Genomic DNA, 576,716 nt, shown 5'->3' on the forward strand with positions numbered 1-576,716 from the left:
ACATTGCTGCACACATATCACTGTATTGATTTGCCATGGACTACTGTCTGCATGGTGACACACAATTAACTCTCCTAATCAAGGTGCCACGTGACATTGAGTTGCCATCTGGTGTGCGTGCTAGGCAGTGGCTGGCTTGTTTAGAAGATTAAAAGACCTTTGACGCTGAGTGGATACATTTGGGTCATGCCTCAAAGCAGCCACTAGAATACGTAAGCAAGAAAATGACAGGGATGGGCCATATGTAACTAAAAAGTAATATTTAAAAAAACATGTTGGTGTGTCAAATAAAGAGACATGAAAATAAAGAAAATAGTTTAAAACTTTTTCTGTGTGGCATTTGAATTCTCTTTGAAGAATGCACAGGCTTGATCAGCTAACTGATATGTGTGTGCTGGCCTGGTGAATAAAAATGCCCCATGTTCAGTTCTTAACACTGAAATGTTAAGCACATACTGTGTAAAAACAATGTCAGCACAACGAATGAGGGACGCAGGGTATGTGACTCCAGAACATCTCACACGGTGTGTTTGGAATATGCACTCCTTGTTTGCAGATTCCGAACACATCTCAGTCACCCACAAGTCGGCAGAGAGCAGCCAGCCGAACATCTCAGAGGAGCACTCACCGGCACAGCCCGCTGCTTAATCTTTTGTCCAGCAAGATCAGAGTCAGCTTTCTGGGTGGTCCCCTTAATGCGCACCCTCCTGAGCTATTTAGCTCTGCGCCCTGGGCCAAGAAACGGGGCTGAATCAATCCCCAATCACTCCAACTCTTCACATGTGCCTTGGTGAGTAGCAATGGAGCAGATAAAAGCTGAAATATGCTTAATCTTTGAAAACATAGCACACCGATCCACAAATCGAATCAACTCCCCTGCACAACTTGATGAGGAGAGCGTGCCCAGTCAACCCGTCTGCGCTATGCTGCAGCGCGCCAAGGCACACCTGTCCCCCGTAAACTGGACTGCAATCTGTAACATCACCGTGCAGCAAAACTGGACTGCCCTTTGTGAGGAATTCGACCATCCGCAAGGTGGATGTGCGCTCGCCTGGGCTTTTTTGATATTTTAAATGAAATCAAATGATGCTAGATCAACCTCTGGAAAATGTGTGGGGTTAATCTGCACACATTTTCCTATGCTCACCGCACGATATACACATAGTCCTGTGTACTCTGGGTGGACACAGCCTACAGATGCGGTCTGCCCTGTCATATTCAGTTGGAATATGACAGCCAAGAGTACATCAAGGTATTCAGTAGGTGTAAGGCAAAACCTTCCTCCTGCCTTGGCCAGCCTAATAAACTAACAAAGGCTCCATAGATCCGCCCTTTCCTTTGTTAGCTGGTGGAGGTAGCCTCGCATATCAGGAGGCCTGGTCGCAGGATTAACAAAGGACAGGAAAACCCCAAAAACCTTTGATATGCACTGTATCAACCTGAAGCCAGCTCCTGCCTCTAAGTATCAAGGTCTGTGGCCTGTCATGCCTGGGACAATGTATTTACAGTAGTCATCCCCACAGAGGGACCCCATTCAGAAGATATGAGTATATGGTTTGGCGGAGACCAAATGTCTGGTCCTGCCGGAGCTTCAAGGGTGACCGCCGCTTTAATCAGGAACCAGAGAGAGCTCAATTAACCAGAGAGACCCTTTGATCCACAATAGACAGGAAGATGGGTGGGACTTAGAATTACATGTTTTCACCCCTTTATCTTTTCTGTTGCAAAGCACTCTGGTTTTGACCTCACGCATAAAGGAGATTGTTGGTGGGGACCCAGAATTGGTTCAGTCAGGTAGGCTTAGCCTACACCAATCACTGGGGCCCAAGATCATCTGAAGACTTTACAAGGAGTAGCCAGAAGAACTCATTTGGACCCTGGCTGAAGGTAAAGTCTCCCTTACAGCTTCCGCCAGTGAAGGCAGGCCAGGATCTCCAAAGATGGAAGCAAGATCCCGCCCCTAAACATCTCCCAGGGAACAGTGGGAGATACTGAATCCAGAAAACCCTCCAGTAGCTTCCGAACCGGTACCCAGCCAGCACACCGTGTGCCCTGCTAGACTCTGCAGCAAGCTTCCTAGGTGGGAAGTGCCAGATTGTCTCTGAACAAAACTAACGACAAGGCAACTGCCTGCAACAATCTCCTCCGCTTTGGGCCATCCACCTTAAAAGATGACACAAGCCCAATAAAGAAACTAGGAGGAGTGCATCGATAAGCATCTCCCGACGTCCGCCTTAAAGGACATTTTTGAGCCAGTCGAGCCCCTCGAGCTGCAACCGACTGCACCGCTGACTGTTGTTACACTGCAGTCGCTCACACCATCCGAGACGCCTCAACCAGTGCTTCAGACCCGCCGACCAGCACTGAGTTGATTAATGACCCTGAGCCGCCATGTAGGCCAGCCTGCAGCCGCCCGGCCAGCCTTGCTCGCTGAACAGCCTACTGCCTGATACCGACAGCTATCTCCCATCTTGAACTCTGTCGAATGAGCTGCAAAGCGCCCTGAAACTGACTCGACCCTATCAAGCATCAAGACCTTCTACAAGCACAAGGTACATTGAGGTCTGTCCCCCTTGTCCTTATCCGAATGCCCCTAGTGATATTTTACAACACATTGCTCGCTTTGTGCTGAAACCAAGTATCCTTGAACTAGTGGGATTAATTACTTCACTGACTACCCTCCTGTCAGTATCCAGAGTGCATCCCTTTTCCTTCTTGAAACTGTCTGTTCTCTGCATTCCTTTACAGGGTGGATTGTATTTTGTAGTGTGCTAGAACTGTCTGTTGTGATAATAATAAAGTAGATATTGTTATCCAACCTTGACTGGACAGTCACTTTTATCTTTGGTTAATAATTGTATTTTCACTGTGTTGCAACTAACCAACGATCCATGACCTTGCAGAGATAAGCCTGCCGTTCCTTCCACATTACCGCAATTGGGCAAGGATGTTCATAATTTGCTTGCGTTTCAAATCTGTTGGGATCACTTCTAGTGCACTAGAGGTGTGGGACTGATTGATGGTTTAGAAACCGATATGCAGCCCTAGACCACTGGTGCCCTGGAAGTTGATTTGTCACACCCTTTGCGAACTCATAGCACAGCATTGCCCCCTTCTCAGCCGCCCGACCCACATGCGGCACAACTCCTTGTTCTAATCCACCACCTTCACCACCTAAAGTGCGCAGGGCAGTGTCCTCCCACAACCGCCCAGGCACACAGGAACCAGCAAGGCTGCTAGCAGCTGCAGCCCAGCAATTCACCTTTAGGGCAGAGCGGTGATGCCACCCGAGCAATCCTCAATCGGATCCTGTGCGCGATCCGCCATCCTCTAAAGCACAACAAAACAATGTATGGAAGTACAGTGGCTCCAGCTGCCCATTTAGCCACCCGAAGCCCCCCACACCGTGGAGGAAGTGCCGGTCGCCATTAAGCCCTGCTGGTGAGGGCAGGCGTCTCACGCTCCCAATCCCATCAACTCCATTCATACCTGTGAAGGCTGGAATGCCTGAAGAGGCTCCTTGCCTCGGATCAGGACGATGGTGAAGGCTGGAACAATGGTCCTGCTACTGCTGCTGCTGCTGCTGCTGCTGCTGCTGCTGCTACTGCTGCTACTGCTGCTGCTGCTGCTGCTGCTGCTGCTGCTGCTGCTGCTACTGCTACTGCTGCTGCTGCTACTGCTGCTGCTGCTGCTGCTGCTACTGCTGCTACTGCTGCTGCTGCTGCTGCTACTGCTGCTACTGCTGCTGCTACTGCTGCTGCTGCTGCTGCTGCCCGGGCTGCAAAGAGGGTGAACTCCTGTAGCCTGGGCAGGGACGTCATTAGGGGTCACCAGGGGTCTCCCATGCTACCCCTGTTGTCTCCCTTACTGCCCCTAAAAAAAGCAATGTTTATTATTAGTATTTATTTTAATGGAAGTTCCTGGGCTGTGGACAGCGCCATGTGGCTCTTTGTTTCTGGAGTTGCTGGCTTTCTTGTTCTGGACTCTCAAACAAAATCAGGCGCTTCCACAAGTGTAACACTTTGAGCAGTGACCCTAAATAGGAAAGAATAGGAATAACAAATAATTTGTCTTTCTGGAATTCTACACAATACTTGCTAGACTCATTTTTTCAGGAACACTTCAGGGTGTGAGTCACTGATTTAGTCTGTTCTTAAACACCTCAAATTCACAATGCAGACAAAAGCTTCCAAAAAGGCATTTAGAGTTGAATAAGCACCCATTTCGGACTATGTATTTTGCTTTTCGCAAGTTGCAGTTATAACATGTTTTTTTCTGCCGTTGTCTCTGTTACGATCATCACAAGACCTTCCATCTCTGTGTCCTCGGTCACTCGACAAAATCCTTGTGCCTAAAAGCTTGTGTACAGTGTACAAATGTTTGACCATAGCACATCAAGCGGCCCTTGATTTCATTGTGCCACAAGTAATGCCTTGTTGTAGTGTGTCGATCTTTCCTATCTCCATGGCATGCAGTTCAGGTATGTTTGTTTGCATGTATGAGGTAACGAGTGCCCAGAGAACGGGATGCCGTGTGAGTGCGCTGCTTTCCCTGCGTTTCTCAAAATCCTTTAATACACAGTAAAGAGCCCTCCCAATGGTACGTATTTTGCCAACCTCTGAAGCCTGAAAAGTAGATCCACACAGGCTTGACTTGTGGTCAACTTTGCACCAGACCTGCAGATGAACTTGCCTGCTGTTAAATCTCAGTTGCCAGTTTAATGGTATGCACTAAAGAGTGTAATTTGCTTTCTGACATTGAGAACATTCAGACATGTAATTGCTCATTTTACTATAGCTGGTAAGAAAGCTCTAGCCGGAAAGATGGCTCAGTGGGTTGAGCACGCGCTAATGCGATGTCTGTGTGTGATCTGCAGGTTTGAAACACGACAAGGCCAACTCAGTCTTTTGTCATTTTAAGGTTGATAAATGAGTACCAACACAGATTGGGTGATATTATATATATATTTGTTCTAAATAAAGCACTTAAGCGTAAGTGCTATATAATAACACATCATTATCATTTGGCCTTGGACGTTTGCTTGCTTTCACAGTAATGTGTTAATATGGGCCTACTGATTTTAACGATACATATGGTGATCCATTCTTATATGAAATTTATATCACATTACAGTGATATCGTAACCATATGTTTCGTAGTGTACTTAGGAACAATGCTATGTGATGCCACTTCCTGTTTTGTCAAGGGGTGAAAGGTCCTGTTCCATCGCTTCCCGTGATATAACTTCGGAGTGGGGTCAAATGACATAATTTCCTGTGATGCCATCGGAGGTCAAGGGTCGTGTGGTGTCACTTCCACTACCCATGGCATTTTGGTGAAATGACGTCCCCGAGCCTGGGCCATTGTATTTGACTCCCAGGGCCAGCTGGTTCCAGCCAGATCCTGGGGTCACTCCCCTTCTGCCTCCCTTGGTAGAGGGGTGGCGAGCCGGATGCAGGGGGCCAGACGGGCAGCTTGCTATGCCGGCTGTCCCTCTAGTACCTCGTGCGTGGGCTGGGGGCATCCGCTGAGTTTGTGTCTTTCACCAGGCAATGTGAATAGTAGCCAAAGGCGGCTTCAGAGGCAACCAGCATGTTTTACCACTGCGTGGTCTTTATCCCATTCACATCATTCTCCAACCCCCTATTCCAGCACTAATTATACAGGCAATAACCTGGAGACAAGAAAAGAAGCACACACGCTTAAACCAATGGCACTGAACCAGGCGTGGGTTACATAAGGTGTTAAACTTAATGATAATAAAGCGGGTTAAAAGAGCTGGTATACGCCTCTTCCTCAGGTCACCTAATATTACCTGACCCGGGATTGGTGAGGGACAACTTCCCTAGTCAGCCGAGGGGCGGTTTCCCCAACCAGACGTGGCTGACTTAAACGCCACACCCCAATGTAATGCCCGCTTGTGCGGATACGGGTACTTTTTGACTATTGGCCAAATTGCTGTGGCAATGTGTTGTTATTACCATATGCAATGATACTCAGTTTGTCGACTTCCATAGTATGAAGTGAGGCATTCTGAACACAGACATCGGATGCAATCACTTCACTCACTGAGCTGCCTTTCTGAACTGTTCCTGCCTAATAGGGCGGAGATCATAGACTGCCTCTGTGCCACTTCCTTGTGAATGGCAAGCACACCACTGGATACTTAGCATGCCCTGCAAGTTTTCCCATCAATCCATTTCCATAGTCCATAGGGACACCCTGGGCTTTAAGTGGGCTGGGGCTGACACGGACAAGTCCCACCAGTGTTTCATATTCAGCCATGGAGTGGGTTTCTCCTGAACAGAGGTAGAATCTATGTCCTGTCTTAATATGCTGCTGACTCTGCTGCAGCAGGGCTTACCCTACAATGCTGCTGCTGGTCCTAATTCAGGGTGATTACTTATAAATAGAAAGACAATCTGAAATAAGTATAGCCAATTCACAGACTATGTCTGTCTATTAGGGCCTCATTGCTGGTGAGTAGGACTAAGATGATAAGTGCTCAATGCACAGATGAAGAAAGCAGCGTGATGGCCGCCTTGTGCTGCTGAGGTAGGCCTATCATGCCAGAAATTAGGCCCATACTGATGAACACACATATGCTGTGAATTGCCCCTCACCCACCCAAGTTTCTCACATACGGAGACCCCCTGTAATGCTTAGCTCCTTTACGTCTTCTTGCCTGCACACTTGCATTGTCAGAAACCAGCCTATAGTCACATCTGCAGAACCCAGAGATGCTACTTCTGTCGCATCTTTGAGGTGTAATCAGTGCTTTAAGTGGGGTAAGAAATTGGGATGGGGGCTTATTAAGGGGCGTGGCTTGCGCGATGGGCGTGGTCTAAGACTTGATGGGCCTGGCCTAAAGACTAACATGTACAAATGGTCTAGCCTATATAACTAAGTGCATATTGCAACACAGTCTGCTGGGCACCAGCTAAATAGATAAATCAGCATGCGCACCTGGCACACAATGCATAAATAAATAAATAAACCGGGTGTGTATGCAGATGAGGCCTTGTGATCCAAGAACTGATTCAACTCAGCGCACGACCGGGTTTATTTATTTATGCATTGTTTGTCCAATACACGCGATACACCTGCAAACACCTTCAAAAATGACTTGAAGTAGTTGTTCAGGTAGAGCAGCAAGAGCAACCATTTAGAACCATGGAAGTGGGCCTCAGTTAACGTATGAAAAGACTACAGTGGAGGTAAACTGTAGCCGGAGCCCATGGAGGTGGCATCATGGGCTTGATGACTGAGGATGGCTATGCTGTGTAACACACCTCCCAATTATAGGCTGTGGAGGAAATGTGGGGGACCAAACAGTTCAGCCAAACAAAATACTAACAAAGTTGCATGGAAAATCAAGATTCAAGGAAAACCAAAAAGAAACCGGCATGTAGTTGTTGAGTGCCTGTGCGATGAGTTTGTCTATGCGTGTATGAGGTCAGACTGCTGTTAGGTTATTTTACATTATTTCAAGAAGTGTCTTAAAATGAGCGTTTTGTCAGTTAACGCTTCTTCAGGCTCACTGTCATCCATTTCTTCTTGCCTTTCCTCTCTCTTCTTGTTCTCATTGCTTCACTCTTCTGCTCCATTCTCATCCTGTCTTTCCTTTCATCTCCTCTTTCCAATCCTTCTCCGCTCTTCACCAGTTGCACCCCTTTTATTTCCTCTTCTTCCATCTCTTCTCCTTCTCTTTTCTTCCTTCAGCATTCTCACCCTTGTCTTTCCTCTCCTTCCCTGGCTCCTCTCATCCTTCTCTCATTCTTACCCCTGTCTTTCCTTTCCTCTCCTCTTTCAATCCTTCACGCCTCTTCACCAGTCTCACCCCTATATTTCCTCTCCTTCCATCTCTCCTCTCCTCCTTCTCTTCCCCTTCTTCTCTATTCGCACCCATCTTTTCTTTCCTCTCCTCCTCTGCTCCCATTCCTTCACCCCCTTCTCCATTCTAACCTTTGACTTTCCTCTCCTACTTTTCTCTTACCTAATTTATCTCATTCTTTCTTCCGTAACATCGTTTTCTGTCACTTTCTTGAGTTTCTTTCCTCCCTTTCATTATCTTTCCATAGTTTTCTCACTAATGTATGCACCCCTCGACTCCATTGTGTCCCTATATTTTCTCCCCTTATTTTCTCTTTCTCACGTTTCCTTTTCTCTATTTCATTTGAATAGTGCACTCCCTTTTCCCTCTCCTTACCACATTCCATCGCCTCGCGCTTTTCCCCTTACTTTGTTTCTACCTTTTTCACTCTCATCTTTCATCATTAATATGCTCTTCTACTTCGTTAGTAACTCCTGTGCCGTTTTCTCTCAAGTATTTTCCATGCTCCAACTTTCTATCACCCCATAGTTCCTTTTTTTCTTTTCCCGTCCTTTGCTTCATAAACGTATCCGACAAACAATGCATAAATAAATAAATAAACTGGGTCTGTTCAATTGTGGGCTCAGTGAACCAATCGGCAGCGCACAGCCCCCAGGTTTGCCAAGGGTCAAAGATGCCTCAGTGACCTGGGCAGGGGGTGCGGGCATTATTCTACCCACAGGCAACAAAGAAACTGTAACTTCGACTCCTGACCCCTTGTAAGGGGTCAGGAGAGGAAGTTACAGTTTGGAGATGCTGCAGTGTGTTTCCTGCAGGCAGCTGTGACTGACAGAAGTGTCAGACAGCAACAGCGTCGCTCAGTTTGTGCGACGCTGTGGCTGTGTGACACTTCTGTCAGTCACAGCTGCCTGACTCAATCATAGTGACAGGCTCATCTCCCGTCGCCGTTGCAGCTGTGGCGTGATAATGACCTGCCGTGGGGTGGTGAACCAGGGGACCCCGGCAGGGCCCCGGCCCAGCCTCACTTTTTGGAGACTGCTGGACTCGGCCCCGGCTGGCCCCAGCCCACTTAAAGCACTGGGTGTAATTGAAATCGAGTAGGGTTTTATTGCGGTGTCAATCAATGCATCGAACAGCGAGTTTGGCGTTAACCTGAGCCTCGGGAGGCCAAAGTCAAACTCGGCCTCAGAGCAAGCCTTTGCTCGTCAATGGTTAAGCCCGCCCACCGACGTGGGAGATTGATGTCATTTGCACCCAAGCATGCTGCGTGGGGTGCTGCTAACAGTATCTTTCTAAAAAAAAGGCTAACACGTTCTCTCTGATGATGCCGCATTAGTGGCCTTGCTCCCCTTCATCAAAGTGCAGGTTTGCCAATACCAAGATTGCCGCCATGGATGCACAACTTCCTGAGCCCCTCTTGCTGTCTATGGCGGCCGGTGTAGAGGTGGAAGATAACCCAGGTTATGCTGGCTGGTGTCGCGGAAATCGACGGGATCAGGGCAGCTGAGGTAGTTGCGTCCAAGGGGTGCTGGGGGTACCGGTGACAGGACAGCTGAGAGTGGTGAAAGAAAGAAGAGAGCCAGGTACAGCACAGGGAAGGGGCTGGAACAAGACGGAGCAGCACTCCAGCAAATATTGCCTTGCCTGAGCGCTGCTCGCAGATCCACGCGGGTTGCTCTCGCTGCACAACCCGTTCTTCAAGGAGCGTTCACATGATTCAGTACTGGGCACTGCACACAGAAACTGCCAAAGCACCCCATAAAGTGCTACAGCTGTTCAAACGGGTATGTATAGGTCCTGCAATATACAGACATCTCTTTATTATGGTGAATATTGTGACCAATCAAAACAGAAGAGTCCATTATACTTACTGAAAGGTTTTCTTACTAAATCACTGAAAGACATGTTTAATTGTGGACATTGTTGCCATAATGCTCTTTGCTTTCATGCAAATTGCCACGATTGGGTTGCATGTAGAGATACTGTGTTGCACAACCTGGGGAAGCACGCCCCCTGGCCCCGCCCCCTCTTTCCCAAAGCCCGCCCCCTCCTTCCCAAAGGCCCCCCCTCCTAAGAAGTGACAGTTCCCCCAATAAATGTTTTCCATTTCCAGCACTGGCTACCATGGTGGACTATGGCACCTGTAGCACGGGGGCACAGCAACTTGATACGAACTCGGTCTTTCACTGCTTATCCACGCAAAGTGTTGGCGGGAGCTAATTGGCTGGTTTTTGGGCACTGGGCGCTAATGAGGCTGTGTTTCTTCCTGCACCCAACCGAGTCATCTCCAACAGGGGCGGCCTTGGCAGCAGCAGCACACTGGGCTGGTTAAAAAAGAATTGCCCCCCTCCTTGCGCGCCCCTGCTGTTCAGGAGCACCACATTTTTTCTAACTCCTCATTCCGGCGCCTGGCAGGGAGTTAATCACTGGAATAGGACGCTCATGTTAATGCACGAGCGCCCTATTCCAATGAAAACAGCCTTGCTCCTGTGTCGGAGCGCGGAGGTAATCCTCTGAATAGGGTGCTGATGCAAAGCCCTTGAAAGACTCCCCCGAGCTGGCATGGCCGCGTGGCAGGGGGCTAATGGTGCACCGGGGAAGCATGGCGCCGCGCGGCCGTCCAGCCCGCCCTTCCCTAAGGCCGGCCATTATCTCCTGAGTGTGAAGCATTCCTCATGCTCCTGTTGGAAGTAAAGTTCCAAGGTGTCTTGCATGCGTAATTTGTCGCTTCTCATAATAACGCTGATTAGCTAACATTTTGCCGCTAAAGCTGAGCCGTGAGTGGAGTGCGGCTGCTCGTAAATATTTGCATGTAGGTTTTGTGTAAATGGAGGACACTAATGGAAAACTAGCACCACTAGTCTTCATTACACGGACGGCGGTGGACCAAGGTGCTATTAGGACCTTGGTCCATGCCGGTAAAATACCGGCACCGCCTTGGTGGAAAGGGGAATTACCGCCCTATTCCAAGGTTGGTGGGGCGGTAATTCCCCTTTCCCCCATTGCCCTTCCCCATTCCCATTTTTGCTCCATAGGGCATAATGGGAATGGGGAAGGTGCTAATTACGGCACCGCAAATTGCGGTACCGTAATTAGCTCCCTGGTCCCTTTGCGGGTTTAACGGTCACCGGTACCATTAACGGACACCGTTAACCCTTACCGCCGTCCGTGTAATGAGGCCCTTAGTATTTGACATTTCCAATTGGTGCCATCTCTCTCCTATTTCGAGCCAAAAGGAATCAAATACCACTCAGCATCGATTAAGAGTATCTAGGCTAGGAGGACAATCATGTTTGGGTGACTCGATGCAGAATCTCCACGCCCTGGTGCGGCCCCACAGGAATTGAGGCACAGGAAAGAAATGGGCACAACCTTGGGCAGAAAGAATGGTGGAGCCGAGGGTACCCCACTGCCTTCAAAGATCAACCGCAGGAAGAATAACAGATGTCAAAGAAAGGGCTCGCTAACACTCCTTACTGTAACAAAAACGATGTGCAAAGTTTCACACACACAATAAAAACAATCCTCCAAATCATTTCTTTTGAAAATCCATAAAAGCATGACGAGAGGATCAGAAAGAGCCGACTGGCGATGCAGAACAACCAAGTCAAGATGAGCAAACGGGATTTATGAAGGGAAATGCAGGAAAAGATAAATGGCTGTGCCGAACACCCAGCAGAAATGCATAACACACCAGACACACAACTTGCCATCACCTGCATGCAGGTGCAGGCTGCCATCTATTGAGCACAGCACCCAGCAAAAAACTCACACTAACCTGCACATGAGAAATGGTAACTCCCAGGATGATTTGCGCATCCAATGGCAACCGCTGCTCTGCTCAGACTAATAGCAAAGATACCCTTTTATCTTGCAGGATCCAAAGCGCCAAGAAGCCATATTAATGCCAGAAGCCGCACTATTATATGATGACTCAGTAACATTCTTCTTGCTCTAAATGTATGTACAAAAGGGGAATTTCTGATCATCCGGTTCCTCTTCAGTACAAACTCTCCTCCTGCACACCTTATTCGTCTGTCATATCTCCCTTATTGAACGCCACCAAGAAGCAAATCAAAGACCTTGTGAGGTGTGCAGGAAGTCCTCTGGCCGTCTGGCCATTTCTTGCTTTTTCATTCAGTTGGAGGGCGTGTGCATGGTCTCAAATGGGGGCTCAAACGGCAATGGGGATGTACCGGGTCCGGGTCCCGCGAAAGGGATTTACCGGGCCCTCCAAGGTCGGAATGGCCCAGTAAGTCCCCTTTTGCGGGGCCCGGACCTGGTACCCGGTATGGGGGTAGCCATGCCGCTAAAAGCGGCATGTCTACCTCCATACTTGTAATGAGGCCCAAAGTACCTATATTAAAGTTACCTTCCTAGAACCAATAGAATTGCATGCAACATTTTAAGTGTTACACATCAGTGATGACGAGTTTCTAGTATAAATGATGTGTTTTTTATGAAATTCGTTGGAGTTGTGAAGCAAGAAGGAAGATCAAGCAAAAGCTGATATTCATGAAACTCCCCGTTCTTTGTACTTGTCATTAAACGGACTCCCTTTGCCAAACCATTTAATTGTCATTATTGATTTGATGCTAGAGTATTAATCTGCATCCCTATCCATCTCACGGTTACTGCTACTTCATCTTAAAGTGCTATTGAGCAACCCCCAGCTTTATGGGCCGGTTGGGGTCCTAGTGCACAGCCCCTTTACATCACACCCAACCCCATTTTCCTGCACTTAGTACTGAAGGAAACGGCAGCTCCTAATGGTCTAACAACAATACATAAAAGTAGCCACAATACTTTTCTGTGTCCATATTTGAGACTTGAGTCAAGTTAATACCATTTGCGGCTGGGTAGAGTGCCACCTCCGGGGACTCCTGTCTGTTGCACAATGCTTTCTATACCGGGGGAAGCCCCACAGGAACTGTCTGTGTGTCCTTGTGAGCAGACGGTACACATAATCTCTTGTGCCATTGTACCCCCTGGTTTATTGACGCTTGTCCAGAAAAGTACCCATTAAATGTAACCCCGTCAGGTATTTGGCCACAATGGAAACCACCCCACCATCCCAGACCAGCGGTTCTGGTGAGGCACTGAGCAACCTGTGATTTAAAGGTGTTAGTATGGGACATGGGCCACAATCCTGGTTTGCTGATATTAAATAAAGCACAGTACACCAGAGGGGGAGGTTTTTGTTACCCTTGCAGGCAATTATATTATAAAAACATACTTTAACACACGCTTCCCATCTATGTTTGCCCCCTTGCTATTCCCTATACACTGTTTTTCTGTGTAGAAGGTAAAAGATACCCCTTTAAACAAACCCCTCTTCCTGTGATCCTCAAGCAGGTTCCTCAGACTCAACACCCTGCTCTTTCCCTTCCTCCACAACCTCTAACTTCCCCAACACACATTTCTTGTGCATTGCTTTAGATGACATTGGCAGCTGCAGTCTGCCCTTAATTTCCCATTCCAGTCCCCACATAACAGTCCAGAGTACAGTACATATCCGATGGTCACTTATCTTTGTCGTTTACCAATATGCACTGTCACACCCCTCCCCCGCCGATCTGCACCGGTTGGCTTCCACGCGTTCACAAGGGACTTGTCAGGGGCCTTGATGATGGTTGTAATATGTTAATATTTCATATTTCTTTTGTGGCAGAGGTTATTCTTATGGGCTATGACAGCCCTATGAATTCCTCTGTGGCGGTGCGCTTAATGTTTAAAATTTGTATCAGCGCTCATGAGGCCTTTTGTCTATTTCCTCTGAGGTGGTGTGCCAATCATTTTCCTATGTGGTGGCGAGCAGGAAGCTTTACGTTGGTCCCTGCCCAGGCTCTGCCCACCTGGGCGGAGGCTTCAAGGAACTGCCTCACTTTGCAATGAGCCCGGGTCACAAATGACGCAGTGGCCGGGCTCCAGGTAAGTCCTGCTCCAAGCCACCCTCCGTCTGTGACCCTGGGGAAGGCACAGACCTCACAGGGCCCTGGTGGTGCTGGCGACTGGACCCATGCCGCTGGGGCTTTCAAGGTTATCTTCACCACCCACCCATCTGGCCCCAGGCGGGTGGACTTGCTCCCATGCGATTCTGACATCTTCACCCTGGCCTTTGTGCGCCACATGGCCCGGGGCTCCCGCTCTCCTCCAGTCTGCCCTGTCTGGCCCTTGGGTGGACCGTAGCCTCACAGGCCATGCACTGATTCAGGGTTGTCGGCCCTGGGCTAGGAGCACTTTTTCACCTGGGCTGCACCCTACACATGGGCCAGGGATTTTGATGTTTTGTGGGCCGCAGCTGGCATACACAGCCTGGCCACCCACCTCCCTCATGCCTTGGTGGGCCACTCGAGGCCACTGCCCCCCCAGGGAATGCTAATCGTCTTTCTTTTTTCTCTTTTCTCTTTTCTCCTTCCTTATTTCACTGTGTAGCTTTGTCTGCCTTACTCTGTTTTGCCCTTCCTCCAAACGACACCTCTAACTACCTTTCCTTCAGTGAATCCCCTTGTGGAATGCCTCTCAGGTAAGTCCATTCTTGCTGGGAGGGGAGACCTGCCGATTGTTCCAGAGTTCTCTGTGTTCCCCATGTTGGGGATACATCAGTCAGGCCAGTCCACATTAAATAAAAGACTTTGTTAACACTTCTGTGTCCTTTGTTTATTTCTCTTCTATTGTTTTGCCTACAGTTGTTTATAACTTCCTACCTGAAAGGGCTCCCTTTGGGCCGGGTTTACACCATCAACTGCTAAGGTTAAGAGAGCGTTGTCAAGAGCTAGCAATTAAAGAATGGCCTTTGGCATGTGAGCATATTTTCTGTACGTATAAAATAACGTGCAGAAGGACCCATTCCCCTTTAACTTCGTACTAATCAGGGAAATTATAAGAAAAAAAACAGCATCACTTCCACAAATTGCCAACCCGTCCTGGGAATTGGCACTCAATTGAGAATATTTGATACATTTAAGGAAATGTCAGAGAGGTGGTTGTTCAAAATAGCCTTCGTCTTTGGTTGCAGTGTTTCTACAGTTAACAAAATGGCCGCCAAATGTCTTTTCATCATAACAACTGGTATTTAATTAATTTTCTGCTAATTCGTTTTTATACTGCACCTATTTCTACTCTGGTGTCTTATGGTGCTGAGGCTTGTTTTGATATTGGCGTATTGTGCACCTACCCGGGGTAAACCAGACTGTAGTCAGTGGGTGTAAGGAAAAAGGGAAAAGGTGAGAGGATCAGAGAAGCGGAAGTAGGGTATAAAGGGAAAGACATCTGGAAAGTACACAGGGGTTGTCTGTGTTTCAGTTAAATAACATGTAGGCATCATACTATCCACAATAGTAATCCGGGGAACACGCGTGCACTGTGCACTGCCCATATTCAAAATACAGTGTAACTGTTGTGTTGTAATTTCTCAGCAATTACACTTTTCATTTCGTCTCAGATTGTACACCTTACTCAATTAGATTGATCCCAGTTAGGCATGTTCACTACAGGCCTGGGCGTTTTTTACAGGTGTTCTTTGTGGAGCACAGCTCTAGTGCATTCGCAAGAAAATCCGTCTTATTGTTCAACAATTCCCAGGCATGGTTTCTTGAATATTCTGGTCACTGCAGAGGGCAATCAATCATGTTACGTCTAAAATTGACACCACAGCTCAATTTATACAAATTTACTTTTCATAATAGTTACAAAATATAAAAATATATAGAAAATACAAATGAAAAACATGGTGAAATGCACAAGAAAATATGCAAATCATAGGGGCAATGCCACCAAATATTTTGCTAAATAATGTTCCCCTCATTGTGTTATGGATGTGTACTTGAGCCTAGCTAGAATAGCGTTTGCAAGTGTACGCTATCCCTACTAAGCACACCATTGCCAGTTTCTAGCAAGCCCACCTAGCACCTCATTACCAGTTTACATTATGTCCAGTTATCAAATTACTTCATGTCCACATAGCAGATAATTGTCATTTTTCAATATACCGGTTGGTACACCATGAAAGATTGAAACTTAGCGCAATATCCTTGTTGATGTCGTACTCAATGTTCACATAATTTCCAGTTTCTGTTAAGCAGTACGTGATGATTGGCTTCCATTATGTCATAAAGTTGCTTCATCAGGCTGGTCCACCTCGCTTCAGTGTTCCGCCCCCTAGATTTTTATGGCCAGCACTGCATCTTCCCTTCTCTTTCTTTTAACGTATTATCCTTTCTTTAAAAATGTTTATAGAGGGCCGAATAGAAACAATAATATTTCCTCCTACTCAACAACATTATATAGTAGTACACTGTCTTCAACCCCAAAATATAGTATATCAATAATCACATTTAATCCACATACATATCCAATCCGCTCATCTTAAAAAACACATAAACATCACGTAGAGCGAGTAATTGCAAAAGTCAGACCCAAAAGCAATTTAAAACAACTACAGATCTGGACATCCAAACAATTTCTCGATAGGAATATACATTCATATAGAGTTTCTTTCATCTACTAATTTCATAGCTCTGTTTTTTTTCTGGTGTCATTTAATGCAGCGCAACAGGTCAACCTCACACACATTTTCTTTCATTGATTACAGTAGGTTACTTTCAGATGTCCTTGCATTACTTGATATTACTTTTAGTTCACAATGGATTGCTTGCATGTTACTGTAGAGTACCTTGGATTACTTTTTAAATTACCCCAGTCGCCTTCGACTGCCAGAGATTACCTTGGATTACTTTAGGATCTCTTTAGCTAACCTTAAATGATCTTGCATTACTTTCAATGACCTTAGATTGTTTTAGATTATTTCAGATTATATTTAGTGTAGCCTACATTACAACATTTACCTCATATTAATTTATTTATTCTGCTAATTGTACCCTTACTCGGTTCCTTCATACACTGCTGCATAGTCACATAACTGCCTTCATAGTCACATGCCTGCCTTCCTTCCTTTGTCCTTCTCTTTTCCTGCTGCCCCTTCCTTCCTTCCTTCCTCCCCTCCTCCCCGTCACCCGTCTCTCCCTATCCCCTCCACTCTTCCACTGAATGGGCGGCATTTAATTCATATTGCAGGTGGGCATTCCTAAAGAGATTCCACTTTAAGATTCTCCGTAAAATTTACATTCTCAACAAGTTCCTTGTTTAAAATTCCAAATTAGGTGCCAGTTTTCCATTACAACGAGACCATATATATTCTCGCCAATCTACCAGTTTGACCTTCCCACTGAATCTGATATTCCTAGTAAACCTATAGCTTCAAATTCCAACTGCATTCCTAGTTTGACGTTCCAAATAGGCGCCCAATTTTATGCCAGGCCCACTTTGACCTTTCCAGTAAACGTGATGTTCCCACTAAGGTCAAAAGCCATTTATAGCCCTAGACAACCTATTCCCTCAAAGCGGTTGCATCCATATTGTAGCCTAAGTCTTCCCCGCCGCCCCCTGTTAGCTGGCCATTGCCACCAGATCAGAGAGGGGACGCCAGGCAGCCAGCTCTCATTATCAGAGTTATGTCACGCTTTCCGGACACCTTTTACCTGGGAATTCCAACTCCCCACCAACTGGGCGAGAGGACTTCATTAATACAGGTCCAGGGAATGACATTCCCGTCCTTCATGCTCATCTGCTTTCGTTTTTTTCCTTTGCTGCATCCTAGTGCTGTGATGCCCTAACTGAGTTGTGCACCTTATACAACCCCCCAGAATACTAACATACAAGTGCAAATATTCAGATAAAGCCGATCCAACTGAGTAAGTATCTGACTATTTTAGTCCTCTGCTTCCCCCTTCCACCATGCATTGCCCTCGAATTGGCTTTATTGAAGCGATTAGTTAAAATGGCAAAACAGAAAAAAGCACAGTGATCTCATTTGATGGGCACTTGAAGAGTGCAGGGAGGCAATGCGGTTGATGGGCGACAGAAGAGTGCAGCGAGGCAGGGGGGTGATGGGTGCCTGAAGAGTGCAGGGAAGCAGAAGGGCTAGATGGGCACCTGAAGATTGCAGGGAGCTTGTGTCACAGTTGTATTACACAGCAAACTCCAGCCAGGGACTCCTTCCCAGACAATGAATGTGGTGCACAATTATAATGCTTTTTATCTTTAATATACTAAGGATTCTTTCTGAGTAGGCCCCCAACTCGTCTCGCACCCAACCTCCACAAAAACCCTGTGTCACAATGGACTAGGAACCAGGCCGGTTTGTCTCAATAAGATATTTATTAATTTATTTATTATTTAATGAAAAAGGAAAAAATACTCAAAATAGAGCAGCCACAAAGATGTGGCACACAAATGCAACCATTCCTACAGCACAATTGGTTCAGATATCCTATCACCCAAACATCAGTTAACTTAATTCCTTTGAATGGAAGGCAGTGGAAAGGAGTAAGCATAGATAGAGAAAATTGGATTTGGAATAAAGCCCACCACCCCAAGATGGGAAGCCAGAATAAAAAGTGAAAACCTGTTTTGGAGCAAAATAGCCAACTAGGATTTGGATTGTTACTCGCAACTGGAAGGGGACAGAATGCAAGGAAAATCAGATGGCTTACACTTTAGGAGATAAGGAAAACCGAGGGAATACTAATCAGCACACCAGGGCAACATAGGAAAGAAATGGAAAAAACAGTTTTGGGAGAAAGCAAAGCAAAAGGGAAAAAATACTCTGGCAAATGGGAATTCATTTTACACTGGGGTTCACAATAACAGGCAGCTAGGGAAGGGGTTTAGCTTTAAAAATCGGAAATCGGGTTTCATGGACAAGGACAGGCACATAACAGGTAAGATTCTACACAAAAGGGGTTGCTCTCAATGGGACTATGGTTTGGGTTTTTTAATAGGACAGAGGTAAGTTAGGAGTTTGTGGGGTAATGCACACAATACACGGGCAAATTTGGTTTTTAGTTACACAGAGACTAATTCTTTTGAGGCAATACTTTAATGACTATAATAAATAAAAAACACCCGACAAAATTGTTGATTTCGAATGGCAACAATTTTGAACGTGAATTTCATTGGGGAATTAATTGATTTACTTCAAAATAACACTAAGGATTTATACAGACAACCGAGAGATCTAAAAAAGGAATATGCTAATACACACAGGCTAATACAGATTCTTCTCTCGGAAAGTGAATGAATTACACAGGCAATTTGGGTTCTCAATGGGATTTTCAATGGGGTTTCGATGAAGTTTCAATGGGGGAAATATGGCATGCAATGTTACAAAAAGGAAAGGTTTATGCAATTTAGGGCTGGGGTTGTTTGCTACTTACAAAGTAAGCCTTGGTTTGGGATTTTGGAAAGTCTGCTGGATCTCAGGACACTCTGGACAGCTACAACAAGGGATCTGGTCACTGCACTCTCCTGGATGGGATTCTGGATGGCCAGCTGGATCTCAGGACACTCTGGACAGCTAAGACAAGGGGTCAGGTCTGTGCACTCTGAAAGGTGGTATGGTTCAGAGCTGCCTCCTTTCCGTCCTCCTTCTCCTGTCCCCCTGGATGTTTGTGTGTTTGTCTCTCAACCTAGAACAGTCCCCCCTTATATAGCCCAAATGACATCCTTCCCTTTGCAATCTAGGGGGAGTACTCTATAATTAACCCCCAGATAGGACAGTTTCCCATTCCTCTTTCCGCCCCCTTGCATTATTCGTTCCAGGGGAGAGAGCATCAACTGTCTGTTTGGCATTTATGACAGTTCTTTGTTCTCAGGTCAACCTTTTAGCAAAACTGAGCTATGCTTCATAACTTTATACTTATACTAGCCCCTGCCATGTGAACCAGATATGCAGTTGTGGCCGGTCATGGGGAATTAGATAAAACGATTGCCAAATCCGAACGATGTAGCATGGCCATTTGGCACAAGTGTATCCTTTTCACAGAATGGATAACAGTTATAACTCTGCAAATGATCACGCATGTTCTTAATTTCCATCTCCATCTTTCCACCAAGTCCCATTTTTAAATCAGCCCGAAACAAGTCTTTACTGGGCATTTCAGTCCACAAAGTCCCAGGAGCATGCACTTTGTCTCTAAACAACAGCCTGGAAATCAGATGGAAAAATATCAGAAAAAAATGTACTTCTTATTCTGAGTTCTGTGAAAAATGCCTAAACCCAATCAATCCTTTAATGTCAATTTGGAGGATCTGTCACATATGGGAGGGTGGTGCTTCATTCCACACAGCCAACTGTCTTCCCCTGGCTCGGCCAGTGACCAGAGATTTTTATTACACCCTTTGAAGTTTGTCAGTTTGTCCTTGGTAGCAGGTGCAATAGGAACTCACACTTCCTAGTCAAACTCTAGCCACACTTGCTTTCTTTGTCCTCCCTGAGCCCCACGCCTTAAAGTCTGGCAGGGCAGGGAATTATGATGCCCTCAGTCACATCACATGTCATTGCGGAATAGTTCACTTATAGGTGTGCCTTCCAGTGGGAGGCAAGGCTTTCAATTGAGATGTTTCCTGCCTGAGCTCAAAAACTGTTTTTTCAGGTATTGTGAGCCTCTTCCAAGGTGATTGAAGTCTTGTGGGGGAATCCATAATGTACATGACTTTAGTCAACACCTCACCCACAACATTTTTCACTGACATTTCTGTGCGAGTAGTGCTATCTTTTCACTGTGGCTTTCAAAAATCATTTGTCTTTCTTCACACGTGTGCAATCCATTTTTTTATCTAACGTTTGAAATTATGTTCTGTAAGTAATGTATTCTTTACTTTGTCCTTTTTGAGTGAGTTTGCATTTGCTGTTGGTCCATTGAAACAGAGAGGTAGGCCCCCTGCACAGGTTTCTTTGATTTTACTCTAAATAAAAGAAAAAACCAAGCCGTTTTTTTTTCATTTGCAGTGTTTTATAGCGCTGCTGTTCACATGAAAGGGGAAACAAAGGCTGTGTCGGATTGCAATGTTGAAATCCTTGCCCCTCATGCGAATAAAAAGACAAAGCCATTTTTAGCATTCAGATGAAAGACCAGCAACGCAGGGCTGTTTTTGAATGCAGTGCATAACTTCTTGCTGTTCAGATGAAAGACAAGCAAATGCAGGGCTGTTTTTGGTGCAATGTTTACCCTGTTGTCACACAGATGGAATAAAAGCAAACACAGAGCCGTTCTTGGGTTGCCGTGTTCAAATGCTTGCCACACACATGCCAGGGAAAGCAAAGCACAGCTGTTTTTGGTGTCAATGTTTAATGCAGCTTTTCAGGTGACAGGGATTTCTGTTAAGGGCCCTGTAAATGCACTCCACACCTCTTGATGGGTGCCTGAAGAGTGCAGGGAGCTTGATTGGCACCCGAAGAGTGCAGGGAGGCAGAAAAGCTTGATCAGCGCCTAAAGAGTAAAGGAGGGAAGGGGGCTTGATGGTTGCCTGAAGAAGACAGAGTGCATGGAGGCAATTGGCTTTATGGGCAACTGAAGAGTACAGCAAGGCAGAGGGCTTGATGGGTGCCTGAAGAGTGCAGAGTGCAGGGAGGCAATGGGCATCATAGGTGACTGATGAGTGCAGCAAGGCAGGGGGCTTGATGGGTGCCTGCAGAGTACAGACTGCAGGGAGGCAGGAGGCTTGCTGGCCAACTGAAGTGCTGGATCATTCGGTGTGTTATTAGAGGAGTACTCCACATATTTGGTGAATAAACACTTTAAAGATAAATTCCTACGAGGATCTAACTCCCATAGCTATAACCAACAAGAGACATGATCTAATGTTAACAGTCTCAACCTTACCTGTACAGGTTTTTTAGCATCTGTGATTCACTTCCATGTGGTTTATAGATTAGGGAAAGATCTCTTAATATCCCTTTTAGATAGGAGGTACATCACTGTTCTTTCTAGGGAGAGCTTGCCTTGGCAGGGTCAGGGTGTGCTTTCAAATAGGGACAGTTTGTATCTGTGTGTCTCAATGACAATAGTTGGGTGAGGACCAGTCACCAGTGATACATGATACCAGGTCATTCCATTGGGTACCGTCCACTCAACCCCTAACCCTGTAGCAACACAGAATTGTCATCCCTCAGATAGATCCTGAGCTAAGCAGAAGTTGGAGAAGAAGAAAGACTCTGGCCATGGTCAGATCACATGACATGAGAGAGCATGTATGGACCACTTTAGAGGGAATGGAAAATCCTGAGGGTGCATGACATCACTGGGAGGCCGCTGCGAGCGCCTAATTCACCCCGTAGATGTGTCCCCTAGAACGGATGGGGCCAGCCTGTCTCTGCTGCCTACTTCTCCTCCAGCACATAGTTGCCCAGAAGCTTGACAGCTGTCCCCAGGGAGCATTGCGACTGGCCGGTGAAGCACATGCCCATTGTGTCTCTGGGTGTCATAAGGCACATATTTTGCCCAGGCACAGGTGCTTAAAGACACAGACACAGTAAAGATGCTAGGCCTAATATTGAATTTAAAGTAGTCCTCGGTAGACTATATACCAACAAATAAGGGGGAGATCTTAAAGGGCGGGAAACGCTCCAGAATTCAGGTTCACATGTACGCACTCCTTGCTAAGAACAGGGTCATTGCTTTAAATGTGGGGATCAACAGGGACCTTTCCACCCCTTTACCATGTTGCAGTATTACTGCTTCGCCCCCTTTCACCTCCTGACTGACCCATCTTTGTTGGCTACCTTGAACCTGCAGGCCACCATTCCCCCAGATTAGATGCTGGGCCTTCCTTTGCTAGAGACCGCCCACTGGACCCCACCTGAATCCTGGCTATGTTCATCTAACAATCTGTTAGATGAACATAGCACAGGTGACCTCTGCTGACACCACTATGGCTATGCTGCCCCACACCAATAGGCAGGACCTTCTGACCTCCTACTAGCTAAAACACTGAAACACAGCATGCACTCACGTGTACACCCACACTCTCTCTCTCTTTCTCTCTCGCCCTCTCTGCCTCCTGCTGCCTCTCTCCCTCTCTCTGACGCATAAAACATGCTTCTCACAATGTCACAATGGTGTGTAACCTGATCCTAGCCTATCTGGAAAGCTTCCAACAAGCCCTCTAGCAGTTCTGTTTTTATTTTAAAAATGGCGTTTCGTGTTCCTCCACTATCCTGTGCTGTAAACAAAACTCCTAGGGGAATAGCAGAAACAGGGCGTGTGCCCTTTTATAGTGCCCTCATGACACACTCAGTCATGTGTGCCCCCAACCAAAATCCACATCCACAGTCTTACTGATGGCAAAAATCCCTCAATCAAAAAAGTGTGCGGAGAAAAGACAAAGGTGGACTCCCCTGCGGTTCCCGTAAAGGTGATGCGGCACGTACCAAAGGCAAGTGCCCTCCCAAATCATTGGACGATGTTGCCTCATTGCCCATAGCAAGGGGTGTACATGCCACCTCCGAAAGTACATGCCAACTGGACAGCCGATGGCCCACTCTGATGTGGTTCTCACTGTTAGAGCTGACTCCCTTGATGCCTGCCGCAATCCCGATATAGCGGGCACGGAAGAGTCGGTACCCAACCACACTTAAGTAGGGCATGCCTCAACTCAGCACTTAATTCATAGTCCAACATTGGTGTGATATTCTGTGAAGAAACAACCCCCAGCCCACTCCCCAACAGTCATGTATTCCTTAGTTACCCTAGGTAGGCTGAAATAGACATTGGGCGCCACAAAGTGAATGTCTTCACAGTGGGGAAACTTCTACATCAATAATAAATCCACTGCATGGTCCCAGTAGCGTCGCTGGGACCATGCTCTGAAATCCTGGACCCCCTTTGGGCCCCCCCCCACGTCAGCTGGGCTACTCACTCTGCACTGTCTGCAGGGCTGTGTTCGCCCGCACACACACACAGGGACACAATCAACAATGAAGAGTTGTTAAATTCCCTCTGCAGTCAAGACCAGCCCCTCCAGTCAGAATGTAGCGCACAAAACTGTGAATGATGGGTCATTAGTGACTTAATGGTTTTGTGCCTACATTCTGATGGGAGATGCAGTGGGGTTTGGTAGTTTGTGTGCACAAAAGATTTTCTGCAGGAGTGCTTGTGACGTCCACACATTCCCTTTCATAGTCGCCCCCCTTACTTTTGTCTTTGGCCCCCTCTGTGCCCCTCCTAAATATGATTTATGTTTTAGACTCTTAAACCACATTCTAGCCTTGCCCACAAAACACGGTTGCCCCTGAGGCACCCTGCCTTACCACCATTACTTCTTGGCCACCGCCAATTCCCCAATCCTTGTGTCCCCAATGAAAGGGGCCATGTAATGAGCCTCTCCCTCACATTTGTTATGACACATGTCTGTAAGGAGGCCCAGTTTACCAGGTGCGTTTTTTCCCATCCTGCCGCGTACTACCATTATCCTTCTGGCCGAGAATGCATAAGCCACGTCGTCGTTACACAGGATCTCCGTCGTCCGTAGACCTGTTCTGATGTTGTGACAGCGTGCCGCCGCCGCCGCCGCCCACTCGCAGCGGTCCCTTTGCTCCTCTGCATTGGCCGCACGACAGCCTATCGTCGCAGGTGTACTAGACACGCACAGCCTATCGTCGCAGGTGTACTAGACACGCACAGCCTATCGTCGCAGGTGTACTAGACACGCACAGCCTATCGTCGCAGGTGTAGTAGACACGCAGAGCCTATCGTCGCAGGTGTAGTAGGCACGTGCAGTGCCAGTCGAGTCAGAAGAGGAGACCACAATTCTAAAGGCCTTTCAGGGAACAAGGGCATTTCTTTGTGTCGGGTGCTGCTAGCTTCTGGAAGTTTCTCATCTTAAAAGGAGACAGAGTAGAAAAAAAAGAACTCTTCAGTGTCATTCATCTCCACGCGAGCGCCGTGGGCGCGTGTGTGCGCTCCGCCAACTAACTATTGAATTGCTGTACAATGGACCGAGTGTTCAGCCCCCGGCTCAACCAAAGCGCAATATTTCTGTCTGTCAACATTCCTCTCCTAATATGCAACCGCCCCACGAATTGGAACCAGCCCCAAGAAATGTATGTTCCTTCTAATTCAAAACAGTATTGCTGGAAGGAACCCTTTTTCAGCGCTCCACTTCCTGCCATAACCGCTCCAATGCCGATATGACTGGCAGCATCAGGCTCGCTGCTACTATTCCTTTGGGCCTCTCCAGAGACACGCCTATGACTCTGGAGAAACTCGGCCCACATGCGCACGTCCTCTTTCGCTGCTTCGGAGAGCAGCGTGAATTTGCTGTCATGTTTCACCTGCACTCATAGCATCCCTGCAGGGCCGCTCTGCTTTTATTAGGGCAGTATCTACCTCCCATAATGGCCGTGATGCTTTCCGCGTGAATTTGCCAGCACTTTGCATCCTTTCACTAGGAGAGTATCTGAGCTTGAGAATGGAGGCCTCCCCTTGATAACAGGTCATTCTGACTCTGAAGCTGAGTTCTGCTAATCAGATTCGCCCCCATAAATGCTCCATGCCAAAACCCATGGAGTACACATGTTACCCTGCTATGGAAAATCTCCTGACAACCCCCAAAAACGAACTTGCAGTGACAACAGAATAGGTGAAAGGTCACAGGTGCATTCCTGTATGCAGCCTGCTGGAACCCAAAGTCCAGCAGGCTGGGGAGGCGGTTTCCTTTGTAATCACAGACAACCCTTTTCACAAAGTTATAACTGTGCAGCATGGGGGTCTGCTGGCAGAGAAATGTCTAAACATAATATTGGGCTTCATCACGAATTGGGCGATATCCTAACAACAAATCAATGCAATTGCTGTTACCGCCACTTGGTCTGGCCGCATTACCGATGGATTACAAGTGGCAGTGGCAGTCCCCATTTTTTTGGAGTCCATTGTACTCAATGGGGCCTTTTTTGGGGCAATTACTACAGCGGTTTTTCCACTGTGAAAATTGTACCGAAAATGGACAGAAAGTCAGCGGATTTACCTCCAGCTCAAAGCTGGAGGTGAATCCTCCCACTTTCCGCCCAACTCATAGTTGTAATGCTATTACCGCCGCATTTTTACTGCATCGCCCAACACGTGTTAAGACCCAATGTCTGTTTTGACCCTTGTATGAGCGGGCTGGGTGTGTATTCAGTTTTTCTGGGCTGCATGTCACCCGGGCACCATCTGGATGTAGTTCAAGGAGCCCTCTTTCTTTGATGCTCCTTAGAACAGTTAGCACCGGTTTATAGGGGAACTGGTGTTTCAAAGGTACACTATCAGGAACAAATGTCCACCCTTGCTAGGTTGCTGATTACCAGAACGTTTTTGAAGTAGGCAAACAGAAGAAGGGGGCAGAGGAAATAGAGTATACCAGGAGAGAGTTACAGTCCAGAGAATGTTTCTACCATCTTGGAACTTGTTGCATGCTCCCCAAAGTTCCTGCTTTCTCCCAACTTCCTGCCAACAGAGATCTCTGGATGTGGCATTGTAGGGCAAAAGACATTTACCACAGCAGACCTGATTGGAAGCCTGCCAGAAGGCTAGAAGAAAACCAATCTGCTGTGATAGTTTGCTTATATTAGGAGGTGAGAACCTCCTCTTAGTGGATTCTTTGTGGACTACTGAAGCAGAGAAGCAGGATTCACTGGAAGCTTATTTGGAATGCAGTCTAATCGAAGGTCCTCTCCCAGAAAGGTTAAGATCAGAGGCTTTCAAGCAGGAGGCAAGCTCTAGCCCTCAACCCTCCCAGAGGAACAGTTGGAGTGGGATTGCTGTGGGCCAAGACCTATCTTCTGCTTGTGCACTGAAATCAGGATCCTGCACGTGGAGGTACAGATCCCCTGCAGGTGCCAGAAAACCACCCTTGAATGGCAATGCAGAATTGAGGACTCCCCTTGGTCCTGCAGATCCTGGACTGGACCGGCCAGCACGTCTGAAGCGATAAACTGACAAGAAGCCTTGTTTTTGCCTCAAGGCACATTTCAAGCTTCCTCGACCATCCTTGGCATACTTCTGGGTACGGAGCCTTTGGTACTGCTTTTGGTACTCTAAGTATTTCTAGCTGATTACCTGCATCTTCAAGTCATCTCGACACTGACATGACAAGCAAAAGCCAATGGCGTGACTTGCCAGCTTGCTTGACTACCTAGAAGCAGTGGACTCTCCATGTCTCAAGAGACGACTCGGTTTTTATTTAATAAAAAGATGCAGATAATTCTGTCTCTGAAGGTGAGTTCTTTTTAATCAGACTCACCTTCATAAATGTTCCATGTTAAAAAAAAAACATAGTGTACACCCATGATCCCACAAGGCACAGTCTCCGGACAACCCCTAGAAACTGCCTTGGAGTGGCAACAGGGCAGGCAAAAGGTCACACGTGCCTTTCTAAATACTGTCTGCTGAAGCCTAAAGGTCCAGCAGACAGGGGATTTCCTTTGTAATCACAGGCACCACTTTTCCAAAGTCATAACTGTGTGGCCCTGTGGCCTGGTGCCAGAGAAATATCTAAAGATAAGCCATGCCTAGTTTGACATGGTGGCTCCTGGGATTACACAGTTATAGATTCACAATCCTTTTATGTCATTTAATTGCCAGCATAATGGACAGTGACACTTATATGACAGGGCTGGGTGTGTATTCAGTTTGTCTGTGCTGGGTTTCACCAAGCGCTATCTGGGTGCAGTCCAGAAAGCCCTCCCAGGATACAATGGCCACCCCTCACCAGCTTGCTAACTACCAGAGAGTCTTTGACAGACCGAGTTAGCCAGGAGAGAATTACAGTCTACAACAGGGTTCTACATTCTTGGATAATATTGGTGCTCCACGAACTTCTGGCCCCTTTACCACTTCCTACAGACAGAGCACCCTGGGTCTGACATCATAGCACAATGTACATTTCTCATACCCTTACAGAAGGCTATAAAGGAACCAACCAGCTGTGGCATTGTGCCTAGATAGGGGTGGGAAGACCTCCACCATAGTGGATTTATCTGTGTATTCTTGAAAATAGCAGAAGGATTCTGTGAACCCTTGCTGGAAATACAGTTGGTTCCAAATACCTCTACAAGAGACGTGAAGACCAGAAACGTACAAGCAGGAGGCAGGCTCCTACCCTCAACCACCCCAGAGGAACATTTGGGGTGAAGTAACTGTGAACAAATACCTATCTGCTGCCTATGCACTGGAACCAGGATCCTGCTCCATGGAGGTGAATGTCCCCTCAGGTGTCAGATAACATTCCTTGAGGGGAAGCGCAAAACTGAGAACTCGCCTTGGCCGTGGAGGCCCTGCACTGGGCCATCCAGCACCCCTGCAGGCAGATGAGGACCAGAAGCCTTTTTTTCTGTTCCAGCTCAAGCGTGCCCTGCATGCTTTGAGTTGCCACAGGACCTGCTGTGTATTCAGGATACTTACCTTCATCGTTGCGTCCCCTCCACACTGACTAAACTGAGTAAACACTCTGGCCGGCTCAACTCTATAGAAGCTGTGTATTTGCCGCATCTTGACTGCCGACTCTAGATAATGGTAGCCAACGTCTTGACTCGACTTTGCACTGACTCACACAGCTGAATCCCATCGTTTTAACCTGTCTCGACGCCCCTTAAATCCATTTATGGAGCCACACCCTGAATCGGCTTGACAGCAACTCGTCATTGACCAGACTGTCTCGGCAATCTATCGCCGCGCAGCGCCGCGCAGCTCCTAAAAGCCTGGTTCAATGCTGTTGAGCCCCAAAGACAAGTAAGCAAGGTATTTCCAGTGGTCCTTTTCCGATGGTCCACCTTTGATGGCCCTTCTGACTTCGGAGGCCCCACTCTATGCCTTTGTCAAAATCATATCCTTGAGCTCTGACATCACTGTTGATCTTCGTCTGTCTGTCCCTGTCTTCAAGACGGAGAGTGTCCCCCTTTTGCTATAACGTCTGCATTCTCTGTGTTCTCTCCTACAGGAGTGCAGTGCTTTTTGCTTTTCTTAGTTGCTTGCATTGTGATTGGACATTCTTTTTTTTTTTAGGTCATTATGCTATTGATGTTTGGGATACTACTGCGCCAGCTCACATCCCCTTCTAAGAGTACAGCCCTCCCTCGGCCCCCATAACCATAAGAGGCGAAGAAGGTTTACTAGTGCGCTGTGCCTGTTTCACCTTCATGATTGGCATCACTGCTGTGTTAGTAGTAGTGTGAGGAGGCGCGGGCACTCTGGTCACTACTTATCCTTGTGCTCCTTCCACGCAGAAGTCTTCTTGTCACGGGCAGCACAAGGGATGCACACTATGCTATGTTGGGGTCACCCATGGGATGTACAGTGGGCTGGGTTATGTTGGCATAGGAGATGAACAAAGACTGGCCTAGGGCTGCATAGGATATGTGTGGGAGGATAGTGCAGCAGTGTTTATTCATGACCGGGAGGATAGCTCAGGGGCAACACGCTCGGCTTGGAAGCAAGATGACGCGGAGCAATACAGGTTCGATCCCTGTGTCCGCACTTAGAAACCTCTGGGTATTAAGCACTTTATAAATAACCAATTACAATATGGAGCTGGGGTAGGGGCTCTCATGGCAAATGCTGGGGATTAGAGTACACTGAGCTAGTGCACAGGGATAGAGCCTGGGACGGCAGTAGTTTTATATGGGGCTGGACTAGGGCAGCCTGTGGGATGTACCATGGGCAGGAGGAATGCCACAGCTCGGAATACGCCCTCTTGTGTCAAACAAATATGTTCCCTGTGCAAGTAAAGCTCCCACTGGCCGAAACATGTCGGTCCCTGTTTAACAAGTGCTGAGGACCAGGATGCTCGTCCTATTTGCATAGACATGCATAATAGCCCAGCAGTAAAGGGATTAAGGAAACATGCGTGAGTCTTGTGTTAAACAGAGGTGGTGGTATGCCCAAGGCTGAGTTCCCCGTGTATGGGGACGCTCATCTTGGCACAACAGACACTCTCAAGTGGAAGGAAAGTACCGCTTAGGAAAGCCCCCTCCCTATTGACCCCCCCCCCCCCGAGAAAACAAGTGCGTCAGGGGGTGAACGCATGTGATCCAAGAGCAAGGAAACCTGTTTCGTGTAACACAGATATGTTCTATGTGTGAGTAAAGCAACTCGCGTGTACACATAGACAGCCCAACTGTGAGGAAGGGCCCTTCTTGTGTTGCAAGAAAGCAGCTTGCATGAAAGGGACTTAGGTCTAGAAACGAGGCAGCTCTGCGTTAGACCGATACTGGCAACATAATGCCCGCAGCAAGGCCTCTGGGTTTACATCTGGGAACGCCTTTTCTCCGTCTTTCCCATCAGGACAAAGTGCAAGCCTGAATTCGCGGTAAAATGAAAGATTGAGGGAGTTGTAGAACAGTGAAAATAATGATTTGGCATGTAACAGCAGCACGCCCACCGCCTCCCTTGAAAAATGTCAGCACTCCAAGAACAGCCTTCATGTAATTATTTCTGAAGCATTCAAAAGACGCGAAAGTAGCAGGCAAATCCAAATAAAATAAAATATGTAATGGCCGGCGGAACCTCCTCAGGGAGATTATACGTTTAGGCAGGAACGCAACCCGAACATGGCGGAATTACCACGGGTGATTCCGCCATACTCCTAAAAGGCGCAGAGTCTGTTGCTTGCTAGCAGTCGTTCTAGTGCCTTCTTTGTCAAGAAGCGTCTTTAATTATACAGTTCTCATTGGGGAGTGCTGAGGCCCACTGGTCGTTTCAGAAAAGGTCATATCCCCTTCAAACTCTGAGCTGAGGGCAAGATGTCAGATTAAGGTGTCCGCCAAGTGTGCCTTCCATCTGGGATGTGAGGTCCTGGCCTTGTACCCTCCATGAAAGTAGGCTGTCCCAGGACCCATGTCTCAATCCAGGCCAGCTGTTTCTTCCTTATGCAAGGGCTTCTCAATCTCTGTGCCCCTTAGGAACGGGGACAGAGAACTGCACCTCCATGGCTGCTTCCTCTGTTAATGGTTTACCCCAAGGTGTAGGCAGGAGAGCCTTCTGAGCAGGGGTGTGAGGGCGGCCCTCTTCCCCACCCCCACCCCCTTGCTTCGAATCAGAAAGCAGCCTGAGGCAGCTGTGCATAACGCAGATAAAGATAAGGTTACTAGCTGCCAATTATCGAGAGATGGTGAGCCAGCGCAGCAGGGAGCTGAAACACTGAATACCTGCTGAATAGCAATGAATCCTTCTTTTTAAGCAAGTGGCTGGCGTGGAGGAACCACGGTTGAAAGGCAATGGGGTGATAAAACTTCTTGTTTCCCCATTGGAAGTAACGGCCGGGCAGGCGTCAGCAAATGCAACTTTTAAGGCGAGCGCACACTTTAAGTCCCAAAACATAAGTAATATATAAAGGAATATATTGACGTGTTATTAGACTGCTTAGTGGCAATATGGGGGTGGTTGCTGGAGTCCCCCTGCGGCTCAAGGCCCCTTTCATTTGAAAAGGTTGAAAGGCCCTGAGGTCGTCCCTGCGGACAACATTACGGCTTGTGCAATCTGCAGGTCTGGGCCCTGCACATCACCCGGGCCTCGTCCCAATCAATAGGGCCAGAGGGGCCCTTTCTGCTGTGCCATTCTCAGTGCCCTGGTCCTAGTACCTATCCTACCAATTAATCTCACCCCTACATTTATTTGCTGAGCCTTGTATTACAGTACCAATGGAGGACTGCAATATGAGGAAATCCTGGAAGGGGAAGAGCGTGCTATGTGGGGAAGACACTCTGGCATTTGGCCTCGGTTCGCTCACCCAATGTAGGTAATCCATGCACATAAGGCATGGAGCCTGCATATACTCCGGACCCCTGCCCCATCTGATGTTTCCTTAATGCTGAAGACAAGGGTCCACCTCACTGTTTGCGCTACTAACTGCCATAGCTGCAAAGGGATATCATGTCATGCCTGACACTTTGAAACAGTGCCGGTTCGTCCTATTGCATTCTGGAACTTGTATGCTCAAAGTTACAATGGGAAAGCTAAACTACAAGTTCCAGCATGTAATGGGTAACACCGGGACTGGCATAGGGTATCAAGGTGTCGCACATCACATGGGGTCACTTCGCAGTTATGAGATGGTGAAGACTGGCGATATCCCTTTGGCACCAGTGTGATAGTACTCACAGTCCCTGCTTTAAGCGGGAGGAGAAATCAAAGTGGGCTCTAACAAGGGGACATGGTCTAAGTGGCCTAAAGAGTGCTGACATGTCTTAGGGGTGGGCAGAAAGTCTAGACAAAGACTGCCTGCACCAAAAAAATACAAGAGGCACTGTAACAATGTATTTTGGCTCACTCAGCAGGAACTGCATATTGAAATAGGCTCGGTTTGTAAATACATCACTCTACCTCAATATAAAAACGATTAAATCTATGAGTAAGGCACCATCATTCTGTAAAAGAAATCCCCTCTGAAAAGGGAGTAGTTGACAAATAGCACCAATGCGGGCCCCTAGCTGTTTTGCATTAACTCAAAGAGCAGTTTGGAAACATAAGATTGACAAATATGTCTGTGGAGGTAATTCAAGCATGCAATTGATTTAATCATGTCATTTACAATGGCTTCGTGTTCAATTAATTGTTGCCAACAACACTCACACTAACAGTAATCACATCCCTATATACTTAGCTGGACAGCTTAAACATGTCCGTTTTGGGGTTGGTGAGTAGGGTCGACTTTTTGGTTCCCTTGAAAATGTATCGTTAATTAGTAGTGTCCTTGGGTGTGCTCTTTGACTCATGATATGGGCGTAATTATATGGGCGTAATTATAGGGGGGGACAGAGGGTTTTGTCCCCCCCAACTTCTGTAGCATGCATTTTTGTCCCCCCATCTTTTGGAGGGAAAGCAAGGGGGCCGCAATCATCAATTATGTAATTGGACAGCGCAAGCCCGGCTGGGGTGCCCAGCAAGGCTGGCGCTGTCTCATCACATAATGCTGAGATGCCTGGCAGCCGCGTTGCAACACATTCAGGGCTGGGATGCCCTGCGTGGCTCAGTCCCTCACCCTGGCTGGCCTGACTCAAAGTCAGCAGCCACAGTGCTGAACTGGTGTTGCAGAGCCTGGCGTCTGTACTGTCACGCTAGCAGCAGCACTTGCAGGGGCCGCGGCGCAGAAAATTGCTTTCCGGCTTTGTGTTTGCGCGACACACAGACAGGAACTAGGAAGCTCATTCAGCTTGCTGGTTTCTGTCTGGAGGTGCGTGAGTGTGAAGAGGTTAGGTCGGTGTAACATGAGACGTGGCCCGGTCGGCATTTGAAAGCAGAGCAGAGGTACTTAAAAAAATATATATATATTTTTATTGTGTTTGTGTATGTTTGTTGGGGGCTGGGCTGCTGGCTGACCCTAGTGAGGGCGTGTGTCACATTTGGACAATGTGAGCAGAGCTCACAGTACACATTAAGGCCCCAGGTATGAAGACACACTAACAATAACAAATGGTGCCTTGTGTGTGGCAAGCCACAGCTCTGCAACGCCTCTAAAATTAGCCTTGCCACTTTTCAGATGCTACTAAAGCACCACCATCCTAATTTCAAAATGAAGTTGGCGGAAGGTGCGCCCTCCCCAAGTAGAGTGGAAAGAGTCAAGCTGCGAAAATCTGTGACTTAAAACTGTCGTACTCTGCAAATTCTGTGAAATGAAGCGGAGTGCTATACGCATTCCAAAGCTTGGTGAACTTTTGTTAAGAAGTTTTTGATCTAGGTGCGCAGAAGGAACCGCATGGGACTTTGTGTTAAACGCACACTTTTAGGAGCCCTGTATAACTTTCCCCCGCCGGCAAAAATAATCTTCAGCAAACTGGCGAAAAGTATTTCGAGTATTGCAGACACTTTTTCAGGACGGTTTGGTGCAAATTAGTAAATGGGTGTCATGGTTCAGTTTACAGGCCACCAAAAACTGCTTCACTTACCAAACTAAGCAGGGGAGTATCCCACATTGTAAGAGTGGGGGAGGGGGCTATGGGTGAGCAACAAAATGCAGTGTGTGGAATTCCACCTGGTCTCATTGGAGCCCTAAACCGCCCACCCCTGCCCCAATCTCTTTTTTTTTTGCTAACACTAGTGGAAGATGGCATTTTAACACACAACAAAAAAAATAAAACGACAGGATCATTCCCGATGCAGGAAACTCATCTATTAGAGCTCTGTCCAAGCCCTCTGAGGCAAAATACATGCAAACTTCCTAATTATTATATGGATTGCAAACAACAGAAGTGACTTCACAGAAAAAGACATTGCAAGGTGCATCATCAGTCTCTGATACTTGGAGGCACCATGGAAGTGACTTTAGAATGAGTTGTTATAAATAAGCCAAGTGACAAATAACTGTGTGGTGCAAAATACCCAAATTGCACTATTTTTATAAGTGGAGCAACTCTACAGTCATTAGGCTTTTCCATTATAATACCATGATACATTAACATAAGCTTTGAAGTGAGTCAGAGTCACTTGCAGAGCTGCAGATACGGCACAATGTGATTAAAGGATTTGCCCAGGATCACATACTTGGTTAAATGATGAAACTGGGATGTGGATAATTTAAGCGACCGCGCACATCTTTCCAGGTTTAGTTGATATAGATATTTATCAAGGTTTTGCTTTACATTTCATGTACTTAAATAATTATTTATAGCAATGCCTTGGAAGCAAACCACATTAAATAATAAACTAGCCTTTCATAGTAAACTAACCATACACTATATACATTGTCATAGAAATATATTGAGCAATGGGAGTATGGCTTTAGTTTTATTCTCCCCATTCTGCATGCAAAGTCAGAACAGCATCATGTAGATTAATGTGAGCCTAACAAATCCCCCTTGGGTTTTAAAGCCATAGTCATTATTTCATAAAGCATGCAACATTATGCACCCTTCTCACTTCTGATCACGCTCTCCCATTCACATTTCTAAAGGGACAACAGTCCCTGCTAAGAACTTCCCCCTCCCTCCCATCAGTGCCTAATGGCTCACATTGTAATGCTCTGTTGATACAGAGAAACGCGAGGACCCTCTGCTGCCCGGAGCTCCTTGGGACATTGTCCTGGCAGTGGGACACCTCTACCATTCAGAGCGGGTAAGGTATCCTGCTGCCAGGACAATGAGCGTGCTGAGCAGGAATTGCTCAGCACACATTGTCCTGCCTGCGGGACACCTTTGTTGTTGGGCGCCCTCTTTGAGGTGCCGAACAGGAGAGGTGTCCTAATGAAAAATTTCCCGGTCTGGCTCTTAAAAGAGCCACAGGGGCAGTTTGCCCGCCCTACCTCTCCCGCTCGGTACTCCACTGCTTGGAGCCATTTGAACACAGGAAAACATACCTTAATTTTAATCAGTCAGTATACTTGGTCACCCACTGCACTGCATTAACCGATGCCTTCTGCCTTTGAATGAAAGGAAAAATCAAGGGAATTGCTGACATTCCACTGATTGCGTTCCTTTCAGCCATGGCATTATAGATCAGCTAGCTCAAGTCAACTTAGCTCAACATTTCAGGGATCAGGGGGTGATAAAGTCTGGTCTGCTAAATGGACTTTGTACCATTGTTTCCATGTGTTATTGTATATGTACATAAAACTTTGTGTGCACAAAGTCTAAGTCAATGGAGGGGCTCAGTGCATTTGTGTGAGAGTGAGAATGTATGCAAGCATATGTGTGTTGACTTTTGTGTCTGAATGAATGATAAATAATGCATTGTTTGTATGTTCTATTGGAATTAAGTTTTTGAATGTTATGTTGTGTCACTGGGTGCATGGCAGGCCGGCTGCAGATGTGTGGGGGCCCAATTGAATTTAAAAAATATGCCACCAGTATTATGAACGTTATAAAAAAGCGTCAGCAATGGACTCTTGTGGTGTAGTAGTCTAGTGTTATCCCTCAGGGATTTAGGTTGTTTGACCAAGGTACAAAATCACGGCGGAATCGGCCATAGTAATTTTCGCTGTGAATACGTTTTTACTTCGGTACGAAAAACTAAACCCATGTCCCCCCAAACCACCAGTACGCCCATAACCCCCCCTACTTACCTTTTCTCCATCTGCCGCCTTTCCTGTACCCTGCAGCTTCAGATCCATCCATCTAATGCGGGTAAGATCTGACGCGGCAAGGTCCCTTTTTCCTCTTTTTTTTGTTGGGTTCCCTGCCACCAATGCTGAAGAAGAGGGGGACACCCCCGCAACCGCCAAAGCCAAAAATACCGAACATGGGGCGCAGGGGACACCCCAGCAACCCCAGCACTTCATGTTCGGTATCTTTTGCTTCAAACTAATGGTGGTGACCGAATTCAGTCAAATCTACCATTCGACCAAATTGTTGCTAACAATTTGGCCGAAATGATCTCTAAAAGCCACCATCCACCCCACCCCTGTGCCCCCCAACATTTTCAGCAAAGTTACTCCACTGGACGAGGCCCCCTCCCATTCTTCCGCACTGGCATCATATCGGGTTTCCCCACTTTGGATAAAACCCCTCACTAGTCACGCAAAATACAGGATACATCTGAGTACTTGCATGTAGAAGGTCCACGCGCATCTTAGAAAGTTAACCTTTCCCACTTCTGTCCTCTGCATGGGCACTCCCTGTGGGCACACTGTCAGAAGCATTCAGGTTGTTGGAAACATGTTCCCTGGAATGATGAATTCATCTTCACCTACGAAGTGCCCCACCCTACTTGGGTCAGTGGACCACGTCTTCCTGAGGCACTACCCCCTTACTGTGGCCTTACTGTCCTGGTTGGTATGTTGCCTTGGTTACCTGCTGAGAACAGGGACTGTGGCACGGGCAATCACAGTGAGCTTTATTTCTCCTCTTGCACCCCACTGCGTCCTCAAGGAAACACACTCTTTCTGATAGAAAGCTGCTCCGGCGGAGCCTCTTGAATGGTGTGCAGAGTCCACTTGTTTGGGTCATCACCCATTCTGCTAATTGTTCATTTGACATCAGATTGTGCATGCCCCAACAACTGGTGACCTTCCCTTGCCAACCAAAGGAATGAAATAGCACTGATGCGAGCCCCTCATACGAGCCTGACTATGCTTCTCCCTGGTGCCATGTCTCTGGGTTACAGAGTCCCAGTCAGCCTGGGGCAGCGTGCTATCCCATGTTGGTGGGAGCCCGGTGTTATTTCAGGCTGCTGCCTCTCGAGCTTTTCCAGCCGTCAGCCCAAACGACACAAAAGGCAAACCGACAGCAGATCAAACTAAGCAACAGTCAAGCCAAAAGCAACAGGCAACAAAAAAACAACAGCAGACCAAACGAGACAATGGACAAAACCAAAGACACACCGACAGCAGACCAAGCACAACGATATAGACAACTCATCAACAGACCATATGCTACGAAGGATAGGCCTGCAGCTGACCAAACAAGACAAAAGGAAAACCTACAGCAGATGAAACCAGGCAATAGAAAAAACTAACAACAGACCAAACAAGCCAAAAGACAAACTGCAGATCAATCAAGACACAAGACAAATCAACAGCAGAACAATCGAGAGAAAAGATAAATCAACAGCAGATGTCGTCCTATCCCGCGAGCCAAGACTGCATCTGAATCCTTTATTTCCCCTAGGGGTCTGCAACCTTTGGCTCTCCAGATGTTTCGGACTACAATTCCCATGATACTTGACTAATGACTATGCTGGCTAGGGATGATGGGAGTTGTAGTCTAAAACATATGGAGAGATAAAGGTTGCAGACCTCTACCTCAGACACTCCATATCCTGACAGTTGGTGGGAAACCTGCGTCTCCCAAACCCCCTTGCATGTTGGCGCTGCATCCAGGACATTGTGGCTCAGATATCCTTTGCTGTCATGCATTGTTCCTCCCCTGGAGCCAGCTGGGTGGCCTGCAGCTTATGGGAGAAGGATGGCCAAGAGGACAGTCCTTACATCTCAAGCAGTCTCTTTGAGATGCAACAAAGCCTCCCGGAAGAGCCACGGTGCATTCTTTTCTGGTGTTTGGGGCAGGGCCTTTCCCCAGTAGACCCCCCCAGTTGTGCTCGGTTTACTGTATTCTGGGGGAGGGTCCCTGTCTTCGTTGGTGCACCTATGCCAGGCTGCATTCCCTGCTTGCTCTCTTGTGACTGAGAGTGATTTGTAGGGTCCAAATACAAGATGATGGACAGGCAGGGAATTGTGGCACTTGTTCCTCCACAACTTGGTAACCTCAGTTTCCTGAATTGATGGCACTCCACTGGTGTTGGGAGTGTAGAGGGTAGCCTTGTTAGAGGGAGCAAGGGATACAGTAGCTCTTAACAAGGATTTTCCCATTTAAGAGTAGACAAGTGAAACGTGGCACAGCTGAGCCGGCTTATATGCTGGGCTGGGGCCCCATGGCAAGCATCTCTTGAGAACCGAACCATTCTGGTGTACACCGTATTTTACTGAGAGGCGAGCATGGGGTCAAGTCCTAAAAATAAAAAATGGGGGGACTCATTAACATACCAATTGAATGTCGCGTCACCAGAAATTAGCGTATCATGGTGCCCTCTGAAAAAAGGGGTGGGAGTCTGTCCACCCGCGTGTACCCTCGACTTGCGCCCTGACGGCGATCATCCGCCACTACCTTGTGAGTTGGTTTTAGAATACCTGAAGGCCAAAGATGACTTCCCATGTAGCTAAAATGGTTACACTGTGCTTGCCTTCAGAGGTGCTCTCCTGGACTTGCTTCCTGCTGGCCTTCATCAAAGGGTATCAATCCCCTTGTCCGAGGAATACTCCGCTCATGGAGCCTCACAAACCCTTTAGTGTGACTGGGCAGGATCTGGTCACTTAGTGGGTGAGGGGACTGACCGGGGGCTCTCCTTCTCATGGTGTTCTCCCAGACACCTCCAACACTCGCCGGAGACCTCCTAGGTACTGGGTCCACCCTTATAGATACAAAATTCTATGATCATCTTTTAAACAAATTATTGACAATGAAACAAGACATTCCAAGACATAGGTTATCAGGGGTGGACTGGTTTATAGGGAACTCTGGAGATTTCCCGGTAGGCTTCTGCACCCAAGGACTCTTTCGTCTGGTCTATTTAATTTCCAAATGTTCTCGTAGGAAGCGGGGTGTGCTTGCTGAAAATGTGTAATACGGGGCCACTTTGAACATTATTTCCCGGGCCTCCTTTGGTTCCCAGTCCACCCCTCTAGGTTATTTCCACAAGTTTCCTATAAAGCTGAGCTTTAATCTTTGTGCAGAGAGAAGGCAGATGGAATATAGCCAGTGCTTTTCGGACCTGGTGGTGGACCTGATCGCTCCTTCTCTGAGCATTTGCCAGACAATATGAGGCTGGTAGTGTTTTCATAAAAAAGGCTTACTTTGGTATCTGTCCAAATGTAACCCAAATCCTCATTTATAATAGAAAGTGTGAAAGCCTGTGTACACAGTCCAAAGTGTGTGAGGAGAGACATTTCCAAAGTGTTAATATTACATCTGTCTGAATATATTTCTAATGCAACAGCTCCCTCTAGGTGTGACAACAGGTGAAGGAGGCAGTCTCTACTGCGCATGACTGCATCGGACAAACATACATCTGGCCTTTTATTATATGGTAGAATGATGATTCAGGAAGCATAGTTTGTCCTTCTTGCACACTTTTCAGGATTGCCAGCTTTCAACATTAAGGTATCACATTTAAACTACAAACGCGCCATGACATTGGGTCAAATCACCGGGCAAATATTCTCAGGCTACACACATTATGGGCCTCTGTATCCCTCCTCAAGCCTAGGGCGGCACAAGGTGGCAAGGGGAGATCTGGATTAAGGGCCTGCACATACAGCCTTAATCCGAGCACCTCAGAATGTTCGCGTGTAGGTAGGGCATGTCCCATTCTTTCTCCACAATGATTTCTTTGTTATACAGAGTACCCATATATCACTTTATGGAGACTTCACAGGGCTAAGGTACATGTGAGCTGCAGAACAGGCAGAAACATCAACCTAAATAGGAAGTAGCATGTACTACACTAGTTTGCCTCTTGGTTGACAAGAGCCACCAGTTAGAGGGCTCGTTCTGACCTTAGGAAGGGCGGTCCCAGTGCTGGCAGGATGCGAACGCTAGGCAAGTCCCTATCGGTCCTGCAGATCCAAAATGACTGGATGCCGCTGGCTTTTAAGTATGAAACCAAGTGGCAGAGCAGGAATGACTGCAAAACCAGCAAGCATATGAGGGGCACGGGTCGCCATCTCAATGGCCTAAATTGTGGTCTAGAAAATGCAACAACAATACACTGAGTAACCAGGAGCAGATGGAATCCACACAAATGGCAAAATACAGGTGAGTGATGACTGGCGGGTGTTGCATGAAATGATCTAACAAACGAATGATGGCCTTGGGAGAGCGCCTTCAAGACAATGGGCCATGCTGGCGTGCATGTAATTAGGGGGTTACAGTACTGTGCGCTCTAGGCGGGAGGTCTGCGCTTTTCTAAGAATGAAACACAGGCGTGCTTACGTACTGGTTGTATATTTGGTACCCGACACATCTACGGCAATCCTACAACTCTGCACGCAAAAGAATGCACAACTAACAAGATTGCCAGGTGACGGCGGTATTTCATTCACTCAGCAAGTTACCTGGCTGAGGTTGGACACAATGAAACACGACACGTGACACGTAGTGAGGTAAACTGTGCAGAGTAAAAAAAGATGCATTTCCTTCCCTTACATTACTAAAGAATAACTTGGCATTCCCACACTCCTAACTACGCGTGCTGATGTTCGTTCAGGCCAGCAGTCCCAGACAACGTATACCACATACACATGCATGAGGTGAGACTGCAACTCACTCCCAAAGGAAATACGAACAACAGAATATCACCTACAATTCAGAAAACGGTTAAAACATGACTTTTTGGGCCTCATTACGAGTTTGGCGGTGCTGTAAAAACAGATTTACCACTGCATTACTACCATATTACCACACTGCCAGGTTTGGAGGTAAGGCAGAGGAAACACCTCCAGCTGAATGCTGAAGGTAATTCCTCCTCCTTACTGCCCAGAAATGGGTAAATCGTCGCTAGTACCGCCAGTGGTATTACCGCTGATGGAACCTCTGCCGAAATCCCCATGGAGTCCTGTGGACTCCAATTAATGGGGACTCACACCACCTACCCCAAGAACAAGAATGGGTTGCATAATTTGTTTTAAGTAACTTTGTGAGTAATTTTGTGACTTAAACTGAGGATTTTTGGGATCAAATAACGAACGGACTGCACATTTCACTAATATTATTGGATCCATATTTTTTAGAAGTTAAAGTGGGGTCATTAATTTTTGTTTTTACTAAGAGAGTTTAGATTTTGATGGAAAATGTTACCACAATGAATTTATTATATTGTGTTATTTTGCAAACGGTTTAATAAAAAGCAGAATGGAAATTAAAAATAAAAGAAAAAATGTTTGGTACACCAAAGAAATGTGTTACATTACACTTCGACCTCAGATCAACAGTGAGCCTCTGCTCATACGAGTGAAACACGAGTGAAGGAAGGCCAGGACCTCCAAGAGGGAAGCAAGATGCCTCCACTAAACATCTCCCCAGGTAACATAGGGTGATACTGAATCCAGAGGACCCTCCGACAGCTCCAGAACCGGTACCCAGCCAGCACACAGCATGCCCTGCTAGGCTCTGCAGAAAGCCTCATAGGTGGGAAGTCCAGAGAGTCTCTGAACCAAACCAAGGACAAGGAAGCTGCCTGCATCCCTCTCCTCAGCTTCGGGCTGTTCACCTTTAACGATGGCACAAGCCAGTGAAGAAGCTAAGAGGGGTGCATCGACAAGCACGTCCAGCTTAAAGGACATTTTGAAGCCAGTTGATCCCATTGAGCTGTAACAGACTGAAACGCTGACTGTTACGCGGCATTCACTAACGCCGTCCGAGGCACTTGACCAGTAATTCAGACCTGCCGACCAGCACTGAGACACCAATTCCTGACCCTGAGCCATGGGTAGTCCAGTCTGCAGCTGTCCGTACAGCATCGCATGCCAACTGCCCGCCGAACTGCCTGCCGCCTAATACCCGCAGCTGTCTCTCATCTTGAACTCTGTCACAGGAGCTGCAAAGTGCCCTGAAACCGATTCTTCCCTTTCGAGCATCAAGAACTTCTACAAGCACAGGGTACATTGTGGTTCTGTCCCCTCAGTCCTTCTGACATTTTGCGACCCATTGGTCCCCTTGTGTTGAAACCAAGTATCCTTGAACTATTGAGATTAATCACTTTACCGCCTACCCTCCTGTGAGTATCCAGAGTGCATCCCTTTTACGTCTTGAAACTGTCGTCCTCTGCATTCCTTTACAGGGTGGGTTGTATTTTGCAGTGTACTATAACTGTCTGTTGTGATAGTAATAAAGTAGATATTTTTATACAACCTTGACTGGACAGTCCCTTTAATCATTGGGTAGTAATTGGATTTTTGTTGTGTCGCAACTAACCAACGATCCATGACCTTGCAGAGATTAGCCTGCTGTTCCGTCCACGTTACCAAAATTGAACAAGGAGGTTTATAATTTGCTTGTGTTTTTGCTCTGTTGGGATCCCATCTGTTGTACTAGAGGTGTGGGGCTGATTGATGGTTCAGAAGCCGATATTCATCCCTGGACCAGTGGCGACTCAGAAGTTAATTATTTTGTATTTGTATTTGTTTATTTGTATTGCGCAACCTGCCCGAAGGAATCAGGGCGCATGTTTAGAAAGGTAGTTGCAGAAGAGTGTTACAAAGATAGGAACAAATAATACATTACATTATACATACAAGATTTAAAGCAAGAATAGTACCAGCGATCATAGATAATGCACGGACTGGCAGAAAGGTCAAATATACAGTATGTACAGTGGGAGGCCTGATTGCAGGTGACCGCTGTGAGAATTACAAGGCGGAGGTCAGTGCATCTTGTTCATGAAGCCAACGTTTAGTTCTGTTATTGAAGGATTGGGTGGCTGGTACATTCCTGAGGCCATTGGGCAGGGAATTCCACAACGTAGCAGCCAGGACTGGGAAACTCAAGCCCCTAGCTGTCTGAAGCTTGAAGCTAGGGATGGTTAATGTGTGCACCTGTGCTGATCTCAGTGGTGTAGCTGCTGTATGTTGTGAAAAGCGCGAGGACAAGTAAGCAGGTGCAGCATTGTTTTGTGCTTTGTGTGTTAGAACAAGTGTTTTGAGTGATAGGGATGAGTATCTGGATGTCGTCAGCATAATTTGTGTAAGAGACACCCAGATAGTCAAGAATATCAAAGAGCGGTTTAGTAAACACATTGTACATCGTGGGCGATACACAAGAGCCTTGCGGGACTCCGCAAGGGACATGTGCTGGATCGGCTGCGGCAGAGGTGGAAAAGACCCTCATAGATCTTTTTGCCAGAAAGGAGCTGATCCAGGAAGTAGCTGTGTCAGAGAAGTGGGCGGCTATCTTGAGGTGATGGCAGAGGATTTGGTGATCGACCAAATCAAATGCGGCAGAGAGGTCAAGAAGGAGCAAGAGAGCTAGTTTGCCCTTGTCTTTCAAGTCCTCGATTTGGGTTTTTAAGTCGATCAGGGCTGTCTCTGTACCATGTCTTGGACGGAACCAACACCAAGGAACTCTTCAAGATCCTGAAGGCACTAGAGTCCCCAGTAGCTCCATTGGTTACATGCACCCCGGACGCTGAATGGTGTTCCAATATACAAAAAGAACTACTAAACAAAATTGCCTTGCTCCAAGATAAAATCAATAGCAAAAATTGGTGGCAAGCAGTCAGATCTAGTTGGAGCCTTGCATACAGCGTAGTCACCAAACAATAAAAGTACTGTTGCAGAGAATGTTTAAACATTGCTAGTTATGTGTAAGCATCATGGATCTTGACATAGAGACTGTGAAAGGCATGAGCAAGGATGTCCTATGTGTCCTATGTCAAGAGAGGGGACTTCCCCACAGCACTAAGGTTGATAAACCTGAATTGCTTACCAGCCTCAAAGCTTGGGTAGACGAGAGGGTGGTTGGGGAGAAGACCACAGGGGACGGCCTAGGCCCTGTGTACCCAAACGGAAAAGACCTTCCGGAGGGAGAAGTGTAAGATGACTAGGAAGACAGCATGTGCAGTGTTTGTCACAACCATTCCGCCGGGGGGCAAGCGTGATTTCTCAATACTCTAGAGTGTTAGTAAGGTCAGGGACTAGTGTGGCATCTGTTGGATATATTTTCTATAGGGGATACACCTAATCATTTGACATTTTGTTATTGTGGTAAAGTGTGGTATATTTTATTGGGATTAATGCATTGGCGGTTTCCTTATTTATGGTGGTAACATTCCCCTCCTAATATAACCTAACACCTGTCCTTTTCCTGGGTCCTCTTCATAACAATAGCCTCTGACTTATTACACTTATATTTCACAGTGTCACTTTTTCCTCAGCAACTTATCTATGATGCTGAGCTATGCTCTAACAGCCAAACCACAAAACATCTTACAATATGCAAGTCATTGGATAAACATACATCACACACCTCTAAACTCACTTACTATGAAAACCAAAAGTTCACTCCAGATGTTACCACCTGCGGTAAAATGAATTAACACTTGCATTAAAATGGGCTATTCCCTGTAAACTCACAACCTCAGTGCCAGTGAGTGCATTCACGCAGAGAAAACTCAATTTGATCTGTTTAAGGAATATTTTTGTTTATATACAATGGTATTTAGAGTTATTCAGATAAAACCTTTCATGCAGTATAAACCTAGTGTACAAAATAAACACAGAAAATTACGTTTTTCACTACAAAGTTACACCCACCAAAAGCTCCCTGCATGTTATCTTACCAACGTCCTTGCATGTAGAAAAATTGGCAGGAGCAGAGTTTGAGAGAGATAAAGAGGAAAAAAAAATATCACAGCAGCCAAACACTTTCTTTTTTATGAACAATTGAAGAGAGCTTGTTTTAGACATTAAACACTACATGCAAAGTTCGCTAACCCTAACTCACTATCTGCCATGTATTCATTCAGAACTCCTCACTTAAAAACCCATATTCACCTAGAAATCGGTGAGATTACTGCGCCGCTGGTTGTGGAAAGCCCCTCTCTCTCTTGGCTCATCACTGTTAAAGAAGGTCACGAACTCCCGCACCAGCACAGCCCAGCACATCTCCTTGCAAGTCAGCCTGCCGGTCTGCCTGCCAGTTTCTGAACCGCTGCACTGCACGTCTCTGAACATCTGACCCCACACCCTCTCTCTCTGCTACTTTTAATAAATCCTCTGACTGCCACTCAAACAGAATCCTTCCCCTTTGACTAGATCATGTCATCCCATCCGTTCTGTCCAGTACTTTTCTAAACTACAAATGTATAATCTCTCTCTTTTCTTCCTACAAAAACACAATGGCCTTTTTAACAGTGGATATTTCATATTCCGAAGATCGCCACACAAACTGCTGTTATTCAGAAAGAAGCCACAAAGCCAGTAACTGCTTGCACGTTTTAACTCCATTGCAGAAAAACACAAATTTTCAGTTCATCTAATCTGAGCCCCTTTTGCACTAATTTGTTAATGACAGGTTACAAATTATTGGGAAGGGGTTGTTAGTTGATTAGCAGATATTAGTATTTATATATCCTCCTAAAAAATCATCGGCAGGTGAGTGCTTGCGGCCCCCGTCCTCCATTTTGCCCCGCTGACCCCCCTTCCCACCACATCCCGCATCCCGCATCCCTTCCCCGAGCGTGTCCCTGCTCCCTCCCGCCTCCCAACCCGCCCACCGCCCGTGATTGGTTACTGGGCTTCCGGGCCCAGGGTCTAGCGACCCGCGCTGCAGGCGCCCACTGCCTCCTAAAAAATCATCGGCAGGTGAGTGCTTGCGGCCCCCGACCTCCATTTTGCCCCGCTGACCCCCCTTCCCACTGCATCCCGCATCCCTTCCCCGAGCGTGTCCCTGATCCCTCCCGCCTCCCAACCCGCCCACCGCCTGTGATTGGTTACTGGGCTTCCGGGCCCAGGGTCTAGCGACCCGCGCTGCAGGCGCCCACTGCCTCCTAAAAATTCATCGGCAGGTGAGTGCTTGCGGCCCCCGACCTCCATTTTGCCCCGCTGACCCCCCTTCCCACCGCATCCCGCATCCCTTCCCCGAGCGTGTCCCTGCTCCCTCCCGCCTCCCAACCCGCCCACCGCCCGTGATTGGTTACTGGGCTTCCGGGCCCAGGGTCTAGCGACCCGCGCTGCAGGCGCCCACTGCCTCCTAAAAAATCATCGGCAGGTGGGTGCTTGCGGCCCCCGACCTCCATTTTGCCCATTTTGCCCATTTTGCCTGGCAGCCCCCAGCGGCTAAGGGCCCCGAGGCCAAGGGCGACTCCAACAGAGGCAACTCCAGGAAGTGTCAGCAGGTGTCTGCAGAGGAAGCCACCCCAGTGACCAGCCGTCAACCAGCGACTACAAGGACCAGTAAGGTAGGAGGGCCGGGGTTGGGAGAGGTACAGCTTTACACCAGATACCTAACCCCGTTGCCCCAAACTGCATTTGATAGAAGGGCCGCCGCGCCCAAATTGCATTGTCTATTCTCCAAACTGCATTGATGGGCTTTTCTCCCACTATACAGGTGTCTCAAACTTAGCAGGGCCGCCATGCCCAAAGTGTATTGTCTGTTCTTCAAAATGCATTGATGGGCTTTTCTCCCACTACACAGGTGTCTCAAACTTAGCAGGGCCGCCGTGCCCAAAGTGTATTGTCTGTTCTCCAAACTGCATTGATGGGCTTTTCTCCCACTGTGCAGGTGTCTCAAACTTGGCAGGGCCGCCGTGCCCAAAGTGTATTGTCTGTTCTCCAAACTGCATTGATAGGCTTTTCTCCCACTATACAGGTGTCTCAGACTTGGCAGGGCCGCCGTACCCAAAGTGTATTGTCTGTTCTCCAAACTGCATTGATGGGCTTTTCTCCCACTATACAGGTGTCTCAAACTTAGCAGGGCCGCCGTGCCCAAAGTGTATTGTCTGTTCTTCGGACTGCACTGATAGGCTTTTCTCCCACTATACAGGTGTCTCAAACTTAGCAGGGCCGCCGTGCCCAAAGTGCATTGTCTGTTCTCCAAACTGCATTGATAGCCCACTCCCACACCGTACGGGTGTCTCAAACCTAGCAGGGCCGCCGTGCCCAAATTGCATTGCCTGCTCTCCAAACTGCACTGATAGGCTTTTCTCCCACTATACAGGTGTCTCAAACTTAGCAGGGCCGCCGTGCCCAAAGTGTATTGTCTGTTTCTCCACACTGCATTGATAGGCCTCTCTCCCACTATACAGGTGTCACTCAAACGTAACAGATAAAAGGGCCGCCGTGCCCAATTTGCATTGCCTGCTCTCCAAACTGCACTGATAGGCTTTTCTCCCACTATACAGGTGTCTCAAAGTTAGCAGGGCCGCCGTGCCCAAAGTGTATTGTCTGTTCTCCAAACTGCACTGATAGGCCACTCCCACACTATACAGGTGTCTCTCAAACGTAACAGATAGAAGGCCGCCTTGCCTAAATTGCACTGTCTGTTCGCCAAGCTTCATTGACGGGCCTCTCTCCCACTATACAGGTGTCTCTCAAACTTAGCAGATAAAAGGGCCGCCGTGCCCAAATTGCATTGCCTGTTCTCCAAACTGCACTGATAGGCCTTTCTCCCACTATACAGGTGTCGCAAACTTAGCAGGGCCACCGTGCCCAAATTGCATTGTTTGTTCTCCAAACTGCATTGATAGGCCTCTCTCCCTCTATACAGTTGTCTCAAATTTAGCTGGGCCGCCGTGCCCAAAGCTGCGCTAGTCATGTGGAGGGGGGGAGGAGCATGCAAGGTTATTAAGGGAGCGGGCGGAGCGGGCGGAGGGGACAGCTAGATCCTCAAGCGGCCTCGAATGGAAAATCGGGCACGTACCTCCTGAGGCTCAGGGTGTACAAGCATCCCGTCGGGTAAGATTACACGAGCCCAACCGGTTCAGTCCAGGATAGAGATGACTAACGAATACCATTAACAATTTCCTTCTCTGCATACACCTCTCAAACTCCAAACCAAACACAACCACAAACCTCTAGCGCAGCAAACCGCACGAACTTCACTACACTGCAACAACAAAACAAAAAAAACACATAGACTCGCACATCAGCACACGACGACTACCGGCCGCATACACCCCAGGCCCAGCCGACGGAACCACCGGGCTGAGGCTGCCAACAGCACATCACTGCAATCTTGCACTTTTCCAGCCTCCACCCACTAACCCACCATCCCCCCCTCTTTCAGAGCCGCCAGAGCGCCAGGGGACCACTCCGGTGGTGATAGTGCGCGGTACAAATGACCTTTAACATTAACATTAACATTAACATATATATATATAGTGCAAGCCGGAAAGATAATATATGTTACCCTGAACTATAGCATTTTAAAACATGTACCCACTGCCAGAATGTGCATTTCATTTATGATGTGCACTGGCCATTCATGATGTTTGTATTTTCTACCTGAGACCCCTACCACTACTTATTTGTGCCCCCTGTACTTCATTTCTCCCAGTGTCCCTACAGTGACCCCTGTACTTCATTGCTCCTAGTGTCCCTACACATCCCACAGGTCCCAGGCCTCAGCACAGTCTCTAAGTGGCCCAGTAATTGTTCTGGCTGTTAATGAGGTAGCGACTAGAAAGCTCCTGCTGGAGGAGATGAGATTAGGACTAGAGGAAAAGAAACAGTGGGACATGGTCACCGTAGAGTGGTACAGGGCCGCCATAGAGCTGTGCAAGCTGGTGCTTGAAGAGAAGAAGGAGGCCAACAGATCCACCTCTAGGGAAAGCAGCAGTAGTGGCTCAAACCAGAGTGCCCGGGATAAGCCCTGGCAGCACATCCCCAAAGACTTAGTGCAGGTTTACCAAGTGGAGAAGGATATTTTTCACTGGTTCGAAGTGCCTGAGCTGGCATTTCAGCTACAGGAGGTGGGCGAGATACTGTGGGTTGCAGCCCTGATGAGTCACTTACCGACACCAGAGACTGATGCATTTCTTCGGATAACTCCTGACGAAAGGCCCGTTTATGAAAGCATGAAGGCGGCCCCCCTCAGGAAGTTATGTAAAACCCCAGAACAATATCCTACGAGCTTCAGAGTGCTTGGAAAGAAAAGTGGGCAGACATTTGAAGCGTTAACACACTTGTCATTGAAATATCTGAGTGGGTGGGTGGCTGGTAACCAAGATGACACATTTAAAGGATGTACAATGATTGCGTGTGATTATGTATTGAAGTATTGTGAAGTTGACCTGCACCAGCATCTTGTGGACAAGACTATCACAGACCCTAGGGAGCTTGAACAGGCTGCCGGCATGTTTGTGAGTACTCAAGTCCAGAAAAAGGCTCAGGCGAGCACACCCAAACCGGAAGAGAAATCTTCTGACAAAAAAGTAAACAAGGATGGGAGGGACAAAGGTCATACCCAATCCTCTTCGAAATCAGGTCCCCAAAAGAATTAAGGGAAATCCCCAAACTTTAGTTCAGCTGCACACACTGAAAAGTAGAGCGCAGATACCTCTAACACTGTGACACCTGCGTTATCACCACCCAAAGGTTGTTTCGCGTTTAAGGAGCTGTGCCATAGGAGAATAGGTCCTGCTTGGAAGGGCTTACCCAAGCAAGCCTTAGTGAATGTTATTAGTGTCGGCCTCGTAGAGGAGGAATTCCCACTAGGCCAAAGAATGGCCAGGTGTGGGTTGCTTACACTGAGTGGGAACGGTACCAGGTCTCCAGAATCCCAGTTCCCAATAATACTCAACTCTAGTTAGAACATGTGGGTATCAGGTAATATTATCCCCATATATATGGTCGCCGTAATAATATCGCCGGGAAAAGGTTGTGGCGATATTATTTGGGTGACCAAATATATGGGGACAGGAGCAAAAAAAAACATTTTAAAAAAAAATAAAAAAATAAATAAAACAAAAAAATGTGGGGGTTGCGGGGGTGTTCCCCGCATGTTCCATGCAATAATGTCGCCACAAAAAACGGCAATTTTTCGGCGATATTTTTGTATGGCGAGATTTTTGTGGTGACATTATTACATGGAACCAACATGTGTATATCAATGGACACAAAACTCCTGCGGTCCAAGACATTGTGGCTAGTGTCAGTGCTGTCACCCGGCAGTGGGCACAGCCAGGCCAGTATATTGATGGGCCTGTTTGTAGAGCCAGTGAGTTTGATGGAAAGAGTAAATGCCCCTTGGCGATAGTAAAGTTCAGCTGGTGAGGTGAAATGACCAGCGCCGTGTAGCGTTGAAAGACTCCATCCCTGTCCCTGTTGGGTAATGATCTTCCTGATAGTCTCAGCGGATACCCGATCAAAGGCCAAAGAGATCATCAGATTGAACACTCTGAGCCTTAGGGACTGGAGTGCTTCCAAAGGGCTTATTGGAAGGGCCAGCATGGCAGGTAGCCCCTAGGCAAGTTCCACAGATGGCTGAATCACCTACTCCTGCGGGAGAGGGGCCAGTAGGTGCAAAGGAGCCTATTTTGGTAGCAGGAGACTCAGTGACTTCAGAGTTGCCTGGTGCAGCGCAGGAACCTGAGGTGGAGGACCAGGTGGGCGCAGATCTGAAAGGCCTCCCCAAGCTGGATCAGTTTGCATCAGCTGAGGGCCCAGATCAGACTGACTTCTTTGCAGCCCAGAAAGAGTTGACTTGCTCGTTCGATGTCATTTCCATGTTGTCCAAATCATTGATTGGGTATGGTGTGAACGGCTCTACGAGCGAATAACGCTTCCCACACCTGCGATACATCGAGTTAACGCAGTGATGAGCCTAAGAGTGAGGAGCATCAGTCATTTCTCTGCCTTTGCATTGAAAGTTGTGTGGGGGGCAAGAGGATCATGTTTGACCCCTGTCTACATCCACACCACACAGATGCAGGTGGGAGCCTTTCTAGGTCTCACCGGGGACTACCGGTCGCTCATCAAGGGCTATGGGACCACTGCCATGCCATTGAATGATGTAACTTCCAAGAAAATAATGAAGAAGGTAACTTGAACCCCCGCCTGTCAAACTTCCTTTCAGGATTTAAAGCATAGACTGTACAGGGTCCCAGTTCTGAAAGTGCCAGACTATAGTCAGGAGTTCATTATTCGGACAGAAGCCTGTGATTTTGGGATTGGTGCAGTGTTAGTGCAGCTGAAATCCCAAGGGGTAGAGCAAACCGGTTGCTTCATTAGCAAGCGGTTGACAAAAAAGGAAAGGACTGGGCCATCAGCGAAAAAGAGGCTTATGCGGTCGTGTGGACAGTAAAGAAGCTGAAACTCTACATCTTTGGGTCAAACTTTATTATCCAGGCAGACCACTGGCATCTTTGATCGTTAATGGCCATGCAAGGGGAGAACTCTACATTTTTGCGTTGGTCTGTATCCCTACAGGGATTAGATATGAGCATCCAGCACAAGCCAGGATCCCAGCATGGCAATATAGATGGCCTCAGCCGGTACTTTCGCCTTGATGATGAACCAGACCCTCAGTAGGGTGGTGGTTCACATATTGTGGCTGGGGGGCATGTGGCCTTTTTCGAAATTTTATATGACATTGATTGGTGGTAGATGGTAGATCAATCTCCGGAAAATGTGTGGGGCTACTACGCACACATTTTCCTATGCTCACCGCACAACATACACATAGACCTGTGTATTCTGGGCAGAAACAGCCTACAGGCGCCATCCCCCCTATCATATTTAGTTGAAATTTAGCAGCCAAGAGTACAATAAGGCATCTCAGAAGGGGGAATATTTGGGAGGCTCAGGAGGATATTTCTCTGTCCTTTGACCGTCCTCGCGCTAACTAGCTTCACAAGCGGGAGGCCCCTTTGGGCCTATGACTGCCTAAAGAGTTAACAAACCAACAACCAGGAACATCATTTGAGGGTCATCAGGGGTCACAGCTGCAAACCTTTGTTTCTGGAGTGGCTGTTTTTTTTGTTCAAGCCTCTTAAAAAATATAGGGGGTTCCACAAGTATAACACTTTGAGCAGTGACCCTAAATAAGAAAGAACAGGAACAGGAATAACAAATCATTTGTCTTTCTGGAATTCTATACAAAAATTGCTCATTAAAGGTTTATTTCAGGCACACTTCAGGGGATGAGCCACTGATTTAGTCTGTTCTTAAACACCTCAACTCAGCCTTTCATCCTTCTGAGTTTGATAAATGAGTAACAACACAGGTTGGTTGATATTGTATGTATATTTGTTCTATATAAAACGCTTAAGCGTAAGTGTTATATAATAACACATCATTATCATTTGGCCTTGGACGTCTGCTTGCATTCACAGTAATTTGGTAATATGGGCCTCTACTTTTTAGATGTTATCTTTTCCTCCCTGTATACATTATCTTGTAGTCATGTAAGTATTATTCTCTGTCCCATGGGTTCACTTGAGCCTTCAACCTTTCCAGTGGTAAAGTCACGCTCTAACCATTCAGCAAGGGGCCTCCCTTGAAACCCTTTAACTACATATACTCCGTCAAAGTAACTGGAAGCCTAAACCGCTGCATCGGATACACGTTTCCTGAAGTTTCTCCCTTCCGTTTCCCAATTGGCACACCCAGCAAAGGTATATTCTCGCGCCTGCATTACTTTCCATATCTACGTAGCAGATACCCTTTATTGCCATGTTCATCCTTGGCGCTGGGCACACCAAACCCAAACTTTCCTCCTAGTCCTGTCATGCCCAGCGCTGCAAAAACGAGAATGGCTCTCCTCAGGGCTGGGCTTTTTAAGTGCCCCGCATCCATGGCCGCTTGCCGGTTTTGGGCGGACCTGGGTGCGGGGCACGCCCCTTCTGCCTTCCTCAGGAGAGTGGAGGAGGTGCAGACCCAGGGGGACCAGAAGGGCAGTCCGCTATGTCAACTATCCCTCTAGCGCCCCCTGTGTGGACAGTGCCATCTGCTCACACACTTGCCCATAGGAAGTACATTCAGTAGACGTAGGGTGACTAGACATCACGGTTTTCCCGGGACAGTCCGGGGAAATAACCCTCCATCCCGGGGTCCAGGGAGTTTTTTCATTTTTCAAACCCTGTCCAGGGTTTGGAAGGCTGGCTGGCTAGTTTCTCGGTTTTTGTCGGGACCCGATTTGAAATCCCAAAATCGAGTCCCGGCACAACTTTTCCTGCATGTAAATGAGCACGTGAATGCTTTTCACATCTCCATTTCCTCCGCCTTCCCCTCCCCGACGCTCTCCTCCAATGAGAGGAGTGCACCTGTGAACACACACCCTCCCCACCTCCCACAACAGGCCAGCGAAATAGAGGTAGGACTACAGTGTTATTGTAGTGCTACATCTATGTCTATGGCCTGTCCTGTTTTTTTTTTTTTATCTGGTCACCCTAAGTAGACGAAAGGTGTAAGTGAGGTCAGAAATGAGAGGGACACAGGTGAATCATTATGCGGGGTCATGTTGTAAGAAGTACAATTAAGGTTGTATGCCTGTGTCACAGGAGGGCGTGACCTCATAAATGTGTGCAAGGAATCTGCAGGAGGTGACCCCATGCTGCTGCAAAGATATGCATAGCAGGGTCTCATTGCGAGTATGGGGCTAATGCTAAAATTGTGTGGTATTTTAAATACCTCTTATTTTTAAACTACCACAAAGTTATGAGATGTGATTGCATTGGATATTATAATGATATGTTATTTATATAGCGCCTTTATCCAAAGCGCTTTACAGAGCACATATTTACATACAATATCACCCAACCGAAATTGGTACTCATTTATTGACCTCGGAAAGATGAAAGTCTGAGTTGGCCTTGCCGCGATTTGCCTGCGACCTGCACGTCACACTCAGATCGCAACAGCGAGCGCTCAGCCCGCTGAGCTATTTTACCACCGTGGAAGTACACAAAAAGAACGGCAAGTGATAAATAAGACTCATAAAGCCGACACAGTACTTTCCATGTACCCTTTGCTGTTAACACCACGTGCAATCCCAACTCATAATTAGGTGTTATTTTAAAAATAGGAGGTATTTAGTGTACGTTGTGCACCATTGTCACACACTGAAATTAGGCACTCAGTTGCAGCGCACTGCGTGTAATCCCAAAACTATAGCTTCAGTCCGTAATTTCACCTGCTGCAGAGAACGGTGAGTGACCAACGCTTTCCAGGCTCTGTTGCCAGTGAGAAAGATGGCAAAAGCTATGTGCTGGCTGCAGAGAGGGTGGTGAAGGGGAGGGGTGTGTGTGTGTAAAAACTGTAGGAGACAATCCCAGAAGGAAGATTCTGGGGGTTGTGTGCTGCTGTGCCGTGTGGATTACCTGTTGGAATTCTAGCCCACAGGCGGTAGGCCGCAAATCTCTGAGGCTAGCATCTAGAATTAAACTTGGAAGTGCAATGGTGGGGACACATTATACGCAACTCTAGTTCTGTTTTATGATCCGCACCTCCGGGCTAACCACAGTGCTGGTTTCAAAAAGGAATTCGGTGCAAGGAACAGACTGAAGGACATACACATGGCTTAGAAATCAAGTGGTGGACGGTACACTTGGTTAGGACATTTTTATGACACAAAGAGCTGCTTTACATGTACAATCAAGCCATTACCTTTTACAAGACTGCCTAGAAATAACATTGGTATCCCCTTAAAAACACAGGTCTAGCACAAAGAGATCCCAGGGGTGTGTGCTTTGGGCAGGAAGAGGCAGGTAGTGGGTAGGTATGACTATAGGGAAAGGCATGGCATTGGGTGGTCAATGGGTGGGTAAAGAAATCCAAACAATGCCCAGAAGCTGTGCGTCCCTCCTCCCATCCCATTACGCCCCCATAGTCAGAGGCCATGATGCCAATCGTTTCAGCTTATAGGCAGTGCGTGCAGCGCCACCTAACGGCCAAAATTAAAAAAGAGCTGCAGGGATGTTTCTGTTAAGACAAAGGAGTTTTCCTTGGTGCCCATCACAGGAGAGTCTCTTCCTCCCAAGTTATTAGTCACCACAGTTTTTAGATATGGGATGAAAAAGGGGAACACTGTTTGCTAAGCCGGACCCTCCATCAGAACAAAAGAATGCACGAGTGCTGCATTGGTCCCTGAATCAGACACTACCTCGTGAACACTGGGCAGTGGGCACGCCTGACTAAAGGATGCGTTTCCACTGCCCCACGACGACGTGGAGGCCAGGCTCGGACTGGCTTACAGGGCAATAGGCCCACGGCTGAACCAAAAACACAAAATGCTGCTTTGCGCCAGTTTTTTGGTCAAAGTGAGCCACTTTTTTAGTCCATGTGGGCCAGTTTGATAAGTTACTTCGCCATGAGGCTAGTAGTTTTGACTGGTGTTGCTGAATACATATTCTTTAAAAGTCACAATTTGCATCACACTTAATTAAAAAAAAAACTCCCTCTTGATCACTATTCGAACAGTGTCACAAAAGGAATAAATAGCCATTTGCAAATGTGGGCCCCTTTTGCATTGGCGCCCGAGAGAATGGGCGGAGCTGCATGGCTGCTCAGCATCCCAGCCCTTTGCTGGCGTCTGCAGCAGGGGAGTTGCTAGGTCTGGAAAAGACCGGGGGCTAAGCTGATGTCGGAACTGTTGGGACTCGGGGCTAGCTAGTCTTTTGGCTGTAGCTCCTGAGATTCTATCCGGGGCTACAACCAAAAGATCAGGGGCTATGTTCCCTTAGCCCCCCCCCCCTAGCAACGCCCCAGGTCTGCAGTCTTTACATCTTTACGTCGCTTTGGCCCACTTTGCTGCCGTGCTCTTCTTCGCCGTTCTGTTTTAGGTGCTTAATTTCGAAGAAAGATGATTGCCTGGTGCTGTTTTATAGCATTCTCTGAGCCAGTTCTCAAATGTCTTGCTCTCACTCATCATCATAATAAGTAAACAAAAGCCTCTTCCTCTCCCTCCTAGCACTATCACGCATCCCTATTGGAGGAGGAGACGGGAGGCGGGGCGGAGAGCCGGGAAAGACCAGGCCAACCAGTCCCTCTTCATCTTTTCAACACCACAAATACGTCAATATATCTGGGCCCCTGATCTCCACTTGTTGTTGCAAATTGCAATGCACTGTGGGAGGCCAACCCACAAGATCTGGGAGGGGTGCGGGAGTGGCTTGGGAGGGCGTGGGAGAGGAGCACGCCAAAGGTCGGCTCCACCGAAAGCATGAAAAGCACAAGCCCACCTGGCAGTCACTCTGCGAGTCCTTTTTAGATTTGATTGGTGCCCGTGCTATCGATGTGCAGAATGTGGCCGTGACCACACCGAGAGTGGTGAGGGACTCTAGTGGCCCAACTACTGATGAATACCAAATGCAGGGGTATATGTTCTCCACTGCCCCCCACCCTCCGCCGACCCCGTGCCCCCTCACTCTGGTCCTGCAACACTGTGTTTTACAACTGCACCAGCAAGACTGAAAGAAAATGCATCTGAAACAACCACCATGACTCCACTCTGTAATCACCCACTATTCGAGTCTATCGACCCCTCCCACGCCCACACATTACCTACACACACAGCTGTGCCTGCAGCAATTTCAGCTTAAGTCTGCTTAAACATACACCCGTTGATACCTGAGGTGCCGACCTCTGCCGCTGCTCTGGAGTGGGCGCTATGCAAAGCAGTGCCTGTAAAGTAGCTCAGAAAGATGTGACAGGAGCGCAATCCCCGCTGGGTCCAGGTTGAAATCCCCTGTAAAGCGAGGAAGAGAGGCAGGGGTGAAGGGGGGGCATGGGCGTCATTTTAGGGGAGGACAGTGGTGTTTGTCCCCCCCAAATTTCATGGCACACCATTTTGTCCCCATTCATTTGGCAGGGGCACCTTTTCTTCAGATGTCATGTCCCCTCCAACGTTTCCAGCAAAGTTACTCCACTGGGGGTGGGGGCAATAACTGCATATGAGTCCTTCACCCGCTGTCCAGCAATGGTGCTGAGGGTGACCAAAAGTAAGGGAATGACTTCCCAAAAAGTAGAGGAACGTTATGCCCTTTGCCGCCCACTTCAACCTCTGACAAAACGTTGCACGCTGAGCATAAGCTCCTGCTTGAAAACTAGTAGAATAATCAGTAGCGAATGCTGTGAACTCAAGGAGCCTGGATACTGTGCCAGTCTCCTTCTAAAAGTAGCAAGAGCACTGCTTCCCAGATCCTCCACAGCTGACATGACATCCCGCCGTCCACAAAAAAGTCAGATACAAACATTCCAACAGAGTGCTCTTCCCCCAGTATGCAGCAGGGGGCGCCTGGGAACTGTGGCTGGATTTCCCCGTGGAAAGGGGGCCCAACACTATATCAATGCGTTTTGAGCTTCCTGTGGTCTGGGTGCATTGGAATCTCTTGGCAGATCTTGCTTAGCTAATCACAGTTAAAATTCACTCCGTCCCTCAACAAAACCGCCCAATGAGGTCGAAAGCAAAATGAACCCTCTGATCAGAAGACTCACTGCCACCACTGCAAACCCGCGAAGCCAACCCTACTGTGACAAGTCCACAGACCAAGAAGAATCCTAACCCAAGACTACATACTCAAACCTAGAAGACGGAGTATTGACGCTGAAGTCACGGTATCAAAAAATCACGATGGATAAAATCTATCAGCTAGAAGAAGACAGACATGCGAAAGCCAAGGTTCTGACTGATAAAATCAGCACACTGCCAGAAGCTGCCAAAACCTGAAACCGGGGAGGGACAACGGCAAATTCAGAAATTGACTAAAATATTTGTATTAAAAAAGCAAAGGTCAGCTATCATTAACTATGTATTCTACAGGCCACGGGATATAATACAATGACAGTGCAGAATGCATTTGCTTTTCATACAGAACGTAGTGCTATGAAAAAGCCAACAACAACATATAGCAAACCAGACTTAAGGCACCTCACGAGAGCTCTTAAAAAATAACTGAAAGATTTCGAGGAAAGCTTAGAAGCTTAACACCCACCAGTGGTCTTCAAACTGTGGGGCTGGCTTTAAAAAAAAGAATGTGTGAGATATATCTTTTACTAGCAGAAGAACAAGTTACTTACCAACTGTAACGTTCTTTTGATTGGATGTTCTCCCACGTATTCCTCATCTTAGACAAATCCGTACCTTCAGCTTGCTGCTTTGGAACATTTTTTCTCCTTTCCACCAGAAGGCGCTCCCCTCGAGGCCGCGGCATTGATGTCCCTCGGCGGCACTCATCGAACACCGACGTCATCGCCTATATAAGAGCCTCGAGCGCACCCGCTGGCTTCAGTTCTGTTTTTTCATATATTGTAGTCAATTGATTTGGATTAATAGCGTGCCTCTTTTGACCCAAGCCTTAAAAGAACTTAGAGTGTAATACACATAAACTGTACTGTGGGGTTGGTTGGGAGGGTTGATGAGGAATACGTGAGAGGAACATCCAATCGAAAGAACGTTACAGTTGGTAAGTAACTTGTTCTTCAAATGGATTGTGTCCTCCCACGTATTCCTCATCTTAGATAGACTCCCAAAGCAGTTTTGTCTCGGAGGTGGGAGTACAGAATTTTTCTAATTGTGTACAGAATGGAGAACAGATTTAGCAAACAGACTTCCTTGAGAAGAAGTCGAGTCCAGGGCATAATGTTTTATAAAGGTATGCATGGATGACCATGTGGCTGCTACACAAATGTCTTGTACAGAGACACCCCTTTTTAGTGCTGTCGAAGTTGCCATGCCCCTGGTTGAATGAGCTCTCAATCCATCAGGTGGTTCTTTCCCAGCCAATCTATAACATTCTGTTATAGCCAAAATTATCCATCTAGATAATGTTTGTTTGGTTACCACCAGTCTGAATTTGCATCCAGTGTACCCCACAAAAAGTTGATCACACTGACGTATTTTTGACAATCTTGAAATGTAGAAACTAAGAGCTCTTCTGGGATCTAGTCTATGTAGCCACTCCTCTTCTTTGCTTGCATGAGGAGCAGGGTAAAAAGTAGGTAAAGTTATTTTTTGTGACAGATGAAAGTCCGAAACAATTTTTGGCAAAAAAGATGGTTTAACTCTAAGAACTACCTTATAAAAGATAGCGCGAGGAGGACCGCTAGAGAGCACCTGCAACTCACTTACCCTGCGGGCTGATGTCAATGCTACAAGGAATATTCTTTTCAAAGTAAGGAGCCTTAGTGGACAAGAGTGTAAAGGCTCAAATGGAATACATGTGAGAAATTTTAGCACTAAGTTCAAATCCCACACTGGAACCTGGAAAGGTATTGGTGGAAATACATTGTTTAACCCTTTCAAGAATTGAATTATTAAAAGTATCTTGAAGTAGGATTCTTCTTCTGAAGAGCGCTTAAAAATGGATAGCACTGCTAAGTATCCTTTTATCCTACCAACCAGGAGCCTCAGATTAGCTAAATGTAACAGAAAAGATAAAATTGTGGGGATATTACATTGAAATGGGTCCACATTCTTTTCTCTGCACCAGTTACTGAACTTATTCCAACGACACCGATACAGAGATTTGGTTGCTGGCCTTCTGGTCGAAAGCAAAATCTCCATCATGTCAACCGGAAGATCCCAATCCTTGTATCTCAAATTCTCAGAAGCCATGAGTGAAGGTTGAGTGTGTTGACCTCTGGATGGAGAACATGACTTTCCTCTCGTGAGAGAAGATCCTCTCTTCTTGGAAGACATATTGGAGGGCGGATGGACAGGTCCAGAAGGTCCGGGTACCACGTTCTCCTGGCCTAATACGGGGCAATTAGGATCATGGTTTTCCTGAACTTTCTCAGCCTCCTTATTACCCGAGGGATCACAGGGACTGGAGGAAACGCATACAGAAGAGGAATCTCCCATTCCACTATGAATGCATCTCCTAGAGCTCCTCTCGGGGGAAATTCCCTTGAACAGTACAGTTCACACTTCCTGTTGACACTGGTTGCGAACAGATCCACCTGCGGGGTTCCCCAAAGGCTGAAGATCTCTTGAAGGACTTCCTGAGCTAGTTCCCACTCGTGGGAGACTGTACTCTGCCTGCTAAGAGCATCCACTGCTGTGTTTTGCTCTCCGGCTAGATGAATTGCCGAAAGAGAGATCCCTTCTTATATTGCCCAGAACCAGATTTACATCGCCTCTCTGCACAGCGGCAGTGACCCCACTCCTCCTCTCTTGTTGAGGTAGTATATGGCCACTGTGTTGTCCATCATTATCAGGACATTCTTTCCCCGTACAGAGGGCAGGAGGCCTTCAGCGCTAGTCTGATTGCCCTCAACTCCAAAAGGTTGATGTGTAGTTTGGACTCCGATGGAGACCAACGACCGCTGATTGTTAGATCGTTGGTATGGGCTCCCCACCCCGTGAGTGAGGCGTCCGTCACTACTGTTATCTCCGGCCATGGTTGCCAAAAAGATTCTTCTCTGGAACCTGCAACAGATCTGACATTTCCCCTGAGAATTGAGAGGATTGAGTTCTGAGAGCCCATTGAAGGGATCTCATTCTAAATCTGGCTTCTGGCAGCAGAAAAATGCAGGATGCCATCAGACCGAGCAACCTGAGAAAATTGAAGGCCGGGAGATACTGGGCATTCTGGAATCGTGTTACCATCTGCAGAATGTGGTGAACTCTCCCTTCGGGAGGCAAGGCTTTGCCCGAGCAAGTATCCAGGACTGCTCCAATAAACTGGAGTTTCTGTGATGGTATCATGTTTGAATTTTTTAAATTCAGAGAAAACCCTTTTTTGTGAAGGAAATGACAAGTCTTGGACAGATGATCCTGGGCCTGCTCCGGGGAATGTGTTCTGATCATCCAATCGTCCAGATTGTGGTAGACATGAATCCCCCCTCTCCTGAGACTCGCTGCCACCACTGCCATCAACTTGGTGAAAACTCTTGCGGCGGAGGTTAACCCGAATGGCAGAACTCAAAACTGATAGTGAGACTTGCCAATCGCGAACCTCAGGTACTTTCTCTGCTTTGGATGGATTGGCACATGAAAGTAAGCATCCTGAAGGTCCAATGATACCAACCAATCCTGGAGTTGGAGAGCCTGAAGGATCTGAGAAAGTGTGACCATCTTGAACTTGTCCTTCCTTAGGAACTTGTTCAAGTTTCTCAAGTCCAAAATGAGTCTCAGTCCTCGGTCCTTCTTTGGGATGAGGACATATGGGGAATACCAACCCTTGTTCCTCTCCGCTACAGGTACATGTTCTATTGCACCTTTCTGTAGCAGGGTTAAAACTTCCTGCAACAGGAGCAGATCCGGATGTTTGACAGAGTTGTATCCCAGGGGGTGATTCTGAGGTTTCTTTAGAAAAGGAAGGCAGTAACCTTTGGATACTGTTTCCAGTGCCCAAGCATCTGAAGTAATTCCCCGCCATTCTTCTAGATGCTGTGAGATTCTGCCTCCCACCGGGGTCTTGTGAGTCAAAACCTCAAAGTGGTTTTGCGGCAGCTGCAGCAGCGGCTGAAGGGACAGATGCCGCTGCTGGGGCAGATCTAGCACCTTTTCCTCGCCCCCGAGGAAATTTTCTTTGACCTCTTTGACTGGCCTGTCCTCTTCCTTTTCCAATTGAGGAATAATAACGAAAAGGACGACCCCTCCAGGAAGATGAACCTGTGTAGGGGCGTTGCTGAGGTTGTCTTATGGCGGCACTGAGAGATTTAGTCGCCGCTTTGGAGGTCTGCAGCTTCTCCAAACTTTCATCCGCCTTGCTGACAAACAACCTCGAGCCGTCAAAAGGCATATTGAGAAGTCCGGATTGCACATCCGGTGCGAAGCCAGACTTTCTTAGCCACGCAAATCTACGTAGCACCGTGCTAGTTGCCATGGACCTACTGATACTGTCAGCTGTGTCCAAACCTGATTGAAGGCATTCTCCCGAAGCCTCCTTTCCATCCCTTATTATGGCTAGAAAGCCATCACGCTCTTCAACTTCTGGGATGTGTTCAGCTGCCGCTGGCATGCAGTCCCACAGGGTATATGTGAACCATGCCAAGGTACAGGTTACATTAGTAGATTTCAAAGCCATACTCCCAGATAAATCTTCCTAGACCATGCATCCATCTTTTTATCGTCCCTATCTGGAGGGATTGTAGGGTATGCAGAATTTCTTGTGGAAGTGGCTGCTTGTACTACCAGACTTTCTGGAGTTGGATGTTTACTCAGGTATTCTGGATCAGAATTGCAGGGTCTATATTTTGACACACATTTTTTTATTAACTGCCGGGGTGGCTTCAGGGTATTCCCATGCAGAACTAACCCTTCTCTGCAAGGCAATGTGAAAAGGGAGACTGGGGTCTTGCTGAGGAGTTCCTGATAGTATATCAGTCATGTCATCATCTTGACAGGCTGGTGAACTCCTACCCCACCCCATAAATTCTGTAACTCTATTCATGAGTTTTCTGTAACCCGCATCAGCCTGCTCTGATGGGTCTGGCTTGTCAAATTCGTACTCTGGAGAAGTGTCCAGACCACTTGCAGACTGTAAACATTCTTGTAGATCTTCAATTTTTGATTAAGGATTAATTCATTCCTCTGGAACAGATCTTATGCCAAATTTAACACCAGCAGAGGTGACTTCTTCCTCTTCTGATGATTCTCCCTCATAGATAGATGACATGGTCCTGAAAAAGTCATGTCTATTCTCAGGTTGAAAAACCTTTTTCTGGTAATGTGGGTTTTTGCCTTATAAAAGGCTTGGGCGTCGACGTAAACGTCGATGGCGCCGATGTCATAACCACATCCTTTGACGTTGTCGAGGGAACCTTCGATGACCTTGATGTAATCGTCGAGGGGGTTGTGGAAACTGTTGAAGGAGCTTTCGGAGTTATCGAACGTGAACTCGACGTAGCTTCCTTTGAAGGAATTTTTGACTCGAGGGCCTTCGAAGTCTTCGATGGCGTTGATCTCGACTTCGATGGCATATGATGTTTCAACGCCATTTTGTTTCCCTCTACCTTTGATTTATGCACCGAAAGGTCTTTTTCATGAGGTGATCGAGATGATTCCCTCAATGACACCCTCAACGACTTTTTATCTGCTTTTCTTGTTTTGGACCTCCCTCTGTCACGTTTTTCGTGAGTAGGGGCATGGTCTTGTTTAGCCTTTTTTGAGGGGTCTGGGCCGCGTTCTCAAAAATTTTAAGCATGGAAATTCTAAAAGCTTCCCATTTACTCGGGGAGTCATGCTTTGATGGGCATGCTATCGCCTCCTCCGAAGACGTCGAGGAGGATGAGGGAGATTGATGCCGTCTTTTCTTTGCCTTTTTGGATGACGCAGAAGAAGACTTTCTCGATCTACACCTTGACCTATGCTTTTTATGAAACATTTTTTTCGAAGACTCGGCCGAGTCTTTCCCTTTCGAAGTAGACTTCGGTGAACCCTCCCCCATCGCCAGTTTACCTCTGCATTCTTTCAAGGCTTTATGGGTCATCGACTGGCACGAACCGCAGTCTTCAATTTGGTGGTCGGAACCGAGGCACCAAAGACAATTTTTGTGTGGATCTGTCAGAGACATTTTCTTTCCACACTTCAGACATTTTTTAAATCCCGTCTTCGGCGTGGAAGGGTTTAAAGAAGACGACATAGCTTTTTCTTCACAAAAGATTGAAGCGCCGTTTGAAACGATCCGAATCGAAGCTAACGGAAAAACAGAACTGAAGCCAGGGGGCGCGCTCGAGGCTCTTATACAGGCGATGACGTCGGTGTTGGACGGGTGCCGCCGAGGGACATCGCTGCCACGGCCTCGAGGAGAGCGCCCTCTGCTGGAAAGGAGAAAAATGTTTCTGAAGCAGCAAGCTGAAGGTAAGGATATATATTTAAGATGAGGAATACGTGGGAGGACACAATCCATTCGAAGTACCCGTTCTGCGAACAGGTTCTGTAGACAGGCATGATAACACAGATCCTGTAGGTCGCTGTTCCGATTCGCTTATTGCTTGATGTGCTTTGCTCACTGAAATAAACTGCACTGAGAATGGGCGCATGTGGCTGGCAGACATACCCCGGAGCAGACATTGTGAGGAGGGAGGCGAGAGTTGGTGTGCTGCTGCATACTGAGACCTTCTGTGCTCTCTCCCCACCTGTCCCCTCACCCTGGCGTGGTGCAGTTCGTTGTGGTGCATAGCGGTGCAAATATTTTGGAAGCTGTGCATCCTTGGGCCTGGACCTTGTAAGAGGATTCAATTCAACACTACAGCTAAGTCAACGCCTAGTCTAGAATACTGAATGAAAACCCTTATTGATATATCTTTATGTCCAGTTCATGCGTTCTGGATGACTACCCCTATATAACACTCCTCTCTTGGAATCCTCCTGACCCCACTGAGCCAAGAAGTAGTTCTGTTTTGCAAGTTAAAAGGTTTAATTGATAATTTAAACAATATATATATATATATATATCACACTTTATAATAAATTAATAATTGAATATCAAACTTAATCTGATATGATAAAGATTAACAACGGAGAATCTGGCACTAGCACACTTCTTTATAATCACTAAGGAGTTGACATGAAATGGATAAGATAGCAACAATACTTTTATGGTTTCCAATGGATGCAACGTGGAATGAAATGCAGTACAGAAAATAACTTGATAGGATTTCAGCAAAAGACAATGTAATCACTTTCTTGGACAATTCACCCCCCCTTTTATGCAATGCAAGGAAAGGGAAGGAAGGCACACAATTCTCAGAAATGCAATTAAATGTGATTCAGTTCACCCCAGCAAGCTTAGACTACAGATCGGAGTTTTAAACACAGGCCCAAATTGCTTTTATATGTGCTGGCAATGAAGTGAAAAATATGCTAAAATGCTTTTGATTCCCTCTAGGAGGTTCAGGGTGAGTGAAATCAAGTTAATATTAGCTCAGGCTCACTTTAGCAATGATGCAGGGATAGTTTTTATGAGGCAAACGATTTTTTTTCAAAGGAAAGCAAACAGCAGCAGATTTTTACACGTGAAGAAATTTGCAAATCGCGGCAAAATGTCAAATCGCGGCTAAATTTGCGAATGCGCCGAGCGTGATTACAGAGGAACTACAAGGACTATCACTATTGTTCCGGGGTCCGAGGAAAGCCTAGGATCTCAGCTTCCAGATGGAAGTTACTGCAAGTCTCTAGCACAAACGGTCACGGAGATATGAGCGATTAAATAAAGGTCGTTTTTCAGATTTGAAATTTTAAAGTTCAAAAAGACAAGTGCAGCTTGCAACTAGCAAATCACAGGTGACAGCTTTACAAATGACAGGTGACAGTTAGGAGGCAGTTCTACTTAGATTAAAATAGAATTGAATTAGATTATTTTAACTAAGAGATTGGGTCTGCACAGTTTTCTAGGTACTCACACTATATTCTTGAGTTAAATGGGCCTCGCCATGGATCTGGTCAGGTTTTAGACGGGACTCTGGTCTCTGCACTTCACAGTGATCTGGGTCAGCTCTCTCTGGTTCTGCTAACAGGTCTGGGTCTGCACTCTCTCTGGATTCTGGAGATTTGATAGATTTGAAGTCTCTCTGTCTGCTCTCTGAAGGTTGATGGAGGTAAAGTATGGATTTTCCCGGCAGAGCTTCCAGCTGCAAATGGATTTGAAGGTCCCTATCTGTCCTGTCTCTCTGCTTTTATGTGTTTTTAAAATGGGTGTGTGTGAGCAGCATCACTAGCCAGCCCCTCTCCACTTATCATTGGCCAAGCTTTCATTTCTCCCCTGATTGGGGGAGCTAAGTTGTGTCAGAGTGATGTCATTTTACAGCCTGCAGAGAGTCCACTCCTCCTGTCAACTTGCACACGAATCTAGATTTGAACCAAATACATATTTGCAGAGGTACATATTGTTTTAAAATCATATGCACCCCTCACATATCACAGGAGGTATGCCCTGTTCAAACTCTGCTCTTCCTGGGAGCTTGCATTCAGAAACGGCAATATTTGCACTTTTTAACTGATTTTGCAATTTCTGACATTAACCCAAATGTATATACATGTGCGCAAGGAGTATGGACATTAGTTGATGAAGTGTCAGATTTTTCACATGCACACATTTTGAGTAATATCCTCTTTTCCGCTAAAACTCCCCTGAACATGCCACCGGTTCTAAAAACCTCTTAAAATGTGGGCAGAAAAATCACAAGAATTATGGTGTCATTTAAATAATTTTCACAAGTCCGTACTATGAGTTATTCATCTTTTTCTAAAACCATATTCTGGCTATAGAGGTGTGTCTTTTCATGTCACATGGTACAGAAACCAGTCTTTCCAGTTTCTGCCAAGCTCAGAGACCCTGCCCCTCCCAGCTTCTGCCAAGAGGAAGCTCCATTTACGACTCCCGCCAATAAAACATTTGCCTGAGTCAGGACAGGGCTTTGTTCAGAACTCCTGTATTCTGTGGGGGTTCCCCTTAATTCAATTATCAGAGAGATGGCATATCCTTAGTGTGGCCAGCAAAAGGCAGATAGGCCTGGGAACACAGCTGTGACTCAAGTTTCACTCCTGATGGGGGTAGTTGCCAGGCAAAATTGGAATCTCTTTAAGCCAGTTTTTAGCTACATGTCATTTCTGTTCCCCAGTTTAAGTCAAGACATTTTTTTACATATGCAGCTAGGATGCTGATTCTAAGTTTAAAACTATGACATTTAAACAATTGCAACCTATGTGACACTCAAAAGTAGGTCACTCATTTCTTTTAAACATTTAGATTTGTAGTGTCTTTCAGTCCAGATTTACTTAAACTGCTGAAATCCACAGCTCAGCCAGTCTTGTTATACACCTTCAAGTCACTTCAGAATATAACTTTACATTGGATCCACCTCTTAAAATGTCTTTCTTTGGCATGTTTTGGGTTCATTTATTCAGTTTTCTACAAAATCTGGTGGTTTTAAAACGCCGGCTTTTGGATAGTGGTGAGTACTGGTACTGCACCCCTTTTTGGGATTTAAGAAAATGAATTCCCAACAGTTATGGGTTTGCTTTTGGCAATCAGCATTGCCATTCCCAATGGTTTCAGGCTACTGTGTGGGTAGTCCAATGGTGGTTTTAGGCAGTGCCCTTCTGTGCCCATAACATCGGCAAAAATGGGTGGCAGCCTATTCTTCATGCACTTCCCTGGGCATTTTCTGGGAAGCTCTGGCCATCATGATGTGTTCCATGTCAGTACTGCACAGTTTTGAGGTAGGGCTCGGATGCATGGGTAAATACATCCCACAAGCCCCCCTCTTGCGATGGCCATTCGGTTTCACTGATGGGACCCGCAAGATCTGGGATGTAGTTCTCATCTTCTTCTGGTAGATGGCACAGTTCAGCATCTTTTCCTCCATCCGGTACTGATCGATCGGTTCTCCTCGCCGGTCCTGATGGGAATATTGGGCGGTACCCCGGGCCCATTGCGTCTCTGCTCCCGGTCTCCGGATCGTCCTCCTCGGCCAGTCTCAAGGTCTTCTTTCTCCTAGGACGACAAAGGAAGAGCGGCAATACCTACTCATAGACGTTTTTCCACCACTGTTGAGATAGTGGGGCAGCATATGCATTTCATCATAACGAAACATTACATTCTTATTTTGATAAAAAAAACAGTATAACTAAGAGACAGTTTCATGCAAATCACAATATTTTAGAGACTAGATGTGGTATGTTTTATGATTGGAACTGAATTAGTCTGAGACAGTACTCGCTAGGATTCCAGAGGATTCCTCCAGTTGTTGCAGAGCGTGCCTGGGATGGCAACATTTCAACTGGTTTATGTGGACCCACTTGTCTTCCCCCTCTGCCGAAGGACCTTTGGGGATGTGGATTTTGTAGGCCACAGGGGAGATTTTGTCGATGATCTCAAAGGGTCCTTTCCATGTAGGCAAACATTTTCGCTGTTTTGCCTGGTTTCTTTGGAAGTTGTATAAATAGACCCGGTCCCCCACCTGATATTCCTTCCTGGAAGTTTTCAGGTCATAGTGGGTCTTCATGCTATCAGCCGATCTTTCTAGATTCCGCTGAGCGTAAGCAAAAGCATGTTGGAGGTGTTTCCTTAAATTCTCCACATACTCATGAGTAGTGGAGGCATTTATCAGTGTCTGCTCTTGGGTCCTGTAGAGCAAATGCTGAGGAAGCACCATCTTGCGCCCAGTCATCAACTCAAATGGTGACATTTTGGTTGCAGATGAAGGGGTAGATCTGATGGCCATTAGGACCAGAGGTAATCGGATATCCCAACTTGGCCCAGAATCTGCCACAAACTTTTTTAAGATGCTCACAATTGTCCGGTTATATCTCTCTACTGCCCCAGAAGAAGCTGGTCTGTAAGCAATATGCAACTTCCTTTTGACCCCCAGTATCTCCCACATCTTTGTCATTACTTCACTGGTGAAGTGGCTACCCCTGTCTGACTCAATCCTTTGAGGTAGACCAAAACGGGAAAAGATATGGTTAATCATCAGGGCAGCTGCAGTTTCTGCCTTGCAATTTGGGGCTGGGAGACATTCCACCCACTTGGTAAACAAGCATGTCACAGTCAACATGTACTTATTCCCCCTAGCAGAGCGAATCACAGGGCCTACAAAGTCGATTTGTAAATCTGACCATGGCAGTGTCATCCCCTGCTTTTGGAGAGGCGCACGGTGTGTGAGGGATGATGGCTGAAATTGTGCACACACAAGACACCCCTTCAAGTATTGGTCGAGGTCCTGCCCCATGTGTGGCCAGTATGCAACCTCTCTTAAGATTTCCAGTGTTGTGTGAAACCCCCTATGACCGGCGGTGGCCGCATCATGGGCGTGACTTAACATCAGGCTTCGGAATGAGGTAGGAACCACCCACTGATCGTGGCCAGCTTTGGATTTCCTTACCAGCAAACCGTCTTGGATCCGGAACATTTTTAGACATTTCATCAACACTCTTAGGTCCTCTTTCCCAATGTAATCGGTATCCATCAGGGGAAAGTTCTCAGGGTCCTCAAGGTGCTGGTAAAACTTACCAATAATTGGATCCGCCTTCTGAGCGGTAATCAAATTAGCATCAGGGGTCTCCTTACTCCATTGTGCAATTGAAAGGTCGTTGTGAGCATTTGTCTGGGACCTAGTGATAGCAGTGACCTGGACTTCCCCCAACAGGGACTCAATCTCAATTAGATCCCCTTGGATGGCCCCGGTTTTGGCCAGCTGATCAGCTAAGTCGTTTCCAGTTTTGTCTGGTCCCTCTACTTTGGAATGACCCTTGATCTTTTTCCAATAGATGGTCATCTCATTCGAGGTGACCAGATCATCAATGTTTTGGATCAACTTCCCATGTTTCAAAGGTTTGTTATTAGCACATTACATGCCTCTGGTTTTCCAATTAACCATGTGCTCCACGAACCCGTTCCGTACATAATCCGAATCTGTGATTATGACCAGTTCGCGGAGTTGATGCTGGACAGCAGTGAGGATGGCCTGATGCACAGCCATCAATTCTGCCACCTGACTACTTCGGGGACCAATTTTGTATCCAGCGGAGGGTTCTGGGGACTCATTCACCCATGCATTCCCTACGCCAGCCACCAGTTCTTTCTCCCCGTTGTTGTCAACATGGTAAGAGCATCCATCCACATACACAGTGGGCATTCCCTCACACTTGTCTTCTTCAAAGACTTTGTGTGGGGAATTAAGGTATGCCTCCGTGTTGTCCTTGACTTTTAGACTTTCGTCCTCGAGACAGTTTTCTCTGGCACAATCATGCAAGTCAGCCAGACCTTGCGCGAGGTGACTCTTCTTGTTTTGGCCATATCTGACCTCCACAGGAAAGCCTTGCATTGACAGAATCCAGGAAGTAATTCGGGAATTACTCACATTTCCGGCCCGGATTCTGTCACTTTGGAGATATTGCAGAGGCTGGTGTGGAGTCTCCACTATGATGTGTTCCCCCTGGATAAACGGGCGGTAATTCTTCAATGCCCACACCGTTGCCAGGAGTGCCTTCTCACAATCGTTGAATTTTTCCTCCACAGAGGATAAAGTTTTGCTCGCATAGGAGATTACTTTATTGACCTTGTCATGCTTTTGGTATAATACTGCCGTCAAGCACGTATTAGAGAACCCCGTCTCCAGGAAGAACTCCTTGTTTCTGACAGGGTAAGCTAGGCAAGGCGCTTGTGAGAGGCTTCTTTTGAGTTGTCTTACTGCCTCGGATTGTTCTGGACCCCATTCCCACTTAACCCCCCCCCTTCAGGAGATGAATCAGGGGTCTGGTAATCTCTGCGTAGCCCTCAATGAACTTTCTGCTGTAATTAGTCAGTCCAAGGAGGCTCCTTAGTTCTCGCAGAGTTGTGGGGTCTTTCAGTTTCTGAAGTGCTTCCACTTTCTTTTCCTGGGGACAGAGACCCTGAGGAGTAATCTCATGCCCCAAGAAATTAACACGGATTCTACACCACTGTGCTTTCTGAAAGGAAAGTTTTGCTCCGGCGGCCCTCAACTGCGTCAGAACATAACGGATCTCCGCTATGTGTTCCTCCACAGATGAACTTTTGATGAGGACATCATCTACATAAGCCAGGTTACCCCTCGCACCCAGGTCGGGCATGGCCTTATGTAGGAAAATGTTGAATTCATTGCCGGAGTTGAGGTATCCGAAGGGAGTCCGGGTCCATGTGTACTGCTGGCCCCCAAAGGTGAAAGCCAGTTTGTATTGGTCCTCCCTACTGACAGGCACGGTCCAGTACCCATTGGTCAGGTCTATTGCAGTGAATACCTGTGACCCCTGGATCTGGGCCAGCCCTTGGTCAATGTAGGGCAGTGGCCATCGGGAAGTATGGACCCGTTTGTTGAGCTCCCTAAGGTCAGCGCAGAGTCTCCACTGGCCGTTTGGCTTCAATATTCCCAGCACCGGGTTATTGAAGGTGCTGTGGACTGGACAAATTATTCCCCGGGACTCAAGGTTCTTAATTATTTCAGTAAGGGACTCCATTGATGCGAGAGGCAAGCGATATTGCTTCACAAACAGAGGAGTCATGCCAGGGTCCGTGGGGATTGTTGTTGTGTGGATGTCGGTGCGACCACAGTCATATGAGTCTACCGCAAAGAGATCTTGGAAATCCAAGAAAACTTGTTTCAACTTTTGCTTTTGTTCCAGAGTCACACAAGCATCAGCTAGGTTGACTCTCTCTTCCACCATCTGCCTGAAGCCTGGAAAGACTTCTGGTTTGGCTATCTCCGCGGCCTCCTCCAGCTGGGTGGAGAAGTCCCTGGTCAGAGTGCTGATTTGGACTGGAGGCTTCAGGTGGGACAGGCAGCCCTCATGGACCTGGAAAATCACCTCATCCCTCCTGAAGTCACAAGTCACATCTTCCTTACCATAAGGGCAAGAAGTGTACACCAGGAAGTTCCCCCCATGCCGGGTAAAAATCCTGTCTGGTGTTGTGTTGTCATCACTGTCACTGTCAAAGCAGTCCTTGGGGATTGGCCCTAACAGTTCATTTACTAAGTCGATGGAAAAATGTCGGTCATCAACCGCCATTCCAATAATGGTGCCTGCGGCTAGAGTAATACTCTTTAAGTCGCTGTTATCCACCTCTATTGGAATGGTGTCATGTTCTATGTTGACTAATGGTGTTGGGTTTACCCCTAACCCTTGCTGTTGGAGAGAAGCATTTAGATGTATGTAAGCATCAGGGTTTTGCAAATATTGTCCTCTTTTAACTTTCACTTCCAGGGAGAATTGTCGGGTCCTTTCTGGGATGGTGACTTCCTCTTTGATCTGAATTTCAACTGCATAAGGTAGCAATTGAGCTGGCCTAAATGCTTTTTCTGGATCATCAAAGCCCATGGGATTATCCGCTAATCGGGACCAAGCTTTGAAGTTTATTAGGTCCAAACTAATGGCAAAGCGATTGAGAATGTCACTGCCTAAGTAAAAGGCGGCAGTGACGTCTCGCACGACCCAACAATTATGGACTATGCTCTTGTTGCCAATGGAGATTTTGAGCATACACCTGCTTGGCAGGAGATGTTTGGAATTAGGTGCTTCCAGGTCCATTTCCCATTTGTCTATCAGTTTGAATGTGGGAATGGCTGGATCTTTTGGGAGTTGGCGGAACATGGCTTCGCTGATAAAGCTCTTACCGGTGTTCACACACACTCGAGCGAGAACAGAGTCCTTCCCATCATTTAACTGAACAGGGATGAACAACTGCTCTCCAATTTGCTGAATATCAGCCAGGCTCTGAGCTGATTTCAGATCTTTCTGGACTATTGGAGTGGGAGTTTCTGATTGTGGATTAGTATAGAATTTCAGAGTGTTTCCTTCCAGCGTGGAATACCACTTTAGACTGGAAGGAAGGTTGATTTTCAGAAATAGAGAGGACCCCCCCATCACCAGTCTGTTGTCCTACTGCTATTACTGTCACGTCTGGAATTTGGCTATTCTGGAAGTGAAATTCTACTTGGTCAGAATTTTGTTCAACCATGTGGCAGGTGCCGTTTAAACTAACATGGTTGACACTCTGTTTTAATTTTATTGGTCGTTAGTCTGGGTCCAGAGGACCTTGTTTACGCAATCTATTAGGGGTGACAACCTTCTCAGGAGGTCATTCCCTAGTAAACAAGGGGTGCCCTCTGGGGTCACAACTATGACCGGGTGTTTCAACTTGTGTCGCCCAATTTTAATGTCCAAGTCTCCCGTCCCCTCGACGGGAATTTCCTTCCCGTCAAAGTTCTGGAGTTGTCCAGGAAGTGAGGTGAGAGGAATTTGGTAATTCCCTCCCCTTCCTGCATTCAGTTCGTCAAAGGCCCTTCTGGACAGAAGGGTAGCTTGAGATCCAGTGTCCACCAGTGCCAAAATTGTACCCTGCCCCTGTACTTGTACCGGGGCATAATATCTTCCCTCCTTCTCCTCAAGGGGGCACAGATAATGTACATTTTTGGACAACTGGTGTGCTAATTTTCTGGTTTTGGACATCGCTAGCGAAGAGATTTAGGCAGAATTCTGTGGAGAGCCTTGGGAATCTGAAAGACAAATTTGGCAACTGGAGATCAGAGCCATTGTGGGTTCCCCTGGCTCCGGTTCCGGGCCGCCCCCCCCTTTTTGGAGGCAGTCACCAGGATGGGTTTGAACCAGGGGATTTTCTTGCTGTTGGTTCTGGGATGAGATGGTGGGCGGCGGTAGCTCAGTCTCCACATCTCCCCAGTCTGGATTTGCATCCCTAGGGACCCATTTTTCTTTGGGAGGAGTTCCCCACTCTCTGAAGGAGAAGATCCTTTTCCCAGGATCCTCTGAGGATCCCTCTCCCTCAAATTGGAAGATCTGTACCTCCTCCTCAAACTGAGTCTGTTTGGGTCTTTTGTTTCTCCTACCCCCCCTCTGCTCCTTAGGAGGCAGACTTTCAGGGGCAAGAGATTTTGTTTCCGGTTCCTGGGTTTCCAGGGGCTGTTTACAAGTGAGGAAGGAAGCTTCCTCCAAGGCTTTACACCCCCCTTCCCTTTGTGCCTCCTCCCTGGGAACCGGTGAGTTATCGGGGTGCTGCCCCCGTCATTGTTCTGGGGCACCAGGTCCAGAGTTGGGTGCGTTCTGCGCCGGCATGCCGATCTGAGGGTTCTGCTGAGCCCTCAGTATGTGACCCAGATCCCGCGCCATGTTTTGAACCTGGCGCTCTAACTGGGAAACCCGCTCAGGCTGATACGGGGCCCTGTTTTCTCCCCTGGGCTGATCCCGGGAAGGGTAGCTGTCCCTCCTCTGGTAATACCCCGGGTTGGGAAGATTTGGGTACCCCTCCACCCTTGGCCTCCCCTCTCCCGGATTAGGTTGTCTGGGCTCAGGGAATTGGGGAAAGAAGGATGGATGATTTTGGGGTTGGAAATTGGGTGGATACCTGGGGAAAAAGTTCTGCCCAGGATTTGGAGAATTTCTGCCCTCCTGTGGGAAGTTGGGAGGGAAGTGCCCTGGGTTAGGTGCTTGGCTGGATCCCCCCCCCTTGGGCTGGAGGAGTCCACACATAACCCAGGATGGGTCGATTTCCCTTGTAACGGGGACTTACATAATCAGGAGAGCGAGGGACCCCATTTGTGGGGCTGCCTCCCTGGCTCCCTGTCTGTGACTGGCCCGAGGACCTTCTGGGCCTAGCATTATTAGGTGCAGGTAGGTTTTTAGGCCCCCCCATCTCCAACTCTAAAACGGGGGTGACCTTTACCTCTGCCACCTTGGCAGCAGCAGGGGTGCTGTTGGCTTTGGGGTTTTTCTGAGCATTATTTTTGCTATCTACCGGTTTCTGCACCTCATAGATCCGGGTAGCCTGTTCAAGGACCCAGTCTAAAGATCTTTTCTCGTGAAAATCCCTCACAAGCTGGGTCATTATGTATTTGGGCAAGGCATGAAAAAATGTATTTATGAATTCTCTACTGTCTGTGCGCACCCTTCTGGTGGTCTGCGCAAAAGCACGTTTCAGTTCTTGCACAAATTCTTGTGGGGCCTGATCCTCCCCACATTGCAAATTGTAGGCTGCCTTGCGAGCCTCTTGAGGATTTCTATGAATGGAAAAATGTTTCAAGATGGCCGCCTTATAGGTGGACCATCTTAAATGATTTTGGTTCTCCAGCCCCACAAAGAAACTGGAGTATTCCGGGGAGAAGGTCCACTTTACATATTGAATACAGCTTTGGCTGTCCTTCAAATGGAAAGTCTCCATCATTTGCTCAAACAACTCTAAGTGCTCCCAAACAGAATACTTAGCGTTTTTATGGTAAGGCGTGATGACGCTCCTGATCGCCTTAATCTGCTTTAAGGGGTCCTTAAGCAAGGCCCTTTTTGCCTTATTGGCCTTTTTGGTTCGGGTAACCCTTGTCCATTCATCCTCTGACTCAGAGGCACTGCTCCTAGAGGTTCCTGTCTGCTCTTCCGGGTTTTCCCGGATTCTGCGAGCCTGGGAATGGCTGGCAGAATGTGGGGACCTGGTCTCCTGTGTCCTGCGCAGTTCAGAGGAGTCTTCAGATTCCTCCTTGCTGCCAGGATTTGATGGGTACCCCCTCCACTGACCTAAATGGGCAGAGGTTTTCAGGATGCCCTTAATGGGCCTACTCTCCTGGGGTTCCCCACTGAACTGTACTGTACTTGGGTGCCCATACCCGGATGCCACCCCTCCATTCCTGAGTGGTACTGGCCTATGAGCCCCATACTTTTAGCTGGATAGTAATCTGCCATCCCTGTGGCCCTGTGCTCATGTGCGCCAGGGGACATGGGGGTGGTAGAGTCCAGGGACTGGGAGAGATGAAGGCCCCTGGTGTTAGGGCTCCTGAGGTTATGGTCAGGAGTCTCTCTTTCCCAGCGGACCTCATCTCTATCCGCCCCTTCTCCCTGTTGCAATGCAAGAGCCTGCATTTGTGCTTTCAGTTCCTCAGTCAAGGCCTTACTAGACTCTATCAGTCTCTCCTGCATCGCTACCTGTTGTTGGAGCCTATCATTGTGTTGACAGAGGGCCTCATTTTCCCTCTGTGCTTCCTGGTTGGTCCTGGAGAACTGGGCCAGTCTTTGCTGCAGGAGGTTTACCTCCTGAGTCCCATCCCTACCGGCCTGCTCCTTTCTTGCCAGAGCATCTTCCACCCTTCTGGTGTGCTCTACCAAGTTCTGGTTTTCTTTTTGGAGGTCACCCAGCCCCTGGAGGGCCAGGTGATTTTCTTCAATTTCCTTTTTTAAGTGGCAGACTTCCTGGCCTAAAGTGTCTCTTTCCTGACTGAGAGCCTGCATCTGTGCTGCCAGGTCGTCCCTCTGCCTTTGAAGGGCACCAGCTTTCCGGCGCTCTTCATCAAACTCTGCCTGGGTATCCAGGTCTTTCAGAATCAGTTTATTGCTTTCTGCCTTTTCCCTATCTAGGTGGCCTTGCAGGGTGACTACCTGCTCAGCACATACCCTGTTGAAGTCCAGTTGTTGCTCCAGCTTTTTCTGGCTTTGCAGTAGGGAGTCCAAACCTTCTTGGTGTTCCTTCTGCAAGGCCCGAAATCTGGTATCCTGTTCTGACTTTTCCTTTTGCAGCACATCCATATCCTCCTTTATTTTAGTGATGTACTGTCTGGTCTCATTTTCTGACTCCTGGCTTCTGTGCAGCCTTTGCTCAGAAGAGTCCAGATCAGATTGGGCCTTCTCTAACGCCATCTGTTGCCTTTTTGCCAGATCATGGCCTTCAGCACATTTATTCTGTATGGCTCCCATATATAAATATAAATATGCCGCTATCCTAACAATCTTGTCGTGTTCATCTTTGGCCTTAGGAGCCACATATAGTTCACTCAGGGCCACATGTAATGGACCCTGATCTCTCCATAAGTCTGACCCTGTTTCAGTGGCCTGTCGCGTGATGGCCTGCAACCAGGCATCCTGGCCCTGCTCAGCCCATTCACCTCTCACAAATAGTTTATGTAAGAAGTGCTCTCTGGCTATTTTCATATCTACCAAGGTCATCATTCTAGAGATTGGTCTCTGTCCTGACTTACAGAAGTTAGTATTTTATTTTTGCAGAACAGAACTTTTCTTGGAGTGTCCCTTTTGAGGAATGCTTCACAGCGTAATGCAGCGTGGTGATCCGACTGGATGTATGTATCCCGTCAGTTGGCACGCTGTATTAATCTGCACAAATGGTAGATCTAACCCAAACGTCCGGCACGAGCCCCCAATTTGTAAGAGGATTCAATTCAACACTACAGCTAAGTCAACGCCTAGTCTAGAATACTGAATGAAAACCCTTATTGATATATCTTTATGTCCAGTTCATGCGTTCTGGATGACTACCCCTATATAACAGAATCCTCCTGACCCCACTGAGCCAAGAAGTAGTTCTGTTTTGCAAGTTAAAAGGTTTAATTGATAATTTAAACAATATATATATATATATATCACGCTTTATAATAAATTAATAATTGAATATCACACTTAATCTGATATGATAAAGATTAACAACGGAGAATCTGGCACTAGCACACTTCTTTATAATCACTAAGGAGTTGACATGAAATGGATAAGATAGCAACAATACTTTTATGGTTTCCAATGGATGCAATGTGGAATGAAATGCAGTACAGAAAATAACTTGATAGGATTTCAGCAAAAGACAATGTAATCACTTTCTTGGACAATTCACCCCCCCTTTTATGCAATGCAAGGAAAGGGAAGGAAGGCACACAATTCTCAGAAATGCAATTAAATGTGATTCAGTTCACCCCAGCAAGCTTAGACTACAGATCGGAGTTTTAAACACAGGCCCAAATTGCTTTTATATGTGCTGGCAATGAAGTGAAAAATATGCTAAAATGCTTTTAATTCCCTCTAGGAGGTTCAGGGTGAGTGAAATCAAGTTAATGTTAGCTCAGGCTCACTTTAGCAATGATGCAGGGATAGTTTTTATGAGGCAAACGATTTTTTTTCAAAGGAAAGCAAACAGCAGCAGATTTTTACACGTGAAGAAATTTGCAAATCGCGGCAAAATGTCAAATCGCGGCTAAATTTGCGAATGCGCCGAGCGCGATTACAGAGGAACTACAAGGACTGTCACTATCATTTTTGGGGTCCTAGGAAAGCCTAGGATCTCAGCTTCCAGATGAAAGTTACTGCAAGTCTCTAGCACAAACGGTCACGGAGATATGAGCGATTAAATAAAGGTCGTTTTTCAGATTTTAAATTTTAAAGTTCAAAAAGACAAGTGCAGCTTGCAACTAGCAAATCACAGGTGACAGCTTTACAAATGACAGGTGACAGTTAGGAGGCAGTTCTACTTAGATTAAAATAGAATTGAATTAGATTATTTTAACTAAGAGATTGGGTCTGCACAGTTTTCTAGGTACTCACACTATATTCTTGAGTTAAATGGGCCTCGCCATGGATCTGGTCAGGTTTTAGACGGGACTCTGGTCTCTGCACTTCACAGTGATCTGGGTCAGCTCTCTCTGGTTCTGCTAACAGGTCTGGGTCTGCTCTCTCTCTGGATTCTGGAGATTTGATAGATTTGAAGTCTCTATGTCTGCTCTCTGAAGGTTGATGGAGGTAAAGTATGGATTTTCCCGGCAGAGCTTCCAGCTGCAAATGGATTTGAAGGTCCCTATCTGTCCTGTCTCTCTGCTTTTATGTGTTTTTAAAATGGGTGTGTGTGAGCAGCATCACTAGCCAGCCCCTCTCCACTTATCATTGGCCAAGCTTTCATTTCTCCCCTGATTGGGGGAGCTAAATTGTGTCAGAGTGATGTCATTTTACAGCCTGCAGAGAGTCCACTCCTCCTGTCAACTTGCACACGAATCTAGATTTGAACCAAATACATATTTGCAGAGGTACATATTGTTTTAAAATCATATGCACCCCTCACATATCACAGGAGGTATGCCCTGTTCAAACTCTGCTCTTCCTGGGAGCTTGCATTCAGAAATGGCAATATTTGCACTTTTTAACTGATTTTGCAATTTCTGACATTAACCCAAATTTATACACATGTGCGCAAGGAGTATGGACATTAGTTGATGAAGTGTCAGATTTTTCACATGCACACATTTTGAGTAATATCCTCTTTTCTGCTAAAACTCCCCTGAACATGCCACCGGTTCTAAAAACCTCTTAAAATGTGGGCAGAAAAATCACAAGAATTATGGTGTCATTTAAATAATTTTCACAAGTCCGTACTATGAGTTATTCATCTTTTTCTAAAACCATATTCTGGCTATAGAGGTGTGTCTTTTCATGTCACATGGTACAGAAACCAGTCTTTCCAGTTTCTGCCAAGCTCAGAGACCCTGCCCCTCCCAGCTTCTGCCAAGAGGAAGCTCCATTTACGACTCCCGCCAATAAAACATTTGCCTGAGTCAGGACAGGGCTTTGTTCAGAACTCCTGTATTCTGTGGGGGTTCCCCTTAATTCAATTATCAGAGAGATGGCATATCCTTAGTGTGGCCAGCAAAAGGCAGATAGGCCTGGGAACACAGCTGTGACTCAAGTTTCACTCCTGATGGGGGTAGTTGCCAGGCAAAATTGGAATCTCTTTAAGCCAGTTTTTAGCTACATGTCATTTCTGTTCCCCAGTTTAAGTCAAGACATTTTTTTACATATGCAGCTAGGATGCTGATTCTAAGTTTAAAACTATGACATTTAAACAATTGCAACCTATGTGACACTCAAAAGTAGGTCACTCATTTCTTTTAAACATTTAGATGTGCAGTGTCTTTCAGTCCAGATTTACTTAAACTGCTGAAATCCACAGCTCAGCCAGTCTTGTTATACACCTTCAAGTCACTTCAGAATATAACTTTACATTGGATCCACCTCTTAAAATGTCTTTCTTTGGCATGTTTTGGGTTCATTTATTCAGTTTTCTACAAAATCTGGTGGTTTTAAAACGCCGGCTTTTGGATGGTGGTGAGTACTGGTACTGCACCCCTTTTTGGGATTTAAGAAAATGAATTCCCAACAGTTATGGCTTTGCTTTTGGCAATCAGCATTGCCATTCCCAATGGTTTCAGGCTACTGTGTGGGTAGTCCAATGGTGGTTTTAGGCAGTGCCCTTCTGTGCCCATAACATCGGCAAAAATGGGTGGCAGCCTATTCTTCATGCACTTCCCTGGGCATTTTCTGGGAAGCTCTGGCCATCATGATGTTTTCCATGTCAGTACTGCACAGTTTTGAGGTAGGGCTCGGATGCATGGGTAAATACATCCCACAACCTTGTGCAGTAGCACCCTGAGCGTATCTCACGCGCAGAATGGAATTACCATAATAAATGACCTTGGACCCAAATAACCAGACAGACTCAAAGAATATGGCAAAATATTACTGTATTGTCGGCTCAAATAACTTAGGGAAATCTGGTGACCATACAAAATGCAGCTCACACACTCACAGTTACTTTTCTGTTACACAAAGACATTATACTTCGATGTACATAAGCTATGATGTCATCCTTTGTGGCAAACAGTAAAACCTATTGAGCCGAGGGATTGATTAGAGGAACATATATACCTACAATTTGTATAAGTGTTAATAACATGAGTGGCTGCCCCTTACCTAGGAGGCACGCCACAAAATATGTATAATACTGATTATAAAAATAATAACATCAGATTGGCTTCTACAACACGTCGCTACATAGCCACTCATAATTCGTATACTCTCCCAACCTACAACATTCGGCCCGGTAGCAGCATGTGAGCAGAATGAAACCCAGAGAATATCAGACAACTGACCACATTGGTCAATTAGCCTACCATCTCTCATCGGCTAGACCACGAGCCAAGGCTTCTTCTTTGTAGTTGACCTTGCTGGCTGTTTTCTTCTCTGGGATTTTTAAGGGAGTCAGGGTAGACCACTATCTTCGTCTGAGGCCTAATGAATAGACCTTGTTTTCAAGTCTTGCACCATGTGTTAATAGTCCATGAATTCGTCCATTTTAAACTGTTATTTACTGCTATTTGGTTTGTGCTGGGTGGTATTACTCCTCTTGGCCTCTGGCGACTAGGTTGTTCCGTCTTACTTGTGCTTTCTGCCCTCTTGATTATCCAATACTTGGCGCTTGCAGATGGTTTTGCTTCTGGTTAATCTAAAAGAAATGTGCCCTTCGCTCATAGCTTATCCTGTTTAACTTTCTTTGTACTTTCCAATTATGTCTTGCTGTGTCATCCTCACTCCTCCTGCTCCTCACAGAAACTTCTCAAGACCTTCCTCTTCTCCTCTTCCTTCTCTCTCCCGCTACCCTGCTAACCTAGCTCTCTATTTCCCTCTCTCCCTCCTTTTACTTACAGCTGGCTAACTGGCCGCCTGGTGTACCTCAGAGTCTCACAGGTCCCTGGCACCCCTCCAGTCCTCTCTTGTACATGCCTCAGGGCCCTGTAGTGACCCCACCCTCACTACACTTGTGAAATTACCCAAGAGAGTTGCTCTCTCTGCACTTACCCCAGTCTCCACCGACTCGGTGCACTTGGACTCCACTCCCTATAACAGTCTGTGCACTTGCACAATCAGAATGCCCCATACCTGAAGATCGTCTGTCTGTTCTCCCCTGTCTTTCACCCCTTAATTACACTTGGTAAAACAGCAAAATCGTCGTCAGGCCTATTTGCTGTGTGTCTCAACTGTTAATTGTATTATATGCACTTCTCTGCCTGTGCAGACTATTATCGTCTCAGAATTTCAAGGGCTCTGAACGACAGTTGTTTTTTCCCCATGTTCCCACCCTCCTTGAGAGCTTTAAATCACTTGCCTTGTGTATAGGCGCTTTATAAATAAACATTAACATTACCATCCTTAGTCTTAGTGAAACAGATATTCTTTGCTCTTCACAAGAAGCTGTTTTCAGCAGTGTTTCTGATTTGCAGCCCTGGTTTGTCTCTGAGGTACTTTTGACACAATCCAAAGTACATCTTTTCATCATGCCACTTTACTCATGTTGTAGTCTCTGCTGCACTAAGCTTTTATGTAACTCATCTACCTTGAGTTTCTACATATATACATTTGTTGAGCTTTATCTCACCTATCTTCTCGGCATAGATCCTTTTTTCATCTCTTTATACTTGATTACTTTCTTACTTGGATTACACCTTCATTCTTTGAGTATTTTTATATTGTTTCTGTGTGTCATCTTGTTTTCCCTTTATGACGTCACTTTACTCTCATCTGTTCACATTTACAGCTCTTCTATGTCTAATGGTGTATGCTGACATCCGTCCACCACTTCAGTGCGAGGGGACATTCAATACGGTTGTCTGAGTGCATAATGTCTCTCATATCTTCAGTGTGGTGTTGGGACGATACCTGGTGCCATGCACAGAGTCTTCGTGCTTTCCTTCAGTATGATGGAGGTGAGGGGGCGTGCATTAGAGATGATGTCATCTCCTCCTCTACAACTTCGAGTTTTGTTTCTCGTGTCAGGATCGGTCTTTCTATGACCACATTGAGGTTTCGCCGATTTCAAGCAACCGTCTCATGTGTGAAGGTGCTGAAATCCACTAATGGGGCTGGAGTGTCGAAATGTCATGTAGCTAGTAATGTCCGGAGGGTTCTAACAGGTAACTATGCAACATTTGGTGCAGATTGGTGAAACTGTATGGAATTGTATGAGAAGCAACGCTTCTCCTTGCCACAAACCCACAAAACCACAAAGCACACAAACACATTTTTACTTTTGCTGAAATCCGGGCAAAGGGATGGGATGTCCAAATGTCATGTAGCTAGTAATGTCCGGAGGGCCCTAACAGGTAGCTGTCCAAAATTTGGTGCAGATTGGTGAAACTTTGTGGAATTGTATAAGGAACAACCCTTTGCAACAAACCCACAAACAAATGTTGACTGTTTCTGAAATCAAGGGAAAGGGGTGTGGTGTCCAAATGGCATGTAGCCAATATTGTCCTGAGGGTCCTAACCGGTATCTATGCAAAATGTAGTGCAGATGGGTGAAGCGGTGTGGAATTGAATAAGGAACACCGCTTTGCCACAAATACTGCCACAAACAAATTTAGATTTTTATATATCTATATATAGATATTAATTTCATCGACTGTTTGAATTTGTGAATATTAGGAAGGGTTGTATTGACCGGATTGGGTGTGCTTCGGATCCTCCTCTGATAGGAGGAAGGTTTGTATATTTTGTTTGTAGACATACCATTCCAGAGCCTGGTTGGTCTTCCCATGCGCACCGGAAGAGCAGTAATTGATGTGAAGGATTGCAATTTGAGCTGTGGAAATATTGATTTCACCCCCACACACATTTTTCCCTAGGTGGGGCCAAAGGATGTCCAGTGGTGGAAGGGGGGGGGGGTTACGAGGCTCTTAAAAAAGATTGTGGTAAAGACTTTCAATGGAAAACATAAGCAGTTAGAGCTTGGGGGGATGGAGGGCGGAAGCAATAGTAAAGCAATATAACCCGAGCAGGGGGACATTACTGGTCAGGTAATGCTCCGGGCATCAGTTACAAGCTAGAGCAAAACAATGGCTTTAACGTAAGCCCCTGGGCGAAGGGTTATATTACTATTAGTATGGAAACGCGGTTGGGGTGGGGAGAAGGGGCAGGGTTTGCGGGGGGTAGTAACTCACTTGCCTGATTCCTGGCGATGGAAGATGGCGGCCTTGTGCTCTAAGGAGGCTGGGAACAGGGTCATCTGGTAAAGACCCCGTTCTGAGCCTCCTCATTGGCCAGGAGGCTACCACACCCCCTTTTCCAGGTACTAATTTTACTTAATGGGGGCTCAGCATAAAAAAGTTTGAACACCACTGCTGTATACAGGGAGGGCTCAATTCACACAGTGGGGGCACCTCAAATACTTCTGTGACTCACTCACCTTGCATCAGAAGCGGATTTAGAACTCGAATGACAGACAAAGGTAGAGCTGGCCCTCAGGTGTCCTAAGCCCCAAACTCCCAATCTATTTTAATCAGCCACAACACACATGGCCTCATCCCCCCGTGCTGGCAGTCAGGCATAGTGGAATAACAATGAGCCGTCTTGGCACTGGCTCACAAGGCCAGGCTGAGCATTTCTCAGGGCTTGTGGGTCCCCATTTCAATATGATTGCCCCCCTTGCGTATAGTTAAGGGGTGGGCACAGTTAGTGGCAGTATGGGGTTGCTTAACTAAGAATGGATACACAGGAATGCTCTTTAGGGGCAAGCAGCCAGAGAGGAGCTGAAACCCTAAACAGCCACTGAAGAGTTACCAATTCCTCTGTCAGCAAGGTGTTAGTGCAGATGAAACCAGAGTAAAAGGCAAATAGGTGATAACACTACTGGATGCTATCAAAGGCAGTCTATAACCTGCTAAAAAAGCACACATTTAAAGTCTCCAGTTAAGCTGACAGCAGCCAGCAAAGGGCAGCCTGTAACATGCACATAAGGCAAAATGCACATTTAATGCCACGAAAGAAAGAAATGTGTTGCTGTTTAGTAAAATTGCCAAGATAGGGGCAGCTACTTTGATCCCCCTCCCAGGGGCTCTTGAACACATACACAGTACAAGGAAATCACAACACTGTGGGACATTTAGGTATATAAGGCGCTGACATGTTCGATTTGCCTTCTGGACCTGTCCAGCAAAAGATATACAGAGCCCTAATTTGCATGACATAGGTTGACATGATCAGAAGCAACATCACAGAAAATTGCAAGCAGTGACATCAGTCTTCAATACTTTAGGGAACCATTGGTAAAGACATTCAAAAAAGTGTTCACATGTAACCAAAGAGAATAATGTGGTGTGTAATATATGAATACTCACTATTATTAATATGCAGCAACTTCACAGTTGAGTAAACCACAGGGGTTTTTCTTTACAGAAGATTTGGCAAACTCAATCACTTTTAAGAACACCAAATGTCAGCAGATAAGGCGCAGTGAGAATACATTATTTGCCCAGGATCACACATTTCGTTAAAGAGGTGAAATTAGTATTTGGAGCCAGGCTGTGATTTAAGCACTTGACTACATATCTTCCCAGTGATAGGTGACATACGTTTTGGGGGGCTCTGGAGGGCTTCCAAAAATTAAATAATTCATTTTCTAGCAATGTCATAAAAAGTATACAAATCAAATAAGAAACCAACCTGACATTATATACATTGTTATTGAAATAGGTCAAGCAAAAAGATATGTATAGCTTTATTTTCACCACCCCGAATGGAAGATTGCAGCAGCACACTGCAAAGGTAAGATAATCTGCTTGAGCCAATATTTCACATAGCATGCAGCATTAAACCCCCCCTCCTATTTATTATCACCTACCATTTGCACCTTTTAAGGGACAACAGTCCTTGTGCAGGGGCCCCTGTGTCTGAGTCATCAACCTCTAATCTGTTTATTGAAATGATGTTGACACAAAGCTGAACCTGGCAGTGCTAGGGGGAGCAGTGGGAAAGGCGCTGTGCTTCCCTGTGCTTTTAACTGTTAGATGAAAAGTGTGAGCTGGGCAGACTTTGGACAGCTGATCCTGCTTCAGAGGAGAAATGTCAGGGCCTATTCCTGTCCCGAACTAACTGTGTGCGAGACTCGGCCCATGAAACTGGGACAGTGCCACAAAATCCAGGGCGGTTGGCCACCAGACACACCCAGCCATGTTCCCTGACCGTGGGTTTCACCTAGGCTTGTGCAGCTGCCAACCTAGTATAAGATGAAGAAGGAGAATTTACACAGAGGAGATTTTCGTCAACCATGTGGATCTTTTTGGCACCATTTCAATACAACCTCCTCTAAGTGGCTGCAGTTTAATTGTTCCCTGTTCACATATCTATTGCAGCTGTGAGTGTGCACAATTGGAGAGCGAGGGCAAGCGCCTGCCTACCTCTCATCACAAATATGCTCACCTTCCCCTCCTGCAACCTTTTTCCCCCGTACAGCATTCTTTTCGTCCCTGCTTTTTTCCATACTAGCAATTTCCTCTCTACTATCCCGCGCTTTCCTTTTCTCTAACTCCCCTCGCCTTCTCTTTTTGCCCACCATTTTGTCACCTGTGTTTGCCTCATTCCCTTAAACCTCTTGAATTTTTCTTTCTCCATTTCTGCCACAGGTTTTTTATAAATATCCCACTCTTTCTCGTTTTGCTGCTATTTGCGCACTCCCCTGCTTTCCCTTCGCTCAATTTGTTCCTCCATCTTTTACCCATGTTACACACCATTTGCCTTTACATTGCTTCCCCTCCATTCCCCGTTCCTCAGTCACTTGCCTCCTCTTCCCCCTTTCTCCTGCTCTCCCTCACTCTTACATGCCTAAACCCCTGCTCCACATTTCCCGTCCCTTTTCTCCTCTTTGCCCTGCACTTCCACTCACTCTTGAGCCTCAATAACTATTGCCCCAATCTCCTGCCCTCATGCATTCTCTGCACTCATTCACCCCTTTACCCTCACCTGACTGCCTTAAATCACATTATCTCCTGCCTTCCCTCACTCTCAATCTCTGCCTCACGCTTCTGCCCTCCTTCACCATCCAATCTCCTGTACCATCATCGTCCAGGTCACCTGCTCCTTCTCTTCTCCCCCCCCCCACTATGCTGCCCTTATTCACTCTCCATTTCCACTCACTGCCCTGCAGCTGCAGGTGATATGGAAGAGGTGGGTTGGAGTTAATGGGTCTTTCAAGTGCCACAAGCAGCACCCACAAACAAATAGGTAACCCCTGGTATGTTTTAACATTAAAAGGTGCACTCCTTTAAGTCTGTGATGTTCAATGGCATTTCAAGTGTGTGGGGTAAGAACACCGGGGCGATGCCCAAAATCTATCTGCATGCTGTAGGAATTATCCCATAATACCCCCTGTAATGTCCCTTCCCATTGCCCATGGTATTGCCCATTTCCTTGAACCCTACAATTTCCAACAGCCAAATAAGCAAAAACAGAACATGTTGAGAAGAAAGGAGGGGGGGGAGAGGGGAGAAAAGGAAAAAGGGAATACAACCTATAGAGACAATAATGCATATGGTCACATTTTTTCATTGTTGGTATGGTGATTCTGTTACTAGTTAAAGTACTGTAAAGGTGTCAAATCTTCAAGTGAATTATTAGAACAGTATCACACGACTTGCGAAGTGGGTGTGGTGTTACACTTCATGCACTACAACTTAATACCTGTTATTAGGATATATTACTTGGCTGATTGTTAGTTTCTAGTATCATCTGTATTTTTTTGATTGCATTGACAAACTATGTCTGAATTTGTAGGGTGGTTATCGTATTGTGATTTTCTTAACTGCTTCATTAGCCTTGATAAAGACCACAATAAGGTCGAAACACGTGTTGGCTTTCAGGCAATGATGAATAATAATTCTTTATAACTAAGTTAAAAAAATCAATGGTGCAGAGTACAATTGATGCTTTTGAATAAAGTTAGCTCCAGATAATATATTGATGGTTTGATCTGCGCACTATAAAATGCTTGAGATTATGAGAAAAACAAGGAGTTAAACATTGACGTGCATTGGACATGCACACAAATATTGCCTTTTTATATTACTTTAAAAAAATGTAGGATGTGTCCCTAAAGTTCATCATTGTCAAGCTCTGGCCACTCGAGGCTCCACCCTCCATGACCCGCCCACCTGGGGCCGTCTGTCATTTTTGCCCACGGGGCAATTTGCCTTAAATCTGTCACTGCCTTGTATACCCTATAGTTTTTCGCCCAGTATACAAGGATACAACTCTCGTTCGTTCACCCGATGTATTACATTGTATTGATTGTTTTCTCTGTCTTTGTTTGCGCCCGGAGCAGGAATGCCTCTTGCAATAAATCACAATATTTGTATTTGTATTTTATTTATATAGCGCACGGCATCTGGGCGCATTTCTTCAAGTTGCATAACAAGGTATATACAGTACATATAGTGAGGAAATTACAATACAAATAATGAATATTTACAATGAAGTAATTTCAATACAAGTGAGGAATATTTACTAACTTTTGACCTTTGTTTTTAGTATTCCATCTGATACAGGCCCCAGCCAAGCTAATTGATGCATAACAAACGTACACCTTTTCCTAAACTTGGATAGGAAGAGATTAGCATCTAATGAGGCTATTCTAGTGCAGCCTCAATGTCACAAGCAGTTAACTCTCTCCTTCACATCTGAAACCTTGAGAACTGCTGTGAGAATGAGCTGTCTCCTATCATGCGGGGTGGCCCTCCAACCTATCCTTCCTCCAACTGGTTCAGATTCCCTTTCTTTTTTATTATTTCAACACAGCGTGCACAATCCCGAATCTAGTCCTTTTGGGTGTTCCTATTACATCCACGAATAATCATGTTTTTTCCCATTTTTCTTTCTTTTATTCTTTTCTGGGACTTGCAGTCCTGAATGTAAAATGAAAAAGAAAAACGACAAGTCCCAGAGTGCAGAGACTAAAAGCAGTTTTGGATAGCTCAATCTTGCATGTGGAAACTCAAAAACGAGCTTCTGATTTTGTGGGAACATAGATTATCGGAGTAAAAATTTCTATTCAGGAATTAATGTCCGGATTCTAGCCTGTCTGTTTGCTTTCAAATGCTCACTACAGAGCTCTACCGCAAGCCTCTGCACATGGAGAGGACCAATGAGTGATTTGCTCTTGTGCATGTGTTTTTTGTATTATTTAAAAACAAAACCGATAGCACACAACTAAATCTAGCATCTGCATAATGCCATTTGAAATCTGAAGTAATGCAGGAAAAGACGCAGCTTAAACTGCTGACCTCCAGGATTATGTTATGCAAATAGTGCGCATGCTTCTGGAAGGCCACTTTAAAGCGCTATGTCGGAAGAGACAAGAGGAAATGCGAATAGAAGAGTTCCAGTGAGGCAGAAGAGTCGCAGTGTATTGTAGGTTTCTTGGGTAGTGTTTAGGCAGCTTCAAACCACTCTGAGAGATGATGCGGCATGACCAAGAGGGCAGAAGAGAGCAGAAGGCGCAGCGTCATGTTACGTCGATTGCACGTACACTAAAAACGGAATTGTCAATAAGCAGGGCCCACAGGATGAAAGGCTGAGGCACAAATCAGAGCAGGAAATTGAGTATGGGGCAATAGAGGACGGCCCCTTTTGGGGTGGAACCAAGCTTGATTTGCATATGGTCTTTCCCCTCATGTAATGGCTTGGCAGGCTGAAAAGCGATGCTCTGCAGGGTTGTCCAGAGCGGTGCCCGTGGTTATTATTTATTCAAAGCCTTCCAGTCATCATCCTTTGGTTTTGCTTCAGCCACCATGAGTGTGACGGGCATGCCCAGAAGTGGGTCCCGAGCCTGCTGGGCCTAGAGAACCAAGCTGCTCCTCACTGCTGAGGCCTGAAAAAGGCGAAACATGTCTGGGGATGCTTGTGGTCTTGTGCAAAAGGGATGTGACCTAGCAGTTCTGGCTGGACTACCCCTGATTTGCATGTGGTCTTTCCTCTTCTGCAATGGCTTGGCAGCTGAAAATCAATGGTCTGGAGGGTTGCCCAGAGCTGTGCCCGTGGTTATGATTTATTTAAAACCTTACAGTCATCAACTTTTGGTTTTGCAATAGCGGGAGACAGCAAGGAGGCAAACACCCTCATAATCAACCCAGTCTTCCTGAACACATATTAATTGTGGGTCGCCTTTCCAGAACATTAGCCTGCCCGGAATAGTGCATGCAGGAATTTGCGCATGGGTCCAGAGACCAAGAGGCAGGAGCGCTGTGGCAGCACGACATGGTAAGGAGTGAGCAGGGTTGGGGGTAAGAATTACCAGAGGGCAAAGGTGAGGCAGTGGGAGAGAGGGGACGGAGTGAGTGCCAGAGGGGGGCAGGGGTCGCTGGATGTCCCTCACATGAGTGGAGGGAGTTGGGCGGAGGAGGTGACCAGAGGCGTTACTAGGGGGGGCTTAAGGGGCTATAGCCCCAGGTCTTTTGGTTGTAGCCCCGGATAGAATATCAGGGGCAAGAACCAAAAGGCTAGCTAGCCTAGAGTCCCGACAGCCCCAACATTAGCATAGCCCCAGATCTTTTCCAGACCTACCACCACCCCTGTAGGTGACGGTGAGCCTCAGGGGTGTGCAGGGTTGTCCTCTGCATGAGAGAAGGGGTAGGGTAGAGCGGCCACAGTGCACTGTTCTCCCCACAGCACCAGACGCGAAAATGTTTTCGATTAAAACAACCTGTGGGGAAGCAAATAGATCTGTAGATTCACTCCTACCTGTTGTGTTATTCTTGAGCCGTTTTAGTGTTTTTACTTGCCGTGCGAGTTGATTCAGAGTCTAAATACTCTGCACGCACTGCGCCGCCCCTGTTAGAACTACAATTCCTATAGAAGTTGTAGTTCTAAGGCGAATTTAACCGCAACCCAGGCGCGAACACGCCAGCATGAACTAGCTCAGCCGATCTGTGCCGGTATTTAAGGGCCCTGTACCCCCCTTTGCTTCATAGATTGACTCCTACCTGTTGTGTTATTCTTGAGCCGGTTTAGTGGTTTTACTTGCCATTTCATTTTAAGCAGTTTTTTAACCCTCTTATCAGCTTTTACTGTGTATTGTGTATTTGCCTTTATTGATATTCCCTCTGCGCTTCCTCAAAACTATTCTTTATCAATAGATGGCCGTGCGAGTTGAATCAGAGTCTAAATACTCTGCACGCACTACGCCGCCGGTGTTAGAACTACAATTCCCATATAAAGTGTAGTTCTAAGGCGAATTTAACCGCAAGCCTGGCGTGAACACACCGGCACGAACTAGCCCAGCCGGTCTGTGTCGGTCCATGCAGGACCGGAAGGTTGGAAGGGGCGTTCTTCTTTTCGCCTCTGCTGTTATGGGAATTGCTGAGGTGTTGGACGCTATTACAGCCGCCAGAAAGATCGTTAATCACAGTGTTTCTATTTCCATCTGCCAGCCCACGGAGCTTCAGGATACAGGTATAATGGGAAATACATATGTTAATCGAAACAGAACGTCACTGAGTGTTTCTGAAGTTGAATCACCCGGTAGTGCCGGTTTACTCCTTAACATGACTTTGTCCAACTCTGGGGTTATTACAAAGCATGACTCTTTTGCTATTCCTGACTTCTGCAACAACTCGGCTTTTACTCCAAAATTGGTCTTAAGCCTGGAAGCCGAAGCAGGCGTAGAGCATGAGGTACCTCCTCCTGAGGATTTGTCAATTGCTCCAGGGATCCGCAGTCCTCAGATGGAGGGACGGGTAGGTCCTCATTGTAGCAGAAGTAGGATTATGCCAGTATCCAACCTTAGGTTCTTGATGCTAAACACAAGATCGCTTGTGAAACACGCAGTGGAGGTTGCAACCCATGTAGACGAAAATAGTATTGACATATGTGCCATCACAAAAACTTGGGCCCACAGTGCAGCAGCCCCCTCTTTGAATTTACCTATCCCCGATGGTTATGGTATGCTAAGACATGACAGGAGTAATGGAAGGTTTGGGGGTCACGCTTATTTTTTAGATCTCTCACCATCTGAGAAATTAGTGACCATATCTTGGATGGGATTGAATCTTTACATGTTAAAATAGCATTAAATGCGGAATCAACAATCAACGCCCTCTTGTTTTATAGGCCGCCATCCTTGTCAGAGGACTTTGTTTTGGCGCTATCTAGTTTCCTTTTCCCCTTAGTGAAACCAAATGCTAGCTTCTTATTAATGGGAGATTTCAATTTCTGGTTGGGGCATGAGGACGATAACATAGCCTGAGATCTGCAGCTGGCCCTATCCGACATGGGCTGTGTTCAAAAAGTTAATTCACCTACCCATTGTCTGGGGCACACCTTAGATTGGGTTTCTACTCACAGGGCCGATTCTAAGGACTTCCTGGTGTCACCTTGTCCATGGTCGGACCACTTCTTTGTTGAAATTTACTGTGGAGGCTATATTTCCCAGGAAAGCGAAAGACGGAAACACACTGGGGGTGTTGGCTAGAAATGTTAAGAATATTACACTGGAATGCATACTACCCCTTCTGAGCCCATTGGCTAACCTCTCGGATTTTAAAACGTCCAATGAACTGTCAAGGACTCTCTCCTCTAACCTTGATGTCATCACTAATTCTCTAGCCCCACTAAAAGAGAGAATGCTTAAGGAAGGGAGAAAAAACAATCTATGGTTTTCCCCGAACTAAAAAACCTTAAATCATTAACTCTTAAACGTTTGTTACAAATGGAAACTTAATTCCACCCTTTCAGCAAAGGCAGCCTACAAAGGAGCAGCCAAAGATTATAGGCTTGTGATAATAGCTACCAAAAAAAACGTTTTCAACTCTAGAATTCAGAATGCACATTCAGACGCAAGTGAGTTCTTTAAGATTCTTAAAGAACAAGAAATCACGCACTCCCCTGACTTGGGCTGTTGATTAAGGACGCTGTCTGGTGTGCAGAGATCCAGGATGCCATGCAGGGCAATCTAAATGGGATCAGCGCTGATAGTGCCTTAAAAAAGAGAGCCTTTCCAGTGTAGCAGGAAAACATCTTAGTGGGACTCATGTTAGATGCCCCTCTATTCCGCATTTTAACTTCTCTGCCATAACGACAGCTGAATTGGCTGTTATACCGGATCAGCTGAAGGCTACAAAATGCAAAAGTGACCCTTGTTCTGCCATCATTATAAAAATGTGTTCACCAACCCTGTTAGAAGCTATTTGCAAGTTTGTTAACCTATCTTTCGCTGAGGGCTCAGTGCCCCAGGATTAAAAAAAAGCATGGGTAACTCCTATTCTCAAAAAACCTGGACTACCCAGAAACTCCCTGAATAATTACAGGCCGATTACTAATGCCCCCATTCCTGTTTAAAATTCTAGACTGGGTGGCTTACGTGCAAATTGCTGAGCATCTGAAAAAATTCCCTGTTCTCAATGACCATCAATCTGGATTCAGGCAGGGGTATGGAAGAGAGACATCACTGCTCGAATTGAAGGCCAGGCTCTTGGACCGTATGGACAAGAATAAAGCATCCATGCTGCTGCTGTTGGATTTGTCGGCGGCGTTCGATCTGGTGTATCACTCCCTCATGGTCGCCAGGTTGAGGGACGTCGCAAATTTTACACCACCGGCAGCAGCTGAGTGGATACCATCCTTCCTCTGCAACCGGGAGAGCAGAGTATATTACAAGGAAACAGCAGCGATGCCCATAGTTTTAAAATGGGGTGTACCGCAGGGTTCTTGTATATCGGTATGTCTGTACAATATTTTCACAGATCCGTTTTTTGCACTTCTAGCACAAGAGGGTGGTATTTACAAACTATGCAGACGACACGCAGTGTGTCATCCTTATCCCTGGGATTCATGACATTGACGAAGCTCAGTTGAATAGGATATATGCTTTAATAGAGAAGAACAAGTTACTTACCAACTGTAACATTCTTTCGACTGGATGTTCCTCCCACGTATTCCTTATCTTTGATAAATCCACTTCCGGCTTGCTGACCTCTGACATTTTTTCGCAGTAGAGGGCACTGCGTGTCGACATCACTCGAGTCGGTGACCCTCGAAGGCTTCTGTATTGGCACCGATGTCACTATAGGTATAAATTGTCTTGCGCAGCGTCCGTTGCTCAGTTCCGTTTTGAGGTGCTGTTTTTGCCTTGTATGAGATGGTTAGTACCCTTGAAGGAGCGTAGGCTGCAACTACAAGGGAAGTTTTACTGCGGGGAAGGATGGGAAGGGCGATAAGGAATACGTGGGAGGAACATCCAGTCGAAAGAATGTTACAGTTGGTAAGTATCTTGTTCTTCGAATGGATTGTGTCCTCCCATGTATTCCTTATCTTTGATAGACTCCCAAAGCAGTAATGTGTATAGGAGGCGGGAGTAAAACATAAAGATTTCTTTAAAGATGCATAGAGTGCAACACAGCTTTTGCAAATTTAGTCTCCTGGCTAGTGGAGGAATCTAGACTGTAGAATTTGGTGAAAGTATGTGCGGACGACCATGTGGCATCCGCACATATGTCTTTAATTAGAACTCCTCTTCGGAGAGCTGACGAAGCTGCGATGCCTCTGGTTGAATGAGCCCTGAGGTGTTGAGGAGGCTCTTTTCCTGCCAATTTATAGCACTCTATAATAGTTAGTATTATCCATCTTGAGATGGTCTGTTTCGTGATAGGTAAACCTAGTTTATGTCCCGCATACCCCACAAACAACTGGTCTACTTGTCTAATCCTTGCAAGGCTGTTAATATAAAAACTCAAGGCACGCCTTGGATCCAGCCTGTGCAATCTCTCTTCCTCTTTCCCTGGATGGGGAGGAGGGTCCTGATATCCAGATGGAGAACCTGACCTTCCTTCTGCGAGAGAAGATTCTCTCTTTGTGGAAGACAAATCGGAGGACTTATGGACATGTCTAGAAGACCCGGGTACCATGTTCTCCTGGCCCAATCCTGGGCAATTAGGATCATGGGTTTCCGGAATCTCCTCAAACTCCTGATCACTTGAGGAATGACGGGGACTGGAGGAAACGCGTACAAAAGTGGAAATTCCCAGTCCACCATGAACACGTCCCCTATTTCTCCTCTCGGGGGAAATACCCTTGAGCAATATTGATCGCACTTCCGGGAGATACTGGTGGCGAACAGATCCACTTGAGAGGTTCCCCAAATGGCAAAGATCTCTTGAAGGACTTCCTGAGCTAGTTCCCACTTGTGGGAGACTGTGTTCTGCCTGCTCAGAGCGTCCGCCGTCCAGTTCTTCTCTCCGGCTAGGTGAACTGCTGATAGAGAGATTCCTTCTTGAATTGCCCAGAACCATAGCAGCATTGCCTCTCTGCACAGTGGCAGTGACCCTACGCCTCCTCTTTTGTTGAGGTAGTGCATGGCCACCATGTTGTCCATCATTATCAGGACATTTTTTCCCTGTACTGTTGGCAGGAAAGCCTTCAGCGCTAGTCTGATCGCTCTCAGCACTAATAGGTTGATGTGTAGTCTGGACTCCGATGGAGACCAATGACCGTTGATGGTCAAGTTGTTGGCATGGACTTCCCACCCCGTGAGTGAAGTGTCCGTGACTACTGTTATCTCCGGCCATGGTTGCCAAAACTGTGCTCATTTCACGATGTTCTCCCGACAGGCCCACCACTGAAGGTCTCGTGCTACTCTGTTCGAGATTTGAAGGAGATCTGACATTCTTCCTGAGAATTGAGACCATTGGGTCCTGAGCACCCACTGGAGAGATTTCATTCTCAGGCGAGCCTCTGGCACTAGAAAAATGCAGGATGCCATGACGTCGAGCAACCTCAAAAAGTCAAAGGTTGGTAGACATTGGGCATTTTGAAACCTGGTGACCATCTGTAGAATATCTTGAGCTCTCACCTCTGGTGGCGAGGCTTTTCCCAGGGATGTGTCCAGGACTGCTCCAATGAACTGGAGTCTCTGTGATGGTATCATCTGTGACTTCTTTAAGTTGAGGGAGAAGGCCAGTTTGTGGAGGAAGTGTCAAATATAATCTAAATGGAACTGATCTGTTCCGGGGACACTGCTCTGATCAACCAGTCATCCAGGTAGGGGTAGACATGAATCCATTCCCTCCTTAGACCTGCTGCCACAACCGCCATTTGCTTGGCGAAGACCCTCGTGCGGAGGTCAGCCCAAATGGCAGAACCCGAAATTGATAGTGAGAGTTGCCAATGGCGAACCTCAGGTACTTCCTGTGCTTGTGATGGATTGGCACATGAAAGTAAGCATCCTGAAGGTCCAGAGATACCAACCAATCCTGAAGCTGGAGGTCCTGAAGGATCTGAGAAAGGGTTACCATCTTGAACCTGTCATTTCTGAGGAATTTGTTCAATTCTCGCTGGTCCAAGATGGGGCTCAGTCCTCCATTCTTCTTTGGTATTAGAAAGTAGGGGGAATACCAACCCTTGTTCCTCTCTGCTAGAGGTACCCGTTATATGGCGCCTTTCTCTAGCAGGTCTGAAATCTCCTGCATAAGGAGCGGGTCTGGAAGCTTCAAAGAGTTGTTACCTGTTGGATAACTCTGAGGAGTGTGTAGGAAAGGCAGGCAGTAACCATGAGCAACTGTTTCCAAAGCCCGATCATCTGACTTAATAGCCTGTCATTCTGTCAGATGTTGAGTTAACCTGCCTCCTACTGGTGTTTTGTGTGGGGAGACCTCAGAGGGGTTTAGAAGCAGCTGACGCAGATGCTGAGGGTAAAGCAGCACCTGCTGATGCAGGCTTGGTACCTTTGACCCGTCCACCATGGGTGAATTGTTTCTGGCCCCTTTGAGCTGGCTGCCCTGTTTTTTTCCGAATGCGGAGTACAAACGAAATGGCTTCCCCTTCCAGGACGTACTTGTGGGGCGATTTGGAGTTTGACGGATTGCAGCCCCAAGTGATTTTGCTGCCGCCTTTGAGGCTTGCAATTTCTCCAGACTTTCATCAGCTTTCTTGCCAAATAGAGAGGTACCGTCAATGGCATGTTCAGAAGCCTGGCTTGTACATCAGGAGCAAAACCAGACTTCTGCAACCACGGAAATCTGCGGATTGTGGTACTCACCGTAATGGCTCTGCTGATGCTGTCAGCAGAGTCGAGACCTGTTTGGAGGGACTCACACATCGCATCCTTCCCATCCTTGACGATGTTCAAGAATGCGTTTTGTTCTTCCCCTTCTGGGAGATGGTCAGCCGCCGATGAAGTGCACTCCCAAAGGGTGTGGCTGAATCTCGCTAGCATGCAAGTGGCGTTAATAGACTTAAGTGCCATACTGTATGCTAAAAAGATCTTTTTAGACATGGCATCAAATCTTTTGCTGTCCCTATCTTGTGGTATAGTGGGGTATGCCGACTTACTACTTGATGATGTCGCTGCCTGCATTACTAAACTCTCTGGAGTTGGGTGCTTACTTAAATATTCAGGATCTGAGGATGACACCCTGTACTTTGCAGAAAGCTTTTTATTTATTGCTGGGATAACCTCTGGTGTTTCCCAATTTGCAGCTATTTTTCTCTCCAATGCTGCATGAAAAGTAACTATAGGGTCTTCTTGAGGCCCTTTATCTAAGATATCTGTAAAATCATCTTGTTGGAAAGAGGGTGTAGGTGTGTCCACCCCATAAATTCCATAATTCTTGCCATAAGGGCTCTGTAAGGCATTTCTGCATGCTCTCCAGGTTCTGGCCTGGCATATTCTGCCTCTGGAGAGGTATCTATGCCACTGGCATCTTGTAAAGATTCTTGAAGATCTCTCAATTTATTCTCCTCAGAGATTAATTCCTCTGGAATAGGCGCTCTTGTTGTTTGTAAACCAAAAGGCCTCTCATTGTCAGATTCCTCTCCTTCCTCATAAATAGAGGATAAAGCTCTGAAATAGTCAGATCGTGGAAGAGGGGTAAAATCCATTTCCAGAGCGGAGGGTGCCAAATTGGTGGATACTGCATGAGAAAAAGTTGTAGTTGTTGATGCAGACATCATAGGCCTCCACAATCCTGTAAATGGTGAATCGGAATCCTACTCGGTGTCGTCGATATTGTCGATGCTACTCTCGACGACTTGGACAGAACATTCCACACCAGTAGTGCCGATGGCGCAGTCGGGGCCTGCGGCTTCGAGGGCTTCTCCATTCATCTGAGTCGAAGACGGCATCGATGAAGGTGTTGATGACCTGTCCATCGAAGGTACCTTCGACGATGGCGTCCATGACGCAGTCTTAGTCGATGAAGTCTTGTCTTTACTCAAGGGTTTGTGACGCTTTCGAGGGTTTTTGTTTGCCGAGTTCGATGACTCTTTGCGTTATTGTTTTTCGGGTCTTCACCCGGGGTATCACCTCTAGGCATCTTCGAGGGTGTCAAGGCCGCGTTCTCAAGACTCTAAGCATTTCCTTACGAAATTCCTCCCTCTTAGCAGGAGAGCTGTGTTTAGTGGGGCAGGTGACCCCTTCTGGGGAATTAGATGATGAAGAAGAGGGCAACCTATGACGCCCCTTTTTGGAATGTCTCAATCTCGAAGAGTGATAGGAACCGCTTTGAGACCTGGATCGGGAATGTTTCTTTTGATGGCGAGGAGACGGATGAGACATACAGTCCTCACATTCCGAACACTGGTGCTCTGATCCCAGGCACCACAAACAGATCCTGTGAGGATCCGTTAATGACATCTTTTTACCACAATCTAGACATTTTTTTAAGCCGGATTGCGGCGTCGATGTTTCGGACAAAGATGCCATTGTAGGATATTAACATTTTCGAAGATTTTCGATGACTGGAAGAACCGAGCATTGCGTCTTCGAGGCTTACGAAGCGCGGGAAAACGGAACTGAGCAACGGACATTGCGTGAGTCTATCTATACCTATGCTGACATCGGTGCCGATACGGAGGCCTCTACTGTGAAAACATTTCTGAGGCCAGCAAGCTGGAAGGGGATTTATCAAAGATAAGGAATACGTGGGAGGACACAATCCATTCAAAGTGGATGGTTCAAAACAGCCTATCCCTGAACAAGAACAAAACTGAGCTTCTGATTGTTGGATCCCCCCCACATGATCCAGAAACTTGGGCCGGCATACAACACTTTTCATATTGGGTCCTCAAAAATAATCCCCCTTAAGAAGGTCAAAACAATAGGTGTCATCTTCGATCAGCACGTCAACATTAAAGATCATGTTGCAAACTTGGTGACGCCATCTGCCTATTATATAAACTTTTGGCTCACCTGTGGCCTCTCATGACTCAAGCCAATGCAGAAACTATCGCAAGAGCAATTGTAGCGGCCAAGATTGACTTTTGCTCTAGCCTGCTGGTGGGGATTAATAAAACAGTCTGTAAGAAGTTGTAGGTCACCCAGAACGGGGCAGTGAGAGTAGGCATGGGACTTGCACGGAGAGATCATGTATCATTGGCTAGACGGGCCCTGCACTGGCTGCCAGTTGAGTCAAGGTTCCTGTTTTGGCTCTTGTAATTACACATAAATGCAGGCAAGGCAAAATGCCTGCATAACTGCAGGATCTTTTAGCGAAAAAACTCATGGAAGATCGCTTAGATCTAGTAATCAGGAGTTTTTGACACTTCCCAGGTCTAGGACGATGAAAGCCTCAAAGAGTGCCTTTCACTATGCAGCCCCTAAGGCATGGAATGATCTGCCGCTGGAACTAGGGGGCACTGAGGCCACATACGTTTTTAAAAAGAAACTCATATCACTCCTGTTTGCTTATTTGCTCCTTTACTTGCTGTAATATGGCTACTATTCTCCTGCTTATATTTGGTATATATCTGTCTGTCTCCTTACGCCCTTAAGCCCACGGGTCCAGGGCTGCGCGATATACATTTATAAATTAAAGTATTAAAAAAGTATCATCATACTGCCGCTGATACTGTGGAAATAATAGCAATTTCAGGTTACACCTACATGGCTCCGAAAAACGGGAGGAAATCTGGAGATGCCCAGAGCATCTCTGAGATGTTCATGTGAAAACACAGTTCACAATTGCTCAGTGTTAGGTAAAATTTTACTTACTACTATGTTACCTCTATATTTGTGGACTCCCCAACCTTTTGCTTTTGTTTCAGCCTCCTGTGCTGACTTTTTGCCAGAGGAGCGCAGCCTTAAGCTGAACTCCACTGGGCTTTTGCTCATCTTTCTGTGAAAACTGACTTGTCCTTCTGACAGTGAGTACTGGGAAACATTGTTTCCCTTAGTCTTATGACTTTGTTGCCACTTTTGGCAACTGTATTTCAGTGTGCAAAGTACATTACAGTACCGTGCACTGGCGTCCTTGTGTTTTCGGGCCCTAGACATCCCTAAAGGATTTTTTGGTAACTGGAAAATGGGCCTCATTACGACCCTGGCGGCCGCAGTATGAATGGTGCCGGTAAGGTACGGGCACCGTTCATACCGGGCCGCCCTATTATGAGTTTGCTTGCGGGTGGCGGTATGCACGTCTGGCCAGACGTGCATACCGGCACTCGTGAGCAGACCAGGATGCTAATAACGGACCCGTCGTTAACGGGTCCGTTGTTAGCATCTTCCCCATTCCCATTGAGCCCTATGGGGGCTCAAATGGGAATGGGAATGTACCGGGTCCGGGTCCCGAAAATGGGATTTACCGGGCCGGCAATTGTCAGAATGGCCCGGTAAATCCCATTTTTTAGGACACGAGTTTGGGGGTAGCCATGCCACTAAAAACAGCCTTGCTACCTCCAAACTCGTAATGAGGCCCAATGTGTCTAGGAGTACACTGGTGGCAGCAGAAGCTTTTTTATGTTTTTGTATTAACTTTTACTGAGCCATACCATGCTTACCACGTGTGGCCCATGGCTGATATTAGTGTCCGTCCACACTGTGCCACAGGTCTTTTGCCTTCTCCTTTAGCCATTTTGTCTGTTGGCCTTCCCCTTGCTCTTTGTGACCTGAGGAGTCCTTATTTGGGCATGCATTCTCCTGCGAAAGCAGGCACATTTCGCTGGCTAATGCATGTCACGTGTGTGGGTACCCAGGAAGTGGGTTGGGACTGCCTGGTCACAATTTACACTCCTGGTGCCAGCTGCAGTGAGAGCTGCAGTGGTCCCTGATTGGATCACTACTGGTGTGCATGAGTGGGGCAGATCACCTCATTGGCCACCTGGGCGCAAGAACTAACTTGACTTTGGAATATGTGTGCAGACCCGCAGATCACCCTTAGGTCCAAATCAACCTATACACAGAGCCAAGTATCCTGAGAAGTGAAGCAGATCCAAGGACTGTCCGGAACCACACAGAAAAGGTTTGGCACCTTGAGCCCGTTGTTGTCCCGGTGGAGCCTGCTTTGCGCTAGTTCTCTGAAGACCTGCAATGGTGCTTCAACCTTTTTGAGTGGTGGACCAATCACTCTTAACGTCCCCTTGGTGCCTTGCTGGGCTGACCAGCTTGTACCTTGGCACCCGTGCTGGAACATTGCTATCAAGTTTCAGCTAGAGCTTTGGGAGAATCCTAGTTCACAAAGTACCTTCTTGCCAAATCTCATCATCCCTACTGCTTTCAGCTGGAGAGAGAAGTGTCAGTCCGCGAAACTTGGTTGCTCCTCTGTCACTGTGCAATAGTGCCAGTCGCTGCTGGTGACTTTCCTGCCTTTCTTCAAGTGTCCTGAGACCAGCTGCATCAGTGCTTTTTCTGTCCTGCATTTGTGACGAAAGAGTCAGTAATCATACCACTTACCAGTGGCCCATAGTTCATCCATACTGTTTTTACACACAAAGGATCCCTTGTGGTCCTTGCCTTGACTTGGGTGGCTTTTGCTTCCTATAGTCGTCTGAAAGTTGTGGACAGCTTTGTTCTCTGTAACAGACCCGCCTCTGACTCTTGGAACCAGCTTCATCATACTTCAGTGTCCTCTTCTAACTTTTCCTTCCCATTGACGTTTGTCCCTTGTGAGCTTTACGCATCAAAGAGCGCTTTTACGCACAAAAACGTAACATTGAGCACAAAGCTCCAATCTTCGTGAGGCTGGACTTCTTCAGTTAGGGATATCCATTTCTGGAGTTGGCCATTGTGATAAAGTTTGTGTGCTTTCCCACCTTACAGGTTTTGGTGGGATTCCGCACTTTACCGCATTGACCGAAAAGTGACTGCATATATATTTTACATAGTGTGTGTTTAAGTAGTACTATTACTGTGATCTTCATTACTGTGTTCTTCATTATTCACCTGTGTTTGTTCTATATTTGTGATATACTACTGTCTAAGATTGATTCTTGTGTCCTACTGTGTGTGCTCATCCAGGACCTCAGATCACCCCACTACTCCTGAGACGTAGCCTTGACTGCTCTCCAAGCTACCTTGAATTGCCCTGGCTAAGTTCGCAGGGCTGTAAAGTCCTGGTAGATGGTGTAGAAACTGCTGCCATTAGAGACACTGGGGCCAGCAGAACTGTAGTGGATTCCACGTTGGTCTATTCAGAGGAGCTGGCCAGAGCCCCTCTGATGCCCACTAAGTTAGTTGATGGCCCCCATCTCATGTTTCCAGTAACTCTAGCTTTGATTGGTTCAGTAGTCATGATACCTATAAGTGTTCAGAGGCAAGTCCCTGGGAGAGTGCTGCTGGGAATGATCTCAGAGACTTAGGTCTTGTGGGAGATACAGCAGAGAGACCCTGCACCAGGTCCCAAACAAAGGCTGTCCTAGCCAAGTCCAAGGCTGAGCCAAAGCAAAACAGAAAATCCTAGGCTAAAGGAGTCAAAAAACACGAGAGAGGGAAAGAGAATATTCCCTCAACTCACCTACCACTGGAGGCAGTTGGCAAGCTCCTGAACCTGATGAGGAAGAGGAGCTGCCTGAAGTATTGGACCGCAACATGACCATCCTGAGTTGCATAGTTTACTTGCAGAAGGTGGTCATGGAAGGGAAGAATTCAGTAAGGGCCAACATGAGTGCTCATCTTTGGAAGGCCTTAGGAGACAGGCCTGTTCCCAGCTTGAGGGTGAGCCTCCTAGGAAACATAGAATGTATTGAGAAGGTGGGCTACTATAAAGTGAGCCCACAGAGTACACTGGAGGAGACCATATGAGGTTGGTGGCCCCCCTTCCAGTAAGACCCTGACTCCTGCATGCTCTACTACTGGCCCAAGATGTGGGTCCAGGTTGAAGGTCACTGCAGGAGTTGTGCTACTTGCCAAATATCTGATAAAAGTGGCAAACAATTCAGGCTCCAATAATACCACTCCCAGTAGTGGGTATACCATTTGAGAGGGTATGGGTTGACAGTGCTGGTCCCCTTGACCCTCCAACATCCTCTGGCAGCAGGTTTATTCTGGTGTTAGTTGACCATGCTACCAGATATCATGAAGCCATCCCACTGAAGACAGTAAATGCAAGGATAGTTTCTAAGGCTTTACTTGCCATATCCACTAGGGTTGCCTTCCCTAAAGAAGTTGTTTCTGACAGAGGCAGCAGCTTCATGTCCAAGTATATGCAGACCATGTGGAAGGAGTGTGGGGTTTCCTATAAGTTTTCATCAGCTTCTCATCTACAAACAAATGGCTTAGCTGAGAGGTTTAATAGAACTCTCAAAAGCATGATTGGAGCTCTTGAGAAGCCCCAGAGGAGAAAGTGGCATCTCCTTTTACCATACTTACTCTTTGCCTACAGAGAGGTCCCTCAAAAAGGGGTTGGTTTTAGTTAGGGGTGTACCAAACAGTTAATTTAATATTCGGCCGAATACCAAATAGTTGGTCCAGCTATTCGGCTGGAGCCAAATAGTGAGTCGAATAGTTGTTTTTTTAGGCAAACATGTTCTACGGCATACTAAACAACATTTCAATGAATAAACTAAGGAGGCATTCTATTGCATGGTTATTAATGTTTATTAATTGGACACATATCTCTATAAGTGTGTTAAAAAGACAAAAATAAATACAAAACAGTTCTGGAAAAAGCCCAAGTCTACTTTACTGTTATGTCACTCACTAATAAGAGTAACCTGAAGGTGAAGGCTATATTGCAGAAAAACAAGGCATTCAAAATGTTCTACTAAGAGGCTACTTCTGTGTTCAGAATAAATATCTCCAGCTGTACTGTACACTCTCTCGCTGTCCACACTTGTAGGAGGAGGTGCCAAGTATACACGAGCAACGTTTGCCAACCCTGGAAATCAAACACTGTTCATTTCCCACCATTCCAGTGGGTCTGCCGTTTTAGGGAGCAGCGGCTCACTCAAAAAGATAGTGAGCTCAGGGTCCATGGAACTAATTGATTGAGTCACACCTGCCATGGACTGCTAAACAACACTGTCGCAGAAGGCCTATATGCCACATGGCGGAACACTCATCTTGGGTTGTGGCTCGTCCTCTTGGAGGTCAGGGTCTGCAGGCTGCCCCACAGGATGGTGGGAGGTCTGTTCACAGAGGGCTAAGGCAGTAGCGTGGATTGCACATTTCACATTGTTGGCCACAACATCATTACTGAAAATTGTTCATTTAAACCGAGGATCGATACCTGTAGCCACACAGTAGATAGGTATAGCCTCAATGGGCCTCATTACAAGTTTGGAGGTAGCCTGCCTGTAATACAGGCAGGCTACCTCCAAACTTGCAAAAGAACCTTATTGCCAATGCCGGTAATAAGGGACTCCCCATTCGGCCCCATAGGGCTCAATGGGAATGGGGAGGGTGGAACCATTGGTACCGTTAATGTTCGGCTCGCGGGTGCCTGTATGGCCACCACGTCAGACCTGGTGGCTGCAAGGGCACCCACAAGCAGAACTCGTAATGTGGCGGTATGGTAACAACAGCGCCAATAGCACTACCGGCGCCGTTGTTGCCTTACCACCACATTTGTAATGAGGCCCAATGTCTTTAAACCTTGCCTCTACAGCCTTCACTTGCTTCACACCATTGTCCCCAACCTCACCAGAGCTTGGGGAGGACCTTAAAGCTTTGACAGCAGGAACCAAGGAGATGCTTGATGCCTGGGAGCAAATCTCCTTTGAGAGCTCTGCAAAGGGTGCCAACAAAGATAAAACATTCTCTGCTAAAAGCCACTGGCAGGCTGAAAGATTAGATACTTTATCGTCCTCCGCACAGTACAAACTTACTGATGGCCTCTGCCCCAACAGTCGCCCCAGCATCAAAAAGGACACATTCCACCATATTGACACATCTTGGATTAATTGCAATTCAGGGAACCCAAGATCTTTTTACAGTGTGGGCAAGCGAGACGTGGCAGAACTGGAATGTTTGAAGTGGCCAACACGTTTTCCTGCATGTGACATCATTTCTGACACAGATCTTTGCACAAAAAGGCCATCATGGATGCAAAGCTGTAGGGTGTGAGCAAAACACTCCACACTAACAAAATCTGCTTCTCTTAAGGTCTTGCACATGTTAACTGCATTATCACAAAGAATCATGTGCACTTTGGAATGGCTATTTTGCCACCTTTAAAGCATTTCTGGGAATGCTAAGCACCTATTTTGGCACCAGTATGGCCTCAACCAAAAGCTTCACACTGCAACAAAGCTCCATGCCTTTTCATGTTGCTGACCAGCCAATATCCTGTTAAGCTCATAAAGATTTCACAGTACTATCAGAGGTCCAAAGGTCTACAGTAAATGCTATTTACTCAGCGCTCTGAACCTCTGAAGCAATACACTGGGTCACTTTTTCATACAGGTCAGGGATGATGCGAGTCGGAAAATATTTACGTGATGGTACTTTCTCCCAGGCTCCATCCAACTTATGAAGTAAACGCACAAAACCTTCATCCTCAACAACAGAAAATGGTTGCAGGCCTAATGCAATAATTTCGCCAATACTGCGATGCAGAGCATGTGCGGAAGGGCTGTCCAGAGGCCACACTGCTTTTTGTCCAGACAATCTTGAATGGACAGCTGTGACCATGCCCTCTTGCACTTTGTGGGGGTCACTTAGCGCTTGATTCTTCCTACAGCAGCCTCTTTTTTCCTTTCATATTGAACATAGTCCTTGTGAGGCTTGGACTGCAGATGGTTGGTCAGTGCTGATGTGCTGCACTGTCTCGAGTTTGCACAACGACGAGACAAAACAGCAAAACACACAGAACACACCGCCTTGTAGTTATCATCCAGTTTCATGGTAAAGTAATCCCGTAGAGGGCTGGTTTGCTCCTTGGTGCTACTCATTCTGACAAAGAGGTGTTCTGCTGCTTCGGCCCAGAGATAGGGTTTCTGCTGGGCACGTCTCCTAGTTGCTGCTTGAGGGCCTTTACGTAAATCGGAATCTCGTACTGGTGACAGAAACAAATGTAAAGCAAAAGTCAAACCTAAGCGTATGTTTTGGCAGGGCTGTACCGAATGATGGCTCTAGAGTGGTATTCAGGTTTACTTCAAAAATATTTTTTTTTAAAACCTTTTAAAAAGACAAGTAAAATTATGTAAAAAAGGAAATATGAGCATTCAATGACAAAAACTGCATTTGAAATTGTGAGGAGTGTGAAGCTATTTATTTACATCCACTGACTGTGGCAAGCCTAATGTAGCAGTCTTTCATTTATCAGGCATGTGCACTGAGTTGTGACCTCCCACCTCAAGCTACCCCTGGATAGTAAAACCCCCATAGTACTCACCAGGATTGCTGGCACAAGGCAGTGATTTGCATCAAGGTGGAATGGCAGGCCGGTCTCGGAGAGGAGCTTCCTTGGCTGGTGCTCTGTCTTTTCTGGGCAGTTGTATGACTAAAAGTAAAGGATTGTGTTAAGCAGGGTGCACCAATGCTTACTTACCAACTAATACTTCCCAGAGGGTTCCACTGCACCCACCCTTATACTCCTATGCCAGACCCCATGCCCCCAGCACAGCAAGCCCCCAGCACTGACCAGAGGCCAATGCTGTCCCCTGTCACACCCCACCCCACCTTGCAAATCACTCCTTCACAAATCACAATTTCTATCGCATCACATTTTATCCAAAAACACCCCTTTGGGTACTAGTCAAACAGTGTCAGAAAAGGAATAAATAGCCATTTGCAACTGTGAGCCACTTGTTTGGAGCGGACAAATCCCTGACCCAAAAACACAAAACGCTAGCGTGGGCCCATTTTCTGGCGTTATAGCGGGGCACTTTTTGGGGCAATGTGGTGGGCCAGTTTGATGAGTTACTTCGCTATGCGGCTAATCGTTTTGACCAGTGTTGCTGAATGAATATTCTTTAAAATGCACAATTTCTACCGCATCACATTTTATCCAAAAACACCCCTTTGGTACCAGTTCACAAACAGTGTCAGAGAAGGAATGAATAGCCATTCATTAGCCTGGGGGGGCTTTATCTAATTGAAAGGCTGCCGGGGTGGACAAAGTGCCCCGGCGGCCTCATGAGTCTAGGGGGCCACTCCCGGAGAGTGGAGCAGCCCCTGGATACTGCAATGAAGGACGGGCCACCAGCTTTGCACCGGTGGACCGGTGCAAATAATGGGCATTTCGGTGAGGCTGCGGGGGTGCAAGACACCCCAGTGGTCTTACTGTGTTGAAGCGGCGGGGAGCTTTAGAAAATTTCGAGGCCACCGGGGTGGATACTCAATGTGGTACCTACCAGCACATCTCATCAAGGCCGTCCTCTGTCCTCCCAGTGAGCGAGCCTGCACCTGCATCACGCAGAGGTACACTTCCGGCCTCCTTGCCTCATGCCGACCTCAGCACACAAACCTCGCATCCAGCTGGGGTCCCCACTAGTTGGAAAAAGTGAAGCAATCTCTGTGGGTCACGGGGAGTGTGGGGACAAATGGAAAAGGCGGGTCGCAGGCGTTTATGGAGGGTCCTGGTTGCTTCATATTGCGGTGAAGCTCAGGTGTGCCAGTCAACATTAGAGAATGATGGGAGGTCATTCCCACAAGCCCAATGGCTGAATTCCTTCCAGCACTTGCTGAGCGTCCTCGTGACGCTCAGCAGCAACAGAAATACGTGCAACAGAAGTTCCTGTCCTTCCCCTTGCCTGCATTTAGCAAGCAAAGTCCACAGGACGCCTACCTCTGGCACCGGTGCCGATACTGCCAGCACCGTAGACCCAACTGTCACTCAAGCCAGCGCCGAACAGCGAAGGTTGGGGAAATAATTGATTCTCAAAGTAGCATTGGTCGCCGAATTCATTTTATACAAATCAACCACCGGGCTAAAATGTGCACAAAAATACTAATGACATCATTACAAAATTGACGTTCACCAAAAATGTACATCCATTCCTGTGATCTTTCACAGTGAAAGATGACACCAGACAATTCTTTGCATGCTAATCGCTTTTATAGCTAGTCAGCCAATCATAGAACAGAAAGGAAATAGAGGCGGGGCTATAGCTAGTCACAAAGGAACCTCTGAAGGACATGTGGCCAATGTAACTAAAGGAGTGGCCTGGCAGGCGCGGTCGAGTTCTCGTACCTGGCACGAAAGGGAGGCAAATCTATTTGTGCACGGACCTTGTTTGCCTGGGCTGTCCCTGAAGCAGGATGTCTGACATCTAAAAGAGCGCTGCAGAATGTTCAGTGTGCTTATCCACATTGACTCTCCTTGTTACAACATTTTAACGCATTAAACCCAGTGAAACAAGTTTCGACAGAAAGATATTCATCAAGGTAGCAATTTATATGTGCATTATTTAATTTAACAGCCATATCTAGTTTAAAAAACGTAAGGATGATCATAGGTAACCCAATGAAATCTGCAACACATAAATACAATTATTGCTAAAATCAATGTGAATAATACAAATTGGCGATGCATAAAAATGACCAGAAAATTAAAGTCCAAATAGATCAAACTGATCATGTGATTCTGAGCAGGGAGTAATAGTGATACGCTGGGCATTAACAGTATTGCTTCTTATCATTTTCGCTCAGAGATCTTTGGTGCACTCATCGCAGAGGAAATCTGTCAGGGACATCAAGTCGGAGAGACCTGGTAGGCTCGCAGGCAATAATTAGGCCATGCTAGGGCTGAGCCTGAAAGAGCCCAGGCCCACTTAAAGGCACGCTTCTTTCTTTCAGCGGCTTTTTCATCCTCTTGAGTCCGAGCTCTCCGCGCTACTATCTTCAGGTCGAGAAAAGCCTTCTGCGGGTAGTCGTTGTTTCTGTAAAAAGAGCGCAGAAAGCTGGGCGTGCTCCCCACGCCCCCAGGCTGCAGTGGATGATTCCACAGTGTCTGGCCTTTAGCCCTTTCCGTGGCATACGAACCTCAGAGGGGCTCTCAACGTGTCGCTAAATGTTATTTGAAGGTGAGTCAGAAGAAGCGTCCGCATAGCGTCAGATTCCTGGATAGGCAAGCAACCTTTAAAAACCACGGGGCCCATGTAATTTAAGGAGTGCCTAACAGAGCCGGTCGAGTTTTCATGCCTGGAACGAAAGGCAGTCAAATCTATTTTAAAATGTTTGTTTAAATACAGATTTTCACATATAAAAAAGGTCAATGCACTTTCCAGCCCAAACGTTAACTTGAAGGGAAGCCATAATTCGTATGTATTCATTGTGAATAAATCCTTCCAACGACAAGACTTTAAAATATGTTGCAAACATTCAAAAATGTATTCTCTGTATTGTACTTTCCCTTCTGTGTTACAAAACACATATTCGAATTCCAAATGTCTGTAACTGATGTCATGTTCTAAACAGTAGATGTCTACTGGGGAAGAGCAGCACTGGCAGCCATTTTGTCATTTGGCCACTAGGAGATCAGATAGGTGGGAAGTCGTTCAGGAAGCCCTGGCCAAGCCCCAGCTCAAGGAACATTTTTGGAGACTGCCTCGGCTAGCCAGGGCCCACTTAAAGCCAAGCTGTCTGGCGTCACTATCCTGCACGGAAATGAGTGTATTAATATGGGAGTAATTTCCCCCACCCAATGGTTTCTCTCATGGGTGGAAGCAAAGCGCCCCCTTTATAAGGCTCACGCTCCCCTTCTAGAGGCTCGTGTTTACTCGCACTGAAATGCTGCCCGCTAGGCGGCCTTTCTGCCCTCCCCTGAGTTTCAGGGGTAGGTTGAATATATGTGGATTGTTCCCGCTGCGAGGGTCATGATCTATGTGGAAGCTGTTACCGGGGAGAGGGCACGGGCCCTTTAAGATAAAGTGAAAGTAAAAGGAAGGGAGGGGGGCGGGACGGGGGAAGGGAAGGGGAGGGACGGGGGAAAGGGGAAGTTGTGAGAGGAATAAAGAGAGTAAGACGTGTTCTGTGGCTCCGCGTACTTTACAGTCATTTGGGCCCCTTGATAAGGGCCATAACAACTGGCGACGAGCGGAGAGTGCTCACGCAAGCCACAGAAGCCGCGGAGCTGCCGCGGAGGAGGATTGCGACGCCGCTTTCGGCAGCAACACGAAAGGTGGAGGAGGCCTCGCGACCTAAGAAAGGGCTGCGGAGAGGTAGACACGCAGCGTTGCCTTCGGCGGGCAACGAAGGAAGGAAGCGGACGGCTGCTCGCGTCGGTGAGGAGGGCCGGCGTCCAGGAGCAGCATAACCGACAGGTACGGAGTGATCCAGCGCGGCGAGCAGCAGCGTCCCACCGGGAGCAGAGAGAGCGTCGCCCGCCATCCGGAAAGGGGAAGGAGGCCCTGAGGACACCGCCGCGCACGGAAGGCAGAATATCCAGTGAAGATCCAGCATCGGACCAGCTCACGTGAGGAGGGCCCCAGGAAGCACCACGTCCGACAGACGGTACGCGGGAAGGAGGCCCAACCTCCCCAATAAGCAGGACTGCACAGAGGGGGCATGCGCGCACCCACCCCTAAAGACACACAAGCACAAGTCCATCGGCGACTGTCTCGCATAGGTTCCACGTGGAGGACAATATTTAATAATACCCACAAACATAAACACTGTCCCGCCCACTTGAAAGCGAGGACCAAAAAAAAAAAAACAGGGGGGGCAACAAGCACGCCTCCCACAGTAGACTCACATCCCGGCCACCGTGCACGGCTGCACGTGGGAAATAAAGGAGAAGATATCACACTACCTCAACACACGACCACCGCACCATGTCCCAACAAGGAGCCGCTGCGGCAGACAACGCAGCACCTGCTGTTCCAGGTATCACCCCCACAAACCCTGTGTCATTTCTACGCCGTCCAAACCCTTTCCCGCTGGAGCCCCAGGAGAACCAGGGCCAAAGGTGGCAAGAATGGATGGAAGAGTTTGAAGAATTCATGAGAGCGGTCGGAAACCAGGATGCACCAAACAAACTGGACATCTTTATAAACCCGGTGGGGAAGGATATAAAGAGTATTATCAAAACCATCCCGATGGCCGAAAGGGCAACGTACCCGAAGATCATCGAGGCCATCAATGGCTGCCTGGTAATAGTCCCCAACAGGGACTATGAGCGATATATCTTTAATCAGTGCACCCAAATGCCGCAGGAAACAATTGGTCAATTCATACTGCGCCTCCAGCGGAAAATTGCCTACTGTGATTTTGCAAACTTTAACGATGAAGAAGCTATTCGCCTGAGGGTCATTGAGGGCTGCCTGTCCTCGATATTTCGCAAACACCTGCTAAAGAAGCCGCTGCCCCTGAAGGAGATAGCAGACCTAGCCAGGGTATATGAGAGGGTCGACGCCCAGGCTGCACACATGGAGAACCCATAGAAGAATGAGACGGTAGCAACCATTACATCCAGCCTACAAGGTCGCCAACCTAGTGCAGCGTATAAGCAAGACCAGTGGAACATGGTGAGACGTACAACCCCAGAAAGACAATGCTACCGCTGCGGATTTGAATTCCCGCACAAAGGTCAGTGCCCCGCAATAGGGCAAATGTGCATGAGGTGTGGTCAGGAGAACCATTTCCAGAGCATGTGCCGGGAGAAAACACCACTCTTACCCGCATACCGGCCCCCGAGTCAACAGGCACAGACGAGACGGTTTGAGCCCCCAAGACCTTTCAACTCTCAGCCTCATCCAGAACGAGAAAGCACCAGGAACAACAACCCCAGGCCCACGACCAACTCAGGGTTTATCAGAGCAGTGGAGAACCTACAAGTAGCGGCCATCGACGACAACTACCCCAGCCAGGAACAAGTATATCAAATGCAGGCCTACCCCGAGGAAGTACTGTACAGAGAGAACAGCACGAGAGACCCATATGAAAGAGAGACCAGCACGAGAGACCAGTATGAAAACCCACACCTTGTGAACCAATCACCAGAACAGGAACAATACGCAGAATACGACCGGTAAAGCAGAGAGTACGTCCGGCTCATCTCCGAAGCCTCGGATGACAGCACAGCACCCAGAGTGACAGTCCATCTGGGAGGAGCCAATACCTCATTCCTAATAGACACTGGCGCCACCGTCAACGTTATGAGCCACCTGACATACACCCACCTGATGGACATGTTCCCGTTGCAACCCTCATATGCCAACATATTTCAGTGGGGCGCTACCCAACCACTACTCTTGAAAGGTCAGTTCGCATGTGACCTGATCCATCGAGGAAATAGAGCACGAACGGTGATTCACGTCATCCACAGCCCGGCAAAAGGGAGATGTCTACTAAGTCACAAAACGGCCGTCGCCCTACACCTCATCGACATCAACTATAACGAGTCGGAAACGATCCAGGGGATCCCACCCGATTCCCAGATCATACAAACCATTAACCAAGAACCACTAACCATCGCCACACTGAAGACCAAATATCCAACCCTATTTGAAGGAGTGGGCATGCTGAAAAACCAGGTCATCAAGTTGCACATTGACCCGTCGGTACGACCAGTGCCACAACACCCTAGGCGCATAGGATTTCACCTGCAAGCGAAAGTCACTCACGAACTACAAACACTCCTGGACAATGACATTATTGAGAGAGCCACAGGGCCCACACCGTGGGTATCCCCACTGGTCGTAGTCCCCAAAGCAGATGGACGCCTCCGCCTCTGCGTAGACATGAGGATCCCCAACACGGCAATCCAACGGGAGAGGCACCCAGGCCCGAACATCGAAGACATGCTAATTAGGCTCAACCAGGCCACGAAATTCTCAAAGTTGGACCTCAACCAGGGGTACCACCAGCTGGTCATCGACCCTGAATCCAGACCCATCACGACCTTCACGACCCACGAAGGTCTGTTTCGCTACAAACGGCTGAATTTCGGCATCTCGTCTGCTGCGGAGATATTTCAAGAAACGATCCACAGACTAATCAGCCCAGTCACCAACGCGTTCAATTACAGCGACGACATCCTCATATTCGGAGTCACCCAGGAACAACACGACGCAACGCTACATCAAGTCTGCAACATCCTCCATGAGTCGGGGCTCACGCTGAACAGTCATAAGTGTGAGATTAACACCCACACCCTATGTTTCTTTGGCCACATCTTCTCGAGCCAAGGCCTCACAGCCGACCCTGACAAAATCCGCGCCATTACAAACCTACCTGACCCGAAGGACACATCGGAACTCCGCTCCTTCCTGGGCATGGCAGGGTACTGCGCACGCTACCTCCCGCAATACGCCTCACTCACGAGCCCACTCAGACAGCTACTGAAGAAAGATCAACCCTTCACATGGACAGACCAGTGCCGGCAGGTGTTCTCCTCTATCAAACGGGAACTAGCCACGAATAGACGACTAGCGTACTTCAATCCGAACTGGCACACTGAAATCACCGTGGACGCCAGCCCGGTGGGGCTTGGGGCCATACTGGCTCAAACTGACCCACGGGACAGCACCAAGTCCCACATCGTTGCGTACGCCAGTCGGGCGTTGAATGCAACCGAACAAGCATACTCGCAAGCGGAACGGGAAAGCCTGGCAGCAGTGTGGGCTTGCGAGAAATTCCACCATTTCGTCATTGGACACACATTCACTCTTGTAACGGATCACCAAGCCCTACTGGCCCTCTTTGGAAACCCTAAAATCAAAATGCCCCCACGCATTGAGCGATGGGGCATCCGCCTCCAAGAATATGACTATAAAATTATCCACAAGCCAGGCGGAGACGCAAACCCAGCGGACTACCTGTCTCGCCACCCAGACGGTGCAGCAGATACCACCATGCAGAGAGAAGCTGATGAATACATTGCTTATCTGTCGCTAAACGCCCTTCCCCCAGCCATAACGGCACACCTGTTTGCGGAGAAGAGCAGGGCGGACCCCACCATCAGAGCAGCAGTACACCTCACCGACACGAACAAATGGCGACTGGCTGCCAACGGACACTTTGAGCTGGGGGGAGGAGGGGAAGTGGACAGAAGAGACCTAGCCAGGCTAGAACGAATACACAACGAACTGGCCACAACAAGACAAGGCACGCTACTCAGAGGGAACCGCCTGGTAGCTCCCAAGAGCCTAAGGAAGTCACTGGCCATGATCGCACACGAAGGCCATAGAGGCGTGGCCAACACGAAAAAGATACTGCGAAACCAAGTGTGGTTCCCCCACATGGACACCATTGTGGAGGACACCCTAAAGCATTGCGTCTCATGCCAGATAAACGCAGCCGGATCACCACCCTGCCCACTGCAAATAGTCCCGCTCCCAGACGGACCGTGGCAAAGAGTAGCACTCGACTTCTATGGTCCACTGGAAGAAGGAGGATACCTCCTAGTGGCCATAGACGAGTACTCACACTTCCCACTCGTGAAACATGTGCAATCCACAGCTTTTCATCATGTAGTGGGCATAATAGATGAGCTATTCAGCGAGTGGGGCATTCCCAACACAGTAAAAACAGACAATGGGTCTCCGTTCCAAGGTTTAGAGTTTAAGAAGTTCGCAGCACACCTTGGGTTCCACCACCAGAAGATCACCTCGCTCTGGCCCCAGGCTAACTGAATGGTGGAACGCTTTATGGCAAATATCAAACGCACACGCCAGAAAGCGGCGACAGATCAAGCCTCGATGCCGCAAGCCATCTCACAGATGTTACGGAGTTACCGGCACACACCGCATGAGGCCACCGGCCGCACCCCGGCGGAACTCATGATCAAGTACAAGCCGCGATCCCGACTTCCCCAACTCGAAGACTACACACCAGCCGAGGATGACGAGATAAGACGGCGAGAGGCAGAGAAAAGATAAAAGGCCAAAGAATGGGCTGACAGGAAACGGAAAGCGAAAGAACCGATATTCCCGATCGGAGAAACAGTGCTGGTCCGGCAAGCCATACGCCGGAAAACGGACTCGAGACACCACCCGGAACCGATGATAGTGACCGACGTGAAGGGACCCATGGTCACTGCAATAGGGGATCAGGGCGAGATAACCCGAAACGCATCATTCTTCAGGCAAATGCTCCAGGAAGATCTGACCGAGGGTCCGCCCTTAGAAGAAGAGGACCCCGAAGATCCCGAGATGCCCCCAGACCCACCCGAAGCACCGGAACCAGCTAACATGAGCCTTGAAAGGAATGGGCCACCCGGGCGGCCCCAAAGATCAGCCAGAAGGCCCACCCGGCTCATCGAAGAAATGTAGACCGTGGACTCAATCGATAAGTAAGGGGGGGGTGTTACGGGGAGAGGGCACGGACCCTTTAAGATAAAGTGAAAGTAAAAGGAAGGGAGGGGGGCGGGAGGGGGGAAGGGAAGGGGAGGGACGGGGGAAAGGGGAAGTTGTGAGAGGAATAAAGAGAGTAAGACGTGTTCTGTGGCTCCGCGTACTTTACAGTCATTTGGGCCCCTTGATAAGGGCCATAACAGAAGCTTTCTCCGGTTCTGTGTCGACTCGTCTGCTATCAGGACTGTGACGCCGCATAGTGTCCTTGAGGGCCACCATCCTTCGCAGCCGGCTGCTGCTTTCCTCTCATGGCTGCCGAGGGTTGACTCCCCGCTGATGAACTCGAACAGTGTATCTTTCAGCGGTGCTGGCGAAGCAAGTCTCGCTTTGTGCAGGTGCACGGCTGGGCCGAGGTGACCAGATTTAAAAAGTAAAAAACCGGAACAGGGCAACTAACATAAAAGTAGGACCAACTCTTGACAGTGGCTGTCAAGGCAATACACTTCAGTAGCGGTTGGTGTAGATGGGGGTTTAAATTCAAATAAACACAGATTATAATCAATTTATCACAAACTAACACTGTCTTAAATTGTAAAATGCTGAATTTCTTCTGTGTCAGATTGTGCATTCATGCCTGTCAGCTATAAAGACTGACTACCAAAAACCGGGACCCCTACAGTTTCCAATGGAAACATAATCATGAGAAAGGGGGACAGTGCACCAAAAACCAGGACAGTCCCGGCAAAACCGGGACACCGGGTCACCCTACCTTGGCATGACCACTCTTGGTATGGTGCTACACTGCATAATAAAAACAGGCAACGGACATGGTCACCCCTCCATAGAGCTGGGCGTCGACGGCACTGCCCCAAACAAATGCAGTTCCTGATTTGATATCTTTCAATGGGCAAAATTACAATGAGTGCTGCACCACTTTTTAACATGTTTTTTATTAAAGTGTCCCTTAGTTAATATTAACTGTTCACACTATACGTACGTGAATAACAAAAGAAAAACATAAAATACACAGAATTAATAAAGTGGCAGAATTAGGCCAATGCCAGCTGGTGGCAATACTCCTTCTTCAGTAGTTAAATACCTTAAAAATGTAGACCTTAATTACCAATATGCTCAAAGACATTTGTGATGTAGCTCTTAATGTACAGCCATAAATTAGATCCAGCTAACGTTAGTGCGATCTTGAGCAGTCCAAACACGTCGGGCAAAAGGCGTCCTCAGCCAAACAATCATAGCCCTCCACAAATCGTACAAGAAACGTTACGTATGCATAGGCAAGCTTAGAGCACAGTGTTGGAATATGCCTATTGGTCTCCGTACAGTCATTGCTATTGCACAATCTACACAGGGGTGTAGACCCGGGCATACCCTGCCAACTGCCAGTAATTGACAGAGTCGGAAGCTGACCCAACCAAATCAATACAATTACACTGCGGTGGCTGGGCGAGGGATGGATTGCCAAATATCTTGGCAGTGTGAGGAATTTCCTATGAAGCCAAATAAACTCATTGTATCTCTTTAGGTTCTGGAGGCGAGCCTGTGTTTTTATCCAGTCCCATACTAGATTTAAGTACTTTCAACAAAACATATTATCCCAGCTTGCAGCTGGGTGGCCAATCAGTTATCTTACAGAAATGTTCACATTCCAATCCGTGCCTCTTCCAGACCAGATTAAGGTCACCTAGCGTAGCCGTCCCCATAATTTGCAATAATGGACAGGTGGGGGCAGAGCATAGTTTTATATATAGTGAGGCCTTTTTCATTAATATCCGTGTCTATAAGGGAAAGCTCTAGACAAATAGCCTCCACGGGTATCGCAGGGGCCAGCCCCAGATTCCTTCTCCATATCTGCCACTCTGATAATTTCAACCAGTCGTGTTGATGAAAACTCGCCTCAAGGCCATGTGTTAACATGGGGAGCAGACATTGCTTGTAGGCTATTCGGATCCGCAAATACTATAGCGATATGTGTTTGTATCAAACATTTTAATAACCCCCATCATCGTTAATGCTTTCAGTCTCTTGTTGGTAATCAACTGCTTACAAAGACCCTTGTCCGAGATCACATACCCTAAATTGCCATATATGGAGACTCTCATAATGCTAAAACTTAATGCTCGTCTTCCTGACCTTACTTCTACCGATTCTCCATCTTTAGTACGCTATTTCACCTTATAAATATATAATTTAAATAAGGTAGTTGGTGAACTCTGGTAAGACCCCAAAAGCACGTTGTGGGGTAAATATAATTCCAACAATTGCCCAGGAAGCCTTCCTAGGTACTGGGATCACCCGTATAGCTATGAAACAAACAGATTATTGACAACTATGCAAACATTTGCAAAACATAACTTATTTGCACGCATTTTTTACTAAGTATGAGCTTTGATCTTGATGCACAGCGGAGGCAGATGAGATACAGCCGATGCAGTTCGGACCTGATGCTCCACCACCAGGACAACAGTTGTCTTGAATATAGCAAAATCATAAGCTCTGAAACTTGCCACAAAAGGATTCACTTTTGCAAATTGTAGAAGATGTAGAGATGTAAAAACTAGTTGCGCAGATGCAACATGTGGGGCCTGGTGTGTGCATCAAGGTTAACGTCAGATTGCCAACCAAAACAAAATGTTTGTATCATTGTTAATAATCTGTTTAAAAAAAAAAGATATAGGTGCTCATTTTCGAGTGCCGTCATAATTCTGTGGCAGAGATCGGGACTATTCTGGAGAATTTTCCTCATTTGCACGGCGCAGTGCAAAAGGGGAAGGCAAAAAGGCATCATACACGCCTTTAACGCCAGTCCTTTTGCTCAGCTGTGCAAATTCGAATGAAACGCGGCCTGCAAACCCAGCACCTAGGAAGGTTGCCTGGGTAATTCTTGGATTTGTAGCTTTCTATATCTATGTTAATTTGCATATCAGCCTGGTCAAGTCTTAAGGAGAGTGCAACACTGAAATCTGAGTCAATTCTCCTCTGAACAAGAGAACCAACTGTTAACCCAGAAGCATGTTTTTGCCGTGTTGTACAAGATCATTCAGTCATGGCTGAGGTGCAACGTCCCTTTAGGCAAAGAGAGCAATGGGTCCACGACTGGATTACCCTTACTATACTAATTTCGGATGAAACCCCAAGCGGACGTTTAGCAACACTGAGAAAGCCCCTCTGCCGAGAATGGCAACCATGATACTCCCGGCTTTCTTGAAAGTGGTGGATAGAGATGTTCCGCCATCGAGTGCCACTAGGCAGTTAGCTCCAATTCAAAAGGGTGAGAAACCAATTACCAACAGTCAATTTCGATGGAGGGCACTCATCGAAATTGACCATAACAAATCATAACACAAAGGAGCAAGGACGGTAAGGGAGGTTTAGAGACCTTATAAGTCAATAGTAATTGGCAGCATAGCTATAAAATGGTCCAGTGCTGCAAAGGTGGTGGCGCAGACAGGGCCATTTACCAGGAGGTAGGAGGAAGTGAGAAGGCGACAGAGCGTGAGAGAAAGAGACCTAGAGAGACAGCTGAAAGCCTGTTGAGGGTTGTCTCATAGACATTGGCATAGACCAGATCCCAAGGAAGAGAGAAAGTTGAAAAGCCTTTTGAGGGTTGTATCGTAGACATTGGCAGAGACCAGATGCCAAGGAATAGAGAAGGTTGATAGTCTGCTAAGGGCTGTATCTTACACGCTGGCATAGCCCAGATACAAAGAAAGAGAGAACGTTAAAAGCCTACTGAGATCTGTCTTTTAGACACTGGCAGAGACCAGACCACAAGGAAGAGAGAAAGCTGAGAGCATGCAGAGGGCTTAATCTTAGACAATTGCAAAGACCAGAACCCAAGGAAGAGCGAGAGTCAAGAGCCTGCTGTGGGCTGTATCTTACACACTGCCAAACACCAGATCCCAAACCAGAGTGAAAATCAAAAGCCTGATGGGGCTGTGTCTTAGACACTGTCAGAGGCCAGATCCCAAGGAAGAGAGAGTTGAAAGTCTGCTGAAATGTATCTTATGTACTCGCAGAGACCAGATCCTAAAAGAAGAGAGACAGTCTAAAGCCTAATGAGGGTTGTATCTTACACACTGGAAAAGACCAGATACTAAGTAAGATAAAAATTTGAAAGGTTGCTGATGGCTGTATGTTAGAGACTGGTGAGTTAATGGCCCTTTGAAACATGCAAATGGTAATGGGTGGGATTACACCAGAATCATTCTGAGTCCAAATAATCGGCCAAAATCAATAAGATGGCAAGTTATTGTTTTACTAACAAGTATCTAAAACAGGGAAGTTACAATGAACATCAGCGGAGGGACGCTCAGTCTCTCAAAGATCTCCACAAAACATATTATTCTTATCCTCAATAATGCATCAGAATGACGTCAATATACGTGGCAATAGTGAAAAACCAATCAAGGGTCGGGATTGGTTATGGGAAACATCTAGATATACATTTATATATGAGATAGGATTGTTACTGGCTGTCCTATGTCAGGTGGACAACTTATGACTGAAAATACAATTAGAGGGAAATCGGGTATATCTGGAGGTTACGGGGGAGCAAACCTGACATATCTAAATCAAAAAAAAGAAAAATCTCCCACGCCTATGATAGGTTTAGACCAGGGGTGCACAACTGATTTTGACAGAGGGCCGAAAGTACCTTACATGAGGGCTATAGTGGGCCGAAAAGTAAAAGTGGGCGGGGCGGTAGGCGGGACATGTCAGGAGGCTTTTTCAACCCCCAATTTGTATTAAACACATGGAAAAAGATGTTTTTGAGGGGTAACGATTTTTATTGCATTTCAAACTTACATTTTGTACTACACATTTTCCATTGCTATCATTTATTTCAATTTAGTTATTGTATATCGTCTGTTTAATTAAATTATATATATTTTATTGACCCTTGATTGGACATTCCGTTATTTTGGACTGCTATAGTTTGCTGTTTGGGTTACCCAAGAGGAGTATGGCCTTCGTTGAGTCAGGTTTCATCAAAAAAAACAAAGGATGTACATCTCCTAACTGTGCCTGTTTTAGCTTTATTATTGAGTTCACTCTTGGAGTGCAACACTATGCCCCATGGCTCCCATCCCCAACCAAACACTATGCCCCATGGTCCCCTCACCCCCAACCAAACACTATGCCCCATGGCTCCCATCCCCAACCAAACACTATGCCCCATGGCCCCCTCACCCCCAACCAAACACTATGCCCCATGGGCCCCCTCACCCCCAACCTAACACTATGCCCCATGGGCCCCCTCACCCCCAACCAAACACTATGCCCCATGGGCCCCTCACCCCCAAACACTATGCCCCATGGCCCCCACCCCAACCAAACACTATGCCCCATGGCCCCCACCCCCAACCAAACACTATGCCCCCTGTCCCTCACCCCCCAAGCAAACACTATGCCCCCTGTCCCTCACCCCCAACCAAACACTATGCCCCATGGCTCCCTCACCCCCCTAGCCCCCAACCAAACACTATGCCCCATGGGCCCCCACCCCCAACCAAACACTATGCCCCCTGTCCCTCACCCCCCAACCAAACACTATGCCCCATGGCCCCCACCCCCAACCAAACACTATGCCCCCTGTCCCTCACCCCCCAACCAAACACTATGCCCCCTGTCCCTCACCCCCCAAGCAAACACTATGCCCCCTGTCCCTCACCCCCAACCAAACACTATGCCCCATGGCCCCCTCACCCCCCTAACCCCCAACCAAACACTATGCCCCATGGGCCCCTCACCCCCAACCAAACACTATGCCCCATGGCCCCCACCCCAACCAAACACTATGCCCCATGGCCCCCACCCCCAACCAAACACTATGCCCCCTGTCCCTCACCCCCCAAGCAAACACTATGCCCCCTGTCCCTCACCCCCAACCAAACACTATGCCCCATGGCCCCCTCACCCCCCTAACCCCCAACCAAACACTATGCCCCATGGGCCCCTCACCCCCAACCAAACACTATGCCCCATGGCCCCCACCCCCAACCAAACACTATGCCCCCTGTCCCTCACCCCCCAAGCAAACACTATGCCCCCTGTCCCTCACCCCCAACCAAACACTATGCCCCATGGCCCCCTCACCCCCCTAACCCCCAACCAAACACTATGCCCCATGGCTCCCACCTCCAACCAAACACTATGCCCCCTGTCCCTCACCCCCCAAGCAAACACTATGCCCTCTGTCTCTCACCGCCAACCAAACACTATGCCCCATGGCCCCCTCACCCCCAACCAAACACTATGCCCCATGGGCCCCCTCACCCCCAACCAAACACTATGCCCCATGGCCCCCACCCCCAACCAAACACTATGCCCCATGGCCCCCTCACCCCCCTAACCCCCAACCAAACACTATGCCCCATGGGCCCCTCACCCCCAATCAAACACAATGCCCCATCACCCCCACCCCAACCAAACACTATGCCCCATGGCCCCCACCCCCAACCAAACACTATGCCCCCTGTCCCTCACCCCCCAACCAAACACTATGCCCCATGGCCCCCTCACCCCCAACCAAACACTATACCCCAAACACACTCTCAAGCATGCACCCATACAGACCCGAACCCCCGCCCCCAACGCAGCACACACATTCTCAAGCATGAACCCATACAGACCCGAACCCCCCGCCCCCAACGCAGCACACACATTCTCAAGCATGCACCCATACAGACCCGAACCCCCCACCCCCCAACTCAGCACACACACATGCACCCTTACAGACCCGAACCCCCCACCCCCCAACTCAGCACACACACATGCACCCATACAGACCCGAACCCCCCAACTCAGCACACACACATGCACCCATACAGACCCGAACCCCCCACCCCCCAACTCAGCACACACACATGCACCCATACAGACCCGAACCCCCCACCCCCCAACTCAGCACACACACATGCACCCTTACAGACCCGAACCCCCCACCCCCCAACTCAGCACACACACATGCACCCATACAGACCCGAACCCCCCACCCCCCAACTCAGCACACACACATGCACCCATACAGACCTGAACCCCCACCCCCCCAACTCAGCACACAAAAAACATTCAAATCAAAACATTCATACACATCCGACACCCACCCCCACCCCCGCATCTCAACATACACACAAAATACATTCAAATCAAAACATTCATACACATCCGACACCCCTCCCACCCCCGCATCTCAACATACGCACAAAATACATTAAAATTCCAACATTCATACACATCCGACACCCCCCCACCCCCGCATCTCAACATACACATAAAATGCATTCAAATTCCAACATTCATACACATCCGACACCCACCCCCGCATCTCAACACACACACAAAATACATTCAAATCAAAACATTCATACACATCCGACACCCCCCCACCCCCGCATCTCAACACACACACAAAATGCATTCAAATTCCAACATTCATACACATCCGACACCCATCCCCGCATCTCAACACACACACAAAATACATTCAAATTCCAACATTCATACACATCCGACACCCCCCCATCCCCCCCATCGCAACATACACACACAAACATAAAGTAAAACAGACCCGACACACAAACACAAACAGACCACTTACCGGAGACTTGCTGGAAGGCAGGTAAGCAGGAACGCTGGAATCGTACTACAGCTGGCGTGGTCCAAGGCTGAAATGCCTTCCGGCATCAAGCCTTATGGACCACGCCAGCCGTAGTGCTGGCCCTCCATTGGGTCAGCACACACACACTACGTGGCTCGTAGGAGCAACGTGGTGCATGTGTGCTGAGCCAATGACGGCCAGTGTTTTGTCCGGCCCGGAAGACAACAAAGACTTTCCTAATGGAGGGCGGCCGCGGGCCGCCCTCCATTAGGAAAGTGTTTGTGCCTCGCGGGCCGGACAAAAGAGCATGGCGGGCCGCAACTGGCCCGCGGGCCGTATGTTGTGCACCCATGGTTTAGACACACAATTTGCTGGGGTTATCACACTTTCAAAAACAGTTCAAGCAGAGGCAAGTGGAAGTTCAAGGAAAATACAACTTGACTTCAATAATAATTCTGTTAAAATGAATAGTTTTTCAATAAAAGTTGTAATTGTATAAAAACAAATACATAAAAGCGAACATAAAAAACTAACAAAAGTGGCTAGTGCTTCAAAAAGTGCTAAGTGCTAATCACCAGAAACTGACCAAGTGCAAAATACGCAATCAATCTGTATCTCTTCTCTTAGATACTACGGTAACATCAGGTGTGCATGTGAACATATAAACAATTTCAGGTAATTGTAACCTTAACTCTTTGATAAACAAAAAAAAACACACAGTATGTAGAATCAGGGACCATCATTGTGTAGTGACTCTGATTTAGATGCCTGAGTCAATGTATACCTAACGTGCACCTTTTATGAATGTTTTAGTACTTCTTTAGATACTTCTCAGTAGTATCTGTGTTTACCTATGTTTTGTTCCTTAAGTCCTTTAGGGGCCAGAGAGCACCCACAGCCCAACTTGTGATGGTATCAAGGTAACACTTGAAGAGTCAAAGCTATCATGAGAGTGTGAGGCCTTGAGTGGTGTTTCCCAGTGGACAATTAAATGAAGTAAGAGTCCAAGCTCACTTGTCTCAGGTGCAAGGGAGTAAATCCAGTATAAACCGTCTCTCAGTGTCGGTAAAGCATCCTAGGAAACTGCATTTATTTTCAGTATCGCAATCCCAAGTTATCCTTCAAACATGCCTCGGGCTTAAATGAGCACGTAGTTGTCTGGACATATGAGTTGTCTCATTGAAGACGTCAAGTGTGCAGGTTTGTAGGTCAACCTTAAAGGCTCAGTAGGATCGGACGCCATGGAGATAAGACTGCTCCCTTGACTCACCCCGCGTAGACTGGGAAACGTATGCCTACCTCTTAAAACATGTCATTTCAGAAACATTAGCTACACAGTTTCTCATTGTTCTTACAAGCTATAAGGTCCTTCGTTATATGGACTAATACAATTGGTTGGCACGCTTGTTCCATGTCTGGAATATTCGGTTCATTTAGCAGCACGTAAGCTCAGACCCAGGTGCAGTGAGATAGGACATGAAGCTACCTCACCACCCAATTAGCCTAGCAAGCCTCTCTCATCACACATGCCTTCTGCCATGAAATTGTCTTTGTACTTGGCCTTGCAAAGAGTTCTTGTCTTTGGGAATGCATGGGAGTGAGAGCACTCGCTATCATGTCTGGAACTCCAACTTCATACTCTATTTCCATCCTTGGCTCACATGACAGGAGACCACGCTCCGGTCCATTTTGCAGCCGTTAAATGCTATAAATGAATTAAAACTTGGCTTCCTTTGTGTTCTTGCTTGCACGTTAACGCGAGAAGATTCATCCTCTGCACGCTTGCTCTGCTTCAGAGTAGATAGCTGACCTCAATTTCCAGGATCTTGGCTTCAGGCCAGGCAGCCTTGCAACAAAGCTCCATGAGCCTATTATTCTGCTGTGACACAGCTTTCCCATTCCCGCTTCATGGTTTCTGGCTTATTTATTTCATGATATCAATGTCCAGTTTCAGTACAATGGTGGCTTTACCTACATTCTATTCACTACTCATAGCTAGCCTCTATGTATGATGACTTGATATACCTTGCGTTTCACTGTCTGTACATTTATTGAGCTTCTGTTGTCTGCAGCCCTTTCTTAACATGTAATCTTCTTTTCCACGTTGCTGGTTCACTCAATTCTTTACTTTGTCATTTGTCCTTTAGGATCCATACACTGTCGTCAGTCAGTATCTCAGGACCTTGTGCACACTTTCTTATGACTTCATCAGTTCATTTATTTAGCTCTTTCTCATATCCCTTCAGGGAGTTCTTTTGGCAGGTTGTCGTCACTTCGAGGGTACATTCAATAAGGTTGTCTCAATGGGTATCTCCTTCCAAATACTCGCTGAGGTATTGGTACGATAGCTAGCGTCAGGCAAGGCATGGTCTCATGTGTCCAATACAGGGGAGGCAGGGGGCAGAATCTCCTGCAGATGTATACAGCTGCTCCTCTACATTTGCCCCTCTGGTTGAGTCCTCGACCACCTCCTCAAGTTTTCTGCTCCTTTGTATTTTCCCTTGAAAAAGTGTTTCTTGGGTGTTGATATCTTTGTCACCCTCCTCAGGGTGCCCGCTATATTAACGTGTTCTTCCACACTCAAGGGCATGTGGCTGCATTGTCAATTTGCAGCACAGTAGACACATCATCCCCCGTAATTCTTATGATCCTTCAGATACCAGAATTTTGTTCCTTCAGGTGCCACAATACTAGCTTTTATGTAGTCTCTGATGGCACCGTCGGTCAGCACCTTGTCTTCCAGTCCGTCCTTTGCATCAATCATGATCTTCATTCCCACTGGTTTCTTTGGCATTTTCTTAAATTGTCCAATTATTATTCTGATCATACAGAATCCAAATATGATATCACCAATATTGCTCCAAGGAACTTGAATATGTTTTCCATTCAATAAGGGATTCATGAGAACACGAGCGTGTGATGCTGGAAATGCATCAGAGGGACAGGGCCTCCGTATCCTTGTCCTTTACTGCTTTTTATCGTGTGTTCTGTCGTATTTACCGCACAGGAGTTCATGTGAGACTCCTGGCGGTGCAGCTCTCTCTTTTGGTTTTGGTGAACAGACCCATGGGATACCCTTATGGCACCCATGGGTAGGGGTACAACCCTGTGCCCCTAGTGTATGTTTTTGGGCACTTGTGTGTGGCCCACAGAGCAGGGTATGGGCTGGTGGCAGCTCTGTGCTGAATTGACTGGTGCCCTGAGCATCCTCCATTTTGGGATGCCCAGGCCCTGTCATTGGAATCAGTAGATTCCTGATGGAAACAAGATGGCCCCAGTGGCCTCTTGCCTTCCATCGCCTGTTACCTTGATCTTCCCTAAGTCCCAGGAAGCCCTATCTCTGTCCCTTCCCCCTGACTGGCTGTTGGGTGGAAGTTCCATGTATGGTAGTGTGGGGAAGTGCTGACCAAACTGGCTGAAGCCTTCCCAACGACCGTATGTTGTGGGTACGCCTGTGGGCGGGACCTGGGTGAATGAAGTGTGCGACGAATACGCATTCTGTGTTGTGGGTGTCTAGTATCTGGTGTTTGACACAATTACTGAGATAGCCCTACTCGAAACCGGTATGAATGCAGTGTGGAGTGTTGAATGGCTGGGTACTTGTCCCAATACACATAACTTGTTGTGATTGTCTGGAGAGAAGTGAATGGCCTGAATGCACTGTGTGCCTGATTGGCTGCCTGCCTGCATGAATACCCTTCACCGTGATTGGATGCTTGAGTATGAACCAGCGGAATGAATGAGAGATCAACAGTACATCTGGGGACCTCTCACTGCTAGGAATCGTGTTCAGAAGCGGAAGTCCACTACGACGAGTAACTGGAGTAACCTGAAGTTTGACCTTGAATCCCTGCTGGACGAGAAGAATTGCTGTTGCTCTCCTTGACAATCTGAAAGGTGCTGTGTCTCCAAGGACTGACCCAGAGAGGACCTGGTAAGGCGCCCTCCACCCGAGCTACGAGGGACCATCGTGCACCAGCTGATCTTTGCCAAAGCGCCCTGGTAGACAGACCTTCGACAGGCTGCCAACCCGAGATGGGGACTGCTTCGGAATCACAAAAAGAAGCGCCCAGACTGTTGTCCGCCACTGTCGCCGACCGCTGTCGCCGACCGCAGCCACCGTGCTCCCGTTTGCCTAACAACTTTCTAATCCAAGGACAATCTCATCCTCACCGTCGCCGCTGTATCCTGCTGGAGAACGCCTGACCGTCGATGTGCCGAGGAGCATCCGCCGGTGGGTTTCCCGCCACCCAAAGACCACAGAGACACCGACGACTCGACGGCCTTGCTGGGCCACAGTTCTCCAAACTCTTTGCGGTCCAGAAATGTCGACGCCGAGGAGCCCCGCACGCCTCTTCCTTGCAGGACGTTTACGCTTCCCCGTCAATGAGCACTGCTGGGAACGAAGCTGCCATTTCACCGTCGTAGTTCACCCTGTTCTCCGTCGGACGTTCGACGACCCGTGACTCCTGCCTTAAAGGCAGGACACTCAAGAAGGGCCGTTGATTCCCCGATGAGGAACGCTATCTGGGCACCACTACCTATATATCCAAACTCAGCCCTGATTACGACAACTTCATTATTGATGGGAACAACATAAAAGTAGCTCATGAAGTAAAAACCTTAGGATTTTACCTAGACGCCACCATGAACTTTACCAAACAAGTTAACTCTCTAGCTTCTGCCACAGCATATACATGCAAACTTATCAGAGCGAGCAAACAATTCCTCTCCACAGATAGTTGCATTACACTTGCCAGAGCCTTGATACTATCCAAATTAGACTATTGTAATGGACTTTACATTGGAGCTAATAAACAGACCATCCACAAAATTCAAGTGCTCCAGAACAATGCTTTGAGAGCAGCACTCAAGATTAATAGAAACAAGCATATATCCTCTACAAGAAGAGAATACAAATGGCTCACCACCGTAGACAAAATTCATCTCAAAATCGCTTCCCTCACCCACAAATGTATCAACAACAAAGCTCCACCTTGCCTCCAAGTCCCGCGTTTCAAACTTGCCACTATAGGAGGAAATAGCTTCCCGGTCAAGGCTGCGTAGTTATGGAACTCCCTCCCCCATGACGTCAGAGAACCTCAGCCTTTCGCAAAATTTAGACAAACCTCACTAGGTGGCTGAGAGCCAACGACAGCTAACTAGTCCACTTGTCACATTGTACATTACTGTATATAACTATATATTACGTGAACAGGAGCATGCTCCTTGCTCCCCTGTCCTTGATCTCTCCCTGTTCATATCTGCTTGCTGTAATATTGCTGATGTCTATGTCTACACTTCCTGCCTTTTCCTGTACTTGCAATTAGCCGAGCATATCTGTAACCAAGCTCAGCGCATCTCTGTACCTTCATCTGATTTCTATGTACCTGTAACTAAGTTGAGCATATCCTTGTCTGTTTGCGCCCTGATACTCCAGGGCATGGCGCGCTATACAAATAATAAACTAAACTAAACTAAACTAAGCTACAACGCCAGGTACTTTGGGGTTGCTTGTATCTTTATTCTACAGGTTGCACAGGTGGCGGGATCTCCACTCAGAGCTGTGTTTAATGGTAGTGACCATTATTTCTGCCAAATGTTCTTATCAACTTCTTTTCTCTTTTCTCTACTGTTGGTTTCCTTTACGACTTGATTTGTGAGCCATTTAACCGTACTGTTGATGCACTTTAAAGATCTAATAGTAATTGTGGTACCACGTAGAACTGTACAAATTTGCCATTATAGATAACCAAGTACATAGTGCATTATCGTGATATTGTATATAACCTTGAATATTAATTATATAAATACTGTGTTTTAACCGATACAGTGTGCGGACATTCCTTTGTGGGGGCTTGGGGACTACACTGTACTTAAGAACCAGCCCACATCACCTTCCTGAGATGCTAGGCCTTGATCACTCGACCACGTACCAATATTGAGAATTTTGGCAGGGGTCCTCTGTGCCTCTCCTCTACCGAATAGAGAGCGGAAGTACAGACCCCCCCCTCTGGTCCCTCACAGAGCACGAACCAACCGTCATCGGCGATGGCCTCTGTCTCATCCACCATTTTCATGTGTAGATCTGTCAACATAGATATGGCCTCCGTCAAGGTCCCGTTCTCTCCATAATGAGATGGTGTAAATGTGCAACACGATGGCCTGATCTTGGTGCAATCACCTGCTTCCATTGCTGTAATCATTCAAGGACACATCTATTCTGGAGGGTCATCAGCCTTATGACCCTCAACTCTTCTTTTATGGTGTTAAACCCTTTTATAGTGGCATTGATTTTTTTGTAGCAGCTCCCACCTGTTGATCTGTAGCCATTTGGCTTTCACCGCTATTTTGATTCCAGGCATGAGCATAGATGTGAACATCAATGCAGTTCTGCTGAACAATTTGTGCTCGCCGGGAATGTTTTCATGAGCACTTTTTGAAATTCTTTGATCTTCAGGTCACTTTGTGGAATCACCAATGCTGGAACATGGATATACACCAAAGAACACACTCCACCCCAATTCCTGGGCAATTTCATATATGCTCTAGATCCGCAGGCCCAATAACGGTCCATTAAGACAGCTGTCCCTCTCCTCATTCCTGCAACGTCAATTGTGTTCTTGCACCCTTTATTATGTCCGATGTAATTCTTTACTTTGCTTTGGAAGCAGATTGTCTCATTAATCAGTGGGACTATACACACTTGTCATCACTTCGAGGGTACATTCGATAAGGTTGTCTCAATGGGTATCTCCTTCCAAATACTCGCTGCAGTATTGGTACGATAGCTGGTGTCAGGCAAGGCACGGTCTCATGTCTCAAATACAGCGGAGGCGAGGGGCAGGATCTCCTGCAGATGCATACATCTGCTCCTCTACACTGGCATTAAAAAGATTCCCATGAATCGAGAAAGTCAAAAGCCTGCTGGGGGATGTATCTTATACATTGGCAAAGACCAAATCCCAAGGAAGAGAGAAAGTTGAGAGCCTTACGTGAGCTTTATCTTACACACTGGCAGAGACCAGATCCCAAGGAATAAAGAAAGTTGGGATTCTGCTATGGGCTGTATTGTACACACGGGCATAGGTCAGATTCCACGAAAGAGAGAACGTTGAAAGCCTACTGGGATCTGTCTCTTAGACACTTGCACAGACCAGATTGCAAGGAAGAGAGAGAGTCGAGAGCCTGCTTTGGGCTGTATATTACACACTGGCAGAGACCAGATCCCAAGGAAGAGAATATGTTGAAAGCCTACTGAGGGCTGTATCTTACACATTGGAGAAGAGCAGGTCCCAAGGAAGAGTGAGACCAGATCCCAAGGAACAATCAAAGTTCAAAGTCTGCTGAGAGATGTATTTTACACACTGGAAAAGACGGGATCTTAAAGCAGAGACAAAATCAAAAGCTTGCTCGGGTTGGGCCTTAGACACTAGCAAAGACCAGATCCCAAAAGAAGATAGAAAATCTAAAGCCTAATGAGGGATGTATCTTACACACCGGTAAAGACCAGCTCCCAAGTAAGAGAGAAAGTTGAAAGGTCGCTGATGGCTGTATGTTAGAGACTGTCAGTAAAAATATTGCCAGGAAGAGAGAAAGTCAAAAGCCTGCTGGGGGTATATGCTGGGGGATGTATCTTAGACATTGGCAAATACCAAATCCCAAATAAGAGGGAAGGTCAAAAGCCTGCCGAGAGCTGTATTTTAGACACTGGCAGAGACCAGATTGCACGGAAGAGAGAGAGTTGAGAGGCTGCTCTGGGTTGTATCTTACACCCTTGTAGAGACCAGATCCCAAGGAATAAAAAAAAGTTGAGAGTCTGCTAAGGGCTGTATATTAAACACTGGCAAAGACCAGGTCCCTAAACAGAGAGAAACTCAAAATCCTGCTGCGGCTGTGTCTTAGACGCTGTCAGAAACCAGATCCCAAGGAAGAGAGTATGTTGAAAATCTGCTGGGGCTGTATCTTAGACACTGTCAGAGACCAGATCGCAAAGAATAAAGAAAGTTGAGAGTCCGCTGAGGGCTGTATCTGACAGACTCACAAAGACCAGATCCCAAAGCAGTGAGAAAATCAAAATCCTGTTGGGGCTGTGTCTTAGACACTCTCAGAGACCACATTCCATAAAAGAGGAACTATTTAATTCTTGCTGAGAGCTGTATCTTGGACCCTAGCAGAGACTGAATCCCACAGAAGATAGAAAGTATGCAGCCTGATAGGGGCTATATCTTACACAATGGCAACGACCAGATCCCAAGTAAGAGAGAAAGTTGAAATGTTGCTGATGGCTGTATCTTAGAGACTGGCAGTAAAAAGGTACCAAGGAAGAGAGAAAGTTGAAAGCCTGCTGTGCGCTGTGTGATGAATCCAGTGGAGTCATAACTAATTCCCCGGCGATGACCTCCTCTCATGTGGCCTGGGGACAGCAGCCGCTACCCGATCCCGACCCTGGGGGTGGTTATATGAAGCACGATAACATGGGACAAAACGACTGCTGGTGGGAGGTGGTGACTTCATCTGAAGTGATGCAGTATTCTCCCCTTTCACCTGAAGGAAAGCCTATAATACCCACATTTCTAACGGCATACTGTCAATTTAGTCAAAATCCCATTGCTGCCTCAAACACTCACTACACACATATAACATCTCCTGTGTCTAATATTTCTCTATATAAAACGGTTGAACATCATTTTAGTTATCCAATGACATCTATGGACTTCTGCTCCCATAAAGCCTCAAGTACTGAGTCTAAGAAGAGGAGGGAGTAGTTGTTGCAGACTAAGCAAAGCCTGAAACCTAATGTACAGACTAGTTGTTTGGCTGAACCTCAAGTGCGCGGTGCATTTAAAAATAGCATCCGCACTCAACAGAAGAGTAGTACGGGAGAGACCCGTGCAGGAGAAAGTGACAGAGAGAAGATGGGCGGCTTGTGAATGTAACTCACACATACCAGCCTGGTGTGAAGGTTGGAGAGGCACGGAAGGCACACCTGAAGGATCATGGAAGCACTGGGAGCCGCAGCAGAGCTCCTGGAGGTACAGTATTGCCAGGAAGCAGCATTCTCCGGTCCAAGCCACAGAGGTAAGCCAGCGAGTGAATGCGGAGATGCAGGAAACGCTGTAGAGACGTCCGCATTGTGTAAGGAGCTGACCCAGAGAGGAAGCTTCACAGCAGAGGCACGCCATAAGTGGGAGATGCAGCAACCTACTAGTGAGCCTGCCCAGCATCATTGGGGACCCCGGGGCGTACTGGCACGCTTGCAATCAACTGAATGAATTATGTGAGATTGCTATTGTGGACAATGCTCCAGGGCGGTTTAAATACAGACAAAAAACAATGTTAAAGCCATGCCCAATAAGAAGATTGTTTGAATCCTGACAAGATAAAGTGCAGCAACAAAACCTGAACAAATATCTATGCATGAGATGTCAGTTTGGGGAAAAGCTGGAGCAAGTGTACCCTAAGCAACCATATTGAACATAACGAAGTTGATGTGGGTCTGGCATAGTGAAAATGACAGTGAAACCAAAAAGAAGTCCTTGTAAGAGGAATACACCAGGCAGATGACATTTGGGGAAAGATACCTGGCAGAGGAATATACCAGGGGATCTGTAAAAACCTGAAGAAGGATTCCTGGCAGAGGAGTATACCAGGCAATCCAACAAAGCTGTAAAGAAAAGTCTAAAATTGTGGGAGGACAATTTGACCATGTTACAAGTTACCTGGCAGGGAAGTGCACCAGGGAATCTGAGAAGCACATGAAAGAAGTCCTGGCAGGCTTATACACCAGGCATTTGGAGTTGCATAAAGACGTTTAACATTGTGACAAGATACCTGGCAGGGGAGTATACCAGGAAATCTGAAGAGCTCACAAGAAAATCCCTGGTGAAGGAGTACACCAGGCAATCTGTTAAAGTCCAAGAGAAGTTAAAGAAAGCTTATTGTGGAATGTATCATATGCACCAGAACTGTGTGAATTATTGGATAAAGAGACACTTCTGTGATACCAAGAAACTATTGTTCAAAAGAAACGCATTTGCCATCCTACTTAAACATCCAGGGGAAGGAAACCACCCTCTGGATCCAAGGGGTTCTCCTTGGAAAATGCATTTTGTTGGATTTATCTTTATATTTTATAAACATGTTTTACTAAACATAAGTCAGAGACATGTCTTTACACCCTTAGATGTTTGTTTCTAGTGTGAGGCTCAGATTAGAATGTTTTGGACACAAGGGCGGTTTTTAGGTTTCTAACGACTCGACACAGACTGGTCTTTAGTTTTAGGCAGGGAAACTCTTTTTTTAGGATAGGGTTAGGAAGGTGTGTGTCCAACCAATTTCTGTTTAATAAAAATGCCTGAAAATTAGAACACTTCCATTTTGTGTCCGCCTCTCATTTCTGACCCCTCACAGCAGTATCTTAGACACTGGTATAGACCACATCCCAAAGAAGAGAGACATTTGAAAGCCTGCTGGGAGCAGTATCTTAGACACTGGTATAGACCAGATCCCAAAGAAGAGAGAGGGTTAAGAGCCTGTTGTGGGCTGTATCGTTCACACTGGCAGAGACCAGATGCCAAGGAATAAAGAAAGTTCATTGTCTGCTGAAGGCTGTATCTTACACACTGGCAAAGACCAGACCCCAAAGCAGAGAGTACATTAGAAGTCAGATGGGGCTGTGTATTAGACACTGTCAGAGACCAGATCCCAAAGAAGAGAGAATGTTGAAAGTCTGCTGGGGGGGATTGAGGGGGGGTTGTATCGTAGGCACTAGCAGGAACCAGCTGCCAAAAAAGAGAGAAGGTGAAAAACCTGCTGGGGGCTGTATCTTAGACACTAGCATAGACCAGATGCCAAAGAAGAAAGTTAGTTGAAAGCCTCCTGGGGACTGTATTTTAAACTATGGCATAACCGATTCCCAGGAAGGGAGACATTTGAACGCCTGCCGGGGGCTAAGTCTCAGATTTCGGAGACTAGCAATATAGAAAGAGCAACTTGAAGAGACATTGGACCAAGCGAGTGAACCATGGCTGCTGGGTGAAAATATCACACAGTGAAAAAAAAACTAAGTAATGGGAAAGAAGTACTTGGCGGTGGGTGGCCCAAAAGTTCTCATCATCAGCCAATGAGGGGAACGCACGACTAGAAGGTGATCATATCTATGCCTAGATCTGTACGTAATAGGGGAGGTAAATACTTGCTGGTTGGAATGTATCATTATTGGCCCGGGGCGGGTGACCTGCAGCTATAGGGGGAGAATATCTAAGTCCAACATACCCTGAAGAAATCAAGAAGCAAGCTGGGTACTATACCCTGGACTGGATATTAGATCAGAGAATCTTAAAAAGACCAATGATTTCTTAGCTAGAGTCTAGTACCATTTTGAATAGATCCAGCATGACCCCTCTAGAATAATTATCCATCTTATGTCTTACTTGCCAACCTGGGCCTTATGGGTGTTAGTCTAACCCCATCCTGTTACTTGGAACTTAAGGGGCTGAACGATACATGTCTGGCTTCTGTGTTCTGTTGATTCTTCTCCATAGGCCACGCGCCCTGATATTGAGTCCTGCTGCTAGTGCCCCCACCCCCTTGTTTCCTTTAACAGTTGTCTATATTCTTTATCAATCTGGGCTCATTTTAATGAATTTTAGTTACATTTGGATGCATGTGCTTAAATACAGACCTTTCCCGTTGTTTAAGAAATTTCCATACTGTCTTTATATTTTTCATTGGATTCTGGGACTTGTCGTTTTGCTTTTCCCGTTATAAGTGTCAAACTAGAAATTATATCGTGCCTCCTATTGCTATGAATATATGTATATTGGCCTACGCCAAGCTGCTCACAAGCTGCTTATAAACTACATGTGAATAAACTCGCGTTGCAAGGTCCTGACCTTAGAAACCATGTAAACTGTCATTTTGGGTCAAGCCGCCATTGTAGGTTTTCTTGCTCTATAAAGTCACCATGTGAGCTAAAATGGTAGCCTATGTTATTCAGAACAGAACTCGATTGTCATGACCTCTGTACAGCTAATGTATAACTTGCCTGCAGGCCACTTGTTAGGGTCATGAGCTGAGACCTTGTCCTTCTGCTGACCTGTGTGCAATGGATTACCTGTATCACCGAAACTGATCTATAATTGAATGAGAACACCTGCTTAACTATATTGTATAAATTAAGTCCTGCATTGTAATGTTAGGCCTAGAGCATACATTATTACCATTTCTTCTTGTTAATGTATAAACCTAAGATGAACTAGATTTGACCTGGCAAGGGACCTTAGAGCAGTAACTTATTTATGGAATGGTTAACCTGCAGAAAGGCTGGACAACAGGCTGGAGAAATGTATAAAAGCCTGACTGTTTCAATGAATATTTGCACTCACTGAGCACACCGAACCACGCCTGTAACGCTTACCTGACTCTGCGGGGACACCACTCTTAGAATGTAACTTTCTTCTCTGAGTGCGTTGTTCTAACCTTTAGTTTTATTCCTCAAAACCTTAAGCTCCAATAGACTAGAAATCTATGAGGAAACACAAGAACATAAATAAATGTAACCTTCCCAAAGGTAACTTGCACTAACTAATCTCCCAATCTATCTTCCTTTTCAATCTCTTCCTACTCTTACCTTTGATTAGTATATTGTGGGCTATCCATCCTGCTTCTGCGCAAGGGCGCTTGTCCTGAAGATGGAAGGGGTGGCTATTAGGATGGTACTGCAGAAGGGTGATTGGAGGGAAGGCAAAAGGGCACGGGAAGGAACCAAAATAGCCACAGTATAATACCACCTATCACACTGGAGTGACTCCCAAACCCTTGGACTGGATAGAAACAGGACCCTGAGGTAAATGAGCGCTAATGACAATAAAACCTGAGGAGCACTGTAACAGGGTTTTCAAATATGGAATGCCACAGAATATCCTAAAAGACGTTGTCCAAAATATAAACAACGACTAAATGAACGGAGAGAATTATTTTACTATTGCGAGTTCAATGAAGAGGCACAAGTTAAGGTACTTCACAGAGAAAACATAGCAACAGGAAAAACCTGAGGCAAGCGTTTGCGTGTCACTAGTGACAGCCTCCTCACACAAGCTTCGAGTGCCGGAGCCCCGACACTCGACACCTGACTGGAACTGTTCAAGCGCAATGCGCACTATCCACCACAATAAACATACCAGAAAAGATACTGGTGGAAGGCGCGAGCACAGCTGAGCGTTGCCGCTAACTTACTTCAATCAGAAAAATTAGCCCCCAAACGTGTAACGAACACCAAAGCCAAGGAGCGTAAGGGGCAAAGGAAGAATGCTAGGAATATCGGAAGCAGGGAACAGGAACTATGAAAGAACGGGGTTCTGAGGAGAATCTTGACAGGATCCGCGGTAAGCGTCCTCTGAAACAAACAGACGCGAAGCGCGGAACGCTAAGGGGGAGGGGCTTAAATACTGAAGGCGTGACAACAACTAGACTGCACAGCCCCCATACCAGGAATTTCACCGGGGGCCATGTTTGCAGGATAAGGAAGTGTCAAAACTACATAGCCAAGGTTCTACCTTCCCAGAGCCCAGCATCTATATGCAGTTCGCCAAGACATTTTAGTAGGTTTTGTGAGGGGAAACCCGGTGGTCATGACAACGCCGGAGTTCGCTGTGTTGTACTGAGGGTCGATAGCTATCTGAATTTTGTTCTGTTCTTTTGTAACTGGATTCAGTATAAAATAAAGTACTTTGTATGTTCCTTTGTAACCTGTGTTTGGTGTGTTTCCTTTTTGGTTACCCTGCCTCATATTATTTCCTTGTTTTCACAGTTGGCACCCGGAATAGGGACCCTCATGATTGATGCTGGATTATTGAAGGTTGACGCACGCTATCAGACCGGGATCGGACGGTGTGACATAACGGGCCGACTGAACGAGAGGCGACACCTCAACAGCGCTGCACGATCCGTTCCCTGGACGATAGCCGTGTGGTCTGAGACGGCATCTTGACAAGGGTCAATTTTTTGAGGCGGGCAGATTTGCCGAAATCACCATACACAAGGTAAAATTCGTTAGGTAAGTCCTTTGTAAACCGATCGGTCCTCCTTAGGTTTGGTCAGGTGAGTCGTTACCCGACTCTTAATTCAACCCTGACAATTTGAATTTGGCGCATTGTATCTGCAGACACAATTATTGACCAGGTAACACAGAGTATTTGAGAAATGCCTGGGAAATTGTCTAGCTGCTTTAGGGCATTATTCCTCAGCGATAGACAATCTTTGGAATTTAGCCGTCCGGCACCACAGGAGGGGTCGCCGGCATGTACTATGTACTGTAAGCATGGCATTGGAAGTGTAGTATTTAATAAAATTTGGCACAGACAAACCAGACATGCCTGCGAACTTCAGTGGCCAGTCAATGGTAGTTTTGAGATCCCTCGTAATGAATATTTAGAGTCAGTCTTGTTAAAAAAGAAGGCCAGACCTGCAGCATTTGATGTTTTGCAAAATTGGAAAAGAGAAGCGTTGCAGCAGCTTAAAAGTAGGGAAAAACATGTGCGCCGTCATAAAACAAATTCTGAAAAGGCGTTGTTATATGATCAGGACAAACAGTCTGAGTCGGTTAGGAATATGGACAGGGCTTTCTCACTCGGTATTCAGAAAATCTATCCTTCTAAAGATCTTCATGTTTCTGATGAGTTTATCGACAAATTGTAAAATGAACGAAGGCCTGGTGCCTCTGCACCACCTCCGTATGTTCCTCTTCCTCCTGCTGTACCTCTTCCTGCTGTTATTCCTGCTCTTCCTGCTCAAGACTTAGGCACAGAGTCTGGGAAAAGATTGTTTGTGGACAAATTTGTACGTGGATTGCTGCCTGACATCCAGTCACAAATTATGTCTTCTGAGAGCGCTTGACAGGCGAAATCCCAATCAGAAGTATTGCACATGGCTCAGTACTACGAGAACCGTGTCAATAATGAAAAAGATAGAGTCGAGAAGAGAAAAGGTGATTTGAAGACTAAAGTATTGTTACAGCAAATTGTTAGAGGCCCCAGAGGGGGTAGTTCGCAGATTAGAGGTCAGTATGTTCCACAAGGGAATGTGCCCTTGGGTCCTGTGAATATTAACCAGTGTGCCTATTGTCGCCAGGAGGGTCATTGGCGTGCACAATGCCCCGTCCTTCGACAGAGGTCGAATAACACATTTGGAAATATGGGTAGACGATCCAGAGGTCGCCCGGGTGTAGGGGTCCCTGGTAGAGGCCAGTTTTCGCAGGATCCCCAACAACCTTTTTCACAGGATAATCAGACTTCGAGTGTGGATACTAGAAACATATTTGATCATCCTTCTGCTGCATATCTATCTGAAGAGCTTCCTTTTGATGATATTTTGTTTCGTTAGGATTGCCCGAAGCAGGGTTTGGAACCTACACCTATTCCCGTTAATCAGAAAGGTCCCTACGTTGAAATGGTAGTGGGAAATAGGAAACATCAATTTTTGGTAGACACTGGAGCACAGAAGTGCTCCATTGATCATTCTCGGGTTCCAAACATTCCACTGTCAGGGCAAACCAATGTTTCTGTAGAGTTTTCTGGCACACCCGTTGTTTGTCCGGTTTCTTCACCGGTACCTATTTCTTTGGGTCCCTTTACGGACCACTGTCCATTTCTCTTGACTTTGAATTGTGGAGAGAATTTGCTGGGGTTGAATCTGTTGAAGGAATTAAATGCGGTAATTCATTGTTCTTCTGATGGAGTGCGTTTGACGATTTCACCACAGCAATGTTCTGTTTCGCAATTCTTGACTAGACCTTTGCCGCCAGAATTCAGTAATGTACCAGAGTGTTTGTGGGCAGTTTATGACAATGATGTCGGTGTTTTGCAGATTTAGCCTGTTAAAATAGTTTTGAAACATGGAATTAAGCTGCCCCGTATTCCACAGTATAAGATCTCAGTTGAAGGCGAGCGAGCTTTGAAGAGCATTGTTTCCGATTTTGTGCATCGTGGGGTGATTGAGGAGATTGCAGGAAGTTTGTGCAATAGTCCGATTTTACCCGTGTACAAAAAAGGTGATAATGCAATTCCATTTCGTTTTATAATTGATTTGCGTGCCATTAATAAAGTCGTCGCTCCGCAATTTCCAATTGTGCCTGATGTGACAACAATATTAACCATGATTCGAAGCTACGGCTACTCACTTCAGTGTTGTGGACCTAAAGAATGCTTTCTTCAGTATTCCTATACATGAGGATAGTAGATACTTGTTCGCGTTCACCTTAGGGGGACGCTCGTTCACATTTACTTGTGCACCTCAAGGTTATACTGAGAGTCCTAGTATTTATAGTAGGGCTTTGAAAGAGCAGCTTGATACCCTTGGATTGCCCCCTACTTGTACGTTGCTTCAATATGTTGATGATTTGCTTTTAGCCGCTGACTCTGAGAGCTCTTGTAAAGAGGGCACTGTGTTGTTGCTCATCCATCTAGCTAAGCATGGTCACAAAGCTTCGCTCAAAAAGTTTCAATATTGTTGCCAGGAGGTCGCCTATTTAGGCTATCTCCTATCAAAGGAGGGAAGAAGATTGACACCTGAAAGAATAAAACACATTTCTGGCATGTCTGTCCCAAATACACAAAAGGAAGTTAGAGCCTTGATAGGTATGGCTTCTTACTGTAGGTTATGGATCCCAAACTTCTCACTAGTGATAAAACCGATGTTAGCCTTGACGAAGAAGGGTATTTCTTCGCCATTGCCATGGAATACGGAGCATCAACATTCATTTGAGTTGCTCAAGACTGCATTATGTTCGGCGCCAGTTTTGGGCACCCCGAACTATGAGAAGGCCTTTGTGTTGTTTGTGCATGAATGTGATGGATGTGCTTTGCTGTATTAACGCAGGAACATGGAGGGAAGAATAGGCCATGCGGTTACTACTCTTCCGCCCTTGATCCTGTTGCATGCGCTTTGCCAAGATGTTTGCGCGCTGTCGCTGCTGCGTCTGTAAAACAGAGTGAGGGAATGGTCCTAGGCCATGATTTAACCCTGATGGTGCCTCACTCTGTAGATATCCTATTGAACAAAACCCAAATGCAACACCTCACTTCCGCACGACTGACAAGATATGAATGAATCTTGTTTGCTCCCCACATTCAAATTAGGAGGTGCTGCATTCTTAATCCGGCTGAACTCCTACCTTTCCCGCAAAATACTGTTTGCGGTGACGAAGAGTCACATGACTGCCTGTATACTACTGAACAAGATACAAAAGGCAGAGTTGATTTGAGGGACACTCCTTTGGATAACCCACAAGGGGAGCTGTTTTGTGATGGCTCCTGCTTCAAACTACTGGATGGTACATCCACAGCTGCTTATGCAGTCACTACATTGAGTACGGTTGTGGAGATCAAGAGAATTACGCATAACTCTGCGCAGGCCGCAGAGATTATAGCATTGACTCGAGCTTGTGAGCTTTCCGAAGGGCTAACAGTAAACATATATACTGATAGCCAGTATGCCTTTGGGGTGGCTCACAACTTTGGGAGACTTTGGTCAGAGAGAGGGTTTTTAACTTCGCATGGCAACAAGATCCAACATGGCTCCCTGATAGTACAATTGCTTTCAGCGCTTGCGCTCCCTAGTCAGTTAGCAATCATTAAGTGCGCAGCACATCGCAAGATTATAGATGATCTAGGGAAAGGGAATTCTTTCGCTGATCAAATAGCTAGACAAACTGCCTCTGATCTCTTCACGGAGATGTATGTTTCAAGGGAGACTGTAGATGACTATGCAATGGATGAGGGTGTTGGGTCTGTACGGGATATCCAAGCCGATGCCACATTGAAAGAATCCAAGAGGTGGGCTGAGGGCTTGGGGAAACTCGATGATGATGGGTGTTGGGTGGACATGGTTGAAGGGAAATGGTTGCTTCCTAATGCCTATATAGTAATGATGGTTACCATGGCACACGGTCCCACACATGTGTGCGCTCAACAGATCACGAGAATGTTAGAGAAAGTCTGGGTAAATGATAAGATTTCAAAAATTGCCCAGCATTATGTCCAAAATTGCATGATTTGCCTACAACACAATGTGGGAAAGGGGACAGCAACTCCAAGAGGTAGCTTTGGGCCTCCTTCTGTCCCGTTTGAAGTGATTCACTTTGACTTTATTGAAATGGAGCGATGTAACAATCTAAAATATGTCCTTGTGGTCATTTGCGCCTTTAGTAAGTGGGTCGAGGCTTTCCCTGTTAAAGACGCTACAGCCATGACCACTGCAAAGACCATGTTAAAGGAATTCTTCCCACGGTTCGGTTTGCCGAGAGTTATCTGGTCGGATAATGGTCCGCATTTTATCGCTGCTGTAATTCTACAGATATGTACGGCATTGCAAATTGACAAAAGATTCCATTCGGCCAGACATGCTCAGAGTGCCGGATTAGTGGAAAGACACAATGGTATCATAAAAAACAAGCTCGCTAAGACGTGTGCCGGCACCAAACTAAAATGGCCGGACGCCTTACCGATCGTGTTACTTTCAATGCGGACAACCCCTCAAACTAAGACTTGGCTCTCTCCCTTTGAGGTGGTAATGGGGAGACCTGCTAATATTTGGGGTTTGCCTAAAAGCTGCGCATTGCGCGATGTAGAAAATGTACTTCTCTCCGACTATTGTAACCGATTGACTAAAAACCTGTTTTCAATTTATCACCAGGTGCGAGAGGCATTGCAGGTGAGGTACGAGGGCCCAGGTCACAGTCTACGACCAGGGGATTGGATCCTCGTTAAATCCTTCGATAGAGCGTCTTGCCTCGCACCACGTTGGAGGGGCCCCTACCAGGTGCTCCTGGTCACTCAGACTGCGGTGCGGGTAGGAGGACATCGCCACTGGATCCACGGCAGCCACACCAAACGGATCCCACACCCAGTGCCATACGATACAGGAGACGCAGAACCCCTTTCCGACATTGAAACCTACGTACCCGAAACGGCAGACGGTGGAGAGAGAGTATCGGAGGCCGTTCCGGAAGTTGTAAGGCCTGACAAAACGGCCATCTTGCCTCCTTGCTCTCCCACTGCATCGTTTGTGGATCATCCATTTTCTGATCCAACTTCTGTTCACTCGCCACCTCCTGTGGGAAGTGACGACATCCTGTCTGCTGATTCTTTTGCACCGGAAACTGTGAAGTATAATCTCCGCCGAAGGAGATAGGTTTGCAATACGGCTCTTGCTGTACAATTGAAAGAATTTGAGGGCTTGCCTTTTTTTGGCCCAATTGCATAAAGGGTTCTGCTGGCTAAGGGTTGTGGGAAAAGACATTAAGAAGACGCGAGACCGGAGTCGCCAGCAAACGAACAATTGGTGTTTCTCGATTGAAGACGACAATGCCCGCATCCGCTACCGTTCGTACTGAACTTTTGGACAAAAATGTGACTAGGAGAGACAATGAGCAGATATGTATGGGGGCCCCGAAAACGTTTTGTTGTCTACTGGTGATAATCACAGGACTTTTAGTAACTGTTGGTTGTGGGTTTTGGTATTTGGAGAGAATGTACCCTTTGAATGATTTCCTACCTGTTGAAAATATAACTGTTGTTCCCACTCCTTCTGTGCAACTACATACCTTGTCACCTAGAGATCTTTTGCATAGACGGAATTATCAAAATAACACTCTACTTCTAATTATGAATGCTACCCATGCAATCTTTAACAGAACCAATTGTTGGATCTGCTCGCATTTACTGCAACATGGGGATAAGGGGCTAGGTTGGTATATTCACCCTTTACCTTTGACAACTGCTTGTTATGCTTCACTTAGAGCACTGTTCTTTGGCCGATGGAACGATAGCATCTCGGGGAACTTTGATGGCACTAATTTGAATAGTTTTGAGAAACGTGTTCTGACTCCCATGAGATGCTCGTTTTTCGCAAATAGGTGTAAGCTCAATATTGCTTCTATTAGGCCTTCTGATAGACTGTCTCGTCCTTTCCAATCTTTGATTTCCTTTAAAATGGCTCCGATAGGCAATAAGGATGCCGTGCCTCCTTCTTATACTGTTAACCATAGCCCCGATTCAGTTTCTTTCTGCATACAGAGGAATGGCACCCGGTCAATGGGAGATTTTAAAGGTTGTGCCAACGTTGCAAATTTGACTGGGGAAGACAGACCTTTGTATGTAGGCGAACCTATCTATTTTGTTTGCGGTAATGTAGCATTTCCATGGTTGCCCAGGGATTGGCAGGGAACTTGTTATCTAGGAATCCTGTTACCTGGGGTGTTTATAGCAAGTACTGTAGAGGTTACGAAGGCTCGTCCACGGCGGGACGAGAATGGCGACACTCCAGCACAGGTTTTAGGAGATGTAGCGAAATCATTCCTTCCATTCTTTGGGCAGATAGCGAATTCGAGGATATCAGGAAACTAGCGAGAGTACTGGAGAGAACCATCAACCGGACCAAAGATATACTCTATAATATGACTTTAGAGCAGAAAGCGATCAGATTGGTAGCGCTTCAGAATGGCATTAGATGTCATTCTGGCTGAACGTGGTGGAGTATGTAAACTAGTGGGGTCCGCTTGCTGTGTTTTCGTACCGGATTCCTCCCCAACTATTTTTAAGGCAATACAGAATCTGCACATTCTTAGTTCAGAAGTGCATGTTCCCGAGGGAAATTGGAATCTTAGCGCTTGGTTCTGGGACTTCTTGGGGTTGGAAAGTGCTTTCAGTCTTGCTGATTATTTTGGGAATTCTGCTATTTTTTTGTTGTTGTATCCAATGTCTACCAAGTATATGTTCAATGCTAGGGGGATGTTGCGCTCAGGCGATAGGACATAAAGTGTATGCCCCGGATAAAACCTCTAAGGAGTATGTACTGAAAGAGATCTTAGTAAAAGATCTAATGGCGATAGATATTTCTGACAGCTATTCAGGGTGTATGGACGATGACACATGGAGTTATTTGCAGGGAGATCAGAAGTAGTTTAGCACTTGGCATAGGCCAAAAGGAGGGTTTGTCAAACTAGAAATTATATTGTGCCTCCTATTACTATGAATATATGTATATTGGCCTACGCCAAGCTGCTAACAAGCTGCTTATAAACTGCATGTGAATAAACTCGCATTGCAAGGTCCTGACCTTAGAAACCATGTAAACTGTCATTTTGGGTCAAGCCGCCATTTTAGGTTTTCTTGCTCTATAAAGTCACCATGTGAGCTAAAATGGTAGCCTATGTTATTCAGAACAGAACTCGATTGTCATGACCTCTGTACAGCTAATGTATAACTTGCCTGCAGGCCACTTGTTAGGGTCATGAGATGAGACCTTGTCCTTCTGCTGACCTGTGTGCAATGGATTACCTGTATCACCGAAACTGATCTATAATTGAATGAGAACACCTGCTTAACTATATTGTATAAATTAAGTCCTGCATTGTAATGTTAGGCCTAGAGCATACATTAATACCATTTCTTCTTGTTAATGTATAAACCTAAGATGAACTAGATTTGACCTGGCAAGGGACCCTAGAGCAGTAACTTATTTATGAAATGGTTAACCTGCAGAAAGGCTGGACAACAGGCTGGAGAAATGTATAAAAGCCTGACTGTTTCAATGAATATTTGCACTCACTGAGCACACCGAACCACGCCGGAGTTCGCTGTGTTGTACTGAGGGTCGATAGCTATCTGAATTTTGTTCTGTTCTTTTGTAACTGGATTCAGTATAAAATAAAGTACTTTGTATGTTCCTTTGTAACTTGTGTTTGGTGTGTTTCCTTTTTGGTTACCCTGCCTCATATTATTTCCTTGTTTTCACATAAGTACTAGACTACAAGAGCCAGAAAGCAAAGAAGAAAACATGGCTGGATGTTAATTTCCTGAATTCAAGGGCCATAATGTCATTGTATGTGGTAACCGGCAGACGGCTTTGATTCTGGGTGTAGGCTGGTGGCCCCCATGCATCATTTTGAAATGGGCTCATGCTCCCATTCAGGTGTCCTTAAGTTGAGAAGCCAGCAAAGAGGCCATCCACCTATGTTTCGTCCTCCTATGTTTTTCTTTTTTTTGGCAGCTTTGTGTATTGAGCAACATTAGTCTGTATGGTACAAGTCACGAATTATGTGTGGCTAGCTCATGGATTAAGAGCTCACCCCTGACATGTGACCAGTTTGTACTTTGCAAGTTTGACTCATGCATGAGCCAGCCCAGCCCTTACTCCTTCTGAGGGGGATAAACTGAGTACCAATAAATTGGGTAGTAATAATAATATCTATTATTACAGCACTGAGGGGTGGCAGGAATCCAGCAGCATGAGTTGTATATCGATATTTTATTTTCAAATGACGTCAGGTTCTGAGGGCCTCATTACGACCTTCGCGGAACGGGTTAACGGGCTCTGCTAATGGAGGCGGACCCGTTAAACCTGTTCCCTGAAATTACGAGGTCCCCCGCGGGACCCGGTAAGGACGCCTGGTAAAACCAGGTGTCATTACCGGGTCCCGTGAGGGGAAGAGAGAGTTGTTAGCTCCCTCTCCCATTCCCATTGAGCCCTATGGGGGCTCAGATGGGAATGGGGAAGGTCTGGGCCCGGGTTCCCAGAGGGAGGAATTACCGGGCCCTCCGAACTCGGAATGGCCCGATAATTCCCCATTCTGGGAACCCGGTAAAGGAGCCCGATTTGGCATGGCTGCCACCAAACTCGTAATGAGACCCTGAGTGTCTATTTGGGTAGCTTGGCCTGGTTATGCACCTACTGCCGAGATCTGTGGGTAGCCCGGAGATCCCAGGTTTGAATGCCAGCAGTTGCACTCATCATCCCGTTTCTCTGAGATTAACACGGAACTTGTCATTGAGTTGGGAAATAATAACCAGTTTCCATGACCAAGGAGACTAACTTGAAACCTAACTCTACAATTCTACATGCTGTTCTCCGCAGGGTACGTAGATACTTTTGAACGAATGTCCATTAAATACTTCTGCACTTTCTTAAACTCTGTTACAATTTGACAATCAATAAACATAAGGCTGTAGACGCCCTTAGATCAGACACATCAATTGTCAACCCTCCCCCTCCTCACTGTTCTCTTACTATAGCACTCGCACATTCCAAATGCTTCAAGACCTTTAAAGAAAATGTTTTGTTGTTTGATCTCCCCTTCCCATCCCCACCCCTTGTCTTGATGCGCCTTGAAACACAATTCTGCTGTATAGTGCGCATAAAAAATAACCAATACATAAAAATAAATTTTTTGTATTGTTTATTATTTGTATTGCGCACCAGACCCAAAGGTAACAGGGCGCAGAGCATTTTCATTGTCGCAGGGCTCGTGCCATGTGACAATGAAAATAGCCCCAAGGTGGCGAAATTTCACTAAAACTCCACCCTCCACACAATCGAACACATTCCCCAAATATTCTAGGAATGAAGGTAATAATATATCATTTTAACCCTCCTAAAATATTTGGAGAAATAGTTCTGGCGACTTTTTCAGAGCGACATTATCACATGGAACCAAAAAAAGTGCATAGGCACCGTAAACAGAAGCCTGGCCTCTGAGTGATGCCACTCGTGCATTTCCATGGCATGGGTGTCAAGGTGCAGGCGAGGTGCAAGGTACCTGAGACTGAAGGCATTCAAGGCGGGGCCTGCAGAGAGCGGCGTTGGGAATATATAGGGCCTCATTACACGGATGGCGGTAAGGATTTACCGGTACTGGTAAAATACTGGTACCGGTAAATCCTTACCGCCTTACTACGAGGTCCCTTTGCGGGCTGTGGGATTTAACGCCTGCTTTTTGCAGGCGTTAAAAACCAACCCGCAAAGGGACCCAGGGAGCTAATTACGGCACCGCAATTTGCAGTACCGTAATTAGCCCCTTCCCCATTCCCATTATGCCCTATGGGGCAAAAATGGGAATGGGGAAGGGCAATGGTGGAAGGGGAAATTACCGCCCGCCAACCTTGGAATGGGGCGGTAATTCCCCTTTCCGCCAAGGCGGTGCCGGTATTTTACCGGCATGAACCATGGCGCTAATAGCGCCATGGTTCACCGCCTACCGTGTAATGAGGCCCATGGTCTTGTATATTAGCACACCTTTTAACAGGCACCTCTAGCCCACGTACACATATACTTATAAAAGGACGTGCTTGCTCGCGTTCTAACGAGTATTCTCGTGTACATATACACGCACTCACCCATGCACTATATGCAATCACCCATCCCCCCACATACGCGCCCTACTGTTACCATTGTTTTAGTTCTGTATATAGTAAAACCACTCCGCACACAAACGACGGCAGCGGCGTACTTCAGAATATAAAAAAGATATGCGTTTCAGAAAAGGATGGCTGACGCCGACAGGGAAAGGCAGCAGGACTGGAACGGCGGGATGCTGCGTGCGCACCTCAAGCCCAACACATAAATACACTGCTGCACTCTGAAATAAACGTGCACTCAGACACATGCCCCCGTGAAACCGTGACGCGTACGCAGTGCCAGGGGTAAAGGTCGGAATCCCCTCAGCCGAAAATAGCGGCCATGTGAGCGCGTGCGTGCGCCCCCCCCCCCCCCCCCCTCCCCGCAGCAAGTGGCTCCGCTGCAGCGGCATCGGCAGCAGCAGTGGAGGCGGCGCTCTGACCTCATCGCTGACTTTAAACGCGGAGCCTCGCACAGAAGGGGCTTTATTCAGCTCAGGCAGCGGGCGGCGGGAGAGCTCCGGGCACTGCGCATCTGTCCCCTCGGGAGGCGAGCACCCCTGCCTGGCAGCACTAGCAGACCGCGCCGCCCCAGCTCCATCCAGCAGCAGCTGCACCGCCGCCGGGAGCCGGTCCCCAGCACCCCAGCTCGGACTGGAGCGCCGAGCTGCGCCCCTCTCCCCCCCTGCCCACCGTTAATCGATGAGATTCTTCAGGCTTACATTCAAGTGCTTCGTGGACGGCTTCTGAGCTCTTTCCTTAGTAATAATCTCATTATTACGGACTAATCTCTGTGGATACCCGCCGGGGCCCACCTCGCTGCCCTCCCCCAACCCCCCTCCCCCAATCCCCCACCACCCTCTCACACCTCGAAATACTTTTTTGATTTTTTATTCCGTTCTACTGAAAAGTGTTAATTTTTGTATTCCGCTCCGTTACCTTTGTCCATTTTACTGCCCTGCTGAAACCGCCCCAAAACCAGACGGACTGGAACGGAGCCCCGCTCCGCAGAACCAAAGAGACAGCACATCCTCCCGCAGAACAGAGGGCTCGGATAAGCCGCGCACAGGAGCCACTCTCGGCTATGGATACGGGCCGCGGGTCACTCAGCAACGGGACCTGCCGAGTCTCTCTGGAAGAGAAGAGGGGGCAGCTCATCCCCAACGGCGGCGGCCATGAGGCCGACGGGCTCGCCAACGGCTCTGCCAAGGTCCCCTACCCCCCCGCCGTGCCCGAGAGGGCCACCTGGACCCGCCAGATGGACTTCACCATGTCCTGCGTGGGCTTCGCCGTGGGCCTGGGCAACGTCTGGCGCTTCCCCTACCTGTGCTACAAGAACGGCGGAGGTAGGTCGCCGCGCCCCGGGCGCCAGTGGCGTGTCCAGGGTCTTCTTGGGACTGGGGTGGCCCGAGGAGAGGGGAGGGGGGCACTGACTTATGCAGGGGTGGCACCAAGTACGCGCGCACGCGACACATAATGGTCGTAGCTTGGGATAATGGGGTGCCCACCAGATACCAGGGGTAGCATGTGCCGCCCCGGCCCACTCTCTGGACCCGCCACCGCGCCACTGTTTGCATTAAGATGTACCCATATAAGGGCTGTGTTGTCAGCGCCTCTTCACTGCGTTCCTCTTTTTTGAGCCAGTTTCCTCCGCACGCGCCGACCTTGCTCACGGAGCGGGGAGCTCTCGCTCTCTCTCTCTCTCTCTCTCTCTCTGCAGCCAATGAGCGGAGACCCAGCTTTCTGCATGAAATATGGCGATGACCTCATTCCTGTCAATTACGGTCTTCAGCCAATCAAAGTCCGATGTGTGTGTGTGTGTAGATATAAATATTTAGATTACGCCTAGTCTAATAATGCCACCTGGTGGCGCTTACAGAGCTCATGCCACGAGAGACCAACGATGCCCGGCCGGGGTAGCCCTTGGCGTTACTCCAGACCCATCCTTCCCCTACCCAGATAGATATTGGTACGACTGTCCCAGCCCAGCTCCCTTGCACACGCATGCATGTTCGGTCCCAGTTATTTAAATGCACGCTAACTCATAGCAAGCACGGCTGCAAGGCGCCCCCCCCTTCACTTTAGTGATATTTGCACCATTCTCACCTATGCAGGACATGTCCATCATCGGTGGCGCGAGATTCTCTTCTTGTTGCCCAGTCGGAGCATAGTATAGCCCAGTGATGGTGAAGGCTGGGCATGTCAATGGGCACACCTTTTGTAGGTTCAAAGACGCCACCCTGCTGTGCCTGTCTCACAGGTCACGCGCGCGGGTCTGTGAGACGGGTGGATATAGGCAGTGGGGGGCAGCAGAAGACCTCTGAGCTGATTTCACCCCCAATGCTTTATCTATGACTCTGGGGCAGGAAGCAAGTGATCCATGCACAAACCCCGAGTCGCTGCTCAGGAAACTGGGGGTAAATCGCCGTCTCTAGCACACCCACCCCGGGACGGGTTCGGTTTCAACCCGAAAGCCTCACCAATGTGTTTGCCAGTGCCACAGGAGAATGACGGGCGGAGGGGCGGGAGCCAAACGCGTCGCCTACCCCTTCCACGCAGCTCTTTCCAGCAGCATTAATACCCCCGCAGAGCGGTGTCGCGGGGACTTGGAGCTGCGACCTGCTGCCAGTTGTGTCCACATGTCTACGGCAGGTGCATGAACCTGCTGATATATCTGCCTGACCGGTTAGCTATCCTACTGGTGCGAGATTGCTCTCGTGCGCAGAAGCAGGAAGTATTGATTTTTTAAGAGCTATACTGGGGGGAGGGGTGTTTTATGAAAGGAAAAGGGCGGGCCTGAACAATATCCTTTCCTGCTTCTATTCACTCCTCGCCTCATACACCCGGGACTGTCGTTCCCATTGTTAAGAGCCCTGTACCTCACTTAAAATCCCACGAGCAAGGTGAAATTCGGGAGGATAGCTCCAGGGCAATGTGCTCGCCTTGGAAGCAAGACGACACGAGCACCACAGGTTCGATCCCAGGGTCCGCGTTTAGAAACGCGTTATAAATAACCTATCCTATCATATCATAAACGAGCGTGCGTATTCTTTCTCGGATTAAATGAGGGCTATCTGGGAACGTTTCCCTGATTTCTCAGCTGCTGTAAAGTTTTGAACAGGAAATGTTCGTGTTTTAGGGGAGTATTTGTGTCTCTTGAAAGACCGCAGATGGTGATGTACTTTACCCAGTTCATAAAATCGAGGCCCGCTTCATATTTAGTGTTGTCTATTAGGGGGCACTTTATACGCCTAAACTATTGCATTGGAGTGCAGCCAGGGGAAATGGCATATGAGGATGGACACAAAGCTTGTAGGTGTTTGGCTATGCACCCACCCATTCACTGACTACCCATGGCCATGCTAATCCCTGTGGCTATTCCCACAAACTTCTTGTCCTTCCCCACCCCTGTCACATCCTCATGGGATCTCTTTGAGCTAGCTTTATCAAGCATTACCATCAAACGTTGTGCTTGACGTACCTGTCAGTAGTGTCCTGAGAGTTAATGTTAAGTTATCGTGTCGCCTGCTGCCATAGTCCATGGCGTCTAAGTGCTTTTGCCTGTCAGCGAGGAAAAGGAAGAAGTATGATAGAACAGTGGGACTCAACTGTGTTCTATGGGTCACAGCGCCATGATTTAATTGGAGCTGTAAACGCGCTACCATTCCATCATACATTCAATTCTACACCCCATTATCAATGTTAAAAAGACGATACAGACATCCATCACCTGCATTATCAAACTATAATCAGTAAACTGTTCTTCCATAACACGAAAAAACTGTCCAGGTGCCATTTATATACTTCATACTGAGTAGGCTGCATTAGTTATAATCCTGGGGTGCGCCCCCACAAGGGCTGACCAAAATTGGTCTTCTGCTACATACTCTATATCGGTTCCTAGTGTAGCACGAACATTAGTGTGAGCTCCAAGCACCGAGTGAAAAGGTGCCTGGTGTATTCCAATGATTTATTACATCTCCTGCATAACCTTCACTCCACTGGAGTCGCCTTCCAGGCCGTGGTCATCACCAGCGATGGCATCGATTTAACTGTAGGAGCATTACAAAGCGCCTCACACCCAGTTCAATAGGGAATTTTATATATTCTGCAGGTTTTAAATAAGAGAATGTGCTACTGGTGTAATGAACATTTCTCAGCAAGATCTTCAACCACTTGATTTCTAAGCAATATGCATGTCCTTCATTGAAGTCCTGTTAAAAGCAAGCATTGGCAATGCCAACAGTTTTGGTGTTTGTGTATAAATATTAGGCATTTGGAATTTGCCAGGCACTGCTATTAAATGCCTAGGTACTCGTGCCATTGTACAGCTGCTACCATCAGTGGCCACTTAATACCACTACGACACTTTCTGGCAAATGTCTTTCCCATGCCTACTCAAAACCCCCAAACTGTTGGCATTGCCAATGCTTGTTTTTCTTTTGCTCTGTTTGGGCTCTGAGATAGTTACTGTGCTGCCCTCGGATCCTGGACGATGTGTACAGTGCGTTACATGACTGGGTAGACGTTTGCCTGGTGGTGCAGCTCAGTTTCTCCTCTCCACTTGACATGATGATAGACACTGGGGTGCTCGTTTGGATCTGCATGGGAGGTGCCCTCGAATGTGTCCCTCTTACGTGGATCCTCCCTGTTATTTCAACATGACTCACATTCTGTGGGGCGGGGGTGGATAGGCGGGTATAGGGATGTGGGCAAATCAGGATAGGTGAAAGGGGGAATATTCCAGCACAGAACATGTTCTTCTGGTCGATGACCTGCAGTCTTCAATGATTTTGGAGTTTACATCAAGCATTTTTTTCTGATTCGACAAGTTACTGCCAGGGTTCAATCTCAGTGGGATGTGTTGTGATGTACTGTTTGCGGTTGTTTCATGGGCTACATTATTCCAGCAAGAAATAGGCAGACGTCTCTGATATTCATCCCCATCAGAACCTAGAGCAAAGTTTAAAATGGGTTTGGTTAGTGCCATGGCAAATACTGCCACCTGATCCTCTTCCTGCATCTCTTCAAAGTGCTTCAAAGTGCTTGCATCAGAGGAACAAAACACTTCAAGTTCTTATTTCTATATATTACTAGTATCTCTCTCTCAGTTTTCAGTTGTATGTACACATCCTACCGTGCAAGTTCCGTAGACCTTTAGTGTGTTGCAAAACCTCCTTACCAACATTGAAAACCTGTACTTCCACTTATGAATGCCATTCTAGACGGAATTGCAGTTAATTCCACTATGGCTGCGCCTGGCAAGTGCCTTTGCAAAGCCTACACAAAAGCCCAAACTGTCGGCGCTGCCAATGCTTGTTACATATCTAGTATGACGCATCCAAAACGCCATTTGGTCTGCATCGCGGTATAACTTGACTTGTCAGGCTTACACTGTCGCTCTCAGACGACACAAAATATTTTGACTGTATCAATCAATATGCCTCATCGTGCCTCACGCAGCCACCACTCTTCTAACTGACCAGCAGCCGCACCGGTCCCTGCAGACTGCCCTCTTTGCCCTACCACATGCCCAAACCTCTCCCCAACCAATCTTGCATGTTCATCTGTGTTAATAAATCGCAATGTTTCCAGGCACCATTTCTAGCGTGTTCGTGCCAAACGCTGGCTTTCTTCCCTTCCCCTTCAGGTAACTATTATAACTATGCGAAAATGGAGGGTGTATTCATGCTGCTCATAACATTTACCCCATCGCTACATATATTTATTACTGATGTTTAAATACTATTAAAAAAACTCTCTACTAGTGAATACATTCCCAGATCTGTTTTGGCCAAGATCACAAGGCATTCCATTGCAATCAATCCCAACACTTTTGAATACCTATCAAAGCAGGGAAGGAATTGGGGTAGAAAAAGGCTCTCCTGCGCTCCAGCAAAAATTATCTTGCCAGATAGCTGTTCAATGCAGACCCGTGGGCCAAGACCCCAAACCTGAGGAAGCTCTCTACCCATTACTGCCGCAAGTCTCCTGAACGCTGCGCTTTTGACGTGTCAATGTGTGCAGCGAGCGACGATAAACAATGCCTTAACAAGCTGCATCTGAAAGTCATCCATTGCTTACCAAAACAGCCCACACTCAATGACATGGTCCAAAGCTGGTTACCTGACTTGTGGTTCGCACACACTTTACAGTCTTGGTGCGTATTCCGATAAATGAAATAACCATTATACAAAGTGTGCATTGCATGCTCAGAAGACGCACGTTTGGATTAATATCATAGACATGTTTGATACGTTGGCGGTCATTCTTATGATCCCAAAATGCACTTTGTTTTTATGCAAATCAGCCAGCATCTGATATTAATGGTACCCACATTCAACACCTACCTTCGCCCCTCATTCCCACCCACAGTGGAGTAACTTTGCTGAAAATGTTGGTGGGGGGGCATGACATGTGAAGAAAAGGTGCCCCAGCCAAATGAATGAGGCCAAAATTGTGTGCCATGAAAGTTGGGGGGGACAAACACCCTTGTCCCCCCTAATATTACGCCCATGCCCACCCACACCAGCCAACCCCCCTCCTGTCCTCCCTCTGCGCACAAATGCAGAGGAGTGGAGGCTTCCCCAGTACATTTTTCCATTTCCAGCGCTGCTGATGGGAGTGCCTCGTGTTTTTCCAATGAACGATTTTCCAATGTTGCAAAGCCCTTACTTTTGAACTGGAACTACCGGCTCACCACCCACCCCAACGCCTAAAAAGAGAACTAACTGCCACGCAACCAATCTCGCCAAAGCGGTGCATTGGACTATGTGCCCACCACTGGAGGGCCATGCAGTTGCTTGTTTTCCTTTGGAGTCTTGCTGTTGAATTGTGTTCTCTTCCTCATGACCAAGCACATGGGTCGATTGCCCCAAAATATGTCATCAGGAAGGAAAGGTGAAGGACAACGTAAATACACGATTAGCTTCACCAAAATTAAACCGTAGGTCAGTGTATTTGGACTCCTTTCGCAGTGTCGATTCCTTATTTGATTTTTTTACTAGATGAGACGCTAACCAAAATGCCAGCCACCTCCAGAAAACACAGTATGCTTTTTTTTATTTTTACATAGTGGGATGGGACCGGTGCAGGAAGGGGTGGGGGGTGGGGGGCGCGGGTGTTATACTATAAAGTGTAAAACGTGTTTATTTACCCCAAATCAGAGCAGGAATGCCAAACCACGGTTCACATTCAGCTCAATGAGTACATATGAATTGTGCTTTGTAAAGTCAGCGAATACATAAGGGTTGCTTGGAGCGAGTGCATGTGCCATTTAAAGTGAGCATTCACTGCCCCACATTTTAATTTGTGAGTGCAAAACAAAACTCCCCGCCTTAAATGAGCACCAGTTTTGTACACGCTCATATTCGTCGCACAGGCCACTGATTCTTTTCATTGTGTGAATTTTTTTTTGCAGAATATGCTTTAATTCTCGAAAACCACACACTTTTCCCTTCCTGCCCCTCAAAGATTTTTACGTTTAAAATGCACGTGTCAGTGATAGACTGTGCCTGGACGACACCACATTAAGCTGCACATTGCACACATTCACTCAGACATGCTTGCACACACATTACCCTAACTCTGCTAACAACACACCACAACTACAGTCCCCCAGTCACTTAATACTTACATACACATATCAGACACTCCAAACATAACATACTAACACGTATGCACCAGCATAGCTGCTAACAACATCCACCACAACTACAGTAACCCAGTCACTCAACGTTTACATACACATTTCAGATCGGACACTCCACACATTACATACAAGCGCGCATACCCCATGACATGCAGCATATACACACATACAGTACTACTAACGCTTGCCTCGCTGCGCTGCTTACCTAAGGAAGTCTTCTTCGGTTGGTACAGCACAGAAGCCTGGATCACAGAGCCCGGTCAGGGAGCATCAGGAAGGCAAGTCACGCCGCGCTCGGAAAGAAATCCAAGGCGCTGGTGGACCCCAGAAGGAGTGGGACGGCGTACACAGGGACGTCATTTCACCAAAATGCCTGGGGTAGTGGAAGTGACATCACATGACCCTTGACCTCTGATGACATCACAGGAAGTGATGTAATTTGACCCACCTCAAAGTGACATCACGGGAAGCGATGGAACACGACTGTTTACCCCTTGACAAAACAGGAAGTGGTCACACATAGCATTGTTTCTAAGTACACTATGAAAAATACGGTACAATATCAATGTAACGTGATATACATTTTATACAAGAATGGATCACCATATGTATTGGCAGAAAAAAACATGCTATAACTGCCACTTACGAAAAGAAAAATACATAGTCCGAAATGGATGCTTATTCTACTCTAAATGCTTTTTGGACGATTTTGTCTACATTGTGAATTTGAGGTGTTTAAGAACAGACTAAATCAGGGACTCACACCCTGAAGTGTGTCTGAAATAAACCTTTAATGTGTCTAGCAATTATTGTTTAGAATTCCAGAAAGACAAATTATTTGTTATTCCTATTCTTTCTTATTTAGGGTCACTACTCAAAGTGTTACACTTGTGGAACCCCCAGCCACTCTAGAAACAAAGAGGCACATGGCATTAGCCCCTGGCGACCCCTAAATGACGTCCGTGGGCGTACAGCCGCGCCAGGCCCAGGAGTGCACTCTAAACTTAAAAATAAAAAAGAAATACCAAAGTGAGCCAAATTCCCATGAGCAATGCATACTAGCAGAGAGAGGAGGAGCAAAACAAAAATCACTGCACTGCCAGTGCCGAGAGCTACGTGGGCATTGTTATGTTCTAACCCCAAGCGTCGGCCCAATGGAACATGAGCGCAGCACAGAAAAAAACAGCCACACAAGTAGGGGTAAAGGCAGGAGCACCCGCTTTTATCTCTCTCACGCGCTCTCACCGACTACTGTCACATGACCATTCTGGATTCCTCGTGCCTCCCCCCTCACGTGTCAGTGCTGGGGAAGGTCACAGCATCACATCTCCCCTGAAATAGCAATGTCCCACCCCATTTATTCGATCCATCGTCGGGATCTCTTTATGGTCTGGCAGGGTCGCCCATCAGCGTGTGGGCGCTCGTCACTGCACTCAACATTTCCTTCTGCTGCCGACGCTTGTTCACCCCCGGTGTCCACGGTGTATCCAGACTCCTCCTTTCCTTCGGTCTCGTAGTCACCCCTGGCTTCTTATGCTTCTTGAAGTTCATCTTTCACCCGACGAAAGAAAGAGGCCTTCCGGGTTACTCGCTTGTCCGCTTGTGTCATTCTTCTCTGTAGTTATTAGCGGCCGCGGGTGAAAAGGTGGCATATCCTTGTGACTTGAAGCTTGCTTCATGAGGACGCTTTCCCCCAGTGGGTAGTCAGACTTGCTTTCCTACGGGCGTCCGCATATTCTTTTATCCTCGACTTCGCTGAATCGTCCCTCATCCTTACTTCATGGTCTTGCATACTCTCAGCATGCCGGTTGGCGTTGTGAGGGAGTCTTGTGCGGATGTGCTGGGTATGCTCCTGTGGAACTATGCAGTGTTTTGCGATAGTCCCTAAAGAGCTGGCACTGGTACAGTATGTGTTCTAATGGCTTGGTTGTGATGTTCGCCACCCTCACTGCTCTCTTCACATTTGCCATGAAGCGTTCGACTGTGCTGTTGGCTTGGGGCCAAAGAGGGGTCACGTTTCTATGGCCGAAACCCATGTACTGGGCAAAGTCTCTGAAGTGTGAGCTGGTGAAGGGGCGCCCATTGTAATTCACCACCTTCGGAATTCCATAGGACGAAAACATTCTGTCCAGGGCCGGTATGATGGCCGTGGCTGTGATGGATTGTAGGATCTCCACTTTGGGAAATTGGGAGTGTTCGTCAATCGAACCAGGATCTACTCTCCTGTCCGGAGGGGCCGAAGAAGTCAATGGTGTCCTCTTCCCACACCTGGTCCGACAGTGGCGGGGTCTGCAGTCGCTCTGGCATCGTGTGGGCTCGGAGGCGGAGGCATACATGGCAGGACTTCAATGTGTTCTCAATCATGTCACTCATACCGGGGAACCATACTTTCTTCCTCAACTGTCTTTTCATGGACACGATCCAGCTGCTGGGGTCACTATCCTGTCCCCTTTTAGTATCAGATACGACAGTGTGATGGACAGCTTGTCTTTCACTGTCATGAGTGTCTTCGACAGCTTGTGGTCAATTGCAGGATTGGACTCTGCTATGCGCTGTTTCGACCTCCACCTTCCATCGCGGATGCCCTATGCTGTCAGCTCGAGTTGGATCCTCGGCTGTCACTTGTTGAAATTCTGCCAGGGAGATTGTTGGTGGTATTGCATGATGCACTACGCAGTTGATGTATGTAACAAAAGGGGTCTGCCCTAACGGACTCATTTATTGTGCACCAGGTGTGCATTTATTTTCAGCATTGACAATGCATGTCCATTACATTTTTAACTCAACAACTAAAAAGCAGACTCACTACAGCTTTTATCAAAACAAATGTTGAGGGATTTTATTATTTGCCCACCACTACCATTCTCTTTATTCAAAATGTGTTCATTGTTATTTCTTAGTCTTTTTTTTTATATATTACTGCGAGACATACAGTTGTCCTCAGTTTTTCTTAACATATAGTGACACAAACAACAATAATACTCATATTGAAGGAAAACATAAAAGGAGCAGGGAAAGACTCCTAAACTATACAGTGCACATAGGACAAAGAGTTCAGCAAAGGGGCATTCACGTGTAGGTGTTCGATATGTACACAGAACATGAATAGAGCAATCAAACAACACCATTAGATATTAGTGTCCACTAGTGTGTAATCTGGTCCGTGTATGTGTACTTAGAATTTGTGTGGACCTGTATTCCTAGTGTGTTCAATCTAGGAGGGGAAATGTTATGGGCCAGAATGACCAGGCTTTTACATTTCAGTTAGTGTGTGGGTCACCTGACTAAATCTTGGTTGGCGTCACTTGTTATTGGTAAGTATTGGGGAGAGAATGAAGTGACTGTCCTTGTCTTGGACGCTTTGGCGATTCGTGGTTGTGTGCGCCTTCTTCTGGACCTTTGACCTGTTAGACCCCTAAAGTGGGAACAACAAACAGTGTGATTACATTTTCTAAAAAGCTGTGAGGGGCGGAGGAGGGGGGGGGTGAGGCAGCTGAAATGACAACAAAACAAGGTGCATGAAACGTTGTTCAGAAAAGTGAGAACCTAAATGAGGACTGCCCTGGAGGGGCTACGTGCCCTTGTTCACTGGTTGATAGGAGCAGTACTATACTTGCAGTGTCGCACAAGAAAAGAGACACTGGTCTAGGTTGGAGATGGCTGCAACATAAAGTACAAGGCATGTATAAGGTCATGTACAGATAAGTGGGGAGCCCACATCAATATTTTGCTGATAAAGGGTGTACCTTTGGTCTTCAGGGGGCAGCAGGGTGAAGGTTCCTGGATGGGTGCCTCTGCTGTCAGAAGGACTAGTACAGCATGTATATCCGAAAACAAAGAACACGCTAAACCCTGTTTGAGAAAGGTCCACATAATGACAGCGTAAAGACGTAATGAGAGTAGAAATGATTAGGGGAGGAGCACCTGCAAAGGTATGTCGTAGATGTAGGAACAGAGAGTTGTCACTGAGTTATATCTGTAAGAGGCAAGGGGTGGAGGCCTCTGGTGTTGAGGGGATACGTAGTTGATGTAGCCTTCAGCTCGGTAAACGGATGGCCGTGTGTACATGAGTGGGTGTCTTGATAGGCAGTCTGCTGGGTCAGCTTGCTTTCCTGGCTTGTGTATAATGTTGAACCAGTACTTTTGTACTCATGTGGGGTAGCGTTTGGGTTTGCCGTATTTGGTGACAAGAGCCTGGTAATCTGTAATAATGGTGAAAGGTTTCCTATAGACGAATAGGTGGAAGTGCTTCCATGCCCATACAACGTCAAAGCACTCCTTCTCTGCTTGCAAATAACGTTTTTCGGTCTCTGTGAGGCTCCTGCTAGCATACGATACAGTTTTCCTCGAGGTGTGGTCGCTTCCTAAGTACTGGGCCAAAATGGCACCGAGGCCCAAAATGCTGGTGTCAACCATCACCTCCGTATGTAAGTTCGGATCAAAGTATGACATGCATACTGCAGCTGCTATTTCTCGCCTAATCCAGTCAGACGCTCCTGGTGGACTTGCGTCCACGTGAACTTGATGTCGTTTTTCCTTAGCATCCATAACAGGACGCTGGTGGATGCGAAGTCTGGGAGGTAGCATGTGCAGTATCTTGCTAGACCTAGAAATGAGCAAACCCGCGCAACGTTTGATGGGCGCAGGGCTTCGGTCAGGGCGTTGATCTGGGTCTCGTTCTATGCCCTTGTCTGAGAAGATGTGACTGAAAAATATGAGTGTGGACATGTTGAACGCACACTTCTCTTTATTAAGGGTGAGGTTTGCCACAGAGTGGTTTACAGAGTTTCAAAAGTGTGGTGTCGTGGGACTCTTGGGACCATCCACATATGAGGATATCATCACTGTAGTTCCGGATCTCCTCCTGGAAAACTTTGGCAGCTGATGATATGCTGAAGTTTAGTCGTCTGTAGCGAAATTACCCAAGGTGGGTAGTGAACGTGGTGATATACTCTTCACTGATCTCTACCTGGTGGTATCCCTTATTCAGATCGAGTCTGGAGAACACTTTTTGCTCTGTTCAATAGGTGCATCATGTCTGTGGTGATTGATGCCGTTCTCGTCGTATAGCTTGGTTGGAGATGCGCATGTCAACGCAGAGTCTTATTTGTCCCTCTACGCCTAGGCACCACTGGTGATACCCATGAGGTGGGGCCGATGACCAGCTCAATAATATCAGCGTCAAGGAGTGACTGTAGCTCCTTTTCCACTTGGCGCTGAATGTTGAATGGTATGCCCCGGTAGAGTTGGGCAACCGATTTCACTGATGTGTCAATATGGAGTTGGATTTTCTTACCCCTTTGTTTTCCAATCCATTTGAATAGTGCTGGGAATGCTGCTTCGACTTTTGCTGCGGGAGAGATGTGTTTGCTGGCCATGAGATTGTACAGGATTTGGATATGCCCCATCTGGATAGCGGACCGAAGACTGAGGATGCAGCCACATGCTGCTTCGGCATTGATTACACGTTGATGGTGATATGGTCTTGCTTTTCTTTCTATGCAAAGGTTGCTGTGAATGCTCCAATGCTTGGCAGCGACTGTTTGGCATTGTATGCATATATGTCTACTTGGGCATTTTTGAGGCGGGTGGCTGTGTTAAATACCAAAATTCTTCTTCTGGCATCACGTTTACTGTCACTCCCGAATCAATTAGGAAGCCGAAAGCTTTCCCATTTACAACCAGAAGTAATGTCGGGCTATGTTCAGCCGCATTGGGATTCCCCAGGGCGTAGAGATATCCTCTCCATCTTCGTTCGGAGCTATATGGTGACCTTGACTCGCTCGTGGAGGGCATGACAGTGCACAGGTGGTGTACACGCCTTTTACCCTTCCGTCCGGTGATGGGTAGCGTCTGGATCCGGTCCTATGCCTGTCCTTGGCATGGTATCCCCGGTTGCTTTGTTTATGTCCATCATCCTTTGGTGGATGGGGAGGATTGCAGTGTTGTGGTGGTCTGAGTTGTCTGGGTCCCGATCGGAACGTCCTTGGTGTGCGGGGCATAGACCTAAAGTGGTCTTCCGCTCTGCATGAAGAGCATTCTTGTCCGATCTCCAGGCATGTCCCTTCATGTGGGAAGTCCTACCCGCACCTTAAACAGTGGTGTCTGTCTTCCCTTGGCAAAGTGGGTTGTGCTACTACCTTCTGCACAGCTTTTTTTTTATTGCGACTGCCGGACCAATGTGCAGGTTTGTAATGGTCGATACCTGGAATTCCAAGACAGTGGTCGTTCTGGCCAAGAGTATTATTTCAGCTAAGGTGTGTGGCTTTTGTAAGAATTTCTTTTTGAGGGCCACATATTCACATCCAGCTATGGCTTCCTCAATCATTGTTGTATGGGTGGAACTCGCAATGTTTCACTTTCGCTCGTTGCCTTCCTACAAATGTATCCATGGTCTCACCTGTCATTTGTAGGGTAGTATGGAAGACGTGACGCCCGAAGTCAACGTACTTGTGAATGGCGGAAGTGCTTGCCGAGGATGCATTTCAGGTCTGCGTAAGTATATTCAACATCCTCCGGCAATTCAAATATGATGTCTCTTACTTCTGGGCCAGTCGTCCGGATGAGCAGTCCCGTAATACGCTTGTCATCTTGTGGGCCCAGCGCAGCGAGATACACCTCAAACTCTTTGATCCACCTGGACCATCTCGGGCCTATGTTTGTCGTATCTGAGGTGTCGAAAGTAAAGAGTGTGGGCAATGGGAAGGAGTCTCTCACCTGCTGGGCTAAAGGCACTGGTGCAGGGGCAGGTCCGGGTCCTCGTCCCCCATTGTGTAGGCGTCGTGTTTTAGTGCTAGTTAGTTGGCTGCGCCTTGCTAGTGCTCTCAACTGTGGGCCAACACTGATCCTGCGGGGACCCCTGTAGAAGCAGTGCACACAAGAGTGGTGGTTCTATGGTGTAGCCTGGGTAGCTCAGGATAGTGGTGCAGTCAAAACAGACCTGGTTACTAGTGGCCCCACTGAAGCTGTGCACACATTTACTGTGTATCAGCATACGCTTTTGCAGGAATGTGTATTCAAAAGGCCTCTTGTAGGCAACTCAGGTTCACTTCTCCACTTACTGTGCCCTGGGAATTTACAAGAGCTGCATGGCCTGCTGGCAGGGTTTTTTGTGAGTGGGGGCAAGTCCTTCGAGAGCCTTTACAATAGGCCGCATCGGGAGCTCATCTACGCTCCTCCACGAGAGTTCATGTGGAGAGTGGGACTTTCCTGAAGAGGCTTTGCGCTCCGCGCGCCTAAACGAAACCGGCGATGTCATTGAACTGGCGGGCCCGTCGGTGCTGGAGGGAAGCAGGGCTCGTTGCCCGGGATACCGTGACCAGGAGCGCAGCGAGCCGCAGGCCCAGTGCTCGCCGCCATTGTTATGTTCTACCCCTAAGCGGCGGCCCAATAGGACATGGACACTGCACAAATAACACGGCCAAGTAGGGGTAAAGGAAGGAACAGCCGCTTTATTCTCTCTCACCAACTATGGTCACATGATCGTTCCGGATTCCTCTTGCCTCCACCATCACGTGTCAGTGCTGGGGAAGGTCACGACTTCACAGGTATTTTGACTTTTTGTCAGGGGTTGCAACTGATTGGCCACGGGTTGCAGCCACCAAAGGCACTTTAAGCCAGATAAGAACCTTCTGTAGAGCATTCGAACGTGCAGCAGGGGGCATCTCTTCTCTTGCTGCCCTACACTGATGCCCCTTTCAACAAGACGTTAACTTGCTCCCTCCATGACCCAGGAAGGGCAGCAAGGCCACCTCAGTGCTGACCGGCCAACTTTGGCAAAGGGCTGCGTAGCTCGCAACCTTTGAGTTGCAATGTGGGTAGCCTCTGCAATTGAAACGCTTGACCAACTTCACCCTTCCTGTGAACTGGAAGAATCCTAGCTGCTACTGCAGGCAGCGTATCCCCTTCACGTCTCTGTGCACAATGCGTGTTTACAAACACATCAACACGTTATAAACCAAAAAAACTCTATAACATTTTGGTAATTTTTACGTTAAGGCTTAAGCAAGATCCCTGCCATCCCGGGGTTTAGTTCCAGCTCCAAACTTTCAATTAAAAGCTGTATGCTTTAACTGGTTGTGGCACTGTCTGTTTGGCCAACAGCGTCACAGTAAGGCCTTCAATAGCAATCCGAGCTAACGCGCGTGTCCTTTTAGCACGTGTACACTCAACGCCAATTTCAAAGGGAAAATTCTGGAACTCACCTCACCAACTTCCAATTACTGACGCCTAGCGCTGGTCGCCACTGTCAAATTGTAGCCTACGAGAACACCCACGCGAAATGAGGTTCTGACGCTCTCCCCACAGTGTCTGCAGACATGCCTATCCTGATCCCTGCCTATCTCCCGAGTGGCTGCATTTACCTGGAGAGCCGGAGCTAATGGTGGACGGAGGGAGGGCAGAGGTCGCTGCATGCCTTTACCCTTCCCTAGACATATAGGCCTTCTGGAAGGACAGGAACATCAGGATTTCAACAAGGTGACCTTCTCCAGGGTGCTACGCACTATGCTGCACCATTCTCCTTCCCAGAGCAGCCAGGCTTAGTCTGCAGAGACCGCGCGTGGCTGGAATCCGTCCTGTGCTCAACGAAAGCTGAGACTGCGGGCTGAGGTGCATTTGGGAGCACTGGGTATCTGTGGAGGGGCGCAGGTGTAACATGCAGGATTCAGCTCCCTCAATCAAAGCAGACGAGTTCTAGTTAATCTCTCTAGTCCAGCCGAGCCTCAACATTGAAAAATACTAATTTGCTGCCTATTACTGCAAACCTATGTATCAAAACCAAAAACATATTCAAAAGCAAGGTCTAATGTTTAGAAAGAAAGGTGGAGCCTGCATTCTAACACGTGTCTTGATTGAGGTGCTCTGCAGTAATCAGAGATCTGTTGATGTATCAGTTGATCACTTCTGTGTTACAATGCCTCCAGGGATTGAAGGTTTAGTCCCACCACAGCAGAGTGAGTATGTCTGGAGAGGAGTGGCAATCTGCCTGTGGTCAGGGGCCAAGTTGCGTCTTGCCCCTCTGCTGAATTTAAAATCATTATGGGGCCTGGTCCACAAAGTCCAGGTTGGGAGACATGGAGCGACCCAGTCTGCTTTGTCCTGGCACATAGAGGCCCTTGGGCGACTTTAGCGCCCTTGGAAAAGCATACAGGGGCCCTTGGGTGACTCTGGTGAATTTCGAAATGCATGTAATGGCTCATGGGTGACTCTAGGGCACTTGGAAATGCACATAGTGGCCCGTGGGTGATTCTAAATCAGCAATTAGTTAAATTCAAAACAGCTATATTAGATAAAAAGAGCACAAAATTGGCCAAGAAATTAGGAGTTCAAGACAGAAATAATCCTCCCGTATTTGCCAGTTAACTATTTGGAAACTAGAAACAATGACGGTACTCCACAACCATTTGACAGATACACACCTAGACGCTGATGGGTGACCACCTCAAATACGTCCAGCTCAGATTCACCCAATCAAGAACTGCCCCACTATGCTGATTACCCACACAGGTATTATCGTGGCATCCGTCTGTCTTTTTTAGGGCAAGGTGACCCCAGAGGGCCACGTCCATGCAGATCCCTACAATTACCAGGGTCGCAGATCATACTGGCCCCAGAGGAGACAACAGAGTAGATGACCTGTATTACTTACCGTAAAAGCATTTCTGATGATTGTGTCTGATTAGATTCACATGCTGTGCATATAGTCTGACATCCAGTGGTAACCGCGGAGTATTGCATCTGGTCTTTCGAGAATCGAAAGGGGAAATCGACATGGGCGTGCCTGTAACACTATCCCTAACGTGACGTGTAGTGTACCCAAAATCCCTCACGCGTCGAGGTCTCTCCGATTGTAATTATTTCTGTCGTGAGGGAGCCTTATGACTATCGTGAGTGAGTACAGAAAAGAGAGAAAAGCAGTAGACATCTATGTTCCTTCCATCCGAGGGGGGAGGTAGACAGGGCGCATGTGAATCTAAGCAGATACAATCATCAGAAATGCTTTTACGGTAAGTAATGCATGTCTTCTGATGCTTGTGGATCTACTTAGAATCACATGCTGTGCATAAACTAGCGAGCAGTACCCAGAGTTGGAGGTGGGGTGTGAGAAGGAACAGTAGTGGAAAGATGTCTTAGTACTGCTTGTCCCACCTGAGAATCAGACCTAGAGTGAGTGTCTAGGCAATAGTGTTTTGTAAAGGTGTGAACAGAACTCCAGGTTGCCGCTTTGCAAATGGACTCTAGGGAAACATTTGCAATGAATACCATGGAAGCCCCTGTGCCTTGAGTACAGTGTGCTCTAGGCTTGAAGGGCAGTTCTCTCTTAGCAAGAGTGTAGTAGAGTGTGATGCATTTGACAATCCACCTTGAGAGAGTAGATTTGGAAACAGGGTCTCCCTCTCTACCCGCTGCCCCTGAAACAAAGAATTGGTTTGTCTTTCTTAGTGGTCGAGTTCTTTCCAGGTAAAATATGACTGCCATGCATACATCTAGTGTGTGCAGGCTTCTTTCTGCCATGTTGGAGGGGTTCTGGAAGAAGGTTGGCAGTTCTATGGACTGGTTCACATGGAACTTTGAAATAAATGTTGGTGCAAACCTAGGGTGAGTGCGTAGAACCACCTTATCTTTGAGAACTGTAACGAAGGGGTCTACAACTGAGAGGGCCTGTAGTTCACTGGCTCTTCTTATGGAAGTGATAGCTATTGAGAAGGCGGTCTTGTAGGTAAGATCCTTAAGACTTGCTTTATGCATGGGCTCAAAACGAGATCCCATAAGTCTAGTCAATACTACATAGAGGTCCCATCCGGGAGCCGTGTTAGAAATAGGGGGGTGAATCCTTTTTACTCCTTCCATGAAAGCCTTAATAACTGGTATCTTCCACCACGACACCTTCTGTTGTGATGTAGTGTAGGCTGAGGGAGCAGCTAAGTGAACCTTTAGTGAGTTAAAAACCAGGCCTGAGTCTAGTAAGTGGGTCAGGTACAATACAATGTGGGTAGGAGAGCAGTCAGTGGGATTGATGCTCTTGGCATTGCACCAGATGACAAAGCGCTTCCACTTACTGGAGTAGCAATATCGGGTGTTAGGTTTCCTTGCCTCTCTAAGTATGTCCATGCATCTCTGAGGGAGTTGGAGGTGCCTGAACTCTCTGACCTTAGGAGCCTGGCTGCTAAATTCAGAGTTTGCGGGCACGGGTGAAGTGTTTCTCCCCTGTCCTGAGATAACATGTTGTATGGACAAGGTAGTTTCACTGGGGGAGAGAGAGACATCTCCATCAGGTGAGCGAACCAGGGTTGGCAAGCCCACATTGGGGCCACCAATATCATAGTGACTGGTTCCTGGTGCATCTTGTGCATGATCTTGTTGAGTAGGAGGGTCGGGGGGAAAAGTGTAAACAAATTTCCCTGACCATGTGATCCAGAGACCGTTCCCCTTGGAACGGTTCTGAGGGTACCTCGAGACGTAATCTTGGCATTGAGTGTTCTCCAGAGTTGCGAACAGGTCGATCTCTGGGAAGCCCCGTTCTGCAAAAACGTTGGAGACGGTGTCTTCGTGTAATCGCCATTCGTACTCCATGGGTAGTGGGAAATCACTGCTGAGTATATCTGCCAGAAGATTGAGTTCCCCTGGAACATGTTGTGACAGCAGGAACATGTTGTGTTTGAGAGCCCATTTCCAAATGTTCTGGGACAGTTTGGACAGCCCTGGAGAGTAAGTGCCCCCTTGTTTGTTCAGATAGTACGTGGCCGTGGTGCTGTCTGTGAGGATCAGGACCGTCTTTCCATGTAGCTGTGTCTGAAAGGCTTTCAGAGCTTTGAACACTGCTAACAGCTACAACAGATTTATGTGGTTGGATGCTACTCCAAACGCCATGCACAGTCTGCTGAAAAGAGAGAGGCGTCTGTCGTGAGAGTGACATCTACTGCGGGGGTGGTGAAGGACTTTCACTTCAAGAGGTTCTCCCTCGACCACCACTGCAGAGAGAGAACAAGGGCTGGCGAGACAACCACTAGATCGTCCCATTGTCCGCCTGCCTGACACCACTGGCTGTTGAGCCACTCTTGCATTGGAAGCATGTGCAACCGTGTGTGAGGAACAAAGTAAATGCAGGATGCCATCATACCTAACAGTCACATAGCCTTGCGTACCGTCACCTCCCGACTTGCTACATATTGAGGGATTTGAAACAACATGTTTTGGACCCTCTCGTTGGAGGGGAAGACAAGGCCGTCCTTTGTTCGAATTAGAGCCTCTAGGAACTGCTTGACTTGACTGAGGTCTAGGCTGGATTTCTTCTTGTTGATGGAGAATCCCAGGCTGAATAAGAGGTCTATCGTATTTTGAGTGTTTGACAGGCATGTTCCGTAGGAATCCCCTGTTATGAGCCAGTCGGTGAGGTAAGGATAAACTGGGATTGATAGCCTGCGCAGGTGTGCTGCGCCACTGTCAGTACCTTTGTAAATACCCTTGGTGCTGAGGCAATGCCGAAGGCTAGTATTTTGAACTGATAGTATTTGTTCTCTATCATGAATCTGAGGTATTTTCTGTGCGCTGGCAGCATTGAAATATGAAAGCACGCATCTTTTATGTCCAATGTTGCCATGTAGTCCCCCTGTGTGAGCAGGGGAATCACTTTTGACAAATTTGTTCGCTGGGCGCAATTCTAGCACAGGGCGCATGGTGAGATCATTTTTGGGTACAAGGAAGTACACTGAATAAATACCCTTGTTTATCTGTAGAAGAGGTACGACTTCTATGGTGCCCTTTTCCTGCAGGATCTTGACCTATTGCAGCAGGATGCGCAGGTGTTCAGGCGTCTTGATCGTGGAGATCTGAATTGGGGGTCCGGCAGAATTCTAGGCAGTACCCATGGGCAACGGTCTTGAGTATGCACTGGTCTGTAGTTATCCCCTCCCAAGCTTGAAGAAAAGATGTTAGACGTCCCCCGAACTGGGGAGGCATGGGAGGAGACCTGGATCTGCTGGTCATTTCTGAGCCTCTAGGGGTGGAATTCCGGCCCCTTCCTCTTCCACGTCGTTGACCTCTTTGGGATACAGGGTGGTGTAGCTGGTTCCGTGAGGTGAGGACCAGTTATTTCCAGAGCCATATTGGTTGTGAGGTGAGCAAGATTGGCCACGAAAGGAACGTCGAGAACCACTCCCTCTTCTTAGGGAAGGCTTCTGGAAGATTTGATCCAGGGTCTTGAGGGTGTCGTGTTCCTTCTTAGCTGTTTCAAGAGCCTCGTCAGCGGCTTTCCCGAATAAGTTGGTCGCCTTCACCTGCTTATTTATCAATGAAGCTTGGGTTTCTGGTTTGAAACCAGAGTTTCGTATCCAGGCCTGCCTTTTCATGAGGGTACCTTGTGCCAAGGTCCTGCCAGCTGTTTCTGCAGCATCCAAGGTATTTATGAGAATACTGTGATTAACCGGTTTGCCCTCAGCTACAATGGAAAGCAGGTGAGCCCGCAACGGTTCAGGGACTCTTGAAGGCCCTCTTGTAGCGTGTTCCATTGTACATCTGAATAGCTAGCCAACAATGTGGTATTGTTAGCTATGCGAGTGGAGAATGCCTTGGCAGTTGTGACTCTTTTCTCCAGTGCGTATAACCTTTTGCACTCCTTGTCAGGGGGTGCTTCCCCTGTGGACAGGGGGACCCTGCCCTCTTCCTGGTTGTAGTTACCACCAGGGAATCCAGAATAGCATGTCCCTGATGTAGAGGGGATCAGAAGGGGAAGGGCGAACAGTTTTTCGACTCTGGTATTGACAGCCCTGGTTTGGGCGGGTGTCGATGAAGGAGCCAAGCGATTTTTGATAGAATTCAGCAATGCAATAGCCTGGCTGGCAGGTGGCTTTTCTTTTAGGATGTCCTCGACAAAATCAGCCTCTGGTACAGCTGGGTTGCAATCTGGAAATGTTCCGCTGCCCTCCTTAAGATAGCGTTAAATGCCATCTGGTCATCAACTGGAGAGGCTTGTCGAGCAGGCGGGGTAGAGGGGGGAATCCATGCACAGGGTGTCAGGGTCCGGTGCTGGGGTAGGTGAGGCCCAAGGCTGAAGGTCGACTGGCCGGTCATGGTCGTCTTTCCAACCGTCTTTGGGGTCAATGGGATCATCCACAGGATCCCCAAAGGGGTATTCATCTTGAATGAATTGGTCTAGAGGGATCTCATCTTCAGTGGGGCTGGGGACGGACGACACGGAGCGAGGACGCTCTGCCGTGAGGTCAATGGCCTCCGAATTGGAGCCCTGGTCGTCACTAAGCCCTTTGTCACACTCGGCGGCTGCGGCGGAACTACCCTCGGCCTTCGACATTCCGTAGGCCGCCCACCGCTTAACACAGGGCTCCTTTAGGGTGTTGGGACGCAGGAGCTTACAAGACGCACAGGCGGCCTCGTTATGTTTGAGAGGAAGACACCTATTACACTTAAGGTGTGACACCTATTACACCTAAGGTGTTTGTCTTTCCACAGGAATTTTGCCTTGCATGAAGGACAAAATCTAAATGGAGTCCTGTCCATAGCACAGTAATAACACAGTGACGACAAGACCAAGGGAACAAAGAGAGAGGAAAGGGAAAGGCATTCTTTAAAAGGAAATGTCCACCCCGACCCCACTCTCCCTACTGTGTATGCCGTCCAGAAGGCCCGCCACGTGGTCGTCAACGCTGACCAGATCAACTGCTGTCAAAGGTCCGTAGTAGCAGGCTTTGGCAGAGGTCAGGAAACAGCCGTCGAGGGAAGGGGCGGTAATGAGAAAATAAAACGACCAAAGGTCGGTAAATATAACAATATCGCAATGTCTCTCGAAGAGCTCTGCTTAAGGCGACAAGTAAACTGGGTAGAAAAAAACAATCTGAGGGACCTCGACGCAAGAGGGATTTTGGGTACATCACACGTCACGTTAGGGATAGTGTTACAGGCACGCCCATGTCGACGTCCCCTTTCGATTCTCAAAAGACAAGATGCAATACTCTGCAGTTACTACTGGATGTCGGACTATATGCAGAAGATGACCAAAACAGATTTCTAACTTTCTCCAAAACACACAGCAAGGAGTCAATACACTTCTTAGATCTACAACTAGTGATAAGAAATGGAAATATCACGAGCAAAGTGTTTAATAAACCCACGGACCGGAATGCACGGTTATTATTCAACAGCTACCATCCCTCTAGTCTTAGACACAATCTACCCTTTGGACAGTTCCCCCGCTATCTTCGGAACTGTACAAGCACAACAGACTGCATTAACCAATCAAGCTATTTAGCTGAGAAATTCAAAACCCGTGGATACCCGAAACATACCATCAGACAAAAGGGCCAATAACATCCCTTGTGATACGACCTTGGAACAACAGGAGAGAAGATCTGAACCAGACAAAATCACAGCAGTACTGAGTTTCTCACCTATGGCGAACAAACTGAAAAAGGAAATTCTGAAACTTTGGCCCATTCTAAATATCGGCGACACAACACTGGATAAACCAAGATTTGCTATGAAAAGGAGAAGAAACCTACTAGATACACTAATCAAAACCTACAAAGAACCAAATGAACGTCCCCAAACTACCCTGTGGAACCAACTCCCTCCAATGGGACATACACCGTGTGGCCAATCAGTGCCTGTCCCAATACAAGTAGGACGACAACCATTGAAATTGGTTGGCATTACCCATGTACACAAAAAACATTGACCAACTGCAACACTAGCAATGTTATATACTTAATTACATGTCCATGTGGTTTACGGTACGTGGTCATGACTACACGCCCCATCAAAACACGACTGGCGGAACATAGATCGTGCATCCGCACGAAGAAATTGACTGCCCCTATGGTAGAGCATTTTGTGTCCAAGAAACGCGGTCCCACTGAATTTACTTGGACCTTTATCGAAAAATTGAACATTCCTATGAGAGGCTGCAATATACACAACCTATTGTATAGACGCGAACAAATCTGGATCTTTCGCCTACGAACAGATCGCCTTGGTCTGAATGAACAGACAAACTGGGAGACATTGGCTACACTTTAAGATCCAAAAACCCATACCCCATTACATTGCATATGTTTGGGGGTCGCATGTATGAAAGGGACAGTGTAGGTCCATTTGGTTCCATTCGGTTCAATCAGAGATCAGCAGCAGATCATCTGTGGTACCCCAGGGTGTGAGCAATATATTTTTCAAGATATTTTTCAAGATATATTTCAAAATATTTTTCTCCATTACACTATGTTTCAACATGTGCTGAGACTCTACATAACTGTGGTGAGCCATAGCTTGCATACAATACACTATGGACAGTTAATTCACTGCTATGTATAACTATTGCTCCACCGTAATCACACAACACTATACAATGACCCATGAGGCAATTTCAACACCAAAACAAATTTTCCCATTAGAATGCGACAGGCACAAGGAACTTAGACACCAACTCAATATGGCGTCTATTCAACAGCAACAGCACTGTTGAAGTCCTTCTTCTAACTCAGACGTGGTATCCGCATTACACACGTGTGCATGCGCACGGGTGACGTATACGGAACTAAACACAGCAAATAAACAGAGATCAGGAGAGTGACCTCTCTGCTAGTACGCGACTGGACCGAGCAGGTACAATGCCTTTGTTCTCTCTATGTAAAATTGTGGCATAGCCTTCTGACCCATACTTTGTATCATGCACCACTGCCCAGCAGGGGTAGGTGCACAAAATAATTTAACACTAGAACAACTATATACATAAATCACGTAGACACAGCTCATACGTGTAATACTGAGCCCTCCACTACTACAACCTCACATATATTTAATCACCCGCAGGTTGCAGCGGAATGCAGCTAAATAAATTTGCATTCGAATGAACTAAGAGTTACCGAATCTACCCTGTACATAGGAAACCATTGGAAAACAAGGCTAAGCCATATTATAATAATCTTTGGCAGGGAACAACACAGTAGACATTGGAAATGTACTAAAATCATTTCCCCTTTTTGTCCATTCCCGCCCCATCTTCTGTCTCATCTGCAGGTGGGGTGATTGTCTGTGCAGGGATAAAATCTCCTTTGTCTGACAGCATGGTAATATATGCTGTGGTCCTGAAGAAAGTGGGAAATGCATTTTGAAACCACTGAAACCGGTAGGCCAGAAGTGACCCTATCCAAGAAGAATGGGTGATTAAATGGAAGGAATTTTTCTTCTTTTTTAGCACAATTCCTTTCTACCCATCTGGGTGGAAAGTCATTTCCATTGACAACATACACTGCACCTCAAACAAACGGGGTGCAAGGTGTGCTGTTGCAAACACTGGCAAACGGTGTTTAACTTTTATGAATCAAAACAGAGCAACCTACTATCTGCTTTGAATACATTTTAGAAGTGTGCAAACGCAGAGCAAAGAAAATGAATAAAATTGAACAATTTCATTTGCAAAGCAAATTACACATGGTTTTAGTTATAAAATCTTGTTAATAAAGACTTGTTTGGTGATTAGAAATAGATTAGGGCAAGATTCTCTTTCCTTTACCCTAACCCTAGATAAGCGGACCACCAGCGCTGGCTAGGGATAGAATACTCACTCGGGCTTAGCTAGAATGTTGGAGAGCAAGGTAAACTTAAGCTACACATCTGGTAGAAATGTTTAAAATAACTACTGAATCATATACCTTGGATATTTAGCTTGTGTGATACAGATATAAAGGGAATATACAGGTAGTCCCCCTGCTAGTCCAGAACGGGTGTTTTTGGGACTGTATGCACAGCATGAGATTCTAAGCAGATTAACAAGCATCAGAAATACCCCAATCTAGTATTACCAGTTTTCAATCTTTCAGGGGTGGAACTATCGGTTGATGAATGCTCAGGATTGGCAAAAGGTCTAACCTTTTGTTTCATTCAATCTTACCAACTGGTTTTTGGTTGAGACAGAAATTAGGGCGTTCTTTCGCACCAAAAGAATTTTTTCATGAGAATGAGTGTCTAGAGGAACAGGAAGATTCGGGCCTACGGCTTAATTCCCCCTTCACCCCAACTGAGAGTCAGACACCAAAATAGATTCTTTCATAATGCATTTTTCAAAAGATATACATTGAAGTGCTCCAGTACAAAAACCAAGGATGAGACATAATCTCACCGTGAATGAAAGATTAGCTCTTAAGAACCTCAGCAGAAACACTGAGTTAGTAATAAAACCAGCCGACAAAGGCAGGAGCATTGTGGTGTTCAAAATAGAACAATACTAGTGGATGGTTTTAGACCTTTAGGAAGAACGAAAAAACTATATTATATTGAATAGAGACCCCATACCTGAAATCAAGCAATTTATTTCATAGACCACCCTATATGGTTATAGGCATAATTAGGATGGGGAACAGTTGCTTCACTTGAGCTAATTACTTTGTAATGCCATTAATGCAACCTAAACCCTTATCCTGTCGGGGTCAAAATATTCTAGCCCTGCATGGTGTTCCTAGCCCTAGCAAGCGCTAATGCACCGGCTACGCATTAGAACCACCAGGGGGCAAATCTCGTAGCCGGTGCATTAGCGCTTGCTAGGGCTAGGAACACCATGCAGGGCTAGAATATTTTGACCCCGACAGGATAAGGGTTTAGGTTGCATTAATGGCATTACAAAGTAATTAGCTCAAGTGAAGCAACTGTTCCCCATTCTGTTTTGTGTGATACAAGTTTACTAGGTAACAGAAAGGACACATACCCGTCGCTAGAGGTAATGTGAAATTTAGCAATATCCCTGTGTGGTAGATGATATAGGCATAATTAGAAATTAATTTGATTCTCTGAATAAGTCACAAGTACGCCATTCCAAAAATACACAAAGACCAGAACAACCCTCCAGGCAGACCCATCGTGTCTGGATGTGGTTCTATCTTAGAACCACTGTGTATATTCATTGTTTTCTAAGATCGCTCAGTCAACTTACAGCCTCATATTTGAGGGACATGATGGCAGCCATAGAGTACTTTGAAGAGGCACCCGGTAACCCTGCTGAGGAATTGCTTGTCACTATGGATATAAAAGCCCTATATACAAGCATTCCTCAAGAAGAAGCTATGGAATGTGTTAGAAACCATCTAGTGCACTATCAGATACAAGACAGAGTCCCCCTGCCAATTTCATAGTAGACCTCATGACGATTGCCTTCACTAAAAACGTCTTCATATTTAACAATGTATTTTACCTGCAAGTTTGTGGGACAGCAATGGGGGCAGCTTTTGTCCTATGCATGGCCAATTTCATAGATTAATTTGTGGTTGTCCAGATAACCCCTTCCACCACAATATCACCAAGTGGAAGAGGTATATCGACAATATCATTTTCATATGAAACGGCCCTACACAGACACTATCAGAATTTTATGAATGGCTCAATTGAAGAAATTCCCAAATTCAATTCACCATGGCCAGTGACAAGTGACAGAAGTCAGACTAATTTCCTTACCAACTTGGGCATTTCATCTCATAGGAGAGACTGCTTTATTTGACTTTATGGATGAAAACATTGATATTGTATAGCTATACGGAGCACACTCTGCAATCCACCATGCTGCCCGATAATGGTCTAGTTCATTTACGCATGAGTCTTTGCGTAAACGCCATGGAAACATATGCCACGAGGCCCAGCTAGCTTTAGGCTACCGGAACATGCTACTTTCAAGCATTTGCTTAACAGTGCTGGGACTGAATTCCGCAAGTTGTACATCACTCCTGCACTGCAATCTGCATTGGATAAACTTAGCCAGCGCCCTGGCAATATGCCCTTAACTCCAATTTTAGGAGCAGGCTTCCACTAGGACTCACCCGAGTGGAGCACACTTGCCTGACGCCAATTGGAGGTATGTGTGTCCTTATAGTAGGGAGTTGAATCCAGGCCCCTTTTTAAGTAAAATCAATCGCACATTCTTTCTAGGTTGCTTTTTCTTCGTATGCGCATATGAATTAGTAACTAGACTCAATCTTTTTTTTTTAATAGTTCCGATGGAGTTAGAGGCCAGTGCACCTACATAGCAGCAATATTAATTTGATTCCCTTTGTGTTCCCAGAGACCTCTGTACTGGGTTCTATGATAAGGTCAGTTTCCTTGACAAGTAATCCTTTCATTTAAACAGGCAGCCATATGAATGAGATATGTAATTTACCGACACCTGATAACTTACTTCTGACCACTCTTACGTGTGTTCTTCGACACAGGGTCCCTTCGCAACTCGGATCCTGATGAAGGTGGTAAAACCGCTCCATCGCCGAAGCGTCCCGTGAGAGTAGACATCTTCCCTAATCCTCTCATCAAGTCTGGGTTTCATTTGCCTGCACTCTTTCCATTCTTTGGAGACACAGACCCTGGATACACAGATAATAACACATTACAAAATGAGATGAAGTTGATTATAAGAGGAGATGTTATACTTTGCACTGTTGTTGTATTGTGACTTTGCACATTGCAGGTTTTTGCACATTGATATGTCCCTTTATCAACTGTTATTTCATTAGTTGTACATGAGTGAGGTGTTCCCGCACCGTATGTTGTGAACGCAGTATAGCATCAGATGTACACTAACAACTGTGTGAATTGTGTAGATGAAAGCCTTAAGTGAATTTCTGTAGGGCATATTTTGCATAATTTATAAAGCATTTTTTGCATGCACACTGCATTTTTGCACAGTGGATTGTTCCTTAATTATTGTGAAGCAGGTTCTATGAATCCTCTGCATTATGTTGTGCACAATGTTTCTTAAGTTTATGGCACAACTAGCATTTTATGGCACGTTTAGTAGAGTATTTGGATTGTATTACATTACAATCATGTTTTCAACATCATACTATGTAATAAATAGATGAAAATGAACATTCATTCAGGTTATGTGATAAGACATCCTGACTTTGAAGTGCGAGTTCATGTTGAGTTGTTATAATATAAGATGTAACAAGACTGTCTGAAAAAGCAATGCACTTTGGGATTTGAGCTTAAAACAATTGGAATATTTTGGAATAGTGTGTTGTCTGTTAGGAACCCCCTTCTGTGTTAATTTCGGTTATTACCCCCGTTCCTAACAGTAGGGGTGTCCCTCTCGTTAATTCTTTCAGTGAGTGATTTTAGTACACTTTGTAAATAGTGTGATTGTAGAGAAGTGATCCTCCAACTGCGGCGCTGGCCACCTAAGGGGCCCACAGAATGTACAGGGGCGGGGTGGGGGTGGCGCAAGGCTCCTTAAAAAGTGCCCCAAAACATAAATCCTCGCAAACAGCACAAGGAAACAAGGACTGACCAAGTATATATACATACTGTTGTGAGAGCCCATTTACACAGGCTGAAGTGCTGGCCTAATATGTTTCCTAAGGCAACAGCTTCCTCTAGCGGCAACAACAGGCGAAGCGGGCAGTCTCTACTGCGCATGACTGCATCGAACAAACATACATCTGGCCTTTTATTATATTCTATGATGATGACGCACAGCTAAACGTCAACCAGGAGACCCACAAAATGGCAAGACTCATAGGGTCCAATTAATGGAATTTATTGCACAGAAAATAGGGTACTTGTGCCCAATCTGTGCACAACCATGTTTGTCAATTCATGGAATCGAATGTGTAACACTATTACAGGACTTTCATGGATTTCGCGCTGCCCTGGCATGACTGTGCAAGCCTTCAAAGGCCTTTGCGCGAAACTCCAAGCAGAGGGTGGGCGTGGCCTGAGCAGAGGGATGGTAAGGGGGCGGAACACCAGAAATGGGGACTAATTTGCAAAGAAGTGGGCGTTCCGAGGGACGGCCTGCAGGCAGTCCCTCGCACGCCCATTGCTGCACGACAAGAGACATAATCATGGAATCAATTACGCAACGTCTCGGCTGGGAAATGGCCACACAAGTCCTTCATAGGATCTGCCACCCGAAGGCTGGCGTAAGGAGCCTTGTGCATAGGATTTTCAGCATGCAAGTGGGATTGCATGTTGTATTTCGGGATGCATGTACTCAATCAGGGTTTCGATGTAACGTAGGGGTGTGCCTACGCTGTGTAGTGGGGTACAGGAACGTTTTACATGGGTCCACATGCACATTTCCCGAGTTATTGCTGAGTTACGATTTTTCATATGCATGTTGTCGGGGTGCCGGATACAGTTACGGGGGACCCCGGCATGCTCCCCTAGTCGCAGGCCTGCTTACGGTGGACCCACGCACTGTTTGAAGGGTGCGTGTATTCATGCCTGGGGGACTGTGCAAAGGTAGCTGATCTGGTAGTTTCCTGCTTTGCGTGTGGGTGTGTTGGGGGAGTTCCAGCCACGACTTGCGAATACAGTTACTTTGCGCAAACAATTCCATCAATATGCGTTGTGCACATTTTTCTTTCTGTGAGCAGGCTTGCGCAGTGTCCTTCTCGACACGCGCCCCTTGTGTGATTTCTGAGTGAAATTTCATGATTCGGGCCCATAGTCTAACAGATTGGCCAGGCAAAAGTACACACAAAAGTACATGTGTAAAGAGGAAGGCGCACAACAGTCAACCATGCAACTAAATTGACCAGACAAGTGCACACCGCTTTCAAGCCACAGGCAGGCAAACTGACTTGTCAGTCACGTACACTCACAAATCAACCAGATTCATGTGCCCAGAAACCGTCAAGCTGCCCATCGATCAGATGCACCCCAACTGTACATGCAAACACTCGCACAAGCGGCTGGGGCGCACACCTGTGCCGGCAGTCCTAGGTGCCGGGCTATACAATGTACTGGTAGAGCAAAGCGGGATAGGCATCCGAGTGGGAAAGGGTTTAGGCCCGAGATGCGCTTTCATATCTGAACGTGTTTCCCCGTTGAGTGGCCAGCTTGCTGAGCGAAGGCCCTCCTGTGGCATACTCCCTGAGCCAGCACATGGCATGGCGCAGGTTACTCCTGGGGTAGTTATTAACATGCATGCCAACATGCCCCATGACATTCAGGAGATGCTGATGTCACACTAGTCAGTTGTCTGTAAGCCAGAGGGAGGTTTGGGGAGGTTCAGAGGTGGCCCTCCTTAATCTCACTGATGCCCCAGAATGCAAAAATCTTAATCTAAAGTCAATTAGAGCGGTTTACGAGAATACCATTTGGTAGCCAGGCTGAACGCTTGGGCTGAATTTGCAGGAGGCGGATAGGCAGGTTCAGATTACAGTATAGCACATTGATGCCAAACTGCGCTCAAGGGGCGGTGGTAGATCATTTCCCGGTTAGAGTGGCAAGATCCTGGAACCCTTTGTCTCCTGCCCTGCGATTTGAAGAAAATCTGGGTCTGTTCAGGAAATTCCTGAAAACCTTCCTGTTCAAGTAGCTCCTACCCGCGCTATTATCTTTGAATCAGATACCTTGCTTGTCCTGTCTTTAATGGTCGTTCTCTGTGTGTAATTGTGCGTCCCGATGCCCACGGGCTACCGGCACGGTATCAATAAATAACATAAATTAAAAAGATGCAATCTCAACAAATGAATGGCTTGTTCGTGAGTTCTACATATAAAACCATTTACTCTCTGAAATATATCACACAGCGTACTTTGGCAAGACCATAGATAAACAACCAAGGCATTTTAACAGTAAAGATTTAATGGTCCTAAAACCATTTAGCATGTTAAATATAAACGAGAAGATCTTCCTCCAGCAATCCACTCAAACAATAGCGTTTCTGCGGAACACTAAACGTTTACCAGTCTCCAGTAAAGTTGGGGAATAAGGATGGTTATGGCAACCCAGGTTGAGCTGTGGTTGCCTCCCCGGTGAGTCGGATTGGCCACGTTCCAAAGCCGAATTCTCAGAGTCCAGAGTTTGAGGGTTACACAACAGCAAGTGGAAAAGCCACGTGCTCACTTACACGTCCTCACGACCTTTGCAGGGCATTGTGATAGTTCTGAAACGCCTCATTCGTTCGTCCAAAGCAATGCTCGCAAAACAGACTGTAAAAGATCTTTGCTTTAGGCTCTAATGGTCCCCTATGGACGCAAACCATTCTCAATCCAAATGGCCTTTGGGGCAGCTCCTCAGTCACGGGACGCTGGGTAAGGTGCAGGTTTAGCTTCTTGGCACTATGCTGAACCAGGCGTTATGCCTGCTGGATAGTGTCCAGATGGCAGTGCACATTTTAAGTGGATCTCTTTTCGGGCAACAGCTGAGGAGGGGGGGATGGGTCTCCTCAGGCACTACATAAGGATATCAGGACCTCAAGCAATGTGTAAGGAATGTGCTTAATGGTTAGGCATCTACAAAGCGAAAACCTGATAGGCTTGACCATCTTGATGGGGCTGGTAATGATGGTAATTCAAGATGGATGCCAGGACACAGCACTTGTCCAATGTATGTATCCATGTATGCTCCAAAATGGCCGGCCAAGGTGCATGATCGACTGGGTGATGTCGTGACACAGACACTCACATATATAAAGGGCGGCCACAGCATAAGGCCTGCCCACACTGCATTTGAGACATGGGAGGTCCCGTCCATCACTGTCGAACCGTTGTCCCCACAATTTTGCTTTTCATCCTTTCTCTCCAAAGATGTCTACTGCTTCTACTCTGCCAAAATAACCCTCTTTGTCACCCCTCCCGAAACTTCGCCCTTCCGCAGTAGTTAAAGAACATCCTGCTCTTTTTGCACATGTTCTACTGAGTATGCAAAAACATGTTCTCATAGTAGGCCATCTTAGACAAATTCCACTATGGATGGAGACCGAACCAGTATCGGCCCAAAATTTCGATTTGCGTGTTTACTGCAAATTCAGTGGCAAAAGAAAATCCGAATCCCATTACACTGAAAAAGGGGAGCAGGGTTTGCAGGGGTGTCCCCTGCTCCCTTCTTTGGTGTAATGACCTCGGGAGTTGCGGGGGTGTCCATTACATGGATAGCAGGGGGCAATAAAGTAAAAAAAAAAAGAAAATAGGGGCCCTGCAGTGCCATTTGAGACCCACGTTGGTGGATGGGAACTGACACCCAGGGATAAAGGGTAGTTGGTGGCACACACAGCAGTGTGCTGGCAAAAGGTAAGTAGGGAGAAAAAGGGGAACGGGGTATGGGGATAGGGGCAAAATGATCTGTGATCACTGCGCCTCACGCATTTCCGGTGGCGCAGTGATCACATAGATCTGACCCAACCATGGCACCGATGTTCCTCTCCTTGCTGTATGGTTGCTCTCTGAGCTGTACATCATGGGGCAGCTGTGCCTTCAAGTTGTTTCTGCAGCCTTCGATGCCATAGATCATAGCATCCTTTGTGAACGGTTGCAGAGAGCCATATATCTAGGCCTGGAAAGGTATTGGTCCCTTCTGGCTGACAGATCACAGTACATCCAATTTGGACGGTTTCTCTCCACGGGGTCTAAAACCACGTGTGGAGTCCATCGAAGCTTGCCCCTATTCCCTGTTACCTTTTAAACTTTGAACTTCTTCCTCTCTTAATTCTTGAAGCCGTTGACCACCATTATCGATCTTACTTGGAAGATACTCAAGTATTCATTCACAACTCTAATTTGTATGCGCCACTCTAATTTATATGCTCAATCTACCACACTTGATAACTGCCTTCACGCCATAAAAAAACTTGATGTTGAACAAATGGCTGCAACACAATCACGGTATAACTGAATTCTGAATTTGGTCCTTTTGATGTCCTTCTTATTCGTTGCATGCCCAGACCTCTGAAGTTGCTTACACCCTAGTTCACAATATGGGTTTTGGGTGGACCTGACAATTAACTGAATCCTCCTCCTTTAATAATACAAAGGGTGGGGAGCTGCTACTTTCATTTTAAAAAGATGACCCCATCTTGTCCGCTATACCAGAGTATCTCGGGTCCATGTTTGTCAGGGCGGTCATAAACTCTCTTCTTGACTAGTTGCCTCAACCTACAACATTCAGTTGGTGCAAATTATGGATGTCAGTGCCATGTTTGGCGTGCTTAAAAGAGGCTATATTTCATCAGCCATATTTCTTCTACATTGCTTGTCTGTATACATTTGGTTTAAGTGTATATACCTTATTTCCAAGTGCATCCAAAAAACCGATCAGGTGTACCTGGCCGATAAATCTACATCAGCCAGCTAGATCCTTCTAATCATGTAATTCTACTGTGGACAGAATGCCATCTATAAAGGTGGAATAGCCTCAGTCTTCTTTTTCTTTTATAATAAGAGTATGTAGGTAGCTTTCTCTCCGGATGTGAGGTACACTAACTACACCTACCCGCACCCCCATTTATAATACTCCATGCTAGAAAAACATAGTGTACACATCTGACTTTGCTGAGCTTGTCGCCTGGCACCTCGCAGAAGCTGCATTCTGGTTTGGCAACATGGTAGTCACAAAGTGACAAGCATACAAGTTAGCAGCTGTTGGAATTTAAAGTCCAACAGTCAGGATCTGCCTTTAACTGTGAGCAATCTGGAGCCTGAATTAAATTATATAATTGTTTGATCACTGATCTTGGTGTCATTGCAAATCTACATGTAAGACATATTTGTTTGGACATCTGGGACTCCGCAATTAAATTGGTCAATAATCTATTCAAAACATTTTTATTTTCAGCTTGGTTATGTGTGACATTCCTGGTCAGTGGGTCCTGTGTATTCATTGTCTTGGACTTTGTTTCACCCAAAACAAACCAGATGCACTCATCTCTGTCAAATACCAGAAAGGGAGAAGTCAAGTGCTTCGAAGGACAGGCTTTGCCAGGCCAAAGGAAATCACAGCAGGGTGGTTATTAACAAAGACCAGAGGAAGGGAGTGGAGTAGACTAGCCTCGTGGATGGATTTCCTGTTAGACAAGGGTTCCACCATCTTTGATTTTTGCTAAGCCTCTCAAAATGTCTACCTCCCCCATTCACCTCCCCAATTCCTGCAGATAGAGTTATCTGGGTATGGCATCATGAGCACAGTAGCCTGGAGAAGACCCCCTTATAGAAGGGAACCAGTCTCTTGTGGCCTTCTGCCTATATAATGGAGTGGGGAAGAGGCCCCTCCCTTTGTTTATTAATCTTTGGAGACTTCAGAAGGATTAATCTGAAACCGTGTGTGAGTACACTCTGCTCCAAGCCCTCTAGCATAGAGATGAAGACCAAGATTTCCAAGGAAGATGCAAACTTTTGCCTCCCCTTCAACTACTCATGCCCCACATCCATCCCAATGGAACTTTGGGGTGACTAGCTGTTAGATAAGGCCTGTTTGCAACCAGAACACTGGTGCCAAGGTACTTGCTCGCTGGCGGTAGTGAACCCTGCAAGTGCTCCTTGGAATTTCCGTGGTTGGGAAGAGCTGCACAAGGACTATTCTTATCTTTGGGCACCCACTCCAATGCCTCTCCCGTACCAACCCTCAAACAACCAAACAACTGAGGTAATGATCCCTGGCTCTCTGAACCACTTTGCTGCTAATTAGGGCACCTTTAATGCCATCCATGCTACTGCAAGGGAAACCCCGGAGTCCACTTTGACACATGATCGCCTTATGCATCTCTGAATCTCGCTCGACGCAGAAGCTCTGCTGTCTCTACATCCGCATCCCACAGAGTCTTCTAGAATGAATCCCCACAGTCCTCATCTTGCATGTGGTTGTTTGTACCCCGATTTTCACAGACCCCACAGACCCATTCGAAATTACATTTATTTGAATCTAGCAGAAGTACCCGTACTCCAAACGGGTCCTATAGACAGACATGATAACGCTCTCATCAATTGTTGAAAATGAAGGATCCTGTAGGTCGCTGATCCACCTGACCATGGTGAGGTGCAGTGCAAATATCTCAGAAACTGTGCATCCTAGGGCCTTGAAATGTGACCTTGAGTTTTGTTCCTCGTCTTGGGACCGGTTGAGAAACAAAATTTTTTGTTTCCCTTCCCGGTGAACATGGTTTACAATACAATACATGTCGTTGAGTCTATTTCAAGAACAGAAGGGAGGGGAAATAGGGCTCAGTCCGTGGGACAATTAAACGTATCTAAACTCTCGAACTTCAGTGAAAGTTTCACTAAATCATTTTCATGAATTCGCATATGATAAAGTAGGATGACTTGCCTTGCAACTGGTTCAACTAAAGCAACAGCAGTCCATTTGAATCACACATATATGCCAATTTATTCAAACTCATTTAGTTGTACACCACTTCATTACAGGGAACACGTTCATAATATGCATGTAATTGTGTATCTGGAATGACATGTAGCGTGTGAGCAAGCAGAGACATTAATGCTAGAAACAAGCATTGATAAATGCATGGGTTACTGGTGCTCTCTTCCAGAGTCCTACTCTTCCTCGTCCCAGTCATCAAAGCTGTGAGGTGCATCATCAAGATGGGCCCTTTTGATCCCCTAGACGGAATAAAGAGCAAGTAACACTCCTCTCCATTCATCCGTGCACTAGAAACAATGCACCCTGTGCCAACTCTCGCGCTGTCAGAGTCGGGGAAATGGGGCTGGCAGGAGGAGGAATCGGACACAATATAGTATAGATTGGCAATAAGTAATCTGGGCATTAACCCTTTCCCCTTCTGCCTCATTGCAGTCTTTAAAGAAAATGTAATGCCGTGCAAAGTTGGGAATATCAGTTTAGGACAGAATCCCCACCAGAATGCACACCAGGGACATTCATTTATTCAAACCCTAACACTACCATAATGTACAGCATTCAGGATGGCTAAACCAAATATGGAAGTGTCACCCTCTGAAACCCTTCCGAAAGAAGATTCCTGCCCCTCTTGTGGATCTTCATTAAATTCCCCAGTGGAACGGCAACCGGAGCAATCTCATACTATCGTTAGCTACATCTTGATGTGCCTCTTTAGAGTCGGAATGGAAGGTTTCAATCCCACATTCCCAGGGCCAAAAGACCTTCCCCGGACTGGATTCTAGCCATCTGACTGACATAGGTCGTAACAGTCCTTCCAACATCTAGGGTACTTGCAGAGTCAACTGTAACCATCCCTCCCAAGCGATCCATAGTTTTTAGAACAGGAATTACAATACCAGTTAGTATCCAATATCCAGAGAGGGGCAAAGCACCAAGCCATCATGCAGCAAGAGGAGGAACAAGGAAGGGACCTCAAAGGGAGAGATGCTAAAACACTTGGGGAGAAGCAGAAGACCCCCCTTTGAATAAGGGAGATCTGATATTCAACAACACATGCCAAAATACTTATCTGGAAAAAAGACCTAAACAATCATGATCACATGTATTTGGACACAACTCCCTATTTCATGAATAAGAACAACCAACACATGTTTCGTGCCTCTAGGTACTTTATCAAGGTTTGGAAAATCATGCTGTAATCGTTGCTGCCCATGGATATCTCCTTGTTCCAGTCTCAAGAATCAGATTGTAGGTTGTGGATCTCCTCAAACATTATTTGTGCTTCTTTAAAATGATCCCAATCTTCAAGGAGATGAATTCTGCAGCGAACTCCCAGAACATCTCTGTACTAAATCCATACATTTCGAGGCTTGTCGGCTCTATGTATATGGTGTTGAGTTTTTATTAATGTATGGATATGATTGTGTGATCTTTGCAATGGTGATTGTTTCAGTCTGCATTCAATCACCAGTGTAAACTATATCTTGAAATTGTACTAGCAGTGGCAAGAGTTTCCTCTAGCCACTAATCTTGAGGTTGACCGGCAGGAATCTGGGACATTTGTAGATTGTGCAGCTTTTAACAATAGATGTTATATTATTGCAAAAGCGCAGCCAGTCCACAAAGCTCTTTTGTTTTGAAAGAATGCTTGCACCATCTAAGGTTTCTTGGCTCTGGTGGGGTAGAGGTCTGGCTCATCTTCATGACATAGTAAGCCACTGTGAACTTCAAATATTGAGATGGTTGGAGTTTGCCCTGGACTATCTTTAAATCCCACAGGCACCCGAGGAGGGTCTCTCACCTTCTGCCTGTCGTGTATGGACCACTGGGGAGCAGGAATGTGCATGAACCCGTTTTCCAGCTAGAGATGTAGAGAGTTATTTTGGTAATGGAGAGAAGTAGGCACCCTTGAAGACTTTTTTTTTAGAAAACCTTTTATTGGCCTTTCAAAGGAAGATTAACAGTTGAATTTCAGAGTAAAACGAGAAACCAATATCAGAAGCACAGCAAACATGATTAGCATCTGAACATTCCAGAATCGATGTGAGTTGTCAAACAAAACTAGACAACTAGTGACCATGCTAGTACCCATTCATATTGCCCTGCGCGGAGTCCGCCAAGCAACCGTAAACATCTCTGCCCACCCCCGCTAATTTACCCTTCGGTCTCCCACCTATCTCAGATCTTCTCAAACATTTGGCATAGCCCCTGGACTCTCGTTCCTTCAGCATCATGCATGCATCCATATCTCGCTCCCTTTTCGGCATTGTGGGTGGAACGCATGTACCCGACAGCATCGCAATATTGCGTATTGCTAAGAATAAGGCGTTTGACAGGAGAAGTTTCTGATACTGGGAAAAATTGGTGTCTCCCCAAATACCCAGTAGGAACAGCCCAGGGTCTATAGGCAACGACCGATCAAGCACTGAAGACAAGCGATGCGAAATCTCCCCCCAGGACCTCTGTATCTTAGGGCATAAACACATTGCATGGTAATATGTGAATAAGAGATAATAAGAGAAGCATTGTGGGGCCCTCTTTTTTGTTTAAGGGGGGCCTAACTCGAGAGGGTATGTCATATACGAGAGAAAGAAGAGGAGTCAGAAGCTACCCCAGTTTAAAGACAAAGGTGAGGTTTGCAGCAAAAGACTAGGTTTAACAAATGCTAGTCACAAAACATGGTCAGGGAAAGAGCATAAGACAATAGTAGTAGTATGCCATTATTGTCACAATAACGTAGACAATAATTACGTACTATTATCTTTGAGTAGTACAGAATCTTTGCACAAACAGTATTGTTACTAACCCTCACTACAATGCATAGTTTATTGTATCATTGTATAGTTTTTACCTCATGGGCTCATGCATGTCTTTTGTAAGGCCTAGTGTGAATAAGTGGCCTACCAACTTTTAGATGTGTGTTCAAAAATGAATAGTATATACACTTTGCTCTTTTCCTGACCATGTTTTGTGACTAGCATTTGTTAAACCTATTCTTTTGCTGCAAACCTCACCTTTGTCTTTAAACTGGGGTAGCTTCTGACTCCTCTTCTTTCTCTCGTATATGGTATTATGTGACCAGTGCCGTTCGACATCTTGGACAATCAGGAGTTGTGGCGCAGCCACATTTAGATAAAAAGTCTTGGGCATATTAAGTTCTATGGAGGATTTACAACTGGATAAGCCAGAGTCTTGCCAGAATGGTGATCTCCCGCAGAGTCATTAGAGCTTCCTGCCAGTCCTCAGCCGCCAGATGGCTTATATCACACTCCCATTTAGACTTGAAGTTTGACAGGGAATGGGGAGTGAAGGTAAGGTTAACCTGGTACAGTGTTAAGATGTGCTTTGACATAACCAATGCTTCATTAATGTTGGTCTTTAGTGGGGATTGTGAAGGGAGGTCATGGGAAACTGTGCAGACATAGCGTGTTTACGGTAGATATGAGAAGCGATCACCAGCTATCAACGAAAACTGATGTCGCAAGGCATCAAAGGTCTGAAGTCGATCCGCCTCAAGCAAATCCTCCAGCAGTTGGATATTCCTAAATTCAGACTCCCGAGCTCTGGGAGATCGATTCCTTATAACCCTAGAGCAGAGGTATTAATGAAGCAATACCTTGCCAAACCATTGCTTTAGTGACCACCCAATGTGCACGAATAACCTGTTGCGATGTCACTCTGAGCTGGTTAACAGCCCCTCCCCTCCACTCAATCCCACCAGCAATAAAAGCAACTGGAGCGGCCTGCTGCAGTCAAGCCAGGAAAATTCAAGTGCGATATGGGGGAGAGTGTGATCCCTGTGAAGCTACTTGTTGGGACACCCAATAGTACAGTCGGCGTTCGTGAAAGCAACACCTCCTTCCCAGACTGACATACATAGGGTGCCCAATGCTTATTCTAGGTTGGGAGTCATGCCACAGTAATTTCCTCAAGCTACTCTCTATCCTGTCGAATTCTGCACCAGGAATCCAAATAGGTTCATTTTTAAGGTACTTGTGCAGAATCAGCATTTTGAACAGGGCGAAACGCCCAAGCAGAGAAAAGGGAAGGGCCTCCCAGAACTTGACATCCGTGATAAAATGTGACATCCCGGGTGCCAAATTAAGTTTGAAGAAGCATTGTGGATCGCACCCAATGTGTATACCCAGATAGCAGTCTCGGGCCTCCACAAATCTACAGCCTGGCGGTATGGCACCAGGTCCGCCCTTCACCAGGAAGAGTAGCAGTTTCTTCCAGTTCACATGCAACACACTGAATCATTTGAAAATTCCCATGATCTCTATAACCCTGAAGACTTGAGGAGCTAATGTTAGACCAAAGGGGGAGCATCCTGCACTGGTAATGTGCTCCCTTTACAGCACACCTGAAAGCAATCTGGTGGGTTTCCAGTGTTGGAATGTGAAGGTAGGTGTCCACACGCAATGGAAAATCACCTGGTGAGATGATTGGTATGGTTTTTTAAATGAGCAACACCTGACATTGTCTTGAGAGTTGTCAAAGGGTGGGATTCTCTTCATAACTTTGGCACCAGAAAAATTATGGACTACACGCTCCAACCCATCTGGTCCTTGGGTTCCCTGATTATGGTCCTTTTCTTCATGAATGAGGCAATCCCCTTCTCCCAAGCCAACCTTCTATTGGAGTCGTTTGGCCACGCAGCCCCTGTATCTGGGGGCGTTCATCCTAACTATTGCATACCCCTCTTGGACCGCATACAGACCCCAGCTGCCTGAATCCTCCTCCAACCAACCATCCAGAAATAGGCTATGCCTGCATGCTACAGGAATCTCAGAGTGTAGCATGGAATGGGGACCAGCTTCCATTGCCCGCATGGAGGAGTAGTGGTGGCTGGAGCATGGAGTTTAGAAGAGCCGATATCACTGCCACAGAACAAAGCCCTTTTTTCTGCCCTCTGACAAACTGAGGCTGTGCACGGGGGCTGGTGACAGTATGTACCTTTCTTTTCGAGGAAGACACTATTAGCTAAATGGGAAGAGTGAGGCGAAGTTCTTCAGCTACCGGCTGAACAACCTTAGGTTCTGGAGATGAAATGCTTCTGTCCGTAAAATGGCTGGTGGAGGAGAATGACATTCTTTGAAGACCATCCTTTCCATGCCCTCAGACAGACAATGGGTAGTTCATGTTTACTTTTGACATTATGCCTTTTGAGCTTTAGCAATTGAGAGGTGTTCTTGATCAACTGCCCTCAAGGGGTAGTTCATGTTTACTTTTGACATTATGCCTTTTCGAGCTTTAGCAATTGAGCTCCCGCTCAAGACAATGTCAGGTGTTGCTCATTCAAAAAACCATACCAATCATCTCACCAGGTGATTTTTCATTGCGTGTGGACACCTACCTTCACCTAGCCCCTCCTTAATTGCTAATGCTCGAAAGGCATAATGTCAAAAGTAAACATGAACTACCGCTTGAGGGCAGTTGATCAAGAACGCCGCTCAATTGCTAAAGCTCGAAAGGCATAATGTCAAAAGTAAACATGAACTACCCCTTGAGGGCAGTTGATCAAGAACGGAAAGTCTTTCGGGAGGGACTCAGAATTATAAGTATGGTAAATGCCTGCTCTCATGCCAAACGTCAAAGACTCATGGGCATTGTTCATGGTGAAGGCTAATTGCTCATGTAGTTGGTCTGTGGGAGAAGCGTCACCAGAGATCACAGTAGTCTTGTTTGCGAAATTACTGGAGCAATTCCAACTTGAGGCAATCTAGAACACATGCCGCAGTACGTTTTAGGCCAGTGACTTGAGAGAGAGACCTTTTGGAGATTCCTTTGTTGAAAAGTTCAGATCAATGGACAGGAGCATGTCACTGGCCGGGGCATACCTAGTATATTAATACTCTGTCTCGGGAGGGCATTAGTTGAGAGGGTAGAGGTGTCAATCGGGAATAGGTTAGAGAGCAGACGTGCTGTGACCTAACCAATAGCTTCCCTCCTAAGGTACTTTCCTTCGCCAGGGGACCACTACGGTGGTGACAGTGTGTGGTACAAATATCCTTTAACATTAACATTGGTGCCCTAGTGCCCCACCTTCTCCTCTGATGGCTGCTCTGCCGCTGGTGTGGTATGGACCTACACTGGAGTGGACAGTGAAGCATGTAACCGTATCCCACAAGGGGAGAGGAGGGAGGAAGCCTGTAATCTTAGGACGTCCTTCAGTGGCCTCAATCAGCATTTTCAGATCGTCCACAGCTATGGATACAGTGAGTGACTGTGAAACCCTTATGGGTCTATGGGGAGAGGAGTCCCCACTACGCGATTTCTTGGGCTTCTTACTCTTTTTGCGACTGTGATCAACCCAAACAAGGGCAAAGCACTCATTTCACTATTGCAGTCAGGAAGTTTGAATTGCCAAAACATGTACAGCACTTTTTCTGAGAGTACCTTAGAGTCCTCTGCCAGATATAAAAGTAACAGTGCTCTGGAGCTCCGTGGCGGCCTGCCTGATTTCCTGTCGCCGTTGAACACTTCCTGGCAAGCAATACAACGCAGCGTGACCTGAAGCAGTTTTAGGGAGACATCCACGTAGACCAGCACGGACAAGGCGGCCTTGCAGAACTAATGCTGCAGTGGTGGGGGTGTTGGGTTGCACCCCTATGCTACATCCAATCTGCCACCCGCAGTGCTGTTACACTTACACAAATACATTTTGATATCACTGAAGTGCGTGCTGCCACCCAGGTCAGTGTGTGCGTCAATGCAATGCATGGAGAGTGTGTATGTCCTTATATGGCGAGGGGGATAACAGTGCTTTAAGTGGGGTGAGAAATCGGGGACGGGGTTGTAGGGGGTGTAACTAGGGGGTGTGGCCTGCAGTGTCCCCAACACAGGAACATAAAAAAAGCCTTTGTTTTATTGTCACAGGATGGGATTTGAACCCAAGCTCTGCTGTGGACAAGCCAGTGACCCTTGCACTGTGCTATTTCGTTAGTGTCTGCTTTCTTGTGTTTCATTCAAAATACTGCTTGACACGTCCGTCAAGTATGTTGAATGAAACAAAAGAAATCCACCATCTCCGAAACGCAGATTTGGCACATTAACTTATAGTCATTTATATTAACCCCTCTCCCCCAATGTCCTTGAGTCCTCAACAATACTTTAAACGACAAACTGGTGTACAAGTGTCACTCGCAGTTATGACTGATCAGAAGACAAGCAATAAGACGCATTCCGTTCCCTATTGCCTGTTTTCCCTTTGCCTGGAAAATGTTCAACAGTGTAGAGTAAGCAAAGGAGCTCGTTAAACAACAGTCTCGAAGAGGCCATTTTGGAAGCCACCAGAAAAAGTTATTGATCGGTTTACAGATCACACCTGAGAGGAAAGAAAAAGAGCAGACATAAACGTTTTTTTAAAAAAAATCGTCGTCCATCCTACTAAGCCTCCCCCCAACAACGGCAGGCCGCTGCCTCTGAGTGTCTGCAGGTTACATGGCAGCGACTCCCTGCAAGAGTTGTGCACCGAAAGTTTTCTGAAAGTTGCCTTTATACTGCGGGCGCTGCACTTGCATGTGTGTGAGAGGAGGGAGGGGGAGGTGGCAGACACGAAGGCGGTGGTAAGAAGCGGCAGGGGGGAGATAAGGGGCGATGCAATTCCGCAGGGTTGTAAACGTACAGCTTCCGCCCAATGAAATGATGCACTGCAGACAACACCAGTCCTATTGCTGCTCTTTGGAATGAATAGCCGGTAAAAAAAAAGTGGCCTCCATTGCCCTTTTTAAAAAAAAATGTCTTGTGCTGGCAATTCGAACCAGAGCACTGCAGTGTCCCATCCCGCTCTGCTACTTCATAGGTGCTCAATGTCTTGTGTTTCATTCAACAGACTGCTTAACACAAAGGCTGTTCCAAGCAGCTTATTGAATAAAAACACAAGAGAGCTGCAGCTCCAAAATAGTACAGTGTGATATCACACTGGCTTGTGACCAGCAGGGCTCCAGTTCGAAATCCAAGCATTTTCCTCTCTGGTGCGGTTGTGGGAAATGAGAGAGCCCAGTGAGGGCCCCAGCTAAATCAAAGTTCGGGGAGATTGCCGGGGCTCAGCGCTGGCTGGCCCCAGCCCACTTAAAGCCCTGGCATGCTGATGACCACAGCTACGTGCACATGATTTACATTGACTATTACTAGCATAGATGTATTGTGGCTGTGTATTCACAATATATTTATGCCAATAATGGTCACAGTAAATCACTTGCATGAAGCTGCGGCCACTGTCTAATCCAATAATGGTCACAGTAAATCACTTGCATGAAGCTGCGGCCACTGTCTAATCCAATAATGGTCACAGTAAATCACTTGCATGAAGCTGCGGCCACTGTCTAATCCAATAATGGTCACTGTAAACTTTCATGACTGCATAGAATCGTGCTGGCAACTTCATCAAAACTTTGCACAAAGTTCCTAAATGCTGTTGGTGACATGGCATATACCACATGTGTTCATGTTATCCTAGAGAACCAATTGAAAAGTGTATGGCTTTTAACTACATTTTTCTTATTGTGCTGTAAAATGTGCCTTTTCAACATGTCATTATAAACAACGTTCTGGAGGGGTTGCGAGTGGAGGAGTCCTCCTGAATGCTCTACCTTATTTTGGGCTACCTAGCTAAGCTTGGTTACTCGTTTTAATTTGAGGAAGCATACGGCCCTCCAAAGACAATATTCACCAGCTGTGACTAACAAACCGTTTAGAATTCTGCTTCCCCTTCGGGAGCAGTCCAACCCCCACCACACTAAAAGCTGCCTGAGTCGCTGCGGTGTGAGTGACTAATTTGGCGCAAGACCACGGAAGCTATGATGGATCTCATATGCAGCCGTTCGCAGAAGCAAAAGAATGTGACTCTTCACTAGAGTCTTTTATTTTATTTTTATTATTTTTTAATAACGTGCTTAATGCCCGAGTTCGGTTTCTAAGCGCGGATCAGGGATTTGAACCTCAGTTGCTTTGCGTGGTCTTGCTTTCCAAGACCAACAGGTTGCCCCTGCTCTCCAGAGAAGGGAATCAGTGGATTTTTAGATGAGTGTTGAAGAGCCACACTTCTTATTTATTTTAAAGCAACTTGTTGCCTACGTAAAGGGGTCGAGTTTACCTCTTCTTTGAGGACTGAAATGGGCAAGAGTGAGGAGAGTGTGTGCTTGCATTCCGCCCACAGAGTTAAAAATGCTTTTGGCCATGGTGAGCTTCTCAGTTTTATAGCCTGGGCCTGTGCTTTACTGTGCCTGCGAGTTGGGGCTCAGGATCAGATGCACACTGCCGAACCCCCCACGGAAGACTGATTAAATTGGCCGTGGCAGGCTGAAAACTGTTGTGTGCATGATTCGGGATGTTGCTGAGCCACAGGAACAGTGTAGGAAATGGGCCGAAACAGGACAGAGCGACACTTCTGCAAGACTCACTGCCCTGTTCCCAGACCCAGGGGCTTGTCCACAACACTCACAGATCAAGAAGCCATGTTATCACACAGCCCACGCTCAACAAGCAGGACACTTCCAGCAGGTCTGCTCTGAAACCAAATTACTACATGCACAAGCAACCCATGTTTCAACAAGCAGACGCTTTCAGTAGACTCTGCACAGGAAACTGAAAACAGACATGGCCAAAGCTTCGCATTTGTGTTGCAACTGTCCGAACTGGTATATATGTCCTGCAATGTACAGACATCTTTTTCTTAGGTTGAGTAGTGTGACCAATCAAAACTGCAGCGCCCAACTTCTATTATGCGCTACTGAATCACTGTCAGACCTGTTTCAAATGTAAAATTGTGGACATTCTTATGTTCCCATAATGCTCTTTGCTTTTATGCAAATCGACAGGATTGGGTTCTATGAAGAGATGCAGTATTGTGTGACTTGGCCTCGGGCCATGCCATGCCCCGCCCCATCAAGGATGAGAGGGTTCCACCAGTAAATGTTTTCTGTTTCGAGCACTGCTCAGGAAGGGAGAGGAGTCTATATTACAGAAGTAGAGAGAGGTCGATTTCGATATGCGTGGAATTGCAGGCACTCTTTAACCAGAGTGGCCTGTGATTTGGGCCTCCTGAGCAATGCCCGAGGCCAAGGCTGCCTGAAAGCCCTCGAGCCCTACTAATGCTTCACGGATATGCCTAAAGCAGAAGTGGTGGCTGGATTGCTCTCGGCTTGAGGCAGTTCTCTCTACAAAGTTATCTGCTTAATCCAGTTCTCTTCCTGAACGACATTTATCAGCTCTTGTTAAAATGGCGGCAATGGGATACGAGTCCCACGGAAGCGCAAAGTCTTTTCACCAGAAAGCAGCGGGAGGGGGTTTGGAGGTGAGAGGGTGCTCTTTTCTGATGATTTGCTAGGGAAGGGAGGCTTTGGCACTTTAATCTACTAATGCACTTTTGGAAATGAGCCGGACATACTGTTGGGTTAAGAAGCAAGTGTGACTGTGGAATGCAAGACCTAGGACAACTTCTGGGGCAGATGTGCTTGGAGGGGTAGGAGGTGGTAGTGCAAAGTGACTTTTGTCCAAATATAGAGAGAACCCAGACACTATTCATAAACGCACTGCTCGATTACCCAGAGTTCCTTTGGCAAATGTAGAGAAGGCACACATATCACACCTTTACAAAATATGAAAGGCAGGCCTGTTGCTGTTCTCCGTGCTTGTTTGCACTCTTTCCTGACAGGCTGTTGTCGTGTTGGCTGAGCTCCCGTTCACCATGTCACTGGCTGTAAAATCTTAATGAGGTCTTGTGACTTATGATTACAACGGAGCTGTTTGTGGGTTATCTGGCGATCAAAGGTCACTGACTGCACTGGGATTTTCCATGCAGTGCATCGCCGTTTACCTCTAACTTGCTGCACCGAGAATTTTACCTGGCCTATCCCCCCATATTTTTTTTGTATCCATATAATACATGTTTTCGAAACGGATGGAGAAGTGAGAAAAATGACTAGTTCAGAAGGAGGGTTCTGTGTTCTTAGATCGCCAGGTTTTTTTATGTGGAGCGTTTTGCTCAATATTTTCGGCCGAAAAAAGTTTTTTTCAATATTTAAAAAAAAAACATTTTATTGGGGAGTTCCCCCTACTCCTTATATCCCCTTACCCACGGCCTCCTCCCACCCCCAATATTAGTTTTTTCAGCAGTACTCTTGACACTCCTTAAGGTAGCGCGGGCCGTTCTCAGCGCTTACCACCAAGGAGATGCAAGGTCATCCCTACAGCTGCAATGGAAAAGACTGAGGAGTGTGAGATACTCGCCCTGGCAAGACGATCCTTAAGTTGCAGTAAAAGCTGGTTTGGGTTGAAATCGGGAGACGCTATAAAGTTTTAAAGTCCTTTGCATAAAGGAAGTGAGCGCCACAGTATATTAAATTACGGCTGCACGGAGTGCCCTCAATGTTGTGTGTAACTTTCAACGGATCCACAAAGTTAGGGAGTGAATCTAGGCATAGCCTGGGTGCACCTTGTTCCCCATTCCCTAACAGGAGTAACTTGTGCCTGTTTTAGTTACGGTCTAGCAGGGTACGCTGGAGCAGTCAGATTCAATAAGAAATGGCGCTACCTAATTTAAATGATTTGATTAGATTGATTTAGAATTTGTAGTGCGCATATCCTTCTGGAACCAAGCAGGAGCCTGCATCTAGGCAATGATATTAAAAATGTCCTTCCCGGCTAGCATAATAAAGGCTCACTGGAACAAATAGGTTTTACATTTCTTCCCAAAAAGTGTGATGAAACCAATATTCCGCAGATTATCTGGAAGTGAGTTCCAGAGATGGGGACCCTTGATAGAAAAGCAGCATTCACCCCAGGAGACATGATGAGAAAACTGAACAGACAGCAAGTTTTTTCCAGATGAACGCAAAGCTTGCGAAGGTGAATAAGGTTCTATTTTTTAAATCAAATACTTAGGTGCTGTACTGGGGAGACGCCCGGCCGGCCCATAGAGTTGGGGTTAGCTCCGCAGTACTTTAAGACGAGATAGCTACACCTTTGAGATGGATGGGGGTGCAGGTTTACTACTCCAACACCAATCAATAAGGACAACTCAATGGTTTGGCAAAGGGGAGTCAGTTTAATGACAAGTACAAAAACGGGGAAACATGGAAATCAACAGTGATGCGACAGTCCGTCTCGCTTCAACTCCCAAGAACTTCATACAAACAGTAACATTTATACTCAAAACGCATCCTAATCTGACGTGTAACACTCAAAAGTTAAAAAACATTTGTATTGGTTAGGAAAAGGTAACTTTACTATAGGTACTATATCTGTATATGGTAATGGAGTGAGGGGATTGGGCAAAACACTGTCAGGTGGGCATCTAAGCCCTTCCTTCGAAATGACTACTGTGAACGTCACTAAAAGTACAACGTCCTATTGGTTCTACTATCTATCGGACCCTAGATTATTTGGTCCATTGTGACTGGGTTGGCATCAACCCCATGCATACATTTCCACTTTACTTAGCAGCAAACAGAATGGTCAGCCAGGTGCAGGGTGCCCCACGATTCACCCGGCCTTCCTTCAATCCATCATTACTTTGGTGGCTATGTGTCAATTAGTTGACTGTGGTCGGCCTCGAAACTATGTCTTCTTGTCAGGAAACGTTATGATATCTCTTTCTGGGCGGCTGCCAGGCATAGGTGTGAACCTGTGCTTCTTCTTGCTCCGATGGTCACGTGCTGTTCACACCGTGAATCTGCCTATTTTCCCTCAATTTGTGCATTTTAGTTCTTATTCGGCTTGCCACCTGCTTACGCCTCCTTATCTTGACCTTCCAAAGATAGGATCTTCTGTTCTTAAGTTTCAATTACGCGAGGCTACTGTTCGTTCCTTCTATTGGTCTGACCTTGACTCTTTCCTGGTGCACGTTGCCTCTGCTGAGTTTCGATTCAGCCGTCTCCTCGTTTTAGCGGAATACAAATCTTGTCCTGTTTGGCCTCTAGCAACCTGGGTTGATTCTGCTTTAGTGTAAAGTGGACTTGCACTTATATAACTGTGCTTTGTTTTGAGGTAGATTATGTATAATGGCGCATGCCGCTCTATTCTTCTACTTAGCACAGCAAGCCATACTGTTTTCTTAGCTTTCTTGCGGTTTCAAGCATATGTACTGGTTGAATATCTTCATCCTGCTTACAGCTTAAGTTTCTTTATATTTCAACATCATTCTTTTCTTCTAGGTTCACGATATCCTTATTCATGGCATTTCATCTCTGTATGTCATTTTTTTGTTGTCGTTTCTTCCATCTGTGAGTCTGTCTGGGCCCTCGTGACGTCACCATTCGTCTTCTATTGAGGCCTTTTAGGTTTCTTCCGGGACGGTACTTAAGCTATCTTCATTTCGTCTCATTTGCTGGTAGGGTTGTCTCAATGGATACCTTACTGTCCATGGTTTTCTAGGTATCAGTATTTCAACAGGTGTTGTTCTCCTGATAGGCACTGGGCAGAGCCCTACTGCGGCTCTCTGCTGGTTTATTTGCTCATCATACGTCACATATTTTGGTGTGAATGTTCCTGTTATTTCAAAATGGGCGATGGGAGTGCAGGCTTTATTTGGGACCTTCTCTACAGTGCTGTTCCATGGATTCACCTGTGTATAAGACACCTGGGAGGACCCGGTATTTCCCCATTCAGGGAACCCATCCCCATTCCCATTCGAGCCCCCACAGGGCTCAATGGGAATGGGGAGGGAGCTAACAACGGGCCCATTGTTAGCTCCCTGGTCCTTTAGCAGCTCCCGCTAAGGGCGGCTGGTATTACCAGCTGCCCTTTGCGGGACCTGCTAAAGGACCTCGTAATGCGGCGGTAAGGGGTTAACATCACCGGCATCCTTACCGACGCCATTAACCCCTTACCGCCAACCTCGGAATGAGGCCCACAATGTTCTAAATACGATTCTGGCAATTAGTGTAGTCTCCTCCGATAGACGGAGATGTAAGCCATTTTTGGCAAATTATAAATCAATCTAACAGCAGCATTCTGGGCCACCTGCAAGCGTTAGAGTTGGTTCTGAGGTGCTCCCAGAAGAAGAGGGGCGTAGTAGTCTAATCTGGAGTTAATATCATTGTCCCCACGACCACAGCCCTAGCCAATTCAGGAATTAATGGCAAAATGGGGTTTAGGAGCCTAATTTGATAGAACATAGACTTAACCACCTCTACATGGGCATTACAGCCCAGAGAAGCTTGCCAAATACAGACGAGATTTTTTTACCTTACCCGAGAAAGATGTTATGTCGAAAATGGCAGGGCAAGAAGTAGTTTCATGATAGTTACTGAGATGATGTGTTGAGCCAAACACAATCACCTCTGTTTTAGAGGGGTTGAGCTGAAGCTTTCTTTTGATCATCCAATCTTTGATCGCATTAGCACAATCTAAGACACGTTCAATCACATGTGGTACTGTTTTTATTTGAAAATAGATTCGCGTGTCGTCTGCATAGGATTGATAATTCAATTTGTACTTCAAAAAGATATCAATCAGAGGTCAAAGATAAATACTAAACAAAAATTGAGAAAAAGATGACCTCTGAGGCACTCCGGACACGACCAGGTATTCGTATGTTTGTCAAGGAAAGAAGAAAACCATTTCAAGGCTCCTTCAAACACCTGAGCCACCCCCATAAACCTGGACAAGAAAAGACCAAAATCAACTTTGTCGAAAGCCACTGTTAAATCGAGCATGATTATGCTCAGATAAGCCTTCATCAGCAGCTCTTAAGATATTGTCCCACACAGCCACAAAGGCTGTCTCAGTCCCATGTCTGGTCCTAAAGCCGGACTGAAAAGTATCCAAGATGATGTTGTCCTCCAGATGGTGCTGCAGCTGTAAGGTAACAATCTTTTCCAGAATCTTAGATGGCCAAGGAAGGCCAGCAATTGGGCGATAATTTGCCATTGGTGGTCCAATGCAGGTTTATTTAATAACGGTTTCCAAAACCAATTTCTTACGTTCTGCTGGCACAATTCCCTGAGCCAAGGCTACATTCACAAAGTCTGTTATAAATGGTGTAAGGGCAGAGGCATGCTTCACTGCCAAATATGATGGAATAGGGTCATAATCATAATTCGTGGATTTAAGTTTTTGGATCATGACTTCGATTTCATTTAGCTATATGGATGAGAATGAAAAACAAGACCTTGGAGAAGTCAAAATGTTGGAAAATCCGGAGCCTGGGTAGGAAAATCTGCAGGGTTAATTTGAGAGTCGATATTTAATCAAATAGTATGAACCTTTTCAGTAAAAAAGACAATGAACTTATAGGCCAAATGTGTTCTCTTGCACTACAAATCACTTTCCCTGGTCTATTACCACTTTCTCGTGTGAAGGGCAACATTTGCACTTTCACACACATCGCACCAGATTCACACCAAGACCGCCTAGGTGTGTATTAAGTAAACCCGTTGCGTGAATACTTCCTAAATTACACATTTGTGGCTGTGCTCTTGTTTACAAGTGGCACACCCCTTTGCACTGTATCTTTCACTTGCTTCTCTTCTTATATGCAGTGCTCCACACCATTCCCTGAGACTCCCCCCGCCTCTAGCCATCCCTGCCTCCTAATTACTTGACTCGCAAAATGCTGCAATGCTACTGAAATCTCTCCCCGGTCTGAGTCTGGACCACCAGACCCTTTCTAGAATTGGGAGGCAGTCCTGCACTATGCGCCCTGTCATGGCTGGGGCTTTTGATTTCTTGGAGGAAGGCGGTAGCCTCCTTTGGCTTGTGAATGGAGAAAGAAGCATTGTATAGTTTGATTGCAGGAAGACATCCTCTGCAGTTTGGCTAAAGAAGGAGCCCTCTGTGGTGTGTGGATGGAGGTGGAAGCCGCCTTTGGTTTGAAAATGGAGAACGACGTCTTCTATTGTTGGCTGCTCGGGAAAGATCTCTTTTAGAGTTTGACCGAAGGGGGAGTCCTTCTCTAGTTTGTGAATACAGAAAGACCTCACCGTTCGTTGAGAATGGGGAAAAATGTGTTCTGTTGTTTGCAAAGGTAGAATGACTTCTTCTCTAGTTTGAGAAGTGAGGAACACCTCTTTGGTAGCTTGCAACCCTATGAAGAGGCGCTCTGTCGTTTGTGAAAGAGTACCGTACCTTCTGTAGTTTATGCATTGAAGAACATGTTGTCTGTACTTTGGGAATCAAAGGTTTTGCCTGTAGTTTGTGATTACACAAAGAGGCGTCCAGTAGTTTGCTAATGCACATATTTTGACTCGTGGAAGGCACTTTCTCTAGTTTATGATGTGGTTTTTATAATGTGCTAATCCTGAGTGCAGTCTCTTCATAAAGCCTCCAAAGGAAAAGGGATCTGATCACATCCGGCTTTGGAAACATTCAGACCAGCGAAGGTCAGGCAAAGAGCATATTGACGTGGAGTGTAACTACATTACCATGTGCAAGATTAAGTGCATTTTATGAGGTAAGTGCGGAAGCAGATGAAGAACCAGGCGTCATGGCAGGTGGATGGTCAGGTAGGCCACGCCCTCAGTCTAGAAGACCAGATTGAACGATAGCCTAAGAGGCGCATTTTCAATGTCTTGCAGAAATGCAGATGCTTTGTCGGAGCACTTATGGGACCAGACAGTACCTTCCTGACAGACACTTCATCTGTTCTGCCACCCTGTGCTTCTTGTAAGAAGCGTCCAATAGAGATCTCAAGGCCACTGACCTGGGATTCTGGAGATCTGGTATTTTATGAAATTCTGTCAAAGGTAGACCCGGCCTTTGTTCCATTGGCTAAGTCAGAGGGCTTTGAAAGTGATGCAAGTGCAGAGAAGAGCAGGCGTAATGAAGGCACAAGCTTTAAGGCTCAGTTCGAAGCTGGCTGCCTTGCTATGGATAGTTTGCAGTTTCTTAATTAGTTGTGTTTTTAAGGGGAAACGTAGTAGAAGGATCTCTGTTGTGGCCTCCCAAAGATCACTCGGACACTTATTGCCGACATGACAAAGCTGCTTACACACAGTTGCGTCACTGTGAAGCTTTTGGTTCAAGGGTTATTGTATGAGTCTCATGAGGGGCAGTAATAGGGGCGGCCTGGGGATGGGGCCAGACTTGCAGGTTGGAGCGCTGGGGCTGCGGTCCTGTCCCTCAGCAGCCTGTGCCGTGAATGGAATGCTTGTCCGCGCTTTCCTCTTCCTCGTTGCGTCCTCTCTTGAGAGGTTGGGTCATCTCTCACGAGATCAGGCTCTACATACCTCCTTTTGTTGGAACACAAGAGCAGGTGGTGTTACTCCATGACAAAGTCTGTGAATTGTGTCAGTCTCTTTTTCTCCCTCTGCAGTTGACCTTCTCGGCTCTCTTTTCTCTCTTGCCTGACTTCTGCTCCCTCCTCCTGGTCTGTTCCTTCCTCCTCGGGTGTCTGGCTATACCCTTCCTGCTCCTCTTGCCTCTCTGCCATCTCCTTGCTCGGGATTTGCAGTCTTTTGTCTAACCTTCTTTCCTCTCCTTTCTCTTTGCTCTTGTGCACTTGGTCCCGAGCACTGGGGCCTGGTGTTTCCTTGGAACTTCTCTCAAACAACGCCACTCGTTCCAGGTTTCAACTTCTCCCATCCTGGGTGCGCACGTGATTAATCCCCCTTTTGCACACCCGGATGGGTCTGTTGAATTTGAACCCTGGAACTGGGTCTCCTTGTGTCATCTTTATCTTTACCCAGTCTCGTTCTCGAATTCCACTGCCCTTCTCTTGTCATTCCACTCCTCCATGAGTGCCTTGCTCTTCTTCATTCTCCATACCAATTCTTCCATGTTGACTTCATCGTCTTCCCGTACTTGTGACATCCATAGAGGGACCATTGTGGACGCTGCTCTGCGCCCTCTTAGCATCCAAAGTGGGGACATGTAGGTGATCCCATTGGGGGTCAGTCGGTTGGCTGCCACTGTTTCCTTGACTGTGAAAAAGGGATCCATCCCTGACGCTGTGGCTAGTTGCATCGCTCCCTTGATGAACCTATTGGCCCGTTCCACCAAGCGATTTGCTCTGATCACCACAGCCTTCTAGGAGAAGATACACGCTGTATTCACTTTCTTTATTCTTTTTGAGAAACCTGAAACACTGACCCACCTTAATCCAGGAGGCATACTGTTACTCACCTATTGAACCAACAGGAGTACCTTGCTCTCCGCTACCCAGAGGCCTCCCCAGGAGATAGCATGAATGAATTGTGTTAGTGTATACAGGAATACACTCTATCTCATCCCACACGGGGTACGAGCAGCACCGCGCTTAGCTGTAGTACTGGAACGCTTATTGACAGGATGAAACATTCAATCTAAAACTCACGGATTGTTCTATAATCTAAATTTCTAATCATTGAATGACATTCTTTTTACTGTATGTTATAATGAAACTGTAAGCAAACAAAATATAGCAGAACTGAATGTCAGGAATTAACCTGGCTAGAGCCAGATATTGTGTAACTAGCCTAGAGGAAGCCATTGTTTGGCGAAACAAGAGGCACATGCACCAAGAGGTTATTGTTGGCTGTTTCTTACTGCATTGTATGCAATGGCTGATTATGATTGCACAAGTACACATCTGATAATTATGATGTAACCATCTCATAGCAAGTTACTTGATTAAATAAACAGTTAGAGTAAAACTAACAAGGAACAGAATACTTTTTTTTACTGACTGATCACAGGCATTAAGCACACAAGTGTGAGGGGTCACGGTTGCATTTCTAAATGTGCAAGGCACAGTCCGAGATAGATCTGATTGGGGTGATAGAGAAGCAAACGGAGCTGGTGCAAGGGGGGAAGCGTGATGCAGTAGCAGGGACAGGGTAATGGGCTGAGAAAAGAGCTGCAGGTCAGAGATGGGAGTGAAAGCAGAAGAGGGGGAGTAGGAGTGACGCAATGAGCAGGGAGGGTTGGCTGTGGCTGAATGACATGCAATGCAAAGAGTTAAGAGGATAGTGGGAGCTAGTGGAGGCGTAGGGTGATGGTGTAGAGGATGTGGAGTTAGGTTGAAGGTAGAGAGTTTGTGGTTGAAATTAGAGACCTTCTGACATTTCTAAAATATACACCCCTCTCATAGTTTAGAAATGGTGGAAGAGGCCTCCATCCTGTAACTGGTGGTAGCCAACTGCCCCCCCTCCACCATGTTCAGAATAGGATCCCATTTTAATTCAGAAAAAATAAATCTCGTTCCAGCGGGTCGGGCCTGGTGCGCACTTACACCAGGTGTTAAATATGGATCTGGTACTTTTCCCCGGACCCAAACTCACTGCAGCTGTTTACCACATATTTGCAGCTTTTTTTGAGGTGCAATCCCCCCGTACCATCCTTCCCCAAAGCCTGGTAAACGGGCACGCCCTAGTGTACATGTTGGAATTGGTACCTGTTGCATAGGGTTGGATAAGCAGGAGCAAAAAGCAGCCCCTGGATATTCAGCATTGACAAGTGACCAGGAGCTACCACTGGGAAACAAGGATATAGTACATAGAATTCCGTAAATCTAACTTCCACATAAGATTCAAACATATCATTCTGTCCATTATTTAAGACCCCTAATGCTTTAAATGAGTTCTAATGATTATTTATCATTACCAAATGCACAGAGTTAAATTCACATAGGTGTGTTCGTTTGGCATCAGTTGGCCTGGGGAGCCAAAAGTAGCCCCTGGTAGCTGTTGCTGTCAAGCTAACCAGGCTCTAATAAGCTACAAGAAGGAGCTGAATAGCTTCCAGCTCCCCTCAGTTTCGAGCCCTGTTATTGACTGGTGGATAAGCAGCCTGGTGTACTACAGTAAGTGGTGCCACATCGAACCAGTGGGGCTGTAGCCCATTTCTGTGAGTAATCCAGATCACTGATGGACTTGAGTGAGCTGCACTACACTTCTTGGAGGAGTAGTGCAGTTACAGCGGCTTGTAACCCTTGGGGTGGTCTTCAATGTATGCAGCAGTCTGCTTCCCAGCTAAGGTTGCCCTTTATAAATCCCTCACATGCCTGGGCCGGTTCTTATTGTACATCCCATGTGGGAGGCTCTATTCCATAGGCAGGAAGGCTCTTGGTCATTCTTTATAATGCTGTCTGTTGCACCCGCTTCCTGTACCCCATGTCTGGTTGCATTAATCCCTGTTCTCGCTCTTTCACAGGTGTCTTCCTCATTCCCTACATTCTGATTGCTATCCTTGGAGGGATCCCCATTTTCTTTCTGGAGATCGCCTTGGGCCAGTTCATGAAGGCAGGAAGCATTGCAGTGTGGAACATCGCCCCACTCTTCCAAGGTAAGCACTTAGTGGCTCTCGGCCACTCTCGCCGTCTCCCTGGTGCTCACTGTCGTACTCTCCCTTGTGCTTTCTCTCACTCTTGCTTTCTCTGCCGTACTTTCCCTCTCGTGCTTTCACTCTATTCCGCTCTCTCCCTCTTGTGCTGTCTGGGTCAATTTAGCTCTGGCTCACTTTCTCCCTCTCTCTCTCTGTTTCTCTTTTTCTCCACGGGCGGACTGGAAATAATGTTCAAAGTAGGCCCATATTACACATTTTGAGCAAACCTAATCCTTTTCTCATAAGCAAATGTGGAAATAAAATGGGTAACCACACAAAAGAGGGCCATGATGCAGAGGGCTACTGGAAAATCTCCAGAGTTCCCTGTAAATCAGTCCACCCCTGTTACTCTCTGGGTCTCTTTCCCTCTGACTTTTTCTTCTGGCTCACTGTCACTCGGTCTGTCCCCTGGCTCTCTTACCCTCTTGCCCTCTTTCGCTCTAACTCGCTTTCTCTCTGGCTCTTTCCCTCTGGCTCCCTCTCTCACTGGCTTTCTCTCCCCATCCCTCACGTGTGTATGCTCTCTTTATATAAGAATACTACACAAGTCCAAGATTATTGTGCAGCGACAGCTGATGGGAAACTCGCTGAGCTCCACCCCCCGCCCCCTCTCTGACTCAATGACAGCTTGTGAGACACCCCCACCCAACCTCTCCGTCCCAAAGCTTCGCCGCCTCTGTCTGGCTCGGTGGCAGCTGCTGGCATCACCCCCGAGGGCCTGTCCCCGCCTCAGGGCTTCCATCTTTCTCTTTCAAACAAGTTGCCGATGTCTCTTTGTGACGCAGCTGTCTGCCCCATGCAGGCCCCTGAGTGCAGATAGTTCGGAAGCGCAAACGGATTATGTTGAGTGGGGCCTTGGTTCTGGTGTAAAGACGTTTCACCTGAGTTGGGGCAACAGGGGACCCCGCATCACAAGCCCCCTGCATTGCTTTATCTAGAATGTTGGCAGTGTCAATGCACACGCCCATCGGCCTAGCTGTGGTGGAAGTGGAAAAAAGGAACTAGCTGTACTCTGGCTGCATCCAATAAGGAGACAGTGGGATGGGTAGACAGATGGTGGGGAAGGGGGAGCAGACCAGGATCACAATCACAAACCTTGGCTGAACAGTGAAGCAGGGATTTTAATCCATTTACAAAAAACGCAAATTCCTTAATAAAGGCACATGACAACATATAAATCCTTATAGAAACATGTTAAGCCAAAAGAATATTATTGTGGCTTTAATTTTCACATCCCGAATAGTAAACTATAAGTCCCAGAATGCAAGATAATGTGAACATGAAAAATCAGTTTAAGCCCACTGTACTGTCAGTGATTTAAGACACGCAAATAATTTGTTTTAGATAAGAGCATTGCTTGTCAAAAACCTCCAGCTTGTATGATGTTTAAAATGTTTGATTTGTGACATAAAGCAACTTTATATTTTTGCATGTCAAGATACTAGTCATCATCGATAGAAACACATCTTGGGCGCCTTGTGCTCACTTTAACTAGCACAGCTTTGCAAGGTAACTGCTGCTTTGCAAGCTCTTTGAGTTGGAAATGTTCCATTATGCATATGAAAGGCTATGCCACTGATACAAGAAATGTGTGTGCAACCTGAGCACCTTAAAGACCTGCAGAGCTTGGGAAACTGGCAGTGCTTGAATGTCCGGCCTGCGACGATTCATGTTTGGCTCAGGAGGACGGGGAAGCCTAGGACTGGTTTCTTGAATCTTTAACCTAGTGGTACAGCATATCAATGATTTCTAGTGCACTTGCATCTCTGGGCCTAGGAAGGTGTAGGAAACTCCCCAGACGTGGATTGGCAGGCAGTCACTCCTGCTCTTATGCAAGCCAACAGCATGCATGTGTAGCACTATGCTCACCTAACGTTGAGGAAATTGCTCAAAAGGGAAGCAAAGCTGCTAATTTGCAGGGATTCAAAACTGCACCCATGGAACCGGCTTGCAAACCAAAAACGCGTCCCATTTTTTTTCTTTTCCTTTGTTTTTTTTCCTCCAATCGATGCCACTATGCATTTGAGGGCCTTCCACTACAGTAAACCAATGCATGTTTGTTTACTGTTAACATGAGCAGATGGGTGTTTCTAGCAATAAGCAATGGGTGCCCCAGATATCGCTCCTGCGCATTTTCAGCCTATAGGGGCGGGGGTTTATTTGGGGTGTAATGTGCTTGACGGAAGCATCATGGGTAGAGGTGTTATCCCTTTCTTGCCCCAGTGCTCTCCAATCTACTTCCTCCTCAATTCCCTGGGGGTGGGCAATACTGCGAGGAACTATCTTCCCGCCGGCTCCTTGGGGTTCAAGTTGACAGCTCGGAGTTAGGTGGTGCTTGGATGATTGATGGCTACTTGGACTTCTCGTGCCTGCCTGTGCCATGTGCTTAATGAACCGATGTGGGCAGGGAAAATGCTTAGACTTCTGATGCTGCTCTCAATGACCCAACACTGTCCATCCTCTGTCGGTGGCTCATTACCCTGTCCTTCTCTCCGGCGGTCACTAGGCCCTCTTCTACCTCAGCTCTGTCACGGAGCTCTCTGCCGACTCTATTTCTCCAAGTGACTATGTGACCTCTTGCGACATTATTTCCCTCCCGATGTCACGAGGCTGTCTGACTAGCGGCCTGTGAGGCTTGTGACAGGCAATGCTGACAATGCTGCATAAGACTCATGACACGGCTATCACCGTGCTCTCGCCCGCTCCCTCGTCCCCTGCTGACCTCGGAAACCTTCCTGGTCAACATGAATGTTATCTACCAAATCGGGCTGAGCAAGTCCCCTGCAAGGACGGAACATCCCAGGAAAAAGTCGCTCGCCATGCTTTCTGTTGGCCACAGGGATCAGTCACAAAACCCCCCTTTCCCCATAATAAAAGGTGTCCCCGTTATAACAACTGAACTGGGACATTCATTGATGCTGAATGGGGCAAAGAATTCAGGAATCGGTGGACCAGTTTGGAAAGGCCAAGGGAATGTATCTAGATGAAGACGGGTGACCAGGACAAATCGAGGCACTCAAGCCAACTAAGTGACTGAATTCGATTGATGGAATAGTGTTTTCTGTAAACATTCTTTTTTTTAATACTTTGGGCTTAATTATGAGTTTGGTGGAAACTGTGAAAATGAGTCCTGGAGTCACAAAAAGCTGGTCAGGCCAGCCGGTGGTTTAGTTTTGGGATCACGGAAAGATGGTCTGGCCTGCTGCTGGTTCAGTCTTGGGATCACAGAAAGCTGGTCAGGCCTGCAGGTGGTTCAGACTTGGGATCACAGAAAGCTGGTCTGGCCTGCTGCTGGGTCAGTCTTGGGATCACAGAAAGCTGGTCAGGCCTGCTGCTGGTTCAGTGTTGGGATCACAGAAAGCTGGTCAGGCCTGCTGGTGGTTCAGCCTTGGGATCACAGAAAGCTGGTTAGGCCTGCTGCTGGTTCAGGCTTGGGATCATAGAAAGCTGGTCAGGCCTGCTGGTGGGTCAGATTGGGGATCGCAGAAAGCTGGTCAGGCCTGCTAGTGGGTCTGTCTTGGGATCACAGAAAGCTGTTCAGGCCGGGTGGGTCAGTCTACGAATGGATATTTTTGCACTTTGGCTCAGATCATCTCCAAGTGGTGTGATGTCAGATCTTGATTCTTTTTTCCATACAATGTTTTACAACAAAATGGCTTCCTTCTTTGTCCGGTTGATTCTCTGCCAGTAGCTCTTTTCCGTTAGGGATTTCCCCAGCATCCCAAGTTGTCCCGTAGCAATGGTGGTCGGTTCAGCAGTCCTTGCTCCCCGCACACAGACTACCCCTCCCATAGTCCAGGGGTTTCCAACTAGCAATGTATCTAACTCCCCAACAGGGGGCAAGGTTCGCAGGCCACCATTCCACCCAGCGCACCATAATCTGAGGGAAGGCAGGAGTTTCCGCTTGGACCCCGCCTAGTCCTCCTTCTGGCCAGTCTGGAAGGCAGGTAGCTTTTCATCAGAGGTGGAAGTCCATTTTTAGTCCTCTGCTAGTGGTCCAACCGTGTGGGACACTTTGAGATCAGCATCATAAAGCCAATGGAGGAGAGAAAAGCGGCATTTGAAGACCTATCAAGCGTTACTTTTAAATCTCGCCTTCCCTGTGGGGCAGACCAATGGGGAGATATCACGTTGTATAATCCTAGCTAAAAGGTTCTGCTTAATTTGAAACATCCCACTTCATGGTAAGAGCCGAGCCAAGCATAGCCATGCCATCAATGAGACGCCTGGTGGTTGGGGCCTGGCCAAGACTAGTTCATCCAGGTGTGTTTCTTCTCAGTTCGTATCCCCTCAGAGAAGAAAGGTACCCTTGGTCATAGAATGGACCGAAGGAATCCACCGCCTGCAATCTGCCGGCAGGGGCATTTCTCAGGGGGATGTTGGTGCCATGTCTGCCTAGGAGTCAGATGGGAGGGGTTCTGACAAATAACCTCAGCCGGGCCCTATGGACAAGATCACTTTTCCAAAACCCACCCTTAACAAAGGTTTGGTGAGGAGACTTGAATGATGCTGGAATGCTTCTAAGCGCACACACTAACTGAGATATGCCATGTCCAAGAACAGGGAACGTGGATCCAGCCTACGGTGCAGTCGGACGATCTATCACTGACCGCGTATTTATTTATCTAATTATTACACTGTTGTGTGAACCAGTACACGTTGCCTATGCTTTTGGCCACTTCAGAATGCCTAATTCATAATCACTAATGGTTTGGCAGCCTCTATCTTCAGCCGTTGTATGCCCCCCCCACCGCACCCTCTTTAGTTTACATTAACGACACCGCCTTTGAGCAGGTGGAGCCCTTCCACCCTCTATGCTAAGAGTTCTCCCTCTACCTTGTGGAGCATGCGCGTCAATGTGTGCCGTACTGTGTGATTTTGCAGCGTGGAACTTTGCAGGCACAGGCTGGCCCCCATCTCTCCTGCTGGTACAGGCTTGGTCGGGCCTATAGTGCAACGCACGAAGGGCTGGCCCAATAAGCCAGGACAGGCCCACCTCACACTCACACTCTCTGTCCCCCTCCTGCACGTGCAGCACCCACCCGCTGCCCCACCATCTACTGCTAGTGCAGCTCATGCTCTCTGCCCCATATCTTCTGCTGTCGCATCTCATGCTCTCTGTCCCCCACCTTTTGTGGTTGCAATTCACGGTCTCTGCCCCATCCACCTCCTATGGGTGCAGCTCAAGATCCCTGCCCTCACACTCTTCACCCCACCTCCTGTTTGTTGCAGCTCATGCTCTCTGCCCCACTCCACCTCCTGTGGGTGCAACTCATGCTCTCTTTCCCCACCCCACCTAACTAGGGTGCAGATCACACTCTCTACCTCCACCAGGCTTCCTGTTGGTGCAGCTGACACTCTCTGCCCCCCTCCCTCTCCTGCTGTGGCATCTCATACTCTCGCCCCACCTCCTCCTGGTACAGCTTTCACTCTTTACCCCCTCTGCTGTTAGTGCAGCTCCTGGTAGAATGAATTTCTAAACTGTGGTCTTGTGGGCAGATGTTTAGGAGGCCACCCTTGTTAGATGAACAGGGGAGACTTCTGGGAAGGTGGCCAGACCAATTCACGGTAGCTTAGAGAGCAGTGAAGACTAAATCTCATTAGGAGTTAAGGTGATCAGGGGTCTCCAATGAGCACACACAGTGAAACACCAAGAATTCCAATTATACAGTGGTATACGAAAATATTCTATTTATTATAGGCCCAATAACAACACAAATGAATACTGAAATGCAATAGTAAAACATCACACTATGTAATATATATATATATACACTCACCAAAGTCAGTGCGAGAAAGTTAGTAACTCCACAAATACCTGCAATGGGACTGGGTGAATACATTTTATAGCACCAACAGTCTTCAGAGATGGCAACCCTAACTTTATAAATCCAGCCCTAAGATAAATGGAGCCTTGTGTTCAAAGTTCGGAAGGGGTGAAAAGGGGTCCTAGAGTTAGGGGGGGAAGCACGCAGTGAATCAAGGGCGCGGGGTGTTGGCGTCCCATTGGCCCTCCACTTTGCTGCTGCTGCCCCAGGCATAAGCCCGCCCACCGGCTGCCTGCTTCACTGAAGAGCTCCCGGTCTCCCCCGCGAGGGGTCAGGGCACGGGGTGTTGGCGTCCCGCTGGGGGTGTTAGCGGACCTTTGGGGGGTGTGCACCCCCTACTTCTTGGACATTCTGGATTCATTACCCAGGACTATTCTGAAGACTGCTCTCTGGCGCTTCCAGCGTAGGACAACCATGGAAAGGTAATAACCGTTGGCCTTATATCGGTGGGACATATTGTACTAAGATAACGCAGATTTTTGTATTCCACGAGGCTCCGATATACACCCATCATGGCAGCACCACCCATCGGGGAGTCCGTCCAGGTTAATACTGAGGAATATGTGGAGACCCCTTTACCACTCCCTATGTGTGGACTAATGCTCGACCTGGGTCCGGATTTGGCCAGGGACCCCAAAGGAAAATTGTGACTATAAAGAGGAACTTGCGAGCCGCTAAAACACCTACCTTGTTATCCCAGATATTGCCGCCATGATTAATTTGGGTGTAGCGTATGTCACCTGTTAATCACGGAAATACAGAAGTTCCTGAGCAACTCCAGTGTTTTGGACAGCCCGCTCCACTGGGTGGGGGCCGACACCAACACTCCCACTGAGTCTGATAACAGGAGCAATCGCTTAGCCCTAGCTGTCGAACCAACTCCCAAAACAATTGTCAAACCACTTATCTCTTTGGCACTCCAAACTGCCCGCCTACTGCTGACCGTGCCACGGTATACATGGAGCATGGCCAAGCACAGTGTCTAGGGGACTCCCCAAGTGTCACTGATTTCCCTGCACCTGTTCTAACTCCTGTTTACAGTAACCCCGACAATAGGATGTATGAAACTGCCGATGTGACCATCCCCTTCCCCTCTCCTGATGTGCTGCCCTCTCCGTCCTCCGGCCTGCGGGTTGTAAGTGAATGCAGTGTGCTAGGGGGAGTCTGGTGCAAGCACTTGGGGCCATAAATGTAGCTTCTCCGGGCATTTCGCAGACCCATTTAACTAAAACAAATGGAGAAGCCATTATCCCTCCAGGGGAAGAAGGGCAGGTGGGTCCAGGGTCAAAGGCATGTTGTTGATCCTGGTACAGACGTGTGCTCCCAGAACTGTTGTCAGTTAAAAGCCTTCTCCTGTCCCTGCTGGAAACTGTTGGAATGAAAGCTGAAGCCGGGAACGCCGCGCCAGCGGAGGGGAGAGATAACAGGGTGGTGTACAAGCCAAATGAGCCAAGGTCAGCCGATCCACCGTTTCAAGATCCCTGTACCGAATTATCAGAGTCATGCAAGAGAGTGATCGAACCATGCACAGGGAATAGAGCCAGTTTAAACAGGGCACATAGCCAAAAGGGCAAAGGGCACGCCCATAATACAAATTCACCTGGCTCCATCCCCATTGCAGCAAATTTGTGGCTTGCAAGGTGACAGAACCCCCAGAGCCACTAGGGTACTGGCAAACCCAATTAATGCAAAGAACCAACATCTCCTAATCTCAGCTGGCAAATCGATTCGGCCCACAGGAGCCATTGCATCTCAGACCATAATTCTACATGGTGTACCCAAATTAGCCACAAAGCGGTACGAAGTAAGGGAAGCAATGCGGAACAAATGTTTCCTTTGGCTCCGCACAGTGAGATGGTGTCACTTCTTACATAAGGAGCAGATTGTAGACTGTTTCAGGACCTCAAACCTGGGGAACGCTAAATTCTACTCCATCAAGATAAGGCTTTGAGACACTAATGTGACAAGGGACATCCTGAACACTATTAACTCAGTTAAACCCCCTGTAACCAGTGCAATCAGAGTGGGCCCATATCCCTGGGTAACAAAATCACATGGGAGAGTTCTGACTGGAGCAAATGTAGCCCCACTGGGGGCAAGGGTTGTTTTTTTTTCCACCTACGGCCAACAGTGGATTTCAGAGCCTGTTCTAGCCCAATAACCCATTATACAGTACAAAGGTGTCACTCCATAGTCAGGAGCACCTGTTTAATGTGTACTTATTCTCGCCAGGTTCGCAAGGGGTATGTCGTGCATTGTTGAAAATGTATGTTTTGAAGTGAAAACTTTGATGGTTCTAAGCCGAAATAAAGTTATGATGATGATGGTTAGGAGAGGATCTGCTACGATGAACAAAGCTGTTCCTGACTTTTAGAGGGCATTATGAATCGAATACTTCCCAAGCGAAAGAGAAGGCCAAAATAACCTTCAATGCGTAAATGCGTCTGGATGAACAAAGGGCTCATTATACAATCACCACAAATTCCCTAGAGGTTGTCTAGGGCCAAAAAACACAAGAACCCCTTGCGCTGTACTGTAAGGTACTTTGCGCAATGATAACATGTTCAGGGGTCAAGTCCTAAAAATTAAAGTGGGGGGACTCATCAACAAATGCAATGGGATGTGACGTCGCCAGAAATTAGCATATCAAAGTGAAACATGTACATTTCATTAAATTGGCTTTGCATAACCAGCCGAATTGGATAGGACGAATGGCATTTGCCTTTCATAAAATCAACACACACAAAACCAAGAGAGGATATTTTCTTCTAATAGTGTTTTTGAACACGTTAAAAGGTGTGCATGTTTTAAACTCCAAGAACCAATACAAATGTTTTCCCTGGTACTTGCACTACTGAAATGGGATGTGTTACCTTTAGTTGTTTGTAATTTTTCATCAGTGGTGCAATGGTGAAGTGTCCGGCCTACAAATCTGACTGTGGTTCGATACCCGTGATTGGCATTAATGCATAAATTCAAAGAGGACATTAATTGCTTCTCATTTTAGCTGGAGGGACTGATTCCACCCTCTGAAAAAAGTGGGTGGACTCCGTCCCCCTGCCTGTACCCTCGACTTGAGCCCTGAACATGTTACCAACAAGTGGCAACCAAGTCAAAAGTCTGAGAAACAAGGTTTCTCAGTAGTGAAGCCTGAAGGACTTGTCAGTTTCCCCATAAAAATTAGCGAAAGTCCAGTGGATGGCAGCTGAGGGCTGTGCTCCACTGTACAAAATCAGGTTAGGATTCAGAAACAAATGCAAAAATGTTGGGGGTCCATGGTCTACAGAGGAAAAGTTGCTTCTAGAGAAATATTTTCTAAAACTCTGCACTCTCTGACCCCTCCTGCAGCTCACATTCTATCCTCCTCCTCCTGCTAGTGTAACTCGCACTCTTCTCCCCCCCTACTGCTGCAGCAGCTCATGCTCTGTGCCCCCCTCCAGCAGGCCCGATGTACATTTCTGCTCCCTCCTGAGGGTACAGCTCCCACTGTCTGGCCGCCACCCCACCTCCTGTGGGTGCAGCTCACTGTCTCTGCCCACCTCCTGCTGGTGCAGCTCAGTCTTTGCCCCCATCCTGCTGGCGCAGCTGACACTCTCTGGCCCCTCATGTGGGTGCCTTCCTGGGCGGCTCACGCTCTTTGCCCCCTCCTGTGGGTACCTGCTGGTGCAGCCCACGCTCTCACCGGCTCCTTCAGGTGCAGATCACTCTCTCTGCCCCTCTACTACTCGTGCAACTCACAGTCTCTGGCCCCCTCCTTCTGGAGCAACCTTCGCTGTCTGCCTCCTCCTGTGGGTGCAGCTACACTCTGTCCCCCTCCTGTTAGTGCAGCTCCCACTCTGTGCCCCTCTGCTTCTGGTGAAGCTCACGCTCTCTGCCTGCTTCCTGCTGGTTAAGATGACGCTCTGCCACCTGCTGCTGGTGCAGCACCCACTCTCTTCCCCCTCCTGCTAGTGCGGCTCACACTTTCTAGTCCGGGCCGCCAGTGATGGCTATGCGGCTGCTGGTGAACCCACCCTCCTCTTTGCAGCTGACACTGGCTCCTCATCACTGACACTATAAATAGAAGGCTCCCATTCTTCGGCAGTGACAGGACTTACTCTGATCCCCTAAGAGGAGAGTTGCTACATGTGACGCCTACAAAACAAATGCGAGTGCACAGCAAAACACCACCTGGCATGTACAGGACTCGGAGATGTAAGTTCAATAGAAATCATTGGTACGCTGTACCACTAGTTTGTTTGCTTTCGTTTACTTTTTACAGTGCGTACCTTTAGGTCAAAGTCGCAAGAAACGCGTTTGGACGCTTTTACTTTCTACCGAGCCAGTTATAGAATCGGCTCAGGCCGAACATTCAAGCTGCCAGTTTGCCAAGTCTCAGCTATGCAGACACACAGACAGCGTCTCTGTCTCTGCAGATCGTTAGGGTGCTCAGGTTCCAAACACATTTCCTTTATCTGTGGAGAGTCTATCAAATGCATGATGGACCATTTCCAACCCACAGAGCTCGCAAAACATCAGTTACCTTGCAACTCTGTAATAGTTAAAGTGAGCAACACCAGGCGCCCACTTAAAGATGTGTTTATATCTATGATGAGTACTAGCTTGACATGCACAAAAAGAAAGCTGCTTTGTCACTAATCACATGTTTTCTTTTTAGCATCATGAATATCAATGAGCTGGAGGTTTGTGCAAATAATCTCCATATCTATCTGAGTTTATTTATTTTATTGTTATTAGTCAATTGACTTTTAACAAATAAATACTTAAATCACAACAAAAGCATATAATCATACAGACAATAAGTGAACATGTACAAATTCATACCATACAACTGAATTCATTACATTTTCCATATAGTACAATTCTGAAATTGCTAACATTTATTTTACAGACCTAAAAATCATCCCTTGTCAACGGCAGTGCTATCCTAAATGGTGTGTCTTGATCATAGGTGACATTGTTTTTAATTTGGCACTAATTCCTTACATTAAGGACCTTATCTGAGTTTATTACACAACATATTGTATTGCATGTCTTAAGCACTGAAGTACAGTGGGGTGAACTGGATTGTTCAGGTTGGAATTATCTTACATTCTGGTACTTAGATTACCACTCGGGATGTGAAAATGAAAGCCACAATTATATTCTTTAGGATTAACATGTTGGTATAAGGATTTACATGTTGTCATGTGGCTTTATTATGCAATATGTGTTTTTGTAAGTAAACTCTATGAAACATTATTACTGTAGGCCTTGGAATCCAAACTATTTGTACCGGGTAAAGCTTGGAAGGTATTTGGTCAAATCTGCAGAGTGGATTAAAATCCCTGCTTCACTATTCAGCCAAGGTTTGTGATCCTGGTCCCCCCCGTACCCACACCCGACCGTGCCCCTCTGCTATCTGTCCAGCCATACACTGTGCAGTAGCACCTGGAGCGTATCAAGTGCTGGACGGGATTACCATAATAACTAATTTCAGGCCCAAATAACCGCACAGCCTCAAAGAATATGGCAAAGTACTACTTTATTATCAGTTCAATAAAGTAGGGAAATCTTGCAAAGCATAACAAATTGCAGCTTACTCACTCTCAAATACAATTTGGTTACACAAAGGCTTTATACCTCAATATACGTCAGCTATGATATCATCCTACGTGGCAAAATAGTAAAAACCTATCAGGCGGATGGATTGGTTAAGGGAACGTATATACCTATATCTTATTTAGGTGTTAGTAACATCATTGGCTGCCCTTTATCTGGTAGGCACACCTGGAACAACCCAAACTACTTATAATACAGATAATGGTAGAATAACAGCAGAGGACTGGCTTCTGCAACAATCTATAGTCCATCATCACATAGGCCATCCTAATTGCTTGGCACCCTATTCCTAACTTGTACATATGGCTTGTTAGCAGCACGCAAGCAGAATTAAACCCAGGTGCGGCGAACAATGTCAGACAACTGCCCACTTGGCCAATTAGCCTACCATCTCCCATCAGTTAGGCCCTAAGCCAAGGCCTCTTTTTTTATTGACCTTGCTGACTGTTCTCTTCTCCAGAACTTTTAAGTGAGTAAAGGTACATTGCTATCTTCGTCTGGAGCCTTATGAATAGGCCTTGTTTTCAGCTCTTGCACCATGTGCGAGGAGACCATGATTTATCCATTCTGTCCCCTTATTTGTTGCTTTTTGATTCAATTATACTAGGTGCTATTACTCTTCTTGGCCTCTGGAGACTTGGTTGCTATGTCTTGCATATGTTTTTTGCATCTTTAATTGTCCAACACTTGGCACTCGCAGATGTTTACTTCTTTGCTTAATCTGAGAGAAATATGTCTTATGTACATGGCTTATCCTCTTTGACTACTTTTGTAACTTGCAGTTGCTTCTCACGGTGGCATCCTTGTCTATAGCCAAACAAATATTCTTTGTTCTTGCATGAATCTGTATTTCAGTGCCTGTCAGCTCTTCTGCCTTGGTCACTCTTCTTGGGATTTTCAGCTTACTATTATACGAAACCGACGTCCATCTTCTCAATGTGGCTGCTTTAGCTGTGTTCTATTTTCTACTGTAGCAAGTTCCTATATTTCTTGTCTACCTTGCATTTCTGCATATTTACATCTAATGATCTCTTCTTACATATCTTTTCAGTATATATGATTTCTTCATATTCGCATATTCGTTTACTTTCTTACTTCATTTACATCTTCATTCTTTAAGTATTCGTATATCGTTTCAGTGCATCATTGTATCGTCTTTTCATGATGTCACTTTATACCTGTCAGACTTTACTTATAGTTCTTCTACATCCAGTGGTGTCTGCAGACTTCCTTCTACCACTTCATTTCGAGGGCACATTCGGTACGGTTGTCTGAGCGCATTGTCTTTCATATCTTCGATGTGGTATTGGGACGATACCAGGTGTCATGCGCAGTGCTTTCTTGTTGCTCTTTCAACATGACGGAAGTGAGGGGGCGTGCTCCATGAGTGACGTGTACAGCTGCTTCTCTACACCACTCCCTCCTTTTTGGATGCAGTCAGTGTACCACTAGTTCCTTATTTCCACTTCTACCACTGACAGGACTTAATATAAGGCTCTGCAGGGCAGTTTTGTATGCACTGACAACTATAGCTGGGGTAGCATGGCTAGTGTGACTGACCCACTGATGTACAGCGCTTTATAAAGGAGCGATACAGAGGGGAATGAAGGGGTCAGCAGTGGCACATACAGAAGCACCAACAGGTTCTCTGTGATTCATTATACCCAATGGAAAGGGCGTAAATGGCAGGGGCTGTGTGCCTACATTATAGCAATGACACACATAACAGATCCTCACAGAGGATGTGTAACTTCATATCCTACTCAATGACGCATACAAAACTACATTAAAAGAGACGTGTGACTGATTTATACCCAATGACACACACACAAGTACATGACATGTGCTGCATGAATGCGCTATTGCTACGGACCCATAAGTACTTGACAAGTCCTGTGTGCCTGCATTCTACCCAAGCATTTACATGTTGGGGGTTGTCTGAATGTTATACCCAAGCAGTGCTGTAAATGGACAAAATATACTGGGGGAACTCACCCCACGCTTCGCTCGCAGGGGAGGTGGTACAAAGTAGGGGAGACGGATTGCCAGTGGTGTGGGCAGGACTGAGGGGCGGAGCTAGTTGTTGAATAATGTGGGTGCTCTGAATATAGTATGCTGGCTGCTTTGCATAAAAACAAAGTGCATTTTGGGAACAAAAGACTGGCCACCAATTTATAAAACATGCCTGTCATAGTAATCCAAAGTGTATTCCTTCTGACCATGCAATGCGCACTTTCTATGATGCTCATTTCATGTCAGAATAGTCACCCTGACAGTAAAATATGTGCAAAGCATGAGAAACATATAAGGCTTTGGACCATTTCATTGTTTGCGTTTGGGCTGTCCTGGTGGGCAAAGGATGCCTTTCTGAGGCAGTTTGTAAATGTTGCATAACGCACTGGCATTGAGAGTCGAGATTCATGGCAGATTTCAAACGCACAATGTTAAGGACATTTTGCAGAGAACTTCCTTAAACTGGGGTGGTGGGTGTAGGCTTCTGGTCTACACAGAACAGCGCTCAGGCAAGATGATTTTTGCCGGAGTACAGCTCCGTCTTGTTCTGGCCCAATTCATCCCCTGCTGGACCTTGGCCTACTTTGCTCTGTGTGTCACACGGTGGGAAGGTGTGGAAGCAGTTATGTTCCTGGGAGGCTGATTTCCAATGAACTGCCCCTCTGTTGATGCCCAGATATTTCTCTTGATTGCATGCCTGGCGCTTTCGGATAGTGTCTAGTAAAGGCGCAAGGGCTCTTTTTTTGACTGCTCGCTGGATCTGGTTGCATCCGTGTACATTTGGACTTTAAGCTTGTATGTTTTGATTAAATCGGCCATTAGAAGCATGCACATGTTGCAAAAAACTGGAGAGGAACTGACACTGACCCCTGGGGTACACCACATGAGGTTTTTTTATCTTCTCGCTTTTGAGGTCCTCAATGCAACAAGGACTCCATTGCTTACAGTAGGGACCAGTTGGGCTCATCCGCCTTCGTTGGGGGCCTTTCCAGTGGGCTGGGTGATGGTTCTTGACAAGGACAACGCACAGAGGCTCTAATCCAGTGGTATTCAAACTGTGGGTCGCGACCCCCTAGGGGTCCGCGGGTGCATCCCAGGGGGGCCCTGAGAGCTCAGCATGAAAAAAGATTTTTTTTTTTTTTTTTTTTTTTTTAGATTGGAAGAAATGGGCAGGGGTGGCCCACATGGGCGGGCTGAAGCATGAAACTGTCTCAGGCAACAATGAAAAAGTGGCCCACAGTTGTAAATGGATATTCATTCCTTTAGTCACAGACTGGGCCTCATTACTACTATGGCGGACCAGTAACAACGGCGCTGGTAAGCTACCGGCACCGTTGCTACCGTTCCGTCATAGTAAGAGTTGTGCTGGTGGGTGCTTGACAGCCCCCGCCAGGTCTGACCTCAGCTCGTCGGATGCACCAGCACCGTTATTAACGGTGCCGGTGCATCCGAGCTCCCCCTTCCCATTTGAGCCATATGGGGCTCAAATGGGAATGGGGATCTACCGGCACCTTCGAAAGGGCAATTATCATGTCCGCCTAACTCGGCATGACCTAGTAATTGCCCATTCGCGGGTGCCAGACCCGGATGCAACTCCAGTGGCAGCCGTGCCGGTTTTACCGGTACAGCTACCGCCAGAGTAGTTATGAAGCCCACTGTTTCAATAGTACCCAAAGGGCTGCTTTGTGTTAAAATGTAAGTAAATTGTGATATATTCAGCAACAATGGTCAACATTACTAACTGCATAGTGGCCCCTCACCCATTATGGAGGAGCTAAGGAGCCAGCCCAGTGAAACAGTGAGCACTCCCTCAGCTGCTTTATCCAGCTAATGGAGTGCTCCTGGGCTGGCTGAACTGTCAAAGGGAAACACTGTTTCCCTTTGACAGTTCAGTTTAGTTCCTCAGCCGCACATGCTCACTGAGCCATGCAAGTGCTGGGGCGTTTTGCTTCGCCAGCATTGCATAGCTCATTGGAAATGCTGGCTGGGGCACTGCATGTCTGTATGTCCGAGGGGGAGCTCCTGCGCCTCCTCGCACATACGGACAGAGCAGCTGAAGCAGCACCCACACACAGGCCAATGCAGAAGGTACGTTTATGTTCATTGTTTTTATTTAAACATGTGTATGGATGCGTTATGAGTGAGTGTATGGTGATGGATGCTCATGTGAATGATAGAGTGATTGCTGTATGAATGTGCAGCGCCTTGCATATACACATAATCATGTTCATTGTGTTAGGACCAGTGGGGCCCAGGGGACAGGGATGGTATCTTTTTACCGGACATCTATCATTCAAAACCCTCTGCCTTGTCCACAAGGCTTTCTGGGGCCTCGGTCCAAAATACCTTCAGCTATTCCTCCGCAAATACCTCCCCTCTCGAGCTCTTCACTCCTCTACCTCCAACTCCCTCAGGGTCAGTCGTTTATCAAAGAAACGAGCTGGGGGTAGATCTCCGTCTTCGGCTGGGGCCTCCCTCTGGAACAGCGCCCTGCCACTCTAAAACTTGAGGAGAACCATCTTTCTTCCTGCACTTATCAGACCTACCCTGTCTGCTGCCTTAAACGTAGCACTTGCAAATTGCTGGCTGCACTACCACTGTTTGTTGCCTTTATTATTTATTTATTGTTATTTATCTGTTTCTCCTCTGCTTCGCACTTTCCACTTGTCCCCCCTTCCATGCATTTTCCCCTCACACTTGCGCGTTCTCAATGTCACTGGGCCTAGTAAGATCGCTGTTTTATTCTCCTCTGTTCCCCTCCCTTGCCTTGTCACGCTCTGAAACACTTGTGTACGAGCGCGATAGAAATAAAATATCAATGCCTGCCCCCTGGACTCCCAGCAACAATTGCAAACTGTTTGGCTATTTACCCATTTTTTGTTAAAAGTATGCTCTACAATGCAACATTTTAACCTATTATTTAAAAAAAAATTCACAGGGGGAAACCCCCCCGAACCTCCCCTTAATGCCCCTCCACTTAAAAAAGATTCACCAGCCGCCACTGGCCCTCAGACTGTGTTGGGAACGGGATGGGGGAACCGAGGGACTATGGTGGGAGCACAATGGGCGGGAACCATGGGATAGTGATGGGAGCAGAGTGGGGAGAGCCCTGGGTGTGTGATGGGGTGGGGAGAGACCAGCGACTGGGTAGGAGTGGGATGAGGGAGCCCAGCGACTTTGATGGGAGCAGGTGACGGCGCGCAATATACACTGTCCATTTGGCATTTCTGGGGGGTCCCGACCTGCCCAAATTTTGCTCAGGGGGGCCCTGGCCAAAAAAGTTTGAAGACCACTGCTCTAATCCTTCAAGAAGGTCGTCTCCTCTGTACAGAAGCGTCGCTGTTTCCCCCATCTCGCACCTGAAGCCAGATTAGGTTGCAAAACCTTGCTCCGTAATCCCGCCACACCACTCTTCTGCCAGATCTCTTGGCTTAGCTGCCTGCACTGGCTGCAGCTGCATTTTGAGTCGAGAGAGGATCACACTTTCATTTTAGACTGCTGTATGCTAGGACTGGTGTCAAAGCGACGCTGACGTGCAATCTCACCCCTACAGGCTGGGGCCGCATTACAGGGTGCTTCCTGTTAGGAAGTCAGAGTGAGCAGTGATGATAACGCAGCATATCCGGCATGTGTGTCTGTGTTGTGTATATGCATTGTGTGAGATTGTTTCTCTAAATAAAACTCTTGACTTAATTATTTTGATGAAAAGGCGCTTTATTCAAAGCCAGTCCACTTGCTACATTAAAACATCAGCATAACTTTACAATCCCGTCATTGTTAGTCATCCTTTTCACTTCCACTGCACATTCTTTTCCATCTCGCCCCTTCTTTACACCTTTCTTTCTTTCTTGCTTTCTTCTGGTTAGATTTCTTATCCCACCCCGTTCTTTCTGTTTATTACCCTCTTTTCTTTTGCTTATGGCTGCCCGCTCTAGGACCAGGATTTTTTTTTCCCGCACCCTTTTATTCTCTTATTGTCACCTTTCAAAACTCCCACTTTGTTGACATTTTCTTCTCTTTTGCCTTCTTGCTATACACTGTTCCAGCACTCAGCGGGACCCTCCCCAGACGGTGTCACGCTACCACCCGACCCGCCCCAACCTGCCTGCTCCTTTCATGAATGCATCCACTACATCCATCAAGTTCACTAGGTACATTTCTATCCCTAGGAACAACAAATACACCCTATCTTGTATAAAGTATACAGGTCCCTAATATCTGATCACCTCATGCCCCATAATTCCAATCCCTGTGGCCTGACAAAAATCTGACAGTTCCCTGTTAACTTCCTTCCTCGCTCTATCAAGAGCCACAGGCTTCCTTGCACCTCTCCACTGTTCTCTGCAAAAATTGTGTCCACACTATTTCCATGCCAGTCCAAAGACTTTGATCCCAAATTCCCTTTTCATCATTTTTATTAACTCCAGTCCCTTCCATTGTACTCAATTGTTCTCCCCCAAACGGATGACCAACAAATTCAACACTTTTTTTAGAGACGTAATTTCACGAAAATGCCAGGGGTAGTGGAAGTGACATCACATGACCCTTCAACTCTGGCATCACAGGAAGTGGTGGCATTTGACCCCACCCAAAAGTGACATCATGGGAAGTGATGGCACACAACCTTTCAACCCTTGATAAAACAGGAAGTGGCATCACATAGCATTGTTCCTCGTGTAAGGAAGGCATGGTATCAAAAGTACGACAGACACAATAAAGTATAGTTCAAGGGTGTTTATTGAACTTAGCATGGGTTGGAAAAACGCCTATCTAAACCTAATTCTAACGATGGGAGCAAGCTACGACCATCAAATAAAAGAAAACGATGTCCTAGTCAAGTCCATTCAAATTGAAAAAATTGCCTATACTCAGAAATCTATTGCCAATCCCAACTCTAAAGAACAAAAGGGGTGTGGGATGTTGCAATGTGTAAAAATAGTGTGTAATAAACAAAAAGGTCCAGGTAACGTGGTAGTTCAGGACTGCTGAACTGTAATTTACCCTTCATCACGTTTCAGCACGGGACAAGGCGGAACAATATAGCACCTGGCGCACACTCTGACTTCCTTGGCATGAGGAGGCAGTCTCTAAGGCACACCAGTACCTTTCAGCATACCGCCCTTTTTGTATTGTATCAAGTCTCTCTGTGTTGAAATGCCTTAGTCCCTATATATAACAATTTAAACCATTTTACGTTCTCTTCTCTTGGTCTTCCTCAGCCGGGCTCAGACCTCTTTCTCTTTCTCTTTCTTCTTCTCGATGGAATCTCCCTCAGCCAGACTCGGATTCCCCTTTTCTCAGAATACACAATAGATCCCCCTCTGCAGGGCTCAGAACCTGTGTTTCAAAGAATGCTTCACATAATGTATTTCTTTAATCAGGACAGACTCCCCTCGATCGGCGCAAGCCTGTGTTCTTTTTTGTCAAGTTTATATGTTTGAAGACTTTTGATTGGGCACGGTTTTCCATCTAACCAGTGCAGGACCACTTTGACACTTTCACATCTCACTGCTGTAACATCTTTCTGAGATACTCCTTCCAGAGACCTTCGAATAAGCACCCACGGGTGCCAGACCACTCCGTCACAGTGTATCGCTTCTATTTTAGTTTCAATGGATCACTTCCTTTCACCTCAGGTTTTCATCTGCATTCTCTATTCATTCACTACAGTGTGCAGTTCACAGCCTTCGTTTGAATGCCAACCGGTATCGCAATGTTGCCTCCAACTCACCGGCTGCACTGAGCTGCTTGGTCGGCATTTGTTTCTCTCAAGCCAAGGACGATACTTCAGCAGCCGCAGCTCCTGCCCGCTCCGTCTCACCATGCAGGAGGGCCTTTGCAAGTCTGCACCTGTAGGACACCGATGACAGGGGATAGGGTCAAGGGATTCTTCCTGCTTGTAGCCCCATCTTGACATGCTCGTCTTCTGCCTTCGTCCAGTCGCCAGCGTGACAATCCTGCTCCGTTATGCTTTTTGCCTCTCTCCTCGCTCACTCATAGTGTGCTCTCATGCTCCACCTTTTATCCGTGTGGAGAAAGGTAACATGATTCAGGTGTGAGTTGTTATGGGTAATTGCATGACTCTGCCTGACCCTGAGATTGGGACATGTTGCATGGAATGGTTGGGTGTGATTCTGTCTTCCCCCAAAGCTCTCAGTCAGTGTAGTAGTGTTCGTGTCGGAAAGAGTGGGGGAGGTAAGGTTACCAGATATCATATGGGATGGCAAGGGGTAATAGGAAATAGGGAAGGGGATACCACATCTCTTAATTGGATACCCCACTCCCAGTCCCCCGGGACCCATCATCCAGGTGATCCTCCCGGACTGGTCCACCCCCGGGGTCTGGATCCAATAGCGATGGCCGTGCGACCGCCACCTGGACGACAGCTCCCAAGGGACAAGTCTGTGAGACACCATCCCGTTTCTCAAAATCAGTACACTAAGAAAATATGTTTAGGATATCACTGTAATATGATATATATTTCATACAAGAATTGATCATATGTACCGTTAATATCAGTGTGTATAGGGCCATATTACCAAATTACTGTGAATGTAAGCAGACGTCCAAGGCCAAAGGATGCCATGCAATGTTAGGAAAATACATGTGGCTGTTGCTTAAAATGAAAGAAGAAAATCTACAGTCATCCCCTGTCGGGATATGCAGAAAATACCAAACAAATAGATTGCAGCAGGTTACATATATTTACAGGTGTTGGACGTTTTCTGAAGCATTTTCATTTGTCGAACAGTTCTCACATATTGAGTGTGGCAAGAAACGAAGAGTTAGAGACCCTCATTAGTTTCCTCCCCTTTGACTCCAGGCAACAAGGACACTGAGCCAACATAATGAGCCAAGTCCTGCCACAAGCCCACATTCCTCTCTAGCAGTTGTGTGTGGTCCATGGTGGGTGCACACATATGTGCTGTCTTACCCTATAAGAACATAATCATGTTGACTTTAATGCCAGTAATGATACTATAAGAAAACATATCCAAGCTAGCTATGCCAGTAGCCCCACATAACATACTCCTGTGGGCTTTGCCATTAAAAATGCAATGCCATAATTAAAAAAAACATGTCTAAACTGGCTCCCGTGTAGGCCAGTCTAGACACGCAAGAACATTTATCATTTAAAAATGCCTGCTTTCAGAAAAGTGAAAGACACGTTTTAACAGAACAAAGGTTTTCCCCGCTGTCAGCACTTTGTGCAGTAGCCAGCGGGCTGTCAATGTTAGTAATTAGGTCAAGTCCCGCATCATTTAGTGCATTGTCAACTGGACTAATTCTCCCCAGGGTTAAAAGGCAAGCTGATTTACTATAAAGATTGTAACCTCCAAGCCCATAATCAGTTCCAGGCATGCTCACCTGCAACGCCAACATCCTCTAATAGAAGACAATGCACCAATCAGTGCGCTACCAAAATAGATACAATGAGAAATGTGTGTACTTGCAAAGACTGGACCGCTTCAGACTCCTTTCATTTGCAGTCACTGACGCAGACTCCGTTCGCCTTGTGCGTCCACTTTAGCCCTAAGGGCGTTAAGCTCCCTTTTCTAATTCGTTGATCCAGCATCAATGATGTCAACAGCACCGCTATTCCAAAGTAAGCATCCAATATTCCATACACCACATATCACAACACGCGCAGACTGATTCACTTCACACCAGCAGTTACCTGCCGAGAAGCCGCTTAATGCACTGCTCTACTGACAGCAAAGTAGAAGTGAAGTTTATGGTCAACGCTGAAACAATTTGCAGCAGTCAGAAAGAGGAATCCTGACTTTGCAGCGGCCCGGGGGACCTCACTGGCCCATTCCAGGACAGCAGCAACCCCCCCTCTAGTATGTTTTAAACAAACCTCCTGCCCCTTCAGGTCCTTTTTTACCGATCTTCACTCTCTCCATTGGGCATGTCCTTGTTTCCTTCCCAAATTAAGGCTGGATACCTTCCATGAAGAACACATCGCCTATCCTCACAAGCATACAATGTCCCCTCAAGGATATCCTCACATTCCTTCCAACTGGGAAATACCATTAGTGCTTATCTATAGCCTTACACCCAAGTGTACCATGACAAGTCTTCCCCAATTATGTCGTTAACGGCACCTCAAGTATGCATGCCGCTGTCACTTCCCCTCACGTATACTAACCTACCAACCTCCACAGGGCTGCGAGAGCCTGGGCCGCACTCACCTCTGGGGGCTCCAAGGGCCAACAACATCTAGGGCACTCCAAGAGCCACGGCTGCCCCCCTCTTGCGACACTGGGTTCACATATTTTCCGTGGCGGCCCCCAGGTCTATCTCGCAGAGCCTGCCTGGCCTAATGGCTCCGGAGCTGCAAGCTGTGCTCTGAGGCCATTTCCCATCAAGGAGACCCGCACCGCAGCCGGCTCCCAGCACTTGGAGGTTCACCGCACCTCGCACCCCTCGGCTGCCCGGCTCTCAGTGAGCCTGAGGCCTGTACCCAGTTCTGGACAGGCGCTAAAAATACACTACCCCTTCCCAAGGGTGTTAACGTTATGCACATCAAGTCATAGAGCTTATTTTCTGGGTAAATTCTGTGTTGGCCTCAGATGCATAATCTAGAGACCCGAGCCGTGCATTGATTAAAATGAGCCAGACACTTGCAGATATACCAGAAAGGTTGCACAATACCTCCTCCCCACTGTGTCTTGCTGCGCCTTCTTCTACCTTATCTTTTCCCGTGCTATCCACGCACACTGCACAGCCCACCTTTCTTTTAGAAGGCGTTGGCGCCTACTAACAAAGGACTGTGCTGAATGCAGCCTGATGGCAAAACAGCGCCCTGGACTGCTAAGCCTGCCGTCGCCCTGCTGCTTTGGCCCAGTGTTGATGGTGTTTCAAGCAATTTCATGGGAAGGAGCATTATGGGTGCGCCCACATGCTTCCAAGAGCTCTGTAACATCTCGTCGTTGTTAAGCCACCACTGAAAAGTTACAGAAATCTTGAAAGCAGAACGAGACCCAGTGGTGCCCGCCGCAGTGGCACAGCACATGAAGCCGCCTATATTGAAAAAAAGGAAGCTCAGAGCTTCTGTTTTTTTCAATATAGGTAGGGGTTGCAACAGGCAAGCCAGAGGTCACAAATACCAAGGCAGGGGTCGCAAGGGAGACCGTGGGGGTCGCAGCGGCCCCCAAAAGACATTCCTGACCTTCTCTTCTAATTCAAACAACATGGACAGCAGTTGTCCCCACCTCATGCATCCCCACCTTTCTGGCCCATACCAATTCCACTTTGTCTTGTGCTTTTCCCAGCTGCCTTCCGCAAGGTAGTGCTTCTGCTTGTTTTCCAGCTCATTTCACGATTAAATGTTTCCACATATCCAGATTTCTTTCAGTACCACGCGGGTGAAAGACACTGTCAACACACTTCATTTCACACCACCTCCTGCATTTCCCGGACACACCCCTCAAATCTAAGAGACTTCCATCTGCCCAATGCCATCAAATCCCTGCTCCCCCATGCTCAAACCATCCCCCTACACAGCAGCACCAGTATGAAAGAGCGGGTTCAAACTTTGAAGGGTCCATACCCGCCCACTTCATCCCTTTCCTCAATAACACGAGTACATGCCCCCCAAACTCGCAACCTCACCTTTCTCGTGTACATAAAACCTTGCCCCTCCTAACCATGCTCCCGTTTCCCAAAAGCGTCACATGCCACCTCTGACCAAATCTCAGGACTACCTGACCTGCCCAATTCCACTGCCACCCCCCTGTTCCTCTGATCCATTTTACTCCTCTGTACCCACAAGCGAACATCCATTTCTCTCCATCGCGCATCCTAAACCTTCCTTCCAGCCCCTCCTTCTGACATTCCTTTCTCTCAAGATCAGTGCAATGTGAGGGCCCGTTCTGCTCCCCATCGCATAGTCCCATTCCTAGCCCTCACTCTCTGGGCTGTCCTCGATTCGTCGTTCTATATTTTCACCAACTTAACTTGTTGTCCTTTATGTAACTTACTGCCACTACTCCCAACACTTTCTTTTCTCTGCACAATATTACTCCCCCTTTCCTCAGGCATCTCTCCTCTTGCCCCTTCTGACTTTGCTATTATTTCCCTAGTTAAAGGTGTTGTTTTCCCTCTCTTTTTCAACTCTCCACTTCCCTGTCCTATGTGTTCACTGTGCCCCCGCAGTTTGACCCTCCCTCTCTGCATTCTCCCCCTGATCCCTTCTCTATTTCATTGGTGGGCTTCCACAAGCCCAAATTTCAACAGCCACCCCTGCTGAGACAGCCTTTCTTTTAGGTGTCGCCACAGACCTTTGATCTTATTACCTTTTTTTTTTCAACTAGCAACCTCGGCATGTGTGGCAGCCAATCAGGTAGCTCTAAACCCAGGCTGAAACTACGAATGCAAGCCCGGGTTTGCACTGCACCCAGTGCTGCTGTTTTCCCTCCTCTCCTGCCTCCCCCCAAATCCAGCCACTCCACACCCCCCTCTCAATCCATCCCCCCATCCAAATCGCATTACCTAAGGGCTTCTCTGCCCAGGCCGCATGACTTCCTGTTGCAGCCATGGAAATGGAAGAGGGGCTCTGAGCGGAACCCTGCCTTCCATTTCTTTGGAAACCTTGAGTCTCCCCGGCTGCTGTGAACGAAAGCAGTGCAGGTTTTTTTTCTATTGCTATTAGCACCTCAAGGGTTTGCCTCGGGATGCTAACAGCAATTATCCTGTGTTCTTCAGGCTTCACCGGCCCGGTAATGGCACCATGGCCCGGTGCTAAGGCCCTCGCGATAGTTGCTTAATTAAATTCCTCCTAATACCCCATCCGACGTGCTGCTTCAAGGATAGCAATGGCGGCCACAATCTCCTTTCTGGATGAAGCTGCTCCCCAATGCCGCTATTGCTTCCTCCTCCTTTCTTTCGTTCCCCCAATGCAAAGAGGGAACTGCTCCCTTCTCTTTGCAAGTTGCCCGCCCGCTATCCAATCACGGCAGGCCAGCCTCACAAGTCATCACATTTGCTGCGTCCCCTTACTCATACAATGTCCCCGTGGACAGGATAATATCTTACGGCCATAGGGCCCTCTTAGTGGTTTCAGATTACAACATGAATACGGGGGCCATTTATAAAACACTTGAAACTGATCACTAGTGACAAGTGTCATGGTTAGCTAATGGAAAGGATAAAAGGCTAGTACTGGTATTTTAACTTTTCCCTGGTGTGTGTGTACATATAACTAGCTATAATGCAAAGGGAAAAGTGGGCCTGAAAGAAACACCCTCACATGTGGGATCTCTTAGGTCAGTTTCAGTGAAACTGACTTGAGAGCATACCATCAGCTGTAAGCAAGAGGGGGATAGCCTGTGAAGGAAGCGTTCTGACCCTTTTAGGAGTCCCTTGGAATATCAGAGGATATGTGTGCAGAGAGCCTAGTATGAGGGGGCTGTTCACAAATGTAAATACTGCATAGTGAAATGCATACATTATATACAGAGCTATGTATGAAATATTCAGATGCATACATTCAATACTGACATCTAGGATCTGTGTTAAAATACCGAAAAAAGCTAAGGCCCAAAATAACAAATTGTTATGTAGGAGAATTTTGGACTTTTTTTCTTTTTTGAATGTGGGCCGCCCCCACACACTTCTCCCCCACCTTAATTTATACCCGAAAACCCAACCCCCATCTATTTTTTGTTGTTGTAAAAAAGTGCAAAATTCCCTCAAAAATTAGATTTAAAAAATGTGCTGTTTTCCACCTTGTTTTTGCAGTCTTTTTTGGAGACGATACCGAAATAATAGGAAGTTAGGACACAAGGTCGGCATACCAGTATGGGGTGTACTGGCGATAGTGACATTTGACCAACCCCACCCATTCGCCCTGCACAGGGGTGGAGCAGGCTCTGGCCCTGTGTTATCAGTATAGACGATTTCGGGACATTCCAGATTTAGCGATTGTTTTTCAAAAATAGGAAGTTATGACACAATACAACATACACAAGGCTATATCAGACGTCCATGTGCATGTCATCTACAGACTCGTGCAACGCCGGGTGGTACAGCTAGTATTCTATATTCAAATACATTCAGTGTACGTTGAAATGCATACAGTGCGTACCAAGCTATGTATATTATCACGTCCTGCTGTTTCATATACAGAAATAACTGAGTGGTAAATTACTTTCCGGTAGTTACTTTGTAGCAGTAACATGGGTATCAAGAGGTTGGGGGCATAAAGGCATGGGCGTAATTTTAGGGGGGGACAGAGGTGTTTGTCCCCCCAACTTTCATGGCATACCATTTTGTCCCCATTCATTTGGCTGGGGCACCTTTTCTTCAGATGTCATGTCCCCCCAACTTTTTCAGCAAAGTTACTCCACCGCATAAAGGGGTGGGTAGGAGAGGGGCTCGGCAGGGGGATAGTAGAGGGGTTATTGGGTAGACCCTATTAATAAAAATGCTGCAAAATAACTACTACAAAGTAATTTACTACTCTATTATTTCTGTCAATTAAATCAAGTAGAACGGTATAGTTTATAGTGAGATGGGAATGGTGCATTCTGATGACTCATATACACAGCATGTTGAAATGCACACATGACATGAGACATGTATGATGCTTTACACTGAGGGGCGCACATTGGTGTATTGAAATGCATTAATTGCATGGAAAAGGGGCAATGCTTTGTGGCTCACAGGGTGTCATTCTGGTGACTCTTGGGGGCAAAATAAATGTGTGTTTGTCAGCACAGCAGTCTGTGACTGTGCAAATATTGAGAGGTGGGCACGCGGTGGTTTTAGGTCTGCTTTTCTGAGGACAAAAGCAGCTTGTTTTGAAGCCATAATTACTATTGCCTTTTAATAGACAATGATTCTTGTAATGCATCCAAGCCATAATTAGACATTTTAAACTATTTTTCGAAAGGCACTGACGTTGCTTTAGGCCTGCTCCTGAAACATTTCTTCATCCATAATGTTGACTGCTTAAATATAAGTTGGGTTTATGCTACAGCAGATATATAATTTTAACTCTGCGTGTATTCATTTGGTTGGGAACTGACCGAGCTCTCTGCCATGAAGCTGTCTAGGGCAGTTTGATGGGCCCTGCGCTGCACCTGAGACCAGGTTGTACTCGCGGGAGAGGCTGCCCATCAGGAGCACACAAGGGTGGTCCCGGCCTCATGGTGATGCCACAGAGGTTTGGGTTGTCAGGAATGCAGAGCAAATAAATAAAAAGCAGATGAACTTGCCCCAACGGGTGGACTGGCCTATAGGCCACAGGCCTCTGACAGGGCGTAAGGGCAGGACGATGTAGGTCCGTGGAGGGGGGGGGGGTGGGTGGGAGGGTTGGGGAGGGTAAGCGTAAAAGGCAGGCTGGATTGCACCCCCCCCCCCCCCCCGGGGTTCAGGAGGGCGGCAGGTTGGTGCCTCGTCCCAAGCCTTCATGGCAAATAACAGGTTGCAGGGGCGGAAAACAGAAGGTAAGACCTGGACCAGGGGCGAAGTGCACGCACAGGGAGAGGGGGAGAAAATGAAGAAGGTGCGAAAAATAACAGCAGTGGGGTGGGGCGGAGACGCAGCCCCCCAGTCACAAACAAAGACGAGCAAAGAGTAGGAGTCCCCATCAAAAGGGCAGCTACAGCAGAAAGAGCACTTGGAATAGCAAGCACATCCTTGAGGAATAAGCTTGCCGAAGGAGGCACACGCTCTTTTGGCGCCGCCGTTTCGGCGCAGGCCGGTTCTTCGCGGCTACTTCGCCGCACCGGCCGTTTTGGCACACCCATTTCGGCGCAGAAGCCTTTCTGACGTCGTCGATTTGCCACGAGGGACGTTTGGACGTGGCTGACATTGCAGCCACGTCGACACGCCCTCATGCCAAATTCCAAAGCATCATTAGTTGCAGATGCTGTGCGTGTTGCATTTGCGAGGAATGATCCGCCATTATAAGTACATGTAGTGCATGAATAACGAGTTAGTATGCAGTTCTTTTTCAAATGGACCGTCTGCAAACATTGTATTTGCACACACTGTATGTACCCTGCACATTTAGACTGGACTGAGAAATGGCGGATTCGTACGACGATGCACTTCAAAAGAAAGGCTTTTGTGGGTCTTCGCCACAAAAAGGTAAAAAGGCATTCAGTGCGACTTTTATTTTTTTCAATTTTGCAGAGTAAAACAATAGAAAAAAGCCAGGTAGCAAAGTGGTACCCAGCAAGTCATGGTCGCCACGTGTCAGAGGAGTGAATGCCATTTGGATTGATAAGGGGGCACCAGCCAAGAATGGAAGGAAAGAAATCTGGAGTGGCAAACGCCCGGCTTGCAAAACGCAAAAAGGGACTTGCCAACCGAGCTCAAGGGGCAGCGGGAAGACCACTGGCAAGGGTGGAGGAAGAGCTCTGGAAGACCACGTGGCTGGTGGCAGGCATCGCTCTCCTTGAACACGAGGTGTCCAAAAGCACACCTTTTCCGGGTTTTTTTTTATTTGAGTTTTCTTTGAATTAATAAAACCTACTGCCAAATCTTTATTCCACAGCAACTATACTACAGCGTGGCGATTGCAAGTGCATAAAGCAACTCTGGCTATTTCCCATGCACCATGGACCTCTTTTGTGTGCTAACCTATTTTATTTACAAATTGTTCTCAATGGTTGGGACTGCTCTGAACATTATTTCCAGGGCCTCCTTTGGTTGCTAGTCCACCCCTGCTTGCCCACTCCCTAACAGGCCCAGCACTTCCACCCGTGAAGCCTTTTGGCCCCCACTTGAGCGTGGGGAGAAAAGACCCTGAGAGGGGGAAAACCAGAGCAGACACTAGGGGTGAGACGAGAGAGGAAGGAGGACAAGAGGGTGAAAGCGAAAGAGAAAAGTTGGAGAAAGAAGCAAGACCATAGAATGCAGCAACAGGTGCGAAATCCCATATGGGAGAAAAGGGGCGCGCCAGGTGAGTGAGAAGTGAGACAAGGGGTAGAAAAGGAGGGAAACAGGGAAAAGAGTAAGAAATTAGAGAGTGGGGTTAGGGGATGACACAGGTTAAGGGACCACAGAAGAGTATAGGGCAAATGTGGAAGAAATTAGAGTAGGGGGGAAAGACTCGTTGCTGGGGGAGCGTCTGAGGGGGCTATTACCCCGGGTCCTTTGGTTGTAGCCCCGGATAGAAGCTCAGGGGTTACAACCAAAATGCTAGCTAGCCCCGAGTCCCGCCAGCCCCGACATTAGCTTAGCCCCTGATCTTTTCCAGACCTAGCAACACCCCTGGGGGAGAGAAGTGGTGAGGAGAAAAAAGCAATTCTAAGTGACATGCTACAGAAATTCTAGAGTCAGTCACTTGCCTGTCGTGGGGCTTGGGAAGGAGGTGCGCATCCAGTCTTGGACTGCATCACATATTTGGTCTTTAGAGAACATTTTGGGTGCAGGGGTTTCTTCCTGCATTGGGGTGTGGTGGGGGCACAGCCTGCCTGCGACCCATGCGATAGGACGTTATTGGGAATTGATGGGGGTGGGGGAGCTGCCCTGCTAATCGCCCAAAGGGGTCACCCACTGAAGGCGCGTGTGCCTGCGGTTGTCCAGAGGTTGGAAGAGGACGGGACACTGTGTAGGCACTGACATGTTCTGTTCACTGCGAGTTGCTCTTGGCAGTGCAATGCCACCACTTTCGCTGTCAGTTCAATTCCTCTCGAATAAAGGAAGCCTTTCAAAAGGCCGCTAGAAAGGTGTCTATTTTTAACCTGCTCGTCCTCATCTGAGAAGGTGAATTGACAATAAGCATAACTGTATAGGGAAGAAAACGGGGGCAAGGAGAGCTGGGGCCGCAGAGGGAGGGAACGGGAACACTCCCGCAGAGTTTACACCGGGAGTGGGGCAACAGGGCACAGAGAGGCACGTTCTGGGGAAAAGGGGCAAGGCCTTGGGCTAAAGGTGTGGGGGGGAAGTGTTTGGGGCTAAGGGGGCATGGAATGCAACGAGAGGGGGCAAGCTCTATGGCTGCTGGGGCTGGATGAGGCAGGCTCATAGGCATAAGGGGCAGGGTCTGGTGCTAAAGGCGGCAGAGTCTTGGTCTACCGGGGCAAGTAAGAGACTGGGTCTGCGGCAGAGGAGGGCAGGGTCTGGGGCTAAAGAGGGCAGGGATGAGCAGTGTCTCGGGCTTATAGGGGCAGAGATGGGTAGGGTCTGGAGCAAAAGGGGACAGTGTGTGGCAGGGTCTGGGGCTATATAGGGGGCAGGTTCTGGGTCGACAGTGGGCAGGGTCTGAGGTATCTGCAGACAAAGAGAGAGAGACCAGATTTAGGACTACAGGGGCACAAGAAGGGCAGGGTCTGGGGCTACAGGGGTCAGAGGGGCACGAGAAGGGCAGGGTCTGGGGCTACAGGGGTCAGAGGTGGGGTCTAGCGCTACAGTGGGCTGGAAACCGAGGGAGCAAGGAGTTAATTGGACCAGCAGGGTAGATGGATAGTTGCAAACTGTGACAATCGCACCCAGTAGGCCGAGTGTGAAGATGCTATTGGCTCACAAGCACATGAGAAAAAAACAGTTTCCTTGACTCCTCTTTTGTACAGAGATCCATTGAATACTGGTGCTCCACTGGAGGTGGCAGACTGTAGCCCAAAGCAGAGTAGTGGAGAGGTCACATTGACCGATAAATTGCACATTAAATATTGCTTTCTTACTAAAGTGTTTCATAACTGATAATAAAATATATTCGTTCATGAGGAAATGTCTCTTGGTCCATTAGTCTAAAGCAGCTGTGCCAGCATATAGACCTACCTCTTACCCATTCAAGATTTGCAAGGATGCTGTAAGTGCGAGAACTAACTATGTCAATATATTTTTCTAGGGTGGTCCAAAGTTACCATTAAGTTGAATACATTTGAATTTACAGGACTTGATGGGCCAATGATATGGGTTTGGGGAAGGTGAGGGGCCTACCCGTTTATTAGCAATCAGTTCTCAGGTTTTGCTGCCTTCCACTTCAGTTTTGAGCTGGAGATTATTCTCTGGCTGTCAGCCAGATCCTGCGGAAGGTTTCCCATCTTGTGTCAAGGTCTCATCCCAGTCGGCCACATTCTGTGAGAGGGGTGGTCCTTCCTTCTTTTTATTGCATAAAAAGGAAAGAAGAAAGGGGAGGGGAGGTGTCGGGATTCTCTTCAGAACTAAACATAAGTGCAAATGGAGGAACCACCTCTCATTCTGCAGTACCTTCTTATTTGCACAAAGATAGTCTATGGGAATATGCCATTTCTTTCTGAGGACCCTAGTAGTTCAAGCTTCCTATTATGCAACTCAGTCTTGTTGAATCATTCTACATGACCACTGGTCTGAGGATGATAAGCGAAAAACCTGGGAGATCTGGAGCCTTTATTCAGGAATTTATGAAGTTGTCAATATACGTCTCACTTGAAGAGCAGGTGAGTTATACCTGCATTGGTAGCTGTGACTAGGCTTCTCCGTGCAGGTGGTTGCCAGTTCTTGGACCTTTATGTAGCATGATCCCTTTTGGAGCTGGGATAGCTCCAAGATTGAAATACAGAAGAGAGTCCCTGCAAGGATGGCGAGCATTAACTATGTGCAAACTGTGACAAAATATAAGGTTGAAGCCCAGAAGCCAGGGTTTGTATGCTAAGCAGGTTGGGGCAGTTAGCCATGCCAACCGGGGAGCGTAGTAGAGTGGAGGACAAAACAACCTTGTTGGTACCAATAACCATTACAACTTTCTTTAGTGGGGGAAGAAGGCATTGGCCCTTTCCAGTGTTAGGGGTGTGGGGTTCCTTTTTCTGTGTCGGGATCCTGGCATGATCATTGGGCCAGGCTCCCAGTTTGCTTGATGGCCTCATTTTTATCCTCTGTTCCCTACTTACACTACTTCCTGTCAGCTACCTCTTGGTTTCTTTCCCTGTGTGTCTCCCTGTATTAACTAGGGGTATCATGCCCCCTGTTGGCAAGATATTGGTGGCATGTGCCTTAATTTTGATCATATTTTATTATGATAATAGGCTTTAATACTGCGCTTTTGCCACTTTCGTGGTCTTACAGCTCCGGGGCATGACCATGCTCTTACTGTAGCCTCCTGAACTTCCCTTTTCTATATCTGCGGCCTCCCTGTATAGCAAGGGAGAGCCAGCGGGATTGCCAAGGCACCAGATGGGCTTTAAACCAGGGACTGTGGGGTCTTTCCCCCAGCACTACCTTACTCTGAGGAAGAGACGGGGACTGCTTCACCAGGGTGAAGACAACCTCTTCAGCACCATGTGCCTGAGTGGTGAGTCTCCATCAAGGAATGACAAGCATTGGTTTCATCGCAATTCTAAAGCAAGATGGCATTGATCTGTCCTACAACTGATCGCACAAAGAGCACGCTTCAACTTTCACCTGCCCCTTGATTCTCGTTCAGAAGGTGGAGGGTGCTGGTGTGAAGGAGGTTACAGTTTGTCTACCTCAGCCATATGGAGGGTTTCTGTGGAATCCATTATAAGAGTGCATCTGAGACAAAGAACCAAACCCGAGGGAGGAGGCTGCAGGCGGCACCAGCACAGAAGTCCCTCTCTTTTCATTTTCATATAATCCATCAACGCCGCCTGGAACAAACCTGCTTTCTTTAGTACTGAAAGAAGCTCAGTTATCTAATTTGCGAGGTTTTCATAGAAGCTTTTTAAACCTATGCACCACTACTCTGCACACCAGTCTAGTTTTATAATCCCTAATGAGACAGGTTTGTTAATCACGGACACAATTTGATTAATCTTGTAGGTATCTCTCACTCACCATTCCTGGAAAGGGGCACAAGGGCTTGGCATTAATCTCACAAGAAGGGCACAGGCTCAGCTGAACCCTCATTGGGTTCCTGTCACTTGTTAAAAAACAAATAAGATCTTGGAAAATGGGGTGGAGGGCCAATGGGAGGCGAGCTAAAAGCTCTTTGTACACTACAATGTCCGGTAAGCAAAGGTGTCAGGCCAACCTTTTGTTGCCCCTAGGGCAGTTGTGTTTTGAATGGCACTTCCCCTAGATGCCTTGTGGCATGATCTGCACGGAAACTACGTATCCGTAAGCACTGGCGATTGGTGGCTCCAGCGACCCGCAATGGCCAATCCTAAACTCATAAACGGAATCCCCACAACTGAAAGTGCTAGCAGAGAAGTCTTTGGCAGAATCCTTTATATGCTACTGTCAAGGTACCTTAGTGAGGGTCTGCTGTTTAGCTTCACATGGGGTTTTTAATAATATATAAATGGCCCAAACCTATTTCACATTGTATATGAATGAGCTGGCAGTCACTTTAGGCAAGTCATCCATAGCCAGATAAACAGTAAAAGGACATGAAGATCGGTTGCCTACTGTACACTGATGACCTATTTCTTTTGGTGCCACCGGAGAGAGGGTTACGGCAAATAATGTCATCAATGAAAATGACTGTACATTATGGGGCCTGAACATGAAGCCTAGACCAAAGTGGTGATCTTCTAGAGAAAACAAAGAACAAGAACAAACCAAAACCAATTCATAGTAAAAATACACCAATGTACAAATAATCATCACAGCCTCCGGAAATTGGACCGAAGCCAGGAAATACCTTCAAGCAAAGCCCATGCATCCAAGCTCTGTAGCTTGAACTCTCCCGCCCCACGACATTCTGCATTTCTGTTTGACACTGTACTCGCAAGTAGTAGAGATTCAGAAAATGAGCAATGGCTGCAAGGATTAAGTTCAAGGCCCTCTGCATTGTCCACAAGGCTGCCTGGGGCCTCAATACCTCCAACTCTCTTTTTGTAAATATCTTCCTACTCGAGCTCTTCGCTCCTCCACCTCCAACTCCCTCAGGGTCAGTCGCTGCTCCAAGCAACGGGTTGGTGGTGGATCTCTTTCTTCTGCTGGGGCCTCCCTCGGGAACAGCCTCCCTGCCTCTCTGAAACTTGAGGAGAACCATCTCCGGTTCGGAAGCACCTCAAGACCTTCCTCTTTGCTTCTGCCTTCTCTCTTCCTCTCCCCTGCTGAATTCCTGGCTGAAACTGAAACTGCACTGGTCACCTGGCTACCCTCAGATCTCGGGCCCAGGTCCCCTCCCCACCCGTTGCACGCCTACACTGCCCCCTGGCAACCCTTGCCCTTGGGTCTGTATCTGTAACCCTACAGTCCCCCTAGCTGCACTTTGGACACCTGCTGTCTGCACTTACCCTTGCCACCACCAGCTGGCTGCACTTCTTTTATTGTTTGATTCCATGTACTGCACTTCCCCTCCCCTCACACTTTTCCCCATCCCTCTGCCTTGCACTTGCGTGAACTCAATGTCACCTGGACTAGTAAGACCGTTGTCTCTGTCTTCCCTTTGTTCCCACTCCTATGCCTCGTTGCGCCTTGAAATACTTGTGTATAGGCGCGTTATAAATGCCATACCATATCATATCATATCATATCATATCATGGAGGTTGGCGCAAAGAAACGGCAGAGGCACAAACACTGAAATGCAAACATGTCTACATTTTACTAGCCTAGCATAATTTACCATCTTATAATAACAGGGGCTAGTCAAATGCTGCCGAAAGAATTCCTGCACTGACACTAATTCAGTTACAATTTCCATAGGGAAAATTAAATTGTTGGGGAGAGCTTAGTTGGACCTCTCGCAGCCCCATGGCCAATGCTGGCCTGAAGACCCAGACCCCCGAACCACGTTCCCCCTACAGAACCTATGGGTAACGCTAGTTGGTGAAGGTCAACTTAACCTGCGAGCTCCATGCTTCAGACTGCGACCAAGGAGTCATTATTTGGGAACTTACTGAAGGTAATGAGTTTAGGTTACAATTGTGCACAGCATAAGAATCCCCACACTTTGATGTGGTAGTGCAAGGAGCACCTAAAATGGCAAAGGGGTTTATGCTTCCTCTAGCTGTGCCATGACTCCTCGCGGGATGGGCTATTGGACGTTGTGAACATTTGAAACTTCTGGTATAGCACCAGCAAAGAGAAGCAGCAATTAAGAGCCAACCCAGTGCTTCCATAACACTGGTGATTCAAGGCGCTCTTCAGAGTCTGACCTCTTAGATGACCACAACCCCAATGATACGCTTCCATCTGCCCCAGCTGGATGCAAGAGGCAGGCCCGGTCGGGGCAGTTAATCTCAGGGTTCCACTCCAGTTGGTGGACTTTACTTCTCCACGACGGGAAGACTTCCTGATGGAGGCGTTCGGGGATCAACATTCAGTCTAGACGGTTCCTCTGGTTCCCCTATGGCTGTGGATTTGGGCAGAAAGGTGGGCAATCGAGGTAGGAGCACAGATTGAAGAGCAGACCAGGAGGTTCAGCCCAAGCTGTTGGGTCTGGGAACAGACACCAGAGGCGCAGTGTTGTTGAAAGAGTTTACTTTCTAGTGGGTACGGGCACTGTGAGCAACTTAAGGTGTCTATTGTTGAGGTATGAAGCCATTTTTAAATTCCTTAAACCATTAATGAATGGTCTGAGGAAGTTCAACTTCTGGTGAGAGAGGACGACAGGAATCTTGACTTTAGACAGAAACTGGCATGCTGTAAATGTTCATTTTACAGCATGTTCCCCCTCACACCCTGTAATGGACATGTGGCTAAAATTCCTCTTTCTGTTAACGCTGACCAGGACAAAGACCAATATGGCTGAGAGAGTGGACAGGAGAACCTTGTGTGGGTCCCCCCGGCCCCTCCCACAGAGTCCTGTTAGAATCATGCAGCCTGTCTGCTGGTTTGCCTGCCCTGTTGAGCACGGACTGTCTCCATTGTTCCTGCCTTCATTAATACTGGGGGCTTCATTCTAATACTGTATTGTAGAGTAATAATAGATTACACAATCTGCCATGGGAGTTCGGTTTGAGCTGCTAGGGGAACTCTGAAATACTGTTTCTGGGCTGACCAAGTGGCAGGTCGGTGGCAGTCTTTGGGTGGCACGAATGAACACACTACCTCGAAGGTTGATATTACATTTCTGCAATGGAGGATAAAGGCTGGGTGAAGGTTGGGACACTTCAAAAGCAGACAGGGATAATGGGGGGTTACATTGAGTAATAGTTATTGACTATTCTTTCTAAAGTTAGGATGGGTTTCTTCTGGTATAAGGGAAGATGTGACGGGGAGAGGTTGGATAGGATAGTAGCGAAGATGATGGAATGGGAGTGGTGTAGATAGGATAGGAGGGATAGAACATAGGAGAGGGGAAGTCCTAAAAGATTGTAGGGAAGAGGCGAGATAAAATGGTAGGAATTAAATGAGATAGAAGGGAAAGGGTTAAAGGGGTTAGAGTAAGGTGGTTCTGATGGGAGGGTCCATGTTGGGTGTCGGTAGATGGCTAACAAAAGCTAGTAGAAGTAAGGAAAAGGGGATTTTAGGGATCAGGTTTGATGGCTGGGAAGATGTTAGAGGGCAGGAGTGAAGGACACTGGTGACGGGATTAAGCATAGGCGGGATTATGTGATTTTGACATTTTAAACTTGATGTCTGAATGTATTGTTTTCATAAACATCTTCCTCTGCACATGACTCTGCTGTAACTATGTACAATTTGCACAACTGCGAGGCTGCTCCAGGTAAGCGACAGGGGGAGATGGGGGCTGGGGGCGAGGGGGTTTATAGAAGAGGGGAGAAAAGTTAGAGGAAACAGGAGTTGAGAGGTTGGATAGATACGGCGCCAGGGTGAGTTCCCCCAGGCTTTGATGAGGGATTCGGTGGGAAGGGAGACATCAGCTGAGACAGGTGGGCAGAGACTAGACATTACATGAGGGGAGATGTGACTTCTGGTAGGGAAGCAGGGTAGAGCCTGCCAGTGTAGGGGGTCCATGTGATAAACGATCACAATGTTCGGCTCCATTCCAGTCTCCGTTTTTAATTTGTGTTTCCTCCGCTGATTTCCTTCTGTTTGATTTCGCCACTCTAGCACACCGCACTCTATTGTCACGACCCAACCCTCCCCTCCCCCGCCTTCAAACCCACCCTCACCCCTCCAGAAATAGGAAAGCGTTCAGGAATACGGCATGAGGGCAGTAATTGGAGCACCTCAGAAGCCTGGAGCAAGCAGTGCGTGTAAAAGGCGAGGGGGCACCAGGGGAACGAACAGGCGGCCATTATAGGCCACTTAAACATGGACGCACTCCATGAAGCATGTCCAATGGAGGTGGAAATTATTCTGGCTCATGTCGGACAAGACTGCACTAGTCCAGCCCGAGGCATTATGCGATAATTGAATCTGTGTGATGACTTTGAGAGGTACCACGTGACTGGTTCACCTGCAGCGCTGCCAGTCCAGGAGCCTGTGCTGTATCACCTTGGGGTTGCTCGGGCAGTGTTATGTTAAGTTAAATTGATTTATACCGCGCACGCACTGCTGCCATTTTCATGATCTCCAGTGCAAGGAGAGCAGTACAGGGTGACAACAATGTAACTTCTGAAGTTCTTCCAAGCACTTCAAACAACTTCCAAGTGCTAAGCCATCCATGGAGGTTGGATTGTGCCTCAGTGCCTGGGATTAAGCACTCCTGCACCCCCAATTGCTTCCCTTGTCTCTACCCTCATCCTCCCGTCCTGCAGGGCCAGATCCTCCATTCTAGTTAGACTCTCCTTTATTTTACTTTTGACTTCAGTTCGTTTCTCCCGCTCGCTCCTTCCTGTGTTCCTTCTTTTACCTCATTTTCTCCATCTTTCCTTCTTTGCAGTTTCTTGTTTTGCAGCTGTCATGGCTGGAACATCAAGAGACACCTCGAACGCAAGATCCATGGTTAAAGGCTTGTTTATTAAACTCAACGGAACATGAGAGATTAGGTTTTCGTGAGGCCAACTGGTGGGGTTTGACCAAAACCTACTAGTCCAGCTTCTCTGTGGGTTTGTCGTCTTCAGTCCTTCCCTATCTGCCTTTGGGGTTTTAAATGCCATGTTCATCTTTCTTGACTTGATGTGGCAGCTTGCATGGCTTTCATAGACTTTGAGGATCTTGTACTTCTTCTGGCTAACTCCAGCAAAGCCGACGGCAGCACCACTGGAACCTTGAACGTGAACTTGGGTCAGGTGTACGAGTTTTGAAGGTCTTTCACGGGCATTTTGGGCCTTGGGGATGTCTGGCTTAACCCCTTTCTAGACTGCCAGGGACCTCCCCGAGCGCTCCACCTCCACCAACCAAGGAGACTCCCCAGAAGATTGGGTTGAGCCCAGACCATCTCCTCTCTTGCTGCCTCTCTTTAAGCACTGACTCTCCTCTAATCTCTTTCCTCCTGTTCGTCAGTTCTACTCTCTTTCTCCTACCTTTTCATCTCCTTCCCTCCCTCTCCTTAACGCCCCTCGTCATCTCATCTCTCTCTGCCCCTTTCCTTTTCAGCTCTTGCCCGTAACTCCTATTTCCTACACTAAACTGTCTGTACAGTTGTGAGATGTCCTGTCTAGCACCTAACTACTTGATAGGTCCGGTGTGTGCATGTGTGGTGATTGTCTCACATGCAGTGAAACTGCATGCCTGTCACCTGATGCCTGTGGGGTTTTGGGGGGTTATAAACAAATGCATTTGCTACCAGTTGAACACGGCTCCTCTAGGCTCGTCATGGTTATATGGATGTGGGCCGGTATCTTGGTTTTGTACTCTGTACTGATGCAGTCGCTTCCCGCTGGAAGCATCATGTCCTGCCCTACTCTTGCAGTGGGTTAGTGATGAATTCTCCTATTCACGCAGGAGCTGGCCCACAAAGGGTTATCTCCTTTTTGCAGGACTGAGCAAGTGCTGAGAGCATGGGTCCGCTTGTGTGTGTGCATCAAAGTCCTGGTCCTGTGGCTTTGCTACAAGCACTCCTCCCTATCTGTGCTTTGGGCTCCACAAACATCCGAGCATCAGCCACCATTCCGTACCGGAGTATTCAATTTCCTCTTCCAGAAGTGCCCTTTCCTCTATTAATGGCAAGTCCTTAATGATATCCTAAAGTGTGTTGCTTGCCAGGGGAATCACCGAGTCTTCTCTGATCTTTCTATAGCCCTTTCACACCAGCAGGCAATGGGCTATAGGAGCCTACAGAGTGAGTGCGAAAGGTTGAGCTCCCTCACTGCCAAAAGGGGGTCCCCTGCCCGAATGTGACATTTCCCAGGGAACTGTGGCCTGACTATGGCCTGTGCTCACCTACTTCCCGTGTCCTAGTGCCCTGACCCATTATCGATTCGCCTCCCTTAAAGTGAGTCTACTGGCTGGTCCCCTTCCTAGTCGGAAGAGATCTTGGCAACCATGGTTCATTACGGTTGTTGGACGGGAGCATGCACAAGACCCGTAACGGACTGGGGAGCTTGTGGGATCCCCTCTATACCAGCCTGTGGTGCTTGCATCACGGAGTGGGTGGCAGCTCCCAACCCCGTCCCCCGCGTCACTCAAGTCTCATCACCCAGCCTTCCATGTGGTACCATTTTCTATTATTGTATGTTATTGGTGTATAGCATTTGTAGACCACCTAAATGCCATTAGCATGGCCTTGAGTGCTTTGTCTTGGTATGCCCTTGTACGACCTTGGATCGGCCTTGCAATACAGAATCAATGATGACATTGAATAGTATAGGCTGTTAATATAGCATACATTGCTACATAGATTAAACAGTAATAAGAGTGCATTCATTTTGTGCCTAAATGGGGTAGACTGCGCCTTGCCTCTGTGTGGGTCAAGGTGATTCAATGTGTGAGGTGTTTACTGAATATGACCCATTCAGTCAAATAGTTTCGAGGGAGAGTGTTAAATAGTTTTGAGGGAGAGTGATGAACGCGTGACCAGTTAGGTGGGATGAGCAGGGGGCGCAGCGTAAAGGCGAATAACACATGAAACTAACTTGGAGAAAACCTTGGCCACATTTATTCACATTAAGCACAACCATCAAATGTGACCTGAAAAACAGAATGTAACGGAAACAGTATGATCATATCAACCTTGCATCATTTCCATTCAATGACATGTGGTCTATTCCGCCCGATGGGCGTTGCCTGATGGTGGGCCACAGCCATGGCCTCCCCGCCATGCCCTTTTGGGGTTAGTATCAGGAGGCACCATGCCCAGTACTTATACCGACTGCCTCCTGATCCGGCCCTCATGACCCCTACTGGCCCGACATCCCCAGTGAGAGGCAGCGAACCTATACCACCGGCCTATCCCGGCAAGCAGCACCGCCCCCCACTCCGAAGGGGCAAATCAGTGTCCTCATGGACCTCCACCACCTGCCACCAGCCCTTCTCCTCCCCCATACACCAATCATGCATGGAGGGTGGGATGGTAAAAGGCGCTCAGGTGGGCTCTTCCCAGGACACTGGAATCTGCGTGACCCAAAAACACCCTGTGCCAGACTGTCTTTAGGGACAAGGAGAAAGGTAACACAAGGGCACAAAGCCTGGCGGGTAACCGGATTCCTCTACCCAGGTCTCACATGTGTAGCCTTCCGGCAGAGGCTGTACAGCCCCCCACCCCTGCTGGGAGCAGGAGTGCCTTGAATCCAGCCTCCCAAGGCCTGCTCTGAGTGAGGTCCTCAGAGGGAACTGGGAAGAGGAGTGCGTAATGAAGTCCCATGAAGGGAGAGTAGATGCGCCTAGAGAGTGGGGATTACACTGTCACGTGGAGCGGGGAGTAGCTGTGAGTGGGCCTTCATCGTGGAAGCAGACACGTGGAGCAGCTGACTTCTGTGAGTGTGCTTACCATGTTGCTTTTGGTCCCACAGGCATCGGCTTCGCTTCCGTGGTGATCGTCTTTTTCTGCAACACTTACTACATCATGATCCTGGCTTGGGCTGTCTACTACCTGGTCAAGTCCTTCAGTGCCACGCTGCCCTGGTCCACGTGCAGCAACCCCTGGAACACGGACGAGTGCGTGGAGATCTTCCGGCATGAGGACTGCGCCAACAGCACGGCCAACTCTACTTTCGGCAACCTAACCTGCGATGAGCTCTCTGACAAGGTGTCGCCCATCACCGAGTTTTGGGAGTAAGTACGCCATGACGTTATCTTTTCTGCTCAAGTTGGGGGATGGGGTGGGTTCTGTGTTGGGGTATAGTCAGTACTCACACCATCAAACTGCTCAAGAGTCACTGGTAGACCTTGTAAATGGGAGGGGGCTAGGCGGGGTGGATGTTTTAATGGAGGCCCAAGCCAGTCTTAGGCTAGAGTAGGGACGCTTGGGCTCCAGCTTTCCCGTGGCCCCTGTGCCTCTGGACTTGCTTTCCAGTGCACAGAATGAGGCCTATGCAGGGGTTCCCGCATTCCTCCCGTCCCCGGCTCCCTCTGCCTGTTGCAAGCTGTGTGTGGAGCGCGAGACCGCGTGAATGGTGCCTTCAATGGGCGAGGCAGCTCCAAGCCTTAATGGACATGTTCAGAGACCCTCTAGCCCCACATAGCGGGTTGGGGGTGGCATACAATAATTCTCTTATCACTGCTGTGCACCACTGAGGTGGCAGTGCGGCTTTAAACAAGCAGCTCCAGAGCAGGCAGGTGGGTACCTTAAACGGTGCCCACAGAGTGGCGAGTTAGACATGATCTGGGGTTCGCGTGCAGCCCCCGAGTTTTATCCCTGACCTCACATTTCCCTTAAGCTACCTGCCTGAGCACTAAAGCTAGGGTTGGGCTGTCTGGCAGAAAGACACGTCTCTAAAGCCATACTAAAGCACTGGGCAGAGTAACACCTCCGTAGACTTAATCTCGGAGAGTAGCACAACTCTAGAGCCATCCTTGTGGGACTGGCTAGAAGGTCTAGACCATAATGCCAATCTTTGCACAGACGCCCTCGCTATTAAGCCGCCCTGGAGCGTCAAGAAGAGGTGCAGGGCCATGGAGTTAGAAGAGCAGAGCTTAAAAGTCAGTGTTGGGGTGTGGGGCAGAGGCACACGTCTATAAAAACAGTCCTGGGGTGCCTGTCGGTGAGTGGAAGTCTTGGAATGCTTTGCACAGGGCACGGCTAACTATGCCTCTCTGCCCTGCCTGTAGAGGGCGCATTTGAGTGCTGCATTCTAGGTGTCAACCACGAAGAGTGCAGGGTCATTGTGTCACTCTACTAACTCGAACATCCTCGACCCGTGAAAACAAGTCTGTGAACACAACCGATCATACCACAAAGTGACAGCCATCAAAGGACAGCATCTGACTCCCTGATCACTGTGTTCCTATGTAGCATGGCGCCGGATAAAGGCGCCAACTCAAGGCACGGTCGCCCATTGCCAGTCTCTGTGATGGCTAAAGAGCCCGCTGGCTGCTTTCCATCTAGCAATCGTATTCCAGATGTCTCATGACCATGTCAGTGGATCCGTCTATATTCCTCTGACCTATTAGCCACTTGCTGTCACCGACAGGGAATGCTACTTGCTGTTCCACTCACTTTATCATGTGATGTCATAGAAAGGAAATGCTGCTAGCTGTACCACTTGCTGTCAGTGGTGTCCTCGCCAGGGGATGCTGCTTGCTGTTGCACTCATTGCTGTGATGGCATCGGCGGGGACTGCTTCTTGCTGTTCCACTCACTGTCGGTGGTGTCATCGACAGGGAATGCTGCTTGCTGTTCCACTCACTTCTGTGGTGTCACCAACAAGGAATGCTGCTTGCTCTTCCACTCACTGTCGGTTGTGTCATCGACAGGGAATGCTGCTTGCTCTTCCACTCACTGTCGGTGGTGTCATCGACAGCGAATGCTGCTGTTTGTTCCACTCACTCCCTGTGATGTCATTGACAGGGAATGCTACCTTTTGTACCACTCACTGTCTGTGATGGTATTGACAGGGAGTGCTGCTTGCTGTTCCACTGCTGCCTTTGATGGCATTGACAGGCTGCTTGCTGTTCCACTTGCTGTCAGTGGTGTCCGACAGGAAATGCTGCCTGCTGTGCTACTCGCTGTCTGTGATGTCATCAACAGTAAATGCTGCCTGTTGTACTACTCGCTGTCTGTGATGGCATTGCCAGGAAATGCTGCTTGCTGTACTGCTAACTGTTTGTGAAGGAGTGTAGCTGTTCCACTAATTCGGAGTCTGGGAATGCTGCCATTCTGCTGACTGTGATGCCATAGATGGCGTATGATATTTCACAATGGTCTATGATGTTAGAAAAAGGGGGTTGGCTGCAATTTGAGGCAGTAGCTTGTGATGTCATGGAATGAGAGGGTGTCCATTCTGTTGACCAGGGCCGGTGAAAGGACTCTTGTCAGCTCTTGAGCGAGGTGGATCTCAGACCTCCAGCTCATTCCCTGGGTATGTGGCCTATATAGATTGTCCTCATGTAGCTGCGAGTGGACGGATTTCAAGCTCTAAAAGAAGCCAAGAGTCGACCCCAAGTTGGGCCACGCTCCCCTTTTCCTTCAGCGCAAATTTCTAGAAATTTGATGTAATGCTCTCCAGATCTGATGTGATAACCTTCTGCCAAGTTGGGAGCTTGGAAGGGATTCACAGCAGGCAGCGGGAGTGGTGTTGGTACCGGTTCCTGCATGGATGCTCACCGGAAGATCACACACGCCCTCCACGCAATCGAAGACCCTGGCTGTTCTCTGGGAGCGCTAGCAAGCAAGCCCAGAAGAATTGTGCACAACATAGTCGCTCTTCCTCCGATTTGCTCTAGATGGAATACGTGATATCCAGCCTTATAAGCGTTTACAGTCCGGGCTAGCCAATATTAAAAGTTGACAAAAATCCTAAACCAACGCACTTGGATCTTTTTGAGGGGTCTTCTGTGTTGCTTAATTTATAGTAGACTGCACACCCCTCCACCTGCTCCCTTCTGATTGGATGAACTGAGGAGGCATTGTAAAAGCATTCTTACTTTAAAACTAGGTTCGTGATAATGTATCCCAAAAGTGCGCCAAAAAAAATTATAAGAGTCAGTGAATGAATGCATTATGGTTTGAATCTCAGGAACATGTAGCCATTTATTTAACAATCCTAAATGTCCATTAACACAATGTCCATATGTGACGCGTGTTTCGGCCTTACTTCGGCCTTTTTCAAAACTGGGCTTTAGCTCGTTTAATTTATAATCATTGTTAATCTGGTAGAGCAATCACTCTACTGGGCGACTGCTTTACCAGATTAACAATGATTAGGAATGGTATTATCGTAATGACTTTTGATTTCGTGGACTAGGAATTCTGCCACTGTGCTGTGCTGTGCTAGGCGAGCAGCGCTGCAACCCCATTCCTTTTTGGTCATGTCCTGGTGATCATGCTGCCATTCCACTAAGTGACCTGTAGGCAGGGAATGCTGCTCTTCCACTATTTACAGCAAATGCGCTCTTCCATTGGCTGCTTGTGATGTCATGAGCAGGGAATGCTGCTATTCCACTGTTTAAGGCCCATGCTCTCATTCCATTCGTTATTTGTGATGTCATAGGCTGGGAATGCTGCTATTCCACTGTTTAAGGCCCATGCTCTCATTCCATTCGTTATTTGTGATGTCATAGGCAGGGAATGCTGCTATTCCACTGTTTAAGGCCCATGCTCTCATTCCATTCGTTATTTGTGATGTCATGAGCAGGGAATGCTGCTATTCCACTGTTTACAGCGAATGCACTCTTCCATTGGCTGTTTGTGATGTCATGAGCAGGGAATGCTGCTATTCCACTGTTTAAGGCCCATGCTCTCATTCCATTCGTTATTTGTGATGTCATAGGCTGGGAATGCTGCTATTCCACTGTTTACAGCGAATGCGCTCTTCCATTGGCTGTTTGTGATGTCAGAGCAGGGAATGCTGCTATTCCACTGTTTAAGGCCCATGCTCTCATTCCATTCGTTATTTGTGATGTCATAGGCTGGGAATGCTGCTATTCCACTGTTTAAGGCCCATGCTCTCATTCCATTCGTTATTTGTGATGTCATAGGCTGGGAATGCTGCTATTCCACTGTTTACAGCGAATGCGCTCATTCCATTGGCTGTTTGTGATGTCATGGTCAGGCAAGACTGCTATTAATAGTTCTGGTGTAAAACGAGGAATGCTCTTATTCCCAAAGCCGGGATGCTCTTATCCCAGGCACGGGGTGCTTTTATTTCAAACACTGGTCTGATGTCGCACACAGGCACGGAATTGTGTTATTCCCAGACAAGGAATGCTGTTATTCCAACCACTGTTCTGATGCCACAGACACGGAATGCTCTGATTCCCAAACGGACCCTCCAATCTCTTGGTTGATGACCGTGTCATAGACGACGAATGCGATTAGTCCATCGGCGGTGTGTGATGCCAGGAGGGGAAATGCTGCTGGTTGTGATGTCACAGAGGGCGTGCAGTCCTCGTAACGAAAACGTCGCGACTCTCTGGCATGCCATCGTCGGACCGTGTCATATACTGCAGTGCAAGAATCGCAATGGGCGCTCTGCCAGTGCCCGCTCTCTGCAGACTTGGCTGGCTCGGATACTGCAATGCAGCGGCTGAGGAGGGCACGGCGTTGGTGACGGCAGCCTCGTTACCCACCGCGTCAGCCGATCCGCTAAATTAAAATGCGCCAAATTCTGACGTCTTACGTTTCTATGGAAACTGTGAGCGCTGATGTTCGCCCACTTCTCCGACGCTGACAGCTGCTAGTGGGGGCGGGGGTTGGGATGAGGGATGGAGAGGGACTAGAAAACCATCACACGAAGGTGGGTTTTTTAGAAGGGGTAAGTAAGGATCAAAGGGGACTCTCTCATCATGCTATGCACGTTCCCGCTTGCTCGGTCTTCGTCTCCCTCCGGCAACCCCCCGTGGCTGCAAGCCTTCTCTGCATGCTCCCTCATGCTGACAGGCATAACACGTGATGTTATGCGCGGCACTCACCCCCTCACATTACAGTACCTCCTCATATGGGGTCGTCGAGCCGCTCACTCGCAATGGTGCGTCATCGCGATCTTGCGGTTACGCTCTCCGGCCCACTGCCAGATCACCTGACCCGCCAAGTCTCACTTCCCTATGCGTTGGGTGGGTTGCCAGCTCACCTTGGAATGCTCGCTTCTGATAGAGCAACAGCCAGCTCCCACAAACTCGGAGGACCCCTGCTCGCACGCCTGCTACATCACAAAGGACTCCGCAGCTCGCTCCTGGCCCTAGCATGCTATCAATGGATTGTTGGCTCACCCTAGTATAGCCTGATCCTGCATTGGGATGGCCAACACACGCTGCTTTGATCCCTCGCAATGGGGGTCTGGATATGGCAAACACCATCATAAACGAACCCCTACTCACTTTGGGTGTCACCTGTCCTGGAGTCAGTTCACTCTCAAGGCAAGCCCCATGCCCTCGCTAGACTTCAAGGGTCTCTCACCCCACAAAAACAAGAATGTGCTTTATCGCAGAATGTCCACCTTCCAGCAACCTAGTACCCCAGAAGGAGCTTAAATCTTTTTTTCTGCAATTTACGACCACTTTGGACCAGATTGACTGCTCTAGATTTCATTCGAGCTGCCACAGGACCCACAGTGCTGCTTTTGACACTATATGCAAATATCAACCCGCTTGGTGCACTTCGAGCCATTCTGAATCCAAACGCTGGCTCGTCCAATAGCCACAGATCGCCTCGATCATCTGGAACACAGGCTTGACCTCATGAGAGCAACTGACTCAAGTGCGACTTGACTGCTGGATGCCATTGAAGTTACCGGTCTCGATGCCAACTCAACCTAACAGAGCCATCGTCTCGCCACAGTCTCGACTGCTGCCCCGATCAAAAGCCATCTTCTCAATGTCTAAAATACTGATTCGAACCATCGGGAGAACACACCTAACTGACTCAACTCTGATCTCCAGTGAGATAGCATAGACTCCAAAGTTTCAACGCCAGCTTGACTGCACCAAAAGTGCCTAGAAGGCCGACTCGCCGCTGTCAAGCACCAGATGCTAGACATAACCCCTAACAACCCGGACCAGTCAGTAGGCTCTGCCCACTGCGGCCCTTAAGGGGTGAACGGTACTGTGAGAAGTCCCATGCCTACTTTTTGGGCCCATAGTGACTTTTATGTTCCTTTCTCTACCTTGTTCTACAACCGCATATCCTTGGACATTAGTAGTTACAGAAATCCTTGCAACACCCCTGCATGTCAACCCAGAGTGCCCTTCCACACAAAGTTCTGCCTTCTCTTTGATGGGTTTTTAGTGTTTTTATCTAGTTTATTTGCATTTTTTTGTTTTATTAAAGTACCTATATTTTTATAGAACCTTTATTGGAGATTCTATTATTTTGGAAGCAGTGTAGTAACATTGTTTGGGTTGCTACCGTTATCAGCTCACACCCATCCTGAAGATAGAGTCTGTCCTCGGCCTGCGACACCAAAAGAGGCGACAGAGTTATACCTTTTGGGAAGTGCCTGTTTCACCTTTATGATTGGGATCACTGTTGGTTCAGTAGTAGTGTGGGGCTGAGTCAATGGTTTAGTCACTAAACAGCACTGTATTCCTGAAGAGTACTAGTCATTTTGTCACATGCTTTTACCCCCCCCCCCCTTCCCTGCCTCCTTGCAGACCCAACAGGTTGTGAGGTATGCCATGATAAATGCTACCAGATTGGCCCGCTCATTCCACAAGATGAATTTTAAATTGAGCTAGATTGCACCATTGCGATTGAGTGCAAGCTCGCTTCCGTTAATTTACCCGATGGTCTCCCCCCAGCATTCACTGAGGCACTGCTTCACGGAGGAATACCTTCATGCTCTCATTGGCGCCATCGTGGTCAAAGGACACTTTGCTAAAGAACCATTTACTGTTCTGGCAAGCACTGTAGCCACGGGCCTTACTGTTTCCTGCTCTAACGTCCGACTGCCAGCTTATCCTGGATCTCCCCCTTACTGTGAAATGCATAGTCTCTACAGCACCCTCCATCTACATGGGTCTGATACCTTTGGCTCTCCAGATGTTTTGTATTAAAACTCCCATCAGGGCTATCCTGCATTGTGAGTGGTGGGGTATCATGGGAGTTGTAGTGCAAACTGAATAGCCACAGGTTGTAGACCCCCGCTCCATCAAAATGCATGGTTAGTTCAATGTGGCATGCTTGTTAAGTTGCTTAGCATACTTCTTTAGCTCGCTCTGGCACGCACTCTCAGAATGGCCTCTACTTACTGAATGTGGAACCTCGCAGTGGTTTTGCCAGCCACAATCACTTGTGAGGGGCCATCCTCTTGCTCTACCGCGTGCCAATTCCGGAATATAGCACACCAGGTCACTTCTGCACGCCCCCTCCTGATGAACCACCATTTTACACCCTAACACGTATTCTGGCATGCGCCTTCAGAATGCGCACCACCTCAGTCCAGCTAAGTGGGGCAAAATCTGTTGGGTTGTGAAAGAACCAATTAATGTAGTGCCTCAACCAATTAATGCAGCGCCTCTAAGTGCCCCGTCTTGGTCATAGGAGCTTTGGCTCTTGAAGTTTCTGATGCTGGAGGGAAGCCTGCTCTGTGGACAGATAGTCACTGGGGGGACCCAGTGTTTTAGTTTTCATCATTATCTTGACGCAATCTGGGAGCTGTAGTTTGTGTTCACGTCCATTGAACCAATTGTATTGAAATTCCAGACTACAGTGCTTTGTGAATGCCTGGACTGTAGACCTGGTCTTCAGGTAACAGGGACATAGCTAGTCTTTCTAGCAGACTGGGGTCTGCTCCCTTCATGGGTATTCTTGTGGTTCTGGAACGTTCCCAGGGTTGAGGTAGTGTCTGCCATTACAACCGACTGTGCGCCAGCCCGGTCAGCCTTTGAAAGGTACCACCCATGGTCCATGATATCGAATCTGACAGGACCTTCACGCAGATTGGTGCAAAGGGGGGGTTGCTTGGTGACCTGCATGGTGTTTTCTTTGTGTATTTCCACAGCGGATTGGCTTTTAAGAGTAATGTGTTCCTGGTTCGGACGCTTTCACCAATATTGGCGTATGCCCTGCCTCGGGAAGCTCCCCATAGCATTGGGGCAGGTCAAGACAAATGTATACCGGGCGGTGTCTCAGCCTGCGTAGAAAATCCACCCTCGTTAGTGACTAAGAAAATGAGGTGACTGCATAAGCCTGGCAGCACTCCCTGCACTCAGAATCTATGCCCGGGCTGAGGAAGCAAGGTTAAAGCTGGAGACTAGGTAGTCTGTGTTCTAGAGTAAGCAGATTCCATGGGAATCGTTGGTAAATGCCACCTGCCGAGACATTTGCAGGCCGTCTTTACTTTTTTGCAAAGCAGTTTGTAAAACTGAAGCGTAAAGGCCATTTCACCTAGTGTTGGCGATTCTGCCTTGCAAAAGTTCATAATAGCACTCGGACACCCAGCAGCACCTGAGTGCTGACGTTGGTGGGCCTGTGTATGCGATTTGCATTCCTTGTAAAATCACCCCCAGCGCGCATATTGTCTTGCAAAAACAAAATGAGGACAAAAATCCTTCACATGTTATGCTATGTTGATTTATACTGTGCACCGCTACCACCCAGGGGTGGTCTCCAGGCGCTGAATATGGAGCTTCTTCAAGCAGGCCCCCAAGTTCCAGCGTGTGGGGGCTATCGGCGCTCCTATTTTCTAAGACAGGCGGTGGAGCAACGGCCGCCGGCACCAGCAGGGCCAGGATTGAATGAGAGATCCTCCCCGGGAGGGAGCAAGGAAGGAAGGAGTGGAGGCTAACCTCCCCGGGAGGGAGCAAGGAAGGAAGGAGTGGAGGCTAACCTCCCCGGGAGGGAGCAAGGAAGGAAGGAAGGAGTGGAGGCTAACCTCCCCACCCTTATTCCCAAAAGTCATAATCCCTACAGAGGGAAGCCAAGGAAGAAATGGGGGAGAGGGCACAGCCCCTCTTTCTTGCCCACAGAGGAGCTTCCTACATCTATTGACACAGCCCTCAACCTTTTGTGTCGCAAAGGCGGGTGGAAACACCCGATTTTGGTTTGGGCGGGTGAGAGCATTGTCTGGGAGCATTATAAGCCGGAGCCCGTATGTGTGGATTGAAGAGTGCCTGGCTAGCATGTGCCGTATGCTGTGTGAATGGACATGGACTATGAAGTACCACGCAGAGGAATGAATGGGCACGGAGCCTATACTCCCATTACCCCTCCCGTACAGAGACTGGGCCATGGGTATAACGGATACAGAGGCCCAGATCCCCTCTTCCTCATAGAGGTTTTATTTTAAGGGGAGGTGGGGCACATATGGAATAAACAGAAACCCTTGAACCCTAGCTCCCCTCTACACCCTGTTGAGGTAGCATGGATGGGGAGGCTGAAGTGCCTGTTCCCCTTCCAGGTCATCCCCCCGCAGAGGTCCCGAGTGATTGGGGCATGGTCACTGAGCAGGCCCTCAGAGGTGCCCTAGTCTCCTGCCAATCCACAGGACCTGGCAGGGAGCAGTGTGGGGAAGCCCGCACTGCTGCCCTCCCAGCCCCTGTCCCACTGTCTGCCACTTCCCTAGGATAGGCAAGCGTGTCTCACTAACACAATGTCACTGAAATATGTGTAACCATGACACAATAACAATGTATTGCGCTCAATGTCTCCTGGTTGCTGTTTGTTCTCTGTTGCTGTGATGTTTTTTTGCAGTGGTATGAGTTAATGGCGGTAGTAGGGAGCCCAGCCAATCGCAGGAGAGGAGTGGATCACATGACCTCTCGCCGCCAGCCGCAGGGTGGGATGGTCTTGTTAGCATGATTCTCGAACATGTGAGCTTGACCCCAGCCTCTCTGGACTTTTTTATTTTGTTTTCCTATTTCTATTGTTGTCTTGGTGTTGTACGGCAATGTTATTTCTCTTGTGATTTCGGGGTGCGCACTTTCAGTGGAACACGAGGGAACGGGTAAACCACTGACCTCCACGTAGACTGCTTCATAGACATAACAGCACGCTTCCATTCCACCTCCCCAAGCCAAACGTCACACCCATCTCAACCTGCCATCCTCCATAAAACCTCTGCCCTATCATGTCTTCCTCCACACAGCCACTTGCTGTTCCGCTATTGAAGCCCAGCCAATGGGAAGGCAGCTTTTTCAATGGCATCAACCAGCACACTGCAAAAACCGCCAATCAATTGAAGCCAAATTTGTTAATAGAAAATTGAGCCACAGTAGAATAGATTCATCGACTTACATCAAGTAGGAAGGAAGTTTTATCATTGACTAATGTCCAGCCAATAAAGAGGTAAACAAACAATAGCGAGTAATAGAGCATAGAGCAAGAGCCACACAGATTAAGCCACAGAGAATGCAGTTTTCATAATGGCCTATGTTGAGACTGAAAAGTTCCCAACGGGATAATTCTTATCAACTTGAAAAATCCCCAAAAGTAACAGATGAAACAATAAACATTTGGGAAGTGAATTTAACAAGTATCCATACAGTTATATACTAGATAGAAAAGATGTTCGAAAGGCATAATGTGTCCTGCCATCAAGTACAAAAACATATTGGTATGATCTCTTTTGTGTCATGATCAATACTTAATATTGTGGACTTGGGAGGCAGGCCAAAATGTGGAAGGCTTTGTGGGAGACGCCAGGCAGAGCCACAGTTTTGCCCAGGGAGTAACAGACCCAGTGAAGATGCGTTGTGTATGCAGGTGGACTGAATCCCACCTCTGGCAATAACAAGCAGCCTACACTGAAGAATGCGAACACCAAATTACTACATCAAAGTCTTTTTTGAGGTCGGAAATCACAAACCAATTATTACTGGCAGAGAAGCAAACTCATTGCCGGCAGAGTACGTTAGGCACACTGCTACGGGCACAAGGCAGAGCATCAGCGGCAGGCATACAGGCTAGACGCATACATGTACATGGGACCCGGGGCCTGTGGAGTTCCCTTGGATGCCAAGGGAAAAAGGGAAGTGCTGGAGAGGGAAAATCCATGTGGGGAGGCTTCTGGGGAGGAGGAGAGAGGGTGTGAGAGTTGGGAGCAAGGAGGAGAAAATAGCCGGTGGGGAGATAGTGGGAAAGGGTAGAGAAGGGGCTGGTAGATAGGGTGAGGGCTGAGAGAAAGGAGAAGAACGGGAGAGAAAAAGAGAAGGAGAGAGAAAGAGGGGGAAAGAGGGGAAGAGAAGGAGGGAAAAAGGGGGAGAAATAGAGCAAGAAAGGGAGAAAGAAAGAGAGGGAGAGAAGAGCAGGTGCAGAGATAGTTGGGAGTCTGGAAGGTGGAAAACTTTGCAGGTTGGAGCAGAAAGAGGAACAAGAGGAGGGAAAGGGGAGAGGGTGAATGGCAAACAGGGAAAAAGGGTACCTGCTAAAGGGCCTCCTTAGCTTCTCTGCCTCATCCAGACGTTCAGCACACCACTGCAGATAGCCCTGAAAAGAGCACCAGGCCCTCTCTCCACATGCTTGTAAGGCTGTGGCTCGCCCCTTCCAGTGCAGTCCACACCCACCTGCATGATCAAGAAAGCTGTTCACAGGGTCCAATGAGGCTCTGTGACAGGAAGGAGGCAGAAAATCACAGGGCATAGGGCAAGTGAGCAAACCTAGGAAGGGACAACAGATGCTGTTACTGGGGAGGGGAGGAAGTTATGAAAGGGCCAGCCCCAGGCTGCAGATTACACTAGCTGTAAAAGGTAGCAGCTGTTGCCTCGGCAGGGGACAGGTTTAGTTTTATGGAGGGTTAGCTGGGCTACAGAGTGAATGGAGTCCCTTTGTCTGGGCAGGAGCATGGCTGGAGTTCCACAACCCCCACAATGTACAGGCAAATACAGACCAGTCGCATACAGTGTAAGATGAAAATATATTGGGGAAAATGAAAAGTCACGCAATACATTGATAAAATGAAAAATACAGAAGGCCCACAGTAAACAAGTGACATATATGTGAAACACAAGTCAGGGCTGTCAGGGGTCCACACATGGAGACTGCCATTTCCAAAGCCCTGCTCTTGTCTTGAAAAGGGGCCGCATCAACTGGGCTGCGGACCAGCATGACACCTCAGTCTGGCCAGTCTGTAAAGTTATTGGCTTAGGGAGTCCAGATTCCAGGATGTGAGGGGGGCATGAGCCTTGGTCAAGTAGGGCTTAGGGGTCTAGCGACACTTTGATATGAAGCACCAGAGTTTTTTTGCGGATGACAGTTAGTGCCAGCAAGCCCCCAACAGTTTACGGGACATATCAAATAAGTTTTTCCCAGAAGGAGCAGAACCAGTCTTTTATTCCATCCAGAAAGTCCTTGGATGTATCTTTGGGGGTGGCCCCAAAGGAGCCGATGTAAGCGGCGTGGTCAAAGATTTCATCAGAGGCGTCTGGAACAAATACACAACACTCTGATCTAAGAAGTAGACATATTCTGCCATGGGAAGCCAATATCATGTCAAGGGCCATACAGTTTTGGAGAGCCAGCTTTCTCAATTCCCTCTGCTAGGTGGCCAATGTTCCAGTGAGATGGCAGTCTCATTCACCACCACCCCCAGAATTGCCTGCAACCAATACACAGCCCAACCTACTCTCAAGACACTAATAAGAGTATTAATGCGGTGTCATACAGTTGTGCATCCATCAGAAGAGTGTAGGTGTTCACTAGGTCACAGGCATTTCAGATCTTGCCGGGATGTGTTTCTTTGGTGACCCCGATGGTCGACACCATGTGGCCCAGGGCGCAGCTGCCACTCTTGAATTCAGGCAGCTGCTTTTAGGCCTTGCTGCCGCAGATCCAGAAGAGGTGTTCAGGTGCCAACCAGGTGTCTGTCGGCATTTACTCAGGCTAGGATAGCTTCCATACCCAGCAGGAAATGCAAGGTAGGAGGCAGGGCTGTATTGGTGAAAGGTTAGTGGGGACATTCTCACAGGGAGAGGATGTCCAGTTTGCTGGGTCTTCAGGGCAGTCCACGTTAGATCATGCCAGTTGCTTCATAACCAGGGGGGACTTGTGCGACCAGAGCACCATGAACTGGCATCAGGTGGTGGTGCCCACATCTTATGCCCCTTCGTGACGTTCCCACTTGAAGCACACAGGGAAGGTAGCCTTGCACCGCACATTTAGAGCTGCTTTTTCCAGGATTGCACTGGGCTTCCCGGGATGGCAGAGGAATAGATCAGAAACACTGGCAGGTACGACAAGGAGCAGGAACTCTGCACCTTGATGGGGAGGCATATGGGCACAGACCCAGCAGTTGGTCTGATTCAGTTTGCGGGCTGCCAAATGGCAGATCTGGAGAAGAGTTCTCTTGGTAGTCCGTTAATGCAGGAGGAAGGAGCAGCGGGAGCAAAGCAAGTGTTATCATTAGTTGGCTGATGTCAGACCTTACGGATTGGCTTTGGGGACCCACTGGGACCAAGAACACCCAGTTGGAGCATAGCAGGTGCAGATGAGTGAAGAGTCCCTCTGACCTCCAAGCCCTTTGGGTATCAGATGAGAAGTTCAATAGGTCCAGGGGAAAGCAGAAATCTTACATAAAAGCAAGCTGGAAAAAATCAAAACTAGTATATAAAGACGGGGCGATGGCATATTGCAATAACAAGAGATGAAAGGCAAAGCTGGAAAGCTGGAACAGAACATGTAAAAATGAAATACACTTAAAGCAAAGTGAGCTTGGTACACTGTACCTGTATGATGGTTGCACTAAGAGACTGGGAGACGTTCAAAGCAGAAATGTCACACCCCAAGCACAGATCGAACTCCAAACATATCATATTGCACATATCACAATTCACACATTTAAAAAAAAAATATTGAAATTCAAAAATATCCACTTTCAAAGTTCAGAGCTAAAATTCAATAACTAAACTTCAAACCCAAAAATTCAAAAATGAAAAAGTATAAAAATTTCAAAAATGCCAAATTATAATTCAAAATTATTAAAAATATTAAATACGAAATATTCAAAGTCAAAATATTAAAGTCCAACAAAAATCACTGTTCAAAAGACCAGAGTCCGAAAATATCACAGCTTCAAAAATATCAAAGTTAAAAAATATGAAGGTTTAAAACCTCACAGTGCAGAATGCTGTCTTCCGAACACGTCACTTTCCCATGGCGAGAGAAGACAGACTGTTCCCACGTTGGCAGGGTTTCAGAGCAGGGTTGAGGCAGATTTTTGGGAGTCCATGCATTGGGGTGCAGTGTCCTTGGTAGCACAGGGTCCGGGCAAATTCCTGGGCCTCAGTTTATAACAGGGCTCCACTGGGTCGAGCCCTGACCCTTCCAGGCTGGGTGAGGTGGAGGACAAGGCCCCATCTTTAGAAGGCTGCACTGGGGGTTCTACTTCAGGAGCAGGAAGAGGTCTCACCTTTTTGGTATGGGTGGGTTGTACCTAGGGCTTTACACCTTGCACCTTTGGAGCGGTGCCTGCGGTCATAAGGATGGTAAATGGTCCCTTCCACCTGAGCTGTAGACTATTTTCATGGGCAAAGTCGTTGAGCATCACTAGGACTCCCTCCTGCACTGAATGTATTTTTTGCAGTCCTGGCATAGGTTGTGCCTCACCGACCTGGTGGTAGATCTGTCTCATGACAGAAGTAAGGTGCTTGAAATATGGCGGAACTGAATCATCAGTCAGTGCCTGTGTTCAGAGGGAGGAGCTGCAGCCGACAGAAGCATTGGTCTTGTCATCAAGATCTTAAATGGAGAGTTCAGCAAATAGGCTGGGCATACCTCTCATGTACATGAGGGCAAGGGGCAATGCGTCTGGCCAACCTAGTCCTGTATGTGTGCACACTTTTGCCAGCTTGTTCTTGAGCTCCCCATTCTTCATTGATACCCACGTGTGTGGTGTTGTGTGCCAGGAGAATCAGGCACTCCTGGGCAAAAGATGGAGCAACTGATTTCACTTCCGGGCAGCACAAGACACCTGATTCATCCTGGGTGCACCCTAGCCTCCTAAGTTCCTCTAGTTCTTGTGTCCTTCAGGTAGCTTTCATTGTGTGTAGCATTGTTGTCAGTTCTACTACCAGATCTTGTACTTTTAAATTGGGGAGACTGGGGCATCTGGGAACTCCCCGAGCCTCAGTGGGCTGAAGGTGGCTCTTGTGTCCACCAGCATCCTGGCACGCTTGTTACCTGGTTTGCCACATAGGGGCAACTGGATGGGAAGGGGATGGGAGGGTGAGTAGTTGGGATCCCAGGGGCACGTTTAATGGGTCCAGTTCCCTTCAAGCTTGAAGGAACTGGAAGGGATTCTGAATTGGCTGCTGGGGCCAGGTTTACAAGGCTGTACCAGAAGAGGCACCCAGCTGGATTACTGGCTGGGGGATGAGAGGCATTGGTCTGGGTTCCACCTGGAGGTTGTCCCAGCTGGGGTACTGGGCCAGAACCAGCATTCTGATCTGGGGGTCTAGGCTGATCGGGGAGCTGAAAGCCAAGTATGGTGCATGAAGCTGTGATTGCCCTGAGCAGACAGGTCTGCAGCCAGGTTCTGCTCATGCTTAACCCGCTGAGGACGGTTGTACTTCCAATGGCCCCACTCCTTACAATAAGTGCACTCGTCCTAATACACAAAGGGACCTAACGGGGATGGGTACTGGGCTGGGGGTGGATACTGGCCGGAGACAGGCTGAGTCAGGTACTGAGGGTTCTGATAGCCAGAGTACTGGGCGTTCATTCAGAGGGGCCATCTGGGAGTGGGGAATGATTCCTCCTCTCCCTCCCCTGCTAAATTCATGCTGCCCTCGAGAAACCCCATACTGGCCCCCATAGGGTGCATGCACCATCTGGAGGGCAGTCTCACCCGGGTCTCGGGATGCGGGCATAGCAGCGGCAGCATCAGCGGCATCAGCCTGCACTTGCAGAGTGGCAAACTTCAGCTGCACGATTTTCTCTTTAGTGTCCTCCTGCTCCTTCCTATGCTGGCTGCAGTAGTGCCTGGCTTGGGCCAAGATGCTGGAATACGACATGTTGTTCCACGCTACACACATCGTCTTGATGTCTGTGCTGGCCTTTGGCGGTAGAACCTCTACAAACTGGGTGACGATAAGGGGCCTAGCTATCTTAACAGTGTCATCCATTCAGGGGTATTGCTGGAAGACCTGTTTTACCCTCTCAAGATACTCAGCCACATCCTCATTTTTATGCTTCTTACATGATTCATTCCTTTCAAAATCGGTGACTGCAGGGTAGAGTTCTGTTATGGCTTTTGCAATTTCTTCTTCCGGGACAGGGCAGGATTAGCTGGAGTCACTATCACCTTCTGTCTTCTCAGGCAGATTTTGAAGGTCAATTTTATGTTAGCCTTGGTCATAATGGTGGCCAACTGGTTTGAGGACAGGCGTGTCCTCGGCAACTGGTGCATGTCTGCAAGAGAAGGGGCATAGGTGGCTATCACATCCCTCAGGAGCACCACAAATTCCTAGGGTTCTTCCTAACGTTAGTGCACTGTCCCTTTTGGCTGAGTATCTCCCCTGGGGACCAGGGCTGGTGCTACCATCCCCTCTCCTCCTGCTCTTCTGAAAAGGAGGATGAGTTGGTGTCAGAATCCCTGGCATTGTCAAACAGGTAATTAATGACATTTGCCTCCCTTACTTTGGGGCAAGACAGGGGTTGAGCCAGGAAATCTTTGGTTAACTTTAGATCCCCTGCCCTCTTGGAGTACTCCTCAACGGCAAGTCCACCCCATACTTTTTGATGGTGGCTCTGGTCCTCCTAGTCTCTACGCAAGAGGGAAGGGGGTCTGACATATGTGCCTCTAACAGCTGAAGGACTCGCGCCTGTTCAGATGTTGCCACTTGGGGTAACACAGGGGCCGGGGAAGCGGGCACCTGGTCAGTAGGCCTGGTAGCCATGGCCTGGCTGGCAAGCACAGTGTCCTCGGGGGGCGGAGGATACTACAGGGGGCGCCGGTGCAGCAGGGTCAGACAGTACAGCGGCTGACACAGTAGAGACACCTGCACAAGGGACAGGGGATGGGAAGGGAGTAGAATAGGTGCATGGGGGATGAAGTGCATAAAAGTCTAGGACATCCTCTGGGGCAGAAGGGGTGACTGGGGTTAACACTGGGAACAGCCGAGGTCACACCGATAACTGGGGTAATTTCTCATCTTCTCTATATTATGCTGTTCTAACCTTCTCTCTAGGATCACTTGTTTCAACCACTTCTTCCTTGCCACAGGCACACTTTGCTGGGACCACAATGTGTAATACTCCCACTGCCTAACTGCTGAGTTCCCTTTGTCCCTTTTAAGAAACTAACGCACTGCAGCTAGGTGAGACAGATCAAAGGAGCCTTCTAGGGACCAGACCAGTAGGTTCTGGCCCTTGGTCTGTTTATACCATACTGGCATCCATCTGACAATATCCGGGCCATGCACTGTGGCCATGAGGGCAACAGGGGAATCGAGGTAAAGGCTCACTCCCTGGATCGCAGAATTTCCCATTCTGATAAGCAAAAAGGTGTCATACACAAACTAACATTTTCTCAGGACAAATGCTAAATCACTTCGGGGCAGAGGTCGGCACCACTGAGTCCCTACTATTCTACAGAGAATATATGCTATTGCTGACAACTTGCACTTCCACCCTCCACATTAATTGCACTCATGTGTGCATCAATGGTAAGAACAAGATTCTAAGACTTCTGAAAGCAATTTAATAGTGGTATCTATCACAGCCGACACATGGTTCGATTCTTGGTCGTCCTCAAGGCTGTTTCTGTGGGTTACAACATGAAAGAAAATGATTTCATAACACACATGGTATAACATTGTTGCAAAGAAAAATCATTTACATTAGTGATTAAGATAACAAAAATGTACAGGAAATATAACATGTTACATAGCCCAAATTATTTGTGGTAGAAGGATGGGGCAAAAATGGAACAAACAAAAAACAGAATTCAATTAAATAATGTCTATCACACACAATTGAGTTTATTTCATATTTTTGAAGCTTGTGCCTCCGTCTATGTGGTATCCTTAAAACCAAATGGTTTTCATAGTCTTTAAATATCCGCAAGGCACCCCATAACCGATCAGCCAGACCATATACCTGGGTGTCCTAGATGTGACTATGTGATAGTATCCCAGCGCCAGTCCGTGCGTAGAGTAATTGTCTTAAATTAGAAGATGTTCAAATAAGATATGATTGTGGTTGTATACTAATTGACCTTTTCATAATTGACCTCGGGAGAATTCACCTCGGGATAATTGACCTAATTTAGAAGGTCAATTAGGACATATATGCGGGGGGGAAACCCCCTGCAACCCTCCACCCAATCCGAAACCCCCCCGCAACTCCCCACCCAATTCCCTATATTATTTATATTTTAAAACTAACCCCAATACATGTATACAATAAATAAAATAATATAAAGGTCAATTGTGCAGAAGGTCAATTAGGACCATTATAATTAGGTCAATTGTGCAAAAGGTCAATTGTAAAAGGTGAATTTGGTTAATACCATGATCGTGTCAAAGTGGTTGCACCACTCACTATCGTACCTGGTTACCATGTGTCCAATGGTAAGAGTGGAGGACTTAGCAACTTCTTCTGTATGTTGGTATCTATTAACATAATATGGAGTCAAAATTAAAACCGTCCTTGGTTTGTGCTATGATCCTCTTAAAGTGCATATACGGGATCACTTACCCCTAATGAAGCTGGTGCTTTGGCATTTACATATGTACATTCATATTAACGATTGTTCGCTTGCATTTTCCCAATATCTTCAAATCTAAATTGATTAAGAATTTTACCCTAAAAGTTTCATCATTTCATTATTGGCGTGATAAATTGTACATGAGGGTATTGTTAGTGACCCTGGCTTACCAATATATCCTGTCCCGCACGTGCTAATCGCAGAAAAAGCTTTGTGCTCCAATTTGTCTCAAATGTTGCTGGTTCCAATACCTATGAAAAAACTATTTTTGAAACTAATCCCTACTATTCTAGTCTGTCAACCAGGGTGAATATAGCACTCTACCAATCGCTCATAGGCTCTCACAGATGCGCACTCACAGGTGCTCAACTAGGAAAGGGATTGGATGATACAGTGTCGCAGGACAGGGGTGCAGTGATGCCAGGCTATTGGTCCACTTCCAAAAAGAGTCAGGTACAATTCCCAGGTGTCCTTGGAAAACTACTCAGATTCAGGCAGCTCAGGCATTCGCGCACAATAGAGTCCCAAGCAAACACAATCTTTAGAGGTCCACTCTCGTGGTCCTAAATAAATACACGGCTCTCAAGACTAGCACATGGACATAATTAAACTGGATATGTGGGTGAGCTTGGGCCCTCTACTAGCCTTGTTAACTCCTAGTGAGTGTCTAGGAGATGGGGTTTGTACAGACAAGGTGGCCCTGCTACTAGTAAACTGAATTAAGCAACAGTATTAACGAGGATCCAGGCGGACCAGTCCCTAGGTTGAGCTATGAGCCACAGCTACCCTGTTTACCCTCCAGTAGGGGCCTAGAAGTTAATTTGCTACAAAGTAGGTGGCCCCCTAACCCTCCTCTCCTGAGGAACACTCTGGGTCAAAACCGAAGCCACAGTTTTGGCTAGGGATTAACAGACCCAGCGAGGGTGTGTTGTCAATGCAGGCAGACTCAGTCCGCCCTCTGGAAATAACAGGCAGGCTACACTGAAGAGTGCAAACACCAAAGGTATGCACCAAAGTCTTTGTTCAGGTCAGAAATTAGGAACCGATTTAGTACTCTCTATCTCGCCTATCCTCTCTAACTGCTTCTCCATTGACTATCCTGCTCTCCTCACTAAATCTGGTAGGAAAAAGTTTAAAAAGGACATCCTGGTCTCTAACCCAGGCCTCCCTATCGCTGAGACCTACACCAGTGCCTCCTCCAAGGAAACTCTCACTGACATCCTCTTCTTCGTGCCTTCTCCTGACCTATGGACCCTTCATATGGTCTCTGTGCTCTCTCCTTTCTCCTCTTCTCCCATTAATGGTGGCACCTGTTGGGATGTCCTCTTGGCCTCCTTCCACTCCTCTAAGGCCATTATTAATGTCTACGCAAATGGGCCCGTCTTGGTCCAAGGCCCTCAGGCCAACCTTCACCTCTTTGATAGACGCTTCCCGCGCCTCATCAACTTCCTTTCCTCTCCTGCTGTCCCCCCTCCTCTGTCCTCGGCTACCTTGCCTCCATCCTCCCTCCCTGCCCCCTCTTGTGCTCCTTCACCCCCGCAGGGCGTATCTCTGATCTGTACCCCTCTCCGGAAGTCCTTCAAGGTTGGCAACCTTCTCCACATTGCCACTCTTAACTCTCGCTCTGCCGTCAAACATTCCTCTGACATCTGTCGCCTTCTGGAGGAACTGCACCTTGACGTCCTCGGTCTCACTGAGACTTGGTTCACTGACAGCTCTGTCACAAGCTTTGACACACTCCTACCTGACGGATACAAGATCCTCTCCGTGCCCAGGCCCAACCGTGCTGGGGGGGTGTGGCCCTTATCTTCCCTGAGTGGATTCCTGCCACAGTCACTCCTACGCAGACTTACTCCTCTTTTGAATGCCTTGTCTGCTGACTCTCTCTCTCTCCTAGCCATTCCCTTACCGTGCCTACTATCTATCGGCCACCTGGTCAAATTTCCCCCTTCCTCTCTGAGTGGGCGGACCTCTCCTCCTCACTCCTGTCCTCAACCACTCAACTCTTCTTTCTTGGAGATTTCAACATCCACCTGGATGCCTCCTGTCCCCCCTCTGGACTCTTTCGCGACCTCTGCGACTCTCTCTCACTCTCTATTCTCCCGTCTGGGCCGACTCATTCTGCAGGGCACACTCTTGATGCTCTGATCTCTTCTGACCTTCCCCTCTCTGTCCCTCTCTCCACTCCTCTCTCCTGGAGTGATCACTTTCTCTTATACTCCCACCTCACCTTCCCTACCCCACAGGCAATGCCACCCTCATCACTGCCACCCTTCTTCTCGGTCATCCGACCCATGAAGCGCGTGTCAGTTGAGGCTTTCGCTGCCACCTTCTCGCCCCCCCCATTCCCCTTCGGCTGACTCCCACCTTGACACAGCCCTCTCCACTCTTCACTCTGCTATATCTGATACTCCTGATATCCTTGCCCCTGTCATGAGAATCCGCCTGAAGCACAAAGCCAAATGTAACTCCTGGTATGACTCGGATCTCGTCACCCTTAAACGCAAGTGCAGGGTGGCAGAGAGGAAATGGCGTGCCTCGTGTGCATACTCTGACAAACTGGCCTGCTCCAAAGGCAATACCGGCTCTCCGTTCTTCCCAAGAAGAGAGCCCTTATCCAAGCCCGCATCTCTGCGGCATCTAACAATTCGGCCAAACTCTTTAAAATTGGCAAGGAGCTGGCCAACCCTGCTGCAGTCTATACCGCTCCTGTCCCCTCCCAGGCCCTCTGTACGGCACTGGCCTCTCACTTCATCTCAAAAACTCAGGACATCCTGTCCTCACTCTCCTCCTATCACCTCCCCCCTCTATTCCCTGCTCTTCCTCGGGCCCTTCTGCAACCACCCCTCCGCCCCCCTTCTCTGCCTTTCCTCTTTTTTCTGCTGACGAGGTTTCGAGACAAGTCCGATATATGAAAGTCTCATCAAAACAGGTCCACCCATGCTCCTCCAAAACTATCAAGGACCACATTGACTCCTTGGCTCCTGCCCTGGCTGACTTCTGCAATCACTCCTTCGCCTCTGGAGTCTTCCCATCCCCCCTCAAGCACTCCCTTGTGCACCCCCTTCTTAAGAAACCCTCTTCCGACCCCTCTTGCCCGGCTAACTATCGCCCAATCTCTAGCACTGCCTTCCTAGGCAAGCTCCTGGAGAAGCTGGCAATCTCCCAGCTTAATCTCCATGCAAAATCTGTTGGTAGTCTTCACGACCATCAGTCTGGCTTCAGAACCGCCAGAAGCACGGAAACTGCTCTCCTGAACATCCGTGAGGACCTGCTCTCGAACCTTGACTCTAATACTCCATGTGTTCTCATTTTACTTGATCTCTCGTCTGCCTTTGATACTGTCAATCATACCATCCTGCTCAACCGTCTCCGTGATAACCTGGGTATCACTGGTCAGGCTCTGGCGTGGCTGACCTCTTTCCTCTCCAATCGACCCTCCCAGGTCCAACTGGGGTCCTTCCTCTCCGACATCTTTTTCTCTACCTGTGGCGTCCCCCGGGGATCTAACCTCTCTCCCTGGCTGTTTAACCAGTACCTGGCACTTCTTTCCCACCGCATCGCCGCTCTCTGCCCCAATTTTCAGTGCTATGCGGATGACACCCAGCTCATTTTCAGGCTACCCTCGGCCTCCTCTTCTCCTTCACTCATCTCTGACTGTCTTTCTGCTATCCAGGAATGGTGTGCCGCCAATGACCTCTGCCTCAATGCCAGTAAGACTGAGATTCTACTCATCGGCACACCCACTCCCTCCTTCCCTTCAGCTCTCTGGCAGGCCTCTCTTGGCCCTCTTCCTGCTCCTACCTGCAAGGCAAAAAACCTCGGGGTCATCTTCGACTCCACACTCTCTTTCTCTCCTCACATATCTGACGTCTCTAAGAAGTCACCAGAGGTATCCTTCCTTTCCTCTCCTTCCCCCAGAAGCTCACTGTCTCTAGAGCCCTGGTTCTCTCGAAGCTGGACTACTGTAACAGCCTCTATCTAAATCTGCCTGCCTCTACTCTCCGCCCTTTACAGCTCATCCAGAACAGGACTGCGAGACTTGTCCTTGGCCTCAAGCCCAGGGACCGTATCTCTCCAGGACTGAAATCGCTACACTGCCTCCCAGTGGCTGCGTGGATTAAGTTCAAAACCCTCTGCATTGTCCATAAGGCCTTCTGGGGCCTTGGGCCAAAATACCTTCAACTCTCTCTTCCAAAGTATCTTCCTTCTCGAGCTCTCCGCTCATCCGCCTCCAACTCCCTCAGGGGCAGCCGCTTCTCCAAGCAACGAGTTGGGGGTAGATCCCTCTCCGCAGCAGGGGCCTCCCTCTGGAACAGCCTTCCTGCCTCCCTGAAACTTGAGGAGAACCATCTCCGGTTCCGGAAGCACCTCAAAACCTTCCTCTTTGCCTCCACTTTCTCTCCCCCTCTACACTGCGAAATTTACTGAAACTGCACTGAATCTGCTACTGGGCCACCCACCGAACTCGGTCCTTGGCCCAGCCACTCTCCCCCGCACTGCCTCCCTGGCAACCCCTGCACTGTGGGACTGTTTCTGTATCCCTACAGCCCCCCTTCCCAGCACTTGTCTGCACTTACCTTGCACTTGCCACCAGCTGGCCTTTATTATTTATTTTTTGCTATTCTACTAACCATATACTGCACTTCCCCTCTCCCTTTCCCCTTTGCACTTTTCCCCTCCCCTCTACCGTTGCACTTGCGTGATCTGAATGACACCTGGTCTAGTAGGATCGTTGTCTGTCTCCCCTTGTCCCTCCCACCCCCTGCCTCGTCACGCCTTGAAACACTTGTGTATAGGCGCGTTATGAATGCCATATCATAGCATATCAGTACTGGCAGAGAAGCAAAAGTATTGCCGGCAGAGTACATTAGGCGCACTGCTGCGGGCACGAGGCAGAGCATCATAGCCAGGCATACAGGCTAGGCACACCTATGTTCATGAGACGTGGGGCCTGTGGAGAAGGAAAGGATTGAGGAGGGAAAAGCAGAGTGGGAAGGCCGCTAGGAAGGAGGAGAGTGGGCGAGAGAGAGAAGAAAGAATGGGCATCTGGGGAGCAATGATAGAGAGAGTGAGAAAGAGGTGAGAGAGGAGGAAAAATAGCTGGTGGGGAGGTAGAGGGAGAGGGGAGAGAAGGGGCTGGTAGAGAGGGTGAGAGCTGAGAGAATGGGGAAAGAAAGAGGGAAAGATAGGGTCTGGTAGAGAGGTTGAGAGCTGAGAGAATGGGGAAAGATAGAGAGACAGGGAAAGGGAGAGAGAGAGAGAGAAAGAAAGGAAGACGGGGAGAGGAAGAGAGAAATAGAAAAAGAGAGAGAGATAGGAAGAAAGAGAGAGAGGAGATGGGAGAGGGGAGAGAAAGAAAGGGAGAGATAAAGAGAAGGGGAGAAGGGAAAGAGAAGGAGACAAAGAAAGGGAAAGAGAGGGAAGGGGAATGAAAATGAGAGTAAGAGAGAGAGAGAGAGGGATAGAGAGGAAGGGAGAAGAGAGAGACAGCAGAGACAGTCGGGAGGCTGATCAGTGGATAATAGAGCAGGTTGGGGGAGAGAGTAGAACACGAGGAGGAAAAGTGGGAGAGGGTGAAGGGCAGACAGGAAAAAAGGGTACCTGCTAAATGGCTTACTTGGCTTCGCTGCCCCCTCCCAAACGTTCAGCACACCACTGCAGGCAACCCAGAAAAGAGCGGCAGGCAGGGTTGGATTGGCCCCTCGGCCTTTCGGCCCGTGGCCGGGCCGAAATCGTCCTTGGGGAATGGGGGCCGGTTTCTGCTTACTCCTGGGCCGGTTTTGAAAAAAAAAATGTGAAACAAAATTAAGTTGCATTTTTTTTTTAGAACCTTATTTTTCATAGTGTACTTAGGAACAATGCTATTTGATTTCACTTCCTGTTTTGTCAAGGGGTGAAAGGTTGTGTTTCATCACTTCCCGCGATGTCACTTTGGGGTGGGGTCAAATTACATCCTTCCAGTGATGTCATCAGAGGGCAAGGGTCGCGAGGCAAGGGGTGAGCCACTTTTTTGAGGTGGGGGGTGGGCCACTTTCTTTTGGGTGTCCGGGCCTATTTCTTGTCCCAGTCCGACCCTGGCGGCAGGTCCTCTCTCCAGACGCTCATAAGGCTGGCGCACCCCCTCCAGAGCCCACCAACCCCCACAATGAACACAACAGTTGTAACTGGTTTCTGACTGTTCCCAGGGCTCAGGGAGGCTTGGTGACAGGAAGGGAACAGGCAACAACAGGATGTAGGCCAGGTGGGCAAACATAAGCAGGGGCAGGCCCTCTCTCCACAGCTTTTGCTCCCTCGCCCCCTCTAGAGCCTGCCCACACCCACCCCCGTGATGAACCCAACTGTTCCCATTGTCCAAGGAGGCTTGGTGACAGGCAGGGAGAGGGAAAACCCAGAGTGTATGCCAGGTGGGCAAACATGGGAAGGGACAACAGATGCTGTTACTGGCGAAGGGAGGAGAGGAGGTTATGAAAGGACCAGCCTCAGGCTGCAGATTACACTTGCTGTAAAAGCTGGCAGCTGTTGCCTGGCTGGGACCAGGTTTAGTTTACAGGGGGCTAGCTTAGCTAGGGAGTGAATGAAGTCCCTTTGGGCAGGAGCATGGCTGGAATTCCATAACCCCCATAATATACAGTCACATGCAATCCAGTCACATACAGTGCAAGATGAAAAATGTGTTTGGGAAAATGAAAAGTCATGCAATACATTGGTAAAATGAAAAATACAGAAAGCCCACAGTAAACAACAAATGATATATATGTGAAACACAAGTGAAGGCTGTTAGGGGTCCACACATGGAGACTGCCATTTCCACAATATGCAATGCAAACATCATCCTTCTTAATCAGGACCAGAACCCAGGATGTTGAACAAACTCGGACAAACCCCTACCTGAGATGAATTAGAACTAATTTAACACAAATAAAAATATAACCTGTCTTGCTATATGCATGCAAGAGGGGAAACAAATATTAGTTCAACAAGTTCATTTAAGTCATACATTTACATGGTCTCATAACATCCGAAAATGTAGACTTTAACAATAGCTACAATGTGTACAAACATCTTCATGTAGACATCAAGAATCAATATTTACAACTAACTTGTCCCATAAGGGTCTAGGCCTCACAGAAATTATGGTGTTTCTAAAGCATATTCAAAATTAAAATGCCCAGCAGACAACGGAGAATAACAGATGTTAGAATAGCAGGTCAAATTAATACTATATCACATGTGAAATTCACAGAAAAACAAACCCTGCATGTGGGTTAAACCATTTGGAACTAAAGAACGCAATCTATTTATCCATCTGTGTTCTTGCTTTCATACATTCAGTCCTCAATTCCCACCCCTAGGATGGAGATGTTTTTTTCTCAAATCCCAGAAATACCATGGGATCGGAGATGCGAATGTCTCTATGCAAGTTGATAAGCATTAGCTCTTTTACGTATGGCAGGAGGAGGCTCCACTATACATGGTTTAAGGTATCCTATTGTGGATCCAATAGAGGAAAAGCCACAAGAACATGTTAGACGTTTATTTACTCAAAATACCATACAATCATATGCATCAGAAATATGGGTAAAAGCGACAGCAGAATTAAATTGCTATAACTGATCTTAAAAGTACTGGGCATCCAACTACTGCAGCCAGCCCTAAGATTCCTCTCCCAAACACTGAAAACTAAGTGCAATATTAAGGATCCTAATTGTATCTAGCCAAGCTGTACTCCCACAACAAGGCAGGCTGGTACCAAGACGTGTGGGCTTGCAGTTGATTACAATTGGACAAAAATAATCGCCCAGCCAAGCATTGGTCTACATTGTGGGATATTCAAAGAAAAAGCATTGGGTTTGCCTACACAAACTCTGGGTTTTCACTTGCCTTTATGCTGATTGTTTAAATGTACTGAAGATAATGTATGGAAGGGGAGCATGTTCCCATTGTCTGGAATTCTCGAAAGACCACATACAATCACAAAACGTTCTTAGTGCTTTTGAACTTCACAGTTAAAGAGAATTGGGGAACTTCTAGGTTCTTTAGGACAGCAGCAGGTACTATAACTATCCCCACAGTGTCCAGGCAGTAGGGCATTCTTACCATGCCAACCACATAGCAGTGGCTGAGTCTCTCGAGTCCTTGCTTTAGGGAACAGCGAAGGCTGTAGAGTCTTCCACAATATAGTATTGACATCCCGTCCCACGCATACATATGCGGGTGTTCTGCGGGTTAAGCCCTTCATCTGAGCCAAGGATAGCTAGTTAGATTTGTGAGTTTAGCCCTTTTAGTGGCTCCCACAAGAGCGCACTTCCAGGTGATATGAAATGATCTGGCATTTATAACACACCTTCACACAAGTGTTTCTAGGCATGACTAGACAAGGAGAGGGAAACAAAGGGAGGACAAAATAACGATCTTACTAGGCCTTGTGTCATTCAGATCACCTAAGTGCAGGGAAAAGGGAAGGGGAGAAGTGCCCGGGGGGAGTTGAAGAGGAAAGTACAGTTAACTCACAAGTGCAGCCAGCGGGTGGCTCATAAGTGCAGAGAGAAGGGACTGTAGAGTTATGATATAATATGATGATATGATATGATATGATAGGTTATTTATAACCCACTTAATACCCAGAGGTTTCTAAGCGCGGACCCGGGATTCAAACCTCTGTTGCTCCGTGTCGTCTTGCTTTCAAGGCGAGCATGTTGCCCCTGTGCTATCCTCCCGAGACTTGCAGATACAGACCCTTGAGTCCTGGGGAGCCCGGAGGCAGTGCAAGGGCAACTGGACATGCAGGAGCCTGGGCCCGAGAGTTCAGGGGGTGACCAGTGCACAGAGCAGTCAGGTGCATCAGCAGGGGAGAGGAAGAGAGAAAGCAGAAGCGAAAAGGAAGGTCTTGAGTTGCTTCCGGAACCAGAGGTGGTTCTGCTCAAGTTTGAGAGAGACAGAGAGGCTGTTCCAGAAGGAGGCCCCAGCCGAGGAGATAGATCTGCCCCCAACTCTCTGCTTGGAGAAGCGTCTGACCCTCAGAGAGTTGGAGGTGGATGAGCGGAGAGCTACAGAAGGAAGATGTTTTGGAAAAGAAAGTTGGAGGTAAAGTGGTCCCAGGCCCCAGAAAGCCTTGTGGATGATGCAGAGGGTCTTGAACTTGATTCATGCAGCCAGGGGGAGCCAGTGAAAAGATTTCAGAGCTGGAGAGATACGATCCCTGGGCTTGAGGCCAAGGACAAGTGTTGCAGTCCTGTTCTGGATAAGTTGTAAAGGTCGAAGAGTAGAGGCAGGAAGATTTAGAAAGAGGCTGTTGCAATAGTCCAGCCTAGAGAGGACCAATGCTCTGGAGACAGTGAGCTTCTGGGGGAAAGTGAGAAAAGGAAGAATACCTCTGAGGAGGTGCAGCTGATAGTTTGACTTCTTAGAGACGTCAGAGATATGAGGAGAGAAGGACAGGGTGGAGTCAAAGATGAGAAATATGTTCTTAGCCTCACAGGAAGGAGCAAGAAGAGGGCCCAGAGTGGGCGGCCAGAGAGAGAGAGAGGAAAGTAGGGAGCAGGTGTCCCAATGAGGAGGATCTCAGTCTTACTGGCTAATGCCAGAGATCATTGGCGAAGCACTTTTCCTGAATTGCGGCCAGGCAGTGTGGTATGAGCGAACTAGCAGAGGTGGCTGAGGAGAGCCTAAAAGAGAGCTTAGTGTCCATAACATTGAAAATTGCAGCAGAAAGTAGCGGTGCAGTGGACAAGAGATGCTCGGTAGTGGTGAATAGCCAGGGAGAGTGGTTAGACCCTGGGGAACACCACAAGTAGAGAGAGAGAGAGATAGGAGAGAAAAGACCCCATTTGGTCTTGAGAGTGTCGTTCAGTGAGAAAGGAGGTCAACCAAGCCAGGGCCTGATCAGTAATACTTAGGTTGTCATGGGGGAAATAGAGCAGGATGGCATGGTTGACTGAGTCAAAAGCAAAGGATAGATCGAGGAGAATGAGGATAGAAGGGAGATGAGAGTCAGGATTGGAGAGCAAGTCTTCATGGGGGTTCAGGATAGCCATTTCCATGCTTCTGGCAGCTCTGAAACCAAACTGGTGGTGATGGAGGCAACCAACAGATTCAGTATGTAGATTAAACTGGGAGATGGTCAGCTTTTCCAAGAGTTTGCCCAGGAAAGGAGTGATGGAGATCGGGCGATAGTTAGCTGGAGACGGATCGGCCGAGGGCCTCTTTAGAAGGGGGTGCACAAGAGAGTGCTTAAGGGGGAGGGGAAAGTTCCAGTGGCAAAGGAGTGATTGCAGAAATCGTCCAAGGCTGAAGCAAGGGAGGTGGTGCCATGGGACAGTGCTTCTTACAGAGAAAAGATAGAGATTATTTTTCAGTATTGTATGACTAGTCTGCTTTTGTCGATAATATGTTAATTGGTGTGTGGGAAGGCATCAGAGTTTCATTAGGGTCCGAGATCTACTGTATGAGTAGAGAACTACCACAGCCTATGTACCATGGCCTTCGCATTCCAACACTAGAAGACGACTTTACGCACTCCTGGTCATCCAGGTTGTAGCTCCAGCTACTTCATGGTCAAGTCAACCAGTTTGTGGCAAGAGATAGCCCAAGATATAAGGCAAATGAGCTTGACACATCATCTTTATCTGAGTGAAAGCATCACATTCATAAGTTGAATTTCCAAGGGCATGTAACAACATTCCCCCACTATATTGAACTCTGTTACTTGGTGGTCACTGTGGTTTCAGAATTAAGGGGGTGATGGGAGTTGAGACTCCACTCATCAGGCTCACAGGATTTCCCATTCATCGGTTCCCAGGGCTACAATGGGCTTTCCCTGGGATTTTCCCATTAAGGTTTGTGTATTCATTTGGCATCTGGTAAAGCACCATATCTGATCCATAAATGGTCAATAAAACCAGCCCACCAAAAGGGATTTGACATGAGCAGTTACACTCTCGAGGCAACATATATGTGCGACTATCCAAACTGCAGCACCAAACTAGGCATGCGCAGCTCCCATGGTCAAATGAACCCCAGGAAACTGTGCGTCAGTGCCAGCATGTCAGCAAATCCTATAGATGAAAATACACTTGACAACACAGGTGACTTTTATTTGGGCCGCAGTACATGCATGCGCCTCTAAAACCACGTTGGCTTCGATTGAACAATAACAAACAAATTCCATCGCCCTCTCAGAAGACCACAAACATTAGCAGAAATTACCAGGCTGCGAATGGTCAGAGAGAAATGGGTCCATGCATTAGAATGTCCTAAAACCAGAAGTGCAAAAGCTTCCCAACCTCTAATTCTGAGGCTCGTTCTAATGCGCCAATATTGGGCCTGGACATCTCTTGTCTAGGGGAAGACAAAGCATCTAGGCATTGTCAGTGACAACCAATGTACGTTGGACACACAAGTTAACATGGGGATGTCCTCGAGGTAAATTATCCAGAATCTCCTTTGAAATCAAGAACTATGGCCGAGTTCCTACAAACCAACCTGAAAAGAGCAGTAGAAAGAAAGAGCCTGGGACTCGAAGGAGATGTTTCACCCCGGCCTCCAGTCCACATTGGTGTCAGGAAAAGACTGGACTAGAACCACTAGCACCAAAATACATATGCAAAGCCGTTTCATGGCACAACCCAGCCTAGAACGTCTGCTTCAAGGTTGAAGGAAAACTGCCACAAACTAACATATAAAATAAATAGCTGAAGCCCATTTCCCAGAATAACCAGGTTACTCACCGTAGTGACCACCATACTCCTAGTCCATAGTCCCTTTTCCTCCATACTTATGGGACATTCCTCCGTCCTGTAGGATGGGACCGGAGTGCTTTGAAAAAGCATCCAAAATGTTCAAAAAATGTTTTAGTCCTTCCTCTCTTTCTACGCGGGGCCCGGCACGCGGCCGTAAACCCGCCCATCTCGGATGCGCCCCACACATCGCCCATCAGTTCTTTTCTATCGCCAGGTCAAAGACCTTTTAGCAATAAGAGAGGAACCTTATTAGAGGGGACGGCGGGCGGGCGTATGGAGGAAAGGGGACTATGGACTAGGAATAAGATGGTCACTACGGTGAGTAACCTGGTTATACTCCTACATCCCGTCCCCTTTCCTCTATACTTATGGGAGATTCCCAAGCACTCCCTACAGGAACTATGGGTGGATGGGAAAAAACCCTTCTGAAACAGGTTCTTCAGCACAGCCTGACCAAACTGAGCATCAGCTCTTGAACTCAGGTCTAGACAATAATGTTTACAAAAAGCCAATGGGGAGCCCCAAGTAGCTGCCTTTGCGATGGTCTCCCAGGGGACATATTTCTGAAAGACAACTGCGGCTGTCTTGCCCCGCACCAGGTGTGGATGAATACCTTTAGGAGGCTTCAGCCCTTGAACGGTGTAAGACTCCGCAACGTACCTTGTGGATTACCAAAGTTGACAAACAGTTGAGAAGAGCTCCTAAGTTCGGAAGTTCTGTCAAGATAGAACTTAATAGCCCTTCTAACATCCAGACAGTGTAGAACCCTTTCTGCCTCTGAAGCGGGGTTCGGGAAAAGACCGGCAGGGAAATAGACTGGTTTAGATGGAACTCAGAAACCACCATTCGGCAAGAAAGCAGGGTTTGTCCGTAGGACCACCTTATCCTTGTGAAAAGCCAAGAAGAGATGTTCCACCGACAAAGCGTGGAGCTCACTCACGCGCCTTGCCGAAGTGACGGCCACCAAAAAGGACACCTTCCATGACAGGTGCATGAGGTCCACCGTGGCCATTGGTTCGAAAGGCTTATGGCACAACGCCGTCAGGACCACATTTAGATCCCACGCCGGGTGCAAACTGCGAATCGAAGGATAAAGGCGTGTCAAGCCTGCAAAATGTCTCTTAACCACTGGATTAGACAGAGAGTAAGAACATTGGGAAGTAGAGAGGTAGGCGGAAACTGTCGAAAGATAAGTTCTACATGACAGAACGTGAACTCCCGACTCTGCTAAGTAGGATACAAAGGACAACACCATGTCAACGGTAGCCTGCCTTGGGTCCAACTGCTTGTTTAAACACCAATGACAGAACCTAAGCCATTTGCTTCTGTACTGCGACCTAGTCAAAGGTTTTCTGGCTGCCTGGATAATATGCATGTTATCCGCAGACAGGCAAAGATGTTCTAAAGACCTGAACTCAGGCACCATGCCGCCAAGCTGAGTGATTGTGGGGAGGGGTGTCACAGTTGTTGTTCCCCCTGGTGAAGAAGATTGGGGGTCACCGGTAGCCTGATCAGTGGATACACTGACAGGTGTTGAAGTTCTGAGAACCAAAACCTTGGCTAGCCACCACGGGGCTATGAGCAGAAGAGAACAGTTCACAGAGTTCTTCAATTTGCAAATCGTCCGATGAGCTAAAGGCAGAGGCAAGAAGGCATAAGCCCTCATATTGTGCCATGGAATTCCGAGAGCATCCCCCAGAGAGGAGGCTCCCAGTTAATTTCTGGAGGCATACAGAGGAAGCTTCTTGTTTGCCGCTGTAGCGAAGAGGTCCACTTTCGGAGTGCCCCAGCGCAGGAAAATACATGAGAGGACCTCCGCCTTCAGTTCCCACTCGTAGCTGACTATAGTCCGCCGACTGAGGGCACCTGCCGTGACATTCAGCTGGCCCGGAATGTGTACTGCAAGTAGCCAGACACCATGCTGAACCACCCACTCCCAAATCTGGATGGACAGCTCCACGACCGGGGGAGACTTGGTGCCCCCTTGCTTGTTGATGTAAAACATCGACACCACATTGTCCGTGCGAATTCGGACCGCCTTGTTGGCTATGATCGGTCTGAACGCCTTGAGCGCTAGGAAAATAGCCAGGAGCTCCAGATGATTTATGTGTGAAACCCCACCCCCACCAACAGGTTGCTGAGAGGCGACCACCAGTCCAGGTCGCTCTCATGGAAGCCAGAATCGTTATCAACTTGGAGTCCGGATCGACAGCCTGAAGCCAAGAGCTCCGAAGAGCAATCTGAGTCCGCCTCATCTTGAGGCGAGCAAGAGGAAGCGCCAAAACGCATGAGGCCATGAGGTCCAGAAGCCTCTGAAAACACCAGGCCGACATGCTCTCTGACTGCGCAAACATCTGACACGTGGCTAACAGATCCGCCATTCTGGCCCCGGTCAGGTACACTCTGAAGTCTATCGTGTTCCAGCGAAAACCCAGGAAAATCAAGTCCTGAGAGACCGTCATGGAAGATTTCCACCAGTTCACTGACAGCCCCAGGTGGAACAGGAGCTGGAGGAGAGACTGAAGATTGCAGGCAGCTTTCAGCGGGGAAGGGCTGCGCAAGAGCCAGTCATCCAAATACGGATATACATGGGTACCCTGCAGACGAAGATAGACCGCAATCACCGACATCATCTTCGTAAAGACAGACGGTGCCGAACTTAGGCCAAAAGGAAGCACTCAAAACTGGAAATACTCCTCTCCCACAGAGAAACAGAGATATCTCCTGTGTGGACCCCAGATCAGGATATGCATGTAGGCATCCTGAAGGTCCACCACGCTGAGCCAATCGCCCATCTGCACGGAAGACCTTATCTGGCCGGGCGTGATCATCTTGAATTTCTCTTGCGGTAGGAAAAGATTGAACTGGGAAAGGTCTAGGATGGTGCGCAGGCCAGCCTGGTTGGGTTTGGGCACCGTAAACAGCCGAGAGTAGTAGCCCTCCCCTCGCTCCCCAAGAGGAATGGGTTCCACAGCTCTGAGGTCCTGCAGTTTCTGCCCCTCGGCTTTAGGGAGGGTGATCCAACTGCTGGAAAGGAGAGTTGAAGGGTGGGGTAGGGAGTAGGGGTATGCGGAAGCCCGCCCGAGCGACTGACAAGACCCACCTGTCCTTGGTGATGGTCTGCCACGCCTCCCAATAAGACGAAATGCGTCCTCCCATCGGGGTCTCGTGCGAGCGAGTACAACCCTCATTTGGCAGGCTTTTCAGTGGTGTTACCACCTGAATCTGAGGAGGAGGCTGAGGAGCGGGAGAAAAACCGAGTCCGTTGCTGCTTCCGGCGCTTATTACCCGAAGGAGTATCCACTCTGCGGGATTTCTGGTCTAGGAAGCCCCTGAAACTAGAGGAGGGCCAGCTTGGCGACAGCGGTCTCTGGGTCCTAAAAGAGGTTTTAACCAGGACTGACAAGGACTTATCTGTCTGGGTGCTGTCCTTCGTTTTGGTGAGCTGCACATCCGTTGTGGAATGAAAAAGCTCCTTACCGTCAAACGGCAGGTCCAACACCTTGTCCTGTAGCTCCTTCGAGAACTTGGTGGCATGCAAACATGCCTGTCGAGAGGTGTCAACACCCAGCATAAAGCCCCGAGCCGACGTGTCGACATGATGAGTCGTGGCCTCAAGCAGATTCTGGGCCAAGACTCTGGCGTCAGATAAACCTGCCTTAAAGTCTTCCAGCTTCTCGACCGGAATGAACTCCTCGAACTCTGACAGACCTTTCCACATCTTCATATTCGCCCCCGCTAACACCAGTTCTGCGTTAGCCTGCCGAAGCTGCAAGGCCGAGTTAGCGAAAATCTTCCTCCCAAGGGAGTCCAGAAGTTTGTCCTCTTTCCCCAGAACCTGAGTCGCCGTCGTAGAAGAGGACGCTGCAGGCCTGGACTGCAAAGTTGCCGCAGCCACCACTGTGGAGGAGGGGGGCAGACAAGATGACAGAGCCACCTCTTCCGAAGAATAGCCTGTATTGCGTGTCAATTTTCTTATTGACGAAAAGTCCAGAGTGTGGCTTTTCCCAGACCCTGCGGACCACGGCCAAAACATCCTTCTGCAACAGACCGGTACACTACAAAGGAGACAAGGTGAACGCCCCCAAAAGCACACCCTCCTGCGGAGTGGGTGCCTCAGGCACTGGAACATCCAATAAGCACATCACGTCCAGTTACCGGTCGTGAAAAGCTCTAATAGAGCGGGGCTGGTCTTCCTGCTGAACCGTGTCAGGCACCGCCTTGTCCATGGGGGACAATGGGCAAGGGCGGAAGGGTCGGTGGAGGCACCGTAGGCAAGGGCAGCGCCGGCAGAACCACTGGTGGAACGGGTGGAGCCAGAGGCGCAGGCAGGCATATCTCCCTAAAAAGACCCTTGAAATACGCTCTCATGGGGTCATTACGCATGAGCGTCTGAAATTTTCCGAAAAAGGCATCCTCCGGAGACGGTTTTGGAACTGTCGGAGAAGGCCTCTCATGAGGAGGATAATTCCAGGGACGCAGAGGGGAGGGTTGCCACACAGGCCCATCCCCCGAAGTGTCCACAAAAATCAAAGGTGCCGAACCCACAGGCAACGAGACATTGTGCGGAAGGGGCATCCGGGCGTTCCAATCGTAAACTGGACGAAATGGATGCGCACAAGGAATTTTATGTTCACCCGCGGAACCAACTCCTACACCTGAGGCCGATGGCGTAGTTGTAGGGGAAGCGGCCAAAATGGCCGCAGTGGTTGTGGCGGGAACAGCCGCCATTTTTCCATCACCTGAGGGGAACTGCGGCATGTGTGAAAGTAAGGCAAGGGTCCCCGTCGGTGGGTCAGGGGTCTTAATTTTAGCCTTTACATAAGGAACCTCGGCCGAGCCGGTACTATGAGGCCTGGAATGTTTCTGCGACATACCAATAGCCAAACTAGCCTTCACAGGAAGGACCTCGGCACTGCTGGTAAAGGAAGAACTTTCACTCCTTGCCCCCTCAACTGTTCTGGCGTTGCCACAAGAGCGGGAACGGTGAGGAACAACTTTCACCGATAAGGCCTTGGCTGGCCTCTCAGAAATGTTGGTCACTTTAGCCTCTGCACGAGGGACCTCGGACCCAGGTCCGGTAACAGCCTTACTAGCGTGGGCCTCAAACATCCGTTTGGTAACACCAAGCCCAGCCGAGGCCTCGGGGCGCACCCCGGTACTTTTGAGGGAAGCCGATAACGAGGCCTCAGAGCGAGCTTCGGTACCCCACGACTCAGTAGAACAGGGTCTACAGGCAGCCCCCACAGGAGGGGCCTCGGAGCGTGCTCCGGTATCCACAGACCCCTTACAGAGACCCTCGGAGAAAACTCTGGTACAATTATTAGGCCCAGAAGGCACCTCGAGGCAATCCCCGGTGACAGAGCGATCAATGCTCCTCCCGGCTCGGGAAGAGCCCGGAAAGGTATCTCCCGGCCGGGGTGCTCTGAAAAGTAAAGAACTTAGTTTAGTTTAGTTTAGTTTATTTTTTGTATAGCGCCGCCTGGCCCTGGGGCATCCAGGCGCTTGACAGGGTTACATAGTTAATGCAGTGAGGTAAGCATAGTTGAGAGCAGTAATCAATACAATACAATACGGAAAGGGTTAATACAAAGCATCACATGTTCAGGTCGTAGAGATCTATGTACATCAGGTGAAAGCATAGAAAATTATCCGGGAGGGTTAATATGTACAGGGAGTGGGAAATGAGTACTCCTAGTTACCTATTGAGTATGGCTGTTGTCTTTCATTGGCAAGAAGCCATGATTTGACTCCGCTTCTGAAGCTGTAAAAGGAGGGTTCAGCTCTGAGCGTGGTGGGGAGGGAGTTCCAAAGCTTAGATGCGAGTACGGTGAAGCTGGTGCCACCTGCTTTTTGTAGCTTGAACCTAGGGATGATGAAGGTTTGTGTTGAGACTGATCTGGTTAGGCGGGATGGAGTGTGGATCGAGAAGTTGTCTGATAGGTATCTGGGTGCTTGGTTGTGTAGACACTTGTGTGTAAGGGAGAGTGTTTTGTAATCGATTCTTTGAGGTATGGATAACCATTGATTAGAGTGTCTGATATTTGATATGTGGTCATACTTAGGGAGGTTCAATGCTGATCTAAGTGTATTGTTTTGTATTATTTGAAGTTTGTTGATGTTCTTAATGCTTGTGCCCAAATATAGGGCGTTGCAGTAGTCGACTTTCGAAAGTACAAGTGCTCTGGCAAGCGTAATGCAGTTAGGGGTCGAGAGGTAGGGTCTGCACGCATTGATAAGCTTACAAGTGTAAGCAGTGGTGGATGAGGTGGCGTTGATTTGTCTGGTCAGAGTGAGGGAGGAGTCGAGATAAATTCCTAAGGTTTTGACGTTGTTGGAGGTTGAGATGTTGTTGCCGTCAATAGTGAAAGATTGGTATGATTTGTTGAGGTTGTTGAGTCTGGTTTGAGATCCTAGCGTTTACCGGGCGTTTCTTCTTTTCGTCGATAAACGCCTGAAAATGCGAAGGAAAAGTACATCGAAACACCTCCTCCCACCGCTCCAACTGACGTTGAAGTGCCCGGACCGAAAGGGAGTCGCAATAAAAAGAGGAGTCCCAACGGTGATCCGGACCCAAACACTCTAGACAAAGAGGATGGGGATCCACCCTCGGTTCATATCGGTGACACGATGAACAATCTGGAAAGTCTAGTTTGAACGATATAGACAGACTAGTACACGATCGCTAGCGAGAGCCAGAGAGGAGGAAAAAGGGAAGAAGATCTTCCGAGGATGCAAGCGCCTCCAGTCCCGAACGAGCAGAGATAAGGACTGATGGGCGATGCGCGGGCGGGGCAGAGCCGAGATGGGCGGGTTTACGAGAGGAAGGACTAAACATTTTTTTGAAATTTTTGGATGCTTTTACAAAGCGCTCCGGTCCCGTCCCACAGGACGGAGGAATGTCCCATAAGTATGGAGGAAAGGGGACGCGACGTAGGAGTCGGCCCCTGCATTGTGGCCCACCCGACTGTGACACCCAGGATGAGTAGCTTGAGTTGTGTTCAGAAAAGTCCTGACGACTTCTCTCTTGTAGAAGGCCAAACTAACTAACTAAGACAAAGGTTCCCAAGTCAACCAACGACAGACCCTGGCAGCATAGGGAGACCCCGGTGAGGCAGAGAAGCCTGACATCTAACATTACTCCCATGCCTCCCCTCACCTACCTGAAAAGCCCCCATCCCATTGCCGGATCTGTGCCCTGGCCAAGCTGTGTGTGGAGACCTATCTCCTACAAATCCCATGCGCCTACCTGTTACATTTGATAACTCGATATTTAAGTCTGGGTGGCCATTTTGCGTTTATGGAAATTCCCTTTTCAATGCTGCTGAATATTTCATACCCCTTTGGCACAACCCAGCTTTAAGTAGCTGTTGGCTCAGCCCAAGGTTCTGTGTAACATGACCTGGAAACAATGTTTTCCCCAACTACCACAAAACAACAAAGCAGGGCACGAGGCTCTTTTAGTATGGCACCAAGTTCTACTGATTATGCATTCCCTATAACTAGAGGGACTCCCCTGTACTGACTCTGACTACCCACCTGCCCAATACACACTTTATGCTAAAACCGATTGCCTATGCCAAAATCTTTCTGAAAATGGACACCATTCCGCCCTGCCCCACAAGCCATTCAGATGGGAATGTTTTCAGCCAATGATTGTGCAAAAGAAGTTTTGTCACTAATTGATGGTTGACTCCCCCGGGGTGGTTTCCCAAAGGTGGGTGGTCTTTGCTTGAAGGTGCAGGGTTTGTGGTGTGAGCGGGGCATCAGAGTTCTTGGCTCTGTGGACGATCTTTGTGTTACCCTTGTGAGGGGTTGGTGGCACTGTCTCCTGGGCTCTGGGACTCCACCATCCTTCTGACCCATCCTACGTACCCCTGGGTAGTTGCCTCTGCCATTGCCCCCCCACCCAATGGGACATTATATGTGTTTTGCTTGCTTTGCTCTTCTCCCATGCCAACCCTGGGTAATCCCCCCCCTCCCCTCTGCTCATGCATCTGTTGCTTGGTATGAGATCCATCTTCTGTGCGCTAATCTTGCCTTTTCCTTGGGGGGATTCACCTTTCCCACCTTCCCTTCCTCCTTCCCACCTAACCCCTTTGTGCTTCTCTCTGCCATCCTTACCCAAGTGTATATTCTGCTCTTTCTTGCAGGAATAAAGTTTTGCGGATCTCCAGTGGCCTGGACGATGTGGGCACCATCAACTGGGAGATGGTACTGTGCCTACTGGCCTGTTGGGTGCTGGTGTACTTCTGTGTCTGGAAGGGAGTCAAGTCAACTGGAAAGGTATGGAGGGGGCGTATCACTGAAGAGGTCTAGAGGAGCAGTAGCTCTGACTTGGGGCCTAAAGGAGTCATGAGGACTCTAGACTCCCCCCCATGAAGTCATCACAGTGCCACAGAAGTCAGTGAATGAGCAGCGGCAAGCCATTCTGGGGGCAACCTGGATGGCCCCTGGAATGATGTCGTCTTTGAAAGACGAGGAGGGTTGGCGGCCAAGTTAGTCATGCCAGTTAAGTTCTGATATGTGACTGGTTCTGGCACCCAGCCCCTTCCACATTTCAGAGGCAGTGACCTGTCCTGGGGTGACACGATTCCACCTCTATCTGGAGGGAAATCGATTTTCAGAGACTGGGGGTGCCGCAGTGCCATTCACTGGAGGGCTCTGGCTGAGTCTTCCTGCTTCTTAGCAAGCATCCCAGCCGCCACCCCACCCTGTTAAATTCTACTGCCTTTATCTCGAGGTAACAGTGGTGGGGTTGCAAGGCACAACCCCAGGGAAGCATGTGGGATGGACAACCAAGTAATACATAAGAAATGGCTAACAACAAGAAGCAGTGTTCAGACATTCCAAGTCAAAAAGAAGATCGTAAACATTAAAACCAAAAATGAACTAACCACAAGGTTTATGGTTTCCTAGGACGTATAATACACAAGTCTATGTTTATCTACCCGGATGTTCCGAAGTCAAAGATTCCCCAAAACTCCACCCTGCAACCTTACATTCCCCCGGAATATGACCCCCTACTTTTAGCAAGCGATAACAAACATAGATGTAAAGCAATAGTTAGAAGCTTAAAGATGTTGGTTTGGAGATGGGAGCAGGACAAATTGCTAGGATCCAGTGGCATTGTTGGGCTTTTGGGGGACCGGAGGAAGAGGGGTGTACGGCTGTATGTTGTTTCCTCTTCATTCAGAATTCATGAGCCATTCAGGGAAGGAAGAATGCGCTGTAAGCAGCGATTGCGAATCTGATGAGAGGGTACTCGGGTGGTGTCCGTAAGGGATAGCAATGTCAGGGTGCCCTTTTCCCTAATCAGGCACATTGATGAATGTGAGTGAGAGGGTTATACTTCATGCTCTTTACACGCTTTACAAACATCCCATACAATACAAGGGTAGAGCACGCCATTTCTATTCCTGGTTCACCTTATTTGCCTTGGCCACACCCGTCTTGTGAATGGCCATCGACATTGTTTTGAGCCCAGACACTTTGTTCAGACCTTGCAAGCCACAGGGAAGTTCCACTGACGTTCAAACTTTATTTGTATTTGTATTTTATTTATTTGTATAGCGCACCAAGCCCTCGGGCATCTGGGTGCATTTCTTACGTAGACATGTTACAAAAGTTACAATGACAAGAATAAGCTTACACAATTTACAGAAATATATGTTTAAAGAGGATATCATTTACAATGTTTACAAAGAGAGATTACTAATTACAGTGCGGTTTCTTGCATATCTTACAAGTATGGGGCTACTGAGGTAGGTGTCATAAAGCAGAGATTTTCTAGGATTCTTGTGCGAGGAGCCACATTTTAACATTTTAACATTTCTCCTGAACGGGTGGTAGGCAATTTCAGATCTTAATTGGAGAGGCAGAGTGTTCCATAATTTGGCTGCTAGGACAGGGAAGCTATTTCCTTTTGTTGCTTGAAGCTTGAAGCTGGGGATTTTAAAGCAATGTGCCTGATCTGATCTCATCGGGCGATCTGTAGCATTACGTGAGAATTTCTTAGTCAAGTACATTGGTGCTAAGTTAGCGAGGTATTTGTGTGTAAGTGATATGGTTTTAAAGGCAATCCTTTGCTTGACCTAAAGCCAATTCAGGTTACATCTTACGCTGTGATTGAGGGATATTGAGGGCTGCCTTATTAGCGTTGTTTTGAAGAACTTGCATCTTTTTCAAGTTCTATTGACTAATTCCAAGGTAAAGGGCCTCATTACACGGTAGGCGGTAAACCATGGTGCTATTAGCACCATGGTTGCCGCCGGTACCATACCGGTACCACAATGGAGGAAAGGGGAATTACCACCCCATTCCAAGGTTGGCGGGGCGGTAATTCCCCCTTTCTCCATGCCCATAGGGCATAATGGGAATGGGGAAGGAGCTAATTACGGTACCGCAAATTGCGGTACCGTAATTAGCACCAAGGTCCCTTTGCGGGTCCCAACTTTAACGGCTGGTCTACACCAGCCGTTAAGGTCGGGTCCCGCAAAGGGACCTCGTAGTAAGGTGGTAAGGGTTAACGGTCACCGGTACCCTTACCGGTGACCGTTAACCCTTACTGCCTTCCGTGTAATGAGGCCCAAAGTGTGTTACTACTGTCTAGTTTGGAGAGTACTAGAGCTCTAGCTATGGGTATGCAGTTGAATGAGGATAGGAGCGGTCTGCAGGCCGTAATTAACTTGCAGGTATATGCTTTTGAGGAGGCTGCCGCATTGACCTGTCTTGATAGGTTTAGAGAAGAGTCGATGTAGTTGCCAAGAGTGTTCACATCCTTAGAAACCTTGATGGAATTTCCGTCAATATTAAAGGATTCTAATTGTTTTTGGAGCCGAAAAGGAGAAGCTCTGTCTTCTCGTCATTTAGACAAAGGCCATGTTTAGCCATCCAAACCTGGACGAAGCTGTAGTTGTCACTTAGTACTTTGGCATCAGTGTCATAGTTACCAGTGATGGGGATCAGTATTTGGGTTTCATCTGCATAATTAATGTAAGTGACACCCAGATAGCGAAGGTCATCAAACAGTGGCTTCGTGAAATCATTGTACTAGGTAGGAGACACGCAGAAACTTTCATTCTAAAAAAGCGTTGAAAAAAATGTTGTGGGAAAGGCACATTAATCTGGATCAACGGGGAAGATTGCCATCACAGGGCGTGCAATAATGACACAGAGATGCGCTCCACCTCTTTAATACAAACTTCTAGAAATGCCCCAGGCTGGACATCTAACATGCACTGGGATCATCCAGAGACTCTGGGCAGCAACGCGGACAAGATGGTGACTTCTACCTACAGTCCATCATCGCTAGCCTGTATGTGTATGGTAAAGACAGAGGATGTTGAAAAAAGGTTGTTTCTAAAGAGTGCATCAACTTGTTCCCTTGGCATGTGCAGGGATTTTTTCGCCAGGGTCACTGCTGTACACTTTGAGGCATCATGGGTGGGAGGAGAAAGAGGAGAAAGGGGACCGATGGAGGCAGAGTTGGTGTAAGATGGTAGCTGCACAGAGCTCCCCAGGTGGTGTCTGAATGCAGTCTCTTAACAGCAGATAAGGCCTGAACACCAAGCCCTCTGGCTGAGGCGCACCCATATGTAGATAATCACCAGTCAAACAAAAGTGTGGGACATACATAAGGATGTTTTCTTTGCAGTGTCCCATGGCTGATTTTAAAAAAAATGTAATGCCTGGATTTACATAGCATGAAGTTAAATCTGATTTGGGCATTTCGATTTTTTGCACCATAACAAGCCTTTCAGTCACTCTGCATTTACAAGGGCACCCACTTTGGCATGCATTCACTCACCTGCTGTCCACAAGTGGCTATGCCACAAGATTTTCTACATGGTCCAGTGAGCAGAGACACAGATGGTGGTCCTTTCACAAGACTGTGTAATCTTCCAGGCATTGATACATGAATATTGAGGACAGAGCATGGGCTTTAGCTCTGCACATGTCCTGCCTTTTGGGGAACTCCTTAGACTTTGTCTAGTATATTCTCCTCCTATGTTTGTTCCTATACTACAATTACTCTTTTCTGTCTGCCTCCACCACTTCTGCTGGAAAGCAGGGGAGGGTAGGTGTGTGTTTTTTCGTGTATACCACTTGGATCCACTTTCAGGCTGTAAAAGCAAAATATTGAGGCTGAGTACCAGAAAAGGAAATACACCAAACATGGGCTTATAAAGATTCACAGATCTTTATTCTACTGCGCAGTTACAAAGAAACAAATTTGGATAGCTATCTGGCCCTCAGTACATCACAATGAGTGCCAGCCCTTCAGAGTGAGGAGTGAGGGGTACTGGACATCTGTACAGTCGTATATTTATACAATTCAGTAATAATGTCCAGCCCCTCTACAGGTTAATAATCTGTGGTCTAGAGTTTGTGCCGAGTTCACTTATGGCTCATACAATAATATGCACATGGATTACTTTGGTTTGAATTTCTAACAAGTTACAATGGCAAAGTGTATTCCTGGATTTAGCAGTGAGCCTTAGCACATATCCCTTCACAATGTGTTTCTGCCAGTGTCCATGCTCGACATTTGCATTACATTGTCCTCGATGTATGTTCGTGGGTGAGGCTTGTTAGTGCAGACAATCCCAAGACCACAAGTCATGTACGGGACAAGTTCTCATTACCTAGTCTAATCATTCGGCCCGCAGACAGCCTAACCATTAAATTGGGCACAAAGGTCGGAAGGCTCGGTTACAAGTTGGAAACACAGTCTACAATTTTTTAACACAGAATTACATATGAACAGAAATCAAAATGGCGGATGATCCCAAAATGGCGGCGAAGTTGATCTAAAATTGGAACTTTGCAACGTGGTTTTCTTCACAGAGCGACTAGGCTTAGGCCAATATATATTAGAAGGAGGCACAATATGATTTCCCATTTAACAAACCCTCCTTTTGGCCTAAGCCAAGCGCTAAACTACTTTTAGTCACTTTACGAGTAACTCCACGTCTCAATGTCCATACACACTGAATCGCAATCATCAGAGATATCAATCGCCATAAGGTCTGTAACGGAAATTTCTTTCAACACAAATTCATTAGTCATTCTTTCTGGTGCGCGTACCTGTTGTCTTAATGTTCTCATAGTCTGTGCACAACATCCTCCTAACACTGAACATGTGACAGAAGTCATTGTATACAGCAACAGCAAAACAACAGAATACCTAGAATAATCAACAAGACCGAAAGTAGCTTGCATCCCCAAGATCGTAAGAAGTCCCAAAACGAAGCGCTAAGATCCAGGGGTGTTGCTAGGTCTGGTAAAGACCCGGGGCTAAGCTGATGTCAGAACTGTTGGGACTGGGGGCTAGCTAGTCTTTTGGCTGTAGCTCCTGAGATTCTATCCAGGGCTACAACCAAAAGATCAGGGGCTATAGCCCCCTTAGCCCCCCCTAGCAACGCCCCTGCTAAGATCCCAAGTTCCCTCAGGAACGTGCACTTCTGAACTAAGGACGTGCAGATTTTGTATAGCCTTAAAGATGGTTGGGGAGGAATCTGGTACGAAAACACAACAAGCTGACCCCACTTATTTACATACCCCACCACGCTCAGCCAGGATGACATCAAATGCCATCCGGTTCTGTAGCGCCACTAACCTTATCGCTTTCTGTTCCAGAGTCATGTTATGGAGTATGTTAGTGGTCCGGTTGATGGTCCTCTCCAGTACTCTCGCTAGTCTTCTGATATCCTCAGAATTCAATATTTGTCCCCAAAAAGGTACAAAGCATTTCGCTACGTGACCAAGAACTTGTGATGAAGTATCGCCATTCTCATCCCACCTTTGACGAGCCTTAGAGATTTCTGTGGTGCTTACGATGAATACCCCCTGTAACAGAATCCCTAAATAACAGGTTCCCTGCCAATCCCTAGGTAGCCATGGGAAAGCTTCATTACCGCAAACGAAATAGACAGGATCGCCTACATACAAAGGTCTGTCCTCACTGGTCAAGTTCGCAACATTGGTGCAGCCCTTGAAATCGCCCATTGACTGAGTACCATTCCTCTGTATGCAGAAAGAAACTGAATCGGGCTGTGGTTAACAGTATAGGAAGGTGGCGTGGCCAACCTACAACCTACTTTACCTTGAAAGTTAGGGGGATAGAATTCATTTGAGTTTTTTGCAGAGAAGAAGCCCATTTGCTAATCACCACACATGATTGCTACAAAATCGCCTCTCTGTTTACTCACCATGTTCGACTGGCTCTGTGAGGTCCCCCGCACTCTCAGGGCTTGCATTTTATTGCCAGCCGCTTCCTGGTGGTGTAGCTGGGGAGCTGTGATCTTTACCTTGTGATTTCTGACATTCCATCATACTGGTTCGGTCGGGGCAACCATGTGTTTTTGGTAGAACTGACACAGCCAGTCGGCCTCCTCAGGCTAAGCAGTCCTACCAACAACTGGGAATTCCCCTGTTCTTCTAGGACCTAATTTCCAACACTACAAAAAGCTCATTAGTCCTCCATTACACTCCTCTCAGCCTAGCCAAACTTTGGTCCCAAAAAAACTCTGCAGCATTGAAGATCAAGGATTGGCAAAGCCAACAGTTCTGGCTTTTGTGTAGGCATGGGATAAGCATTTGCAAGGCACTGCGATTTTGGTGCTACCTGACAATAAGATGGCAACAGCTGAAAGACGCTGAAAGTGCCTGGGCATAATGTCAGTGACTGGCAAATGCATCTCTAACACTTCTATACAAGCCAAAACGGATGGCTTTGCCAATGCTTGTTATTAACAGGCTCTCAGTGCAAAGATGCAAGGGCATGCATACTGCTTACGCATCAAGTGACTGAAGGCACACTTGGTTAAGATATTTGTATTACATCAGTAGCACATTTTCAACTGCAATTAAGCCCTTAACTCTAAGAAGGCTGCTGCAGAATAACACTGGCAGACCCTATATATGACCGATCCATGTGAAAACATCTACAGAATTACTGCTGCAAATCTCATAGCAATGTTTTATTTCTTAATTTAACCCATTCACTGCATATATGTGCAGGGGCGACCCCCTGCAGCCCTACCACCGATCTGTACTCCAATGCAATAGTTTGGGTTATATGTGGCGCTTAAGCACCATCTCATAGCCAAAACTAAGAATGTGGTGTCTGTGCAACCACTTTTGTCCATTCTGCAAAGAAAAATCTTTACGTGAGAAAAACATATTTCAGTTCTCCTTTTTAAAGCATTTTTGGCAGTCAGTCAGTCATATATGTAATCCAACTGCAACACTCCACAGCTAGACCAGCCAGATGTAGAACTCCCTCTAGCCCAAAGGACAGGGAGGCAGAAATTCAAATAGTTCCCCCTTATTGGTGACTGGTTCTTCCCGGGTACAACTCGGGATTGGCTGATGGTCTGCAGTTGATGTCCTTGTGGCAGCGGTTTAAGAGGGAACATACAGCACCTTTATTAGTAGAAGTGTTAGAAGCCCACTTTATAGTTTGCCTCGTTAGGCACCCCTGTGGCCTCTGTTGCAGCACCTATCCTGAAGGAATGAGTAGTAAACTCTTTGTAGGAAGGCAGATGTACACGTCATTTATAGAGCCCGCCCGCTCACCTTCGTCATACTGCAAGAGCACCAAGAGAACACTGTGCATGACACCTGGTATCATCTCAATACCACATCGAAGGTATGAGAGACGTTATGCACTCAGACAACCATACCGAATGTATCACCAACTGATGTGGTAGACATGAGTCTGCAGACTCCACTGGACATAGAAGAACTATAAGTGAAGTCTGACGGGTGTGAAGTGACATAATGAAGAAGATACTTGGACGCACTAAAACCTGAATTGCGGATATCTAAAGAATCAAGATGTGATTAAAGTTACGACGTAAACATATATGCTAATTTCAAGTAAACCATATACACATAGAAGATAAGTAACAAGAGATGCAGTAGATAAGACAACGTAGAACCTTGCTGAAGTAGGAAATAGAACGCGAGTAAAGCAGCCATGCTGAAAAAATTGACGTTGCCATCCTATAAGAGTGAGCGAGAAGCCTCAAGAAGGGAAACCAAGGCTGCAGAGCTGACAAGCGCTGGAATACAGATTTGTGCAAGAACAAAGGATAGTTGTTAAGTTTGGCTTAGATTCAAGGATGCTGCAGCAAGAAGCAACTGCAAAGCACAAAAGGAGTCAAAGAGGATAAGATACATACGTAAGACATACTTCTCTTAGATTAAGTAAAGGAGTGAACATTTGTGAGTGCCAAGTATTGAACAATCAAAGATTCAGAAAACGCATGCAAGACGGAGCAACCAAGTCTCCAGAGGCCGAAGAGAGTAATAGCGCCCAATATAATTGAATCAAATAGTACTAAGTAGGACAGAATGAACACAATCATGGTCTCCTCACATGTGGTGCAAGACCAGAAGACAAGGCCTATTCATGAAGCTCCAGGCGAAGATAGCAATGTACCTTCACTCCCTTTAAAGTTCTGATGAAGAGAACAGTAAGCAAGGTCCACTACAGAGAAGAAGCCTTGGCTTAGGGGCTAATTGATGAGAGATGGTAGGTTAATTAGCTAAGGAGGGCAGTTGTCTGACGTTGTTCCCTTGCACCTGGGTTTCGTTGCTTACGTGCTGCTAATGACCCGAAGGTCCAAGGTTGGAGGAGAGTGCCAACCAATCATGAGGGCCTATGTAATGGTGGACCATACAGTGTTGCAGAAGTCTATCCGCTGCTGTTGTTATGCTTTTATTAGTATTTTACGTAGAGGTTATTCGAGGCGTGCCTACCAGATGAGGGACAGCCAATGATGATACTAACACTTATATGAACTATAGGTATATATGTTCCCTTAACCAATCCCTGTGTCCGATAGGATTTTACTGTTTGCCACGTAGGATGACTTCATAGCTGAAATTCATTGAGGTATAAAACCTTTTGCGTAATTGAAATGTATTTGAGTGTGTGAGCTACAATCTGTTTGTTCACCAGGTTTCCCTACTTTATTGAACTGATAATAAAGTAGTATTTGCCACATTCTTTGGGTCTGTCCAGTTACTTGGGCCTGAGATCATTTATTTGGTAATCCCATTCGGCACTTGGAATGCTCCGGGTGCTACTGCACATCTTCTTCCAAACCCCATTCCTTGAGGTACCTCTTAATTACACTCTTAATTGATAGACTGGCAGTGGTGGTCTGTCACCTTATAAAAACTGCTTTGCGTGGCCCGCATGTCAGTTTCAGGTGTTCCGTCATTGCATCTAGCCGGGCACACTGCAAACACCTGAGAAGGACCTGGCTTGACCCAGGCATCCTTCCCACTCAGTCTTTTTTGTATACTGGAATTCTGCATCCCAAACCATATTACTCCATCCTGCCCTGTTCTCCATGCATCACCCTTGCTGTGTCACCACCGTTCTTTGCCACCACCAGACCGCTCTACTGAAAAGGCCAAAAAGAATGGCAAGAAAACGGATTTGACTGTAACCTACTCATACACAAACCCGTGGGCCTTGACACTAAATACTCTAATGTCTGCAACTAAATGCCTTCCTTCTTGTCCAGTATTTCTCCGGTAAACACCCTATCCTGCCAGAAATGTCTAACCCATTGGGCAGTTCCCTTCTGACTCTTCCCTAAGCTACCAAAGAAAGGATTTGCTACTATTACATCTGTCCACAATTTAAACTTTCCTTTGCCCCAAGCCCAAAACATAAAGGGATCTGCTGCTTCCTTTGAAAACCATTGTGGGGCACCCTTAGATTCGCGACGTGCCACTTTCTGACCCCAATACCTACCTTTTACATCATGCTGGATAACGCAGCCATTACTAATTGACTCAGTTGGGGAGCCAAAGTCCCCAAAATGCTCCTCCACAGACTTCACACTTCTGGTGACTGAGGCTGTGTGCAAGGGACCCAGATGTGGCTGCAGGCAGGGAGTACAGCTGTGGCTGCAGGCAGGGCAAGAGACACAACTGTGGCTGCAGGTAGGGCAAGGGACCCAGCCGTGGCTGCAGTCAGGGGGCACAGCTGTGGCTGCATGCAAGGCAAGGGACTCAGATGTGGCTTCAGGCAGGGGCTACAGCTGTGGCTGCAGGCAGGGCAAGAGACACAGCTGTGGCTGTTGGCAGGATAGCGGGGGGGGGGGAAATATGGCTACAGGCAGGGCATGGGACCCAGTAGTTATGTCTGCTTGAATGGAAGAGGGCCCAGATATGGTTGCATGGAGGGCATGGGACCCAGATATGGCTGCTGGCATGGCGGCACTCCAAAGTGTGTGTGCAATGTGGGCTGGAGATAGATGAAACCGTGCCGGTATGCGGAGCAAGTCATCCCTCCCACAGGGGAATTCCAAATGCCTGTCAGTGATGCAGCCAAACTACCCGTGCAGTCTCGCCCCAGGCTAGAGACCTGCGCATGGGGATAGTCCATCATGAACTGTCCCCTGTGAGTGCCCCTAAACTCTGCCCTTTTATCCCAGAGACTGCAGGTCCAGCTGACTGTGTCCAAATAGCAACCAGCTTGGACCTCCCTTTTCTGATAGTGCCCCCTCCTCGCAGGTGAGGACTCCCCGTCAGGTATGGGTCAAGTTCCTTCAATAACTGATACCCTCCTCGCCAATCAGCTGTGGCATATACCCCTCAAGCCTGTGGCGATTACCACTTCAGAGAGTGTTGATTCCCCAGCTGTCAGTCATCTGCCCTCATCTTCCTGCCCTCAGAGACCACAAGCAATTCTCCAACTCCACCACCGCGTCCATCTTGTACATTGAGCTCAGATCAAAAATGGCTGCCAACCAATCCAAGGGAGGCTTGCCTGTGCCTGTAACTGTGTACTGCTAGTACGCAATGGCCCTGGGGTGAGAAAGGTGGGAGAAATGTGTTCCCTGCATCCAAACATACCAGTATCGCAAGTTCTCACTAGATTTGTAAATCGCAGCCTACTCAATGTTAGTTCTCATTTAAAAAGAGCCGGAGTGTAAACAGAAATCTGTGTTTACTTTCAACAGATAGAGGATGGTAGCTGACCAATCCGGATTCAACTCACATTCAAACAGATTCATGAAGTAAGACAGTGCCAGGCCCAGTGGCCCTTGCATTATGCCATTTGAAAAGGCTTGTACTCCCTGTGGGTCTGTCTTTCTGTGTGCACAGAAGCAACCTCTGGGCACTAGTGTCGCCCACAAAAGTGGATCTGAAAACGGGGTAATACCCTGATGGATGGCCAGACAGCGGATTCCAGAGACTGGCAGGTGAGCCCATGTGTCATTTGCCCTGGAAAGGCAGGACCCCAGGGCAGTCAGGAGAGGCTGGCCTTTCAATAGCGTGATCCAGGTAGACTTTCATCTGGAAACCTGTGAGGCACACACTCTGGTTCCTTACTTCTCGCTAACCAACGTAGTGTCATGCTTTAGCACGTTCCAAGGTGCTTGACGGTTTCTGCTGGTGCTTTCTTTGGTAACTTGGGTGCCGGAAGTGGCTCAGTATGTGAAATGAGTCCTGGTTGCTGGCCCCAGTGTGAATGCCATCGATAGACTGTCGAGCAAGGGGAGGGTCCTGTGAAATGGAGGCAAATAACGGCTCCTCTATAGTGATCTAGCTCTGCTCTCATAATTGTTTCTTTGTTAAGCATGACACCTAGCGTCTTAACCTTAGTAGTCAAATAGACTGCCCAAAAAGGGGCAGGAGGACCAAATGTGCCAGAGACATCTGCCAACTCTGCAGGGAAAGAATGCGATATCGGCCTGGGCAGCTTTACACTGGAGCAATAGGTCGCTCGTCCAGAACTGGATGACTTTGAAGAAGTCGGTCAGTGGGGCAAAGAGTGGGCGCTACTGGTCACCGGGAAGTGTACCTCGGTCTGTCACTTGTGCACTTAGGGACGACTTGTTTGATTGTAATGAGTTGGTTGGAAAAGTGCAGAGTTCTGAGGTTCCTTGTCTGTTGGCAGGAGTGTTCAACTGCCCTGTGTGGGCGGCTTAGTTGGCATGCATAATGTGTCTTAGAATGTAGCATATGAGCATCTAAATGTGGAGAGCAGTCAGTGAGGACCTCTGTAGACATTTGGGCATCCATCCTTGCCAATATTCTGGTACTGGTGCTGCCTTAGTAGGGACAATGTAAGAGGAAGCCCTGGGCGCCTTGGAATGGGATAGTGTTTCTAGCAGTGGACAGCGTGCATCGATTCATCCTAAATGACATTGGTGCAAGACCTACGAGAGCAGGTGGCAGTGGGTACCAAGCCCAGAGAGAAAACCTGTTATATACAAACTCCCATCTTTAAGGCACCAGAAAATGAGGTCTTTTTTTAGATATATGCATTTTTAAAAAAAATCTCTGAGCGTTAGTTCCAAACTTGACCTATGCATCCCACCTCACATGAAGCTGAACCCCAGAAAATAAGATTGCAGACTAGAATGCAGGCACTCTGCAGCATTTATTCCCAAACCCTAAAGCAAGCAAGAAAAACAAATCTAGTGAACAATTCGACCTCAAAAGCGATGGTGCATTGTAGGCTGGAAGATCTCAGCGGTTTTCTGATGGGTAGCTTGAGGCGGTTTCCCTTCATGGTTAGCAGGGCTGTCGCGCCCACCTGGTGACGATTCACGTGAGGGAGCGCATCCAGTCCGTCTGCAGGCGTGGTGCTGTGCGGGAACAGCCTGCGCTGTGAGAATGTCACCTTGCCACGAGACTGCAGAGCGTGACAATGACGTCGCATCACATGCACGCTGGTGAAGCAATGGAGGGGGCTAAGGAATGAGGTGCAGCCGGTGTCTCCAGGGAAGACTGGTGCTGACATGTCCGCACACCCAGTGCTGTCCAAGCCTGTGCCGGGACAGTGATCAGGTAAGGGGATGCTGAGCCCATAGAAGGCAAGGCAGCATGGGTGCAACAAACAGGGAGTGAGCAAGAAATCAGGGGTAGCCAGTGGAAAAGAATTGTGTACCACGATGGCGCTCTGAGCAGCCCACCAGAGGGTGCATTATAATACCCAAGTAAATACATGGAGAAATAGGGGGGAAGCAGTGTAGAACAGGGCAAGGGGCTCCGGGGAAGAGGTGGTGAAAAGGGAATGAGAAAATGGAGTGATCCTGCACCAGAGAACAGGAAATGGTGCTCAAACGCAAGCAAGGGAGCAGTGAGAAAGAAGCTGCAGAGAGGAATGCGTGACTGGGGGCTAATCCTACTCTGCACATGCTCCCACAGCACCCTTACCAGTGATCTACAAACAGGCCGGACCAAAGCCCCTGGTGTACCCAAGTTCAAGTCTTGCACTCCCCCGCCGGCGCCAATGGTGCGGAAATTCAAATAGCGCAGAGGCAATGCTGTCAAGAAACATAGAACATGAACTATTCATCCAATAGCATACATGTAATGACGAAGTTCACAAGGGTGGAAAATCAGACTGAAGATTGCCACTGACTATCCAACAAGTGAATACAAATCGCAAGGCTTTGAAAATAAAGATGGCCCACAGAGAAGGTGGTTCACTGGGCCCCTGGGTGATGCCGGGCAGGGATTCCGCTCTAATGATGAGGAAGGAGGAGATGCAGTTGGTGATGGGAAACGATGTGTTTCTCCTCCAGAGCTACTTATTCAACAGTTGGGCTTCTGCGGCCTAGAATCCTGCCGCATATTAGCACTCGGCACAGAGCTGTCAACTCCTAGAATTCCATTCAATCCTGTTAGACACTGGGCTTTCAGCCACAGTCCCTCCTTTCCAGGGGCACTGTACTGGCATGGTATAGACCTCTGCTGGTTAATACTGCCTCAGACACTGCTCTTAGGCTTCGAGGCACTCGGGCGCCCAACCGCACAGGAATGCAAAGTGCTGCAGTAATGCAGAGCCCCTCGCTGTCCAAAGGGAAGTGTCAGGAAGTAGGTTTTCCCCACTCTAGCAATCCCTAGAGTCCAGACAGAATTCTTGGCAAGGGTTCACAGTCCCTCTCCTTCCCTTGTCAGGGAGGCAGTTACCTCCACGATGCTCCAATGATTGTGATCCACACTGGGAGTGAAGAGAGGGAAGTGGCTCTCTGACCTGCTGCACTTCCGAGCCTTCCAAAGACTCCTATCCCAACCCCCTGAGCCTCCGCTGGTTATTAACCTCTTCCAGCAATCTGTCCTATCACAAAGCCCGAGGGATTCAGTTGGGAGGCGCCAAAGTCCAATATATCTCCATCCTTACTTCCTGCATATCAAAGACCTATGCCCCTGGAGGCCTGGGTATTATGCTGCAAACCCCAAGTGAACCTCCATCAGCCTGGGTTTTGCAATGCAGCCCTTCACTCGGGGATGCCCAAGCAAGGCCTTGCCCTGGAACAGTCCGACAGGTCAGGGGTTTCCTGTGCTTTATTCAGACCAACCAATGCATATATGTTTAATGGAGGCCTGGTTATAATCCTTTATGGTTTGGGAAACGTTTTAAAAGAATGATGTATGCATACTTCAAACTACGTTAACATTGTAAATGTGAGACTAATATTAAGGGTAAAGAAAAGGGAACACGCGACATACATGTGCCTACCCTTGATAGAGCGAGTACACTACAGTACAGTCAGGCAAAACATTTCTGGGGTACACTAGGGCAGATGCACTTCAGTTCAGAGAGCAACAAAAATTAGCGAGCGATACTAAAATGGAAATTCAGGGTGGTGACCGTCACGTCAACATGGGGCCAACGAAAACTAGACCAGGAGGTGACCTTGAAAGAAAAACATGACAGACTCATCCAAGTGTGACGGTGAAACAGAGCTCAGATGGTGTCTGTGAAGGAAGGACTAGCGGACCAGCAGTTACGTGGAAATCAGAGGGGTGATAAAGAAGTTGGCATTGCCAGTCTGCAGTACATTTACGCCAAGGCTGGTCGATCTGCGCCAGTGCTGAGCATCTAGCGGGTTTGGAGCTGCTATAGAGACCCTACCCTCTCCATGAACGAGCCAAGCGGGCAGCTGGCCGGGGAGCAAATGGAGGGAGGGGCAGAGCAAACGCAGGTGTGAAGGTGCCTCAGGACGTCAGCGAGAGGAGCACCCTAAGAGGACATGCTCCTTGGATGGCCACTAACTATGAAAGGCGAGCAGCATGCCACTGCAGTGTCTGGTGCGAATCACTCAAGCCGGGATGCAGGGACTGGGTGGGTGTGCAAAGTGCTAATGTAGTAAGAAAAGCAATACCACTCGCAGGAATAAAAGGGAGATATTAGCTTCATTATAGCGCCAATCAGCAGCTGACAATCTATTCCCCATTAACTCTCCAGACAGGAGTCTTCAGACTTTGGAAGTTCTTGTTAAACACAGTTTCTTTGTTTATGTTCCTGATAAAAGCCAAGAATTTTGCAGGTCCGGTCCTAACAGCCACTTCAGTTCACAGATCATCCAGAGGAGAGGAAAACCACTCTGAGATCACAAGATTCCCCAGGCCATGTGTGAGGCCATGCAGTCCTGTTTATTTCCTTTGAGTCCTGGGAATTGTAGTTTTCCTTAATTTCTAAAGGAAAAACCAACAAGTCCCAGAATTCAAAGCAAAAATAGGAATGGCCGTCCTTCTCATGCATGGGAATGGAAAATATTAGTTCTGCACTTTTGATGAGCAGGGAGCTTTGAGCATGATGCCAAAAAATTAGTTTATGAGGCACGGATATGATAAAGGGGCAACTATTGTGCCTGGCCAGGGCCTTCGGTCAGTGACTTTACAATTTGCTTGTAAGCTTGGGGAAACAGTCAAAAAAGCCCCTACTCTGTCCCCTGCTAAAATATACATTAAAAAAATCCATATAATGATACATTGCCTTCTCATCCTCGTCCCAGTTCTTAACTCTATGAAGGAGTCAGCCTTCACATCAGTCCCTTATTGCATGTTTTTGTGACGTAGTACCTGGGCACCTCATGTGTGGTCAGCTGCACGGCAGCCTCTTATGATATTTTCAGGGACCTGCTGGGCTGCGTTTGCGCACACTGGTTTTGAGCATTATGTCAGGTAGTGCTTGCGCGGAGTCCAATTTTGCGTCAAGGGAGTGTGCCACAAACTCATGGAGGGGGGCACATTTGTGTTGTTTGCCCTGGGCAGCGTATTGCCTAGAAACTGCCTTGTATAGAACCTGTATATATGAAAGGCTGTGATTGACGCAGCCTAAGAGCGCCCTCCCCCAACCCCCTTTAACGGAAGCACTCCTCGTTTTGATCCAGAGTAATTATCGCCCTATATTTTGGGGGGTAAAGGGCCTCGCTAGGTCCTTGACTACGCAGTTTTTCCGGCATTAGCGAGAGAGGTGGCGTAGGGGTAATAATTTCTGGGAGATGTCGAGCGTGCCCGTTTACGAGTTAAGAAGATAAGCTATCTCTCCCTTTATCATATGGAAAACACGCACCGTTTTGAATTGAAAAATGCGCAAAATGAGGAAGCTTGGGGAAGACGGGAGAAAGAGACCGACTTCCCCTTGAAACATAGGACGAGGCCCGGCCCCTACATGTGCTGGGTGAGGAGGAGTACTGGCCTGTATATGACCTCGCACATCCAAGGCCTCTCTCTCGCCCTGTGTCCCCCTCAAGGGAGGGCGGGCAGCGACTGGAGGCTTCGGGGCACGCGCTAGCCATGGATTAGGAGGGGGACTGTTCCTGCCTTGGTAATTGCTTGAGCATGGGAGCGAGGAGGTAGACGGGGCGGGGCTTGTGTGAAAGATTGACTGGGGTGAAGAGGGTCTCCCACTAAGATTGACTGGGGTGAAGAGGGTCTCCCACTGAGGACGTTTGACCCGTCTTCGCTGCAGTGTTTCGCAATGGAAGCACCGCTGCATTCGCAGTGCCTGGTCGCGCCTATCTATGTTGGTTAATCACGGCAGCCAAGCAGCAGCATTGTTTTTTTTTTTTTTTGTGTATCTTGAATATCCCAGGGCCGGGCAAGGTGCCCTTGAGCACTAGGAGGTTCTCTTCCTCCTTCTCGCCCAATGATCGGAGGGGGCGGTGGCTGGGGGGCGGGGCAAGGGATGTGTATTGGCGACGTGCAGAGCTGCTCGTACTGCTCGGCTCCCTCCACGCCCTCTAAACGCACACACGGCCTTTAGAGGTCTCAAAGGTACAGCTGCAGGTTTTCACCCCCAGAAATGTTCTGTCTCATTTTCTTTGCGCCAGTGTGTGCAGTGGAGTAACTTTGCTGAATATGTTGGGGGGACATGACCTCTGAAGAAAAGGTGCTCCCGCCAAAGGAATGGGGACAAAACGGTGCGCCATGAAAGTTGGGGGGACAAACACCCCTGTCCCCCTAAAATTACACCCATGAGTGTGTGCCTATAGTGAATACGTCGTTTATATACCACAATAAGCCCAAGCCGTTATTACGCAAGAGTTAGCTGATTCTGATTGGTTAACAAATTCCCACTTTCAAGGGTATCAAGCAAGCCCCATTCTCCGAGAACTGACACGAGTCTCCTTGGTTGCTTATAGTTTTACTAGCAGTCTTTTTTTTGATTTTGTATTGGTTTAGTCTTCCTGTATCCGGTGTCTCGACCGTCATGATGTTCCCTGTGCTAAGAGTCACTCTGCCCCCAGGCAGTCTCATTGCTGGACACGCCATCTCGCGCGGCTTCATAGTGCTGCCTCCCTAGTTGCTCCACATGCAGCCTCCCAGAGGCAGGCGCAGGCCCGCAGACATGAGTCTCCCTGAGCTCATGGGAATCTCCCTGACGGCTTCAGGAACTACGGCACTCACCTCTAATGTATGGAGTCCCCCCAAAAAAACCTCAACATGTTTGCAAATCTGCTGGAAATCAGTATAACCTGTGCTTTAAATTGAAAAAAAGAAGTGCAGGTACTGAGGACCGGGTAGGACCGGCCCATTTAAAGCACTGCCTATAGCCAGCCTCGAAAGTAAATAGCTCTGCCTGTGAAGATTTGGACGGCGACGGTAGAAAAAACGCTTGGAAGCCAGATTTGATGCAAAACGTATAGTGCTTGAAAGGAATACTTCCACATGTAGCCCCAAAGAGCCAACATATTCATTGACTGTGTAATCCGCCTTCATGACCACACTAGTTTGTGACTTTGAAACTGACTGACCAACCAGTGTGTGGCCAAGTCACGGGGTGCTGCTCGAACTGGCGCACCCAGAAGAAATCTTCAGAATGTAGGGACCAGAACTTGGAAAACGCCATTAAGATTGTCAAGAGTGTCAAACATGTGTGTGTCTGGGTGTAAAGTCCTAAAACCAGTGGCAGTTCATGCTGGGATAATGAAATCCAACTACTGTATTAGGTGAGCCGATTTGCGACCTGAAGAGGGACAGCGCAATCAAACGTGGTGGCCAGTTCAGCACAAAGCTGGGCACCCGAGAACAGGTGCCGTGGCACAAACCAGCTAGTGAAGAACAAGGCCTATATAATTAGGGTCAAAGATTGCACTGCTTGCTAGAAATAGGATCGTTTCACATCTGGGAAGGAGCTGCACGGAGAGGGGAACAGTACAGCCTTAGACAGTGGTGGGGAATTGACAAACAGGAAGTCTAGAGACACCTAAGACCGCTTTGCTCACCTAGTGGGAAAACCTACTGCAAAGTGTAGGCGGGCAGTAAGCAATTACTATTGCTAGTACCCTCCGGGTCGGTTATACTATCCATTCTGCTGAGCTGCGCGGAAGTACGTGGTGTGGCGCAAGGATACTATGCTCCTGATGAGGCACGACCCAATGTCCATATGCTGGGGCGCTCATTTTTGATTCAAGTTTAAAGGATGTTGAAAGACTCAAAAGGTTTGTATCGCCAGAGGAATTCCACTACTGGGTTGAAGAGAAGTGGTTTCCATGCCATAAACTGTCCAGTGTTCCAGCCCGTTTTGTAAATGGAGAGACCCTTTCGCCTGCATATCTTCCAAAGATGTGACCGTTTTATGCAATGCTGCAGTTGTGCGGGCTCTGCACACTGTTTGACCATTCCCCACTGAGGCCAGAATATAACTTTAAGGCATGCTCACCGCACCAATCTAAGGCTGCTAGGAATAACTGGACCTATTGATGCCACATCTTGGCGTGGTTCTATCATGGTAACCAGAAAACACGGTAAAGTTCATCAAGGCTATGCGTTGACCTCAGAAGCTTTAACCAGAATATAGTCACAGACAACTATCCATTGCAGAACCTAATCTAACTAGTACTATCAAAAAGGTAAAGTTATCCACAAAACTATAAACATGAGCAACGCCTACTACCAAGTCAAATTGTACCCTTCATTTTGTTACACAAGGGGTGTCTTCTCAGCACAGAAGGATTTGCTTTGACTTGTCATCCACCGCATCTGTCTTCCAGCAGCTTATGGCCCATTTATTCCGCGGAGCATATAAGGTACTGTACTTCTAGGACCACATCTTGATCTATGATGAGAACTTGGGAAGACTAGGCCTGAATTCTGGACCAAGTCCTGCAACATAATGTAAAAAATGAGGGTTGCTATCTTCAGAGATAGATGGAAGAATCCAGGGTGCCAAATACCTAGAATACTCGATATACGCAGATGGTGTTGACCCCAAGAAAAACCTAAGATGAACCATTACTCGAGCACCACATGGGGCCACACCCAGAAAACAAGGATCAGCAGAAACTATAATTACTGCCGGATCTGAAGAGGTAAAAAATACATCTTTTAATGATCAAAAAGTAAGTAAAAATAAATATGTTACCAAATAAAACGGTTTTACAGTTAAAAACATATTTTCCTCGCTTATGAAATTCTCCTATTAGAAATGGGTCTGACTTTTTTGGTTCCAGAAAAATCATTTTGCTCCCAACTTTAAAAATAGTGAATACAATACTCATGCTTCAAAATCTCACTGGTGCTTATGGCGCAGGAGCAATCCTAATTGAGAGTCACAACTCTAAACAAGCAGTTGCCTCCCACTTTTCGAGCTTTGAGCATTTACGTTAAAAAAAATGGATTCACTCATTCTGAAGGAGCCTTGTAGTCGGAACAGGTTTGTGTAATAATTAACAAACCAGCAGATTCCTTCTCAGGGACTGCCAGGGAGAAACAAAGCCAACCCCGGATAGGAGCAAGCCGAGACTAGTTTCCTCCAAAGGTGACGCAGTAAAATCCCGTGAAGAAGTAACAAAGAATAATGCAGGAACATGGTCACTTGCAAGAGATCACACCATTAAAGGATGGCTTGGGCAACCTAAAGAGAAATGGACGTCCTCATTCCATAGCAAATTCATCTGCAATATGCTGGTGTCTTCATACGCTAGTGTCATCGGGAATGGCTCATAAAGTAATTCCAGAATTGGCATTGCAGAGTAAGCCTTGCCAAGAAAAGAGTTGGAGAGAGGCACTGGTGACCATCAATAGATGTACGCAATCAAGAAAGAGGTGAGAAGGTGCACAGGACGTGACCAGAAGCACAGGACGTGACCGGAAATGCTGAACTCTAGCTCCACCGTTGACAAACATTGAATGAACCCACACTGCATTGACCTAAGTAGAGATCGACTTCATACATCATACATTTAACATGTTAAATTAAGGTGAATATGGGCTGGTAATGGTGGATTGTCCTTTAGAAGGGATTGACCTCCACTTCTTGTGTGAGACCACGCATTTTACAATAGTAGAGGCACTTGGTGGGTTTCTGGGAGAAGATATGATATGATTTGGCATTTATAACGCGCCTATACACAAGTGTTTCAAGGCGCGACGAGGCAAGGGAGGGGGAACAAAGGGAAGACAGACAACGATCCTACTAGGCCAGGTGTCATTCAGATCGCGCAAGGGAGAAGAGTTACCATAAGGGCATAACTGGCCATGGAATCCAGTTTACCAAGAAGCGGAAGCCTAGCCCTGCATCACACCACACAAATGTGCCCGGTATCACTTGCACCCAGTGCAATCGGCAAATAATTAAAGACTATGCAGCCAGCAATGCAGCATTAATTGAATGCATAGGCTGAACTTAAGTGGCGGTGCAAACAGCTTCGCAGGGATTGGGGGTGTACCATCTAATGAGACTGTCACAATTTTCCAAAAAAGCGATTCAGTCTTTGCTCAAAGAGGTAGAAGAACGACTGCCGAAGACATCAGGCGGACACTGCAGAGAATGACGACACAAAAGCAAAAAATAAAAAGAGCTGCAGGGAATGCAAAGCGGTTCTATGTGATTTCAGCAAGGAGATTTGGTCGAATCCAAATCCATCGAATTTTGCTTTTCTTTTAAGTCATTTGGCCGCAAATATATGCAGGGGCTGACCCCCAGCCTTCTTTTTGCTGCCCCATCTCAATTATAACCTTTCCCCACCCCCCACATACATTTGCGGCCAAATTCTGCCAAAATAAAATGAGATGGATTTGGCTTTGACCAAATCTCCAGCGATGAAACCTCCCTATCCCTGCAAAACCACATTGGGAAGTGAGAGAAAGTAGGCACATGGTAAAAATAAAGCTAAACAGTTAGAGATCAGGCGCACCATCTAAAGGCGATGCTGCGACAGTAAAGCATGTAATGGGGAGCAGAGTGGAGAGAAAATGTGTAGACGTTTGGATCTCAAGCAGGACGCCACTGGCCAAACCAAGAGGTCAAAGTAAAGAAGCCCACATACCAACAGACTTAAGAGAAGTGGAATACGAGCGAGAAGGTGAACCAGGAACACACAAGGAAGCCCAGTGTCTTCAGGAGAAATGCAACCCAGAAGAGGTCAGAGATGAGGACAGAAGATCTAGAGCTGAGCCTCATGATGACAAAGACGGATCCCAAGAGACGGAGAAGAATGCCCGGGCAGCATCGTGACCTTCTCTCATATTAGACCTTTTCCAAAAGAGGGGATGTATTGCAGACCTTTGAGTGCTTATAAAAGTGGATTTCATTCATGAATTGTCTCCATGTGGGAGTCTGTGATCTTTCCCCATTGAGACTAGACCAAGCATGGTGTAGGGAGGACATGCTCAATGTAGGAGAAGGAGATGACCTGAAGGGGTGGGGAAGATGCGGCTGACTGGGGTGAAAAATCGGAACACGGATAAGGACCTAAGGAGGAGGGCAGGAGAGCAGGCTGAGATAGTAGGAGACTAGGAGGAATCTAGAGCAGGACGCAAGCCACAGAAGGTTACCATGCAGAGGAGTGGCAAAGGAGAAGAGATTGAGAGGCGCAAGAGCAGGGTGAAGCGAACAAAAAGACCATATCCACAAACAACATCATGTTTTCATACAGCACTTCATGCCAGATTCTGACCGCTTCTGAGCAGTCTAAGAATAGGTGCTGCTACTACCCAATTTTATAGCAGTGAATATATTGGCCTCCAAAGGACAGGCTAGGCCCAACTGGGATGGAAACATGGGCTTGCAGGTTAAACAAAGTGCTTTGAAGCCAGCATGAAGCGCTCAGCTAGCTCACTGAAAGCAAGAGACGATGTTGACAGAAAGGGCAAGGCAAATGGAGCCCTAAGAGCGAGAGGGACCTGGATCAGCAGCGATCCAGACCTACGCACAAATTGGAAAACTGGGACCCCATTGAAAGTCGCGTGGGCGGCGCACAGTCTGCACGGCCCGTATCATAGGGTGGCGTGTTTATTTGGTCTCAGGGTGGCAGCCAGGGGTGCCACCAGAGGGGCCAGGGCCACCTTTTATAAAAACGCTGCTCACCCACCCCCACTCAATGAATGCAACTTTGACCGGCCGGGCCAGGCCACCCCTATGACCGGGCTGAGCCACTCCCAGGAAAAAAGTCTGGGGACGCCACTGGTGGCAGCAGGTCCCTCTTCCTCAGTGAGGTGAAGCTTGTGCTGTTGCTATAGAGTCCGTGTGCTAATGACAGCACGCCTGCTCACAAAACCGCCAATTACCGAGAAGAAAACAATGAAAGCCGATACTGCGAGTTGTGATAAAGTACTCAATCACTGTGTGTGCAATGCACTAACAGGTGACCTGAGGGGAGAAGTGTGCCGCGTGCCCTTTGTGTAGGGTGACAGAAGACGCAGACTGGACTATGGAGCAATGCCTGAACCAAAATGCTAGTGTGGGCCAGTTTTTGGAGTCAAAGTGGGCCACTTTTTTAGCCAATGTGGGCCACTTTTATAAGTTACTCCACTATGCGGCTAGTAGTTTAGACCATTGTTGCTGAATAAATGTTTTTTAAATTGCACAATTTGCATCACATGTTATCAAATAACTCTCTCTTGGGGAGTGGTCGAAGTGGGTGGTAGCGTTTGGGAGCAGTGCTCCTCTAAGTTTAAAAAAAAAGTGTTACTGTTCCTATACTTTTGTTTAAAAAAAATTAAAAAAACGTCACGGGATGGTTTTCTTTTAAAATAAAGGTGTAGGAAGAAGTTGAAACTTGCACTTCAGTGCACTGCCCTGAACATTCCCTTAAACAGCATGCGTGTTTGTTTGGGGGTTTGGATTTCGTGCGGGAGGGTTGTGGCGATGGGGTTTGTGGGGGCAGGCCAGCAGGGAACATAGTTCCACTATTTCTTTTCGTACACGTCGACCACTGCCCTTGGGTACTACTCAAACAGTCTGTCACTAAAAGAATGAATTGCCATTTGCAAATGTGGCCCACTTTTTCATTGGTGCCCGAGACCATTTGATGCCCCAGTCCGACCCAAACGTCCCAGAATTGGGCCCTCTGGTTCATGTACGGCGTGCAAGGAGGAGAGGCGCGTCCTCCTCTCACATCTACACTAACATCTCCACCTTGACAGCTGCCACAAGTGTGGTCCTCGACCGCTCCGCACCCAGCCCCACATCTATGCTACTCGGCCTTTGGCTGCTGGGCGTGCCATGAGGATGTGTCCGTCACGTCCCCCACCAGCCCCCAACCCGCAACATCCCGGCGGCACGGGGTGCTATCAGGCTGCCATGGGGATACATTCCCATCAGGGAGCCTGCAATTGTGTGTGGAATTTTGCCCTGATCCGCAGGGACAGAGTCGGGACCGCCCAACCTTTTCAGTTGAAATGTCCCCCATAACCCTACGGGCCCCCAGAAGCTTCGCCATGCGAGCAGTCTCATGGCAAAGCTAAATATATCTTTAATTCACTGCATTGTGTGCGCTTTGGGCACACACGTTACAGGCTTCTGTTTAGGAAGTTCCTCAGGCCGTCACCACCCTCAGGCTTTGCAGTATCCAGCAACGTTCTTCTCACCATGTTGCCTATTTAGTCTGGGTTCATCTGCTTTAGCATCTTGTTGATAAAGAGTGATTAATAGTCTTCCAGCTCCACGCTGGCTGCATGTCCCTTGATAATCTGCAGCTGTTAACTCCCTTGCTGCACTACTTTAAGTCCCCATTATATGTTAAGCACCTCACAGGGCCTCAGGCACGTTTAGCCAGCTGTGGGCCAGGGGCCTCCAAACATTTTTAAATGGGTGACGAGCACTGACACATCTTCAGATGGCCCTGCTGAACCCACCCCCATTCCCAATGTGTTGTAGAGGAAACCGCCAACTAAAAAAACTCTCATCTCATTCAGTTTGGAGCCTTGTGCATGGAAGGATGCGCTATTCTAGTGCTTGGAAGCTGGTTTAGAGCCAAGACTTATAATTAACAATGATAATCATGTGCTGCAACGAGTAATGTATTATTAGAGGAGGACTAGCTGACAAGAGCATGAAAAAAGCTGCCCCCAGTCCCAAATGCGCTCAGAGGTGCTAGCATGCAGTGGAATCCCCAGAGGTGCCCTGCCTATGCTTATTATTACTCTTCAATTCAACCACCTAAACCCCCGCACCCCACCTCTGGCTTTTATAACTCGTGGTGCATCTACAAAAAGGAGATGGCAGTCGGCACAGCTGGCGCATTCTGCTTGCAGAAAGCATGTAGTGTAGCCTATGTTGTTGCTCTGCAGATAGCACTGAGGCTAGTGAACAGAGATGATGCCCTCTTTGCTCTAATGTAGCCAAGAGTGGTCATCACGCAGCAGGGAAGTCTTTTGGGCGGTGTATTATTGGGAAATGCGTCGGGTGGCTATGCATTCGGCAGTGGGTGCCATGGACCCTTGCATTGGTAGATACCCATCGTACCCTTTCACTGGGCCAAATTTAGTGTGGCTTAGGAAGGAAGGTTATGAGATCAGCCTGTGCTTGCTGTAGACCTCTGTGAGTACCAACGTGACTGGAACAATAGATCACCCTCACTTCGCTTGGGGCTTCGCATGAGTGAAACCAGTGCATTAAGCAGGCTGTCAACGTGGCGCTTGACTGCTTCAAGCCAAAAGAACAGCTCTCTCTCTAAGGCTTTTCTGGTGCCCAATCGCAAGCAAAATAACCTTTTCTAAACTTAACCGGGATGCTAGGCCGCCAGGGGACTGGGCTGCAATAGAGCTGCATTACTCTTCTTCAAAGCCAAACAGCACACACATTGACCTACTCTGCATTTCGCCACGCTGGTGTGCTTCTGGGCCACATGGCCATCCAGGAAGAACACTGCAGGGGTCTGGTGAGCGGACAATAGACCAGCATTCCATTGAGGTCTCATCTCCCAAGGCATTTGGGACAAGGTGCTCAGACTGGCCAATCCAAAGATACTGCAGCTTTGGAGGTAAACCATTCCTGCACTCGAATCTTTTATTTTGGGATGGCCAACTCCAGACTGATTCCCAGAAATATTGACTTAATTCAGGATGGTGAAAGCTGCGTACCCTTGCAAACAAAGTGCCCATGTAGACATGCTCCACGTTAGAAGAGAATGGCTTTAAGCTGCTTGTTGTATGGCATTTGAAACTGTGACTTGAACAGGAAGTCCCATCTTGATTTGGGTAGAACCACAGGGGGTGCACCTTAAGTTCCCCGGTGCTCCAGCATCTGCAACCCTTGATCTGCAGGAGTTTAAAGGGACATCTGGTTCATCTTATGATAGCAAGGCAGACTGTAGTCGAAGGACGCTGGACTGACCTATTCAGATCACAGCAGAGCACGTAGATGCTGTCTGAAAAAATGAATACAGTATTTTCAGCTTTTCAGAAAAATACATAACTTTTTGTTTACAGAGAAAATGTTGATTAGGCACTTCAGAGAAGATTTGGCTAACAAAAGACATTGAAATAGAAAATACGTATCCAAGTTTAAAACAATAGCACACCTCGCTTTACAATACCAAGTCCATGAGTCCCTCACATTCTGCTCAAGCAATGCAGATGTCCATTTTTTCTTCTTAAAATGAGGCAGCGATTTTGCTCTGCCAGTATCTGAGCTGGAGCCTAGTAGCCTTCGGAGTTCCATAAGGCTCCATCCTGCCCTCGTCATCTTCAACCTCCACATGGAACGTCTGGGGAACCCCTCCCCTTGACCAACATCAAGATATACCAGTATGCAGATCACCCCAGCTTTACCTAAAGATCAACTATATCAATGACATCAATTGACTGAATCACTGTCTGCCCCTCATCCAAGCCTGGATGTCAAACCCCTATTCCATTCTCAACCCTATAAAGACCAAACTCATTGTCATAGGGAACCCCACCAACCATGCCCAAGTCCATAATTGGCTAACTGACATGAATATTGACGAATTCACGTCTCATCTCTCACACAATGCAAAGCCTCTTGGCTTTACCATCGACTGTGGCCTCGCATTCAAAATATACTTCAGCAAAAAGACCCAAAGAGCATGGCACTCTCTAGTGCTCCTCCACAAAGTCAAGCCTTTCATCCCTGCCCCTAGTTTCAGAACAGTTGTTCAAATGCTGTGTCCTATCTTTAAAAAACCAAAAACTATAGATGTTTACACATCTCCGAGCTTCAGCCTCAAGTGGACAAATCTATCTCTTCACATTTTGAGTAAAATTGAGAATAATTATAATTATGTAGGCACTGCATAACAGTGACAGTCCATCCCTGAAACCACATTAAAAAGGAAACAAAATAGACAAACACAGCTAAGATGTAGTGCAGCTGCTCTCCGTCGCCTTCAGCTTCTTGTGAGGCTGAATCTCTTGAAGAAACCCTATTAGGAACGAGGCATACCAACTTTCATATCAAGTCAACATAACAAATGCAGGCAAATGAATCATCACAGGCAGGAATAACTCATCCCAGATGTCTAAAGTAACAGAAGCATTGATGACTAATGAGCAAGGTAATACACTGGGCCGGGAACCGGCTACAAACTAACTGCCGTCCTTGAGCAACACACAGGGGTCACAGGGAACAATTTTCTGAAGAGCACAGTTTTGGGGGATTTTCTGAACTGTTTGTGGTTGTTCCCTTGTCTAACTGTCCATGGCAGACAGTTCTGGACGCATGATCCCCTTTTTCTCAGGATTCTTCATTCTTGGGGGTGGCACACGAGCTTTAGGACTGATAGGTTCTCTGTGCAGTTGATTTATTGATCAGACACCTCATTAAGTGGCCACAGGTTCATGAATCTTATCCAATAGGCATAGGAAGCAGATTACTAATGCCTATATTTCTTGAACTTTGTGTTTCATGTCGAGTGCTGGGAGAATCCTTCTCGCTATATGGAGGAGCGAGTGGCAGCAGCGGGGCACCGCTGAGATTGGCTTAGAGGAGAGCTGTTGGTTAATCGAACACCCAGATTCTGGGCAATCGTTCCTACAATGGGGACAGGGGTGGTCAAGAATAGAGGGCCCCAATCTAGGAATGATTGAGGCTTGTGATGGGTAGCGCCGAAGAGGATGTCTGTTTATCACAGGTTCAGGCAAAAGTGGCTTTCAGTGTTGTACCGCAGGCAAGCATAACCAATACCTTGGTGATGGAATTCACCTTGAAGACAGTCCGGCCTCTGAGTTGGGTGTTGTCTGCTTAGATATTGGATGTTGAAGTGTTCAAGCACAGAGGTAAGGTGGTGGATGTATAAAGGAACTGCCATGTGGAGAGATAGGACCCTTGGGAAATCTTGATCACAACTATTGACGTAACTCGGCCCACTCTTGCAAACATTTAACTTCATTCATATTATGACAGCAGAAAGGTATTTTAAAGACTGGTGTCCAAAGTACAGAACACACCTGCAGGCATGCTGCGATAACTCACACACACAGCCTGCCCTGCATGTTTTGTTTCTAGCCCTTGGGAGCAGGGTTTGGGATGGGAAGACCGGGTAGCTTGAACAGTGCATTCGTTATCGACATTGTGTGCACCGTTTTATAGTTAACCTGTTTCCAGGTCAGCACCGTAAAATTGCGTTTTTTGTTTTGTGTGCAATGTCAATGCCTCCACCCACGTCCCCTTCCCCAACTTCTAGTTGGTATAGAAAAGGGTTACCACATCCTTCCTCAACTGCTAGTGTAGAAAAGAGTTATCGACTCAAGAGGCAATCCACAAAGGCTGTATTTATGTCCTGATTGGGTATTACCAGCAGGTACTGCATGGCCCCCACACACACGACCCACCAATCATAGAAGACCGGTTGCTAATTGTTGACATATTTCAAGGCTTAATAATCCCTCCAAGTTTCATGGGCATATTTTAAGGGCCCCATAAACGTTATTTTTGACATGGTGAGGCAGTATATTAGATTGTCTAGCTTCAAGGCCGCGAGGTTTCCCCAACCCAACCTGCCAGCGGTTTGACGAGAGAGCAGGTGCGGAGTAGAGTGAATTATGCTGTGGCGACGGTTGAAAAACATTCGCCTTATCAGCAGAGGGGCTTTCGGACTGATTGCATGTGGCGGGCCGATTCCCCAGCGCCTCACTTCCCGCTGGTGACCTTTGAACTTTTCCGTCGGCGTGTTCTGACGCAGGTCCTTGTGACACTTCGGGCTCGTGGCCCTCTTGAATGGGACTAGTGTCTCGCACACCTACTCGTCTGCCTCCCCTGTTCCCCGGCTTCTGCTGACATGGCGGCACAGTGGAAGATTGTACCGGAAGGAAGGAACGCTGGTGGGCGGGGCGGAGCGCGAGTCTGTGGCGCCTGCGCCCCTCGCCGGACGAAGGCCTGCGCACTTGACAATCAGAAGGTCGACTGCTCAGGCAAAAGCAAGCGTTGGCAGCAATTGCTAGACGCTATGCAGCCCGGTATCTGCTTTTTCAGGTTTACATGGATTGGCACGTCCTTTGATTAAGTCAGCCATACTTTCTTACAAAACATTACAGTGACATTATGCGACATCAAAAAAAAGCAATATTCAAAACATGAGGCTTCAGTGTGCTAAACTGTGTTTGATAAATAGGCATAACCACCACGCTATGAAAGCGAGTAAATTATAAAGGCAAAATACTTTCCATAGACTACAGACAAACTGTTTAAACAGTTGCAAACGAGTACAGACTGCCTCCAGATGACGCCCAGGGCCTATTACTAAGCAATAGAGTAATCGAATTCTGCACTCCTATATAATGCTCTGTTTATACACAACACTATGTGGTGCCTGGGAACATAACTAGTTGTAACATGTTACTGTAACGTAAAAAAAAAAAATGACCCAAGAGGCCTTGGATCCTACCTAGCACAATATTGTTAATGTAATCGCCTCAAGGCACTTTGAGTCTGCGCACTTTTAAAAGAGTGCAATTATAGAAGCATGAGAACGGTTGCCTGTTAAACGTTGCTTGTCTCATATGACCCCGGGGCATAGACCTCTAAACTAGGGTTGTGGGGAACTTATTCGGGAAGACAGCATTATGCGTCCCGACACCCAGACCTCCCCCACAGGGGAAGGGCAAAACTTGATGATGTGGCCATGGTGTAGTGATTTCATCGCCCAGTGCCGGGCTCGGGTACTTTTTAGAAAAGACCAGTACCACTAGGTGACTGACGACAAAGGCAAGCGCTAAAACATATTTTATGTGTGCAGTACCTTAACCCCACACGCTCTTCCTATATTCAGTACATTTTCAGTGTATACAGTACATGTTGTGTGCAAACTCAACGCCATGCACTCGTGGGGTATTGCCATGGTCTGTGGTGCCAGGGCAATGTCCTGGAATATTAGCCTGGAGTGGGTAATCCTCTGCAGAAGAGCCCTATCCTAGCACTGCTCCTTGAAGCGCTGCCAATGCTCTTTCAGCTTTTGCACAATGCCCAACTGGCAGCTTTTAACACTACCCACTTATGCGTATTCTCACGCAGGCCCGTTTTAAGGGCCAGGTTAAGCAGGCGGCGGCGCAGGGGGCAATTACTGCAGGGGTGCAATTGCCCTCGGAGGCGAAATTTCCATCAGCGGTGCGATTGTTCTTGGTCGAGTAGCAGCAGCAGGAGCTGCCTCTGCCTCTTCTCACCGGCGTAGTTACATGCTACTACGTAATGTTACCTGCGTCAGAGAGGCTCTCATAGCCCAGGCCACCATTTTATTGAACTGTTGATGACGTGTGGTTGACACTGTTGTGGATCTTTCCCCTTCCTAGACCAGATCACAAATACAGCTGTGTGCTATTTGGCTGGAGCCTGGACCCTGCGTCCTTCTGTAGCCTGACCCTCACCCAACTCTGGGGTACAGCATAATCAGGACTGATGAGACTTGCTGTCCCCTTGAAATCCGGCTTCTGATACTTGGTGGGCTGCTGAGCGCCTTCTTCTTTTGACATGCAGAGGTATTGAGCGGTAAGGCTTAGTGTGCATTGTCTCTGTTTTTTCCATGTAAAATAGCGGAATACAAACTTTCCTCAAAAAATGTTTTGGTCATAGGATCCAGAGTAGAACCGAGCAGCATCTGGCCTTCAAAGGGGAGGTGAAAGACCATGTTGTTCTGGGAGATATCTTCTGGGGTGAATATGATACAGAGCGCACACAGTGGGGCTGTCGGTATGCCCTCAAGATGTCATAGACTCCAGTACCATATCGGAAATCACCTGTAACTATTGTTCCAGATTTAACAGAATGTGCACACAGTCATCTGTCTCTCCCATGATGGTATACAGGATACAGGTTTTGGAATCTCTTTAACATGGACTCTACCCGGTAAACTACGTCTATTCCTGATCCCGGGGTCACTTTAGCGCCTGAGAACCCACATTTTTCACAGACAAATCTTCTCTTCTGTCATTCAGGTCTTTTGATGCCATGCATTCAGACACCATAGAAGCATTCCCCACTCGACTAGAAATTAGGGAACCAAGATGGAGTGTTTCTGAAAGACGTTTCTTTGCTCCTTTACTAGGATGTTCATCATATATTTAGGAAGCAACACTTTTTCTGGGTCCATGTTCTGTCTGGTGCCTTAGAGATTGTTTTCAAGGCTGGACATTTTCTGCCCCAGGGGTGTCATGCCTATTTAGGCAGTCCTGGACCTCATCTTCCGATAAGCCTGGTAATTATAGGTTCTCCCAAACATCCTTCAGTATTTGCAGACGGTTTTCTCTTGTGACATACCGCCCTTTAGAGGGACCCTCCTCTTTGTCCTCCCACTCAGCAGGCCATCTGGCACTCCTGTACTCAGCAAGTACTTGTGAGGTGGCTGCCTGCATCAAGCCATCCAGTCCCTTGCTGCAGCTGGGCAGGCAGGGTGATACCAGGTGTCCCTTCTCCTAGTAGAGGGCCACTGGTTGCTGTGGCTTTCAGATGAGGGTGAGGAACTGGGGGAGTATGTCCTGTCTGTCCCCCTTCTTCCACTGTCAGTTTGGTGTGTGTCTTAACATAGACTTAAAATTGACACAAAGCTTTAAAAACCAAGACTAGTATTTACTGTTGGTGTAGACTGCTTTGTCTGCGGAATTGATTTGATTTTGATTCGATTGTTTATCTGTATAGCGCCTATACACAATGTGCTTCAGAGGGCTTCAAGGAGGGCAACATGGGAGAATACAATTACATTCTTACAAGTCCTTGAAACAACTTAGAATGTGAGAAAATAACTATCATAATCAGCCAGGCGACATTTCAGATAGTGCAAGTGCAAGGAGCAATTAGGGGGGAGAGTAGAAAGTAAAATGAGACAAACCAGCAGTAACATTACTATACCTGACGACAATTGATGTAGTGCATGAGTATAAAAGAGGATGGGGAGGGGGAAAAAGGGGGGTGTTGAATGAGGGAGAAGGAGAGGAACCAAACAGGCGACTATAATAATAGGTCATACGATGATTCAGAATAGTGCTGGGGAGGGAGTGAGAGGAAGACAAGGAGGGAAAGGGGGAACAGAAAAGCTGCTATCAAAGGTCACGGGACAGATGATAAGAGTAAGTGCTAAAGGACATAAAAGGGGGGGTGGAGGAGGAGAGGGCTGGTGGCTGCAATAGGCAAGCAGCTACGATTACTATGCCTGAGGGCAATTGGGGTAGTGCCGGACTATAACGAGACAAGGGGAGGGAAACAGAGGAGGGGAGGGCAGGTGGATAGGAAAGACAGGCAGCAACGATTACTATGCATGACGGCAATTGGGGAAGTGCCAGTCTAAACAGGAAAGAGGGGGTGGGAGGGACAAGGAGGTGGGTGGGGGGACACAGCGACACTCATGGGGGCATGGGGGTGGGTGGGGGCTACAAAGCAACATAATGGGGGTGGGGGGAACAAAAAAGAGAATCACAGGGGCATGGTGGTGGGTGGGGGAAACAGCAACATTACAGAGGTATGGGGCTGGGTGGGGGGACACAGCCACAGTCACGGGGGTGGGTGGGGGGACACAGCCAATAATCACAGGGGCATGGGGGAGCAAGGGGAGACACAGCCAACAATCAAGGGAGCGTGGGGGTGGGAGGAGGGCGCATCCATACTCACGGGGCGGGGGGTACACAACCATACTCAGAGGGTCATGGTGTGGGAGGGGGGAGGCGGGAGCCAGCCCATCCACCTAAGGCCCCATTGAATGCCCTGTCTACCCCTGTCTTCCACGGTATGCCACTAGTTGCCCACTGTGATTGTCGCTTTGTCCCCCCCCACCTCCATTCCCCCGTGAGTATGGATGTTTCCCCCACCCAAATCAAAGTTCTTGAATCACAATGTAATAAAACCTGTTTCATTTGAATAGCAGTGATTTATTGACGTTTGGTTGGAGTTACCTAACCGTGGAGTGGAGTTTGGGAGGGGGGCGCATTTCAGTGTTTCTCCCTGGGCACCAAATGGACCAGAAACTTCCCTGTTCTCACGCTTCCAGCAAGATTGAGCTTCTTGCTGCACATGGGGTGAGGGTGAAGCTCACACTCCAGGCGCAACCACCGGTTGGCTTCTCTGCTGAACCGGCCAACAGGTGTTGTCAACATACTGGACATTGGAAGGGTGGTTTGTGAAGTAATATGGGGCGATAACCTAACATTGGTTAAAGCCTATATGAAAGGACAAGTCTACGGGTGTCTGTCCGGTTCCTGTATCCCTCTGACATATCAAGGGGCGCCTCCTTAATACAAGTGTGCTTCATTGCAACTTATGTGGTCAATTGGGTCAAACCAAAGAGGAAGTGAAATGCAGGCTCTTTTCTGATGCGCAGTACAGGGTTCATGGTATACAAAGTTCTTGTAGATTTGTAAAAATGTATAACAATAATGTGTGTTCTTATATAGCTCTTCATGTCACATTCCTCCCACTCCCAAGCGGCCTGTGCAGTTGAAAATTCTGTAGGGCCCGGTCAGTCAATCGTAAATCAGGGGCATGTGAGTTACATGTGACTGCCTCTGACACTACGACCAAGCCCTCCAGAGGCAACGGGGCCTGCCCCCAAATCTATGAATTTCTCTATAGGCCAGTCCACCTCTGCCAGGATCCTTGAAAGGGTATGTTGACCAAAGTTCAGAGGATATATCATTTGAGCTGTGATTCGCTGGATGTCTGTGCTACCCCACGCCCACTTCTTCCAATCTGGGGTTGTCTGTAGTCGGAGTTCATGGGGTAAAACACATTTCCAAAAAGTGTGTTGGTAAGGGGTTCAGTAGCAGGTGACAGGCAGCGACGTGGCTCTCTCATCTGACCAGGCTGCTCTTGGAAACAAAGGTGGCCGCGTCGTTAGGCTGTCAACTATCTTTTTAATCCCTGCTGCCTCGTTCTACCAAGTGGTGTAATCCTGTACAGATGTGGAAATTGGACAGATTATTCTTTGGGAACCCACGACCTGAGGGGGGGTGTTCTGAAGGAGTGGGCGGGGCTACTAAGGCTTGGAAGGGGCCGAGCCAGGGGTGAAGATATGCCAGTCGCGAGGTCGTTGATGAGGAGTATGTAGATATACCTTTTTTCCAAAAAGCAAATTACCTTAAAAAATATTGGCTAGCAAAAAAAATGAAAAATATTACTAGAAAGGTGTGGCTCGAGTTTTTGGTGACCAAACAGCATTTTGCATGCTCGACTGTAAATGCCAGATTCCAATTAAGTGTTAGTCAGTGTGCCATGGTACCTGTGCCGCCCCGCCGCCCCCACCCTACAGAGACAGTGAAGTTGGGGCGATGCCCGGCCGAACATATGGTTCATGTTGTCTGCTAGTGAGCTACCAGCGTCCACATTGCTAGGCTTTTCAATGATGTTCCCGCTGCCCCTCTCCCAGCCTTGTCCCGGGTCTCCAACCACGTTCTCCCTACAATTAGCGAGGAAGGAGCAAGGCGAGAATCTAAGGCAAGGGCGGAGGGTGCGAAGTTGTTTCCCACTGGTTGCTGGGCCTCCACCCCCCCCCCGCCACCCTGCAGGCTGGCCAGTCCACTTTAAGCGGAAATTAATTTACCATATTGTTTGGTTTTGGTTTCATTTTCTTTTTTTTGTTTTTTTTTTGTGTGAGGGAGGGTGCTCCAAGTGGCACTCAGCTCTCCACTTCAGGGGCAAACAGAGGGGATGGGTTATGCATTTCTGTGCTGGGCGGGCATGCGTTGGCTCTTCCCAGAAAAGGCGCTCCAGGAAGATGACTTTCCAGGAGCGCCATCCCAGGGAGTTCCGGCTCTACTACCGCACTGAGACTTGGCCGCTGTGTGCCCCTGCCAGTGGAGCCGGTCACCTAGAGGTTGCTTGCAAAGTACACAATCCATAGTAAGGTACACATGCAAATATATACATGCGTATATACATTTATATATTTGTTTGCGTACCTTACAATGGTTTGTGTACTTTTCAGGCCACGCCCATCATGCAAGCCACGCCCCAAATGAGCCCCCCCCCTCAATTTCTTACCCCACTTACTTAAAGCCCTGATGCTAGCAGAAAACCTGAGGTCGCAGCTATACTTCTCTGCTGAAACAGTCTGTGATCCTGGGCAAATCACTCTACCTAAATTATCTTTTCTGTGTCTCACACCAGCCCAATTTCACTCTCAGCTCACTCCACCCCCATCATCCTAGGGACAGTGGCCATGGGGTCGCATTTGCTACACAGTTTCTGAGGGGGGCGGAGAATGAGAAAAAACGTCTTTTAGGCGTGGTGACTGCTGCCTAATCCTGAGGCCTGCTACCTTCCACATATTGTTTGGGTTTTCTCCCAGTATCCAGGACATGCAAGTGTCCCTTTCTGATGCCACCTTTGCCTGCTTGGATAATGGGGAAGCCTCTGTAGGATAAGCCCAATGGCAATTGTGTGTCCTGCTTACGCGCCCCTTCCCAGACAGAAGTACATGAGCCAACACACTGATGCCGATTGTGTCAGTATTCAGAAGGATTAAATGATTTGCCGGATTAGCCAGGACATACTTTTGTGACCCATAGCTTGCACAAAGATTGCTGCAGCAAGTGCATCAACCAACTGAGGTACCTTTAACAATTATATTTAAAGGATATATTCTGTGTGTTTACCTTCACGAAGATAGGCAACAAAAAGTGTTTATATGTGGGAAAGGGAATACTGGAGGGGAAACCAGAGTCAAATCAAAAATTATTGCAATGTAGCTGGGTTTTGCATATCCCAACTTCAGTTTGGGTGGCCTCTTTGCACCACCAAAACGAACAGTGCAAGCTTTCAATTAGTAATGTCCACTGTCATTGCTCCAGGGACCCTATATTCCATCATTTTAGCTCGACTGCCCCATTCCAGAAGCGACTGGCCAGTTGCAAACCAGTCTTGGCCCCACCACCAATGTGTAGTATGCAAGGTTGCCCAGAGCAATGCCAGTGGTTGTGATTAATTTAAAATCTCCTATACATTACTTTTAAGTTTTGGTGGAAAGCAGACTGTCATTAAATAAACAAGTCCTAGCCAGTGCGTCGTCACCCACAGGCACGTATCTGTGTCGTCACTTCCCATGGCATCAGCTGGCTCAGCGTTGCACCATAAGGTCCAGTTGTCTCTCTTACCCAGAGGAAATGGAAACATTGGCACCTTTTCCCTTATCCAGCACCATTGTGAGTCCATAGATAGGATGTCACCGTTATTACGCCCTGCGTGAAAGTTGGATTTGCTGCTGACTCTGGGTTCTGCTCTTTACAGATCGTGTACTTCACGGCCACGTTCCCCTATGTGGTGCTGCTCATTCTGCTCATCAGGGGCGCCATGCTGCCCGGGGCGCTGGACGGCATCATCTACTATCTGAAGCCAGACTGGTCCAAACTGGCAGCCGCACAGGTAAGGCAACGCCTCCTCTTCCCGGCAAAGACTGATATTGTGAAAGGACTGCACCTTGCTCCGCCTATCCCCGGCCTGGAGTTGGCTTGACTTGAGATTTTTCAGCAGTCTCCTGCCTCTAAGACTGGTGCAGCTAAATTAGTCACGTGTTGGGATCGCAGTAGATCGGTGGGCTGGGGCAGAGTACTTTATGTTAAGATTGTGTCTCTGAAAGAGTAGCTGGGCTTGCACACAGTAGATCAGTTCAGGCTGGTGCATCTGTCAGGGTGATCGATTGGGCTGGGAAAGAATCAATCACATGCCTGGTTGGTGTCTGTGAAAAGCCGATGGATCAGACATAGCCATTACCTCCACGTCCCTCTTCCGCGTCCCAATACTTAGTTACCGGTACTGGAACGAGGAAGAGTAGGACTAGGAGTAATGAACAGGACCAGTAAATAATCCCAGCATTCGTAGTCATGGTTTCTGCAGTTGTGATAGGACTGGAGAAGAGACAGCCCGACCAGTCCCTCTGGAAGTCTGCTAGTGCTTCGAGCAGAGCTGACCAAATGTCATTCACTGCCAGAGAGAGTCATGTGTTAGTTTTAATGGATGTTTCCTTTTTGTAAGACTAGGGCTTTAAGTGGGCAGGGGCTAGCCAGGGCCAAACCACGGCAGTCTCCAAAAACGTCTCCCGAGGTGGGACCCTGCCGGGGCACACCCCCACCTAGCCCCAGCCACGCCGAAACATCAGACAGCCCGTTCAACAGCTTCAAGGTTACATGAGCTGCATGCAGGTGTCAGCACTTGGGATTACAAAAAAAGAAAAGGCATCGCCTACACCTGTCAGTATACCAAAGTACTGACAGGTGTAACCATGCAGTGCAGGCTGCCTCATGTCTATGTACTCAAACAGGAGGAGGACTGGACTGTCCAGCTCTCCTTTTGTTTCAGAGTAAATAGTCATGCCAGCCATGCTGGGTGATGACTATTTACTCGGAACGAAAAGGAGAGCTGGGCAGTCCAGCCCTCCTCCTGTTTCACAATACATCAGCAGCAGGCAGCCCTTTCCTTCAAAGAATCCGTGGTTAAAGCCTTGTCTACAACGCAGCTCCTTGAATGAAAGGGCTGCGTGTGAGCGGGAGGGGGGGGCACTGGTGTCACACATTTGGTGCGCCCCAGCCGGAGGGCCTGAACGCATCAAAGGTAATAATGCCAGTGCGCCCCAGCTCTACTTCCTTTACCAGCACCCCCACCCCTTAGGCGAGGAGGGGGGGGGGCTCGCGTTAGGGGGTGTGACACCCGTACTTAGGAAACACACCCTAACGAGAGCCACCCCCACCCCCTCGATTTCTAATCCCACTTAAAGTGCTGGGGTAGCATTGGTCGGGCCTCAAGAGTGGGGTTTCTGAAAGGCCAGTCGGGTTGGTGCATAGTCAGTTGCATGCCGGCCTTCTGATTTATGAGTTGTGGAAGGGCTTTTGGGAAATCTCAGCTTCTCCCCGCTTCCCTCTACCTGCAGGTCTGGATAGACGCGGGCACGCAGATTTTCTTCTCCTATGCCATCGGCCTCGGTGCCCTCACAGCGCTGGGCAGCTACAATCGCTTCAACAACGACTGCTACAAGTAAGTGCCCATTGCCCTCACCCAGACAGGAGACCTCCCGGGCCAGACCAGGGGCTGGCATAGGACGCAACCGCAAAGTTTGAAACAAAATTGAACCTCCAAGATGGAAGTTCAACAAACACGCCTTGTTTTATACTTTTCATTGCTGTACCTGAATGTGTGCAAAGTAAGTTTAACTAATGAAAAGCCCAAAGAAAATAATATTTTCATTGTTAAGTGTGGGGTGCTTCGTTCCTTCTTGGGGACCCATGTCCAGTCCTCCCTCCCGGCCTATAAGTCACGTTCCTCACAACATATTGATGCATGTGTTTTACTGTTATGGGCGGGGAGTGGTGAAACCTGCGGTCCCGTTCGTTTTCCGTCCTGCAAACGCCAGCTCTCTTCATCCTGACTATTTTTTGTAATCCCCTTTAGGCCACGCCCACAATGTAGCCTCCGCCCCTCGATTTCTCACCCCACTTAAAGCACACGTGGTCCCCCGCTCCTTGCCCCGCCCCTTACACACAAGTCTCCCGAGTCACACTTCGAGCTTGTACACAAGACTTTCCTGGAAAACCGAGGACTGTTTTCTCTTCTCGGAGGGTCCAGCCGAGGTCGGAAGACCATAAACATGTTGATCCATTCGTTTGCCAAAGGCCGCTGTGGCTTGGTATAAACAGAGCACGCTCTGTGGCGTGTCTCTCCCCGTGATAGGTGCCACTGTGGAGGAGGCAGCGTGACTCACGACAGTGCGCACTCTGCTGGCGCTCGTGGGGTCCCAGCCTCCGCAGAGGTGTCTGGAGGCCTATACTATACAATAACATCTAAACTGCTTAGACAGACTGCACCACTTTATAAGACTCTCCACGGCGTTATTCGATTCCATCACTGAACCAATTCTCCTATTTGGAAGTGAGGCCTTGGGACCAACTCTCAAAGTCGTGAACACATCACAAATAAAGCTAGGCGAGAGCCTATCCCTTTAAAGCAAATAAGCCAGCACCTGACAATATAGATGGGGCACAAACCCAGAAAACAAACCCTTGCACCCTCAGTCTAAATAACATCATACAAACTACTACGGAGCCCAGAAGGACACACAGAACAAAACGGAGTCTTCTAGACTACTGAAGGGAGGCAGAGCCTTACACAATACGCACTGTGCCCAAATCGCTTGCCGCTGCATTAATCCGTTTAAAAAAAACACTGACGTTTGTGTTTTGATACCTTTTATGGAAGTAATTGAACAACCAGATTCACTTTGATAAAAAAAAAAAAACAAACAGTGAGGCAGTAGGAACAGCAGCAGAATACAGAGCAACGTCTCGCACACAGGTGCTCCTGGATTTTGTAACGTAGTTGGGTGTCTTGACACCAAGCGGACGATCAGACACTACCCCTCTTTACATGATATAACATAGGGAAATGTGTGATCGAAATTATTCAATGCAGCTTTGGCAATACTTGTTCTGTTTAGGCGTGCAAATAAAGCATTATTGTACTCTATTGCCTTTTCTGTCTAATAGTCTGCATGTGAGCTGTTATGGAGTACGACTGCCCTCTGCTGGACAGAGCCCGCCTTCAGCAGAGCGAGCATACAGTCATGCATGCACCTGTGTGAATTTAGTCTGAGGAAAATGTATTTTATTTATTTGTATTTATAAAGCGCACAACAGCCCTGGTATGTGGCGCTGTTACAGAAGGCTTACTTAGTTACATACGTGCTTGAAAGACATACATACATAGGTATTGCTTAGCCCCATGTTGCAGGGCGGCTTAGTTACATAAGGGCTTACAAAGGCAGAGTCCGTGTAAGTGGCACAAATATGTTACCCAACCCTACGTTGCAGGAATATGATCCGATGAAGGGACCCTAATTGGTATATATATTTTTTTAAGTTATACATTTTCATACAGAATCAATTAACAGGGTTAAGATGCAACATACTGTAATTAAAAATGGACATTTTATAAATGTAGGTAAAATTACTTAATTATACATATATATATTTCTTTATCGTTGAAATTATGGGAGTTATGTTATTGTGATCGCCCACGCACATGCTGCATGCGCTTGCAGGGAAACACAGCCCGAAGTATCCGCCCGACCCAATGGCACGACCACGCCACCTGTGCCACACGCAGAAGCACCATCGAGTCTGACTGTGACACGCCACACATGGAAGCAAAGTGCATGTATAGCTCTCACTCCCAGCACCAAAACAGAGGTGGCGGGTTATGTGCTATGCAGGGAAGCTAAGTGTGTGCTGTGCATGTTCTGCGCCGAGTCGAATAGGCAAAATGGTGTACAACAGCAATGCAACGCGCACCGAAGCAGAGTTGGTATGGTCACCACGCGGTGCAGTTTGAACGCCCTCTGAGGGAACTGAGGTATGGGAAATTCAAGGAGGTGCGAGTATGCGTGTGTGCATTATAGGCAGTACAAGGATATGAAGAGGTGGCCAAGTCCCTGTTTGCCACCCGTGACTACTTGGGTGGAGAGAGGTAGTCTAGAGGGGGTATGCAAGAGGATAGTCCTTATGGGTGTAGCTATAATGTGAATTTCTTTCTTTAACGGTAGCTGCGTTCTTATGGCAGAAGTGTTGCGCAAAGTGCAATTCGAGTTGTGTATGAAAGCAGATGATGCCACTTCCCGTGATGTCAAGTGGCGAAAGGTCATGTGCCACCACTTCCTGTGATGTCACGTGGGGGCAGGTTCAAATGACATAACTTTCTGTGATGTCATTGGAGAGGTCATGGGTCACGTGATATCACTTCTGCTATCCCTGGCATCTTGGTGAAATGACGTCCCAGGTCGTATCCACAATAGAGGTTTTCATTAAGCAATTTTATTAAAGGTTCTTGCAATGTTGCTGTGCTAGCTTTTTAATGTCGCCCCTAAAATGGTGTCTGTGGCACTGGGTCATCCAGCTTTTACTATCTGGATGTATTACTACCATCAGTGTATTTTCTAGGTCTAGTGGAGGCATGTTGGTCTTTCATTACTAGTTCTACTGTTAGGAGTTTGTCCATAATCCTAGTTGTTTCTGGGTTTAATTCTCTGTCGTGCCACTAAAGATGCTGGATGTGTTGTTCTCAACCTTTGCTAGAGTTTAGGTTGAGTTCTTTGTGTCTTTGGTTCCTACTATTAAGGTTATTCCATTTGGCCCAAAACGTGTTTGTTTTAAGTGACGTTTCTATCCCCGAGAGTTCTTTCAAATTGTACGTTGACTGTCCACTTTGTGAGTGTCTTAAATCTACCTAGCGGCCGGATTCTCTACATTTTTTGGCGGAACTGAAGTAATGTGCTAGCGCATCTCATCACTTAAGCCAAAAAAAGGAGCAGGCTGATTCTCAAAGGTCATCTGAACGAGCACATTTTAGATGCACCAATTCAGGTGCCCTTTTGCACCTATTTGAACTTCTCTGCATATCCGGGGGCATTATTGTGCATTTAAAAGTACATACCAAATTCACAAACACAATGCACTTTTACATGTGCAGAAATGAGGGCATCCCCCGTGTCTGTTGAGAACAGGCTCAGGGGGAGGCGCAAATCATGACCGAGTCATTCCTGACCGTGTCATGATTTTTAAAATTAAATGTTGACAGTTGCAGCTTAAACCAAGGCTATCACACCAGCATTTCCATCCCCCAAACAGGGATGAAAATACTCCCCCCTCAGCCCCCTCCTTTCACAGAGACAGACTTTTTAACCGCCTGGCTTGGTGAAATGCTCTCGCTGTGATCCTATCATACAAGCCAACACTAATGTATGCAAGGGGGCTGGACAGAGAATCTTTGATCTATTGTCCCATTCCCTCAAGAAATATTTGGGTCACCTTTGAGAATAAGGTGACCTGCGCATTTCTGAAAGTAGCAACATTGAAATGAGCGTGTTCACTGTGTTCCTTTCATTTATGCTACTTCTGAGAATCTGGACAAGTCTCCTGCTACTTCTACCAGGGATGTCATTTAGGGGTCGCCAGGGGTCGCAGCTGCGACCCCTGAAGTCTCCCTTGCTACCCCCTGTGTTATCCCTTGCTACCCCTAAAAAAGTGTATTTTTTTTATGCAAGCTTCTGGCCTGTGGCAAGCGCCAAGTGGCTCTTTACTTCTGGAGGGGCTGGCTTTCTTGTTCATGCCTTGTTCCACAATAATGTGTCTTTCTGGAATTCTATACAATAATTGCTCGACTCATTAAAGGTTTATGCCAGGCACACTTCAGGGGGTGAGTCACTGATTGAGTCTGTTCTTAAACACCTCAACTCAGCCTTTCAGCCTTCTGAGGTTGATAAATGAGTACCAACATAGGTTGGGTGATATTGTATGTTTAGCTTAAGTGCCATTTAATTACACATCATTATCATTTGGCCATGGACGTCTGCTTGCATTCACAGTAATTTGGTAATAGGGGCCCATACACACTGATCTTAATGATACATATGGTGATCCATTCTTGTATGAAATGTACATCACATTATAGTGATATCGTAACCATATTTTTTGTAGTGTACGTAGGAACAACACTATGTGATGCCACTTCCTGATTTTTCAAGGGGTGAAAGGTTGTGCTCCATCACTTCCCGCGATATCACTTCCGGGTGGGGTCAAATGACACCACTTCCTGTGCGCTCATCAGAGGTCAAGGGTCATGTTATGTCACTTCCCCTACCACTGGCATTTTGGTGAAATGACGTCCCTGACTTCTACAATAAGGTTTGGTTCTCTGGGTCCCATCTTTCCACGTGTGTGTGCTCCCACGGCAAGTGTGTTGGGATTTTCTGTTGGAGCCAAACTGGATATTTTGTGCTTTACTTTTACTGTGTGTGTCTGTATGTAAATCATGCGCCTAGAAACACTTGTGCACAGGCGCCTTATAAATGCCACATCATATCATATGTCTGAGGGCCTCTGTATATGGGCAGTACTTGCTAAGGAGAAAGGGGCTTGCTTCTGTCTCCTTTTGTTTGGTCTGGAGGGAGCTCTCGTGTAGAGCTTTGCTGTTGGGGTTGCTGGCTTCTCAGAGTCCCTTCTGCCTGCCTGCCTGCCGTGAAATCTCCGGTTTTCCCGGTAACTCCCTTTGACTCTGCCTGCCGTGTGTAGACGAGCCTAGCACGTGAACGCGATCCTTCCCCTTGCAGGCACACCTCTACCAGTGAACATGAGATTGCCACGTGGACACAAGCCTACCAGGCGAATTGCACCGGGGAGGGAGCCAGGGGGCTTCCAGGGTTTACGTGTGAGTTGTATCGCTTGGCACACTCATGCTCCGGGAAAGCGAGAAGAGACCGCGTGACACAGCTGCAGGATATCACATTAAATAACTGGCCCTGATCTCCTAAAGTAATGTGATATGATATGGCGAGAGGTGTAAATAGAAGTGACGAGCAGCAGTGGATATGAGTAGGCGCGATGGCACGCCGAGGGAAGCTTGTGTGTGTTGTGATCAGGGCCGTCCTGAGTGGCGGCAGCGCCCTGGGCAATTAAACAAAATGTCATTCACTCGCCGAGCCGGCGTGGCGGGGGCTAATGCGGCGCCCCGGCGGTTGCCCTGCCCGCCCCGTGCTAAAGCCGGCCCTGGTTATGATGGGCCCAGAAGAGCAAATGCATGTGGGGACTAGCCTTGGGCAGCGTTTATATGTGATAAGATTGAGAGACCCAGCGTAGATGGGGATGGGCTTTGAGGAGAGTATATATGCAATAAGATTTAGAGACCTAATGCATGTGGGGACTGGCCTAGAGCCATGCGATAAGATTGAGAGACCCAATGCATGTGGGGACTGGCCTAGAGCCATGCAATAAGATTGAGAGACCCAGCGTAGATGGGGGTGGGCTTTGAGGACCGTGTATATGCAATAAGATTTAGAGACCCAATGCATGTGGGGACTGGCCTTGGGCCATGCGATAAGATTGAGAGATCCAATGCATGTGGGGACTGGCCTTGAGCCATGCGATAAGATTGAGAGACCCAGTGCAGGTGGGGATTGGCCTTGGGGAGCGTGTTCATTTAATTAAACTGAGATACTCATACTTAATGCATGCAGGGACTGGCTTTGGGCAGCGTGTATATGTGATAAGATTGAGAGATCGAATGCATGTGGGTACTGACCTTAGGCCATGCGATAAGATTGAGAGACCCAATGCATGTGGGGACTGACCTTAGGCCATGCGATAAGATTGGGAGACCCAATGCATGTGGGGACTGACCTTGGGCCATGCGATAAGATTGGGAGACCCAATGCATGTGGGGACTGACCTTGGGCCATGCGATAAGATTGAGAGACCCAATGCATGTGGGGACTGACCTTGGGCCATGCGATAAGATTGAGAGACCCAATGCATGTGGGGACTGACCTTGGGCCATGCGATATGATTGAGAGACCCAATGCATGTAGGGACTGACCTTGGGCCATGCGATAAGATTGAGAGACCCAATGCATGTGGGGACTGACCTTGGGCCATGCGATAAGATTGAGAGACCCAGTGCATGTGGGGACTGACCTTGGACCGTGCAATAAGACTGAGAGACCCAGTGCAGGTGGGGACTGACCTTGGACCGTGCAATAAGATTGAGAGACCCAGTGCAGGTGGGGACTGACCTTGGACCATGCAATAAGATTGAGAGACCCAGTGCAGGTGGGGATTGGCCTTGGGGAGCGTGTTCATTTAATTAAACTGAGATACTCATACTTAATGCATGCAGGGACTGGCTTTGGGCAGCGTGTATATGTGATAAGATTGAGAGATCGAATGCATGTGGGTACTGACCTTAGGCCATGCGATAAGATTGAGAGACCCAATGCATGTGGGGACTGACCTTAGGCCATGCGATAAGATTGGGAAACCCAATGCATGTGGGGACTGACCTTGGGCCATGCGATAAGATTGAGAGACCCAATGCATGTGGGGACTGACCTTGGGCCATGCGATAAGATTGAGAGACCCAATGCATGTGGGGACTGACCTTGGGCCATGCGATAAGATTGAGAGACCCAATGCATGTGGGGACTGACCTTGGGCCATGCGATATGATTGAGAGACCCAATGCATGTGGGGACTGACCTTGGGCCATGCGATAAGATTGAGAGACCCAATGCATGTGGGGACTGACCTTGGGCCATGCGATAAGATTGAGAGACCCAGTGCATGTGGGGACTGACCTTGGACCGTGCAATAACACTGAGAGACCCAGTGCAGGTGGGGACTGACCTTGGACCGTGCAATAAGATTGAGAGACCCAGTGCAGGTGGGGACTGACCTTGGACCATGCAATAAGATTGAGAGACCCAGTGCAGGTGGGAATTGGCCTTTGGGAGCGTGTTCATGTAATTAGACTGAGATACCCATACTTATTGCATGCAGGGACTGGCTTTGGGCAGCATGTATATGTGATAAGATTGAGAGATCGAATGCATGTGGGGATTGGCTTTGGCAATCGAGTACATGCATTAAGACTGAGATCCTCAAAGTATTTGGGAATTGTCCCTGGACCGCGTGATTAGAGGACTGGGGGCTCAAATGCATGTGGAGATTGGTTTTGGGGGGAGCAAGCGTTTAATGATGGGTTTGAATGAGCGATGTTCTGATGGTAGACCTTTGCATGCAAACATGTGCCAGGATGAGCCTCGCGGAGCATGTGACTGAGAACCGGCACGTATGCAGCTCACGAAATGGGGAAATCCGCCCCTGTCCGGGTGGCAGGGCAGGGCATTCATTGCAAAGAAGGCACTGAGTCCCTTGCTTTTCACCCAGAGTGCCGTCAATTCACGTCTTTACAACTGTTGAGCGGTTCCTATTGGAAACATACAAACGGTAGAACCCCAATCAATACACAGTCGATCATATATAAACCCCCAACACGTTGTAAGTGCCTGAAATACCTTAACTCAATCATTAAGCGCCATTTCAATGTTTCAATCATGAAGTGCATATTTACTCAATGGGTATGAGCTGTGCTCAGTGTAAGCAAGCACAGTGTGTGTTGCCTCGGAAAAAGAAGCATTCTGCACATTCCCCCGATACATCCACGACCTTTAATGCATGAACTGATAGGGAATGTCCCTCTGCTTCTAATGTTGTAATAACAGCTCTTATTGTTGCCTAATTTAATGGTACTCAATGACCTTGGTTGGGAACCTGTGACATGCAGTCTGGACTCATGTCCGAGGGGAGCACTTCAGGCTTGAGCTACCCTCCCAGATCTCCCAGAGGGGTTCCTCGTTTACCTTGCAGAATACAATCATGCAGTACCCACCTTTTCCCTGTTAGTAGAGGAGTGACCACTGACAATTCCACCCACCCCTGCTGCACCACTCAAACTTAGGAGGTTCGTGTGGGATGCAAAGTGGTCCAATGAAAGATATTTGCGTGCCACGCCTCTACTAGCCAGGGGAACATGCTGCCGGATTCTACCGGAGATTCCCACGGTCAACATCCTTTTGTTTCTAGGAATATTCCATCATCAAACACTTCAGGCAAAAATGTTTTGAAGTTTTCATCTAAATTGAATACTTGGGGCCTCATTACGACCTTCGGGGAACGGGTTAACGGGCTCCGCTAATGGAGGCGGACCCGTTAAACCCCTTCTGCGAAATGACGAGGTCCCCTCGCAGGACCCGGTAAGGACCCCTGGTAAAACCAGGCATCGTTACCGGGTCCCGCGAGGGGAAGAGGCAGCTAACAATGGGCCGGTCGTAATCGGCCCATTGTTAGCTCCCTCTCCCATTCCCATTGAGCCCTATGGGGGCTCAGATGGGAATGGGGAAGGTCCGGGCCCAGGTGCCCAGAGGGAGGAATTACCGGGGCCTCTGAACTCGGAATGGCCCGGTAATTCCCCATTCTGCGAACCCGGTAAAGGAGCCCAGTTTGGCAGCAGCCATGGAGCTAATAACTCGTAATGAGGCCCTTAGTCTCCTACAAAATTGTGAATGTATGTCAATTGGCGACAGTCAGTTCCTTCTACACTTTATCCTCCGGAGAAACTGTTTAGAGGTTTGACATATGTCCCCCCACATTGTCCCATGACCGTTAAGCTTTTCTTTTGGCTGTTTACAGCTATAGAGTAGACCGATCAGAGTTGTATAGTTGTGTCGTGTGACCGACTAGGATCAACAGAAAACTTGAAACTGAAACATACTGTAAGTAAAAAAGATTTTATTCAATTGAAACACACAGGTTGAGGCATGGATATAGCCAAACAGGGATGTGTCTGTGTAAGGGTGTGAGGTTTAAGGAGAACAAAACAAGGTACAGGGGATTTTGCAGAACAAATCCTAATCTACAATAGAACTGTGGTCCAAAGTCCAAGTGATGTAGTCTACAACCATTTGTATTAAAGGTTGGACTGCCATGAAGGGATCCTAGAATGTCCTGTGGGGCTACATTGTCTGGACCCTTTACGCATATATTGCAGACGAACGTTGGCTCTCCTGGGCACTGGTCATTTTGCCTCCACTTGATTTCTTTGCCATCTGTCCTGGGAGGATTTGTCGAGATACAGTCCTACTTGTGCTCCCACCCACTCCAGCCCAGGGTGGTGCAGCATGCTTTGAGCTGTCCACCAGCTGAGGGTCCTCAAGAGCACACCACAGGTTCAATGTTCTCACACACCCGCAACATTATAAGAGAATTGGGCCAATGAGGGTCTTACTGAGGACACTTGGGCAATGTTGGCGGTGGCCATGTTGCTCGTGAGTCGTTTTGTTACCCAGGTGTACCTAATCGCGGTCGTGTGATTCACTGACACCTCACAGTTTAAAAGGCTGAGGTTTATCCGGGGGACTTTCCATCTTCGAATAAGACAGCCCAGTAATGGTGGCTGCCTGATCTCAATATGGCATCCCCAGGTCAATATATGGGCCTGCTCCCCCCACCTCCCTGTCTCCCAACACTGTATTTAACTGTGGTCTTCCCTATGCCTTGATGAACAAATTAAAAACAATCCATGCCCATAATAATTAATTTCCAAAGTTTCGAAATCAACTCCAATTTCAGCCATGCGTTTCTCCACTGGCTTTCAATGAGGGACAGAAATGATTTTAAGGTTCTCTGTCTAATTTGTAAATGTTTGAATAATCTGGGCACTACATACTTCACAAAAAAAACGGATGCGGTATCAACCAAATCGACGGCTGCGCTCCGCTGAGATATTGCTGTTGGTGGTGCCCCCCTCCCGCTGTGTCTCTAGGGGACGCAGGCGTTTTGCAGTGTATGGCCCCAAGTTATGGGACAGCTTTCTCTGGGTGCTCAGGAACATTAAGGCACTTTTCCAATTTCGTAAATTCCTTAAGACACATCTTTTTAAATAATATCATTGTCGGTTCTCTTTTTTCATGTCGCTGGACTTTTAGTTTCTACCTGACAATTGGAGTATATTGCAATATCTGCACCCAGCTGCAGGTTCGCCTGTTCTGTCTATGCGCGATATAAGTAACTCAAAATCAATAGTTCTAATGACAGTGTGGTTCCTAACAAATACTCTGTCCTTGATAGTTAATGTGGATGTGTAAACAAGATTTGGGAAGTACAGTGGGCCAGAAACATTTACTGTTAAAATCTCGCAGAACTTAAAGGAAACTGTGCTGAAGGAAAATTGTGGATTCTCATCTGAGGAATTTCTTGGAATTGTAATTGGGAATGGTGCATTTAGTAATGACCAATATTTGATAGGATTTACAAACCTGCCTTGTTATAGGTTTGCATGGTGCTTAGCCGATTGGACTACTGTAACTCATTATATCTTGCACAGCCTAATGGCTTAGTCCAACGACTCCAGCGCCTCCAAAATCTGGCTGCTCGTACTGCTACTGGCTCTCCCTATGGGGCACACATCACTCCGGTTCTTCGTGCCTTACACGGGCTCCCTGTTGGTCAGAGAGTTGAGTTTAAATCACTATGTATTGTGCACCGAGCTATCCATGGACTGGGGGCAGAATATCTCCAGTCCAAATTTACTCGCTATCTCCCTGCCCGCTCACTGCGTTCTTCATCTGCCGACCAGCTGGTGATTTCACCCTATCGGCGTGAACTGATCGGAGGTCGGGCCTTCTCTGTGGCCGCAGCTAAATTGTGGAACAACCTGCCGCCCAAGATTAGGGCTATCTCCAGCCACTCAGCCTTCAGAAAATCGGTGAAGACCTTGCTATTCTAACTCTGCCTTGGCCTTATGGGTTCCTCCCTCTCTTCATAGCGCCAAGATACCTTTGGTGAAAGTGCGCTTTAAAAGTTTACATAACATAACATGGGAGTTGTGACCAGTTTCTTATTAAGGATATAATTAGAAAATGAGTGAGAAAAAGTGTGTTTTAAAGGCCCATTGGGCCAGTGCCATTCCCATGATGCCTTATTAAAAGGGGTGACTGGGGATTCCCCACGTCTCCTAGCGAAGCAGATCTGGCCAGTTCCGATCCTGCTTAGCAAAGTAGCTATTGTGCATGCCTAGCAATGTAAGCTTTACATGCCAAACAGATCATCTCCATTGCTGCATGCCCAATAACCGGGTTTATCAATGTCCACTAACATATGGTCAGGGCTGGGCTCTGAACTAAAGTCGGTGTTAATGCAGACAGGTTTGGACACGCGCCTAAATCACCACGAGAACTGGGCTGCACCCAGCCAGACTGATTCATGCTATGGTGGAAATGAAGCGTGTGGCCCAGACTTGAGACTGTTATTTGAAATGGGAGAGTGTCTACCACCTGCCACTAGCCCCATTGAGCTTGGGATCAGAGACTAGCTAAGCCCGTACTCCAGTTGACGTGCAGAGACAGTGGGCTCACCCTGCTGTCTGAATCAGCAAAGAACCGGGTCTGTCCAGCTAGATTAGGCTTTTGATCAACAACCAGTTGGATGATAGATCTCCTTGAGATGCGTGCAGGGCAGCCTCATGTAACCAACTTGCCATGCCCCTCCAACCACATTCTATAAAAACAAGGGAGCTGGGAGTTATGTTTGCTCATTGACCAGTGGTAAAACCAGCATCTTCTGCCACCCACGAGCTATCTTGCCTGAAGATCAGCTGACGTTTGATACATTCCCACCAAGAAAGAGATCAAGATAATCAAGACCAGCCCAAGCTCCTCGACCTGTGCGGCCTGACCACTTGGAATCCTTTTTGCAATGCCCACAGGGCAGAGCTTGCAGACACAGCATGAGTGCTAAGGGCGTTCTCCGTAAAGCGCTTCTATTGCCAACACCATGAGAGAGAGAGGGAAGCTTTACTGATTACACTCACATGTGCTCCTCTCACTGCTGATGGGATAAGAGCAGCCAACCCTGATGGAGGCTTCAGCGGCCTGGCCTGCAGCTGCCTTGCTGAGCATAGTAAGTATTGACTAGTCTGTTAGATCCCCACTGGGACATGTGAAGAGCTTGGGTCGGGAACCCCTCAGGAATGATGGGGACCTACGAACATCTGGGGTTCACCATCACCTTCTGCGACTGGGTAGGCGTGATGGCACTGCAGCGGACAGCATTGCCCCTTTGCCATTTTTTGCAGTCAGGTTCTGTGCATCACCCAATGCAGGTGTTCACAGTCTGACCGGCATGTGGTATTTTGGGCCCAATTCTGTCTGCCTCCACTCACACTTCTGAGTACTCTCTGAGTTTGTGGGCTTTGAGGAGGTCATCAGCCTCTCTCTACCTTTTGGCAGGATAGGTTGTTCTTTGAGGTTCCTAAGAGGGCTCAACAAGGATTCAGTTTTACTCGTATTTGTGCCACCCTATGTTAACGTCCCTTTTTTCTAGCCTTGTATCCCCGTAGGATGTCTGGGAGTGCAGCGCTGCACGGTTCTGGGTTTCCGGTAGGCCACAGTTTGCTCTCTGTAACAGTGCATGTAGCAGGCTTAGCGATTGAGAAACAACATATAAATAACTGTGTATCGAATTATTAATTAATATGTTGTATCCACATGAATGTCTACACGACAACATAGGCACAAGTAAACCTAAATCTATTAATTAATGGGGTTGGGGGAACAATATATCATAGAAAGGCATGTATGGCTTTATCTAAAGAAATGAGTCCAAGAAAGAGAGCGCCTGTGTGAAAACTCCCCACTCCCCGAGGCTTGCAATATGATTGACATGTTTCAAGTATTGCCCTGGAGCTAATCCCGGCACATCTGTTGGCTCCAGTGGAAGCCCTCTGTGATCTAGAGAACTGTACTCTGGTGCTGGTGAGGGACATTGGTGGTACTTGCGGTTGAATGGATGATTCAGCCAGTAGCTGCCACCCGGAGCTTAGTGTGTTTGTAAAATAGAAACTGAGAGGTTCTGGAAACCAAGGTCGTGGGAGGCCTTTGCTCTCAATGGCTGATGTTTTAGGAATCAGCCAATCAGATACAATAAATGCTAAGGTCCATCCATGATCGGATCTGGAGTACACTTCTCTAGGTCGCTGTAAGCTTCCACTGGAGCAAACGTAAACCAATATCTTTAAGGGTGTGTTGGCGTGATAGAACTAGATGGAGGAGAAATAATTGATATACTGGGTTGAACACAACTTCTCAAACACTTATGTATCTATATCCTGCTGTCTGACCGCGTAATCATGACATTCTGGAAAGCAGATGGCAGGCGGACGCTAAGAAGGCAGCGTTCTGTTGTAATGTGAATGCATTTTGGTCTTCACCAGAGATTTAAGGTCGTTTCTGTGCCTCTTTGTCTGCCCCTTAGGGATGCCTTTATCCTGGCTTTGATCAACAGTGGGACCAGTTTCTTTGCCGGCTTTGTGGTCTTCTCCATCCTGGGCTTCATGGCGATGGAGCAAGGTGTGGACATTTCCAAGGTGGCAGAATCAGGTAGGTGGTGCAAGAGGGGCATTTCTGTCCCGGGGGCTCTGGGTGGTAATCCCAGCTGCATGGACTCAAATGAAGCTGCCTGAGGATAAAGTGGGGAAGGAGGGACACTGTCATCTTTCATCCTGGCCTGGTTCCATCAGCCCGCCACTTTACCCCTCTGATTTCTGACTCCGTTTCGGGCCAGTCCTTGCTCTGCCATCCATTGACTTCTCCATCAAGTTCAGGCTCTAGAATGTGCTCTCCCCTGCATCCACATTTCTCCAACACCCTCTCTCCTCATGGTCTTCTCCTAAGTTGCCAGGGCCCGTTTCAATGTGTTGATAGTTTTGTAGAAGCCAGAGACACAGCTTTCAACCACTAGCTGACAAGACTGTGGTCTCCGGCACCAGCCCCACTACTCATAGGCTATGACAGGGGCAAACATTCATCAGATGGTCCTCTGGTTCCTGCACTTCAGATTACCCACAATGGGACCCTGGGCGATCAGACAATCCCACCCCTAATTGACAAGACTTTCGAGCTTCCATCTTTACATCTGCCTGGCAGACAAGTGGTCCGAAGTGGCCTTAAAGCAACATAAGGCACTCTAGACAACACTTACAAATAAATGGACGAGTAAGAGAATTGTGTTTTGTTGTACGAGTGCCGCAAAGTCTGCCTTTATTGTGTGTTCTATTGGTTGCTGGTTCTGCAATTGGCATCCAAGAATTCCCTTTACTGCACACTCTGCGGCTCTTGATGTACTCGCTGACACCTGTCTATTCCCACAGGACCCGGTCTGGCCTTCATCGCCTATCCCCGGGCCGTGAGCCTGATGCCCGTGGCCCCTCTCTGGGCCGCTCTCTTTTTCTTCATGCTGCTGATCCTTGGACTGGATAGCCAGGTAGGTCATGGGGCAGGTTTACCAAGATACTGCTTCGCTTGGAACTGGTCTTGTCTGCAGTGGAGCCGCCTTCCTGTGAGGTGGTGCCAATATGCTCTGCTGAGTGTCTTCCTTGCTCTGCTGAGTGTCTTCCTTGCTCTGCTGAGTGTCTTCCTTGCTCTGCTGAGTGTCATCTTAGCTCTGCTGAGTGTCTTCCTTGCTCTGCTGAGTGTCTTCCTTGCTCTGCTGAGTGTCTTCCTTGCTCTGCTGAGTGTCTTCTTTGCTCTGCTGAGTGTCATCTTAGCTCTGCTGAGTGTCTTCCTTGCTCTGCTGAGTGTCTTCCTTGCTCTGCTGAGTGTCTTCCTTGCTCTGCTGAGTGTCTTCTTTGCTCTGCTGAGTGTCATCTTTGCTCTGCTGAGTGTCTTCTTTGCTCTGCTGAGTGTCATCTTTGCTCTGCTGAGTGTCTTCTTTGCTCTGCTGACTCTTGTTTGCTCGGATGAGTGTCTTCTTTGCTCTGCTGACTCTTGTTTGCTCTACTGAGTGTCTTCTTTGCTCTGCTGAGTGTCTTCCCTGCTCTGCTGAGTGTCTTCCCAGCTCTGCTGAGTGTTTAATTTGCTCTGCTGAGTGTAGTCTTTGCTCTGCTGAGTGTCTTCCTTGCTCTGCTGAGTGTCTTCTTTGCTCTGCTGAGTGTCTTCTTTGCTCTGCTGAGTGGCTTTGCCCGACTAGGAGGTTTCTTTGATCTGTAGCATGACTGCATCAGTTTCCCAAGGCGCAGAGTAATTATGTACACTGCTTCACTCTGTCGGCTGAGTTCTTCCCTTTGGCAGAGTTCTGCTTTTATCTGCCAGGGTGCTCTTTTATTCTGCCAGTGCACTGCTTCACACCTGATTGATCATACCCAGGAGAATAGGTAGCGCTAGAAGTAGAGACAGCTGATGTGCAAGGAAGGGTTCAGCCGTCCTACATTCCGATTACACCCAACCACTAACACTATCACATCGGCACTCTATCCCCTCGGTTTGTTACCCAGAAATCCAACTGTGAACACCCAAAACCAAGGCGGCTACAATCACCTCATCAAAGAAACTTCTGAAAACAGGGAATTTACCACCACCTTAGCCAAGAAACACTAAATACCAGGGCCTTTCCCAAAAAGCACAACTGAGAAGCACCCAAACCCCAGGGTCTTCACCATCCCCTCACCTGTGAAACACTGAATACCAGGGCAGTTACCAAAAAAGCACAACGGAAAAGCACCCAAACCCCAGGGTCTTTACCATCCCCTCACCTATGAAACACTGAATACCAGGGCCTTTACCAAAAAAGCACAACTGAGAAGCACCCAAACCAAAGGGTCTTTACCATCACGTCAGCTGTGGAACACTGAATATCAGGGTCTTTACCAAAAACACAACTGTAACACCCAAACACCACGGTCTTTACCATTGCTTCAGCAACGTAAAGCAGGGACTTTGACACCATCAGAGCTGAGAAATACCAATATCGTTCAGTGTCAAGTGGTCAAACACCCAGTACCAACGTTTTTTGCCAACCTCCCTCCTGAGATACTCCCAAACACAAGAATGTTTGCCAATGTTTCAGTTGCCTCTAACACCTAGGCCCACACACTCTGCACTCCCCACCCTATCTGAGACTCAGTGAACTGCACCCCACTGTCTCCTCCCCTGGTTGCTTGTGGTTCCCTTGCTGCCAATTGGCCACCCTCCCCTGTTAGTTCCCTGCTACCTTTTTCTCCACTTCCCTCACTGTGTGCTTCCCCCTACTATTGTAAAGTGCTCTTTCGCTTCCCGACGCTAGGTTTACACTCAATAAATACCCTGATTATAACAATAATAGTTGTGAAACGCCACATACGAAGGCCTTTGTCATAGGGCTAAATCTGCCTGCGCACCAAACCATACAATCTAGTCCGTTTTTCATGCTATTTTTGGTCATTGCAGATATCAATTGGAATTGACCTTTTAGTGAGTTGATTATCTAAGCCAGCATTAAACATTCAGGTTGCAAGCTACTAGCCACGCATAAAAAGTCACTCGCCAGCTCATTTCTGTACATACAGACAGCACAGCATTTCATACCAAGAGCCAACTATCACCAGCCAATGGCTAGTGGGAGTGCATATTTTGAGGCCTGATCCCAATGATACGTCACTTGCAACCTTTGTTGAGAAACTCTGATAACCACCTGGGCCTTTACCTGAAAATACATAAAACCAGAGTGTTTACCCACCACCCCAGCTGAGAAATGCATACCAGCGGAGTCTTTGTCCACACCTTCAGGTGAGCACACCCAATACAACGGCCTTTATCGCTGCAGCGCAGCCGAGAGATGCATGTATTACCGGCATGTTTGCCCACCAGCTCAGCTGAGGGACACAGAATGCCAGGCCATTTGTCTCAGTACCCCATCACCCAGGTTTTTTCCCACCTCCGCTAAGAAACACCCAATATCGGTGCTTTTATCCAACTCATTAGGAGATAATCACCCAGTCCCAGGAGGGAATTTTACCCATCGCTCAAGAGAAAAGGCGCAATGCCATGGCATTTACTTCACCACTGGAGCAGAGAATCACCCAATATCAGGGCATGCACTGCATCGTCCCATATGAGACACCCTATGCCAGGTGAGAATCACCCACTTCCAAGCCTTTAACTTGCCACCACTAATTCCAGGCCCATTACCTGCCACCCCAGCAGGAACAAGGCTCCACAACAACCTTTAACTCCTCCCACATCTGAGAAACCTCCGATATGTGGACCTTTACCTACAACCTTTGCGCCAAAGTATACTTACCAATAGTGTATCTAGGCTCTTCATTGTGCTCGCATATATCTCCCAGTCCAGCCTGAGCACCGTACATAGTCACGCCCACTGCAAGCGAGAACACGTGCATCCTAATAATTTCTAACTAGTATCTCACCTGCACCTCCATCTTGATTTCTGCTACCCATACTACAGTCCGGTAAGACGGTGCTCCGTCTTAGAACCTCTGACCATAGCTAGCCCAACAAACATAAGTCGCCCTAACACCGTCCATCAGTGGTGCCCGCCACCCGCCTACCCAACATTCCCTACTCACCTTAATCAGGATCAGCTATCTCCTCTTAGTTTATAATTGGAGGCTCCATTAGAGCCGCACTCCACCACCATAGTTTCCATCCCACTCAATAATAATTCCTTACTGTGTTCAGGAAGAGCTTTCACCCCTCTAGAAAACGGCCTAGCCAACATTTGTTGTCCCTGTCATCACCCACACCATACCCAACCCCCTTCCTACCAATGCCAACCCCCTCCCACACACCTCACCACCTCAGACCACAGCCAGTACGTCCAGAGATAATACCTTAACCTCAACGAAAGACAAAACCCTACACATCAAGAATACCCTCACCACCTGCCTGCCTAAAACCCCTTGTCCTGATGCTCTACGCGCAGACCGCCTCAAGTACAGACTGCTCATCCCCCCTTCCACATCTACATACCCCTACATAGGACACACTAGGCACACCAGACTTCCATCACGTCTTTGCCACAGCCCACCCCACACCATGAACTACGCCCATATGCTAAAACAGCACTCCAAAATACACCATACCACTACAACAACATCAGCTGAGATTCAAACCGTTTCCACTCGTAGCCCACAAAGTAACAAGTGTAACAAACCCCCTCCACACTCCACACCCCTCCAACCTCAATCCTCAACCTCTCTATCGGCGCCCTCACCCCCGCTCAAGGCTGCCCTCCTCAACGTGCACTCCTTAGGTGCCCGTGCTTTTTAGATACATGATCTCATTATAGATCAACAACTAGATTTCCTAGTAATTACTGAAACTTGGCTGCACCAAGCATCGGCATAGCGCTCACACTGGCCATTCCCCCAGACTTCACTATAATCAGGGCTGCCCTCACTGACTCAGTGGGAGGAGGTGTTGCAATCATTGCTAAAAATAATCTTCAACATAGATCATGTCCCCTAGATAGTCTGGAAAGCTACGAACTGTTTCTTATCAAACCGACAACCAACCCCAAAACTACTATCGACCTCCTCAATACCTATAGAGTTCCTAATCACCTCATTCACCCAGAAACCGACATTCCTCTCCTCTTCACTCCCTACATCAAGCTGAACACCAAATGTATCATCCTGGGTGACATTCATCTAGGATTTAATGATGCCCTTGACCACAAAGCCACTGCCCTCCACTCATCACTCTCTGACATGAACTTCACACAACAAGTGACGGTAGTCACCCATGACAAAGGCAGGACACTAGACTGGATACGTACCTTAAATGTGCGCCTATCCATCGATTCTATCTCGGCAATCAACTGGTCCGACCACCACCTCACCTGCCTCCAAATCCTATCACAAGGAATAGTAGCTTTGGCCAACACCTCGCTTAGTCCCATTGAAATAAGAAACACAAAGAACCTCACAGCTGAAGACATCACCCCCCGTACTGCTAGAAGCATTTGCAGCGCAATCCAACTCCGACACAGAACCCAGCCACCTCGCGGACACCTACACTACCACCATTAATGCATTAGCACCACTTAAAACCAGAATACCACAGCTAGCTAAACAATTTAACTTTTGGTTTAGCGAGGTACTTGTAGCGCTATGGCGCAACAAAAGGCCGATGGAACATATCCATAAAAAAACCTGCTCTATAGACTCTGCAAATCTCTTTACCAAAGCTAATAAACTATACAAATCCACCTTAATTGAACATAAAGCCAATGCCCTTAATACACGTATCAATAATGCAGCCTCAAACTCCAAAGAGCACTTTGTCATCCTAAAGAATTGGAAAGCCCCATACCGATAGCCGCCCAAATAAACATCAGCAAAGCATGGTGTACCACCATACAAAGTGCACTTTTCTCAAGAATTGACACGCTCCAAAACAAAATTTTAGCCAAAACGAAATTACTAAATAGCAAAAACTCTCCCCCCTCACTGCTGGACACAGAACTTGGAAATTCAGAAACATCATTCAAATTTTCCCAGGTCAGCCAAGAGCAAGTCCTAGATACCATCTCCAAACTGAAAACCTCAAACTGTAAAGGAGACTGTTCCCCACCAAACCAGTCAAACTTTGCGCACATGTACTAACCCCAATCATTAACAAATTTGTCAACGCCTCTTTTGACTCTCAGGTGTTACCTGTCAGCATCAAAGAAGCATGGGTCACCCCACTGCTTACAAAATCATCACTCAACCCCAGAGTACCCACAAACTACCGCACTATAACCCCTGACCCTTTTCTGCTTAAAATCGAAAAAATTGCCTATTCCCAAATTCAAAACTCTGGAGCGGAACCATCTCCTAGGCGCTAGACAGTCTGGGTTCCGGCCCAGTCACAGTACCGAAACGACACTGTTACGACTTAAAAATCCAAATGTATTCTATAAGAGATTCTAGTAATTTGAGCATCTCACTACTACTAGATCTGTCAGCCGCATTCGATCTGGTTGACCGTGACAAACTTTGCAATACCTTGCTTACTAACTTTAAATGTTCACAGGAAGCTACACTCTGGGTCGAATCTTTTCTCTCAGAACGTACCTCCAGAGTCAGCATCAGCAAAGAAGCCGCTGACCCCATACCAGTCCCTAGAGGAGTGCCACAAGGCTCTTGCCTATTGCCAACTCACCATAACGCATATACTAAGCGACTATGTGCAGTATTAGATGCAATGGGAGTGTTTTATACACATTTTGCAGCTGATAAGCAGATACTGATCCCTATTACTGGTAACTATGAGCAAGACACAATCACGGTTAACAAAATCTATGCCATCATCCAAAACTGGATGGCAAACAACAGTCTTTGTCTAAATGATGAAAAGACGGAGATCCTCATCATAGGGTCACCAGCTAAAAACAAAGCGCTCCACAGTGACTACGCCTCGATCACAATCGACAGCACACCCATCCCGATTCTCAACCAAGCCAAAACTCTAGGTGTACATCTTGATATCAACCTAACATTGACTTAATATGTAAACGCACTCATCAGCCACATCCTACACCTCCAAGTTTATTGCACTAAGTCGGAAATTCTTGACCCCTCAAAACTGTATTACTTTCGCTCAGGCTCTCATTTTGTCTAAGGTAGACTACTGCAATGTCTTATTACTAGGAGCCTCTAACACCATCCTAGTCAAACTCCAACTCCTGCACAATAAAGCATTGCGAGCAGCCCTGGGTATAAAAAAAAGCTGACCACATATCCAAGACTAGAAGAGAAGTCGTTGGCTCCCGATCAAAGCCAAAATCATTTTCAAAACACTATGCATTACTCATAAGTGTCTCAACAATACAGCACCCATCTATCTGAACAAGGCCATTGCCTGTAAGATGAACATCAGAGATCTGAGATCTGACAATAACACTCAACTCTTTGTCCCACGTTACAAACTTTCAAGGGTGGGGGGACACAACTTCCCTGTCATGGCGCCAAAATATGGAACTCCCTTCCTTCCAACACTAGAAACGAACCTTCCCACCAGAAATTCAAGAAAATGCTAAAAACGTGGCTGTTCAACAAATACTAAATGATCTTAAACAATTCTTCATTCTCCACTGTAACCTGAGAATCTATCATGTAACTATGCCTTGATTACATTGTCTTCCACATAAACTGTAATGCCTTTCTCCCTCTAACCTGAGAATCTCTCATGTAACTATGCCTTGATTACATTGTCTTCCACATAAACTGTAATGCCTTTCTCCCTGTAACCTGAGAATCTCTCATGCAACTATGCCTTGATTACATTGTCTTCCACATAAAATGTAATGCCTTTCTCCCTCTAACCTGAGAATCTCTAATGTAACTATGCTTGGTTACATTGTCTTCCACATAAACTGTAATGCCTTTCTCCCTCTAACCTGAGAATCTCTCATGTAACTATGCCTTGATTACATTGTCTTCCACATAAAATGTAATGCCTTTCTCCCTCTAACCTGAGAATCTCTCATGTAACTATGCTTGGTTACATTGTCTTCCACATAAGCTGTAACGATTTTCTCCCTGTAACCAGAATCTGAAGCTTCCTGTAACCTATGCCGTGATACCTCCTGGGTTTGGGCGTATAACATCTGAAATAAATAAATAAAATAAACCTCAGTCACAAACCATGACCTTTACCACCAGGTCAGCTGATAAACCCCAAATGGACAATATTTCCTGCTCTCGTGTTCAAAAAGCAACCTACTAGCTTAATACATGTAAATGAATTTATTAACCAGCAAACCTTTCTTATAATGCGCCCCTGTCCCCTAGACTGGGAACCGACATATGTGCCAGGCCAGAGAGCCTCACAATGGAGCAGAGGGACAGCAGCCTTGCAGGCTTCTGTGTCACGCAGCACACACTCTGCACAGTGACTCCTCTTGTCGCCTTACTGTTGTTAAAAATGACACATCCATTCATCGATCCTGGTCCCAACGGAGATGTTCACAGCATACATGGGTACTGACTCCTGCATAGATGCATACAGCATCCCTTGGTCCTGGTTCCAACATAGATGATTACATTATTCATGGATCCTAGTCACATCATGGCTCTAGTGTAGATGCTTAATGTATGCATGGATCCGGGTCTGATCATATATGCTTACAGTATGCATGGGCCCTGGTCCCTGCATAGGTGCTTGCAATATATACCTCAATACTTACACTATGCATGGCTCCTGATCATATCACAGATGCTTACAGCATTCATTGATTCTGGTCCCTGCATAGATGCTTACAGTAAGCCTGGCTCTTGCTTCGTTCATATATTCTTATATTACTCATGGATCATGATCACATCATGCATGCTTACTGCATGCATGGATGGATCCTGATCACATTATGCATGCTTACTGAATGCATGGATCCTAGTCGCATCATGCATGCTTGCAATATGCATGGGCCCAGTTCCCAGCATAGATGCTTGCGATATACATAAATGCATAAAGTATGCATGACTCTTGCTCTCAGCATATGATTACAGCACGAAGAGATCCGGCTCCCCACATAGATGTTTAAATTATGTATGAATGCTTCTCCCACCATCGATCCTGGTCCCATCGTAGATATTCACAGCATGCATTGGTCCTGGACCCAGCATACATGCCTACTGTTTGCATGGATGCTGGTGCCAGCAACGATGATTATAGCATTCATCGACCCTGGTCCAAACATAGATTTTCACAGCATGCATAAGTACTGGTCCCTGCATAGATGCAGTGGTACTGGACCCAGCAAAGATATTGCACGGTTTGCACAAATGCCTGTGACAGCATACCTGCTTACAGTATGCATGGCTCCTGCTCACATCATATGTGCCTGCAGTATGCAATGATGCTGGTCCAAGTAGGGATGTGACTATGCACAGGTCCTGGTGGCAGTATGCCTGCTTACAGTATGCATGGCTCCTGGTCACATCATACGTGCCTGCAGTATGCAATGATGCTGGTCCAAGTAGGGATGTGACTATGCACAGGTCCTGGTGGCAGTATGCCTGCTTCCATTATGCCCGAGTCTTGGTCACAGCATATATGTTTACAGTATGCACGAATCCAGGTACCATCATAGATGCTTGCAGCATACAGTGATGCTCGTCACAGCATAAATGCTTGCTGTATGCATGAACCCTGGTGCCAGTATATATGCCTATGGAGTGCATGCACCGTACTGCAAGTATAGATGACTACGGCATGCACGGATCCATGTCCCTGGATACATGTTTCCTGTTTCCATGGACCCTGCTGCAAGAATAGAGGTTTACTGCATGCATGTGTGGTACTTCCAGCATTATGCACAAAGCCTGGTCCCATCATAGATGCTTACATCTTACTCCTTTATAGATGTTTATTCCATGCATCGGCCCTGGCCCCATCATAGGTGATTACAGCAGACAGGCACCCTGTTCTTAGAGCACATGCATACATGTATGCAGGGATGCTTGTGAAAGGTTCAATTTTTGTAGTATGACTGGATGATGAAGATCCAAGTAGTGATTTGTAGGGTATGCATGTGTCCTGGTTGCAGCAAGGATGCTTAAATTATGCAAGGGTCCTGGTCACATCATGTATGCTTATGGTATTCAAGGATCCTGGTACACTCATAGATGCTTGTAATTTACATGGATGCTTGTCCCCGCATAGATGCTTACTGTATGCATGGACTGCCAGTATATATGCCTGCAGCGTGCATGCACCCTGCTGCAAGTATAGATGCCTACAACATGCATGGATCCCTGTGCCCATATAGAGGTTTCCTGTTTCCATAGACCCTGCTGCAAATATAGAGGTTTACCGCATGTATGGGTGGTAGTCCCATCATTATGCACAGACGCTGGTTCAAGCATAGCGGTTTAATGCTTAGATTGTACCCCACCACCGATGCTTAGTTTATGCATGGACCTTGGTCCCAGCATAGGCGATTACAGCAGGTATAAACTCTGGTCCCAGTTATATGCTTGCATTCATGCATGGATGCTTGCCAGGCATACATGTTTGTAAGGTGCATGGTTGCTGTTGGTCACTGATTATTTGCAGTTACCAAAAATACAAAATAAACGACGAGATGATGGTGTCATATGATTAATTTTGTTGGTACTTAAAACGGGTTTGAAATGAATAGTAGGACATGCACTACTATCCCAGCGTAAACTACTGCCAGCATGGAAACCCTTTCCTCTTACAGTGGAAAGACCTCTTCCCTTCTAGACTTAGTGGGTTTCCATCTGAGCCCATGCGCATGCGCAGCCTTTGATGCTAGAATTGCCACTGCTCTGCAGGTGGGCTTAACAGCCACACACAGACTCTTGACTGCTTGGATAGGGTATGCCGTGAAAGCAGTGCAATGGCGCCGAGAGGGTGGTCCCCGTGCTGGCTCAGAACTCTGAATTCCTGAACCTCATGAGAATCCTGCAGTTTGACGTGGTTATTCTCTCTCTCTCTCTCTGGACAGTTTGTGGGCGTGGAAGGCTTCATCACTGCAATCCTGGACCTGCTGCCTCCCAAGTACTACTTTAGATTCCAGCGAGAGGTGGCGGTGGCGGTGTGCTGTGCCGTCATGTTCTTCATTGACCTCACTATGGTTACCGAGGTAAGAAAATGGCACGCCGTGGGGGAGAGACGGGCACATGTGAGCTGCAGCCACTTTGCAGCAACGGGCTGGCACCACAGGCTAGTCACCAGGGCTCCAGGAGCCACACCCATGCAACACAGACGGTGCACAACTGTAGCCCTGGAGTGAAGGATTGAAGTTGTGGGGCCAACTTCGCCTGTCATCCTCCCCAGGTCAATAAAACTGATATCATTGAATTGAGTAATGTGCTGTAATTCTGTTCGCGAATTTAGCTATGTAAATCTTCAAGATTTTTTTTATAAGTGATCGCTCTGATGTATGCTCTGATCCATCTGGGCAGGCAGCATCTTACCCCATGTGTTCATACAAGATGGTGCAAGATTCTATTCATACATTCTACGGGTTCAAACAGTTGGGGCAACTGCCTTCAAAACGTGTTTTCATCCATCCACTTTTTATCCACATCCTGAAAAGCTTCTGTGACTTTTAATCGTAGAGGATTTGACAGGAAAAGAAGATTAGTTTGCCACAAATAACTTCTTGGCCGATTCTGAGAATAGCAGGGCGTTCAGCTCGTAATGGACTCCCTCCAGTCTCTCGGGTGGTTGGTCCAATCCTTTCCTGTTATTGGTGATGCCCTTACGTCTCTGAAAAAAATCTCTGGATGAAAGCGCTCTATAAATTCTGCAAATAAATAAAGCATTGTTGCATGTCCAAGGAAAATCTGAACTTCAGGCTGATGCACTGCGCAGGAAACATTAACCAGGCATGATCAGAGGCGTCCGGTGTCTCAGAAACATCTGGCCATAGGGCTCCAGCTGCTGGAAAGAAATGCACTCCGGACCAGACACATAGCTATATTCTATCTATAGAGTCTTGCTGAACCTTAAATATTGACCTTCTCCCTCTTCGTGCCACCTACGCAAATATATGGCCTCAGATGGTCCCCTACAGACCCTGGGTGCTAAAGTCTGTGCTGCAGTTACGTAGTTCAATTTTCCCCCTGGAGGGTTTGTTGCTAATTTACATTTACTCGGGGTATGTGATGTTATGCAAGCGTGTGCGAAATATATAGAGCAGTGTGGAAACTATAACTCTCAGTGGTGTATGCAACGCACCCTGCAGGCAAGTGGGGCCTATGGTGTAAATGTGGGGGGGTGGGTTCTGTCAAAAGTGGTTAGTGGTGGAGAAGGTATTAATTCCCATTCAACTGGTACTTGCTAAACTAGGGGGTACGTAGAGTTATTTCCATTGTATCATGCTCCCATTTTGAATTGTATATATCATGAAATAACCTGTTTTAAAAATGATTTTAATACTCTAGGCACAACTCTAGAAAAGCTTGGATTCATGTAGAGAATGGGCCCATTAGGGTTTTCACTATTACAAGATAACATTAGTTCAGGGTCTGCAACCTTTGGATCTCCACGTGTTATGGACTACAATTTACACCAGCCATCCCAGCATAGTCAAAGGTGAGAGATCATGGGAGTAGTAGTCCAAAGCATGTGGAGAGCCGCAGGTCGATGCCTCCGTGTTTCAGCCAGTGATTCTTTCTGTTAACCATGAATGACATTTTTGTTCAGTAGTTTAATGGAAGCGGGCGCCTATCTGGTATCTAATAAAGATTAATTAAGGACATTTTAATGACTCTGACTGTCTTGGAATCTTTGGACAAGCTGTCTGGTTTCGTTGGGGATTTTATTCCGCGTTTTGGTTATGTCTCCCTTTAATTTTCAGGCATCCTTCACAGGCGCCACACCAAATAAGGATTTTCTCCAAATGCACTCTGGTGGCAGAATGCTTTTGTTGAAAGTGTTCATCGATATATTAAAGCCAGGGATACATTGTGACGGGAGTGAGTTTACTAGTATTCTGTCAACCACATCGCCCCCGACCACCCACAAGTTTGACAGAGGAGGGAACAGAGAGGTACAGGGGAATTACGTGAATTGCCCAGGATTATGCAGTTTGCTGAAGCGTGAAGCTGGATTAATAATCCAAGTTCTTTGGTTTTAAGGTCTGCACTTCCGCCGCCACGCCCACTTTTCCTTAGTGTTGTAGGGGCTGACAGTTCTATATGACGGCCGGTAACTAGGCAGCCTGCGTGTGGGATGCTTTGCTGGAAGCAGTAGAGTCTATCCAGTGACTTTTTGCACACCACTTACAAAGCAAGTGGGTTGAGTAAAACCTCAAGAAAACGTTTAGGAACTCACAAGGTAGCACTACTCTTTAATTTTATATGTCCTTATTGTTGATACAATGTTACATCATTAGGGTGCTCGTGGGGCTAACTGGTTACTTACTGCCCGTCCATAGCGCTCATGCAAAAAAACATTGAACTATACATAAATAGTATTTGAAGAGGTGTTGACGTCCAAATTACTGGACAATAAATTCCAGGATCACCCCTTTGACTCTTTTTGAATAAGGAAAGCAGGACCAGAAACATGTGGCAAAAGGTTTAAAGTCCACCGCAGAGATCCGAAGTAAACTAACAACCGTGAAAGACCGTGAAAGACTACTCGGGAACCTGCATTCAGCAATCAGAGAAGTACTTGATGAACCGTCTCTGTCAAAACTAAATTCCCAACAACAGATGGGAAAGGGAAAAATAAATGGTTCTATCACCAACTGGCTCCCCTAAGAAGGAAGGGGAGCACATTTGGTTAAAGTCTCGTTGTCCCGCTAGTAAGACATTTTAAACAAATGCCAGGAAATGCAGAATACCATCAAACCGAAGAAACTAACTTCATCAATCAATGCAGCAATCGGGCAACCAACAAAACCCAGGAATGGTTCATGATCTATGACGGAGTCACTAGCACCAGCCAAACCACAATGCCAAAGAGCCCACCCAAGATTTTGGCGAAAGACAATGCGCATTCATTCATTTTGAAATAGACCACTATTAAGGACCCAGTACACTTAGCCAACACTGGGGAAAATCACCTCATACATAAAAACATTCCTTACAACCGGCCACCCTGAATATCAGAAGAGCAAACAATCAAGGAATCCTTACATTATAACTGAAGGAAGTGATAACACCTTTCCTGAGAAAACAGGGGGCTGATCGCTTACTGTTGGTAAACTATGGATCTATCTCTGCAGTCCATCTAGAAACCAGAGCTGCTACTAAATAAATAATTTGCAAACTCTTATCCTGCAAAGGAATCAAGGACATTGCCCTGAAATTGGTAAATTTCTTCTTAAATGATACATCAATTGTTAAAAATTGGTCAATTTACATCAAAACCCTTCAGGACATGTGACATGACATGTGGAGTCCCCACTTTCCCTGTGGCATTTCAATGTCCGGCCACAACCTTTAGCAGAAGTCCTGAACCACTTTGGAACATATTTGAACATCTATGCCAATGACCTGCAAGAATATAACTGGACGCAAATCACCAGCCTAATAACGTACGGTTTGTCAGCAGCATATCAGTTATCCAAGCATGGGTGGCCGAAAAGCAATTGTCCCTTCAAATGGCAGCCTAAAAACATCAAGCTGGCATCCACCCTCACGACACATGTGAAGAACGTGCGCATGATATTTGACCAGTCTCTGTCTTTTTTCAGCTTCCTGTGAATGACAGTTAACACTGAACCTGTTATGGAAGGCCTCCCCAGCTCTGGACTTACCACAAATAATCCAAAATATACAAGCCCCGATCTACTCCATACTTTTCTGTAGTGGGCTCTTGCTGGACATCCCAAAAAAGAGACCCAGAGACTCAAGTCCATATAAAACATGGGTGCATGTCTTGTTTTCTGTTTGAAAAAACATGATTATATCTGAGATGCATTGCGAGCAATCCATTGACTCCTATGCAAAGCAGAAACAAGCTCAAGTCTCTATTATCAGATAGGTGCCAAATAACTAGTGAACCGGGTCACCAAATACTCCCCTATTTATTTACTTTATTTCCATAGCGTCGGAACCCGTGGGCATCAGGGCGCTTAACAAAAACACACAGGAACAACAAGGACACAGGACAGGAGCAGGGAGGCTGGAGGGCAGGAGAAGAGCGGTTCAAATAGGATGGCTTTCAGTTGCTTATGGAAGAGCTGCAGGGATTCTTCCTGTCAAAGTGCCAGCGAGAGGGAGTTCCAAGGTTTAGTGGCAAGGAAGGCAAAGGATCTCTCATAGCTCTGGGTGTGATTGGGCTTGAGATACACTAGTAGTTGTTGGTAACTAGAACTCAGGGTTCTCTGTGGATGGTGACTGATTTTCTCTGAGATAAGAGGCGGCTTTGCCATAGGCACATTTATGTGCCAATACAAGGGTCTTAAACAGGATTCTCGAGCGAGTAGGGAGCCAGTGAAGTTTTCTTCTGTGCTCCAAGATGTGTTTGCCCAGGCTTGTGTTCTTGATAATGTGAACAACGTAATTTTGAATTGTATGCAACTTGGTGAGATTGCCTTTCGATTCGCCACCTAGAAGTGTGCTGCAATGATCTAACCATGAAAGGATGGTAGCTCTGGCTAGAGAGTCACAGTTCTTTTCCGAGAAAAAAGGCTTGATTCGGCTGAGCAAATTAAGGTGAAAATGCATAGTTTTCACTAAATTGTTTACTGAAGCATCAAAGCTCAAGGAACAATCTAAGTACGTTCCCAAGGTTTTAACTTTGCTGAGGGTAGGGATATGGCAGTCAACAATCTCAAAGTGGGAATACCGCTGGCCTAATTTGGGCATAACTAGATGAGGGCCAAAGAGTAAGAGCTCTGTCTTTGAGTTGTTAGGACACATTTGATGGGTTGTCGTCTGCTGTTTCGTGCACAAGATGTTATCGAGTTTTGGGGAATCAAAGTTGTGGTTGCCACTTAGGGTAAGCAGAAGTTGCGTGCCATCGGGCTAATTGGAAAATAAAATATTTTCCTTATACAATTTGTAGCATTGTGCCCTGATATAAACACTGAAAAGAGCTGGGTACAAGCTGGCTCCCTTTAACAAACAGTGGGGGGATTGAAGCAGAAACCGCTCCAATGCTCAGCTCAGACTCTGCCAGACAGGAAGGACTGTAACCATGATAGGGTTTGATAGGAGCAGCTAGCTGTACCCTGGAGTGTCGTTAGCAGGATGTTGTGGTCTAATAAATCGAACGCTGCAAACCGGTCCAAGAGCATCAGCAGGGTGCTTTGATTTTTGTCTACCACATCAAGCATGTTACATTGCAGGACTAGAAGAGCACTCTCAGTGCTATGATGGGTTCGGAATCAAGATTGTCTGGTATGAAGAATGGAACGTTGGTCCAGGAATCCTGAAATTGCATAGAAGCCATTTTGTCGACTATTCTCAGGAGAATGAAAGAATTGGTGATGTGTCTGAGATTAGAGGGATCTTCAGGGCCAAGACCTGGCTTCTTGACTTGTGGGGTGACAGTAACTTGTTTAATGCAATCTGGAACAATGTAGTTCTTGGAGGAGGAGTTAACAAAGCACATAAGAAAAGGGATAAAGAGTGGTTTATGATCAAGAATGATCTTGAAGGCGAGCGCGTCTCCTGGGCAGGAGGTTGGGTGCATGGTGGCAAGGGCATCTGCTAGCTCTGAAGTGGAAATGGCTTTGAAAGAGAAGGCAGGGTGTTCGTCTGTCAAGTTAAAGTCTCCTACGGTGGTATTAGTTACTGGTGACTCTGATTTTCTGTTGTGCTACTGAGATTTTATCAGAGAAGGTGAGCTGTATTTTGGAACAGTTCTCTTTAGTCGGCTGAAATGGCAGGGGCAGAACTTTGGGCTTTTCTAGAGGTTTCAATATTTTAAACAGTTGCTTGGGACAGTTATTAGGGTCCTTTATTTGTTGGTTTAGAAAACATTTCTTCAGCGATTTTGTAAGCTTTTGTCAGGGCCTTCCAAATTTCTTTTTCGGGGTGTGACTTGGAGTTAGACCAAGCGCACTCTGCTTGCCGTATTTTAGTTCCTCAAGCGGGGGAGTAAACCAACAGTTGCGCTCGAGGTCCCCTCTTGAACTGTGGTTGTTTTGATAGGTGCAAGTTTGTCAAGCATGCAGGTCATGTACAGCTGGAAGGTGGCTGCCAGGGAGTCAGGGCATTCGCTGTCCGTGGTGTTCCTAGAAAGCTGAGTTGTCCATGTCGCAAGATCTGATAAAGTAATTTATTTTAAATTTCTACTCTGAAATTTCTTCAGTGGTTTAGGCTGCTTTTTTTAGAGACTGTAGGCGGTGAATGGAAATTCGACAAAAGAATGATCAGACCAGATAATGGGCCTGGTTCCCGTTATTCTAATGTCCAAGTTGCGACCAATCACCCAGTCCAAAATGTTCCCCTTACTGTGTGTGGGTTCCAGATTGAGTACACGCAAGTCACAGTTGTTAAGCTAATTTCCAGGCTTATGGCTTCGGGATCTAAGATATCACCACCCCACTATTTAAATCTCCCACGGCTAGAGCGACACTTCCTGGTTTGTTAAGCCAATATCTTGACCCCTGACACGCTCAAACAAGCTAGATTGGGAAAAAGAAGGTTAGCAGTGATGGGAGTTGTAATGTGGAATGCTCTTCCACAAGGACTCAGAATGAAATCAGACCACTTGAGATTCAGACGAGGCCTAAAAACGTTCCTACTTAAAAAAAGCTCTTCCTGAACTGTAACATTATATCCAGCCTAAAGGACCACGAGACTGCTGCACACTTAACTTACAATTTCTGCATGCTAAACATAACCGCAATGTGGCCTGGAATATGCTGCTCTGCACAGCATCTGTAAAGCATTGAGAATGTGAGCTTCTATGTATCTCTTCTTGTGGCTCGGACCTCCGCAACTGTCCCTTCTCCCCGCTCCCCTTTTCTCTACCGACGTAATCTGAAGAATCCTGTATAACTCCAGCTTTCGTTCGCCCTTCATTCGTTTCCACTCGTTTCCCAGAAAGTTTCGCCAGCGACTTTTCTAATATCCCTCAGGACACGAGCAACGCCGCGAAAGATACATTTGATCTGATGCAGCAGATTTATGGTCGACCTTTCCAGAAGTCACCCCGACATTTGTAGCATGAATTCGATGTGCTTGTTTCGCCATCTAGTGGTTGCGTCTGGTCACCGCCTGTATTTTCCTAGGCCAAGACCTGGCATGTCTGTAAACACACTGCAGTGACGTCAACCTTCCTCGCTGGGTTCGATTTATGACCTCAGGACCTGTCACGGTATTGTCATGTGCTCGCTTATACAATGATTTTAAACATCAGTTGAGTTTTTTCAACTTGCTTAGAGACCGTCCGTCTTTATAATTAGTCCAGTTTGTAGCTTTTCATAGCATTGTAAACATGTTTCACTGTTAGCCAACTCATCCTTGTGCATTGGATTCAACTCTGAAGCATTAAAAGGTTCAGTCTGCCTAGCTGAGATTCGAGCCTGTGGCCTTCATGTTACATTGGAGCCCCTAGTTATCCCAGCTAGCTTGCCAGCTGGTTCCCCTTATCTATGAAAACTCCAACTACGTTATTGAATTTTTTGACCATGTAGGCATTTTCCCAAGAAATGCCGTTCTTTGACGCTCTTAACTTATTGGCCTTTTTTCTGGTTAAACATAAATCCTGCAGCCGAAACTTCCTGGATCTATTGTCCCTCAATTGTTTTCCCTTTGTTCCCCTAGGACAGGGATCTGCAGATGTGTTGGTCTACGACTTCCATCTATCCAGCCTGCATAGTCAATTGTGAGGGATCATGGGAGGTTTAGTTAAACACATCTGGAGAGCTACAGCACTGGGAGTGTATTTACCACTTTTGGTTAATAAATGTGTCCTTCACTTATCACAATTTGGTCTCTTAACTTAAAATTAAATATCTTTGCTACGATTACGGTCTTTACATCGAAAATCAACGATCGAAACGAAAATCCATTGAACAAAACACAACAAAAATAAATGCATCGAAATGCTATCTTTTACATGTAAAAGTACATATCCATCAAAACTTGTCCATCGAATATAGGAATGGACAAGTTTCGATGGATATGTACTTTTAAATGTAAAAGATAGCATTTCAATGCATTTATTTTTCACGTTAAAACGTTACATGGAGCTGTCCAGCTCTGAAATCTTTAAAGTATTTTAACATTTTCTTTATTGGGGGAGGGAGGAGTTCCCCCCAAGCACCCCCAACCACCAAGGGCACCCCCTAACCCTAACCCCAACCCTAATCGAAATCCAACATAATGTATTCAATGAAAGTGCATTTTGATGGAAATGGCTTTAAAATATACATTTCGTTGGATTTCAATTCAATGAATTTATTTTCGATGGAAAGGCCAGATACCATTGGCTACTTATCAATGACATCTCATTTATTATATTAAATGCTATTAATTCATGTCTAAAGATCACTTCCAAGTTGCTTTGTAAACTAGAACTGGTTCTTCCATTCTACTGTAATTTTACTATAATTAATACTCCCCACCCTATCTGAGACTCAGGGATCTGCTCCAAATTGTCTTCCCCCCCATGGTGCCAATTGCCCATCCTCTCCTGTCAGCTCTCTGCTCCCCTCACTGTGTTCTCTCCCCCCGCCCAGTGATTGTAAAGCGCTCTGTTGCTTCCTAAAGTGTGGTCCGTGCTCAATAAATACCCTAATAATAATAATAATAATTAAGCCTTAAGCAGAAGCCTCCTTATTATTATTCTCTACGGTTGTAGGTCAAACGATCGACAACCAATAGTCGAATGGCCAAAGGATCGACACCAAAGGGCCGAAAACCAAAGGATCGAATATTTTTTTTAAATTTTTTATTTTTTTTTATTTTTTGGGGGGTCCCAACCCCTGTTTTTTTTACTAAAATCCATTTTTTTAACTATACGAAAACCTAAAAAAATATATAATTAAAAAAAAATTAGATCCTTTGTCCTGTCGACCCTTTGGTGTCGATCCTTTGCCCTGTCGACCCTTTTATTTTAATCCTTTGACTAGACACCATTCTCTACACTTTAGACTCGGGCAATTTCTCCTAAACCTCAGTGGAACCTTTTAGATTACTTAATTATAACTGGGTTTGTTTTCCACGGATAAATGTTAAACCCACAATTTCCACTGTACTCCTGTATTTGTTTCCTCTGTAAGATCTGGGCTACTCAGATAGGTTATATAATTCCACCAGGCTTCTATAGGTCCCACCATGTTGTCGATTTTACTACACAGCAGATTTTCAAGTTCTTCTACTCCCATTCTGCAAACCTTTTTTACACTGGACCACCTCAAGACCTTCCTCTTCTCCTCTTCCTTCGCTCTCCCTCTACCCTGCTAACCTAGCTCTCTGCTCTCTCCATCTCTTCCTCCTCTTCCTTAAAGCTTGCTGTCTGGCCGTCTGGTGTACCTCAGAATCTCACTGGTCGCGGACACCCCACCAGTCCACTCTCACACTTGCCTCAGGGCCCTACACCCACCCACCTTCACAGCACTTAGCAATAACCCAAGAGAGTGGCTCTCTCTGCACTTATCCCAGTCTCCACCGACTGGGTGCACTCAAACCTCCCCTCTCCCTATTACTGTCTATGCACTTGCACAATCCAAATGCACCGTGCTGGAAGATTGTCTGTTCTGCTCTGTCTTCTCCCCTTAATTGCGCTGGTAAAACTGCAGAGTCGCGTCAGCCCTATTTGCTGTGTCTCAACTGTTATATGTATCTTTTTTACGCACTTACTCTGCCTGTGCAGACTATTATCGTCTCAGAATTTCAAGGGATCTGGGCGACTGTTCTTTTATCCGCTGTTCCCACCCTCCTTGAGTGCTTTGAAACACTTTCCTGCGTATAGGCACTATATACATAAACAATACAATACACAGACATCTGAGTAGAATAGCAGTTCTTCTTGTTTCCATCCATTGGTTTTCATTAGTTTTCTGACCATCTTTAGTTATTTATCCCGTTTCTGACCATATAAGTCTATTTGTATTTGTGTGTTAAATAGAACAAACCTAGCTTGGCTGCAAGGAGTGTTGTAAAAAGGAAGCTGGTGATTGGTTGGTAGTTGTCAAGGTCTTCCCGGTCCAGTGTGGATTTCTTAAGGAGTTTGCATACCAGCCCTGTTTTTAAGCAGGTCAGGAAAATGCCCCACTTGAGGGAGTCGTTAACAATTAGATGGGGTGAGATGAGAACGTGACCCAACATCTTTTTTAGGATGGTAGGATGTCATCTTCATAGGTGGTTGACGTTAGTGAGGCGAATGGATCTGTGAGAACATTGCAAGTGAGGAGGGTGAATCAATCTAGGGTAGCTAGTCCGTAGTGTGGTAGATAACAGTGGTACAGATGATCTGGAGGCATTGATGTGATGTCTAATTTTGTCTATTTTGCTAATGAAGAATTCATTGATATGATTTGATATGATGTCATTATAACACGCCTGTACACACGTGTTTCTAGGCAACAAGCCAAGAGAGGGAAGACAGAGGGGGGACAAGACATACCATCTTACTAGGCCTTGTGTCATTCAGATGGTGCAAGTGCGAGAACGAGAAGTGCATGGGGAAAGGGAGAGGGGAATGCAAGGGAGAGGGGAGGGGAAAGCAGGTCAGCAATGCTCTGAGTAAGTGCAGCCAGCGCAGCACAGCCCTGGGTAGTGCAAGGAGAAGAAGGGACAGTTACAGTTACAGCCCCTAAGTGCGTAGTAGACCCGGTGGCAGTGCAAGGGTGGCTGATCAAGAAAGGGCATGGTACCCAGTAAGACTCTGAGGGTGGCCAAGCAACCAGTCAGTACAGCAGGCAGGTAAGTCAGCAGGGCAGGGAGAGAGAGAAAAAAGAGAAGAGAAAGGTTTTGGTCTGCATCCGGAACTTCAGGTGGTCCTGCTCAAGTTTGAGAGGAACAGGGAGGCCATTCCAGAGGGAGGCCCCTGCAGAGGAGAGAGATCTACCCCCACTCTCTGCCTGAAGAAGGGTCTAACCCTTAGAGAGTTGGAGGTGGCTGAGGGAAGAGCTCGAGAAGGAAGGTATTTTGGAAGAGAGCGTTGAGTTTAGTGCGGGCCCCAGAAAGCCTTGTGGACAATGCAAACAGTCTTTAACTTGATCTTTGCAGCCACAGGGAGCCAGTGGAGAGATTTTAGGGCTGGAGAGATACAGTCCCAGGGCTTGAGGCCAAGGATAATTTTCGTAGTCCTGTTCTGGATTAGTTGCAGAGGGTGGGGAGAAAAGGAAGGCAGATTGAGAAAGAGGCTATTGCAGCAGTCCAGCCTAGAGACTACCAGGGCTCCGGAGACAGTGAGCTTCTGGGGAAAGCGAGGAAGGGCAGAGTCCCTTTGAGGCAGTGCATCTGGTAGGGGGACTTCTTGGCGACATCCGAGATTTGAGGAGAAAAATAGAGAGTGGAGCCGAAGATAACACCAAGGGTTTTTGCCTCGCAGGAAGGTGACGGAAGAGGGCCAAAGACAGGCAGCCAAAGTGAGATAGGATAAGCATTGATGGCATTGCATTTCTCTAAGGACTGTGTCTTGTAAGGAGTGCATGCAGTGTTTGACTTTTGACTGTTGTGAAGAGGGCTGTGCTCATATCAGAGGTAGGTGCACTTATTGAGAAGTAGTAGGAGGCTTTGGTTTCAATGATCAGGGTTTGGCATGTTGAGGACAAGGCCTTATGGGTGAGGAGGGCCTCAGGTTTGCGCATTTTGTCCTTGTGTGCTTGGATAGTGGGTTTGTTCTCTGCCAATTTATGGGTGTGCCATTGGGCTGAGGGTATGATTCAAAAGTGCCATATTTCTGAAGGGTCATGTGTGTCGACTAACTCCTTTGAGGTTTAGTTGAAGGTTTCCATTAGGGAATGTATGTAGATGGTGGCAGGGATGCTGGTCAGACTGATTTCTAATGCTTCCACCAGAGGTTTTTGAAGGAGCGAAGCACGGACAAGTGCCCTGTCCTTCACGGGAAGGCAGGGTGTGAAAAGGTGAAAGGGCTGCAGCATGGTCTGTCCAGTCAAGTGGGATTGGCTTGAAACATGGGGGGGTGGGAATAGGAAAGAACGAAGTCAAGGATGCTTCCCCTGATGTGAGACTGGGTTTGCATATGTTGCGTTATGTGCAGGGATTCTGCATGGAAACAGAGAGCAGCTCTGGTGCTTTTAGTTGCCTGGGTTACAGGTAGCTTGCAGTCTCCAAGGAAGATGTTGGTCTATAGTGGGTGTCCAAAGCAGACAAGAGCGGTTTAGGCCTGCATACGAGGTGCAAAGTGACACAGCCCTTATGTGATAGTGGAAATTGACATAGAAGGAGCTCCATAGATTCTAATGCAATTTGGATGCCCACCGTACAGGGCCATTCAATCTCATGGATGACCGCCAATGCCTCCCCCGAACATGTTGGATGCTTTATCTGGATGGGGCGAGGATGTCAAAGACAGGGGAGGAGGTGGGCTAGAGCCAGGTTTCAGTGCTGGCAAAGGTCTCTGGTTTATGAGTGAAGATGGGATCAGCATAGTTGGCACCTGTAAAACGACCGGGTAAGCTTTAATAAGCATCAGGGTACACAAGCAGAGTGTGGGGGTTTGAGGGGAGGTGATGAGGAGCATAGGCGCCAAGTACACGTGGGAAAAGGGGTCACTTGCACCCGTACTCCTTGGATTATGGGCAGTAGTGTCTTTTTGCTCCATTGGTAACTCAGCAAATGAAATTTCTCACTTTCAAAAATAAAGTCTGGCTTGAGCACTGGGACGCAGGGCTTCTGTCTGAGGTGTTAGCATGCATCTTGAAAAATTAGCAAGTGCTGCTTACTTCGAAGAGGGAAGACCGCTTATGCCAAGCTGACTAATGCTCATCAATGAGTGAACGAACCACACCGAAGGACTGTGCAGCTCCCTCTTCATGGCCATGCTTATGAAGCCCAAGCCTCTAAGGCCCTGTGCCTCTGCAGCGCCCTGTGAACAAAAGCATACACATCGTCTCCAGTTATTTCCAGGACTCCTGTAGTCCAGATTAATTTGGCTCATATGGTAATTCTGGAGTTAGGTGTATGCTTTTTTTTCATGGTTTAACATTGTAGGCCTCGTTACAAATTTGGTGGTACGGGGAAAAAGTGGCAGGTAATTCTGTTACTGCCACTCTTTTTATCGGTAACTGAATGATCATTTTTCCTGCACTGCCAAATTATAGGTTTTGGCAGATTTACCGGTGGATGTATTACTGCACGGTATATACACCGATTTTTGGAGTAAAAGCAGCAAGTTCATCTCCAACTTGTGTTAGAGGTAAATCCTCACATGCCTCACTCCGCATGAGGACCAAGGACAGGGAGGCTAGCACCTTTGCTGGATCCAGCCCCTTGCAAGACAGTCCCATGTTCCACATCAGGATGCTGGTGTCATATTAAGGACTGTGAGTCCTGTGCTATTCTGGCGGATAGTTGTGGGAACTGATCCCAGCTTTAAATGATTTTTCTCCTCCTCAAGGGCATAATTTAATTCCAGCACAGTTGTTTGTTTTTAGCATTTACTTTCCAGTAAGATACAGGGTATGCATGCAGCAGGCTGCAATGATCTGCACCTTATCTACAAGTCACAGCAACCCGCCATCGAAAGGATAGCTCAGTATATTAATATAAGCAAATACCTGTTGTGGAGATCTGTTTCTAATGCGGAAGCTACCGGTTTAAATTCCGGTAATATAGTTTGGCATGTTAACACACCTGCTGCAGAACTCTGTGTGCAACCAGAGGTTGCAGCTGCCTGAGAGACGGGGAGAGAGACATGGAAGGAGAGGGACTCAGGGAAAGATGGGTGGGAAGAGGAAGAGAACGGAAACAGGGGGAGGCAGGGAGGACGGTAGGTAAAGCAGGGAAATAAAGATTCAGAGAGAGGGCTGGAGATATAAATGTGTAGATCAGGATAGGTGCGAGAAGTGGGTTTGGTAAGAGAGGTGATCAAGGAAGAAAAAATGAGTGAGGAATAGGGAGTAACATGTAGCGAGAGAGAGAGAGGAGGGATGAGAAGAAGGGAGAGAGACTGAGGGGCATTGAGAAGTGTTAGTGGGAGGGATGCAAGATGGAAAGGGAAGAGGAGGGCGAGACAGGGATTATTATCCCAGGAAAAATATTTTTGCAGAGGACTTCGATTCTTATCTAATTTGAACAAATATTAAGCCCTGTCTTGATGAAGACCAAGTGGTAGAAACAAGTGGCGGGGCAATCAAATCATTAATAAATCACCAGGATCAAATTAATAATTGCAACTCAGGTGGACAGGCACTACACAGGAGCGACACGTTGTACAATGTTTTCAAAGTAAGGTCTGTGGATACTATAAGCCATCCCTTAAGGAGACAGTCCAAGCTGATGACCTAATTAGTGGTAAGCGCAGAGTGACGCAATAATCCCACATAACATATTTGTCTAAAATGTACATATTTGACCAGGTTCTTTCCCAACTCAAGTTGGCACAATTATGTGTTAATATTTGGGATTGAAAACCTAAAATAATACTCGATTTTGTACAGATGACTTTAAAGGTGTACAAGTCACATGATACACCAACATCATTGTAGAAATATGTCAATTAAAAAGTGAATGGGCTTCATTTTATTTTGCATCCTAAATTGCATGGAGGGGACCACTTCTGTTTCTACTTATGCGCAAAAGGACCCTTAGAATTTTAATTGTTTCCACCAAAAAAAGGAAATAGTAAAACACAGGTGAAACAGTCTTCACTCTTCACATTTCCACTATGTGTCTGGAAAAGTGTAAATGCCTCTCACAGTTAAGGATTTTGGGAGGCATCTACAATGGATTCCTTTGGAATCTGCCTGCTTTACCAGGTGTAAACATCAGGCGGATTCTATAGGTGTCTTTTGGTTGCCCACCAGCATAAAAATACATGCTGGTGGAAAATGATGCAGATTTGGCAGGGGGACTTGGATGAGCATACAAACATGTTAAGTCTTCTCTGCGCTCTGACTTCACCAATCAAATCATACAAAATACCACATGCAAAAAAAGTGGCAGTCAAAGCTTTTAGCACTAGTGTTTGCACTCCACGTGACTTGGAAACTGACCCCCTATGATTGCAGCTTCACTTCCCCCACAGTAAATGGATGCCTACAAGTTCTACTAAGAAACTGCAACAAAAAAAAGTCCACAGACACAAAGTGAAATGCAATGAATGACAACGTTGTTGTTTCAGACAGATTGCTCTACACCCCCGTAATTTCGATTCACCAAAAAATAGGATTTGAACCTCTACAGGAGAACTTCGATGAGGTTTGCAAGGTGGGAGGTTGGGCACTGACCGGCTTGTTTGCGGGAACAAACCCTATTGAGCCTTGATTCCACCAATCAACAGCACACGATATTCATAGATTCAAAACCTTTAATCATTGCACCATTTCTTCAGCCACTTGCTTCCACTTTTAATATTCATTTAGTGTTTCTCCTTGAAGCAGCTCTCTCTGCTTAAGACTCATGTTTTTCACATCAGCAAACACTGATTGTGTCCTATAACCGAGCATTCAGTCCCTTGTCATGCTTCTGAAAATGTACTCGGTTTTATATTCTGTGTTATCCATTGGCGACTATGATTTTTAATATCTGTAATCTGAGTGTTCTATCACTATTTCATTGTATTATATTGTTAATGACATTACCGAATAAAAATATGTATTCTCTCTCTGAAAATGTGCTGCATTTAAGCAGAACGCACATGCCCTGTCGAGCATTTTGAGATAATTTCATTAGGAAGCTGTGCTCTTAGACATGACCGTCATGATCTGCGTCCATAACAATGCATTTGTTACAGTCTCACGTCCTTTTGTAAAGTGCACAATTTTAAAATGACTTGGTGTTGCCTGGATATGTAGGATGGACTCCTCTTTTGGAAACCTCTGGTACTGACGCCCTTCCTCTCTGTCCTCATTGCACAGGGAGGGATGTATGTCTTCCAGCTCTTCGACTACTACTCGGCCAGCGGGATGACGCTGCTATGGCAGGCCTTTTGGCAGTGTGTCGTCATTGCCTGGGTTTATGGTAGGTCTTGCTTCTAATCGGGTTGGGGATGGTGGTAGGGGGGCAAGGCTACTAGACCTAGGGCGGGATTTCCTGATGCACTAGAAAACCAGTCCTGAGAGAGGAGGTAGGTGCGGAGATTAGCGGAGCATGGGTTTTACACTTTGGCACGGATCACATGCTTCTACAGATTATGCACCCAGATTCCCAGACTGCTCATGGGTATTTGTAATCTGGCAATGATTGTGCAGGGCCCCAGGTTCTGCACCCAGCTTCCCAGACTATGCACACGGAGATTGCATAGCCGGGAACTGCTATGCATGCCCCCAATTACGGTTGCTGTCGAACCGTGAACTTGACCACAGGAAGGGATACCTTACTCGTGCTTTCAGGAATCTGCATTGGCTGCCTGTTAGAAATAGCTCAACAAAACTGCTCCATCACATTAATTTGCCATGAGTGTACACGTGCGCCACCGAAAATTTCTAAACACGAATAGAAAAGATTTTCAAGGCAGAAGTTGGATCATTTCTTCAGTGTCATTGGCTTGCAAGGTCACACAATTATTGACTGGTGGAAGAAGATGACACACACAATTCCGGCTATCATAACTCCGTCATGGTAGGCGATTGCACCCTCCCCCCCCCACTCCCCATAATGTGGGAGTGTTGGGCACACTGCTCCATGGCACTGAAACGAGGTTGGGGGGACAAAACGAGTTGATAAAGGAACTGTATTCAAATTATGATGGAAAAAAGTAATCACCCCTGCATGCTACCTTTGAATGCAAATCCCTTTCCTGCTATACATGGATGAGCAGTCCGTGCAAAGGTTGCAGAGTACAAATTCAACCGAACATATGAAGCTGTTTCACTCCATACGTCCACTGATTTTCAAAGTAGCCGCTGGGTCTCATAAGAACTGTATAAGTATGTAGCCTACAACCACAGCTCTCTTCTCCCTGTGCAGGTGCTGATAGGTTCATGGACGATGTAGCCCGCATGATCGGGTACCGCCCCTTCCCCTGGATGAAATGGTGCTGGTCCATCATCACTCCATTTGTCTGTATGGTAAGTTTCCCAAGGGATTGGTGCTACGCGGCGCAGAACAAAAGGAGAGGGGGTTGTCTCCGTTTTTAACTATATCTTCCCTCCCCTCAGGCTATCTTCATCTTCCACCTGGTGAACTACAAGCCCCTCACCTACAACAACACTTACACGTACCCTTGGTGGGGAGAGGCAATTGGCTGGGTCTTCGCCATGTCCTCCATGCTGTGCGTCCCACTCACCTTCCTCTACAAGATTGCTAAGGCCCACGGGACGCTGAAAGAGGTGAGTGGCTACCAATTATACAGGCTGAGGTGCCATTGGCATGCCTGAAGATGCAGCTGCTTCAGACATGCTCTCTCTTTTGCCAGGGGCATGCTGCCTCCGCTTTCATCTATTGCTAAGGCCAGGAGTCCATGTTCATTTCCTCTTGCTGTGGTGCCCCGGTTCTGTGCTCTTTCCGCATTGTATAGTTTTGCTTCTATTTCTCTTCACCAAAAGCCGCGTCCAAAAAACTGTTAGACCACTAGAGAAGATCCTGCTGTTTACCATTCAGGACAGATATTTTGGTTTCGAGCGTGGGCTCAAGCCCACGGGCAATCACTGTACCTTGGCCACACAGCTAAAGGGGCAGATGGTGAAGTCACATCCTTTAAGCCATACGCCCAGAGCTGAAATTGGCTACGACTTGTAGCTTGACCGTTTTGAGAGTACAGGTGAAGTTATGATAGGTAATTTATAAACGCACTTAATACCCAGAGGTTTCTAAGTGCGGACCCGGGGATCGAACCTGTGGTGCTCGTGTCGTCTCGCTTCCAAGGCGAGCGTGTTGCCCCTGAGCTATCGTCCCGAGAAGTGAAATAAACGGCGAGATAAACGTTTCCAAGCAGCACTATAAAGCTGCATATATACAGCATTGCAAACAGAGACCACAACTTGTTGGAAGGGACAACACGTGCCTCTCGGGCACATTGTTTGTGTGTCATGAATTGCTTTAATGTGACAGGTCAATAGCTAACACCTCATGCTATCCTGGCTAGCTGCCTCAACACATTACCAGCCAAACAAACTAATAGAGTGTCAACCTAACCCCACCCCTAAACTTGTAGCTGCAGATCGACCCCCCTCAATATACGTTCTTGCCGGCAACCCAGCCACTTCCCCACAACTGAAGCCCCTGTAGTTGGTCCTGCATGTTGCGCTTTCCCACGCGAGCCCTTCCCCCATACCCCCCATCTCTTTTTGGCCTGGGCTAGCCTCCCCATATCCAAACTGAGCTAATGGTCCCTCCTTAATTTCCTGCAACAATTGAAAACTGCCACATTTACATATCTGCTCCCAAAATCCTCCAACAAGTAGTATAGTGCTGCCAGGTAAAACTCACTACCAATAAGGGACAAGCGCTACCCAGAATGTCTAAATAACTTCATTGCCTCAGACTCCCTGTGCATCAGCAGTTAAATCTTCCAATTCCTGCAGAAAACGTTCATTTTCCTATTGATCATCCTGAGTGGTCTATCCATTGCTGCCCGTCCCCTCACCCCTTTCCAGACTATCAGTACCCTTCCATTGCTCTTGCACTGCCATCGGGTGATACACTTGGCCCTTTCCACCAGTAACTTTATCCAAGTTCATCACAAAGCAGCCCAGACATCGGATAAACTAGTTTCAGTAAAATAGGTGTGAGCTTATCTCAACTCCCCAAGAAGTGCCAGTTTACCACTGCATCACCATAACTGACGGTTGTATACGAATTGTTCGTTTTACAACTGTTCGAATTACAATTGACCTTTTCACAATTGACCGAATTGTGAAGGTCAATTGTAACATATATGTGGGGGGAACCCCCCACAACCCCCCACCCAACGCCAAACCCCCAAAACCCCTATATATATATATATATATATATATATATATATATATATATATATATATATATATATATATATATATATATATATATATATATATTACCAAACCGATATATATATATGGTCAATTGTGAAAAGGTCAATTGTGACCCTTTAAATTCGGTCAATTGTTCATTCGAACAATTGTAAACGAACAATTTGGGTAATACCTAACTGACCTTATGCAACTTCCTCCAACCAGGCTTCTCCTCCTGGTTGCCATTTCAGTCCACCAGCAAATTACTCTAGATCCAAATTGCCTCTTCCTCCTCAACCCCGGTGCGCATGTAATGGAGATGGGGGAGCGTAGGGGGAGGCTGAGTATTAAGAAAATGCTTCAGATGTCATCCCCAGTCACATGCACATAACACCTTGACTTCCGTGTTTCCAGTCTCATAACGACCTCCCCACTTTGCCTCGCCCTCACTTCCTTTCCCAGTCCTAAAACAGTTTCTTCCCCACTCCTCCTCCGGAAGTCCACAATCTTCTACTTCCTTGTGCAAAACAGCTAAAACCTGCAATGCCATTATTAGATGTGAACTATCCTGGTGTTTGAATGCATTGCATGACTGAGAACAGTTAACACTGTGCCATGCAGCAAAAGCTCTTGTGGGACACGTTTATTCGGCTGATCCCAACTCCACCCAGGTCGGTGTTTGTCCTCTGGTGCACTTCTACAAACCCACAAAAATCTTCAAACCCCCATCATCACCATCCACATTGCTCCATCTCAGTCCGTGTCCCTCACAGGTTTAGCTCAAAAAACAATGTTAGCCAAGAAAAACCAACAGAGATAACTGCGGCTGATTTTCGTTATTGGAATGGAAGGTGGTCTATTCACCACTTGTACCGCCGCCATGTTGGTCAGCATATCCACCAGCTTCTTCATTCATCATCACAATGCAGAAACCTCCACCAGTGCGAAGAAATCCAAGAATCCATGACTCAACCTCCTTCTATGCCACCACTCTGGCCATTGCTCCACCTACCATTTCCCATGGCAAAAAAACTTGCTCCTGCTGTGCATGGATTGATCTGGATAGGCCACTCCTCCGGGTTCCCCAGCAGTCACATCGACACCCCATTGAAATGCCTCAAGGAAACCTGCCCTTTTCCATCATTTGTGCCAGTGTGATCCTATAGTGGGAAAAACGCAACCCTTTCATACTCCTAGTGATGTTGCCCAAGCGTCCAATAATGCTCGGGCCTTCCTCACTTCCAACTTCACTTTTGACAGCCCGGCCTCTAACAGCTGCAGCAAATCCTCCATCTTTCCTACCGGCAACCAAGAATGCATGCTTTCGATTCCAGCTCAGTCCCCAGAAACATCAAACAGGATGCTGGGCCATCTGTCTTCTCTAGCACCAAGAGAACCCTCTGCTCCTCTAACCCAGGTCTCAAAATGTGTACTTACCACTAGCCATTGGCTAGTTATAATTGACTGTTGGCGAATATGAAATAGTGTGCTGTGTGCATGTGGAGAGCTGATGGGAGAATGACTTTTCATACTTGGCTAGTAGCTTACACCTTGACATTCCCCCCTCTTCCCTCCCCCCACCGCTCTTGCACCACAATTTTCAGCAGTAGCCTCCCACACCTCCTTCGTCCTACAGATATGAAGCAATCCAGATAGTGTGACATCTGCTCTTTCCCTGTTCTGGACTTGAACCATCATTCCAGGAAGGAGTTAAATCACTTGCATAAAAAAGATACTGAACACCAAATAGGTATGGCCTTGTCCACAAAAATGTTAACTTCAAACTGCATCCTAAATGCTAAAAATCCTGCGTGTGGACCAGTAATAATCTGAGGGTTGCCTTTATTTAACATTTCGCATTGGTGCACCTGCCCTGCAATTCCTAGCCAAGGCAATGGTCTGATTGATGTTACGCTACTAAACATTACAGTCCTGATCAATAGTCATTGACTGATAAACTCTTTGGCGAAGACGGGGCGGTGAATCAAGTGAAAATCCCTATCTTTTTTTCGCAGCTACTCTCAACAGTAATATCGCCTTTTACTTTAAAGGCCAATCTTAAAAAAAGGCTTGCTAACCTCTCTTCTTACACCTCTTTACCAATCTCTCACTTTGCCACTTCTGTGTTCCTTCAATGGTCTCATATTCTGTGGCACTGCTCATTTATGGGCCCCTGTAATCTAACCTGAGCCCATATTCAAAACACTCCTGTGGCAACCTCGCAGCTTTCCTGTCTGATTAGAACTGCAAAACCTCCCTCAACCGGTGCACTTTAAATGGTGGAGTATCTCTCCCCTACCCATGTCCGCCCGGTCTGACTTAGTTTTGTTTATTTATTTGTAACGCGCACCGAACCCTGGGGTAACCGGGCGCAATAACTTAACAGAGGGTTACAGACATACAAGAGGATTAAGATACAGATGTGCAGGTCGACTGGAGGTTACAGGGTAGTCGAAGTGCAAAATAAGTACAAGTGAGCATGTAGGAAAGACGCCGGAGGTCACAATTTAGGCAACAGTACCACGGAGACAATGTTACAATAGGTGAAGCAGAATAAATTAACAAAGCACATAAGTGTGTGTTAGTTAGTGTTTCTTATCAAAGAGCCAACTTTTTATTTTGGCTCTGTAGGTCCAGAAGGATGGTTCCGTTCTGATGGTGAGAGGGAGGGACTTACAAGATTTAGCAGCCAGTACAGGGATACTAGCTCCTCCAGCTCTTTTCAATTTGAACCTTGGAATATTGAGGCACTGTGAGTACATAGTTCTGGTAGGTCTGGTAGATTGGTGTTTGGAGAATTTGTCTGACAAATACTTGGGGGCCGAGTTTTCGAGTTTTACAGACATTTGTGAGTAATGACTAAAGTGCAGAAAGATAATCTGCCACGGACTGGGAGCCAATGGGCATCCTGTCTGAAACTGATGATGTGGTTGGATCCAGGGATGTTCAGTGCAGATCTTAGGGCGTTATTTTGTAAGACCTGAAACCTGTTGAGGTTCCGTTCTGATGAGCCGAGGAACAAGGTGTTACAATAATCGATCTTAGATAGTACTAGGGCCCTGGCTAGCGTGATGCAGCTGTTAGGAGATAGAAATGTTTGGCATGCGTTAATGAGATTGTTGGTGTAGGCAGTAGTTGAGGCGGTGGCGCTCACTTTTTTCTTGAGTGAGAGGGTTGAGTCTAAGCAGACTACCAGCGTTTTGATTCCCTTGGAAACTTTAATCGAGTTCCCATCGATGTCAAAGGATGTGTATCGGGGGTCTAGTTTGTTTAGCTGTGCTTAAGATCTAACGATCAAGAGCTCTGTCTTTTTGTCATTGAGGCAAAGGCTGCGGTTTACGATCCACACCTGGATCTCCAAATCTATGTCATTGATCAATTTAGAGTCGTCTTCGTAGCATCCTGATAGTGTGATGAGAAGTTAGGTATCATCAGCGTAATTTGTGTAAGTGACACCCAAGTTGTCAAGACGGCTTAGGAGGAGCTTAGTGAAGATATAGTAGAGTGTCGGCATGATGCAAGAGCCTTGCAGGACGCCGCACTGGATGGGGATTGGGTCGGATAAGGGTGCAAGGACCCTGGTAGTTCGATTGGAGAGAAAAGACTGGATCCAGTCAGAAGCGTTGCTGGAGAAGGCAACTGCTATAGTTAGGTGATCTGTGAGGATCTGATGATCTACAAAATCAAATGCAGCCAAGAGGTCCAACAGCAGGAGCATGGCCAGCCTGCCATTATCCTTGGTCTCATCCATTTGGATTTTGAGATCCAGAAGGGCTGTTTCTGTGCTGTGTCTCGGCCTAAAGCTGGATTGTCTCAGGCCAAGTAAGTTATTGTCCTCCAGATGTTTCTGGATTTTTAGATAGGCCACTCCATGTAGTATTTTTAAGAGGAAGTGGGCAGTAGTGATGGGACTGTATTTGGTAGGTATATTGGGGTCTACTTTTTTTTTTTAAAAAGAGGCATAACTCAAGCTTCCTTGAGGTTGTTGGGGACTGAACTACAGTGCCAGGTCCTTGGCGCCTTCCTGAATGATTGTGGCTGAACAGTTATCTCCTTGGCATCTAGAGGGTTTAAGGCCTTTGATAATTTTTTTAACTTCATTAGGTGTGACTGGTGATAAGGAAAAAGGTAGGCAAGAAGGGGCGTGAGAGTTCGATGAGTAGGAAGGATTGGAGCTATTGATCAAGCTGTTCTTTTTAGCCTTGATTTTAGTTTGTAGCAGAGTCATTTTGACACCAGTCTGCATCTTTCACCCAGGCTTCTATGGGTGGGGCTGGGGACTCCAGTTCCCTTAGGCTGCTAAAGAGCTCCTTGGTCCTAGATTTGGCATTTAGTATTCTATTGTTGTAGAGTTCATTCTGTTAATAAATGTTACAGTGCTCTCAAAGACTCTGCCACATTGAGGGCCCAAATGTTTGTGCATTAACGGTTAATTTGCCATAAGCATATCTCTGTTGATTGATCAGCAGTAAATTGACTGTGCCACATTGAACCCTGCCCCCATCCCTGCTTAGGTGGGTCACGAAAGGGCTTGTACATGGTAATGGGATGCGGTTTGCCGAATGGGAGGATGGCCATGTGCGAGCAATCCAAGGGTGCCAATGGCCATGTCTGAATCCCGCGGACCACCGCTTCAACCCCATCCTAGCCCGAAACCCTCATTGTATAATAAGCATTATAAATCCCTGAAGTTCACTTGTACCTTCCATATGACATCCTGGTACTTAAATAGTGTCACATATCCTTCTCAGAATTTCTCGCAATACACGCTTGCATATTTTACAAAGGGACATGTCCAAGTCTCCATCATCATAGGATCTTTTGGGCATCTTGACAAGCTCCTTCTGCTGCTCTTTAGAACGCTCCTTCCACCCCGCTTTCATATGTAGGAGCTTGAACACCTACAAAGTCCCATTTCCTAATCTTTTCTTTTGTGGATAACATCAAATGTGCTCCCCGTGGCTTAGTGATAACAGTAAAGAAGAACTTCTCCACCTTAACATCATTCAAGACATCTTCCCCTGTCTTTTTACTTGTGCATAGTGTAAGGGTGTGGAAGGAGGAACTGGACACACAGGTGGCATGATTGTTGCTAATGACGTTTGTTTTGTAAATAATAATAAAGGGAAAACCCCTATCAAACCCTATTACTAAGAGGGGTTTCCCTGCCTCAACTCAATAAGGATGTGTCAGAATGTCTGTAACCTAAAAGTCAACATCCTGTGTCAAAAACTGTTTCCTTCCCTTATACTTCTAACTTAACTAAAAAGGCTGGCAAGTCTTCTTAATGCAGAAGAATGTCTCCCATCTGTGCAACGGACTATCGTGCCAGTAGTCGGAAGGGACTATTTCCTGAGGGAACGACTCCCTTCCCCAGGTTGCAGTTCTTTTCAAAGGCAGCACAAAAAGTTCCAGATTGAAAAGTCTTCGGTCAAAATTACAAAGCAAAGTTCCACCCCAAAACCTTAGTACCAAGAGAATGACTCCCTTCTCTTGGTCGTTCTCAGGCTTCTTACAATATTCACAAAATAAAGCGATGTTCCAACTCCAGAGGCTTGATGCCAAGAGAATGCCTGCCTTCTGTTGGTCTTTAGCACAATGTTCACCAACACCAGGGGGAATTATTTCCTTCCCCTGGCCTTTCTTAGGCTTTCTTCAGTGCCAAGAGAATGACTCCCGTCCCTTGGCTTTTGTCACAATGTTCACAACTTCATCACAGTGTTTGCAAACACAAGAATGACTCCTTTCACCTGGCCTTTCTCACAGCCTACCTGGTTCACTATCCTACCAGGAATTGTGAATATGAAGATGACTTAGATTACTCTTCATAGAAGGTTGCAGGTCCCAGACCCGTTTAGTTCTCTCCTCTTGATGCCACAGACCCAGTTCTCTATCCTGTCAGGTACTGTGACTATGAAGATGGCATTGGAGGCAGTTTGTTAGTGGGTTCCAGACCCTTTTAATGTGACCTCCCCGTCCCTCGGGGACCCCCACCAACCATGCTGGCTACCTGGACCTATCCTGGTTGTCTGTAGCCTTCTTTGTCCCACTCGAGCCTCTCTAGGAACCACAGCATCCTCGCCTTGTTCCTCTGCTTCTGAGCTGCAGGCTTCCAGCTCTAAGCTGCAGGCTACCAGCTCTCCACGTTGGCTGGTTGTCCTGGCCTCCGCCTTCGTCTCTGGTCTGACCACAGTAGAGTTACCGGGGATGCTTCTGTCAGTGGCCAAGTGTCTCAGTCGCTGCAGTCCCGGCATCTCAGTTGCTTCGGCTGCGTTGGAATTTCACAGATCCTCCAGGAAGGATCTGCAGGTTAGAAAGTCCTTCTCTCTTTTTATCATTGCCTTGAGCTTGCATTTTTCACATTGTCTGGTCCGCTCATGTTGGTTCCGTGGGCCACTCTGCATTTCTCTGGGCCTCCTCCTCGTCTCAGTATCGATATTCTTATTCTTTGGGTTTCTTGCATTCTTCTTTGTCCCAGTTTCTGCATAGGACTCAGACGTAGTCCCTATTCTTCCTCGTCCCAGTACTTTTTATCGGTGTCAGATCATCTACCCTACAGAGGTACAAGGAAGTGTGTGGGATTATAGAACTTTGTATAAGGTATGAGGATAAGGGATGTGGTGATGTGTCTTGGGCATGCTGTGTTTTTCCTAAACAGGCGTCCCTAGTCCCCGAGGGGGGATCCCTCCCTGTGAGATCCACCCACCGAGTACCATCGCCAGTGGGACTATCGGATAGCAGCCTCACCTCCCTGGCCTCATGGGAAGGGGCTCCCCCTAGGGGAGAAGGGATGACATCCAAGGATTTGTCACAATAGACACACCTTTACTAAACACCTGTGCTCCCTTCCCCCTCTTTCTCATGGCCCTCAGACACTGTGGAAGGAGAAACAGATCCAGAGGTCGGAGAGGGATTCAAGACTGGCATATATATCTCATGTGACCTTAATTTGGGGGTGAAGGCGGGCAGACCCTTCTTGCACCCTTACGGACAACAAATGACAACTTTCCTGTTGCAACACCCAAGCATATTCATCCTTGTTTCAACCTTTAATAGCTGTGAAGTATGCAAAAGCCTGGAGATGGGTGGGGAGAAGACAAACACCAGAGATCACACACATTCTGAGCTGGAGAGCGGTGTTGGTTCTTGAAACTCCACCAGCCTTCACTGTTGGTGGGGTGGGATGAGTAGGAGGACACATTTCCAATTCCAGTTGGTCCTGCTAATAGGCTAGATAGGAACACTTGCATACGATTCCACACCCATTTAACAGAATGGGTGTCTGTGCCTGGCATGCCCTTATTTAGCAGGGACATGGTATGGTTGTACCTATTTATAGCAGATCTGGAGTCACACGACCAGAGCCCTTAAATGGTTAGATTTTCTGTCCTCATCCCGCCCACGGCATCCCCCCGGTTGTGGTAAAATAACATATTTGGGTCATCTAGACTGGCCCTGGGACACCTGATGGCAACAGCAAGTCCTCAAAATACTACTTGTACCATATAAGTTGGGAGAGCAGCGATTTTAGCATTACAGTGGAAGTGGATAGCAAAGGAATGCAAGCTGATGAACATCGGTGCATACTTATAAAATGTGTGGGAAGAAACCTCAATATGTGCAGTCTATCCCAACAGAAAAGGTTTGTGTGACAGAATGTCATCTGCCTTTTCTACAAGAAAATATCCTTGCACTATTGACATTGTTTCCAAGTCTTTTGCCTGTGTACCCCTGCTTATCAACCCAGATCCCCCTTTCACACACATTTCTGCATTCTCTTTTTCTTTTACATGGGTGGGTTTTTAGCTAGTTTGGTGCATTGATTGTTGTTAATTAAAGTTCCTATATTTTAATAGAACCTTGATTGAGCATTCTTTATTTTGGAATCATTGTGCTTAAGCTGTTTGGTTTGCTACTGTTATCAGCTCACACATCCCTCCTGTTGAGAATGAGCTGCTCTCAGCACGTTCTACCACAAAAGGCAAAGGAGGCATGCCTGTCGGGTTGTGTCTGTTTCACCTTTATGATTGGGATCACTTGTGGTTTAGTAGCAGTTTGATGCTGATTTAGCCGCTGCTCGTCCCTGTACTCCTGCAGAGCAGTTGTCATTTCTTCACACTGATGGCAGCAGTGGGATTTGATTAAGGCTGTGCCTACAGCTTAGTCAACCAAAATAAAGGACTGTGCATTTAACATTAGAAACACTGACAGGCATATCTTTAGATTGTGCACAATGGAGCTAGGCATGAGCTCCATGAGGAAACTGAGGTTGAGTCCCCTTTTTGAGCTATGTCAAGCATAAGAACTCCCCATGGCAGTACAGTTAGTAAGCCTGAAATGCTTAAGAACCTCCAGGTTTTTGAGTAAGCTGGGGTGTAGAGGAGGTCCAGGGGGCAGTAGTGATCTGGATCCACCAATTTAGGTACCCATTCCACTGGGGGGCGTAGAAATGGGTAGGGCCAGCAATTGTGACAATTGTTCCCACCATTCTTCTCAGAAGACAGGTTGCATGGTTTCCCAAAGATTCAGATTCTCAGGGAAATCCTGATCTTCAAGTTGGTGCCAGGTCTCAGCCAGGTAGCAGGGTAGTCTAGCTAGCTAAAAGAAAACTCCTTTTAAAGTGAAGGAAGGTGGCCCCAGCAGAGAAGAAGCAGCGAGTCTTGTGATGCTATGCAAGTTAGAATTCAAGGAACAAAGCCAGGTCTGCAAGCAGACCTCTTGTGGGGAGGAAAATACTTTCAGTGGAGGCCCCCAAGGAAAGCCTAGACACCACCTCCCGAAGGACGTAGTCCAACCATATGAGGTGAGGAATAGCATCTTCAACTCGCCTGAAGCACTAGAGTTAGTATTCCTAGTACATCACCACAATGCAAACCAAATAAGGCCTTTTAGTGCATTGCCAATTGATCCCTTCATTAACACCTGACCTTGCATTATATCAGTGTACCTCACTTTTGCTGAATTGGAACTTTACTGAATGGTTTTTTGCCGAATGTTTTACCAAATATTTTACCACAGATGGTATGTATTGGTAAGGTGTATATATAGGGGAGATTGTGGGTAGAAGTAGGTGTTGCTGGGGTCGCCCCCCTCTTTCTGTGGTAAAAAAAAAGGTCAAATTGGTGAAAGAAATCAGCAAACTTGCGATTGCGCAAAAAAAATTCGGCAAATCCTAATAGATCCTTTATATCACTTTACATCATATCTTAGTGTCAGTCAGAACTGAAATAAACTCTAGGTTGCTGCAAGCTGCTCACTCCTAGCCTATGTTCTGAGTGTCTATGCTGGCTAGCCATGTTTCTGGATCATGAATTTGTGGAGCTGCTCCAACAGTAAAAAGCTGTCCTTGAGCCACTAAAGGCGAGGCCAAGATACCCTAGGCTTTGAATCCCCTAAAATGGTCATAGCCTAGAGACTGTACTTAAATCTTCACAATGGCTCCAGAAACCCAATCTCCTATCTGTCAGGCCGTTCACTCATCCCCTGGAAGCGTGCTGGCGAGTGTGCTTTCATTCTATCCTGTCAATGCAGCCAGCCTATGAACCTCAATTAACTGCCAGTCACACAGACAGAAACCCCGTTACTCATCCCAGGCATGCACCCATGTTCCTAGATGATACACAATCCACAGCAAATGCAGCAAGTAGCTAAACCAACAGAACTGCTTGAGCTGTAACACAATTATCACAAATGGTTACAGGTACGCCCTCCTCCCTATTTCGGGCATTAGTGTGCTGCATTGCACCCCAAAAAACAATAGATGAAGTGCTCAATGTGCTTCTGTTTGAAAAGCCTACTTCCCATTGGAGATGAGGCTCTCTTGGTCTCCTCATGCTGTGAGACAGTTTACGCAAATGGGAAAATAGCTGCTTATAAGTGAGAAAATCTCCCCTTGCCCCCAAAAATACTAAATCCCCGCCCATTGTTTGAGCTAATTAGTTCACATGACTGAAGCAGGAGCCATCCATCTTCTAATTAGATGTGTTGACAAAGAAAAGGTGGACTCGTCCTGAGAATGGGCATAGGAGTTGGCAGTGGATTTTAGGCTGGTCACAGAGCATGGCAACGCGGACCTGAAGTTGATTATGTTTATCAGAGAACTAGTGGATCACATTAGCAAGCATAATTGTGATGAGAGGGGTGCTTTGCAAATATGCAGTTTCTTATGGGGAAAGGTTTCTAATCAGGGAGAGTGGCCAACAGCACATCTCCAGTGGCCATGATGCACAGTGGTCGAAGTGTACGAAAAGAAGTAGTGAAACTATGTTCCCTGCTGTTCTGCCCTCGCTCCCCACAAACCCCATAGCCACGCTCGCTCCCACGTGCAATCCAAGCACCTGTTTAAGGAAATGTTCAGTGCAGTGCTCTGAAGTGCAAGCTTCAACTTCTTCCTACACTTTTATTTTAAAACGAAACCATTCCAGTATGATTTCTTTTTAAAATAAAAGTATAAGAACAGCAAAACTATTTTTAAAAAAAGTAGAGAAGCACCGTTCCCAACCACGCCGGCCCACTTTCAGCACTAGTGATGCCTAATGGCACAGACAACTGTGACATACGTTCCTACAGCCTGTTCCTTTCTGTGGCTCTCAACCCGTCAGTTTATTCTTGATTTTGACCTTTTTTTTGTTGCATTCATCCCGATCAAGGGAGGAGGGGGAAGGCCCTGACCCCCATTGCTAGTCCAGAGGGGTACTGCATTAGTTTGATCACCTTCCACACCACAGTGTGCATGGTGCAGTTCGTGAATTTGGGAATCCCTCTGCTTTCATAAACATCCCCATTGGTATAAGCTAGGAAAGGTGGCTTGCTTATATAGCGCTTGTTCTCCAATATTGGATGATCCTTAGATTCACCTCTTTGATTAGCCACTAATGTCAAGACAAGGTGGTGTGGGACATTCTAATCTATGGATGATCCAATGCAGAAGAATATGGGCACTTTACTCCCTTCTTGCATCATTTTCAAGAGATGGGCAATAGTGTGTGCAAGCCCAGCAGAAAGAGAGGAGAGCCTTTCTTGGGGAAAGGAAGATAAGAGGTGTGCTGTGATTGAATGCATCGTTTATTAGGACCGAGGTACAACCTTCTGTCGCTTATCCAGGATATAGGTTTCACATGTTCAGAAGGTATTACCCAAATTGACCTTTTACAATTGACCTTTTGTCCTAATTGACCTAATTATAGTGGTCCTAATTGACCTACTGCACAATTGACATTTATATTATTTTAGTTATTTTATATATGTATAGGGTTGGTTTTGGATTATAACTAATATGAGGGGATTGGCTGGGGGGGTTGCAGGGATTTTTGGATTGGGCGGAAGGTTGCAGGGGTTTCCCCCCTATATATGTCCTAATTGACCTTTTAAATTAGGTCAATTCTCCCAAGGTCAATTGTGAAAAGGTCAATTGGTATACATCCGTTCAGAAATAGTTTAAATGCAGAATGTGTAATGCCTGGGTGCAGGGATATGGCGGGCAAAGGTCTTGAGTGATGTAGTGACCTCTTGGTGAAGGCAAAGAGAGGATTGTAGAGTAGTGTTGGTATTGCCATTGCCCACCTTTTGCTCTCTTATCTCCTTACAGCGTTGGCAGCACCTGACCGAGCCCATCTGGAGCGCCCACCACATGGAGTACCTAGCACCTTGCACACACATGAAGGGCTTGGCCAGCATGGACCCGGGGCCCGACAGCAAGGTCATCATCTTTGAGAGTGTTATGTGAGGCGAGGGGGCCTATGGGACACTCCTGCAAGTAGCCTCCACCCTTTAGTCAACAGATGAAGATAAACGTGGCAAACCTTTTTCATCGAACACGGCCAATGCATAATCACCCAGCTCACGCTTCAAGTTCCAGGGCCCGCCCTCCCAAAACATCCTCCTCATGTGTGACATTGCTCTGGACCCTTGATCCTCGGTACCCGAAGCAGGATTGCCAACAGTTACAAAATGTACTGCCAGTCACTCTAATATCCTTCTGCTTTCAGACCTTTTGCACTTAACGGTTGCCAGACAATTTATAGGAAGCCAACCATTTGTTGATTCAACGGCACGTCGGGTCCCTCCGTGATATGAAATGTGTGCATTGATGTTTGTTGCCCCCAATATCATGGTACTGGAGGAAAGGGGGGGGTGGAGGCATTACTGGGAAATGTTTTTGAGGGGTTGGCTGACATTCTTGTCATGTTTGTCCGAGGACACGATGTTCTAAGGACTTTGAAATAGCAGGCCGCAGCCAAATTCCAATCCGCCTGCGCATACATTTTGCTGCTCCTCCACGAAAACCATTTAGTCAGCAGGTTGGAAGAAAAATATTTGGCTACGCCAGCCCCTTTTTTGCGAATCACCAAAGTGTGGTGATCAAAATCTCATGCCTTTTTTTTTTCTTACTGTCAAGGGAAAATTGAACACTAAATATTTTTATTTTTTTAAATAAAAGATATTAATTTTAAAAAATTCCGATAGGTGCCATGCTGAGTTGGTGGAATTCTTGCAGACATCTGTTTGGAGGTCTGAGGCTACCTACCTCTTTTTGGAGGCTTTTCTGGTTAATTATGCCAGCTGACAAAGCTTTGGCCCAAGTGCTCTGTGATCATTCGTTATGCCAAAAATAAGATGATGGCACGCACTCTGAGGAGAACTGACTTCCTTGAGTGGGAAGGAGAGTGGACAGAAAAGCGTCAACGCTCAATTTTGTGGGTGACTGTGTCGTCTATGGGTGTTATTGGGATGCTCTCAGAGGAACCTCGCCATCAACCCCCGGCAGAAAGATCCTGTATTACCTTTTCTCCCCTTACTTCCCAGTTTCCCCTTCCCACTATCTTCCCATGCCTCACTCTCCCATCTCCCTTGCCTTGACACCTCAACGATTGTTACACTTCTCTCCTTACTTCTTTCTTCTCTTGGATTCTTTACCTCTTCACACCTCCCCTCGCCCCCTCTATCGCTCTCTCTTTATCTCTCACATCTTCCCTTGTTTACCCATCTATTTCAGATGCACCTCAGATCATTGGGCTCTGATGTTCCTCCAAACCCCAGGTGAAGGACACTTCCATTGAGGTAAAGAACATACTTTAAGACGGGACGAGGTTCTGTCCTTGCAGTACTTCTATGCGTTTCCTAAATGTTCACACTGGCTGTCACCAACAACTAAAATGGATCCTGACTCGCAGAAAGCGAGGTGAAAATGTCCCAAGTACTGTACAAGAAGACAGAACCTCTCCGGTTCCTGAAGGTTTGGAGCAGCAGAGACAGCTTAGTTGGGTGTTCTGCTTGTAAAGAATCACACTGATTGCAACTGTTTGTCCCCTGAACCACCTGATTTTTTACATTTTAAATCTTGTTGTCTGCCTCGATCCAAACCACTGCTGACAAAAAGCACCCCAGCTCATAACTTCTGCAGGAGGGCACGAGGATCTGGTGTGCGTTCCACAAACCTTGAGTACTTGTTTGAGAAACCTAACGTGGGCAAGTCCTGCTTTCACAAAAGCTGTCAGGTGGTGCTAAGGAAAGTTTTTCAACTCGACCAGCTTCGCTCTGCAACCCAGGTGCTGAGAGATCGTTTTGTTTTTAATCACAGCACCGTTATACCAGTGGCTACAATATAAATCAACAATATCCTCTTGGGGTCGCACCCTCTTGCCTCTCAGCCCGTTTAAGATCAAATTAGACGGGATCCCTGCAACTGATTTTGCCAAACTGATGCACAATATCCAGACAGGACTGTGGAGAATCCAGCTGATCGCTTCCTCTGTAGGGCTGTCAGAAATCTGAGGGATGTGAACATTGCTTGCCATTGGAGAGCAGGACAGGAAGTGGATACACATGAAGAGAAGGGTGTGGTGAGGGGAGGAGAAGAGCAGGAGAAGAAACACACTCAGAACATGTCTGCAATGCAGTGGAGAAATTCCCGGGTTCATCAGCACCCGTGTTCTTGTTGGACCTCTAAGGGCACCTCTGGGAGGACTGGCATAAGCTAAAACTCGGGCCACAGATGAAGTGGGCAGATGTGGCGCACACGATCAGACACTCAACAGCCACAGCAACCCAAGCACCTGTCCACCGTGGGGTCTGCAACTGAAGGAAATCTTTGAGAAATGGGGATAACCGCTCTGTTCTTATCTAATAAGAATGAAACTTTCTGTGAACTCCCTTGGCAAAGCGAAAGGCTGAGCTCGAGCAAACTCCGTAACCCATAGCCTTGATTCTAAGTCTACTCCAGCCCCACATATAACATTGCCACCATTTTGTGAAATTGGTCTCCACCCCAAGTGCAAGGATTTCCACAAGAAAGTCATGCAAGAATTCCATTGACTCAGTTCTCCCTGCCAAGTGCCACGAATGAGCATGCAGACCGCAGTACAGACTGGCATGGGCTTGTTTACACGCTACCACACCACAAAATTGCATATTCCAGAATTCTTTAGGCTGCAGAGCAAACAAACCTTTCGCTTTAAATATGAGCTTTGAAAATGTCACACATGTCTTCCCCCCGCCCCCCACTTATCAGGTCTGAATAGTTTAACCAGTGTGCATTATGGAATTTCTAGCCATGGTTCATGCAGTTTCAAATGAAGGACTGCAAGTACTAGGATGGACTAGGAATAGGACTAGATGAGCTACTCACACCTGACGTAGGGCCACCTGGCATCTGAATACCCATCCAAAAATGCTGAGGGCCGCAGCACATTCATTGACCGCTGACTGCTTGGCATGTGACATCACAGCAGGACACGATTGAGGGCTACTCTCAAATCATAGGTGACATCCCTCAGTGCTGTTGAAGACTGTGGTGTAAGGTGGCTAGGCCAGAGGTCGTGCTGCCGCTACCTACAAATACAATCAGAAGGGGTCGGGAGAAAATGATGGCACCTGTCACATGTGTTGAGCGGTTGATTGTGTGACTCTGCCCAGACTTCACAGCACACACGGGGGACTCTGACCCTATGCCTCCCACCTCGGATAGACCAGTTTTAAGATTCTTGCGAAGGGTCAGGTACGTTCTGTACAATCTGAGTACGGAGCGTGTAAGTGGCTGTAAATCCCTGAGGACATCTGAGAAGTTTTACTTGGATGTCCAGTGTCCTCTTTCTGGTTGTATTTTTAGAATGCAAGTCCTTTAAATGAATACCTCTGCAATGATGATCAAATGCACTGAATATAGCTTGTGGGCATGGCACCTCAAGGAGGACAGATCACTTGCGATGTCGCTGACCATATTCGGCTAATGCCACCCACCAGGCTTCTTGCAAAAAGACAGTCTTTTGGGGCGCTGGGCATCACTGTTTGGGTGCAGAAGGTTCTCCTGAATAGGAGCATGCCAGCTTATCCCCTAGAGTAAGGGGTCGGCAAGCTTTGACTCGGCAGATGTTTTGGTCTATAACCCCATCAGCACTAGGAAACATAGTCAATAGTGAGGATCCATGGAGCCATAGAGCAAAGCATCTGGAGAGCCACAGGTTGCAGCCCCCTGCCCTAGAGCCAGGTGCTTCATTCCATGGAAGCATTCATTGAGTCTGTGAAATGGAGCACAGCTGCCAATCATGGGCAGGGGAGCGCATGCGAGGGACACCCAACATAATCCCAGTGCAACCATACCCATCGGGAGCCCCAGGTCGTGGCAGTTTTGTGTTTACATGATGTCCCCCTCTTAAAATGGCTTCTCTCCAGCACATTCCACAGGGGAGTTGGAAGCTGTCCCCCATTTTGATATGTCGTGTCCCTGATCTTTTCAAGTTTTTAAATGCTCATGATAGCCGTCCTCGCTCAGCATGGCGTATGCACTGATTTCTGGGTGACTTGTTCCCCCTCTCACCCATGAGCCTTTAGTCACCCTTTTTAGATAGCGCGGGGTGCATGCTCGACACCCTGCACGACTACAGCAATGGAACCATTTTGCACATTTGTTTTTATGGGTAGAGGCTATTACTACATATATATATTTCTATATGTGCAGATATACATATGTACAGAGAGAGAGGTCTATATTTATATTATGATGTTCAGTCTTGAAGAGGATCGTCTGTGGGACCCACGGAAGGGGCCAATTCCCACCAGGACGCCACAGCCCGAAGTACTTTGTGTTGGGTGGCCTCATGACCATGCTGTTCTTGTAAACAAAGCTCCCACACCCACAAAAGGCACATTGGTCTCCAAGTGTAATTGTGACAGATCCCCCAACAGGTTAATGCCTCTGGAGGGAGTGGGTTGTGTGGTCCTGCTGTTAGGAGTCTGCTTCGCGGGTCTCACAAACTTCCCCTGGAAGGAGGGAGTGGAAAGCGATAGTTTTCATTTTATAGCATATCTCCACTTTCCTGTTCCTTGTTTATAATATTTGTATGTGTGTGTTTGAATTTTATTTTTAACACAAGAACTGGTTTCTGCTTTTCTTTTGGTGTGATTGCGTAGGAGACATTGCATTCAATGTTGGATTGAAATAGCACTTTCAATGAATGGTGATAAAAAATGCAAGCAGAGTGTTTAAGGCCCAACCTAAGTCTGATAGTGCCAAATGGGCTTTGCTCCATTCGGTGCCTGGCCAGATGGGCACATGGGGGGTTTCACAGTATTGAAAACAATTGCAGACTAGGGGGGTGGGTGCGGTGTAGAGGCCCAAAACAATCTTCAATGGACAAAAATGTGTGTGTTCCTAGTACTTCCATCCACATTGGCTAATCTAGCCGTCCACAAGAAGAAAGTATCAAACCTGTGGCCTGGAAGCATTTTTCAAAAGCATATCTCTCGAATTGCTTTTTTGAGGCCTATAACTGGTCTTTTTTGTGCATGTATAACTCTATTGCCCTTCCTGCACGTTCTCTGCGGACAATGGTTGTCAATGGGAACTGAAGGGTGTTCCCTTTTCTAGAACAGTTACTCACATATGACCATCGTCGTGCGGTGGATGGGCGTGGTTGTGTGTTGGTGCGCGCGCATGTGCTTACATATTTTTCCTCTGTCCTGTCACTTGGTCCAGAAAGTGTTATTCAAATCCAATCCTGGTTGCCCCACACTCTAGTCCCCGCAATATATTGTGGTCTCGCAGACCCAAGATACATTGAAAACTGGTTTGAAAGTCTGCCATAGGGTCCGTCCTTGCTTTTTGGCCTGAGGAAAAAAAATCAAATGTCTGTGTGTATTATTAAATATGAAGTGCCTCTCGGGTGACACCCGCAGCACAGGATAGCTACACGTTGGTCCTCTGCGGCTCCCACGTGCCAGATCACAGGGGGTGGGCGCTTTGACTCGGCCCCTAAATTGGAGGGACGTTGCGCTCTCGGACAGTGAGAGCAGGGTAATGCCATGAAAAAGTCTTGCGCAACACAGCCCTGGCGGTGTCTCCAGCTAGTGCTACCTACTGCACCTAGGCACCTCGCAAATGGCGAAAGATATAAACATACAAAAAGTAGGGGATTGAAGTGAACTGCCGTCACTTGGGAAACCGTCTGTCAATACGACTAAGCCGTCGGGTACTCCATGTCCGAGATGACCTAGCCCCTGTGATTGACATTTGTAACTGCTATTGGTTTTCTAAATCCCCCCCTCCCCCCCACAGTACACTCTGGCACTCTTCCTGGAACAAACAGGCCCGACGAACCCCACTACACATTAAGAGGGATGCGCCAATCCAAAGCCTAGGCGCCAGTCTCATGCTGACGTCTGCTTCTCACGTGCACTGATTGGCTGGGGCCGGGGTAGGGTACTTTTCTTTACGCCCAGGAGACGCAGGATAACTTGTTCCAGAGCGTCTGCTGCCATGGCAACGTCCCGAGGTTTATGCGGGTGAATATCCGAGAGGGTCGCTGTAAATATGTAAAATGAAATCGAAAACCTCATGAAACCAACTTGCCTCCATGAGGCCAACTCGCCGAACCTTGTTTACCCGAGGGATCAAGGGCACAGCAATCCCTTTAGCAAACTGGGGTTCCTTGAGCATAATAGAAACGATTAAGTGTACAGACTCATGTCTCTTTTGTTTTAACGTTATCGAGCTATGATCAATAACAAGAAAGAAATTACATTAATTTTATGCAAAATTACATTCTGTAGCGTTTCTGTAAAACATAGAACAAAGATTGAGTGCAATAGAATATTTCTGCAGTTCTAAATCTAAAGACACTCCATCTATCTAGTTACTGTTGGCTGCACACAGGCTGGAATATGTGCTCGCAGCTATGCCCACTGGGATGAAGGCGGCGTGGGCCGTCTGCATAAAGACACCTAGGCTGCGGACAGGAGGGATAAACACTCGGGTGCAAATCTGGACCCAATGGGCAAGCGCTGTTGGCAGCAGAACAGAAAACGGCAAGAAGCACTTGTCTCTAAACCAAACAATTTGTCGTTGATTGACAGCAATTGACCGCCTTCTTTCCCTTGGTTGGCTGACTAATCCTGGTAATATCAAGTTTTCAGGTAGCCTTTCATGCCAGAGTCCTCCTGCTTCTATGTGCTATAATGGTAGGTATTACGCAATGGTACTCGATTTGTTGACCTCAGATGTGGGGAATCAAACCGGTTGTGCACATTTCCCACACATCTCTAAAGTAAACATATAACTTGCAGAGCTATCTCACAAGCTCACTTGCGATTCACTATTGGAAAATTGGAAAGCAAAAAGCTCCTTGTGAGCTGCTATTGCAAAGTATTGCGTGCCAGAAGCAGACCAGACAACACCTGTTCCTTGTGCCCTTCCTTATCTGTCATCAAGTTGTGGCTTCCATGCTCATATCCCGATACTCCACATCATTCTTCTCATGTCATCACTACCATAGAGGAAACCCTGATCTGTCCGCCTCCTTCCTCTATGAACTAAATATTATGGTTCTTTGTATACCTCCGATCATGCAAGTTGTCCAAAAGCCCCTTGATAAAACACTGAATGCGCTAGAGCCTTGAGAGGATTGCATCTGGGGGAAAGCGCTGTAGTCAACCGCATATCATTGCTAACAAGAAAACTTCCCTGTCCTCGTTTTAAAGGGCACCTTTCTGCTGGCCAATTTCTTAATTTCCCAAAAGAGCCTGTCTACTTTTACCTTGACTCACCGAGCCTCCTGGAGCCGAGTGTCTCTGGAGTCAGTCACCTAGTTTCTTGGCGAGGACAACCACAGGCCTTCGGTAGACATTTAGTCTCTTGGCGAGTGACAGTCGCTCACTCTTTTGGTGGCGAGGCTTTCACAGAATCATAAGGCATCTTTCATGGACTACTACAAGTCTGACTTGCCACTGGGCAGAAGGTCAGAATCATTGAATCGGCCGAGTCTTGGGGAGTCCCGCTCCTCCCTTGAGCATCGCTACTCGATGAGTAATCGTGAATGCGTGTGATGATGCTTGCTTGCTTCTCTTTAAAACACAAGAGTTGTGGTTTAGAAAGATGGCAGTCAGCTTCTTGTCATCTACCAGCTGAGATCTTTCTGAGGTGTTTTTACAGCAATCCCCCACTCGTTCCCACTAAAGCTGCGATGAAGTGATGCAGGATCTGCAAACCTAACGGTGTCACATGCTTTGAGAAAACCTGCTCCTTTGTCTAGCAAGACCCATCAATGCTTTCAGTTGGAGCCAGGCTTCTGTACGACCGACCAACATCGGTGGGCATGGAAGCATTCCAGATCCCTCTATCCACTTAGCAATCACTTTTACGTGTGAGTCAGGGTAATCCTTCTTGGGCGGCCTGCACAAGGCTGTGCGACTCCAATAGTAGTGCCTGGAGAATTGGGCCGCTTTGTTTGTGTTTCGTTCTGTGTTCCAACCTTGGGAGCCCCACATCGGCTGAGTGTCTTGTGCTGGGCCATATGCTTCTATGAAGTTCAGAGGGCGAGAAGGCTTGATGACGTCCGCGTAAAGTCCACCAGAAATCTGCCATGTTGGCTGTCCGTTTCTTGCACTACGTTAGGTAGCAACAGAAAGAGCTCTGAAGCGCAGGGAGGCATATCCCTGCAACATTAAGCCGCTTCAGCAGCCTAAGACCTCATCCGCGCAGAGGATATTCACCATTAAAGTTGAGGCCAATGTGCATTGGATTGAGTCACTGCGTTCCGATATTTCCCTTTCTGCTGAAGCTTCCTCCAGGGAAACCCTTGAACTCTTTAATACTCATGCTTTCCCCATTATTAAGTCAATCTCCCTCTGCAAAAACCCCCAAACGTACATCCCGCTTGATGCTTTTTCCTCTTCCACCCCAAAGCCATTTCCAGACCTCATCACAACTTGAGGAATGACTGTAAACTAAGGAATATAATCATCCAACAAAAACTTTGCCTTGTGAAATAAGATGTCGTGTTCTTTTGTATCTCATCTTTGCTATGACATCACTTTTTGACAAAACTACTGTGCGATTCTTTTTAAAAATGGGTGTTGCTTTGTTTCGGTGCTAGAATGCCAAAAAATATCGGCTAGAAATCCTGCAAAGGGCTGCCCCCAAAAAGCCTACGGGTCCATGCCGCAGACACTGATGCCGCTGCAAGCGCGTGCCAGTAAGTCAGCAAGCACAGGGGCCCCGGCACCAGAGCCTCAGAAGGGGGTACGCAGCCCAAGGGCCTTTACGGCCATCAGATTCACAGTGCACAGTATACAATTGCGCAATCAAAGTCAATGGATTGCAAGGAAACGAATTTAAGCCAGATTTGTAATACTCCACATGAAAATGAATACCCTTCCTCTTTATGCTGAAGATTAGAAAAACACAGGCCACTGGACAGCTCTCGAGCACAGGAGCGGAAGATTTCTATGCGCAATGCCTCATGGTAGCTAGTACGCATGCGCCGGACCATCTCGCGTTGCGCATTATAGGGCAGGTGCACAAATCCATCCAAACCTTCTCTATAGATGTGTGGAGTCTTTGGGTTGACGTGTGAAAATGCCGGTTACACTGGCACAGATATCGGTCCGGCAAATCCATATTGTGAAATACCTTTGGGGTGGTCTCAAAATCCCATCAGTGCTTGGTCCAGGTGCAACTCTAGTCATCCGCTCCAGTTTTGCACGGTGAACCCGTCTATGCTGCTTCCTGGATGAATTCTTGCTACCCTGAGCCATGATTCGGGCTGGGACGTAGAACTGAGGGAAAAATGACTCTGTTAGTTTTGGTTAGTGGGGCTGCACAGCGTGGTGCGCCGCCGTGCACACGGCTGTGATATCCTACAGCACAATATGACATCGATCTTGACATTGGTAGAGTCCTCATGGTCCCAGGCGTCTGTAGGGCCTTCAGACCTATCAGGCGGGTGCATCGTCTTTCACTCCATTGTGTAGTAATGCATGCCTGACTCAGATTCTGCCAATATTGTATGCAACTTAAACTAGAGAGCCAAGGAATTGTGTGTACTTAAGAGTGCTCAACTTTAGGTTTAGACAAGAAGTACCTGTTAGATGTGCATTAGCTGCCTCTGCCGTAGATGGCATTGACCTTGGTAATTCTGCCTGCAGTCCTCGTTCATATCGCTTGAAACATGGTCTCATATCTCCCTGCGCTCTAGCACTACGTACATGCGCCGCTTCTAGTTGTCTGCCTTAAAGAAGGGTTCTGCACCAGGCACCCCTTTGCTTTATCCATGTTGCAGTTACGAAGGGCAAGGTGTGCGCGTGCAGCTACAAGGGCAGCTACAACTAATTTAGGAACCATACTACCTGTTCTTCTTGTGAAGACACGGGCAACAGGATCCTTCCACAAAAACAGGCTTCTGTGAAAAGCAGTATTTGTCTACAATGCAGGAATGTTGGCTTTACTGAGAAAACAAAAACTATACATTCTGATGGCAAAGGTGGATTGGCCAATTTGGGAACCGGAAGCCTGGTAGGTACTCCCCCCTGAAAGGCACGTAGCTCTGTGGCAGATTCAAACACATGCCAACATCTCGTCTAGCTTGAAACTAACTCTGCCCCAGAATTGCTTGCCTTTCTGCGGGATTGCTATCTCAGGAAATCTTCCCATTTCTTCACAGGCCGCTCCACCGCTGTCTGACCAGCACGCTACCAACCAGAAATTGCCCCGGATAGGCACTATTAGCATATCCAATCCTGCACCCGCAAGTCTACCCAGCTAGAGTATCAATGTCTGTAGCTTCCTGTGTGAGGCCATGTAAAGTGTGTGTATGTGTGTGTGTACCTTCAGTGTTAGGACACTTGTTCCCTACCTCCCCATGCATTGCCGCCGTGCAACGTAAAGCAACACACCTCTGGGTTGAGGTAAACCCCATGCTTGCTGCAAACTTGCTCCTCAGACGGAGGGCCGGCAGCGGCATATCTGTGGAGGGGCTCGCCGCGCAGCTTGGAGTTCCTTCTTGTTGTCATTGCTGCATCGTCTCGTGTGGACTCTGATCATAGTCTTCCTGTAGGAGCTTAAAACATACCTCTTTGTATTATAATGAACAAAAACAAACATAAAAAGGCTCCATGCTTTGACACTGTGATTGCGTGCAAAATTCATTCTGAAACATGGCAATAATGAGGAAAAACAATCATGCAGTAATAAAAGAATGTGATTTTCAGACTGTACTGTTGTGTGTCTATCTTCTCTTTTCAACTGCAAAGTGTTGGTCATGATACAAAAGACCAGGAAATAATAGAAGCATACTCCACCAGGGAGAGTCAGTGTCTATAACTTTGGTAGTAGCATACGTCCCCAAATAAAGGTTGTTAGGCAGAATTGCATGCAGTACCCTCTGGAACTACCACATACAATTATGACGAAAGGTGTAAGCAAAACCACTGTACTACACAGTTTTTGGTAGCGAACTGAGCAGCCAGGCTAATCTCAAGAGGGAATGTGAGCAGTAAAAGGATGTTACACAGAGGTCTTACAATCACAGTGGTTCAAGTAGACACTTACACTCAAGGTTTCTTGGTAAAACACTTATTAATGGATTACACATTTAGAAAACATTCACTAGAAGGAGGCAACTTAATATCATACACAAATATACTTCAATACCAAACCAATAAGTTTCTGAGTAAATTAGGCTCCCCTGAAATAGGAGCAAAATGGCATTTCAGTTACTTTAAATGGGAGTAGAAAGGCACAAGTTAATAAAATAGACCAAAAATACTTTCTTAGGCAGTACAAATAGTTTCAGATCACTAGAGGACTCGATGCAGTTCAATAGGCCGAGGCCAAAGTCAATGGGCTAGTGTCTTGGATAGGAAAGAGTAGTTCTTATAGTAAACGGTAAAGTCTTTGCCAAAGTTCTGAGAAGTAGTTTGTACGAAAAAGAATCATATGTTGGGTCACAAGCTGATTAGGCCTGCTAGTTGGGAAAGTTTCACAAACTCACCGCGAGAGGGAAGTTCTCTGAATCGGGTTGGCACAGTAGCTTAATATGAAGAAAAGATGCAGCTGACGACGTTGGTTCAGGGCAGTTCCTGCAGATCTTGCTGTTCCTGAGCCCCAGTCGTGGGGACAAGAGGGAGGGTGTCGGGGGACTCCTGCACTGCACGGGGACTGGTCAAACAAGCAGGCAAAATGGAAGATCTTCGGTTCAATGAGCTGTCGTCAAGCACTCAAACTGGTGTCCATCCCCCTGGGTACTCCTAACCAGCTCCGAGAATGGTATCCAGGTGGTTTATGAGTTGATTGGTCCCACCAACTCAAGGGTCCTTGGCTTCTCTGTCGAGATGAACTTGGCAATTCGGACCTGCAGCAGGGCTTCACCGGGCAAACCAACGGTCCAGGAGTTGCAGCAGCTGTCCTCTTCCAGCTCGTCTTCGGTTCTTTCGTTCCAGTGGTCGACTCTGCTTTCCAGTCCAAGATACCCGCCTTTTAAACAGTTTTCTCCCTTTCATTCCAGCCTAGCTGTCACTCACCAAGCAGGGTGGCTATCCTTGCCGGACAGTCAGCCAGCCAATCACGCCAGAGTGCATTTGGGTCTCCTAGGAGACAAAGCACCGGGAGTTTCGGGCTCCTCCCTCACCTCCTGCCCACCCCAGACACTCAGACGCCAGAGGCAGTCTTCAGTCCTGAAGCCCGCCAAAGGCATAGAAACAAAGGGACGAAACCTGGTTTGGCGTGCACATACAAACACTAGAAGGACCTTTCCAAAAATAAATGGTGAAAGGACGGGACCTGTTTAAACAAAGGGGCTTAAGGCGCCATCTTGAAAAACATGGCGCATGCGATTTTTAGCTACCGGCGTTCGCAGTCGGAAAAAATCATGGCAGTTCGTTGTAAAACCACTGCCACCAGCCATTTCGATAGGAAAGGGTAGCATTTGACTGCTACATGAGCTTCTAGACACAGGGGATACTAGGTAACCCCTCCAGCACTCTATTGTAAGATAGTGTGTGCTGGGTGTAGGAATTTAAAAAGACTAGTAAAGTCAATTTAACTTTACATTCTCGGGAAACAGTAGTTCATCCCAGAGAAGGTATTTAAACCTTTTGGAAGTCTAAAAGACACCCCCGTGTCACTGCACTGAGAGTGCTGTGTAACACACATGAAAAGATGATGCCTATGGAGTTATCTAAAGCTCCATAATCAAAGAACACAAGAGTAAAACAGATATCAAAATACATGAAACAGTGGGGGTAAAAGGCTCACACTCTTTCCAGGTAAAAAAATCAAGTCCTCAAAATCCAGCAAAGTTGCTGGTGGTCTCCAAGGTGAAGGGAATTAGCACATTTATGAGAATTCTCCCTAACAACGGTATTACCCAAATTGACCTTTTACAATTGACCTTTTGTCCTAATTGACCTAATTATAATGGTCCTAATTGACCTTCCACACAATTGCCCTTTATATTATTTTAATTATTTTATATATATATTGGGTTGGTTTTGGATTATAAATAATATAAGGGGATTGGGTGAGGGGTTGCAGGGTTTTTTGGATTGGGTGATGGTTTGCGGGGGGTTTCCCCCCCGCATATATGCCCTAATTGACCTTTTAAATTAGGTAAATTCTCCTGAGGTCAATTCTCCCGAGGCCAATTGTGAAAAGGTCAATTAGTATACATCCCATACAACATGAGATTGTTTGTGCTCAGAGCTGTATACTTGGCATCTGCAATCTGAAAATGTGTCTGGAAACCTGCAATGGTGACAGTAGGTCAGTGATTTTGTTTGCAGCATCTGTAACCTTGCATCTAAGGGGCCATTAATGCTGAAGCAACAGTCAAGTGCCATATAAGATCAAATCGTCAGCGGGTACTGTGTGGTAGAGATACAGTTATAGTCTTATAACATGTTGCATGCTCGATTCAGAGCACCTGATGCAATGAAACAGTGGACCGGGTTCTGTTTGTGATGCTACCAAAGAGCCAAGAGTGGCCCCCAAACTATTTTACTAGGAACAGCCAGCAGGAGGTGGCATCGGGAACTTGCTTGTGTTTTTGGCGGGAGATACTGACTTCATCTACAAGTTACAAAATGAACACCCTTCATGCATCCCAATATTTATACATTTCTAAGAAGGTGACCCTTTCACAGTGCTACGATGGAAATAGAGACGAATCGCTTAATCCACAAATCTACTCATATTAAGTGCCTCCGCCCCAAACATTTTTCCAGACCAAGTTCCTTGAATCTAAGGGAGATATGCAGGAAGGATCAGAATTAAAAATAAGCCTGTGAACTGGAGGCTTCCAGCCCTTTAAGATGAGTGGCGATACCCTTGAGATAGATGGGGATGCAGATTTTGTTCATACATCAATAATCAAGACAACACAAATAGTTTGGCAAAAGTCCATCTGTTTTAATGTCAAGTATCTAAAACAGGGAGTACAACGAACATCAGCAATCCCTCGATACTCTGACTCTAACTACTTCATTAAAAAGTTGGGTTCTTGTACCCATAATTGGTCATCAACGACGCTTTGACCTGCGTCATTACCAACGTCATCCTACGTGGCAAACTACTAAAACCTATTGGGAAGTGGGATTGGTTCTAAGTGAATAACTAAGCATAGGTTCTATATCTGTATGGCGTAACAGAGAGAGGTAATTGGATAGTTAACATCAGGTGGGGTAACTAAGCCCTCCCTTCAAAATGGCGACTATGAACGTCACTAAATGTATGACGTCCCATTAGCTACACAAACTATAGGACCCCCAACTACGTGGTCCCCTACAATTGGTTGGCTCTAACCCCCGTCAGTAATTTTCCTACCTATGTTAGCAGCACGCAGACTGAACAACCAGGTGCGGGTGAGCTCGTCTTTGCACCAGCTTCCCACCGATTAAAACATCATCCATCATCACCTCAATGGTCCAGTGTCAATTAGTGCTTTGAAGTTGGCCTTGAGTTTGTACTGTGTTCTGAGAATTATTAAGGAGTATAGGCACAAGCCGGCTTCCGTGCGTAGATTTGATCCTCTTGCTCGTCCAACTTCCACCATCACATGACTGGACACCTTGAAATTGAGTCTTTTTGTGTATTTGATTTTATTTGCAATAGTCCTCTGACGTATTTTGCTTTTGCTTGACCTCTCTGAACAGGAGATTCTGTTCTTTCATGTTAATTGTATCCAATGTCAGCCAATTCCAGTTTGATAAGACCTTGGCTTTCTTGGCTCAGTGAACTCCTTAGCTGAACTTTTATTCTGCTTAATTCAATTGCTTTTCTTTACTGCGACACTGAAATGAGGCCTTCTTCGTTGTTCAGTACTGCTTTATACGTAGTGGAAACATTCATCCTTTACTTGTCCATTTGTATCTATAGAGGTATATATGTATATGTTAGCAATTGCAGCAGTCTAATCTATTAAAAGCATGTGGCTAGCTTCATGATTGCTTTGCTGCTTGTGTTTCATTGCATCTGTACACGTTTAAACAAACTAACAATCTTCATCAGGTCTGTGGCATAAGCCTCTTCATCTTGCTCCCAAGATGTCACTTATTCTTGGTATTTCTTTGTTCTTTATAAATCGTATGCCTCTCTGGTCCGGTTATCTTTCTATATGGGTGTCGATTCAACTCTGTATGACGTCACCATTCACCCTGATCATTCAGTTTCTTGGCTTCTTCAGGAATCTCGTTCAAATGGCCATCATATTGTCTTGGATGCAAGTATGGTTTCCTCAATGGGTATGTACTCCGGAGACCTCTAGCTGGCCCATAGAGCCGAGGTTTGCACCAAAGTACTTTAAGACGAGATAGCTGCACCCTTGAGATGGATGGGGGTGCAGATTTATTACTCCAACACCAATCAATAAGGACAACCCAATGGTTTGGCAAAGGGAGTCCTTTTCATGACAAGTACAAAAAACAGCGAGTCATGGAAATCAGCAGTGATGCGATCGTCCTTCTCGCTTCAACTCCAACGAACTTCATAAAAATCACAGCATTTATAATGAAATCGGCATGTAACACTCAAACGTTAATATGCAATTCTATTGGTTAGGAAAAGGTAACTTTAATATAGGTACTATATCTGTACATGATAACGGAGTGAGGGGATTGGGTAAACACTGTCAGGTGAGCGTCTAAGCCCTTCTTTCATAAATGACTACTGTAGACGTCACTAAAAGTATGACGTCTCATTGGTTCCACTGACTATAGGACCCTAGATTATTTGGTCCATTGTGATTGGGTTGGCACCAACCCAATGCATATTCCTTCCATTTCGCTTAGCAGCACGCAGAAGGGTCGACCATGTGCAGGGTGCCCTCTAGTTACCTGGGCTTTCTCCAATTAAGGTTACAATCAATCATCACTTCAGCAACTATGAGTCAATTATTTCACTGTGGTTGGCTTTGAAACTGCATCTTCTGTCTGGAAAAGTTCTGATATCTCTGCCTGGGCGGATGCCAAGCGTAAGTGTGAACCCATGCTTCTTCTTGCTCGGCTGGTCACGTGCTTCCCACACTGTGAATTTGTCTTGTTTCTTTCAATTTGTGTATTTGATTCTTATTTAGCTCAGCCACCTGCCTACGCTTCCTTATCTTGACCTTTCAGAGACAGGATACTGTTCTTAAGTTTCAATTATATGTGGCTACTGTTCATTCCTTCTATTGGTATGACCTTGGCTCTCTTGGCACGAGTTGCATCTGCCTTGTTCGATTCAGCCGTCTCTTCTCGTTTTTCTAGAATATGAATCTCTTATCATTTGGCCTTTAGTAACCTGGGTTGATTCCGCTTCGTTTACAAAGTGAAATTGGTTATACTAACATACTTCGTTTGAGTTAGATTTATGTATAATGGCACTTGCCGCACTATTCTTCTACTTGGCATTGCAAGCCGTACCGTTTTCTTAGCTTTCTTGCGGTTCCAAGCATATGTACAAGTGTAAACTGATCGACCGTATTCATTTTGCTTAGAGCTTAACTCTTTTGTATTTTTGATAGCATTCTTTCACTTTAGGATCACAATCTCTTTTCTCATGGCGTTTTGTCTCTTTATGTCATTCTCGGGTCATCATTTCTTCTATCTGTGAGTCCGTCCGGGTCCTCGTGACGTCACCATTCGTCTTCCATTAAGACCTTTTGGGTTTCTTCTGGGACTGTACTTAGGCAATCTTCATTTCGTCTCATTTGCTGGTAGGGTTTTCTTAATGGATACCTTACTGCCCATGGTTTTCTGGGTATCTGCACTTCAATAGGTGTTGTTCTACTGATAGGTACTCGGCAGAGCCCCACTGCGGCTCTCTGCTGGTTTATTTGCTCATCATACGTCACATATTTTGGTGTGAACGTTCCAGGTACTGCAAAATGGGGACTGGAGTGCAGGCTTTATTTGGGACCTCCTCTACACTCCTCCATCTGGGCGAATCATCGACCACTTTCACCTTTGTTTTTGGATTCATTTCACTCGATTATTCTATATTTATTTTCACTCACTCGCCTCGGTTCATTCATTCTTCATCTTCTGGGTCTATACATGATGGTTTGAAGAAGTGTCTCTTTGGAGTCCATATTTTTATTACTCCTTTAAGGCTTCCTACTTTTCTAACATGTTCGACTTTATTCCATGTCATTAATTGATATTGTCCATTTGGGCTGCAGTAAACCCATCTTCACACATAATGTCTGTGCTTCCTGGGATAGAGAAACTTTGTTCCTTCTGGTGCGTGAATACTGGCCTTCACAAAGTCTCTTATTTCTTCATCAGTCAGGTCTTTGGGCTTCCATCCTGGCTTGACATCAATCATGATCTTCATCTCTATGGCTTTTTTGCAGTCTACTGGCACTAAGAGATTATCTTGATAACGCAAAATCCTAGCAATATCATCATGACAGGGCTCCCAAGAACTTGAATGCATCTGCCATCCATTGTGGAACCCATGGGAACAGTGATCCAAACCAGCTGTCATCATCATTTTCGTCAGTTTCATCAATCATCTGGTTCTGCAGATTTGTCAGCATACCTATGGCATCTGTTAAGGTTCCATTCTCCTCATCGTGAGATGGTATAAATGTGCAACATGATTCTCCAATTTTTGCACAAACTCCTCCATCCATGGCTGTGATCATGTCAAGGACATGTCTGTTCTGGAGAGTCATCAGTCGGATGGCTCTTAACTCTTCCTTAATTGCATTGAATCATTTTATGGTCGTGTTGCACATCTGCAGTAACTCCCATCTGGTTATCTGCAACCATTTAGTATTTACTCCAACTTGGATTATTGGCATAAAAAAACGTTCTGAACACTGATGAGGTGAGGCTGAACAGCCTGTGTTCATATGGGATTGTATGAAATGCTTCTTCTGATTTAGCAGATAAATCATTTTCTCTCTTTATTCGCTTCAGCAGTTCCACAGATCTCTTCTTCCTCAGGTGCTGAGGGAAACTGCGTTCTGGAAACTGTCAATATTCAGGTCACTTTTTGGAATCACTAATGCTGGAACGTGGACGTTCACTATTGTGCATATGCCTCCCCAGTCTCTTGGCAGTCTGATGTATGCTTTGGATACGCATGGCCAATAATGATCCATAATTACTGCAGTTCCATGCATCATTCCTGGAGCATCAAAGATTCGTCCACAGTTCTGATTCTCTCCCATCTTTCTTGTGCCATTATTCCTGAAGCACAATTTTGGGCTTTCTAGTGGCACTATCTCTAAGGGCCCCCCTCTGTCTTCGACCCATGTCAGTAGTTTTGCAAGTTTTGGCCATAATGGCTTGCATACTCTTTGTGAATTTTCAATTGCCTCCTTGCAGGCTCCAGCGACCATCCATGCTCTGCAGATCACTACTCCTTTCTCCCATTCGTCTGGTGAAAGCACTGTTCCCCAAATTTGCATTTGGCCTCTGTTCTTCCAATTCCAAGCCTCTTCTGGAGTTTTTCCTTGGACATTTAGCTTCTGATTTGCTTCTCTTCTTATTTCTGCTCCTTTAACTCCAGGCTTCTTGTACTTGATCATATGATTTTTACTTTAGCTCTATTTCTTGTCTTTATGTCTTGGACATAATCATCTTCATCGGGATAGGCTGTTTCTGTTGCCCATATTAGGGAAGCGTAACTTCCCATAAACTGGCCTCTCGTTTTGCACATGATGGCTACGTGTGAAAGACAGTGTGCTGTCTGGACATCAACTTCTACAGCTACGAAGATCTTGGACTTCCCCATGCTGTATGGTAGGAGTGCACAAACAAAGCATTCCCCTTCTGAATTTCATCTTCCAACTTCCTTCATGTGCTATTACCAAATATTGTTTCCCATATGTGCTGTGCTGTCCAGGTAGTCGTTTAGTTCATTGTCATCTCCATGCATGCTTCTCTTGATTCTTAAGGTTTTCCTGTAATTTGCTATGACTACATCCCTGAATGCATCTGTATGGCTCTTTCTTGCTGGAGGATTCTCAGGTATTTCGGTCCATGGTGCAGGCTTCCTCATCTGCGCCATTTGAGTGGACAAGAGTCTGGCAGCTCTTTCCCTCTCCTCATACATCTTTCTCCTGCTGGTTACAAATGCCCATACCAACCACCCAGACACTGGTCCGGTGTATGGTTGTATTGCAGAACTGGTACTTGTCCCTTGCGTTAGAACATATATGCTTGGCAATACAGTCGCTGCGGTTTTGTTCTGCAGATCTTCTTGTATTTTCCTTGCTTTGGCTACGAACGTCCATAATGAGTCTACTATCAGTGTGTTCGTGCTGAGAGCTCCTCCGAATTGGTTCTTTTTTTCTTAAGAGTTTCAGACGTGGCTGCTTCTGTTGGCCTTCTTCCCAACTCTCCTTGTCTTTCCACACCCTCTGCTGTGCAGTTTCTTATGGTAAGCAATCTCTTCTTCCCTACTGATTTGGTTTGTGGTTCTGCAGTCATTGACACTAGGCCTGTTCTGTGTACATTCAGTGTTTGCATGCGTGTAGTTGTCAGTGACCTTTCTTCATTCATTCCGTGCTGAGCCTGTCTCCGGCTTTTCTATTTGTTTGTTACTAAAAGTGTGTGTGTGTCATTGCTAATCACATCCATTTCAAGTTCATTCATTCCTCCATCAGATATTCTAGGGACTGGAATGACTATGTAAGGTCTGGGTGCTTCTGTGGGTTTCATGCATGTGTCATTAGGTGGGTGCACTGGAATTGGAACGTTTTGTGCACCAATAAAAAAAAATGCAGTTCTGATCCTTAATGACAGTAAAACAATGATGAATATGATACACAAATACATTATGCCCCAGTATGTCAGGCAGCAGCATTTACTTCCAGAGAAGCGTAGTCGCCTCTCTTCCTGCGGGAGCACCAGATTGCTGCTCTGGACCCCTATCTTGATCATTCACCAAATGTCTACCTTTATTGTACTCTTTTAACCAATATTGTCTTTTGGGTTTGTGTTTACGAGTGCTAGGTGCTCCACAAGTGTCCCCCCTCTTGCGGGTGATGAACTGTCTCTTATTTCAGGACACAGTTCCTTTGCTAACTATGTGAAAAAATCAAAATCAAACAACAGCTCAGTAAGTCTTTTTACTGTGCATGTTCAAAGTAGGTAAGCTCCCAGTCCACTCCTCGGATTTGCTTCAGTCCTGAGGACATGTTGTATGCTGATCAATATGAAGAGTAAGGAAAAAACAACAACAAATACAATAAGTGAAGTCCTTGACACTGCTTCCTCGATCTGTCCCTCGGCAGAAGGCTTTTATAACCTCCTCAGATAGTTCTGCTGATGGTTAGAAAGTTCCACTTGGAGCACAATTCCATGCAAGAGCATGCCCATCTGTGCAACGTTAGCTGGATCTCTGATTAATGTGAGGAAGTTAACATCGATCAGTCTCCCCACCAGCCCTGGAAAGTCAGTGACTGGGCGAAAGAGGAAGTTTTGGGCCAACCTGCTGTCTTCTGGTGACAGGGACATCTGTCCTGTCTTGATGAGGTTCAGGATTATATGTTCTCTCCTTAATGTGGACAATGTCTGCACTGTCCGGTCGCGTGGAGTGCAACTAAGATCACAATTTTATTTAAAAGTTGGCTTACATGTTCTGTATTTGCTGGGTCTCGAAGAAACGTGAGTGTGTCTGTTGTTCTTCCGACAAGAGTTGGACAATCTTCGATTAAGCGAAAAAACAATGTGTTGATAAGCTCATTTATTTCTGTCTGTGTTTGGGACATGTGGTTCTTTCTCACTCTACTCAGGAAGTAGGAGAAATTGTTCGGCAATGACAGGAAGCAGTCTTCTTATTGCCTTATCGTTTTCAGGATCTTGAAGAAAGTCAGTGACATTGGTGAGCCTCCCTACCAATGACGGGTATGATCTTAGTACTAGATCAAAATAGGTGACCACATCCTTGGCGATGTCGCTACTGCGGGACACCATAAGTGATTCTGAATAGGGTCTTGGTGTGGAATGAGTCGGGATACTGTATTTGCTTCCAATGTAAGTGTCCTCGGTCAAAGTTTGGCATATTCTTATCTCATCAAGGCTTAAGTGTGCCTCAGTCCAAAGTTCAAAGTCAACAGACTGTGCTGTGGCTTATATGTGCAATTTGTCTTCTTCACCCTGCAACTAGGATGCACAGAGTGTCCTTCTTTATTTCCTTATCCACTTTTTTGCTTATAGGAAGTGTCCAACTTAAGCCACAATTTGCAAAAAGTTGTTGTCTTTGTTTGGCTGGTCATGCATCCTTCTTCCTCGTCATGGATCTCGTCTGGACGTGCTGTGGTTCGTCCCCAACGCTTGTCGATTCCTCTCATTGGGGTGCAGGCAGGGGGCCTTCTCCAATTTAGGGTTTGATATCGCCGAGATAAATCCAAGCTCTCCTGCCTTGTAGTTTGACTACAGATGGAGTGCAGTCCTCCACTATGAAGGGACCGTTAAATCTTGGCTCATCCCACTTTTTCCTTGTATGATTTCTTCCCTGGAGACAGTCTCCAGGGAAGATGGATGGAACATGTAAACCTGAACATGGTCTGATGTAGTATCTCCTTCTGTGTTCTGTGCTGCCCTGCACCCTTTTCGGCGTCGCTGCAGCTGGTCTGAAATTACAGTAAGGCAAGATGTCATGCAGTTCAGATAGTTTTGCATTTCATACCCTAAAATATCTCCTGTTGACTGGGCATCACATCTAGCTCTACCTCAGGGTGTCAAGAGAGTTCTCATTCTTCTTCCTGTGGCAATCTCGTGTGGCGTAAGATGATGGTCAGAACCGGGTTCGTTCCGAAGTGCATACAGTGCCAAAGGAAGGCAGTGCAACCATCCCTTTCTTAGAGTCAGCTTCAACAAGGCTATCCTTTCCTTTAACAAGCCGTTGAGCTTCTCACAGATCCCTTTACCTTACGGATGAAACGCCGACGAGAACTTGTGCTTTATACCAAGCAGCAAGCTAATCTGTTCAAATGTCTTGTTTACAAAATGAGCTCCGTTATCTGATCTCATGACTTCACCCCCCCCCCCACCTGGGGAACACCTCTTTCACTAAAAGTTTGGCCACACAGGTAGAGTCTGGGTGTGTACATGGACATGCCTCAATCCATCTAGAAAATGGACACATCACAACAATTAAGTATCTGTACCCATTACATACTTGAATCATGTCGACATAGTCGACATGCAAGTGCTGAAAAGGCCCATTTGGCCTTGGGATGACTCCTCTGATTACTTTTATTGTGTGCCCAGCAGTGAATTGCTGGCAGATTATACAGTTCACTATAAAGAATGCAACGTGCTCGGTTAAATTCGGTATGAACCAGTCTTCTGCGAGTGTTGCTGCTAGATTCTCTTTTGTCATATGTGCCGGATAATGTAACTGCTCCAGCGCTATTTTTAATAGGGCTACAGGCATTACTGGTTTACCAGTGCTGTCTTGTCGCCACAAGCTGTCAGAGGGGTTTAAAGAACACCCTCGATATTTCCAAATATTCTTTTCTTCCTGTGATGCCTCCCCTTGGAGTTCCATTAGCTGTGTTTGCCCCAAATTACTGTAACTTTCAGGTGCAGTTCCTGTAACCATCATTCGCTCGTTGGCATGGATAACTTCCATTTCCATGATCGTTTCACTTTTGGATGCCATACGCTTGGCTTCCGTGTCTGCTGCTTGATTTCCATGTGAAAATCTGTCCCCTTCGTGTTGGTGGCGCATTTCACGACCGCTATGCCCACTGGGAGCTGTAGTGCCTTAATTAGCCTGTCCAATAAGGCTGTGTGTTGCACTGGCGTGCCGTCTGCTCGGAAGTAGCCCCTCCTTTTCCAGCCCGCTAAGCCTGTGTGCACTGTCGATGTCACATAGGCAGAGTCACTGTACACTGTTACTTCCTGGTCTGCGTGATTCTCAATGGCGACTATCAACGCCAATAATTCTGCAGCTTGTGCTGAATAGTGAGATGGTATTTGCGCACTAATAAGTACTCAAAATTCTCCATTTGATGTGTGCTTCATCACAGCAACGCCTGTACATCTTTGTCCGTCACTTTGGTCGATCCTCGAAGAACCGTCAATAAAGACGATCTCTCCTTCTGCCAAGGCATTTTCTTTCACCCTTGGGATTTCATCATAGAATTCTTCATAATTTGCACAGTCATGTATTGGCTCTCGTTCAGTGACTGGCTCTGCTATAAACATAGCTGGGTTCACTATCTTACATCGGACTACTTTAATCGATGGATTTGATATGATCACTTCATAAGTAGAAACTCTCTGAGATGTCAATATGCCCTTTGGTTTCCCTAGAATGGCAAATAGTGACTGCTCGACGTACAACGTCAAGCAGCATCCCATCACAATGGTTGTATCCTTCTCTATGGCGAATGCTGCGGCAGCTAAACTTTGTTTGCAAGGAAAATGACCTCTCATTACTGGGTCCGAATTCCCACTGTAGTATGCCAGGGGCTTGTACCCTGACGTGGTTCTCTGTGTGAGTACTGCCGTCACAACGCTGCCATTCGCGTTTGAAAACAGGTAAAATTCCTCTGCATAATTGGAGATCCCTAGAACTGGTGCTGTTCAAATAGCTCTTTTGAATTCATCAAATCCTTTCTCCATGGTCTCAGACCATTCGATCTTTTCTTTGGTCACTTGGGCCTTCTTTAGGGACTGAAGTAAAGGCTTAGTGTAAGAGCTATAGTCGAAGACCCATGCCCTAATATAGTTGCATAGGCCTAGAAAGCTCTGCATCTGTTTTATCGTGTGTGGCTTACCCGTGTTCAGTATGGTTTCAGCCCTTTCTGGAGTCACTCTCTTTCCCTCATGTGAGATCAGCTGGCCTATGTACAGCACTTCTTGTTGACAGTATTGTAACTTGTCCTTGTCAACCTTATATCCTTTCTCAGCCAGTATAGTCAATAGCTGAACAGAATCGTACCTGCATTGCTCTTCTGTTTCACTGAAAATTAAGATGTCATCCACGTATTGCAGGATGACACTTTTTAGTGCAATATTGCTCAAGTCCATCTGCAGGACTCTGTTAAAAATAGATGGAGACTAGCAATACCCCTGGGGTAGTCTCATGCTTTTCAGACGCATCTGTCTGAATGTGAATGACGACAGATCTTCTGAGGCACGATGCAACAGGATTGAGAAAAATGCATTTTCCAAGTCAATCACCATGAAATATTTTGCCTCAGCGGGTATATTACATAGAATTGTAGACGAGTTAGGGACTAGAGGGAACTAGGCCTCAACAGTATCATTTATTGGCCTCAGATCTTGAATTAGCCTCCAAGACCCTCCCTTTCATTTTTTGATCGGATAAACCGTGGTATTGCATGATGACTCTGAAGTCACTAAAATGTCCTTTTCCATCATTGCAGAAATTGCCTTAAAAATCCCCTCATCTGCCTCTCTGGACATGGAATATTGTCGGGCATTTAGTAGAATTGCTCCTGGTTTCAGTTTAATCTTCACTTCTCCAACCCCCTTCAAGAGGCCTACGTCATAGGGTCCTGTAGTCCATAATGAGACAGGCACTTGGGTCATGTCTTCATCAAAGTATTCAGGACAGTTTTGTCCCAACATCATTCTCTGAGTTACTTCTCTTTTGATCATTTTTACCCTAAAGGTGAGACTCACTTCCACCATTGTCTCTCCCAGATCTGCTTGCTCTTCGAACAGATCGTCATCGGTGATATCAGTCAATCGATATCCTTCTTCAATGGCAATTACTGAACACCACTGTCGGCCCTCGTCATCATAACCGTAAATCAAGGCCACCCTCCCTCGTATTGCAGCTGTGTGTATCATCAAAGGAAATACTTGTCGCTTTTCCTTGTGCATCGGTATTCTTGGCCTGAATAGGAATTCATCAGGGGTTCTCATGATTCTGTATGCAAGTCCTGGCAATCCTGCCATTAGCACACGCATACCATATGCAAATACTTCTGGCTCTAATGGTATAGCCCTCAGGGCTGGGTGTCCTGCATATGCTCTGATCATTTCGCATAAATTTAAATAGTGCATTCCTGGAATTGAACATATTATGCCCTCCTCCGTGAACGAGATTCTCATGTTTAACTTTGTCATTAGATCTCGACCCAAAATGTTTACTGGGGTCTGACGTGAGTATAGTAAAGGCACATTCATTTCACATTCTCCTAAAGAGACTAGAAGTGCATTTGTGAAGGGAACACGACTTGTAGCTCCTGTAAAACTCTGTATTTATGGCCTCGCCAGACAAGGAAAACATGCCTTCACGTATGCACAAGCGTGTTGCACCTCTGTCAACTAGGAATTAATATTCTTTATCCCCTATAATGACATCCACCCTAGGCTCCCTGTGAGGGTCTGGTGTTGCTGATAGGAAAGAACAAATTAGGGCTCCCAGTGAGCTGTCCTAGTCCATATACAAATTTTGCACATTGCGTGCTAGTGGATTTCCCCCATTCCCATTGTTACTTCCCATTCCAGTGTTCGTGGTCTACCCTGTGTTCATCGTCTGCGATAGTTGCAACGGTGCCTGTTGGGATTGTCCTTGTGGAAAATTCTGCATGCTCTGAGGTTGCATGCCTTGTTGCGCCACAGGCGCTTGTTGTTGCACCGTGTGATTCTGTGCAATGCCCTGCTATAAAACTGCAGGTGGATTTGCCATGCCTGCTCCTGTCCCTTGTCCGTTCTGCATTATGCCTTGGTTTCTGCATGTGCGAGCTAAGTGCCCTGTCATTCCAAACAACCAACATACTGGTGGTGGTCAGATCGTTTGCACGTTTGACATATCTTGATTACCATTTTGCATATTATGAAAACCTCATTGATTATTTTGGAAACCTCCCTGATTACTCTGCCACCCTCTTTCCCTAAATCCTCTTCCCCTGGGGTAAAACCCTGTATTGCCCTGATTATTCTGCTGTGGATTAGTCACCTGTTGCATGCTTGATTCAGCTGTGCTAGTTATCATGGCTCCCTCAAGAGCATATTTTGACAATTTCTTCTGCACCTATTTCGCCTCCTCACCCTTATGTGCAGCTTCCTTCTTGCTATTCTTTTCTTGCAGCAATCTGCAATAGTGTGTGATGGTCAGCTGTATTTCAGCCCAAGGCTTGGCCTCAATTCCCACCAATTTCTTCAGCTGTTTCTGCACCGGCTCTGGCAGCCTTTGGCACAATATATGGTAGAACACAGGTATAGATTTCATCCAAGATTCATGAGTCTCGAGCACTCATGCGTCTTGAAAATTCTGTATATAAATTAACGGATCCTCAGACTCCTTCATTTTTGGTGTCCTTATAGCTCCCATATGGGACGAATCTGGGTATAGCATTCGCAGCGCTTTCCATACTGCGGCTCTACAATTGTTAAATGGAGCTCCGTCATACACGGTATTAATTGTGGTTACACCAGGGTAGCCTGCTCGTGCCCACACATCGTCTGCTCTCTCACCACGTATGGCGATTAGGAGACCTTTGATATCCCCTATAGCTAACGTGTTCCCTCCTGTCATTCATCCTAACTCATGTATCCACTTTCTGGCACCCGATGTCAGCATTGGAAGCTTGTTTTTCAAATTTTCTCGATCCATGTGTGGCCATGGAATATATTGTGGTCTTACTCCCCTTTCTCGAACAACGGAAATTGGGATGTATAGCTCTCACTCTCTTCCCTCATGGTTCTTCTATCTAGGGCAGGGATAATATTCCTGCATCGTCGCCTGCCTGGTAGGGACCTAAGTCTGTCCACGTAGGGCGGTGAAGACACCCCCCTCTGACTGTGTGATACTTCTTCAAGCTGGTCTAACTGTGAGGCTGATTCTGATGCCCTTGATACAGACTCACTAGTGTCTAACCATCTTATTCCTTTTTCCCTTGGGAGTCGTCTTTCGCTTCGTCTCCCTTCCTCATTTTCCTCGCGCTCCTCCCTTTACGAGTCAGACATTGTCTGTCCCCAATTTGTGCAAGTTCTTGTATCTTCATTGTTTCTACTGATTTCTAATCTATCCAGGGATAGTTCCCTATTCCCACTACTTCAGGTGACATTCTCAGTGTCGTAGAGCTGGGTGCTCTCCAGGCGCTCGTCTTCCCGCTCCCCTTGGGGTGTTTGTTCTAGCCCCATTTCATCATTTATTTTATCAATCGTTTCTCTGATGCTTCTGGTGTCGAAGTCATCTTCCATATTTGCCCTAGACGTGCCTGGTACTTAATTGTACGCAGGAAAGAATTCTTCTATGTCTTCCCAATCTACTACTGGAGCAGGTTTTCTAACCTCTATCCCCAGATATTCAAGATCGTGTGCTCTCTGTCTCCGCTTACTTTCTATGTCGTCATTAAATTCTCTGCACTAATTGCCTCTTCTCTTACTTTTTCTTCTTCCTTTTTCTTTTAATTTCTACGTTCATCTGACCTTCGAATTTCCTCATCTCGTCGTCTCTTTATTCTTTTCTCTCGTATTCTTTGTTCTTCCTCTGACCTTTACCCTGCCTGTCTGTCATGATCATTTGCTGCTCTTTGTTTGCGATCGAGCTGTCTTTCTTGCTCTTCGCGATATAACTGTTCTCACCTTTGTCTGTCTTTCTTTCTTATTCTTTCGTCTCTCAACTCCTTCTCTTTTCCCTTTCTCTGTACATCCTCTATCCTTTCCTTTTGTTTCGCGCCGTCAATGCCTTTGCCATCAAGTTTCAATAAAATGTGTCCTGCCATCCATTCGTTTTTTGCGAATGATATCTCATCAGTTCTATCTTCGTTTCCCTTCCATCTCTTCCCTTGTCTCTCTTTGTCGAGAAATGCACTTGTCTGTGCCTGATCCCTTCTTTCGTCATTGCGTCTCTCCTTGCCCCTCGGGACTGTGGAGGTGATATCCTTATCCTTATGTTTCTGTTGATTTTCGTCACTACTATGTGTAGGTGACTCATATGCCGGGTTTCTGTACACCGTGGATGCTTTAAGCTCTCTCAGCGGGTATAATCCCTTGTCATTACTTTCTTCACCCTCTGTTTCAGATGGGGCGGGTGGCGCAGTAGGCATCTCACCCCCCTCTGAGCATATATTAAGTATCCAATCTATTGGCGGCTCCTCTCCCTTCTCTTGTTCATACATTTTCCAAAGTTCTAAAATAGCTAGGCGTTTGTCTAGCTTTTTGCCCGTGTATGTGGCATGCAAATATGTCGTTATGTGTTGCAAGACGGCTTTAGATAAGGACCCACCGTGTGGCCATGGCATAAACAGTTTGTGGGTGGTTCCTTTAACCCACGCTGTACTGTATTTCTTCAGTTTGGGTGCGTGTTTCGGCAACTGTTTGCATAAGTGTGTCAATGGAGTTATGTCCTCCATGCTCAAATTTGTTCCCTTTCCTCTTATATAACACTTGTTAACACTTTTGTGTGGCTTAAACAGTTCCAACAATATGAGCGAGCACCAAACACTGCTCCAATACGGATTTTCACAAAATGTTATACCTTCTATTTTACTCAAAAAACATCAATTTGTATGCAATATTATCTCAGCTATTCAATCGTGTAAAATTTAAATCAGTTTTCTCCAAGAAATTTGTCGATGTATGACGTCACAACAAAAAACATATAAGACAGACGCTTGACTGACTAGACAAACACCAGATGGTCACAGGTATCTCTGCCTCTGACCATTACCCCTTCATGGAGTCTAAACATACCACTTTCATGACGTTTTTAATCGCTGTGGTAGTCTAATCGTTCCCCCTTTAGCTGGGACTCTGGCTACATGTTTCTTCTAGCCACTTGTATTAAAAGCATAGGAATAAGGCGAATCCTCTCACTTCTCGGGTATCTTCCCCGGTACCCTCTCTCTTCTCGGGTGTCCACCCCAGTAACCTTTATTTACTTAATTATTCTCGAGTCATTATCCCCTTATATATATATACATTCTTCTCTACTTCTAACTATATATTTTTTTCCCACCTCCCTCCATTACCTTTTCCCTTTACTTGTTCTAAGGCATACACTTTTGCCAAAACATTCTATCTTTTTTACTCACCATTCTCATATTTGTTCTCTGGGCCCTCGAGATCACTGCCTTTATTACTGCCTTCTTCGGCTTTTCACCCGCTCAGCTGCCTGTAGGAATGGGAAGGGATAGCGTGGGGAACACGGGTCCCTTCAGGCCCTGGTCTGCAATTTCTCTTACACTACCACTATCTACGGGGAGCTTCACAGTCTACTCAGCCGAATGGCACAGGACTCGTGATATTGCCGAAGACCTAGAGTTACTTTATGTCAACGGTCAATGGGTGTCTTATGTTAATAAATAATCGATAATCGATAAACCATCAGTCTCTGCTACCAGTTGTACTCCGTAAACCCCAGACCAGCCCATAGAGCTGAGGTTTGCTGCGAAGTACTTCAAGACAAGTTAGCTGCACCCCTGAGACTGATGGGGGTGCAGAGTTATTACTCCAACACCAATCAATAAGGACAACTCAATGATTTGGCAAAGGGAGTCCTTTTCATGAGAAGTACAAAAAACGGGGAGTCATGGAAAACAGCAGTGATGCGATCGTCCTTCTCGCTTGAACTCCAACGTACTTCATAAAAATCATAGCATTTATACTGAAAACTTGTCATAATTGACGTATAACACTCAAAAGTTAATATTCAATTCTATTGGTTAGGAAAAGGTAACTTTAATATAGGTTCTATATCTGGCTATGGTAACAGAGTGAGGGGATTTGGTAAACACTGTCAGGTGGGCATATAAGCCCTTCCTTCATAAATGACTAATGTAGACGTCACTAAAAGTACGACTTCTCATTGGTTCTACTAACTATAGGACCCTAGATTATTTGGTCCATTGTGATTGGGTTGGCACCAACCCCATGTATATTCTTCCACTTTGCTTAGCATCACGCAGAACGGTCAACCAGGTGCGGGGTGCCCCCTACTTACCTGGCCTTTCTCCAATTAAGGTTACAATCAATCATCACTTCAACAACTATGTGTCAATTATTTCACTGTGGTTGGCCTCAAAACTGCATCTTCTGTCTGGAAAAGTCCTGATATCTCTGCCTGGACGGATGCCAAGCGTAGGTGTGAACCCGTGCTTCTTCTCGCTTGGCTGGTCACGTGCTTCCCACACCGTGAATTTGTCTCGTTTCTCTCAATTTGTGTATTTGATTCTAATTTAGCTCAGCCACCTGCCCACGCTTCCTTATCTTGACCTTTCAGAGACAGGATATTCTGTTCTTAAGTTTCAATTATATGTGGCTACTGTTCGTTCCTTCTATTGGTATGACCTTGGCTCTCTTGGCATGAGTTGCATCTACCTTGTTTCGATTCAGCCGTCTCTTCTAATTTTGCTAGAATATGAATCTCTTTTCATTCGGCCTTACAGCTTAACTCGCTTGTATTTTTGATAGCATTCTTTCACATTAGGTTCACAATCTCTTTTCTCATGGCGTTTCGTCTCTTTGTGTCATTCTCGTGTCATAATTTCTTCTATCTGTGAGTCCGTCCGCGTCCTCCTGATGTCACCATTCGTCTTCCATTAAGACCTTTTGGTTTCTTCAGGGACTGTACTTAGGCAATCTTCATTTCGTCTCATTTGCTGGTAGGGCTTTCTTAAAGGATACCTTACTGTCCATGGTTTTCTGGGTGTTGGTACTTCAATAGGCATTGTTCTACTGATATGTACTGGGCAGAGCCCCACTGCGGCTCTCTGCTGGTTTATTTGCTCATCATACGTCACATATTTTGGTGTAAACGTTCCTGGTACTTCAAAATGGGCGACTGGATTGCAGGCTTTATTTGGGACCTCCTCTATAGGTACTTTACCTCAGATATTCTCTTAGGTATAAGTATTCTTATGGGTACTGTACAGGGCGCATGCTCTTCTCTTTGCTGGTTTAACTGTTCAGTATACGTCACATACTTTGGTTCATACTTCTCAGGTAATGTAGGCAGGGCAGGTGGAGTGGGGGTACTTGGCTCCTCCTCTACACTCCCCCCTCTGGACGATTTATCGACCACTCTCACATCATCTTCCACATCCTGGTCTGAAAAAATGCCGTTTAGGGATCCATATTTTTATGACTCCCTTCAAGCATCCAGCTGATTTCACATTTTCATCCTTGTTCCATGTCATGAGAATGCACCGTCCACTTGGACTGCAATAGATCCATCTTCCCACATACCTTTTATGGTCCTTTGGATACAGGAACTTTGTTCCCTCAGGTGCATGGATACTAGCCTTCACAAAGTCTCTGATTTTTTCATCAGTCAGATCTTTAGGCTTCCATCCTGGTTCAACATAAATCATAATCTTAATCCCTATGGCTTTCTTTGCTGTCTTCTTGCTTAGTGAGATTATTATCTTGATCACACAGAATCCTAGAATCACTACTAATAACAAAGCTCCAAGAAACTTGAACATATCTGCCATCCATTGTGGAACCCACAAGAAGAGTAATCCAAACCAGCTGTCATCAGCAATGTCTTTGACCTCTTCTGTCATCTGGCCATGGAGTTTCGTCAGCATGTCAATGGCCTCTGTCAAGGTTCCATGCTCGTCATCATGAGAAGGTATAAATGTGCAACATGATTCTCCAATTTTGGCACAAACGCCTCCATCCATAGCTGTGATCATGTCCAGAACATATCTGTTCTGGAGAGTCATCAATCTTACAGCTCTCAATTCTTCTCTGATGGCATTGAATCCCTTTATGGTAGTATTAATCGTCTGTAGCAATTCCCATCTGGTGATCTGAAGCCACTTGGTATTTGCTCCAACCTGGATCCCTGGCATGAAGATCAACATGAGCACTGAAGAAGTCTGGCTGAACAGTCTATGTTCATACGGGATAGAGTCAAAAGCTTCTATTGATTTGGTTGAAAAGTAGTTCTCTCTCTTCATTCGCTTTATTAGCTCCATAGATCTCTTCTTCCTCAGATGTCTATCTGCCTTCGGGAAACTATCAATGTTCAGGTCACCTTTAGGAATCACCAACGCAGGAACATGGACATTCACCAATGTGAAGATTCCTCCCCAATCTTTAGGCAGTCTGATGTAGGGCTTGGATCCACAAGCCCAATAATGATCCATGATTACTGCTGTTCCGATATTCATTCCTGGTGCATCGAAGATTCGTTCACAGTTCGGATTCTCCCTCATATTTCTTGTGCCATTATTTCTGAAGCATCATTTAGAACTTCCCATTGGGACTATCTGCAGGGGTCCTCCTCTGTCTTCGACTGATGTCAGTAGTTTAGCTAGTTTTAGCCATAATGGTTTTCACAACATTTGTGCATTCTCAATTGTTTGATGGTAGTGACCCATTATTACCCAGTCTCTGCAGATTACTACTCCTTCTTCGCATCCATCTGGTGATGAGGCAGTTCCCCAAATCTGCATCTGGCCTGTGTTTTTCCATCTACAGATGCCGTCTGTAGAGTGACCTGGAACTTTCAGCTTTTTATTTAATTCTCTTCTTATTCCAGTTCCTTTTTATCCAGGTTTCTCGTATCTGATCACAATATTCTTTGTCTTGGCATTGTTTCTTGTCTTTATACACATAGTCATCTTCATTTGGATCTGTTCCTTCAGTTGCCCATTTGAGAGAGGCTGTGCGACCCATGAACTGGCCTCTTGTACTACAGAAAGCTAGGTGCACTATGCAGTGACAATTATTTCAATAGCTAGGAAGCTCTTTGACTTTCCCATGCTGTATGGCAGGAGTGCACATACGAAGCATTCTTCATCTGATGTCCTTCCAACTTCTTTCATGGGTTGGCACCATATGTTATTTCCCGAAGTGTGTTGTGCTGTCCAGATAAACATTCAACTCATAACTATCTTCTTGGGTGCTTCTTTTGGTTCTTAAACTCTCCATGTAGCTTTCCATCACTAAATGTCTAAATGCATCAACATATCTTCTTCTGGCTGGTTTGTTTGCAGGAGCATCCATCCGGGTTCCCTGCGTAGACGGAAGTTTAGCAAGTCTGTCTTTATCTCTCTGTCTTTTTCTAGCAGCAGCTCAAAAGGGCCATAAAGCTTCTGCTATAATCTCTGCACATGATTTCTCTGTGGGACTTGTGCTTGGGCCTATTGTCACTGTATCAGGTGTATCTGTATGCATTATCTGTGTAGGTACGACCTTTATTAACCCCTTACCTTGCCTGATTCACGGACCCTGTCTCCAGCTTTTAAAAGCAAGTTCTGAAACAGGTACTGCGTGTGATTGATTGCTAACAACATCCATTTCAAGCTCAGGCATCTTCCCATTTTTTCTTGGAACAGGAAGAACTATGTAGGGTCTAGGCTGCCTTGTAGTTGCCACGCTCATTTTTTCCTTCTGCTCAGAAACATATACAGGGGTCTTTGCATCATGCACTCCTATATAAAATGCAGTTCTCACTGGCAGTGAAAGCAATATGAATATGAATATAATGCATGTGTAGATGATGCAGTGATATGTGAGTTTGCAGGATCTACTTCTTGGACAATGTGTACGTCTGTCTTCATGGTGCAACACAATGTTACTATTCAGGTTCCCCATCGCGATCATTTGATGCTAAGGAAAGAAAAACAAACTTTAATAGATCTGCATTTTTAGATTGTTTCTGGAAGCTGTTGTCTCCATTCAGCATTTGTCCTCAATCAACTATCTACATTTCTGGATTGCTTTAAGAAATGACTTTATCTTCCTCTCTGGAACCAGTTTTTTCACCAGTCGGGATAAAAATGTTCCTTTATTGTGAAGAAGAATGTCCTCTGTGAGCCTCTATAAAATCTGTTTCATTTATTAGTTCCCAATCGATGTCTCGAATCTGCTTCAGTCCAGAGGACATGTTGTTTCCCTGTCAACATGAACAAAGAGTTTTGTCCTTTATTCACTTCATCGATCTGTCCCTCGGAGGAAAGTTTCTACACAGCTCTGTGATTTCTTTGAGAATAGTTTGCCACCTGTATTACAATTCATTCTAGGATTATGTTAAAGTTTGCAGAGTTTCTTGGATCTCTCAGAAAATGTACCACATCCGCGTGTCTTCCAACGAGATGTGGGTATTCTTCAATTAGATGAAAGAACACCACACCTACCAATCTATGTGCTGCGTCAGTTGATAAGGGCATTTGTGTTTTCTTCACTGTTCTCAGGCAACTTCAAAAACTCTTCAGTGATGATTATGAGCAATCTTCTTATGAGTTTTTCATTGTCAGTATTCTGAATAAAAGCTGGAATGCGACAAGTTCTCCCCACCAATGTTGGATAAGAACGTAACACCAACTCGAAATAAATATGTGCCTAGAAATGTAATCACTGGGCAACAGCATGAGTAGAACCAAACAAGAACTCTGTATAGAAGGAATTGGGGTATTGTACCCTCATCCAATTGCTGTGTCCACGATCAGAATCTAGCATATTCTTATCAAGGCTTAAGTATGCCTCAGTCCAAAGTCAATAAGCTACTGTGGCTTCAAGAATGAAGGGACAACTTTCCCGCGTCCCCACACGTGTCCCGATAAAAACGGTACCTCACATGTGCGGGTGCACCTAACGGGGGCACAAAAGGAAAAGGGTAACCCACTGGTAACCCCAAGCCTTTCGGCACAGCACATTTTGTTCATGTGGGCAACCTACAGATTTGGGCCTAGGTGTCGAAGCCAGCAAGGAAAACAGGGAACCCTATGCATTTCCCAAAAGAGGACACCCGTGGGAATCCACAGAGGTCTGACTTATGCAAATCGGTCCAGAATTTATTACCCAGAACCCGGGGCAAAGACCCACATGGGAGAAGGGTGCCCAAGGCCAGGGATATTACCGCCGACTTTGCTGGAACCCTTGCTGCCCTAGCTGCCCTGCGTTACAGCTTGTGCCAATACCTTCCCGAAGGGAAAAGCTGTAATGCAGCCCAGCCGCAACTCCAGGACGGTTGGAGGTGATGTCCCTGGCCTTCGACATCCATGTACCATGTGGGTGTACATCCCCTAAGCACAGCAGCACCTCCAGGGAGCCCGGCTGGATCCCCATTCCTCCCTGGAGGTGACATCTGTAACGTAACACAGCCAGAGGTGGAGCCTGGGCTTGCAGACGGACAACCCACATGGGAGGGATCCACTCCCAGGGAAACACCAATGTTCTGCTGGCATGGGGGGAAATTTGTGGCCTGCCCCTGCAATTGTGTCCCAGCCCACCAACATATCTGCCCAGACGGCCCATTCCCACCCACACCACCAACAATCCACCCCCAATCTCACCCACCCCACTGACAGTGGGCCCTAAACATATAATAATAAAAAAACAGTACTCACATAACGTTGCAGCTGCTCGCGTAGAAAAAGCTGTACACAAAACAAAAAACATGTGTTACCTACGATCCCACCAGCAAAAACAAATAAATACTTTGCAAGCATGCCCACCCTTGCAAACCATCCCTGGTGGTCTACTGAACCTCACTCCCAGTGAATACTCATTTGCCCCTTCCTACGGGCAGATATCTGCCCCCAGGGAGGCCTGCATGAGGTGCCCCCGCCGCCCATTTGGGGTGAGGGGGAGAGGGCCCCCAAAAAATGTGGGACAGGTCCCCCAGTGGTGGGGCAATAAGGTATGGACACCCCGGGCCGGATTGGCACACCAATGTGCCCCTCTGCGCCAAGGCAAGTTTAGTAAACAAAGAAAATTATTCAAAATGGCAGGCTGCCCTTTAGCAGGGGCTGACGTGCACCCTACACCGCTGGGGAATTTTCTAATGTGAAGGTGGTGCACCTCTCCACCGTCACCCCAATTGGAGGGGTGGCGCATCTCATGTATCCCTCCTAAGGGGCAGATAAGGGGCTAGGGCTGTCCTGCACTCCTCCCTGGGCTCAGGAGTCCCTTCCTAGGAGCAGATATCTAGTTCCAGGGAGGGCTGCATGACATGGCACCCACTCCACTGCGTGTGGGAGGGGGGGTCAACGCCCCATCCCATTAGAAAATTCCCCATCCCTTTGGGGTGCCCCACAGCACCCCCTGAAATGCGTTCCAACATTTTCACTTTTTCCTTTGGTAACCCAACTCCCCTTGGCGCAGAGGGGCACATTGGTGTGCCAATCTGGCCCCGGGGTGCCCAAACCTTACTGCCCCACCCACTGGGGGGCCTGTCCCACAATTTTTGGGGGCCCTCTCCCCCTCACCCCAAATGCGTGGCAGGGGCACCTCATGCAGGCCTCCCTAGGCCTCCTACAAACGGCTGTGTGAGGTGCACCCCCCCTCCATTTGCGGTGGAGGGAGAGGGCCACCGGAAATGTGTGGGACAGGCCCCCCGGTGAGTGGGGCAGTAAGGTTTGGGCATCCCGGTGCCAGATTGGCACACCAATGTGCCCCTCTGTGGGAAGGCAAGTTTTGTAAACAAAGAAAAAAATGGAAAAGGATACACTACACTTTAGGGCGGGCTGAGGGGCACCCTAAACCACCAGGTAATTTTCTAATGTAATGGGGGGTGGCCCTCCCCCCCACACCAAATGCAGGGGGGGCATCTCATTCAGCGCTCCCTGGGGGCAGATGCCCCTTTCTAGTAGCAGATATCTGCCCCCAGGGAGGGCTACAAGGGGTGTCCCCATTTCCCCTTGGGGTGAGGGGGAGAGGGCCACCCCCCTTTTCTGTAAAATAAATCCCTGGTGGCTAGTGGCCCCCCCACTCCCAGCCAAAATTCCCTTTTGTTTTTTTATTATTATTACTTTTTTTATTTTGGCCCCTTTCCCAGGGGGCAGATGATCAGCCATCTGCCCACAGGCAGGCCCTAACCTGCAGGCCCCATCCTTTGGGGGGCCTGCATACTTATTCCTGGTGGCCCTCCCCCCCATTTGGATGGGGGGCCACCTCATGTACTCCTGCCTGGGGGCATAAATCTGCCCCCAGGGAGGACTACAAGGGGTGGCCCCCCTTTCCACTTGGTGTGGGAGGGGGAGGGCCACCACCCTTTCATGGCGGGCAAAACAAATCCATCCCAATCCCCACGCCCCATCACAGTTTTTATTTTTTATTTTGCCCTCATCCCTGGGGGCAGATGATCAGCCATCTGCCCCCAGGGTTGTGCACATATGTGCCCCCATACTTTGGGGGCCGAGGGGAGAGGGCTGCTTACTGTAAGCAGGTCCCCTGTCCCCCCACATCACAAACGTATCCCTGCTGGTCCAGTGGCATTGCTGGGCACGGATCGAGCGCTCTGCACCCGATCCACACCCAGCAATGCTGTCACAAAGGGTGTTGTTGGAAAGGGGAGAATCTCCCCTTTCCAACGACACCTCCCTCGATCTCTGGCTTGAAATACAGGAGGCGAAAGGTGAAAACTCACCTTCTATTTTCACCGCAGCAGCCCGTGGCAGTGAGGGGGGACCTCCCCCTCACATAGCCAGGGGGTTGGATTACTGTTTTGAGCGATCCCTGCTTAGCAGGGATCTCTCAAAACAGAGTGCCAAAAAGGACGAGCTATCTCATCCTTGCACTTAAGGGGTTAATCGCACTTGTCTGAAAGTAAACAATGTCAAATCTTGTGAGTCTTTCTGCAATGGAATTGAGAAAAACGCATTTTTCAAGTCAATCACCGTGAAATATCGTGCATCAACACGTATATTGCATAGAATTGTAGACGGGTTCGGGACTAGAGGGAACTCGGCATCTACAATTTGGTTTATCAGCAAAGATCTTGTATTAGTCTCCAAGACCCCCCTCAGATTTCTTTATAGGATAAACTGATGTATTACATGGTGACTCTGACGTCACTAAGATACCTTGGTCCATCATGGCGGAAATCGTCTTGAAAATGCCTTCAATCTGCCATGGAATATTGCTGTGCTCGAGGTAAAATTGCTCCTGGTTTCAATTTAATCTTCACTTCCCCAACTCCTTTCAGTAAACTTACGTCATAGGGGCGAGTGGTCCATAATGAAACTGGTACTTTCGCCATATCTTCATCAAAAAATTCAGGACGCTTCTATGCTAGCATCATTCTCTGAGGAACTTCTCTCTTGATCGCCTTTACCCAATAAGTAATACACATTTCAAATATTACAAAATCATCAGATATGTCATCTCCAAACAATTCCTCATCAGATATGTCATCTCCAAACAATTCCTCATCAGTGACAACAGTCACTCTGAAGCCTTCCTGAATGGCAATTATTGTGCTCCATCGTCTACATTTATCATCAGTTGCATCGAGCAAAGCCATATTTCTTCGGACTATAGCTGCTTCTATATCTAAGGGAAAAATGTGCCCCTCCTCTTCATTCATGGGTATCAAAGGCCTGAGTAGAAACTCATCTGGCATTCTCATGGTTCTGCCTACTAGACCAGGTAGCCATGTTAACAGAATAAGTATCCCATAATCGAACACCTCGGGTTCAAGCGGTATCGCTCTAGACGCTATTCGCCCTGCGAATGCCATGATCATTTCGCACACGTTTAAGTAGTGCATTTCCGGTGTTGAGCATATTATGCCTTTGTCTGTAAACGAAATGGTCATATTCATTTTTGTCATTAAATCTTGTGCTAATATGTTGACAGGTGTTTGCCTCAGATAGAGCAGTGGCACCTTCATATCGTATTCTCCTATGGAGACTGGTAACTCTTCTGTGAAAGAAACTCGACTTGTCGCTCCTGTAAAGCCCTGAGTATTCATTGCATTGCCAGACATTGAAAATTTGCTCTCACGTATACACAAGCATGTTGCACCCGTCTCCACTAAGAAGTAAAAAGCTTTGCCGCCTATATTTACATCTATCCTCAGTTCCTCCGGAGGATTCAGCGTTACAGATAGGACTGAACACATCAGGTCTCCCAGTGAGCTGTCCCTTTTCGGGTACAGTCTCATTCCATCACTCGTAAAATGGATTTCCTCCATCAACAGTGACACCTCCTATTCTACACGTCATAGGAGGTTCTATGTTCATGTTCTGCTGAAGCTGCATGGGAGATTGCTGTGATTGTCCTTGCGGTTGATTACCTGTCACTTGCTGTGATTGTAAGCCTTGCTGCACTCTCGGTGCTTGCTGCTGCACTGTTTGACCTTGCACGAATCCATTTCCACCCTGCTGCGAATATGCAGGTGGATTTGGCATTCCCTGTCTCGAAAACGGATCATTCTGCAGCATCCCTTGGCTTCTACACACACAAGCTATGTGCCCTGCCATTCCACATGTCCAACATATAAGCAATGGTCTCCCCATCTGCCCATACTCTGATTGCCGTTTTGCATATTCTGAAAACCTCCCTGATTATTCTGCCAATTCCCTTGATTACCTTGCTAACCTCTTCCTCGATATCCCCTTCCTTGTGGAGCATATCCATTATTTGTCTGATCAAACTGTCTTTAGTTATTTATTTGTGGCATGTTCACTGCCTGCTGCGAATTTGGGCAACCTACACTAGTTAACATTGCCCCTTCAATGGCGTATTTGGACAGTTTTTTCTGAACCAATTTTGCTTCCTCACCTTCTCGCGTATCGTCCTTTTTGCAATTCTTTTTCCTGCAGGAGTCTGCAATAATGTGCAATGGTTAACTGGATTTCCGACCACGGTTTAGCTTCAATCCCCACTCATTTATTGAGCTGCTTCGGTACCTGCTCTGGCAGCCCTTGGCATAATATGTGGTAAAATACAGGTATAGACTTCCCCCAAGCCTCGCGAGTTTCAAGCGTCCAAGCATCTTGAAAACTTTGAATGTAAAGCAACAGATCCTCTCCTTCTTTCATCTTTCTTGTCATTATAGCTCCCATATCAGATGTGTCTGGACATAGCACTCGAAGCGCTTTCCGAATCGCTGCTCTACAATTGTTAAACGGCACTCCATCATGCGCGGTGTTCACTGTAGTCACACCAGGGTAACCTGCCTGTGTCCACACGTCATCAGCTCTCTCACCAAGTATGGCTATTAGAAGACCTTTAATATCCACCATAGCTAATGTATTCCCTCCCGTAATTTTTCTAACTCATGTATCCATTTTACAGCGCCGGAAGTTAAATTCAGGAGTTTACATTTTAAATGTTCTCTGTCTATGGCCCCCCCATGGTATATACTGCACCTGGCCCCTCCCTTTTCTAATAAGGGGAACTGCGACGCTCCAAACTCATTCTCATCTCTCATTTGTCTATCTACCGCCGGAGTAATGTTCCCACATCGCCGTCTACCTAGCAATGATATTAGCCTGCTTATATAAGGCGGGGACTCCCCCCTCTGACCATGGGGTTGCCCCTTATGTCGGTCTGACTGTGTCAGTGGCTCTGACGCCTTAGACATAGGTATTTCTAAATCTGACCATCTTACTCCTTTATACAAAGGCAAATATCCCTCTGGATCCCTCTGGATCACATATATCACTTCTCTCTCCCCCGGGAAGGTTTCCCTTTCTTCGTCTGATACTTCTTGTGCCCAACTCGTGTGACTTCTCTCATCGTCATCTCTGTTTAATGTTAGTCTTTCTAAAGACAGCTCTTTATGTCTCGCACTACAGGAGGCTTCCTCCGTGTCATACAACTGAGTGCTTTCGAGGTGATCATTTTCTCCCTTCCCTCGTGATTCTTTCTGGGCTTACATTTCGTGGTAAAGCAGTGCCTTTGAGGCTCCAGTGTGTTAGGGAGAATTCTCAGAAATGTGCTAATTTCCCCTACCTTTTGATACCCCCAGCAACTTTGCTGGATTTCTAGGACTTTAATTTTCACTCTTTCATGTATTTTGATGTGTGTTTTACTTTTGTGTTCTTTGGATATGGAGGCATCATCTTTTTCTAGTGTGTCACACAGCACCCTCAGTGTAGTGGCACAGGGATGTCATTTAGACTTCCCAAGGTTTAAATACCTTCTCTGGGGCTGACTACTGTCTCCCAGTGAATGTAAAGTTAAATTGACTTTGCTAGTCTTTTTAAATTGCTAGACTCAGCACACACTTTGTTACAGTAGAGTGCTGGAGGGAATATCTAGTGTTCCCTATGCCTTGAAAATTCAGGTAGCCCTCAAAAGCTACCCTTCCCCCCAGGATGGCTGGTGGCAGTGGTATTACCATGATTTCCCCGGCCGCGACCCGTTTAAACGCTCCGTTAGCTGAAATCCACCGTAGCCATGTTTTTTCAATATGGCATATGAGCCCCCTCTGTAAAAACAGGTTCCGATCGACTTTTTTTGCCATTTCTTTTTGGAAAGGTCCTTCTAGTGTTTGCCTCTGCGTGCCAAACCAGGTTTGGTCCCGTTGTTCATTGGCCTTTGGTGGGCTCCAGTGCTGAAGTCCTCCTCTGGCGCCTGAGTGTCTGGGGTGGACAGGATGTGAGGGAGGTGCCCGAAACTCCCTCTGCTTAGTCTCCTAGGAGACCTGAATGCACTCTGGCGTGATTAGCTGGCTGACTGTCCAGCAAGGACAGCCACCCTGCTGGGTGAGTGGCAGGTAGGCGGGAATGAATGGGAGAAAACTGTTTAAAAGCAGGTCACTGGAACAAAAGAACTGAAGACGAGCTGAAGGAAGACGACTGCTGCAACTCCTGGACCGTTGGTTTGCCCCGTGAAGACCTGCTGCTGGTCCGAATTGCCTGAAACTCCCTCGACAGAGAAGCCCTTCAAGGACGACTTCTTCCCTTGAGCTGGTGGGAACAACCAACTCGCAACCCACCTGGAAACCATCTCCATACTGGTCGAGTTTTCATCAGAGTGCTGGTGAAAACCGGATAGCCAGTGAGAAGGATACCAGATTGTGGACTTTAAGGCACTCACACCTTAAATCAACGTTTTGCCTTGCTTGTGGCTTCTTCCCTGTGCGTTGCAGGAACATCCCGACGTTCTCCCTCTTGCCCCCACGACTGAGGCTCAGGAACAGCGAGATCTGCATGAACTGCCAGGATCAACTGCCTCAGCTACAGCTTTTCTTCATCCATAAGGTACTGTGCAAATGCGGTAGAGAAATCCTCTTTGTCGTGGTGAAAGTTTATGAAATGTTCCCAACTTTGGAGGCTTGTTCGCTCCTAAACCGACCTACAACTCTTTTTCATGCAAACTACTTCCAACAACATTGGCAAAGACTTAACCGTTTACTACCAGAACTGTGCTATCCTATCCAAGAGACTGAACCATTGACTTTGGCCCACGCCTATTGAATTGAATTGCCTCTTGTAGTGAACCAAAACTATTTGCCCTGCCTATGAAAGTAACTGTGTTTTGATTCTTATAACCCTTGTCTTTCTACCCCTTTTGAAAGTTACTGAAGTGCCATTTTTCTCCCACTTCAGGGGATCCTAACTTGTTCAGAAACGTATTGGTTTAGTATTGTAGTGTATTGGTGTGTGATATTGAGCTGCTTCTTACTAGTGGAATGTTTTCTAACTCAATGTGTAAATACATTTATATTATTTTACCAAGAAACCTTGAGTGTTTGTTTGAACTATTGTGATTGAAAGTCCTTTGTGTAACATCTTGTAATGCTCACATCCCTCTTGAGATAAGTTTGGCTGCTCAGCCACTGCTACCACTCAACTGTGTAGTACAGGCTTGTACCAAAGGTGAGATTGTGATTACACCTGTAGTCTTAATTGTGTGTAGTGTTCCCAAAGGGTACTGCATGTAATTCTGCCTAACACAGTGTTCGCAGGCTAGCCATCTTGATTCCGAGGTTCATCGCAACTCTTATTAGATGGGCAGGCTTTGCTTCACTGGAAACGATCTCATTTATATACGCGAGGAGCAGCAGACCAAGACTACTATTCCAATATGCTACACTTATCATACTAGAGATCCCACAAGGAGGACATCAGCCCCAGAATGCATTGGATCGAAGAATAAAATCCTGTGATTTTAAAGTATAAAATATTGATGTTGCATTTGCTTATGTGCCAGAAGAACCTATACCACCATTGATATCTGAAGTACCTATATTTGTTATTTAGAGGAAAGAAAAGATACATAGTATGTGGATGGGTTTTTGATTTAGGGTTTATCCAGCTGCTGACAAAAGCATTCCAGTGTTTCATGTATTAGTATTGGATCCCTAGTGCAAAGGCATTTCTGGTCTATACTAAAATCTGATAAAGTAACTTTTATTAGAACAGGGAACCAGCCAATCAGGTTGCTTGGATCACAGGCTGAATCCCACAATCCAAGTGTATGTTCGAAGCAACCTGATGGCTGCTCCCTGGCCCCGCCATTTTACCCACACCCTCCCTTCCCCTTAGGTCTCTGGTTCCCTTCCCACCCCTCTGATCCCACGTACGTGACTCCTTTGGCGGCGGCCTCCGCGGCCCTGCCACTGTTGCAGCTCTGTGTCCCAGCAGGCCGCCATGGAAATGGAAGAGGGGCGCCGCCTTCCACCTCCACCGCGGCCACCTTAAGTATTTTGTTTTAATGAACGGGACACCATTCAAGCAAAATATAGTGCTGTTTGCACCCCGGGTTTCCGCCCTGAAAACCGGCGTGCTAATAGCAAGAACACCCAACCCAGTCGGCCAGATCGGGTGTTATTGCTAAAGTATTCTTTTTCAAAACAAAAGTAGTACCCACTCATCACAAATCTCCCTGTCAGTTTCAGCTATCTCCTCTGGACAGTGGTTTGAATATCGGCCCGGTGGCGGTTGATTAAGTGGGGGCAGATCATGATTATAACTTTGATTTTGTTGAGTGTCAGCCTCTCCCTGGTTGTCCATGAATTCACTTGTTTGAGATACCTGGTGAAGTCAGGTTGGGATTTGTTGTAAAGTTTGAAGATGACTTTATTATAGTCTGAGCCATGACGCCATGTTCTATGTGTCCCATTAGTTGAGCCATGGAGACACTGAAGAGAAGTAGTGATTGACTAGATCTTTGAGGAACTGCATAAGTGGTTTTGTACGGGGTTGACTGAAATGCGGGCGTGTATTGGTTTCTTTTCTTTCGCTGGGGAATGATGCCATCCAAAGCAATGCTGTGCTTTCAAGCAGGCTTCTTTCAGTGTTTTGATGAGTGGGATTTCACTGACTGTCTCCAATGCGGCTGTGTTACGAGTTTAGGCACTAGTTAGTTGGATCTTCAGGGTTTCTAGTCAAATTCCTGAGCAGTTGTGTGGTTTAGGATGACAAGTCTCAAGGTGCCCCTTCTAGGCAAAGAGATGCATTTACTAGTGGCCATAATTGCCTCTCTCCAACGTTCTCATAAATAACTAGCACCAGCTTTTAAGATGATATGCTTAGCTGTTCAAGCATTAATCAGTGTAGCTATATTGTGGAAGCATGGGCGGGTGAGATGGTGGGGATGGGTGGTAATATTACATAATTTTCTAAGACAAAAAGGGGTAACCCCTGATCTTTTTACCTACAATCTCATTCTCCTTCTATGAGCAATACAGAAGACATGTCACAGGTAGATTCCTACACATCTTCAAGAATGGATGTTTACAAACACTGCTCAACAAACATTTTACCTTTTTAATTTTGTTTTATTGGTAATTTATAGATTGCCCATCTTGGACAAGCTGGTGGCCCCGGAAATCATGGATAAAGGTGTCATATTAAAGAGAGTAATTCAAAATATATTAAGGGTAAAAGGTCATCATTAGGTATGGCTTGTGTTGGCCTCGGCTAAGTTTTGGATTCCTAGAATGAAAATGGAGTTCAGTGAAACCGTATGCTATTCACTGTCAATTCTGTTTTCTGATGACAGATCCAGTTGATTTGCAAGGGCACATTACCGCTAGGGAAGGGCATACTGCAGGACAGGCTACGATGGCTGATGCATGGTCTCGTTCCAGGAGGCCTATACTGTCCAGAATTGTACCCTACCAGAACAACAATAGCCTTAAAAGGCGGATTCCTGTTTTGAAAACTTTTCATAAACACAAAGTACTTAAAAAGAACGAAAAGATAATAGTTAAGGTGAATCATTCAAAGAACACTTCTATTTATTTATTATTTGCTTGTTAGGTGCTAGTACAATAAGAAAATACTGTTTCAAAGCGCCCACAGGGCAGGGAGGGAGCAAGGGTGGGAAATACATTGAAAACACAATATTTAAGAGCAGGGGAGGGGAACGGTAGGAGGGACAAACCTACTATGCCGTGTGAGTATTCATAACGTGCAAGTGCAGCAAGGAAGAGGGAAGAGCAGGTATGTGCGGGGAGTCCGAGCTCATGAGAGAGCCACAGATGAAGTGCTAGGAATGTTGAGTGCTACACCGACTGGGGCCACGGGAGGTGTAAGTGCAAACCTCCAGGGTGGACGGTGTGCAGATGCAAGTGCTGTGGATAGACAGGAGCTGTGAAGAATTGGTGTGGTATGTCAGGGCCCGAGGATACTTAAGGGCGCAGGACACCGATCGCAGCAACTGTGGGATTAGCAGGAGAGAAGAAGGGAAGGAGGAGGAGGCAAAGAGGAAAGTCTTGAGGAGCTTCCGGAATTTGAAAAGATCATGCTCCAGGCGCAGACGGAAAGGGAGACTATTCCATAGGAGGGAGCCCGCCGAGGAAAGAGAACGACCACCTACTCTCTGTTTAGCAAAATGCTTTAAACACAAAGAGTTGGTGCCAGAGGAACGTAGCTGTCTAGAGGGAGAGTTTTTATTGAGATAAAGTTGAAGATAGTGTGGTCCCCGGGCCCAAGCAGCCTTGTGGATGTTACAGAGGGATTTAATCAGTGCAGCAACCGGGAGCCAGTGAAGACTTTAGTGCAGGAGATATGCGGTTCCTGGATTTAAGACCAAGATACATCTCACTGCCCTAATCTGGATTAGCGGGAAGGGGTCGCAGAGTGGAAGATGAAAGATTCAGGAGGAGGCTATTGCAGTAGTCAAGCCTAGAGAGAACCAGGGCTTGGGTCACATTAAGCTCCTGAGGGAATGTGGGAAAGGTACAATTCCTTTGAGAAGGAACACCTGAAAGTGGGACTTCTTAGCAATGTCCTGAGTGTGAGGGAGGAAGGAGAGAGAGGAATTGAAGATTACTCCAAGGTTTCTGGCTTCAGTTGAAGGCGCAGGGGGAGAGCCCAAGGAGGAAGGCCAGAGTGAGGGGAAGAAAAAGGGAGCAGGGGTCCCGATGGGAAGGATCTCAGTTTTACAGGCATTGAGGCAGAGATCATTGGAGGCGCAGCATGACTGCATGGCAGATAGGCAGTCAGGGATGATGGAGGGTGCAAGAGGGTCAGCAGGGAGATTGAAAAAGAGCTGTGTGTCGTCTGCATAGCACTGGAAGTTGGAGGAGAGGAGGTGATGAGGCATGCAAGGATAGCCGGGTAGAGGGAAGGAGGAGAGGAGAAGGTGCTTAGGGTGCCTTGGGAAAACCGGTTAGTGAGGAAAGAGGTCAGCCAGTCCAGTGCCAGTTTCGCGATACCAAAGTTATCGTGGAGCCTTTTGAAGTGGGAGAATGGAAGACCAGGCTCCCGTCCTTCACCTCTCGCGCTTGGCCTAGAGGGTCACGACCCAGACACCCGCCGCGAGAAGAGTTTGTCCATTTACCAGACGTCCAGATACCCTGGTACAGGAACATACGGATGTGTCCATCTGCCTGCCCAGCAGCCCGCACTGGCCATGCCGACACCTGCGGCACGGATCAACTAGACTAAAATCTACATGTCGTTAGAGATGCCATGACGACCTAGACAACGGGAAGCACATCTGTACAAATATACACACTGAACATTCCCACACCAATCTACACGAAGAATATACTCAGTGCTATGACGTAGGCGACAGGCATATTCACGGACGTGCATCTTTATTATTTTTACATAGGCTTTCAGAATGCAGAAACGCAAGACGCGTCATGAACTCATCTATAAAGCTTGTTCACGCTTCTCTTGAAACCCGTTACCACCATGAGAGGTATAATGGAGACACGATACTGATCATGGAACTATATGCTACTATAACCTAAAGCACCTATGCACCAAACGGACTACTTATGCACCAGGCCCTAGTAGGCCTCAAACAAGAGCTCCCGTGGACATTAACAAAGCAAGAGTCAGGTTGCTGATCCTGCAGAAAGAGCCCGGTGGAGCAACCAGCCAAGGTCGCAATGTTGCAAACCCACATTCCAAGAACAAATCATCAAAGGCACGATGTTACAACCTCGTACTCCGCGCACCAACGTTAAAGTCACACCGGCAAATTAAACCAGACGTGCAGTGGAAAAACAATATTAATTGTGCAGAATTCTGCCTCTTTCACGGTCTCTCCCCACGTGACCAAGCCGAACCTGACGAGATGCCAAACCCAGGAGAGAAGAGGCGTCTGGATCTCTCGCTACGGGACACAGGCAGATACACATGAAAGGCTCAATGGACATCTGCGACAGTGGGAGCGGTCAGCCTTCCAGCTATGAATAAAACCTCACATTGTCTGCACGTACCCGTAGTGAAACATTGTTGCAACTTGCAGGTACACCGAGAGCTGGGAACAGCGGTGGTCCCAGGCTGGGAGGCTCACGGGCGCACCAATCAGAACATGGGGCTCCTATCACTGACGCCAGTAATGTTAACCAATCCCCAGGAGTCTTCATGTAACAATTCTCATGTATCTAATTGTAGGGACAACCCAGATATACCACCTGACTACCCTTTGTCCACTAACATCGTTCTCTATATGTGTGCTATACTAACCCTACCACTCGAGCAACCAATTAAGAAGTGGCGATAGGTTTTTTGTTAACTTTCTGAAGTGACGCAAGTAGCGCGTCATAATACAGTAAAAAGGGCCTGCGAGCCCCACGATTGTGTGTGTGTCAGGACGGACGCGTACGCTCCTTGACCCATCCCTGCCGTTTTGTCTAATAAACAGCAGAGTCACCTTGCTCCTTGTGTGTGTCTCATACTCTATCTCATCTGGGATATACACGGGAGGAGTTGGGGCCTCCCTGCCTGGAGGTCTGCGGACGGCCCGGCCGACCCCGGCAGAATTTCCCCCCGACAAGTTGGAGGCACTGCTGAGATCTGTTTAAGATCGACTTTTTATTTTTTACTTTTTCCAGGCACTCCCGTTGCGAGGAGGCCCGGCGGCGCGGCCCCCTCTGCCGTTGCCCCCTTCTGAGGACTACAGGACCATCGCGGAGCTGCGAGAAGACCGGACAGCGCAATCCGGATATTGGCCCTCGGGAGCCGGTTGAGAAGTATCCCGCCCGCGGTCGGCGAGTGTCCAGACGTGGTCCAGACGAGGGGAGGTGGCGAGCCGTTTGGAGGGGTGCACGCAGTCGAGCGGCCCTGCATCGAGAGAACTTGGCGAGCATGACACGCACAACGAGCAATGCGAAATTGTGAGGGAGGGGGAGGAAGTAAATAAGGGAGGAGGGAGGTGTTGTAGAGATGCGTGGCGAAGGTCCAACAACTTAGTGTTGCTAATGGAATGAATGGTAGCGAAACGAGTGCGAGAGCAGTCGGCTACGTCACGTGAAAGAGGGGGGCGGAGCACGAAAACATCACGTGTGGCCGCTCGTAGACACTGATTGGCCTAAGTCGCAACTACGTGTAAGGGTGGGTGTGTGTGGTTTCCTACGATTTGGCATTTATTGATCAATGAGTAGACGAGGATCCCTATTGTTCGAGCAAGAAACTCGATAGGTAGATGACGTTTCCCTGTAGACGGTAGATAGTTGCCTTGTTGCCCAATACAGAAGATAATTGGCTGGTTAAGCCCTCCTGTTGAGGGGCGTATCACACGCGAGGCGACGCAGCGTGCGCAGTCCGATTATATTATTGATTTGATTACCTTGTTCCAGGAGAGACAGGAAGACAGCTGTAGGGTTAGAGGGGTAGATTGCAAGTGTATTTTGAACTTAAAGAACATAATAAGAATGTACCAGTAGCTCGAAGAAATCGGTGACGTCACCAGCAGGGATTTAATAGGATATCGCGAACACCAGGAACCTTGGGTTTGAGAGTGGTGGGGAAGAGAAATATGATAAGGGAGCGGATACGGAGATAAACGATAGACGAATGGAGCGGAAGAGGAGAAGGGGAGAGGGGCGTGGCTGCGCACGGAGAACGCCGGCCACGGCAAGTGTAAAAGGGGGAGGAGAACGGGGAAACAGGACGACTGTATAAGAGCGTCGTAAGCGGTACGCAGCCGCAGGGGGCTGCGTGCACTTCGGCCGCAGGGGGCCGTAGGGGAAGGAATATACAATATAAAATCATACATATATATTTTTTTTTTGTTTTTATGTTTTAATAATTTTTACTGCATATTGTGTCAAAGGATTGTCGTAAGTCCCCACACTTGCGGGGCCAGGTAAACAATATAAGGTTGTATATTGTAAACTGCTAGTGAAGGGAAGGGTAACAAGGGGAGAGACACTATGTCATACGGGACAGGGTCGGGAGGGTGGGGGAACACCCGCACTACCCCACTACAACACATATGCACCACACTGCCACCCCATAGGGAGAAATTAATTAAGTACAGCATAGAGTGGACCCAGGGGACGGACAACAAAATGTTAACACCATGGCTGCCTAATGGTAGTTTCGATCCATATGCCCAACATTCACTGCTAAACCACCTGCACAATACATACAAGGGGAAGAAGTTGGCGAACCATGTGGAGGTGTTTAACTTATGGAGGATGTTCCAGGGGTCCCGACCAGGACCAAATGGAATGTTCACTATGGGGGAAACACCGGAAGAAAAGGAGATTAAGAAAGAAGGAACGGATGGGGAAAAGGGGTGTGAAAGCACAAAGAATACGGGGAACGGAGGACAGGGAGGAGAAAAGATTGATAAATCAGACGACATAAAAAAGGAACCGAGCAATGAGATACCCATAACACCGGGAGTGAAAACAGAGGGAGGAGGGTTGTACCCTTTAAGAGAATTAGGAGAAATAGAAGGACAGTTAAGGGCGGCTGAAGGATACTCGAACCCGGCATACAGCCCTCCACCATATGTGGCTCATAGGAAGATGACAGTGGGGGAGGGGAGGATTGGAGAAGAGCAGACTGTAGAGATAGGAAATGATGAGTGGGTAGCTGCACAGATATTATTAAAATTACGAGGTTCACTAACTGGAGAAGAGAGGGAGGTAGTAAAGAGAACAGACGAGGATAGTACAAGAGAGAGTGAGATGAGCTATTACGACAAAAGGAAGAGATTTTGGAGGAAAGATTAGCAAAGCTAAGGGATGAGCAGAATGAATTGATCAAACAGCTTGAGAGGGAGGAAAGAGAGAGAGTGAGGAAAAGGAAAGAAGGTAAGGACGAATTGGAAAAATTAAGGGAACGAAATGAGGAGCAAAGGAGAGAAGCTGAAAGGGTAAAAGCAGCAGCAGACAGGGTGTCAAGAGTAGTGCTGAGAGAAAAGAAGAAGGAAGAAGAAGAAAAGGAAAAGGAAGTGGCAATATGGAGGAAGAGGGTACTATCAGAGACAGCTAAGAAATATGAAGAGGGGAAAGTAATAGAAAGAGAAAGGGTGAAATGGGAAAGGAAGAAAGAGGATGAAAGAATATTGGAACAGATGAGCAACGAAGTGATGGAGGAATTAAAAAGGAAAAGGGAGGAAAATAGTAGGGAGATGGAGGAGAGGAGTGAAGGGGAAAGAGAAGGGAGGAGTAGGGAGAGTGAAAAATGGGGGGATGTATATAGAAGTAGAGAAGTAGCAACAACATCAGCACTAGGGGGAGCAGTTGGTAACAAAGGAAGAGGAGAAATGGACCTAATAGACTTAGAAACAGTAACAGTAAAAGGGAAAAAGGCAGAGTGGGGGATACCATTTATGACTGATTTTTGCAGTGAGGAGGAAGAAGGAGTAGAGAGGGGAGGAAGAAAGAGTGAAAGGGAAAGCTTAGATAAGCTATACTTCACTCGAACAAACATAGACTCGCCATGGATCAGTAGGAGAAGGGAGGAGCTGGAGAGAAGTGAGGAGGGGGTGCAAGAACTAGTGGAAAAACAAACCCATGAAGCCACACCATCCCCATCTCCATCACGCCCTCCCCCATCGCACCCTACATGCTCAACCGCCGCACGCTCGCTGCGCACAATAAAGCTCGCGCCCTTTATGGACGAACTGACTCCCTATGCATGTCGGCTTAGAGACCTCCCTAGTCGCAGGCAAGACAGACAAATAAACATGCCCACATTAAACACAGGAAATGACGAAAAAAGGGGAAAGGTCGGAGAAGGAGTTAGGAGCAGGGGTAATAAGGATGAACTTGAAGAGGTAAAGGAAACGGGAGAAGAGGAGGGGTGTGAGGACTCGATATTATGGAACGTAAAGGGGGACACAAGACACAATTTAATGCCACTGTTGGAGAGAGGAGGGGTTAGACCACAGTATGTACCTTGGAAGCATACGGATAAAGAAAATATAAAATGTAGGCTCCCATCACTAAGCGGAGGTGCGGGTAAGTGGATATATGAAATGGAAAAACACACCGCAGGACAGAAACTAGCAGTAGGAGATGTGAAGGGCCTGTTAATATCAATATTAGGGGATAGAGCGGATGACATTTGGAAGAGAGCGGGATTCCATGGGGTAACGATAACGAACACATCGCATGATGGGGCACCATTTGCAAACTGCAGACATGCACTATGGCAGGCACTGAGAGTGCAGTACCCAGACACATCAGACATAGGAGCAATTACTTCCCGTAAAATGCGTGAGAATGAGGATCCTGTTGATTATATCCAGGATATTCAAGAGAAGTGGCGCATGGAAACTAGAGAACAATGGGACAAAACACCAGCCATATTTTATCATATACTAGTACAAGGGCTCCCAGAAGGAGTTCAGAAACAACTAAAGAAAGTAGTGGGGATGGAAGCAAAACCATGGCCAGAAATACAACTGACTATAGTACATCACTGCAGGACATGGCAAGGAAAAATGAAACAAAAGGAAGAGGACAGGAAAACAGAAGAGGCCAAACTAGTACAGAAAAAATTTACTAAATACACAATGGAAGGGGCACTAATAACTACGCCCACACCAATGGCCCAAAGCCCCACACAAGTAGTGGCTGCACAAGATCCAGCTCAAATAGCACCTCAACAAAATGTAATACAGCAAGTGCCGCCTCTGCAATTACACGCACCAAACATGGGAGGAGGGTACCCAATGCAAGGAGCTGGGTATTATAGTTATAACAGGGGGAGAGGAGGATTTATGAGGGGGAGAGGATACGGATATAATACCCAACAGCAGGCAGGGGGACTTAGAAATTCCTACCCCACAGGGCAACCCGTATACCAGGACAACACAGGAAGCTTCCCATGGCAAAGCAGGGAACCACCCGTGTGTTGGAGTTGCGGACTATTAGGACACATGTCACGTACGTGTAGGGTCAGGCCAGGAACACCAGCATGGAATGAACAAGCACAACCTAGGACCTCACAAGAACAGCAGGGCATACAACAACAGCAGATGTTACAACAAGGAAGTGACCCACAAAAACAAACAACACAACAGCAGCCACAAACACATTTACTGCCACAACAACAAATAACACAACAACAGCCACTGCCACAACAACAAGTAGCGCTAATACAACCACCCCAAACTCAACAAACGCAATTGGGTAGGGTGACGGTGTTGGGACACAACCCTTACACAGGGAATGGCCAATCATTGTACCCCCAATAGGACAGCCCACAGACGGCCTTGGTGTGTCCCATCCTGTCAGTAACACCTAATAGTGCGGAGGAGCCACGCATAGAGGTAACGATAGGTGACAAAAAATTATCATTCCTTGTTGACACCGGGGCAACCCGGTCTTGCATAAGGGAAGGTAAATTTAAGATGTCAGGCGAAGCCATGAACACCCAAGGATTTTCTGGGGCTAAAGGGTTGGTTCCATTTACTGATAACATTCCCTTATCTATTGGAGATTATGATCTGTCGGTTCCACTTTTGTATTATAGTGCCTCACCAGTAAATATACTGGGAAGGGACATAATGAACAGGTTGAATATGACGATCTCCTTTACAGAGGATGGCATAATTTGCTCTACTCCAGGGATTAACATGCTCGCAGCACGACAGATTATGCAAGCATACTGTGGGCAGACAGCGATTAGGGCGGAGCCAGTAGATGGCGAGCTATTCCAGTATGGAACAGACATGGCATTTGCATGGATGCCAGGGATAGAAGGGAAAATATGGAGGAGGCCAGCAGCCTATCTGTTCCGACCAGAAACACCCGTAAATGAACCAGAAGGAAAGGTGTTTGTAATGGACATCGAGAGCATTATTGCAACAGCTGATTATGTTGCTGTGCACGCCCAAGATAAAGAAGGGAGAGCATGGAGGGCAGTGATAGCACTAGCAGAAGGGTGTAGGCTGACCCAGGTGTCAGATGAGGAGCTGTTCTCAGAAGATAAGGAGGAAGGTGAAATGGTGTTCATGATGAGTGTAGAAATATGGCTAAGAGTGGCTCACAAACAAGTAGCACAGAAAATTGCAATGGCACTTGAGGCACCCGCATGCACCCCAGTCCCATTCTTTAAGGAGGATATGTCAAAGGTGCCCAAATCATTATGGACTATTAGTCCTTATGACATGGGATGCATAAAAAGCATAGGGGGTATAAGGATAAAATTGAAAAAAGGTGCCATACTACCAAGAGTGAAACAGTACCCATTGTCAAAAGAGGCAGATGAGGGCATATATGAAACCATAACGGCCCTTATAAACAATGGCATATTGGTCCCCTCAGAATCACCATGTAACACGGCTGTGTACCCGGTGCGCAAGGCTAAAGGGGGGTCTTGGCGCTTCATACAGGACCTCAGGCCCTTGAACAACATAGTAGAAGCAGAGTATCCAGTAACAGCAAACCCGGCCACAATATTGTGTGGCATTCCAGCAGAAGCATCACGATTTACAGTGATTGACCTTAAAAATGCTTTTTTCTCAATACCATTACACCCGGACTCACAAGATTTGACAAGCTTCACTTACCGAAATACAAAGTGGAAACATACCAGATTACCACAGGGATATTGTGAATCACCCTCAATTTTCAATAGAGTAATACAAATGGATTTGGGTAACGTTGAGGTGGAAAGTACAGTGTTACAGTATGTGGATGACATAATAATTTGCAGTACAAACGAAAGTAAATGTAGAGAGGACTCATTAAAAATGTTGACAATATTGGCTGAAAAGGGGTACAAGGTAGACATGGAAAAGATACAATACTGTCAGGAACAGGTACTTTACATTGGCCAACTGATATCCCAACATGGAAGAAAGATTGCACCACAAAGAGCACAGGCCATTTCAAGTACTCCCGTGCCACAGACTGTGAGAGAACTGCAGCAATTTCTGGGGTTGTGCAACTACTGTAGAGCATGGGTATTTGATTACAGTTCATACATAGGACCCCTGCTTGAGGGTTTGAGGGAAGCCAATAAAGGGGAGAAAAAGTTGGGATGGACTATGGAAATGAGGGAGGCCTTTGACGAATTGAAAGACGCGATATCAACTGCTCCAGTACTGGCATCCCCAGACTATGAGCGACGCTTTTTTATATTTTCACATTGCGACTCAGCAGTGATGAAAGCAGTATTGGCCCAGAAAACGAGCATGGGCTATAAACCAGTAGCATTTTACAGCGGTCACTTAGACCCTGTGATGTTAGGCCACTTCCCTTGCGAACAAAGTCTCGCTGCAGCTGCTTTTGCAGTGGTAAAAGCATCAGCAATAACCATGGGGTGTCCAACTACACTGTTTGTGGAACATGCACTATTTGCAATATTGAATAAACCCAAGTCCACACTAACGACACAGAGGGCATCAGGTTATGAGATCATTTTGTCCAGAGCTGAACTAGCAATTGTTATATGTAGCACAGTTAACCCTGCAAGGTTCCTAGCAGAAGTAATTGAGGAGGGAGATTACGCCCACGACTGCACCCAAATAACTGAAATGTACTCATGTACTAGAAGAGTTGAAGAAAACGCACTAGAGGGAGGTGAGCTTTTGTTTATTGATGGGTCATCAACTATTGATCAAGGAGATGGGATACGGAGGACTGGGGCAGCAGTAGTAAAAATGATGGAGGCGCCGGTGTGTGTGGCTATGAAGTGTGTACAATTACCACAGCATTACTCTGCTCAAGCCGCGGAACTGGTTGCACTAATATTGGCATTGAAGGAAAGTTTTGACAAACGAGTAACTATATATTTCGACAGTGCATATGTTACATCCACTGTCCACTCAGGGCTATCAAAATGGAGAAGAAGAGGGTTTAGGAGAGCTGATGGCACTCCAGTGCAACATGCCCTCTTGTTGGCTGAACTAATTGAAGTAATAAACGACCCCCAAGAACTAGCCCTAGTCAAATGCACCGCACACACCAATGGTGAAGACCACGTCTCAAAAGGGAATGCAGCAGCAGACGCACATGCGAAATATGCTGCATACTTTGGTGAGATATGGAACCCCACAGACTCACAGAGAGGGAGAGGGAGGGGAATGGCTAGGGAGATGTTAATAAGAGAAGGGTACACCAATCTCCCAGCCACACAGATTATGGAGCTACAAGCGGCTGCACCAATGGCCGAAAAAGAAATATGGGTAAAAAGAGGATGTACAATGTCACCAACCGACGCACTATGGCGCCAGGGTGGCACTGGGAAAGTTGTAATACCGTTGGCACTTTTAAATACCGCCCTGAGCCAATTACATCACCCAGCCCATACAGGCAAGGAAATAATTGCAGCACGAATTAGAGAAGATTGGTTGTGTCCTGAGTTAAATTCTCATGTGTCAAATTTTATCAGCAATTGTCTCACATGTCAACAGTTTACGGCCGGTCATACCCTAAAAGTGATAAGAGGTACCATACCCCGGCCAGAAGGACCTTTTCGGCACCTTCACATTGACTATGTTGATATGATCAACATATGTCAAGGTAATAGGTATATGATTGTAGTAGTATGCCCATTTTCTAGGTGGATTGAAGCAGGGCCCTGTTCACACCCAGATGCATTTAGAGCAGCCAAATTCCTGGTAAGGGAGGTCTTCCCCAGGTGGGGAGTGTGCGAGGTGTTAAGATCAGACAACGGCCCGCATTTCGCAAACGAAATGTTCCAGCATATCACATCCCTGCTGAGCATAAAACACAAATTTGCATGTGCATACCACCCACAGGCTAACGGTATATGTGAACGCCTGAATGGCTTATTGAAGGAGGCAATTGCAAAGATACAACAAACAACAAAGAAAAGTTGGTTGTATTGCCTTCCGTTAGCCCTATTTGAATTAAGGAATAGGCCAGGGTCCGACCACCACCTCACCCCTCACGAGGTGGTTACTGGACGTCAAATGCGCCTTCCCCTAACGCCAACGTCAAGGGCATTCACTGACCACGAAAGTTCAGCGAGTGTGTTAGGTGATGAAATGTATCAATATGTGTCTTCTTTGATTACTAGTGTTGTGTTTGTGTCTCAACAGCTCGAGCGCACACGGGGCGGGTCTACCAGCAATCAAGAAGAAGGCGCAAGTACAGAATTGGAAAAGGAGAACTTGTGCAAACTTGCCAAAGGTGACCACGTGCTACTTCGCAATTTCAATAGAAAATGGAACGATAAGAGGTTCACTGGCCCCCATCTGGTAAAGGATGTATCAACAAGAGCAGTAAAACTAAAGGACAAGCGTGCCTGGAACCACCTACATGATGTAAAGATCTACAAACTGCAGACCCGCCCCAGCGCCAACGACAGGTCCATTGGAACAACAGCAACAACATCCCCGACAGCGGAAGGAAGTTCTACCACAGACAACGACCCAATTGTTCCCTTACCGTGTCACTACCCAGCTACCCCGGAGACAATAACTGACGAAGAAAGGGGTGATCCCCATACTGCCCACCCCATGGTCACACGTTCAAAGAGTAAAAATACTCCCGCCATCTGAGCCCAAACCCCCCGCCCATTGACTCCCAAGTACAGTTATAACTTAAACTGAAAGACATTGCCTGCACAAATACACATGTAAACACGTGAATGTTCTCTTTTTTCTCTCGCACATACAGGAACTGCGTATTATTGTATTGTTAAGAAAAAAAGCTAACTAACAAGTTCACTGTCCAGGCGTAGATGGTACTCCCAGACGATAACTACCCAGAAGAATTGTCACACCAATTTGTATACGAAATAAAAAGGCCAACATACCTAAAAAGGAGAAGGGTACGTGTCTACTACACAGCATTCCTCCTGGCCATAGAATATTCCATGCCCCACCTCCGCCCATACTTGCCGGTCCTAAGAGACCGATCACTTAGAGTAGCGTGGGAGCAGCTCTTCGCCTGGGCACTGAATGACTATTTGATAGGGAGAGCTTAAAGGAAACAAAAAACTAACATTTAATAACAAGCATTTTGAGAATTTTTAGGCGGGCAACTTTAACGTCGCAAGAATACGCTGTCAGGACTGCAGCAAGGTAAGAGCAAAATGCCGGTGAGATTAGCATATGTAATAAAAATAATAGGGATTTTGATGATCACCGGGTTCTTGGCTGCCTCTGTCTGGCAGTACAGCTATGCTATCAATTTTATTGCTGCACCCAAACCTAATATACCCCCGTCCCCTTCTGCAACAGGTGTTACGTCAGGTGGTAATAGTAACATTGCACCCAAGCAAAATAGAGTTAAACGCAGCACATACTCAGACAATAAAGGTATTGATAATTATATACAAGATTCAGCACACGTCACAAACAACATATGGTACCAACACATGACCCGCATTGGTAAGCAGACAACTGAGGATAGCTGCTACGTTTGCTCATTAATACCATACGCCATGAGTGCTTCACGAACATTTGTTGCCACAGAAATAGATGAAAAGACAGCACAGTGCATAATATACTTGGCACTGTTCCAAACGAAAGGAAGATTTCAAGGAACAGTAGTGCACATGACATGGAAAACACGAGACTCATACCCATATGAAAACAACTTCCTCAAGACCTATTTGAGTTATCACAAGACCAGTTTACATGCTGAAGCATTCAAATACATAACAAGTGGCCCTGCAAAAGGAGAAACAAAGAAAGTAACACTGCAGTATCTACCATGTGATTGGTACGCCACTGAAGTTCCGGGTAAACAAGGATGCTGGGAGAGGCCGCTGGTGACGATAACAGGAAAGGTGTATCTGGACAACAGCTGGGAGATAGGAGTGATTGGCAGCAACATGGTAACAAAAGAAACTATCTCAACCATCGAGACACACAATCACCGATGTTGGACGACGTGGATCAAGTATGTACCAATGCTCACGTGGGTAGAAGAAGATGAAGACCCAATAACAATACTACCGTTGACTGCGCCCAAGGTATGCTACCAGCATAAAGGAGAGGTGGACGTAGGATATAACACCAATTGTGCAAGTGTGATGGAGTTACCTGAGGGGGGAGCGGGAACAGCAGTAATAATGGACCATTACTGGGCCTGCGGAGAAAAGGAATACCATACACCGCCTCCCCTGTGGAATGGTGTGTGCACAATGGTACACGTCAATGTACCATCACTAGTGGTACCTAAGAAGCACGTCAATGTGGCGAAATTCCCTAAAATGGATGAAGGGGATAAGAGAAGAAAGAGATCTGCGCCACTTCAGGAGGAGCAAGGGAACAGGACCAACAGCAATGATACTGTCCTAAATAGAAGAAAAAGACAAGGAGAGCCACTGACAGGAAATTACCTGTGGGGAAGGTCGGAAACGGCACTAACATCAATACCGCCAGAACACAGACTATTCAGCAGAGCAGCAATGTTCTTCTCCTCAATAATACACCCGGGACTGCAGGCTTACGCAAACGCAAAATGGCTCCAAATAACTAGATGGGAACTAATGATGACCATCAATTCTACAGTAAATGGGTTTAACGCAATAAAAGAGGAGCTACGAGCTGTAAGGATGGTAGCACTCCAGAACAGATATGTATTGGACCTTCTCACAGCAATGGAAGGAGGAGTTTGTGCAAAGATAGGACAATCATGCTGCACGTTCATACCTGCCAACGATGCTGACAATGGTACACTGACAGAAGCAGTTTCACAATTGGCCCAGATGCACTCCAAAATGATGGATGGAAGTAACGGTGTAAACAAGGATAAGAGCTGGTTTTCACTATTATGGTCATGGATGCCATCCTGGCTGTCAGATGGACTGAAAATAATAGTGGGTTGTACTATTTTGGCTGGAGCTACTCTGATCATAATTAGATTTTGGAAGGCCCGGAAGGCACGCACTACTGACGAGTTGCTGGAAATGGTGGGAATGCACCCCTTGATGCCAGCAGATGACGGCCAGCATACAGGTGTGATAATACAGGAGAGGGAGAAGTTGCGCACCCAAATCATCAGCAACCATCTTACCCACCATCAGTGAAGACCGAGAACCCAAGAAACCCCAGGAGCTACATAGGAAGATGGGTATACTGTACTCCTGGAGAACCTGTGAATATATGTATTGGTCATTTAAAGATCATGTAAACCATTATGGACATCTCGGAGGAATAACTAAGATATGGCGAGTAAGAGGAGATAACGAGAAGGATATGTTTGTGGTCGACAAGTCGACCAGAGGGGGGACTGAAGTGGGAGAATGGAAGACCAGGCTCCCGTCCTTCACCTCTCGCGCTTGGCCTAGAGGGTCACGACCCAGACACCCGCCGCGAGAAGAGTTTGTCCATTTACCAGACGACCAGATACCCTGGTACAGGAACATACGGATGTGTCCATCTGCCTGCCCAGCAGCCCGCACTGGCCATGCCGACACCTGCGGCACGGATCAACTAGACTAAAATCTACATGTCGTTAGAGATGCCATGACGACCTAGACAACGGGAAGCACATCTGTACAAATATACACACTGAACATTCCCACACCAATCTACACGAAGAATATACTCAGTGCTATGACGTAGGCGACAGGCATATTCACGGACGTGCATCTTTATTATTTTTACATAGGCTTTCAGAATGCAGAAACGCAAGACGCGTCATGAACTCATCTATAAAGCTTGCTCACGCTTCTCTTGAAACCCGTTACCACCATGAGAGGTATAATGGAGACACGATACTGATCATGGAACTATATGCTACTATAACCTAAAGCACCTATGCACCAAACGGACTACTTATGCACCAGGCCCTAGTAGGCCTCAAACAAGAGCTCCCGTGGACATTAACAAAGCAAGAGTCAGGTTGCTGATCCTGCAGAAAGAGCCCGGTGGAGCAACCAGCCAAGGTCGCAATGTTGCAAACCCACATTCCAAGAACAAATCATCAAAGGCACGATGTTACAACCTCGTACTCCGCGCACCAACGTTAAAGTCACACCGGCAAATTAAACCAGACGTGCAGTGGAAAAACAATATTAATTGTGCAGAATTCTGCCTCTTTCACGGTCTCTCCCCACGTGACCAAGCCGAACCTGACGAGATGCCAAACCCAGGAGAGAAGAGGCGTCTGGATCTCTCGCTACGGGACACAGGCAGATACACATGAAAGGCTCAATGGACATCTGCGACAGTGGGAGCGGTCAGCCTTCCAGCTATGAATAAAACCTCACATTGTCTGCACGTACCCGTAGTGAAACATTGTTGCAACTTGCAGGTACACCGAGAGCTCGGAACAGCGGTGGTCCCAGGCTGGGAGGCTCACGGGCGCACCAATCAGAACATGGGGCTCCTATCACTGACGCCAGTAATGTTAACCAATCCCCAGGAGTCTTCATGTAACAATTCTCATGTATCTAATTGTAGGGACAACCCAGATATACCACCTGACTACCCTTTGTCCACTAACATCGTTCTCTATATGTGTGCTATACTAACCCTACCACTCGAGCAACCAATTAAGAAGTGGCGATAGGTTTTTTGTTAAGTTTCTGAAGTGACGCAAGTAGCGCGTCATAATACAGTAAAAAGGGCCTGCGAGCCCCACGATTGTGTGTGTGTCAGGACGGACGCGTACGCTCCTTGACCCATCCCTGCCGTTTTGTCTAATAAACAGCAGAGTCACCTTGCTCCTTGTGTGTGTCTCATACTCTATCTCATCTGGGATATACACGGGAGGAGTTGGGGCCTCCCTGCCTGGAGGTCTGCGGACGGCCCGGCCGACCCCGGCAGAATTTCCCCCCGACACTTTGTATGAGGATGGAATGGTTGACTGTGTCAAAGGCAGAGGAGAGATCGAGAAGGATGAGGACAGCTGGGGAGTTGGATTCCAGAGATTCAAGCAGTTCTTCACGGGTGTTCAGAAAAGTAGTTTCCGTGCCTCTGGATTCTCGGAATCCAGATTGATGGTCGTGAAGACCACCAACAAGTTCAGTGTGTGAATTGAGTTGGGGCAGGGCCAACTTCTCAAGCAGCTTTCTGGGAAGGGGGTGATGGAAATAGGGCGGTAGCTGGCAGGCAAGCAGGGTCAGAGGATATTTTTTTCAGGAGTGGACGCAAAAGGGAGTGCTTAAGGGGGAGGGGAAAGATCTAGTGGCAAAAGAGTGATTTCAGAAATCAGCGAGAGCAGGGGCAAGAGAGCTGATGTTATCCTTTATGGTCCTGGATGAGCATGGGTAGACCTGTTTAGAAGAGACCTTCATGCAGCGGACAACTCTGGTAACTTCTTCAGGTGTGACAGGGGAGTAGGAGAAGGTGGAAGGAGGAGGGCGGTGGTGGAGGTGAGGGGGTGTGGGATGGTTTGTGAGGGAGCGTGGAAAGGGTGGTCAGGATCCCCGAGTTGTGGTGGCAAAGTGTGAGGCAAGTGCATTGCAGAGGCCCTGGGAAGGGGAAAGGGAGGATGAGACTGCGGAAGGGTTGGCTAGTTCCCTGCAGATCTTTAATAGTTCAGCCATGTTGTTAGATGCGCCGGAGACCAGTGCCTGTATGTGGGCTCTTGTCTTTGCATGGTATTGCCTTTGAAGCAGGCGGCCGGCCAGTTTGTCAGAGGATGAGCCTGAGGTTAGCCAATTCCATTCTCCCGCCCTGCACTTTTGTTTCAGGGCCGCAAGTTCGGTGTCGTACCAGGTGTTATGCTTAGAGGCAGATTTCAGGCAGATCCTCATGAATGGGGCAAGAATGTCAAGAGTGTTGGTGATAGACAGGTGGAGGTAACTGAGGGTAGAGTCAGAAGTAGAGTCAGAGGTGGGTGATTGAGGGGGGGTGAAGGTGGAGGCAAAGGCAGCCGCAGTCACAGGTTTCATCGGGGTGATGTTGGCGAACCAGGTTTGTGGGACTTTGAGGGGGGGTGGCGGTCACAGGGCCAAAAGGACCCAGGTGGGCAGAGAGGAGAGAATGGTCTGTCCAGGAGAGACGGGTGATTAGTGGGGGGTGGGGAATCAGAGTGTATGAAGGCATCCAGAGTGTGTCCAGCTGAATCGGTTGGCCCAGAAGGGAGAATGGAGAGGAGAAAGCGAGGTGTAGAGATCAGTGAAAAGAATGGATGCAGAGCCAGGGGAGTCCAGTTGAATGTGTTGAAGTCACCCAGGAGGAGGAGGTTAGAGGTGGATGAAAGTAAGGAAGAGCAGAGGTCTGCCCATTCAGAGAAGAACAGCGTGGTGGCGCCTGGAGGCCAGTAAATGGTAGCAATGGTCAGGGAGGAGCTGTGAGAGATGACCAACTTGCAAACCAGGCTTTGCTTTCAAAGGAAGAATAGGATGGGGTAGGTAGAATGGAAGCAGAAACCCACTCGGGGTAGATTAAGGCAACCCCCCCGCCAGTGCGGTGAGGTCGAGACTTGGAGATGATCTTGAAGCCGTTGGGGAGAAGGGAGTCAAAAGCAGTGACTGAGCTGGCATTGAACCAAATCTCGGTAAGAGTGAGAATGTCAAGGTCAATGTCTTCAACAAGGAGACAGATGTCAGAGGAGTGTTTGTTGGCTGAGCAGACATTAAGAGTTGCCAGGTGGAGGAGGTCTGTGCCTTTGAAGGTTTTCTGAGGTGGAGTACAAGGGCGTGGTACACCAGGGAGAGGAGGGAGAGAGAAAGGAGACGAGTGAGAGGCTGGAGAAGGAAGGAAGTCAATGAGAGAAGGCAGGTTCCGCTCAAAGAGAAGGGGGTTGGAGTGTGGACCCTGAACCAGGATGGTGCCAGTGTGACAGAAATTAACAAAGCAACATGAGGATAAGAAACCGGTCAAGAGGACTTACCACTTAGTGCTACCGTTAATGGAAGAGCATGAGGAAGGAGAGAGAGTAGAGATGAGATGGGGGGTCCATAGATCTGGAGCAGGGACAGAGAAGATGATATCAGTGAAAACCTCTCTAGAGAAAGGGCTGACATAGGTGTCTGCAATGGGAAGTCCAGGTTTTGCACTCAAGATGTCTTTTTTGTGCTTTTTCCTACCGGACTTTGAGAGAGAGGGGGGAATAGGTGATGGTTTAGTAGATAGAGAATATAGGAGAAATGGAGAGAGCCATAGGTCGGCAGAGGTTTAGACAAGGAATGAAGAAGGAGTGGTTGCACAGCACAGTTCTAGATTAACTCACCAGGAAGCCTAGTAGATGATGTCTCAAAAGAATAAGTGCAAATCTGAAGGAACAAAATTACATCAGATAAGTGGTACAGAAATGTATGAACTATATCCACACCTAAATTCAATTTTGAAAACGGAGGCAAAAAAAACAATGCAATGTAACTCGGACGTAAAACTAAACAGGCAAAGCAGATGGTGCACAGATCTAGTGCTAAACACAGCTAAATTCAATTTTAAAATGGAGGCAGCAAACAATAAAAGCAGATGGTGCACAGATCTAATGCTAAACACAAATGCGAGTCGCAAGTGCAGTAACAGAAATGAAGTTGTTGAGGTGGAAATGGAAGAGGTGAATGGCACAGTAGACGCTTCAGAAGAGTTTGTGTTGGAAGGCAGCCAAACTCACTCTCATGTCTGTAGGGATCGTGGATAGGCTAGGAACCAGTGACATAGGAAGCAGTCCAGTAATAAGTCAGGAGGACGGATCATAGTTTGAGCAGGGAAATGGAGGCCCTGCACGGCCCGGACAGGCACAGATAGGGCCCTTGAGTGAGGTTCTTTGGTGGTGGGCCGGCTTCGTCTGACGGTCTGCTGTTGGTTGGAAACTACTGGCAAAGTACTGGCAGACAGCCAATCAGGCAGACTGGTGCTGCCTCCTGGGAAACAAAAGGCTGCACACCACTATGGCACCCATCTTTGTAGGGGTCAAGGTTACAATCCAGGCAAATGAAGATTTAAAAGTATTTTGCCCAACAAACAAAAGCGCATGCAGCAATTTTGCAAAAAAGAGGAGAGCTCTTTGCAGGGATTGCAGTGCGCTAATTCTGGATGATTGAATGCGTGCCCCCACAAGCCTCACTGCTCGAGTGGGGCAGCATGCTGCAAAGCTGCAATTGTACAAGGTGCCAGCCCCAACTCACTGTCGCATCGAGGTGGTGAAAGGGGGGGTGATCTCGAGCCTGCAGAAGGGACGGCGTGTTCTTCCCGAGTCCTGGTAGTTGTTCTAATGGATCAAGACAACATCTACCTACTTATATTAGGGACATGCTCCTGTGGCAGTGGGACCGAGGTTCCTGATATTGAACAGGATAGAATATGACTGATGCACAGATTAAAAATGTTGCAATTTATGTTTATAATTCATCGACACCCTCTGGACCTGTTCACAAATGTACCCCCGAACACAGTCGTCAATTGTTTCTCCGCTAGCATCTTCATCCCACGACAGCGGAACAGGGGCAGACATAACTGTTCGTTGTGTCACCACTGTCCTGCACCACACTGAGGCAGCTCTGTGTGAAGAGCCAGCCTGATTAAGGTAATTAAGCACTTTACTTTCAAGGGGTTACAGAAAAGAGATGGCACATCTTTCAGAGGTCACTATGCAGTCTACTAAAGCAGTAGCTGCAACGCATTGTTGCCTCCTTACATCAACTCTGCACATAATGACGTGTTGGTTAGCCAGCAGGCGAAGCCAGCTCACCATAAAGGGCCACCAGCAAGGGCTGAGGCGAATCCTGTCGGGGCCAGGAAGGTTCCCGGTTCCTCTATCATCAAAGGCATGTATTTATTCCTGCTCCACATTGCAAGGCACACCCCCAATATTTTACTTTGCTTAAATTATTTGTATAGCGCAAACCTTGGACCCATAGGCATTACGGCGCTGACAAACAAAAAAGCACAAGGAGTCAGTTCAATCGATGTGCCGGTAGAGAAAACTCATTAAGGGGAAGCTAGAAGAAGGAGGGTCATACAAACAACCATGTTTTTAACTTTCTCTTAAAGGGTTCTAACTTATTCTGGGATCTGTGATCATAAGGGAGATCGTTTCAGGCTTTAGGAGCAGCGATAGAAAAAGCTCCCTTTTCTATCTTCCTGGTTCTGCATCTAGGGATCATTAATCATTTCAGATCTGAGGGATCTGCTGGAGGCCTTTTCTGCAATTAGATCCTGCAGATAACTGGAGATAATGCCCAGTATGCATTTAAACATGATCACTGCGGGGCAAAAACATACTCGGGCCTCCATCGGCAGCCAATGCAATGCTCTTCGAGCCTCTGAAAGATGAGCACGTCTGGAAAGGCCCATGACCACCCTCACTGTAACATTTTGAACAACTTGTAATCTGTTCCCTTCTGTTTTGATAAGTCCAGCTAAAAGGCTACAGCAGGAATCTAAGTTCGCACTAACAATGGCTCTTGTCATTATTTCTGCGTTAGCCCGTGTGATAAGGGGTCTGAAATGTGCTTAATATAAAAACACGGCCGCAGAAACCAGGCTCCCTACGTGGGCCCTCATTCTAATATGCTGGTCAAAGATGACACCCGACGTTTTAACTATCTTGAGGGGGGTTATCTTGACATCCCCCAGTTGGAAGAATACATAGAGAGAACCCAATTTAGACAGCATGGGCTGCGTGCTGATAATCAACAGCTCAAACAGCTTGGTCGTAGACCTGTTCAGGGTCAGATTATTCCATAGCATCCAATTTTCAATAAAGGCATAGACTCTATTCAGTTCTTCTTCGTCTCGATCATGAATACCAACCAAGGGGACGACACAATGCGTATCATCCGCGTAGTTATCCTAACTTGCTTTGGGAACACTCACTTTTGCATCGCACCAAGACCCTGACGTGCCTATTCATCACCTAGGGGTTACACAGTGATTCACACACCTGCTACGCCATCCCTTTTGCTCTTAAATGGGACATCCACATCACTGTACCTTCTGACTTTTAGTCCCACTGCATCGCTTTACTAACGTGGCCCTCAGTCGTCCTGGGTGAGGTTCTTCCAGTTGGCCTAGGCCGTACTCTCAATCTCATGTATTTCTTAGCATCTGATATTGATTCCGCCTATTTTGTCACTCGCTGTCTGACCAACCTCTGCCACTGTCAGCGTTTCATTCACTATCCACACCTACATCTCTGCACAGGGCATACCATGGGTGCACCGCCCACTATAACTATTTGATCTGGACCCAAACATGCTCACATGCACACTTGATGTAGCCCCTTACACCATGAGCTGAGGCTCTGCAAGTCTTTGTAATCATACCTATTTGTCTCATACGCTGCCTGATGTAGCCCCCCCGTACCATGCGGCGAGGCTTTGTCAGTCTCTGTAATCACACTTATTTGTCTCTTATGCTGCCTGATTTAGCCCCCGGTACCATGAGGTGAGGCTTTGCCAGTCTGTGTAATCATACCGATATTTCTTGTATGTTGCCTGATGTGAACCTCCCTACCCCCAGCACCACGAGGTGAGGCTTTGCCAAGCTGTGTACACACACTCATTTATGTCTAACCATACGCTTATTCTTGCACTTCACCAATGTACCATGCACTTCCTGTAACTAGCGCCTAGATGCCTCAGGGCTTTGTGTGCTGAAATGAATACAGAAATACATAAATAAATAAAAGAGTAGATCTTTGAAAGCCAGCCAGCCCCAATATTTCCAGTTTTCTCCTAGGACCATGGTCCCCGTGATGCCACAGTTCGACTAACACTGTCCAAATAGAAATACAGTGAGTATATCAAAGTGCAATGACATGTTGCATATAGTCTCATGCAGAGTCACACTGTCCTGGCCACTGTGTAAATCTACCCTCTACTGTACTCCGTCATCCACATGAGCACAGTCAAAGGATTATTAGGTGAAGCAATTGCTCACTTAGTAGCACTACAACATATTACAGATCATTACTGCGAGGTATAAAACCTCGAATTGAAAACAACAAATTTAGATGAAAAAGTAGATGGGTGGGAATTGGGGTAATTATTAAAGTGGTGGATTATCGGGGGCACCTGCGGGGCACACCCCCGCATTTAATTAAGCTAAAATATGTTGTCTTAAATTCGATGTTTTCTACATCGCAGTAAAAATTCAATACTTCACCTAGATCTGCTAATTTGAGGCTGGTATGTTGTCTGATATGAAAGGTTGTACCTTAGCTTCACATGATTGCCTGCACTACAAGACAGTATACCTCAAGGTCAGGAACTGCAGGTGCTCCAAGCAAGCAGCGTACTATCATAATCCCTCACCTCACTCTTATAATCTCAGTTAAAGCTTAAATCAGAAGACTCTGACATCACAAGAAATAAAATACGCGTAGGTGCGGACAAGGGATATTTAGGAAAAGGTAACTTGAATCTAGGACAAATAAGCATCTTTCTGAAGGCGGACGGACCCATCATGGAGATGGGAAGCGTGACACAAATGGCAATTGAGCACTCTACTACAGAGGGCACTTGACCATAGTGATTAGCAAACACTAACTATATATTTTGGGAGATCATTATTCTCAAACACCTCTGGATACCACCCAAACCCCACTTCTCCATTACACCTGGGACGTTCACTTTGTCATGGCATCAGCTCAGACATGCTTCATTTAATTCCCCAAAGCTAAGAATGATGTCACAGAGGGACACTCCTTCAATCACATGCAAGATATTTTGATTAGGGGTCCCTATATATACCAGCAAGTCCGCAGATCAAAGGGGCGCAAGAATCAGTCGATGATAGATACAAAATACACATTCTTTGAGAGCGATAATTTTCTCCCCACCCCATTCTGGTGACTTTTCATTATATCTGTGCTGAGGTGAATATATTTGCAAAAATACACTAAGAGAGAATAAATACAAATTGAAGGTACACTGAGGAGTACCCTCGTAAAATTAAATAAAGTGGCTCTTAAACATTCTAAATCTGCCTGCTTCCACTCTCCGCCCTCTGCAACTCATCCAGAACAGGACTGTGAGACTTGTTCTAGGCCACAAGCCCAGGGATCGTATCTCTCCAGGACTTAACTCTCTACACTGGCTCCCAGTGGCTGCGAGGATTAAGTTTAAAACCCTCTGGGTCCACAAAGCCTTCTGGGACCTGGGGCCTCAATACCTTCAACTCTCTCTTCCCAAATATCTTCCTGCTCAAGCTCTTTGCTCATGCGCCTCCAACTTCCTCAGGGTCAGTCGCTTCTCCAAGCAGCAAGTTTGTGGTAGATCTCTTTCCTTGGCTAGGGCCTCCCTCTGGAACAGCCTCCCTGCCTCCCTGAAACTTGAGGAGAACCATCACCGGTCCCAGAAGCATCTCAAGACCTTCATCTTTGCTTCTGCTTTCTCTCCTCCTCTCCTCTGCTGAACACCTGGTTGAAAACTGTACTGGTCGCCTGGCCACCCTCTGATCTCAGGCACAGGTCCCTTCCCCGCCAGTTACACCCCCGCACTTGGGGACTGTTTTCTATATTCCTACAGTCCCCCACCAGCACTTGACACCTGATGTCTGCACTTACCCTTGCACTTGCCCCCAGCTGGCCCTACTTCTCGTATTGTTTCATTTATTCTATTACCCCATGTACTGCACTGTACCCACCCCCCTCCCACTCTGCACTTTTTCTCTTCCCCCTTCCCCTGCACTTGCTCGATCTGAATGACACCTGGCCTAGTAGGATTGGCTGTCTCTGTCTTCCCTCTGTTCCACCTCCCTTGCTGCATCCCGCCTTATAAATGCCATATCATATCATTACTGTTGTGCTGATAAAGACCGTCCATGCTTTCAGAGGCAATATAATGAGATAGTACCGCCCAATCTCCCATGGGTCTTTGGAAAAGGCTGTTCAAGAGAATCAAATGTCGATTCGACAACCAAGAACATCTTAACAGCAGGGAGCTGCCGATTAAACCCAAGTAGGACCATCAAAAGGCATCAAGGAGATGTCTGAGTGGATCTTCTTGAAATGAATCCGGAGTCAGTGAGCTATCTCAATGTCCTATGCTGAGTGCAGGCAAGGCCCAAATACATTCAGTTTTAATAAAATTGCTATAGTTGCCATCAACAGTGCTTGCTTGCCCTCAGAATTATGTTCAGTGCCCTCCAAAAGTGGCAAGAACTGTTCTTAAAATCTTTGGTAGGTCACTGATGATTGGTCAGGTAACATCAGCAAGGATACAAAGGGCATCTACCACGCAGTCAGAATTTCTGCCAGGATCTTATTATCAAGATTAAGAGGTAATGATCTTCATGAGGTATGCTCCTTCTCGGGGTAGAGTGTCAGTGTAATCTATGAATGTGAGAAGTAACAAAATACTTACCACATATTCCTGTTAAGGGAGTACGATACCTTAAACAAATTAGGTTCCAGATTGTCAGAAACTGCCTTGGTTTTGCCCACGAAGTGTAGCCGACGAATTCTACCTAACAATATAACCCTGTGCATGGATAGAATAACCGATACCAAGGGATCTATTATTTGGAAGAATGGACCCAACGCGATCTGCAGATCATCTAAGAGAAACGGAAAGGAAAAGAGAAAGTTAGCTGGACACTGAAAACAGATGTTGCGAACAGGAGACTAAAACAATGCAGGATCAAACCAACCTGTGCGACAGATACAGGTAAGTCCTGGAACAGCAGGGATTAAGATGAGAAGTCAAGGCAATCGAATAAAACTCAAGATGGATCTGGGAAATCGTGTCTTGAGGAGGGAGGATCTTGATGCCCTACAGAATAGTCCACTTATGGCAAAAACCCCAGAAGCACTATGGGACAACGAGCTATTCCCGACGGCACGAGTACGTCTAAGGGCAGGAAGTCCTTTTCTTTACCCGATGGCACGAGGGCGCTCCTAGTATGCCCCAACAGTACGCGGAAGTCTGTAGTCCGTGCCGGGCACACACAAGGAGAAAGCTTCCGGGTTTGCCCAAGTGGATGCTGATAGTAGTGCCACAGGAAGGTAGCGTAGATCCAGCCAACAGTAAGTCTGTTCCGTGAAACGTGATGGAATGTAAGCAGGAGCGCGTAGTCCAGGGAAAGCAGCTGGGAGTCTGTTTTTAAGATGATGCAAGCCGGTAACAGTATTCCTTAGTGCGGTGATAAACGGGAAGAAAAAAAACGAATCCAGGAAAGCAGTCCAAATCGGCAACCAGGAAGTCAGCAAATCCAAACGAGGTAACAAGCAGGGAGCAGGCAAAAGGAGTCCAGAAAACCAGGCAATAGTTCAAGAACACAGGTTAGGTCAGGAAATAAGAGAAAGGAAAGAACGTACTTCAACAAATTCAGAAGCACTGAATGAACGTTCTGGAGGAGTTTAAAAAGGAAAGCATAGATCACATGATTGGGACGTAACCTGTGCGTGCGTGCAGAAGCTATCGTGCCTGCCCTAGTTTCCATGGAAACCGCCACCTTCGGTTATAGAAGGTCTGATCTTTGGCTGCTATGTGTTTTCTTGAATAAGAGGTACGAACCAGCAATAGTTTTTTAATGTATTTTGGCAGGGCAAGAACGCGGATGTTAGGGTGGGAATCTGAAGGGGCAGAACGGCGGAGTGAACCAGGAAGAATTAACGAACCTGGCGTGCCGTCCGCATTTCTGACACAGATGGTGTACAAATTCAACAGCAAACCAAGTGCCTTACTATGTGCAAAGTCTTAGCAGCTCTTTCTAAAATTAATTGTTCCAAGCTAATTAAGTGTAAATTTGTAAGAAACTGTCAGGCAAAAATGGTGGGTGCATCCTTGGGGCGTGTTGGTGGTGTCATTTGTGGCACAGCCACCAGACTTCAGGCACCAAACTTTGTCTTTGCAGCCGTCTAGGGCTGCGGACGACAGTTGCCAGGAGGCTCTTGTCCAAGAAGCATGGGGGCGCAGCCTCGCGGGGGCGCATTTAAGAACGCTGTTCACCTGTGCCCGGGGCAGACTATTGCAGACCACGACATGGCCGGATGCGGCAACCACCAGGAGAAGGTTCCTCGTATTTGGCAGCAGGCAGCACGTTTGGAGCTCGGGCCATGAGGCAGTGACTGGCACTGAAGTGCTCTTCTCAAAGCGACATCAGCTTCGTCCGAGGCACCTCACGGGGGCTCCGGACCTCAGATAAGTACTTCTGACGCTGCATTGACAAACCATGTTTAAAAGCTCCAAACTGTATTTCTTAAACATTAGCGCTATGCACGTGTGAGGGCCCGCCGCTAGTGGGATCTCGTTAAGCCTTACTTCGGTAACACGCGAATCACCAGGAGTATGTGACTAATATTGGGAGCTATGAAACACTGCTTGGCTGGGAACCAGGTGCAAGGAAACGCGTGTGTGGTGTGGTGATTAACACGATGCACAGACGCAGGTTCAGTAGTTGAACTTTGCATAAATCCCTTTTGGGCAATAAAAATCCATCTGGGGTTGTTATGATAGTTTTTCTATTGTTCACAGCATGACGTACTACGTCATGCTGCATGTGTTGCATAACGTTCTGTATTAACTGGAGCGTGTTCGTGTACGGTTCCAGAATGTTATGGGGCCATACACGAAGACGCTCCAGGTCTGATGGTTGGCCTTCTAGGGGGCTCCTCCTAATAAACTATCGTAGTCATAATATACTACGCTCAAGTGTGTTAATTACGCTACACTACAAATGGCGACGAGGATGGGATACGAACCCACGCGTGCATAGCACAATGGATTAGCATTACGCTACACTACAGGGGTGTGAATGTTTGTAGTCGGAGAACAGAAAGAAAGCGGAGCCTGTAAGAAACCCAGTATGAACTATGCTTGTTTGGTGTTCCATTTCACGCTTAGCCAAAAATGCCACGAGTATTGTTTTTCATGTGGAGAAATCACGAAATGCTTGTTTGGTTCATTATGCCATCATGCGCTAAATGTTTCTTTCATTATGCCATCACCAAGGCATAAAATAAGCAGTGTCAGATAGCAATTTGCTATGCAATGGTGTAGGTTTGCTCATCAAATGGACACTTGTGTAGCAAAGTTACCTATTTAAGTTGCCCTCTTCAATGAAAGCACAACTCGCCTTGCATTTCTCTCTTTCCCTCTGTGCCCTATTCATCCTTGTTTCACTTCAAGTGCTAATGGAGGGAAAGTGCAGCATCAATCATCTCCTCCACTCTTAAGTGCCAAAGGCATGTATGTGAGTGCTAGGCAATAATTTCTTTTTCAAATAATTGCAAACCGGAAGTAATCAGAATGATACCGTTATTAAGCTTTCTATACCCTGTCGCCAAGGACCAGTATTTGTTAACATTTTATATTTTTTTAAAAGACAGTCATTCAATTCCATACCTAAATTGCACGTTCTGAACACTCAGAAGGCATTATAGGTTTGTCTCCCCTCCCCATTATTCTCATTATTTGTTGTACTATTAATGCAATTATTTATCCTTGCTGTAATTCAATGTTTACCTTCCCCTGTCCCCACCCTGTTTGCCCTAGAGGTGCTTTGAAACAGTTTTGCTAATTGTATAAGTGCCTAATAAGTGACCAATAAATAAGTTGTCACATAATGCATAATTACAGTATAGATACTGTAAACACTGCATCATCTCCATGCTTCACAGTAAAGTTTAGGCTAGTGCATCTACATTTCATAGTGTCACGCGTGTTTAATTTTTTGAGGAAGATGCATCATATTGACCAGTGAACACTTTTGAAAATGAACATAATCATATGATCAAATGCTTTTGATGGCAAACCTAGTTCTGTAACCTGCAGGTTGCATACATCTTGCAACTGGTGCTCAACCCATGAGCGATCCCATACTCCTTAACATTCTATATTATAACCCTGTTGCTTTATACCAGGTACCCTGAAAGTGGGGTGACCACAAACTACAATAGACCACCTTGTTTGCCCAGTTCCCTGCCTGCTATGCCCTCCATTCTGCTTGGTCTCTTTCTTTCCTCTTACATATTGAATTCACAAAGCTAACTAGAAGCTTACGCAAAGTAGCGATCAATAGTTCCATCCAGTCTGTACATCTATAGATCAACTGCAATACCAAACACTGTAGTTAGCCTCCAGAGCTTGCTTTGCTTTATGATTATCGTTATATTATATTTTACCACCTGCAGAAGACAGCTGTCTAAATTGTTTTTAGAGCCTTTTTATCATATTTATTTATTTGTGGTCATTCATGCAGCTAACCTTTTACATTTTACAGACACTATCAAGGGCTTGCAAAGTCTTTTCGCCCACTCGCACAGATTTTATGAAGGGCGAGAAGCGTTAGCAAGAGACGTTTGAAACTTTTATTTAACATTTACTTTGTTTGCAATAAATATCAAATAAAGGTTTCACTGTGCATGGCTGGCCTCTAGGTGGAAGCAGTGTGCCAAATATAAAGCGGGTTTGTAATAACATGCATAATTATACAGAAATCAAATTTTAAATGTGTTGTCCTTCGTTGCTATGGTTCGAGTCCATTTCTGTTAGGTTGAATAGGTAAACTAAGTTACCCGACCTGCAGGTTTAGCTGAATTTTAAAGAATTTGCAAGGTCTGACTCCTCTCAATAATGTCTTATTTCAGTGGCACGCAAAACTGCTGTATCTGTGCTCATTTCATGTCTTTTGTACAAATAACCTATGGTGACATTAACAATATTAGTACAAAATTGCTAATCAAATGGGTCTGTTTGCTAATCAAAAATTGTTTAATTAGCAATCTCTGCTAATCAATTTTTAAAAACTAATCCATGCCTTGGCATCATGCTCTCAATGTTTTTTTGTTTCATTACGCCATCATACTCTTGTTTTAGTCTGCTTCTAAAATCATCGTCCCATGTTCTACGTGATTCAGCGTTCTAGTGAACTACCATGGGAATGATTGCCAATGTTAAGTACTTAGGCATATCATTGGAATTGATGTGACTTCATGATTTAGGTTACAGGTATAGGATACTGGGAGTGTACTACAGGGTACTTGGAATACGGTTGGGGCAGGCAGGATTCTATCCAGCAAAGTATTTAGGCTTGTTTTTCCCTAAAACTCCCCCTACCTATCCAATCTTGTTACCTTAACCGTCTTTCCGGTTTCCCTCACTCCCCCTTCCTGTCCACAACCTCTCCCTAATCCCTCTTCCCCCCCCACTGGCTGTCGCGTGGTTACCTTTACTACTAAACTTGAGGAACCCGTGCCAACCATGGTGAGAGGGTTCATTCCATTCGGCTTCTGTGGTTCGGGAGAGTTTGTTGATACCCTTACCTTGCTAGCTTGTGACAGAATAAAGTTCCAATCCAGACACTTGGCGCAGGCAATCTTGTTCACAATTCAACAAGTGCACCATTCATATCCTCTTGGATATCAAAGACACACACATCTGTAACACTAAATTCCCCTATGCTTATATCTCTTCTAAGAAAACACTTTTGAAGATTACCCAGTATTCTCCCTCTCCATTTTTCTTGACCATGACTTAATCACCATCACAATGAAATCCTTCAACTCGCCATGTAGACTCTCAATCAGTTCTTCACTACTCGCACGTTCATTTTTCAGATCCTTCAATTCTTATTCAATCCTTTCAGGTTCGCTCACATGCTCTTGCCAACCTCACGCTACACTGGGATACAAATATCATAAATTAATGTGTTTAAAGGTTCCCAGATCAAAGAGTGGCTGCTCACTAACCCACCATTCTTCTGAAAACATCAATTATCTCAACAACATAAGACATGCAAGGTGAGAAATGTACCCTGGTTTGAATCTCCAGGTAGAAATTCTCTGCCTCCCACCACTCCTTAAAGGCGAGGAGAACAGGAGAGTAAGCGAGGATCTGAGATAATGTCACAATCTGAAATATCTCAGTGGAAACTAATGACCTGTCGACCCTGGAGTGCTAATCATGAACCAAATAAACAGAAAGTGTGTTGTTTAATGGGGACATTGGTCACCACCATAATTTAACCAAGCACAATAAACTTTCAGCTACAATCAAGTTCTTACAGACTGCATTTGCCCTCTCCAAATAATGTCAAGGCCAGGATAGTGTTAAACTGTCCTCCCTTGATGAACATCGCCAATCAAATGTGTGGCTTTCTGCTAATATATTTTTCATAAACAGTGTCACATCTTAGTTAGTGGTATAAAGTTAAACAAGAGAGACCTTGACTCCCTGAATACTGCTAGCCACAACCACAATCAGAAACTTGTCTTCTGGGTCTTCAATACCCACTCCAAAGAAATGTTTAGTGGCGTATGCAGTAGCTTGATGGCCCACTGAAACTGTGTGTAGTATGAAGAAAGACATCTGAATCGCCACCCGTTTGTGCTGAAACGTTCATGTCGCCAAGCTGGTGGGCGGGTTTCCTAAATCATGGGCGGGTTATCAAAATGCCTACCTTGACAAACTAGAACATTTCAACACTTTACGCCTGACATCGCGCTGGTTTCCTCTTCTCAGGCCTCATTTCTCAACTCTAGCTACAACTCACCCCCTGTAAATAGACGTAATGCTCCAAACATCAATGCTACCTTCTACATTTTCTTGAATATTCGTCCCTACCAAAGAAACCACTTGCTACCACACTAACAAATCCCCAAGAGCTTGTGAAAACTGTTCAACACCCAACACAAATCAGGGTACCAATGATGAACTAGCACCAGAGTATGGAGGAGTTGAACCAAAGCTTTGACACCACCAAGCATGCTCCCAAAAATCAACAATTGCATGCCAGCAAAGTGCCCATGAAGATACAAAGAAGCCAGAAAGTGAGTCAAACACATAAGATAAATCTACCTTACACTGTCAGATCTAGTTTGAAGCTACAAAATCAAAGGTCTAAAATTAGTTTGATACAAAGCATATTTCCTCTAAATGAAAGTACTTTATTTTGCTGACAATGTGAAATACAAGTAACATTAGAATTATGGTGTGTGCTGAAGTAAGGAAACATAACATTACTCTGTATAGAGCAGACATGATCCTTAGCTTAAGGTAACAATAGTCCTACTCAATTGTGCAGTTTCGTTAATCAAAAGCAGGGCAGTCAAATAAAAGCATTGAACTGCAACATATGGTCTTGTAGAAAAACACTCATTAATTGTTCAAATGGAAACAGGTGAACTAATAAATTACTTTGGTAAGTAGACTGCATTTGGCCATGGAGAATTTGAGCATAAACCGCATTGTGAATCTTACACACACATCTCTGTTTGTTGGATTTGTCAAAGGGACTGACCTTTGTTCCAAGGCACCAAACTGACTGGTTCAACACAGAAAGAGAAATAACAAAGTTCTTCAGAACTATACGGTTGAAAGTTTTCTTTGACAATGACAACCCTGTGGACAATGAGGAAGATTCTGGACTCCGTGTGTCATCTGCCTTCTGTCCCCAAGACAACCAAGTACCACCTGCAATCATTGCCTTTGAAAAGTGCATCATGACAGATCTTAAGAAACTAAAGACCATAAAACTGCAATACCATCACACTATCTCTAAGGATGAGAGAGAAGCGATATCTGATCTGTCCAAAAATAAAGAATGGGAGTTCCTAACTACCAACCAAGGGAGGATCCCCACTATATACGCACTCCCCAAGATTCACAAAGACGCTGCAAATCCCCCGGGGAGACCTATACTTGAACCAATACGTTGTTTCATCAATTCATTTTTGAAACCCATGAGTATTAAAACCCCAACATACCTTCGGGACACCGCGCAAACCATACAGGTCTTTGAAGGTCTGAATTTTGACATGAACAAACAAATACTTGTTACGTTGGATATTTGTTCGCTCTTTACAAGCATTCCAGACAGATGCCATAGAATGTATGCTTAATTTTCTCACACAATTCCAACTTCAAAATCGAGTCCCTGCAAACTTCATAATTGAACTACTCACCCTTGCCCTATCTAAAAACTACTTTGAGTTTGACAGTCAATTTTACTTTCAGACAAAGGGCACTGCAATGGGGGCTACATTTGCCCCAAGTCTGGCCATTCTATATATGGCTGACTTCGAAGATACTCACATTCTGTCAGTCAATAATCCCTTTAGGAAACAAATTGATGAATGGAAGCGATACATCCATGACATTCTGTGCATTTGGGAAGGCACGGAATCTGACCTGCAACTGTTCCATACCTGGCTTAACAACAGAAACCCAATTTACTATGACATCAATTAAATCAGCCATCTGTTTCCTTGATTTACAAATTGAGCCTGCCGATGGACGTCTGAAATGCAACATCTTTAGGAAGCCCAGCAACAGAAACACCTGGCTGCACTTCCTAAGTGATCATCCTAAACACATAAAGGAAAACCTACCCTACGGCCAATACCTCTGTATTAGAAGAAATTGCTCCTATTCAATAACTTTTACCAACATGCGGCTGACCTTGATGCAAGGTTAACAGAACGGGGATACCCCCACCGCATCATCTCACAATCTAAAAAAAGAGCACAATTTCATAACAGAGGTTCCCTTCTAGTCGGTAAAGACAACACGACTACTCAAGAATCCCGAATGACCTACGTGATCAAGCATGGCATACACACCTCACAAATTGGTAAACTTATGTCCAAGCACTGGGCCCTGACCAGACTTTGTTTACCCAATGAACCTCTGTCTCGTTTTGCCTACAAACGAGCCAAAAACTTGAGAGACCAACTGGTTCACTTGAGATTCATCAAACCAGCCTCCAGATTAGGACTGTGGAATTCACGAACGACACAGGGCCGTTTTCCATGCGGTAATTGTACCTCTTGTAAATTCACCTGCAAAATCAAAGATTTCAAAATCAATGAACAAGTGTGGACTCTTCGAAATCTAACAAATTGTAAGACAAAGCAGACTATTTATGTCATTGAATGTCCGTGTGGCTTGCATTATGTGGGTCAGACACAACAACCTGTGCATGTGAGAATCTGTGAACACAGGTCTCACATTAGGTGTAAAAACTTGTCAGCACCTTTGGTCTCCCACTATATTCAAGCACACCACTCACCAGACGGCATAATGTGGTGGATTGTCGACACTATTACAAACTCTACAAACATCACAAGGAGCCTTTTGCAAAAAGAAGCAAGATGGGTACATCGTTTAGACAGTTACTACAACGGCCTAAACGAGGAGTGTATATGGCCAATCTTACACGGATTGATGCATACATTCCACATCCTTCAATCTACTGCATGAGTCAGTCTCCACTCCCTCCTTACATCCCATTGGTTTTTGTCACCCCATAGCTGTACATCTTGACTTATGTAAGGGTTCTTCTGAGCCTAACTTAACAATTGGCATCTAGCCGCAGGGTTGGACTACAGTACCCAGTGTGCCAAGCACGTGGTTTACCCATCCTAGTGCATCTGCCTATGCAGGGATCCAGCAGGGAACTGCCCCCGTTTGGCTCTGGTCTTGCACCCATTCCCGGTGCCACGATCTGTGCTAACCTTTACAGTTCTTCCATGTTGCCAGTCTACATGTCTCTGGCATTTTTCTTACCAGCCGTGACCCTCCCGCAGCGAGGCATTTCCAATAACCATCTCACATGTTCCCAAGTATATAGCGGTTGCCAGGGCAACTCAGCCACACACGGAAGCCCTGGAATATACCATGTCTCCATCTCATCATTTGATGGCCAGGACTGAGACGTATTGCTTAATTTCACACACACGATTTAGGCCAGCCCCTGCAGGGCTCTTCTTCTGTCTTCAAACAACAGGGCCTGCCAATACTAATATACCGGGACCATACCGACCCAGACAATTGGATCATTTCACCTTCCTATCACCCCCCACCCCCTGGCCAACCATCATTTGGAACGGTCCGGCTGGAACCAGGAAGGTAGCCATAGCGGCGGCCCAATCGTTTTCCACACTTGGACCGCAAATCTGCTCCTAAACGCGCCGCTCCCAGCTGCGCAGGACAGTATACTAATGCACCCTCTTGAGTCTTAGTGGTGCTTCCAGCCTCCGGAAACCACTCAGACATGCTCCCCTGCAAGATCTCTGCAGGTACGTTTAAAGCTGGCTTTCCAATTCCAAGCCCTTTTTTATTTTTTTATTATTATTATTTTTCCTGCCATTTCAAATACCATGATCCTTTGGATCTTTTTATGACAGACATTGCCTAACCTGACAAGAGGCTACCAAGTTGTAGCCCTTAAACATTATATTTACAACCATTTCGTGGCAAGCATTCATCCATCTGTCTGTCATTTTTCTGTACAGATGGACGGATACCCTTTTTGGGATCTTTGAGGCCAAAGAAACCAGTCCGCCCCCTGTGCCGCGACCAGGACAGGCCCACCAACCAGCATTTCGCTTTAGCAGGGATGCCACGACAAAGTCCAGGTAGGCGCCCTGATGCCCCATTAACAATGCATGCTCCCTTTGTAGGCAGATGCCTAGGTGCCCCACTAGCATTGCATGCTCCACCCGTGAACCACAACTCAGTCACCCAATGCCTGGCACATGATGGTAATAACCAGGCTATGAGCATACATCACCCCATTTAATAACCAGGCTATGAGCATGCATCATTGGTGTGGAACCGACCAATGCACCCCCACACCCAACATTAATCTGCTCCCGACACCACCAAACCTGGCCACTTTAGTTCATGTGTGGCTGCACCAATCACCTACAGCACTACCCATACTGTTTCCAATTTAATTTTACTTCAGCTACCTATTTCTCTTGTAACACAGAGGTGGACACCGGGGTTTACCTCAGGTCTGAGTACCATATGCAACGACTCTGCACATACACGCAAGAAGTCACATGCCTCACTTGTCCCGGCTTATTCAACAGGTAAGTACTTTGTGGATCTTCTTCTGAGTTTTGATACTCTAGCATTCTACTTCATATAGCAGTCTCTACCTCTCCTGTCCCCTCCCAGGCCCTCTGCACGGCACTGGCCACTCACTTCATCTCAAAAACTCAGGACATCCTGTCCTCACTCTCCTCCTATCACCTCCCCCCCACTATTCCCTGCTCTACCTCTGGCCCTTCTACAGCAACCCCTTCTCTCTCCTTCTCTGCCTTTCCACCGTTTTCTGCTGACAAGGTTTTGAGACAAGTCCGATCTATGAAAGTCTTGTCAAAACAGGTCCATCCCTGTTCCTCCAAAACTATCAAGGACCACATCGACTCCTTGGCTCCTGCCCTTGCTGACTTCTGCAATCACTCCTTCGCCTCTGGAGTCTTCCCATCCCCTCTCAAGCACTCCCTTGTGCACCCCCTTCTTAAGAAACCCCCTTCTGACCCCTCCTGCCCTGCTAACTATCGCCCAATCTCTATCACTCCCTTCCTGGGCAAGCTCCTGGAGAAACTGGCCATCTCCCAGCTTAATCTCCATGCTGAATCTGTTGGTAGTCTTCATGACCATAAATCTGGCTTCAGAGCCGCCAGAAGCACTGAAACTGCTCTCCTGAACATCGGTGAGGACCTGCTCTCGAATCTTGACTCTAACACTCCATGTGTTCTCATTTTGCTTGATCTCTCTTCTACACCGTCAACCATACCATCCTGCTCAATCGTCTCTGTGATAATCTTTCCTCTCCAATCGACCCTCCCAGGTCCAACTGGGGTCTTTCCTCTCTGACATCTTTTTCTCTACCTGTGGTGTCCCCCAGGGATCTAACCTCTCTCCTTGGCTGTTATAACCAATATCTGGCACTCCTCGCCCACCGCATCGCCGCTCTCTGCCTCAACTTTCAGTGCTATGCGGATGACACCCAGCTCATTTTCAGGCTACCCTCAGCCTCCTCTTCTCCTTCCCTCATCTCTGACTGTCTTTCTGCTATCCAGGAATGGTGTGCCTCCAACGACCTCTGCCTTAATGCCAGTAAGACTGAGATTCTACTCATCGGCACACCCACTCCCTCCTTCCCTGCAGCTCTTTGGCCGGCCTCTCTTGGCCCTCTTCCTGCTCCTACCTGCGAGGCAAAAAACCTTGGGGTCATCTTCGACTCTACACTCTCCTTCTCTCCTCACATATCCAACGTCTCTAAGAAGTCACACTACCAGCTCCACCTCCTCCGTGGTATCCTTCCTTTCCTCTCCTTCCCCCAGAGGCTCACTGTCTCTAGAGCCCTGGTTCTCTCAAAGCTGGACTACTGTAACAGCCTCTATCTAAATCTGCCTGCCTCTACTCTCCGCCCTTTGCAACTCATCCAGAACAGGACTGCGAGACTTGTCCTTGGCCTCAAGCCTATGGACCGTATCTCTCCAGGACGGAAATCACTACACTGGCTCCCAGTGACTGCGAGGATCAAGTTCAAAAACCTCTGCATTGTCCACAAGGCCTTCTGGGCCAAAATACCTTCAACTCTCTCTTCCTAAATATCTTCCTTCTCAAGCTCTTCGCTCATCCGCCTCCAACTCCCTCGGGGTCAGCCGCTTCTCCAAACAACGAGTTGGGGGCAGATCTCTCTCCACTGCAGGGGCCTCCCTCTGGAACAGCCTTCCTGCCTCCATGAAACTCGAGGAGAACCATCTCCGGTTCCGGAAGCACCTCAAAACCTTCCTCTTTGCCTCCGCCTTCTCTCCCCCTCTCCCCTGCTAAACTTACTGAAACTGCACTGAATCTGCAACTGGGCCACTCACCGCTCTCGGTCCTTGGCCCATCCACTCTCCCCTGCACTGCCTCCCTGGCAACCCCCTGCACCGCAGGACTGTGTCTGTATCCCTACAGCCCCACTTCCCAGAACTTTTCTGCACTTATCTCGCACTTGCCACTAGCTGGCCCTTGTTATTTATCCTGTATGCTCTTAACCCTGTATTGCACTCTCCCCTCTCCACCTCCCTTTTGCACTTTCCCTTCCCCTCTACCCTTGCACTAGTAGGATCATTGTCTGTCTCCCCTTGTTCCCCCCCGCCTCGTCGGGCCTTGAAACACTTGTGTATAGGCGCGTTACAAATGCCATATCATATCATATCATAGGGCTATCAACAATAGAGTGCCGGTATCCTCCTCACTATATTGATACATACATGTATCTTTTTTCTGCCTCCCTCTCTAACAGAGATAGAAGCTCTTTTCCCCCTGAGGAAGGCTGTACATATATGCCATCAACCAGTGGCATAGCCGAAACGTGTTTGTTCAGTGCTCAATAGTCCAATATTGGACTATGTTTTAACAGTATTCTCCACACCAGCACTGGCTACTAGTTCGAAAAGATTTAAAATCTTTACATGTTGGCAGTTGACAAACTAAGAGACTTGTCTAAATACTGAACAGGTTTAGAGTCCAGAATAAATGACTACATCCTACTAGGAGTAATCCAATATCCTGATTCTTTATCTTCACAGCAGGAATTGTTTCACTTTTGCAAATCAACTAACCTTGTTAGATAATTGCTAAATATTCTTTCAACTCAACTGTTGTTTTCTTTTACCTGTGATGTTAGTCTTATGAATTCAGCTTTGTAAATATGTATTTTCTGTTTAAGAATACCTCCAACAAACGATGTGGTATGATTTTGAACTATGTCATATAATTTGGGTTGTTTGTAGATTTTTCTTTTTCTCAATTTAAGTGTATTAATATTAAATCTCTACTCTACTGGAGTGTACTCTCACTTTGTTGTTCATTCAGTGACTTTTCAAGCACTAATCTTTAAGTACATCATTTTTTAAACTACTAACAATGAAATGAATATTGTTCTAAATGTGGATTTTTTCTCTGTATGTTAAATAGCATTTTCTACCCCCATATCCACATTAGACACAGGGGTACCCCTATTGTTTGCATTTCTGTTGGATTTAGGACAGCAAAATGTAAAATGACAAGGACATATCCACAAAATAACTAGCCAGACGATGTGAAGCCAGAATCAGCAATTCCCATGGAAAGAATGTATGTGCAGGTAAGGTTCAGAGCAAGTTAGATGTTAATGGTCATGACATTTGGACAATGGATCAGCACTGCTATGGTGTGGATGTGGAAGATCCCAGTATTTTGTGGACATTTCTCACAATGGAAATCTCTGTCAACATGTGGTAAATAGGATACTTAGGTGAAAAATGATTTAGACTAGTGATGTAGGAATGTCCAATTATTTGCCCAATCTACAACCAGGAGGCATCTGGCGTTACAATGACAAAATAGAGTATTTAAGGTGCATGCACAGACAAACACGTAAAAAACATGCAAAGAAACCTAGACACAGAAATGGAGGAGAGAGAACTCAAGGATATAAGTGCCGAACAGATATGAACTTTTAAGGATGGTCTGGATGGCATTCTACCGAGTTGCCACTTCCTGACGATCATAAAAGACCAATATCTATTGACAGTTATGAATGACACCAAACACTAAGCGAAAAACTCCATTAGTTGAATGTTCCTTTAATTCAGAGGAAAACCCATCAAGCAAGGCATATCATTAATCTAGTTTGCAAATTTGTCCAAAGCTATGCAGGGTATACCTTTAAGGGAATTATGCTGATATATCGTCAATGGTTTATATCTGTTCTTATATATGGCCTAGAAGCCCTCACTATTACCAATCTATCATGGCTCGACAAAATCGAGGGCCATTTTTGGCGCTCAATATTTAGCCTTTCGAGGTCTTGTCCTATCCAATATATTCGGGTAGAATGTGGTCTAACATCTATAAAGGCTATGGTACAGTATCAAAGAGGTCCTATCTCTCTCACAGAAAGGGAAAGTAGAAGGAAGCCTGTTTCTATTGTGGCCTGAACAGACATTTCGTCAAAGAATGTCCTCATCGCCCAAAGTTGAAGAGCCTTGTTTTTCCTCAGAATCAGTGCCCACTTTTGGTTGCATAAGACCCGTTATCTTACAAGCCATTCTGAAACCAACTCCGGATATCACGCACCCAGTCGCCATTGTCATCGATTCTGGGGCCACTGGGAACTACATCGACATCACATTGGCCTTGTCCTTGAATCTCCCATTGGTGAATAAATTGCGTCCGGAACCAGTCCAAGCTGATGACGCTACAGCCTCATCAAACAGCAAACCGCTCCCCTCACCTTGATCATCCAAACCATTCATAAAGAGACCATAAGTTTTGACCTGATCGCCATGCCTCAGTTCGGACTCATCTTGGGTATTCCATGGTTAAAACAACATAACCCGCTTATCAATAGGAAATCGGGGCAAGTACACTTTGAATCAGAAATATGCCAAAATGACTGTCTCACCTTGCCTGAAGGAGAAGGGACACCCTCACAGCTTTTGGGTGCTTTCGCACAACTTACTTTGGAGGACGATGGGGATTCTACATCCAGTCCTCATGTGGTAGGGGCGGTAGCTGTGGGCATTCCTACGATCTACCATGATTTTCAGGAGGTTTTTGACCAGGGGACAACTGAGATCCTCCCTCCGCATCGTTCTTACGATTGCCTTATAGATCTGCTCCCCGATTCCCCCATACCTACTGGACGCATATACTCCCTGTCACATTCTGAGGAGCAAGCTCTGAAATCATGCATTCAGAAATCACTCAAACTCGGACACATACGTCCATCCACTTCACCTGCAGCCAGTCCCATATTCTTTGTCCCCAAGAAAGAAGGCGAACTCCGACCATGTGTGGATTATCGCCATCTAAATGCTATCACTGTAAAGAATCGATATCCAATACCCCTCATCACCCCCTTGCTAGATCGACTAACACATGCTTCTGTGTATACTAAACTCGACCTCAGAGGAGCCTACAACTTGGTTCAAATCCGCAAGGGGGACCAATGGAAAACCGCGTTTTGTACCCGCTATGGCATATATGAGAATACGGTTATGCCATTCGGGCTTTGCAACACGGCAGCCACTTTTCAACGGTTCATAAACGAGGTGTTCACCGATATATTGGATGTGTATGTGGTCGTGTATCTAGATGACATCCTCATATTTTCCCAAAACATGGAGGAACATGTAACACATGTTCGTGAAGTACTCTCTCGACTACGGAAACACTAACTCTATGCTAAACCCGAAAAATGTCAATTTCACGTCAACAATGTTGAATTCCTGGGTTTTCACATCACACCAGGGGGTTTGGCAATGAATCGTGCAAAAGTCCGAGCAGTGTTAGACTGGCCAACTCCAGTCAATCTCAAAGCCCTATAGTCATTCTTAGGTTTTGCAAATTTCTACAGACAGTTTATCTATGGGTTATCATCTATCGTAGCCCCTCTCACAGCTTTGACCAGTCCTCATGTCCCGTAACTATGGTTAGACGAGCATCAGAAAGCTTTTGAATCCTTAAAAACCGCCTTTACCACTGCTCCGGTCCTTCAACATCCCGACCCAGAACTACCTTTTGTAGTGGAAGCGGATGCTTCTTCTTTTGCTTTAGGGACTGCCCTATCTCAAGCATGCCCTTCTTCTGGTCGTTTACATCCTGTGGCATTCCACTCCCGTAAATTCACCTCCACAGAAACTCGTTATACGGTCACAGAAAAGGAGTTATTGGCTGTAAAGGATGCGTTCCAGGTTTGGGGGCACGACCTCTTGGGTGCCAAACATCAGACAATTGTATTTACGGATCATCGTAACCTCCAAGATCTGGCTTCTCTCAAGTGAGTTAATAGCCGCCAGGTCCGGCGGCATTTGTTTTTTGCAGCCTATGATTTCCAGATCAAACATCGATATGGGTTAGCACATGGGAAGGCCAATGCATTGTCCCGTTCACCTGGGGGTGTTTCTCTACCAGTGTTTCCCGAAACATTATTGGAACAAAAAAACATAATTTGCCTTTGCACTCCACCTCTAATGATGTTGACGTCTATCCGTACCTGAGTGGCCCAACATCCTGATAATTTGTCTGAATGGGACCCTCTGTATCATGACGGTCTACCCTTTGTACAGAACAGGTTAGTTTTAGCCACCACTGACACTTGTAACCTTGCATTAGAATGGTTCAATGATACCGCCATCAATGGACATCCCAGTCAGAGACGGACACTGGCTCTGTTGAAGCGCTGGTGCTGGTGACCTTCTATGAAGAGGGACGTTGAATGTTATGTAAACACTTGCTCAGTGTGTGCTCAATGCGAAAACCATAGGGGATGACCTGTAGGCCTGCCGCAACCCCTGCCTGTACCCCAAAGACCATGGCACACTCTTACCATGGACTTCGTAACTGACCTACCCTGAGTAAAAGTGTTTGACACAATATGGGTAGTAGTAGACTCATTCACAAAAATGGCACGTTTCATTCCATGTTCAGGTATTCCTTCTGCCCCTGTATTAGCTGGGTTGTTTTTCAAATCCATTTTTTGTTTGTTTGGGTTACCCACCGTATTAGTCTCTGATAGAGGATTCCATTTCACATCCCGTTTCTGGCGCGCTTTGACTAAACTGCTTGGTGTAGACGCATGTTTTACTGCTCAGCCTACCATCCATAAACTGATGGACAAATTGAGTGAGTAAATCAGACTATGGAGCAGTACTTACGTTGTTTAGTATTGCAACATCAACAGTCCTGGTTCCGCGTGTTACACCTCGTGGAATGCGCCTACAATAATGCCTTGCACTCCTCCACAGGTTTTTCTCCTTTCTATGCCCTTTACGGTCAGCACCCACGCACATTGCCATCCCCTGACCTCTCCCTTTCCGGCAATCCTGCTGCTGCTGCCTGTGTCCGTGATCTGGCCGCCATCTATTCCCAGACCCTTGTTCATCTTCGAGAAGCTCAGGCGTCCCTGAAGTCCCGGGCTGACAAAAGGCGGTCAGCAGCCCCGGATTATTCGGTAGGGGATACGGTGTGTGCTTCATCTCGTCACCTCCACTTGCCTGGTAGTCGCAAGTTGATGCCCTGGTTCGTTGGGCCTTTTGTGTTGTGTAGGGTGATCAATTCTGTGGCCTACCGGCTTTCGATTCCTGCTGCCTGGTGTATACATCCTGTATTTCACACCTCTCTCCTGAAACCTTGCCCTGGTCCTACCCGCCTACATTCTCCCCCTAACCCTTTGGACACCCCTGATGTGTACAAGGTTTCTGGTATCTTGGGTTCCCGCATTTTCAGGGGTAGGTTGCAATATCTGGTGGATTGGTTGGTTGGGTTATGGTCCAGAGGAGCGTTCCTGGGTCCCTGCTGGGGATGTTCATGCTCCCCGCCTCATTTCCTGTTTTCACTTTGAGAATCCGTCCTGCCCACTGGGTCGTGGGCCTTTTGGGGGGGCTTTGTCATGCATCATGTCCACACGCTCGATAAATTCCCAGCAGCACGTCCTGCAACCCGTCCAATCCCAAAATCACATGTAGGACGGGGGCCGCGTGAGCAGCTTGGGGTCCATACCTTACATCACAGCAGAAGTCACATTCGGTCCCGGTTGCATCCATTCCTGCATTGGCTTTGTTGCTCTTGTTTAATAATTTACTATGTTATAAACATTCATACATAAATACATCTCCCCGCTATTATCTAAAAAATGTACTCAACATAATTATATTTGATGTGGTCCAGTAATTCCTACAGAAAAAAAACATGTTTATCTAGTAGTTGTGCATTGGATCTTTTTAAGTATCCAATGGCTTGTGATTGACAGCTGCTGAGTTACCTTGTGCTCTCTGCCAGCCTGCCTGTTGTCCATATTTAGCACAGCCTGACTTTACCGTGTGCTTTGAGCAAAGCTAGTTTACAATGTAACAGTTTTCCATATATGTATCCATCTGAATAGTTGTTTGCACTTATCGTTCCATTCTAACTATCTTTATTTGGTGACCCTCCTCCTCCCTGGACTCTTGTAGTGCTTAGATAACAGTTAACAGAAATCCTGCCTAGTTCTAAAACGCTTGGAAAGTTTGGAAATGAAGGAAAGCACTAGGCTCCTTCCCAACATTCCCCCCTTTCGTTACTTCTACAGTAACAAACTCACCCCCACCCGACATATCTACAACCCCAGAATTTTTAGTTTGAGTTTCACTGTTTATTGTATGGCAAGGTGTTTTAGGTCCCCCAATTGATACCATCATCTTTGCACTATTAGGGAGTATAGGAACACATCATTGGAGACCGCATTGGCACATGCAGAAGAGAACCAAGAAGAACATGATCACAGGAGCCAGTATTTTTACTGCTACCACCAGCCATGACAGGACCCAATCAAAGGCAAGCGATAGCCAATCTGTGTTCTGAACTCTACCTTCATTTGAACACCTAAATTGTGCACCACCTGGATGACGTGGGATAGTGACCGATTCTCAGCATCCTTTGGGGGTAGAAAAGAAAAGCAGCTGCTTGTACCCCAGGAGCCAAAAAAGATGAAAAAGAAAGTCTCTGCTGAGCAAAAAAGTCAATAATTGTCAGGTATTCCTCTGAGCAGTGCGGAACAGTCTTTTGACAGTTTGAGCTTTTTTTTCTTCCCCGCCATTGAAATCGTCATTTATCTGGCAGCTGTCATGCATCATGTCCACACGCCCGGTAAATTCCCAGCAGCACGTCCTGCAACCCGTCCAATACCAACCTCACATGTAGGACGGGGGCCGCGTGAGCAGCTTGGGGTCCATACCTTACATCACAGCAGAAGTCACATTCGGTCCCGGTTGCATCCATTCCCTTTTTTTTTTTTTTGAGAACATTAATTTGTTGTATTTATTAAAGGATGACATTCAAAATATAAATGTAATATTTTAGAAATATCTTTTCATTTAATAACAAGCGATTTAAAATGGACCACTTCCTAGAATCTACCTCATTGTGGCAAATATACTTTATATATTTTTAAGATAATCTAAAATATATACTAATTAATTATTAAAAAAAATATATAATAGGAATAGATGGAAATAAAAACATGTTGAAGCCTCAGTGTTGGAAAATGCTAAATATGCAGATTTACATTTTCTATTGTGCTTTTTTTGTTTTTTTTTAAATTTGGTTATTGGTTTAATAACATGAGGTAAACAAAAGAAAACCAATATCATTAGCGATTGGTCAAGCATGTCAAGGAAATACCCAAAACCCCACCCCACCCCCTCCGCCCCCACAAGACCACGGTTAGTTCACTGTTCCTCTCAAGTCCATGCCCGCATCCGGGCAACTCTCTCCACTCTGCTCCGTATCATCCGCCTCAGGGTGGAGCGAGGGCACCGTCAGGGCCACCCAACGGATTAGTTCCTCGCTGGAATCTAGTCTTTGCACATGGATAGCCGTTTCCCACGCAGCGGTTTCAGCTATAATCCATTTCGTAAGGTCTCCCCACCATAGGGGCATATGTGGACCTCTGGGGCTTTTCCACCCCATGGCAATACATCTTTTGGCTGTTATGTATATAAGATCTATGAGCTTGGTTAGGGGTTTGTTCTTCCTATTTTGCCTATATCTGCCCAGGATACAGGCCGTAGGCTCGTCCACCTCAACTTCGATGTCTGTGCCGGCCACTCTGTCTTTCACTTGTGACCAGAACTCCCTGATCACTGGGCAGCCCCAGAACATGTGTGTCATTCCTGCCCTGGGTTCGCTGCATTTGGGGCATAATTGGGTTCCAGCACCTGTGAATCTTGATATGGCTTCAGGTGTGAGGTACACTCTATTGGTGATGTACAGCTGGATAAGCTGCAAGCGGGCGTTCCTGGAAACTTTATTTATGGTAGTGGGTTATGTCACCCCAATCTTTGTCTTCAAAAACAAGGCCCAGTTCAGTTTCCCACTTACCCCTGCATTTAAGGTCTCCCCTGGTCGTACCCCACAACAGGGCCTTGTAGATTTGTGAGGTTTCATGGCCCCCCTCAGCGGAGTTCATTATCGTTTCGATGCATTCATTTTCCTCAGTCAGGTCAACAGCGACCGGCCATCTCTTGTCAAGGCCTGTATGACTACCCTGTGCAACAGGAACTGTCCTGCCGGAAGGCCCGGGTGTAACACTCACCTGACTCCCACGGAGGCGCAGGCCTGGTTTGGAGTGCTGTTGCCTCTTCTGTGGTGAAGCGCAGGACTCGGAAGAGTCCTCAATCTGGCTTGTCTGACTTGCAGAAATATCCTTCTGTGTGTGAAAAGGGAGTATTAACAACCTGCGGGATAATGTGTAAGCCTCCCACTCCCTTCTCACCCTCCACGAAACCCTTCTGCGATTCCCCGTGAAGTCTCACCTTAGGGTCTGAAAGGACGAGCTCTCCATCCTGCTTCTGATGCAGGGGCGCGTTGTAATCCAGTTACTTCACTGGATCATGGATTGTAGAGAGTTCAAGTTTGCTTGACCTTCCGGTAAAGTACTGTGAGAATTCTGTTTATAAGTATGAGCCTGAAATAATAATTGTCCGTTGTCTCTATTTCAGGTGCAGAACAAAGATTCCGAGATGAGCAATGGAACCGACGAAGGAAACTCAGGTGAGTTGTTTGATGAGAGGTTCCTTTAGTGTCCTTGCATTAATGCACTAATGCTTGTGTCTTTTTTCCCCATAGGGGCGGGGGTTCGGAAATGCTGGAGATATGGCACCGACCCGAAGTGAGAGGTGCAATTCCAGTAGATATCAGGTAAGTCTTTAATGAGCGTTCAGGTAATGTTTTAGCATTCGCTCACTAACGCTGATGTCTCTTTTTTTCCCCTTAGGGGCCGGGGTCCGGAAATGCCAGGATGCGGCACCGACCCGAAATGAAGTGGGAATGACCCAACAGTTAAGTCTTATGATGGCAACTTAAGGTTTTCTTATTCTCTTCCCTAGCTCACCTTTGTTCTTGTCTTTTTCTCCCTAGGCGCTGAAATGTGGCTGCGAATCCAGATGGTCGCTGATGAACATGGAGGCGCCTAGTAAAGGTGAGTGGAATGCGGCGCTGCAGCGATCGATGCGATGTGCTTTTAAAATGAATATCTTCCTTTTCAGGATTGTCGGCGAAATGTCTCCGGAATGCGGCTTTAGCAGGTAAGGACTCTTCTTTCTCCTATTCTCTTCTCTTCTCCCTTTGCAGGTGTTCCAGGATGCTGGCGGGCGTGGCAGAAGTCAGGATGCAGGAGCAGACACGGTGAGCGTCTAGCTGCTAGATGCAGAACAATGCGAAGAGTGAGTTGCTGCTTGGGCGTGGCTTAAATAGCCTTCAAAGTAGTTCCAGGTATGTATCCTTCCTCTCAGGTATGTATTCTTCCTCCGGCCACACCCGTGTGGTTAAGTAGTCCCCAAAGGTAAAGTAGTCCCATCCAGGCCTCTAGATGGCCCGGATGTTGCAGCATGGTCTGCATCAGGTAAGTTTACACCAGGCACCTTTAAACACAAAGTCATCTTTTATGAGCCTGGCGCCTATGGCGCCAGGACTGTTGTCCAATATGAGCGTGGCGCCAAAGGCGCCAGGACTTAGTCCAAAGGGCCCCTACTTGGGGCTGCTGAGACTTCCCTCGGGGACATGATGTCTGCCTCTGGGGTAGCTGGGCCTGGTCTGGCTCCTTGGAGGTAGGCATCATGACAGTACCCCCTCCCAAGGCCCCTCCCAAGGTTGTTCTCTCCGGTGGTTTTGGCTTGATAGGGAATTTTCGGTGGAATTTTTGTATTAATCGCGGCGCGTGTACATGGTCGCTTGGTTCCCAAGATCTCTCCTGAGGTCCATACCCCTTCCAATCAACTAGATAGAAGAGTTTTGACTTTAACACCTTGGAATCCAATATGTCTTTAACTTCAAATTCTAATTCCCCATCAATCTGAATTGGTTCTGGTGGTTTGTTCAGTCTGGTTCCTGGTTGCGCCGGTTTCAACAGTGAGGCGTGAAAAACGGGATGAATTTGCATGTTCGCTGGTAGATCGAGTTTAAAGGCCACCGGGTTGATTATAGCTTTGATGGGATAGGGTCCTATGTATCTGGGGTTGAAAGTCCGCGGTCCTTTGAGAGCTAAATGTCTAGTTGCTAGCCACACCTGGTCCCCTATTTGGTACGGAGGTGCTTCACTTCGATGTAAATCAGCATTTTCTCTGTACTTTCTCTTGGCTTGCTGAAGATGAGTCGTAGCTTCTTTGAAAGCTCGGGTTATCGTGGAATGCAAATGATCTACCGCAGGCATTTCCAGGTTTTGAGGAGGGTCCAGGTCTGAGGTTCGAGGATGATGACCATACAAGGTGTAAAAAGGGGTTTGTCCTTTTCCAGAATGTACAGAATTGTTATATGCATATTCTGCGATCCAAAGAATGTCTTTCCAATTGCATTCAGATTGGTGCAACATACACCGAAGATATTGTTCAAGGGTTTGGTTAGTTCTCTCGGTTTGGCCATCGGTTTGGGGATGGCGACTGGTGGATAGTCGTACATCAATTTGTGCCAGTTGACAACATTTCCTCCAAAAATGGGAAATAAACTGGCTTCCTCGATCTGAGACTAATATGGACAGAAAACCATGCATACGAACTATGTTCTCCAGAAATTCCTTCGCCAAGATGGAGGTTGAGGGTAACCCTTTTAAAGGGATAAAATGGGCCATTTTAGAGAAGAGATCCACAATCACCAAGATAGTGTTGTATCCATAGCAAGGAGGCAGGTCGGTAATAGAGTCCATCGACAAGGTGTGCCAAGGTGCCAGTGGAATATCCAAAGGTTGTAGAAGACCGGCTGGTCTTTTCTTTTGACCTTTATTTTGGGCGCAAACTCCGCAAGACATCACAAAAGATTTTATGTCTTTTCTCCAGGATGGCCACCAGAATTGTCGTTTGATCTTTTCCTCAGTTTTAGCGATACCAGGATGTCCTTCCATTAATGTATCATGATAATGGGCAATAACGAGTTCTTGCAGTTCTTTGTTAGGCAAAAATAATCGCCCCTGGAAGTACGGTAAATCGTTATTAACGGAAAAGTGTGATCCCTTTTGGCTCCATTCTTGTAAGGCTGTGGAGTCTAATAGTTGTTTAACTCGAGTTTGAACGTCCTCAATAGTTTGTAAAGAGGTCAAACCCAAAATTCTCTGTTCAGGTATAATCGGTACAGGTTCTAAGCTCGAATTTGTTTCTTCCATCCCAATCCGGGATAAAGCATCCTCTTTGCCATTCTTGCAACCAGGGCGATATGTGATTACAAAATCAAATTCCGCAAAGAATAAAGCCCATCGGAGTTCACGTGATGATTGGGCTTTGGCCGTCTTTAAATATTGCAAATTTCTGTAATCACCGTGATGGTGTGTCTTGCGCCGAGGAGGTAATGACGCCAAGCTTTGAAGGCGGACTTAATAGCTAGTAACTCCTTGTCGGTGATTGCGTAATGAATTTCAGGAGCCGAGAATTTTCTGGACCAAAAGGCTACAGGGTGTAGTTGGTTAGTTATTGGATCCCTTTGAGACAGGACAGCTCCCATGGCTTAGCTGGATGCGTCGGTTTCAACAATGTAAGGGAGATCTGGGCGTGGATGCTTCAACACAGGTGCGGAGGTGAATTTAGTCTTTAGGTCTTGAAAGGCCTGTTCTGCCTCATGAGTCCATTCGAAGCGTTTATTCTTCCGTAAGAGAGCTGTGAGGGGTTGGACCACTCGAGAAAATTCCGGGATGAATCTTCGATAAAAATTGGCAAAACCAAGCATGCTCTGAACCCCCTTCACAGAGCTAGGAAATGGCCATTTGAGGATGGCGTCCACCTTGCGCGAGTCCATTCGGACTCCTTTAGGTATCAGGATGAATCCGAGAAACTCGACTTCTGTGGTATGAAAAACGCATTTTTCGAGTTTTGCAAACAGTTTGTGCTGGCGCAATTTTTCAAGAACTGCCTGACATGTTTTCTGTGATCGGATTCCGAAGAGGAGTACACCAGGATGTCGTTGATATATACGATGACACAAACATCGATAAGTTCCCGAAGAACATCATTCATAAAGTATTGAAAGGCGGCAGATGCGTTGCACAATCCGAAGGGCATCACCTGATATTCAAAGAGCCCATATTTGGTGCGGAATGCAGTCTTCCATTCATCGCCTTCTTTTATACGCACCAGGTGATAAGCTCCTCTGAGATCTAACTTGGTGTACATACAAGCATCTTTTACCTGGTCGAGAAGTTCAGGGATCAGAGGGAGAGGATAACGATTCTTAATCGTTATTTGATTTAGGGCGCGGTAGTCAATACATGTTCTAAGGTCGCCTTCTTTTTTCGGCACAAAGAACAGAGATGAGGAAACGGGAGACTTTGACGGGCGAATAAAACCATTGGCAAGGTACTCATCTAAATACTGACGCAAATGAAGGTTCTCAGGTTCAGTAAGAGCATAAATCCTACTACAAGGCGGTTGAGCATTGGGTACCAAATCGATTTGACAATCGTACGACCGGTGGGGAGGTAACGTGTTGGCCTGTTCTTTTTGGAAAACGTCTTGGAATTCTTGGTACTCAGCCGGTAGTTGTATAGTGGCGGAAGTTACTGAGGCCAGGCCCATATTTGGATTTCTTGGATAACAAGTTTGTTCACAATCAGGAAAGGTTATTCTCTTTGCTCGCCAGTCTATTCGAGGATTATGTGTTTCTAACCAAGGAATTCCTAGAATTACTTGAAACTGTGGGGCCTTGATTACGTCAAACACAATAGCTTCCTGATGTCCATCCTGACCCACTAGTGTCACTTCTGTAGTGGAATGAGTTACCGGCCCTGAGGCTATTTCGGTTCCATCAACTGTAGTAATGACATCCTTGTTAGTTTTCGGATGGAGAGGGAGATTAATCCTGGAGGCCAATTCACGATCTACATAGTTTCCAATAGCTCCACTGTCGATGTATGCCTTTATAGCATGCAACCGCCGAGGCTGTTTCGGATCCACGAGGACCATTGGCATGATGAAATGCAAGGTCAAAGAGTTTGTTTTCAAGCTCGGCAAGCGGACCTCTACGCTTGTCGGGCTTGGTCGTTTCCCGAATCAGGTTCTGTTAAATTGTTGTCAGTGGCTCCAACCACCTTCTTAGGTGGTTTTACCGGACAATCTCGGAGAAAGTGACCAGAAGCCCTGCAATAGAGACATAATTGCTTTTGCCGCCTTCTCTCCCGTTCCTTCTGCGTTAACGGTCCTTTAACTCCACCGATTTGCATAGGTTCTGAAACGTCGGTACTCTTGGGGTTAGCGTGAGTTTTGATCAACACTCTGGTTTCAAACTTGGATCGATCTGCTTTTCTATTCTGAAGTCTGTGATCAAGTTGGACCACAAGGTCTATGTACTCCGCGCAGACTTGGGGTGGATTTACTATTTGGGCTAGCACGTCTTTAAGTTCTCCGCGCAGACCTCGATGAAATAATGTGATCCTTTTATTCTCTGGCCACCCAGTTTCCACAACCAACCTATTAAAGGTGGCGATGTAAGATAAGAGATCCTGGTTACCTTGTCGTAAAGATAGCAGTTTGTTGTCTACGGCCTGTCCCTGAGAGTGTCAAGCAAATAATCTTTCCATGCTTGCCTGGAAGCCTTGAAAATCCTGGAGAATTGGGTCATCTTGATTTACCAAAGGAACTGACCAATCGGCAGCACTGCCGCTGAGATAAGATAATACAAAAGCTACCCTGGTCTGGTCATTAGGGAAGGCCCCAGGTCTGCATAGGAAGTGTAAGCGACATTGGTTCATAAAAACGGCATATTTCTTGGGGTCCCGAGCAAAACGTTCAGGCGGGGCCAAAGGCATGTTTCCAGGTAGATTGATTTGTACCGGGTTATTCGAAATCATAGAAGTGGGATTACCCCCGGAACTAGGTAAAGGAGTTTGTCCTGCCTGACCCTGCAACAACCGTTTGGCCAGGTCATCAGTTCTTTCCTTAGATAGGATCAGTTCTCTTTTGAGAGCGTTAGTCTCCTGGCGGGCGGAGTGTACTTCTGCCCGTAATTCCCCCAAAAGCTGGGCCAGCTGGTCTGTCTCGGAGGTTTCCATAGCGCCCGGGTGGGAAATTGTAGGTAGGCTTCGCATTCTGTAACACTCACCTGACTCCCACGGAGGCGCAGGCCTGGTTTGGAGTGCTGTTGCCTCTTCTATGGTGAAGCGCAGGACTCAGAAGATGGACAGGACTGGAACCTCAAATCTGGCTTGTCTGACTCGCAGAAATATCCTTCTGTGTGTGAAAAGGGAGTATTAACAATCTGCGGGATAATGTGTAAGCCTCCCACTCCCTTCTCACCCTCCACGAAACCCTTCTGCGTTTCCCCGTGAAGTCTCACCTTAGGGTCTGAAAGGACGAGCTCTCCATCCTGCTTCTGATGCAGGGGCGCGTTGTAATCCAGTTACTTCACTGGATCATGGATTGTAGAGAGTTCAAGTTTGCTTGACCTTCCGGTAAAGTACTGTGAGAATTCTGTTTATAAGTATGAGCCCGAAATAATAATTGTCCGTTGTCTCTATTTCAGGTGCAGAACAAAGATTCCGAGATGAGCAATGGAACCCACGAAGGAATCTCAGGTGAGTTGTTTGATGAGAGGTTCCTTTAGTGTCCTTGCATTAATGCACTAATGCTTGTGTCTTTTTTCCCCATAGGGGCCGGGGTTCAGAAATGCCGGAGATATGGCACCGACCCGAAGTGAGAGGTGCAATTCCAGTAGATATCAGGTAAGTCTTTAATGAGCGTTCAGGTAATGTCTTAGCATTCGCTCACTAACGCTGATGTCTCTTTTTTTCCCCTTAGGGGCCGGGGTCCGGAAATGCCAGGATGCGGCACCGACCCGAAATGAAGTGGGAATGACCCAACAGTTAAGTCTTATGATGGCAACTTAAGGTTTTCTTATTCTCTTCCCTAGCTCACCTTTGTTCTTGTCTTTTTCTCCCTAGGCGCTGAAATGTGGCTGCGGATCCAGATGGTCGCTGATGAACATGGAGGCGCCTAGTAAAGGTGAGTGGAATGCGGCGCTGCAGCGATCGATGTGATGTGCTTTTAAAATGAATGTCTTCATTTCAGGATCGTCGGCGAAATGTCTCCGGAATGCGGCTTTAGCAGGTAAGGACTCTTCTTTCTCCTATTCTCTTCTCTTCTCCCTTTGCAGGTGTTCCAGGATGCTGGCGGGCATGGCAGAAGTCAGGATGCAGGAGCAGACACGGTGAGTGTCCAGCTGCTAGATGCAGAACAACGCGAAGCGTGAGTTGCTGCTTGGGCGTGGCTTAAATAGCCTTCAAAGTAGTTTCAGGTATGTATCCTTCCTCTCAGGTATGTATTCTTCCTCCGGACACACCTGTGTGGTTAAGTAGTCCCCAAAGGTAAAGTAGTCCCATTCAGGCCTCTAGATGGCCCGGATGTTGCAGCATGGTCTGCATCAGGTAAGTTTACACCAAGCACCTTTTAAACACAAAGTGATCTTTTATGAGCCTGGCGCCTATGGCGCCAGGACTGTTGTCCAATATGAGCCTGGCATACAACCAGTCCCACCTCACGGAATCAAAAGCTTTGGTGGCATCTAGTGATGCCACTGCAAGTTTCTGCGGCCTTCCCTAAGTGCTATAAATGACATGATGTAACCTGCGCAGGTTCTCGGTGATGGAGCGCCCCGGGATGTATCCAGTTTGGTCTTGATGGATCAGCAGAGGGATTACTCTGCGCAGTCTATTCACAAGCAGGGCAGTAAGGATCTTGCAGTCTACGTTAAGCATAGAGAGGGCCCTGTATGAACCACAATCTGCCCCGTCCCTCCCTGGTTTAAGTAAGGGTATAATCACTGCCTCACTCATGGAGTCCGGGAGGGTACCACGCTCAAAGGCCTCATTAAAGACCTGGGCCAATATTGGGGCTAGTGTTTCCTCATAGGTCTTGTAAAATTCCCCCGGAAGACCATCCGAACCCAGGGTTTTCCCAGTTGGTAGCGATCTAATTACCACCTTGACCTCGTAGGGGGTGACGGGCTCGTCAAGGGTCTCAGCCAATTGCGAGTCTAATTTAGGTAGGTCAATGACGTCAAGGACGTCTTCGATCCTGGTGTCAGAGGGGGGCGGGGCTTCGGAGTACAGGCTACGGTAGAAGTTGGTAAAAACCAAATTGATTTCTTGTTGGGTATGCACGGCGGTGCCGTCGGGTGCGAGTATGTGGCAGATGGGTGGCCTGGGGGTCTCCCTTTTATAGAGCCAAGCTAAGAGTTTCCCCGGCTTGTCTCCCAGAGCATGGATTCGCTCTGTGTGCTTGGCGTAACTCAGTTTACCGAGGGATTCCCAATGAGTTAGGCAGGTTTGTCTAAGTTCGGCCATTTTTTGTAATTGGTCAGGGGATGGGTCAGCCCTGCCTTCGAGCATACTCAGGTCCCTCTCTGCGCGCTCAAGCAAGGATGTTATGGATCTCTGAGCTCCCCCAACTGCTGCAATCATCTCGCCCATCATGACCACCTTGCATGCTTCCCAAGTTGTGCTCAAGTATCTAACGCTATGCAAGTTATTTTGCCAATATTCCTCAGTACTATCTTTTATGCGTTCCTTGAATGCAGTGTCAAGTAGGGCCTCGGCCCTCAGCCTCCATGTGGGTACAGGGGATTTAGGCGGGAACACCTCCCAGGTTACCAATAGGGGAGAGTGATCAGACAGCACCCTAGGCAGGTAGCGCGCATCAACAAATATGGACTTTTGTGTTAGGCTGAGAAAAATGTAGTCCAGCCTGGTGTGTACGGCGTGAGGTGGGGAGTAGAAGGAATACTCACGTTGCTACGGGTGCTGGACCCTCCATAGGTCACTAAGTTGCAACTGTTGGATTAGTTTGGAAAGTATTTTGGCTGGAGGGGAGGGGCGATCGTGTTTATTATATGATCTGTCCAGTAAAGAGTCAAGGGTACAGTTGTGGTCACCCCCCATATCATAATTCTGTCCACATACGGGCTGAGTCGTGTATAAAGGGTATGGAAGAAGGCAGTCGCGTCATGGTTGGGTGCATAAGTGCTGACCAGGCATACCTCTTTGCCCTCGATGGAGCCGCACACCACCACCATCCTACCTTTGATGTCTGTTTTAGTGCGAGTGAGTTTAAAAGGAACAGTGGGGGCAATCCAAATCAGAACCCCTCTGGTGTAGGAGGAGTAAGCCGAACCTATTAGGGCACCACGCCAAGTTTTGGCCAGGGCTTCCAGTTTCTTGGCAGTTAAGTGGGTCTCTTGCAGCATGCCAATTCCGACCTTGCATCTTTTCAGGTAGGTTTGGACACACCGTTGTTTGACGAAGCTGTTCAGGCCTCTGACGTTCCAAGTAACAACCCTTATTGTGTCAGCCATAGGCATAGTGTGGTCTATTGTATGTAACAGGTAGAGCTCGAGGCCTTGATGGTGCTGCGTTGCATGTGAATTGTTCCCGTGGTCTCGATATATCCCAGTGTATGTCCCCAACTTGTGCAAAAACTCCCCTATTCCCACCCCCCCCTAAACATCCCCAAACATAGAACTGGCCCAGCGAGGTTACCCTCGTTATGACTGTCCCGTTTCTGCTCCGTCGGACCGTGCATTGGTCTCCAGGTGCCCTACAGGTGGGTATATATACCCAAAAGGGAGAGAAATTCAGGGGGTGGAGTGAACTTGGACTCTGGGTCTCCGCAAGGAGGATCCATTCAGCTGTGTAGAGGTTCAAACAAAAGTATAGTTCCCACCAGGATGACAGGAGGATTGTTATCTCGGTTTCCGCTTCCTTTCCTCAATATCAGGGATCTGTAAACCATCCATCCAGTCCCTGGCCTGAGCCGGAGTGTCGAACAGGTGCACCTTATTGTTATGCAGCACTTTAAGCCTAGAAGGATACAGGAGCATATAACGCAGCCCGGCGGCTTTCAATCTGGCCTTCGTGTGTATGAACTGCGCTCTGCTCATTTGGACCTGAAAGGTGTAATCGGGGTATATGGCGATTTTAGCAGAGTCCCGTTGGATTTGGCCACCTGCTCGGGAGAAGGCCAGAATAACTTCTCGATCCCTGTAGTTGAGAACTTTTGCTATCACTGGCCTGGGTGGGGCCCTCGGCGGTGGTTTCTTAGCCAGGGATCTGTGGGCCCTCTCGATGGTGAAGCCCTGGGAGAGTTTGCCAGCTCCCACCTTGTGTAGCAAGAGGTTCTCTATGTAGTTAGTGGGGTCGGAGCCTTCGGAACCCTCTGGAAGCCCGAGGAGACATATATTGTTCCGGCGAGCCCTCCCTTCCGCCTCCTCGGCTCTGTTCTCCAAGTTTTTGACTCTTTGCTGAAGCTCATCGACATCTCGAAGGAGGTGAGTTTTGGATTCCGTGTTTTCCCGGACTTGTGTTTCAAGCGCCTCGGTTCTGCCGGCCAACGAACGGACATCTTGACGCAGGAAGCCCAGGTCTGTGGCAACGGCGTCGATTTTGTTTTCCATCGTTGCCTGGAAAAGCTTGATGGCTTTGAGTATCTGGGTGTTACTAGGCTCTGTAGCCGCAACTGCTGTGGGGTTAGGTTGAGCGTCCGAGGCCGCCTTGTTTGTGCCCTCGGAATTTGGGGATTTGCAGGCTGCGAAGGTGTCCATCGTGGTCTGGCGCTGCTTGGGCCTGCCGTTTCTGCCGGACATATCGTCAACGCAGAGCCTCACCGCACCGAGAGTGCCGGGAGCGCAATCGAGAGGCTGCCAGCAGCAGCTGCGGAGGGGAGACTCTTGTTACCGCCGCAGGACCGACAGGGCAATGATATGAAGCTGCGGGGCGGCAGGCCAATTTCGGGAAGCAAACGGTATCTTCGTTCCAGCGGGCGTGCTGTGCGCCGTACGGCCCCCCCAGTTGTCGGCTGTGGAGTGGTGAGGGAGCACAGGGACTCCCCTAAGAGTGGGCCTCACGGTCCACTGAAGCGTCAGTCTGCAGGCAGGGGCCAGGTGTTTTCGCCCACACCTCCCCCCCAATGAAGGTTCAAGCAGGCGGGGGGAAATAGGCAGCCGGGGTCTCAACGCCGCGGGGAGGCAAGCCCAAGTTCAGCCGTTGCCACCAGCGGCAAAGTCAGGCGCAGGGGGTAGAGTAATGCATGGCCATGGGCCCCACGCACCCAGCCGCCAATGTGGATGTCCGGCTGGTCTTCGGCCACGCCCGCCTACCTCCGCGGTACCGCCCGGCCACCGCTCACGCCGGGGGCCCTCGCGACAATCCAGGGCACACCTCAGCCCAGTCGCGCGCCGCAGGCAGGGCGCAGTCCGACAGGGGCGTCAGGGTCGGTCCTCTCAATCGATGAGTGCAGCTGTTCAGCCCCCTCCTCCAAGCGCGGCACAGGTCGGCAGCCCAGGATCCTCTTTCCCCACCGGCGGGCAACGTCGTCAGTGATGATAGTGCGCTCCAGTCCTTCGAGGGATCAGGGCGCGGGAGCCGCCATTTTGGATCTGCTCACCGACACTTTTCGCACGCCGGGTAGAGGTGTTAGCCGTCTCTTCTCCGCTTGGGAGACGGTACGAAAGTTGCTGAGGAGGGTCTGCAGCGAATGGTGCAACTTGTAGGGTTCCGGAGCACTTTAAAGTCACTTAAAACAGCTTATCATGGCACATCAGCACGGAGCTCACAGGAGACACGTCCACTCTACATGGCGGTTAGCTACGCCCCCGGGTTGCATCCAATCCTGCATTGGAAACTGCTGTGGCGCATTGGGTCTGGCAGAGTCAGGCGTTCACCTTTGCTTCCGGATCACGTGACAAAGAGTTCCCAATCACGTGCTTCTGCTTTGGGTCACGTGACTGCGAAACCAAAGGTATAAAAGCAGAGTTCCTGCGAACACACATCGCTTCACAGCTGTTCTTTGTGACTCTGTTTGGCGTTTTGCTCTACTATCTTGATTCCTGGATTACTCGAACTCGGACCTCGAACTACGGACTTCTTTTGGCATACCCTTCAGTTTTGGCATTTTCTTTTTGTAGATTACTGGCTGTTTTTGACCTCTGGACTTTCATACCGGACTTCTTTGGTTCTTCCCTGGATTGCTTCAATTCAATCACGAATTTACGATATCCACGCCTCCCACGTCAACAACTGCAGGTGGGCTCAGCAACTGGTGACTACTCCAATCACCATCCAAAGTCACCGTTACCATCATCTGAAGGTGCTGCTCATGTGCCCCCACATAGCTAGATCTCAGGCCCCTGTGTGGATAGCAGCGACCTTATTACTACATCTCGGTAAGCTTCTTTCTGGACGTTACTAATCCATTCTGCATACTGTTACTGTGATTGTTTGTGCTAATAATTGTTTGCCTTACAGCGGCCTTTGGGTTTCCAGTGCTACGTGGTTCTGGCGTTCCTGCATCTCCCACCTGTGGCCGCAAGGATCGCATAGGGAGTCATTTTATCTCTCCCTGTGTGGTACTTGAGGACAGAGGTCCCTCTAATCTTCATGACAATCAAGTCTCGACAGATTGTGAAGCCATTGTCGTTTAGGTTGTGGAGGCCTCAGCTGAAGACCCCGTGGCCGCTTTGGTTCAAGCAATCATAGTTTTACGGGCTGATATGGCAGCCGCCACCACTGTCATTTACCAACGTCTTGATTCCATTCAAAGTGTCCAACATCCCCTTCCTGCAGATCCAGAATTCGGGGATGCTGCGTTACAGCCCCCAGCACCACAACCCCCAGCACCCAGTGTGCCACCACCCGTTCCAGTGATGGTTCCCACTCACTTTCCATTAGCCGCTCCTGAGAGATTCCACGGTGACCCTAGAAAGTTCTGCACTTTCCTCAATCAATGTAAACTACATTTCTTGTGCAGACCATTGGCCTTCCCAGATTCCACCACTAAAGCAGCATTTACTCTGTCTCATTTGGCAGGTACTGCAGCTGCCTGGGCCAACCCTTTGTTAGAAAAAGACAGCCCTACCTTGTACGACTTTGATTTAATAGTGGCAGAAATGACCCGGTTTTTGATACTAGACATACGACTCAATCACGTGATCTAGAATTGTTGGATTTAAATCAAGGAAAAGGTACACTCATAGAGTATATCGCTCGTTTCAACCAATTATCAGTTGAAACTTCATGGCCAGAAAGCAGTGGTGTTTTATAGGGGACTGAGCAACCCTATGAAAGACGCCCTTTCAGTCGTTCCTTCTTTACCAACACAATACCCCGACCTGGTGGACTTGGCCCTGCAGGTGGACGCCCGACACACTGAACGAAGGGCTGAAGCTGGGTTTTCTAGTACACATCCCACCGCTTCATCTTCTGAGTCCTCCGGGGAACCCATGCAGATTGGGGGAATCTGTAGTCCTATCTCTCTCACAGAAAGGGAACGTAGAAGGACAGACAATGCCTATTTCTATTGTGGCCTGAACGGACATTTCGTCAAAGAATGTCCTCGTCGCCCAAAGTTGAAGAGCCATTTTATTCGGACACCTCGACCTTAGATCCGGGGACTGGATCGAGCATGCCTTGTTTTTCCTCGGAATCAGTGCCCGCTTTGGTTGCATAAGACCCGTTATCTTACAAGTCATTCTGAAACCAACTCCGGATATCACGCACCCAGTCGCCATTGTCATCGATTCTGGGGCAACCGGGAACTACATCGACATCACATTTGCCCTGTCCTTGAATCTCCCATTGGTGAATAAATTATGTCCGGAACTGGTCCAAGCCGTTGACGGTACAGCCTTAGTGTCTGGCCCCATCAAACAGCAAACCGCTCCCCTCACCTTGATCATCCAAACCATTCATAAAGCGACCATAAGTTTTGACCTGATCTCCATGCCTCAGTTCGGTCTCATCTTGGGTATGCCATGGTTAAAAGAACATAACCCGCTTATTAATTGGAAATCAGAGCAAGTACACTTTGAATCAGAAATATGCCAAAATTACTGTCTCACCTTGCCTGAAGAAGAAGGGACACCCTCACAGGTTTTGAGTGCTGTCGCACAACTTACTTTGGAGGACGATGGGGATTCAACATCCAGTCCTCATGTGGTAGGGGCGGTAGCTGTGGGCATTCCTACGATCTACCATGATTTTCAGGAGGTTTTTGACCAGGGGACAGCTGAGATCCTCCCTCTGCATCGTTCTTACGATTGCCCTATAGATCTGCACCCCGATTCCCCCATACCTACTGGACGCATATACTCCCTGTCACATTTTGAGGAGCAAGCTCTGAAATCATACATTCAGAAATCACTAAAACTAGGACGCATACGTCCATCCACTTCACCTGCAGCCAGTCCCATATTCTTTGTCCCCAAGAAAGAAGGCGAACTCCGACCATGTGTGGATTATCGCAGTCTAAATGCTATCACTGTAAAGAATCGATATCCAATACCCCTCATCACCCCCTTGCTAGATCGACTAACACATGCTTCTGTGTATACTAAACTCGATCTCAGAGGAGCCTACAACTTGGTTCGAATCTGCAAGGCGGATGAATGGAAAACCTTGTTTTGTACCCGCTATGGCTTATATGAGTATACGGTCATGCCATTCGGGCTTTGCAACGCGCCGGACACTTTTCAACGGTTCATGAACGAGGTGTTCACCGATATATTGGATGTGTACGTGGTTGTGTATCTAGATGACATCCTCATATTTTCCCAAAACATGGAGGAACATGTAACACATGTTTGTGAAGTACTCTCTCGACTACGGAAACATTCACTCTTTGCTAAACCCGAAATTCTTTTTAAAATTGCACGTCGACAATGTCGAATTCCTGCGTTTCCACATCACACCAGGGGGTTTGGCAATGAATCGTTGAAAAGTCCGAGCAGTGCTAGACTGCCCAACTCCAGTCAATCTCAAAGCCCTACAGTCATTCTTAGGTTTTGCAAATTTCTACAGACGGTTTATCTATGGATTCTCATCTATCGTAGCCCCTCTCACAGCTTTGACCAGTCCTCATGTCCCGTACCTATGGTTAGACGAGCATCAGAAAGCTTTTGAATCCTTAAAAACCGCCTTTAACACTGCTCCGGTCCTTCAACATCCCGACCCAGAATTACCTTTTCTAGTGGAAGCGGATGCTTCTTCTTTTGCTTTAGGGGCTTTCCTATCTCAAGCATGCCCTTCTTCTGGTCGTTTACATCCTGTGGCATTCTACTCCTGTAAATTCACTTCCACAGAAACTCGTTATACGGTCACAGAAAAGGAGTTATTGGCTGTAAAGTATGCGTTCCAGGTTTGGCGGCACCACCTCTTGGGTGCCAAACATCAGACAATTGTATTTACGGATCATCGTAACCTCCAAGATCTGGCTTCTCTCAAGTGCGTTAATAGCCGCCAGGTCCGGTGGCATTTGTTTTTTGCAGCCTACGATTTCCAGATCAAACATCGACCTGGGTTAGCACATGGGAAGGCCGATGCATTGTCCCGTTCAACTGGGGGTGTTTCTCTACCAGTGTTTCCCGAAACTTTATTGGAACAAAAAAACATCATTTGCCTTTGCACTCCACCTCTATCCATGTTGACGTCTATCCGTACCTGGGTGGCCCAACATCCTGATCATTTGTCTGAATGGGACCCTCTGTATCATGACTGTCTACCCTTAGTACAGAACAGGTTTGTTTTACTCACCACTGACACTCGTAACCTTGCATTAGAATGGTCCCATGATACCGCCATCAATGGACATCCTGGTCAGACACGGACACTGGCTCTGTTGAAGCGCTGGTGGCCATCTATGAAGAGGGACGTTGAATGTTATGTAAACACTTGCTCAGTGTGTGCTCAATGCAAACACCGTAGGGGACGACCTGTAGGCCTGCTGCAACCCCTGCCTGTACCCCCAAGACCATGGCACACTCTTACCATGGACTTCGTAACTGACCTACCCCGAGTACAAGGGTTTGACACGATATGGGTAGTGGTAGACTCATTCACAAAAATGGCACATTTCATTCCATGTTCAGGTATTCCTTCCGCCCCTGTATTAGCTGGGTTGTTTTTCAAATCCATTTTTTGTTTTTTTGAGTTTCCCACCGTATTAGTCTCTGATAGAGGATCCCAGTTCACGTCTCGTTTCTGGCGCACTTTGACTAAACTGCTTGGTGTAGACGCGCATTACTCCTCAGCCTACCATCCAGAAACTGATGGACAAACTGAGCGAGTAAATCAGACTATGGAGCAGTACTTAAGTTGTTTAATATTGCAACATAAACAGTCCTGGTTCCGCGTGTTACACCTCGCGAAATTCGCCTACAATAATGCCTTGCACTCTTCCACAGGTTTTTCTCCATTCTATGCCCTTTACGGTCAGCACCCACGCACATTGCCATTCCATGACCTCTCCCTTTCCGGCAATCCTGCTGCTGCTGCCTGTGTCCGTGATCTGGCTGCCGTCCATTCCCAGACCCTTGTTCATCTCCGAGAAGCTCAGGCGTCCCTGAAGTCCACGGCTGACAAAAGGCGGTCAGCAGCCCCGGATTATTCAGTGGGGGATAAGGTGTGATTATCATCTCGTCACCTCCGCTTGCCTGGTAGTCGCAAGGTGATGCCCCGGTTCGTTGGGCCTTTTGTGGTGTCTAGGGTGATCAATTCTGTGGCCTACCGGCTTTCGATTCCTGCTGCCTTGCGTATCCATCCTGTCTTTCACACCTCTCTCCTCAAACCTTGCCCTGGTCCTACCCGCCTACATACTCCCCCTGCCCCTATTTCTTTGGACACCCCTGATGTGTACGAGGTTTCTGGTATCTTGGGTTCCCTCATTTTCAGGGGTAGGTTGCAATATCTGGTGGATTGGTTGGGTTATAGTCCAGAGGAGCGTTCCTGGGTCCCTGCTGGGGATGTTCATGCTCCCCGCCTCGTTTCCCATTTTCACCTTGAGAATCCGTCCTGCCCACAGGGTCGTGGACCTTTGGGGGGGCTCTGTCATGCATCATGTCCACACGCCGGTAAATTCCCCGCAACCCGTCCAATCCCAACATCACATGTAGGACGGGGGCCACGTGAGCAGCTTGGGGTCCATACCCTACATCACAGAAGAAGTCACATTCGGTCCCGGTTGCATCCATTCCTGCATTGGCAACTGCCGTGGCGCATTGGGTCAGGCAGAGTCAGGCATTCACATTTGCTTCCGGATCACGTGACAAAGAGTTCCCGATCACGTGCTTCTGCTTCGGGTCACGTGACTGCGAAACCAAAGATATAAAAGCAGAGTTCCCGCGAACACACATCGCTTCACAGCTGTTCTCTGTGACTCTGTTTGGCGTTTTGCTCTACTATCTTGATTCCTGGATTACTCGAACTCGGATCTCGAACTACGGACCTCTTTTGGCATACCCTTCGGATTTGGCGTTTTCTTTTTGTGGATTACTGGCTGTTTTTGACCTCAGGACTTTCATACCGGACTTCTATGGTTCTTCCCTGGATTGCTTCAATTCAATCACGAACTTACGATATCCACGCCTCCCATGTCAACAACTGCAGGTGGGCTCAGCAACTGGTGACTACTCCAATCACCATCCAAAGTCACTGTTACCATCATCTTAAGGTGCTGCTCACGCGCACCCATATAGCTAGATCTCAGGCCTCTTTGTGGTTAGCAGCAACCTTATTACTACACCTCGGTAAGCTTCTTTGTTGACGTTACTAATCCATTCTGCATACTGTTACTGTGATTGTTTGTGCTAATAATTGTTTGTCTTACAGCGGCCTTGGGGTTTCCAGTGCTACGTGGTTCTGGCGTTCCTGCATCTCCTACCTGTGGCCTCAAGGATCGCATAGGGAGTCATTTTATCTCTCCCTGTGTGGTACTTGAGGACGGAGGTCCCTCTAATCTTCACGACAATCAAGTCTCGACAGCAGCATACCAAATTCTTGTGCGATCTGCACGCTTCTTTCTGATTCTTTAGTTGCTAGTGTGACTGTTGGCACCTCGACAGCGACAGGCATTTCTTTTCTCTTCAGGTATTCAACCAGGATTACTAGTAGCACTGAGCTCAGGGTAGCCAGTGGGCACCTACCCCTCCAAGATGGTAGGAGTTGCAAGTAGGCTTGTCGGCCACAAAACCAGTAGTAATCCATCACTGCTGCTGTACCTTTTGTAATACCAGGGATCACAAGAGTGTTGTTGCACTGTGTGTTTGTGCCACCAGGAACTGTTCCTTCATTACATTTTTGGTTCTATCTATTCGCACTGGCTTCTTTGTTGTTGCAATCTGCAACATAAGATATGAAACATACTGTGACTTGTATAGGAATGCATGAATCGGGAACTTTATAAGTGACATACAACTTGAAAATAATTGTGCTGTTTGCACAGTACACTATATCTTGCTCAGCTTGTACATTTAATCTGAATTGATCCATTTGCATATATTAATTGTCTATTTGCACACTGGCCCTCATTACGACCCTGGCGGAATTCGGAAAACGATGGCGGAAATGCAATACCGCCATCGAATAGCGCTCGGTGCGACTATGACCCGTCACCGCAAAGTACGAAGCCATTAGCGACACCGTAGTGAACGCCAACGCTAACTGCACCAAGCACGCGCGCGCGCGCCATGCCAAACCGTAAACACCACCATGGCGCAAGGGTACGCCAATTCCGACCCTAGCGGACATGTACCTAACGCCATCAAGCATGGCGGAATGAACCATTCCGCCATGGTGAGAAGTACGGCATCGCGAATCAACCGTAAACGGCCCCACTGAGTGCCTGTACACCGCTCCCTGCCCACAAAGTACAACTCCCCGTAGGTGCAATGAAGTCACAATGCAACCATTGAAATGTACAAGTCACCCATGCATGCCAACGAACAAATGAAACACAAGAGGGGCCAATGGGAGCTGCAGGGCACAGATGGCACGAATACAGAAGCCATCCCAATGGACATGACCACAGTCCCCCACCAAGAAACACACGCAAACACAGGCACCTGTGACCAGCAATATTCCGAAAATCACATCATTCCACCAGTCCACCTGGCTGACCGGCATCTGTTACACAAAACCCAATCCCCCGCCCCTGAGCATGACAACATTCAAACAGTCATATTGGCAGCCCCCATCCCTGACCTCACGGGCTTCGTAGGCAAACGCGTCGAGTACAGTACCACGCAACTAAACTCCGAAGCTGGAACCCAATGCAGATCTCCTCACAATACATCGCTCCCCAAATAGGAATATGCCACATCACCTGCAAAGAAGAACGCTACACGGGCCAAATCAGAATAGAAATTTAATGCACAACAAAATCACCAAGCCCATACAGCCATCAGGCCATGAACTCCAAAACACATTTCACCATTGTGGGCTGCATCCGCAAGAAATGACCAGCCACTACTTGTGTGACGCCCTGTTCCATCATGGTACACAGAGCCACATTCACGTACGAAAAGGCAACATGGAAGCGCACAGAACCGCAGGGCCGTCCCAATGGGGAGGCACTAGTCCAGCTGAAAGGCCGAAATGTTGCTCCGAGCCACCAGTACTGCGTAAGGGCATGTGGCCCATTGGCGATCGTCCCATAAGATCGTAATGCTGCTCCACTGATTAACACGAAGGAGCAGGTGTCGGGAGTAAAACCCATCTGCAGGAGTGGCATACAGATGGCAGTGGCAAAAGGGGAGGAGATACCTGTCAACCAAAAGAAAAGAAAAAGAATAGAATGGCCATCAGAACTACATTCGGACAACTCACTTCAATGATCACACTAAATCCACAGCCATATGCATGCTAGCCCACTCCAAAGGTTCATCACCACCCAAAAACCACTTGCGACTCATAACTATCTATATCGAGGTGTAAACACCATCACAAACGAGTGTACCTGTGCATGCGTCTGTCAAAACAGAATCCATCAGATGGGATTGGTAACGTGCATGGACACAAGTGTCTGAGGGCGCGTCGAGACAGGGAGGGCTCAACAAGGCCAGATAGACGATGGTCCCACTATGGCAGCCCTGCATCACATAGCGTAGGGGAGGCGGATAGATTCCAAGAAGCCCTGTACATGGCAAACTCTGTATCAAATCACCTGCCCATGCATCCATTCATCATTCCCTCATCCCGGGATTAAAACGCCTGAATATTTACTCACATAACATTAGAAATATCCATTGAGTCTGTGCGTTATGCAGCCTGCAAAATCCACAGTGCCCCAGCCCGTAATTCCAGTGTAGTGAAGTAACATGTATTTGGGAACGTCCGGCCTCATCGCCCACGTCGCTATTGCGCATCCCAAACCATTCATATCAATCATTGCATCCTCGCCATGGCCCCTGTCCCAAGGACATTGAACAATAGTACGTTATATTTGCAGTCAGACCTGTGGGCATTTCCCCGCCGCTAGCTGAAAACCGAAAGCGCCGCCCTTCGAATTCCTCATTTGCAACATCACGTCGAAGAAGCATCTGTGGCCGTTTGAAATCACTAATTAATCCATCTAGTGCGGCTGTGTGTGAAAATGGCAACTGCCTTCACCCACAAATGGGACGCCCCGCCCGTCGTTGCAACTCGGTACAGTGATGCATGAGGGCCCACCGTTACTCGAGTACTACGTACCACTGACCCTTCACAAGTCTGTTCGCGACTGCACAGATAGTATGTGAAACAATGGGACCATAGCAGAATGAACATATCAACCAATGTTACACGGCCATCGGGTACAAATACATGATTGCAATAGCAAGATGCCATTCCCCGAATTGCAGCGTTGTGTGCGGGACGTGCTCGGCCAAAGGGGAGAGCAGTTTGCACAGGTGGAATGAATCACCACAGGTGGAGGCCATACAGCCTGAAAACACATAAATTGCACAGCCAGTCTCCTCCCACAACCACTCCGAAATGCTACCGGCAGGACTCGCGATGTTGGCCCTGGGGGACCTGATAGCACTGCAAGTACTCCAACTCCAGGAAGAAGACGAACACCAACTACAACCGGCCGCACGGAGGAGACGCAGGAGGAGGAGGAGGGCAAGGCAGGGCCAGCAAGGGCCGCCAGCACAGCCACTACCACCACGCAGGCAGCCCGCAATCCCACGCCTCCGAGCACATCCGTTCAACCTCACTGATGAGCAGATCCACACCCTCTACCGTCTGGACCGGGACACCATAGCCGCCATTGTGGACATGACACAGGCTGACCTTGTCAGCATGATAGATAGCCCAACCGCCATCCCACCCCTACTGAAGGTGGTGTCTGTACTCCACTTCCTGGCCACAGGCACCTACCAGCACACAGTCGGACAGTTGCATGGCATTTCTCAGCCACTGTTCTCACGGACACTATTGCAAGTGCTCGATGCCCTCCTGCAGCACGCAGACGACTACATCTCCCTACCACGCTCGGAGCAGGAAATTACCAACACAAAAGTGGGATTCCATGCACTTGCCGGCATACCGGGTTGCATTGGTGCCATCGACTGCACCCATGTGGAATTGGTCGTCCCACATGCCATGGAGGCCCAGTACCGCAACCGAAAACAATTTCAATCTCTGAATGTACAAATGGTGTGTGACTCCAACAGGATCATTACACATTGTTGTGCCCGATTCCCTGGATCAACCCATGATTCTATGGTCTTGAGGAACTCTACAATACCACGCTACATGGAGCGACACGCAGGGAACAGATCCTGGCTACTCGGTGAGTCTCATTACATGCATGATAATGTGGGGTATGTGATTCGGCAATGACCTGGCAGGAAGGGGGGGGGGTGTGCGTACGTAGCAATGGCATTCCACATCATACGTTTCTCGTCCACATACAGGTGATGCTGGATATCCACTGAAGAGATGGCTCCTCACACCAGTCCGGAACCCACGGGACCAGCATGAGGAGGACTACAACCATGCCCACTCACGTACCCGTGTAGTCATAGAACAGGCATTCGGCCTACTGAAGGGTCGTTTCCGCTGCCTCAGCAGGTCTGGCGGGGCACTCCTGTACCGCCATGAGAAGGTTGCAAAGATGGTGATGGCATGTGTCATGCTCCACAACATGTGCGTACGTAGAAATGTGCCCATGCCCCCTGACGCAGAACTGCAAGCACCTGATGATGGTCATGATGAGGGCGGGGATGTGGCAGCACCTCAAGGAGTCTGCGAGGCACCGGAGGGCCGTGACATTCGTCAGCATCTCATTGATGTATGCTTCTAGCACTCACGCCTGGTGGCTGATACATGGACACGGGACTCGTGGCACTGTGTGTGTCTGGGACATGCACAATATGGACTGTACGCCTATGATGGCCTAGTACACAAAGATCAATGTCCACACATCTCATTGGTTGATCGTGCACTGTTTATGGCATATGTGATATCATGTTGAACACCCTATCGACCCGCCACCCAAGTGAGCCCAACACACCCCCTCCACCCTCCTACCTCCCCCCCGAACACCAGTGTCCAAAGATGCTCATTGTCAGTGGGCAGTCGCTATTGCAAGCCCCCTCTGCGGGTATCAGGGGCACCCCTGCCTGTGGAGCGCAGGTTCCTCCCAGATCTACGTTGGGGGCTGCCCTGGACGGAACTTGCAACGGATGATGTCTCTGCCTGCTCACGTCCATGCATGTCCCTAAGGGTTTGCGAGAGCTCAGTGAGCACACGGCGCACTGCGGCAAGTTCGGCACATACGTCCTTGGACGTCGCATGCAGTTCCCCCCTCAGGCTCTCAGTGCTTCTCTCCATTTGGACTCCCAGGCTCTCGGTGCTACTCTCCATTTGTGCCCTTAGTGTCTCTGTACCTCTCTCCATTTCTGCCCTAAGTGTCTCAGTTGATGTTTCTATGTCTGCCTTAGTGCCCCCACATTCATCGGCATGGTCCTTGAGGAGCGTGGCCAGTTGCTGCTGTTGCACGATTAACTGGTCGAGGGACTGTTGCCTCTGCTGGGCCATGGCCATTTGCGGGGGTGTCACAGAGGGGCTGTTGACCTCATGTTGCCTTGCCACAGGGCTTGTGGGGGATGGCCAGTCGTCGTCTTGTGGGTGCCCCTGCGTGGTATCCTCATGTTGTACGGGATGGGACAGACAGGGGATTGGGACAGGTCATGGATGGATCTGACTTCGACATCCCCGTCTTCTGTGTCGGAGCATGCTGCCATCAATGGGGTGTCACCTATGGTGCTGCTGCCACCAGAGGCAGTGCCTTCTGTGGCATCCGTTGGGGGGACCTGTGGTGGTGGTGTTGTGGGCATGCTGGCTGCTGGGGTGCCTGTTGATGTTCCCTCCTCTGTGCTGCCACCTGATTTGTGCTGCTGCCGTGTCTTGATGCGTGCAGCTGAGGTGGAGGGTCTTTGGCCGTTGGTCTTGGCCCTTTTTGCAGGTGTACTGGTAGGGGTGTCCTGAAGCTCGTCGTTTGGATCGGACCCTGTGGTGGAGTAAAGGAGGGCGAGGGTTATTGATGGGTCTGTGGGAATGGGAATGGCATTGTATCACATGCATTGGGGTGGTACCTGAGGGTGATTTGGGTCGGGGCCTTGGAGGTGCTTACATTTGTGTGTGGAGTGAGGGTGCAGTTGTTTGGCAGCCTGCAGTTAGGGTGTGCCTGCTGCACGTGTAGTGGGTGTTTTAGGGGTTTTTAATTATTTATGTATTTATTGTGGGTTTTAACGTGCGCTATCAGGCCGATGTGTGTGGACGTTCTCCTGGACATGTGTTTCTGTTGCACTATGTGGACACATGGTACTTCACATGGTTGGACTTTGTGGATTTGGCATTGTTTTATCTGGCCCACCTACCTGAATCTTCGGATGTCTGCACTCCTTTCTCCATCCCTCCGACTCCCTCTATGCTCTCCATTCCGATGGTGGAGGCACAGATTTCTTCCCAGGGGGTCAACTTGATGGGTGATTCAGGACCTCCCCCGGTGGCTGTGGCAATGTTGCGGTTGGCAGAGAGTATGCTGCGGACGCGTATCCGCAGGTCGTCCCATCGCTTTCGGCATTGCTGTGGGGTGCGGGGTGCGGTCCCCACCGCACTTACCCGCTGTGCCACCAGAGCCCATATGGCCTTCTTGTTTGCAAGTGCCGTCCTGGTCATTTGTGTGCAGAAGACGACGGCAGCATTCTCCTGGAGGGTCTCTGTTAGCACGGTGAGTTCCTCACGGGAGAAGTGGACCTGCCGCTTGCGGTCGCACGCTTTCTTCGCTACTTTTCCCATTTTTCTTGGTTTCGCTAGGGTGGATGACGGGTTGGGGTGTGTCTCAGGGTAGTGTTTTTAGTGGTTGTGTGGTTTTAGTGGTTTTATAGGTGTACGCGGGATGTTTCCCGTTCCGGGCCCATGTTTTAACTTCCGTTTCCGTATATTTCCGGTCACCGTACTTTCCGGTAGGCGCACACTGCGGTGTCCGCTGTGATGGGTGGCGGTATTGCACCTAGGGCGCCGTACGGCGGCGGTGTGGGCCGTTTTGGGGTCTTTTCCGCCATCGCGGACTTTGCACTTCCGCCATGCCGTGGTGCTCGTGCCCGATGGGGAGGAATGGGCCGCACTTTGCTCCTTCGTACGATGGCGGAAACGCTATTTACGCTGTGGCGGTCCGGTCAGTCACTTTCCGCCAGGGTCGTAATGAGGGCCACTGTCTTTTCACAGTCAGGTATTTGTCTTTGTTTTATATTGTAAAAATCTATTTCCAGTAGAGTGTACATGTCTACACTCTAGAATAGCAATAGTGTACCCCACATGTCCACAGGCACCTATGTATCAGCAAGAGAAAAAAACCTCTGAAAAAAATAAACACATTATTTCTCCCAAAAAATTCAACATTGAAATGGTTACGGGTGAGTCACACACCTTGAAATAATTCTTGGTTTCTTTAATTGGTTTGCTTGACCACTTTTCAAATAAGTAGGTATTGCATGTCAATCAGAGATTTACGCAGATACAGGAATTGCATGTACTTTGTCTTGTTAGGTCATCGTTTTGTTATTTAGGTTCTGCAAAAGGGCCTAACATTAAAAGGTCAGAGGTCCAGAGTCCATTTCCTAGACTAGTTTCAAAATCTCCTGCGGGTGGCGGGTCCAAAGAAGGACTCAGACACATTAAGGACACTATGATCCTCTATGTAATGAAATTATGAAAAGAAGGCCTAACTTTCTCTATTGCTGAAGGGATCGCCCCACCTATCTAAAGAAACCAAAGGTGCTTGTCTGTTGCCAGGAAGTCTCAAAGTAAAAACACCCTCGGTCCAAAACTAACTCTGCCTGACTCTACTAATGATATGACTAACTTAATTTCAGCCAAGAGAAGGCCTTTCTTCTCCTGGGCTTTCTCGTATTTCCCGATTGTTTCTGTATAGAAATGTCTCTCTCTTGTAGTTGAGTTTCTTAATGCAATCCTCTTTAGTAAGCGCTTGATGTCTCCTCCAAGAGCCCTTTCAAAAAAATAATAATTCTGGCCGTAATGCTCTTCTTAGTGATTTGCTGCTTACAGCTTGTTTTGAGATAGTCTCTCACGCTCTTGTTTTCTCTTATGACCCTTTCACAGTCTCTCAATTCATCATTAACTAGTTTGTATGGCACTCTATCACTTTTTAGATTCCCCTACTCCTGGGTTCTTGGTTTTATGTTCTCTTCTGTAATCTGGTCCTCTTGATACTCCTAGATCAGAGTCCTCAAAAGCTGTTCTTGGACCATGCTTTATCCACTCTTTGTCTTGTCTGCTCATAAGCTCTGTTCCCCTCTTCCCAGGGTAATTGTCTCGAGTCACTCTTTATCCCCTTCTCCGAGTTATTCGTTACTTGCTTTATGAGTCTTTCACATTGACAATCAAATAACTTTATTCCTCATATCTCGTCTTGATGACTGGGGCGAGTTGCACTCTTCATGTGTTCTTGCCCTGGCAGCCCCTGCGTTTCTCCCGTTATCGGTACCTGCATCTGTGTACGGGAACCTTGGAAGGATCGGCACACACTCGGGTCTTCTTCGGTGTCGGTTTTCCTGTTCTGGACTTTGCTGGCATCTCGTTCTCGACTTCCTCCCAGGCTGTTGGCTCTTACAGACATGGGCGAGAGGGAGATTTTCATGCTCCCAGCTTCAATGGTCTTGGTGTCTAACCCACAATGAGGCATTTGTGGTCATGCCAGCACCAACTCCTGGATACTTCTCTCCTCTTGGACAGTGGTTTCCCCATTGCCATTCTCACCAGTCTGCCGGCATCTCACTCTGGCGTATCTCACTATTTCAAAAGTCAGTCTCTGTGGTTTGCCTTTGTTTCGCCCCTCCAAGGCATGATCAGATCAGGGGGATTCCCCTGCGTACCATACTCTCTCCTCCTCTCTCCTCAACTTGTCTCTGTTAAATACACATCTCTTCTTAAAGAGATCTCCTCTTTTCTTTTGTTTGAAAAATTCGCTTCAGCATTGCCTACAGCCAAATATAAACATTTTACATTCTTCTTCCCAGCAGGCAGTCCCATGTCCCGGGAGTCCTTGTCCTATAAGGGGGAGTCACTCCCAGTGAGGTCCTTCTAGGGAGGATCTTGCAGAGCCGGCTCACCTCCTTAGCCTTGAAGGGGGTGGCTCCCCCTTGCAGAGAAGGGACGAATACCTTTGATTTGTCACATGGCTTTCCCAACACTCTTTATTCACACTTTTGTCATCATGTTTGTGACAAATGGTGTTCATCATCCTAGCTGTGGTTGTTGTTTTGAACTTGGCTTGGCCTTGGCCTTTGGCTTGGTCTTGATCTATATCTTGGTCCTGGGTATTAGGACATGGTCTGACAACACCTTCCAGGGCTAGCCCTGTTTGGAGGCCCCCATTTCCCCTAGAGGTTTATCTTTGGATAATGTGGATAGGTATTCTCCCTCATACCTGATTAATTCAGGTAGTATTTACTCCCCCTTGTGTAGGTTCTCAAACGTTAGCAAGGCTTCTTCATATGGACACATTGCCTCACACCTCCCAGAAGTATCTTGGATAGACCACTCACCGGCTTCACTCTTCTAATGGATTTAAGGTTGTGGGTCCTGCCAGTCTATTGGCCCAACCATCTCACACTAAGCTGTCCCTTCAATCTGGCTTTTCCTAAACTCTGGTTTCTCTAACATAGCCAACTTTCTTTCTCACTTCATGATTCTGGTTGACCTTCTTGGCTTGGCCAATACAGGCTCTCTCATAGTTCTGCTCCATCTTATCTTTCTCTTACTGACTGACCTTCTAAGCTAGGCCAACACAGGTTCTTCCCTCCTGGTTCACCTTCTCTACCTCTCTTACCTATACCAACACTATGCGTGTACGCCACCTTTTGCCATGGACACAGAATTTGGCGGCGGGAGCTACCTATGTATATATCTAAAAGGATTATGTGTGAGGGAAGGTGAATCGCGCTCAAATTTGGTTTCGGTAGAAAGATGTAATCAAAGATGATAATATCACTGGAAATCTCAAGTACAAATGATAATGTAATTTTATTTCAAGTCGTGAACAGCCGACACGTGTTTCGACACACTGGTCGTTTTCAATGTTGTAATTGTCAGTATTTATAATCATAACAACCAATAATACCAAAACATTGGTGAACAAACATATTGATTCATCATGAGAAAACAAAACATTAAATTAAAAATTGCACCATACATTGTTGGAAATAAAAATACCCACAAATATTGTGCATAGAAAAAGATAAGTGAAAACATAATTCATAAAATCAAGACATACCACAGTTCGGGGTGAGGATGGGGCAATCTATCCATTTTTGATTCAGATGGTTGAGAGGGGAACACAATAAAAAGCAAAATGAGAAAGTAACACACAAGGTCTTGTTACCATCAGTAGTGTTTTGTATTGGTAGTTCTTAATAAGATAAGGGAAGTTTAACGAGTATTGTACTCCAATATATGCAGATAGGGAAACATTATATCCTTAAGTGCGGCATCAGGCCAGAATTGACTTATCACCAAGACCCACCAAGAGACTACCAGTGAGAGAAATTCATTTTGAACCAGTTAGTTAACGTGGGGTTCAATGAGGATTAGATATCCCACCCATGTGATGAAAGTTGTTGAAGGCAAAACATGAAAAAAGTGGTGAAGTCCTAAGAGAGAATCCAGAGTAGGTACGGAGCCATGCTTACCCTGGCTCTTGTTCCCAGCAAGAATATTCTGCAAAATCATATATGGGAAAGCAAGTAAGTCAGTAATTCTGAGCAAACAATGGGTTCCTTGCTATATATGGCAAGCTAATTACCAATAATCTGAGGTGTAAGGTAAGTACCTGAGAGGACACCAATGTCCTTAGATGGTGAAGACTCCTTGTTAATGAGCTGGCAAAATCCATAAAATGTGGAGTTGCAGATTGAGGCGTAATTCTATAATGAAAGTCAAGCAAATCATTTCAATGGTCCAATTAGAGATAAATATGGAATAATTCTGGTGATAAATATAGCGATAGGCAATCCATACCTGAGACCCAGTAAGCGATTAATCCTGGTCCCAGTGAAACGTAGTCATTAGAAGATTTATATCCCTTCCAAGTAGGTGCGGATTACAGTAATTCACAAGAGCAATAAAGAGCCTGAAACCAACATATATGAAATAGATATTCTGACTAGAAATACGTGGACAACAAATGGTTAATGTGAACAGGGCTTCTGAGTTACAAAGAGTAGGTAAAAAGAATCCTTACCCGTAATGGGAGAACAAAGTGTTGGAGGGGTAAAATCCCTGTGCAGCCGAATGGCGTTCAATCGGAAATGCCGATGAATGTCATTGTTGAAATGACTATTCGTGCTGAAAACGTCACAGAAGTGACGTAATGACGTCACACGGCTTGGCGTGTGACATCAGAGATAAACAAGGGGCCGGGATTAAGACTGAATTATGTCCCGATCCTGCAGAAGGTCATTAATACAGAAATGTTGTGAAGAGTGTTCTGTGTGGTATGAAATATAGAAGAACAAATGCAAGCTTATGAGGTGGATCTGAGCATGAGTAACTCTTGTCCACTCTCTCAATATAACATATAAATAAGATTGATTCTTAAATAACATGACATAATTCAGCAGATGCAATATGGACAGAAGAAAGATAAGAAAAATCAATTGGCTGTAAACAAAATAACAAACTTTAAGTTACAAATTACCTTGCGCAAATGCAGCATAAGCAATGCAAGATGAATTGCAATGAAGGGTAAATCTTAAACTGACATAAGCTAAGGCGATTGACACGATAGGTCAACATATGTGTATCAAATAACAGGTGAGTTCTCAGAAACTATTGAGAGATCAGGAAAATAAAATGCTATCGTCCAACAAATGAAATGAACATAAACCGAGGCGCCCCAGAACCAGATCACTAGTCTATTGGTGGAAAAGGAAGACAAATTAGCCTGGTGCCTGATGTCACAGATTAAAAATTAAAGGAACACATTCATTTCATGATTAGTGTTCAAGCCCCTCGTAGTACATCTTAGGAAGCAAATTCGTTTGGCTTCCATCTGTCTCAACTTCAGTTGAATGTTGCCGCCTCTTTTCCCCTTTGTAGCTTCCATGAGTCCAATAAATCTAAGATCACCTTTGTTATTGAGCTGATGCTCCAGTTGCCAATGTAAGGCCAAAGGTGATTTTAGTTCAGTCATCTTTAGATTTGCCAAATGTTCTCTGATCCTTATTCTCAATTGTCAGATAGTGCTTCCAATAAAAAGTTTACCGCAGACACATATGATGGCATTTACAACAATTGCAGTTACCACATTTAAAGAAACCATTGGTTGTTTTGAGCCAATTGGTGTTGGCGCTCAAGTCATTGGTCTCATGGTATGATGGGCTAACTGTGTGTTTGATAGTGGGTGCTTGGTGAAAGTGAACTTGAGCTTGTCCGACAAATATGGTAAAAGATCTTTATCCAGTCTAAGGATGTGTCAGTGTTTCTGGACTAATCTATACAAGATTGAGGAATCTTTAGAAAACTGCATAATTATGGAAATGAATAAGGGTGGGTCACTCGATTTAGTCTTGTCCACCAAGAGATCAGATTGGGTTTTTTCAGCAAATTTGACAGATGCTTTATTGATGATGTCAGATTGGTAGCCTCTTTTAACTAGCCATTGGGTGAGAGTATCACATTCCTTATCATAATCAATAGTATGACTACAGTTCCTTCTTGCCCTATGGAATTCTCCAGTCGGTATGTTATTAATAGTAGCACGTTGATGACTGCTCAGAGCAGAGAGAACAGAGTTAACCTCTGTGGGTTTTTGGCATGTTCTGGTATGAATAGAGCATTCAGCAATGAAAATGTGTAAATCTAAGAAATTAATCTCAGAAGGGCTTGATTTGCCAGTTAATTTGATACAAAAACCATTAGTGTTGGTGTATTCCAAAAATGTTGAAAATGATACTTGTGAACCTTTCCAAATAATTAGAACATTGTCAATAAAGCATCGCCAAGCTATTAAGTTGAGTGAAAATAATTAGTGACTCAGAATGTGTGTTTCCTCATATTGCAACATGAAGATGTTAGCTAAGAATGGGGCGAATTTAGCCCCCATAGCTACTCCTTTCAGTTTCAAATAGTATTGGTCATTAAAGTTACAAACATTATTGGAAGAGGCAAATCTCAAGAAACTTTTCAACATTTCCCTATTGCGAAAAGTATAGTCAATGGCCTTCACCGCAAGATCATGGTCAACGTTAGTATATAATGATACAACATCAATAGTAGCTAATAGATAATCAGGTTCCCACTTAATGGTCTGCAACAACTGAAGTACATGCGTACATGTCTCTGATGTAGGATTTCACTTTCAAGACCAATGGTTTAAGCGCCTCATCTAGATATTTAGACAGTCCTTCAGTGGCCCAACTGATACCACTCATGATTGGTCTAACTTCAGGAAGTGAGTTATATGGCTTGTGTATTTTCGGTAAAAAATACAAAGTAGGCATAGTGGGTTCAGTTATAAGTAGGAATCTTTTCTCATCATCTGACAATTAACCTTTGAGATACCATTCATTGACCAAATCTTACAGTACGGCCACCACATGTTTGGTGGGATTAGATTTCAATACAATATAGCAGTCGGGAGTGGCAAGATGTTTCATCCCCATGGTGATATAGTCTTGTGTGTTAAGAATCCCAGTATTCCCTCCCTTGTCTGCCTCCTTGATGGTGATATTTCTATCCTTGGCAAGATCTTCCAGAGCCTTAGCTTCTTTTTTTTATTAAGATTGGATCTCTTATTGACTTTATTGTTAGTATCAAGATAGATATGAGTAGCATTGGTCATGGCTTTGTGAAATGTTTCAGTCACATTATCCATTGTGAGTTGCGGAGTGAATTTGGAGTTAGATTTAAGTTCCTTAATGTCTAAGTGCCTCACCTTAATCTCCAAATCTTTACAAATGGTATCTAAATCTAAACTGGTCTCTTGGTTTAAAGATACTAAAGTCTCAATATTGGTAATATCCCCAATTGTGTATGTGCTAAGGGGGTCCAGAGTTGGCTTTGAAGTAAAGGTTTTAACTGTTGCAATTTTTTTTCTGAGTTTCAGTTTTCTCAGGAATTTGTACACATCGTTCTGAAAATTGACAAAATCAGTTCCAATACCATGTGCGAATGACAGTCCTTTATTCAAGACAGAAATTTCATACTGTGACAGTTCTCGATTGGAAAGATTGATTACCAAATCAGAGATGATCATTTGCCCATGGGTTTTTTAGAGTGGGTCAGAATCCCTGGGCGAGTGCTATGCTCGTTGGAACTTCCACTTCCACTTGCCCCCCCGCCCCTTGTGTGGCGTTTGGTGTTGGAGTAAACACAGTTGGTGGAGTTTGGAATCTGACCTGTTTGGTACTGATGAATCGTATGTTGCCCTTTTTGTATCTGTGGATTGGGTCTAAAAAATTGGAACTGCCCCGATTTGCAGGTTCTTTGTCATTAGCATCAACAGTACCTTGCTCCTTAGGCTCACTCTCCGAATCAGGGTCAGAACTACCAGGAGTCGTCTTGGATGAGGTGGGTTTAGATCTGGAGCTAATATTATCGAATCTATGTGATCCGTCTGCGGCTGATTTGCCCGCAGCCGGAAAGTTCGCATGAGAAAGGTGTGAACCACCAAAAGTTTGCACCTTTCTCATGCGAACACACGTACATACCCACACCCCCACCCACAACACACCCATGACACACCTCCCACCCACACCCTCAAAACACCCCCACACACACCCCCAACATATACAAACCCCACTTACCTTTCTCTTCACGCTGAGTCCCTGCAGCACCAGTTCCCTTTCACTTCCGTGATCGGGCACTGGCGCAGCCGGGTCCTTTTCTTTTTTTTTCTTTTTCTTTTCCGGAGCTGCAGGGGTTCCCCCACAACCCCCTCTCACCATACTTTGAAGTATAGCGAGCAGGGTTTTGCAGAGGACACCCCCGCAGCCCCTGTTTGTTTTTCATGGGTGGGCTGCAGGGGTGTCCCCCGCAACACCCCGCTCACTATACCACACAGTATACTTAGCTGCAATGCTACCATCAAAGGTTCGAACTTTTGGTATTCGAACCTTTGGTGGTAGCATTTTTAGACCTTTTTGTACGTGCGACCGTTTAGATACAGTCAAAATGTACAATACCATATTATCATACCTGGGTTGGAATGTTTAGACTCTATTTTGTCTGTAATCTTTGTTATCACGGAAGAACTTTCTGAACTTGTGCATCTTAATTTCATCTTGATATGCAATTAGAATATCATGCATTTTCTCAAAAAATATGTGTTTGGTTTCTTCCGCATTAGACATGCTCTTAATCTCTTCTTTGAGGACATTGATCTGGGTAATTACCCTCTTATGTTCATGAGTTGCATGTAGAATTAGCAGTTGAAGCATGTGTTTTGAACTTTGATTAAGATTGTTGACCCACTGTTCTTCCCGATCAGCATCCTCTTCATTATCAAAATTTGGAAATGTGAGAATACAAAGTCCTCTAGGGATAATGTAATTTTCCAAATAGTTAGTAAGTGACACTTGCTCCCAGTACTTATTAATTTCTTTCTTTGAAAGTCTTTCCAACTTGATGCAATTTTGTTTCAGAGTTTCTGCTGTAGTATAGCTATTCTTGAAAGCATTAGTTGTGCTACCTCTTGGAGCAAAAAGGGCAGCCCTATCTTCATCGCGATTGAACATGTAGTCAGTCATTGTATATCAGTGGATTTCAGCAGGAACCGGAAGTATCAAATAAAATGCAGGATAAGGGAGTAGGTGGATTCTGAGCGCACAGGTCCTACAAATCGAATCCACCTACTCCCTTATGTATATATTTACACTTAACGGCTCCACGCCACCAAATTATACCCCGGGAACAAAATGAGCTCCTATGTATCATCCACCATGCGTTGTATGGCAGGGTCCCAGATTACACAAGGAGGAAATTCCTCCGACTACAAGGCTACCAGGGCACACACTCACATTGTTATCCATTTCTCCTAGGTTTGTTTGGGCAGCCCCACTTCAATCGGTCACTCACACTATTTTGGGGGATGTAATTACATAAAAAAATCACCAGACGCCACTGAACTCGAATCATTTTTAGTCTAAGTGACATCCATTACACCCCTCTCCTACCTGGCATCAAAATCTGCCTCCTCCACTGTGCCACGGGTATTCACTCACAGGACCCTCTTGTGCTGCCTTCTCAGGGAGCTAGCTGGTGATGTACCGGGAGATTCTGCAGCACTCTGTGGAGATCTCTCGCACACTCGGGAGTGGGTGGAACGGATCCAATCTATCCCTTCTGAAAACCCACACCATAACACTGGGCATTTATATAACAAAATGTACAGGGTGTTGTAGGACCCTGACGGGCTGTTGAACAGCATGGGAGCTCAGTCTCTATAATGTATCACAGCACTGACTGACATAGGGCCTCATTCCGAGGTGGGTGCAAAGGGATACCGGGCACCGTTAAGGACCTTGGTGCCGGTAATCCCTTTGCGCCCTATTCCGAGGTCCCTTAGCGGGAGCCGCTAAGAGACCAGAGAGCTAATAACGGTACCGCAAATTGCGGTACCGTTATTAGCTACTTCCCCATTTCCATTGAACCCTATGGGGGCTGAAATGGGAATGGGGAATGGTTTTTTCAATGAGGACTTACCGGTCCCTCCAAGGTCGGATTGGACCGGTAAATCCCCATTGAACCAGGTCAGACTCGGTACCGGTATGGGAGGTAGTCATGGCACAAATAGCGCCATGATTACCTCCATACTCGGAATGAGGCCCATGGTGTGTATGTTGGTTTCTCTTTGTAGCCAGGGCTGGACTGACCTGTAGGGAACTCTGGAGATTTCTCAGTAGGCCGCTGCACCCTAGGCATCTTTTGTGTGGTAACCTATTTTATTTCCAAATGTTCTCATAGGAAAAGGCTTGGGCTTGCAAAAAATGTGTAATATGGGGCCACTTTGAACATTTTTTCAAGGGTTTCTTTTGGTTCCCAGTCCACAGCTGATCGAAGTGATCTATATTTTAGAATACTTTAGTAAAACCTGTGCTTGATGTTTTAAGGCAACGGTTTCCATTCCATCATCACTGTTTTTTGGCGATACCTCGAAGATCAGCACAGCAAGAGGACCCATTTCTATTTTACGTTTTATTTTTATTCAACTTGGCAGGGAGGTTGTATTAATGGAGTACACTCACCAGGCAGGTGTTTATTTTAAGTAAGTGGCTATTCTCACACTGGGAATGAGTGCAGTCTGTTTAGGCTCCAAACCACACAGCACTTCAGCCACTTGTAGGTACCACTTACTGGAACCTCGAGTGGGGAGAGGGGAGCCTTTCTCCCTGTTCTCCTCAATTCACCAGTTGTAAACAAAGGGATATCCCTCTGCGAATCGTCCTGGGCAGGCGAGAGATTACACTCTGAGCTGAGGCATTTATTAACTTCTTATAAATAGACACCGAGTGCTGCCGTCACATCACATGCCTGCCTGGCAGTGGAAGCTGCTGGGAGAAGGCCAAACAGCAAGCGCTGCTGTTAAATTGGGAGGACCAAAGGAGACGAAAGCTCAAATTAATTGGGAAAAGTAAAGTGTTTGTTAACCAGCAGCTAGTGGTCGAAGTGAGCGGGCACGGTGTTCCACTACTATAAATTTTTCACTGTTAACAGCCCCACTACTTTTTGCAACCATTGTCACCATTCTGGAACCGTTCTTTGTGAAGTTAAAGCACACTTCCCCACTTTACCACCCTATATCAGTTACAGCTAAACTGAAATCTGTTTCAACTCAATTGGCTATCGATCTGCATGGCTGCAACCTTACACATGGCCCCCTTCCTGCCTATTCTGTCACCCACCGGGGTCACAGTCCCACTATCTTTTTTAGTACACTTCTAACACTGCTAGCAGCAGGCTGGGCAATTCTGAAACAAAGGTGGAGCCATTACATGAACCTCCATCGGAAGCAGAGCAGGCATGTGGACTGGAAGTGGTGCAGTTACTGGGTACGAATGCTAACTCTGCCATGAGGTGGTCTCTTGGTGGCAGATGGTCATGGTATGCTATTACTCTATTCATTGTCCATCAGTAGTCGTGCAGCCAAAACCTAAGTAGACGTTTGACACTTATCAGCATGTACTGCTTTCAGCTATACCAGGTACATAAAGGTTTCACAGTCTTCAACAAAGAGAACTGCTCCTCAATTGCTTTATGGATGTGTTGCAAGCTGCTGACAAGATGGCTAACAGGAAGGAGAAAGCACGAACACCGTATTCCTCCTTTCCGTACCTTGCAGTGCAACGTTTTAATTCATTACTTGACAATTACTGTTGTGTAGAGAAATAAGCCTTAAACATGATTCTAGAAACTGTTTTGTTATTTTCCTGCATTGCAAAAGAGGAGTGGTCCTGAGTGAACGGCCTCATCCGCACTGCAGTGCCCCTTACTAACCACCCATATGCCATCTACATGGTGCTTGCCATCCTTTCACCCGGAGATAAAAGACCATGGAACCAGAATTGGGCTTAAGACTGTGTGACCATTCAAATTGTGGAAATCACCCCGTTTGAAGCATCCACTAGCCAAACACGCATGCTGTGTGGCCCAAGGATGTGCCTGCTGCTTTAATGTTAATTGTATGCTCCATCCAGGGATATGCCTGGTCTGCAATCACACCTGCCAACAAAGTACCAGCCTGCCAAACAGCCTCAAACAGCCTTGAACAAAGCATCCAACCCAGAGTACCATCAAGTATACATCAACCATCAACTCAGCTATCTATCGTGAAGATGAACCTGAGCTTCCCAGTGTCGCCTTTGTCAAGGAGAGCCAGCTGGTAAGGGTGTAGAAGGCCTGGCTTTTTCAATAATAAAATGATGTGGGTAATCTTTCTAGAAAAAGGGTGATCTGCTAACATGACTTTCAGAAAGCCCTGTGCCAAATGCACAGTGAACACCTGTGCCCTACTGCGTAACTCTCCTGATCTGTCTCTTCAGTGCCACAGAGGTTCAAAGGTCACAGGTGCCTACTGTAACAACAAAGTAACAACAAAGTCACTGCAGACAGAGTTGGCATTTAAATCTGCACATCTCTAAAATCATACTAAGTATGAAGAACTAGCCATCTGGTGGCAGGATAATCTCTAATAATAAGCCATACTTGGGTGTTGGCATGTTAACTGATAGTTCACACAATTATTAAATTCACATCTCATGTGTATAATACTCATGTCAATACTGAGAGCTCAGGCCAGCTATGGACAGTATTGTACTGAAAGGATACTCATCATTACTGTTTTATTAATATTTGTTATTAAAGAGTGGCTCGACCTCCCATCCTTTTATTCTACCTTCAGCACACATCATTACATAGCACCCTCAGGTAAGAACCTAACTTTAATTTACTACTAGAACATGTGGAAATCAGAGATGGAAACTAAGGGAAAGAAAGAACATAACACATCTTTCCCCTTTACTCATCAACCTTTAAATCTTAACATTACTCACTTTACTAAAATTATAGTATATATTTACTTGTATATAACTACAAAACCATCACTCATAACATCTACCTATCTTTCCTTTTATTTTTTTAAATAAGATTCCTATTTATTATCTTATTGGAATCCTGGACTGCCTCTTACGCTCCTTTACTCTATTTGCCACTGAACTTCAACCTTCTCCTCATAGCATTTTGTTTATGCATTCACCCCCAGTATGTGAGAATCTTCTAATGCTTCTACACTGAACTTATTCTTTTCTTACAAGTTGCATTTAGCTTTTACGGTACTGTTTTCTACACCCCCTTGTCAGCCTGGTTATGTTCAAGTCACCTGCTAATTGGTTGTTCAATTAATTCAGAACAACCTTGAATACATGTCCTTTCCCTTCAGAGTCATTACTTAAGTGCCAGCTGACTTCACATTTCGCTGTTCCATTTATATTCCACCCTCTGTTATCTACTGTTCTAATGGTGTTGTCTAATATTTCAATTATTTTTTAGGGGTCTCCCAAACCTCATTGGACCTTTCCCTAGGTTACCTGGGATTTTAGCCCTAACCCACTGTCCTACTTTCATCTCTGTTTATTCACTCTGTTTTTCTCATCAAAATATATCTTTGTCCCTTCTTGTTTCTCAGCGACCTTCTCTTTGATTCCTTGTACTTCATAATGTGCCTGTAATTCTATTTCTGCTTATCTTATCAACCACCAAGGTTTACTTTGCTTGGCGGTCTTCCGTTCCCTCATTAATTCAAATGGCGGAATTTCTGTGAACGTGTTCAGAGTATGCCTGTACATTTCCAGTACACCCTACATCACTTCTTCTATATGGTAACTACTCAGGAGTACTGTTCGAACCCCATATTTCACTACACTATTAAACCTTTCTACAAGTCCATTTGCTTGAGGATGGTAGTGGGCTACTTTATAATGCTTCAACTCATGTTTCCCCAAAAAAGCATGCATTTCTCTGGAGTTGCACTCCATTGTCTGTTATCAACGTTTCTGGCTTTCCTTCACATAAGAATACTCTTCTCAAAATCTATATCACAGTCTCCGTGGTCATTTGTCCCACAAACTCCACCTCTGGCCATCTTGAGAAGCAGTCCATTAGCACTGTAGCAAATCTCTTTTCCTGTTGCAATTTATTGAACAGTCCTTTTAAATCCATTCTATCTTTTGCCATGGACCTTCAGGAATTGTTATGAGGTTCAAGAGGGCTACGTATGTAATGCACTTTTTGTTATTGTTGACACACTCCAAACATGATTTCACACACTTGAATTTGACTGTCCATTGTCGGCCACCAATATTCCTCGCTCACCAATCTTTTGGTTAATGTTATGCTTAGGTGCCCCTTATGTGCCCTAAGGATTATCTTTTCCTGTATTTCCTTCTGAGGAATTATACATTCTCTTCTGAATATTATTTTGTTTACGATACTTAACTCTTATGTAACTTTAAGGTATCCTGCTAGCTCTTGCCTCACCAGTTTCTTTTTCTTTCCACCTGTTCTGTATTTGTGCCTTTACTTCATTTAGAATTGTGTCCTTTAAATCTGCCTCCTTCCAGTCTTTTCTAGTGAACATACCTTCCCACGAAGTCCTCCACACTTGCTACCAACTCTTGAAATTCCATTTGCAATGCCTTATGTCTTTTCTGTGGAAGCTGGGATGGATATTCTGCTGTTACATTTTTCTTGCCCGGTTGGTAATATATATCATACACATGCTCTTGCAAGCCAGCCGCTATTCGAGCTAACCTTGATAAAACCTTATTGTCTCCTCTAGTCGAGAGTAATCTCACTAAAGGCTTGCAATCAGTTCTAATGGATAACAGCGCTCCCCATGAAAATGGACTGAAGTGTCTTATGGCCCACAGACATGCCAATGCCTATTTTTCGATGGTTGAATAATGACATTCACTTTCCTTGAGTGTACGTTATGCAATGACTATTGTCAATTCTTGTCCATTTCTCATTTTTGACAGTACAGTCCAAACCCTTTGTTGCTGGCATCAACAGTGATTGTACAAGGTTAGTTTGGTATCAAACTGTTTTAGAATGGGTGCTTATGTTATAGCTTCTTTTATTCTTTTAAAGGCTTGTTGGTGTGCCAGCCCCCACTCAAATGTTGTCCCTTTCTTGTGTTTTGCTCTCAGGGATTGTTTCTACTGCTAAATGAGTTAAGGTGTGACCTAGATAGTCAACCTGGTCACAAACCAGCAGACACTTATCTTTTTAACACTCTTTCTTGCAATATCTTGAGAATTCGGACTAAGGCCTTCTTATGCTCTTCTGTGCTATTTGAATACATTAATATATCATCCTGATAGATTAATGTGTTTCCTATTTTTGTTAGTATCCTGTTCATCAGTTTTTGAAAGACTGGTACAGCACTAACCAATTTAAAAGACAGTCACAAAAACTGAAATGTTACAAAAGTCTGGTATTAATTCTATCTGGTGATATGCTGACCTTAAATCTAATGTTGAAAATATTTGTTCTCCCTTTGTCTTGTTTACCATTTCATGAATGTTTGATAGATGATAGGAATCTACTAGTATATATATTTTTTATTGTTTTAAGGTCAACACACAGCCGTAAATAATTTGACTCTGCTTTTGCTACTAGTGACACTGGAGCTAGCCATTCTGATGAATCAATCTGTTCTATTATTCTTGCTGCTTCTAGTTGTTTCCAATAGGCTTCTAGTTTTGGCTGTAATCTTAAGGGGACTTTCCTGGCTCTATGTTTTACCGGTACTGCATTCAGTTTTAATATTATTTTGAGTTTGTAACTGCACAATGTTCCTAGTTGTTCATCAAATACTAATGGAAATATTTCAATTATTTGTCTCTTTACAATTCTTCTGTGTTGTTATTATTTATTGAACGAATTTGTTCTTCCTGTCCTGATTTTAGAGTCATTTTAAAGTCTGACTGGTGTTTCCATCCTAGAATTGGTACCTATTGCCTACAGTTTCTCTCTCCTTGAATTGCAATATTGTCTGAAAGTCCTCTGTTAACTATATTGTGTGTCCTGAGTACCCTCTTGGTAGAGATGTCAAGGGTTAAAGATCCTTCACTAAGCCTTTAATGTTTACCACAAATATCTGTTGTGGCATCATGGTATATTAGTAGAGGCATCTTCAATCCAGCTATTTCAATATCTGCCATGGGTCTGGTGGGACCATCCAATTCTTCTAATTTTTGCACTACTATTATGGCATTGTGTAGGTCTTGTGCTATTATGTCTATGTCTTTTTGTTAATTTCCGTTGTCTAGTTCCAGAAGAGCTACAGTATTGTTCCTTCTTCGGGCTCGTCGAGTTTGCTGGCAAACTTGAAGGAAATTATTATTTTTGACTGCATTCAGCACAGCGTTTACCCCATGCTGGGCAATTCCTTCCTTGAGCTTTGTGTGAAGTACTTCCACATCGGTAATATCTTCCTTTTATATATGTTCCTATATTCCATCCTATTTTTGTGGGTGTTCCTAATGTTTTCCTAGTTGATTATTGTATTTTGGTGTACAACACAAACATTTTCTTGCTCATTTTCTGTTTCTCTTTGTCTATAGCTGAGCTCCAATGCAGTGGATTGTTCCACATGTTTTTCTGTCTCAGTTGCTTGATCTAGGGGGTATCTGCTGCCTGCCATAATCTGTGTCTTATTTTGTTGCTGTTTGTATGCACCACTATCTGGTCCCTTAACACTTGTTCCAAGAAGCTACCAAAATTGCATATTGACTATGGTGTCTAAAACCGCTACATATTCTTCCATTAATTTGCCTTACTTTTAGTAACGCTTGTTGAATAGATGTCTCTTCATTACTACGTTTGTTTTCATCATATTGCACTGGTATAACTTTGCCATTGTCTCGTCAAATACATTTGCATAGGTACTTGAAGGTGGGGGTAGGTGCCTGCACCTTTCATGTGCTTCTGATCCAAGACAATGCATCAGCATCGCCTTGCGTTTTTCCCGGAGGTATTTGTATTCAGCTGCAGTTTGCAGATACATGAGGAACTCTTCCTTCCAACCTTTCCATGGTACTGCTGGGATCCCTCGGTTTTTGAGGAACTTAGGTGGTGGTTCCATATGTTTTTCATTTATGCATCTTGTAGTATTTTGAATGATGGGTTGATTTGATATTTTCATGGTTCTGTCACCTGCTCCTCCACCCCTGTTATCAGGTGTTGTGGTTTGTTGCTGGTTTTTCCTCCATTATTTTTTCTATGTTTTATTTTGGTTTTATTTTGGTGGTTTTATTTCTTCCCCAATGCTTGCCAGTAGCTCTGTTTCTATGCTCAACCTGGATGGTATTCTTGTGTTTGGCTGCTTCCCCTTCCTGAGTCAGTTTCTTGCTAGACTCTCTGGATCCGACTGGAGAGTGTGCCTACATTTCGCTACGTCCCTCCGTGTCCGTTTCTTAAATGAAAGAGAGCTTACGCTGCGCTGAGGGATGTTGGAGTTCTGGTTTGCGCTGTAACAGCGTTGATTGGAAGATAGGCCTGGATGGGAGGCTTCATGACCCCAGCCCTGGCTATCGGACCCAGGGTATTTCCTTCGCATATAGCTTATTCTGCCATGGTTGCAGGGTGTATGGCGAATGAAGTGGGCTGGTGCACAACCAGTGCTTAGCTTCGTGGCAGCGCTTACCATTACCATGAAGGCTGGTTGGCTTGTCAGCATTTTGATGTGCGAGTCTTTGATCCAGAGCCACTCTGTTTAGCTTGTCGCCAATTATTGTATTGAACTACTGAAAGGATACTGTGAATCGTTGCTGTTTTATGAATCTTCCTTATTACAGACTGGCTCAACCTCTCATCCTTTTCCTACTTTCACCAACCGTCATTACATAGAACCCTCGGGTAAGAACAAAGCTTTCGTTAACTACTAGAATGTGTGGAAATAAGAGAAGGAAATAAAGAAAGGACATAACAGACAGGATGCAGCCAGAAGGACAATATGCAGGAAAGCTGTCTCCCTTTCATCCCTTGGAAACACCTCTCCAGCCCAGGAAACTCTCAGTAGGAGGACTTTCAACGCTTTATTCTCTAGCTTTACTAACGCTGGATCTCGTCTGTCACATGGTGCAGCTGCTCCCTTTATGTGGGTTGTTTCTGAATAAGCAGGGGGTTTGTACTTGTGGTTTGTGTAACCTGCAGCTGGTTTAGTTGCCTGCTATGTATGGGGGTGTCGGCTGCACAGGCGCTGAAACCTATTTCCAACGGAGTGCCTTTCTCTATATTCATTTGGGACATCGATGGTGCAGGCATTGAAGCCGGTGTCAATTTCACCCTGCCTGATAGGGGTGGGGCAGATACGCCCGTGGCATTCCCGTGTTCTTTGGGGCTACTTGCATCTTCCTCATACAGCTTCTAAGGCTGCAGTATACTCTGTCTCTTCTTGAATTTTCTACCTGTATATGTGGATAGTAAATGGGTGTACATGTGTGGGCTAATGTTTTTTATCATGGGTACCCTTAGCTGGCCAGGCTGTGAAAAACTTTCTTTCAGTCCCTACTGCCCACTCTTAATTATACTTCCTAATTTTCTCCCTATGGGTGGGTAATTCCCTAAACAAAAGTTCTAAAGTAGCGCTCATGTTTAGTTTACGCTATGACATGCACGTACAGTACATTATAGCTTTTTGCACAATTCGAAATGCAACAGCTTTGAACAATATCTCAGTGTCTGCCCACTTCGGTGCACTCTTTAACTGCTTTGAAAAGCCACAAACGTGAATTTCGATAGAAAACCAACAGAAAAGCACAGTCCCAATGTGCTTGAGTGCAAAACCACAAAGTTTCAGAAACCACACCCATCTCCCAGCACAACCTCCACCCCAATCTTTTCCCCACTCAACATTTCACTGTCAGTTGTCTCTAATCTTTCACCACTATGTATAATATGTACAATGCAAATGAGAATACAAAATCACAGTTCTACAATGTTCTACTATTGTATGCCTCGCACCCCTTACTACAAGTGGAGGGTACGATCCTCGGTTGCTACAGCAGGACCTCCTACATTTCTAAAGCAGTGCTGTCTCTCCCTCCTTTACTGAGGGATGTTTACACTCCACTTACCAATTTCTAACGTGGCGTCACAGCTCCTCGTTACAGGAGCCCTTTTCATTTTCTACTATAAAGAAAAAAGAAAAACTTTGCCAGAACAAATCATGTGACTCACACCAGTATTCACTCTACTTCCACATTATGCTCACTTTCCCCATAGTTCTCATAACAGGTGCACCGGATCGTTGCAGTCATCCGAGGCCACCCTGACTGCCTCTGCCCTCAATGGACTGCACTCGAGGGTGTGTGTCGTGAGCCTGGAGCGGCTAGGCAGACCTGTCTGGTTTAACACCGGCACCTGCTACCTTCCTTCTGAAATGTGCCCACTCTTCTGTTCCCTCCAGGTGGACCTCACTTGTCCCCAAAGTGGGGCATTGGAGCCTACAGCTTTCCGGAATGACCTGGATTTTCCATACTCAGGCCACCAAAATGTAAGGCAGATCTTCTTTTTTTTCCAATAAAAGTAATTCAAAAAGCCAAAAAATGTGATGCACGAAATATGAGAAAAACTAAAATGCATTCTGACTGCCAGGGCAGGGAAATATCTAAAATGCATTCAAATTCAGTCAGCCAAAATGGCAGGTTAAATAGCAGTTACAGAAAGGAAAAGACAACAGTTGTTGCAAACTTCATCACTGTTCACTGGCTGGTGTAGTCAACAATATTGGTACTTCTATACATTGTATACATGAATTGGCCTATTCTAACCACGTTGTAAGATGACATGCTTGCTGGTTAGCTCATTTACAGTGTAGTCATTTCTCTTCTCACATGCTGCAATTGGACAGAAGCATTAGACACATGCACCAGTGAGAACTACTTTTACCATTGGTTGTTCCAGGAGGTGGAGAAGCGGACTGAATGATTACAGACATTTGTGAGATGTGAGAGTGTGACACATAAAATATAACTCTTTAAACAACTTCCTATTTACCTGAGTGGTTGGCATCATCAAACTGCTCCCACCATTGCAAACTGCTTACTCTTCATTTTGCAACTCCATTGGTGGAAGAATTACTGGCATGTCCTTCCTGTTTTCATAAGGTCATCTGCCGCTGACCTTACATGCTGGGGCTTAGCGGCTTGCAGATTTAATTCTTTCGCAATGGTGCAGATGTGTATTACACACACCAGATAGATAGATAGATAGATAGATAGATAGATAGATAGATAAGACAAATCATGCGAAGCAAGTCACAAATGCACTCCTCCGCCGCACTATTGCACAAAATCAAAGGAAAACAATCCTTTTGGCAGTATACAGTCCTTTATTATGGATCCCTCAGAAGGGACATGAATAGCCAATTACGTGTTTCGCACTAACCTCTTGTTTGATCACATAAAATAAAACAACAATGTGAAACAAGTCTTTATGCTTACAAATGTTCTCTATGGTTACAATGGCTAGAGAGGCATAAGTCTTTCTCCATGTTGATTATCTTTGTTATTACCACTGGAGGCATACACAAACTGTCAGCCATGTTGGTGTGTTCAGGATAAACATGGAAATTGAGTGATTTGAACCCTCCAATATCTCAAGGTGCATGGCTCGGGTCATAACTGTCTTAACATTTCAACATGCATGCAGACAAATCTAAAGTGCTTAGTGCTTTACCTGTCACATCAAAAAATGAATGAGATATATAAAAGTGCATAGTGATATACAAATAGTGCATAGTGCATTAAAGTGACAAGTGCATCCGGGAGGCCAGACAATATAAAATGCAAATGCTTAGAATCAATTGAACACCAATTAATGAAAATCATTCATCATGAAAAGGAAATCCCTGAGATAGCTGCCAGAACGGCAAAGTACCAAATGTGCAAAATATCATGATCTTCATGGTCAGTGCCTTCCCAAGTTCCTTAAAAATTGGACACATGTATTTATGACCTGTTAGCCTTCACATGCTACTCTTTCACATGGCCGGGTCTCTCACCATCAGATGCCAATAGGTCCACATTGTGCAAATAACAAAGAACAATGAATAAAACCAATTATCAATTACTCTGAAACCTTTATAAGTGACCTGGAAAAATCAAAAACCCCAAGCGGAGGCAACACAGCATTGTTAAAAATGATTTTACAGAAAATTGTGTTTCAAAGTCAAGTATGCTCCTAGTCTCTAACTGGCGCAAAGTCAATTCTCAATTCCACCCTTTTGGAGGTGCCAGTACAGTTGCAATCCCAAAGAACTTAAAACCGGTCAATATGTTTCACCATGGGGTATGATGGATCAATATTTTTGATGGCTTACATATGCTGTAATATGTGCAATATCAATTTTCAGCCCGTGTTTCCCACATACCACTTATGACATGGGCACATTAACACATAAACAACAAAGTCGGTTATTCACAAAATGTTGTCCTTGATTTGGATAGACTGTTTTAAAATCGAAAAGTTCAAAAGTAGTACAGTTATGTGCAAACTTGCATGCCTTGAAATGTGTGCATTTGCGAAAACTATTGGCATTACCAGTGAGCCATTACCCCTTGTGTTCTGTGGGCTTCTTTGTCATAAAACTTTGCACTAACAAATCTTTGACTGAGGTAGAACGTCTAAAGGGGCTTCTGGGCTTAATGGCCAGGGTAGGACCCAAATTCTTGACAAGCCGCAACACTTGCCAATGGTGGTTAATAATGGTCCTGATGTTCCTTGATGCTGTATCGTAAGTGATAATTAGTCTAGAATCATCCAAATCTATTTCTTTACTAGATGGAGATTCAACTTTTGTCAATAAGTTTTCTTTAGGCATGCCTCGAATTTAAACAAATGCACGTTCAATGACCCGTTTGGGGCTACCCTGATTTCTAAAGCCCTGTGCAGTGACTCTATTTTGGTCATCAAAATAAGACAAAGTGGCACAATTCCTCCTCAATCTAAGGAATTCACCATAGGGTATGCTTCATATTAGGATCTTCGGGTGATTGCTGGTGGCATGCAGGGGAGTGTTGCAACCAGTGGGTTTCCTGAATAAATTGGTTTTTATTTTGCACAATTTTTGTTCCAAAAGCACATCCAAGAATATTGCTTCTTGACGACTGTGGGATTCAGTAAATCTTAAATTAAGCGTATTTTGATTCAGCACCTTCACAAAACACAACCATTCTTTTTCCGTACCGTTGCAAATTATAAATAAGTCGTCTATGTACCTGAGCCACAGTAATATTTTGTCAGTGAATTGCACATTGTCCTCGGACCACACAATGAACTTCTCAAACCATCCCATTGTCAAATTGGCATAGGATGGCGCGAATGTTGAACTCATGGTTCAGTTTGTTTGTATCGTGTTAGGCAAGGGTTGAATAGAATGTTGAGCCAGAAGAATGCAGCAAGTCAATACCTTAATTAGGCTAACTAAGTCATTTATTTTGCTTATTTGAGAGCTTTCGTGGAATGTCTCCACTTCCTCAGGCAGAGATGAAATGAAGCATTTGGAAACCATCACAGCATCACAGCTTTCATAGCCCCTGCTATTATCTGTACCTGTCTGTACCTGATTTGTAGTTATGCTCAAAAAGGCATGTGGATGTTCAACTTCCCCACACATTGCAATCTTCAAGGCCTAAATGGTACATTGTGTTAAATAGGGCAAAGTGGTGAGCAGGGAAAAGAAATGAAAAAACAGCCCACCCTCTTAGTGTGCCCTCAGGAAGGAAGGAGTGGTTGGTTAGGTGTCAGTCATTGTATGTGCAGTCCAGTTGAAGCTCAGTATGTCAGGCCAGTACCGTTACAAGACCAGTGGCAGCACAGTCATCAACATACCAGGCTTGTGCCTCTAGAGGTCTGAAAGAGGGGATATACAGCCAGTTTATGTGTTAGGCCTGTGAAATGTGGAGCCCAATGTGGTAACTGTGTATGCAAACTCGTATCAGGATTGTGTTACATCCCAATCAAGAGGAAAGGGTGGGGTTTGACTAGGGACAAGGGCCATGGAAAGCTTTTGGCAGATGGGGCTGGGTTGGAGGGAGTTTGACAACGAGTCATTGCCTTAGAGAGGTGTGTGGGGCTGGTGCAGTGCCAGTTGAATGTCTGTGAATGGCTTTGGAAAAAAATGAAGGAAAGTGTCAGGTCTGGATGTTGTGATCCCTGTATCTCTATGAGTGAAAGAAATATTCAAATAAATTAGGCAACTTTGTACAGCATATTAATATGTTAATCTGTGTGGCACCACGTAGAGGTATGCCTATCACCACAGTCCATTCATTCCTCCACACCAACTCCAAATCACATTACAAAGTGTTTTGTATGTAAATTGTGATGAGCATGTTTTGTGCAAATTAGTGCCTAATAAGCCAGCATGTCTGGGTCCAGAGCACTGTACATTATGCAATTTCTCTTTGCATTGCCCTTCTCTTATTCCAAACTGAAAAAGCTCATGGCACACTGTCCCTAATCTATTACACCTCCCCATAGTAGTGACAGTATAGTGAATGGCCTATAGATGTACCTTTTATGGTAAATAGAACCGCCCTTTGTAGCCATAGTCTCAAAGCTAGTGCTTAAGAACGGTACCTGGTGTGCCCATCTCTCTTTCAAATTACTTGAATTCTTTGCCTGCCCTCAGCATCCCCACTTCTCCCTGTACTTCTCTGCACCCACCCCTTAGGCCCCTTTTAAAACCAAACCCCAGACAATCTCTTTGCTTCATTTTTCTCTGGTCCTCTGTGTGAGTTGGTAAGATTGTCCATGGTTTTCTCTGCACTTTGTAATGTGATTTCGAGTTGGCGTGGAGGAATGAATGGACTGTGGTGATAGGCATACCTCTACGTGGTGCCACAGAGATCAACATAATAATATGCTGTACAAAGTTGCCTAATTTATTTGCATGTTTAAAGTTTGGTATTGCACATGTTTTGTTTATAATTTTTTTTTTTTTTTTTTTTTTTAGTGAAAAAACTTTGTTAAAGGGACGTTATGGTTAAGTTGCACTAAGCAACTTAACCATATGAAATGGTTCATGAAATTCAATTAAAAACGTTGTTAAAGGAACGTTATGGTTACAAGTAAAACCGAAAAACCCAATTAAATTCATGCCGCCAGCGTGCACTGCTAAGACTAACACCAAGGACATCAGAGATGACATCACAAATGGCATTGATGACATCACTGATGACATCACATATGCAATACATTTTGATTAAAAGTCTGTAGAAAGGGTTGTGTTTTTAATGTTAGTAACACGATGTCAGGAGTGATCGGGAGACCTAGTCTGAACTACTTAATGTATTAAAGAATGTACACATCTGAAGAACACATTATATTGAACTGCTGTTATTAATACAGCAACCTAATCATACACACACAAAGGCAACAGCTGCAGCATGCACTATAGAAGTACAATATTTCTAATCAGGTAATTTTGGATAGTAAAATAATATATGGTACCTTATCAGTGTTTTCAGTAGTGTTAAACATGGAATAAATAGCTAATAATTCAAGAAGTACTTGTGTTAGTACAAACCATACATATGAAGCCCCACAATGCATAGAAATCAGACACGCATATATGGAAACTAAAGTAAGGAAGAAAGAAACAACCTCACCAGACACCAGAAAATGTCAATTACATTAACTTCATCATCACGTATACAGATGATTTGTGTGTTTGAGGCCTGCTTATTGCCCCATGTATGTGCACCATGAGCTGAGACCAAACCCTAATGAAAGTACTTTAAAACATACAAGGTTAATGTCGTGATATATAGCACCTTTTGTATTGTAATATTCTGACTGTCAGTGAACAAAACCACCTGGCCTAGATATGTCAGTGAAAAAAAACAAGTGGCCGATATATGTGATGTCATCAGGGATATCATCAATGACATTTGTGATGTCATCATTGATCCTGGGTGTTAGTCTTAGCAGTGCATGGTGGTGGCTCAAGGTATGATTGCTTAGCTTACCATAACTGGCAAATTTCTTGGGTTTTTCAGTTTTACTTGTAACCATAACATCCCTATAACAACGTTTTCAGTGACTTTCATAGGTTTTTATTAGTGCAACTTAACCATAATGTCCCTTTACCAAAGATTATTTGGTGAATTTCATAGGTTTTAACCAGCGCATGCTACCTTCCTACAACTTGCTAATATCATACTTACCCCAATGTAGCGACATTTATGTCCAATTTACAAAGTTTCACCTTGTAGCATCATTTTGAACACTTCTATACACATTTTGCAACTTTTCAACTGTTTTTGCATCCGTCAACGCTCACGAACGTCTAACGTCATCGTGGACCTTCCGGACAGTGTCACATGACCACCCGCTCGCACGCAGCATGATGACATGTTCACGAACGCATATGCACTTCGCGATCAGGTCCAGGCTTCAAGGACAGTTCTACTGGTCTAGCAACTTTCAAGCTCAAAATTTACCCTTGCACAACTCCTACACGTATTCTGACTTATATCCACTAACACTATAGCATACAGCACATACTTGGAAAAATATTAGCAAAACTGCTATTTTTTAAAAAAAAATGGCATCATCATGTACTTGCATCCCTCCTCCCCAAGAGCCTCCATCACCACTACCAGCGCAGCACTTCCAAAGATAAATAAGAGGATCAAGAAAAGGAAGTAGAGGACCTGCCTACCTCCTAGCACCCTGAGACAATCATGGGTGTGGCAGTTCTTTACCACTGTTGGGAATGTACCAAAGGCGAAAGCTACAAAAGTGAAATACACTGAGTGCAGCGTTATTCTTAGTCGCAGTGTACATGGACAGTACTCCTACGGGACCACATCCATGCGCCGCCACACCCAATCCAACCACTGCAATGTACTCAGAAAGGCTGTTCCTTTCTTAGCAAGTAGTAGCCTGTCTTCCTCCACCTCATCTTCTTCAACCAGTACTTTAACCACACAGCCTAGTTCTATGGGACACAAAATTCCACCAGCTACCATGCAAGCAATAAAAGAGGCTGTTGATCCTTATCTTTCTAAGACAACAGTCCTCTGTATATACTGCAACACACCACTCTGCTGAGGGGAGCAGTTTCGAAGTGCTTTTGAAGCTGAAATCAAAGGGTTGTATACGAATTGACCGAGTTACTATTGTCCGAATGACAATTGACCTTTGCACAATTGACCGAATTTTAAAGGTCAATTAGTACATATATGCGGGGGGAAACCCCCCGCAACCCCCCACCCAATCCAAAACCCCTGCAACCCCCCACCCAAACCCCTTGTATTATTTATAATCCTAAACCAACCCACTATATATATATATATATATATATATACAAAAAATAAAAGGTCAATTGTGCAAAAGGTCAATAAGGACCATTAAAATTCGACCAGTTAGGTCATTCGGTCAATTGTATTCGGTCAATTTGGGTAATACCAATCAAAGAGCATGAAAAACACTGCCCACTACCTTAGAAGTAACACACATGCAACATCTTCCCCTGTACACCTGCCCCTCCATTTACTGGTTGGTGCCTATTCCCTCATTTTCCGCCCCACCCTAAATTGTCACCTTTTCCTGATTTTTCTTTTATAAAAAAAGGTTCCGCTAGGAACCACTCTCACAGCTAAAAAAGACAACTAAAAAAGTTATTTTATAGAATTCATCTACTTTGCATGTTCAATAAAGTAGATAAACTCAATAAGATTCTATTGGCCGAACTTCAAAGAGCTGCACTGCACTGGTTACATTCACCCACCCCTAATGCTAACAACACTAACTGCTCAGAATGAGCTCCACCTACTTCAATGATGTTAGTACGCAGCACAGCCAAATGAACATGGTCATCACCAACGTCATAAAGTTATGTTACGCAGAACAAGGAACTTTAACACAAACATCCACAATAAACGCAAAACCTTTTTTTACAGAAATGATAGAACATTTTATCTCAAATAAAACAGCAATAGTGCGGACCGTAAAAAATACTTTTCATTTTGACACAACGATGAAAACATTCATTTAAGTCCACAAATTGTTTGTTAACTTTTTCTAACACAATTCATACCTAACGAACGTCGCAGCGTTCACATTTTCACTGAAACTCCCAACTGTAATCTTCTACTTGCACATCGAATCATCGATCGATCAATACAAGTCTTTGCGTTCTCCACCAAAAATTATTTTCATAAGCAACGAATAATCTGTGCACATGCTGCTCCATTACGCAGGACAAATTACTGCTTTTAAATTGAAATAAATGCTATACTTTCACATCTCAACTTTTCTAGAACCCATATGCGATAATGTTGCTTCTTGTTACTGCAACGGAAAAAGGACAAAATGTTGTCTGGTGATCCAACACAATATTTATAACAGATCTGTTGTTGATAATTATTGCCCAAACACTGTTGAAAAAGCTGTCCGCCGGTAGGCTGAACCTATGATACACACAGAGCAGGAGTATATAACTATGTGAAATAGATAACACAAACAAATTTCAGTAAGCACTTTACAATTCAATATACAAATACATTCATATTTTGGCTATAAATTAAAGTTTCTCGTAACATGTACGACGTCTTCTCTTTGCAGCAAATTCAACATTCATGCATCACAGCGTTGATCATATGCCGGACAGTACACTTTCAACACTTTAATAGCTTTCACTTAAAATGTTGCTTACATTACATTTTGCGAATCAATTTTTCCAGTGTTGTACAGGACAAACCACTTCACAACATAGTTTTATAAAATAGAAATTATACTTTCCGATGTGTGCTTTTCATACAGTAAATCTCATAATTTCTTTGCTGATTGTCGACTCATTTACTCCCACAAATTTTTAGTGCACTATATTGAAGGATACATAACAATGCCACCCTTCATGTAGCGTTCACACCGTGTGGAAGTCAGTTTCATTTCTGGAAACACATGCCACATCAATCAACACTATTACTTGCAAACAGTGTAGTATAAAAACAACCAAATATTTCAAGTAAACCACATATCACAATGCTTGTTTACAATACAATTACATTTTTCTTTAAAGAATAACCTCATCTGTGGTGCACACAGGCACTTACTTCCCTATACGTCAATAGTAATGTGCCCTTGCTCTAAGCTATAAGAAGCATTTCCCTGGCACACAGTTGTAGCAGCAACATCAAATGTATCATTAAGAAAAGTAGTTTGTCAAAAACAGCTACAGATAGTATGTTTCCATGGGCTGGACAGCCTTGTCGATAAAGGATCTTCAATTTCATCCTTAAAGCAACCACCAAAGCCGCCTACAAAGTACGATTGCTCTGCACACCTTCATCTTTTAGGTAAAAGTAAGAGGAGGACTATGACAAGGGCCAGCGCTGCGAAATAAGGGCACCATATGTGGCTAGAAGGCGCAGGAACATAAGCGGGAGCTGCTGGGACCATTGGGCAGGTACAGCAGCACTGAAGCTGTACAATATAAGTACAAAACACCAACAGTCATTTTTATCCCCCCTTTTCCCGCTTAAGTTCCTGTTTTCTTGTGTGTCCGCCCTTTCCTTTAGCCACACTACAAAAAGGGGTCCACTGTGGGAACCAAAAGACAAGTTATGATCTCACCCCATGGTGCTAAATGTACCCATGTGTCACTCAGCAGAACAAGAAAGGAAGAGAAGGAAGTGCGGCATAGTAGGACGGGGGGGTAACACACACATATGCAAAGTTTTTGGGGCCAGCCGGCCGACAAGGGCGTCAAGGCCATCACCCAACGAATGGCCTAACACCACAAAAAGCGAATAAAAAGAGCCATGCCAGCAAGGGTCTCCAATTCGCACATCACTCTGAACGGATCACAAAGGATCCGTCCAGCGACCACAGAAGACTTGTACTTTTTCCCCCAATCCACGCACCTGGAAAAATAAGAATAAAAAAGAAAAACAAAAGATGAACACAAAAAAGAATGGCCGTACAACAAACATTGTCACACAGTCGTGTGTAAAGAAGGCGGCACGGGCCAGGGGGACATCCACTAGCCTTCATGCCCAAAAGGACTTTGTCATGTTTTTATGTAAAATGTTATGAATAACATTTTATTATGATATATGTAATTGTGCAGTAAAATCCACATCCTTTTATTGCCAACACTACCTACAATGTGCTAGTAGTCTTTGGACAAACAACCCAACAAGGTTGGGAGTAGGGGTTAATAACACAAGAAACCCAGGGGGCATGACTGCTCCTCAGCTTATGGGGTAAGTGCATGAGGCCTGGGACCTCATTCAATGAACTCATACATATGTTCATTGCATGAACAAGGTCTTCGAAGGAGAGTCTGCAGACACCAGCACTCCAGTGTCCATTTCCACAATAGTCACAGTCCATAAAATACCTTTCTGGTGCACATGGTGCACCACACCTTCAGCATCTCCATCCACCCTGACCCCTTGCGAGCACACCATCACATGTGCCAACTGCTACTGATACTAGAGGGGGGGTATGTAAGGGTAAGGCGGGTGCCATAGACCAATGCATGTGTTACTGCACACCAATATGCAACAATATCCTTATATGTTTCAAAGAGTAGTACACTTACAGAAGTGTCTCACAATTACAATACACATACTACTACTGTACTCATTGTGCCCAGTGCACATATTCTGGGGGCATGGCCGGTGCTCCAAGAATTTAGCCACTGTCAACAACAAAATTAACTACATGTAGGTATCATACGCAGTGAACTAATGAAACTCACCCGAACCTTCCTGCAATCAAAATTATTTATTTATTTGCATTTATAAAGTGCGCATGGCGGCCCTGGGGCATTGTGGTGCTGTTACAGCAGTGCTGACTTGGTTACAAAGAGTGGACATGAGCACCTGTCTGTGGTTCTTAGTTACAGTGAACCAGATACCAGACAGGTGAAAGTTACATTAACAACGAGATGGCAGAGTGTCAAAGATACAGGCAAAATAGTTCATGTAACAACAGAAAGCTAGAGAGCCAGGAGATCTTCTCACGAAGAAGAAGTGATTGGACGGAAAGTGCCAGGTGAGCTATTTGAACAGCTCAGTTTTGAGAGATTTGCGGAATGCTAGGTGAGATGTCTCATTTCGAAGGGTTTTGGGGAGGGCGTTCCAGTGTTCAGGAGCAAGGAAAGTGAAGCTGGTCCCTCCTGCTTTGGCCCTTTTGAAGGTGGGAATTTTAAGCTGGTTGGCATGATGTGACCTCTTGGGTCTGGAAGATGTAGCTTTGGTGATTTTTTCGGCAAGATAGAGGGGTGCTGTGAGTGAGAAGCATTTGTGTGTTATTGATAATGTCTTATAGAGAAACCGTTCTTTGTCCGGAGGCCAATGTGCATTTTGTCTGGCACTGGCAATGTGCTCCCTTTTGGGAATGCTGAGGGTGGCCCTGGGCACATTATTCTGAACGACTTGAAGTCTATTCTGATTTTTGGACGAGGTGCCCTCAAATAAGACATTACAATAATCTAGTTTGGCTCCAATGGCGGCTCTGGCTATGGAGAAACAATTTGACATAGATGGGTATGGTTTGACCACATTGATTAGTTTGGTCGTGAAGGCAGCAGAAGACACATGGCGCTAACTTGGCGTGTCATTCAGAGCGTGGAGTCAATGTACACCCCAAAGGTTTTGACTGCTGTTGAGACTGTGATTTAGAGGATATTCTATGATAAAGGAGTTGTACTGTTTGTCAAGTTTGTTTAGAGTTTCATTGGGGCCTACAATGAGGAGCTCAGTTTTATCCCTGTTAAGGCATAATCCGTTAGCTGCCATCCATGCTTGAATGGTGGCATTGTTTTTGCATAGTGTTTCTGCGTCACTTTCACATGAGCCAGTGAGAGGAATGAGAACTTGAGTATCATCGGCATAGTTTGTGTAAGCTATGCCGAGGTTGTCCAGGTTGTTGAAGAGCGGTAGGGTGAAGAGATTATACAAAGTAGGGGAAGTGCATGAGCCCTGTGGGACTCCACAGTGTATGGTGGTGGCGGCTGCACAGGCCTGTTCTGAGAATACCTTCATGGCTCTCCCTTCGAGGAATGAGGTAACCCATGCAGTGGCTTCCGGCGAGAATTGGGCTGAATTGATGAGTTGTCTACAGAGTGTTGTGTGGTCCACAAGATCAAACGCTGCAGACAAGTCGAGAAGGAGGAAGAGTACAGGCTTGCCTTCATCCATTATTTCCCCTAGTTGGTTCTTTAGGTCAAGTAGGGCAGTTTCGGTCCCATGACCGGGGCGTAAACCTGATGGTCTCTTTCCTAGGATATTGTTAGTTTCTAGGAAGTGTTGAATTTGACTTTATGCTGCTTTGTCTAGGATGTTTAGCAAGAAAGGCACGGTGGTGATGGGTCTATAGTTGTTCGGCGAGGCTGGGTCTAAGGATGGTTTCTTCAGGAGAGGGGGAACCCATGCCTCCTTCAGGCACGGTGGGACAGTGCTAGAATCGAAGGAAGCATTAATGAATGCTGTCAGGAAACCTGTTAGGGCATCTGCGCAGTCTTTGATAAGATTGGCCTGGCAGACATCACCCTTGCAATTGGATGGTTTTATGATTTTCAAGATGGCTAGTACTTCAGATTCAGATTCGTCTCTGAAGGCGAAAAGCATCTTTTTTCCCGAGGAGGGGGGGTTTACAATAGGTGGCGTGGGCAGGTCGGGTTTGGGCAGGGCAGAGATGTGGGATTTGATTTTGTTCTCTAAGAGTTACATTTTATTAAGCATGGCCAACTGGATGCTTGCGCACCAAGATTCATCTTTTACGAGATCTTGGAAGCTGATGGCTGGGGTGGCTAATTCCTTGAATATTACGAATAGCTCTTTTGATTCACATTTTGCGTTTGAACTTCTTGTGTTGTAGGAAGCAGATTTAGCTGCTGTGATTTCTTTTTTGTACTGGGCAGTGAGTTTCTTGTAGGTAAGTAGGGTGATGCCCGGTGGATTAGATTGTCAATTGGTGAGAGCTATGCACTTGAGTGAGCATAATTCCTTGAGTTCCGTAGTGAACCACGAGTTGGGGTGTAGGTTTCTTTTAGCTTTCTTTTTTTCTAGAGGGGCAATAGCATTGATTGCTTCTTTGATTGTCGAGTTGTACAGATCTGCCAGGGCCAAGGGGTCCTTGGAGGATGAGCGCTTGAGAGCAGGGATCTCTAGGAGAGGCAGGATATTGTTTTTTGTTAGTTCACATGCACAGGAAATGATGTCCGCTAGATGCTCGTGAACATTTCAGGGCTCCCCCGGGCTGTTTGCGGACTTGCAAGAAGAAACATGTGCATTTGTTGGCTTTTTAAGGCCTACCTCATCACATCCTCATCATCCTCACCGCCCCAGAGATTGTTTAATTAGTTTGACACGTGCAATGTTGTGTTTTTTAATATGCTTCCACCCCGATGTCCGTGGACACTAGTGCATGTCTGCCAATCTAACATGGTGGGCGTTTCCAAAAACGTGACGCGCATCACACTCTTCACCATCCAATCAGTGGGCGCATCTGGTGTCCGCGGACCTCACGTCGGCCTCTGGATCATTCGGAGGCCCATCCATGGACCGAACAGGGAAGTGAGCCCACGGACCAAACCCAGATATCACTAATTCTTTTTTACATACTTTCTGGTCATTTAAAAAAACTACTGGACGGATTTACACAAGCATGCTTTTGGTACTAACCCGCCACTCCTGCTGAAAATTTGGTAACAATACGTCCATCGGTTTGGGCTGTAGGCATCAGCAAAATAATGTTTTCATCGTGTCTATGAGAAAAATCACACATTTTGCGACCCGCTATAACTATGCCCCCCTTTGACGAAACCTCACCAAACTGTGCAGGATCAATCTGACAGAGCCTTATACATTGTTTGCAAAGTTTTGTGAGGATTCGTTCAGGGAGGGCAAAGTTATAAGCCACCCAAAAAGTGCTTTTCCTATGGGTAGAGCAACTTAACCATAACTACAGGGCTGCTACCGCAGGTCCTGTAATTCAGTGAAAAAAACTTTGTTAAAGGGACGTTATGGTTGCAAGTAAAACCGGAAACCCCCATAAATTTGCCAGTTATGGTAAGCTAAGCAACCATAACTCACGCCACCACCATACACTGCTAAAACCAACATCCAGGACATCAAAGTTGACATCACAAATGTAATTGATGACATCACATATCTGGGCCACTTGTTTTTCTTCATTGGAATATTTAAGCCAGGTGGTTTTGTTCACTGACAGTCAAAAGATGTAAATTGAAAAGGTGATATATAGCTAGATGTTAACCTTCTTGTATGTTCTTAAAGTACTTTACTTACGGTGTGGTCTCAGCTCATGGTGCACATACATGGGGCAATAAGCAGTCTTCAAACACACAATTAATTTGTAAACATGATGAGGAAGTTTAATGTTATTGACATTTTCTGGTGGTGTTGTTTCTTTCTTCCTTACTTTAGTTTCCCTGTATGTGCCTCTGATTTGTATGCATTGTGGGTCTTCATATGTATGGTTTGTACAAACGCAAGTATGTAGTAAGTCTTGAATGATTAACTATTCATTCCATTTTTAACATTACTCAAAACTCTGATAAAGTAGCATGCATTATTTTACTATTCAAAATGACCAGATTCAATATATTGTACTTCTATGGTGCATTCTTCAGCCATTGCCTGTATGTATAATTAGGTGCCTGTATTAACAACAATGCTCCAATATAATGTTTTGTTGAGATAAGTACATCCTTTAATACATTAAGTAGTTCATGATAGGTCTCCCGATCACCCCTGGCATCTTGTTACCAACATTATAAACACAACCCATTGTAGGGACTTTTCATTAAAATTAATTTCAGATGTGGTCATCAGTGATGTGATCAATGACATTTGTGATGTCCTGGGTGTTAGTCTTAGCAGTGCATGGTGGTGGCGCGAATTATGGTTGCTTAGCTTACCATAACTGTTGAATTTCTGGGGCATTCAGTTTTGTCTGTAACCATGACGTCGCTTTAACCAAGTTTTTCTACTGAATTTCATAGGTTTTTATAAGTGCAACTTATCCATAACGTCCCTTTAACAAAGTGTTTTCTGCAAATTTCATAGGTTTTAATGAATGAAAATTTTGCATGATGTTACATCACTGTACATGAGTTATTAACAATTCCTCTTTTAACATATATCAAAGAACTGTAAACCTCCTTTAAGAAACATATTTTATGCCACGCATACTGATGTGTGTCGTCATCAGCAGCGCATACTGGGGATGCAAGTCATGATCCAATTGCCTAGGGCATGAGGATCGACCATGTCCTCAGCCACACCAAACCACCCCCGTTATCCACTGCACCTACCCTGCATCCTAGTTCAGTGTCCACTAAACCCTCATAATGTGACAAATGACCAGTGCTCAAGGTTTACAGCTATGGCCAGTCTTCACAATACACAGGGCATGGGCCTCGGCCATGCAGCATTCCCCAATATGCAAATCAGAGTAGACATTTGTCCTTGCCGAGGGTCAGGCCTACTGCCCAGGCAGCAAAGTTATATCACTATTTTTTGTACTTAAATGTTGACACTTTCAAAAAGTAAAACACAGAACAGATTTGCAAAAGCATGCTTTCAGGTCCTTTTGTGCAAGTTTGCTTCAATCCCGTCCAGTGCTTCGGGCTGCAGCTGCAAGCAGAATTTTCTTTCCCATTTAAACCAAAGGCTTTGGCCATGCCGCATAGCCCAATAAGTAAGTCAGAGTAGACATTCGTCCTTGCCGAGGGCCAGGCCCACTGTCCATGCACCAAAGCTATATCACTAGTTTTTGTACTTAAATTGTGATACTTCAGAAAAATAAAACACAAAACAGATTTGCAAAGCATGATTTCAGACCCTTGCTGATACTCCTCACAAAGTTTTCTTGCAATCCAGTCCATCACTTCAGGCTGTAGCCTCAAGCAGAATATTTTTTCCCATTCAGACCTAGGACTCCGGCCATGGCGCATGCCCCAATAAGCACATCGGAGTACACATTTTTCCTTTCTCAGGACCAGGCCCATTCCCCAGACACCAAAGTTATATCACAATTTTTTGTACTCACATTTTGACACTTTAGAAAAAATAAAGCACAGGACAGATTTGCAAAACCATGCTTTGAGGTCCTTGCTGACGCTCCTCGCGAATGTTTGCTGCCATCCTGTCCAGCGCTTCGGGCTGTAGCCATGAGCAGAATTTTCTTTCCCATTCAAACCTATTCCAATTTCGAAAAACGTTACCACATAGCCGGTCCCTAGTGGCCACTCCACTTTAACCCCACTGCCGGTCCCTCATGGTCATGGCCAGTAGCCAGATTGTCAGGGTCATGGCTTTTGCCTTTGGCCATGACCTGAACAATCTGGCCACTGCCCATGGCCACAGGCTATTCCTCAGTCACCAAAGGTATAGCACAATTGTATGGACCTAGATTGTGACACTTTTCAAAAAATAAAACAGACACATTTGCAAAACCATTCTTTCTGGTCCTTGCCAATGCTCCTTCAACGAGTTTGCTGAAAATCCATCCATGTTTTTGTTTTAAAGTGTCAAAATGCATGTACAAATAATAGTCATATAACTCAACCCCCACTTGACAAAATCCATTCAGACTTTGAACAAACATTCAAAGTTGGGTATATAATCTTTCCGAAAACATGTGTGCAGATTCGTCAAACGGCATTAAAGATATAAGCCATCTGAAAATGTTTAGACCCCCCTCTACTTTTTGCCCCCTCTTGACAAAATCCCACCAAACCTTGCAAAACCATTCAAATCTGGGTCTAAAACCATTTTGTTAACCTTTGTACAGATTCGTCAAATGACTCCAAATCTGTAAGCCTTTCCATTATTTTGGGACCCCCCTGCCCCTCTTATTTTTCCCCCTCTCGGCGAAACAGCACCACAGTTTGCATAACCATTCAGGGTGAGGTCTGAAATGTATTGCAAAATTCCATGCAGTTTCATTGAGTGGCGCCAAAGTTATAAGCCATCCAAAAACAGCTTTTCACTGACCATGTAATGGAGAAATATGCATGGATGCCCCCGAACATATGTATGGTTTAATTATGCTGTGGTGGTGGGTCAGATTCTTGGGTGCTTGGACATAAGCCATGCACCCAAGAATGTGGCCACTGGCACAACCATTACAATAATATGTTTATAGTAATGGAATCTAGACACTGGTTACAACCATTATAATATGTGTATAGTAATTCTAGGTAGTGAAGGGGCAGTATACAGTATTTGTAACATGGTGACATAATACAATTGAAGTGCACGTTTTCTCTATGGGAAAATTTATAAAAGTTATTAGCAATAGAATGTTCTCTTTTCCTATGGATCAAGTCACCTTAACTATAGGGCGGCAACCACCGCCCTAATATGTATCACCTGCAATTGCAAAGCGCATGTAAATGTGTGCAATGACAAAGAAATCAGGCAGAAACACTCTTTTTTTTCAGTACAAACTCCATTTTTTCCGAGGCCACCTGCGATTTCCACATTAACCAGCAGATAATGGGCCTTTCTTGATTTTTAAGGACCGATTCCAGTTTATCTAAACACTGCTCACACTCTGAATGTGTCAAATGCTTAAGCGCTCTAGATAGGCCAAGGCAGACCACGGGCACAAATGGTGAAAAGCGACAGGTGCCCAGCTCTGCAGTTGTCGGCGGGATCATTTCTTGTGTCGCTTATCTCATATTACCAATGCCGAGGAAGCATCTGTAGTGGGGAATTCTTCATTGCGGCAACATGAGCTCCACCGCATCCAGCCAACATTCTCCATTCCTCAGTTGATGAATGGATTCTAAGTTTGTCCAAATTTTTTCGCAACCTGCCGGGACCTGCAATGACCCCAAGCTGCCACCACTTGTAGGACATTTCGGAAACTCATCAGGCATATATTGGCGAAATTGTAGAAAACAACCTTTATTCGACAAAAAAGTAATTAGGCTCAAAACGTCCTAAAATACATAATATTACAATCAAAACCTTTACACTTTAACAAATGAGAGACCTTCCATATCTCAACAAACAAACATTGTTAGCAAAAATAAAAAGTCAAATAAAAACAAATGCTATGAGAGCTACGTTCGCAGTCTAGGACACTTAGTCATTTCAGAATCATATTACAAAATGAGCATGTGGCCTCATCACATTTTTTTAGCATCTTCCTGCCTGCAGCCATGCTCTATGCAAATAACGAGCAACAGCGCACATTACTGGCAATACAACCTCCAAGCTTTGGGATGGCTTTCTTGGACACTGAGTACATGAGTATCTCTGGAAAAAAAAAGGCAAAATGACCTACTTGTCTGCAAGAGGCTTGGGTTTCTTGGGGCGATTAGGCTTGGGTCTTCTGAGAATTGGTCAGATTTGTAGCATTTTTTTTACACTGGCTTGTACTTGTGTGGTAGGTCTTTGGTCCTGAATTTATGTTTGTAAGTTATCCTGGATGGTCAAGTAGAGTGTGACAGTGAGGTGGGAGGTTATGTTGAGGTTGCGTGTAAGGGAGGATGAGGAGGGGCCATTGTGGAATTGGAGTAAAGAGGAGGGTGGATGAATGTGACATTTGGTGGTGTGGGAGAGGTTTCTGTAGGTTGGTGGTGAAGTGGGCTATGGTTGGGTGTGAGTATGTAATGATGGGAGTGAGGTTGGAGACGAAATCGTGGGAGAAGGTAGTGCTGATGATGATGGGGAAGTAGGTGATGGTGGGATAGGCAGTGACTACTAATGGGGGGCGAAGTTTGAGTTGTGAAGGGATGTGGAGATGGCATATTATGGCAGAGTTAAAAAAAATCACACAAGTGAAATGATGGAGGTGTGGGGAGTGATAGGGGTTGGGAAGTAACAGAAGCATGTGGAATGAGGGCTCAGTGGACAGCAGTGGTGGTGCTTTTGGAAATGTTGGTATTGTGGAGTGGCATTGGTGTGGTAATAATGGCAAGGTGAGAAAGATGGTGGTGTGGCATGTCAGTAGCTGGAGTGTGCCAATGGTGCAGAAATGGGATCTTATGGAAATGGTGGTTGTGGATATATCGTTGCTTGGGGGTATAATGGAGGTAATTTGGAGAAATGTGTTGAGGCCTGGGACATTTGAAATGAGAATGGTGAGCAGAGATGTGGTGTGATATGTTAAGGTTAGGGGATCATTTATTTACGTATTTATTTCACTTATAAAGCGCACAGCAGCCCTGGGATATCGCAGCGCTGTTACAACCAATTACAGTTCATGAGCCACGACATACAATGAGAACAGACATTTCTTAGCGGCAGAGCAGTACGCATGCACTCGAGTCAAGTGAGCCTTGTGGGATGTAGGTAAACAGCCAGGTTTTCAAGGCTTTTCAGAATGCCCAGTATGAACGTTCTGCTCTAAGTGTAGGCGGTAAGGAGTTACACTGTTCATCTGCGATGAATGGAAAACCTAGGCCTAAGATGTACGCATAAGGGGCTGTGTGGTGAAGAGGATTGTGGGGATGTATAGGTCCGGTGCTGTTGGCAATGTGAGGTGTGGTTGTGCATTTGATGTTGGGTGATGTGTGTCAGCGGAATTGATCTCTAGTGTGACCAGGGACACATCTGCTATATTTAGCTATTGGTGTTAGGGAGTGTGGGTGTCAGATGTGCGGTGATGAAAAGTGTGGACTTGTTGGGATGGCGTGTAGTTGTGGTGCTGTTGGTGATCTGAAGTGTGGATGTGGATCAGAAGATATCTAATGTGTGACATGGGGAATTATCCATGGTGTTTGAGCATGTTGAGAAGAGCAGTTTGTGATATAGAATGTGGTTTTAGGGAGATGTGTGATTAAGGAGGATGCTGTCATTTCGGGATGTTGTGGTTGTTGAGGGCGCGAGGGGCTTGAGCGCACGAGGGTTGATGGGAGGTGTGGTAGTGCTGGGAAAAGTGGAAAGGTAATGTCGGGCGTTGCAGTGGAGCTGTTGAGAGTGGTGTGGAGGGCGCTGAGGAGTGATGCTGCTGTGTATGTGTGTGGTGAGGCAAGGGGGTGGTGTTCATAGCCAGGAGGTTGCGGTATGTGGGGCCGGGGGGACAGTGGTTTCCTGTGAGAGAGGGTGCCACTGCTTGTGTAGTCTAAGAAAGGTGTGTGGGCAGTGGTATTCATGTGAAGGGAGATGGCAAGTTTTCATGTATCTCCGAGGTTGTAAATCTGTGTGTCATATTTAGAGATCTTATACAGCGAGGGAGCTGTGTGTCTGTGGTGCAGACAGTTATGGCGGGAGGTGAATGCTCGACTTTTGGCCAGTTGAGAACGTGGAAGGTGCAGTGGTATGCTTTTGTCCGGGTGATGTGGTGGTGAGTGAAATTTTAGCAGAGGGAGCAGTGTGTGAGGGCATGATACTGCAACTGGCTTACGTTTTGGTGTTGTTTTGTCCTAATGTTCTCTAAAGATCGTGTGTTTGAACATCCCTCACACATAGGCGAAATTGGTAAAGGCTGCCGGAAGGTAGGGGCTTGCGACTTAACTGCTAACTACCGTGGTTAGTAGGAGATATGTTACACGCTAGGTCGATTACGTGAATTCTGATCGACGGCATTGTGATGGGCGCGCACCTGTGTGGGAATGTGTCAGGGAGTAAGAAGGGCCTGTGCGAGGTGGGAGTATCTTCATGGAGAGTGAGGGAGGGTGTGGGGTGGATATTTTGTTTTCTTCTTCTATAGATCTTTCTGAATGTTGGTGTTATTGTGTGGCTCTGAGAAGGGGTAGAGTGAGTTCTATAATGTTTGTTTGTGCATTTATATAGCGCTATGAGCCCTCGGCTATCTGAGGCTGCTTATTTCCCACATGTGTGGTGCTCATTTATCGAGCTCCGAAGGATGAAAGGCTGAGTTTGGCCCTGCCAGGATTCAAACCTGTGTCAGCAGGCTCTGCTCGATTGTCAAAGCGAGCGTTCTACTCGCTGTGCTATCTGACCAGCTGTGGACCAAGAACTGGTACACACTCTTTTCTTTCATTTGCCTTTTAGATATTTCCTCTTTTAGGAATAAGGAGAGCCTTACATTTCACCCGTTCAGCTAAGAGAAAGAGTTGAGTTTTAAATGTACATGGGAGAGATGTGGACTCTGGGTGCAGGCCTCCAGGATTATTGGCCTGGGACTAATTCCCACAGACTTCTGCTTTGAGTGGGTTGAAGTAGAGGTTGTTCAAGGCCATCCATAGTGGACTTCTTGGAGGCGGCTGCTCAGGTCCGGAGTGTTTGGGGTAAGGCCGGCTTTTGCATTTCAGGGTGATCTGAGTGTTATCAGCACAGTAAAAGAAGGTTATCCTGATAGAATAGATCAAGGTTATCATGGGGGTGGTCGATAATAGCCCACCAGCCAGAGCCCAGGCAGGCCAGAGTGAGGGCTTAGGGCCGTTACCATCCATGTATGCACCTCGACAAGGTGGTCATTGGTATTCGCAACCCTGGCATGTGGCCACCCAGAAGATGAGAAAGTGCTGCGGGAGCGGCAGTGAGAGCAGCGGGCCTCAACCCGGGCATGGGGGCTGCCGAATGATTGCATGCCAGGCGTGGTGGGTTCAGGTGGCACCACGTGGTGGATACAAATATTCTGTTTTACAAAGAAAATAAGGTAACATTGAATGTGCAGTGTTGTTGAATAAGGTCAAGGGACAGGAGGGGAAGCAATGGGAGAACGCAAACAAACATACATGGGGGGGAGTAGGGTCCTTTTCCTATTGTCTGCCAAGCTCCCTCTCCAGCCACCCCTTTGACATCCAAAGATCCTCCCATTCATGCTTACACTAAGGCACCACTGAAATAGGGGAAACAGTGTTTTTCAGTTTAAAACCAGGAGGCACTTTTTCTTCTGAGGGTGGGGGGTGTTTTTTCGGTGTTTATCGGATTTCACTGAAAACAGGAAAGCCGAAATGTAATATACTCCCACGCACGTTTTCCGATCATTCGCCTATTTTGCTCAATGTTGGTCTGGGCAGCAAAGTCTCTCACAAATGCTCATGGAGGCTTAATCCACTGGTGCTGCTCGATGTAGCCGTTGACACTAACATCCTTGAGCATATACATATTTTCTTTGACACTAACCTGGGTAAGGTTGAGAGCATTGGAACACTATGGCAAGGGTTTAAAGCATACATACAGGGAATAGTGAGGAGCACAGAGGTTGGGGTCCTTTGGGTCATCAGCCGGTAATTGGGGGAAGTGGAAGTGAAACTATAAGATCTGGAGCAACAGCTAGCTCAGCGGCATGACACAGGCACACTAAAGAGCATAAAAAAGGAGTTGGACATATTCCAGGTGTTAGCAGAAAGGGAAACAAAATACTTCGCAGTGCCAGCTATGGCAAGGAGATATGGTGAGGCAGATAAACCTAGGAGGCCTCTTTCGCGGCTAGTATAAGCAGAAATTGCAAATGAAGCCTCTGTAAGAAATGGTGAGGGGAAGCTGTGTGCAGAGCCCGATGAAGTCTTAAAAACATTTCTGCAGTTTTATAAGGTCCTGTAGGCAAGACCTCCTGGTAAAACCAAGGCACAGAATTTAGCCTATAAACATCAGTAATAACTGATCAGACGATGCAGAAACTGGAAGAGCCGTTTACGCTAGAAGAAATAATAGCAGCTATTGATATGCTGCCCAATAATAGAGCATTGAGAATGGATGGTATTGGTGCTGAATTTTTTAAGTGGTATAAGCAAGTCCTGAGCCCTCGCCTGCGGAAACTGTGGGAGGAGTCATTGGGAGGTGGATAATTACCACTCTCATTGAGAGAAGCAGTGATAACGCTATTTCTGGAACCTGGGAAGCTGACAGAGGAAGGGATCGTACTGCCCAATTTCACTGCTGAATGTGGACATGAAGGTGTTCGCAAGGGTGCTTGCTACTAGACTTTTGCCGGAGATGCCCTATGTTTTGCACCCTGGCCAGGCCGGCTTCATTCCGGGATGCACCACGGCACTAAACCTCTGAAGGCTGTTCAAAATCATATCCCAAGTGCACCCCCTGAGACACTAGCTGTGGCAGTTAAACTAGGATGCAGAAAAAGCGTTCAATTCAGTGTCGTGGAGCTTCCCATTTGATGTGCTTGAGCGATATGGGTTTAGCCCATAGATGATATAATGTATTAAGCTGTTGTATAGCTAACCAATTGCCAGGGTTATGTTTGGGAGGGGGTATCACAGTCATTCAGCATGCAGGGGTGCCCCTTATCCCCCTAATATTTGCATTCATCCTTGAACCCCTGGCTGATCTCCTTCAACATAAACGCAGGCCGAGGCGGCTCCACATGAAAGACACCCCAGACATAGTCTCACAATATGTGGGCGATGTCTTGATCTACATTGGGGACCTAGTGATTAATCTACCCCAGTAATAGAGGATGTAAACTAAGCAAGTGGTTCAAGATGCCTATGTCTTTGATGGGCAGAGAATGGTAGTGCTGCCAAAGCTATTGTACTACTTCCTAAATGTCCCCATAGTTTTCCATAGGTCATGCTTAAAGACTTTGAACTCAACAGTGACCAGCTTCCTGGGTGGGGAAAGAATGAGAGTATCTGGTATGGCTAAGCAAGTACCCAACTTTGAGTTTTTCTACTTGGTATCCCAGGTAAGCTTTGCTACATACTGGTGTGAGCCGGTTACTTAACATCCACATGTTAGGATAGAAAGGCAGGCGGCACAGCCTATGCAAATGGAGGCGGCCATGCTCAGCGTAGGACATATGGACCAGTGTCCGTTCGACCCACTAGCAACAACGTGCGGGCGCGGTGGAGTATTCTGAGACAGATTGGGATAGATCAACCTTATTGACTATATGTCGAGCCGCCATTGGATTTGCGCTAAGTAAGAGCTGGATGCAGCAAGGATTTGCGTGAACGGGTGGATCTCTTCAGGGATGGGGTATTCTTAAACGCTCCAGATTTCCAGGAATGCATGAGACGTAGCCTCCTAGTACTGCTTCAATATATGCAAGTCCGAGCTGCCTTTGGTGTGAAATGGCCAGGTTTTCTAGAAGAGCCCCCCTCGCACAAGTGCACAGACTTCATGTATGCGACACAGTTATGTAAAAGGTTTATCACAGTATTCTATAATGTATTGTAGAATGAGATTAAGAGGCTTCAAATAGGGCACACCATGGGGTGGTTGGAGAGCTTGGGCATGGACATCACAGATGAGATGTGGTATAGGGCATGTGCACTGCCCTTAGAGGTATACTTTAACTCAAAATTCAGATTAATACAGTTAAAAATCTCACATAAATTGCATTACACACCTGTGATCTTGAATGAGTTCAGTGTGGGAATACGTCCGGATGCCCAAGGTGTAAGTCCATAGAGGTGGATCACATGCGCATGTTCTGGTCCTGTCCGCCGCTAACATTGTATTGGTCGAGGGTGTCTGCAGAATTATCCCTCACAATTGATTCTGAAGTGCCTGTCAATTCCTGTTGGGCTGCTACAGTGAAGTGGGGGGCTTGAGGTGCAAGTTTCTTCACTTTAGGTTCTTATTGGCCAATAGGGCAATATTGTTGCGATGGAAGCAAAAGACGCCACCAGCATTTGAGAACTGGCTTGTGGCACTGACATGGGCCAAATAAAACGAGGACATTTATGTCATGCTCCAGCGTGCTATGAATCGGCCCAATGTGGTAGGTCAGAAGAAGGATACAGAGAAAGGATTGGCATTTTTACAAGCAGATTTATTTAAACAATAAGTGAAACGGCCTAGCTGTCCCAAATCTTTGGTGTTTGCCCTATTTAACACAAACTAACCAGGGTGCTCGTTGTCAGTGAGATCCTCCAAAGCAATAGTCTGTCCTCCGTCCAAAAACTACCGTATTCTATCCCTGCCACTAGTCAAAAGTCTTAAAGAAAAGAGAAGTCCAGTAGAATGACTCCCTTCTCGTGGACAGGCTTTTATAGCCTCAATAGGTCTGTTTTGAGATGGCTTCTGTCAATGTTCTGAATGAGCTCTTCAAACTCCTCAAAGGGGATTCTGTTCCTCCTTGGTTTCCCATTTTCTTATATTTGTTCAGTTTTAGGTTTTTGTAGCCAACGAGCCTGCCCTGGGCTCTCCTACAAACATATCAATGTCTCTCTGTTCCTTCCCAACTTCTGGGCTATTTGGGGTCCTACCCTGGGCTGGGTATTTAGCTTCTCCCACAACTCTTCTGTCTGGACAACTTGTCCTTTTACACTTTTCTTTTTCCTTCAGACTTTCATACAGTTGGTACCATGCACAACTATCTTCCTAATGTTTTCCTCTCCCTTTCCAATATTGACTGGCACTGGAATGAGTATGATTAGTCTCTTGATAATTTGTACTAGCTCGCCAACCTTTACTTCTACTGAGACGAGTATGGTAGGTCATGTGGTGGTATTCTTCATCAACCTTCCAACATTCACTTGCACTGGGGCAAGTATAATTGGTCCCTGTGTGATCTTTATCAGCCTTCCAACATTCACTTGTACTGGGATGAGCATGATTGGTCCCTTGGTAATCTTTGTCAGCCTTCCAGCATTCACTTGTACTGGAAGTATAATGGGTCCCTTGGTAATCTTTATCAGATTCATGCCATTTCCCCCACTCTGGTTCTCCTGCCGCTCCCGTTACCTCTTTCATACAGGGTTGGCGTCACTGGTTCTTCACACCGGTCAGGGTTGTCCGTCTGACACAACCTGTGTGGCCTCTCATTTGTTCCTACTTCCTTGCGTGGCTCTGCAGAGCCCTTCCTGGTTCGGTTTCAGCGTGGTCCACTCTCTCTGGGTCATGTCACCGCCTCCAGGTCTTCTTCCATTAGTCAGCATGACCCCTTGCTTCCTGATTATTTCTCTCTTCTCCCACTAAAAAAAAAGGCTGCTCAATGTTCACCGTCTTCTTTAACAGGTGCGATTTGAACTTCCCGGGCTCCGAAGATGAGAACTCTTTTCATTGGTCCCTCCTTGGTTTTTATGAGGAAGTGTTGGGTACTCGCTAGTTTATGCTCTTAGTCCCTTGTTTCGTTCCAGTGTGAGTTTATGTTCTGTTCCATCTTCTACATCTCAGTGGGGTTGGCTGCCAACCATGGAGTACTCTTCATGTTTCTTACATTTTTCTTCTTCACAGTATGTATAGTTGGTGAAGAAGGATTACTGCTGCTATTACAGTAACAAATGGTAACTGGTTTGGAGTAAATGTTTTGGTCTCTTGCAGTTATGATTACTTCATCAGGAAAGGTTCTAGGGAATTCCTGGATGCAACAGGAATCTCTCCCTGTGAGGTCCCACTTGCCAGCACCACTAGGGCGATTGTTGCATAGCAGGTTCACCTCCCTAGACTCAAAGGGAAGGGCTCTCCTCTTGGGAGAAGTGACGAGATCCAGTGAGTCGTCATACCAAGGAAATATGGTTGTACTATTGTGTGCATCTACTGCAGCGCAGCAATGGGAGTACTGTAAACAATGGACATTAATATTAAAAAGGGAGTTCATTGTGTGTAACGATTCTTTACCTCCCATGTACACCGGTGCGGAAACAACACACATACTTGTCATGTGAAATTGTTGGTTTATATCTTCTTTTGCGTGTGTACAAACATTTTTATGTTGTATGGTATCGCAAGCACTTAAATACAGGAATAAAAAGCCCAAAAAGATTGCACCACCTTACTCAGGAGTCTTGTTGCATGTTTGCCAACCTGAGTCTGAGGGCCTGTATGGGCGTTTTAGTAAAGACCAGCCTGCGGATTTGACCTTTAGGGGGCCTACAGGGAACTCACATATTGATTATATCTTCGTTTCATGCTGAAACTGGTCGAGGGTCACTGATTTCGAAGTGGTCGAGAGAACGGAAAGTGACCACTTTCGATTGACCCTAAGCATGAGGGGAAGCAAATTAAGTCAGGGTCCCAGTACTGCCAACGCCCACTCCCACCCAGTGATGGTGAGTGGCCATGCTAGGAAAACCATCAGGTGGTCCGACTCCACAAGGTCCAATATGAAGCCCAACCTTTATAATTCGATCTTGGTGAATCTGGAAGACATCTGTGATGACAAAACCAATGCTGAAGAGGTCTTGGCTGAATTTAGGCTCCTTACAACAAATTTAATCACAAACATTTTAGTCTCTGTAAAAGATATAAAAAAACAAATATTGAAAAAATGAGGATGTTAACACTATGAATGTCGTCAGGCAAAGGCCGAAATTCTCAATTGTATAAAATCGATTGGGGAGTTAGACAGACAGAAACTTTGTGAGCACCGAGCAAAATATAAAAATGTGATACTAATTAAAAAAGGGAGTTTATTTGGGAAGAATGGTACACCCTCCATGTTGCCCTAAAACAAGGAGATCATTCACTCTTTTGGAAATTGGTCTTGGTCAAAGACCAAAAAGGTACGCAACCACTGATCCATCACATCAATGAAAATTGTTGGTGGCTGCATTTTGCCAATCTGTACTGCACCACAGTGACACGCGCAATGATAATTTCTCCCATAAAGTTGGCATTGGATGTGGATGTTTTGACATTATCCACTAAAGAGGTGATTATAGCCATAAACTCCCTTAAAAGCAGCAAAGCAGCAGGCCCAGACATTATTCCTATTGATTTTCTGAAAGAAGAGTTGTATATTTGGACCCCAGCCTTGTGATGGTTATTTAATGCTATTTTATGCCTGGGGGAAGTCCCAGAATCTTGCAGGCAGGCAGTGATTATTCCAATTTATTAAAAAGGTGGCAGAGACAACCCAGGAAATTACCGCCCAATTCCACTCTTAGACAGTCTGGGAAAACTATTTGGGAAAGTTATTCTCAAACACTTACAAGATTTGGTTGAAAGGCATGTGTACGGTTTGGGCTAGGAGGCGATCTAGCATGGCACTTTGATGTTGAAAAGGGGGTTAGACAGGGCTGTACTCTGGCCCCCCTCCTTTTCAACATCTACATACAAGAAATCATAGATGCACTTTTGAGGGAGTGTCAAGATTGCCCCAAAATAGAATCCAACAAATATCTAGCCCTATTTTACGCTGATGATGCGTTCCTTATTTCTAGCTCACCCCAAGGTCTGAGGAGGACACTCTCTGTATTTTTGAAGAACTGCAGAGAGCTTGACCTCAGTTTGAATATCGATAAATCAAAGGTGATGGTTTTCCACCCTAAATCAACAAAACGTAGAACATTGAAGATCGAAGTCAAGTGCTCGAACAGGTCAAATATTATGACTATCTGAGGCTTAGATTTGAGGAGTCTGGCAGCTGTGTTGCTCAGATTACCAAATCGTCCTCCACCCTAGAGAAGGTAGGTGGAGAAATTCTTGTGTTTCATGTAAAGCATGGAAGAGGTGCAGTATCCACTGCTTTGGATTTTTTCCAGAAGCAAGCTATTCCTGTTGCGTTATATGGCTACAAACTAAGGGGGCACAGTAATGTCCAGAAGCTCTGTACAAGCGAACACACATTCCTGAAGAAATTGTTGTTGCTTCCCACCAATTCCCCCACTGCACTGGTCTTCCTGGAGCTGGCAGCATCGCGGTTGCGGCAAAGACCCGTGCAAGACCAGCTTTTTATTGGGCAAGACTATGGAATCTGCATGGTTTAGTAGGTTATCGCAATGCAGCTCCTCACCTGCTAGCTATGGTGAGTGGTAGAAGCACAAAATGGGCATCCCACATCAGGTCATTGTTTCAGAACCCAGGACCTCGATATGACCGACCTATGGATGCACCCCACTGTTTCAAGGCCGCCCATGATTGAGAACATCAACAAAAAAAAAGGGTCAAACAGAAAAGTGACGATTGCCTATTGGTTGATCCTTCGAGTCTAAAACTGAGGTCAAGTTATCTTGATTGGAGGCACAAACCCGGGTTATAAACCATATTTGGATGTGATTTATCCACCCTACGGAACGGCTTTATATCTACGATTTCGACTGGGGATTCTCCTGGTGGCATCTTTTGCCCCAAAATGGCTACCTAACAGCAATTGCCAATTGTGCAGAGAGGGTAATGAGACAGTCATGCACTTTCTATTCTGTAATAGGACCCTAAAGCTGAGGAAAATGTATTTGAAGTCAATATTGAGAGAGGCAGAAGTGAGGCATTCAGTCAGTGCTGTGAGCCTGTGCTCATACTTGCAGGTTGTTCTAGCAATGGGCCATTATATCCATAGAGCATGGCTGCTTAGGGCGAAACATTATGTACAATAGACGAGGCCAGAAATAGATAGCTGTAATTGGTGGATGCGGCTGCGAGATTTACTCTCCTCATCCTGTTTCATTTGCATAAAAATTTGATTTAATCGTGTAAAGCACACGCACTTTGTAGCAAAGATCTACCCTTGGTCTTGTTGGATTTTAATGTTTTCTATGGACATGCCAAAATTGATATGTTGATTTTATCATGTTAGATTTTGGTTTTATCGTGAATTGATTGTCTTTTTATCTGTATGTACTTTTATGGTTGATTAACCGAAATAACGTTTCGATGATGATTTCTAATTGTGCTAAAATGTCAAAAGCGCTATATGAATACAAACAATTATCATGGCAAGATACAAAAGGAGCAGCAAATACATATTTTCTTTCTTCTCTCGCCTTAATGTGCATCACTCCAAAATGGGTTCCAGTTCACTCTGGCCTTGTGCTTTTTACGACAAGCCCACATGTGGTTGCATTACATTATACTTCATTTTCTGCTTTTACCCAACACTGGCATAGATAGAGTGTGGCCACAGCTTCATGCAATTGATTTAAAGTGACCTTTACTGAATAATTGTGGTTGCTAGTGAAATAGCATGATAACTGGTTACGGTTAAGTCAAATTGTCTATGGAGTTTCAGAAAATAACATTCCCTTACAACTACTGAACCCGTCAATAAAACATTTTGAAAAATTGGCACAGTTAATTTTCGGAACACCCTCCCCAACATGGTATATTTTAGGTTTTCTCATGATGGACAGCTTAATTATGTTTTGCTTTGTAGTATAGCGCTTTGCAGTATAGCGCCTCACTGAATGTGATAGCATTCTATTGCCAGCAATAATGTGGCACACACATATAGTCATCTTTATGTGGCCAATATAACAGGTGAATATATGGCTGGAGGCATGCAAGGTATGGAATTCATAATGCAGCCAGAAAGCCCAATATAAAGCTACAGAGGGTAAATGTGCATTTTTTTTTCTTTTCTCTTCATTGAAATGCCTAATACACAGGAGACTACGTTATTTATCTACCTGACTTAATTAACAAATACTAATCACTAGTGCTAACTCATTAACATTATAATGTAATCTCGATGTGAAAAATGAGGTGGAAGTACATGTTTTGAAATTCGTTTTTAAACGTGCATTTTTCTCTCTTATTTTCTCTTGCTGTGCTGAATGCAGAAGGCAGGAAGGCAGCAGGAAATCGAAAAATAAACAGTTATTATAATCTGAAGCTACCATTGTTTGTGACATGAGGGTGTTAACATAATACATTTTCTGCTAATATGATTGGAGGAAGCATATCTGCAGATATGCCACGTAAGCCGCAGAGTTCTGCTGGGGAAAGTCTGACAGAAAAAGTTCAGATCACTTTTGCTGGACTCCAGAGATGGATGATCTTGGTGTCTTAAATTAATCACTAGCAAATTAAATTAAGCGATCTGAACTTTTTCTGTCAGACTGCACGTTTAAAAACGGATTTCAAAACATGTACTTCCACCTCATTTTTCACATAGAGATTACATTATAATGTTAATGAGTTAGCACTAGTGATTAGTATTTGTTAAATGTGGCAATAGAATGCTATCACATTCAGTGAGGCTCTATACTACAAAGCGCTATACTACAAAGCACTATAAATTATACTACATTATGTGCTATAAACTTCAAGGCACTATACTTCAAAGCACTATAAATTATACTACCATGTATTATGCTGCACGCACGCCGAATGTTCATGCCCGATATTCACTCTAAATTGTACTTGCGTGCCTCCTCCCCAACGCTGTGCCCAGGCCACCCGCTGCTTTACAAGCATATCTGGTCATCTTAAAGTTTGTCCCACCTCACGCCTGCGAATCGCATGATACATTGCAGCTTGATTTGTGCCTCATGTATGTTGCATTGCTCTTCGCCTGATATGCCCACATTTGTTGCTAGCCACAGTGTATTTGCATTGCCCAACTTGATGCGCCATACAATTGATTTGTGCCCAATGCATGCTGTATTGCTCTCTGCCTGATATGCCCACAACTACTGCAAGCCCTGGTATCTGCTTTGCCTTCTGGACTTCTGATTTGGATGTGCCCCTACTGCCTAGCCTACCGTACTGATACAACTGAATCCCAGTCTCAACCTGTCTGCCCGTTGTGCCCATCACTAACAAGTAATTTAACCTGTGCGCTTGCACTGCTTAGCCCAGTAGCTCCTGCAACCTCAGCCAGCGATTCCTACACAGTCCTGATCAACGCAAGGTCCTTAGCTGCTCACGCTCTGGACATTGCTGATCTTATCAAGACTCAGGAACTTGACCTCATCGCCATCTCTGAGACTTGGCTACATGCTGCATCAGGCCCGGCACTCTCGCTGGCCATCCCCACAGATTACTCCATCTTCAGATGTGACCGCACTTCTAGAGGTGGAGGAATTGCATTTATCTACAGAAACTCCCTAGGTCTTAGAACCGCTCCAAGCATCAATATGGAATCTGCAGAGTTACTCTCTGTCAAACTCTAACTTTCAGCCAACCAAACGGTTGCCATCCACCTAATATACAGACCCCCTGACATCTCTGCCTTAGTACTTGATAAAGCGAAAGCTAACTCTCAAACCATCATCCTTGGTGACTTTAATCTAGGCTACCAAAACCCCAATGATTCCACGGCCCTCGACCTCGCCAACACCCTAACAGATCTAGGATTTTCACACCATATACAGGAACCCACCCACATCAAAGGGCAGTCCCTTGAATGGCTTAGTGACACCAACTGCAAGATCCGCGTACTCTCGAACGCCCCATGCATCTGGTCTGATCACCACATCATCACCTTTAGTATTGAAGCAGCCTCTCTACCCACGCCTCCTGTCACCCCAGCCACCCTCACTCGAAATAAAAAAACATAACCACGGAAAAACTACTCCCCCTCATCCTTACCACCCTTAATAATGCTCCTGCACTTGTTCGGACCCTACTATCTTAGCCGACATTTACAACCAGTCAGTACTTGCAGCCATCAACTCTATTGCCCGGCTCAAACTTAGGAGACCTAAACAATGTGTTCACCTCAACTCGTGGTTCACTCCCCAGCTCAGAGTGCTACGCAAAGAGAAACGTATTGCAGAGTCACGTTGGAAAAGCCACCCTTCTGACACCCATAAGGTAGGTCTTGTGTTAGCCACCCTTAACTATAAAGAAGCCTTACTACAGGCTAAAAAAGACTCCTACAACAACCGTATTGTGTCAGCCCAGTCGAATACCAAGGAACTATTCAAAATTCTTAAGGAACTTGAGACACCTGCAGCCCCCCCTGACTCATGCACCAAAGATAGTACTTGGTGTACGAATATTCAGACAGCACTCCTGGGTAAAATTGCTACCCTCCAAACTAAAATTAGAGAGAAACAAAAATCCCTACAGTCTGATCAACCACTGACCACACCCATACCTAATTCTCACCAAGCCAATCCCTCTCATAAACCATTCTCTTTCTTCCCGCTCACCACCCTTGAAGTAGAAGGAATCATAAACAACCTCAAACCGTCCAACTGCCAAGGTGACCCTTGCCCGGCACCTATCATCAAGGAAGCATCTCACGACTTAGCCCCTTTCATCACAGCATTCATAAAAGCCTCCTTCAAGACGGCTATAGTCCAGGATAACCTTAAGGATGCGTGGGTAATCCCACTTCTCAAAAAACCTTCCCTTGACCCTAACATTCCAACCAACTTTAGACCACTACTACGGTCCCGTTTCTGGTCAAGATCCTGGAGCGTGCAGCCTACTTGCAGATTCAAGACTACCTCGAATCCAAAAATCTGCTGAGGTTAAGACAATCAGGATTCCGTCCTAAACATGGCACAGAATCCGCCCTGATTGATTTGAAAACCCAGATGGAGACACTAAAGGACAATGGGAAGTTAGCACTACTCCTACTCCTTGACCTCTACGCGGCATTCGATTTGGTCAACCACCAAATACTTTGCCAACATCTTAAATCTGCGGCCCACTTCTCAAAGTCTGCCAATGCCTGGATCCATTCATTCCTGAGCAACAGATTTATGAGGGTCTTTTCACCTACAGCATCGGCAGACCCCTCCCCTATTCATTGTGGCGTTTCTCAAGACTCTTGTGTGTCCCCTACGTTGTACAACGTATTCATCAAGCCCCTCTTCGATGTGCTTGACTATCTGGGTGTCTCTTACATCAACTACGCGGACGACACGCAGATACTCATTCCCATCACCGGTGATTACACAGCAGACACTAAAGCCTTGAATGATGTCTACCTGGTCATTCAGGCCTGGATGGCACATCACAAACTTTGCCTTAATGACGAAAAGACTGAGCTTTTATTACTAGGATCAAGCCATCGTCTTAACAAATTAGATCAAACTTACAAGTCCTTCACCATCGACGGCAATGATATCAAGGTCTCCAAAGACACTAAAACTTTAGGCGTCTACCTGGACTCCACGCTCTCCCTGAACAGACAAACAAACGCAGTAAGGTCAGCCTCAGCCTATACCTGCAAACTTATCACCGCCTGCTGACCCTTTCTAAACTCTCCTAACTGCATCACCCTCGCCAGAACACTCATTATGGCCTAAATTGATTACTGTAGTGCTCTCTACCTAGGGACCAGTCAGTCCAACCTCAATAAATTGCAAACTGTACAAAACAATGCCATAGGGGCAGCCTTAAACATCCCGAGACAATCCCACATCTCCACCATCAGATCTGACCTACGATGGCTCCCGGTAAAACAAAGAATTGCCCTGAAAACTCTAGCCTTGACCCACAAATGCCTGAATAACAATGCCCCACCCTACCTCTCCTCTCGCCTTACACTCCACACCTCCTCTCGACCTACTAGATCAGCCCAAATTCACAGCCTCACCCTGCCTAGATTCAAACTCCAAAAAGCGGGTGGTATGAGCTTCCCGGTCCTAGCCTCCAAACTTTGGAACACTTTGCCTACCTCCATCAGGACCGAACCATTGTTCCTAACTTTTAAGAACAACGCCAAATCCTGGCTGTTCTCCCATGATTTATGAGGCTCCTCAATCTGTCCTGCCTCCATGTGTTATATAAGTTGTGTATATACACCCCATAATGTACTTGTATTATAATCTGTAAATGGTATCTTTGCTGTATATTGTGTATATTTGAGTAAATTTATTATGTATTTACTGTTACTGTAACCTGTTTTCAAGAGTATGCGCCCGGTTGCCCCTGGGCCTGGTTTGCGCTTTACAAATAAACTAAACTTCAAACTACAAACCTTTGTCTTCTCGCAAATGAAGGCCCATATTGGGTTCCTCAATCATTTGATCCAGAGCGGCTTCCTATAGTGCCCTAGGCCAGGGTTCAGTTGCAGCTTTCCACCCTGCTACCATGTTGAACAGCTTAGAAATAACATTCCTATTAGAGTGCCCCTAGGCTGGATATGCTAGGAGAGGCTTGGTAATTATTTTTTTTTTTAATCAACTTTATTTAATAATTATAGAAAACATAATACAGCTGATTAACAACAGAATGGGAACAAGCAAAAGATTACTCCATATACATCAGTGCAACAAAATGCAAATTACTACTAAAGTAACAGCTATTCAAAACGAAATCCGAAAACATCCCCACCCTCCTATCTCATGGCAAGACGTGACAACACAAAAAAAAGGACAAAACATACACCCCTACCAATCCCCAACCTCAATATCCACAAAATAAACCAAAGCCTACACCTCATCCAAATAAATCCCCGAATGACCCCCATCTCTCCTCGTACTCAGTTTCCCGATGTTGTCGAACTGCCTGAGTCTTCTCATACCAAGAGAGCATCCGCATATCCGACACCCAGTTCTCGCAATGTGGCTTCTTCCTGGATTTACACACCTTCATTATTTGTTTCATGGCCATCAACAATGCTCTATCAATCCATTCCGAACAATCCCACATCTCCACTCTTCGACTATCAGTTGAAAGGAAAATCACTGACAGAAAAGTACGAGGCAGTGTCATACTAGTTACCATATCAATGCAATCCAAAACTTCTCTCCAAAAGTCCAGCACTCTACTACACTCCCAGAGCATATGTAGATAGGTCCCTCTCGAGCCCCCACACCCCCAGCACAGATCTACATCAGCCAAGCCTCTCTCCTTCATTTTCACTGGTGTCCAAGAAATACGGCCTAAAAGACGTTGGTGAATATACCTCAGATTTAAATCAACCTTGGCCCTCACCGAAGCCCTCCAGCTATTATCCCACAAGCCATCAGAAAGATCAGTTTCCAATTCAGACACCCACTTCATTCGCAACTGACCCCAGGAACTCCTCATACAGTCCTGCAAAGTCATCAACCTAACATATGTAGAAACTGTCCTAGGAGACGTAGCAAAAATCTCACAAATCTGAGGTCTACCACTCAAAGGTCCGCTCAACATTAGCAATCTTTCCATCAGCAATCGCTCCAAAAGCCCATATCTACCCGCCTCTCTATTATGCAGACTATAACGATTAGCTAATTCTTCAAACGGAACCATCCTCCCCCCTCTCCATACATCCCCTATTTTCAGAATGCCCCTGTTAGCCCAGCCCCTCCAATTAAGCATTTTATTTTTAATTTCTAAACCCGGATTCAGCCAAATAGAGGCCGAATCATACAAATACAAGGATTGCCCACACCCCAGAATCCAATTAACCAACACTGACTTAGAAATCACTAGTGTCTCCAATTTTGTACCAGAATTTGCCAACCTCCCATATGAATATAAACAGTCCAGGGAAAAGGGATGCAGCATTTCCTTTTCTATTAAAAGCCAATATGGGTCTGATCCCCATCCTTCCTCAAAGTAATAAGAAACCTTCTTCAATAAAAATCCCCTACAATAATTCTCCAATACCGGATAACCAAAGCCCCCATCTTTAACTCTACGCACCAAAATAAATCGGGGAATTTTTGGCCTATTACCTTGTCCCCATAGGAAGTCCATAAAAATCCTATCAATTCTCCGGAGCACTCTTTTAGTAAATTTAAGGGGAAGTGATTGAATAAAATACAGGACCTTTGGCAACAGCATCATCTTGATAGCATTGATTCTTGCCCAGATGCTTAGAGTCAATCTTTCCCATCTTTGTACATCCTTCAGCAGAATTTCTCTCAATTTGTCTACATTGTATTCTACCGTTCTCTTAATATCGCGCACCAAGGCTTGGTAAATTCTAAGACGGGAAATGTGGGAAACACAGACTTCATTTTGGTGCATAATTTAGAATAAGGCATTTGTTGGGTTAATGTAATTCCCCACAAATTTCTGAACTCAGCAAAGGTGATGAAGTTACCTGACATGACAAGGTCTTCCATTTTAATCATCCCACGCCGAGCTAATGTTGTCCCAAATCTCCAAACTTTGTCAATGTATATGTTGTCTAGAAGTAGCGGGTTGTGCTCAAATTTGCTATACTGTTTGCGCAATGCCCAGGCAGCTGTCAGAACTACATTAATTTGTGTGACAGAGGTGTGGGGAATACCCCAGAGTCCAGCAACTAACTTAACTGAAGTCACACTTGCTCATTCCAGAGCTACGTGCTGACCATATAATAAAAGTCCCATACCACGATATTATATGCAATTCCTGTGCTATGAATTAGTAGACCTCTGCGTCCGGAACCACGAGGCCCCCCTCCAGCAGCGGCCGAGTCAGATTGACCCATACTAGTCTACTCGCCTTACCCAACCATATTAGTCTTAGTAGTGCTGATTTGAGTTTCCCAAAGTAGCAGTTTGGTAGCCGAATGTGTGTGTTCAGAAAGAGGTACAGAATCTTAGGAAGTATGATCATCTTTGTAAGAGCAATTCTACCTACCAGTGACAGTAGGCACTTCAGCCACCTCTCGATTTTATTTCCTTTGGTGACAAGAATCGGTACAACGTTCTCAGTGTACAATGTATTGGTGTCCCAGGCCACCTTGACCCCCAGGTATCTCACCACTCTCTGGCATCGATTAAAACACCATTTCTCCCGTGTGAACTTAGTGTTGTGAGTGAGCCGGAAAAGGTCCGATTTTGACTAATTTCATTTCAATGAAAAAATAGTCATAGGCGCCCCTCTGTGAGAACGAACAACGCTAAATGACCTATTCTTTGGGAAGGTACCCACTGAAGAGTCACACTCTAGCTCACTGTACCTTTCACAGAAGGAAAATATACATTTTTATATCAGTCTTTGTCCCGCCCAAATGGGCAGTCCAGCACCGACATGCTATGGCAATTCTCTTCTCAACAAGAGTAGCAACAGCAACCCCAAACACGTGTTTGTTGGGCTTCATCGGTGAGGTGGAGCTGTGCCTCTCTGACCACAGTGAGCAAGGGGTCCACGTCTGGATGACCCTATGAAACTTAGGGTAACTAAACCCAAGTCCCTTAAACAATCAAAAAATAGTCATAGGCGCCCCTCTGCGAGAACAAACACGGCTAAATGACCTGTTCTTTGGGAAGGTACCCACTCGAGAGTCGGCAGCCACACTTTAGCTCACTGTACCTTCCAAAGAAGGAAAATATCCATTTGCAAATCAGTCTTTGTCCCAGTCCAGGCCCAAAATACTATGGCAATTCTCTTCTGAACAAAGGATGATCTTGGTGTCTTAACATTGGCGAGAACATAGGGTTCTCAAGCCAATGCTAAGACACCAAGATCATCCGTCTCGGGAGTCCAGCAAAAGCGATCTGAACTTTTTCTGTCAGACTTTACCCAGCAGAACTCTGCTGCTTAGGTGGCATATCTGCAGATATGCTTCCTTCCAATCATATTAGCAGAAAATGTATTATGTTAACACCCTCATGTCACAAACAATGGTAGCTTCAGATTATAATAACTGTTTCTTTTTCGGTTTCCTGCTGCCTTCCTGCCTTCTGCATTCAGCACATCAAGAGAAAATAAGAGAGAAAAATGCACGTTTAAAAACGAATTTCAAAACATGTACTTCCACCTCATTTTTAACATAGAGTTTACATTATAATGTTAATGAGTTAGCGCTAGTGATTAGTATTTGTTAAATGTGGCAATAGAATGCTATCACATTCAGTGAGGCGCTATACTACAAAGCACTATACTACAAAGAACTATACATTATACTACATTATGTGCTATAAACTTCAAGGCACTATACTTCAAAGCACTATAAATTATACTACAAACCTTTGTCTTCTCGCAAATGAAGGCCCATATTGCGTTCCTCAATCCATTTGATCCAGGGCTGCTTCCCAGAGTGTCCTAGGCCATGGTTGAGTTGCAGCTTTCCACCCTGCTACCGTGTTGAACATCTTAGAAATAACAATCCTATTAGAGTGCCCTTAGGCTGGATATGCTAGGGGAGGCTTGGTAAATTCTAAGTCGGGAAATGTGGGAAACACAGACTTCTTTTTGTTGCATAATTTAGAATAAGGCATTAGTTGGCTAAATGTAATTCCCCGCAAATTTCTGAACTCAGCAAATGTGATGAAGTTACCTGACATGACGGAGTCTTCCATTTTAATTATCCCACGACGAGCTAATGTTGTCCCAAATCTCCAAACGTTGTCAATGTGTATGTTGTCTAGAAGTAGCGAGTTGTGCTCAAATTTGCTATACTGTTTGCGCAATACCCAGACAGCTGTCAGAACAACATCAATTTGTGTGACAGAGGTGTGGGAAATGCCCCAGAGTCCAGCAACTAACTTAACTGAAGTCACACTTGCTCATTCCAGAGCTACCTGCTGACCATATAATACAGTCCCATACCACGATATTATATGCGATTCCTGTGCTATGAATTAGTAGACCTCTGGGTCCGGAACCACGAGGCCCCCCTCCAGCAGCGGCCGAGTCAGATTGACCCATACTAGTCTACTCGCCTTACCCAACCATATTAGTCTTAGCAGTGCTGATTTGAGTTTCCCAAAGTAGCAGTTTGGTAGCCGAATGTGTATGTTCAGAAAGAGGTACAGAATCTTAGGAAGTATAATGATCTTTGTAAGAGCAATTATACCTACCAGTGACAGTGGGCACTTCAGCCACCTCTCGATTTTATTTCCTTTGGTGACAAGAATCGGTACAACGTTCTCAGTGTACAATGTATTGGTGTCCCAGGCCACCTTGACCTCCAGGTATCTCACCACTCTCTGGCATCGATTAAAACGCCATGTCCCCTGTGGGAACTTAGTGTTGTGAGTGAGCCGGAAAAGGTCCAATTTTAACTAATTTCATTTCAATGAAAAATTAGTCATAGGAGCCCCTCTGCGAGAACGAACAATGCTAAATTACCTATTCTTTGGGAAGGTACCCACTCAAGAGTCACACTCTAGCTCACTGTACCTTTCACAGAAGGAAAATATACATTTTTATATCAGTCTTTGTCCTGCCCAAATGGGCAGTCCAGCACCGAAATGCTATGGCAATTCTCTTCTCAACAAGAGTAGCAACAGCAACCCCATACACGTGTTTGTTGGGCCTCATCAGTGAGGTGGAGCTGTGCCTCTCTGACAACAGTGAGCAAGCGGTCCACGTCTGGATGACCTTATGAAACTTAGGGTAACTAAACCTAAGTCCCTTAAACAATCAAAAAATAGTCATAGGCGCCCCTCTGTGAGAACGAACACGGCTAAATGACCTGTTCTTTGGGAAGGTACCCACTCAAGAGTCGGCAGCCACATTTTAGCTCACTGTACCTTCCAAAGAAGGAAAATATCCATTCATATCAGTCTTTGTCCCAGTCCAGCACCGAAATACTACGGCAATTCTCTTCTGAACAAAGGGTACCAACAGCAACCCCAAACACGTCTTTCAGACTTGTTGGGCCTCATCAGTGAGGTGGAGCTGTGCCTCTCTGACCACAGTGAGCAAAGGAGTCCACGTCTGGATGACCCTATGAAACTTAGGGTAACTAAACCTAAGTCCCTTAAACAATCAAAAATAGTCATTGGTGTCCCTCTGCGAGAACAAACAGGGCTAAATGATCTTTTCTTTAGGAAGGTGCCCACTCGAGAGTCCACAGCCACACTTTAGCTCACTGTACCTATCACAGAAGGAAAATATTCATTTGCATATCAGTTTTTGTCCAGCCCACATGGGCAGTCCAGCACCGAAATGCTATGGCAATTCTATTCTAAACAAGAGTACCAACAGCAACCCCAAACACGTGTTTCAGCCTTGTTGGGTCTCATCAGCGAGGTGGAGCTGTACCTCTCTGTGAAAAGCATAGTGAGCTAAAGCGTGGTTGCGACCCTCCCGGGGGCCCTCCGCCCAAGAACAGGTCAATGGGCCGTGTTCGTACTGATAGGTTTCCCAGACCTCTTTATGCACATTTTGGGTACTTTGGGTTCTCACCCTACCAGAGGAATCAGACGTGGACCCCTTGCTCACTGTGCTCAGAGAAGCACAGCTCCACCTCACTGATGCGGCCCGACTAGGCCGAAACATGTGTCTGGGGTTTCTTGTTCAGAGAAGAATTGCCTAGCATTTCGGTGCTGGACTACCTATGGGTGGGACAAAGACTGATAAGTGTATGGAAATTTCTCCTCTGTGAAAAGCATAGTGAACTAAAGCGTGGTTGAGACCCTCCCGTGGGCCATGCACCCAAGAACAGATCAATGGGCTGTGTTCGTACTGGTAGAGGGTTTCCCAGACCACTTTATACAAATTTTGGGTACTTTGGGTCTTAACCCTAAGTTACCAGGGGAATCCAGGTGTGAACCTCTTGCTCACTGTGCTCAGAGATGCACAGCTCCACCTCACTGATGAGGCCCGATAAGACCGAAACATGTGTCTGGGGTTTCTGTTGGTACTCTTGTTCAGAGTAGAATTGCCTACCATTTTGGTGCTGGACTACCTACCGGTGGGACAAAGATTGATATGCGTATGGAAATTTCTCCTCTGTGAAAAGCATAGTGAGCTAAAGCATGGTTGAGACCCTCCCGGGGGCCATCCACCCAAGAACAGGTCAATGGGCGGTGTTCGCTCTGGTAGAGGGTTTCCCACACCTCTTTATGCTAATTTCATTTCAAGTCTGAATGGCTCTGGAACTCAACAATGGTGGCCATAATGGGGGCTATATAACCCTCCAGTCTTTGACCTACACCACCACCGGGCGGAGTGGATGGAACGGGCGGAGTGGATGGAACGGACTAGTAGTTTTACCGAATGGAACAGATGGAATTAATCGAGTGGATGGAACAGATGCAGTGGATGAAACGGACACAGTAGACAGAACAGACGGAGTGGATGGAACAGGTAGAATGGATGGAACAGGTAGAATGGATGGAACAGGTAGAATGGATGGAACAGATGGAGTGGATGGAACAGATGAAGTGGATGAAACGGACACAGTAGACAGAACAGACGGAGTGGATGGAACAGGTGGAGTGGATGGAACGGATGGAGTGAATGGAGTGGGTGGAACGGATAGAGTGGATGGAACGGATGGAGTGGATGGAACGGATGGAGTGGATGGGACGGATGGAGTGTATGGAGTGTATGGAGTGGATGGAATGGATGGAACGGATGGAGCAGATGGAACGGATGGAGCAGATGGAACGGATGGAGCAGATGGAACGGATGGAACAGATGGAGTGGATGGAACAGATGGAGTGGTAGAACACATGGAGCTGATCGAATGAATAGGAAGGATGGAATGGATAGAACACATTAAATGGATGGGAAGGATGAAATGGGTCTACGGAATGGATGGAGTAGGTCATGTGGATGAAGGGTTGAGTAGATGGAATGGATGGAAGGACTAGTAGATTAAATGGATGAAACGGACGAAATGGATGTACAGACAAAGTGGAATGAATGGACAGAGTAAATAAAACGGATAGAATAGATGGTACAGATGGAATGCTTCCTCTCAAGCACCTTACTGATAACCACCATATCACACCACCACGCTTACTCTCTCCTATCCACCACCACTCAACTAGAACACAGCAATACTATGACACATTCGGTATAGCTGTTCTCATACTAACACCCGCCACATACTTCTCATCATCATAATTAAACACAGCTAGCTAAGCACACACCGCTAGCTTAAGCGTCTCCTCAGGCCCACCACAGCCAGAAATCAGTCTGGGTGTCAACCCTCCAGAATTAACACATATACCTGACCTCCCAACCACCACACCTAACGCTAAGAAGCAGCTATCATACAACTGCCACACCGGCTGCACACATATCCGGTGCACCCACGGACCTTATGACTCTCTCTCTCTACTGACTTGAACTACGGTTCCCGAGGGCATTCAACCTACCAGCGCTTTGAGATCATATCATTGATACATAAGGCGCTAAATAAATGCCAAGTAACATAACATAACATATCATCCACATACTGTGATAGGAGTACCTTTTGGGTGAAAAACTGTAGGCCTCTATCTATTTTATTTATTTATTTATATTTATATAGCGCGCAAGCAGCCCAGGGGCATTGAGGCGCTGTTACTTGCAATAACTTGGTTACAGGGTACAGGCTTGGATCTGAGGATGCATGTGAGGGGCTCAATGTTGAGGGTGATCGGTAGTGGCAAAAAAGAGGGCAGCCCTGTCTTGTGCCTCTGTACATAGCAAAATATGATGGGAGGATGTTGTTAACCATGCACTGGGCTTGGTGTATAAGAGTTTCACCAGCGAAAGGACTCCTCACCCCAATTCGGAGCAACACCATGAATGAAAAACAGCCATTCAATAGATTCAAATGCTTTCTCAGCATCGAGAAGAATCGCGACCGCTTGCATGCTCGGATAAATCTGTGCAAGAACAGCAAACCTGCGTCTTGAATTGGAGCAGTGGATCTACCAAGTATTAATCCGGACTTGTCCAGCAGCACACACTCTTACACTACACACTCATATGGCATACACTCACAAGACATATCCACTGAGACTTTATATGCACTTCTCATATACACCTGATACCCATACGCCAGAAGCTCATATGCAAAGTGCTCTCATACACTTTCTGTATTTGGCAGGTTACATCAATACCATGGTTCAAGTGAGCGTTATGGTTGGATTTGTAGGGGTATGGAGTGAGTGCTTGTGCCTTAACGTTATTTTTATTGTCTGTAGACTTTACTCTTTTTGTAACAGTGATCCTATAGCCTTTATTGAAAAGTAAACAAAGTGGAGGTTTTGTCACATATCTGCCTTAATCTGGGGGATCAGGGGCACACATATTTGTGCCACCAAGCCCTGCAGATGACGGGCCACCATTTAGTTCAGCCTTGACATTGTGGACCCTAAAGGTTGTGAACAGAAAAGGTTAAAATACACTACTCAAGCCCAGTTGGTTAACAATGTTTAAGGTAAAGCCACACCTTCACATGGTTGGGCTGAAGGATTTAGCACAAATGGCCAGCGCCCCTCACTTGATGACCATGCTTCCAACGCATGCGATGTTACTCCTGCAACTATGCAGTAAGCTGGAAATCCACCGTCAGCAACTCGCATTGAAGCGCCCACGGATTTCAATGGGCCTCGCACATAGAAATCATTAACTTTTTATGCTCAAGATGTTGCTGGGAAATAAAGTACGCAATGAGTGTGACTGCACATTTTCCCTTGCTCCTCTGAAGCGGAGGATGTACGTGTCTTAGCGGTGCAGCAGTTACAGGGAGCGGCGTTCCATACTTGTGCACACCAAGGAACAGACTTCCGGCAATGACCCATTCAGTCACAAATAGGATTGGTTGCCAAAATGATCCTAACCAAGTGCCTGCTTAAGAGCATAAGAGAAGAGGCCAGTCTGCACAGCAAAGGCGCACATGCGCAGTGCACTGGTCTCATTAGAGTAGGACGACACAATGGAATTGTTTCTTATTTTAAAGAACCTGGCCTTAGTGTGTGTAAAGGTAATTTATTAAGAATAAGAGTTACTGTAGGTTGATTGTTTAGGACGTTTTAAAGTGTTTGTGTGTTATTATGTGTTTATAAAATGTTTGTGTAAAGTTTACATTGAAAACTAATACACACAAAAAAATCTTTAACCAGCAGTTTCCAGCCTTCACCAACAGATTGTACCTTCTTTCCAAACTGCACAGATGTGCCTCCTTGCATCCTAATACAACATCTGATGCAGGTCGTGGCGTACGCCATCTTGGGAGCTCTCCTCTCGACTGTGGAGGTGTGGCCTCTGGGTTCGGACCTGGGCCCAACAATCCAGAATGGAGCACGTTGTCCTGTGTGATGTACAATGAGGTATTGAATGGTAACATAACTTTGAAGCATATTTTACACCTGGCCTGGTTGTGTTGCTTAACTTTCCTCATGGCACTATGCACTGTTTTCTTATACGTTTTTAAACTTGCGAAGAAGTCACAAAATAAGGTAACGACAAGTATAAGCGGAAAAGAGCTAATCCCCCAAGAGAACGCTGCTTTATAACTCAAGTGCTCTCCCTCTGCTTTTTTTTTTAATCCCCAGAGTTTCTCTGTGAGAAATGCATAACATTTGGGCTATAAAACTCTACCGAAGCAAAGGAGTCTTGTTCCATGTTGACTATAACCGCATTTCGCATGGCAGTTGTCAGAAAGCAAAAGCTCCCACGGGTTTATGCGGCCAAGCACATAACGAAAGCCATCCATTTTTCTTCCACCTACAGACAATCAAGCGGATATTACCTTCCCTCACCTTCCCACATAGTTCACTCACCGTCATCGCCCTCGTCATTTCGAGAATAGACTACGCCAACAGGATCTATCTCGAAATACCGGACTACCTCACTAAAAAAGTACAACACATACAGAACGCAGCTGCAAGAAAACTCCTCAGACTCGCTCAGAGAGAACACCTCACACCACAACTGAACCCTACATTGGCTGCCAGTCAAAACAATTATTTTCTTCAAAACGCTCTGCATAACCCACAGAGCCAATCCATGGCCAAAGAGCGGAATTCATACAGGAACACATCTCAATCTACAAACCAGATAGAACACTAACATCCAGCAATGAAATTTGCCTCAAACCAAAACAATACTCAGAACTGAAATTTGGTGGATCAGCATTCTCCTGCACCGCTGCAAAACTTAGGAATTCACACCCGAAAGCAAATACGAACAAGAGCAGATCACCTAAAATTCAGAAAATTGTTAAAAACATGGCTTTTGAACCCACCAAACTAAACAGGAAACATAGTCAAAGAGTAACAGCCAACACAACAGAAGAGAAACACCCGAAACAACTGAAACCTAATTAACTAAAACATGGATACCCCAATGAAATAAAGCATGTTAATGCAAACCACTATAGAAGAGTATGAACACTGCCAAACCAACACAACTCTTGAAGAGAAGGGCACAGACCACTCATCACTAACCCTACTAAAGACTTTCCTATATCCTGCATACTCACCCTCAAACACCAAACAAATCAGACACACATACCTCTAGCACAGCAGAAACTTAAATCACCACAAATTGTACACACTTTGTAATACCCAAATAAACACAACACACTACAGAAAACTAAACTACTAACACACAATCCAACCCACATACTCATACACCAAACACAGCTTAACCCTTACAAACTAAAAACAAAAACCAGCACACATTGACCAGCTTTTCCCAAACTGAAGCTACTAACAGCACAACAAATCTCGTGTGCTTTCCCTCTGGATCCCACTAACTAACCCTCCCAAGCCCTGCTTCCTTTTCGGATGCACCAGAGTGCAAGGAGACCATCGAAATGCCAGCGGTGCGTGGTATAAATCACAATAACATAGCATAACTATAATATGAAAAAAGCAGAGTTATCTGCAAACACTAGAGTTTTACTGGATTCGTGAAAGGCATGTAGGTCCCATGTTATGCATACGGCAGGCCAAGGGCGGGCAGGAATAAAAACTTGTGATCAGCTTAGTTGCTTGGGCAGTAGAGTTTTTCCGTCGAAGCATAGGAGCAGAGATTTTGTTTTGGCAAGCGGCGAGGTTAGGTCTCTGGATGTGCGACTCCAACAGGAGCCAAGAGATCTTAATATGTATTGCGCATACAATCATTGTTTTGTTTCCTTCACTGCTGCGGAAAACAGAACTATATATTTTCAAATAGCGGCTGAAAATAAATTGTTTAGAACTGTGAATCAAAGCTAGCCACATAGACACCAAGAGTAGAGCTTATCCATCAGGGTGACTCAAGGGAAGCCAAAGAAATTAGATCAACCGGGGCCACTGCACAGACACAAAGAGGAACCGAGACAGCTACCAGGAACTTGAGGACAACTAGCAGGAACCACCTGGATACCAATGTGTTTCATAGGCGGCAGTCACATGGACATGGACACCCGTTCAACCAAGGGAAGCGTCTAGACAGGAAGGTGGCACAAGGTCAACCCACAGGCACCAAGAAAAGTAAGAGAAACAACATAGTCACCCAGGAGGACAAATGACAACTACAGAAATACCAGTTGGACAAAGCTCGGTCACCTAGACACCAAGGTTACCAATTGCTGACACATGAATAGTGTAAGGGGATCCAACAGCCACCAAGATGAAGCAAAGACAGACTCCTACACACCACTGTCAACCAAGGACTTCCGTAAAGATGCGAAGGAAAACTGAGAAGTATTGAAAAGACATCAAGGTGTGCCACTGATTGTCACATAGACAAAGGTAAAGGAAGTGTAGCTGCTTAGATAACAAAGATAAACCAGCTGCAGATACATAGCCACCAGAGAAAAGTACGAGAGGCAAACATAATAGGTGAACCAAGGTTTGTTTTTGCCCCTGGCCCCTCCGCCAGCCGCCGTGCCCAAACCCCGGTCCCCACGTCATCCCACGAAACCCCCACCACACGTACCTGTTTGGGATCCCAGCACTGCTGCTCCTTCCAGTTGGGGTGCCGTAGCAGCAACCATCTTTTTCTGCTATAGTGTCTGTGTCTATTTCTTAGTGCTTATAACGTGCCGTCAGCCCGTGGGCATTAGGGTGCGGGCAGAACAGAAATGTTGAATTCACGGTTGGGGACTTTCGGTATTCGTGGTGTCCCCGCAGAGCTGTGGGCAAACCAATGATCTTCGAGGCTATTGGAACAAAAATGTTTTCAGTGCTTTCGTGAAACTGAGATAATTTCCTTCTTGTCTCGGGGTCACAGGTAACCCATTCCAATATTTTGCCGCCTTGACAGGAAAAGATCTTCCTCTTCCAGTTGCCCGTTTGGCCTCTGGTATGTTTAGGAGACTTGTATCTGCTGATTTTAGGCATCTTTGGGGCACGTACATGGAAAATTGTTTTTTGAAATAGGCCGGCGCCTCCCTAAAGAGACATCTATGGACTATCGTCATCGCTTTAAACTTGACTCTGTCCTCTATTCTGAGCCAATGCAATTCCTTTCTTCCTTCTGATATATGGTCTCTATGTTTTTTCTTTTTAATGATGCGAACTGCATCGTTTTGCATCACTTGACATTTTGTTAGCTCTCTCTTAGAGGCTCCCAATAACAGTGCATTTCCATAATCTAAACGAGACAACAGAATTGCTCTCGCGATGGTAGCTGTATTTATCTCCTATATGAAGGCTCTAATTGCTCTCAGAAGACGCAGGTAGTACATGTTGTTTTTGTACAGGTTATTAACCTGTGCTCCGGAGCCTAATGAGGCTTCCATCATCATGCCCAGAGTTTTTACTTTGGATACTATTGGTATGATGGCTTCTTTAATGTGGAAAGCCTTGTATTGGGAGTCGAGCTTGGACCTAGCCTGATTAGATCCAAAAACCATTAATTCGGTTTTCGTAGTGGCAGCCATCTTTTTTTCCACTGGAGAATGACCCTGCAAAATATGCAAAGAGCTCATTCCCCCATGGGGGAAAATAACTGCACACCAGACGGAACACCAGGCGGTGAATAACTATCACTTCCACTTTGAGCATGCACACCTGGCTGGTATTGGCCCTTAGCCCTCACGAGCCTCTCAATTTGCTTATGCCTGCCAAGACTCTGTGTGGGGGGACCTTGCCGGAATGTGAAAGTGAAGGATATGGTATATGAGTGGGGCGTGGCCTGGAGCCGGAGCGTGCAGCATGGCTCCTTGATTTCTCCTGGCCCTAGCCCGACAACCACACAGATGGCAGCGACACAAGAGCACAAATCGTCCTAAAATATCTCACCGAAGGGGGGGAACGGGCCAGAGAATGGCAGTGGGAAGCAGGAGACTTCCTTCTACAGCAATTCATGAGTATGGCGAGGAAGTCCCCCCCTACTGATCCAAAATGGCAGCCAAGTCCGAATGATCGGAAGAACGGATGAAAGCTGGCAGTGGCGGGCCGAAATGGCTTCAGAGCGAACCGGGTCACTCCTGAAGGCAATTTAGCGGCTTTCACCCTACTCGTGGCTAGTGAGCCGTAGGTCACCTCCTGCGCACAGCAGGTAATGTAGTGGAGCACAGAGGGTGGAGTGCTCCTGCCGGCACCCGAGGGCAGTGGAGTAGCGGCAGCAGTAGCCTGAGTATCCCGGCGGCGCATCCAGGGGGCACTGCAAGCATGGACTGTAAGACACACCAATGGCGACAAATCATCTCTACAGCAGCTCGGCATAGCAAGCGCCTGATAGTTCCACTCTGGCACAATACAAAGACTAGAAGGCACACAACCATATAACTATAACGCAGCTGTCCCAAAGCAACGAGCTTGTGCTCTGCACTCCCCAGTAGTTTGCGCATGAGGAGTATCAGCGTGAACCCACAGAGGAGGCCCAACATGGCAGGAGCCTCAAGCTGCAAGCAGAAGGGAGGCCACGACTAGGCTAATAGTCAATGCCCACAGGGATACACGATTTGGCCCCGGTGAGTGAGGGGGAAGGAACCACAAGTTACAGAGGGGCTGCAGGGGAATAGAGACAACCTATCACTGCTTTGGGTAGTGTTCTCTCCTACCTCCCAGAGAAGCGCAGAGGGGCTGCTGTGTGGGGGACATACCCTGCAAGGAATCCTTAGCCTCCTTGATCAGCCCATGGGCAAGAACATCGGGCTCCAGCAGCATCACAGGAAGAGAAGCACCTGGAGGGCGAGGCACCCACTCGGAGAGGGGTGCGAGGGTGCAAGGAGACTGTGGGAAGCGGCATTTACTGTGGGTGCCTGAATTCCACTGGAGGGGGGCCTCACAACACCATTGAGAGCGATGTCAAAAACTCCCAAGACAACAAAACAGGCGGATATCTCTGCTTTATTAACAGCAAGTGTACCGGAGAAAATCAAAAAGGGAGACCGAGTAGAGGCTATGGTTCACGGGGGAAGACTCTGAGCGCACCACTCCTCAGCTTGTACAAACGGTGACCAAAACGGACTTGCAAGAGCTCCTTGTGGCAATGACCAGGGAATATCAGAAGGCACTTAAAGAAAATCACAAGCCTGGACAATCGAATGGACAAGGTCGAAAATAGAACGGCTGAGGTGGAGACTGCTCTGTGTGAACATGTATCATGATGTAAACAAGGGAGCGGACAGGATCACTGCGCTTGATGCTCGTTGCGAAGCCCTGGACACGAAAAAAAGAGGACGCAGAAAACTGTGCCATCAGAACAACATTCGCCTGCGTGGTATTCCAAATACAATCCTTGACATGGAGCTCGAGGAATTCACTCGACCCTCTTTCGCTTTGTGTTGGCACTCCCAGATAGCACCCTAGTGTGGATAGTGTGCACTAGACCCGATCGATATTACCCAAATTGTTTGAACACAATTGTTCCAATGACCGAATTGACCGAATGTCAAAGGTCCGAATCGACCTTTGCACAATTTACCACATATAATATATATATATATATATATATACATATATATATATATATATATAATGGGGGGGGTTGCGGGGGGCATATATGTAACAATTGACCTTCACAATTTGGTCAATTGTGCAAAGGTCAATTGTAATTCGAACAATTATAGTTCGTACAATACCATCCTAGCCAGTGTCCACTTTTATAAGGTCAAGGAAGAGATAATGAAAGAGGGAAGAAACTCCACACGCATTCAGCTTAGGGACATGCCGTTCTCACTGTACCAAGACCTAGCTGCGACTACGTTGCTGAAAAGGAGGAATCTAAAACCACTGACAGAGTGGCTCCGCAGGGAGGAAGATCATCTACTACTGGGGATTTCCCACTGCACTGCTATTTACATCGGAGGGTAAGTAATGGCAGATACGCACCATGACGGAAGCACAAAAACTCCTCAAACCATCGGGCCCAGGGGACGGAGACAAAATCGGCACTGCATCAAGTGAGACCCCCCTACAGGGACCTTTGGAGGCCTGGTCCTGGGTGAATAGAAGGTGGAGACTCAGGGGCCCGGCCCACAAAGGCAAGAAAGGCACAAAGTACTGAGACAAGCTGGGTTTAGCGGCATGGGACGGGAGGTTTGGGTCCCAGGCAAAGAGACTGAAAGGACACTCTGAGCAGGGGCTGAAAAGCCCAGGGAAGGCCTACCTCAGGAGAGGAACTGTTAAACAAGTTGGTCTGGGTTCGTCCTTGCAGGTTACATGGAGCCAACAGGGTGATCACAATGAGAGGAACTGTGATGCGCCTGTTGTGGTCACGGGAGGCATCAAGTGGCACTGAGAGTGCAACTACTAAGGTTGGTTGTTGGGGGCTGTGCCGGTTGCCCCAGAGGACATGGGCTAGACTTATGCATTCTTTATTTTGCGGTTTGAGGGGTTGGGGGGAGGGGGATTGGGAAGGGCTAGTTGGAGCGAATGTTACGGGGAGCGCACTGCAGCACATTTACTCTTGAGCACGATCGCTGTATCTCACAGAGAGGGCTAAACATCTCTCTGAACCCAAGGGGCAGTAGTTCCACACTGGGTACATCAGGGGCTGAAAGCAACACATTTGGAGGTTCCAATGGCAGGCAATTCTGCTAGAGATATGTGCATGGTGACCTGGAATGTACAGGGTCTCAACTTCCCAGGGAAGCGAAAGTCAGTGGAGCGTAAACTGTCTGAGCTCTCAGCGAATGTGGTCTGCCTACAGGAAACGCATCTTCTCTCTATCGATGAGAGGGGCATTTACTTTGCGCATTTTGCCAGGAATTACTTCACCACTTCGTGGGGAAAAAAAGAGGGGAGTGGCAATACTCTTTAGCAGGGAGATACCAGTTACCGAGGTAACAGTGAGGCAGGACCCCCTGGGAAGGTACATTCTAGTAAATGGTTGCCTATACAAGCAATCCCTTACATTTGTGTCTATCTACAACCCGAATAGCGCGCAGGACCGGTTCCTGACAGTATCATCGCCTCATTACGAGGAAGGAGGTAACCATGCCGCTTTTTGCGGCATGGCTACCCCCTTTCCGGATACTGGGTCTGGGTTCCCTGAATGGGGAAATACCGGGCCATTCCGACCTTGGAGGGCCCAGTATTTCCCCATTCAGGGAAGGCGACCCCGGTACATCCCCATTCCCTTTTGAGCCCCCATAGGGCTTAATGGGAATGGGGATGATGCTAACAACGGGCCTGTTAATGACAGGCCCGTTGTTAGCATCCTGGTCTGCTCGCAGGACCCGCTAAGGACGCCTGGAAAAACCAGGCGGCCTTAGCGGGTCCCGTGAGGAGACCTTGTAATGGAGCGGTAGGGGTTTAACGGGGCAGGCAGCTCTACCGGCCCGTTAAACCCCTAACGCATTCCTCATAATGAGGCCCATTGTGTCATTTGTAGAGGGCCTAATCGGTGTAGACTTCAATCTGGTTTCTGACCCGGATAATGATAAGACCCTGTTGTCCACGAGGGAGGATTACATAAGGGCGATGGAATTCGCTGAATTTCTCAAAGAAGTGGTGTTGGGAGACGTCTGGCGACTGTCCAATATAGGGGTGCACGATTACACATTTTACTCTCATGTCCATAGCGGCCTCTCGAAAATTGATGTGATCCTTTTGTCGAGAGAATTTATCCCTTGTTTGGAGGGTGTTAATATTCTCCCAAGGGTAATATAGGATTATGCCCCGGTATTAGCCAGCATCAGGGCAACTGGATTTTCTGTTTGTCCCCAAAAGCCCTGGAAGTGCAGGACTCTTAACTCCCCATTAATTGCTGCATCCTGTAGTAATCAAATGCCTTATATTGCTACTTTAGGGAAAATTCGTCTGTGGGTTGCTCTCCAGCAACGGTTTGGGATGCCATGAAAGCAGTGATATGGGGGGTGCTAATTACAAGCGCTGCGGCACATAGAAAAAACGGGCAGTTGCAACAAGCCAGCTGAAGAAGAAGGTGGTAGAACTAGAAAAGGCACATAAATCTAACCAGTCCACAACAACAGGAAAGGAGCTCAAAAAAGTAAGTTATATATGGGAAATGCACCTAGCCGACAAATCCACTCATGCCCTGGCGTATACTAAGCAATTTTACTATATAAATAACAATAAAGCAAGCCGGCTCCTGGTGTATAAACTGAGAAAAATACATGTGTGAAACAACATCAGACCACTGAGAAGCCCTGATGGCTCCCTGTTGATCTCAGAGGAGGATAAAATGAGAGCGATGGTGGATCACCACAGAGATGTAATGACCGAGGTGCCAATTTAAAGTGTTCTGCAAACCAGGTATCTGGCCGGAATCTCCCCAGGGGGGTGCTCTCCAGATGAGCGGGCCACTCTGAGCTCCCCATCACTCCGGAGGCAATTAAGGCCCTGAAGAATGCAGCCCCAGGCCCTGATGCGTTCACTGCACAATTTTACAAGGCATATGCCCACATCCTAGCCCCCACTTAGTGGCCCTGTTCAGCTCCTTTTTAACCACGGGGTGCATTACACCATCTGTGGAGGAATACCTAAGAGTACTTATACCAAAGCCGGAAAAGACCCAGAAGACTGCGGTTCATACCGACCCATTACTCTAATAAATAACGATGCACAAATCTTCTGCAAATGTTGGCAGTCAGGCTTCGCAGAATCCTCCCAGACCTAGTGCACCCTGATTAAACAGGATTTATCCTGGGCCGTATCACCCAAGACAACATCAGGTGCATTCTCAATCTAATCGACATAGCTTCCAGGGAGAGAACGGAGCTAGCAGTAGTATCTCTAGACGTTCATGAAACAATCAAACTCCTTGCTTGGGGATATATAAGTGGGATGCTAGCGTATTTCAGGTTTGATCCAAAATTCACTACATAGCCAACTATCAGCACCCCACTACATCCCTAAGAATGAACGGAGTGCAGACCCCGAAACTGGATATCTCTCGAGGCACTCGTCAGTGCTGTCCCCTATCACCCTTAATATTTGCCCTTTCGAATGGAGCCATTTGCTATCAGCATACACGCCGATCCACGGATTAAAGGACTGTGGATGGGAAACCATTGCTACAAAATCTCCCTATATGCTGATGACGTCCTCTTCTCCCTGACTCAGCTGGACGATTCTTCAGAGGCTCCTTGGCAGTATATCTCAGCGTTCAGTGAGGCGTTCAGTGAGGCATCGGGCTTCCAGGTAAATTACTTGAAATCAAGTGCCATGGGGGTAAACGTCCCGTGCGGATGCAGGGACGCACTAGCGAGCGCAGAGCCAATCCCGTGGGACAAACCCCACATCACTTACCTAGGGGTCCATAGCCCGAATAAAATCGAGAAAATGTATTGGGCCAATTTCATGCATTTGTTCAGGGACCTGCTGAGTGATATGGACCACTGGTATAAGCAGGAAGAGTCTTGGCTTGGAAAGATTTCCGCTCTTAAATTGAATCTGGTCCTGAGAATCTTCTATCAGTGCCATGGTTTACCGGCAGCAATCCCAAAGAAAGAGCTTCAGAAAATCCAAAGAGGGATTATATATTATATATTATATATGGGGTAGGAAAAAAGCCACAGGTAGCTAGAAAGGTCACGCCCTGAGGCACCCCTAGCGGGGGCCTCAGAGTCCCAGATGCATCCCAGTACTGCCTAGCGGTGCAACTATCTCACGCCTTCGCGTGGCAGGACACGGACAACTCGCCTTGGTGGAAGCAAATTGGGGAGTCATGGCGCTCAACCCCACTCTCGACACTGCCCCACCTGGAAACAACACGATTAACCCCAGGGCTCGGGCCACTGACATCCACCAAAACCACAGTTCAAAGCCAGAAAAGGGTGGTGAGACGATGGGGTGTCCGGTGCTCCTTGGGTCCTCTCACCCCAGTATGGGACAGCCCGTATTTCACACCAGGGATTGTATCGGCGATGTTTCATAGATGGCGGGAAGGGGGATTGAGGCAAATAAAGGATTTCTTCGATAAAGGGCTCTCATTATCCTTTGAAGACTGCAAAGTAAAATTCCACTTCCGGGAAGCGGAAAGGTTTCAGTATACACATCTCCGGCACTGAATGTCACAACACAAAACAAAGGAGCAGAGGGGTAGGGAGCTCAACGCACTAGAACGCATTTTAACAGCAGCAGCTCCAAACGGGAAAAGTCTTGCTCCTCTATAGGCTCTTAGAGAAAGAGGACCCTCTGAAGAAGGAGAAATACATGCTTAAGTGGGAAAGGAACCTAGAGAGAGAGCTGGGGGTGGAGGAATGGGGGCGCATAAGGACCCTCACATTCAAGAGCTCCAAGTGTGTTACAAATAAAGTGGGGGCAGTGAAGGTTTGCTACAGATGGTACGTTACCCCAGAAATCTTGAACAAGAGCAATTTGGCACTGTCTGCACAGTGCTGAAGGGGACGCAAGGCCACAAGGTCACTCTTCCACCCACCTGTCAAAAAATCAACCCAATTCTGGAAGGCGGTTCTAGCACAGGTGAAGCTCATCACATGGTTAACGATTCCCTGGGACCCGGGGATAGGATTACTGGGAGGCACGTGCGACGGGCGTTCCCAATGAGGGGACACATGGCAAACCTAATCACTCACTGCCACACAGCAGCTAAGATCACCATCGCCCGACTCTGCAAACATACTGAAGGTCCAGTGATCGCAATGTAGTGGGTGAAATGTTGGGACACAGCAGTAGCGGACAATATCACAGCTTTACGCCTAGGGAAGGAGGGGGAATTTCATAGTATCTGGCGTCCTTTGTTTGATTATGCTGAACAGTTCCCAGGGGTGGTGCATAAAATGCCCACCCTCAGGTGGTGCACGAAACACTAACCCCTGGAAAGTAGAAGTCGGCCACAAGCAACAAAAGCGAGATAGACCCCAATCTCTAGCCTATCCCTGAGGTTGTATAATCTCTATAATCGTGCATGGTAATGGGGCTAGGGGGCATCTTCCTACTACTAGTGCTTGGCAATGTGTTGAACTTATGTCAAACTCTGCTGGCTCCCGGTCTTGTTGGTTTCATTCGTGCTCTGTTGCTTCACTTGTTACTGTTAACTTTTCTTTTTGTTTCTGTTAACTTGAAAAATAAATAAAAAGACAATATTGAAAGAAAAAAAGAATATGGTATATGGTGACCCTTTGGGGTACAGCATTCTATAGAAGTGTGCTCAATCAATCAATCGCTGGTCGGAAGGAACTTGGCCACAAGGAGTAGGCAAGTAGTGGAAGGACAATATATTCAAAAAAGATAGGTTGGTAAAATTACATCTATTAACAATTTGGTCCATGTCTTGAAGGCTGCAAGTTAGCAACATGGAAGATGAGAATATAGGGATATGATGAAATTTGCAACAGAATTGAACTGCAAGCCAATAAGGATCAAGGACATCTGGATAATAATCTCTGCATAGCCAACGGTCCTGTTGGCTCACAGTAATTCAGAGTCCAATATGATGACTTCCGGCAAAACCTGACTTCCCCACAGTTACATCAGCGGTGGGTGGTTTTCACGGGTTGGCTACTTATCTCCCGCAGCCAAGCCCATCACCCAGCTCACACCATGCTGCCCTTGAAAAAGAGGGAAGACTAAGATCGTGCAGCTTCCCAGCGTATGTGGGTCGGAAGCCCTTTCAGAATGTTTATGTTTTGGGGTTTTTCAACAGGGGCTCAGCGTAGCGCCCGGCTGCATACCGAGTACTGAAAGCATTATTGCCCAATCATGTAGGGGCCGTAAAAGGAATTTTATATGCATGAGGTCTATTTTAGTAAGCAAAATATACTGTGCTGACTTGTCTTCACTATAATGATACAATGTTACCAACAAAGCTTTTCCCGGCCATGTTATACAAATGGCACAGAACCTGTGTTGAAGCAAGCACTGTGACAGCTCTATAATGTACTATTTCTTGGTACACCCTGCTCCCAAATGAACTTGGCTCCTGGACCTCTGCACCCTTTTGGATCGCGTGAGTGATGGCTGAACTCTTCTACTGCCCCCTCCTCCTCTAACACCTAAACGTTAACTGCTGTCTACATCATTCTGCCTCCCTACCGCTCCTTCCTACTCGACTTCTCTCACTGCACTTGCACTATTTAAAAATCGAATCTAGGTGGTTATGCCTTTTACATCTCTGAATTGATTTTGCATTGCATTGTGCTCTGTTTAAAGTCGCTCTCAGGGTGTTCTTTTTTTTACATCTTGCACCCTTTTTATGCACTGCACTCAGTGTGATCCTTTTTTAATACATTCCATGGAACCTGTGAGGAACTCATGGTGACAACAAGACACAAGTGATCAAAGTTCAAGGGGTGTTTATCGAACAATGAAATTGGTATGCAGGGTAGGAAAAACGCCTAATCTAAGCCTAAATCTAAACTGGGGACAGTTGTCGACCATCAAATGAAAATAAGGCAGTCTTGGTGGCGTCAAGTCAAATAAAAGGGCCTAAACTAAGAAACCTATTGCCAATTCCTTACGCTAAATAAAAAGGGTGTGGGGTGAAGTTTCAAGAAAGAGAAAAGTGTTCTCAAATGATAAGTCAGGAGGCGGTAGCCTGGGTTTCCCTTCCCCACGTTTTGAGCACGGGGCAAGGTGGAGTTTGTGGAGCACAGTACAGCCTCAGGCTTCTCCAGCATGAGACGACAGTTCAATGGTAATTCTCAAGACCGTTGATGGCCAAGTCTTGTTTTCTCAGAAAGTCTTTTGCCTTCGGGCCTGATGGTTTTAAAGAGCAAAACAAAAGTTCCTTTAACAAATGAAAGTTTGTTCCTAATATTCGCTGGGTGATTGGTTCATCGCTGGGTCCTCCTCTTCTGGGCTGACCCTTCTGAATTGTACGCCACAAGTCTTATAAACAATTCCAAAAACTCGCCATATCTTGGGGCTCTAGACTCGGCTCCTCCTGGGATTCATTTCCCAGGTTCCCTCTCACTGTGGGATTCACTTACCTTTATTTCAGCCAACTAACGGATCAAAGTTTTTCGATTGCACAGGGCTTTTGCTCGACCCTCACGAGCGACAACTTTGAGTTCCTTTGGTGGCCTTCTTATGGCCTTCTGGTTTCTGTAGTTTCTCAATATGGGGGCTCGACCAGAGTCTCTCAGGTTAGCACCCATGTGGTGCTGCTTTCCTTCTGCAGCTGATCTCCCCCTCACACTTTTAACAGTTTCACTTTAAAATTCATTTGCTTTTCTTCAAACTTGCCACTTTGTGATTCTCACGCACCACAGCCCAGTGCTTATCGATTCTCCCCTCGACTCAAAGGCTGTGATGAACCGCTTGGCTTTCGGATTCTCTGAAAGGCTGGTACCATGAGCGCAGGAGTCTCCTCTTCTCTGCCTTATCAGCATAGGCTTGCCCTGTGTACCGTTGACATCTGCAGCAGAACACTTGTGCTATTGTTCACGGTCTTAGATTCCCCTCCACGAAGGTTCTGCTGGCCTGGGACGAAAAGGGCAAGGTCACTTCTCCTCGCCACCCTCTTGCTTCCGGCCACCTTTCTCCTTCTCTTGAACAGCCGCGTGGTAGCCGTCTCGACATGTTGTCTGCCGTGTTTGCCTTTCTCGTACTGTGCTCACTGGCTCCACCTTTTCTCCCTGTGTGGAAGGGAAAGGGTTGTCAGGTGTGTGTGATTCTGATAAATTGCCTGACCCTGGTATTGGGACATGTCGGGTAAACAGCTCTAGTATTAGTCCATTGTCCGTTGTGTTGTGTGAAAGTGTTTGCGGTGGAAAAGGGGGGGCAGTGGTTTGGTATGTCCTACGTGAGAGGATGGGGAAAAGGTGTTAAAGGAAGGGGGATACTGCGTCTCACCCGCCATTGTCCCACTCCCCGAGGACCCCCCTCCAGGTGATCCTCCTTCACTGGTCCACCCCCAGGAACTGGATCCAATAGCGATGGCCGTGTCCTGGCCACCTGGATGACAGATCCCCGGAGACTCGCTAGGGAGACACCTTCAGGTTTCTCACACACCCCCACCTATTGCTCTATAGTTGTGTCCTACTTATCTATTAGGCCTCCTAGAGACTGGCCAGGACTGCGCAGTGCACACCCCCTTTTCTTACTTTCCTCTTTACATCTGCAGTCGTTTCGTTTTCTGTGCCTAAAATGCCTCTGCTAGAAAATTCGAATTTAGGTGACTTTTCTTCTGCAGCCACTTTCGTTGTGTTGCTAGTATTCCTCTCCTAGAGAATTCGAATTTAGGTGACTTTACATCTGCAGCCACTTTTGTTTTTTTGTTTTTTGTGCCTAGTGTGCCTCTCCTAGAAAATTCGAATGTAGATGACTTCTGCAGCCACTTTTGTTTTTTGTGCCTACTGTGCCTCTGCTAGAAAATTCGAATTTAGATGACTTTACATCTGCAGCCCTTTCGTTTTTTGTGTCTAGTGTGCCTCTACTAGAAAATTCGAATTTAGGTGACTTCACTTCTGCAGCCACTTTCGTTTTTTTGTGCCTCTGCTAAACAATTCAAATTAAGGTGACTTTACATCTACAGCCCTTTCGTTTTTTGTGCCTAGTATGCCTCTGCTCGAAAATTCGAATTTAGGTAAATTACCCTACCCCCTAACATCTTCCCTTTTTTTTGTGTATAGCTCTTGCATTATTGAAACGAACGTCAGGCACGTGCAATAATTATGTCATATGTTGTAAACAGTTGGTATTCCTCTTTATTCTATGTTGTACCTCCAAATACATAGCACTTGCCCATTCTGAATGTACCAATGCCTATTAAGAATGTCAATTCTGTTTGGAGCGCTTTGAAACACATGTTAAATGTATAGGCACTATACAAATGACCAATAAAATAAAATAAACATAAAATAGAAATGTTGCATATGTAAAATGCTCAAAATAAACTTGGTACGCTTACGTAATAAAAACTATTTGATTTAAAAGTGTAAGAAAAATTGAAGTGTGTTTTAAAAACAGTAGATAATGTGTGTGTTACATTTACTTACATTGCAGATTGCTGAAGTAAGAGCAAAGCTACACCATTGCTGTATGTTCTGTTGTGCACTTCAAGGCGACAAACGTAGGTCAGATTTGTAATTGGCATGTCTAGTTTTGAAGCCCCATCTCTAAGGCAAAGAGGTTTATAATTCAGCCATTTGCCAGAGCAAGGCCTCCCATTAATCATCAAATGGCCCATTTAGCTGGGCTGGGCACACAGATGGAATATCCACAGCACATGAGGGTTCCAAAAATAAATAAAACAAAAACTGTTGTGTATTCCATTACCTGATTTCCGTGATGTCTCTCTTTACACTTAAATGAGGCCTGGCTATCGGATAAGAATTTGTTTCTCATTAACACAATGGGCCTCATTACGAATGTGGCGGTACAGTGACAACGGAGCCGGTAGTGCTACCGGCACTATTGTTACCGTACCACCACATTACGAGTTCTGCTCGCCGGTGCCGCTCTGCACGCCTGGTCAGACCAGGCGTGCAGAGCGGCACCGGCAAGCAGAACTCGTGATTGCACCGGCACCGTTGTTAACAGTGCCGGTGCAACCATGTTCCCCACCCCCATTCTGCCCCATGGAGCAGAATGGAGATTGGGAGCCCGGCATTACCGCCACCCGCGAATGGGCAATACCGGCCCATTCATCTCGTAATGGGCTGGATATAGCCCAATCGCGGGAGGCGGTGCCGGTAGCGAGTTTGGCGGTCGCCGTGCCTGTAAAACATGCACAGCTACCGCCAAACTCGTAATGAGGCCCAATGTATCAAAAGTATACATTCCAGGCAGAACTCAACCTTTCTAACTCCTAGTTTGGTCGTAAATGAGAGTCTGTGAGTGTCTGTTTCATGGTTTGGAGCCTAACCCTGCCTTTCAAGTTTATCATTAGTAAATGAGGAACTCCAATTCACAGAAATGAAGAAACAAAACTAAAACAGATGTGGACTGAGTGGAGCATTCCACGTAGTATGAATCTAAAAATTATACATGAACATATATACATTATTAATAATTGACATATTTCAATAACATTTTATATGTCAAGCTATGGAGGCATGTACCCTGTCTATAGATTCAGGAACCTTGTATGGTTTCAAAAATCTATACCTAAATAATAAGATAAGTTCATACCATAAATTATGAGAGAAACATTTATTTGAATCCAAATCTGACTAGCACTCAGGATAGAAGGGAACAAAACACCTATTGTCACATAACTAAATACATTCGAACAATCCAAATAAAGGGGAGGATAATTGTGTCAGTATCTGAAGAGATCCAATGACAAGACCTGACCAATGAGAAAATGCAGCATAAAATGATACTGCATGTTTGAAATTTAATAGCTATTTAAGCCCAAACACACATTGAATAAGGAAGTTCTTGAGGAAGCTGCAGACAAGGGGACCCTTTTCGACTGGATAAGTGTTGATGTGGGATTATACCTTGGAGATAGCTGGAGGATCCCTTCAGAAGGCCATTACCCAGAGTAAGCCTGGTAGAAACCTTGCTAAAACCAGAACCACAGATCAGGAGATCATGAGAGAGATTTTATTTTTAAACTTTGTTTATTGAATGGTGTATTGCTCTTCCAGAGTGCATGGAAAATCATAAATCACCAATGCAATTACGGAGCCAATACTTTGAACGCACTAAGACGCAATAACTTGCAACCGCACACTCTTAGAAAATAATCAGCACTTATACGGCTATTTATTCAAAGCTTAGAAGCAACCAGTGATAACATAGAAATAAATCACAGAAGAAACATAGAAATAAATCACAGAAGAAGCAAAGAATTCAAAAGGAAATACATCACCGTGAGCGTAACTGGATTCCTTATCTCGCCAGAAGCGGCTGGAAGACCCCGATAACAGCCAGGCCGAAAGCACAACAGCTCACAGGTATGCCGGATGAAAGCGTCCTCCTCCGGCTGAAGTCTCACCTGACCGCTCAGGGGTTCCGCATATATGCGCACTTCAAAAAGGGGTGGCGATTTCTCGAACCTTCTGGTAACGCACTTGCGCATTGATGAGCAGCCGTTGGTTGCCAGCTGGGTCAACCAACAATACCCTCAAGGAGCAAAGTGCCTCCCTCCTCTAAAAACAAGCACCACGAAAAACAGTCCCATAGCTCATAACAAGACATAACAAAGTTAGCTTGCCCAGCAGAAATGTCCTTGACTGCATACCAGGTTTGGAAAGCATGTTTTCTTCAGCACCGTGAATCTAACTCTCAGCAAAATGCGTGCAGCTTTTCACTGCGGCATGAAGTAAATATCCATCATGGCTCCGAGCGCTCCTAGAATGCACTGCGCACCAGCGCCATGTTTTATCTCAAGCATAACAATTCCACCCTTGGATATTTATCTTCCATAGCCCAGTGGCAGGGGATCCGGTCTCTGAAACCGACAAAACATTAAAACTAAATTAGGAATGCATTGAATACAGCAACAAGCTATTATGATAGCTAATATAATGCAAATGCAAGCAAAAGCGTAACGTAGTGTACCCCCAACATCAGGTATCCATGAAAATAACCAATCCCACCAATTCCCAGTATGATCTTGGGACACTTGAGAAATGAGATCCCTCAAACCTCGAATATGACTTTCAATGGATCGTGAATGGTCACTTAGATTGAAACAACACATACCTTCAACTGCGTTACACCCTAAATTATGCTTTAGCAATAGATAATCAACAGCAGCTCTGTTTTGCAAAGTTGCTTTTCTAATAACTTCACTATCAAGGAGTAATTCTTCTAATGCCTAAGAAGTATGATTAAGGTCTTTGACTACTAAACATGCTAATTTAATCAAAGATTTGTAACCCCCAGCAGCTAAACCCCAAATTCCCACTAATGAAAGGGTTAATGCTAGAACCTCAGCTTCTGATAACAAATGTACATGTGAATCACAATCGAGAGATAGACCCACAGACTTGAAAGTTGACCTTTTGCCTCGAGTTATCGCTTAGTGTAAAGGGAACATCATTAGTCCTAATCGAGTTAAGGCACATGGACCTCCGGAAATGTTAGCTGGAATATAAGTGTATGTGATGTTGCCACATGAAAAGAGCCATCCTGTTGGAAGTTTCACATGATTCAGATGACTGGCAGCTATCACTTTATGATTACAAGACATAGTATTATTTACACTGGTACATGTGCGTGGCACTTGCGAACATAATCGTTGCTCAAATATCGTACGATTTTGCGGTTTGGTGAAATCGAGCTGTTGGCATTTGCCAATTTCTTGTGCATTGCATGTCATATGGTAGCACACATCACCTTGGGTTATATTATAGGTTATAACACGTGTCAAATTTCTCCATTTGCGATCGGTTTCCTGGCAAAATCTGCAGTACTCATAGACGGAAAAAGATTGCCCAATATCAGAATCTTGAACCAAAGAATCATTGTGGGTGACGCCGAAAAAATGCTTTAGAACCGGAACTGGCGTCGGCACTGCTACTAAGCACGTAGTTAGTAAGGCTTCAGCATTGGGCACATCAGTAAGGCTAAAGTGCGTTATGTTGAACACCTGTTGTGCCAGATATATCCACATATTCTCCGTTTGTGTAATCATGGGAGAATGTTTTCGCCGTCCTGAAGATGACTCTCGCATGACTGGCATCAAGGTTGTTTTCACTTGCTCCTGACGTGTTTGCCGTATTTCACGAATCCATGTCTTCGGTCTGGCTCGCTTTTCGGCATCGGCATAAGGCTGCTTTTGGACAGCATTACTCATCACTATCAGTATCCCCTTGATCACTGGCACAGATGTGACATTTTTCGTTGGTAGCAGCATGCTGTTTAACTCTCCCAAATGGAGTCCATTTAGTACCACAATTACACCAGCCAGACACAGGATCTACAAGGCAAACCCAGAAAAGAGATATCAGTGTTGTACATCACTCTCTCAGGTAACATTTGTCTGCGGGCACATATTGCCATTTCTTTCTACCGGGCTCCATGACTAAAACTACTTGGTCTTTGCCTGACGCAATGACATCTGCGGGCACTGGTGGGCCACTTGTCCTTTCCACCCACACCTTTGTACCCGGTACCATACTGTCTGAAGAGCCAAAACCACGATCCCCACGGGTAGTTAACACTGTAGGAGGCTCCCCCTTCTTAATCATGGACAACTTAACGGGAATGATAATCAATTGGGCCACCCGATCACCCTTGTGGATCGATAACAATTGGTCCCCACTATTCATCAGGATGACTTTGATCTCACCTTGGTAATCAGCATCAATTACCCCTCCCAACACTTGAACTCCCTTCAATGCTAGGCCAGATCTAGGGGAAATCCATCCCATATGCTCTGGGGGAATTTGTACTCCAATCCCTGTTTCAATTACAACAATCCCTCTTGGGTCTAATCTGATTTCTTCATGGGAATGCAAGTCTACTCCTGCTGATTCTGGAGTCGCCTGATAGGGAGCTAAAGAACCCGGGGTAATTTCCCAGTACAATAGGGTTTCTCTGACTCAATTGGGTTGAATCTGTAAAGTAGGAGTCATTAGCCGTATCAAAGGAGTTTCATGCTCATTCACAGTCCTATTGTTTAATACTTGCACTGCATCAAACACACTATCACGCCAGCCTGCCAAATTGACATCTCCAGATTTGCGCAGCTGTTCTTTCAACAACCCATTCATTTGTTCAATCAGCCCTGAAGCAGCAGGGTAATAAGGCACATGGTATAGCCACTCAATGCTATTTTCCTGGCAATACTCCTGTATCAGTTTGCCTTTGAAATGTGACCCATTGTCACTTTGAATCTGCAAAGGCACTCCATAATGTAATATGATCTGATCTAACAACCTGATGGTGTTCAGATGTGTTGCACGCTTGCACGGCAAAACCATCAGATAGCCTGAATATGTATCCACAATAGTGCATGCATACTGACAACCTTTACTGACTGGCTGGGGCCGATATAATCAATCTGCCAAATTTGACCTGGTAGTTTTCCTCTTCGCAATGTACCCCGAACAATCTGAGGGATAGGTCTATGCTGTTGGCGTTGGCACACTGGACATTGCAAAATGATTGTTTTCACTACCTCTAAAGGAAGACTGATTCCTCGAGCTTGTGCCCACCTGATAGTAGCCTTTTCTCCAAGGTGCCCACATTTCTGGTGAGCCCACTTGGCAAAGCCCTCCAAATCGTCTTCCTGAGCCTCCGCATCCACAGATGAAATCTTGGTGTGTTCGTCTGCAACAGAATTAAACCAACGTTCTAATGAGTCTGTGGTACAATGCGCGTCCACATGATACACAGTGACTTCACTTTGTGATAACATTTCTGCAATATCTTGCCACAGTTCTTTTCCCCACAACTCTTTTGAATGAATCTTCCACCCATTCTTTTGCCAGGTTGGCAACCACACCGCCAATCTATTCGCCACTGACCATGAATCCGTGTACACATGACATCGACCAGGGTTCTCTTGTTTCAAAGCTTGGTAAACTGCGTAAAGCGCTGCAAACTGACTGCTCTTCCCTTTCCCTGACGTTGTCAACATCTTTTTTGTCTTGGGATTGTACAACACTGCTTTCCAGTATCTCTCAGTTCCCACATATCGGGCTGAGCCATCCGTGAACCAGGCATGCTCTGTTTGCTCCACAGTCAAATCGCTGTAAGGTACTCCCCATTTCACGGGAGACTCACATTTTTCAGGCACTTCCGGTGGTATGTAATCTGAGGGCGGTATGTTGGCTACTTGCTCATGTAATTTCGCAACTCCACCCTTCCCTGATTTGGCTCTGTCTTGAATGTACCATTTCCATTTAATTATGCTGGCTTCTTGAGCATGTCCTATTCTATGCGTTTTAGGAGAGCTCAGTACCCATTGCATGATTGGTATTTCTGGCCTCATCAATACATCATGGCCCACCGTCATTTGCTCGGTATCAACAAGGGCCCAATAACATGCCAGCAACTGCTTCTCAAACGGAGTGTATGAGTTACCAGCATCGGGCAACTTACGACTCCAAAACCCCAATGGCACATGTTTCTTATCCTGTTTCTGCCACACACTCCAGTTAGCATAATTGTCTTGTACAGACACATTCAATTCCACTTCGCCTTCCTTCAATGGCCATAAATCAAGCACCTGCTGCATTGTGTCTTTCGCCAACTCAAATGCTTTCTGCTGCTCTTCCCCCCACTGAAACTCATATTTCTTGCATGTCACCTTGTAGAGGGGGGCCAATATCTGCCCTAAATGGGGAATGTGCTGTCTCCAAAACCCAAACAGCCCTATAAACTGCTGAGCTTGCTTTTTGTTCATTGGAGTAGTGAATTCAAGTATTTTCTGTTGGGCTTTTGGCACCATTTCTCGATGCCCATGATGCCACTGAATCCCTAGGAATATCACTGTTTCAGCTGGGCCTTGAATTTTATTTGGGTTAATCTCCCACCCTTCCTTCTTCAATCCTTCCATAATGACATCTAACTGACTTTGCACACTGTGCTCATCCTTGCCCTGAATCAAAATATCATCAATGTAATGAGAGATTTGTATGTCAGGTTTACACGGTATCATGTCTAAGTGCTCTGCCACCAGCCGGTGACAGATAGTCGGGCTATGTATGTACCCCATAGGTAACCTTGTAAAGGTGTACTGACGCCCGCTCCAAGAAAATGCAAACTGCTCTTGACACTCTTCAACAATTGGCACAGAGAAAAATGCATTGGCTAAATGCGGTGGTCATAGGGCGTAACACACCCGCCTATACATACTCTTTGATGGTGTCTGAAATTTCCTTGTGCCCCCCAGGAATGCGGTATTGCTTCATTGCTAACCGCTTGGTTGCCACAGGCACTTGCACTGGGGGCAGCTTCAATTTGCCTACGGTAATTGGTGTACAGATCAATGCACTCTCCCCAAACTGGTACGTTTTACCTCCAAGTCCCAAAGTCAACCCTTCCAGAATGTCAAAGCCAATTATGTACTCAGGTATCGGAACAATCAACACTTGGTATTTCTGCCTATTTAAATTGCCTATTTTCGTCTCCACTTTCGTTTTGTACTGCGGGGGTCTCCTTTCCCCCGAGAGCTATAATAGTAAATTGTTTGCCTTTAAATCGTGCTGGAGTGCCATGAATCAGAGAGGCCTCGGCCCCGGTTTCTATCAATGCTCGCACCCCTTGCGTATTTCCTGGCCCCCAAAAAATCTTAACATCAACATGGGGCCGCCTATCAACTTTTATGCGAGCAGACGCTGCCGGAGCTTGGCCGTAGCCCTAGTCAAATTTCGAATGAGTGTGACTTGACTCCGCCTCTAGCATTGCACTCACCACCTTTCTCAAATCAGCGTATGTTGGCTGGTACGGTGAAGGTGCCCCATAGACCCTTCTTCTTGTTCTTCCGCAGGAGGAGCGGAAGGTGAGGTGTCCCCCTGTGGCTTGGTTACTACCTGTTTCTTAACCTGTTTATAGCGCTCTTTGGCTGAAAGTCCTCTTTTTTTGTATAATTCATACATTACTCGGGTTTCAATGCCATCAATCTCTTTTAACAAAGCCAAAAACATGTCCTTTCGGGACACTCGAGAGTCTCTACTATCTTGCCTCCTGCCTTCAGTTCTTCTCTCACTACGCCCCTCTCTCTCCCGTGGCTTGTCATCACTCTTGTCCCACTCCCCTAAATCTGCAAGTTGCCGAATGGCATCCACTACCTCATCAGTGGGTTTGTCCGTCATACATACAAGCAAAGTCATAATGAAACTTTTGTATGCAGGTGGCGCAGTTCTAATCACCATGTTTCGAGTTGAAACTGAGAGCGGCACGGCCCCTGTGTGTCCTGGAGCATCTACGTGAATTGCCTCTTTCATAGCATGCTCTCTGACTTTTTGAATTGCCTCTATCAAAGTATACCACTTTGTTTCTTCACTAGGCCAATCTATGGTAATGGGGTATTTACGGTAAAATGCTTGGGCTGCTAGGTGCAACAAAGACACCTGTGCATCTTGACCATTGTCATCAGGGGGAAGCCCTGCCCTTAAGACCTCCTGTACATTGGTGTCAGTTGACAAGGGTAGAAAACGCGGTGAGTCCGTGGAATCTACCAACAACCCTGCAGCGCCCCCATCTAGCAATCTCACCATCCATGTCAATAAAGGTTCCCCTGATTTTTGGTTCAAACGGGTAATAATTTCCCCAACCTCCTGCTGGGTATAATCCTCCAACGTGGTTAAATCCACAACTCCGCCTGCAGGATTCTGCGGGTGGGGTCTGGGTCGCCGTCTTCTAACTGGCTTAGCCGCCACTGTTTTCTGCTTCATTTCCATTTTGGGGTCGGACTCATTTGCGGAACTACTCTCTAGACTGGTTGAGTCAAAAATATCAACATCCCACTTATCCAGATCCCAGTCCACACCGGCGGTAGCGATTACAGCTGCCACCTTTCTTTTGTTGACCCCTCCCCTTCTTTTCCTATACTTATACCGGACTACTCTGACTGCTACCCTCTCAGCCACAGCCTGATATGTGTCAGCCTTATCTTTAAAAAGTTTCATTTGAATCTGCTGCATTAATGCAGTCTCCCTTTCTGCAGCCAGCTCTCTTTCTAATCGCAAAACCTCATTTTTCATTTCCACCTTCATTTGATGTATTTTCCTATAAGCATGCAAAAGAACCCAACCTCGCCTACCTAATGCAGCGCATTCTCTGCCACGTTCCACTGGGACTTGTCGCAAGCATACCATTACATCAGACGGATCAGCATCTCCCAATCCCTAATCCCATGTTTCACTTAGCCCTGCACCCCATGCCCACGCCTGGGCCAATTTTCATATGGACTCTTAGTCCAGCCTGGAATGATAACATCAGAACATTCACCACCAGCGGTAACGCTCTTTTTCTTGAACAAACTACTCATTATTGCAAACAAAACAAAACCTCTTTATATCTGTATTTTTATTTCTTTCCACACTGCAATCACTCCCACAAGCACGCACACACCAGCAAAAGAAAAAAAACAGCTTAACACAGTTCAACACTCACTTCCAAATCACTTTCGCTTGCAAGGTAACCGAAGCCTATCTATGTTCAAACAGATTCTTGAATATTTGGAACAATTCATCACAAATATCCTGTTCGTGACGCCAAAAATGTATTGCTCTTCCAGTGTGCACAGAAAATGATAAATCACCAATGCAATTACGAAGCCAATACTTTGAACGCAGTAAGACGCAATGGCCCTCATTACAACTCAGGCGTTAAGGGTTAACGCCACCGTTAACCCTTAACGCCTGATTCCCACCTTAACGCCTGCTTTTTGCAGGCGTTAAGTTCCATGGTGCTAAGGCACCTTGGTGCTAATTACGGCACCGTCATTTACGGTGCCGTAATTAGCGCCTTCCCCACTCCCATTATGCCCTATGGGGCAAAAATGGGAATGGGGAAGGGAAAATGGGAAATGGGGATTTACCGCCCCACTCACCTTGTAATGGGGCGGTAAATCCGCCATCCACCATGGTGTAAACATAGTTTACACCATGGTGGTAAAGTTGGTGCACTTAGCACCTCAGTTGTAATGAGGGCCAATAACTTGCAACCACACACTCTTAGAAAATAATGAGCACTTATACGGCTATTTATTAAAAGCTTACAAGAAACCAGTGATAACATAGAAATAAATCATAGAAGAAACATAGAAATAAATCACAGAAGAAGCAAAGAATTCAAAAGGAAATACATCACTGTGAGCGTAACTGGATTCCTCATCTCGCCAGAAGTGGCTGGAAGACCCCGATAGCAGCCAGACCGAGAGCACAACATCCCACAAGTATACCGGACGAAAGCGTCGTCCTCCGGCTGAAGTCCCACCTGACCGCTCAGGGGTTCCGCATATATGCACACTTCAAAAAGGGGTGGCGATTTCTCAAACCTTCTGGCAACGCACTTGCGCATTGATGAGCAGCCGTTGGTTTCCAGCTGGCTCAACCAACAGTACCCTCAAGGAGCAAAGTGCCTCCCTCCTCTAAAAACAAGCACCACGAAAAACAGTCCCATAGCTCATAACAAGACATAACAAAGTTAGCTTTCCCAGCAGAAATGTCCTTGACTGCATACCAGGTTTGGAAAGCATGTTTTCTTCAGCACCGTGAATCTAACTCTCAGCAAAATGCGTGCAGCTTTTCACTGCGGCATGAAGTAAATATCCATCATGGCTCCGAGCGCTCCTGCGCACCAGCGCCATGTTTTAGCTCAAGCATAACAAATGGTCATGTTATCAATTACATATCAAAGCATTGCATACGCACAGTGTACACCATTTCCAACAGTGTACAGAATCTGGGGACTTTTCAACATCATGGCATTTAGGTTCAAGATCTGTTATCATCAGATATATCGCATAAGTACCCTCTAAACAGGACCCAGATGTCCTTTGGGCGACATGTCACAGGCACAGATAGCACACATTTTTCTTCACATTCATTTACATATGTTAGCTGTCAGAGAAAATCGTCTATTTTAGGTGCATGTTTAGACTTCCAACACTTTAATATACATTTCTTAGCCACAGCACATATAACATTAAAAAGTCTTCTCGTGATCTCAGCAGATTTACCGATATCTCTGAATAAGTACTTAAGAGGCACAAGGGAGGATGGAATGTGCGTGATATCTTCTACTGCTTCAGCTACACTACCCCAGAAAGAAGCAACCAAGGGACATGCCCAGTACATATGGAAGGCATTGGCCTGTGGGCTGCCACATTTTAAACATTCACCAGTCCATCCTTCCATGAATTTGGCCATTCTGGCAGGGGTATAGTGTAACTGTTTCAAGATTTTCAACGGAATCAGGCGTAACACAGCATTCAGAGATTTGGTTTTTGTTAATTAGTAGAATTTGCACCATTGCTCATATCCTATTGTGGTTCCCATGTTTGCCTCCCATGTTGCTTTAATAGACTTTTGAGGCGTAATATGTGATTGAATGAACCCATACAATTTAGACACGTCCATTTTCGTACCATCATTGGGCACTATAGCTCGTATACATTTGTGTGTGTCTGGTTCTTTCGGAAATGTCTGCCATTTCTTACAAAATGCGGGTCTCATCAGATGATATTGTAACTGTTTCAACTGTCCGCCCCCAATAGTGTTTACAAAGTCACCTTGAGTAACATATTCACCTTCTGGGTACATGTCTCCTATTTTCAATCACTTATCAGGGTCCCAAGGTTTCTGTAGTGCCTCATCAAAGGTGGGGTAAATTCCGGGAAAGTAGCATAGTGGCGCTTCTCGGTCATAGGGCGTCTCTACATTAATTTTCCCAACATTTTTTGACAATGCATTAACAGTGGTA

The 576,716-nt window shown here is 46.6% G+C and overlaps 1 protein-coding gene and 1 long non-coding RNA gene across 3 annotated transcripts; one reads left to right on the top strand and one right to left on the bottom strand.

Annotated features, from left to right (window-relative positions):
• Nucleotides 1-102,185: 102,185 nt before the first annotated feature.
• Nucleotides 102,186-148,259, bottom strand: LOC138567304 (uncharacterized). Of its 2 annotated transcripts, none has more exons than XR_011302160.1 (3): nt 147,672-148,259; nt 104,933-105,040; nt 102,186-104,593 (listed from the first exon to the last, which is right to left on the bottom strand). It is a non-coding gene; the product is annotated as an uncharacterized lncRNA (long non-coding RNA). The 2 variants fall into 2 exon arrangements; XR_011302161.1 differs by lacking the exon at nt 147,672-148,259 and adding an exon at nt 147,153-147,389.
• SLC6A8 (solute carrier family 6 member 8) lies at nt 145,998-384,097 on the top strand. The gene is made up of 13 exons (XM_069645372.1): nt 145,998-146,911; nt 201,373-201,504; nt 241,635-241,896; nt 280,255-280,387; nt 316,266-316,400; nt 317,902-318,005; nt 331,661-331,785; nt 332,556-332,668; nt 342,638-342,775; nt 358,598-358,700; nt 359,649-359,749; nt 359,840-360,010; nt 373,200-384,097. Exons 1-13 carry the CDS (start codon nt 146,650-146,652, stop codon nt 373,335-373,337), a joined length of 1,917 nt encoding a protein of 638 aa, XP_069501473.1. The 5' UTR covers nt 145,998-146,649; the 3' UTR covers nt 373,338-384,097.
• The last annotated feature ends 192,619 nt before the right edge of the window (nt 384,098-576,716 follow it).

The sequence above is a fragment of the Ambystoma mexicanum genome, chromosome 2p (assembly GCF_040938575.1).
Source record: "Ambystoma mexicanum isolate Mex_15411 chromosome 2p, UKY_AmexF1_1, whole genome shotgun sequence".
In the NCBI taxonomy this organism is placed as follows: Eukaryota; Metazoa; Chordata; class Amphibia; order Caudata; family Ambystomatidae; genus Ambystoma; species Ambystoma mexicanum.

Coding starts and splice junctions, on each gene's coding strand:
- SLC6A8 (XM_069645372.1), top strand. CDS start 146,650: ATGGATACGGGCCGCGGGTCACTCAGCAACGGGACCTGCCGAGTCTCT. Junction 241,897..280,254: donor CCCATCACCGAGTTTTGGGA/GTAAGTACGCCA, acceptor TCTTTCTTGCAG/GAATAAAGTTTTGCGGATCT. Junction 359,750..359,839: donor TCACTCCATTTGTCTGTATG/GTAAGTTTCCCA, acceptor CCCTCCCCTCAG/GCTATCTTCATCTTCCACCT.